This window comes from Streptopelia decaocto (genome assembly GCF_964273445.1).
Source record: "Streptopelia decaocto genome assembly, chromosome: 1".
Taxonomy (NCBI): domain Eukaryota; kingdom Metazoa; phylum Chordata; class Aves; order Columbiformes; family Columbidae; genus Streptopelia; species Streptopelia decaocto.
The window spans coordinates 139,558,533-140,135,248 of NC_138663.1; the positions used below are offsets into that span (position 1 = coordinate 139,558,533).

The window sequence follows — 576,716 nt, forward strand, 5'->3', positions numbered from 1 at the left end:
GAACCACACAGCTTTAGCCATTCATCAGCTTTCCCACCTGTCCCAGGACATATGACTTGCCCAAATGTGTGCTGTGATCCTTCCTTGCTCTGCAGACCTTTGCAGCAGGTTGCTCACCACAGCAACTCTTTCACCCGCCTAAATTGTTGCTCCTCACCAGAGAAACTCAGTGATTTTTTTATTCCTCTGTGTGAAGTGGCCTGTGAGACTGCTGAGGCCCCTCTGTGTCTGCTCCTTCCGACCCAAGCACCTGCATACATCCTTGAGCGCAGATAAGGTCCCAGATGCACACGTGTATGTTCATGCACTGTACTGGCATAGGTTAATCCAGGAAGGCAAAGAAGCCTCTAGTCCTTTGCCACTGGTCAACCTGATTTTCCCTTTCCTTCCCTTCCCTTCCAAAATATTGTAATTTCCTACTGTTGTGCTTCAGCTTCACTCCAGTTTCTCTGCTCAACAAGGCAGATTTATGGAGGTAGAGAGAAACAGTAATACAATAGTGCCAGAAATGTAAGTGGTACTGCAGCAAATTCTTTCTTCCCTATCTGGAGGCTCAGCATATAAAGCCATCACCACTGAAAATGCTCACTGAAAGCTCCCGATAACATCAGTGCCAGATGACACCTCTGCAAACATCATACTGTTTTGCCATGCCACTCAAACCTGTTTTCACATGGACCAAAAGACGTGCCATATTCAAATACAAAGCCTCTTTTCATCAACAACTGTGACCACTTTAGAATGAACCAGTTCATTGCATGCTGAAGAAACATTGTTGGTCAAGAAATCAGTTTCTGGCATAGCGTTATTTGTAGTTACTTTTGCTTTCTCTGAGAGACTGCAAAGAATAAGATGTAGACATTAACACCTTAAGAATACATTTAACTTTCCATTTAGCTATAGCTTTATTCAGCATGACTGTAGATAAGGGTAGCAGCAAACAATCATTGGAGCCTAAAGAACATTTCAAAAATAAATACCAAGGCCTCATATTTGTTCTGAAACTGTTTGTTTTAATTTCAGGGAATACTGTTTCATTTAATTGTCATCCTGACATCCAGAGCTGCCCCAGTGTGGCCACACACCTTCCTGGACTTGCCTTCGTCTATCCATATAGGCTTAATTTCTGACAACAAAGAGGACAGTCTGAAAACTAGAGGACCACAGTAAACCACTGGATGGAATCTGCCTAGCTGCCCCAAACCAGAATTATCCTTATATTCCTTATTTGTTCAGACCTGTACCTTCTGTATTACAGAAAACGCTGCAGCAACTAGGATGCCACCATTGCGAGGTCACCAGAGAAACCCCAGAATTTTACATTGACATGAATAAGAGCTCATAGGATTTATAAGAGCTGGAAGCTCTGGAAATAAAGCAACATAAATCTGAATGGCTTAGTCTCAAACGTATCTCCCAGTTAACTACTTCTGGGATATTTCCTTCCTGTTCCCCTACACAAACAGGTTTTCTTTTAAGAAATCCCCTCCTCTTCAGGTCAACTTTATTTTACAATGAGAATGAAACAGGAGCACAAAGCTGGAGACTGTGTGTAACTGGAAAGATCAAACTAAGATATTTGTTTTAAAAGTTATTTGATATATAATGAATTGCAAATTCAGTAGAGTACCAGCTGGAAACAACTAAGTCCTTTACCAGCAAAAGGTGGTAAAGAACAATGATGAAATAAGTCAACAAGGCAGATCTCCTGGAGAGAAGACTTCTGGCACAGCAGGGCAACATAAGCAAGCACGCTATATATAGACCTGGCCCTTGGGCGAATACACACATCTTAAAGATGACCCCAGTTCAGATACACAGAGAAATACATAGGGTGGCTGTGTGGTTTAAAGCCTGGGCTGGAAGCCAGGAGTTTCCAGTTTCCCTTTTTCCCAGTTCAGTTTGCCTGTTACACCGACGGCCCTGGGCATTTGTTGACACATAGGCAACGATACTGAGGAAGTTGTGATCTGCAGGCAAATCCTGCATGGCCCTTTTTGTCAGTCAGCCATGCCAGAGGCCCTGGGGACCCTTGTCTCAGCCTGCGTGCCCTTCAGAGCAGATGCTGCGTCTTGCTTTGGGTATGTGCCCCCAAGGCATCTGGCCTTCCAAAGCCTGCAGCCACTAAACACAACTGCCCTCCCCTGTGGTGCGCTCTCCTGTCTTGTACTAAACATTTGTGTACTCCCCAACAAGGAAGAGTGTCAGAATTTCAAGTATTAAACTTTTAGACTGAAAAGGAGATGAGGGTTTTTTAATACCTCAGCTATAGGCCTGTAGTTGTGAACCTTTTTCTACGTTTATGGCTTGAAATCTCCCCCTACATTCTGATGTACCGTTTTGCTGTAAAAATATTAGATGCTTATTAGATATACTAGACCATGAAGGATTGACAAAGAATATATAGAAGTGATTTATTTATCCAATGGGTGTTCTAACACAGAACGTTTGTTTACTTTTTTGGTGTGGAAGAAGGGCCAAATTCTGTGGTTTAGAAGCAATTATGTTGCTAATGGAGAGGGATTTAAAATACACCAATTGACAATATGGTTGTTCCATAGAATGCATTTGGATTCAGTTCTGCACTTCATAAATTCATGATTCATTCTGGACAACATTCCTTAAAAATTATGATATGGTGACAGATTATGGATATTGGGTGAAATGCTTAGCTTCTTAAGCATTTTTTCCCACAATCTTCCTCTAGGTCTCATTAAGAAAAAGTTAAGATAGCTCTCAGAATCTGTTATTTCTTAATAAACGTTACACAGGAGTAGCAGACTTCAGAAAGACAGATTTGCTATCGTATCATATATTTCAGCTTCAGCAATAATTGAAACTGAGAGAAGACATGTTTGCACTGGTTTATATATTTTTGTTCTTTGAATCCTGGATGTCAAATTATTTGCAATATCTCATTGAGAGCTGAAAGAAGTTGGGTCCAACTTGCATCTTTAAAGATCCCTTCACATGTTTTTAATCTGATTTATTCCTCATTTTTTCCATACACCTAGAAAAAAAGCCAAGTTTGAACAAAGTTAGTCTGTCAGTTCTGAAACAGATGCATATAACTCTTGAGACAAGAGCTAAGTAAATGCTATACTCTACCTTTTCTTGGGGCAGAAGGTGGTGTTAATATTTTTCCAAAATGGTTTGATTCACTTTGACCAAAAATCGTAAAAAACAAATAATTACTTGGTATAATGAATTTGTAAGACTCTTTTCCCCCTGCTTCCCCCACTTCAGTAAAGCTAATTTCCACTCCTATGAAAGGCCTTCTGTGTGCACCCCTGCTTAAGAGATAGCATTGCTGATGAAACAAATAGGGACTGCTCACTTTCTGTCTCTTCTTCATAAAGGCATTACTTTGGACCTTTTTTCTCTTCTCAGTTGCACAAAACTTGGATGAAAATAATTATCTTTGAGATTTCCATTGGGTTCAAAAGTTTACTAGGTGAAACTAAAAACAGGGTTAGGAAAGACAGCCTACTAACTTGTCTGGGAAAAAAAAAAAAAGAAAGAAAAAAAACACTTAAAACCACTTAATATTAAGAAAACACTATAGCAGAGAGAATTTGTCTGAGGAAGTTAAAGTGAGCGAGGGTAGGTTAGAAGATTAACCACAGCACACAAGTACCTTAGCCTTTTTTTTAAGCATAGGGAACAAGATGTTGAGGGCCTCCAAGCCCATGCTCCCTGCTCTATTTCTATAATTTCTGACATGGACAGATTTACTGCTGCTATTAAGCCCCAAATCAGCATTCTCCTTCCCAGACTTTGTCTTATGCAGCTGAAGATTTTTTAAAGAGGTTAGCAATTTAGCTAAGTGTTTTACCCAGGGCTGAAATTCACGGTGAAGGTCTCATCGTTGGTGTTGTAATTTCTTCATGATTTCAAGACAAAATTATTTCAATTTATTTCAGTGCAAATAAAGGCAATGAAACCTAAGGATGTGGTGATATCTTCTTACATGACTCAAAACTAGCTTCACTTTTTTATTCCAACTGAAATATTTCAAGCCACTGGAATGTATTGTAGTCTGGTTCTTTTGTGCATTTGGGACTAAAAATAGGCAAGATACTTCATTCTTTAAATACTGTTCTATATTGTAGACCTAATTTTTTCCTCACAATAAAAAGTTAATTAAAGTCTGCTGGATACAGTTGGATTCATTTTGTAATGCAAAACAGCACGTGAAGCACAGCTCGACCACAAAAAAACTCAGTTCTCTCTGTTCCTTTTTTTTCCCCCTTTTGGCTTGGTTTGCTTCAGCAAAGACAATTTCATCATGTGGAATGTGCAACAGGATAAATTCTGCACTCAGTACTCCCCACTCTTCCCCACCCAGCTACATTAATTTCAAAGAAGTGCCGCCAGTCCACAAGGACGTTCCTTTCAAACAAGCCAAACCTTCTGCTTTGGCACAATCACACTAGAAACCTGGGTGATGAAGCCTGAAGCTGCACTCTGATCTCATACAATTAGTTGTTTTGAGATATTCAAGACAGCTGTCATCTGCTCCCAAAAAACTGACTTGGCAGAGAAGGAGACAATTTGCACCTCTCCCATCTCCCAGGCTGATTCTCTCCCACTGACTTGACTCACAGAAAGACTCTCCACATAGGGAGGTGTAGCCTCAAGTCCATTCAACTCATGGCTGCTGTCAAAAGATGTGAAATATGCATTTGCAACCTGTAAGCTCTGTCTACGGGTAGATAGCAACAAGTTTCACTGAATGCACCAACCAAACTCTCCACTAGCATGTGCAAATAAGCTTTTTTCAGTGTCAAATTCATCACGTAGCAGGCAAAAATTGAAGGGCCCCAGTGCAAAGTGCAGAGAAGACTGAGGGATGACCTCATTCATGTTTATAAATAGGTAGAGAGTGAGTGTCACGAGGATGAAACCAGGCTCTTCTTGGTGACAACCAATGATAGAACAAGAGGCAAGGGGTACAAACTGGAACACGGGAGGTTCCACTTAAGTTTGAGAAGAAACTTCTTCTCAGTGAGGGTGCCAGAACACTGGAACAGGCTGCCCAGGGAGGTTGTGGAGTCTCCTTCTCTGGAGACATTCAAGACCCGCCTGGACACATTCCTGTGTAACCTCATCTGGGTGTTCCTGCTCCAGCAGGGGGATTGGACTAGATGATCTTTTGAGGTCTCTTCCAGTCACTAACATTCTGTGATTCTGTGTATGCAAGAGGAAGAAAATGTATGCCTTAATTGATAGCTATCAGCATTAGTGCCATAACTGAAGCCTTGTGGTAGCCCAGTGACTAGTTTCTTGAGTATTTACAGTATGACCTTCATTTTTTCACCCTCAGATCTCAAAGCAACTTACTAAGAGAAGGGAAAGTCTTTTTAAGAGATCAAGATATTTTACACAGGATGAAAGTGATGCACACTGGAAGAATGCAAACAATTTGGGGAGCAATACAGGGGCACAGTTCTGAGCAGCTGGTGAGTCTCTGGAAGAGCAGTATCGTCTTCTAATAGTTTTGAAACTAGAAGAAAGAAAACAGAAGAAAGGTCCTTTTTTTTTCCCCCCCTCTCTCTTTCTCAGTAAACTCATCATAGGTCAATCTGTGCTTTCAGTAACAACAACAACAACAACAACAACAACAACAAAAGAGAAGGATGAAAAATCATCTAGTTCTTCATCAGCTGTGGAGTACATACTCTACCAGTTACTGTCATTTCCTAGCTCTTCAAAGGATTTAGTAGTCTCTTATTCAACCCATCCAAAACAGAACAATAAAGCCTGTAGAGACCAAAATTATTCAACTACATAGTACAGCTTCCTCAATAAAAAACAGCTGGTACTGCACAAAACAACAGCAGAGCCATGGGCTAGCATGCTATTTGCAGTCCTGTGCTCTTGGTAGTAAGAATCATATTGCTTTATTTAAGCAGAATGCAAATCAGCATGAGATGAGAAAAACAGACAATTAAGATACAGCTCCTTGCAGCCTTCTAGATCTCTATTGCCGAGTTTGAATTCCCGTGTGAACAGTTGCACAGATGTAACTAGAAAATCGTAAAATATTACAGCTAGAGAGAGGCAGCTGATGTGAAGCATTTCAAGGTGCCTTGGACAAAGGACAGTCAAAAACTCTATCTTGCATAAACACCATAAACGCAGGTTTCATTATTTTTATGGAGCCAGACTGAGCATTTTGTTTAATTAGTTCTGTGGTATAGATACCACATTGTTTGTCCCAGCCTTAAAAATAAGCTACTAACGAGATCTGATCAGAGCCCATTAATTTTATGAACAATTACTGGCAAGCTATCTGACCAAATATGAAAAAAAGTGTTGTCCTCTCTCGCCACTTTTTTTCTAAGGATATCCTGACGGTTTCATTTCTGCAAGAACACATGTGGTTTTAGTCATCTATTTGCTCAAAACCTCAAGTATTGTAGATGGATCAATTGCCCAGGAGACCTTAAACTAAATGACAGCTTGGGTCACACAACTAAACTTGTTTTTCTTATATATACCTTCTTCACAGAGGCATTTTCACACTTCAGCTTTAAAATAACTGTATATTTACTGGGCAAAAAGAAGAAGAAAAAAAAAAGTTCCAGGTAGCTGAAGGATTATCAGAGACCAAACCAAAGCATGGTAGGCTGGGAAAGGTTATCTAAACTCTGAAGAAAAACATAATTTTTAAAGAAAGATTAACAGACGCCAGGCAAACTCATCTGGAACAGAGACATGAAAAACATGGGACAACTTGAGTAAACAGTGATGTCATCAAGTGGCCAGGTGAGATGTGCCAAGCATTGTTCTGAAGCCACAGGTGGTCATGAGATGAATAAATCCAAATGAAACCTGAAGGTCACTTATCCTTGTCTCTGCAGCAAGAAAATTAACACTAGGAGAGAATATTACAAGACTGTTTTGTACATGTAGCCACTCAGCCACTAATTATGGATGAGACCATTGCTTCCAAAAACAGTGAGCTACAGTGCCCTGCTGTGACTGGCAAAGGAGAGAGCTTGTTCCACAGATGTAATGGTTACAGCTTGGCATCGTGATGTCAACACTTGGGGTTCCTCTGAGCAGAAAGCCAGTCGTCTGGTCATGAGAGATACTCCAGTTCTCTTTTCAGAAACTACAAGAAATTGCCTCTAGTGTTGAGACCAGCCTCTGACCTGGGTGGCTGCCTGGGGGTAGCCTGGCTTCTGATCCCTACTCATCCAAGCCACCAGAGTTCAGGACTCAGATAAAGGGCTTCAGTTTATTCATATCTCTGCTATGAGTTTATTCATATCTCTGCCTTTAGTTCAGACATGGGATGGCTTATACTAGTGTTCCTTTATAACTAAACCTCGGTGGTTGGGTAAGATGGTAAAATTCCAATTTTAGATAATTTCTGTTTATAGAACACATATGAAACTGGCAATGGCCTTTTACCTTAAATGATGCTAATTTTTGCTACTGAGCTTGTCAAAAAGAGCTTAAGGATCTCACATTTCTGATGTTCTGAAATGGGAGCTATGTAGTCTCTCCTTTCATTAAACTTTCCAGGCTTTTCAAACTGCAGAGAGCACAATGATTGGTTCCTTTTCTTTGTTTTTATGAAAAATACTTCAGTGATGCATTCTTTGCAATTTGTTGCCATGCAGGGAATCCTATTGCAGTCTTATCTCTGAGCAAGAACATTCAGAAGAAACTAATCAAGATTCAATTATGCATTAGAAAGCAGAAGATTTTATAATAGTAAAAACAAGAGGTGAGGGTCAGAATCCTTCCAAGGAATAAGTTCAACGTAGTCAGCAAAATTATGCCACAAAGCTGTCCCCTCTTTAGAAAAATTGGTTTATTCAGTAAGATGATTCCCAGCACATCCAGTAGAAAAGTTGGTTTTGATGTTTTTTTAACCAGTGGAGAAGTCATCTTTCTTGTGGCAGGCCCTCAGGACTTTGGTCAATCTCAGTTTTGCAACCAAAACTATCCTATGGTTAGATGATATAAATATCAACCTTTAAAAAAAGAGAAGCAAAAACAAGGCCTAGGAGCAGGACTTGGCTTTTCTATAAATATTCACCTAAGTACAGTGCAGTTATTTCTATTACACAGAAGACAGATTTAAACAAATGTGTATGAATTAGCAAATCATCGGACTAAACGTTTTAAAAAATTGTTCCTTGGCAAAATTTTTGTAATTCCCTCTGGCTTTAAAAAAAAACAAAAAAACAAAAAAAACAAAAATTATCTCCAGCTTCTCAGAGATACTTTTTCTGCCTTCTGAAAGGTTCTTTCGCAACACTGTTGACTCAGGGTACCACAAAAAAGCCTATAAATACTCAGGCGTGTTTAGCATGTACAGACAGGTTTTCTTCTGTAGGGTTTAACGTGCTCAGCAAAGAAAGGAAGGAAAAGATCATCATCCAGATGGGGAAGATTCTTATCACACACAAGATTTTTATATCAATTCAACAGCTTTTACCACAGGTATCTAACACCACCTCCACAGAGCAGAGTAGCAAGGCTCTGCTAACCACAGGCAAGGGCACCACCATCTAGCCAAGTGCAACTTGTCTGAGCTGACACAAGCCTATAGCAAAGCCAAGTAGATTCTTGAGGCTGGCAACAAAAATGCCTAGAGTCTAAAAGTGAGATTTTAAAATGAGGATTTGGTGAATAAGAAATTGGCTGGTGAACTAAGAGAGCAGTTAAACAAAAAGAACAGATTAGACTCTGATGTCCAGGGTGGGGAAATGAGATCTCCCTTTCCCACGGTAACAGAGAAATTTGGTTTAACATACATAGTGAACATAGTGAATATGAAAGGCAATAGCTTAAAAACAGCTAAAATGAAATTATTTCCTCACATCTTTACTGCCTTTGTCTCTCTGCAGAGCTAGGGTTGGTGAATCATTGGACTTAGGTTCCTGTTGAAGGAGTTAGGAATATAGATAAAGGCATTTTTTAGTACAACTTCTTTACTTACAGAAGTCTTATTTAACTGGGGAGACGAACAGTGAAAACTACCAGTATGTTTCATCCAGTAAGAAATGTCTTCTTAATGCCTCACTTATTCATCATAAATACATAGCTCTCTTTTTTTTTTTCGTCTCTGTTTAACATATCTGTTTATTATTCGATTTCCTCAGCTGCAGCAGCACAAGGTTTTTCCCAGCACTGGGAAACTGAATAGGATAAATTCCTTATCTTTAAGTCCACCTTTTTCAGATATTGACCTGGCTAATTTACAGCTAAGCTGGTACCAGGCAAAACCTTGGGTCATGACGCAAAATTGTTCAGCTGGCATACTCTGACAAGAAGCATGCAATCTCTATATATTCCATTGGTTCTAGCTCAAAATCTTTTTCACTTCCTTTGTCTCCCACCAGTGACAGCAAGAATTACCACTTTATCTTTCCAGATTTCATATTCTTATCCACTGTTCCAGGAAGACACTGTTATCCAAGGAGTAAAAAGAGAACTGCAAGAAATATTAACTTCTATAGAATGCAAAGCATTGAACTGCCTAACATTGCTTTATCTCACTGACATTATTTATCGCCAACAAGGGCCAATATTTTTTCATTGAGTATTTGGAAAGGAGTTGTCATTCATAAGATTAGTCACTGGAAACTACAGAGGGATTCTAGACAATAAGCTGTGGTGATGGAATGATACTGGTTTATCCTGTTTTATCCCAACAGGCTGATAAAACAAAGTTCATTGGATAGTCTAGTTCTCAGACAGCCTGGTGCTCTCTTCCCAGTCAGCAGTCTTCATTTCCAGATTTTCACCAGGCAGCACCTTCTTCACATGAAGTACGATGTCCCTAATGTTTCAGAGCCACTACCTTGCTATGAATAGAAGCTATAATATAATAAAGGGTGAGCACACTGTGAACTAACAGGTGAGCTGCAAAGGGCACTGATTTAGCAACACAGAATGGAGGAATTAGTTTAGCTACAGAGCAGGCATGTGGCAGATGAGCCTACTGGAATTAAAATATGTCAGTCTACAAACATGGGCAGGACACAAGGCAGACCAAATTAACACTGAAGTGAAGGTGCCACATTAACAATTGCACCTTTTCTTTATCTGTAAAATTGATAGGAATAACAGATCAGTACTTTGCAGTGAGTTTACCAGAATTAATGCATTAATGTTCATAAGTGCTCAGCTGCTGCAGAAATTATGTCTTTTCTGTAGCTAAATAATAGCACACAGTTAAGCGGCCTGTAAACTGCCTAGCTAGCCTGTGCCAGATGCCGGAGAGGACAAGAGACTGGTGCTACACAAGAAGGGTTTTTCTTCTCAAATAATAATATCTTTAGATCAATCATTTTCTCAGTTATGTCAGGCAAGTTTAGCCCAGTGATTTATTTGGAGTTGAAAGGATGTGGCTTTTTTCTCCATTGTCTCAGTTTTGGCACATAGGGATAATGAATTTCACTAACCGACAGTACATGTATTCTTTGGCATCATCTGTTGTTGACTCTGTTGGGAGTCAACCTGATTTCTTTATGCTCCTTTTTGAAACTTTCTAACAGAGATGAGAAAAAAGAAGCTGACTCTCCATAAGCATTAAAAAAAAAAAAAAAAAAATATATATAAAAAAAAAGATCATTCTCCCCACCCCCACTAGCCCAAATAAACGGCAGAAAAAATATACTCTGCCTAAGTCCTCAAACAGCTTTGATTTTGCTCAGATGTTATGAAGAAACTTAATCATAACAGAAGTAGAATTAGTTTACATTTTTTCCTTTTTTTCTAAGGCATTGAAAATATTAACACTGGCTCTGCCTGAGTAGCATTCAATGTCAATATCTCATCATTTGAGCCAAGTGCAATGCTGATTTAAAAGCAGGCTACAGACTAAAAAGTGGCTCAGTGAAAGTGATGTTGGGGTACTTTATGTTCACTCTTGTTTATCCTTTGCAATCAAGATAAGGGTAGAAGCAGTTTATTCTTAATTTTTTTAGCTGCCAGTGTTCTGGTATTAAAAATATTGGAAATTCTATCAGAAATAAACTAGGAGAGATCAGCTGACAACTCTATGAAGCAGGCAAACAAGTGTCAACTCATTTTCCTGTAGCACGAGTGGCTAATGTCACTAAAAGAAGAAAAAATTCCCAGAAGCTCAGTTTTCTCCTCATCAAACCAAATCTGCCAACACACAAAACCAAACCTCAAATTCTGTCAGTGCCACCTTCCCCAGTTAACTGACATTTGAAAGGATACCTTTTAATTAGCTGTAGGAGCACTGCCTTTCACTTTTGCTCATCATCCTCTTCTTTTTGATGGAGGAAGTCAGGACAAGCGGGCTTCATTCTGTGCGCTGTATGTTATTGTGCGTGAAGTACCTTCATACCCATGTTAGGGTTTCATTCATCTCCACAGTTTTATGGAGAAAAAGAGAACATGCAAGGCTTCAGGTGAAGGGATCACCCACTCACCACCAGACAAACTAAGCAGCCATGAGAAGATACAAGGATTTACTTCTTTTTACCACCACACAGCCCTTCCCAGTAGAAAGCACACCAGGCACAAGCAGCCTCAGTATAAGAAGGGTCAGGTAGAGGCTTTATTTCATTAGTTGTGAAGATAAGGGCTACTTGCGAGTATTTGAAGATGGGCTGATCACCTTAAAAATCATGGCCATTGCTTCCTTCTGCTGGGTAAAGTAGCAAAGAAAAGGGAAGCTAATCCGGAATGAAAATATTTTGTGGGGATGCTTCCTGAAATAACCTGTTTACTTAAAAGAGCACTGTTAAATATTTTTAAGCCAGCACTGGCTAATTAAACAATTAAAGACTGCAGAACTTGCCCTGAATATAGGGTCAGGTGCTGAAAGACTCTTTTGTAAATGAGGTAAACTGCTGTGGCTAGACAGAAAGCAAACTATATGCATGATCACAAGCCCTCAAAAACCAATCCCACGTAAAGGACTTTTAGAAAAGCAAAAAAAACAAAAAACAAAAAAACAGGGAGCCATTCAGTTTTCAAATCAGCTGAGAACAAATTCTCTTGCTTTTGAACCCTTTTTTTTCCTGCCAATAGCAACAAGATGAAAATGAAAAAGGCTCTTCAAAAGCTACTTAAGATTTGCATAGTGCAGACCCACCATCCTAGGTGAGATCAAAGCATGACTCCATATGATACTTCCTCATCAAGCTGGCTGGAAAACAGAATGACAAAACCTAAGACCAAGTTACACAACTTGACAAAGACAAACACAGTCTTTAAAAATGATGGTCAGAAACAACCCGTTTTGTCACTCAGTTTGGATGTAAGAGAGAAGTCAACAACAGCCTGAACTCCTAAATGAGCAAGTCCAATTATCCACGCACTAGTGCTCTGCTCAAACTGAGAAACTTGGAGGCAGATGACAGGAAATGTTTAATAAATACAAATGTTGGGCTAGGATAACTTGTCACTCTGCTGGAAAGAATGGAAAAATCAAAACAAAGCAGCTGTATTGAAAGGACTCACCTATACACATGGGTGATAACAACAGGTGCCTCAGCACCCCATGGCAGCAGAAATTAAGACTGTATAGGAAGTGGTTTTCTTGTCTCATGAACAACTTCAAATATTTCCAATCTGAATAAACTGCCAAAGGACAAAATACTATTCATGCACCATAATTATTAGTAAAACATTTTATATCTGAATCACCAAAACATTTCATTTTTATAACCTTAAAGTACTTCAATGAGATCTTGAGAGTGCAGTGTTTAAAAAATACTATCTTGTTTATCTTTTCAAAGACATGTCATTCTGCATTTGAAAACCATATTTTTTAACTTTGAAAATTGCATTTTGATGCAATTTTTTCTGTAATGGGAGTCAGGAACACTTGAAAGTGACTCTTTACAAGTTCTTACAAGAACTTATGGGTTTTCCAGCAAACCAAGACACTCAAACCAGGCCTGCTCTGGAGAGGATACAGTTCCCTGGCATTGCCATCATCCATACTACCCCTTTTAACAAGACCATCCTCAGAGAAGAGGATATTCTCCTTTCTATTTATGCAAGATCCTACTGAAATAAAAGGTTCTAGTACCAGCTGCTTCTAAAGCAGTAGAGCCCTGCCTACCTGGGATTGCTTATCTAAGCATGTCCTATGCTTTCTAGGACACTAAGTAAGCCCAGTTAGGTAGGTGCAGATCTTCCATCTGTGCAGCTCACTAAACAGTTCTTTCTGCAAGGTCTTTTGTGCTGGACCTTGAAATCCTGTCCACTCTGCCCAAATGCTAATAATCCCATGGTGCTTTTCAGAGTTATCGGGGTTGTCCTTAAACAAAATCTCACTTCATTTTCCCTTTTTAGGCAGAAAGCCCAGAGCTAATTGGATGCATTCTCTCTCTTCTTCAGTGGCTAAATGCAGTGCTGATGTGTGCATATAATGTGGAAATCACGTTAATCACAGGCACACAGATCTCAAAGCCAAGAGTGCTGGTTGTGATGACCTAGTCTGATCTGCAGTGTAACACCAGGCATAGAATTTCTGCCAGTGATTCCTGCCTCAAGCCCACAATTTTGCACCTCAGTTCCCATCTGTATAAACTGAGTTGGAGCTTCCAGACACAAGGTTTGTTATGCCTCTCTCTGCTGTATAAAAGAGTTCTTTGTTCGCAGAAACCTTCTACCACACTAAAGTCTTCTGGGCTCTGCCCAAGCCACCTCTTCACGTTCTCTTTGTTAAAATTAAGCCTCTTATATCTCTACCCCCGAGGTAAGGTTTCCAGGCTTTGAATTATTCTATAAAAAGACCACATAGACCTATGATCTTGGTATCTCAAATAAATCTTGAAGATATGAGGCTCATGCAGTACAGGCTCTTCAAGGGCCACACAGTCATTTCAGCACTCCAGTTGGATCCACAGCATTTGCTTTCTCCCTGAGTGTGCGTGTTATGTTTATAATTGTCATCATTTCACAGTTTATTCAATAGAATATCCCTGTGCACAAAGTAAGTCTTAAATGCATCTCAGTAGCTGCACATAAGCAGGGTTGTGGGTCTATATTCAGAACAAGGGCTCAGAAACTTCATACCCGCTCATAAGAATCACAGGGCTTAAACCAACAGCAGCAATTGGTAAGAAAGATTTAAGCACTTAGGTGGTCTTGGCTGGCCTGGTTTAGACTTAGACATTTAGTTTGGTCTGTTGTTGCTGATCTGGTCCTTTAAAAAGCAAACTTGGCCAAAAGAGCTGCTCCTAGTTCTTCCTGTTACCCTGCTTGACCTGCCATACTTGTATGCACATCAAATGCCAGCTAACCAAATGTGCTGTTCCTGTAATTACTAGCAAAAATGCATGTAATCCGTGTCAAACTAGCCCTAATTTTCATGGCAAGATTCCCAGGTTTTGCAGCGATCTAATGTGACAGAAAGATCTCAAGTAGTTCACAAATACCAAAAAGTACTAACATTGTCAACAGATTCATCATGAACTTAACAAATGCAGAATCCTCTTTGGTCTGGTATCTTAGCATCTGTCTTGGATCCATATATACAGATATATTCACACACAACTCCAGTTTCCAAAGTCCTTGCACATACTTGCATTGTAAAAGCAACTGAGATTTGCTTAAGTGTCATTTAAGTCCTTTAAGATGTCTAAGATATTAAGTGATCTATAAGGGGTGCATGATATCACAGGTAAACCATAAATAAGACTTATCTAAATTGCTCTAATCAATCTAACGAGAATTGAAAGCTCACTTTGGAGAAAAAAAATCAGTTTGCTTTTCAATGTTTTTTTTCATTTTTTTTTTTTTCATTTGCCAATTTAAATCATGGTTTCCATATTTTTTTTTAATAAATGAAAAGGTTATTAATCCAAAACCCCTTTGCAATACACAGCTGCTTTTACCTGTTTATATTGACCATTTTTTAATTTTTAAAAACTGGGAGCAGGAGGAAGAGGGAGGAGCTTGGTAAGTACAGCAAGAAAACAGTATCAACATTTTTCACTGAAAACTGCTTTCAAACCCAATTTTTTCAACAAAATATATTTGTAAAAAATACTGCTTGTTTTTTCATTTTATCATTGAAAATCTGTCAGGTATAAATATAGCAAGTCATACATTTTTAAGCTGTTATTTTGGGCTCTCTGCAGACTCCAAAAAATGTTTTAAGGTTATTTTCACAGACAGTAAGACTAGACATGTCTCTCTTTCTATTCTATAAATGCTGGGAGTCTCAAGCCCTGTTAGGTGGTAATAGACATTCTAAATTTTTGACATACATTTGGCACTATTAATATTTACCCTAAGTGTAACGTTGCTTTTTTCTTGAAAAAGTCCGAGACACACAATCCATTGGCTGACTCCATACTGAGTGTGAGGTAATGCCTCTATCCACTGGTCAAGAAGAAACATAGGAACCAGAGAGCTGCTTTTTTAACAGAGTCAGTGTTTTCATTTTCAACATGCTTTGCACTAAACATCACTAAAGCCCTTTCACTAATTCTGATCTTGTGATTTCTGCCATTGACAAGTAGAAGCAGAACCCAGCAGAGCAAAGTGATGTAGCATCAGGGTATTGTTTCAAAAGCAACATCTAAATGTGACGGCTGCTCCATTGTCTGGCTCTTTAAACCCAGCCTAGGATTTTCCTTATGGGACAGTGCTCCAGCAAAATAAATAAATGGGCTGTAGTTTAAACTCCAAAGCCCTTTATAAGATGGTATTGTCTTCCAGGCTCAGCAATAATAGGAAAGACACCACATTACAGCAGATGTACGCTTCTGCACTTTTGGAGACATCAAAGCTTGACTTGTCTGCAACAACTTTGGATGCAAGACGGCTTGAGCAAGTGTGGTCTAAAACACAGTAGGGGAAAAGGTCATCAACATCCAACTGGCTAATTTAAATCCCGTTTTCTTCTTATTGCCTCACTGACTGCAAAGCCTGAAAAACAGCATATTTGCATGGCAGCTGGTAAGTATCTCAAAGGTTGGAGGAAACTGCAAGTAGAGGAAGAAGCACCATAGAAGGGCTTATACCTCTAGAGGACAATGGAAAACAGAGAGAGCAAAGAGGCCACACCTTCAGGTTAAAATGCTTTAAAACAGGCTTAATTACCAGGAGGCACATTCCACACATTTTCTACACATCACCCTCAAAATCAAACACTCCACCAAATCTCGACCATTGTTCTTACAAAATGGCACAACTTGGGCAGAAGCAGTTGAAGCCAAGTGAAGCAGCCATCACCAGGTACCAGCTGCTCCCCCATGGAAATCTCTTTGTAGGTCACCGGTCCTGACTTTCCATTACCTCCGAACAATGCCTACATACATTGAGGTAGGGCTCCTGATGTTTCCCTCATCTTTGCATCTTCTGCCACTCTCTCTGACAGAAGTTGAGTAACATGAAGGCTTATACTAGCTTTATGCTATCCTGGAGACGAAGTGCAGATCATGCCTGGAGGTCCTTTCCCAAGCCCCTTACAGCAGGGAGGGCTGTGTAGTGACAGGCAGGGTAGGGAGCAAAGCTGAGTTGCTGTGTTTGCCCACAACCTTTAACTTCTGAATTGCCTCAGCTTGAGGATACTGGCTTTTGAACACAGAGGTGTTTCAAGAGCTTAGCACACACACCCCCCAGCCAGACATTGCTCCCCTGAAGGGACACTCCCAGTGTCTGGAGGACCACAGGCCTCCCACCAGAGTTGCAATCCCATGCTAAGGAGTGTCAGACTGCCAGGGAGGCCATGGTCTGGCTGCAGGCTGGGACAAGGAGGTCCTGGAGGAGGTTTTTGAGGGCTGCCAGCTTCCCCACAGGAAACCTTGGCTGCATTTTCTGCTGTGCCACGTAATTATGTGTGGGCTGTAAATCTGGATGTTAATGCAGGAGAAGCCTGCTTCTATACACACACAGGAGGGACTCAGTCTTTTCTTCCTCATTAGGCACAGTAATGCCTCTGGGAAGTCAAGTACAGGGTGATTGTGGCTTGCTCAAAGACACCAAACAGTTAAGCAGGACACATGATATAATCCTCACTTCTGCTCCTTTTGACTCCAGTTTCTTTCATCCAGAGTCAGTGGCTGACCTCACACAGTCTTACAGAGTGCTGGTCTTGCCTCATTGGGCAGGTTAGCTAACACATGAGGCCTGGTTGGATCATATGTCTTCAGTCAATTCCTTTCAAAACAGAGTAGTTACACTAGTTCAAAGATGCAAAAATTAGTACGTAGCACAGCATATTCTTCTAAAGTATGAGGTCCTACTGCTCACCTGCTGCTCTCTGGTAAATATTTAGACAACATCAAATGTGTTCTTCGTGCAGCATCAGATAATCAGCCATGGCCCCTTCAACTGAAACACAATGTACCTTCCATATAGCAGTCATCTTGCCGCAGATTAGAGGTAATATTTCATCCACCTCAAGACACCAAACATCCCAGTCTTGCTTTAATGCTTAACTGCAGCCACAGACAGAACTGAGTTATTTGTGGAAGAGAGTAACAATTTATTATTATTATATGTACTGTTTCTTCTGTAGCATCCTTTGGTGTTCCAGTAACAGAAAAGAGCCTTACTGTGCTAGATGCCATACAAAACCAGAGCTACATGCTGAGCTTTGCTCCTCTACAAAAAAAAAAAAAAAAAAAAAGTTCAAATTTGATGTAGTACAGTTATTGAAACAGGACCATTTGGATCTACAACCATCCAGTGTTTTGATCTGGCAATATGAAATGTCTCAAGAGAATGATACATGAGAACATCCAAATGCAGTGGAGGGGCAGGGAAGGAAAGAGAGAAGATGAAAAAACAGCTGATTGGAAGCAGGTGAAACAAGGCAGGACTAAACAGAATATCTATTGGTGGTGATACACAAAAGTCACTGCAGAAATGCAGTGAAATTTTGGGATCCCATTTCTCCACTTTTCAATTATCCAGCCTTGTTGTGAACCTCCTAATTCTACAACTCCCTAGTCAGCCCTTGCTCCACTATTGTTACAGCTAGAAAGAGTTCTGGGCTTTTTTTTTTTTCTTCCTTTCTCAAAGATCTAACACAACTCTGCTGAACTTGGGGCAATTTCTTCTTGTCTTACCCCATCTTGACCTGTAGAACTGATCATTGTCCCATCTGTAACACCCTAAAAGATGTTCGAAGGCTATTTTATTTCCCACCTGCGCTCCTGCCATGTTCTCTTTCCTAGACTAAACAAAACTGATTCTCTCAGCCTCTACTCACAGTTCCTGTTTCCTAAGCACCTTATCACTCTTACTGATGGTGCAGTACATCCAATAGAGGGTCTGTTAGGGTGTGGAACAGACTTATAAAGAAGGAAAAGCATTTGTACTGTAAGAAATACAACAAATTAAATATTAGCAACAGAGTAGTAGGAGTTTTTCCATACTACCAGAGATTGATTAGGTGAGACCAAATATATTGTTTCTACCTTTGGTTTCTTCTGGAGCAGAAGTAGATGAAAGAGGCTGCAGTGTTGACAGTTTCATCAACTCATGTTTTCACAAAGAAGTCATTAGTAAGACAACTTCTGTCTCCGGAAAGCAGTTAGTGCCCTATCAGTGGAAAAGGCTGAAGTTAAAGAACCTGTGGCTCATAAGCTTTTTTAGCACTAAAATGCATTTATCTGATACTGGTGAATACGCAGCACGATGATGCCAGATCACCAGCACACACATACCCTGTGAGGCGTGTGTACAGCGAAAAAGCATGTCCATCCTGTGCAAAGGAGCCTGGTGGGGAAGACCTTCAACCTGGTGTCTGCTGTTCTGGCTCTGGAACAGGAGGCAGTACTGTCACATCGCATAATTTTCTATTAGAAAAGCAGCCAACAAAACAAAAACCACTCCTCTGTCATGCTATCTTTTGGGTCCACAGAGGATGCTCTTTCTACAGCTTTTTAGCCTCATCTAGTGTAAGCCTGCTTTGGTGTATATTTATTTGCAGGTGTTGGGCTTGGAGGTTAGGGTGAATCAAAAAGGCTTCTTGCAGAACAGGGGCCCTGTAGCATATTTATCAGCCAGTCCAAAGCCCAAAATCCCTTATTTTTTTCTTGTCTCTGAGCTGAGTTTTTTGTTTGGCACTGTCTCGCTCAGTGGTGAACCCGATTGCAGAAGTAGCATACTTCTCTCCCGCATTTTCCTCTTCCAGAAAAATCACAAGGGTGCACCCAGCCCTGTTCCCTTCTGCTGTGGGTGTTCACTGGGTCCCTTGCTGGGGACATCTACCAGCATCAGCTTTCAGGAGCAAAGCCTGAGAATTTTTCACAGAACAAGCTAAAAAAGTGTGAGAAATTGGGGAAGGGGGGAGGCAGGAGTAGAAAGTGTTTTTCCTCCAAGTCCTAAAGGAAAGTTTGAGCCCACAGTTTGTTTATTATTTGATTTTATTTAAACTTTACTATGGGAAATAAGGAAAAGGAAAGCTAAGTTTGTCTGCAATGGGCTCAGATCCAAACTATGCTGCTGAGAAAAGGAAAAATAGCCAGAATAGCCACATGCACAGACAGCTAATTCCGCCAATTCTTTACTTGACCACATCACTCCCTACCCTGTACACCTCAATCACTGCCTCACCCACTTCAAACTTGTGATTATGCCGTGCTGCTTCTCTAGTGCTTGCATGGGCTCACAGGCTGATTCTCTGCTCTCCTGTTTCTTTAGTCATTTACACCAATGCCAAGAGTGAGCAGAAAACTATCAGGTCAAGACCCAGAGCTTCAGCTAATGGAAATCGAATAATCACCATCTGTGTCAGCAAGGAGCTCTCCTCTACTGCACACCACTTCATGGGTTGAGACACATGGAAGAGAGACCTGTAATTCTTCTTCAAACCCACCTCAGTTTGTCTAGACATTTACCAGCACTTTCCTGAATGTCTCTTCATCTTATCTCTCAATACCCTTTTTCTCACTGACCCCTCTCTGCAGCTTCTGCCATCTCCAGCAGCACTTGCAAGAGTCCTTCTGCCACCTCAAATCTTCACCCCACAGAAGATTCCTCAACGTTTCCTCTTCTCTGCATGTGTGGCAGAGGAAGGAGAGTGATCTTCAGGTCCTCTTCTGCTTCGATCTCATTCTGTGGGAGAACTTCAGACCTATCATTTGCAGGAGGGGGAAAAAAAATAAAAGTGTGTGCACCAGAAGAGTGCATGGTAAGCATCCTGCTGTGTCCCAGCCTCCATTGTTAACCTAGATTGTTTGTAAGAGATTAAAAGAAATAAAAAACAGAGGGGGTGGAGAGGGACTAATTTAAATCAGAACTTAAGTAATAACACTATCACAAAATAGATATGTCTATTCTTCAAAAATTTTTGGTCTTGAGCATTTACAGATGGAAAATATGGACATCCTTCTGCATATTATTTTTCCCAGTGCATTTTACTTGGCAGCTCAAAACCTTATAGCAGGAAGAATTTCAGGGACCAATTCAAAGCCTTGTGCTGTAGCAGATCATCTGGTGTTGGACCTACACGCAAACTGAAAGCCTTGGGAAGAACATCAGCCCACGATTTTAAGACCCTTTAAAACTATCAAGATCTAAGTGAGCACTGTGCACATACACATTATGTCTAAAAGGTACACAGGGGTTCAGGTCCTAACAGGAACTAGGACCCCAGTTGGTAACATCCACACACAACAGCAGTGACAAGCTGAAGCTCCTACATGCATCTTGCTCACTGATCAAATGTAAGTTACAGCTCAGGTTAATGACTTAACATATATCAGGCCTTTCACTGAGATTGAAGCTATAATACAGTAATTAACATGTTAGGCCGTCTTAAGTATACACAGTTCTGGCAGCTCAGCTGGCCCAAGATAATCTGGTAAAAGGTAACAACCTCACCACCCATCTGAGCCACAAGGTGCCTCAGTCTCACTCCATAGGGATGGATTGTAAGACTATTAATTGAATTTAGTCTCCTTGTTCCACGTAGTTCCCCTGCTCCTTGCCTAGCCAGGGAACAAGTGTATCGAAGGGCATTGTTTATGATGTGCACATCTAGAACATCTACATCTGCATTTGTAACCTCTGAGCTGGCGTCAGGCACACACATCCCACGGGCACAGAGCCCATCCAGCTCTCCAGGGGCCTGGGATCACACATGCGATTCAGTCAGCCAAAACACACTGTGTTTATCTGCCTACATGAGCCAGAGCTCCACTCCTGCCAACAGCAATTCTTGTTTATTCTATATCTGTCTGCCTTTCCTGGCACTCCATGTTGTAGAGCCTAAGAGCCAGCCAGGCGCAACCAGTTGGATGGATCAACTCATTTCGTTCAGGTGCCCAAATAACCAGTGGGTGGGTAATGGCTCTTGGTCAAAAGCCTTGCTGAGGCAGTGTTGAAAAGGAAGGCTTGATGACAAGCTGCAGAACCTCTCTTTTCCCCATTTCATGACAGCCAGTCTGTAATTATGAAGAATTAAAAAACCTAAAAATCTTAAAAAGTTATTTCCTTGGGCACCAGAGAAGTTCAGATCACACTGGGAGTTCAGGATTCACATTGTGACTCATCCTATGACATGCTACACTGTTCTTCACTTTCCTCAGAAACAATCACTTGATGCTTTGGGATAAACATATGTCAGGAAACAGACCATATCCTACAGGAACAGAAGGAGGAAGCTAAGCTTTGTTCATGAAATCCTAAGAATGTATTTTTAATGACAGAGGCCTGGGGCAGCTTCCCATAATCAGTTTACAGGAGTATCGCAGAAAGGCTTTGGCAGGCTGCACAGTGCTCATAAATCTGTACAACTATTAAGTGTTCCAGGGTCCCTTCAAAGGGACTGGACCAGAGGCAAAAATAGCAGGATGCCCTTCATGTGGTAATCCCAGCCTCTGCAGACCGGGAGGTATCTTAATGAGAAATCCATTCTCTGGGGACTTTTACCTCTAATCTACACCAAAGAGAAGAAAGGGGAGAATAAATAAACAGAAATGCTCACATTCTTGGATGGATCTAAAATAGACTTCCAGAGTCTTTAACATTCCCTTATTGCTGAACAACCATGACCCTGTAGGCAAAAGTCATCAATATATTCTTCATTAGAAAAACAGCCAAGTTCCCAGGCAAATTTAAATGCATCTCCACTGGTATCACTTGCACTTCCTCTGAGAGAACCCTTCCAATGCTGTATCAGGCCATGTGGAAGGCAGGATGTATTTTCTGCCGGGGTGTAGGAGAGAGACAGAGCTGTTTTGTTCAAGATTCAGGAAGAGAAACCTGCTCCAGTGAGCTAAAGTCACCCTTGATCCAGCTCACAGCACTGGGAAGCTGTTTGAACAGGAGAGATAACAGCAGCTGCCTGTATGCCCAGGAGACAGAGGTGAGCTTCACCTTTGGTGAGGTACCTGCAGGCAACAGTGCAGTTGTCCAGTGGTTTTGGTTTGTGGAAATGGTTTCTTCCCATTAAGATGAAAACATCCATATAGCAATTATTTTTTTTCAAACCCTAGAGGTGTTGTACAGAGGCCCTAATGAATATCACTACTGATAGGTACCACAGCAGTAACTGAGAAACTTATTTTTGTTTGGTTGGTTGCTTTTTTATTTTTTGCCCCTACGGAGGAAAGCAGTGCCAGTTGTTTTCATTGCTGATCATTCCTACAGCCTTCCAACACATCTCTTTTGCTTGCTTCCCACAAAGCCATGAAAACAATCCCTTATTCTCTGCTTATGGTTTCCACAGACTGAAGATAAAATCTGAGCAAATGACAAATGAAGAAAGAACAAAATTGAAACAATAATGGTAAGAGAGATAGCAGTACTTATTAGCTCCTTCAAACCTTGTATCCCAGCATCTTAAGGCACTTCACACATCCCTGATGCCCTACTGTTGTATGGTAGGTGCCTTTTCAAAGCAGGGGCCACTAAGTCGGAAAGTGAAATACAATCTCCTGACACCCAGATCTGTGTTTTAAACCAGAAATTGACTGTTGTGGGAAACATTTTGCCATATCCCAGTCTGCATGTTAACACTAATGTAACTAAGTGTTCCCAAACAGGAATACTTCTATAAGAAATCTCATTTCCAAACTATTTAACTGTTATCCTAAAATTATCTCTCACGTATTTCTCAGTGTAAAGAGCATAAAGTGTTTTAACTTCCAGGTAGGTTGATGTACTTTATTCTTAAATACAAGTTAAAGCACATATTCCGTTCATCAGCTGTTATTATTCATCCATTTTTTGTTCATAAGATCAGATGGTTTCGCTTTCTGGTTCTTGTGAGCTACTAAAGTCCCTGTGCCTTTTGGGAATACAGTATGACACAGGGCAATAACAGTAATTTAAACATATTCAGTGGAACTCACGCATGAAAAAATTCTTATTCAAACCTTCTCTCGAAATGAACAGAGCAAAGCTTGCCCTTCAGCAAGCCCTTTCAGAACATATAGAAAAACATATGATTGACTCCATTCTGAACTGTTTATTCAGAAGCAGGACAGCCTGAACATCAGAACACACGAGAGTCAAACCTCCTTTATATTTCATTCCTATAGAAGTTGTCATAGTTCTGTCAATGAGAGACCTTGGGACCATTCCCTTGATTCAGCAAACTAGATAAGCTTCACATGAGGATCTACACCAGGTTGGACAATATGGTGTTCCTCTTTTCCCCCTCCATTTCTGCCTTCCATAAAATGAAAACACTTATACTTTGTAAAGAGCTTTGAAATTTACAGAAGAAAAAACAGACTTAAATGCAGTGAACCATCATCCAGATCACTTACCAGTACATAGACTCAAGGTTGTCAAAATCTGATGACCAAGGCACTGCCTGCTGAAGGCATTTCTCTTTTAAATAAAGGATTTGTATTTCAATCTTAGTTGAAGAAATTGACTGTACAATATTTTGCATTTATACCAGCTACAGACAACTAAAACCAACACTGGAACCTAAGGAGCCCCAGTGCATCAGTGGCTTTAATTCTCATTATATTCAGAATGGCGGGACCCATCTGTGAAAGGCAATCAGCTAACTTCTCACCAGGTGGCAACAATCAAGAACTAAGTGCATGAGTGAGTGAGGGCTTCATTTCAGACTCTTGAATGAAGTAATGTTTTACAGTGTTAGTGTAAATACAATGTCAATGGAGAGGATACTAGCAAGAAACCACAGTAAGGACATAAATTCATGGTGCTGGAAGACCAGCTTGGCTTGGCTAGCTGAAGTAGTTCACAAAGGAATCCAGCATCTCATATAAATAAACTTTTTACCCAGATATTAAACCAAGAGAAAGTCTGGATTTTCTATCAGATGTCATGATTTAACAGATGGTTCCATTTCCCCCACAACTCACCCTTGTCCTGAAAAAGAACAAGTAAAATGAAAGAGGTTCTCAGATATGTCTGAGTTATTTCAGCTAGCCAGTTCAACTGAATGGCACACAAAGCAAGTGAGAAGCTACTCTCTTCTTTCTCATTCTCACTTGCATTGCTCAGGATGTTAATTGATACTGTTCTAAACTAGGAGATTTGGGCTATGAATATGTATCTTCAGTGGCTCCTCCAAAAAAAAGTTCTCACATTATTTCTCCAAAGAGGAGACAATGAATCTTCTTGGATTATGAGCTACTGGCATTCTGTAGCCCTTCCATTTGCCTCTTGCAATCTTTTTATAAACACTAAGTCTTATGAATGCTTGGCAATCCCTCTAGCACCTAGTTTGGCTCACACAGGAAGAGCACAGGAGATAGATGATGTCTGTTGGTGTTTGCTCTCAGTGGCATCTACAAATAGCTGATGAAGGCAGTTTCAACCCAGTGAAAACACCACAGAGGGGTTTCACTTTTTTGCTTCTGGTAAATCAAGTAGCTGTTATCTTCTGTCATCGGTAGTGGATTATGCCACAGATTCAGTGTTAAACCAATGAAGGTCCTCACTTCACTCGCTGCTTGCAAGCTGCTATTGAACTCTGACAGTTCCAAGAGGTGCAGGGCTATCCCTTGCAGGCATTTACTTCTCCAGTATCCACTTCCTTCTGCTTGAACCTGTGCAGTGGCTGCTCACAAGTAGCTACTACATGTTTTCTCCCTCTCCTGAACAGTTCTGCTCATGTTGATATTTTTGGGCATTTTTTATGGTTAGCTTTGCTCTCTCACAGTCTTTTAAATAAGCTGGAATCACACATTCCTCAAACCACCCTGCCTTTAATTAGAGAATCACCATGTCTGAAGAGCTATCTGTGGCCACAAAGGCTGCATATTTTAACATAACATACCTACAAATTCCTTCTTCCTGTTCTGGTTTTGGGGACAAAACAAAATTCTCTGCTTTCTCAAATCATCTGAGATCACAAAGCTCCACAGACATTGCCAGCACCATCCCAGTATCATACATATATCAGGGTATTCCCTTGGGGGAAGTATTCCCTCACACAGCTGTCTGCACAATGTTCAGAAACCAAGGAAAACATCACAGGCTGTTGCTATAGGGAGGACACCAGCAATGCAGGATGCCATGCCCCCTGTGTAGGAGGAGGCCTGGGATGTCTGAGCTCCAGAGAATGGCTGTGGGCACAGAGTCTCTGCTTACATCTGGAATTCACATAGCGCAGCACACAGCCCTTGTCCTCACCACTGACTAACCCTTCTCTTGATCTATATAATCTCCATAAGCATCAATGCAGACTCCAAGGCATGATTCAGAATGGGCACTTTTACCCGTAATATGATCCTATGTCCTCAATATGTTTTTTGAGAGTCTGCATTTGACTGAAAAAGCAAGGCTAAGTTTTACACAAGGAAGAATATAATTAATTGCCAGAAACTTTGGCTACCTGATTAGAGGTGCCATCCTAAGGGGCCTGGCTTTCCAAAAAGTAATAGATTCCCAGTTTTATCCATCAAACATCTTTGATAGTATGTTTCCTGTACAGTAAGTGAATGAGGCAACCATACCCAAGGCACTTCTGCAGTTTGCAAACCCAGTCCCAACAAACACAAGCTCTCTCTGAAGTCAATTGTTTAGGCCAGCTCTCCAACATGCTCCTTCTTCCCTTCCTCATCAGAAATTCTAATTTATTGACAGCTGGGACTCAAGCTCCAGACTTGCAGGGTCAGGATTCTCACATCTGGGACTGTCATTGCCATCTCAGAGGGGAGTGATTTAAGATGTGGCCATTTTAGAAGTGGAACGGAAATAGGCAAGAAAAGCAATTCACTGACTGGTCATGTACAAACACACCCTAATAAGGCTGTTTACATCTACACCTTCTCAAATAAAGTAGCTGCTTACATTTCTGATCTAAAATTAAGACAGTGGATGTTAGTTTTAAATATCACAAAGGTAAAAGCAGCAATGCAGTCTTTCAGAAGCAAGTTTAAATTCCAATCTTCCAGGCAGGAGACAGGGAGAGAGAGATAGGGAGAGGCGGTTATATCCCATGGAAGAAAGGGAGAGCTGCTGACATATTCAGAAACAGTGATGTGTGGAGAGTTAGAACAGTAGTGCATTTAGAGCTACTTTTGAAAGCAGAAGAGGAAAACCTTCCCAGCTGTGGCCAAGGTAGAAGGACTGAGAAGAGAAGGTTTAGTGGTGAGTTGCAGTTTGTGTCCTTCATCCTGCCATCAGCTGCCCATCCATCAGCCGTTGCCTTAAACTGTGATAGACTCTGAGCAACCTGATCTAGTTGGAGATGTCCCTGTTCAGTGCAGGGGTGTTGGACTAGATGACCTTTGAAGGTCCCTTCCAACCCAAACTATTCTATGATTCTATTATTCTATTCTAGGCAAGACCATGCTCTTTCAGTTCACTTTTTCTAACTGAGCCTAAAAGCTGGCACCTAGCTTTGAAGCCTGCCCTCTGCTCTCCCTGCAGCTTTCCTAGTGTGATCTTAGATCTTCATTCTTTTTTGTTTTCCTTTTCTATGCACAGCTGCCTGCCAGGCTTGCTAAACTCCAAAAACCTCCCCTGGCATCAGGGCTGCAGAGTCATTGCTACCCATGCAACGTGCTCAGTAAATCGGGGGCAGGACACTTGTGGCTTTTTCAACAGACAAACCCACAGCTAATGCTGTAGCATTCTATGGGTTGGAAAAACTGAATCAATGGGAATCCTATCTTTTGTGGCTAAGGACAGGAAAGGCAAAAATACACAGATGAGGTGATGAGAGGCCCACTAGTAGCAGCAACAGGAAGAATATGTTTTTACAAATGAATCATACATTCTAGGGTTCAAAATATGCAGTATTCTGGCTGCTTTTAACAAGACATTATGGGCATTTATAGGCCATACGTTTTAGAATTAAAATGACAGAACTTGTGTTGTTTCCTTGGGAAGCTTTTCAAGGAAATACACAAGAATGCAGGATCACTCAAATGTACTTTTCCTCCTTTCTGCATAGTCCATTGTTTCATTGACTAGAAGAGCTGATAAGAGATAAACCCACTTTCAAGAACAGCAGGCCTGAGTCTGTGTCCTGTGAAGACAGAAAGAGAAGGGGAGCTGACATTATTGAATTGTATTGCCCACAGAAGGAGTGACAGATCAAGCCTCTGAAATTTCTTACTCCTTTGTTTCTGTGTTTGCAAACTGTGGCTAACATAAAGGCTGTCATGAGGCATAGGCTGTATTTCAAAAGTGCCTTGCAGAGGCTTGGTTATTGCTAAATGTCAGTCTTCAATTCTAGGATCTCAAATAGGAAACAATAGATGTAGACAACATTATCCTCTAAGGTAGGCTACAATGTGTGAAACAGGAAAAAAAATAGCATTGCCATAACAGGTCCTTTGTGAATGGCGCGACAGGGACTGAGGCTTGTATTTATATGAGTCTGTACAGATCCGTGTCTAAACACTGGCCTGAGATGGGTCAGTGAATGTACTAAATGAAGGCACCATGGCATTGTTCTGCATTGTCTCACTTTATTCTAATAAAAACACTGATCAATGCCTAGCCACATGTACTTCTGACCTGCTAGATAGTGTGTTATTACACTTGCTTCCTGGAATAACAGAAAAGGAAGTTACCTGCTACAGAAATGGATCTGTGGTCAGAGATTTTATGACTAAAACAGGCTTATTGCACAAACAGGGCTTCTAGTTATCGCTGCATCACACCCTCATAGCTGGTGTTCAAACTACAGGCTGCCTTCTAGAGAGCATGCAGCATTTAGCATGCATGATGGAAAATTCTGCTGTCCGAATGCATTCATCTTTTCCCCACATACATATGGAATCAAAAGTTCTTAAGTACCATTTTTTTACCCTATGAGTGAGTTTGGCTTGTGCTGGGTGCTGCTGAGAGAAGAGCCTATCCCTTAATCACACAATCCTCCGGCTGTAGAATCAGCTAGAGAGAGGGATAAGGGAACAGGCGTCTGTTTCAGATTAAGGGATTGTTCCAAAACTTTCTGTTCGATGCAAAAAACACAAAACCAAATGTTTATGCTGTGAAATGGCAAGAATCCTTCAAAAGGGATGGGAGGGGAAGAATACAGTAAATGCAAAGTAACTTCTTGTTATGACCTGCCCAAGGATGGCAAATGAGTGACCCGGAGTAAGAATGGTCATTATAAAGTAAGGGTGGGAACTAAGTTACAAGCTTGCCACAGGATAATAAGGGCTTCGCTATTCCTCAGAATTATTAAATTTTTCAAACATAAGGTTTTCATTAATATTTTTGAGTAGAGAAAAAAGTATCAGTTCCAAAGTATAAAAAAAAAAAAATCAGCAATAATTCAACGCTTTCCAAAATATTAAAGTTTGAAAAAGTATGGGGAAAAAATTATTTGTGCCTTTCTAGACAGCTAACGAATATAGAATGAGGTTATGGGCTATTCTGTGACTCTGTGTCACTCTTTTCCCCCTTTTGTTCCTCACAGATTTATAAATCTTCGAAGCTTACTGTATCAGTAACTTCTCAGCAAGGCTTCCATTTTAATAGGCCTCTGATTAAAGGAAGGATATTTTAATCAGCTCTAAAAGAGGAACAGCGGTATAATTTGCATACTATGTTTATTTGGGGGTTATTTTTCAATGAAACATAAATTGTTTTTTTACCGATACTAAAAGCAGAGGGACATTTGTGCATCATGAGGCCTCACACCAAGACCTGAAGCTGGGGTAGGGATGCAAGTGAAAACCCAACTTCAATACTCCCTGGGAACAGGTTATTGCTTCAGTAGATTGTTTTATTTTCATTTAGAATAAAATAACAGTTCAGATCCTATGAATCAAATACTTCTCTCCTATCTGTTGGTCCAATTGTCGTTGCTGTTAAATGTAAACATTTATTTTCCTTGTGAAACCATTGGCTGTTCAATTCAGTGTAATAAAATCAGACAAAAGCGAGAGTTTGGGTTGAGAGTTGAGGCATCCATGTGTGTCACTAGATGGCGTTGCAAAACAGTTATGGTATAGTTTAGTGGCAAATCACAAGGCTGTGAAGGTGGTGCAATATAGGTTGCTGTGTCTCCCTATAACACCCGGCAAAACGTGCTTATGTCTACATGGCCACCAGAACAGGCTTGGGTACCAGCTCCCACCTCTTTTAAGCTTGTTTAACTCACATGTGAATAGACTGAAAGAATCAACACGTAGAAATAATCACTTTTATTTCTCTACAAAAGCCCCTACACACTTCTCCTGCAAATGTAGCTGCACACTCATACATACTAAGACACTCCACTGAAACCAGGGGCAGTGGCAAAGTGAGGGCTGTTTCTGTACTGAATGTGGCCCTGACTTGGAAAATCTGTCAGCCACATTTCTAATGTCAAGCAGATGACTGGTTCACTGCCTTCTCTTAGAGATTGTGATGTAGCTGATTTTCTGAAAGTTATATGGGGACATGGTATGTCTACTACTACTTAAGATCAGCTCATCGAACCTTAGCAGTTTTAAAAAAGCAAAAGCTAGGAGTTAGCTTGCCAGACTGCTGGGTGCTCTGGGAATCAAGCTGCTATTCCGTCTCCCACTCAACCTGGACCACGGCTGTCAGCGGAGTTTAGCTCCAAACAACAACTGCTCTGCCACTTGTCCCCAGGTCTGCCTTCCATCACAGCTGTGTAGCTGCACTGGTGGTGTTAGAATTGGCAGGTACAAGAGGGGAGGAAAATTTGGCTGTGTCCTCACTGTTCAGATAACAAGTTTGCTGACGATGAGAGCTGTGTCTGTTCTGAAGAGCCATCAGGCTCATTTTTACACAGGGTCAAGTCACACCTGAAGCTCGGGTGGGCACTTCCTATTTTCTTTCTTCTTTCTGCACAGAATGCATGCATGTGTCCAATACAATCCAGTACTGGAAGGCCAAGAATGAGATGGAGCAGAAGCAAAAGGCTAATACAGCCACCTAGGACTTATTACCCTGCCAACAACATATCCTCTAGCACTTTGTCCTGCTCAGATTTAAGTAGCTGAGGCACTCTGAGCACTTGCCATCTCCCTTGGGAAGTTACTTGCAAAGTTTTAATCCATAGCCTCAAAAGCCTCAGCCTAGATTTGCCTTTGTCCGGTGATCCCATCGCCCCAGTTTCCTCGTAAAAAAATCTCATGCTCTCTGATTCTTCATATCACAGCCTGGTGGCTTGTCGTTTGCCCAAGTTTAATGTACCTACCTCTTTCGCTATCTCCTCATAAGTCAGTCTCTCAGCTTCTCAATCATTTGTGTTGTTCTTCTCAAAGAGAATTAAACCTCTCCGTCTATAAATAGTTCTGATTGGTGTTCCAGTCCGCTGCTGATCTTTCCATTACCAAAACTTCTTGACATTTTATAGCCCACCATCTGCTGTGCATGATGGCATGCAGATGTTAGTCATACAGATGTCAGACATTTTTGGCTACCAGCACAGCAATAAAGACATATTTCTCTAACACAAAAACTTGAGATCTTTCCTTAAGTGAACTAAGTGATGAAAGGTTAGTTCTGTGCTGCCTTCCCTTCGCTTCTCGCTGTTGATGAATAAAATCACATTTTGCCACTTACATTTGGGCTGAAAAGACTAATTCTTCTCCTTCATACTCTTCCTTAAAAATCCCTAAAACCTCCTCTTTCCTAAGGCGCCCTCATGCCACTGCCACTGAGTTAATGTACATAACCTTGGCTACTGGTGGGCTACCACTATGGCCTGGCACTCCTGTCTCCCTTATCTCACTGCCCCTTGAGCTCTTGCATCCATTTGTCCACCTATTTTCTTCTACAGAGATTATAGCCTCCCTGAAGAAGATATTTTCTTGATGTCACAGAGTTTTGATTGCAGGTACAATAGCATCCTGGCCACAGCCAGGCTACTAATAACCACTATGGATGAAATCGCAAAACCTTATTTCTTAAATGAATTCTTAACAGCTAACAAGAATAAGGCTTTATCAGATGTGTTTCCATGGGTGAGATTAAGGACAAATGGTCTTAGAGTGTTGGTCACAGTTCTAGTGTCAGACAACTATTAGCAGTAGATATTTGCAGGCAGTTTTCAAGAGGGGGAGCATTAGTGAAGGTGTGAAAGCAGTATATTTCAGTAGGTAGTTTTTAATAAATTGCAATGTTGTTAGTCAGTTTGTTTTGGTGGAGTTTTTTTTGTTTCATTTTGTTTTGTTTTGTTTTGTTTCTTTCCTCTGGGAGTGGTAGCAACTACAATACTAGTAACTAAAATGAAAATCAGAGAATAGAGTCTGTGGAGAATTAATGAAATGGACTAGGTATCTAGTCATCTCCTTTGCATCCTGCAGAGATATGATAGACCCCAAATGATTTGGGACAGTGTGGATATGTGGCCTCATGCTTCTGCAGATTAGAAAATCACTCACAACGGGAGGTGAATTGAGTTGGTTGCTTTATAAGGATCTGCATCGTGTGACCATTTCATATTATCCACCTCTGTAGAAAGGACACTGAAGAGAATTAGAGGTCCAAATACAGTGGCATTTCCAATAGCCGTAGATGTGTTGTGCCAGATACTTTCACAGCTGAAGGTGGTATCAGTGTAAATTAGAATTTCTTACTCCAACAGCATGACCTTCTAAGATATTGGCAAGAAATAAGGTCTCTAGATCGTGTTTTACCCAGGCCTACGTCACTGTACAATACTTGGTATTTAAGACATTCTCTTCGTGGTAGACAGCAGTTTTCAGTTCATTGCTCTTCATTTTGAGTGCATGGACACACATATACACTCACGCAATTTTGTACTTGACTAAACAATATCAGCTACATCTTGATTCTCCCAGTGCTGACACACATGAGTAAAGCAGCTTTAGCAGTTCTGGTCATTTGTGTGTTAAATTTTCATTGCTACTGGAAAAATCCCAGATCACCTCCCCTCAGTGGAAGCAGGAGCTTGCTATAGTAATTATGGAAAAAATAACAACATCCAGACATGAAAACTTGGACCAAGTATTTCACCTGGGATCTCTTTCACAACATATTTTCTTTCTCATTTCTTTCTCTCTCCTCTTTAATTTTTGGAAGGCTGTGATCTCCCTTAAGTTTCCAGCTTAATTGTATCCTATAAATATGAACAAAATCTTCACTAAGACAGGAACTTTGCCATTAACTCCAAGGCAGCTGTGTTCATATATCAGGAGCACATGTGGCTTTACATACAAGGCTGCCTTTAACATGGAGAAAGCAAAACCAGCAATGGAAATACCAGTCTTTACTGCGTATTTCTCTGAAGAAACCTGTTACACACATTTCTCTCTCTTTTTTGTTCATTTTGGAAATCATGAATAGTCAGGGAGATTTTATGATTAATCTAGCGCTGTGAGGGAGGTGACAAGGAAACAAATGCACTTCTTTTGGTCTTCCAGGTCTGCTCAGCACAGGCATCCTGCCACTGTTTCTTCAGTGACTCAGCCCCATTCGTTGCACAGAAATGTTGACAAAAATGGACTGCTTTATCTCATGTATTTAGACAGAAGCTGCCCAGACTGGGAGGTCATTCCCTAGTCATACAGTATGAACAGAGGTACCAAACTCAATGGTAAGAACTTGCTGCACTATAGTAATACTAGTGCTTCTAGTACACGGACACTGAAGTGCTCTCTAAAGAGCCTGCTGGAGAAGAGTAGTAACGGTTTATCTCTGAATGCTGAAAAATAGGAACATGCGTGGTCTCTGTATATTGTAAGGGAATCACATCCAAAAAATGAACCTTGAAATGCTATCCAATATATAGCCTATCAGATGTGTCATTTCACATGTGAGCCTCTGCAAGGGTATATTCCAAGAACAGCAGCAATATATTAACAAAACATGCTTCAACCACATTTTTTCTGACTGCTTTTGCACTGTAGCCAAAAATATATAATGAAATCCAGATCTCACTAGTTGCTGGAATGTCCTTTGTCAATAACTGTGAAAAACGTCTCTCACCCTGCATTACAAAACTGAGCCGTGGAATTTATGTGCATAAGTTATTCCACCCTTAAAAAGTATTTTTTATCCTGAATGAAAATACTGGCTCTGATTGTGCATGGCAGAGACCACCCCCTACCTCTGTGTACATCCTGATACCTTCTACACCAATGTTATTTATGTGAATTTATTGCTTGTGAAATAGACTCAGCAACCTCAAAAAGCCAGATTTTCTGTTATTGTTTGGTTAAAAATTAGTACCAGTATTACCCAACAGGAAAGAGATGCATAAGTATATCTCCTCAATCTGAGATACTGTATCAAGGACCGGGATCCTTTTTTATTCTTTGCTTTTCCTGCTAGTGAAACCGTTACCATTCAACCATGTTGCCAGTTTTTGGCCTGGTGGAAACCTATCCATATGGCACCAATTTGGGTTTGGTTCCAACCTGAGCTGGGTCACAGACCTTGAAAAAACACACAAACAGACAAAAAAAACCAAACCAACAAACAACAAAACCTCTAGTTCCCAAACCCTTTGGACCAATGTCATGGCTTGAGACTTCTCACACTACTCCGCACCTTCTTCATATGTTTTCAGTTGAAAGCGCCAGAGTAGTTAGCATTGTTCTATTGCCAGCTCCTGACCACTCGTCATCATCTCATGAATTATGTTTTGCGAACCAGCTGCCTACATCATTCTGTGCATACTTCTGTTTCCAGAAGCAGCGCGGGAAGGTCACTGGATTCATGTCCCTGTAGCCTGGTGGGATGATGAGACTAACCAGATCAGCCATTCGCCTCCTCTCCCAGGCAAGTAGGTTCTGCTCCTACACAGCCACAGAAGGGAAACAAAATTCTGCAAGGAAACAGGAACAGCTGTATTCACCAGACAGACAGCATATACAGGAGGCTGGTATGGGCCATCCCAAAGCAAATTAAACCCCTCAAAGGAGGCTGTGGATCTCCATCCCACTCTACATGTTTCCATAGATTTTGACTCAATTTTCTAAATACTTGAATTTAAGTAGATATTTGCCCATTTCTCCTCTGTCTCCCGGTGTGCCTCTCCAAGGTTTGGGTAGTAGATACTGATTCTGAAAACTAGTTCAAGGAGAGAACTTAAGAGCCCTGTGTTTCCAACTACTTTTACCCCTTTTCCTCATTTCATGACCCCACCTACAGGCCCCTGGCCTGTGGAGGACTTGACAGCCAGAGCACCCACCACAATGGGTGTCCCTCTCCTCTCTCACCCACCAGGGAAAGACTCCAAAAGCATCTGGCAGAGAAGGTCTAGTTCAGCCTAAAGGAGATGAGCTAGAGCCACACGTTGCCACTGAGCAAGACACAGGAGTGCCTGTTTGCACAAAGGACAGAGAAAAGAGTGACTCCACTGAAGATTAAATACCAAAATGTGTCTGGTAGCATGTAAATAAATACAAGGGCCACTGATGCCTGCAAGTGAGCATGAACAGCCTGACAAGAAGAGTGGTACCTTATCTGCACATGATAATATTTTCAGCTGTCACTTTCAGCTCAATTTGTCTTCAGTCTGACCTGAAGCAAAGGGTCATAAACATTAAATTCTCATTCTACTTCAGTCTTTTGCCTTGTTTTGCCTTGCCTTATCTCCATAGAGCCATGCAAGCAACAAAGTAAAGCAAAGCTTCAGGACATGCATAAGTGCTTTTCTGACTTAAAACCATCAGAGGATTTGAATCTTCCTCGTTGACTGCTAGTGAATGTTAGGACAAGAATGTGTGCAGCCATGTAACTAGCATGTTTTATATTCATCCCCAAAGCATTCTGACACATAATCGCTGAGCACAGACCTTTTTTGGAAGGCTCTTCTGTTGCTGAAACGTAGCACAGTCTGGTTTTTAAACATGATTCTTCCCCACTCCTACCCCTTCAATTTCATAATCAAAGCAAGTCTTTAGAAAAAATCAAACCACGTTTTTTTTTAATTTAAATTACACGGTGCAAGAAAAATATTTGTAAGTCAGAATATTTCAGGACAGATAATGAGGCCCACAAATCTGTAAGGAACAACCTGCTCTGAATCAGTGGACTCTTGTTTTCTGGCAGAGTCTCATTGAAGTTCCTCTACCAGTGCAGAGGAGAGCTGAATCTTCCATGATAAGTGAAAGAGCTGATAGTATTGCAGGACAATTTCTACTTGATCTTCTTCCAAGTATGCAAAGCCATAAGTGATTGCATTTGGACAAAACAGTTGTCAAAGATATCAGACCTGGGAGCTCTGCATTAGGAATCCAAGTCCTGGTATTTGTGCAAAGAGAGAAGTTGCAAAAGCATCAGCTTCCATCCTGCTTGAATCTTTTTACCACAGAATGGGGCTTTGAGAGCCAAGAGAGAATTCCTCCTCTGTTCAGAAGGGTTCAACATCACCTAGCAGTCCCCAAGACAAAGGAAGGGAGAAGGACAAAGAAAGCATGCCACAGAAAGGAGGTGACATGGACCAGTGTTTGGACCTATGCTAGCGTAAAGCCCTTTGGTGCAGAGGTCTGAAAGTGAGATGAGAATCCAGGGCCTTGCAGCTGTTGAGTTCATTGTTGTGGCCAAATTCATTTAGGCATGAAAGCATGCCATTTGGGAGAGGTAACTAGCAGCACTTAAGGGAACAATGTTGAACATCAGCATCATGAGAAGCCAGTAGTATAGTTTCCCTGCGGGGTTATACTGCTGCAAGACAGGGATGTTGGCCTCACTCACTGAGGATTTAAGCTAATGAAGTGTCCTTTTCCCAATCATCTTGACAACTATTTCTATGACTGACTGTAACTATCCCAAGACTATTTCTGTGGTTTTCTGGATGCTATGCCTCAGCAGCTGTATGGTCAATAAACCATTTTCAGTACACTGCCATGGATTTATCGCTCCCACCAGCTTGTGACCAGGTAACACTGTTTACAAGGCCGGCAGATGGCAATCTTTGTATTCATTTGCTCTCATGTATGACGCATTCATTTTAGTGTACATAACGCCAGTTGCATCAGTCAGTTTGGGGTAGAACTTGTGTCAATCCTGGCCAGAAGGTGTTTTGTTCTCCCTGGCTGATGTTTCCATCCCAGCTGTCAACCAGATGTAGAACAAGAAATTACTCTGTGTAAGAGCCTTTCTCTCACCAGGAAGCTCTGTAAATCAGACAAGGAGAGGTGCTAAATTCAAGGTCAGCTCAAGCACAGGCCAATAATAACACCCAGACATCAGAATCTCACTGCATCTCAAATATAACCTGAACCTTTGGGGCTGCAACCCTGTCAGTACCTAGGAGGCTCAGCCTCAGTCTAAAACCTCTAATTTTACGGCTTTTTATATATATATTTTAAAGCCTGAAGTGTCACATTGCATCACCAGTTTCCAAGCAGCATTCCTGGGTACTCCACAGAAAAAAAAAAATGTATATTTAAAAAGCGAAGACTCAAATGAGGCCAACCTATTTATCAAAAGCGCCTTTCTATTTTAGGAGCTTGATCCAACTAACCAGGCACTGCTCTTTTTATTATGGGTCACTGCTTTTGCAAGCCTCCCTGTACTGACTCCTTCTGCTGCTTACACACAGGGGGCTGCAGCACAGTCCCCCTGTTTACACTATTAGTTGTTATTTCCCCAGCTGCTGACTGGGTTATGACCCCAGTCAGGTCACTAAGAATAGCCTCTCCCCCTCCCAGCAATGTCAGGAGCCAGCAGGGTGCAAGAAACCTGTCCCTTCTTAGAGCATCAACAATGTCTGGCTTCACAGGGTTCAGGCTTGGGTGCTCTTTACTCCCATAAACCCTCCCCAGCATCAGCAGGGGAACCCACACATGCTTATCTGCCTCCCAGCTCCCTACCACCATACAAAGCAGGTGATGCCAGTTTGGCCAACCCTTCGCCTCCTCTCACCTTCCCTGCAATCAGTTTCTCCTCCCTGTTCTCTGAAGGATTGCCTGGAAGCCTATCAAAAAAGAACGCTATTCCCACTGACACCTCTGGCTGTCTTCTTCTTGCCGCTACTTTATTTTTCCAGGTTTTGTAGGACTGAGAAAGAATCCTAGTGCAGGAGGTGGCTGACTTCCCAATTAACCCCTGAGCAGCTGAAATAGTGTAGTCGTGCACACACCCTTTGACACACTTGGTATATATATATATATGTATTTAAGTCTGATACCTAAAGCAGAATATAGTCTCACAGTACTTCCATCTTTAAACATACAGATATTTTTCCTTTGTGGGCACAGCATTAACTTTCAGTTCCTTATTAAAACCACTCTGAGGGCTACAGGGTTTGTAGGCTGCATTTCACCTTTCTCAAATTGCTCATGTCAGTTTGGTGGGCTAGAGAGTTCATTTCCATAAGCCCCCAGAGAGCTGCACTCTTCTAGGGTGATCTCAAATTTCTAATAGAGATGTGTCCATAGGGATCTGATTCCCTCTTTTTGCCAAGACTTCCAGTCCAGCCAAGAAGGTCTCTTAGAGGCTTGATTTGAAGACTAAGCAGCAGAGAACCACCACATTCTTGGGGAAATCATCCCAGGGGTTAACTGAGATTGTTACTAAAAAAATGCAAGTAATGACCATTACTACAAGTCTGCATTTGTCAGGGTTTAATTCCTAATCAGTAGCTATCCTTCTGCCTTCTTCTGCTGGATTAAAAAGTGACTTACTTTCAGAAGTCTTTTTCCTGTGTATGCAGGAGAAAATCTAGACCAAGGTGTGGCTGTGCCCTCCACATGGTTATTTTCCCACCATCAGTTCAATGGGATCATATCCAAACATCAGGTCACTTTCTGAACCCTTTGCAATCCTTTTGAAAAGCTTGATGTGCATGGCAGTAATCACATTATTGCTACTACATATGACTTCCTAACTTGTCATTGACATGTCGACAGACTTTATGCTTGCAGCAATATCACACCAAACCCTTCTTTCCAGTGCCTTCTACACTGTGACTTTTAAGTCCTCTACAGAACATCTTTTTCTTATGCATGTTTCATGCTCTTTTTTTGCTTCTTGCTGCATGATTTCTCATCAGCCCTTTAAAATACCTGTTTTCTTTACCAGAAGCCCCATGTTGTCTTGTATAAATTGTTTATTTTCTAAGAAATCCTGATGGCAAATATTTCCAGCAGTCATTTCAAGTTTGTTCCTCACCTCAGGTAAGGATACTAATAAGCATCAGCCTTGGAAGTAATGTTTGTGCCTCCACATCTTGTTGTGTGCTGGTCTCTCCATAGAGCTGCTTTACAGGCTATCGTGTCCAGTGATCTGCCACCCTGTGATACATTTAAGAAAGATTCTGTAGCATGCTACCTTTTTAATCAGTTTGGGAGAGCAAAGTCCTCACAGAAATTCTTTAGTGAAATGATAGAACAGACAGCAGGTATAATAAGAAAATCTGTTTCTTTCCTTTGTTGTCATGTACTGAGTGTGTTTTTCTTGGCTTAATTAGACCTATGCAGATAAATGATGCTTTGTTTCTGTGTGGTTTCAGACTATCACCAACAACAACAAAATTGAGGTAATTTGGTTTGTTTAAAAAAATTAATTTACCCCAAATTAAATACTTGGCTTCAGCTTTGTAGGGTCACTTCTTTTTTTAAATCTTTGTAACAAAACAGAGGGAAACACTTAAATGAAAACATCATTTTGAATAATATTTTCTTTAAAAGGCTACATTGAAAAGCATAATGTTTAGAGACTCTTTTTTTTCTTGTCAAGGTTAATAAAGCAGCAGACCTGCCACTAATTTAAGTGGAAAATGTTACCCACCCTTGCTCCATGGAGCTCCAATTTTGTGGTCCTTGTGAGAGGTACAGTCCTCTTACTTCCCAGCTGATGTCGGATATGATATTCTGTGCATTTTTTCACTCCTGTTAATGTGAGCACAGGCATTCAGCATCCTCCCCTACCTCCAGGGCCAACCAGTGGCCACAGAATGCAAACTCTGGACACATATTAGCAAAACCACTATGAATATTTATTGGCACACTGGATAACCTGAAGTAAAAACGGAGCAAATAAGGAAATAGAGAAAGAAAAGAAAGGTTTTATCCCTGAAATATTAATTTCAAGAGAAGTTGAAGGTACACTGTCCCCTCATCCCCAAGATAACTGAGGTCAAATCCAGCACGTTATCACAGAAACTTAACAGCATCTCTGTAAATAAGTGAAATCTTGGAAAACAGGAAAAGTAGTAGTAAGGGCTTGGGTGTTTTTAGGTGTTAACAATCAACTACAATTAAGTGTGTTTTCCACTGATGGTGCATGATACGCTGAAGCCAGTATGAATCAGTTAAAGACCAGCACAGCATAGCTGTGCATAGCTGTGCCAGTTTACATCAGCTCAGTAAAATGGTGTCATTCACACCATGAAGGGAGACCAAAGGACATGAACCTGCCTTAACTCGTGTCTCTAGGCATTTTTGCACCTTTTCTCTTTCTTTTTTTTTTCTTTTTTTTTTCTTTTTTTTTCTTCTTTTTTTTTTTCCTCCTTTTTTTTAATACTGGTGCACATGCATGGAGAATATAAGTTGTTCTAATTTTGATACAATAGTGAAGTAAACATCCTGATCTCTTTAAAACTACAAATTAACAGCCACGCCTGTATGGTGTTTCCAGAAAAAGACTCTAACAACATACATGAGGACCTGGCAGAGTAATTGGTTGGAAAGTGAAGAGAAATTTGATTTCACTGGAGAACTCCCAGAAAGCAGACAAACAAGGAAAAGGGGGAAAGGGGGCAGAAACAATGGGGTTAAAAAACAATAACTCTCAAACACCAGAGCTATTACTGACAGCAGTGGGGAATGCACTTCTCACAGGACTGTTTCTTACCCAGACAGTGGCCTTTTAATGGGAGGAAAGAGAACGCCAAGGCTGGAGAGTTCCAGGGAGCTGGGACACGCGAAGGAAAGAGTTAAGGCTGGAGTCACCCTCTCAGAAGTGCTCTGTGATGCTGTGCAGTGTTTCAGCCCCCAGAGCCTTCCTCCTCCTCCTCCCTCTCAGTGTGGGAGTGGGGAGGAGGCGGGTTCTGCTGAGCTGTTAAATCCTGACTGAAGTTTCCCCCATTCCCAGTGGCCACCGTTGTCTGAGGCTGGTTCAGATCAGTGCTGGGGTTACCCTGACATTTCTGGGACGACGGCCAGCCAAGAAGGGGAAGAGAAGAAAAGACGAGCCTTTTACAATTTGCTTTTGTTGAAGTGTGGAGAAAGAGGAAAGGGAAGCGTCCTGCTCTTTTCAGCATCACATTCCTGTGTTCCTCTTCAGCCTGGAAAATATATTAATGCTAGTCCTTTCCTCTCTGGAAACAAAGGAGCTAAACGGGACTGAGGAAGCAAGAAGTGAGAAGAAGGCTTGGGAAGTCTAAAAGAGGGAGACTCGGAGCAGCTGGGATTTCCCTTTTCTTAAATGAAATCCCTGCCTGTGTGGGTAACTGGTAGAGCAAAAAGCCAGACCTGCAGGTAAATGGAGAAGCAGAAATCCCAAAGGAAATTTCCGCTAACCTCATCCTGCTTGTCAAGAAGGTGAAGAAGAAAGTTAAAAGATACACGGGGAGACAGACAGGCTCCGGGACCTGTTGGGCTGTGTAAGGATAAATCACTGGGCAGCAGCAAAGCTGCATGGCATTAGTCTCCTTTTAAAGGAAAAAGACGTGAAACCTTGACGCTGGAAGGGGAACTTCCCTAAGAGTGTAAGTCTCAAGTCAAATTCTTGGCTTTCTGCTCTATGCACCCTTTCTCTGTGCTTGTTTGTATGTGTGTGTGTGAGAGCATGAGAGAGAGACAGAGAGAGAAGGATGCAGATCAGTGTGTTTTGGATAGACAGAGTCATGTTACAGACAGATGATCTCATTTTTGCATAAAATGATCCACTTTGTGCTTATCCAAAAATAACTGTAAACTGTACAAAGCCACCAGGGCAGGACTGAGGTGTAATCAGCACTTCTAAATCACAAAAGCTAGCCAGCCTGTGGTCTGCCTTTTTTTAATCCCTTGTGCAAGATATCCTCATACTGTTAACATCTAACTTTTTCTCTTTCTACTCCTCCCTGCAAGCGGATTGCACAATGAACTGGAGGCCAGCTCTCAGCTTAGCCCTGCTGTGGGCAGCATGGCTAGTGTGCGGCTCAGAGAAGACAGGAAGGCTAGCAGAAAGAGGGAGCCATGGAGTTCGGAAAGTGCCCCTGGCTTACAGGGCTCCAAGCAGCTTCTCGAGAAGGTCTGGAGCATCCCTGAGGAATTCGAGCCCGAATTCCCAGCACCCCGTCACTAAGAGGGATTCTTCGGCATCTCCAAAGGCACCTGCCAATCTCCTGCAAGGGGAAGCGCGTTCCCAGGCCAGGGGCAGGGGTACCAGAATGAGACAGGTACAGAGACTCACAGCTGCAGCCAAATACTCCAAGTCTGAGATGATTAAGGACGAAGGGATACCCTCTGCCTCACAGTCACGAGTGGTACGTTTCCCTTCGGGGACAAGTTCTCCCAGTGTCCTGGCCAGCTTTGCTGGGAAAAATCGGGTGTGGGTCATTTCTGCCCCACATGCCTCTGAGGGCTACTACCGGCTCATGATGAGCCTGCTGAAAAATGATGTTTACTGTGAACTGGCTGAGAGGCACATCCAGCAGATTGTGCTGTTCCATGAAGAAGGGGAAGAAGGGGGAAAAGTCAGAAGGATAACCAATGAAGGAAAAATCCTGGAGCAGCCACTAGATCCTGCCCTCATACCTAAGCTCATGAGCTTTCTGAAACTGGAGAAGGGGAAATTTGGCATGGTGTTGTTGAAGAAAACTCTGCAGGTGGAGGAAAGGTATCCTTATCCAGTCAGGCTAGAGGCCATGTACGAAGTTATTGACCAGAGCCCCATCAGAAAAATTGAGAAGATGAGGCAGAAGGGCTTCATCCAGACTTGCAAAGCAGCTGGGGTGGAGGGACAAGTCATTGAGGAAGGCAATAATGGGGGCAGCACCCAGTCTACCCTTGGTGGTGGACAAGTCCAGGTGTCAGCAAGGAAGGAGGAGCCAAGGAGGAGCAATAATCAGCCAACAAGGACCAAAACAGTGAGGAAACCAATGACAACCACGGTGGCCACTCCTCTGCCTACAGTAAGGACCACTACCCTCGCTCCCACCACCACAACTACCCATGCCACCACCCGTGCAGTGACAACAGCAAGCCGGTCTACAACAACAATGACACCCTTCCCTACCACACAGAGAACCTGGACCACAAAATCACACTCCACCACAGAGTATCACAGGTTGCCAGCAGCCCCTGATGCCACCTCACCACGAGTCACAGCTTCTGAAGATTTCTACTCTCCTGCATGGAAGGCAAACCGCAGGGACCGGCAGCGCGGCCACCCAGAGAAACACCTGGTGGCCACACGGAAACCAAGCAAAGCTGCTCGCTATGACAGTTTCACAGAAGTCCCAACAGCTGCCTCAGTGCACTATACAAAGTCAAATGTGGGTAGATTTAAAGATAACCGAACAGACAGGAAGGACTATAACCACAGAGACCTGAATGTCACACCAGGGCAACACAAACCAACTAAGACCAAACCACCAAAAAAGAAGGACCAAGAAAAGATACTGAGCAATGAATATGAAGATAAATATGACCCAAGCAAGCCTGCTAGTTCCCATTTAGAGGAAGAGATTGCAGTCGGAAATATTCCTCCAAAGAAAGGAAAAGAATCAAAGAAACATGAGCGAATGGATAAACCTGAGAAGAAGAAGAAGAAGGACAGGCCTGACAAGCTGCAGAAGAGTGAGAAGCAGACCAAGAAGGACAAAGCTGAGAAAAAGAGCAAGCAGGACAAAGACCGTAGCAAGAAGAACAAGAAGGGGAGTAGGACTGAGAATGAGGATTTCCCCAAGCCCAACAAGAAGCCTTTCATGCAGCCTCCCAGGAAATTGGTGACCGACCTCCTGGAATATTTTGAAGGCAAAAGGCGGCTTATTGTAAGTAACTTGTTCATCTGAATCTTATTACATAAATGAAGTCATATCTCCCTCCTAGTAGGAATATGTGGAACAGAAAGTTTATGGTGCTTTTGTATTATTCTTTTTTGGTGTTTTTGTTTAAGAGATAAAATTTCTAGACCCAAATGATCACTTCCAACAGGGGAGGTTTCACAGCCTCATGTTGGAATTCTTACATGCGGTATTAACACCAGGCAGCCAGGAATTAGGCTAAAACCTCTTCCCAGTTGCTTCCATGAGCCACCACATAGCCATCAGATTATTTTTTTTTCAGTGGGTATGTACGTGTCAGGATATATAGATATATAGTTACGATCGATAAAATGAAGTTGCAGTATGGATTACACCCATTCATCTCTTTGGGGCACTCGCCAATGTTACCATATTGCAATGCTCAGCATGTCCTGCCAGCTGGCACATCTGTTTTGTATTGGTGCTGGTGTCCTAAAACTGGAAGCAAGCTATGCAGCTTGGCAGTACTAGTGCTTGTCTGACTGAGGATATTCACAAAGACGTATGATCAGGTGCCCTGAGGTAGGATTGTTACATTTGCTATTCTTTCTGATGGGAATCTGGCATTCAAATCTTCAAGACATCTTCAGAGATCCCGTGCAAACTTTCTTTTGTTTCATTTTTTTCCCCTGATGTTTTTATTAAACTATGACGCAATGGCAAGTTTTCAAGTCTGAGAAACTCAGCATGGTCTGGAGTTACTTGTCCCAGGGTTTAGTAGTGTTGTATGTTTTTCCAACTACTTATCTAAAAAAACACTTCACCTGGGATAGGAAACAGTTTTAGCTGTAGTACAAATGTTTTTTCTGGCAGATGGCATATACCCTGAAAGGTACACTTTGAAAAACACTTTTAAAAAATATTATTGTAGGAGCCAGTTTCTTGCAATTATTCCACTGCAAGCTGGCCTGTTTCACAGTTATTGTCCAATAGTCAGTGTCACAAACATAGCTTTGACTTTCATGCCCCATATTCCAATACAAACAGCTGAGATGCCAAGCTAAGATTTCAGCCATTGGAATTTAATTAATCACTCTGCTGATGATTCACAGACCTGAGCAGAAGCCAACTTTCTTCTCCCCCTCCCCATTCCTTCAGCTGTAGGGGCTGTGCAAAGCAAGTAGACTTGCATTGCCCAACAGGATGGAAATGGAAAAAAAACATATAGTTGAAAATTTTTAACTTGACTGAATCTTGCAAAAAATGTCTATTAGTTAAATAATAGTTAACAAAATCAAAAGCTCAGAGAAAAAAACTCCACAGAAGTTTAGGATCTTTGAAACTTGGTCATGTATCTCATTGTTGTGGCTTCCAAAGTATGTGCAGCACCGGGACAAATAAAAACAAATTTGAAAAAAGAGCCAAAAACATTGCTCACAGATGTCAGGCTGCTAACTCATTACACCAAGGCAGTCCTGGTAACTTAAAGGCTGGTCTGAAATTTGAATCTTCTGATACTAGGCCACCTCTCAGCTGGATGTCCAAGAAGAGAATTGCGCAATCTCAGAGTGTCAGGCCAAAACTCACTGAAGACAAATTATGCCATTCTGCACGTTACTTTCCCAGTATCTAATACCATCCTCAATCTGCTTCTTCTGAAGTTTCTCAGAGAACAAGTTTGATGTGGTCCTCAGTAAAAGCAGTGGCCGAAGTCTCCTATCTCTTCACCACACACCATACATATGAAAAACAAAGAACTTTTCAAGCTTCTATAAATTGACACCTGCTTATTTGCATCCCTTCCTATCAAACTATTCAACTCCCTTAGGGTCAGTCCTTCAGCTGGATGAACTTTGTCATTCATGAGCCTTCAAACTCGCTTTCTAAAGCATCAGCCCATGCTGCTGTAGAAGTGGCTCTACCTGAGTTATTCCCCATTGCTTTGTTGTACTTTTGTCCTTCAGCCGCTTTAACAGACTGGCTCCCAAAGATAGCATTTAAGTCCTCTCCTAAAAGTCTTTTGAGAGAGATGTGGTTTTTTAAGTCCTACACATCACTAAGGACTTCAGGTTGCAGATTTCAGTTTGAATTTCAAACATCCAGAATTCTGAAGGCTATTCCAGGTTGTCTAATTAATGACAAATATAGGACCCAGCTGCAGAAACTGAAGAAATGTCCTCTCTATAGTGAGGCTTTTATTGCAGTCTTACTAATGTTGAGAAGTCTTGGCTTAGTGAGTTTGGGCTTTTTGTTTACTTCACTGTGGTGATGAATTGCAGACTGATAGTTTATATACAACACCCCATTTATACTCACATCCACAGGTATGCACATGCACATACACACACGTGCATATGAATGCAGACACATACAGTGTACATACTGCCTGGGTTAAAATAGTCCTAGCACAAAGCTTTGATTTGAAGTTTGCTTTGTCTGTAAAATCTTTCCTGCTTTGTTCTACAAGGTTTTATGAAGCAGATCAAATTCAGGCTTGACTGTGTGTTCCTGCTTACGGCCTCTGAAACTCGGAGGACAATACAAACCAATGGTCTGGTTTTGATCTCAGTCCTCAAATCCTTTTCGTGATCCTTTTTTCATTTGAAGCATTTCTATACAATTTAAAAGCATGTTACATGTTATGGCCCAGAAATTAAATCCTCTTTGTGTCTGACTCTCATTCAACTTCATGTCCCAATGCTGTAGTCATGCCAGGGGGCCTTTGTATAAATGAGAGTCAGATCTTATAAGCCTAGAAATGCCTCTTACATTTCAGTACATTGATGAACTGGATTTATAAGGCATATATAATAAAAAATTAGCCTCTGGGCCCTACAAGCTTAAGTAGGCAGCTAGAAGATGATGGCGCCTGTTACAGACTAAGGCATAAGTTTGCAATTGAAGGATTCTGGTGATTATTTATGGCCTTAAACCATAAGCTTTGGATCCAGATTCCGACTCCCTTTGTGTTTGGGGGATTGGTGGCAGGTGCTTGATTGCAGTTCACTGCTGCCAGTTAAAATGATCATATTGCTAGGGCAGTGGCATTCCTCTCCACCTTCTGCTGGAAACTACTGCAGAGGACCACTGCCTGTTGTTACACACACGCCTTCCCTGGTATATTTGCATCTCAGTCTCTGATGAAAGATCTAAGTTTTGTGCTTTAAACTTTTTAAAACTTAAATCTTTTCAATTGTTAAGAGGCTTTGAAATAATTACTATAAACTGTAGATACTTTTTAAACTTTTGTTATTATAATTGTTCTTCCTCCTGTTCTTCTCCCATAGCCACGCCATCTGAGCAAATATAAGTCCCATAAGACATCTAAGTGGCTTAGAAGCCTCTTGGCAGTCAAAACAGCCCCTGGGAGCCCTGCCTGGACCATGGGATGAGGCCAGAGCAGTTGCCATGTTCCCAGTGCTCCCACTGTGAGTAAGGAGAGGGAATCCTAGATTCATGGCATCACTGGAGGCTGAGAGAGAGACCTGGTGAGACTGGCAGGGCAAGGGATAATAGGAAAGTACATAGTTTGCTGTAAAATCCAGTGAAAACTCTTCTAGCAGCACCGCAGAGAGGCAGTGAAGAAGCTGGTGCCACCAGCTGGCCATGCTTCCTAAGGTTTTCTTGGGGCTGGTTGAACACCTTTGGGTCAGGCCTGGGCCTCAAGGTACACTCCAAACACAAATAAATAAAATCAGGCTACAGAGCTGTCAACAGCTCTATGGAAAAACCCAGTTTGCAGATAGTGACTAGTTCTCCTTCAGTAAAATACTCATCTGCTTCATTCCTTATACTAAACAAGCTCTTTTGTCTCTGCCACCAACCAGCTGATCACGACCCCTAAGGCGGACAACACCATGTATGTACAGCAGCGGGATGAATATCTGGAAAGCTTCTGCAAGATGGCAACAAGGAAGATCTCAGTCATCACGATTTTTGGCACCATGAACAACAGCAGCATGAAAATTGACCACTTCCAGCTAGGTTCTTTGGGTTTTTTTTTAATAATTTGTTTCCATCTCATGGGTGCAACACAGAGAGCAAAGGTAGAAATTTCCCAGATTCGGTCAAGATCTAAGCAAGATCATTTATTGTGATCCAGTTGCACTTTCAAACCCATTCACCCTCCTTCCATGCCAACTACACCCCTATTGTATTTATGTAAGTGTGTCTGGTATTTTCATGTTTACACTTCCAGTCCTGTAACTTTGTGGGAATTCTTAAAGCCAGTAGAAGAGTGACAGAATGAAACGGCAGAAAAATGTGATGAGGGCATGGGACAAAAAGAGGAAATTAGGCTGAGCTCTAGCAATATCTTGAATAACAACCTCACTGTCTAACCAAACAGCTGCCCTAACACAATGCCCTGCTCGACCTTGGTTTTTGCAGGACATCAGCCATGGGTGGCTAGATACTGGCTCGTATGATTCAAACACTGCTTAAAGAAACTGGCTGTTGTCATGAAGAAGAGGAAACTGGGGGGTAGGAAATGTTGATGGGAACTGTTTGAGATTATATTGAAAACCTGGCCCAAATTAATCCTGTTTTGAAGTTCAACATCATTATCTCCCTGCTCTATCATATAACATTTTCTTATGTCTTCGCACTCCTCACAAAGTCATGGAAAAAGCTTCATCTTTCAGGCACATACACTGGCTAAACCAATGGCAGATAGAAGCGTGCTATTTAGACGCCTTCCTGCAAGTTCCTTTCCTTCCCAATATCAGCTTTCCTAGGTTTAAGAGCTGATTTTGATATATTCACAAAGTGAGTATTCTCCTCCACAGGTCCAGGCACATTTTTCCCTCTGTACTGGTAGACAGATATTAATTTAGAAGATTTCAATCATATCCTCTAGGTATGGACAACATTACAAATTTGCAGCAGCATACCTGGTATTAAAAGGTTTACTATTTGAAGTCCTGTTGCCTCTCTTTACCCATAAAGCAAGATACCCACCAATGTGACTGCTTATTGCTAGCTATTGTAAAGAAGTTCATCTCACTGAGGCCAGAGTTTTTGGAAGTGCTATAAATCAGAAAAGTAGCTCATTCAGCCATATTCAGTACCACCTTCTTTACATACAGAGTTCCCATACAAATAGGTGACAATGGGCATCCATCTCTCTTAGCTTTGAAAAAACTCGTGTCACTGTTCAGGTCCTGGGAAGCACTCACCAAAGCCAGTGACAACCTTTCCTTTTTTAACATTAGGGTTTGGACAAAGACTTCAGGTCTCAGTCCAGCAAAGCACTTAAGCTTAGCTGTCTCTAGAATCATGTAAATAAACTCATTGCTGTCTGCGTCTAAAGGTTAACACCAGTGTAAATGCTTCACTGGACAAAGGCAAAGAAATAGTATAAAAGCTGCTAGTTTTGCTTATAAGTTCACTGCATCCTTCCTCTGGAAGTTCACCTGGTTTTACCAGATCTTGGGAAGAGATGTGTGATAGAAGAGAAAGCTCAGGAACACACCAGCTTCAGGGTATTTCAGGTCTGGCATACAACAGGCCAGAAGATCACAAATTTACATCTGGCTTCCAGCCCAGCCGCTCTTACTCTCAGAGGGAGAAGACAAAGTGAAGGACCGGGAGCCTTGTGTCCCTGAATGACAGTGAGTCACAAATCCTGCCAGACTGTCCATTTGTGCACCTTCTTGACATATCTGGAGCAGTACAGGATTTTCCACATCAGGCCAAGGTTACTCAAGGTTACTTTTTGTGTACCTAGACCCGACTGCCTGTCAGTGGACTGTTTAGGATTATATTTAGCGTCAGTCTGGCTAATAAACAGACATTCACTCTGACATAGACCATATTCTTTCAGCCTGTTCCAAACTTAACCTACACTCAAACTTTCCCCAAACCACACATATATAACAGCTTTATTCTCACAGGAGGAATTGCCTTCTTGAAGAAAAGCAGGAGACTTAGAAGGGTGTGAGTGAAACCTTACATGAAGTTCATCTTATATTTTTGCTTAAAACATCAGATCCTGAGCTTTTAAAAGTTTCAATAATACAAATGTCTTCCTATTCTAACTCACCTTCTCCTCCAGCCTTCCTGCTTGTACAGCCTCTTCATGGCTCAATCTCTGTCAGCACCAGAGGCAGCAAAAGCTCCTAAGAAACGTTATTTATGCTGTAGCGAAAAGCCTTAGCACACAGCATGATGAGATCTACTTGTAGTGCAGCATCTTGGGACTGAGATAAGAATAACAACAACAGAAAGGTCCACAGAAAAGACTTTTCACTTGAATTTTCAAACACATTTAGGAGTAGTGAATGAAAGAGAGCTCAATAACACTGTTTGGCCAAGATCAGCTCATAGTGAAACCAAGGAGTGTTTCCCAGTTTCCCACTGGAATGACAGAAAAACTGAGTGTCACTGCAGAGGTCTTCTCTTCACCTTGAGTTAGCCACGCGGTCTCTTTTCCCCAACTTATGGGAACAGGTCTTCAGTCAACTAACCACCAGCCCCAGGCTACCTGCCCTTCAAAGCCAGTACCTAATCTATTAGGCCACAGTACTGCTACAACAAACTCCTGGACTTTTTGCAACCTCGTTTGTATTATTTGTAAAGAGTAACTCAGCTTCCCAGTCTGTGTAGCTGCTAAAGATGTATAGAGAAAAGTTTCCACACTCTTTCAGTGACCTTTCTAGAAAGAGCAGAGAGGGAGGACTTTGCAGGTGGCAGTAGACAGTATCAACCCCTGTTCTTCATGCTGATCCCAGATGTCCTTTATCAGGTGGAGGCCAGAGACAAGTAGCGAATTGGAGGCAATTAGATTAACTTGTTGGGGTTTTTTTCTCCCAAGAAATCAATTTCAAGTTCAAAAGGCAGGGCAGCCTTTGTGGCATTATATTTCCCCCCGTGAAACATTTTTCTGTATCACTCTTGTCATTTAATTTTCTTCTTTACGTTGTAAATTTTGAAAGAAAATCTCCTAACAGCTAAACACTGAAGTGCTGTCTTCATGTTGATATCTATAGTCTTTAAAGTGGAACAGTGGCATGGGTCAGTTGGTCTAAGGTATTGAACCATACAGTTATTTTCCATCGCATTTCACACTAACACCTTTTGCATCATTCTATCTCCATATAGACCAATGAGATAGTTTGTTCTTTTATAGGGAATTGTTTGCAAGCATAAGCATGAATTTTTGGTCTATGTTTTAATGGTCATACATGCCATTAGAAACATGCAAATCTCACTTACGAAGCATACGTATGTTTACAAAGTGAATAATCAATGACCACATCCAGCAAACCATCCAATAAGGAATTTATAACATTGCCTATAATTTTTTACAAAACTTTCAACTCAGGTACATATAACCATGTAAAACCATATAAATTACATCTATAACTTGATTAGTATCACTAAATTTTAACATTTGCTGGGGGTTTTTTTGTTTGTTTTTGTTTTCTGTCTTCAGGGGTCTTTTCCTCCCCAAGCATTTCTGAATGTTTTCTCAGGGTAAAGCAGTAAGCAGGTACAAAATGAAAATTAAGTTTTTTCCTGTCAGTGTGATAGAATGGGAAGTGAACATCAGCAAGCAGGTGGAGGAAGAGGGCCACAGCAGGGTATATGGAGAGAGCTGAAGAGCTACCACTGCAGTATTCAAGACACTTTAAACAGTTTCTGGTTTCTTGTAGTCACTAAACCTCACATGTAATTTTTTAAGACTATAAAGGTTAAGCCTAGTGTCCTGGCCAACCTCAAGCTGTTCTAGCTACGTTTTACTGACCCAAGTTCACTAAGCTGTTTCGTTTGGATATGATGCTTTCCAGTTTCTGTCCTAAATTGTTGAACAGTTCCTATTTTCTATTTCAAAAGCTGGTGAAATTATTAGTACATATATACACATGTACAAGCATATTGAAAAAAATCTGAAAGATCTTTCCAGGAAAGAGGGGGCAACCAATATTTTTAAAAAGCAAGTAGAAATGTTGAATACTGAAGTGCATGCCCCTAGGATAGACTAATTTTCAAAAAATATTGGGATTAAAAATTGGACAGTTAAAAGCCGTAGTACCATTCTGATATTTTTTAATATTTTGCCTATGCAGCAGGAAGACGGCTTCTGGGAAATTAATTTCCCCCAATATATCAGTGTGAAATTAAAGGTAGAGTGCCACACAATTCCGTGACTACTTTTATTTCTCCTTTGTCTCACATTAAGATAATGAAAAGCCCATGAAAGTGATAGAGGATGAAGATCTTGTGGACCAGCAGCTCATCAGTGAGTTGAGGAAAGAGTATGGGATGACCTACAATGACTTCTTCATGGTGCTGACGGACACTGACATGAAGGTCAAGGTAAGGGTTTTAACTCATTGAAAGAAAAGGCATTTGAAAAATACGAACAAAAATAATCAATTTTGGGAAATTACACTACATGCTTGCATGTGAGGCACCTGAGAGACTGATGCAGGGCTTGGTCATTGCTGGAGGATAAGAAAAAGAACAGTAAGAGAAATTTTCAGGAATTAGGTAGCTATCTTCACTTTCTGCAGTTAGAGGATTTCAGGAATTGTGGGTTTCTGCTGACACCATAGGAACAGGACTCCCATACTGGCAGGGGGTTTAGTGTAGTACCTGACATTCTAAAACACAGAGTTTGGCTGCTCAGTGAGACGACAACACATTGCATATGGACAATGGTCTAGTTGAATGGCCTTACAAAATAAAATAATGACCATTTTTTGCCTTCAGTGGCCTGGCCTCATCATATTGGGCAAATACTGAAAGTATGCCACTTCCAAGGAGCAGTCTGATTGCAAAAAACAATAATATTTTTCTATGGTTTCTAATCTGGTTTAGGCCTTGTTGCTTGTGTGTAAATAGGAATACTTGAATTTCTATATATCCTACAATGTTGTGACCTATGAAGAAAGACTGCTAATATGTGCATCCTTTTATCCATCTGTTCTTTTTCCTTAACAGCAATACTACGAAGTACCCATAGCAATGAAGTCCGTGTTTGATTTGATTGACACCTTCCAGTCACGAATTAAAGACATGGAAAGACAGAAAAAAGAGGGCATTGTCTGCAAAGAAGATAAGAAGCAATCCCTTGAGAGCTTCTTATCCAGGTATTACCTTCTGTTTTTATCTGCTGCTAGTTCTAATAATTATTGTCTTGTTGGAAAAACAGCCATCCTACTATTTCTGTGATTTTTTTTAATATAGATTTATCAGTATTTACAGTGTTAAGCAAATACAGAGATGTAGCCATAGCTGAATGCAGTCTTCTACAGAGCACTGGAAGTCAAGATGCATGTTCTGTTTCCTGACTGACCGCACATTCTTTGGAGACCAACTTTCTGTACCTCAGTTCCCCCATCATGACATGAAGATAATAACAGTGATTTGCATTAGAAGACTGAACAAGGATTAATTCACAGATGTTTTGAATGCATGAAGCACAGTGCTTATGTGTTTCAATCATCAACCATCACAATCTCATTAATCCCATTCTAATCCCTTCCATGTAGCTCAAATCGGTAATTAATTCTCTGTAACTTTCTTCTTATCCTGCTTGAGAGAACAGCTGGTCTTTGCCAGTATTAGTCATGAATATTCTTAAAGGTCTTGCAGATGTCTCTTGCAAAATGTTTGTGAGACCTTCTGCAGAAAGACAGTTTTGTTTATGCAATCTCCATATGCCCTTTTACTGCTCTACCTGTGAGACCTGCATTCCAGGCAATAAATACATCTGGACTGTGAGGATCCAGATCCATAGAAGAGCTGTGCAGCTCTAGCCCTCTCTGTTACAGGATCATTTACATGAAATTTGGGCTACCCCATCACTCTAGGCCTTTACCTGTTACTATTGTGTCCTTCTCACCTACTACCAAAATCCATGGAAATACACTGTTAAAGCCAGATGGCTATAAAAATAACAGAGGTGGCATGATGGATTATGACTTGAGGAGGAAAGGAGCAACAGGCAAATGAATAGGTTGTTGGTTCATAAACATTTTAAAATTTGATGGCCACTTCAACAGAAAGAGAACCTTTAACCAGATCCACCCCACCCACCTCACCACCTCCTGTTTAGGTCTTAGTGATTCATCCTCAAGACCACCAAGCAGAACCACAGTTTGGAAACAGCTGACCAACACAAGAAAGAGCTTGTATATTGGAAAGAGACAGGACCCAAATCCTTCCTTGCTTGCAAACAGCCCTAGTAATAAACACACATTAGAAAAACAGGCAGGAAAAAACGCAGACTGTTGCATCTATAAACAGAACTGCTGCTGCACAGAATGCATTAGTTGTTTGTGAAACATGCATCAGGCTTAAAATATTGGGTGGACTTCACTAGCCACATTAACTGGTCAGATTCCCGGCTAGATTCATTCCAGCTTTGTCTAAGATTATCTCCCCAGCTGAACAAGAGTCCTGGCATCATCTCCCTGGTGTTGCTCATTGTGGAGGTCAGTTATAATAATGCAAACATTGTTCTTAACAAGCCTGGCTGGCGTGAAAGGAGACCATGAGAGCCAGAGCTGGCTTGAGTAAAGCTTAAAAGCCACATATATCAGGAGGAGATCTTTGAGTTTGGTAGTGGGGAGTCCCCCCTGTAACACTAAGACACTGGCTGTGCTCCTCTCTGGGCTCACAAACAAGAATGAGCTGCAAAATAGGTAGAAGAGGAAGAAAGGATACATAAAGGGAAGCATAAAGGGAAGGGTCTGGCAGATTTGTCAGGACAGAAGCCTATGGCTTCTGATGTCAGAAATAAGGGCATAAATCTGTACAATAGTGTTGTTGAACTAACAGCTGTCAAGGACCAGCTGAATTACTTTCTCAGTAAGATACAGCCCCAGATAAGCACACCAAGTATAGGTATTGCCTAGGGCAGGGGAATAAACAGATTGAGTGGCCTTCAGCCCTTTTGACCTCTGTGCATCTCCAAAGCAGATACTCAAAAAAACTAGAAAGGAATTAAGAGTATCTTGAACCAGCTCACAGATAAGATTCCATCCTGATTTATGCCCTAGACAAAATATGAACTAATGTCTCCACTCTCGGTCACTGCTTGTAGGTAGCCAGGTTCTTTTGCTATACAAACTATCTCAAAGATTTTTTTTTTCCTCCATTTTCAGAGTAACAACATGAAATTTCTCCCCTTTCTTTCATGTCACATATGTGATCCTTAATGCTTCTCATTCCTATTCACATAACTGTATACACATACCCATGTCTCTTTGCTGTTCCTCCTGGGTAAGATTAAAATTAGGGAGCTTTGCATTTCAAGGATTTACTTTTTTAATTATAAAAATACATGCAGCATCAGTCAGTCAATGAGACAAAGACATGAGTATCCCCTGCTCTTTCAGCAACTTATTCTATTATTTTGATCAAGTCTTACCATATTTTCTTCTTCTCTCAAGTGGAACAGCATTGATCCATTGCATTAGCCTTTATTTTGAGATCTTCACATGGTGCTGGAGAAAGGCAGGCTATTGTTATAACAGAGTAACATCTGCATCCATTTAAAAGATCATTTCCTGCTATAAAAATATCCCTGCAGCTTTGCAAATTCCTATAAATCTGATTTATTCAGGTTTAGTGGAGTACCTTTATTCAAAGAAGAGGTTGTTTGGAGAGTATTAAAAAACCCTGTAGTTAGAATTTTTAAAGGTTTCAAGTGTCCTTACGGCATTGCCTTTCTTTGAGAGGACAATAGAAGGTGCTCCTTGTGTGAGTTTGGTTAGATGTGGCATTTCATTTTAAAGAAATATCCAAGATTTATCTTATTGCCCCATGCATGCCTTATATAGCCACAGGCTCACACAACCACATGCAGACAAACAAGCTCATATTTAAAGCCATGTTAAAGTATTTCGAGTGAGTGTGGTATAGAATAAAAAGAGGTCAGTGAGTATTTGCACAGAAGTATGAGTTATGTCTGAAATGAAGATACACCCTAATTCTCAGACAGCCCTTGGACTGCAAAATAACTGTGCAGTTCCAGCAGTGGTGAGTGACGTAAAAGCTAAATGCCTAGTGAGGAATTCTACAGGAATCTTTCTCTCTCTTGAATATACACTTCTCAGCATTGTTGTAACTACTGAAGGGGGCTTTGAGCAAAGATTGTAAGCTCTGTAGTGTTTGTTTGGCAAAGCAGCGAAACTGCAGATGTTTCTTTGAGAGTTTTGGAATTATAAAATTCAAAACAGGCTTTATCCTCTCTCAGTGATGGATGGAACTGGGACGATCTCCCATCCAGCTGTGACTTAAAAGTTGTGAGAGGTATTACATACCTCAGCCTACAGAGAACAAAAATGCTGAGAGGACTGGGTCACATGTAGTGACTGTGCCCCATTGCACTCTCCTCTCTTTCCAGATTCCGATGGAGAAGGCGGCTGGTGGTGATCTCCGCTCCCAGTGATGAGGACTGGGCTTATTCCCAGCAGCTTGCTGCTCTCAGTGGACAAGCCTGCAATTTTGGTGAGTCAAAAGAAATTACACTCTTGCTCCCCAAAACCACATCCTTCCTGGTGATGTGATGGATTCCTTTGCTCAAGTCTGAATGTAGACAGCCTGAGGAGTCCGACAACTGAAAAGTTTGCCATAGCTACTCAAAAGCCAAATGGAAAAGATTGTGCTAAGCAGGTAGTACAGGACACTCTGGCAGCTAAGACATAAAGTGTTCCCTGGAATCATCTGCATGAGGCAGAAGAGGTTAGCACTCCGAAGCTTCTCTTTAGGCTTGTACTTCTAAAGATCAATAGTATTTTCTTCTTCTTACTGCACAAATTAATGATGTAAGTACAATGCATTGGGAAGGGCACATCCTCTAATACCCATCTCACTACTGGGTCAGTAATCAGGGAGATGCATGGACATCAACTTTTTTTCTTTTCCTTCCTGTTCCATTGCAAAAACCTGTAAAAATGTTAATGAAAGTCTCTTTAATCCAAGAAGGACCCTCCCAGCCCCCTAATTGATACTTAAGGTCCAGCTACATAGTCAGTGGAGAGAGATAGGCTCCTCCAGGAGGTACTTAAGAGCAAGACCCATAAACACTCTTCTCTCTTTCCACTATCATAGTGGAAAGCCCAGAGAGACTTACTCCTTAATTTAGATTCCTAGCAATGCAAATACCATACAGGGCCAGACCTGACTCCTACAACAGAATTAAACAGGTCCCATTGAAAAGTCGCTATTTCAATACATTTCAGTCATGCCTGAAGGGAGATCTGCACAGTATCACTGTTAATTCATAATCATCTGACTTTCATTCAGAGCATCAGCATCATTGGGGCGGGGGGGGGGCGGTGGGGAGCGGGGCTGGACTAGATGATCATCAGCATTATCTCATTTGGTAACTACCAAAGTAAACTGTGACATGTAAACCACTTTCTGTAGAACTGAATGTACCCAAAACAGTTCATTCTCCTCACCCTTTGTAAAGGACAGCTTGATGGAGATCCAGGGAGTTCCTAAAGCATTTGTTCTCAATGGGCACTTTAATTAAGTGACAAGTTTCCAAACATCTCACCTCCAAGTTGTAAAAACAGTTACATCAAAAATTTTGTAGATCATACAGACTCACGTTACATGAACAGTTTCTATAGCCCTTAAGGTCTTTCTTGAAAGCAGAGGCAACAGTTCAAGCATCTGCCCAGAACAAATGAATGACATGAATCCCTGTCATAAGCTATTCCCCACAGTCTTTTGGATGTTAACTGTGATAGGTTATATTGCCTGCAAATACTTTGTCACTGTGTGTATGACAAGAGCTTTACTAGTGAACAAAACAGTCCAGAAACATTCTGAATTTGGGGAATGGCCTCTGTAATTTACTGGTGTGTCTGACACTTGTATCCCTGTGCTACAGAACCACACCAAGCACTTCTGTCCTTGGGACACCTACAATAGCTTTTATGCAACTGATACCACATTTACTCGACACTCTAGCTTATCCCCACATTTGGAACAGGTCATGTGGCTGGCAGAGACTCCGCAGATATCAGTATTTTTTCCTCCTAGAGGGCTGGCTAAGACTGGCCCCTAATTTAGCATGTATAGATCTGGCTGATGAAACTCAAATCTGCCCAAGAATGAGCAGAAAGATCTGGTCTGACCCAAACCCTCCTTCATTTCCTCCACAGGTCTGCGTCATATAACTATACTCAAATTGCTAGGACTTGGGGAAGATATTGGAGGTGTCTTAGAGCTGTATCCAATTAATGGTAAGTGACTGTTTCTAGTTTCTTCACTACTACTGATAAAGGGCATAGTGCTGTTTCTTTGCTGTAATTTCTTCAGAGGGATGGGTGTGACTGTGTTTTTTCTCCTTTGTTTTGTTTCTTTTAAGAAAAGCAAATAAAAAGCTTTCTTGGTGTTCCTGTGCTAAACATTATATAGCTTCTGCAGGACAGAAAAGCCCAAATATAATATAGAAGGCATCTCACATATTTATCTTCCACCTAAAAAATACAGTCCCAGGTACACTCCTTTGCCTGCCTTGTTGCCAAAGACAAAGGGCTGTCTGTGCCTTTTACATACTCGAGAGTTTGCAGGGCTAATAGAACACAGGCTACGCAGATTCTCTTATATGGGTCCCCCATTCATCTTCATAGAACCGTTTGGGCTGGAAAAGACCTTTCAAAGATCATCTAGTCTAGCCCCCCTGCCATGGGGTTGCTCAAAGCCCCATCCAACCTGGCCTTGAGTACTTCCAGTGATGGGACATCCACAACTTCTCTGCACAACCTATTCTCATGTCACAGCACCCTCATCCTAAAACTCCTCTTCCTTATATCTAATCTAAATCTGCCCTCTTTCAGCCTAAAAACATTACCTCTTGTCCTGTCTATATGAGCTCTGGTAAAAAGTCTTTCTTCATCTTTCTTATAAGCCCCTGTTACATATTCTACTTCCATCCCAACAGGATATTTCAGGCAGCTATTCTTAGATCTCACAGTCAGGGTACATTTCAAATGCTACAGGTTCCTCTACTACCTAATCCATATAACTGCTTCCATCAGTGGAGGAACAAAGACAGGGAGGAGCTTTTTTATCCCATCACTGTTTCTACTACTCTGTACATGAAAGCATCCTGGTTCTTCTATCGTATTTTAACAGAAGTCCATGCCTAGGAAAGAATAAGAACAGAGAAAGCAGATGTCATAACTCTTTCATCAACACTCCTGCAGCCTCTGCTTACTTTTCACTAAAGGACTTCACGACCTTGGTTATAGTTCCTATTTGTTAAGATCAACCGATCTCTTCTCAGTTTACTTGTGTAACCTCTCTTTGAATTCACATTAACTTCTAGTATGTGTTCTCCTGTGAGAACCTCTACAGATTCACAAGGTACCTTTGATTTGCCCTGAATGTGGCCCCTATAGCTTTGTTTGATAGGCCTTATCTCTTGTGTGGGGGAGAAGGTGAATATTTAATCCCTATCCATCCCTGCAGTGACATTCACAATCCTGTAGACCTCTCCTCAAGCCATTTATTTTACAGACTGCAGTCTTTACTTACTTGGTCATTTCTCATACAAAGCTTATTCCAAACCTATGATCAACCTTGTCTTTCTGACTTTTTCCTTTTTTCAACCACATTCTTTTCAAGTGAGAGAACCAGAAATGCATGCAGTGTTCAAGATGCACACAAACAATAGGTTTATGTAGTGGCATAATAATACTCTGCTTTGTTTTTTATTTTCCTCATGGTTTATAACATCTGTTTTGGCTTTTGGCCATTAGCGAGCACTGAACTAGCCTTTCATGAAACTCTTTTGTAGCCCTAAGATCTTACCACCAAGTGGTATTGGTCAGACTTCATCATTTCTTATGCGGAGTTAGCAAAATTTTCACCATGTGTACCATTTCATTTCAACTGAACAGAATTTCTTCCATCATTTTATTAACGAGTCACACAGTCTTACAAGGGTGTTCTACAGTGCTTCACAATCATCCCCTGCCCTTACTACTCTGAGTATCTCCACACGGTCAGCACACTTCCTTACCTCTACGCTTATACCTTATGTGCATCATCTACAAACACACTGAACAGCGCACCAGTCCCAGCACAACCAACTGCAGAACTTCACTGGTGACCTCCCTCCACTCTAGTAACTGATCATTCACTCTCACCTTGTTTCTGCCTTTCAACCAAGCTATCAAAGTTTCTTTTGAAGCCTTCTAGAAATCCACACAGCCTCTATCAGCCAGACCACCCTTAGCCATCTGCTTGCTGACCTACTTCAGAGAACCTCAACACATTTTTAGGCAGGATGCAACTTTGTAGGAGCCCTGTTGCCAAGCCAACTGGGTATTATGTGTGTGTGCATATATATACGTGTGTCCACTGATGTCTTACAGTTCCTACTTATTAAACCAGCATAGACTTCACATTTACAAGCCTGGAGTTCACTAGATTTGCACTAGAAGATACATGTGGACATGACATCTACCACATCCCATATCTCACATATCTTGACAGTTCAAGAGTGAGGTTTTATCCTGCCATTAATGACCCAGCAAATTCTTCCTCCAGTTCTTCACACTTTCATGCTTCAATTCTTGTGATTTCTTTCACTGTGACAGTTTTTCACATATGTGAACCAGTGACCCAAGCTGCATAGAAGCTAAAGATGTGCATGTGTGCTGAGTGACAAAAAGGTGTGCCACACTCCAGTAGCTTCAGCCTAGAGAGTAAAGACAAGTTTACTAACCCTATCAAAAGTGTTAAAAATACATCTGCAAGTTCACAGTGGAGTAATTTCATTTTGGAATGAGGAGATCCTGAGCTTCATAGAATCATAGAGTTCTATGATTCTCATACATATGAGCTTGCACATTACAAGAATCTTACATGGCCAATTATTGGGCTGTATCCTGTCTCATGTTGCTAACTTGCTTATCTACAAACCATCATCATCGTCTAACCAAAATATCAATGCTGGTTTTATGTGATCGCTTTCTAGGAAGCTCTACTGTAGACCGAGAAGAGATCCCACCTAATTTGGTGAAAGACATCCGAAATTATTTCCAAATTAGCCCAGAATATTTCTCCATGCTTCTAGTTGGGAAAGATGGAAACGTCAAATCCTGGTATCCTTCTCCAATGTGGTCTATGGCGATTGTGTATGATCTGATTGATTCCATGCAGCTTCGGCGACAGGAAATGACAATTCAGCAATCGCTCGGCATGCAGTGCCCAGATGATGAGTATGGTGGGTATGGTTACCATAGCTATCACCAGGGATACCAGGAAGGTTACCAAGATGACTACCGTCACCATGGAAGTTACCATCATGGCTATCCGTACTGAAAAGAGCAACTCAGCCTCCGGCTGCCCCGTGTCTGTCTTCTAATAGCTATGCAAGCAATCAGTGGCCAGTTGCAGAAAGTCTTCCTAGGCCACACAGATATCCGTGCTTCCGTCTTCCACTGTTCAATCATGGGACTTTGGTCATTTGCCTTCTTAAAAACGCAGAAGCCTTTACAGTGAAGTAATCCAAACCAGTAGCATTGAAGCTTTAAACAATAAAGACTCCTTTATATTTTTAAGCCTTTATTAAAAAAAAGGCATCAACAGGTGCTGTTTGTATTAAAACCAAACAAAACTGGTCAACAGCCCCAGTCCATGGACACTACTGTAGGGCAGGACACAAACTGTCAAAAAAATAATGCAATGCTCTTTTTAGTATTTCTTTCTAAGGAGAAAAAAGTGTATTTATTGGAAAGTGGGAATTTTGCATTGTGCTCATGAAGACAAGCAAAGAATCACACTTCAGGACTTTCCCAGAAAAGGAAAATTTAAGAAAGGAAGTATGGGGCGGGCTCTTTAATAATAACAGCAATAATAAAATCCTTTTGAAGTACCTTGTCTAAAAAGACAGCATCCCTTCTACAGTGCATTAACACTGTAATTAGCTGACTTTATCAATGAAAATAAGAATTGATAGTTATGGCAGCATTTGTTCCAATACAATACAATGTAAAGTTCTTAATTAGAAAGCTTGCTGTATGGTCATTTGTTCTTTTAATTGAGGTCCCAGCTCTCTTAGGTCCTGCCCACCTGACAGTTAAATCCAAGTTAATGAGAGCTAAGTGGAAACACCAACCCTAGTTAGCATTGTCTGAAATACAGAAAACTGAAAAGCATTATTTTCATTAGAAATAAAAGGAACAAATTCTCATTCGCTTGTATTTTAAATAAGTTGTAACTAGCTCTCTATAATGTTTTTAATTAAACTATTGCTCTAAATTTTAAATTTCCTTCTACCACTTCTTCTCATACCATCCCACATGAAAAAAAAATCTAGACTAAATGTTTATAAAACTATTTGGGAATAATTTGATCTGCTACTAAACCAGCTCTATTTTTGCCACACTTGCCGAAATGGTGTTCTTCTCCCTTTTCATTGGTGTCTTTGGGCATTGGATCTGCTGCACCACCCTACTCCTACTGAAATCAGTGGCAGGAGCTGCATGCATAGCCATGCTTTCAGCATCACTTGGGTCATTTCTAAACATTAAAGACCCAGCAGAAAGATTTAGGAACATGCTGAAGGTATCAAGCCTTCATAGTGGCACAGTAGTCACTTCTGATGTTGAAGGCATGCCTGACTAGTCACATTTATTTTTATAATCTGTGACATGGGTGCACATGCCATGTATAGATACGTGCAATAGGGCGCACTCACTAGGTTTTGCCATCTCAGCAGTAGCACAGGAATAGGGAGAAGTTACAGCTCTAAGCTGGCCAGAGTATGCACCACAGCTTGAGTTTTAGCATTTTCCTAATTATTTTTTTTTCCAGACAAAACCGGAACTGAGTAAAGCAGCAAGTTCACTCAAAAACAGATGATTTCTTTAGAAAATCAGTCACAAGAGGTCAGACCTTGCTTGCCCTTCTGAATGTCAGCAAGGCAGAGAGACGTGGAGAGGTCACAGGGCCTGGCCACTTCTTCCTTAGCATTACAAACTTGGTCACCCTCTGGGGCAGGCTGCCCTCCGTAACACAAAGTCTAGTGAGCACAGGGTAGAGCTCCTGACTTACCTTTCTCTGGTGACTGGAGCTAAGGCAGACACTTGATAGAGCAACAGAACCATTTGGAGAGGACTGCTGCCTGCAGAGCACTTCCAAGAGCTCATTAACTACAGTACTTCCACAGCTGAAAGCAGTGCAGAGAAATTAAAACAACCAAAGAGGAGTTTAAAAAAAAATCACAGAACTGAAAGGTTTCTAGAAGGTAATAGGAGGTCACATAGCTCAGTTTTAGATAACAAGTGTTTATTGCATCAGTGTGTTAAGGTCAGCTACCTAACTTTCTTTGCCTCAAGCAAAAGCAGAGGAAAGTGTACCAGATGTCTAACAGTTACCTTCTACACACAAAAAGAGAAACACCTTTGGGGTGCATTTTTTCCAGGTGTTCATTTCAACTTTTCTGTAACCTTGCTTTCCATGTAAAGTTTCTAAATGAAACCCTTTTTAACCCTCATTACAAATCACGGAAACTAAATGTCCTGTGCTGAGCAAGAGGAGACAGTTAACTTACAAAAGAGAGTGTAACACCTGATCCAAATTATTTTCTTTTTTCCCCTCTCCAGAATTCAAAGTTATGCAAATCCAGCCTAGGCATTCTGTGGCAGCTGCATTAAAAAGACAACTCCAAACAAATTACCCATTTATAAGGGAGGCTGGGATGAGCTCTTAACCAAAACTACACACTGAAGTATTCATTGAATTTGAGGAAGACTCACTATTATTCTACATTCTGGTGCAGATTCCTGTCTTCATCAGAAACTGGCTCAAAATTACCAGAAACTTTTAGCAATGATTTAAAAACCTGACTTTGCAACCTGTCTCCCCCTATGGAAAATTAAAAGTCTGAAGGAACACCAAGCCAAAAAATCCTTTCAACAATAACACATAGTTATTTTGAAGACTATAAGCATTTGGAGCTACAATACTCCAAATAAAGACTTCACTTTTTAAAACACAAATCAAATCCAAAGCACTTGGATCTGTCCCTGCAGTATCATTCTGAGGACACTTACTGAGATTAAGGTCCTATTTCTACAGCCTTAGTGGGAAGATTCCACATGATAAAAAAAACCTTTTTGTTATACTTATTTATGGGATTTGATTCAGCTCCAAGATGGCTGTTTTCATCCACAGACTGTCTTTCAAATACCAATGGCTCAGTTGCTAGACTGACAAAGTAGATGAAATGAACTAAATAAATATTGCTTTAATTGGCTTGTTCCAAACAAGAGAAACACGAACACATCTCTCTTCCTGAGAGGTTTTGTGAACTATTAATATTTCCTTAAACCAGGAGGAAGGAACATAACATCCTCAGTAGCAATTAAGTTCAAACATTTGCGAATCTGGGCTCTAAATCAGAACTCTCTGCCCAATGTATTCATTAAAAACTACGTGCCAAACTAACGCTGCTCTCCAAAAATCTCCTCATAAATTTCCCAATTGTCATTTGAGGACAAAAATAGTAAGCTTTCCAACACTGAGTAGGTCAACAAGCATACAGTGGAAATACTTAATCAAGTGGGATTCACATGATATATATGAAAAATGTAACTATAGAATAGCTCCCTCTTGCTAACCTGGGCTGCTCTCCAGCTGACAATTGTTTACAGCACTTCCTCTAACAAATGTCACATACAGACTCAATTCAACTATCTGTAGATAGTGCAGCTGCACAGAATCGCATGGTTATACTTTCAGGTTACTTTACATGCATTTTAATGCCAAGTTGATGCAAATCGTTACATTTTTAGAGAGCAATTAACATTCCTGTTGCTACAAAGGGGATATACACTTCTCCATTATTAAAATAAACCTGCCGCACCAATCCAACAGAATCTCTCTGAGAATTTGAACCTGAAGACCATGAAGATTTCCACGTTAGGCAGGACCAACTCTACAGTGCAAGTAAATGTTTGGATCAACAAGTATATACTTGATTGTGCAATCTAAGACTTTGGCAAATAAGTATGATACCATTGGTGAGATTTATAGAGGGAAAGATCATTAAGCAGGACAAAAGTCAAAAGCAGGAACTAAGTGCACTTTACAGAATCTTCAGATCAGTCATTTCCCTATCTCATTCCTCTTAAGGCAGATATTTTGGGCTGTAAGGTCAAACATATAGTTTTTAAGACATCCATCTTTGGTTTGATGCTCTGTCATTAGAGGTATGAGGCTGATTTCTATGTTCTGATTCAGTGCAAGGCAAAGCTCTATGGAAAAGTTAATGTAAAAAGCTACTGCTCATGTAAATGCAAAGCAATCTAAAGTTAACAGTACTTTCACTCTTCTTGGAAATAACTTGCTGAAGTTGGTAGCTATGACTGAAAAAGACAATGAACTCAGGCAGGTATATATTGCAAAGCTGTATGTAACAGAAAAAAATGAAAATGTCTTACTGCAACTAAGTCTCTAACAGTGTGAGCTTTTTTTTTTGGGGGGGGGGCCGGGAGGGGGATGTTGAAGTTTCATTTCCCAAAACAGGACATCATAAACCAATGAAAACCATATTTCTGGAATTTACATTGAAACATGCTTTCAGGTGTACAGATGCAAACAACTGGGATTCCTTATCTTTAAATAGCCTATGAGCACAATGAGATCAGCTGTAAAAAATGTTTCAAGCACAACAGTAATTCCATTTTGTACAGGTATTCTTAATATATGCTAGAAAAAGTTAATGCTCCTGGAAAAAAAAAAGGTAAGAAATTAGAATAATAATTTTAGATTCATAGTTTATAACTTGACAGTCATTGGCGACACGTAGAAACAGGATGCCCCTCTTGATGTATCAGTGACAAGACGTATGTTAATATAGCAATGAGCCCTCAATACAGTATGCCTAAGTTAGCTGTTACACACAGAGCCTGGGACCAGGATGGCAAAGGAGAACAAAGACAGGACTGTCTTCAGTCCACAGAGAAATGCATCGCTGATTACTATACACTGGGGTATGAAGCTCCGACACTGAACTCATTGCTTATCTTCTTAAGAATTCTTTTGACAGTATCTTTCAACTATGAAAGATACATTTTTGAAGGAAGGAAATTAGAAACCAACATCTTTTCTACTGTACTGAGAGAAGAGGCTTTAGAAACATACCAAGAATCTCTTCTCTGCATCCCTATTCCCATCTCTCATTCAAAATTCTCTGAATTATTTGGAACCTATTTTTCATCTCACTCAAAATACAATCCAGCAGATGCCTTAACAGTGACTCTGAGATCACTATGCTTGGCATGCTGCAGAATGATTTCTCTCTCTACAAAACGAATGCAAGACCTTATCAGTCTGACAGGGTGGAGCAACACCAAATGATATTACCACCTGCACCTCTTGCCCAGTGCTCCAGATGCTGAAGGGCACCACTGTAGCTGCATAACATTTGTTTCCAGATAGTGCCCTGAGTGTAAACTAAACCTCTACACATAGCCTTTCTAAACGCAAAAAAAGACCCTATCATGCATTCATACTGTTTAATACACTTTTGTTTTATTCAAGCTCTTTCAATGTTAGGCCATGTACATCACGTGTAAAATTCACAATCTGCTATAAAGGCATTCCAGATTTCCATTTCCCCAGACACTGGGAGACAGGCACACAACAATCTCACACTGAAAATGTGAGCAGAACTAGTGGCTGAAGTCAGTGAAATCTACACTGCTCTCAGTCACATCAGAGAAAATCAGAAAGAACGGACTCCACAGGAGCCAGTATAGTGTTACACTGATGTAAAAACACAAATGAAGACAGAATTAAGACCATTCAAACTCAAATCACACTCCAGAGATCTGCCTCTCTGAAGCATCAAGATATCCTTAGCCCAAATTATTTATTATACATTCTCAAGTGAAATTTTGATGAGGTTGGTTCAGAAGGGCTTTTATACTCTGCTAGGGATATGTCAATCTGAATTGCCAAAATACAATTAGAACAGTCAATATGCCTCATTATTTATGAGGTTAGTAGTAACACCTTAAGTCCTGAAAAGAAAGCTTAATTGAACATTTGTACATTGGAAGATGCAGAAAAAACATTAATCAACGCTCGTATCACTTCTGCAAGGTAGAGAACAGTTTTATCTCTGCTTTGCTAATCAAGGAATTCATACAGGAAGTTGCAGTGACTCAGTACAGTCAATCAAGGCAGTGAAAGACACATGGTTAGAGTCCAGGACTGCCTTCCACAATACAGAACATGCCACCCAAACCAATGAGTCCAGGGTCCAAGCCTTTTTTTGTTTTAATTACTTATAAATTTTGTTTCTTTCAGCAGATTTTGAACTCCTGATTTACATGGATAGGAAGAGGGACTACAACTCTCCATATGTATGGCTTGAATGTTTTCTTTATCCACCTCTGGCATTCAGCCCCAAAATAGTCGCAGTTGCTCTGCAAGTGGGGAAAAATGACCCTTCTCTATGTTAATAAAGAGCTGACATTCTCTCTGTATGAGTAATAGTACTTCTTTGAGCCAGCGTCATGCTAGAGGGAATCTTCATCTGTGTCAATGTCACTGCTTGGTTTGTTCAGTCTCTCAAATTCTTCTCCATCCTACAGTAACCAGAAGCAAAAGAGAACAACATGAGCAAAATTTATCTTGTTATTAATACAAAAAAGAAAAAAAGAAAAAGAAAAATATTAGAGTTTATTTTGAATGTATCACTTACATAAAATTTCTTACCAGTGTGTTACAATCTTGCTCTAGGATATATATGATCATAAAAATCATCCCCTGTATCTCTAACACTTTTTAGTGACTTACTCCCTGAAACAGCTTGTAGCCCATTCCTTCATTAGGAAGCCTGCGCATATAGTGCTATTTGTTTTACCACAGCTGCTCAATTTTAAGTACTAAAATAGAAAACGCCTAGTATACCAAAAATATATGAATTGGTGTTATTTACTGCTTGTTAAACAACAACCTAAAAAGGTACCATGTGGAATTTCTGGAAACCATCTCTCCCAAGTTAAATGTGTTTTTAGAATTAAATAGAGACAGCACTCTGCTGGTTGCAACTTGTATTACAGCACAGATCTGCACATGCAGACTAAAAGCTCTCTCAGACATTAACCCTTCCTCCATTGACTGACTGCTCAGCCTGATTGAATGACGTATCTAAGACCATGCCTGCCATGTTCTAGTTAACTAGACTGAAAAACACGAATGAGCCTGGAAGAAATGGTTTGTAAGGAAAAAAAAAACAACAAACACAACAACAAAAAAAACATGTTAAAACTGTATTTAAACATCACCTTTATGTCTCCAGGTGACTTTGACTGTTAAGGTAGAAAGAATCTTAACATCAAATATATTAACTTCTTCATGATGTGGGCTCAGGTACACAGATTAACCAGTTCTACTTAAGTACAATTATTTCCCAGGCATGGATTCCAATTTTTGGATGCTCACAGCCAGTAATATATTTTGGTTATAGAAGTTTCAAGAAGGGATTTGTACAAAGCTGGAGTTGCTCACAGGACTGTCTATACTCACAGCAGGAATGCAATGCTTACCTAGGCTTCATGAACTGAAAAAGTGGAATATGCGAAGGAACACTCAATGAATTTTAAAGATTTTAAGAAATATTGAGGAGTTTTGGTGTATGAGTTCAGGGATGAGTCCAGTCACATGCAAGATTAATCTTCCAAATGTTCCATAGCATAAATGGAGGTAAAAGAAAACCGAAACCAGAGGAGACAAGTACTGAAAATCCTTACCCCACTTGACCTCTCCCATGCAACTCCTTTGACAAGCTTGCCCCTTTCCCGCAGCGTAACATATTCCAGGCCTCTTGGTTTACTGGCATTATAGATAAATATGGAGAGAAGCACTACAGGAGCTTCCAAAAAGAACTCTAGAGAAGGCCTGAAGTCAAAGATGACGAAAGAGACTGTGGTGATGATGACAGTGGTGATCTGAGCAGTCATAACATGGAACATATTGTCTCGGAACTTCAAGATGAAGGCTACAGACAACCCCAAGAAAGCCGTGACAAATATAAGAGCCACTGAGAAGACGTTGTGCCCATAAAAGAAGCCACAATTCTCTATCTGCCTCCGGTCCTTAGCCCGCAGCCCCAGCATAAGCCCATTGAACAGCACCCCAAAGGCATAGAGTTTGCTGTTCTGCGTGAAGATGCTTTCAGCAAGCTGATCCCCATCTTTCAAGATCTTTTCATTGTATATGTTAGCCAGGGCAGAAATGAAACACTGCACTAGAATAAGTAGATGGCCAAGGCTGAGGCGGAGAGGTTTCAATGCTCCTGCCATGGTACTGGTGATATTCCACTGGAAGCTGGGAAGGAAACTCGGGGCTGCACAGTTGCCCTTTTCCAGGCATGCTTCTTCAGGTCCAGCATAGAGAAGGCAGTGGTTAGATGGACTAAAAAACATATTGTGATGGAATCCGTGTGCAGCCAAGCTTTGCTGATGGCCTCCAGTTCCTAGAGTCAGGGCAACGATGGACAGGAACAAAATCACCAGAGATGCCCACTGTACCCAAGAGAGTTTTTGCCTAGGAGTAGACAAAAAACGCCACGAACTTTAGAAATACAGTGGTACAAATTAAATGACATGAGAACAAGCTCAATAAAACACATAAAAGACATCATTCCACAGATAAGGAGACAGAGACTGGCTTTGCAGAATTGACAGTAAAATGCTAAAACATCGCATGCTATTCTATGGCAAGCCTGGCGATCACAGGAATACAAAATGCAGTATTCTGTAGAGATAATTTAAGGATCATGTTAGATCTAGATACTGACTGCCTGACAACTTAAAAACAGCTGTTGTCTTCAACACAGGTCTGATGGATAAAAAGAAATCACAGACATTCAAATAATTGCTCTCTTCCTTTGATAGACTTTCACTACATTTCACTTTTCCCACATGATTTTGTGGCCTTTTCTAGTATTTTACAATGGTATATCATACAAATATATAAATATATGAATGTAATTTGTAAGACTGTTAGAGATATTTATACTGTTTTATCACTCAAGCAAAGCTTGTTTATCTTGGGGAAAATCAGAAATTTGGAAGATTAAGTAAACTCTTAACATCACAAAAAAAACTAAACAACTGAGAAAAAGCATTTCAAGTTAGACTATCAGACACTCTTTTGATATAATAGCACGTGTAGAAAAGGCATCTTTCCTCCACATTGAACACAAGTGACTTTTTGAGTAAATATCCATTTCCCTCCCAGCCTTTTCTGAATCTAAATCACACCATAAAGAGCACAAATTAGGTGAAGTGGAACACATAGGACAAAGAAGCTGGCTTTTGTCACATGAATAATGAAGAAGGGACATGTAATCACTTTTTTAAATATACTATGCATTTGACTAGGAACACAGGTTGGCACAATATTACTGAAGACGAGTCTATCTTTCACTCTTACATATCTCATCCCCTCTTGTTAGATTACATTTACATTCATTTAAGAACTACAACACACTGCTAATCACGAAATATGAGATTTAGTGTACAAACGAAAGTACCCAAACCTTTATTCTGATAATCCAACAACTATATAACCAGTTGTTCTCTATTACAGTTGACCAAATGTGTAGAAATACGTAGGGACTCCTAATAAGCTATTATTTTGTACACCTTCAGGTGTAGAAAACTAAGCCATCTCTCCATGTTGGTATAGCCACAAGAAAACAGCATCACTGTTCACATCAGACAAAGAGAAAGCACGTAGATTAACTTCTTCATCGAGGCTAGGAAGATATAAAATTTCATTTATACTTACTTTAGCACTATCCTGAAGAGGAGAGCCGTTGTTATAATGACAAAATTTGAGAATAGCACAGCCATTGCCTAGAAAGAAAAGAAGGGGAACAAAGTTATACTCCAGATGTCGTGTGGACATTAAAAGCCCACTGACTTCAAGTGTTCACCTTTCTACAAGATGCTAGAGTGAAAAGCATCATCCTGGTACTGAACTTTCTGCCTTATCCAGGTGGTAGAATTACATACCCCTAAAACATCATGCAAGTCCTATTTCAAAACCTCAGGCAAACAACAGACCCTAAGTTTGACTGCACTGGGGAAAACTGTACTGAAATAAACATGTGAGGAAACCCATCCAGTGGAAAATTTACTTAACAAACAAACAAAAAAAAACAGTTTAGTTTTCTGTTAGATCAGTTCCCCAGCCAGGCTGACCAGTCAGCTGCAAAAACAGCTGTCAGCACAAAGGAGGAAGTTGCTCTAAAATGAAAATAAGAAAAGAATAGGGGAAGGCAAGGCTGCTTCTGGCTGCAGTGCCAGCTTGCAGCATTCATGAAATCTCAGACTTGGGCAAGGCACTTGCAGAAAGTAAGCTTCTTGTATGTCAAGTGCATGTGCTGTATCATTCACAGGTAAGGAGGTGCTCAACTCGAATTTTCAAGACTACAATTCTACTAAAAAATTCACCTGTTTCAAAGTACAACTCAAGACAATCCTAAATCTCCTGTCTTATTTGGGAATAACTGTATAATAATTATGACAACAGTGCAAAGACACACAGCCATGACCCCAAGCTGCAAACTCCTTGTGACAAGGTTTGTCTTTTTGGTCTCTGCATTAGACACTCTATACTAGGATGGTGGATCAAGAACAGGCTCTTCTAGGTACTGCAGTTACCATTAAAGATCAGAGTTTAACAGCACCAGTGGGGAAAAAAGGGGTTTTTTTTAAGGGATGGGGTGTTTCCCAAATTGTGTTTTATTCAGGACTGCCCTATGTAGTCAGTAAAGGTATAAAAATCTAGGCATCTGAAATCTTTCTTCCAATTCAGCCTTAGAGTGAGATCACTTTTTCAGACATTTTTACACAAAAGTGTACATAGATTCAGAAGTGCAAAACACAGACTTTATCTTGAGCTTTCTCCACTGCATTTCCACATTCCCAATTCTGTAATAGCAAAGCCTTTTTCATTTACCAAAGGAAAAGTATAAGCCCTTTTCCCATTATCTCAGTTCCACCCTATTCCAACATACTATCTTCTGAATAATAAATCTCATGAAACACATGACACAGGCTCAAGTAAGCCAAAGACTGACACATAAGACATCTGCCTAAGAAATATCAACTTAATTTTCCACTTTGAAAGATTTCAACTCAATAAATATTCATGCTAGGTGAATACTGTGAAAGAAGAAAAATACTGAATAAACAAGAGAATCTGGAACTAGCAGAAACCAGTCTGGAAAAAAAGAGGTTCAATATAAAATGTAGAAGTGTTCCATGTATACTCTAGTTCTGCTTGACAGTCAAAGCTCCCCACTTAACATCTCTGGTAACATAATATGATCAAAATCCGTAACAGGACAGTTACAAGGAATTAATTTTGAGTTGCTTTGTTCTCTGTGGCCTCAAGGGACCTCTGTTCTAAATGAGAAAGAATAAGAAAACAAATTTACCAAAGATCACCATGCCACTAACTTACATGTCACAAAAAGCCTCTAAAAAGTCTTATCCCTAGCAAATGTTAGCCACTAAAGAGTATCATAGTTACAGCTGAAGCTTCAGGAAAAAAAATCTCACCAAAGCAACTCTATAGTTAAGTAATTGCTCACTCAGGTATTATTTAGTCCCAAACCTAATTAGCTTTTAAAGTCACATGAAACCAAGTGCAGTCAGTTATGGCCACCTTCTTTCAAGCGTCTTGTCTCCACCTTTTCACTTTCATGGTCTTATACACTGTGAAGGCATTCCATCTCAAAGGTATTCAGTTCTCTCTTTTAATACTTCTTTACCATTATAATGTTATAATTTCAGATAACCCTCATAAAATATATCCAGTTAAAAAGTATAAGACACTAAGAGTTCTAAAAAAAAGAGTAATCATGGAGCACATGTTCTGAGGGGAAAGAGACAAAATGTCAGGGTGTGTGTAAAATATAAAAGCTGTGCATTTTACAAAAGATGACCTTAACTGAGCCAAATCACATTGCTTAAGAAAGCAATAGTGTTTACGTAACCTGGTAAACAGTAGGCTTTGATACTGCAAACATGATAGCTGAATTTCCTTCCTAAAGTTAAAAAAAAGAAAATATGAAAAAAACCCAACAAACACCAAAAAATCCCACACAACAAACCACAGTACCAAACACCTGTGTATGCTGAAGATATTTGACTCCTGATTTTAATTAGATTTTTCCAGTCAGGTCCTATTCTAGACTCTGGTCTGTCCCTGACAAATGTACACCTAAAAAGACAATATTTTAATAAGAAATTCTGAAAGAGAAGGAATATAAATATTTATATTTATTTTTTATGTCAAACTGCGGCAGCCATGGTATTTTATAGGAAGCACTATCTGTTTCCATCTAACTTCAAACATAGATTATAAAACAAAAAGTACCTTAGCACAAGAAAAAAAGAAAGCACAAAACCTGTACTATTTCCTAAGCGTATGCAGATTCATCCAAAACGCTGAATGTAGCGAGAAGCACCAATTAAATATTAAATTTTGTGCTTAAACATAAGAAAAAAATGCAAAAATGAAGAGTCAAACCGTTTTCCTCTTCCCCTCCTGAGTTGCTGCTACACTTAGTCCCTTTGTGAGATTACATTCACTCACTTTTCTTTGGAGTCAAAGTCATTGTGTACATACATAAGGTGGTAGAAGCTGCACAGAAAAGTGCACTCAAGTACCAGCAAGATGAGCAAATGCATTGGAAGACAAATACAGAGTTAAAGAAAGCAAAGGAAGGAAAGCACCAAAAACCTGCCTAGTACTTAAGCAATTCAGCCTATTTCTAAATCACTTCAGATAGAGAAAACACACAGAGACTTGCCTCTGCTGAGAGCTGTACAACACCAATGAGAAGGTCTGGCTGGTCAGGCAACAGATCATTTTTTTACCTGCAAATTTTGCCCTGCCAGTGTGTTACAACCATAGATAGTCTAATGGCAATGGTATCTACCACTAAGATTTCGGAAGATACTTTATTCAGTATATGTATACTTACTGGCTGGAGGTAGGACAGTACATAGAAGACGATCAAGTTATCCAAAAAGTAAAGAAAGGCAGGAATTGACCATTTCATGGAATTACAAAAATTCTTCCAGGAAAGGCATTCAAAGGGATGATCCAAACAACCCTCTGAAAAGAAATCAGTAAGACATATTTCTTATTATTAAAAACCTTGTAACTAAGTAAGTACCATACTCTGTTTTCCAGAACATAGTTGGACTGAAAAAATTAAGATACTGCAGCCCTCTGGCAACATAGAGAGCAGAACACACAGCTAGAGCAGCAATCCTGTGGCTATGGGCATTCACTTCCCTGCTTTACCAGAGAAAACATCAAGGAACCTTTTGCCCCATCAGAGTATTTGTCCACTGGGAGCAAAAATTAAATGATCAACCATTCTTTGAGGGCCAAAAAGCACCCCAAAGTCCCCACACAATAGCTACATCATTACTGGGTATGATTTTCTGATTATTATCAATCAAATCTATAACTGAAACAACAACCTGTTCATATAGCACCCAAAGGGCAGCCAGTAACGTCAGAAATATAAAATAAACCAGTACTCAGTATCTGTGGCACACAGCGCATGATCTGCTTAAAAAGAGAACGTAAAGAAAAAAGGAAGAAATAAAGGACAAGACACAATGAATAACATTTACTTTGATATTCTAGACTACTCTAGAGTTGGTGACAAGTACTTTGTTAGGACAGCTTTAAGAACACACAATGTTATTTAATCCGTTCTGAACCAGTGACACATAATTTCAGCAAAATTCAGACATCTGGAAGAAAAAGAGAAAAAATGGGGGTAGGGAAACACAAACAAAAATGTGTAGTCAATTCAAGCAGTAGCAAACACTGACTGAATATATTTACTATCTTAGGTATATCTATACCAAATGGTGGAGGTAAAAATTTCATCAGCTTGCCAAAGCCATGACTGCTACATGGAAAAGCAGGCAAAACTAGCACTCAATTTAACATGAGTCACCAGTGCCTGACACCCTCTTTCAATTTAAACTTCTGTTCTCTACCATTTTGAAATCCTATGAAATTAACCTCTCATCCTTTTTACAAGACAGAAAAGCCAAGGAAAAAAAGAAAAAGGAAACATAGCCTGCAACATAAAACCAGTAGCTAGTAAAGCCTGACACCGCTTTTCCTTAACCTCAAAATTTGTTTTCACAACAAAGCCACCTTGAATTATAAAACTGATATGTTGCTTCTAACTCAAATACCACTACACACACATAAAGCCCCTTCAGTGGAAGGCAGTGGTGCTTATAAATAGAAGTGGTCAGAGCAACAGAACTTAAAAGATTAATCCTTGAGTTGGTGCAATTTCTAAGCTTGTGTTCAATTCATGACCTCACAGAGAGGTGACTCCTATTATCCTAGCATGATACTGTGTCAAAATTCTGAAAATGTTAGACTGTGTTTTCATTTCACTTTGTAGTTCAGCCTACGTGTCCCTATTTCAGCTACCATACGCACAACTCAAGAACACCTGAATTCACAGCACAAATTAGAGCTATAAAAGTATGGTTTAGCTATAATTCTGCATGGAAGACACAATTCCAGTGAACTTTACTAGCAGGACCTACTCCACACTACTACATGTGCATCTATCATTTACCAAAAAAAAGCATCTGAAGTAAAGGAAATCTTGGAAAATCAACATATTTTAGTCATTTTAAATGTAGATACTTACCTTTTTTCTTAACCCATAATGCCAATACCACACACAGGACCAGTTTTACTACTTCAGAACATATATTCACTGTTGTAGGAAGGTAGTCATATTTGTTCTCTGTGGGATTCAGCAAATCAGAGAGTAGACAATCAGATTCTGCCTCCTGTTTTCATCATTAGAGCAAGAAACTATTTTAACCCCTTCAGTCACAATTTTAGCCACTTTTGATAAATGCAAAAGGCTATGTCGGCACTTTCATTATAAATATTCAAATTTCTATGATATACAACTTCCCAAACAATGTCCTTTCTGGGCTGAAACCTTCCCTCATTTGGTCCAAGTTTACAGCAGAACTTTTTGGAAGGACTCAAGAACATCACTGTTTTTAAAAAAAAATGTGAAAATGGGAATGTTTTCTGCAAACAGCAATATGCTGGTTTTTTTCCCTCACAAAAAATAGCTTCCAGGATGGCACAACCTTCTTCTAGGACTGTATCTTTCCCTTGTTAGCATACTTGGCTAATACTTGGCAAAAGGAGAAGCAGTAATAGCTGGTTATAGCACGCTCACTATGATACCACTTTTTTCTCCTAAGCCTTTTGTGAGACAAATGTTTTAGTCCAGACACGCACCATTGATACTGCTTACACAACAATTTAGCCTTTGAAAATTGGCAATAAAACAATTCACTGCCTTATCTTTTAAGGGTGAACCTCCACGTGGGTCATACACCTTGCAAATCAACTTGTCACTTCTTTTTTTCCCCCAAGTACAGAAATACATGTCACTATTTATATATCAGAATGTTTATGCTAAGAACTCTGCAGGTGGAGAACTAGGCTTTTGGGTATCCATTTTACCCCAAACATCAACTCTTTCTTATTTGAGGTATGTTATGTTTATTGCCCAACAGCACCATCATTGGCAGAATACTTCATCAGGAGGATTCGACTTGAGCCCAACGCAATAAACACGCCTCCAAGCAGAAACGTATAGGTGGTTGTCTTGGAGCAAAACATAAATCGACCACGGCACTTGGTCTTCATTCTGTTGTCTTGCTGTCAGTGCCCTTTGGATGACAAGATGAAAACATACTATGAATAGTACTTCCAGAAACTAGTTAAACAAGGTGAAATGTGTGTATTTTACTGCTTTGTATTTTTACTGCTTGTACAAGGATCCTTACATCACAACCCATGATCGCATTCTACAGTTTGGTTTTTTTTTTTTTAATTAAAAAGTATTAAGACAGAGAGAGGAACATTCTATGAAGACCAGCAAAGGGGTATATACAATGTATACATGGCGACTTGGGAAGTGGCACGAAGAAGCCAGTTTGTCAGAAAACCACATCTGTAGAATATCATTCAACTAAAAAAATTAACATGGTTATTTTTCTTTAATATTTGTTAAAGTTTTCTTGCTGCTAATTCCAGCAAGGACAAGTTTTACAGCTGTGAAGAGAGGGCAACAGAGCAGAGATGACCTGGGGCTTACGCAGCACCGGCTTGTGCCCGGGAGGCAGGGGAGGAACACGGATCACCGGCGGCCGAGCCTGAGATGTACCCGTGCTCTCCGTCTCCGGGGCTGCCGTTACTCAGCCGACCCGTTAACGGGCCCCCAGGCCTGAAAAGCCGGTTAGGAGAAGGCCAGCACCGGCCCTTGTGCCAGGGGAGGAAACGCGGAGGCCCCTTCGAGCCGGCTGCAGGCGGGAAGTCCGTTAACGGCCACCGCGGCTCGCGCCGCTCCACCCCAGCGTGGCTGGCCGGAGCGCGGCACCTCGAGCGGGCCCGGGGCAGCGGCGAGAGCGGCTTCGGAGGAGGCGACACGGGGCGAACACCCACCTCGCGGCGGCGACGAGAACGCGGCCGGTAAGCGCCGCCGAGCGCTCCGCTCCTCCGCGCTGCAGCAACACTCGTCTGGTTTTGCGGACGGCCGTCTGCCACGTCTCTGCCTCAGGTCGACGGGCGGCTACAGCCTGGAAGCGGGGCGGCGGCCGCGCAGGGTGGGCCGGCCTCCGAGGCGGCTGCAGCCGGTGTCCAGACGCCGCCGCCAAGCACCCCGGTGTCACGGGCTCCCGGGAGCCCGCGGCACCGCGCTCCCGCTCACCCCCGCTGCACGCCCCCAGCGCCCATCACCAGGCTCCCCAGCTCGCCGCCAGGCCTGCGGGAACACAGTCAGCCCTTCAGCGCCCCACGCAAAGCTCCCCCCGTTTCTCCGCAGCCGTGGGCGCTGTCCGGCTCCCGGCGCACCTGGGGGGGCGGGGCGAGGCGCTGCCCTCCCGCCCCGCAGCGCGCGCACCCGGGCCGCTCTCCCCCCGCCGCCACCTCGCTACGCGGGCGCGCGCGCACCCTCATTCTCTGTTGACAACCAGCCACGCCCCTCCCGGCCGCTCCGGCCACGTGACCGCAGCGCCTCGGGGAACCAGGCTCCGCCCCAGCTCCCGCGCGCCCCCGCCCCTTCCCATTGGCCGCAGAGCGCGCATGAGCAAGAGGAGTCACCCGCTTCCCGTCATGTCCCTCTCCTCCCCCCGCATCTTCGCGCCTTGCGCACGCGCACGGCAGGGAGCGGGGCGGCTGCGGCGCCGGCGGGCGTCGAGCCGCCGCTGTCCCGCCTCCTCCCCGCGCAGGCGCACCGCCGCTGTGTCGGGCGTGACGCATGGTTGAGCGCCGGTGAAACGTCACGTGTGCGCGACATGGAGCGTGGGTCGGGGCGGGAACTGCTCCGGGAAGGGCGGGGCTTCACGTGACTGGCGGGGGGGCGGTGCTGGCGGGGCGGCCGCGGAGGTCGCTGGCCGAGGGGCGGGGGAGGAGGTGGCTGTCCTCCTCGCGGGGCCCGCCGGCAGCGCCATGCAGAACGTCATCAACACGGTGAAGGGGAAGGCCCTGGAGGTGGCCGAGTACCTCACCCCCGTGCTCAAGGTGCCGGTCGGCGCGGGAACCTGTTGGGGGGGTGGGGTGAGGGGAGGCGCGCGCTCCCTGAGGTGTTGGTGTCGTTTTGGGGGAGGGGGACACACGCCCGCCCTCTTACCTTGGGGTGGCCGTGGAGCTGGGAGCTGCCGGGGTCGCGGGTAGCAGTCCCGGCCTCCCCTCCGGGGTGTCAGCCTCAGGGCAGCCGCTGCCCGCCCGCTGGTGGCTCCTTATGGCGGCTCCCGCCTTCGTGGGCCTTTCCCTGCTGCACTGGCGGGTCGTGAGGGACGTCCGCGGCCTGGGGGTTGCTCCGTCTTCCCGGCAGCCGCGGCCTCTCTTGTTCTCCGGTCCCGAGGAGCTCTGTGTCGTTGCGGTGGCTTTACGCAACCGGCGGAGAGGCTCCGAGGGCGCGGTGCTCCCTCACGCCTCCCCCGAGCAGGTGTGCTGTCAGGGGGACGCTCTGCTGGGGCAGCCTTGAGCGGCAAAGCCTTCGGCGTTCATCCTGCACCGGGGACGCTGAGTTGGAGCTCACATCCTATTACGGGTGGGAGTATTCACGTGGGAGGTACAGGCCTTCAAAGGCTCGGTATTGCCGGCCCTACCGCTCGAGGAATTTTCTGTTAAAGTGGCTGAACTTTGATTAGTTGCGTCACTAGGGATGGAAATCCAAAGATGCTCATATCCTGGTAGGCTTAAGTATGGTTTCAGGGAGCGTGTTGCGGTTATTATTTTGGGTAAGAGTGTAACTTCTTCAGCTGGCATAGAAGAAAACTAGTCGCATCTCCATTATGTGTGTAGGTATAAAGTCATGTAGCATAGCTTATTTCTGTGTTGGCATTACTACATTAGTACAAGCCTCTGTGTGGTAAAGTGACTGCAAATAGTAGCAATGGACTGTTTGGTCGTTAAGGGTGCATTGTAACAGTCTGCTTGTAAAGACAGGCAGCACATCTAAGTGTTTTTCTGCAGTTTTTAAGTTACATCACATTTTCTGATGGCTATTTACAAATACTTTTGGATGTAAAACCCAACTTTGTATGTGAATGCTTAACTTGCCAGCAGTTCTTTCACTATTGATTTTCACACTTTTCCATGTTTTTGAAAAAATACTTTCATTGTAATTGTTTATGATGACAACCTCTCTGCCTCTGGCTTTATGGTGTGACCTTCTATACATCTTGTGCTCTGCAGTATAGATCTTAAGGCAGAAGACTAATACTCAGTTATTTATTGCATTTGTTCCTCTGTGGCATATAGTGTGCCTTGATAGCGAACCTAGAATTGCCTACCGGTGTGACATATATGTGCTGTAGAGAAGTTGCTATGTGAAAGGTGAAGTGACTTGTTTACTGTGGTACATTTACTGTTGCACAGCTGGAATAACAAGGGAGGAATTCTTGTGCATAGATGTACTATTAAGAGGAGGCAGGAGTAGAACCTCCAACATATTGGGAGTAATAATACATATTACAGGTATATGTGCCTATATACTCTAACTTGGAAACTTTGGAAAGAAACTAGACCTGTCTTTCTCACTAGCTTATATACCGCAGAATGTACAGAGATGAAAAAGTGAACTGTTTATCCTTAAGGAACAGAGGTTGGATATTTTCAATATTTTACTTATGTAATTCCAGAAACACGAGTTTGTTCTTGTTGCCTACTGCTTATAGTTCATTTTGAGGTTAAATAATAAGTTGTTTCCACTGTAGTGTTGCATAACATGTTATTGAGAATTCTCAGTTTTACAGCAATCCAAATTTCTAAATAAGGTTGTTTGAGTTTGATTTCTTTTTACAAACACCATAACATCACTATATGTTAGTTCAGTCTCTGTTTTGCTTATCTTAATCTTGTTCTTGAATGTCTCTTCTTTAGAACTGAGGGAGAAAGGAAGTAATCAGTATTATATGAAACAGGTGTGCTCATTTTACATAGCACAGGCGATAGCATGCACCAGGGTGAAGCATCAAGTATAATTAAGTTAAGCAGTGGCTGCTTTTCTTTAATGATTTCTTAATGATTCAGTGGTGCAAAGTTGTGGCTAAAAGTGAGGTACTTTACAGTTGCTGTTTTTAGGGCCAATATTCAGTAATTGATGACGCAAAAACTTGAAAAGTGAGCTATGCCATGGTTGAAATTTTATTCTTCAGAAGTGGTTCTTAGCACTGATGCCAGGGTTTCCTTGGTGCTTGAGACTTTTCTGAAGAAAACAAAACAGAAATAGAAGTCTGAAACAAAATACACTTACTCTAAATTTGAAATGCTAAAAATGCCTTAAATATCATAAATGTAATCTTTAATGCAATAGTACTTTGTTTTTCCATGCCGAACTAAATCACGTTGCTGCTTGCCATATTTTTTCCTCCATAAAAAAAAGTGACAATATGCAAAAATCAAAACTGTTTCCATGGGGTGCATAATGAAGGTACATAAATGGGTATGAAAAATCATAACTAGTTCTTTTTTCATAACTGTTCCTACCACAGAGAAAAGTTGGTGTGGTCATTTATTTCATGACCTTTCTTAGTTGCAAAGCCTCATGTTTATGCATTGCAGTGCTGTTCGGTGCCTAGAAAAGTCTCAAAGTACTGACTGTTAGAATCACTGCTTCGAACTGGTTTTCTATCTCTTACTGGCAAATGTATTCCTGAGTGCTGGGGAATCTCTTCTTCATTATTGATATAATTGGCTGTAGCAAAAAAATTACTTTGTCTATGTGATTTTTTTTTTTTCATAATCTCCCACATTCTGCAACAAGTAATTTTGTTGGGCCTTACATCATAGGATGTTAAAGTAAGCTGCCTATCAGCCCTTGCAGAGGTTGCCTCTAGATTGACAGTTCTCTGTGGACAGAGCTAGTTCCATGACAGAAGTAGAGCAGATATTTGTCTTTACCAGTAAAGTGAGGTACTTTGATTTGTCAACAGTGCTCAAAATTTCTAAACTTTATTTATTGCAGGAGTCCAAGTTTAAAGAAACTGGAGTAATTACACCTGAAGAAGTAAGTATTTAGAAACTTTATAATTACTTCCAAAATATACTTTAAATTTTATTCAAAATGACCATGTTAATCTCAAACAACTCATGTCTTTGCCAACTAATTATTGCTTCTTGAAACAGTTTCCTCAAAGTAGAAGTTTTAAATGGCATTTTTACTCTCCAGATGAAGTAGATCAACAGAATTCCTGTTGAGGTGGCACTTGATATCTGAATGTGAGATGCTTTTTCCTGTATTATGTTGTGAAAAACTTGTAAGAAAGCTTGTGCTGACTCAACAGCTCAATTTGTAATGGTTGTATAGGACTAAAACAGGAATATATCGATTTCAGAGGTGTTTCCCACAAGCAACTCAAAGGGGAACGTGTATCTTAGGAACAGTCACTGCTTACCTCGCTTTTGGTTCCTTCCCGGGCTCTGGCTAAATCATTACAAATGCTTGTCCACACAGAGTATCCAATGATTATTTTTTTTTCCCTTCCTCTCTGTAGGTTGCTTCAGGCTGGTTGTGTTTTGGATTGCTGCCAAGCAGCTGTAGTGTTTTAGGGAGTCTGCTTTTAAGAGAAACAATCAGGATTTTTTTTCTAGAATATTAAAAACAATGATTGTGCAATGCTATTTTGACTCCCCTGTTCTGCTTTTTTTCATATTAAAATACTACTATTCTGAAAATACATTGTCTTTACATAAGTATAAGAAAATAATGTTAGCTGTTAGGTAGAATGAAAGAAAAATGAGACAGAATGCACATATGTGAAGATGAGAGAGGGAGGAAAAAAAAAAAGGAGGAAGGAAAAAATGGTGACTGATGCAGGTAGATAATGTGGACAGAAGTATTTTTCCTGACATTGGTACTTAGCATTTTTCTACTACATTGCATGGCAAATATTCACTTGTGCTTTCTGTGATCCAGAAGAGTACTGCTTAGAAAAACAGGCTTAGCAACAGGGTGTTCTGTTGTTCTGATAACCATACATATGTGTGTATATAAATGTTTATATATTACATATTAATATATTTATAATCTATATTATACATAAAACAAATAGACAAATTTTCCACTAAGGCATAATCCCTTCTTGATGTATGGGGGGGAAACTTTGCGGCAGTACTGAAAGAAAAGGTACTTTCTATAGAAGGTAGTAAGAACCACACTATGTTGCACTAAACACTTTGCAGTATTTAAACACCAGTTAGAATGCAAGTAGTGTGTATCCTCGGTATAAAGTTAGGTGCTGATAAGATTAATAGATTGGATCATTCAAAGCAGTAGTCAAAAGGGAAACAGTCATACAGCAAGATTAATTTTTTGTTAAATTTAGATGAGCCTGTAGTGTGGATCTGCTAATTGTCCCTTTGATAGTGTTTTTTCTTCTCTGATGATTTTGGTCTTTATATAGTAATCATTGCTAAAGAATAATTGGAAGTCATCTGTAAAGATCTAGGATGTTATCTTTGAATGAGTTTGGATTTCTTGGGTAGTGAATCTCAGTTCAACTGTGTTTGAGTCTAAGATGCTGACTTTTATAGACTTGGTGGGATCCCTGTGGCTTGCCTCTGAAGATGAATCAATTAGCGATAAGGCTAAGGATGATTCATTAATCAAACTCAACAGCTACTCTATCTTTTCATATATCTGTACTTGGTTTAATTGCAACAAATTTTTGCCTGTCATGGGTTCTTAGTAGTTAATACCTCAGAAAGATAACACCTGGTTTAATTTTATATGTAAGTACAGGCAAATCTTAAAAATCTTTCTTTCCGGGAATAGAAATAAGATGGTGTCCTAAAACTGATCTCTTGCCACTTTTGGAATATTGATTCAGGGATGAGATAGCATTAGTGCTTAAGAAATAGAAACTGAAACCAGCTAGATTAATTATACTGCCTAAACTGAAGAAAATGCAACTGAAATTTTAACTCTTTAAATTTTTTTCATGTTCAATAATGTATTTTAATGTTGGTGCTACAAAGAGTGTTCCAGTTCCTTAAACAAAGAATTTTAAATCATGCTGGAGTTTCATGTATTATTATTACATAAAGGCTAATGAGTTTTAAAATTTCCATGTGTGTTGAGAGGGATGCTGTTTTCTTTAAAGTGAAGACTTCACTTTGGCTGGGGACTTTTGTTGGGAAAATGGGTGAAAGAAAGCACTTTCGCAGAGATTAAATCTGTTAATCCACGTGCAGTGCATGTTGTGGTGTTTTCCGCTAGGCTGATACGGCTTGTTGTGGAGGGCACAGTGAGAAAATGGGTGACATGCTGCAAGCATGTTTTGTCATGCTCCAACAACTTCTTGTAAACTTTGTAAACAACTGTATGTTGTTACAAAATGACATTTTAAGACAAGAATGCAATTGAAGCAGTAGATGGGCACCTAATTTTCAAAAGTAACTGGTGCAAAGACCACACAGATCACTTTTATTAAATGCAGGCTTGCCTTCCTCAATTTATGTGTACAAAAAGTAAGCCCAGTGAGTTGGACTTTTCTGGGTGACTTTTGAGTTTGTACACAAGTCTAGCATGACTATGCTTTGGCATAATGATGTGATTTTTATAGAAGCCTCTATCTCTGATACTAAGAACAAGTGAAGATTTTAAAAAGCTATTTCTTCAGAACAAAGTTATACGTAAGTTTTTTAATGCACTAAGTACTTGATTATCCATACCTAGTTAACATCAGAGGTAGAACTATCATAGTGATGGTCATTACTTAAAATGTACACTGTTCCTCTGCAGTTCTGTCACTGGTTCAATGAATTTGACAGTCTCACTTTTCTTCTTGCTGCAAAATTGTTCTGAAAACCAAAAGAGGTTTGGTGGGGTGTTTGTTTGTGGGGTTTTTTTGGTTAGTGGTTTTTGTTTGTGGTGTTGTTGTTTGTTTGTGTTTTTTACATTAAGCTCTTAATTGTTTTTGTAAATCTTTGTAGAGTGGCAAATAGAAACACTTTCTTTATCACAAAGTAAACAATATTACTGGGTCTAGGAAACTTATTTGCTTGTTGCAAGACTGGTAGGTAATACCAGAGCTTTTCCAAACTATCTGAATTTGCTATTGTGCTCAGTATGCATTTCCTTCAGGTGAAGTCAACTTAGTCTTTTAGTTTTCACAGTTAGCTGAGAAATGAAGTTAAAAGAAAAAGTAAACTGATAGATTAACTATTTAACTAGTAACTGTTTCTATCAAAGGAATGTGCAACTGAAATATTAATGTTGAGAAACATTGTAGATAATTTTCTTATGTTTTGTTTAAAAGAACTTAATTTTTTTTTTCCTACCTTAACAGTTTGTTGCAGCTGGAGATCACTTAGTTCACCACTGTCCTACTTGGCAATGGTATGTAAAATGAAAGAACTATAGAAAGCTAGCACTCCTTTCTTTGCTTTGATGTGTTTCCATTGGATGCAACTGTAGAATTGTCTCATTTCAGAATAGTACATGGACTCTTGCAATAGAACTTGTGCTGTTTTTATGATGAATATGCCTTTATATTGAGCAGAACTTATTTATTGCTCTGTGTAGCAGCTGAGATGAGGATTTGTTTTGGGATTGTGTTTTGTTTTCCTGAGATTGTAGAGGAAATAAGCTGGTGCATACTGTGAATGCTTTCAGTGCTTAGCTGCAGCAGCAGTACATCTCCCTGAGCTTGTCTTAGTATTGGTGATTGAAAAAGCAAAGGCTGTGTTCAACTGGAATTGGTAAGAACTAGTTGTAACTGGTGTATTTTAGAGAAGTTTTTGTTAATTACATTTGTTCAAATTTTGGCCCACATCAGATCACTTTGTACAGTGCTTGCCATTGGAAATCCCTTATCTTTCATGTACAATAAGGTGCTTCCTTATGTGTTACTGGTGTCTTGCATTATAACACTAACCAGTCAGTTCCTAGATGGACAGTTTCTGTGCAGTTGGTATCATAAAGGTTCTTTGGCTCTCTACTGGGCTGTGAAAAGCTGAAGGAGGAATTATACTGCTTCAGTCATTGTTTCTTACCTTTTCACTGTCTCCTTCAGAGAAAACATGATGTTGAGTCTATCCTATGTGCCAACAGTTTAGACAGACTATTTAGAATGTTAGACTCTTATTCCAAACTAAAGACCTCTGAAGGTGAAAGCAGATGCTTGAGTAATGTGAGCTTGGTAAAGACTACTTGAGCTCTGGTGACTATGGGCAGTTTTTGTATTTGTAGAGGCCTATTTCTTGTTGTGTATGTTTTTTGTTTTGTTTTTTCTGAAGTTGCTTTCTACGAACATTTGGGATGGTTGTTGCCAATCCTAGGACTTTCACATAGAGTAAATTGTTCTGTCAGCCCATCTTTGCTTGGCCTTCTCAAAGTGAAAGTCATTTTTGAAGCAGAAAATAGCTCCATAGTTTAAGGGTGGCTAAACGTTTTAACCTCATACCTATGTAAAAGTCTTCTTATAGTCAAAATAAAGGCATAGCAAACAGATTCTGAGAATAGATGAAGAGGAGTATATAAATGTTTCTGATGTAAATTGGAAATAGAAGGGTTATTTTGTTTGCATATCATAAAATTCTCAACCATTTATGGTGCACTTCATTTTACAGGGCTTCAGGAGAAGAACTAAAAGTCAAGGCTTATCTGCCAACAGAGAAACAGTTTTTGGTAACTAAAAATGGTAAGGCTAAAGTTTAAGTCTTAAGTTTTTGAAGGATTGATAGCATGATTGACTGTGCTATCAACTCTACTGATTGTCTGTATTGTCAGGGGAAGCAAGTATCGGGTGCTTTGGCTTCACAATATTAAATTTGTTCTCTGTATATCTGAAATCTTTTCCTGAGACCAGTTGTTAGTAGGGCTTTATACTAGTAACGCAGCTTGCCATTTTTGAAGCAGAAATGAAGCTTAGACATTATATACCTCCTTTTCTGACTGTCCTTTATCCTGTCCTTTAGCTCATATTCAATGTCCAAATGGAAAGGATGTTTATTTTCTTCTTTCTTTTGGAAAACTTGGGCTATTGAAGTGTTCTTGAAATGTCTTTCATGGTGGCACTGATACTTCTGGTTTTGATATGTAACTAATGTCATTACTCCTTTAAATAACTACAGAATTTTAAATCAAATTTTGATCAGGTTCACAGTTGCGTATATATGTATACTTGTGGTGGCTACCTTAATGGATAAGAAAGCACAACCATGGGGAAATAATTTTCTCAAAAGATACACCTTCAGTACAAAAAACAGCCGGAGGAGATTTTGAGTGGCACTGGGTTGTATTTTATGCTTGGATTTAACTTGCTGTTTTTTGAAGACTTGCTGTGTACTATCATGGAGAAATGCTTGTGGTAGTGTTGGACAGACTTTCCTAAGATGGTCTTGATGGTCAAGTGATCTACTTTGTTTCTCTTTTCCCCTCACTTCCAGGGTTCCCCATTGCTCTGACTCTTCTAGATCACATTTCAAAATACATTTCCTGCAGATGGTGACACACTGCCCTACTGCCTAAGTAAAGTTCTGGGCTATGGGTGAGGCTGGGAGCCATCCTACAGGCCTCATTTTGGAAGTCTTCTGAGGACTTCTCTTCACACCCCTCTTCTCCATTTCTGAAAGGTCTAAGAGCAATTTAAAAATGCTGCACTTCATGCAGCAGTTTTCTCCACGTTGGCAGAAAAGGAGTGTTCTTTACATAGCCCTTGTTTATGATATTGGAAAATATCTGTTCTGCATTAATCAGATCTGCATTCTTTCTTTGACTATTTTCTGAAAATCCTGTGTAAATCTGTACTTGAATGGCTCTATAATGCATATGACTGATGTATTCTGAATAACACATTAATTCTAACCTCTTCTAAGCTTCTAGATGTTAATTTATAATTAAACATACTTAATATATCACATACCTGATGTAAACTTTTAGGAGAATTTTAAAGGCAAGTCAGTTCAGTAAACTGATGCTAATCCAGGCAAAGTTGTACTTAGACTAAAAGTTGTTTAGCAATGTGAAGAAAAAGAATAAGTTGTCTCTAGTTGTTAGCAAATAGGTAGGCAGTCTCAGGAGACATGAGAAGTTAATTCTTTTCTAATTCTGAAGAGTTTGGATGAGTGTGCTCTAAAGGGTAACAGAAGAATGAATTTTTAAGGCCACTGCAAATATTGTACCATACATAAAATATCTGGTACAGCAGATCAACATATGTTTTTAAGTTCATGCTTTTGCATTTGAGACATAGCTTTAGGATTCCTTAAATCAGGGTATATGAGAGACTACCACATTTCAGAAGGCCTTGTAGGATAACTTTTTGCTCCAATCTAGTTTTGGATAGGAATGGCTGCATTAATTCTGCTTTGCAATTTTTTACAGTGCCGTGCTACAAAAGGTGTAAGCAGATGGAGTACTCAGATGAGCAGGAAGCAATTATAGAAGAAGATGATGGTGATGGGGGATGGGTAGACACTTTTCACAATGCAGGTATTGCAAGTCTTGCTTCAGCCTTTGTGTTTGGTAAACTGAAAGATTTTCAGTTTCTACTCTTAGCAAGTTAAAATCTTTCTTATGCATAGATGGCTGTATACTAGTATCTAATCTTGAAGAAACAGGTTATGTTACCAGCTACCCACTTGATTGGTGTATGACTGCTCAGGTGTTTAACTGAATGCCTGTATATTCCTGAAACGGGCTACTTTTCAGAGGTGCTAATAATAAATTATTTCAGTATTCTCTTAAAGTTCTAGGAAGTTATTGGAAAAAAAATGAGCTGTGTATTCACTCATTCCTTAATAAGATCTTGTGAAGAGTATGCTGATTTAAATTGTTTTGTTTGAAGAATATGCAAATATTTCTTTTTTAGTAAGATTGCATATGAAGCACATTGAGATCTTTATCTTAATGATGACCTCAACTGACTTAGTTATTTTGGTGTTTCCATTCTGTTCATTAGAAAATATTTATTACTTTAGTATCGGAGGTCACTGGGAGAGAGGGAAGCTAATGTTAAATACAGGGGAGTGTAGGAGATGATCCCTTTTTACAGTAAGTCCTTAGAGAAGTCTAAAAATTACTGCTGACATGAATCTATCTTATTAGTCTTCCTAGTACAGCCTCTTATAAATCCTTTTGTTCTTTTCTAAGGATTGGCAATTTTATTAGCTTTATTAGTTTTATTCTGTTTCTTTGTGTTCTATTAAGAGTTAATGAAGTTCTGTCTTTCCAAGAGTTGATACTGTTGTGATTTTGGGGTGGTTTTTACTGCCATTTCCTCTCAGTTAAAAGCATTGAGTCTTCTGCTATGTTTTTGCTCTGTCATGAACACCTTACTTTCAAAGTGCTCAGAAATATTCATAAATGCATGCCTTGCTCGTGAAGCTGAGTTCCATTATTGTGACATGAGTGCCTATCCTGATATCATTTTATGCAAAAGCTCCTTAAAAAAACCCAACTAATTACTTTGCAGTGTTCCATCAACAAAATTTATATGATATGCAAGAGCTGTGCTGTTGTGTTCCATGTTACTAGTATGGCTTGTTTATGGATGTCCAGCACCAAGCATGCTACCAATACCAAATAAACAGCCCTTCAAATATCAAAATTGTTGTGTGATATAACTTGGAAAGATCATATGCTGCTTTCTGAGGTCTCTGCAACTTCTTTCTGTAGTATTCTGCAACAAAGAAACAAGCTTCCTTAATGCAAATTTCTTGTTCAATTAACAGGTATAGTGGGCGCAACAGAAGCAGTTAAGGAGATCACACTAGACAGTAAGGTACTTGTTTCTAAATTGTCCTCTTTATTACAGGACCTGAAGGTAAGATAAGTCTTACCTGCAGCAATCCAGTACTTCCTGTGAAAAATTAAAATATAATTTGTCACTGGTTGTGTTGCAGATAGACACTGACCTTCAGTGCCCATGATATTAGTTGAAGCATGTGCATCTCCTTATTACTATGTGTTTACTGAGACAGTGTTATTTTTGGGATGTCTTTAGCCCAGTGTGCCTTTGTGCCAGGCCTCTACAAACTGAAAGTTAAATTCTGTTTACAGTGATGCTGCAGCCTTGTGTCTCAAGAAACTAATGTTTAGAAATACAGTGTAAAGAAATTTTTATATGGAAAAATAGCGTAGGGATGTGAAGTATTTTTTTCGTAATCTGTAACTGCTGTAAGCAGAGTTTTAATGCATTTGGTCCTGTTTGGCAGATGTGCACCCTCAAGTTTTAGAAGTACTAAAACTGTTTAAATGTAGATGTCTTATAAAGTCATTAGTTTCTGCACATGTTTCCAAAAAGTCACTCTGCAGCAGGAGCCAGATCTGAAATTTAGGTTCTCAGGAAACTGAGAACAGTTGGAAGTACTTGAAAAGGAAATGTGTTAGGTAACAGGTTTAAGAAACAGAGACACAAAATGGTTTTAAAGATGGACAGACTTTTAGCAGGGCCTGTTGCGATAGGACAAGAGGTAATTGTTTTAAAGTGAAGGAAGGGGATGTTCAGGCTGGACACGAAGAGGAAATTTTTTACAATGAGGGTGGTGAAACACTGACACAGGTTGCCCAGAGAGCTGGGAGATGCCCCATCCCTGGAGACATTCCAGGCCAGGCTGGACAGGGCTCTGAGCAACCTGATCTAGTTGAAGATGTCCCTGTTCATCACAGCAGGTTGGACTAGATGAGCTTTGAAGGTCCCTTCCAACCTTAACTATTCTATGTTTGGTTGTTAAAGTGGAGTTCTGTGCGCTATGAGACTTTGTTGAACCCTGCAAGGACAAAACTTTGGATTTTTAAAAATTAGAGGCAAAGAGAATGGGCTGATGCATGCTACTGCACAATTGTAAACAGCTCGAAGTGCTGTTGATACAATGAACTGTGAAGCACCTGTATTTCAGTTGCTGGACATAGTAAAAAATAACTGCTTTTTCACAAGTCAGTAACATAAGGGTGGAAGAAACAGTAAGGAACATTTATAGGTGATCACTGTTTCTATGAAACACAATACTTGTGGAATGGTATTGTGATTTATAACTGCTGTTGTGTGCTATGAATTTGATTTCAATTCTAATATATTGTATGTAGAACAACTTGCTTGTTGTACACTACGTCATTTCTTGGACCACACATCCAATTCAGAATGACAGCTCTTCCGCTAATGTTCTGTTTGACAAAGCACTTCACAACTTGGTTTCTTACTGTTTTGTGGTTTACAATGAGGAAACCAGCCACCTGATGCTTACAAGTATAGCATCTTCTAATTCTAATCATTATTTGGAGTATTTTCCATAAAGTCTTTATAAAACCTGCAGAAATTGAGACCTTTCCCTTCTGAATTTTTTCTGGGGTTGTCTTTTGGGTTCAAATGACATGCATAGGCCCACAATGCCCAAAAGAAGAAAACATTGGCTGAGGGCTTGTGCTGTATGCATTTCCGTTGGACTGTGCTTCCTCAGACATATGTCAAAATGTGCTGCATTTTTGGGGTCTCTCATGTGTTTTAAAACCAATTATGGAACCGTTGCACAGTTGACTGTGGGTTTGGTAATAGAAAATCTTAACCTACATGTTTCATCATAGCTGTCTTGTCATTGCCTTTCATTTGAGATAGGTGGGATTTTTAAAATAAATTCTGACTGTTTAACACTGTGTTTATTCTTCTTTGCTTAGGAATTAAATCACTCTAGATTACAAAGTCAAAGAAGAACTTTTTAGTGGATTTCTAACATCATACTAAGGTTCTGAAACTAAGTTGGGTTAACAAGCAAATAGTTCAGTATAGTCCTTAATGCTGCAGAAATTATTTTTCTTGTTTTCTGTATGTATTTACTAGACTTAACTTAAATTTGCTGGGGTTGTTAGGTTGTATAGATACAGCAGTCTTTAAAACAGTGTTTTCAATTTAACTTCTAAAGGATAATATAAAAATACCAGAATGTTCAGCATCTTGTGAAGATGATGATGATGAAGATGAAGGAGAAGCTGCAGACATGGAAGGTATTTCCTTAAATTGGGTGGGATGTGCTTTATTTCAGGCCTTTAAAGCAGTATGCTATAAGAAAACACTGCTCTTCTTTTTAATGGAATGCATGCTGAAAAATTCCTCCCTATCTTTTGTATGGTCTTAGTGTTGCATGTTTACTCTAACTTGTGTGCTGAAACCTGTGTGAATGTTAATGGCTAGGAAATTAATTTGAGTAGCAGAACAGATCCAAGCAAGCAAAAATTAGGGATTTAGCACAGCTTCCTTCCTGCTTCATATCTACATTTAAACTCAGTCTGTCAATTTAAAATGGCTTCAGGATTGCTTATCATGTACTTATGATAGTCTTGGTCAAACTTGTATTAAAAAAGGTATAGCCTGGTTTGGGGATTTAGAAGTCTACCTGAATAAAACATCTTTAGACACATATAGATTTGTTTTAATGAAGTTGTTTGTGAATGAGAATATGATGACTAGCTACGAGCTGAACACAGAATTTTATGGGTCTTCTTTTCAGAGTATGAAGAAAGTGGGCTATTGGAGACAGATGATGTGAGTAAACCGTTCTCTGTCTTGTCTGTTACAATGCTTATTACCAACATGAACACAAGCAAAGTAAAAATAATGATATCAAAGGAATGGCACAATGAGCTTGTTAGACGCAGTGGGATTACTGAGCCTGGTTTCCTATGGATTTGTCTCCTGCCAATCTACTGCAGTAATCGTAACTTTTAGGTCCTCAAAGATTTTGATGACAGTAATTTTGCTTTGTTTGCGGGTCCTTTTTTGTCTGTTTACAGACAGTGCTGTATTCACAAGGGGTAAAAAGTGCAGTGGTTGTTTTTGAGGCTTACATGTAGAAGATGAGCAGCTTTATAGGTGCAATAGATTGGTGCACTGGGGCTGTTCATGAGAGAAAACAGAGAGCATCAGTATTTGTGGTACTCTGCTATGGTCTTCATGAACCTGCATAAACCGGGACCTCTGCTTTCTGAATTTCATTGGAATTGTTTGTTCCATTCAAAATTTATTGGTGAAAGAAGGGAAGGGAATGTGACAATGTAGTTGTATGCTTCCTTGGGAAGCTGGAACTTTTTAAAATAATAAGACAAACAAACAAACCCAACACAAAAAGCACCCCAAAAATAAAACCAAAAAATCACTTGGTGGGAGAGAAACTAATACTCCTAATTTAAAGATAAAATCCAGAAGCTTGTTTTTTTTTAATGCTCACTTAACATTAATTTCAGTTTTACAGCTTTACATAATTATTTAGGGTGGGAAAAGAGGAAAGCCAAGCAAGACAATACTAATGTTGTCATTTTTACCTCGAACCAGGCAACGCTTGACACAAGACAAATTGTAGAAGCTAACAAAGCTAAAGTTGATGTGGGAGGAGAAGATGCTATTCTACAGACTAGGACTTATGACCTCTACATCACTTATGACAAATACTACCAAACTCCAAGGCTCTGGTTATTTGGATATGATGAGGTACAGCTATGTTGAGTTTTGTCCCACTTCTGTGAAATTAAACTCAGTGTGTCAAATAGCAAGGCTATTTTGTTGCTTATCCATAGTAGAAATTTAAACAAAAATAGTGAGAAAATCATTATATGGTCAGGGATGCAGACAGGATTTATGGTACTTGCAGGAAGTAGGAACAATTTCACAGTGAATTGTACCTGGTAACTGAGCACATTTGGAAGGAAGGAAATCATGCTCTGTCGTTTGAGTTTCTATTAGCTCTATAGAGTTAATAACAACCCCAGTAAACTCAGTCAAGTAAGCAGGTATGTGTTTTCATGATCTTCAGAGGGAAAGGATTAGATAAATCCCTCTTCCCTTTATTGACCATGTTTCTTGAGTTAAAGTTGATCAGGGCTTATGGATTAAATATCTCAATGGGAATCTAAATGTTTCTCAAATATATTGACTTTGCCATTCACCTGGTATATTAAAAACAAAAACACTCTGTGGATTTTAATGCACTCGGTTCTTTCAGTGTACCTTCAGAACTGTTGTATATTAGATAGTTATAATTTGTGGTGCTTCATCTGTTAATGATGTTAGAATTGCTGAGAAGGAGCAAAAGGTTCTTTGTTAATAATGCTTTTGTTGTTTTCCTTTTTCCCCTATAGCAACGGCAGCCTTTAACAGTAGAGCATATGTATGAAGATATTAGTCAAGATCATGTCAAGAAAACAGTGACCATTGAAAACCATCCTCATCTTCCCCCACCTCCCATGTGCTCAGTTCATCCATGCAGGTAAGTTGTTGTTTCTGGTCTGATTCAGCATGCAGACACAAGGCATTTCGCTGGTCTTGTGAAGGGTTTGGTACAGGTTTTCTGGATTTATTTCCATGGTTGACTGCCATGGTGGTCTGTTAACTTCTGAGGTGGTATGAAAGGAAGATATCAGTGATTCTCTGGAGTCTTTCCAGTGCTCACTGCTGCAAGTGTATTCCGCAGTTAGAGCTGTCCTCTCTCTGCTCAACTTGCTCTTTCTTCACTTCCCTACAGACTCCAGAAGATGGCAGGCTGCTAGAACTCTGTAAAACAAAATTCTTCTATACTTGCATTTGCTGCTTTTTTTTCTTTTTGTGAGGGTAAAAGTAAAATGTATACTTTGTAAGCAGAAAGAGCTGTTTGAATACGAAATAACTCCCCCTTATTTTGGAATAACTACCCTCTGTTCCCCAGAAGTCTTTGAAATTTTACACTACTAAATAGAGGTCCTTTAATTGCCACACTGAAATATTTGTTGAATGTAAGTGCAGGTTGCGTTTTCCGTATTTCCTACCCAAGACATAGGGAGTCTGTAGTTTGACTAGCTGGACAGATTTTTTTTTTTTTTCCCTAGGTCTTCAAAAGGTGCCTTTCATCTTAGATGTAGGCTCCAACATGGTTTTAGGTTTCTTACTGATACAGAGCAAATATCTTAAACAGTGTAACTCCTCAGCTTCTTGATAGTATTAAATTCTAAGAGAAAGGAGTTTGAACTTTTATCTCTTTCTAAAAAAAGAGATGCTCTCTGTAGTCTTGCATATAGTTAAAAAACCACAGTCCAGATTGCCCCTTTAAGCCTTGTAATTTCTTTTGACTTAAACACTTCAGGGATCCATGTCACTGGCTGAGGTGTCAAATAATCAGCTTGCTGTTGACAAGCTTGTGATTTTGCAGACTCAAAACATTCTTGTTTCTGGTTTAGGAATTATTTGATCATAAGATTGAAGGGCCTCAGGTCCCAAGATTAGATTTAGAAGAGACAACTTTGTGAGGTGGTGGGGAGTTATGATTTCAGTGACCTTCATCATGATTGGCACAAAAGGTGAAGTAATAGGTGTTCAGTTTTTTCTAATAGTAAAACTGGTGGCATTGAATGCTACTCACTGCTGGCATGTTCAAAGGCAGAAAAAGGATTAAACTCTGCACACAGCACCTATTTAAACTAAATATTTATTTAAGCAATATGATGTTAATGAAAGAAACATTTGTCAAAACTTGTTCAAAGTGAAGTTATCGGAATGCTTTAGAATTAGAAAGTACATGGGTTGCACACTGCCGGAAACTAGTAGTACTTTGCGGGAAGCATTACTAGGTGCTTGCTCTGACTTCTCTTCTTGAGCACATGCTGTAAGATAATAAGCAGGACAAGGTAGACCTTTGGTTTGATCCAATAAGACTGTTCATATAAAGGTACAAGAACATTTTAATAGGTCAATCTGTTAGTGACTTTTACTGGCTTAATGTTAGCTATCTGCATGGTTTTGGATGAAAAAAATGGATGCAGCTTTTTGTGCAACTGGTGTTTCTGAAGGAGTGTCAAGTGGGATGACTGTTGGAAGGCTTAACAGGCTGACCAAGGACATGATTGATAGAAGGAGAAAGAAAAACCTGAAGCCAAGCCTTACTTTAGTGATTGTTGGAAGTCCTGCAAATTGATTGAGAAGCTGCTCCTGTTGATGGATGCAGGCTGGGAGGGCACTCTCAGACAAAACAAAGATGACCATATATTTGGGCATGACGACCCTCACTACCTAGGTAGAACTGTGCATTTTATAGTGGGCTGTGGCTGTGATGGAATCTGCTCAATTTCGCAAACACCTTTTCAGAGTAAGAACAAATGTAATGCTAATGTGTGAATTTGGGTTGAGAGTCTTCCTGGATGAGAGCTCTGTGTACGTCTTCACTTCTTCCTCTGAAGCCAGTGAAGCACCAGTGCCTTTGTTATGTAATCCACATCTACACTCGAAGAAATGGTTTGCATCATGACACTTCTTCCTTTTAGTCTTTTGAGAGAGGTTATTGATGTGACAGTGAGACAGATTTGTTTGTAGTCTTAAACGTGGAGGGAACTGTCTAGTCCTTCTCAAAAGGCAATCTAGTTGACTGGCAACTGCTTAACATCAGAAAGGTTTGAAAAGGTTATCTTAAGACTGTAAAAAAGGGTGCTAACAGCATATCTAAAATTGAGGTTTTAAATATGTTCTTTTACTCTCCAAGGTGAGCTATTTCCTTAAATAGGTAAGGCTAACAGCTAACAAGGTCTGAGCTTCTGACGTGAAAAATAATAGCTGAAAATGTTTTGTTCTTAATTTAGCTAGGAAGTACCAGTGTTTAGCTAGCTCTGTTGCTGTTGCTTCCCTGCACGTTACAAAAATTGTGTAATGTAGGGTATTTAGATGGTCCTAAACTTACTTGGTTGTTTCTTGTGACGTGTGTCTCCTTATGCGATGCGTCAGAGAGAGAAAAGGCAGTCTGGTGCTGATGTCAGCTGCTTGAGATTGCTTCTATTTTGAGTAGTTAGTTGAAACTGTTCATCTTGCAGCTCTGCTGTAAGTTGTATTTCTTGTCAGCATTTTTATGATGCTGGGAGGAACACAGTCAGCTTCCTCATTAATTACTGCAAACTGGTTTAATCACAATTCTCATCTTTTTATGTGAGTGTTATGAAGGAGCTATCAAACTAGTTAATTACTAAACACATTTACAATTAGATCTGAATTACTTGCAGTAATTCCAAAGGGTTATCTTCACTATTTCAGAATAAATGGCAATAGGTTTCTGAACTCTCTTATGTGCTGTAAATATTTGCAGGGAAGTGACTAGAGGCAGCTGCAAGGATTGGGGAGTTGTAGATGTTAAGGTTAACTGACTGTTGTGGATTCTGAATGTTTCTCCTAATTATGATGTTTGTGGGTTTTTCCACACCCATCTCATTGTTTGTGAGCGATTACAGACACTGAATCATATGTCAGGAAGGCTTTTATTTTTTACTTTTACTGTCTGATGGTATATATTTCCCTTATAGCTAATACTCAGACAATGTTAGTTTGTCAGCTGTGCTGAATTCCAGTGTGAAGTTAATAACAAGTACTTTGACTGACAGATTTGATCAATTGCAAAGCAGGAGAGGGGTTTTTCAGCTGGAAAGCCAATGTTCCTGATGAGAGCATAAAGGGTCATCTAATCAATCTAAGAAAACAGCTTATTTCAACTTATTTTTAACCTCTAAATGCATGGTCTTAACTCTGTATATCTCTAGTTTTGATAGGAACAGCAGTATTTCTGTCTTGGAATATGAATAGTAACTTACTTATACTACCTGAACCACCTCAAGAGCTGGTTGATATACCAGAAAGTAATTTAGGTGATTTTAGTGGATATTTTAAATGTCTGATCTATTTGATAGCTCAAGTGATCTACAAACAGGTCCTGGAACAAGCATCAGTGAGCATGTAGTGTGTTCAGTCATCTTGAGTTAAGAGTTATTTCTGGGGTACTTTTATTCAGAAGTAAAAAAAAAAAAAAAAAAAAAAAAAAGGGATCTCTAGATAGCAGGATATTTTAGATAACATTTCTCCCGAAGTGACCTTATTTCTTTCCATTGTGGGGTATGCATACTTCATATTAATTCCTTGACATTTTCTTATAAAAGGAAAATGAAAACAGGAGAAAAAAAACTTCTAAGTTTATAAAGCAACTGTAGAGCTTTTCATGAGTAACTGTATGACCAATAAGAATGACTGTTACTGTGGCCATTATGGAATTCCAGATATCTAACTAGTCCTTAGAAAACAGAAAAGAACAAATGTCATTAAGATGTATGAAGCTGAACCAGTATCCTGTAAAAGATCTCTAATAGCTGTAGGTTCTGTGCCAGTACAAAAAATACTTGTCTGTTATGGGCAAGGTCAAAGCTTAAGTTTTGACAGTGGCCAGGTTCCTACAGGAAGCAACTGGCCTTGGCACATGACGTGGCGTGTGTTCTGCACGGGCATCATGAGGATCCAGAATTGGCATCAACTGTGAGAGTTAGCTGATTTGCAAAGACCAACAGCACAACAAATGACAAATGCTGACCTTTCGTAGTTCCCCAGACTTGCGTGTTCCTGTTTACAGCATATGTTGGTAACTTTGCAACAGCTTCCTTCCGTTTGTTTGCAGGCACTGGCAACATGATTGACTTCGGAGATTACTAAATGCCAGTTACTGGTCAGCAATTTAGATCTGCGTAGTGGTATCAAAGCATGGTTAGAAAGTTATGAAAACTCTGATTATCACTCTTCCTTGTTCTCAGTAGGCACATAGGTTGTTTCAGGACAGGTATTTTAAACTACTGCTGTTTACTAGCTTGCAGCATTGTGTATGTGGATGTCCATAGCCCTATATGTCCTCGTTGATAAAGATCGCCTACAGAATCATGAATTTAAAAGTTGAAGTATAGATAAAAGATACATTATACAATGTGAGAGTTTGTGTTAAAAATATATAAATAAACCATAAAATAACCATACAGTAGTTCTCCCCTCTGATTTAATGTGTTCTTCATCTCCCGGTTAATGTGGTATAAGAACTATCCTGAACACAAGACCGTTACTTCTGAATTGTAACTGGTTGTGAAAAGATTCGAAGTCTTCATTGTTGGAAATTTTCAAAACCAGACCAGAGAAGGTCCTGAGCAATCTGTTCTGGTTTACTGCTCATTGAGCAAGGAGTGTTGGGCTGGGTGACGACCAGTCCCTTCCAATCTCAGCTATACTGTGATTCCATGTGATGTTCCCAGAATCAGCATTGTACACAAATGTTTGTGTGGTTCATAGTAGGTCTGGAATGTCGCTGATGGCTTTACGTCGAAAAACAGTGACCGGAGGAAATGTTTGTCCTCCCCTGTAGTGCTTTATAATAACAGCCACAGGAGGAAAGAAGCTGCGATAGAACCCAAGTTACTGCCAGAAAAAGTTTCCATTACCCAAAGTCAGTCCTAGAGCAACAGTTCTAAATTTATGCAGGCTTGGTGTAGCCTGCTGTTCCTAGGAAACTATGAATTGTTTAAGTTTTTGATACATCTTAAGTTGTACAAATCCAAGAGTGCCACAGAGGCAGCTAACAAAAGTTGCACCAATTTCTAGGCATCTTTTTCAGGGGTGATCTGGGAACTTCTGGTGGCTTGTTGCTGGTACAGATTATTTTGTGGGGACTTACCTGGTGGCTTTTTTGGCATTTGTCAGTAGTGTAATTTTTAATTGCTAAGAAATACATATTGACTCTCATTATGGCACTCAGTCTACACTGTAGCGTAGAACATCTTTCTTTTTCCCTTGTGAGCGTAAGAACCTGTCAAATAATGTTACATTCATTACTTAATATTATATTTCAGTTATTGTTGGGATTTTTTTTCCTTAGTAAATGAAGTTTCCTCTTGCTGCTTCTGAAGCTAACAGTCCAAAACTATTTCATTTGTACAAAACCTAATCTTATTGAGATGAAGACAGAGTTACTTTTTCCTTAAAGTATTTTCACAGTTTCTGATCTGTTTTTCAGGCATGCGGAAGTGATGAAGAAAATAATAGAGACTGTTGCAGAAGGTGGGGGAGAACTTGGAGTTCACATGTATCCTTTTTTGTTACTACACAGTATTCTTAGAGTTTTCTGGCAGTGTAAGGAGCTGTTACCTCAAGGTTCTTAAACTGGAGTGCAGTTTTATGTGAAAGCAGTAAACAACTGTTTGTGGTAGCACTTGCTAAAGTTTTGGGATGAGTTCCTTTGAGCAAACAAACTTAAGTCAGTTACAAGGCTCGAGGGTACGGGGAGGTGGCAGGAGCAACAAGGAACGTAGGTAGGATTGAAGGGAAAGGATTGAGCCATTGTTTGTAGGGGTGTGAAGGAGGTAGCTGTGAATATCAAACTGGAATTCTAGTGCTCCATTTGTGCAGCAAGCATGTGAAACTAAACTGGGCAGTAACTTTTCTGACAAGGTAGTTCAACTCTTTTATTTCTTAAGAGTTAGAAATAGCTTATTTTCAAGATTACTTTTTTTCACTATTGCTAAACAAATTGAGGGATTTTTAGCAGGCAATTTATTCCCTTATTATTATGTAGTTTGTGGTTGTCAAGAAATGGTCCATGAGACTGACGTGCCAAAATAGTAGGTTTTACTTATATGCAGTACCAAATGTAACTTGACTGTTGAAAGTAATGATTTATTTTAATTTTTCCACTTGCTGTCTGCCTCAGTCCCAGTTGGACAGACACTTGAGTTTATAATTATCCAATATACTTTAGACTGCAGATTCAGGCCCAATGTGCATTTGAAGGTGATATTCACAGGGAGACAAGGAAGGTCTCCACTCCAAAGGCAGACTTCTCACTTTAGCAAAGCTAATCTCTCTACTTTCCCTCATCAACAGGAAGGAGCTCTTTCAAAGAATGATTCAAAAAGGGAACTTATTTCTTTTTCTGAGCCACTGAAACACTGAGGGAGGAACCTGCTTTCCCTGCAACTACAGAAAGGTAGCTAGGGATTAGCCTTGCTAGGTGCAATTCACCTTGGCATTTGTTAATAACAAATATTAAGTATGTAAGTGGGATTGTAAATGTTTGTGTGGTGTTTGTAAGATTTATTGAAAATAACTCCTGGTTCCCTGTTTTAACTTAATACAGCAAAATCTGTAGGTTTGGGCAAGCATCAGATGTCCTTACCAGAGTTCTGCTGTATGAATTTCCTAGTATCTAACTGTGTCATTACAAGGTGTTCTTTCCCTATTAGCAAGAAATACTGTTGAGCAGACCACTGAATGTGCCTTCTGCTTTGTTTTACAGGATTTCTAGCTATTGCGTACTTTCCTTAACAAGAAACTCAGGTACCTTCTTATTTTCTTGAAATTTGTACAGGCTGTCATTCCAACGATAGAATATGACTACACAAGGCACTTTACGATGTAACTAAAATAAGAGATGTCCTCCTCTAATTATCAAGTCTTTTTTTAAATAACCCATCCATGTGACTTATACAACATCATACACAATTTCTGTAACTAACCTTTTATCAAGTTGATGCTTTAAAATAAAATGTTCCATTGCCAGCCTTTTTAATAAAAATCTTTATGTGTAATATAAATAAATCACTCTCATTCCTATACAGACACTGCAGTAAGAGGTGGGAATTTTTTTTTCTCTATAATTCCTTCAATTTTCTTTCAACAGAAGACTTTTTTTGCCTATTGGAAGCTAAAGCCTACTTTCCTTGTAGAAGCCTAATGCATTTAGCTTCACTGCTGATTTCTGAACCTGTGGTTTGTTTTTTTTTTTTTTAATTATTATTATTTTTCCCCCATTTAAATTCACTTCAGAGTTTTGTGTGTTGGTTTTTTCTCCTAGTTATGAATGTTTGTTTCCTCTAGCTGGAAGGGGATTTTGAAAGTTGAAAGAAAATAGGTGATCATCATGTTAGGAAAATTTGACTACATCTTAAACTAAAATAGCTGTAACTAACCAGTCTCTGAAAGGTGATTTAGATTTACACTTGAGCAAGGCTAGTATTTTGAGATGGAAATTTGGGGGAGAAAAGGTGGCATATTAGTATGTAGTCCTTGTAATAATAACAATCTTCTTGGCAAAATTACAGCTTGGCGTAAAGAGAGAGGATTTCTATGGTTGAGCAAGTTTCAATTGTGATTACTTGTCTGCCTCAGCTACACTAACTGATAGTCTAACAGCATGGTTTCCTTTTTGAGGTAGATATACATGGAGTTGTTTATGAACTCAGATATTGCAGATGCATCCAGACTTTAGTAGCCACTTTCTGCCCTGCAAAATGTTTTTCATTAATGAAAATGGGAGGAAAGGACCATCATATATATATGTATGTGTGTGTGTGTGTATTTATATTGATAATGTACACTTAAACTCTGTTTAGCTTTCAGGACAGCATCTTTGTCACCCAAACGTCCAACTTCCATTCTGCAAGGTAATCTGAAGTTGAGTGTCTGCAACCGACTGAATTTACTCTTGGGTAGGATGGTTGGTGCCTGTCCTGGCGCAACTAGTCCTCAGCTTGGCTGTCATCTCTCCCATGTTGTTACTTACATGAGAGCTTGTAATCAAGTTCTGTGTACTGTGCTTAAATTGGTTTTCCTCTTTTGATGTCTATCTTCACTTCCTTTTTCTTGGACAGTAGCTTAAGCAATGTCTATGTAAGTGAAGAGTAATACTGGCTGAAACCTGTTAAAACTTAACCACACCCACTGAGTCACGCGAAAGGATTTTCCCTGTCAGACTAATCTCAGAGATGTTTTGGGCTTTTTGGTAACAAAGGAAGTAGCTGTTCTCCACCCAACAAATAGGGGGGTTTGGAGGGAAGCAAAGAAGGAATATGACTTAAAATAACCAGCAGTGATGGGTTTTTTTGCGCCTTTGCTCTGTCAGAATCTATTGAAACTTCCGTCTCCCTAAAAAGGGTGTATTCTCCTCTTTTGAGAAGGTGAATTAGTCTTTCACTGGTCTCCATCATGTTGAGTTAGCAGATATCATGTTCTTCTTTCTCAGGCTGTTGGCAGAAGTAAGTGGCATGACTTTTCTTTTTTGAAGTATAAACTGATGAGGGCCTTTTTCTTTGACACTTGCAGAAAAACAGAGGAACAGAAGAACTGAAGAGAACTTGCCAATGTCTGCCATCAGTGCCATAATATTTAATGTCTTATGGCATTTGCAGCACAGAAATATTTAGTATCACAAAACCCAATGCTTGGTGACTAATATGTGGTGCTCTGCTGGCTGGCTATCAAAGTGGCTGTACGTGAGCAAGCAAATTTGACCGGGGTACACTTGGAGCAGTTATACTGTATGTTAATCCTTCTGTTTGGGACTAGTATTAAAAACTCCTGTTAGAAGTGAAGATTGCTGCTGTAAGAACTGCTATAAACCTATGCAAACATAGTAACCTTAATTATACGTTCTGGCAAATCCTACATGGTCATTAATTATCTGAATTTTTCCTCTTCATCAAAATAGCTCCTGAGAAGTTCTGCTCTGCTGCAGTCCTTTTCCTACTGCACGTCTTATAGTTCTTGTGGCTCTTTACTTGCCTTCTAGATCTCTATCTCTTGACCTTGCACTTTGAGTACATTGTAGTTTACAGGTGCTACAAGCAGTGAAGATGTGAGTGGAATTTTGATTGCACTGAATCTGAACCGAAGTTATGTGCAGGGAATGGTTTATAATGCAAAGGGAGTAACCTTGCAGAGATTTAAAATTATTACCATCACGAACTTTGTTGTCAAACTTAAGATACCTAGTCCTCAATTTACATTAAATACTTTTAAAATACCAAAAAGACTCCTGCTTCCAATAAAAAAATAAACATAGAAGAAAAAATCAAAACAAGCAATGTATGGGAAATGCACTTCTGTATTTAGTCTTCTAAAAGTCTAAACCAGCAATGATGAAGGGTGGAAATAGTGTTAAAAAATGATGGCAATTTCAACTTTGTCCTTCCATGGCTGCACTTTTGGGTGTGGGAAGTGGAGCTTGGCTAACCAGCTTGCTAACAGCCTAATCCATTGCTAGAGATGTGGAGTATCTGCTTTCCTGTTAGAAAGTGACCTCTGCTAGTAACTTCTAAGAATTGTTCTCAGCCTATTTAAAAAAACAAAACAAAAAAAACCCACCAACAATAACCCAGATATAGAAAATGCAATCATATGAAAGAATAAAAAATTAATTCATCTGAAGTGTCATACCTGTTGTTGGAAGAAGGTATGTATGCGATAAGAGGGTTTTTTTCTTCATAATCCATTTTCAGTTCCAACATGGATTTGTGATAAAAAGATGCAAATCTTCTGAGTTGCAGACTCTTGCAATCCTGTACCACCTGGTTAAGATTGTGTTGTGGGCACTGACATTCTTACTATTTTTATTCTTTACAGAAAGAAGGCCAAGTTGAATATGCTGCTGGACTGCCTTAGCATAAGGGCAGCTGGTCTGATATAGCATATCAGTTGTAAGCCTGGGCAAATAAAGAAATCTCTTAGTAAACAAGGCAAACTGGAACATAGACAACACAAACAGGTTTTGGAGTAGAAGCAAAATTCTTTGTGGGCCAAACTGAAAATTTTCTGGCACAAATTAAACACACAGAGGGGGGAAAAAGGTTTCTTTTGCGTGAGTGCAAAATTTTGAATCCGAGATTAATGTAGTCTTTGAAGAGAGGAAGCTACTATATTCTTTTTTTTCGTTCCTTACAATGAATTTTTTTTCAGACCAAAAGCTGGTGGTGGTAGACCTAACTTTTTAAAACTCTGAAATCAGATTTGACAATATTTAGAAAATTCACATACTTTTTTTTTTTTTTCTTTGAAACGGTTTATTCAGTGTTTCTGTGCTAGTAGTTTTGGGTCCTGCTAAATAACTGGTTTTGGCAAACATATTAACTGGAGAAACACCCAATTCTAATCAAGGATGCTTGCTTTTCACCTAAGGAAAATTACAGGTTTAAAACATGTGAATGTATTTAGGTTTAAATAGACATGATTATGTATCTTCTGAAGCCTTTAGCACCAGAGCAGTCTGTAATGCTGTTCTACATTTTTAACTCCTTTGCTGTGTGCGTATGACACCATACATTACACGACTGGCCTTCCTTTAACATTTGTGCTGAATGTGTTCTTATATGATCTGCCATCAAATATAAAACACATACATAATCTTTTTTTTAATAAGTTCTTGTCTGAAAGAAAGCCTAAGTTGCCCTGACATATTTTCTTTTTGCCTGCTTGAGTGGTTTTTGACATAGTACATCTACTTCAAACTTCTAAAATGAGCTGTTTCACAGATTAACCTTTCTTGGCTTTAGTGGCTTCTTCTAGAAGTGAAGATATTTATCTGATGGCTTCTGTTCGCGGTTGTGCCTGACAGTTTTGGTAAGTGCCCCGTCTGTCTTTTACCTACATTCAGAACCATTTGTTCACTGCTGATCAATAATTAACTCCTTATTTGCCCATGAAAGTTCTTTCACCCTGCACTAAACAAAGTATACGTGCTGGACCATTGTGCATCAGTTTTTGTGTTTGAATGAGAGAGAGAGAGAGAGAGATCTATGTTAGGGCATTATTAGCAACCAATTCAATATCTGGTTTACAACTTTTTCTTCTCCATAATAGCTCCCCCTCAGTCACAATAATACAGTTGTTAAAACTGGTGGCAGTCATTGGGATATGGCCACCTGCTGGCATTTCTGATAGCATTTGTGATGAAGTAGAACCTACCTTATGGTGGGCCCTAATCTATAATTTGCAGAACGTTGTAAGTCACCACTTCACAGCTCTTTAAAAAAAGAGTTACCTGTTCTTCATTGTTCAGACTCAGCCTAGGCTGAGTGAAAAACTGGGAATCCCAGTTAGTTTTAAAGGTCAGCCTTAGAGCAGTACTGAGTACACTCTTGTAGTATGTTTCGACATGTAACATAATAAGAATCAGGACTATAATTACTGAGTGTCAGAACAGATGGTAATCTCCCCAGTTAGAAGATGCAGACCTGCTTTTAGTGTTGTATTGCTTATGCTTCTCTTGTCATGCTTTTTTTCATTTGGCATTTAACTATCAGTACATCCAAGATGTCCTGCTTTGTTTTGGGGATAACATCGTTCACTGTGCTGCAGAGATTGTTTCACCCGCAGGGACCAGACCTGTGCTTCTCCATGCATGGCTTCTGCCCACAAGATCTTTTGGTGTTGCTGGTGGCCAAATGTAGATTACATTTGAACATGTTCTAAGCAATGAGGGTAAAATACAAAGTTTGCTGCATGTGCGGTTTTGTGAAGTAGAAGCAGCTCAGATCATGGCTATATGTATGAATAGACAATAAAGTTGTGTTGTCTTGGAAGGCTTCAGCCTGAAAAATGTATTCTCTAGTCACTTGACACATTACTAATAGTAACAGCTTGCAGGCAAACAATGCTAAATTAAAAAATGATGTGTATGAATTAGACTTTCACTATATCAGACAGAAGATTTAGATATTAGAAATTAATGGTCAGATGAAAGGGAGCAAGGTCTTTAGATTATTAATAATGATTTTCAGAACACTGAAACTTCCCAAAGGAGACAATGTGATGCGATAGCTTAAAGAAGAGAAAAAAAAGAAACAAACTAACAAAAAACAATCAACACAACAACCACCAAACAAAAGCACACACACACACACACACACCCCAGAAAAAAATGCACCACCAACAAAAAAGCCGACTCAGATAATTTCAGGTAGCTCAGTCTTACATTGATCCTAAGAGGTGTGAGAAGAGGAGAAAATAAGGGAGTAGCCAATATTGGACTTTTTGATCTCAAAGGATTAAAGAAGGGTAATACATGCTTATCAGTTCAGCTTAATGGAAAGTATATCTGGTCTAATTTGATACACTTCTTTAAAACTATCAGTATTATTCGCCACCCTTGTAAAAGTGATTTCATTGATGTAATGTGTTTTTAATTCCTTTTACCATTTGATCGGTACTGCACAATTCATTGGCTGAGAAGTTTGAGAAATACCACCCCCAAATTCATCAAAATGGATAAAAGAGAAGAAACTAATTGATGTTGGCTTTGATGATTCCCAGCTCCCAGTCACCAAGTGAGGAACTTTATGTAGGTATTCTGGGTATTAATTTTTAGCTTCTGCTATAGGGAAGAATTTAGTATTAGAAACCTACTGTGGAAAATCCAATTTCAAGCACTTAGTTAATTAAACAGAATTACAGGAAGACTTGTTTGAAGTGTATTTTAGTTTCATCTTCTCAGCCACTCACATATGAATACAAGAAGGTCTTCAAATCCCTGTATTGGAAGGAGTTTTAGGAACAGTGTTGTGAAGCCCAGTGGGTGGGGATTGGACTCAAATACGAATCAGTTTCTGTTCTGATAAAGATGCATGGTACTTTGTGTGCTGCTGTATGGATGTTGAAGGCCTGGAGGTAAGACAACCTAATTTAAAAGTGAAGATGGTTTATGTTTAACAGAATGTACTGGGCACTTTAGCACCAGCTGCTTCACTCAGTTCTAGAGCAAAGAAGGCTTTGTCCATCTGCCCAGAGATTTCTTTTATAAAATCTAAATTATAGGTATTTTCGCACCAACTATCAAACTCTTAAGCACCAGCATTGAAATAGATCCTGAGTCAGAGATGAGTTTGGGACCAGAGTAGAGAAGCGATATTATTTTTTTTGTTTAAAAACTATTGAAGTAGTTCACCAAGGATTATATTGAGTTATTTAATCAAAACAATAATTAATTGGTAATGAAATACTATTGGACTGTGTTTACCTAAGATTTTCTCTTCAATACCAATGCATGCATTCTGGTCCAACTTAATTGTTGCTGGATTCTATGTTTTCAGTCCTGTTCATACATAATGTATGTGTCAAAGCATCTCGTGGGAACAAGTGGTTAACTCCATGTGGATGCAGCAGGAGGTAATTAAAGTTCAATTTGGTGCCTTGAAACTATTCCTTGATGTCTGTAGTCTTATGCTGTCCAAGTGATCATGATTGTTTTCAGGTTTAGGCACCAAACTATTCTGAAGTTTGGTAGGGAGCATTTAGCTATTGGCTGTCTTTAGGTTTTTTCCAACCATCTTCCGGTCTCTTTTGAGGCCAGGTGGTACCATATAGTTTGGACAGAATTAACCAAACTGCTCTTGAACAATGTAGCAAACCTAAATTGATCAGGTTTTCTTTTGAAGTAATTTGAGGAAATATTGTCCTTATTTCTGTCTGGATCTGGGATAGAACTATTTTGATTTGGGTTTTAGGTAATTTTTTCCTTGAAAACAGTTGTTGTGATCTTCTGTCCATGAGAAAAATAGGTAGGGATTTTTCTTTTTCCAGTAACCCCAGTATAGGAGACACACTCAACAATTTTCTTGTTTTGACAAACTTAGCACTGGCAAAAGCAAGGAATCATGTTTGGTGATACAGTCGGTTAGTTATTATCTTATCAAAAGGTGTTTTCCTGATCTATCTTTTTTTTTTTAAGATAAATGTTAACAGATCCTAATCAAGATGAAAATAGAAACATTCTGACTATGGGCAAGTCTTCAGACTGACCTGTTACCTACCACTGAGAAGCCCGTTTGTTATCCATTAGCTGAGATACTTGAGAGTGTAGTGGGAACCAAACTGAAGTTGACAACAGGTCTGGAAAGGGCACTGACTTACTGTTCTGAGTATGCAATATATGGTGATCTGAACTAGATTTAGTTCTGCATCCAGTTCTAGTCCCCACACCTAATCCCTCAGCATTTTGCTTTCTGAGTGGAAATTCTTAGGATATGTAGATCTAACTGTGAAATTTCCATCAGTGCCAGCTGTGTGCTGGGTTTCTGTGTTCTGGGAAGATAGAAAACATGCCCCCCTTCTTCCTAACCATGCAAGTCAAACATCCTGTAATTGTAAGTAATCTAAGTAATTGTTTTCTGCCTCTGATGTCCTGCTGCTTCAGTACACAATGAGCCAACCACAGTCTGTAGTGGGGCTCAAGCTGCTTCTTGGTGCTTGTCTCTCACTGAAGGTGGTGTGGAGGAGGGGAAGGAAGGTAGTTTAAACAGTTTTTTATCTCTATTGGATCCCTGTCAGTAAGGGGAGGGGGAGGTGAAGAGCAATGACCTGAGATAGCAAATGTTTTTACCCTCTTGCATCACAATTATTTCATTTCTGAGGGGAAGTTAGAAGCAGCAACAGCAATAAAAGCAGCAGTTTCTGCCTCATCTTCCAGAGCTGCACCAACAGGCATCTGTACCATGACACTCCACTGCATGCATCTTTTTCTCTTGCTTCTGCTTGGTTCATGGTGGCCAGACTCGGAGAAGCATGTGGTGGGAGCTGTGAAGGTCAGGGAGCACTATATAGCTGCTCAGATCACCAGCTGGACCTACAAACCGGACCCTGAGGAAAAGTCCAGGTAACAAAGAGCAGGATAAGAAGCATGAAACTAATCCTGTCTTATGACTGAAAGTGTTTTATGCCTCCCATCTCCTGTGGAATTTTAGAGCCCAGGAGGACTTCAGAGCCTGATCTGTTGACTTCAGAGGAATTTGTGTGACTTTAAACAGCATGATCTGAAGTGGAGCCTGTGAAGTATTCAGAGCTTTTTATTTACTTCATTATTGGATGGAATTATTTTTGTGCTTTCAGAGCACTTTTGTTAATATGTTCCAGGGCTTGCTTTTATTATATTCTATGTGGCTGATGTTTGGTTTTTAATTTTATTATTTAAGGTATCTAGATTTTGAGCAATGTTAAGTTGAGCCATGGTTTGGTAAGATTTCGAAAACTTTCAGACTTTAGAATTTGCTGAAGGGATAAAGATGTTCCAATTCAGACACTATCACTTTCACTTAAACTAGAGCCTGATGAACTTTGGAACTAGCTATGTTGTTTCTGAGTTGTTCAGTAGTTTTTGTGAAATGTCCATTCTACTGAGTGAAGGTTGTAGGATCAAGCATTGCCATACTTCAAGTGAAAATGCTAATTTTGTGCTTCTTTTTAGATAGCATTGCAGGATGGCCACCCTACATGTGTACAGCAATCAAGCATATAAAATATCTTATTTGTATTTCCACTATTATCCTTAGGATTATAAACACTCCAAGTGCAATGCTACAAATGACAAAACTTGGATGTTATGTAGAATTCTGTTTAAATTAAGCTTCTTTCTTATGCTGTGTTTGCTATAGTCACTGTACACAGATTTTATATGTTTGTGGAGTGAAACGGTACAAATTACTTGTTCTCCTACATTTAAGGGTGTATTTAGATATTATTGCAGTTTTTTATATTGGTGGATGGCTTGTTTTCTTTATCTATCTTTAGTTTGTGATGGGTTTTTTGTTTTTTTTGTTGTTGTTGTTTTGTTTGTTTGTTTTTTTAAAATACATATTGCATTTCTGGATTATATGGAAATGACATTTCTAGTTCAAATTTGATTTTTTTTCTAACTATTTTTTCAAGACTTAATTCAAACCAAGTTTCTGTGATTTCTCATGCTCACCTTGGAAGTTGGCATAAGCATAATGTCAGACTGTCAAGACAGAAGAAAACAGGGTTTAAATGTAGGAATATGAAGCCAAACACCACTTAAGTATTGACCTGGGCATGTGAATTTAGTAGTTAGAACTTCATTCTCACCTGCAATGGATGCATCAATATAATAATCAGATGCTGTTTTGTTAAATGTCACATTGCTGATAGGTAGCATTCATGCAGTAGAGACAGGCAGCCTCAAACCACAGCTGAAATACTCTGTGATTAGGTAGGAATTTTTCATATGCAGTGCCTGTTGAGATACCTTGCATGAGTATTTACAACAAGTCACATCCTGAATGGGTCTGATGAACTTTGTAGAGCTTACACAAATTTAACCAAAAAACAAACAAACAAAAATATGGAGATACTCACTAAAGAACTGCTAATGGCTTGGATCCCAAAGGCATTTGGGTATCTAACTTTCTCTGATTTCAATAGAAATGAACATATAAATATGGTGTGAGAATCTGATACTTTGCTGGTTTTGGTTCTAAATAACTGAAGACAGGCTGAGAAGAAAATGGGTTCTTCTTGAACTATTTCCTTAATTTTCCAGTCATACAGGTTATAAAATGAGATTTAACTTCTCAGAGCATCAGCCAACTTAATAGAGATTTCTTGGTTACATGTACAAGTGATATTTATAAGATACTTCAAAGCAAAGTGAAAATGAATTACCTGTGCATGCAGCATTGCTGCTGCTGTTCCCAAAAGTTAAGTAAACCTACTTGCATAGTCTTGAGATTTCTGAGGTGTTGGTAAGCTGTGTGTTTTGTTCCTTGTACCTATACAATTGGTGTTGAGAAATTTCCTATTCCACCCCATAGGCTTATGTGCATATTCTGTTGAAGGGCAGCACTTGTCAATGAAGGTTGTGGATCGGGTCCTTCTCCTTAAAGAGTGAAACAAAATTTCAGCAGTCACTTTAAAGAGAATGGAATTGAAACATATACTGCTTTTACCTGACTCTGTGTCCTAGAGGGATTTACACAAGATTTCTACAAAAAGAGATCTCCCCCTTATGGTCCCTGGATGTCACTGAAGCAAGCTCACTGTGTTCTGTCTGCCCAGCCTCTCCATGCACAAGCAGCCCATCAGCTCCCCACTGCCAAAGGGGTCTCAAAGGGCTTTACAAACAAAGCAAGTGGAGTTACTGTTGGATCTAGGCACCATACCTACTAAGAAATCAACTGATAAATATGAAACTCAATACAGGCTATTCTCCCTCTTTCCTTCTTCTCATCATGATTGACATTGCAGGATGCTGTGTGCTGGTTTCCTTCTGCTTGCCTAAGTATTTTCTAAGAAAAAGTTGGTCTACTGCATGCGTGATTCATTTACATAACAAGGCTAAAGGCATTTGCAGTGTTTCTCAGAAAGCAATTTTCTGACTTGCTGTGAGCTCCTCTGTTGTTGTCAGGGGAGAGTTTTGTGCTTGTCTCCAAGGTCATTTCTACTACAGGAGTTTGCTTTTAATGCTGTTGCAGAATCCTTCTGATGAGTATTAAAGTTCAAGCATGAGGTAGAGTAAGGAGAAATTACGGTTTCTTTCAGAGTATTTTGTCAGATGCTTTCTAAGTAAGCATGATCAGGACGTTTTCTTCTGTCTTAAATGGAGAAAACAAAGACATATTCATTGCAGAATAATAAGGACCTATAGAAACCACCAGCAAAATCAGGGGTAATGTCTAATTGAAAGTCTAATATGAAGTGACATAACTCAAGAACATCATAGATTCAACAGAGGGAGAGGGGAAGACAGTAAGAAGAGTTGGCCTATGCACCCTGCCTTCGGCAAAATGTGCAAGTGATTTGATGTAATTCCAGAATTCATTTTCTGAGATATCTGTTAAACAGCAGTGGCATCTCTGGGCATCTTGGTCTTTTTAATTTTTTTCAACTCTTTTGGTTTCAGATTGGAACATTCAGATCCTGTGTTTAAGAAAATTTCTTACAGAGAATATGAAGTGGATTTTAAAAAAGAAAAGCCAGCCAATCAATTTGCAGGTAAACAGGGAGGAAATATTCTGAGTATTTTTGCTTGTAGTAAAGCCAATAACAAGCTAAGCAAGCTTTTATTTTTGTGTTGATTGTTTTGCACATAAACTAAGTAGGCACAGGGGGTGAGGTCTCTACAGTGCACTAGGCTTTCAAAGGCCATAGAGAAGTTGGATTTTCAGAGGCTGGGGCTCAGTGCTACCTGCAAATTAATTGCATGGTACAAAGTTGTTTGCTTTGTTTTCAGCATCTGATGAAATTTCCCATGCGCATTTAGACTTGTACAGCACAGACACAGTGATGACACTATACATTCAACATGTAAGGAAACTTAAGTTCTAAGACTGTTTCTGATAGATCAGAAAAACTATGAGGCTGTGTAGGAAAGATGTTCCCTTGCCTCTGCATCTCTTAGTGCTTGAAGATGCTTTAAATAGATTGAGACAAGTTCTTGTACTTATGCCATACATAGGTATGATACTTGTGTTCTGATACTTACTCAAAGTACTTTAAGGTCTTCCTGCACTTCATATAAATAAGTAACTTAAGATGTTAGCTGTTCAGACATTCATATTTAGATTTCAAAGTAAACGTACATGAGATTTGTGATATAAAATTCTTACAAGTTTCCCTGAAAGGTCTAGTCTATGATTTGATTATTCCAATTTTATTTATTCTCCTGTGTTTTTTTTTTGAAACTGCTTCTTTCTCTTTGGAGAAATACATTTATGAAATGGTTTACAAGGAAAGAGAGGCCAAAGGTTGTCTTAGCAGGCTTCTTCCGTTGCTTATTTTTGCAACATGAAGAATAGACACAAGCCCCTCTTGAAACTGTACCTCAAAAAATTTGCAACGTGGAACTGATTATTTCTTTAGATTACATGTTGGAATCAAGAGATCTTTTTGTTCTTTGCTTAAACTATGAAAGGTCTGCCTTCTGAAAACTGTTTAATTGTATATGAAGGATCCCTAGAAATTTCCAGTGAACCTCAACATGAATCTTTTAATAAACTTTCTGTATCTCAGATTTTTTTTTTCCCAAAATCTGCCGTTTTCCTGTGATTAAGTGCTAGTTTCCAAACATACAATTTATAACATTTCTGACTGTAATCTGCAATTTTTCAATACCATTGTGCTTTTTTGTGGATAAATCTTCATTGCAGTGGTACTATATTTTCTGTCTTCAGTAATTTTGCAACTTTAAGAGAGCTCACATTCCCTAATATGGGGAGAGTTCTCTTTGTTTCAATAAACGTAATGTTTTGCTCACATTTTCCTCTTTGTCTTTAATAACTACAGGACTTCTGGGACCAACTCTACGTGCTGAAGTAGGAGATACTTTAATAGTTCACCTTAAGAATATGGCTGACAAACCGGTCAGTATTCATCCCCAAGGCATAGTTTATACCAAAAATGCAGAAGGTAAATACTATAAAAACCTCCATGTTTTGTTTGTTTACTTGTAGACTACTGCATGAAATACAGAGGGGCCCAGACTGATGTTTGAACATGTGTGTGTCACAAATATCTGTTGATCCTGGATTAAAACTTCACACCCATAGTTAGCTCCTTTCTTGTTCATCAGTGTCAGACTAGGAATATGAGTGCCATCTGATATTGCGCAGTCTCCTGACCAGCTGTCTGTGTGCTGATACTGTTTCACAGAATCACAGAATAGTTGAGTTTGGAAGGGACCTCTGGAAATCATCTAGTTCAACCCACCTGCTAAAGCAGGTTCACCCAGAGCAGATCGCCCAGGAGTGTGCCCAGGCAGGTCTTGAATATCTCCAGAGAAGGAGACTCCACAACCTCTCTGGGCAGCCTGTTCCAGTGCTCTGGCACCCTCAAAGTGAAGAAGTTTCTCCTCATATTTAGATGGAACCTCCTATGCTTCAGTATGTGCCCATTGCCCCTCATCCTATCGTTGGGCACCACTGCAAAGAGTCTGGTCCCATCCTCTTGACATCCACCCTTGAGATGTTTATAAACAGCCTTCTTTCAGCCTTCTCCAGGTTGAACAGACCCAGCTCTGTCAGTCTTTCCTCATAAGAAGGATGCTCCAGACCCCTAATTATCTTTGTAGGCTCTCTTGGACTCTCTCCAGTAATTCCTTGTCCTTCTTAGACTGAGGAGCCCAGAACTGGATGCAGTATTCAGATGCGGCCTCACCAGGGCAGAGTAGAGGGGGAGGACCTTAACTTGCTGGTGACCTCCTGGTCACAGTTTTCCTAATGCACCCCAGGATACTGTTGACCTTCATGGCCACAAGGGCACATTGCTGGCTCATGGTCAGGACATGTAAATTCTTAAATACAAGTACAGGTTTTGGAACCCCTATTGAAACTAGCAGAAAGACATCATAAGATGTGTCCAAATTGACACTTAAGTGTCTGCACTAGCACAGAGTGAGTTTGGGTTGTTACTCATGCTGCTTGAATTGCCCTGCCCTGGGTGCTGAGCCAGAGCTCCAACCTGCAGTTTACAGATTTATTCAAGGCGTTATTGGTTGTGTGGGTACAAAAGGAGTTTTGCAACCCCATCTCATGGAGTTAGACAGAACATGTTATTGGAAGAGATAGACAATTCTGTCTGTCTTACAAATGTGCATCTTGCACCTAGGATTTTGATTCTCTGGCTCCCCTTTGTCCTATTACAGATTTCTTGGATATGGTAGGCATAGATATGGGCCTTTACTGCCATCTGGGTATGCAGTGCACAAAAGATCTAAGGCAGCAAGGCAATGCTAACCTGCACTACAGCTTTGACAGGCAATTAGAAAGTTCACAAATTAGGTAGTATTCCTCCACAGAGTATCAGTGAACAGAGGCTGAGGCTACATGCCTTCCTAACCCTAGTCAGGCTGATGAAGAGCCCCACCTTTTGGCAGTGATGACAGTCCTAGGAAATTTTTAGTCAGCAAGGAACAGGACAGTGGAATAACGGATGTCCCCTGCGCTACTATCTTCAATGGGAATAGAATCATGAGTTATCTCTTTAAAGATTAAATACCAAATAGGCAAGAAACAAACTAAGCCTTTGGAGTTGATTGTAGGAGGACATTCCACATGCTTTAATTACTCTTTGTCTTCATGCCACCCTACTGACTTTTCTTGGCAGGCTGCCTGTATGATGACAGAACATCATCTGTAGAAAAACGAGACGATGCTGTACTTCCAGGCCAGGTCTACACTTACATTTGGGATATAACAGAAGAAGTTGGTCCGAGAGAAGCTGACCTGCCCTGTCTTACTTATGCATACTATTCTCATGAGAACATGGCAATGGATTTTAACTCTGGTCTGATTGGAGCACTGCTTATCTGCAAGAAAGGTAAAGAAATGTTCAATACAACTATAAGGTAGTACAGTTTCATTTTTAAATAAAGCTAAGGTTGTGTGATAATGAGGGAAGATATATTCTTTTCCTTTTCACAACTTTGTATGCAGTGTAAGGTAAATTATTTTCATCAACTTTCTTTTAGATGTCAAAGTGGTTTTTAAATGCCAGCTTTTATGCAGATCCATCTTATAATTATAGGATGGACAGAGTGCTATTAATTACCTTTGCCTATATTGGTTGCATTTGCAGTTGCTTAACTGCTAAATATATAACCTCAAATTTCCTGACTTAGAATAAATAGGTTTTAAAGCTTCATTCAAAATGGTTCGTCCATTCCAAAGAGGACAGGAAATAACAATTATTTTACTTGTAGCTTTTAAAGGCTGTCTGATCAAGAGGCTGTAGCGCTCTTCTGTAACAAGGATTTGAAATAGCAGAGCAGTGTGTCTTATGCTAGTCATCTGAAAATATGGCCAAATTTGAACAGATTATAAGTGTTTGAAAATTGCTTTGCATGTGATTGAGGACTTGAGATTTCAGCAATTTGAGTCATTGAATTCCACCTCCATTAATATAAACTGTTGTCTTGTAGGATTTGTAAACAACATGCCACTGATTTAAGGGAAGTTTAAAAAAGCATACCACTGTAGAGGCTACTTAAACTTCTTGCTGATCCCTTAAATCCTGAATTTTTCAAAGTTAAATATCCTTCTTTTAGTGAAAGGTCTGTGTGTTATTTAGCTTGATCATCTTGCCTGGCAGTTTGGGTCAAAGATTTTATATAGATTGCAGACTGCATGGACTTGGACCTTGAAACTTTTGTGAAAGTAAACATAAAACTGGTTCAGTGCAGGTTGTACAAGGGCATTCTTTTCACTGACAGACATCTGTTTAATTCCAGAGCACACCTGCTCATGTCGCCCCAAAGGAGCAGCATTAATATAAATTATGTTCCTCCTAAAGTTTTTTGCGAATTAGTACTTTTAATAGTATCTAGGACTTGTTATTTTCCTGCTTTTCTTGAGTTTTCTTTCTCTGTGTTCATGTGTATGTGCGCATTTGTCCAGAATAACTCCACCAGTGTGCCATAAAATGCTTTGGAATTACTTGATTTTCTTCCTTCTTAGGCTTCTTAGATTCATGCATGTATTGTTGCCTGAGTTGCATATGAGTTGGAGATGGATTGGTTTGAGCGCTACCTTCAAGACAGTTTGAGCATGTTTCTAGCTAGAGCAAAGACAAATGGCTAATTGATCACATTTTTAAGGTTTTTGGACAAGGTTTCTTTGACTGGGTGATGCACAAGGAGGATGGAAGTCAGATGAGATACTGTAGGTGTGCAAAATGCCAGTGTACTTGGTCTGTCTGGTACGGAGTAAAGTTTCTTCACAGCAGCTCATATGGTGCTGCGTTTTGGATTTCTGGCTAAATAGCATTGATAATACACCCACATTTTAGATATTGCTGAGCAGCTTCAAGGCTTTCTCTTTTTACCACTCTGACCTCCCCAGCAAGTAGGCTGGGAGGGGGGACACAGGTGGATGGCTGAACTGAATTGGCCAAAGGGATATTCCCTGCGATGTAACATCATTCTCAGCAATTAAAACTGGTGGTAGAGGAAGAAGAAACAGCGGGAATATTGGGGCGTCTTCCAAGGTGACTGTTCTTGAGAGACTGGCTGAGCATCAGACTCCTTGTGGGAGGTGCTGAGTGACTTCATTTTGTTTTTCTCCCCTCTTCCCTTCAACTATTGAATGATCTTTATTAACCCACAAGTTTTCTCACTTCTGTTCTTACTGTTCTCTCTGCTGTCCTGCTGGGGGAAGGGAAACACTGAAGTGGCCGTGTGGGTGCTTGGCTGTTGGCTGGGGTCAACCTGCCACAGTTTGAGACATTAAGAGCAGCACAGGTGGTATAACCTGGGAAGGTTGTAAAAAATGGACCTTAGAGTTAAAGCACTGACCGAATGTTCTTTGTGTGACAATCAGATTAATTCCTTTGTTGATCTAGGCCTTCTTTTTGTGCAGGAAAACAGGACTTTGTGGCCTCTCATAAATAGAAAGGATTACATTAACTGTTTCCACTGCTAGTGTCTCCTCCTAAGTAGAATAATCAGCAAGCTCCCAAATTTTTAGTTAATGCAGTCCAGAGGGATGTCTGTTTTAGTCCTGGATTATGTATTGAAAGTAGGAAATGGAAGTTTTTTATGTGAGCAGTCTTCAGAAAGAATCAGTAGAATTGCACTAGCTCTGTGTGGCATGTCAAGAATGAATTCTACTTGTTGATTAGAAATGTCACCTGTATCACAAACTCAACTAGACAGTTTCTTATAACTGATCTAATTGAGCAGTATTTGTCATAGTCTTTTCTATGTAAAGGTTCTTTGAGTGGTTGGTTTCACGCATTTTAAAGGAGCTGTTGACCTCAGTGTAGTGCTTGAATAGGCAGCATTCACAGTGCAGGTGGCTCTGCCATCATTCTTCCCCTTGTCTTGCAGTCTCAAAAGAGAGGCCAGTGCTGATTTTGGACAGAAGACTGCTTGGTGCTCCCATTCATTAGGGCAATCCTTACAACACTCTGCCAGAATTGTCTGAGACAATTCGTTGCATGTTTTTTAATCTTCTCTGGGATATTACAGACTTTTGATTGTATGGTTACTCAACCCAAAAGTACGTTCAGAAATAAAATAACTTTATGAGCATTTTTAAGTACTTGTTTTGGTCAGGCTCAGCCAGTACATGCTAACAGGTGAACCAAGCTCATTAAGTACATATTAATGTCACTACATTGGTTTGAAATTTGCTTTACTTCTGCTTCAAATTAACACCTGTTGTTTCTTCTTCCCAGGAAGCCTAAATGAGGATGGGTCACAGAAACTTTTCAACAAGGAGTATGTACTGATGTTTGGTGTGTTTGATGAAAACAAGAGTTGGCAAAGATCAGCATCACTCAAGTACACAATTAATGGCTATACTGATGGAACATTACCAGGTACTATTCAGGTTTATGTGAAATTAAATTAACGTTGATGAAGACTAAATATTACCTTTGCTTTTTATACAAGAGAATAGGAATGTGAAAGAATAGAATATAGCCTTTTTTTACAACATGCTGGTGTGCATCCAAATTCCAGAAGAGAAACTGTGCTGCTGGAAGGAAGTCATGCCATATTGCTGAAAACAACAAGTTTACTGCTAAGAAGAGTTCTGCTCTAAGAACAGGATTACTAACTTAAAAAATAAGAAGTTCCTCCTTTTTTTTACTCAGCTGATGGGGACAGAGTGAAGTGGTTACATGAACTGCTGGTTTTACAGCATATAGAACATCGCGGAAGTGGAAAGTCAGTTACCATTAAATTAGACAATTAAGTGGGAAGACTAGGAAGGTGGCAATGGGGCTGTTCTGTTGTTAGCGTTTTCCCTGTGTTTCTCGAAGGAACTACTTTCATATCTCTGTCCAGTCCATTGAGTAAATACAAAAGACTGTCTTAGGTGGAATTTTTTAAACATATATTGGATAATTACTTTGACTAGATATAAACTTATGCTTTAGCTTGCATCCTTCCCATTTTCCCTCCCCTCTCTCTGCCCTAAGCAAGGACAAATCAGCTTTCAAAAGAGGCTACTGGTTTTCTTCCATCTTCTCTAGCTCACTATAAGTCAGGTTGTCACTTGCATGTAAGATTTTTGTATCTGTTCCATTTACAAGCTTCTGAAACTGCCTCTTGTTGCAAACACTGATCACAGGAGTTAGAAATTTTTTAACATTTTGAGCAAAGATCCACTTCAGGCCTAATGTGCACAGGGAACTTGCATGATTTGCCTTTATTCTGAACCCTAATTCCATTTCTCTTTCAGATTTAGAGGCTTGTGCATATGACAACATTAGCTGGCATTTGATAGGAATGAGTTCCGAGCCAGAAATTTTCTCCATCCATATCAATGGCCAGTCCATGGAGCAAAGACGTCGCCGAGTTTCTACTGTTAACCTAGTGGGAGGAGCATCAACCACAGTAAACATGACAGTGAGTCAGGAAGGAAGGTGGCTGATATCTTCTCTTGTCCAAAAGCACCTGCAAGGCAAGGAAACATCTATTCATTAGGCACCTGTAGAGTTGTGCCATATGGCTTCTACTGTTTTGCAATGGTACAGTTACTGTGTTTCAGATGGTTTCTTAGTGAAATGACAATCGCTGGAGAACAGGGCATTCTGCTGGAAGGAGAAGTGCATGATGAACTAAAAGATGTTCTTACTTTACTTGCTTTACTGCTGTGTGCAGATCACAGAGCAACAGTGAATCAGTACTGCAACATCTAAGTTTCTGTGCGCTGTTCACATAAGCACTATTATAAAATGATTAAGGATCCACCTGTTTCCTGAGAAACAGAGCACTTTCAGCTAAGGGTTGCTCTGAAAATATTTGCTGTTCATCATTTGAAAGTGGGTATCTCCCTCTCTCAGAAGTGATCAGAATACTGTTTTAAAGAATGAGAGAAATGTCTCACAAGAGTTGGAAGACACATTTTAAAACAAAGCCAGACAAGCAAAAAAAAATAGGAGAGAAAAAGAAAGTTTCTATCTATTCAGCTGGTATTTTCAAAGAGGGCCAATTGAGAGAGCTGCTGTATTCCATTTGATTAATACAGGCTCCTTGGAAGGCTCCAGGCCACATATAGTCTACATAGATGCAGCCTTTTCAAGCTTAGAAAGATGGCAATCAGATGAAAAAATATCTGCTGCCAGCCTTAGCTGAGAAATGCAGTTGAAGTGGTAAGAGTTCATAGAATGGAAAATCACTGTGGAACTGTTTCTTCTCAATTAGCTGGAATGCACGGTTACCTCACTGTAAGAGACTGTGGGGACAAAGAAGTGAAGAAGAGTCGTCTCTCCTTTAAAGAACGTCTTATGGTCAAAAGCTGGGAATATTTCATTGCTGCAGAAGAAGTTACTTGGGATTATGCCCCAAGTATTCCAGCCAGCCTTGATAGGTAAAATAATATGTTGTCAACATAATATGGAATGTTAATAGGAAATCACAGAATAATCCAGGTTGGAGCAGACCTGTGGGGATCCATTGGCAAAGTTGGATCCAGCTGCACAGGACTTTATCCAGCTGTGTTTTCATTGCCTTTAAGGATGGGGACTCCTCAACTTCTCTGGGCACCTTTGCAACCTCACAGTGAAAAAGTTTTTCCTTATAGCTCATCAGACTTTCTCATATTGCACCTTGTGTCCATTGTGTCTCACCTCTTCTCTATGCAGCTCTAAGAAGAATCTGATTCTGTTTTCTCTATAATCTCCCATTTGATAGTTGAAAATAAAAGTAAGTTAATCACTTAGCTGTGTCTTCACACAACTGAATAAACTAAGATTTTGCCTTCTATGTCATGTGCTCTAGTTCCCTAATCACGGTGGTGGCCCTCCATGGGACTTTCACCGGTGTGACAAGGACGTTCTTTAGTGAGGACCCCAAAAGTGGACCCCCTCTTCTGCCTCTAACAGGGAGCTCAAAATATGAAGATGACTTAGGAAATGCCCTAAGTAGCATACAAGCCTATTTTCTAAATTACTTTTCAACATGAATTCTGCTGAAATAAACAATCCCTAAGAGGGGGAGAGGGAGGAAATATTTCTGGAGAATAAAAGTTTTTAAAAGTTTAGTGCGATAAAGTGTTTAGGGACTAGGAGAAAGAGATGTGTCTATAAATGACCTTTGCATGTACCAATGTAGATGTAGTAAGGTCATGATAAGTAAGCATACTGGGCTATTTTGGTCAATTTAAGGTAAATAGAAGGAATTATGTAACACATGTGAAGTCATAGTACTCAATGCTGCCAATGCACTGTAAGGTTAAATTTGCAATCTGTCAGTTCCCCACTGCTAGAGTACTGGTGCCTTTACAAGCTGATGTTTGTAAGAAACTAAGGATTTAAGCAAAACAAGTCTTTACCTTAAATGAGGTTATATTTTCATATACCTCCTTATAACGTAGTGTTCACATAACTCGAAGTATTCCTCCTTCTTTGGCATGATTTGCTTCCCTTCTTATTTGCTCTTGGACTGCATGGAGCAAACTTTTCTGTTTTTCTTTACTAGTTACGTGGCATTACTTAACTGCCTCAGTGCTCTGATTTTTCCTTCTCCGTTCAAAATCAGAGAGTTTATCCCTGTTCAGTAACCCTTTTTGAAATGCAAGTGACCAGGACAAACATGTTCTGCTGTGTTACTTCCCAGTATTTATCGTAGTTTAGTTCTCAGCATTAACACTTCTAATGTTTTTAAACCTGAGTGTAACACTGCTTATTGTATGGTGCTTGACTGGGATTAAGAATATCTATTTCTGTGTCTCCTATAGTCTTTGCTACTGTAAGCAAATTGATTTTCTGTGCTCAACTATGCCGTTGTAAAAGGGGAAGAGAGATTTCTACTGTCTTATCTTGAAAATGTAACTGCTACTTCAGTTTGTATCTTTCTTACATATAGAACCTGTTAAATTGGTCATATATGCTACTAAAACATAAGTAATGTTCCAAGCTTCCTCTTACCTAATTTAGGTTAGAATTTGGGGTAAAGAGCATTAGGTTAGTCTAGGGTTTGGATTTTTTTTTTTTTCAAGTGGTGTGGTTTCTACCAGTTGCTTGAGTGTACTAATTCTGTTTTGTTGTTTGCTTGTCTTTTTCCTTTATTTTTAAGACACTATAAAGCACAGCACTTGGACAACTTTGCAAATCTCATAGGTAAAAAGTATAAAAAGGCTATTTTTAGGCAATATACTGATGCCAGCTTCACTAAACGCCTGGAAAATCCTCGTCCCAAGGAAACTGGAATCTTGGGCCCTATTATCAGAGCTCAACTCAATGACAAAGTCAAAGTAAGTAACATAAATTCAGACAGTTTTTAAGACATCCCTTTGCCTTTCCAGCACTTCCCAGGCTGAATCTGGGCAAATTTCTACTATATTTGAAACTTTATGTGCTGAGACAAGGATTTGCTGAACACTAAACTATTTTTTTGTCATTTGCCTATCCATATAGATCGTATTCAAAAATAAGGCCAGTCGACCCTACAGCATTTATTTCCATGGAGTGACACTTTCAAAGAATGCAGAAGGGACTGATTATCCTCTGGATCCCACAAGTAAGAAATTTGTGAAATTAGATTTTGCATGCCACTAGTGGTTGTGGAGGGAGGGCTTCATTGCTTTGAAGGAGATACGCTGGCTAGGAATGTGCATGACTGGGAGACCTCAGTTCTGTGCTCTGCCTCTGCTGACCTGTTGTGTTGCCTTGTAGAGGAACCAAGGTATTATCTGCAAAGCATAGACAGTACCATTTTTTATGTCTTAGTTTTCTGTTCTTGTTTGTGATTTTAGAGAGAGACAAAGGTTCATGCTGAACTTCAGTTGTCTTAGAGGTAGCTTGAAATGGTGTAAGTGGAGCAATTTCATTAAAAGGTGCATTCTGATGTTATATAAAGATCTGTCTCTAAGCTTTTGTCATTACTGTTCTACATTTTTCCTTAGGCAATGACACCCAGAGTAGAGGAATTGAACCAGGGAAGACATACACTTATGAATGGACAATAGCTAAAACGGACCAACCCACTGCGCAGGACGCACAATGCATTACAAGGCTATATCATAGTGCTGTAGATATCGAGAGAGATATAGCCTCTGGACTGATTGGCCCACTTCTGATTTGTAAAAGTGAAGCGTTGACACAAAAGGGTGTGCAGGTAACAAGTTTGGCAACGTCTTAGAGATACATTTTGCTCAAATAGTGTTATTTGATCTACAGTGAATTTGGTTTTGCTCCCCTTAGAGAGCTGTCATATAGAGAGCAATTAAACCAATAGGCTCCTAAAGAAATGCCTTGAAGAAACAGTCCTTTAGCTGTCCACAGTACTAGAGGAATTATGTTCTGATTTTCTTAGCAACAGCAGCATTTCAACAAAAGGTCAGCCTGACTTGAAATTTTATTTCTAGATTTGATAATGAACTTTCCTGCTGCTATTATACCTTCACACTCTAAAACATTTAGATATGAGCTGGTCCCTTTCTGTAACAGATGTAATTCAACAGGGTCTGACAGTCTTGGGAATCACTGAATCCAAAGCAACTCAAACAGCATGGGAGAGTTTTGGGAGAGTGGCTCTCTTTGCAAAAAGGTCACAAGCTTGTGCTCAGGTCAAACCAGGAGCCTGGTCCTTTTACAGAGAGACCAGTCATACACCATCTGTGTCTCAGCAGTGCTAGTACCTTCCTCAGTGCTCCACCATGGGCTGGTTGCAGTAGTAGCATTGTCAGCTTGAAGTCTTGACCCCCTACTCCCTTTCACTAGCCCTTGGATCATGCTTACCACAACTCTTGTGAAGCTTATATTGCTTACATTGTAAGTAAGAAAAATTGTAGGATTGAGTCCTTAATATGTCTGTGCTCATAAAATATAACTGCTGTGTTGATTGTCTTTCAGAAAAAAGCAGATGGGGAGCAGCAGGCAATGTTTGCTGTGTTTGATGAAAATAAGAGCTGGTACATAGAGGATAACATCAAGGAATACTGCAGCAGCCCTGCCAGTGTTAAAAGGGATGATCCCAAGTTCTATAACTCGAACATAATGCACAGTGAGTGGTATATCAACCTGAGTATTATGCAAGCTCATGTGAACCTGAACATTCAGTGATTGCTTGTTCTCAGATGTAGTACAATTGGGGAATTCTCTAGAGAGTCAGTGAACTTCTAACCATGCCAGGCAGCACTGTACTGTTGTACTATATATGCACTATTTTAGGGACCAGGCTGGCTCTGGACCCACAGGCAAAGGCAAGGGTTATTTAACTTTGATGCAGCACCCTGCTGCCTTAGAGATACTATTTCCAGAGCTGGAATCTCCATCAAGGCTATTGTGGTTTCGGCCCTGTGCCAATCTCTTTCCAGGTGCAAATGTGAGTCCAGTTCAGAGGACTGACATCAAAGAACAGGAAGTTTCAAAAGTCTTACTCTGAAAATATTGAGACCACTTATTTTGCTTTATTTTTAGCAATAAATGGTTATGTGTCTGACAGCAGTGAAATCCTTGGATTTTGCCAAGATAGCGTGGTTCAGTGGCACTTCTCCAGTGTTGGCACTCATGAGATTGTTTCTGTTCGCCTTTCTGGGCACGCGTTTCTGTATCAAGGGAGGTATGAAGATGTGTTGAACCTTTTCCCAATGAGTGGAGAATCAGTCACAGTAGAAATGGACAATGTTGGTAAGTGGTAAAACTATCGTGTTTGACAGTTCTTCTAAGATTATTATTATTATTATTATTATTATTATTATTATTATTATTATTATTATTATTATTATTTATTTTATTCCAGTCTATAAGGACTTACTCAAATAGGAAAGAAAGCTTTTCAGATAAACACAGTGCTGGAAAATGTTGAATCATTCCCCAGTGTGACTGATGCGTGTGTGGAGTTTTGTTGGCTACGCACAATTAGCACAGAACATAATTGTGCTATACTGAGGCTCTCTTTTTTTGTTTTTTTTGGGCTTCTTTTTTGGGGGGAGGTTCATTGTTTGGGGTTTGTTTGTGTTGTTGGGTTTGGTTGATTGTGGGGGTTTTTTGTTGTGGTTTTTTTTTTCTTCCTTTTTTTTTTTTTTTTCCACTTTGAAATTAGTATTGGGGTTAGCAGTGATAATTTTAAGGCAATTCTAAGATTGTTCTTGGAAACAATCCAGTATCAACTTCACAGTGTGATTCCCAATTTTACTGCACACTTGTCCAACCTGAGATAACTAAAATGGGCCAAGATTCTTAATTTTGCTAATCATTATTAGACAAAGTGGCTATACCTCACCTTAGGGGCTTGTGGTCATTTAGCAGCAGTAAAGTCTGCCTGACTGAATCAGATCATTGGTCCACCGGTATATTAATACATCTCAATATCTAACTAGGATTAATACCATATCTTGAAATGTGACACTAGAACCCATGTAGTCCATACTTACAGAATTAACCTCCAAAAGGACAGAGATTCTTCCTCATTGAAGGCTGTATTTAGTGAACATCCTAAAATGCCACAAGGTTTAGGTATCCTTATCCTATTTAAAATACCTTTTTTTGGTATCTTCTATTTAAATAACATTCTTTACACGCTCAAAGCTTGTTTTCACTGATTTCACAGCATCAAGACCTTATGAGTTCAAAATGTAAAGTGTTTTTTATTATTCAAGGCTAGGGAATCATTAATACTCCATCAAACTTTACAGAAACCTCCCCAGCAATGAAGTTGTACTTTTGCTTGATTTTTGGTATGTGGTCTGTTCTTTTATCTAGGGCATGTTCTCTTTTGTAAATTTACTGCTGTTTAGAAATAAAACAAACTGTGCAGGTCACCTCAAACTCTGATAAATGCAGAAAAATTCTATGTGACCTTTTTAATAAAAAAAGGCTTGTTTTATCAAGATCTGTTAATTCTGCCTATTCTATCATATCTGCTAGTTCCAAAGGCAAGCTGTAACAAGCAAAGAACTTGATTTGGTGCTGTTTAGGGAAAATGATTTTATCATCTTCTCTGCAAATCCTAGTTTCACAATGGAGAACTAAGTTTTGGAGGAATTATTAAAAGCTTTAAGATGCCTTAAATTGGCAGCTTAAGAGTTTGCGTCCAGATTGGAAATTCAAATTATTTCATTATTTTAAAGATAATCCTTTATGCATTCAAAAACTTTTAAAATACTGTGTATTTCAAATGTTTGTCAACATTGCTTCAGAACATAATTGTTCAGAATGCTCTGTAGGGCAATGCACACAACACTAAGGACAGGACAAAATTAAAGCTTTCTCTCAAAAGATCCCAGTCTTGGATCCTGGTCTAAACATAGGATCCTTTAAATTGTTTCTTTATTTCTTTTTAATATCCATTTCTTTCATGGGTTATGTATGGACTCAGGTCCTAGATACAGCTTAATCTCTGGAGAAGAGCTCCAGCTCTTAGATATATTTTTTTATATGTGCTATTATTTATTTACACTTATTTATTATGTTTCACTGCAATGAGAGCTCACAGAAAACCCAGATGAGGATTAGCACTCTGCAGTAGTAGGTGCTGTAGAAACAAACTCAGAAACTTACCCCGACTACTTATGTGATAGGCAATGTCCACTCTCTTAACTAGTGCATATTAGAAAAACACTTTTATTTTAATTTCAGGTACTTGGCTTTTAGCATCCTGGGGTACCCCAGAGATGAGTTACGGCATGAGACTGAGATTCAGAGATGCCAGATGTGACTATGAGGAAGATTACACATTTGATGTTATGGATTTCACTTATACCAAGACTGATAAAAAGGCTGTTTCTGCCTCAGTTGAAGAAGATGCACAACAAGAAGAAGGAGATCAAGAGGATTTGGATTATCAGGATCAGCTGGCTGCTTTATACTCCATCCGAAGCCTAAGGAAGGCAACAGGCAATGAAGAAAAACAAAACCTGACAGCACTGGCCTGGGAACAGTATGAAGTTGCCAATGCCATGAGTTCTGAGGTGGTGGCTGGCTCAGGTCTGACAGCTATAAATAGCAGTGAATCCAGAAACACCTATAAATTCTTAGAAACTAATATCACTCCTCTTCCCCTAATCGAGGCTGAAACATTCCAGCCAAATCACACGTCAGTCACAGCAGAAGAGGGCTTATTTTTAGCTAGCACGAGTGGTGGAAAAGCTGACTTGGTATTTGAGAATAGAAGCAAAAGCAATTATGAAATAGATCACGGTAACAAGTCCACAGGTGAACACTTTCTGAGCAATGGGGATGGTCAAATGAATGTTGCAGAAGAGCTTCCAACTGATGAGAAGGACAGTAAATTTTTTTCAGAAAATCATCAAGAGGAAAGCACTGGAAGAGGAGATAACATTAGTAGTAGAAGGAAGAAGCGAAACTCACTGGCCATGAAGTTTTACTCCATCCAAAAGATGAGTGCCCTTTTAAATCACGTACGAAATAAAAATGCCTCATTTTCTGACGAGACAAGTGTACCTCATTCTGTGCATCATTCAGAGAACACATCCGATACAGCCATGGTGGGAACTGGGCAGCTTCCATATGATTATGATGATGAACTGGAAGAGGAGGAAACTAAGACGGAAAACACTGTGCATGCAGTTAACTTGACAGTTGCTTCAGACCTCGTTGTAGGAGGTGGGTCTAATGCATCCACCCTCTCTGAACCCAAACTATCCAAAGATAAACAAGCAGACACTTATTCTTTAGATCATACACTGGGCAACATAAGCCCAAATTCCAGCCCTGCGCTAGTGAAGAACTTTCTACAACTATCATTGCCCAGGTCTGGGAAATATTCATCTAAAATTACAAGTGAGGAATGGAATTTGGTGTCTGCAAAGGGGAGTCTTGGATTAGAGGCAAATTTAGATAAATCTGGTAGTGGTAAGTTAGGTCATCATGGCAGAAATGGTACAGAATTCATAAATAAGAAGCACATGAAGAAGTATCAAGGGTTCTCACATCTAATGGGAGAAAAACAGAAAGGAAGCCTCATGCGTCCACCTCTGAAAAGAAAGGAAAGGAATAAGAATGATACTTTGAGTACATCTGGAACCTTCATCAAGATCCGAAGGAAAAAGGAAAATCCAAAAACAATGCACTTGCTAAGCCCAAGAAGCAAAAAGCCTCAAAAATTCACCAATTCTATGGCAGGCTTTGGCCGTACGTTGTTTCCAGGTGAGGCCAACCACACAACACTGCCTTGTTGCACCACAAGAGCACCCAGTGAGGCCAACCATAGAGTGGATCTGAGTAGATCCAGGCATGGAGAGTCGCTAAATTACACACTCACGCCACGACAGCTTAAACCATCGATCACAATTGGGCTTCCCCAAGAAAATGGAGACTATGAGTATGCTATGGAAGGATATTACAATGAGGAAACATCAGGCAGTGAATATGAATACCATTATGTGAGCTTTGATGACCCATACATGACAGACCCAAAAGTGAATATCAATGCACAACGGAACCCAGACGACATTGCTGAACACTACCTGCGGAGCAAAGGGAATGAGAGGAGATACTATATTGCAGCTCAAGAGGTCTGCTGGAACTATGCAGGATATAAAAAAAGGTTTGGCTAAATCATTTGCTTTCATTTTGCGCGCCATTCTTACACATACTAGCAGAATCTTGACTCGGGTACTGAAAAATTTAAGAGCATCTATAATGTGCAATGTCATTTCCAACATTTCAGTTGCAGAACCCTCAGAATTTTGCATGGGAGATTGGGACACCCCCCCCCCCCCCCCCCCCCCGAATGTCATGGAGTTTATTATAATCAAGAACAATGTAACTACAAGTCTTTTGTAGACTCACTAGAAACACACTTTAAAACAAAAGTTGAAAAACCCACTGTAAGAGGTCAAGAAGGAAACTTCCAGTTAGATCTGTTATACTTGAATAACCTGTTTTACTTCCTCCTTGAGGTCTCGCAGTCTGTAGCAGAGACAGGATAGAGACCTCCTTGTACAAAGCCTTTCCAGAAATTTAATGTGCTGACTGAGCTAATATAGACAGGATATGCTTATAGGTATGATGAAATCACAGTTTCTAGCACTAGCAAGAAGTGGTTCTGGAGTCTCAGTTCTCTGATGCAAAATGGGATAATAGCACTTTCCAACTTACAGAGCTGCAGCCCTGAAAAGTATATGAAAGATGCAAAGTGATTAACCACACAGGTGACTGTCTTAAAGTAAAAATAAAGCTGCATGAATTATTGCATTGTTGTTCCTACGGTTCAGAGAAATCAGAAGGTGACTAGATCACAAACTCTAATGCTGAGGGGTTTTCCTATGTTTTGTCAGGGAAGACTGGCCACTGCCTTGAGAGAAACTCTGTACTAAAAAATACGTTGTCTTGATTCATACAAATTAGGATCAGTGCTCACCTTACCGTGTGGAGTGTTCCTAGTCACCTTTCATCAAAAACTTGAACTGTGCAGCCCTCAAAATGAATGAGGCCAAAACATCCAGAACTTCAGGTTTTTATCAAAAGTAGCAAAAACAAGAGCAAGAAAATTTTCATTATACAAAATTCAGCTCCAAACATATTTATATTTTCAAATTGAATTTCCATTTTATTTGATTGATATTTACACACACACACACACTTTTTCAGTATTCTCCAGGTTTACTCCTGCCTCATCTCAGTCCGTATAAACAGTACCCGCAAAAATGGAAGAAACCACAGTCAATTTATTTGTGTGCTTACAAAACAGAGAAACCTTTATGCCTGGAGCTCTATATAGGTCTCCCCAGTGAGGTTCATCCTCAGGTGGTGTGAGGTGCATCGTTCCAGTGAAATTAAACTGACACCAGGGCATATACCATCTCGGTGTGTTGAAGAGCTAAAAGCTGGCCTTTCTTCCTACTTTGGTTAAGTTTCATTTCTTTTCTTTTCTTTTTTTTTTTTTCCAGAACTGATAATGAGGCAAAGTTTATAGGGAATGATAGTATGTTTTATCAGAATAATAGCATTTTGATGTTTCTATTTAAGATTTGAAGCATAGAAAGCTTTTTTTTTTCTACCAGCTCTGTGTTGCAAAATACAGATATAATCAAATGTAAAATGTGATTCTGTTAGCTCTCCAGAGAAGATACATCTGTGAGACAACAGGGTATATGTGGTAGGATTGCTGCACTCAGAGCTGAGCTCCAATTCAGTTTATTGAGGCTAATGGTAAAAAAGGAAAATAGAGCTCATGTGCATTTTCAGAGACTAGCTAGAGTTTTTCAGTGATAGCTGACCAAATCTTTGAAGGATGTCATATACAACTGTAGAAATAGAATTGCTTAAACACTGCAAGTTGTGATTTTCAGAATCATCTGACGTTTGTTTTGGTGCTTATTCTTTATATTCTAAAATGTTCCTGCTGTATGAGTTGTCAGATTTCATCAAAGCTATTATTTCTGATGCACTGTGTGGGTTTTTAATTGGAGATTTCCTTTCAGTACAATGATGAATGACAAAACCTGTAAAGATGGCACCACGTATAAGGTGATTTTCCAAAGCTATACAGACAGTACCTTTACAACTCTTCAGGAGGAAGACGAATATACAGAACACCTTGGCATCCTGGGGCCAGTTATCCGGGCTGAAGTGGATGATGTTATCCTAGTAAGTCAACATTTTGAATATGTGTGCAGGATAAGATTCTTATGGTGATCTTATGGTGTGATATAGAAAGGGTCTAAAAATGCCACAAAATTTTAAAATATTATGATGGGAAAATAGTTTTCATAACTAGAAATTGTAGTGTGGACATACAAGCAATGTGATGTGTTTCTCTGAAACACACTTTTTCTCTCCTGTCCATGATATATTCAATTCTGGTTTTGTCTTATGTTTCCCAGCATTAAACACTGTTTTACCAGTCTAATGTAAAATGATATTTAAGTTTAACACTAAAAAAAAAAAAAATCAAGGTTTCTTTAAACCCAGATTGCACTGAAAATATTACCTTTTATATGTAAAGGGAGCTTCTTGATTTTTTTTTTTTTTTTAGAAGAAATTAGGACATTTGTATTCAAGATATATATATATATATAATTTTTTTTTTTTTTGTCAAAAAACTGTATTCTCCTTTGAAAACTTTTGCTGTAAGTGGGTTCTAATACGAACAACAAGGATGGAGAGGAACTGTATCCCTGATGATACAGTGGTATATTTGCATTAGGGAGCACATTGCTGTGGAGTTTCCTTTCTCTCATCCTTCGTCATCCAGTCTTCCAACACACAGGGATGGACTTAAATGGGAAGAGTACATCTCACTGCTTTCTGCTGATTTCAGCAGGACTATTGTGCAACAGGAACACATTGAGCTACCTTTAAAAGAATGAGTAAGAGAAAGAGGCTGTTTTAGCCTGGGAGTGTCATTGTCTAAGGAGAGGTAAATATGTAATCTCTCTATCTTCATGCTTCTCTGGAACAAGTGAGGAGGACTGATTTTGGTGAGAGTGGTGCATACAGAGGTCTCGTCTTGCTATTTTGTGCCCTTCTTCAGTGCTTGCTGTAACTAAGCATACCCAGGTGTGACTGTGCAGCAGTAAAAGTCCTAGGAACCTAGACTTGGTGGGAGACAGGGAATTAGACTCATCATTTCTACTTTTTAATTAACTACCTGCATCGAAGAGGGTGACTCTGCATGGAGATGGCAAAAACTATCCCTGCCAGCTTTGTCATGCACAACGTAGCCTGTAATAATATAAATCTTGACCCTAGTTTGAGGTCATGGGAATGTATTGTGTGGGCACTTTGGTTTAAGCCTGACTTTGCTGAACAGAATCTATCTCTTCTCTTTTTAAATTTTTTTTTAGGTTCATTTTAAGAATATGGCATCCAGACCATATTCCGTCCATGCTCATGGACTCCTCTATGAAAAGTCCTCTGAGGGAAGTATTTATGATGACGAATCTACTGCTTGGTTTAAGGAAGATGATGAAGTTCAGCCAAATAACAGCTATATATATGTATGGTATGCAAACAGGCGATCGGGACCTGTGCAGTCAGGAGCAGCTTGTCGGTCCTGGATCTACTACTCTGATTTAAATCTGGTAAGGAAATCACAATGGTAGTAGTAGCATTGCTGGGGTTGATCACAGAATCACAGAAACATTTGTGTCAGAAGGGATCAATCACTACAGATCATCTAGTCCACCCCTCCACCCCGCCTTGCAATTCAAGCAGGGTCAGCTAGAGGTGGTTGGTCCAGGATTGTGTCCTGTCTGGTTTTGAATAGTTCCAAATGATGATACTGTATGGCTGTAGAAATGTAAGCTGCAGAACACATTTCGGATAACTGTCCATTATTTTGTGGCTGATGTTCCCATCTGACATTTAATTTCTTACTCTCAGTTAAAAGAGGATATAAGCTGTTGAGGGGTTCAAATTGGGGACCTCTTTGGTAGACAGAGCACAGGAAAGTAAAGATACAAGGCAATGGCAATTCTGTCCTCTGTTTTAAATTTTCAGGGCCTGGTGCACTTCTATAGAATGCTATGGTTTTTGGCAGCTTTTGGGAAATCCACTTCTACATCTAACATAAGTTTATTATGTTCTAGGAGAAAGATATTCACTCTGGTTTAATTGGGCCAATACTGATCTGTCAAAAAGGAACCTTCAGCAAATCACACAACAGTGGAACATTGACCCGAGACTTTTTCTTGCTTTTTATGGTCTTTGATGAAGAAAAAAGCTGGTACTTTGACAAACGTTCTAGAAGGCCTTGTACTGAAAAGACACAAGAAATGCAGCAGTGCCACAAATTCCATGGTACTTATTTCCTTTTGCCAAGTATTCAGTTTATTTGGGTACAAGAAAAGATCTTGGGGGGGTATCTCAGCTGACTGTGCCTTTGAACATGCGTAAATCCTACGTGTTAACGATGTGCCTGTTTTATTTCTTTTTCTCCATTGTACCTATAATAATCATAGTTTTATATGCAAACATTAGCAGTGACTGGAAATTTGTTATTAAAATGAAGAAAGCATTTATTAGACTGAAACTTTCAACAGAAAGCTGCTCCCTCACACTCACATATATATATACACATATATATACATACATATATATGTGTGTATATATATGTGTATATATATATATATGTATTTATGTATTCAAAACAAAACCAAAACAAACAAAAAAATACCAAACACCACCAAAACACAAACAAATAAATACCCCACATATCCTCTTTTCAGTAAGAAGCTAATACCCTGAAAACTTTTTGCAATAAATTTTAAAAAATTACCATAATTTGACAAACCAAGTAGTTCTACTGAGGAATTTGAAGGAACTGTGGGACAGCCCTTCACATATCGCTTTGTGGATACTGAGATTGTTAGACATGTGGAGTTTAAGTGCCTGACTCTTCAAAGGTAGCCCTTTTTTCTCTTTGAAATAATGACCATTAATGAAACTCTATATTTCTGTCTTTGATAATCTGATGCTCATATGCTGCAAGTGACCATGTTTGAAAAAGACATGTTGAGAAGTGGAATCTGCCTTTTGAAAATTTGGTAATAAAATCAGTTATTAATCAAACCAGTCTGTTGTAACTGTATGGCAGTGGAACTGTAAGCTTCAGAACATGTTTTGGATAGCTGTCCTTACTTTTGGACTTGATATTGCCATCTAATGTATAATCTCTTACACCTCCTTTTTCTCCTGGCTGCTGTGTGTTGCCAGAAAACTGTGCTTAAATCCTCCAGTGATGTGTATGGATTTTCTGAATTGATGTAAATAGACTGTACACTGCATAGCACTTTGAATTGGGAAAAGTTGTGGTTTAAAAATTTTCATTTTAATAACTACATTATAGGACTTTGAGACCTATTTTGTGAGCGGTTTTCCTTACTAATGATTTTTTTTTTTTTTTCAGCCATTAATGGGATTACCTACAATTTGCAAGGCTTGAGGATGTATGAAGGCGAACTGGTCCGATGGCATTTGTTAAATATGGGTGGGCCAAAAGACATCCATGTCGTTCATTTTCATGGGCAGACCTTCATAGAACAAGGAGAGCCAAAGCATCAGCTTGGCACATACACGCTCCTTCCAGGTAACTGTTAGTGCAGAATAAGTCCTGAAGAGGTAATTGTTGCAGTCTCTCATCATCATACCAATGGTGAAAGTGAACAGAAGTTGGCTTTGGGCATGGTAATAGAGAGTTTGAGAGCACCAACAGTTCATTTGCCCATGATGGTCAGAAGGGAAACGACCACTTTGCATCTCACTTAACACTGGGGGCAGAGGTGGGGTGGGATAAAGATAACATTGCTGTCCTTTAAAACTGGAAATATGAGTAAAGTTGCAGACAAAATGTAAGTGTTTCGACAAATGTCGTGTCTCAGATGAGAAAGGATATATATGGAAAATGAGCAGCAGTATGGTCTGTAGCACTGCCTTCTGGTTTGCACTTTCCTTGCCGCTCACCAGATATGTGAGCATGAGTGGGTTTCTCTACTTTATTGCATCTCTTTTCCTATCTGCAAAGCAGGTTATAGTGCTGGGCTTGGCTTGGAGACGTGTTCAACAGTAAAGGTTACTATTGGAAAAGGAAGTCAGTGGGATAGTGTCAGCCACCAACTCCTTGTGATGTGAGACATGTGCAGTAGCATAGCAGTCCTGTTCCTGCATCCCCAGGCTTCAGTATCACTGAAGTCTCATTGACATTTGCTGAGAAATATTATTGGTATCTGGCTCAGCATGGTGAGGTTTTGTGTCTGTAATGTCAAGATAAGTGTGATACAGAAGGGAAAGAGCAAATGTGAGTTCTAGGAGAATTCTTATGTCCGGAGAGAAAGGAAATAGGCTAAAAGCATTCATTAGGCCACAGGATATACTCTGTTCCCCCATTGCTGTCAGCAGTGCGAGTGTGCAATAACAGCATTTATGAAGCCTGTATTGCCAGCTACAAATGATTAAAGAAAAAAAAGCACACACACAAAACATGAAACAAGGAAATCAAAATAATATGTTTATCTTGGAATAATAGGAGTTTATTTTAGTGAACGTTAAGTGGCTTATGCATTATTTAAGCTTTTTAAGGTGATGTTTTTCACTGATGTCTACATATGTTTTTATTTAAATGGGAACCAGAATTATAATATCTGCACTAACTAGGAATATAAGAAAAGCAATGAAGCATGTACTGTGCTTTCTAAGAAGTGAAGCAAACAGCCTAAACTATATCTGCTTCCTGCTCTATCCATGGCACTCCTGGTGCCTGCAGAAGGTGAGGGGAGGGCCCATACATCTGATTCTCCCACATCTACTTTTGGTGTTTTTACATCCATCCCTAAAATTACTTGAACGACACACTGGGGCAGCAGGAGTAAGAACTATAATCAGTACCACAAAACTAACATCCCTACATTCAGTAATAAACTTAATAGCACTGTTCATTACATGGCTCAGCACTGTACTTAATGTGCAGATAGCTGTTGTTACATACAGGCATCCAAGGTTTTGTATTTTGCACCAGCAGCAGAGGTTAGATTTTGATCTGGTCACTTAATTCCAATCTCAGCCTCCAGCTGAAGCTTGCTTGCTAAGAAAAAAAAATGATTGAGATGGTGGTAGTTACTGCTCTTTTTGCAATGGGTTATCTATTTTTTCTGGATTAACTCATAGGAAGATCTTTGGTTTAACATCCAGCCTCACTAACATCAGTTTTATAATGCTAACATATCCAATATGTTTCTCTTCAATTTTTTTCAAGGCTCATTCAGAACAATTGAAATGAAACCACAGAGACCTGGCTGGTGGCTTCTGGACACTGAAGTGGGGGAATATCAGCAAGCAGGAATGCGGGCATCCTACTTGGTTATAGAGAAAGGTACTGAACTAAGGTGTTTTTTGGCTGAGGGAGTCAAGCTATAACGTCATCTCTACACTTTCAGGATCACTGAATAAATCTGGGAGATTGTACAGCAAAATCCCAAAGCAGATTCTCTGTGCATTTAAGGAGGGGGTAGAATGATTACTGAAAATTTGCTCTAGAAGAAAAAAAGTTTAGCCTATAGCATACTAGCTCTGAATTATTTAGCGTGCTACCTTTATTCCTTTAGCATACCAGCTTTGAATTTGACGTTTCCTCACAGTGACCAGTGGATTAATCTGTTGAGAGAACTGCAGAGATTAACTTGGCCTTGTCTGGGAGGAGTGCAGTGATGTTGCAGTATTACCAAAAATTGTTCTCAGTGATGTTGTCTTAGAAGGTTCCACCAGAATATATCTATTTTGGAATAACCCTCCTTTTCTTTAACAACAAACTTACTGTGCTCTCTTTAGAGTGCAGGATTCCAATGGGTCTAGCAAGTGGAGTTATACTCGATTCGCAAATCGACGCTTCAGATCATGTAGGTGAGTTAATACTTGAAAAGGTCCGGGTATGCTCCTGAATATCACCAGCAATTCCACATTCTTTTGGCATTTCATGATACAACTTACAAGATCACTTTAGCAGTGAATCAGCTGTCAGGTTAAAAAGCTCTCCCATGCTGCAAGAGGAGACGGTGAGCTGTATTAGGTGACTCACACCATTGCATTTTGACAGTGTCACAAGTCTACTGCCAGTATCACAAGCTCGGGAGTCAGGGAGTTCTCTGTGGCCGGCTGGATGACCTGGAACATATCCAACTTTATCTTTTTGTCCTTTGGGTTCCCTGCTTGAAAATGAATACCCAAGTATTGAAAAACCTTTTGAGATTTGCATGTGATATGAGGTGTGAAAGGACGAAGCATATCTGTTATGAAAGATTTGGGAACCTGGCATCCAGAGCAATGACAGAGTCCTTAATTTACCAAGGTTATTCCCGGTATAAAAGTGGGATCATTTGGTAGGTAGAATTTTTACATGGACGGTGGCAAATCAGGGTATACAGATTACACACACTCATGCCGGAACACACATCCTTTCCCTTGAAATAACAAATTCTTTATTTTGAAAAATGCTTTTCTTTATGGATTTAACTTTCTTTTTTTGTTTCTTGCCACCCTGTTATTAAGCCATGTTGTTATACATATATTCCATATCGGTTGTTAACATGGACACCTCCTCATGCAGAAGGGAGCTCTCTTCCATGAATGTAGAACACATTTTGTGCCTGATTCTGCTGGCATCCAAAACGTGTTTAGTGAACTCTAGACCCTGGTTCCAAGTCAGCAGATGGTACATTGCACAAAAAGCTGTTATTTTTCAAGTAATTCTGCCAACTCTAAAACTTTGCAGAGGAATAGCTGACTTTCAGTTGCTGACCATGTCCAAATTATTTTAGATTATGGTTTTAGAATCTCTTGGTTGGCTTCTTCTTGTTTCCCAAGACAGATCAGGAAAGAACTGAAGCACTCATCATCTATAGCTAGTTACAGCCTCTGTTTTTCTTCTCTTTAGCTTCTTGCTTTATTTATATTTTCTGTCTAGATTATTGGGAACCTAAATTAGCCCGATTAAACAATTCTGGATCATACAATGCTTGGAGCACTACAATGGAAAAAGAACAACTCCCTTGGATCCAGGTATGGTTGATACAGCATGTGCTTGACCATCGGTGAATTGTGATTTTCCTACAACTTGTTTTTAGTTCAGGCTGCTCTTGTTCTCACTGCAAAGATTGATGGGAAAAACTGAAAAGATGTAGCAAGTTGGGAGATGCCATAAACTGTCCACCTTCCCTGGAATAACCCAGTCTCTACTGCTATTGAGGCCCATTGACTAGAAAATTACTCTCACAATTTAGACTGTAACCATATTGTAGGCAAATTGAGTAATTCTTTCTACTGCTTTTTGTTTTTTCTTCTATCTACCTATCAGTACCTATTTATATGTATGTGTTTGTTGGGTGATCATTTAATGTGTAATACTCACAAGCATTGCTTGAAGCAGTGTTTTAGTTGGTTTGGATGCTTCTATGTCCAACCTAACACAGCACAGTGTGGCTTCACAGGGAAATTAAGCTTATAATTACAGCTTCAAGTACTATGTCATTCAATAACCTCACTTCTTCCATCCCAATCACTTTTGAACCAGAGAGCAAATTTGCACCCAAATTTAAAGAGGATAGTTGATTTCTTACAAATCTCATTAAAATTAGCAGTTGAGAGAAAAAAGAAACTAGTGTCACAATGTAAGTTCAACAGGTGGCTGTTGTCTGGCTAGCCAATATTTGGCATGCTAGTAAGTCAGTGGAGGTTAAGTAGGGTGAGAAGGTTGGGAGATCTGATGTGGAACTAGAAATAATATTGGGAGGAGGAAGGATTTAATAGAGGGTGTGGTAGTGAGTAGCTGAGGTTACTGCAGTAAAGCATGTGGAGGTGAGGAGGGCAAATCCAGAAGAATGAGTTCTACTCCTGATAGGAACATCTTCCTGACTTGTTTTTATGTGCTAAGTGCTTGGATCTGATATCAGCAGGAGTGGTGGCTTTTCAGCACTTCAGAATGTCATATCCCTTTTCTCAGCCCATGTATTCAAAACTAGAGGCAGCTCATGAAAATGTGAGCCTAGAGGTTCTCTATACTCCTTTTGCTTGTCTCTAAAATGAGGATTGCAGAGTTTTGCCTAGCATGGAGACACATATATTTTTGAGGTGTCTTTGTGGTCCTTTGATGAACACTGCAAAATGGCCTCTGAAATTAGTGCACGTACAAGTAAATACACAAATGAAGTGAGATGACATTAATTTGGACTGTGGTATCTGCTTCTATTCCTCCTGAGTGTGTTAGTGTTGTGGGTTTCACAATGCAAGGCTCAAAGCTATTGTGTACATGCTAAAGAATGAAATGCATTTCACTGTGCTTTATTGGCTTTATAAACACTGTTTGCTGTTCCTAGGTGGACTTTCAAAGACAAGTTCTGTTAACTGGGATACAGACACAGGGAGCCAAGCAGTTTCTTAAGTCCTTGTACATCCAGAAGTTCTTTCTTGTTTACAGCAAAGACAAACGGAAGTGGAGCACCTTCAAAGGAGACAGCTCTCCAGCACAAAAGGTCTGCACATGACGTAGGGGTTGCAACAACCTAGCTAGTGTCATCGAATGATGTGGTGAGGTGACAGTTTTATGTTAAGAGATAGTGGAAAAATTATTGCCTTGTGAAATTTAATAATACAGCCTGAGGCCCCAAAGGGCACTTACTTACAATCTAAGAAAATTCAGAGCAGAAGACAGATTCTAAGGTGAGGAACCTCCTAGACTGTGGTTTAGATTGACCCTTTGACTTTGACTATGTAGTGTCTGGCCTTCTCACAAGCTTGTCTCCCTACTTTTATTTCCAAAGCCCATGTTGGCTTTTTTGAAGCAAACAGAAAGCTGAACTAAAAATCAGGCCCTACTTCATTTGGTATTAGATCCTTCTTGTCTCTCACCTCCTGCTGTCACAACAGTTGAATGTTAAACTGTCTGAATTACCTGCAGAGAGCCTGTGTAATAAGTGGGGTTGTACCCTGCCAGAGGTTAATTTTATGCCCAGCTGTTCTAGCCCTACCAATTAACACTCCCTTCAGTTTACTCCAGGGTTCCTATGGTACATCTCCCAAATTGAAAACCTGTTATTTTTTACATCTCCTTTTGCCTCTTTACTAATGTCATCTTATAGACTTGTATAGTGTGTAGAAATAGGTTGTTTATTTGAAATGAGGTCTTCAGGCATTTCCAAATATGCTAAGATGGGACCATGAAATATTTCAAGTTGCCCTGCAGCACAGGGTGCTCCATCACTGTGGATGGAGCTAATTGCATATAAAAGACTGCTTTTGTAACAGGGTAGGCATCAGCATCCAAGCTTCTGTTTGCATTACATTAACTGTATGTGTTTTTTTGGTGTTTTTGTTTTTTGTTTGTTTGTTTTGGTTTGGTTTTGTGTTTTTTTTAGATTTTTGAAGGTAATTCCGATGCCTATGGGGTAAAAGAGAACATCATTGATCCCCCTGTTATTGCTAGGTACATCAGAGTCTACCCAACTGAGGCCTACAACAGGCCTACTCTTCGTATGGAGCTTCTGGGCTGTGAAGTAGATGGTAAGAATGGGCTGTGTGCTGATGCTTCCTTTCTGGCAAATCTTTGAACTGATATATTAAATGAAGTTGAAATTGTGGGTGTTCTCAATTCCAACATTGCTGCTTAGGCTATGGCTGCTTGGATAAACTGGAGATGATGCGGTGCTTCTCTCAACAGGTTGCTCTTTGCCACTTGGAATGGAAAATGGAGAGATCAAGAATAACCAGATAACAGCCTCATCTGTTAAGACATCCTGGTTTAACACATGGAACCCTTCACTTGCTCGTCTCAATCAGGAAGGAAAGATTAATGCCTGGCGAGCCAAGGTAACAAGTGAAAAATAGGGACAACAGCAAGACAGCTACTGTTAATAAATTTGTGATGTCTGTGTACTGCTGTACTTCTTGCACAGTGTGTCCAGTGCCAAGAATGACTGGGTTACTGCACAGCTCTTTAACCATCCTTTGGGAAGAAACCCATTCAACTCTTCCAGTAGAAAACTTGTTGAACTTCTGGCAACAGCAATGAAATTATATTTTGAGAAATGGATGGCATTCTCTGGGCCAGAGTCTGTATCACTTCCTTGCAGAAATAGCCCTTTTAATTTCAGGAGATTAATACAAGTTGACTATTTGGCTCCAGGGGGTTAAAGAAACCCTTCCTGAGTTGGTTTATAGGTAGTGCAGCTTAATGGTTAATGTAGCTGGATGACCTTCAGCAAGGCATGTGAGTTTCCTTATCTTCAAAACTGAGCTGCATTTCTTTATGAAACACCTTGAGATTTTCTGGAAGTGACTGTATTAGCATTTGGTAGTAGTATTGTGTGCTGCATTTTAATACTGGAGATAAACCTGTGGTATTTTTCATTATGTATTGGAAATTAATGTGAAAATCTTAAGACACCAATTACATCATCTGCAGTGAAGAAATTAATTATATGGACCACCAAGAATGCTTGTGACTTTTGTCTTCGCTTTACTCTTCTGTACTACTTTGATATAATTTTGGTGCATTTTGATGCAGTTTTAACTATCTTTAGACAGGATTTTTCACTTAGGCAAATACAGACATAGACATATTTGCTAATAGACAACCCTTTTTATCAATTACAGTTGAACAGCAACCAACAGTGGCTGCAAATTGACCTCCTCACAATTAAGAAGATAACTGCTATTGCTACCCAGGGGGCCAAGTCCCTAACTGCTGAAAACTTTGTGAAAACCTATGTTATCCAATACAGCGACCAAGGCTCAGAGTGGAAATCCTATACAGATGGTTCAAGCTCGGTGGCAAAGGTATCTTCTTCAGTTCAGACAATTGTATCATTGCTTGGTTTTAGGTGCTGAGCACAGTCAAGGCCCAAAGGCAGAATACCCAGCCAAAGAGATATTCTCATGGGACTTTAAAATGATACGGAGCTGGGGTTATTACAGATAATTTCATAATATCCATCTGATTTTGATCAGAGTAATTAACAGTAATAAAAGGAAAGAACAACAAATCTGTAGAGAGTGCAGTCAACATTGTGATAAAAGGAGCTGACACTATTTGTAAAGGAGGACTCTTAACCTGAATGCACAAGGCCATTTCATTTGAAAGAATAATGGATTTCCCAAGGCCTCTTCTCAGCTTTTTTCTGCTATGATTTTATAAGGGAAATCAATGCTAGTGAGCAGTTTTGGAGCTCCAGATACACACAGAGTGACAGAGTTCTTTATATTATTTGTTGCCTGTATCACATTATACCAACCTAACCCATAAAGGCTATCAGTACAGGTAAAATAAGGGAAGTTTGTTTTTTTCAGTCCATCCAAATTAGAATAGCAATTTTCATGGTGTGGATGGAAACAGAGGCTGTTTAATTTACTCAGACTCAGATATTGCTGGCCTGAGCTAGCTGTGCCCAGTTTTTTAGGAAGAGACTGGATGTGGCCTTATGTTAAATCGGAAATGAGCCAGTCCATCTACCCTGGATGGCTAATGCAGCAGTTTGGAACCATTTAAAAAAGAAGCAGTGGGGTTTTTTTAAAGTGCTGCCTTTTAACTGTGTATTTGTGTACTTGCAGGTTTTCTTGGGTAATGAAAACAGCAGTGGGCACGTCAAGCATTTCTTTAATCCACCCATCCTGTCCAGGTTTATCCGCATTGTTCCAAGAACATGGTATAATGGTATTGCCCTTCGGGTGGAACTCTACGGCTGTGATTTTGGTGGGGGCCTGGCTGTGAAAAGGACTGACAAGCCTGGGAGCATTTAACCTTTTGGCAATCGTCACGCAGAATGACATTTAAAAAAAAACCCAACCCAACAGTGCAATCATATTTAGTAGTATGGATGTGTGCTTCTTCAAAGGACTTTAATGTTTTGCCAGCAAGAATTGAAAGAGATTTCTGGCAGATGTTTCATTCCTACAAAGACACACTTTAGAAAGCAGCTTCTTTTCTCTGGAAAGAAACAGAAGTCTCTTCTGATTTGTATGTCACTTCTTTCTAACCACTATTCTGTCTTAGTTTTTACTTAATTTTAAGTTCCAGATCCCTGGGGATGGAGATTCTGGCCTTAATCCTAAGCCCTAATTATTTCCATTTCATAATGCTTCTGCAGCACAGAGGAGGAATAGGAGGCTACAGGTGGATGTTCTCCATACCTAGGGCTGAGAGGGAAAACCAGTGCAGATACAGATGGAGCTGTGGTGCTGCATTCCAGCAGTGCCTCGGTCAGAAATAATGGTAGGGGTGGCCTCACCTTCACACATCTTTCATCTGCACTATGACAAAGGCAGGATGCATCATTGAGGTGTATGCAACCCTGTCTCAGAGATTGTGGCTTCACATTACTGATTTGGTTCTTACATACCTAGCACACCTGAAATGCTGTGGATTTCGCATAACAATTCACCTTCTGTGCCCCAGCAAGGGGAGAGGGGATCAGCAATACCTTTATTTCCCAGAAATGATGAGGGAAGTGATTTAACCTGGATTATGGTAGGTCATGGAATAGCAACAGTAGAACCAAAGTGAGAATCCAGAACTGGCATTCAATCCCATACAAACTTTTGGACCATGGGGAGGGGGAGCTCCCTTGAAGGGGAAGGCATTGAGAACTGTAGCTGTTCAGTGAGAATACAACCTGGTGGTGGCAGAGGAGGGTTAGATGAAGCTGCATAACAGAAGTGCCTGCATCTTCTTTAACATTCAGCTCTTACAGTGTTTTCACTGATGGAATTACTCTTGTGCATAGAGCATACATGTATTTTTCCCAGGATGACTAAATCTCCTGAAGATATGTACAGAGTCTATGAACTCATTATTCTAGCAGACCTTTAGCTAAGCTTTCAGTAGTGTCTTTAGCTTCTATGGTGTACATTTTTAATTGCAGTACTTCCACTTCTCACACTAGGCACCCTTAAGCAGGATGGACTCTTCAAAGTAGTTTAACTTTGAACCTCATATGGTGTTATCCAAGTTATTTCAGTAGTTTTTCAGTTCTTATATCTAATGGTCCATCCATTTCAAAATGAAGGTGTAGAATGGGAGTGAAAAAAGTATAAGAACTAAACAAATATTTTCTTATTTTTTACTGTGTCACAAACTGTTGTCATTCTTCACTGGAAAATAAAGACATTGCAGCATGAAAAACATTGACACTTTATTTTGTGTATTTGCCTTGACAGTAGTACCTCTTTGGCAATAATTAGTAACATTTTGCATTATGAAAGTAAAATTTTCAGTTTGGGAATTTTCAGTGCTAATCAGAATTAGTTTCAAATGGTGAAACTATATGAATGATTGCTTCATCTTGAAATATCAGTTTCTTCATATTTTGTAATGGTGCTTAATTTATTTTTGTTTGATGTAGCCATGAAGTTGCAATGCAAACCCTATTCACTGAAAAAAAAAGAGAAAAAAGTGAACTTTGGAGTCAGGTTTTAGCCTAGAAAACAGACAATAAATGTTCACTGACTTCAGCAGAACCACAGCTTTGTGTGATAAGTGCTAACCAATTTATGTTTAAGAAAGCCATGATTTTAAAGTTTCTGTGTAAGTAATTAGTTTATTATATCTGTATGTGATTCTGTGTAAAGGTTAGAAAGCCGCAAAATTTATTGTAGGAGCATGGCTTAATACATCTGCATCAATTTTACAACTTGGAGATTCTGCTTCTGCTTCCTAACAGATAGGACTTGGGTCAGCTGCCCTGGTGCATCCCCTCCCAACCTCTCCTCTACCCCAGCCTACTCACTGTGGGGGCAGAGTGGGAAACAGAAAAGGCCTTGATGCTGTGCAAACACTAACAGTTAAAACACAAATCCAAACCACAGCACCCCCTGGGCTGCTGGGATGAAAATTAACTCCATAATACTGGTGTTCCAGTATGTCTAGTACAGGAAAAGCAGCAGTGCCTGGGCCCTATGCCAGCCCAGGCATGTGGCCATTGCCATTAACAAAATGTTCCCTGGCACAGCGGAGCAAGATAAGTGCTACAATAAACAGCAAAAGTCCAAAACAGCTGCTAACCAGCACCAGACTTTAATACACAGTAAGGCAAGCAAGCACAGGACCCTGACAATTAACAGCTTAACAGTTATAAGCTCTGCCTAGAATGCTCTGATCAGATACTCTTATCTCGAAGTCCTGTTGCCCTATATTGGGCACCAAAAAGGACTGTGGTGGGTTGAGCCCAGCTTGCAGCTAAGCCCCCATCCAATCAGTTGTTTGTTCTCCCCCTAGCAGGCTGGAGGAGAGAACTGAAAGGGAAAAAGCACAAAACCCCTTGGGTTGATATAAAGGCAGTTTAATAAATGAAGCAAAGCTGCATGTGCAGGCAAAGCAAAGTGAGGAATTCATTCACTGCTTCCCGTCGGCATGCAGGTGTTCAGCCGCTTGCTGGCAAGCAGAGCCTTGGCAGACCTAACAGTTCCTTGGGGAGAAAAAACACTGTAACTCTGAACATCCCCCCTTCCCCCTCCTCCTTTCCCTGATTTTTTTCTCACTGAGCATAATGTCATACAGTCTGGAATATCCCTTGGGTCATCTGGGGTCAGCTGTCCAGCTGTGTCCCTCTCAGGCTCTTGTAGACCCTCAGCCTGCTTGCTGGCGGGGCAAAGTGGGAAAAATAAAAGGCCTTGACGCTGTGCAAACACTGCTCAGAAACAGCTAAAATATCAGCGTGTTATCAATACTGGTTTAGTCACAAAGGCAGAGCACAGCACTGTACAGGCTGCTATGAAGAAAATTAACTCCATCCCAGCCAGATCAAACACACAAAGTATTTACAAATGCAAATGAGGGGTCAAATTCTTGGTCCATATTTACAGCAAAGAAGATGTGAAAACATGTCTGTACCAGATCTGCCTAACAGAAGGTGAGCTGTGCTTAGTGACCCTGTAGATGGTTGGAAAACCAAGAACTTTTATCAATTTCATGAAGCCACCAGCTTAGATTGACCCTGCCGAGGCTTTTGGAAATCTGTAGTTAAAACCATCAGTCTTGTACCACTTTTTATACACTGTGGAATGGAATCTTGTGAATGCTGAAGTTACTTGCAAAATATACAAGGGAAGCAAGGGTTCCTGCAGTTCTCTCAAACTAAAAAATAAAGATGTGTGTGACAGCATGAAGGTTGGCAAACACAAGCTTTTTCAGACTGAGAGAGAAACGTGGTGCCGGAGTTCAGAGTATTCAAATCTGGCCAATAATTTCTTCACTCACAAATCTGGGTGGATGCCTTCACGCTGGCCTTTTTATCCAAAGGTCCAAAGCTTTTAGCATCAAACAGCATTATAGTGGAGCTGCTGCCCTCTAATGCTGGTTCCAGCTTCCAGGAGGCCTTGGGATGCTCAAAGGTGACCAGCTGCAGGTGACAATAGCATAGGGATGGCTCTGCATTAAGTCTCATGCTTTTCTCACGAGGTGCCACTAAGCATTTCCTGTTGCTTTCCAGAGGTGGTAGCTGTACTCCTTCAAGCAGAAGTTGTGAAACAGGTTGTGTCTGCACTTGGATTGAAAGTGAGGTGGAAGTACGTGTGAAGACAGTTGAGCAGCTCGGAAGCAGCTACTGACAGCAGCACCGCAGTAGCTTCTTCAGACCCTGACACATCAGCCCAGTATTTGGATAGGTTTGTACAGGCTGCCCTGTAAAGTCTAGAGCTGATTCAGGCAGGCTTATAGGAATCAGTAAGCACACCGCTTGCTTGTAGAGTAGATGTAACCTCATTTTTTTAATGTTTTGTTTGGGTATTTTTCTGCTGCCAGTTCTGACCGTAATGCCTGTACTGCAGAGGCAGCTGCACTGAAGCTGCACCAGCTCACCTACACCAAGGTTTCCAGAAGTCTGCAAACAGGGTGGTTCCCCCCACATCACTGGCATAGCAAAGCGTAATGGAGACATAAAGCTGTATATTACCCATGGGTTAAAGTCAGTGCAGATCATGTTTCTGTGTTCACTCTCTCGGAAACCTCCTGAGCTGTGTATCAAAATAGATGCAAAGGTGAATGTGGGCTTTGGGGCACTTTACATATTAGAGACGTCAGTGGGCATGCATGGCAAAAGTAAGCCCATGCGAAGTGTCAGCAGAACTCGACAGAAAAAGCATCAAGCATGAATCTGATCAGGACTTCAGACAAATATCGAACCTTTTGAGCATCTTCCAGCACCCCTGAAATGGCCGTGAACACTGATGGGTTGATCAGAATTTTAGGACTGTGCTAAGGGGCAAAAAGAGGGCTTGCAACCTCCCAAGGAGGGATGCTCAGGAGGTATCTTTAATGACAGGAAAAGATCTTTTAGATACATACCTGAAGGAGGAAGGTAAAGGCTATGCCCATGGCTACATATGTGCTAGGGAGGGCTGTTTATTACTATGTTACTATTTAGCATCATAGAAATGAGATGCAATGCTGTCCTGCAGTGAGCAACTGCTGTTTTGTATGAGTCTGTCATTCCACTTAATCAGAGATGAATATTCCTCTTCTTGCTCTCACTCCTATATTTTGTTTTGTTATGTTTATTCATGCTAGTTGTACCTCATAACCAGTTCATCCACATACACTTTCCTATCATTACTGTGCTCCGTTCTACATTTGTTTGTTACACCCACTACTTGCATCACGTTTTAATTACAATAATCTCCTCCAGGTAGGGACTCCATCTTGAGTGTTTGCGGGGCACTCTCCAAAACAGGCTGTGGGATTGTTCTCAGGGTTCCTGGGCACATCTGTAACACTGTTCCTAATGGGAGCAAGACTATGTTAAGCCCACTATGACCTAGATATGCCTAAAAGCACCAACTAATTCACATCAACCTATGTGTTTCTATACTTAATACAAGTACAGGGTATGTTTCTTCTAAGTCTACTTGATCCGCTGCTTGCTTTTCTTGGTAACACCTGCTATTGTACTGCCTTTTAGTGCTTCTGATGAAAATTTGTCCATCATTGTCCCCAATATTAGCAGAATTAGTGGCCTTTCGATTTTTTTTTTCCATGTAACTAACTGCAAAATATTTTTTAAATGTTATGTGCATCATCGAAATGCTTAGTGCTGGACAACATGATCCATCTTAGACCAGGAGTTAATCTGGTATCCTGTGGCAAGTGATTCCACAAATTCAGCCATAAATACCTTATTTCCAGCAGCTGTGTGCTTCAGCCTGCCTTGTGTGTAGTGCAGAGCCTGCTGTGGTGTGTGGAGGACAAGGGAAGTTCTCTGCTAGAGGCTTCTGGTAGCAACCTGCATCCTAATGACTCTGCACTTCAGAGAAGTGGCTGCTGTTTGTCCTAAGGCTTCTGCAGGCTTTGCTACCTTGGATTTTAAACTGGCTTCTCTATCAGCTGTGTTCCAGCAAACTACAGTGCTCCTTTTTCCCCCGTGTGCAGCTTTCAGGACATACTTGGTTTACCAGTCTTGTTGAATGCAAGATCCAGCATGTATGGAACTAGAGGTGATGAAAGGAGTGCTGGAGGAGATGCGTGGTAGAATGCATGGTCATCAAGGCATGAAGTACAGGTAAAAGGTAGTGAAGATTCAGAAAAACGAACAATAAGATGAATTTGTATCGAACTAGAGTACTAAAATGTCTTAGACTTCCAGATTGTGCGATTATTTTATAGCAAAATACAAAGAGGAAGCATGCTCTGTCCATGCTACAGAGAAGAGCTGTGGTAACCTTTTACCAAGGGACCTCTTCTTACAGGACAAGGGCAATTGATCAGATTATAGCAATATATTTACGACAATGACTGCTGACCCTCTCTTCACCTCTCTAAAATGCAAAATTACTATGTACCTGGGAGTTTTCTTGCTCTCAAAAAGCTGGAATGGCTCCAAAAAAAAGCTGTGGCATTCAGAGAACATCCTAGTAGAACTGATGCATCTTTATTTTTTGAAGAGGGGAAGGAATTTTAAAGGAATTGAGAGGAAGAGATGATGAAGCTGAGTCAATTCTCTTGTCTTTATTAAGGCTCTTTGAAAAACAGTAATTTACTATTTGAGACCACTGTATTCTACTATTTGAAAACACTATATTCTTTCCTCCAGTGAAATTACTTTGTTCTGTTCACTTTGATGCCAGGGAAACACATGCTCTGTGCTTGCAGGACATGGCTATCCTCCCGAATTTGAGTTCACATTGGTTCAACATGTGACATCTTAAAAGTCTGGAACTAACAAACCCTAGGAGCACAGGAAGTAACAAAAATGAAGGCCTGCTATCTGAATAAATTAATCAATGCCAGAGCTTTTAAATTAGTTCTTAATGGCTGCATAATATTTGTAAGACTCCTGATGAGAGCCCCCACATTATCAAAGGATCAGTCTGAGAGAACTAGAAGAAAAAGACCTTCAAGGTTTTACTCAGTCTTCTGTTCTTACGGAGAGTTACAATTAATAGGCTGTGTTCCAAACTAATCATGCTTAATTTCAGAAATAATTTGGCTTTTTCCATTCTCTCCACTTCTATTGCATTTCAACATATATACTAGTTAACAGAGTCAACTTCCCTAAAGTAATTACAATGGCCAAAATCATAAAAGCAAAGAAATCAGCTGCTGCTTTTTCTCACATTTACATGTCTTTGTTCCAGGCTTAGCAAAACACAAATCTGTTTTGCTCCCTCCTTCTGGAGGGTTTCTGAGATATTTGTACCATCCAAGTGCTCTCACATACTGACAGAATATTCTCTGAGGAACAGCTTCATGAGAGGGCAGGAGGTTTTTAACTTACAGACGCTTTTCTCCAAACAACTTGGCAAGACTTCAATGGAACTTTTCTTGCACGTATATTTTATAAATTCCTCCACAATAAACTGCAGGCCAGAACTGGTACACAACACTGCACTCTGGTGCTTTTTTGGGTGAAACCTATCAGAGTTTATGGTGTGGATAAGCTGTGACCTTAAAATGTTGTTGACTTTGAGACTCAAGTGTGCATTTAGGTGAGTTGCTTGGATCTCATGCTGAATCAAGCATCCTTTAGGGGTGAATCCACCCTAGATTCAGAAAAAAAGGGATTCTTAGTCATTAGCACTAAGGAAAGGAGCAACAGTTCCCTGTTGAGGGACTTGGTTTGATCCTTTTCTTCCAAAGTGCCAGCAGCAATTTCTGAGATTGATCTGAAAATCTGAAGAGTTTTTGGCAAGCACAGACAGATCTCAGTTTTCCCTTGTGCAACTGAAGAGCAGGAAAACACAGCCAGCAAGTCCCCTGGCCAGCAAAAGAGCCTTCTAGTGTACGACAGCCCCGAGTTGTACGAAGGTGAAGCTTTTGATGAAGAAATTGCTTGAGGAAACACACTCTGAGGGCAGCTCTGAGTGGTTGAGTAACCCAGCACAGGAGGGTTTTGCCCAGTCCTGCTGCACGAGCTGTGTTATTGTACAGAACGTTATTGACTTAGGGGATGTAGAAGGCAAAACTTTCACAGAATCACAGAATGTTAGGGATTGGAAGGGACCTCGAAAGATCATCCAGTCCAATCCCCCTGCCGGAGCAGGAACACCTAGATGAGGTTACACAGGAATGTGTCCAGGGGGATTTTGAATGTCTCCAGAGAAGGAGACTCCACAACCCCCCTGGGCAGCCTGTTCCAGTGCTCTGGCACCCTCACTGAGAAGAAGTTTCTTCTCAAACTTAAGTGGAACCTCCTGTGTTCCAGTTTGAACCCACTGCCCCTTGCCCTACTGTTGGTTATCACCAAGGAGAGCCCGGCTCCATCCTCGTGACACTCACCCTTTACATATTTATAAACATTAATAAGGTCACCCCTCAGTCTCCTCCAAGCTAAAAAGACCCAGCTCTCTCAGCCTTTCCTCATAAGGGAGATGCTCCACTCCCTTAATCGTCTTTGTTGCCCTGCGCTCGACTCTGCAGCAGTTCCCTGTCCTTCTTGAACCGAGGGGCCCAGAACTGGACACAATATTCCAGATGTGTCTGTAAAGGGCAGCATTGCACAGCGTGTCTGTTCTGCAACCATCACTCATTCGGTTCCATCACACGTGGGCAGGTGGTGTCTCTCTGGCAGACTCATACTGACTGTTATGGTCTAGAAGATTTTATAATTATTTTCCTGTAATATTATTTATGTGGAAGTGTTCAGAATACAAACAGTCACTCAAATTGGTCAAATCTTTCTGGTAAGAGAACAATTTGCTTTGCAAATTGGTTTCAGCCTGTGTGGAATGTAGTTATTTTCAAAACACTTTTCACACCACTTATCTGGGAAGCTAGAAATGAACAAACACACAGCTTTGGGATGAAACTAATCATTTTTTAATTCTAATGTAAATTGTAAGGTTAATTTGCTTTAGGAATTCTAAAAATTACAACTGGAGTGTAGAAATTCTTCCCCTATTCCTATTTCTTTCTTTTTAAACTTCCTATTACTCTCTTTTTTTCTACTGAAAAAGGTGTGTGCTTGTTGAAAGAGGTAGAGAGCAGGTATGATTAAGGGAAGAAAAGGTGAGAAACCCTACTTTTCACAGCTTATGTCATCCATCTTGGAAAAAAATACTGGAAGTTTTGAAGTTTTTCTTTACTATCAAACACCCCTTTAACCTTGCCTTACTTTTTCTGGTAGAGTGGTGACATGAGGAGAGAAAATGAGGAGGAAGGCCAGGGAAGGAAATATAGAAGTAAAAATTCATGGAATGAAATTTTATCTTGTTTCCAAAGGCTCTAAATATTCATGGACACAAAATAAGGTGAGATCTTGAGAGAACAAAAGAAACCCTGAGAAAACCTGGAGTACTTAAATCAAAATGTTGCAGGTTCTTATGCAGTTTTGGGAGGAAAAATCTAGGCTGACTGACTGTGTATTGCTTAGAGGAAATGTGTTGAGCTGACATAGCTCCTCCTACCCCAATCAATCCTCTGGAAACAGCACTGGGCTCCAGTGGCACAACTTTAGGGATTGCTGTTTTGGAAAGGACCAAGGCCACCCATCTGATCCTGTGAGCAGCCTGGAGGTTGTGGGAACGGCTGCCCCTAAGGAGGATGTGCCATGGGAACTGCAAGGTTTTACTCTTTCCTCCCACCTCTCTCTACTCAGCGTGAGGCGATGACCCAGATTGGTAAGAAGATGCACTACACCTCGTTCCAGCAGGTCATGTCCTTCTATTACCTGCTCCTGAGCCACATGCCAGCAGTACAGAGGAGCTGCTAAGAGCTAAGTGAGAGGGAACTGTGCCTTTCTGTTTGCTTCCCCATGGCAATTTGTTTATCAATCATTGTTTTGGCTCATTTCACTCTAACCGTGCTATTTTAAGAGATCAACAGTTCCTTGCAACGGCTGAGATGGATACCAGGATTAACAAGAGCTGACTTTTTCCTAGTAAACAAAAGAGAACACAGAGGTACTAAGGTGCAACAGACAGACAACAACTGAAGGGAAATTTTGCTAGACCCAGAAAACAGCCAGAAAGCAGCAAACCACTGGTGCCAGATGATACATGACCAACATGTTTAGCTGCATTTTACAGAGAGCTGAGTAACCTTATGGCCGTAAAATCTTTTGTGGTTATGTTTATTAAGCTATGATGATGTAGATAGCAATAAAATTCTGTGGTTCAGGCAACCTGTTCTGAGGCTGAGAAGAACCTGCTCTTGCTCACAGACTTGTGCGTAGCCAAGTGCCTTCTGAGGGCTTTTATTTTGCGTCCTGGATCACTGACCCCATCTAGGAGGCAGGACATGCAGTTGCCTAGGTGGGAGACCTGGCCCCTGGTGTGAACCTTCTATGGTATCAGCCAATTTTGAGAACAAACTGTAGGTATAGAGTAGGAAGCCCTAGCAGCATTAACAATGTGGTGGAAATAGAAAGAGCGGACCACAGGGAAAAGCAAAGCAGGTAGATAAAAAGTAAGTGTGGGATAGATTGAGTAGCAGAATGGCAAGTAGTTTAAAGAAGGATTGGCAAAGCTTTAAGAACAGTAGTCATGGGCAAAGCTATAGATAATTACTTTGGATGTAATGGCTTTATTTTCTCCAGTTGTCTAACTTTTCTCCTGGCTGGACAACAAGGTTCAACTTTTATGAAACTACTGAAGTGGTTCCAGCCCTTATCTTGCTGAAGGGTGAAGTGTAGCAGAGGTCAGCAGCTGAGTGCATTTGGGCAAAGCAAAGAACAAGCACAGCACAGCAGGTAGAGGATCTCTCTGTCGAGACGGTTTCAGTAAAGGCTTGTGCCTGACCCTCAGGGCAAGGGGAAGATGGGGAATTCTGGGGAAACAGTGGCCTGTGTGTGGGGATGCCAGCAGCGACCAGAGCTCTGCCTCACTGCACCACGTGTTCCTTCTGCATGAAGGCAGGACGGGCAGGGCGCCTTGCCCTCCGCGGTCTCCGTGTATCCTAACTCATAAAACACACTGTTCCTTCCTCTGAGGGCCCTCCCGCCTACGCCATTCCCGTAAAGCAAGCAGCGCTCAACATCACGAGCGGCCCCCGTTTCCAGATGCCCCCCGCCGGCAGCCCCTACACCGCCCCCCCACCCCGGCGCACATGTGCTCCTCTCCCGCCACAGCCTTCCCGCCCCCCGCTCCCCATTGGCCAGCTTTGCCGGCAGGAGACGGCCGTGCCCAATCAGAGGGCAGCACTCAGCCCCGCCTCCCGCACGTCGGCGAATGATCTTTTAAGAGCAAGGCCGCGGGCCGCCGGCTGGAGGTGCCTTTTGGGAGGCGGCGGCGGGAGGTGACCCGGGACTGGCCCGGGACTGGCCCGCGGCCGCCACCCCCCACCGGCCCGGCCGGCCCCGGGAGCGCGTCCGGCCCGGCCCCTGCCCGGCATGGCGGGGCTGCGGGGGGGCCGGCCGGCGCGGCGCTCGGCCCGGGCTGGCGGCGGCGGGTGCTGCTGGGCACTGCCCACGGGGCTGCTGTGCGCCTACGGCTTCTTCTGCAGCGTGCGGCCCTCGGAGCCATTCCTCACGCGGTACCTACTGGAGCCGCACAAAAACCTCTCCGAGACGCAGGTACCGCGGCCCGGTGTGTCTGTATTTGCGTTTTCCTCACAATACGCAGGGGCTGGGGCTTAACACCGTCGTTTCTTTTTTTCTCCGTAGGTCTTCAACGAGATTTACCCTGTATGGACTTACTCCTACCTGGCACTGCTGTTCCCGGTGTTCCTGGCCACAGACTACTTGCGGTACAAGCCCGTGGTCCTGCTGCAGGGCCTGAGCCTCATCGTCACCTGGTTCATGCTGCTGTATGCCCAGGGGCTGCGGGCTGTCCAGTTCCTTGAGTTCTTTTACGGGATCGGGACTGCCACTGACATCGCCTATTACTCATACATCTACAGTGTCGTTGATATCAACCTGTACCAGAAGGTCACCAGCTACTGCCGGAGTGCCACCCTGGTGGGCTACACAGTGGGCTCAGTGTCCGGGCAGGTCCTTGTGTCTGTGGCAGGATGGTCCCTTTTCAGCCTGAACGTTATCTCCTTAACCAGCATCTCCGTTGCCTTTGGCACGGCGTGGTTCCTGCCGATGCCGCAGAAAAGCCTTTTCTTTCACCACGTCTCAAGTCAGGAGCTCGGTTGGGAAATGAAGGTCATGGACTGTAAAAATGGATCAGCTGTCCAAGATCATCCCAACGTGCAGAAGGCACCCGGCTGGGAGGATGAGACAAAAGTTCCCTTAAATGGAGAGGGTCATTCAGCAGAGAAACAGGTGAGTTGTGCCATGGGTTTACATAAATAGAAGATGCAGTACCGATGTGATTTGCATACCTGTATGTGTATATATGTATGCGTGCATATATATAGATATAGGTACACAGCAGCAGAGTTGTAATATCTAATAGCAAAAAAGTATCCCTTTGCTTATCTAACTTCCTTATTTATGGCACAGGAAAATTAATTCCCAGCTTCCTTTTGTTGATCAAATGTGGTAGTCTGCTCATTAGTTTTTCTGAAGTTGTTCTGCATGTCTCACAAAGCTGTGATGAAGATTCTCCGGGTGTCAAACTACTGTTCAACAGTACAAAGCAAGCAATATCTCTGAGGCACTTAAAAATTGTGTATCTCTCCAAATTCTGTGTGTGTTTCTGGATGCACCCTGTGACTTGCAGAAAAGAGGCAATTCTTCCTGCACTTGGCATTTTTGAAAACCCTTGTTACTTACAACTGTTGTGCAAGTTGTGCAGTAATAAGCTGTGCAGTAATTGGGTTTTCTTTTATGATCCTGGAAGGAAACTGCAGTAGTCCTTGAGAGTACTTAGAGACTGACATAGATTAATTATTGTGGGACAGAACATGGCTAAACCACAAAAACACCTTTGCATAGTAACAGCTTAATGCAGCCCACGAGAGTGCCGGAGTAGTGCCCCAGCTTGTGGCTTTGGTGGACTAAAACCTCTAACAAAGTCGCGTGTATGGAAACAGGCATGCAGGTGCCCTTGTTCAGCATTGGGATGTGTTTGGTCCCGTGGGGTGACGAGTGGGCAGCCTCCAGTGTTGAGGTCCCACGCGAGCGTGCAGCTGCAGGCTGGGCAGGTCTGTGCTGCACTGCAGTGGGACAGTGTGGGGGTGTGAGGGGATTTCGGGCCCTGGGAAGAGTTCAGCCTTGCTCCTCGGTCCGGAGGAGGCTGTGCTCGTTCTGAGAACAAGCCAGAAAGTGAGTGTGGCTTTTGGTTTAGTCAGCTAATGGGTATTTCAGGTAGCAAGTAGGCCCCTGTTAGCTGGGTTGGGGGAGGCAGCACCCAGGGCCACTTTCAGCTTCCTCTGGGTACAGCGGGGAATTAAAGGTATTAACATTCCAGGGACCTAATCCTGCCCCATCCAGCACAGTCCTGTGTGAGCAAAAGTATTTTTAACTATGTTATACTTGCATACTGAAGGTTATTTAAGACAGATTCTCTGCCAATAATGACTAAGGCATTAATATTGCTTATGCGTCCCATCTTGCTCCCATTCTGCGAGAGCCAGGGTGGTTCCAAATTAATGGTGAAAATTTTAAAAAAATGAGCAAGTACACTTGCATAACTATTCAGAGTTCAGTTATACCAGGTGCTAAGAGCTGAAAGGCATTGGAGTGTGATGATAGTCCTTCTTACTAAGGTAACAGCGACTATATTTAGCAAACAAATGAATGGCTGTAGGAATAATTGTACTGAAAAAGCACTGCCAGGTGGTGGGAGGATGGATGGGTCTTTCTGGCTTATCAGGACATGCTTGGGCTGGATGTGCCAAAGCGTTTTTCACAGCACATATGGCAGTTCACTTCCTTGGTTCTCCTGTCCCTAAATTTGAGCTTTGTGTGAAACCTTCTGTGTGGTAGTTACATTGCTAAAGTTGCCTTGCTTCAAGCTGCTCTCTTCCCAAGTTGTTCTGCTGGGCTTCAGAGGTGTGACGCTTTGAGGGGTGGAAAAAAATAGAATTTGAGACAGTTAGGCTATGGTCTTTTGAATGTTTTAGTAGAAATGCCTTAAAATAGGTTTTATTGCTCATGGAGAATAGTTTTTCCAAGGTACACACTGCACGGTTTCCCCAGGGGAAGGGCATACTGCCAAGGGCCCAGAGTTGCTGCTGCCTGGAAAGTGCTGTGTAACTGGACGTGCAGTGGCCCAAAGTGCAACAGCTCAGTCCTGTGACCTTGCTGTATGTTTCCCTACAGGGAATCCAAGCTCAAGGGGGGCAGAGGTGCTGGGTGGGCCTCGGGGGCTCTGCCCAGTCTCATGTGAAGTAACCGCTGCTCTGACTTACACAAGAAGGGTCTCACCTGTCTACAAAAACTCTGTGTGTGCAGACAGAGCTGCTAATTGTATTTGCTGCAAAGTAAAGATACACTGATTTCCTCTGCTGCTGTTGGCATAAAGTGGTTTGGAACAGGACTGTAACAGCCTATATAGATAAAATGCAATGTTCATTTGTTGTCATCTCCTGTTGCTGGAAATTATCCATTTTCAAAGTTTTTTTCAAACCTCTTCATGGGTCTGCCCGCTTTTGTGGTTTTTCTAGAAAAATTTGGAGGGGAAAGTTTCATTTTTATCTCATGGCATTTGTCAGAGCACTTGTATATACAGGAGCTGCTGTTTGTGATGAAGTGTGCGGTGGAAGGAGCTTCCATTTATCTTCAGATCCCCAGGCAACATCTCTCACATTCAGAGCCTTGGCAAATATTAACAGGGGTAGAGAACGGTGTAATGAGATTGCTGCTTTGAATATTTATAATCCCTGAATGCTACTACTAAAAAAGCCCTACTTATTTGTGGGGAATAAAGTACTCCTCTGGTGGCTCTCATGTTCTTTGTGCTACTGGATTTGATTGAGTTTGGACCAGGACTTATCAAAAGTGTCAGTGATGTTTTGCCTTTATGATTTGAATGACTGGCTTCTGATCCTGTCTGGTCAAAGTGGATATAGTGTCCTGTTCTCCCGTCTCTTTTCTATGGTACCCTTCAGTTGCTCACGTAGTATCTCTAACAACTAGCAGTTTCTGCTCTCTGTGTGAGAAAGCCAGAGGTTGAGAGGGTGCCTGGGACTGAGCCCTTTTTCTGCATGTAAGGGGACAGCCCTGGTTAGGGCATAGGCCCACTGCTGGGACTGTGGCATGGGGAAGCTTTTCATCCATTACTCTGTGGGGGTTTGTGCCCAAGAGGGCTACTGTCACTCACCGGTAATCAGACCACTTGAAAGGGGTGGCTTTGTGGAGCAGTGTCAAGTATTTATAAAGGAAGACTAACATTTCTCTCACCTTCCATCTCCAGTCTATGCAAGAACAGAAAGTCGACATCGTAAAGGTGCTCAAAGATCTCTGGCGGGATCTCCTACAGTGCTACTCCTCCCAGACATTGCTCTGCTGGTCGGTGTGGTGGGCACTGTCCACCTGCGGCTACTTCCAGGTCATCAACTACGCTCAGGGCCTGTGGGAGATGGTGCTGCCCTCTCATAGCACAGAGATCTACAACGGTGCCGTGGAGGCGGCCTCGACGCTGCTGGGTAAGCTGCTGGTATTGCTCCTGCTCTGCTGTGAGAAACACCTCATGTCTCTCAAGGTCACCGGAGCATGGTTTGGAAGGGTCTTGTGTTCTCCAAGCATGCAGGAAAGGCAACGCTGGCATTTGGGATGAGTCTTCCCTGACGTGTGTGGGTACAGCATTCAGTGTTGAATTGGTTGCTGCACGCAAGCCTGATTCTTGTATGTAGGTGTTTAAAAGGAGCCTCCCAAGTCAGTCTTCATTCTGAAATATTTGGCAGGAGGCTCCAGACCTGTGGGTGCCTGTGTGCTTTTGGCTGCCACTATTGCAGTGAGGTTATGCTTGTTTCAACTGCTCAAAGTCAAGCTAAGGGTCCTATGGCTTTAATACATTTTTTTTCCCTCTGGCAGCACAGGGCACACATGATGGTTTCCTGTACACATGCAATGAGCCACATTTAGTCATTTCAGCACTGTTAAGCAGAAAAGCTATTAAGATGAAAGAAGTTGCTTGACTTGAAAGGGCCAGGTAGGTTAGTCAAAACAAACATTTGTTTATTCATTTTCTTAATACTGCTCCATTACCAGAACTAGGACAATACCTTTTTAATATAGCTAACATACCCCTGCAGAGGCTTTCTAGGTGTTGCTGCAGTATGTTGCTTTTCTTTGATGGAGTCATCATTCCACCATCTGCTGTAGACATCACCTCCTTGGGGGCAAAAGAACCCAAGCTACACAAACAAGGATGGCTTAGTACTTTCCTGGGCCTGCTTAGCTTCCTCTTGGAGTTCAGTGGGAAGCCATGGCTGGTTTCTAGTTCTAAAAGCTTGCCTACCACCCATTGTCAGTTGGGTTTGAAACTGTTTACAACTTGATTCTGAAGGCTTTGGCTAGTAAACTGCCTTTTGTGTGCTAAACAGCATGCAGTCATCCACTGTTCCTCCATTCCAGCACCATGCTGTGGCTCTTATTTCCTGTTTGATTTGGCTTCCTCTGCTGTCCCTCCTTGGTCCCAGGAAGGAGAGGAATCAGTATCAAGGGCAAGAAGACCCACAGCATGGCTAAATGAGGGCAGATTTAAAAAAAAAAACCAAAACATGGAGTATTCTTCAAACCTTATTATAAACATCTTTCATATTAAGGTCCTTTTTTTTAAAGGCCTGTGAAGAATGGACCTATTGGAAGAAAAGGTGGTTGGCACTAAACTCTTGCAAAACTGAAGTTTTTGGTTTCCCATTTTGATCCTCTGGTATAATTTTTATAAATGGTTGAATGATTTTGGGTGATGATTTTGAGAGCAAATTATCATCTGTCCCTGAACGAAATCAATTCTGGTTGACACAGATTCATTGCTTTGAACAGGTAATAATTTCAAATAAAAGCTTGAAGTGTATAACAAGACTGGAAGGGACCTGTTTAGGATAAGCATCCAGTGATCTGACTTCCCAAGCCCTATTGCAAATGCTCTAACTTCTTCTGTTTTCCAGTTTGAATTTGTTAAAGAGCAGTTTATATATCTCTGACTTTATGTCAAGGCTGTATTTTAGCACAAAATTGTCTCCTTCTGGCCTATCTGTAGGTACCTGTTCTTTGCTCTGAGCCAAAGAAGCCAAGCTTTTCTAGTTGTTCTTTGGTAAAGTTAAGCTCTTTGTTCACTCTGTCATCTTACTAGTCCCTCTTTGTACCAAACCTGGTCTGAGTTGCATTCTTTTGTAAGATGGGTGACCAGAGCTATACTTGGCTTTATTCAGTGAGGCCACAGACTTGTAGAAGAACATTAACACTCTGTACTTTTCTCCCTATACTAGAAATACTTTGCCTGGTACATCCCAAATCTGATGTGCCATTTTTTATGGCTCTCAGTCATTCTGCGCTGTTATGAGCAGTGTTCAGCAACGTTCATGTAAGATGCTGTTGCCATCCCTGTCTGTACTTCTGCTGCCCTGCAGAAGGGTTGGAGTAGAGCATGGTGACTCATGTGGCTGCCAGTTTCCTGTCCTAGGCAGGATAAATAGAATTATAGAATCATTTTGGTTGGGAAAGATCTTTAAGATGAAGTCCAACTGTTAACCTAACACTAGCAAGTCCACCACTAAAGCATATTCCCTAAGAACCTCCTCTGCACATCTTTTAAACAGCTCCAGGGATGGTGAGTCCACCACTTCCCTGGGCAGCCTGTTCTACTGTTTCACAACCCTTTCTGTGAATAATTTTTTCCTCATATCCAATCTGAACCTTCCCTGGTGCAATTTGAGGCCATTTCCTCTTGTCCTGTCACTTGCTACTTGGGAGAAGAGACCAACACCCTCCATGCTACAACCTCCTTTCAGGTAGCTGTAGACAGCGATAAGGTCTCCCCTCAGCCTCCTTTTCTCCAGGCTAAACAGCCCCAGCTCTCTCAGCTGCTCCTCAAGTCTGATGAGCTCCAGACCCTTCACCAGCTTTGTCCTTCTCTGAACTCTCTCCAGCACCTCAATGTCTTTCTTGTAGTGAGGGGCCCAAATCTGAACACAGGATTTGAGGTGCAGCCAATTCTTTATCCATCAAAGAGTACACCCATCCAGGCCGTGAGCTGCCAGCTTCTCCAGGAGAATGCTGTGGGATGCAGTATCAAAGGCTTTACTGAAGTCTAGGTAGACAACATCCAGAGCCTTTCCCTTATACATTAAGTGGGTCACCTTGTCATAGAAGGAGATCAGGTTGGTCAAGCAGGACCTGCCTTTCATAAACCCATGCTGACTGAGCCTGATTGCTTGGTTGTCCCATACTTGCTGTGTGATGGCACTCAGGATGATCTGCTCCATAATCTTCCCTGGCACCAAGTTCAGACTGACAGGCCTGTAATTCCCCACATCCTCCTTCTGGCCCTTTTTGTAGACGGACATCACATTTGCCAACTTCCAGTCAACTGGGACCTCCCCGGTTAGCCAGGACTGCTGATAGATGACTGAAAGTGGCTTGATGATCACCTCTGCCAGCTCCCTCAGCACCCTGAATGGATCCCATCTGGCCCCATAGACTTGTTTTGTCCAAGTGGTGTAGCACGTCACCAACAGTTTCCCCTTCGATTATTGGGGCTTCATTCTGCTCTCTGTCCCTGCTTTCTGGCTCAGGGGGCTGGGTACATGGAGCACAACTGGTCTACTATTAAAGACTGAGGCAAAGAGGCATTTACTACCCCAGCCTTTTCCTTGCTCTCTGTTACTATGTCCCTCCCTGTATCCACTAAACAATGGGGGTACTCCTTAGCCCTTCTTTTGTTGCTAATGTATTTATAGAAACATTTTTTGTTGCCCTTTACAGCAGCAGCTGGATTAATTTCTGGTTGGGCTATGACCCTTCTAATTTTCTTCCTGCACAAATTCATGGTATCCTTGTAGTCCTCCTAGTATTCTTTCTAGTGAGGTCAACTGACTGTTAAGCTGCATCCTTGCACCTTCTGGTGAATGTGTCAATCCTTTATCAGATTGGGATGTGAAACCACTGAGGCAGCTGTAGGTGTCTAATTGGAGGACACGGATTGTATATATTTTTATAATTAGGTGTCTGGCTGATATAACCTTGAGACATGGGGGGAGTACAAATTCATGAGTTGCTACAAAATACACAGGGAGAGAGATATTGAGTATTGGTTCCCAGATGTCAGAATTGCTGAGACAGTAGAAAGAAAGCTCTATGATATAGCTGCTTCTTACATTGCAAGGTTTTGCTACTGGGGAATCCAGACTGTCAAAGAGCAAAATGTCAGTCAGGTAGTGTCACAACAGGCACCAGAAAGAAGAATTTAGAAGGGGGAAATTAATTCCTTTCCCTTGATATAGCTACCTTCTTCACTAGTCTGCAAGATTGATGTGAGGTCTGACATGGTTGCAGTCTTGTACACACTGAGGGTACATAAGGAGCCTTCATGCGCTTGAAGGATTTCTAAGCTAGCAGGCCAGCTAAGGGCTACAAAGAGCTTAGATGCTGCACTGTAGCACTTCTGTACAGTGCTCAAATGCTGAATACAATCCTGGTTTTCAGAGATCTCCAGTAAATCTCACTTTGTCAGTATGCTGTTTGTCTAGTTTGCTGTGTACAGCAGCATCGTTATGCTGTTGATTGCTATTTGGCTTGTTTGCAGAACAGGGCCTACTTCAAATGGGAATATTCTTTTAATGTAATATGCATTTGGGCTTCTCAGCAGTTACAGCTGTGACAGTGCATGAAACACACCTTGTCTACTTTTTGAGTTGCATGAAATATCACACACTTTCTATCTTGTGATCTGTATTCTCTCCCCATCCCCCTCTTTATAAAATCCAGCAGGGGTTACAAACCTGTTCTGGTTGTGAAGGATTGTTCTTGCACAATCAACAGTGTGTGATTGCAGCTTGTGATTAGGCTGCATCCCAGGAGATGTGGATTTGGACTCCTGCTTTAATGCTTTACAGCCCAGCATGAAGATGACAGTAAATGTGGGTTTTTCTGCGTCCTGGGAGAGAGCTCCAACAGATGTGTATCAAAGTGGATAGTGCCTCCTCCCACCCACCTCCCCTAAAGCACCACAAAGTAACTAGCTGAGTACTTTTGAGAACCAGGATTTGCATTTCTCTGTAGCCCAGCTGACAACACTGGATCTGAGTCCTGGGCTGTTGTGCTTCAGAAGCCAGGGAGGACACTTCAGAGGCAGTTTTCTCCTGTAAAAAAAAGTTAATGGGAGTTTACAGCAGGTTACCAGGTGAGGAAGAGGTCAGGAAGGAGACCTGCTAAGGTGTCCACATTAGTGTCCTCCACTTCAGTTGTGTTTGGCTGTTAGGGGCTGTAGAGCTCCTAATACGCAGTCTCCAAATTGCTCTAATTGCAGTTACTAACAGTTATGCTTTCCTTCCCCTCACAGGAGCTGTTGCAGTCTTTGTTGTGGGTCACATAAAAACGTCCTGGGCAATGTGGGGTGAAGTGGCACTTGCCCTGTTCTCCTTTCTTATTGCTGCTGCTGTATATATCATGGACACTGTTCGTAACATCTGGGTGTGCTACGCATCGTATGTTGTCTTCAGAATTATCTACATGCTGCTAATCACCATAGCAACGTGAGTATCTCTCAGGGTTACAGCTGTTGTGAAAACTACATATTTTCCTGGTAACTAGAGTCTTGCCTACCAGGAACCTGGAAATCTGTTGCAAGGGTTTGTGTTGTGATTCAGTTTGGAAACTGAGGCACAGAGATATATTTCACTGGCAACCTGCCCAAGCGTTAAAGTCTTATGACATTAAAGTGACTATTTCTAAATATTGGAAATCCAGGGGACTGTTTTTCACAAACATGGCTGGAGTGGAATGTCAGCTGATGTGGAGAGGACAATCCTTTGCTTATGTTGTAGGGTCAACTTTCCCTAACTTGTAGGGGAGAAAACTTCTTCGGTATTATTTGTCACTTTAGGGAGGAAAACACAGCTGTTGTTGATCTACATGTACGTAACCACTACAAGATAGCTCAAGCACAATATGAGGGGAGGTGCTGGAACTGGTAACTGCAAGAGGAGTTCTGGTCGGAAGGATGTGGGAGGTTATGGACCATGCTGCAGGAGGCTGATGCTTTGAGATTGCCAACAGCTCTCTGGGATCAGAGCATTGCTCTGTCTTGTCTGTGTGACAAGGCCCTTTAGGTGCATAGGACAGGAGTGCTGCTTCAGTAAAACTGAGACCCACAGAGCTCCCAAAGCTTTCGTTTAGCCTTTTAGATGTCTGTGGGTAGCCTCTATGCTAGTCTGTCATGATCCTATTTAGAGAAATACATGGTCAGTGTGAGGTAATTTCAGCTGTGGAAAATACTGGACCAGTCTGTGTAACTCTTCAGATTGCATAGTCTTCTTGTCCAGAGGTGTTCCTCCTATTCTTGCATTTCTCTGATTTTTGCTTGTCCTTATATTTCTGGTCACTCCTTTCTTTCCAGGTTCCAGATCGCTACAAATCTCAGTGTGGAGCGGTACGCCCTGGTGTTTGGAGTCAACACTTTCATTGCCTTAGCACTTCAGACTCTGCTCACTTTGATTGTTGTGGATGCCAGTGGGCTTGGGTTGGACATCTTCACCCAGGTATGATAGACTCTCTCAACTTTACTGATGGGAGGAAGGAAGGTAAATTGAGGTATAAAGCTTCTCAGCTACCTGGTTTTGAGTCAAGGGTTTGCTGACAGAGACATAATCACTGATTTCTGAAATTTTAGAAGTGGAAGGGAGCTCATGTGTTAACCTTGTTACAAACTTGGTAACTGCTCGATTTAACCACTTTTTTATTTTCTTTCCCCTTCTCTGCAGTTCATGATCTATGCCTCTTACTTTGCGGCCATCTCACTGGTGTTCTTGGGCAGTGGCATATACAGTATAATTAGAGCTTACAGAAGACAAGAACAGAGGCAAAGCAGATCTCCTGAAAGCCAGTAGTGCACCAAGTGAAGACTCTGCGTGGCTACATACGAAGATATAGGTCTGGTTTTTTTATATCTGCCTTTTCTTCCCAAGGCGGGTCACCTTAATGGTATTTGATCCATATTTATACTATATTAGTAGCACATTTTAGAAGGTAAATGTATTAGCTCTTACATGAGTAAGAACAAATATCTTCTTTCTAAAATGCCTTTTGTTCTTCTGTTGCATATATGGGATGTGCAGCAAAGAACAGTAAGTTTTCTCTGAGAATTAAAGCCTTGAGAGGTTTTTAGTTTAAGGCTGTGCATCTGGAGGCTGCCATTGAAAAGGCATCTTCATGATTGCCTAATCAACCACTACCCTCTGTCACTGAGGTGCTGCTGCAGGGCAGAAGTGAGGGCACACTATGGACCTCTCTATGGAGACCCCCAGGCCTGGCACAGGAGGTGACCATAGGCCCGTGCTCTGCACTGTGGCTCTCCTGTGCCTGCCCAGTGATGCTGGATGCTCCAGTTTGGGATGTTTCTGTGTACGCATGTGCTTCCTTGAGCTGCTTGTGCTGCTTCTGCTGTTCCTGTCTGTTCCCCCTGCTGCAAGAGTTTTATCATAGCTGATCAGGGTGCATCCCCAAAAACTGGGGTGACTTGTGACACTGATGAACTGACTATCAGCGGTGTGACTTGTGCCGTGAAGGCTTGTGCCCAAGGGCCTGTAGGGATGGAGAGGAAGCTTAGTGGGAGTTCAAGTAGACAAAATGCTAAGCTGAGGGTCCCTTGAACATCATTGCCTTTGCCCTTTAGGACTGCAGATTCCTGTGATTGCAGGAGTTGCTGCTGGGGGCTGGGCTATTTCAGTAGGATGGTGGATGTTAGTATAGCACTGAGAAGGAAGGTGACTTGCAGGATTTTAAGCTATTCTCTGTAACCTTGGAGACTCATGACTGCAATGACTAAATGGACACCTTCAGTTATGGTAGTTAGCAGGATGAATGCCTGAGACTTTGAAAAATGCTAATTTCTGGTCTGTCATTTTTTTTCCCCCCTGTTTTAAAATGCCTTTACATTTCTGGTGGGTCTCTGCCCACTAGTTCTACCTCTTCTTTCCACCTAAGCAGGACAACGAATGTTTGGGGTGGGCAGTTTTTATTTTTTCCAGTCTAAGCAATTTTGGACTTGCCTCATAACTGTTTTTTAAAAGTAATTTAGTCTTTCAAAATTGCTTCAGCACTGGAAAGGAGTTGCACAGGGTTGTCCTGGGCTTGGGCACCTGGATACTAAAGCACCACAAGTGGCACAGCAGGAGATATCTGTAGAGTATACTGTGGTCAATGCCTTTGCACTGTTGCTGTGCAGGTTGTGATGAGTTTAAGTGTACAGGAGGACTGGCAAGGGAGAAGAGGCGATGCAGCATGCTTCTCTGTGTGCTGGTTAGTGCTGCTGCCAGTCAGAGCCTGAAGCAGCAGCTTTGGTTCACTGCTTGCTTTTAGTGCCATGGAGAGAGAGTTGGCAGCATCGAGGTTGGGCAGGCCTCTCTCCCCTGGCTGGGGCAGCTACAGCCTTTCTCATTGTTTCTGTGAGCCTCCGCCTTTACCATGCAAGGTGAATGCTAAATGTGTTTGGGATGTGCTGCCTGGGGAGCACTGCCAGGCTGACTCCTCAGGGGAATACATTCCCCAAAAACTTCCCTGTGTTTGCAGCCTGCCTCCTAAAACATCCCCCTAAACACCGGGCCTCAGCTCTACTGGCATTTGCACAGGTAAACATAACTGCCTTATCCTGAAATGAAAACTTGAAGCTACCCATGTACATATTCCTTTCTTTACTGTTTTTTGTTTGTTTTTTAAAAAAAAAAAAAAAAATCAGAAGCCATGAACTGCTAGCTGACAAGCTGTCCTGAGAAAGAGATAGTAGCTACATATCCTGTCCTTTGGGTTCCTTGGCCTGATGGCATTTGCAGCAAGGCAGCAGGAGTAGGTGTTCAGCACTCGTGTCTAGTGACTGAAAGAAGCAGCTCAATTTTAATCATGTTTTTCATACAGAGTACAAATCTTTGGGGAACAACCCAGTTATTTAAGAGTCAAATATTAACTAAGGAATTACAGCAATAACAAGTATTTTTCTACCAAAGTAATGAAATTGTGGCAACTGTGATGGAGACGCATGGTACACTGTGTACATCTTCAGGGCCATTAATGTATGGAAGCCACACCTGGATGTAGTTCAGGTTCCTATGCTGTGCCATTGCTGTGGTGATGAGGTGACTGTAGAGCCTGACTGGAGCTGTATGCAGAGTTACTGATGCCTGTGAAATTCTGTAAACGTGTTAACATTGGTTTCTAATTGAATAGCTATTTTTGGTAAATAAAGATACTGAGTTATCCTGTGTGGCCAGTGTTTGTTTTGTGTTTTTGATACCTTGCTAATCTACAGCACTACTACTGCAGGTTGTTTTGAGCATCTTTGTTACAGAGAGGGGAAAAAATACAGGACAAAACATGCCAGAAGAAACAAATCTTCAATAAGCTGACAGTTGTTGGCTAGTTTGTGTAGGTTTGCAGAACTCTCTGCAAGTGTCTTGCATTGAGGATCCTTAATTGCTGAGCAGTTAAAAAATGTCACTCTAGTTCCAGTGCAGACTGGTCCAGTGAGGGAAAATATCACTCACTGGTGCAGGAAAACCCTGGTCAGGATGCATCAGTCTCACTGAGGCTGACTAAGGGAAAGCAGGTGTAGGTTTGCCATGCAGGAGGACCTTTCTGTTTACATCAACCTATTTACAAAATTGAGGCCCTAAGGAAGAAAACCTGTGAACTACCCATCCTGGCACACCCACACTTGACTGCTTTGGAAAGTTCTCTCTATCTTGTGCTTCTAAAGAAGCCTTGTACCTGACAGTACAGGCTGGGCTGGAGGGGAAAGTGCTCTCTGAATATCTGATGCCAGTTTGATGTAGTTTGGTTTGGGTAGTAGCTCAACAAGCCTTCTGCATAATGCCAAAAACAAGAGAAAATGGATGGTCTGGGGGAAGGGAGATCTAGGGGAAAAATGCTGTTCTTACAAGCAACGCCTTGAGAGCTTTATTGCTGAGGCAGGAAGGACTGTCAGCATGTTAGGCTTGCTCTGAATTTCATTCATCTGCCTTTTCTGGCTGAATACAGGAGTGAGCTGTGCAGGGATGCCAGCCTGAGCTTCTTGACAGTGCAGGACTTTAAAATCTCTACTCGCATAGGGCAGGAAGGCAACTAGTAGCTCCTATAGGTACAGCATTACCCTCTAAGGTGGACTCAAGTGTTTCACATCTCTGGTGCTGGTGAAAGGTGTTGTGACAAGAACCCTGAGGCTTCTCTTGCCTGTGTACCGAGTGTGAATGGTAGCAATCCTCCTTGCTCCTCTCATTGCATCCTGCCACACCAAGGAGAGCTGAGAGAGCTGAAAAGGGACACCCAGCTACAGTCAAGGAGCTGAATTCCTGCATTAGCCGCACAGCACATGGGGTTTGATGTAGATTAGATAAATACTGCTTGTGGCTGGGGCTGCAGCTGTTTCTTTGTTCCACTTGATGCCGGGAGCTGCTGGAGGTGGGTGTTGCCGCTGAATCTATGTCCTGCACCAGGCTTGCTGTGATATTGGTAAGACATGGCATAGCTCCTGGGCTTTAGGGTCACTGTTAGGGGGAGAGGCCAGGGCTTGTTCTGTCCAAAAGGTGGGGACCAGTAAGAGCTGCCAGAGGCTGCTGTTCCAAGAACAGCACTCACTGCTGTCCCCCCAGTCTAGCACTAGCTGTGACAGCCCACCATGGTATGGCAGGGCTATATTCAACCATGCTGTGGCTGTGTGCATGTGTGAAACAAGTTGGCTGCTCTGGCAGTGCTCATGGGGAAAGGGAAGGGCTCTACATGGAAGTGATTACCTTTTTTTCCTCTATCGGTGTGATCGCAGCCAAGTACTGGGAAGGAAAGAGGGACTGTGGTTATGGAAGGGGCATGAGATTGAGAGCTGTGGACCCTGATCCCAGTGACTCTTGACAGTGTCAGCTGTTTCCTATACAACATATAAAGGGTGTTAAGGTACCTGTTTAACATTGCTCTGGAGTTGTTATGCAGCCTTTGTCAAACATACTTGCTTTGCATAAATCAGTGCTCCCTACACATGGTGTCTGATCACATTAGTAACACAGAAAAGAGCAACCAACATGTCAGGGCCTGTCCTTGGAGCCCTGCGTTTCCACTGTGTTTTTTCATGACTGTGTTCCATAGCTCCTTCATGGATGGGAGCATATGAAAACCTAAATTTAATTACATATGGGTTAATGAATACATGCATGAATTTAGGTTGACCTTAAGATATCATTAAATTATCATTATCAAGCATCGCAGCTTGACCTTCCAGCAATGGGATCTAATCCTCATTTTACCATCTCATGGACTTGTAATTATTTGAATAAAGCATTTCTTGTGAATGAAAAGGGTAGTTCTGATGTGTAAGATGAAGATTGTCTTACGATAAAAGTAGAGCATAAAGCTTTGATTTTGTGGCTAGATCTCTTTGTTTTAGTCTGCTATGAACTTATCAAAGCCACCTGTCTGTGAAGTGTGGAAAATCAGAAGTTCAATGTATTGTCTTCAAGCACAGGATAAGTGCATGACCCTGGGTGAGGTCAGTGGTTGAAGTTTTTCCAGGTACAGCAGGAACCATTGCCAAGCATGTACCTGAGTGCTATCTCAGCTAAATATCATGGAGCCCTTCCAACCCACCAAAAACAGTGTCAAACCCCATTTCACTTTCTGGCTGTACGGTGTAGGATTAGCAGAAACCTTGAGGCTGTGAAGCCCAGCCTCCTCCTCTGATGTGTGGCCTATGACAGATGTCTTCAGAGACCTCCTGAGCACCACCTTGAAGGGGTTTAGCTTTCTGCCGTGTGTTTGAATGAAAGGGTAACTCTACCTGCATTATTCTGAGACTTATCAACAAGCAGGCTAAGTCTATTTATGGCTGTTTTCTGCCCATATTTTCTTTCATTAGTATTAACCCTTTTGTGCGAGGGTTGTGCTGCCCTCTGAGGTGTGCAGCCTTCTTGTGCATTTGTAGACCGTCGCCTTTTGCTTTGCTGGGCCACTGTATTCAAAACCAGAGGCCATGGCTGTGTTTGGGCCAGTGTGATGGGTGCCTTGTCAGTGTTGCCAGCTGCGGCTGCACCCATGTGCTGGCAAGGGGGCTAAGGAGGATCATATGCCAAACTGTGGCACTGGGAGGCACCACTCAATGCTGCATGAAGTGGTGGAGTCACCATCCCTGGAGGTGTTAAAAAGGCGTTTAGATGAGGTTCTTAGGGACATGGTTTAGTGCTAGAGTTGGGTTATGATTGGACTTGATGATCCTGAGGGTCTCTTCCAACCAAAATGATTCTAAGATTCCATGGCCCTTGGTCACCCCAGAGGGCAGCCAGCAGCGTTGGTTGCCTCCCATTGCCAGGAGCTGCCTTCACTGGGCTGAGGGGACCATGGAGGCATGTTGCTTGGTGGGAGCTTTATATCTTGGTCTTGCACTGGTGCTGCAGGTGGGAGTTGAGGCCGCAACATGAGCCGACATTTGGAAATGGTTTATAATTTTTTTTCTAACAGGCAACTTTATCTGCTTCCCCTTGAACTACACTTAGCAGGGTCAAGCCAGCGGCTTTCTCTGCTAACTGGTGGCAACACCAGCGACTACGTTTATCCCAATACTTTCAGAAGTTATCAACATGTTCAGCCAGCTGCTCACACACCACGGTTGCTTCTGTGAGGCCGGGCAGCACAGCCCTGCCCTCTGCAAGGCCCTGAGGGGCTGCAGCCATGGCAGCCCCCGCCTAGAGCCACCACAGACAGTGTCTTGCAGAAGCGCCTCCGCCCCATGGTCAGCCATCTGCATGCTCTGTGGTGGGTCTGGTGGTAACATGGCTTGTTATGGGACTGCTGATCACGGGGGCACAGCATCCACGGCCTGCAGGGCTCTTTGGTCCTCCACAGAGGAGGCTGTGGTGTCCCACCTACCCCCCCAGCCCTGCCGCTGAGCCTGCTCCATGCCCAGGAGGGAACTCAGCGTGGCTTTTGGTGGCTTTTTTTTCCAGAACGAAGTTAATTTAGGGTGTTTGCCTGTTGTGTGTGTGTCTTTTTGTTTGTTTCTTTGGTGTTTTTTGTGTGTGTGTTTTTGTTGTTTTGTTTGTTTGATTGTAGTTCTTTTTGTACTTCAAAGTAATAGGAGCAATGTCTGATTAATGCAGAAAGGTGCCTCTTCGGAGATGCGACGCTGTATTTATTAACAAAAGCTCAAATTTTGACACCGCTAGCTTTTGGTGTGATCAGGTTGCTCATCGCCAGCCGGAGCATGAATAATACAACACAAAACCTGCCGACGCTCAGGCTCCTCCCTAGCAGGTGCATAATTCAACAGATTCGGAAGGCTTTTCTCTGGGCGGGGAAAGCCGCCTGCCGCACTGCTGCCTCTCTCCTGGGCGCTGGCGGCGGTTGGCCCCCGCCACCCCGTGTTCTGCTTCGCTTTAATTTCCGAGCGTTCAATGAAATTGTGCGCGCAAAGGGTAAGGAAAGCGCCTCCTCTCCACGGCCCCTCGGACCTGAAAATGGAGGACAAAGCCGGGCTGGGGGGGGGAGACGCGGCGCGGAGGCCCGTCTCCATGGCAACGGGGCGGGGCCGCCTCACGAGCGCGCTCGTGTCCGCAGCCGCCTTGGCACCGGCGGCAGAGGAGAAGGTGCGGGCGGGGCGGGGGCAGTTTGGTCCTCGGGGGCCACCATCGGCGGTGACCGTTGCCGCAGGAAGGTGAGCGGGAGGGGCGGGCCCCGCTGTTGCCGTGGTAACGCCGCCGGGCGCACCGGCGGGGCGGGCGGGGCTTCGGCGGGCGGTGCCACCGGCACCTCGTCCCCCCGGACCGGGGGAGCAGCAGCACGGACCTGGGTGAGCGGGGTGTCCGAGGCAAGCGGGGCCGGCTCCCGCGGGGAGCTGGTAGGGCCGGCGAGAGGAACGGCGGCCGCACCTGCCGGCTTGGCCTGGGGGCGGCCCAGTCGCCAGAGGCCGCCGCCAGCCCGCACACGGCCGGCCTGAGTGCGGGGCGGGCCGGTGAGGGGCCGCCTCGCCGGCTCGGGGTGTTGGTGGTGATCGCGGGGAGGCGTTGCCAGGCGTTGCGGCGGGGAGCGTCGTTTGCCGAGGTTCGTGAGCAGAAGGTGCCCGCGCTGAAATGCGGAGCCGGGCGGTGCTGCTCCCGCCGCCGGGCTGGACGTTCCCCGGCGTGACATTGCTGGGTTGGGGTTTGTGAATCTGCATGTGTGGACGTTTTGGTACAAAGGGGCAAAATAACAAAATCCAGTCACAGTATCTCTCTTCTTGTTGTGCCCGTGCCTGGATATAACCAGGTAGGGGTGTTATTAAGCTGTGCAGAACAATTCAATCATGGCATATCCCCACTAATTGGAACAGCAGATGAGAATGATGGCTTGACATTTTCTGAATGTTTTTGTCCGTGTTAAAGCTGAAGCACTTTAATCTTTACTCCATAAGACTCTAAGTAGAATAGAAGCTGATTCAGGATTTAGGAAACAAGGTCGTTAAACTGAAATTGTCTCTTCAGCCATGACTATGTTACAACAGAAGAGGCTGATTTCTATGCTGCTGCCCTTTGTTATATGTCATAAATAAACTGAACAGTTTTCAACATTTCTGTTAAGCGCCAGAGACTGACATGAGCATGTTTTGTCAAAGGCACAGTTCAGCTTTGTAGCTTTTGCATCCACTTACCATAATGATGAAGACATTAAAGAGAAATTGGCCTTTTGTGTGGAATGTGTACTAGAGCAAAATAATTTCTTTAGGAACCCAGGTACATGTCACACCCAAACCAAGGATATTTTTGAATGAAGGGGCGTTGCCAAGCAAAAGGGATTACATGTCACATGAGAAGAGGTGCATGAAAAACATAATGGAAATAGGATGTGGAAAGCCAAGGCAACAGTCTGAACAAATTTGAAAATTTAATCTGAGAAGTCTAGAGTGATTCTTGTGGCAAGTGGTGGCTAAAAATAAGTGAATTAGGAGAAAAAAAATATCAGATTTTCTTGAACGAAATATGGATCAAACAAAAAACCCAGTTTTTATAAAGTTTGTATACAAACAAGTTTGCAACAAAAGTGCCCAGCTTTATTACCATTCTTTCCTTTTAAACAAACCTTGACTAAATTTTGAGGTCTAAAAGAGCAGTGCTCTTGTCGAACATGCAGTCTTGCTGTTCCAGGGCCATCTAGACTCAGAGCTCTTACATCCCATATTGTGTTGCCATATGCTAATGCTGTTATTGGAATCTTGTAGTATGTTTTGAATGACATAGATTTGTCCTACTAGAGAGACACTCAGAAGTGGCGCTCGCCAGCCTACAGCACAAAGTGCAAAGAGAATAGGAATGTTGAATAATCAACATTTCCTTAATTTATGTTCCTTTTGTAAACAGTAATAAATGAATTAGGAAAGCAATGATGAGTGGCTAAAGCTGTAAACAGTGCAGAATCGGGTGTCTAGGCTGATGTGTGTCTCCACGTGTCTTCAGATGGAGACAGATGCCTTCAATGGAGTGAGCTGAGCTGAGGAGTGCAGGCAGTCAGCCTGGACCGCCCAGCACTGGTATTTAAGCACTCCCTTAGGAACCATTGGTACCTGCGTGCCATGCAGTCCAATGATTGTTTAAAAAATTCAATCCTTATAGTGGCTTCTCTTTGGTTTCATTGTAAATATGACTATATCCAGCCTGATTAACTGCCTGCTGGGTATTTCCCATTATTGCTCTCCTCAGAAATTCAAACCAGAACTTAATCTTTTTCCCAGCAGTCTCAATTGGTGCCTGTGTGACTTTCTTTATTCCTAATACTAGTGAAGGTGACATGGTTTGAAAGCTAGCTGCTTGTAAATGTTTAGCCACTCTAGGAGAAGGTTCCTGTCAAGAGTCCAGTGAATGTCTTCTCATTTGGATGTGTCATTTATGGGAAGCTTTTTGGTAATTTGATCCACTGTAAGCCATAGCGTGGATCTTCTAGGACTTGTGTGTCCTACATCTTTGCAATGTAACTTCACCCAAATCAAGGTTTCTTTAAAGGAAAATGGGCCAGGCAGATATAAAACAGCAATGTAAAACACACCTGGGAGCAATGAAATCTGGAAGTACTTTTAATGAACATAAGCCAGTGTTCTCTTTGTTAAAGGATGAGACTAATACTTAAGAGACCATGAGTTCTAGTCTTAGCTCTGTCAGATATTCTCTGCAAGCCATTGAGTAAGTCACCTCATTTTGCTTTGACTCAAATCTTCCCCTGGTAGTTGGAGCGGGAAATGCCAAAACCATTAATGTTTATAAACCATTAGTGATCCTTAGTTCTGAGGTGCTGTGGCACTATCTAATGTGGTTGTATTGATACTGCTCACAAGATGGATGTGGGTGCCATGAGAGATATCCATGTTCTGTATTTGTGTGTCACTAGAGTTTTAAAACATTTTTTTCCCTCTCATTTTTATAGTATTGCTGTAACACATCAACAAAATGAGTGAAAAGGAAGACCAAGGAGATCCAGCAGATATGGTTGATTTAACAGAAAGTGGAGAATATGAGGATGACTTTGAAAAAGACCCCGAATGGCTAACTAGTGAAGAAGAAAAAGAAAATCTTGGTGAAAGAGAGGTATTTGTTAAATTAAATGCTAGTTGTCTTATTTAGAAGACAAAATTGAGTAATATTTGCAATCAGAAGCACAAAATTAAATATGGTTTGAAATGTGTAGGTATATTCACTGAATTTTGACAAGGAAGTTTGTTTGGAATTAATTATAGTGAAAAATAATTGAGTGAATTGGTTAGTTTTATTATAATTTCCTTAAAACAGAAAATTCAGTGTTTATTGAAAAGAATATTTTTGTTTCAATAGTACTTCTGGGTTCCTTTAACAGTGTGTGCAACACACGTTTGGGTTTTATGCTGTCAATGAATGCTTTACTATGCAAGCCATGGTTAGTTAAACTTTGTGCAGATATGACCATGAAGAGCTGTTAGCGCCAAAAAAAGCTATTAGTTATGACATGCACAATTTGACAGCCTGTTTAGAATTCAGGTAGTTAGTACTGCTCTTCTCTCTCGCTATTTCTTTTCTCTTTCTCTGATACTGTTCTTTGTTGGGACTAGTTTATTTTAATTTTTTTAGAATCCTGAAAAAAATGAAGAGGATACTGAAGCACAAATTGTTAAAATTGTGGACAAGTTTGAGCAAGACAATGAGGAAATGGAAGAAAATCCAGATCAGCTTTCACAGGCAGATGTAGATGCGAAAGTGAGATCCCCCAATGAAGAGAGTTCGGAATCCAGGTCTGATATTAAACAGAGGTACCATGTATCTGATACTGATAGTGAAAGCTCTATCCAGGAATCCAAGCTGGAAAACCAGCAGGAAGTGGATGAGGACGAAGATGAAGAAATAAAGCGTTACATCTTGGAAAAGATTGAAGAAGCCAACAAACTCCTGGAGAATCAGGCTCCTGTGAATCAGAACCGAGAACGGAAATTAAAATTTAAGGATAAGCTGGTGGATCTTGAAGTTCCTCCTCTAGAAGATGCTGAAGTTTGTAAAATTGACCTTGCAAGAGATGATGTTTCAAATAGGCTATCTCAGTTGCATATTTCTAATGAAATGGGACAGGAAAGCACATCACTTTCACCACGTGCTGGCAAGGATGAGGAAAAGATGGATGGTAAAATCCTAGTGGAAAAAGATGGGAAGTTCGAACTCTTAAGTTTACGTGATTTTGAAGGGCAGGGCTTTTTGCCCCCTATAAGTGTTTCTTTTACTGATATTGAAACTCAACATATGTCTCCAAAATCTTCACACTACAGTCCTTTTGACACTGTCTCTCGAATGAAGGAAGTACCTCCAGTAAGACCAGGAGCACATTCTTTTTCTCCTGGGCAAGAAGATTGTGTGAATTTCCCTAAGCCTCCATCTAACCCTAAGTGTCGTCCAAATTCTGCTGTCAATGCTGCAAGAGGTCTGGGAAGACAGAAGACTCCACAGAGAGTGCAGTCTGCAAATGTGCCCGTGAGAAGCTCCACTTACTGTCTTTCTCCCAGACAAAAAGAATTGCGGAAGCAGTTAGAACAAAGAAAAGAAAAACTGAGGAAAGAGGTAAAAATATAGAGGCAACAAATAGATCACAGTGACCGTCCTGTTCTGCTTCACAGAGACCACATGGTCAGGGCATTTACTCCGTTTTTCCATTATAAAAGGGGCAGCAATAATGATAATAGTAATAATGATAATCCTCTGGAATTTTTACAGAATGTCTCAAAACTGGTTTCCTTAAAAGACAAAAAAAACAAACCCACAGTGGCATAGGGTCATGCCTTGCTTACAGGAGAAATAAAGTAGTTGTTTAATATATCCTTCATAAATAGGCCTTCTTCTGCTATATTGTACTTACTGCTTTTGCTTATTGACTCTCCTTCTGCCTAGGTTCCATTACAGGCCCACTATTTACTGGAATGTAGCACGTGGTATCACATCTCCACAGATTACACTGCAATGCAGGATGTTAACCATAGTAATGCAGATGCATACCTGGGTGCTCATGAAGTATGTAACAGGCAATTATCATCTGGGAGAGTGTTCAGTCATAAAATAAGATTTACACAGGAGAATTGCAGAGAACTATGAACAAAGCAGAGTATGTTTAACATGTATGGAAGATACAGCTGACTTTAAAAGTGGGATGCCTTATTGCTTGTGTAAAATGCATGCAGGTGAAGTCACATTGACCAATAATATAACTGGATAATTTTTTTCTGTATAAGTTTTGCATCAGCGAGTATTGTAAGTTTTCCCAATGAGTTTGTTGCAAAGTAGGTTATTTCCTCCTTTTTCTGTTGGTGGATACTGCTTTTCCTTCTGATTTCGCTTTACCTGGGTGCTGTGCAGAGGACAAAAAAAATATATATTCCCAGTAGTGAGGCTGTTCTTCCTATACCTATAAAGGGCAGTAACTTAAAAGAAAAAAAAATATTAGAAAATCGAATCAGTATTTTAGTTATTACTTGGAAAAAAAAACCCTTTAAAATCTTTCTCAGCTCCTTAATCAGAAAAACAAATATTTCATGGAGAGTCATCCTCTGACAGCTGTAGCAGAAACTTCAGAAATCTTTACCAAAGATGTGTGTAGCTCTATAAAAAGAGCGTGGAAGCATCTACCATTTTTCTGTGCCATGATGTTCTAAGTAAGCTGGCTAAGTGGCTTCAAAGTTGCTTTCCACCCAGGGAAATAGGTCTAGCCTGCTTTATCTGAAAAGTTTGCTGACGCTTAGCTCAGTAATGAGGGGTAAGAGACGTAAAGAGTTACTGATGTGTCGTCTTTGTACACACAAGACTAGATCTCTTGATGCCACACTCTGCATATTTAATGTAAAAGGTAGTGTGGTGGAGGTAAGGAAGGTTATTTTCCTAACACTGTGTGGTAAATCTCTTCCCCTGTTGGCTGCCTTATGAAAAGGTAAGAATGCATTACCTTATTTCTTCATTCCTGAATGGAGTTCTTCCATTCTGTGATTTCACAGGCATGAAACATCTCTTGACATTACTGGAATCCATCTGCTTCATTTTGGTGGGGTTTCTTTCATTTCAGTAAATTACAAATTGTAAATTTGAAGGATAAAGATGTATGTAGGTGGGAGAAATGTCATCTCTTTGCAAGAAGTAATAGATTCCTCTGAGTGTTGAAAGGAATGGGGATTGTAGCTTTTGTGTCAAAGAGAATCAATACCTGGTAAAATGTTCTCATCAGCTTTCTGAAACATTGTTTGAAAACCTTTCTCCTTCTAGGTACTTCTTGTTAGCTAAAACATGATTAATAACTACAAAAACTTTCCTCAATTTTTTCTTTTCTCAATAATTTCCTTTGTAAACTTGGAAAAAAGTGTTAAGCTACTAATACTCTCTAAGTAAATACATTACAACTTTGTATCCAGAAAAAAAAAAATAAAATCCTTATTTAAAAGGGTAGTGCCTGCAGTCCATAGGTAGTTGAATATCCTTTAGGGTTTAGGCAACTCAAACCTGAGAATTGCATTGATTTTTAAAATGTATCAGTTTAAAGTGATTTTAAGCCAATCAGAGCTATTGTGCAGGCTTAATTTTCAAAGTCTTCACCTATTGCTACTGCAGTGTCTGAGTTGAGATGTATCATGGAAGTGGAGGTAATCACAGAAAGGGTTTGGCTGAGAGTATCTGAATGTAACATGAACAACAGAAGTGCTCAAACTTGTTTCTTCCTAGAAGCAGTATCAACTATGATGCAGTCTTTGAGTATTCCTGTTTCATCAGTACTTGTGTGTGTCTCTCACATAATTCAAAGGGCTTATTCATTGTCTACAAAGGCCTTTGCAGATTATAATTCTCTTAAAAACTAAGTTTATTCACTTTTCATTCCATTCAAGGAAGAAGAAAGGAAAAGAGAACAAGAAGAACAGAAGAAAAGAGAGAATGAGATGGTTTTCAAAGCTTGGTTACAGAAGAAGAAAGAACAAGTGCAAGAAGAAAGGCGAATTCGTCGTGCAAAGGAGCTAGAAGACTTGAACACCAAAGTAAGATCTCCCTGAAATAGGACTGAGATCTGTAGTGCTCTGGTTAGATAGGAAAACCAGCCTGCATTCTTAGCTAAGCATATGAAAAGTTACAGTGATAGGAAATGGTTTTGCTACATTGTTTTCAGTGAAGAGCTAGATTGACTTGCATGTTCAGGATTGTTCTGCGTGGCAGGGTGGTTTGCATTATAGAAGCTGCATGTATGAATATAGTAGCTCTAGTATGGCAGGAGACACAGGGATGCCCCTTTTTATCAGGAGAATGGCTTGATTGAACCCTGCAGTGTACAAACAGCCAAAAAATGCTTTCAAGTATGTTCCTTACCATCAGAACATGTTGGCAAGCAGTTAATGCACGTGACTTGCCTAAAACCTGAAGATTCAGATGCTCTGTTCTAAAGTACCTCTGCTTGCAGTGATGGCCTTGAAAACCTACAGTTAGAGTATTTTTTTAAACCTAGTGGTTTGAATGCTTGCTCATGTACATATTCCATGCTAGATTAGCATATGCTCTAATTTGCTTATAAAGTATGTTTTATGGATGGGAGATGCCAGCAGAGTTCAAAAAATTATTATAACATGATTAAAATAAAGGTCATTTAATGATAAGACTTGTGTATATATGTCTTTTTTTTTTTTTTAATAGGAGAGGAACAGGAATCCAGAAGAAGCCTTCAAGTTATGGCTTAAAAAAAAGCACCAAGAACACATGAGAGAAAAACAGATAGAAATGTTGAGACGCCAAGCTGAAGGAGCTGCTGTTTTTCCGAGAACAGAGGAATGCAACAGAGCCTTTAAAGAGTGAGTGCGGTCATTCCTAGGGAATCGTATTTGAAAATTTTGTAGTCCATCAGCTTAAGACTGTAGCCATTTTATGGTACGTCTTTACTGCTGTAGTCCTGTAGTTGTGAAATTATCAGAACCTGAGCTGAAATAGTGAATTGCTTCTGCTGAAAAAGGAAGATTCTTTTCCCTTCCTCCTTTTGCCTGCTCTGGACCTGGCTTGGGTTGATTCAGTTCATTTAACAAGCAGAAAGTTAATCCAATATTCCCCGCCCACCCATCTTGAGTCCATGAATCAAATCCTCTCAACAAAAGCAGGAAGGTTAAGATGCGTGCAGAAGCAGGAGAATAGGGATGGAAAAGTAGTACCTCCTGTGTTCAGGAGCAGCAGGCTTTTAGACTGGCTCAGCCACGATACCTAACTTTATCCTACAGGACAAGGTGACTAGTTATATGGGGGCAAATCTCCTTTGAGCAGGTGGAGTAAAACTTTGATTTGCAGCTGTCAGTACTTTTAGTCCTGTTTCTGTCTCCACAGATGGCTAAAAAGAAAGAGAGAAGAAAAAAGAGCGGAAGAACTAGCTGCTAAAGAGAGAGCAAGGCAACTTAGATTAGAAGCCAGAAGAGCAAAACAGCTGCAGAACATCTACTGTGTCAGTTCAGAGCCTAAATCCTTTTGCTTTACAGACTATTACAGTTGAAAGTTTGATGTAACCCCCGAGTTCTTGGTGTCAGCCTTCTTAATTTTTAAGGTTTGAGATTTTGCTCTTCACAGCTACTGATTTTTGTGGTGTTTTTAAAGCTTTCAAGCAAGTGTAACAATTCCCTTCACTGACAATGATTTTACTACCTATTTATTTATTTGTAATTTTGTTGAAAAGCCTGCTTTTCTGTATTACTCAGGGATCTTCTTGGTTTGACCAAATCTAAATGAGTATGAGATCTATATGCAGGGCTCCTGCCTTTAAAAGGCACTTTATACTCAACTCCACCATGAATTCCCGGATGCAGGCTATTGTATAAAATGTTGAATTTGAATGCTGTATTAATATTGCTGTTTGCTGCTGCTTGTGATAAAGACTATATAAGGTGTTACATTGTTGGAAAATGCTGTTTCTTGTACCACTTTCTGTTCATCTACTGACAAGCTGTTAATCCTGGCTAGACCAGACAACTCTTTTATTTTAGTTCAGGGAAAGTAGTTATTGGAAGGCTAACATGTATGTGAATGTGCGGTAGTTTCTGAAACTTATTTCTGTGAGTCATATTTAGTTGTTTTCTATTCCATGAAATTAAAAGGCTGAATGAATGATGACCTTTACCAATATCAAGGAAGCTGGATTCCTTGTATACATGTCCATGTTTACTAAATTTATTATAATAAATTACATCACTTCACCCAGCTAAATTGTGAACTCTTGTCAGAGAACATGCTGAGATCACTCATGAAATCAAAGTTAGTGGAAGATGATGAACATTCTGTCCAGCTACATATCCAACAGATTTCACAATCTGGCCTTGTTCTTCCATTTTTCCACATTCAAAATGTTTTATAGAAGTACTGTAGCAGAGAAAAGTGTAGTAGATGCACAGAAAGTTTGCCATTAGTATTTTTCTCATACCATTTTGAAGATAGTTACAAGCATATTGAGAGTACTTGTGTTTGACCAGAGGGTGTTGTGTCACAGCTTTTACCAGCATAGATAAAGGGGAGGGATACAAAATGAAAGTTTCACTTGATAATGTGAAACACAAGTAACAGGTATCTTCCTCCTTCCTGTACCTTCCCCTGATGGGAAGGGCAAGAAATGCTTCTTGTGTCTAGCAAGCAAATGCAGGGGAAAATTTCTAAAGGTTCATAGCATCTTCTTAATTTAGTAACCTATAAAGGAACCATTTCTTCAGACCTGTAGAGTGAAGGGCTTTACAGTTCAAGTTTCCTTTTATGCTTCAGAGAAAATAGGGTTGGAAATGCAGCTATATTAAATCCAAAATTTTAACTTGAAAGCAAGCAAAGGAAGTTTATTGTGGTTTTCTTCATACAAACAAAAGCATGGCCAGGAACAGCAAGAACTTATAACTTACATATTCTGAGCATGGTATGAGATTCAAAAGAAAACTGGGTAAAAGCAACCATTTCAGAAACCCTTTCCCAAACCAGACAACATTTGGGAGTGAAACTAAGAAATTAAAATGTGTATTTTCATCCTCCTACCTTTCCTCTTTACATTTGAAACTTAAATAGGCTTCTTTGGATTCAGCAGATTATCTGCTAAAATTTCTCTTACAACCTGTATCAAGTTATAAAACCATACAAGTAAAAAAAAAAAAAAAAATTACCAATACCTGTGCAAACTTAGTGCTTAGCTTCAGCTTTCCCTAACACCCAGGAAGACCTTGGGCAAGGACCATGTTCCAATACTAGATCAGGTTTCAACACTGTGTACTAAAGGAGGTATATCAGTCTGTCTTTGCTGAGGATCAGCTATGCAACAGCTTCACTCCAGAAATATAAATAGATGGAAAAGCCATTATTATTTTAGCTTTATGGAAACATAAGAATAATCTCACCCTGCAGAGTTTTCCAGAATACATTTAAAACCGGTTACTATTTATATATTATAGCTATTGCTCATTCAAGCTCTTTCCCCTTCTTGCCAGCAGGGCTGCAACACTGCCTCTGCTCTTACTTTCCAAACTTACATCTATGAAGAATCATTGCACATATTCCTTTTTATTACTAACTTTAAAAGACTGAACATAGACTTGGGGACAGTTCACCACCTTGGCTAAGATTAAAAAAGCATGGAGCTTACCATTTTCCATTTTTTTTTTTTAAACTCATAACCTATTAGCACTTCATTTACTTTGGTATAGTTACGCTTTTATCTCCCTCTAAAAAGAAATTCATCAAGATTTGCTAATAAGACTGTAAACCATAAGTAGTCAAGGTCATTTCCACACTCTACAAACTGGACCAGTATAACATTCGGTCTTGCCTTCATAGAAGAAAATAAGCTGTTTTCCAGACTAAGAAGTAGTAGAAGTATCCCAAAGACTAAGGAAATGCTGTCAGTCCCTAACTTCAAGAGGTAGAGAGGCAGAAACACCATAATTCCTAATGTTAAACCCACCCGTTATGGAAAGAAATAGGAAAAAGGGGAGCCCGCTGAACATCAACTAGTGTAATTCTTCAGAAAGAATGCATGTGCAATTGCATGGGCAGTGCTTTTAAAGGGCTACTAGCTCTCCCTGACAGTGATTGCAACAATTGAAAGTAATATCTTCATATCTCGTATATGGGTGAAACCTTCCAATATTCTTCTTTGTGGAAAGGAAGGAGGATGGAGAAGTCTCAGAAAAAGAAACTTCTGTTGATGCAGCTGGATCCAGTGCACATAGCACCTAAGGATGGAAAAGTTGAGAATGAACATATATCTATTAAGTTTAATGGGGTTTAACATTCTCTAGCAGCTAGGAAGGGTTTCTGCTCAACACCAAGTTATTTTCAATTTTTTTTTTCAAGTTGAAAATTAAAATCCATCTATCCAGACCCCCAATGGAAAGACATTAAGTAGTATTTGTAAATTAGAAATGTCCATCAGAAATCCAAGGTATGATTTTGTTGACAATTAAAAAAATTCTAATATTTTTAGCAGAGTTGAGCAAAACCAGGCAAGAACACCACAGATAACTAGGTACTGTGAGCTGCTCAACAATTATTCAATTGCTTCCAGACTAAACTGTTAGTCTAATTTCCTATTTAAACATCAAGCTTCCTGCAGTAGAACCTTATCTCAAAAGATAACCATACAGCTTCTGTGTTTCCACCCACTTCCAGCAGAATTGATTTTTAGGGCAACAGAAACTACTGCTGAAGTGTTATGACTTACTCCTACCTGAACTAGGTTTCTTCTCCCACTTAGTGTTTAAACTCAACTAAGTATTTTCAGTTGGCTTTCTCCTGACACACTAAAAAGATTTAACTCAGTCATTTGCGGTGCTAGGGACAGAGAAAAAAAACAGTATGTATCATCATATTATTTAAGTTGCTCTGCTTATTCTTTTTTTAAATGAGTGAAACAGACAGCTGTATTCAGCATGTTTTCCCTGCATATATTCTTTTAAAAAAAGGCAAGATATTAAGCAGTTCACACAAAGCAAGACATTTCTTTCTAGAAAGAAGACTGTGCTGACAGATTGAGATGATTGAAGAGTTCTTACCATTTCAGCCATTTTCTCAGCAGGGGTATTGCAAAATTCCACAGCTGCTGAAGTCTTTTTTGGGCTGTTAGTGCCAACATTTCCAAGAAGATGTGAGCTTACAGCTTTGGCTAGCTTACAATTCACAGCTGCTAGCTCTGTTGTAGTGTAAGGCTGGGCATTAGGATAGTAAGTCTGTTGTCTCCCCCATTGAAGAGAAACCATCAGCTCCTCCAGCAGCCTGTGCAGACAGGAAAAAAGCACTCACAGTGATTTTTGTACTCTATACTATCAGCACACAGCATACTTCACAGGAATAGTCTCTTCCTAAGATTTACAGCACAAGCCCAATGTTAACCAAAAAAGGAAGTCTAAGTGTTTAAAACAAGGAGGCAAATGGGCTATTCTCTACTACAAAGCCTTACCAACACAGTATTTTAACACTAGTGAAACCTTTCACATCTGGCAGGATAAGCATTGAAAAGCCAATGTGGGCAGAAGAATCTGTATATTTTGGAAGAAGACAGAAGAGCCCTGAAGTCAAGACAGTAAGTGATAAAGTAGACAAAGTCTGAGATGAGGGATGTCAGTTTCACATTATATGACCCCTGCCACCTCACACCTCCAGGGAATGATGAAAAAATAATTAATGCTACTTTGGCTTTTTCAGCTCTGAGACTGAAAAGCAACCATACTATTCACGGCATTATTTTTTGTCAAATATCACTGGAACATGGGAAAGTGATTTGATTCTTCTCTGGCCTAGAATAGAGTGACAGAAATGAAAAGTTCGCACAGAGGCAGTCCAGATTAGAAAAATCATACTTCTGTGTATCAATCATCTCCTGACGGAACTGATCACGTTCATTCAGCAAGTCCTGGATTGCACTTTGTGCATCCCTGGTTTGACGCTGAAGAATTGCTCTGGTATTGGTTAGCTCATCAGCCATAACCCTGCAAAAGAAATCTCCAATCAGTAGTGTAAGTGAGCAGTTTGAAAGCCACCTTTATTCTACTGCAGACTGTAATTTGTCAGCTTCAAATATTAAGCTGGTGTTCTCAACCCCCCCTCCCCCATGCAGGACCTCTATCAACTGTATTACAAAGCACATGTATTAAGAGCAATTTCTGTTCAACTACAGTCAACACAAGTGTAAGATCATGTTTTGACTTGCAGAGTTTAAAAAAAAAAATCTTAGGTCACTTAATCCTGGTAACAGACATTCTAAAACAACTTCAGTAAGTGAACACGGTGGACAACCATCCTGACAGATAAAGCTAAATACATTTTGTTTTACTAATGCAGTTGTCACAAGTATGCTGTGATCACATCTTTTCATACTCATTTCTAAAGGTGACAGCTATGGCTACAGACTGCATTCATTCACCTCTTTCTCAAGGGCAATAACTAGATGTTATATGTGACAGATATGAGCATTTAAGAGGTACAAATGAGACATCTGTTCTCATATTTTGCTATGCCATGGGACTTGACACAGACCCCTCAAACAGGTATTTCAGATGCCTGTGATACTGCAACTGCAACAAACAGAATGACATTTGAAAAACTACCAGCTAGAAATCTGAGATCTCAACAAAACAGAATACTATAGTATCAAAGAGTGTTACTCCAAGCACATCACCACACTGTCATTCCTAGAAGGGACTTGCATCTCTGATCTCAGAACTCCTGTTAATGCTAAAGAAACAATTACAATAGTATCACTTGCCTGGCTAGGACTATCAGCAAATTAAAGGGAGGACACTGTATTCTATTACCATTTCCTTCAAGCAGTAAGGCTTTTTTGCAATATACATTAAACATCATAAACAAAATTTAGTGAATTATATCCAAGTACAGTAAAAGATTAAAAATCCTAGAGCATTATTTACCTATCAGGCAAGACAACTACACTTAGCAAGTTACAAGTCTAATCCATTGTCAAATGAGATTTTGACATTCAGACCAGCTTAAGATTTGCTTCTGAATTTTCCTACCCATTATTTTATGGTTATAGAAGTAACAGTAGGGTTCTTAGCAGTAATATAATCAGTGCTTAATGAAAAGGTGCCCCTACTCTCTCTCCCATGCTGAGTTGCCCTTCCCAGTACAGCCCTGAATCACTGTCAGCAGATTTCTTAACCAAGTCAACTTCACACATTGATGATGGTATCAGACTTGGGAGACTGGGGTGAAAAATCAAGCTAATTACCTTTAAGGCAAGACAGCTGTCCTGGAAGTCATTTTTAAACCCTAGACTGCACAAAGTCCATCAGAATTAAGAACTTCTCTCGCTGTGTTAACAAGAACTGTAGTTAAGATTTTAGCAGGTTTAGGACCCACTGTATGACCTTTGAAAAGCAGAGCTATTCAGATTTACAAGGAGCTCACTTTCTTTGTACCTTTTTCTGCATACTCAGATTTCATAGTAGATGTCAATATAGCTTTTGTGGCTGTCCTCTGCGTACATAAGCACATTGCCAGGTGTTGCAATGGGTGTATGTAATAAAAGACTGAAGGAGAACGCTGTTGTAACAGCTCTGTAAGAGGGAATACCTGCTTGCTAGGAATTTGCTTCGCCACACATCACACTGTATAGACATGCGCTCTAGCTGTTCGGACAACTGAGACATATTCCGTCCCAGGACTTCATTTTCTAGGATTAGCTGATTTTTTTCACGAGCCATCCGTTCAAAGTGATACTGTAGATCATCCCCGACAGAAGCAACAAGTAATTTCTTCAGCTCCCGATTCACCTAGAATTAGACCAGACTGTATTGTATCAATATAGAATTAAACAACTCTTACTACCAGAATTCAATGCAAGTTAGTACAAATTGCTAACAATAAATTGCCTCTTTTCAGAATAAGAAGCATCCAATGCAGAGTATATTAAATCTCACAGTCCAATCCAGTAAGCATAAACATTTGAGACTAATGCACATTTAACACATCGTTTAAATTCTAATGGAGGCCAAAGAGGAAGAATGAATGTCTGCTACAAGAAACAAAGTTTCAGCAGTATTCACATCCTGAATCAGTAAAAACCCGAAGGATTACAGAAGACATCCACAGATTATATGATGTAGAAAATTACAGTCACTCCCTCTATGGCATAACATTTTAAACTCAGCAGTTGAGTTGAGGAATAAAATCTTTTCTCATGAAAGATACATTTCCCTGTATCCCTCCAATGTGTTTCTCTTGGCTTCAAGTCTTAAATACTTTTATCTGTTGTCAGAGAGGCAGCACTGGAGTAGTAAAATGTACTTCAACTCTGTATCTTAGCTGATAAATTGCAAAAGGGAAACTGTTTGTTTAAAGGCTAGAGTGTCACAGCAGTTCTCTTTGTTTGCATTCACAAACTGCCTATATAAACCAAAGCAGCTCAGACGTGAGAGAAAAAAAACAATGAACTTTAATTTCTTACCTCTGTCTGTACACGTAGCTGATTGGAGAGACCTTCTTTATCCTGTAACAACCGCTTTTCTGAATTCTTTAGCTTTTCAATTGCATTTTTCAGCTCTATCTGTTCTTTCTTGGGATCTGAGGGTCCATCTGACTGATGTAACGTGTCTCCCTTATGTCCCACTGATTTGGCTACCTTAGCATTTTTCGCTGGAACTACATGGGTGATAGCTGCTTTGGGAACTAATATACGAATAGCTTCAATCTCCACTGATTTATCGGCATGTATTTTCCCTAGCTGCAGAACTCCAGGACTCAAGGAAGAAACTGTCTTTTTATGTGGGCTGTGGTGGATGCGATGGTTCGCAGTGTTGGCTCCAGTCATTACTTCCACTGATTCAGTTGTCTGTTCTGTTTCCATGCCATCTCCAGGTCCTCGGATAGGTGATGAGGCATCGTCAACTAAAATTTAGAAACAGCGGAAAGTTTAGCACGTTTCACTTTGTTATCAATCATCTCACTGTAATCCTTAATTTCTGTATTTCAAAGTTACAGATTTTAACTGCAAACTGCACGTGTAAACTAGTCCTTGGCAGCAGCAGTTACCAAGCACGAGTAAGAAAAGGCCTTACTCAAGTGTGTATTGCTCATTAATACTAATAGTACAAGACACAAACCTTGACTTGAATTGTATTCACCTTAATTTTGTGCTACCACACAAGATTAAATGCAGACATAAAAAAGAGCTAGTATAGAACAAATTCTTGAAAATATTACTTATAGGTTGAAAGCAAAATCAGGGTTTGGCAGCTGACAGAATCAGAAAAGTGTCATTTTAAAAGCAAGAATTAAATAAATTAGCTGCATAGCTACTAACACCTTAAGAAGTTTAGCAGACTTTTAAATACTACCTACCATGTGTTTTAGTTGTCCAAGTTAACATTTAGGAAAAGCCAGCAATCCAGTTCTGCTTAATTTCTAATCAGACCCCAGTATTCCTAGTAACGCTGCATTCTGCTCTGAATTCCCCAATATCCATGATAACATTTACTGAAATTCATTTGATTTCAGTTCGCTAAGTTTCCACTCAAATATTATTGTAGTAAAGTTTCCTCACAATGGGTGAAAGCACAGAAGTTTATTAGAATATAGCTACACATACTGTGGCAGTAACATGAGAAGTGTTGTAGTAGCGTCACTATACCGCCCTACTTCCAGTACCAACATGTTCTAAATACTAGAGGAGGACTGACAGACAAGTGCACAGACAGGTGACAGTACCAGTGACAAACTTGTTTTTCAATACAAAGCTGGATTAAAAACTCATATTCAATGAAGTGTTCCATCCAGGCAGTTCTTGTCTTCACTGCAATAATGAAGTCACATAATAACTTCCTAACAGCTACATAAAAAGAATAAGTTTAACTGAATGGAGTCTGGCATACAGTGTAACTTTGGTCTTTAGAATTTAAATTAATTTTAATCCAGTCTGCTTAGATATCAAGTAAACCACCTACCTTTTTCTAGAGATGTCATTTTTTCTTTAGCAGTCAGCTCTTCCTAACTATGTAAGTCTGGGGAGGAAGGGAAAAAAAAAAAAATCTTTAGCAAGGTAACAGTAACAATCTTAGTTTACCTTGTTTTCTAAACTCCAGTTTAGTGGCACAGTAAAAAAACCCAAAACAAAAGAAAAAACAAAACCAAACAAACCAACCAACCCCAAATCACAAAACCACACCAGGATCCAAAGAGTTAAAAGAAGGTGGCCTGTGAGACTTCTGGCACTTGTTTCTTCTTCTACTAAGAGCTGGACTTAAACTCCTATCTCTCACTCCTCACCCAGTTCCACTTTCCTCAAATTTCTCCTTCTGGTGTTCCTCCTTTTTTCAGTGAGCCCTCATCTTACCCTTTAAAACTCGGTAACACTCACAGAGTACAACAGCTGGACTGTGCTGGAAAAACCTAAGGTCAACACAGAACGACAAGAAAGGGAAATCCCACACTGTCCTTAAAGCAGACTGAGAGTCAGCAGGGAACAATGGCAACTGCACTGTTGCATAACTTCTTTAGTCCTACTTGCTAATACAGTTTTTTTTAACAAAGCCAATCCCCAGCCAAAGCAGGTGGTGGTGCCCTGAGTGGCTGCACGTGCTTAATTTAAGCCAGCAGTAAAACTTTACTTGCAGTTTGGCCCATTTTATCCTTTATCCACCAATGCTATTGACCATTGCCTCCTTTATCCACAGGTCCACCCACTCCCAACTCCCCAGGCCACTCGCCCCTTTTTTATGATCTGCCATTAACTACATTAGTTTTAGATTGCCATATCCCTGTGTTTTGCTTTAGCTCTCCGTGTCATTCAAGGGAGATCTCAGAAAGTCCTTGCTTTCCTTCGTTATGCCACTAACCGAAAAGGCTTAGCTACAGCTTTTTTTCACTTCCACTGCTACAGCTCTCTGCCCTGAAAAGCAGTGAGCATGCTACTGCCAGCTTTCTAGATTCATTATTTGTTTTCTGGAAGAGAGGTTTAACTTTTTTTGATGACCAGAAAATAAAAGAAACAACTCTCCCTCCTTGAGACTTGTCAAACTATAAACACAGGAACGTCTTGCTATCCATCGCTTCTATAGGTGGAGTTATATTTTTGCTCATTTAATACCCTGATGTGCTAGACACTACCATTCATTAATTTTTTATTGAGGGTCTCTACTCATCTGAGGAAAATGAGGATGATGAAGATGTACCTGCTCAGATAGAGACCAAAATAATCAACAAAAGACTGATAATGAGCATTTGATTTTAGCTGCTTCATCTGAGACCACCTGCTGATGATCCTGGTCCTTCAATGTTCATGTTATTATACTGTTCCTATTGTTCTGTTACTTTTAAAGTCTCAATCTAAGCCTCCAAACATATGCCCCTTTTATTATTTTCCAATAAGCAAAACTATTTCACTGGTTAAATCGTTAGCCCCTCTCAGCTAACACCGTGCCCCACACAACCCCCCACACAACACACAACGCAAGGAAATCCTGTATTAACACAGCTGAGTCACGACCCACGAGTAAACCACTAGAAAATCACCACCGGGCCAGCCCTCGCCACTCGACCCCCGCCTCTTCTCGGCTACCAGCGTCGAGGTGCCCCCTCTCACCTCAGTTTGCCGGTAAGCCAGAGCTGGACGTTACCCACCGCCTTGGAAAAGAGCCTTCGCAGCCCACAGCGGTATCAGCCAAGAGAATGGGTAATAACGCAACGGGCCTGGCAGCCGGACCGAGTCCTTCCCCCGCCCGTCTCGGTGCCCCAGGAGCCCAGCCCCGGCCGCCCTCGAGCTCCAGCCCTGTTGCCACAAGGCCGGCCGCAACTCCCGGCCGCCCCAAGCACCCTGACGGACCGGGCCGCCCCGCGGGAGCGGGGCCCCAATGAATATTACCGGAGCGCTCAGCAGCGCTGTCTGCTGCGGACCCCACGACAGCCACATCCGCCACCTTTCCCAACTTCCGCTTCCGGCGGCGGGCGGAGCGCTGGCGGCTGACGGACCCCAATCGCTGGGCCGCGCACGGGGGCGGGGCTTCGGTTGCCAGGGCGCGGCTTCGCGCGGCGTCACGTCGCGGCCGCAGGCTGAGGCGGGCTGATCGCTGCCATCGCCAGCACCATCGCCATGGTGAGCGCCGCCGCGGGCGGGCAGGGGGGCAAGCGGCCGGGACGAGCGGGACTGGGGGGCAGTGGTGGCAGCATCTCCGCGCCGTGACGCGAGGCTGCTGCCGAGGCGGGCGGCGGGGCGAAGCTCAGCCGCAGGGCAGGTGACGCTGAGCTGACGGAACAACGGCCGCCGGGCCCGCGCGGGGCTCCCGTCAGGGGCTGCGCTCCCCGGGCCGCGGGCGGCCGGAGGTGACACCGCTGTGTCCCGCATGCCCGTGCGGCCCGGTGGGCGCCCGTGAGGTTTGCCTTGGCTCGAGGTTTGCCCCGGCCCTTCCTTTCCCTCTTCCCTGAAAGATCTTGTGAGGTGCAGTGAGCGGGTAATTTTAAACTGCCGTTAGGCCTCGTTCATACCCAATCGGAAAGCTGTTTGTGCACCCAAACCTCCCTGAATTGGGAACAGGCTAGTTCAGAAGCTCGTGAGGATCCCATTGGGAAGGCAGCCGGTGAGTTTTAAGAAAATAAGATGTTTAAGGTGCCACAGTCTTCATTCTTGCTTGGATCTTCTGTTCAGTAATGCAAGGAAGACGGCAGGATGTCGTTGTGGGGGCACTAATGAAAAAGCAGTTTGCACTGATTAAACAACTGAGTCCCCTCTGTGGGAGGTGGCATGTGAAAACCACTGTTGCAAAGCTGATTAAAACCTGACAATTTTTAATCAAATTTTGTGCACAAACACATATGCAAGAGCCTGGCCAATGCACCTGCTAGTGTGCTCAGCTTTAAACACCTGTCTCAAGCAGCTCAGATTGGCTCCTTGAGCCTGTGTAGCAGCTTTGTTTGCACCTTACTTTCAAAACACAAACTCAAGATCAGCATTTGCCACTTAAGTAGGAATGCCACTGTTTGTTTTCAAATAGAGCGGTTACAGGTCTTTTGTTTAATCCAGGCAAATTTGTAATTTTCAACTCCCATGCTGAATTTATTCATGTCAGCGAAGTCCTGCTTTGTGAGTTCACACAGACGTCACTTCGGTTAAATGATTGCTTCGTTGCAGTTGACTGTCTCTATGAGTTTGCTGTGTTTTTAGCCTCCCTTGATTTCTGAGGTGGCACCAAGTTAACTGGTTCACTAAAGTGGTGTCAAATCTTATAGCAACTTCTAGCAAAATATTTCATGTTGAATTTGTTTAATTTGTCTTGAAAAGCCTTCAGTGACACAAGATGCATGATCTAATGATACAGTTCTGTTACATTATGATTTTTATAGTTCATTGAGGTTTTTTTTTTTTAATCCTTAATATATTATGTGTTGCAAATGATGGCAGTGATTACTTGTTCTGCCCTCGGTGAGTATAAAGATACTCTATTTTTGTCTTTTATGTGCAGAAGAACTTGAAGATTTTGACTTCACACTTTCCTCTTTTCACATTATTCTACACTAAACAATTTTTTTACTCAGTATTTTCCTACTGATGATGTGTTTTTAAAGTTTCAGGGTTTTTCCTTTGTCTGCAGTTTTCTTTAAATGTGGTGTTTAATCTGTACATTTTTGCCAACTGCTGTTTCACTGCTGCTGAACAGAGCAAAATACTTGTTTCTCGTGTCTTAGATCTTCATAGTGCCCAGTTTGCCATTGCACTCTTAACTGCAACCCACTGTAACTTTCAGATTTTTTCACTGTGTTTTTGGTGCCTGGCTAGTTTTTCCCCTTGAAGTTGTTTCCTTGATCATTATTGTAGTCATTTGTGTCTGTCTGTGTAGAATTTTCAGAATATCTTTTTGAGTTGTTCTTATGTTTACTGAACTGCTTGCAATCTTTCCCACCTTAGTTATCAGCCCAGATTCTGAAAGTGTGCTTTCTCAGTTTCATTGTCAGGGTAGTAAGGAAAATATGAAACAAAGCTAGGTCCATAGAAGATCATTGTGGAAGCCCATTTGACTCGCTGTTTGCAAGAGAAGTATTCCTAATTACTTCTTCACATGTAGTCATAACTGCTCTTCAGTTTAGGTCATAATCCCCTACTCAGCTTGTCAGACTCTCAGGTGACTTAGCTTAAAAGCCCAATCAAAAGCCAAGTTCACCACGTCTGTGGCTTCTCCCTTGCTCACTGTGTCAGAAAAAGGTTTGTTCTTGACAAAAAACTGTTCTTGACACATTTATGTTATCTTCTTTTTGTTATTGTATTGTCTTCTTAGATGCTCAGTGACTGGCTGCTTAATAATTTGTTCCATTGTCTTCCCAAAGACTACAGTTAGATTGACTCTCCTAGCCTTCTCCAGTGCCCTGGGACCTCTCTCCTTTCGATTTTCTCTGGCCTTTCAAGTGTTACAGAGTCCTGCTTGCTTCTTTTATACTTAAAAAGCTGCCTGTTTTCCCACTAATGTACCTTTCTTCCTGCCAGTTTCCAAAAATACAGTAAGAGTAATTTGGTAGCTGGAAGATGATGGGAAAATCGATTTTTTGGGAAAGTGTGCTGCCCAATTAGGTATGGACACAACATACTGGGCCTGGGATAATCTATGTGACTGTTGGACACCACAACTTTACACACCTGATCCATCTCAAACATTTTCAAAATGTCTTTTCTCAGGAACAATGAATCAAAAAAATTAAAAAAACTCAAATATTGAACTACAAGCTGGATTTTAGCCACAGGAACCTAATTATATCCTGGAAGTAGAGAATTTTCTGCTAGAAAGCTTGGTAAACCTTTAGTACTGTGTTGCTCCCAGTCAGTTGTATAGATTGCATTAGTTTTAATGTATATACTTACAAAAAAAACCCTATTACAAGTCATATCACAGCCACAGAAGGAAAAATGTTGTAACTTTTAGTGGAATCAGTTTGGAGTGTATTTATGTTAGACCCTGTACTTCGACCATATGGAAGCAGCACACTGGAAGTAGTTCCGTGTATTGTAATACTGGGCAGATAACTGTGGTGGAAGCTAAGGGGAGAAATATTCTGAAATATCCTTCAGTTATTTGTCTTTCTATGACAGCACTTTGGCTTAAATGTCTGCTGATCATTGAAAAAGAGTTTTTACTGTCATCAGATGACTGCATTTCAAATAAGCTCTAATGCATTCTGGTGTCTTGATTGTACAGGTGTGACACGTGGCTGCTGTGGACAGTAGGTAGGAAATTCCCAAAGGGAAACTTGCTTATCTTCATTCAAGGTGTGCCGCCTCACTTGGCTGCGGTAATTCATTACTCTTTAATGGTGCTGTTCATGTAATCACATGCAGAGGCTTACAGGACCATCATCTTAACAATGTTAGTTTCTTTTTATTAATGAGTTTGGTGCACTCTGACAGTTGAAAGTGTTCCAGATTTGAAAAGACAGCATTTGCCAGAGAACAGTGGCCTCTGAACACAAGCAGCGTGTCACACAGATACAGAGCCTTATTGCAGTTGGAGAGGCTGTGTACATAGGTGCAGTTGGATGACTTCCTTTCCCTCCACTCTTCAAAACAATTATTCTTACCCCTGCACATCTGACAACTGCAGCCTACACTACAAAGACTCTTTGAACAACAGGATAGATAAATGTTATTTCCATCTTGCTCATAAAAGCCAGGTGTGTTGTCTAATATGATGCCATCTGGCTTTGATTTTGTGGATGTAGAAGTACACGTTTAGTGGAATTTGAGTGTCCAACTATGTTTTTTTTTTGCAAAGTCAGGGAAAAATATATATGAAGTAGACTCTCCTGGGGTAGGTTGCCAGAGCTTGCAGTCTTGTAATTTTGACCACAATTTTGAGTATATTTGGAGATGAGCAGTTCAGCTCACTTCGACAGAAAATTTTACAACTTGTATGTTAAGGCCTTAATGTTGTTATTATCATCAGTTCATTGGCAGAACCTCCAGCCTAGAAAATATCATCATGGAAATCCTCAGTTTAGGCAGGGAAGAAAAATGAATATTTTTTTCAAAATACTTTGATTAATTGATGGGGAAGACTTATTTCATCTTTTGGAAAATGGATCTTTGAAAATAGGGAGTGAATCAGCCATTTCTAGAACTTGACAACAGTGAATACTGGTTTCCTCAGGTCCAGTATATCATGCTGTGATCAAATATTCAGCTGAAGACTTTATAAAGGCAATACAGGTCTTAGGGCAGCTGTGGAATATACCTTGGTTTACAGGAGTTTCATTTGAGAACCAATAATATCAACCATAGCGGATTAACTGGTAAAATGGGATAACTTTGGTGAAGAGCTGTCAGTCCGTGTTGATCATATAAACAGACAAAACTTCTTCCTGCTGATAGACTTTCCTGAACAAGTGCACATTTATAAGATAGCTTTTCTTTCAAATGATGTACTTTTTGTTGCAAAATAGTTGCCCTTTTTTTTTAAAAAAAGGGCATTTTAATCTGTTCCAGGAAAACATGCAAAATCTCCCCAAAATGCACTTTCCTAATGCTTAGGAGATTTGCTGCTTTAGTCTTAAAACAAAACTCAGTTTCCCTAGAGTGCCAGCTGGTGATTACTTTTTTTCCCCCCTCCAGATGCAAAGTAGCCTGACCCTTTCAGTTGTAAGCTTGCATGACACAAATAACGACAAAGACAAGTTTCCTTAGTGGCTGTCATTTGCAACATTTCATCACAGGGAAAAATAAAACAGTGTATGCAGTGTGAGGAAAAAATAAACAAAATGCTGTCAGGTAGCCTTTAAGGCTTATTGCCTGGTGAGCTTTCCTATGAACATCAAAAATGTGTCACTTTTTTTCCTTAAGCTAGTGTTTCCAAATATTGTTAATTTACTTCTGGAGCAGACAGGCTATGTACATTGCAGATGACGTAGCTGATAAAACAACAGAATCTTTGACCCTCTGACAGCCAAATGAAAACTGCTGAAAAATATAACTTTCCTTTGTTCCAGGAGCTCATTCTGGGTTTGATGCTGCCATCTTTGCTATATAAAATATCATCCTACAAATATAAAGTTGGAAGGTTCAGAATCCATGGGATAAATTACCTCCTACTCTAGCCAAGTCTTGGCTTTGGCTTGCAGAAATTGCCATCTCTCTGAAAGTAATTTTAGATGTATTGATGACTCTTCTGATGGAGTGGCTCAAATAGTTGAGAGTGTGATAGTCAAAGTTACCTAGCATTACCTAATGATAAAATCGATACTATTCTCCCTTTATCACCTAGAGTTGTCTCTCTGAACCCTTAAGGTTGTAGGTGCAGTTCTTAATACTTTTGACACTTCTATTCTAATAGTATGTTTGGTTTTTTTTTTTTCTTTTTTAACTGCCATAAGCTGAAGAAATTCGGGAAATACTCGGTGAACCAATGCCAGGAATAAAGAAAAGTTACAAACTTTTATTTCAGTTGGCAATAAAACGTAATAGGATTTGATGACAGAGCCAGTGGTTATTTAGAGAATTGTTCCAGGTAGATTTGATGTGGATAAAATTTATACTTCAGAATGTTGTGTCAGAGCTCTTAATTTTCTGAAAGCACATGTTGACTGTTGTTAATATATGAACCCAACAGATCGGTGTATGTTCTGGAGAACCTTGGAAGGACAGACATTACCTTTGGGAAAGGAGCTGCCAAGCTATTATATTATAAGAATCACAGAATCATCATTTAGGTTGGAAGGGACCTCCAAACTCCTCAAAATAGCTCTAACCAGACCAGGCTGCTCCAGGCCACATCCAGGCAAGTCCTGAACATCTCCAAAGATGGAGATAGCATACCTCCTCTGGGCAGCCTGTGCCAGTGTTTGATCGCTCTCTTGGTGGTGTTGTTTTTTTTTTTCTTAGTATGTAACTGGAATGTCCCATCTTTCAACTTGTGTCCTTTGCATTTTTTGCCATCACTTTGCATCTTCGAGAATAGTCTAGCCCTGTCTTTTTGGTGTCGTTCAGTTAGGTAGTTGTAGACAGCAGTAAGGTCACCCTCAGCCTTCCCTTCAAGCTGAGCGGGTTCGATTCTCTCAGCCTCATCTCATGTGTTGCGTTCTCCAGCCCCTCTCTTGGTGGCCAGTGGCTAAGCACTGAAAAGTGAACCTTCTCTCCTTTTCTGTTCAACAGTATCTGTTTCATTTAAGCCAAGGGCATAGTGCGCCTCTGAAAAGTATTTCTGGCTGTTTAGTTGAGCATTTTGGTGTCAGTTTCTAAAATATAATGGTGATCTAGTATATCCAGCTGGGATACTCTGTCAATGATTATCTGTCTGGTGAGAAATGGTGGTGGTAGGGAAGACTGATTGCTGTGAGTCTGAAGGGGGCTTTTTCTGTGAACATTGACCTTTAACTGTAATCGTGGCTACCAGGAATAATCACCAAAAGTACTATTTCCTGGAAGTAAGCACTGTGCTTCACCTAATCCTCCCAAACTGTTTGTGTTCATTTGTGTACTTACACAGATGGAAACCAGAGGCACTGGTGCCTTAGCAACACTCCAAGGTCACTCAGTAGTGTTTTGTGAGTAGAACCCAGTAGCTATCTCCCAGCCAACAAAATGGAAATCAAAAACAGGGTAAAGTTTGATAAAGGAAGTAAATATTGTACAGATGAGCTGTGGAACACAGTGCCACAACTTAATACTGAGAAAGAGAATTTAGCAAGTATATGCATGTATAATGAGAATATCCCCTGATCAAGTGAGCGCATATGAAAGGTAGAAATTATTTTTTCCTCACACTGATGCCTAACAGAGATATATGTTCTAAGTGTGAGATAAACTTTGTGAGGTGACCGTTGCAACGGAGGTCCCTTCGAATCCCTAACACTCTGTGATTCTATGTGAAGTTGTCCTGGAGTGGACAGCTCTGACGTTCATTTAAAACACATGGCATGGGAATTTTTGGAGACTGGCTTTTGAAGAAGGCCACATACCAGTGTGTCAGCAGTTTTCTTACATGAAAGGACTTTATAACCCAGGCTGTGGTGATCTGTGCTTTATAATTTAGTAATTTATACCTTCTCTGACGAGGTTACTCATTTTGAGCATAGTGCACTAGGAAGAGATGGCAAACAGAGTCGGTTTCTTACTGATAATTTCAGGAAGTTTATTTAAACCAAGAATAAAGTGCTCGACCTGTCTCTGAACACTAGAGGGTGCGCCTGTATTTGCAAAGAGGTGTCTCTCTCTGGAAATGTGTTCCAGAGAATCTGTTCCATGTTCTTTGCGTGGAATTCTTCATTAATTCTAACTACCTTAATTATTTGTTAAAAATCACACTTTTTCTGCAGAATATTCTAATGCACTTGGAAAAGGGCGACATTATGAAACTTCTACACATGGGAAGGGGGAGATGTGGGCATGCGTGCTTGGGGCTCTCTACCAGCCCTTCCACGTGAACACATGCACGTTTAAGTATGATCCTTCACTAAACTTGGTATCCCTCCTATTTTTATCCTTTCTATATATTGCTTCTCTTACTGTAGTATCTAGGAGCAGGATTATATTATGCTATATGTTTTCTAATTGCATGCTGCCCTCACCCTGTCTGATGTTCGCTGCTATGGCACGCTCTTTAATAACTGAAGCATGACCTCTAAGTCTGCACATCCCCAAATCACTGGGAAGGAGCGGGGAACTGTGGTCTGGATCCAGTCCTTGCAGCTACTGACATTCTGGAGCAGCAGTGGCTCCCAGTGGCAACTGCAGAGGCAGTGGGCTGGGCAGCATGGGCAGCCCTGTTCTGACTCCTTCCATAGGTGGCTGGTTTCTGTGCTGCAGTGAAGGGTCTGCAAAAGCAGGAAAGGAGGATGAACTATCTGAGCTGCCTCTGCCATGTTCTCAGGAAAACCAAGAGGGATTTATAATGCCTAAATAGTGTAGATATTTTAGCTATTAAATCTTGCTCTCCTTCCGTGAAAGGAATGGTGTTGATTATTCCCGTTCTACAAATGGATAAAGTGGGAAATATAGCCTCCTTTTTCTGAAAGTGCTGAACGTCAAATGCACTAATGTAGGGAGCAGCTGTAAGCAACTTGACCAAAATTGTGTATGGGATTAGAATCTCTTAGTCACTGTCTGAATCCAGCAGAGACCTTCACATCTCTGGGAAATAACGTAGTCTGCTCAGAACTGTGGCGACAGAAGTCCAGTGCTCTGGGAGAGAAATAAATCTTTGAATTGTAGAACAAATCTTCGTAAGATGAACCTGTAAAAGCCTGTTAGGATTGGCAGAGTTTAAGAACATGATTATACTTACCCACTTTGTTTCCTCTACCCCATAGAAGTTTTTGACAACTTTACTAATAGGAAGTTGTTGAACAGCTTTTATCATGAGCACTTGTGTTCACATATCGCTTGTCATTAGTCTGACTTCAGCATAAAGGCTATATGACCACAAGATCTGTACTAGCTGAAATCTGCATTTAGTCCAACTACCTTAGAACTAATATTTGACACAGTCTGAGAAAAAAAATAGTCTTTTAATATCAACATTTGGTTAAACGGTAGTGTAGACAAAATGCTTGCTTTTAGTGCCCACAGTAGTGAACAAAAAACGTGTCAGTAGAGTTGTTTGATTCATAGGATTGCAAATTGTTACTCGACTGTTATAAGCTCTGCCCATTCAAGGTAAATGGAGTATGTGTGGTCTTTAGAGCATTCACACAAACTCCTGGGTGCGAATGCTCACAGTATTGGCTAGCTGAAGGACCCTCTCTCCCTTAGCTGTGATTCCAAGGCAACCAAATAGTTCTTGTTAAAAATGCTTTTCAGAAGATTATTATGAGCTGAGATAATCTGAAGGCATTATACTACTTTGAAGTGCTGTTGACAGCTTTGATTCAGGATTTGTAGGTGTTTCCTTTCAAACCTCTATTTCCAGTTGCTCATAACTTTCTGAAATTTTAACTATTCTGCTTGAAATTTTCCAGACAGATTCTACTGGAGGTTGAAAATTTAATGGAAGACTTGAATAAGAATGTGTGGGGGAAAAAACTGAAATAATTTCAGAATCCTAATTAAAAAAAGAAATAAATCAGTGTTCCTCTGGAGAGCTTTAGTTCTGGGATCACATGCAGACATTAATATCATAGCTCAAAGTCAGAGACCGAAGCATTGAGCAGTTGAACATGGCAGTGTTAGTTCTGCCACTACTGACTGATTAGGTGCAAAGCACGTAAACTTTATGCTTAAATGTAATTATGTGAGATGACTTGTGTTACAAATGCTGTTCTGAGTCAGGGAATAGCTCTGCTTTTGTTAAAATCACTGTCAGAGTCTTATTGAGTTGAAGGAGGCAGATAGGCACATACTGAGTGCTACTGACTACTCTTAGAGGAATTACCTGTGGTCATGTAATTAAGAGTACAATAACATAACTTATGATCTGCAGCTTTATAAGGTGCATCTTGTAACATGCAGTAAATGGCTACATGTTCCCCTAAGGACAAGGTTTAGCTGGTCTTGTAAAGCTAAACCTATCTCCACAGACCAGTAAACAGCTGTATGGCATCCTTCATGTGTTTTAGAGAAATCGTGTTCCATAATTAGAAAAATAACAGGAATCCTGTAATTAAGTACTTGAACATAACGTATTATTGCAGAGGATTGGAGTTAATGACTGAGGATTTGAATTCCTGATTGTCTTATACGAGAGACTGGGGAAAAAAATAGGTTACGCTAATCATGCCTACACACTTGATAGGAAGCTTGCAGAATTTATATAAACTAGTAGTAAAAGAAGATTTCTTGCTTAGTAAATTGACAGAACAGCCTGATAGTTTTGCTGACGTGGGGTGGGATTGCAGATGATTCCTAAATATGAGAAGAAAATTTGGGGCCTTCAGGCTTCGAGAGCTGTGTTCATCATGATACCCAAGCATATGGGGATAATTTACTGAACTGAGTTCCCTGTCCATGAGGAAGATTGACTTGGTTAGTGCTACAGAGACAGAAGGATCCACATGTTACCTGGCAACAGATGGTCCAGGGAGCAGTGGCCATGTGAACATATATAGTCCAAAAGGCATCTGAGAAGCCTCGGTGCCAGTAGCATTTGGAGTCAGATAACTGTGGGTCTAAAAGAAGTAGCAGGGTAAATGTTGTAATTTTAAAAGTGTGTCTGGCTCAATGCATTTCCAAAGAAGATTTATAATTTTAATAATTTAACCAATATGTAATTAGTTTGAAATAATTGTGTAGAATCTGTGTGAAATCTTTAATAGGCAGGATTTGCTTTCTAAAAGGGTAGGACATAAAGAGATATGCTTACAAAATTAATGAGTGAGCTCCTGCATATGAGGCTTAGATTGAGAATCATCTGTAGTCAACACATTGTCATGGAAATTGCAGTTGCCAGATATTTCTCTATTTGAAAAGTAATATTTTGATTTTACTTTTTGTCTAAAGAAGAGTCTGTTGAGAAAGTGGTGGGAGATCCAACAGCAGCAAGGGACTGCAAAATTTGAGTTCTAAAAATTATAGCAGCTCATGTGTCAGAAACATGAAGAGGAGAAGGAAAATGAGAAAATGAGTTTTAAGAGACAGAGTTGAGTACTTTACACAGAGTTATGGATATAAGTTTTTCCTGGAAAACATCCTGTATTACAGGAACCATGAAGGCAGAAGATGGGTTGAATAACGCAACTTAATAAGCATGTACTGCTGAGGATTCATTTTGGGATTTAAGGTGCATTACAACGCTGACAATGAGAGCACTTTCTGCCACTCAGAATGTTATTTGTTAAGTACCACCAATATGTCTGAAGTCTCTTGTTTCTGTCTTGCAAAATTGTCACAAACATTTAATGGCTTAGCTACTTCTGCACTTTTTTTTTCCCTTTCACAAATGGAGATTTTTCTTTTAAAGAATTATTGATGATGGAAAATTACTTATAGTGTGGAAATAGAATTTTTCATAAAGATGCTTTCAGCCTTTTTGCCTCAGAAAACCAAAGTTTGTGTGATCACAATGTGTTGGTGTTTATTTGACCACTAAGTTTTCCCCCTGGGAAGTTTGAAATTTACTTGCAGATTTCAGTCAGATTTGGCAAAGGGATAATAATGTTCCTCGAGGTTTCACAAGAATGGGGAGGGGAAAGAAACCATCTGAGGCATCTTTAAAGAAAGACTTCAGTGTGAGCTCAACCCTAGTAAGGCATCAGAGAATCCAGGTGGGTATGAACGTTTATTCGGTGTCTGAGCTGAAGAGAGGCTGTGGTCAAATCAGTCAGGGATGAGAAACACGAGTATAGAGAACCAGAACTCATTATTTCTCATGCTTGCAGAAGTACTTGTCATTCAGTAAGGTCCTAAAGAATGGCAGAGAATAGTGGTTTGGAAGTTTCTTTGCTTGAGATTGTTGCCTGTTATAATTAAACATACTGTCCTTCTTGTTCAGTCAGACTGAAGGGCACACAGTACCTGCAAACTATGAAGACAGATGTGTTTGATGAAAAAACAAGTGCTTTGCACTGAGATGAAGTGACACCATCTATTTTGCTAACCATTCCTTTGCTCTCTGAGAAGCATCTCACTGTAGCAGTCCAGCCATAAATTGTATAAGAGGAATTTTGGCTCTCTGGTTTGTATAAGCTGGAATTGCTTTACAGCTTTTATAATATAATTTTTTATAATATCTCTCTTATTTACTAGTACCTGGAGTGGTGAGCCCTCCCAGAATAAGGATTTTCTTACAGCTGGAAAAAGGGATGAAAAAAACGTTAAGATGACTTGTCTGAGATTGTACAGAAGTCCATGAAGGGCTTGACATGTCCCGTTCGATGTCTTGACTTTTTATGTAACATTTTTGTAGAGATTCCAATTGTTTTAAATGCTTTTTATTTTCCTTTTTCAGCTTTATAGATTTATCTGCAGGAGACTGTCACATTTAAGATGACCTTACATGAAAGAAGATCACTCTTAACCCGCTGGTGGTTGTATCTTTATAGCTAATTGAAGTTATGTTTTTTTTGTCTGGTGTTCTGAATTAATGAGCACTCAGTGCTGCTTGGAAAGCTACGTGTACTACTGGGTCTGCAGTTCCCTAGACAGATGCACTTAAAAGCATTCAGCTGAAAATAAAGCAAAGCTAGCCAGATATTAAAATAGGACAATAAATGAAATATTTAAAGCAATCATAGTATTTCTGGGGCTCTTAAGACAGCAGGTGATACTGTGACAGTGCTTGTATCTGTGGCCTGTTGGGGGAGTATAAGACTGTGAGTAGTTGCCTTTGAGGAAGGTGGAGATAGATATGACTAAAATTGGTGACTGTTGCTCCTCAGGCTAGGGGTTATCAGTGATTTTCTTTTAATTTGTGCTGAAGTCCTCCTCAGGAGTAGGAAGCAAAGTTAAATCTGAAGTGATCGGTCTGGAAGATGAGCGATCAGTGACTTCTGAGCTTTCAGGAACTGTTTCAAATGACTCCCAACAGAACTTAGATACTTGCTGTTAGAGGTTTAGCATACATCTACAACAATAACTTCTGCATCCAATTCTGAAAATAATGTTCATGACTAAGGCAGCTGGGCAGGCCCCCTATTTCAGCCCATTGTCTGAAGAGTGTGAAGCAAATGTCTGTCTAAGGAATGCATCAACGCGTATGGCAATAGTTCTTTTTTTTGTAGAACCTGCAAAGAGGAAAGACAAGAGAAAAATATCTGTTGATTGACCATTTCAACAAGTTCTATTTTTTGCCAAAGAGAGTCGTCGGCAAACTTTTTTTCTAAAAGCATAATGTAAGTACATGTTAATGCATAAGCAGACTACCTGATGTTAGAGTCAGTCAGCCTCGTGATATCTTCACCTGGAAATTTTTAAAATAATTTATATCCTTGTCCTTTGATACTATCTAATTTTTTATAATAATGTTCTTGCTCTTTAAAATATCTTTCAGACTGCCACCAGCGTGCTTGGGGAGGGGCAGGTTGTGAAAGAAATGTTTGTCTTAAAGTTATTGCCAGAATCATAGGAAGTTTCAGGGTCATCTTTCCAGAAGATGTGTTGGTTTTTTTTTTATTTCCTCTGTGTGTGTATTAGGAGAAATACCCATTCAGTGTGAGAGTAGTTCCTGTCTGCTGGTCCATTCTGTTCACAGTAATTTTTATAGAAACAGCTTGATTCTTAAGGCCAGTGCTTGATGGCAGGTTTTCCCTGTGACAGCACAGAGTTCTGGTTCTGATACAGCTTTTACTGAGGTTTGTGCAGTCTTTTTATTGCTTGTTGGGAGTCAGTTCAGGTCCTTTGGTTCTTTTTCTCTCTGGTCTGATTTCAGAGTCACTGAGTCAGTGAGAAAATCCAAAGAAGCAGCAGACACGAAGCTGCCCGCTTAAAATGCAGCTATACTCTTCATGACTCCTGGATTTGTAAATACATGGGCAACAGACTGTGTCAAATATATCATGCATGTTGAAGTTCCTGATAGCATGTATAAGCCTTATACAGACTTGACTGCTAATAACATGTAAAAATGCACTTTCTAGATACCTCAGGACTTTTCTAGTTTTAAGAAACATTTTTATACTGCTTAATGTGCTGTCTTCTTGAGTAGCAAGCTAAAGGGGTTATTATACATTGCAGGCTGATAACTAGTTTAAGCACAGGTAGTTGATCTTAGTCCATTACAGATCACAGAGATTACAGCCCAAAAGCCTGAAGTGATAAATTGGCAGAAAAATACTAACTTTAAGCTTAGTGAGGGACAGAATTATCTTTATAATGGAAAAAAGAAAATAATGCAAAAGGCAGGATCTTAGTAAAAATATGTTGTCTATATAATAGGGAGGAGAGTCATATAAACAGCCCTTCTCTTAGACTATGGTAAGTCTGAGCATGCATATGACCAGCAGAAAAAGAAATCTACAGCTCCTGATTCCCTGTGTTCTCCATTGTAAGAGAAACTCTAGGACGAAATTACTAATGTACAGGCAGATGGCAGAAATACTCACCTGAGAGCAGTAAAATAGTGTGGCAGTCAGGGGGCATCTTGAAGCTGGGAAAGCCAAATCCAGATATATGTTCTGCATGATTCAGACCAAAGAGCTAAAGTTATTTCTCCACCTTCCTGTGCAAGTTCCTTAGTCCCTGGGTTGCTGTTCTACCACTGTTTCTTCTCATGAAAACCTTTGGAAGATCTGCTTTTGTTTTACTACAGAACAGAAGCCATTTGAAAGTCTAAAAGGTTTATGGGACAATAGATTGTTTTCTGTCCAGCTTGCTAAGGGTTCTGCTTTCTCGTTATGTGCTTCCTGGGAAGCTCTGCTCTAGACAAACCATTTCCTTCTGCAGCAGAGTTCTTCATGAGCACAGTTCTTTCATTAATGCTTGGATTTAACTTTGAGAACTTAGTCCCATGCCACCTAAGAATGACTGCTTCCCCCATCACTTTCAGAACTAAGTACAAAACATAATTTTTAAATTCAGCTGTACTTCCATACCTGTTTCTCATGTGCACAGAGCTATCCTACAGCATATTCACACATACTAATATAAACAAGCGTAAGTCAGCACAACCTACCCATGCATCCAAATGTTTTTTCATGCAGCTTGTAAAAGGTGGAAAAAAGAAAAATATTATTCTTTCCTTATTCACAGTAGGTGAACTTTTGACATCACTGATTTCAGTCACCCTAGTTTTTACAATGGAAAGGGGCTGTAAAAATTGAGCCTAAAGACAGCTACTCTGAAATTATCAGCCCGTAAATATAAAGTTCACAGTCACTGCTGGGTTTTTTAACAGTGGTAATTTTTCCACTGATGTGAAAACTTATGAAAAATTATTTCTCCCCCATTAGGTATTGCCTGGTTAATTGTATAGTCATGGCAGCAGAGGCTATGTGTGATTGTAATGAGGGTACAGTACAGAAATGAATAGAAACTAAAGCTTTAAAGCAAGAATTTTCTGATTTATAATTCATTTATAGATCCATTTGATTTGTTATTACTTGAGCTGTTCGCAGTGATATGATTTCACTAGTAACTAACATGTTATAGCCATTTCCTGGAGGAATGAGGTGCCAGGGCTCTCTGGTCAAGCACTGTGAAATCTTCCTCTCTCAGGGCTCAGTGCTGGTCCAGAGCAGTGTGGTGCGTTGAACACGATACCACGTGGCAGAGTATTGGTGATCTCTAATCACTGCTCTGGAAAATTGTTTTGTCTTGAGTTTCCTTTGTTAGGAGGATGAACAGAAGCCGAGGAAGAAACAGCTTATCTCCTGTAGTACTTTCTCATCTTTGAGACTCCTCCCCACATTGCAGTCGAGGGCACACTAGTGAAAGGGTATGTAAGAAAGTTGTTTACCATACCAGTTCTGTTGATTGAGTAGTAAGTTGATTGAAAGTAAATACTCAGGAAAGATAATTTCTGGGATGTGAAGACTTAAAATTGTGTTGCAATCCTTACAATATGTGATGGGAAGTGGACAGGTTTTTGTGTTTGGCTTTTGCCTTCAAATTCCTACTCCTGCATTAAATAAGTAAATAAGACTCTCATTTCTCATTTAAAAATATGTATAATGAGCTTAATACTGATTTTTTAAAACATGCTTTTAAATTGGTTGGTGTTTTTGATTACTTGGAGTGGTAGTCTTACAGTGATGCCTGGCAAGGGCTCACTAGAATATGTTCACATTACTCCATATGATGATTGTATTCAGGATTGTCTTCTCTCTGTTTTAAGACTATTTGCATGAATCTGCAATAGTAAAACACAGCCCTACTGTGTTTTACATTATACCTGTTTTTCAGGGTCTTCGGTTTGCTTTTAATATTTAATTTCTTCACTTTGCAGTGAGTGCCTCTGAAACAGTCTACCTGTTCACAAACATAATCTGTTTCCAATTATTTTTACAGTACTTCCCATAAAAATTTAAGTTTTCTTCTGGTATTGTTTTCTGTATTTAGAAGTATTTGCTGTGACCATTTTATGTCCATAAAGCAGAGGAAATTCTAGCTATGGCCCAGGAGAAGCTTTACAGACACTGTTTTGACCATTTTAGAAAGCTGTTAGCACTCCATATTTTCGAGATACAAAATAATAGTCGATTCAAATTTTCCTGCTTACCGATAACATTACTGGGTGTCTGGGGGTTAGCTCTGCAGTGCTTTTCAAGTCTAACTAGTATTTATTACCTTGCCTTTGCTTACGATATTGAAAGAACATAATACAGAGTGGTCATTTCTGCCATTCAGCTGAATAAGAAGCAGTGGCCAGCAGAGCTTGCTTGAATAACAAACATGAATAGCTCAGACATGTTGTAAGAACTTATAAAATGAATTTCAAATGGATCTTAAAACCAAGGTTGTGTTAAAAAAAAAAAAGCAGACCCAATTCCTCACCAGAGAAGACACACAATGTAGTTTCTTTCTGTAAACATAAAGGTGCTGATGACTGATACTGATTACTAAGTGAAAAATCTAATGGTGTTTTCTTCACTTTTTCACATAAATACATTGCTTTCTCAAGACAAGTAAGCATTTGGAAATTTTGGAAGTTTTGCTTAGATGAAAATTAGTTGCTTCTTTGGCAACTGCTGCCTAGAAAATATATTTGAAAGTGATGCTATAGTGTAAAATAAATAGCATGAAGTAATGCAACTATATATGCCTTCATTTTATGAGGAGGCATTGATTAGATATGGTGCATCTTTTTTTATTTCATCTATCACTAGTCTACTTCTGGAGGTAGTACTGTAGAAACAGGACTGTTTTTAGACAACCTCTTTGGTAGAGAACTGGTGCTGTATACCCTCCCTGACAAGATGATGATCAAATTAATTGATCAAATGTTTTGTCTTGTCTTGCAGCAGTATTGAGTGTATGTAAGACCAGGTTGAAATCAGACATTTATTATTGTCTGCCAATCCTTATTATTGCTTATTGGCAACAACATGCCTATATAGAAAAATTAAGGTGCAAGTTTTGATGTAAGAAAGAGTTTGTTCTGGCTTGTATATCTCCGTAACAATGGCAGTAGTAGTAAAGTCAAAAGCATATCTAGTTTAAATAAGGGCCAGAAACCAGGCTAAGTCCCCAGGGAGTTTTTATGCTGGATGCTGCACCTGAAACATCAGTTTAAGCATTGTCAAAGGCTGCAGTGTGTAGTGTAGAGACAGCACAGAAGTAGCTCATGTAAATAAGGCTTTCAGTGCTGTACAGACTTCTGCAGTTAGAAATAAAAGCTCTTCATCCTTCACAGAGCGCTGCATTGCCCCCACTGTGTAACCCTTTCTGCGATACAATCACATATTTGTTTTGCAGTGCAGGGGTACCATAAAGGCTGACAGGAGGGTGGGGCACTTACCATGATGCTTTTAACTGAATAGGTACAAGTATTCATCACATTGTAAGATTCTGAAATTGTTCTTCATTATCTCCTTCCTGCTGCTGCTTGTGTTAGGGCTTCAACCTGCAAAAGCACTTAGTTCTAAGTCAGTTTTAAGCTGAAGATGCTGAAGGAAAAACTGCGCTGACAACAAAAGCAAGATCATTTTTTTTTTTTGCTTGCTGTGTTTTTTGTGGGGGGTTTTTTTGGTTGTTGGGTTTGTTGGTTTTGTGGTTTTGGTGGGTTTTTTTGGTTGGTTTGTTTTGGTTTAGATTTTTTTTTTTTTAATATCTGTATCTCTACAGGCTTGCACTCACTAGAAAAAATGATTATGATTATTTTGATTATTTTCCCGCTCCTGTTCCAGAGTAGCCATGGAAGCCCAGAGGAACTCTTTCTATCCTGTTGCCTATTGAGCAGTCTTTGAAACAACTGAAATGCTGCTGCTTTGTAAAATCTGAAAGACTAAAAAGGCCTGCATGGCTTCAACTTGAACTCCCAATGGTACCTAAGTGTTTAAGATGTATAAGAAGAGTACAGATAGATACCTCTAAAGAGTGGAAGCCTATGGCAAGACGGTGCTTACCCTCAGGAGTAGCAATCAGATTTAGAGGAGGTGTAGAAAATAAATATTTAGAGCTCCATCTGACAGCTTCCAAATACCTGGCATTGCAGTTTCAATAGCTAATAAACATGAACCACTAAGAGGTGCTAGAACTGCATGTCCACATGCATTGCATCGCCTTTGTGCTTACTTTCCTGCAGGGGATTATCCTCTGAAGGATGAGGAGTGGAGTGAAGCTATGCATGTAGCTACAGTTTTAGAATCATTGCAGTCTAGCTTGCACACTCCTTAGGGGCAGAAAATGAGCTGTAAATGACATTGGGCTATTTATTCTTTATGTAAATTTCAGGAAGTAGTGAATCAAACTAATGTTGTTCTTAACTTGAATATGTTTATCTCATCATTAACAGGAGTTCAGATATGACTGCTCAGGAAGATGAAAGTCTTTTCTTGTAGGATGTATAGAAAACGTGTTAGGATTCTATAATTTAGTTATGAGCAAATGTGTTATTTTTGACAAATGAAAGTAAATCAAATACTTCCACAAATTTAAGAAGTCTAACAACAACTTATGCAACAATTCACATTTCAAGACTGATGAAATCAGAATGAGTATTGTGACTACCTGGAAAACTACCATGCTATTTCCATAATACTTAAAAGATGATAGTTAGTAAGTGAAAACATGTCACCAGCTGTGATAGGCAGATGATGATATGCAGAGTGTACAAGTGCATTTACTAGTGATTTTTTAAACTTTTCTGATAACAAGTGCAAGGAAGTTTTTTATTTGCATATTTTTATATATAATACATGTATGATTTCTGTAATAGCCCTTTCCCCCTCTTTTCTTTTCCAGAGTCAAGATGACAGATTTGCTTTCGCTGCTGAATGGTATGATCCAAATGCTTCACTCTTTCGACGTTATGAACTTCTGTATTATCCAAAAGATGGATCAGTTGAAATGGTAAGAATAAAAAAAAAAAAAAAAATATCATCATCAGTGTAATATCCAATTAAACAGCTTGTAAAATGGCAAGCCACTGCCTATGCCTATCAATTTTCCAGGTGAGGAAAATGTAATTTAAGATGTATCTTATTCTGTTTCTAAAACTAAAAGAAAAGCAAAAGTACAAATTCACAGTGAAGCGTGTGGAGAAGCTTCCATATTTATGATTTTTTTTTTTCCTTAAAGCTTGCTTTGACATGGAAAGATAGATTTTGACAATCTCTACTTGGGTTTCAGAATTTAAACTCAGGACCACTGACATACTGCTTGAGAAACATAAATTGAAGCTGATTCCAAACAGAGGAATAAGCTACAGCTGGAATTCCAGAAGTTTCTGAAAAGCAAATGTAAAAGATTCTTATCAAAGTAGTGGAAATGGTAAATTGCTCTTAATTTGGTTTTAATGAAAGCATGGATATTTCAGACAGTGGGATCTAAATTCTTCCATCAGTGGTTGCTTGCACAGACCTTTCTGACTTGTGGTTCATAGAACTAATACCCATTGTTTATTCATAGCAGGTTAAAACAAGCATTTGCAGTAGCAGGCATGCATATAAAAATGTAATATGTACTGTAAAGATAATCCTAATAAACCAACCAATGCTTTGTGCTCCCTTTTAGGAATGAATGAATGGCTTGAACTAGTCTTTTTGGATATTTAATGAAGACCTAAGGGTCTGAGAGTAGCCTAAATTTGGACATCCATGCTTAGTAATTTCATTGTCAAATTTTCATTTTCCTGCTATAAATATCAAATAGAGAAATAAGAAAGCTAGCGGAATCTGCCTGTTTTTATCCAAACTACAGCCCACTGAAACCATGGTACCCACCTGTGTGAGGAGATGCACCTTGCACTCTTTACTGATAGTCTCTTTAAGCAAACTCTATCATGATGTTATGCTTTGTAAGTTAGTTCTTTGTCTGTCTGTGTGTGACAGTTTTCAAAATGTGAAGATTTTTATTTTTTATTTCTCAGAGACAGCTTAGCTAATCAGTCAGGAGCTGTAATAATCTTCCTACACAACCGTGTGTAGGCTGGCAAAATTGTTGTTCATTTCACCTAGACGTCTCAAACCCAAGAGCTTTCAAGGAGTTCTTAAGCTTCTTAATGCATTTAGCATTAAATACTGATGGCTTGATAGACTTTTGCATTTTGCTATTGTGCTCTTATGTTAAAATACTAAGTATTGTATGTACACAGTCATGAGGTGTATGGACTGTGAGTGATCAGGGCAGGAGTTGAAAAAGCAAAAAATGCATGTAACACCTCAATGTACAGAATTTATCAAAATCAATTTTGGGAGTGGGTTTGTGGACAGAGATTAAATTCAGAATTCTCCTCTGGTTTATTTATTTATATTTTTAATTGCTGCAGAATTTGGCGATTCTTTCCTTATTACTGTCTAATTCCTCTACATCTTTTGGTATCTTCCTGAGGAGATAGCAGCTGCCTGCTCTTACCTCTAATGTGTCTGAGGGGAAGAGGGGGTAATGGATATGAGCCAGCTTCTCCCTGCTTATGAGAGAGATGTTTCATCCCCCTTCTCACCTCCCTGACAATTGCTCTCCTTTATTACACACCTCAGCTGAGGGTGGAGCAGAGCTGTTGAAGGCTTGTGTTATGTGAAGTCCTCAGCTTTCATTTTCTTTCTCAGTCCTTCATGTCTTGGTTGTTCTTCTGAAGAAAAACGACAGTGGGAATAATAAGAAAAGTTTCCAACTTGCTTTGCAGCTGGAAGAAGACAGCATAGGTATTTTCCAGGGACAGCAAACAGCTCTTATGATCAAACTGGATCTCTTAACAAAGAGATGCCCCATTCTCTTAATTTTCCATAGTATTTAACTCTTATACGGAATTCTTATAGTCTAGACAACTTATCTTTCTATAGGAGATTTCCTGAAAAGAGAAGGTAAAAAAATCTTTAAAAAGTACCGATTCTTATCAGAGAACTATTTTGTTCTGGATCATTTACTTCTCCACGTACCTGAGCAGGAGGGGAACAGTCCAAAGAGTCTTAAATTTCTTCTGGTTTGGCTTATCATTCACTTTGTAAAAAGGTCTTTTAGACAGATCCAAAATTTCACTCTAAAGAATTCTTTAACAGAGGTAGATGTGTCCCCCTCCCCCCCAACCCCACCCCCACCTTTACTTGGGCTCTTCTTGCAAGTATTAGTAAAATAATCAAGGAAATGTTCAGATTTTTAGTCAAGATACTAAGAATTTGAGTACGGTCAACTCAGTTAACAGGCTTTCTGGCAAAGTCCAGGATAAAACAAGTAGCTGAATTCAAGTGTTTTTTTTTCAGCATGTTGTCATTTAATTCCCTACCACACACTGAGTAGGAGCAAGTATTAAGAGGCTAAAGACATTTCAGCAGGGAAGGATTCTTCCATATAATCCTACCTCAGCAGAAAAAAGTATCAAAGTAATTGATATTATCTGATCTGCAAAGTTTTGGCTTATCTGGAAAAACAATTTTTCTAGCCTTCTAACAGTAGAGAACTGTATTCTTACATTTCAGAACATGGAAGAGTATGTAATTTTGCTCTTATTTTTTTTTTTTTTCCCCTCCAAAATTTGTGACAATGATCTTTTAATCCTGTTCTAGTTTATATATCATTGGAATAGAGGACAGTACCGTAATTCAAGACGGAGAAGGGGAAGTTTGCCCTGAGGAGGAGAAAGCTCTTCCTTTCATAGGATTTAGACTTCCCCAGGAAACTGAAGGCATCTATAATAGCTACAAGCAGTGAAGAAAATGTTCATCAGGTTGCCTTTTGTACTTTGCCAGCCCAGCCAGAAAACTGCACATTAATGTCTTGGTTCTTGCTTGGAGTGATGATACATGGCTGAATTGTCTTGACAGGCTTTTGAGCTTGCAGCTCTAGGCAGTGAGAACTTCTCAACCTAATGTTGCAGTCATCCATCCGTCCCTAATTCTGAGTCTTATGCAGTCCAACAAAGCATAGTGTCACTGGAACGATGCCCTGAAGAGGAGACCTGCCACAGTGTGGATCTTGATCGTTCCTGGTCTGTGAAACAGCACAGATCTGCTAGGGGCAACGCTCAGTGAGACTGGGCAGAGGTATCCACTAGGCACCTGAACCATTTATCACAGCTTAAATTAGCACAAGCAAATGATAAAATAAAAAATGCAAACATAGCTGTCAGCCTGAGACTGTTTAAATGTGACAAACTGGCAACTGGTGTTTAGTCTCCTAAGCTTTCCTGGTACACCTGCAAGTTCAAAGGGTTAGGAATTAAAGCAATTTAGTGATCAGATTCAATCCAACATTACTGTGGAAATTTCTGAAGGTTGAGTAAAAATTAGGTTGAGTTTTCCCACAGTTTAAATCTCTTGCTATGGTAGATTTTAATTTTGTTTTCTCTGCAGTATGATGTGAAGAACCATCGCACCTTTCTGAAGCGTACCAAGTATGAGAGCTTACACCTTGAGGATTTATTTGTGGGCAACAAAATTACTGTTTTTTCCCGTCATCTGACCTTAGTGGACTATGGGGATCAATATACAGCCCGCAAGCTGGGGAGCCGCAAAGAAAGGTAAGAAAGCATGTTTTTTTTTTTAAATCCTCCTTTGTGGTTGGGGTTTCAAAGTAGTTGTTCTTTGCTGGAAAAAAGTTTTCTGTACTGTGGGGAGAGGAAGAGAGAGCTACAAGTTTGCACACAGTTTGAAGTAGTCTGGCACACTGATAGCTGGAGAGAAGTGGGCCCTGCTTATGGGCAAACCCATGATTGTCACAGCTACCTGATAAATCTTCAAGGCCATCTTCTCAATGGTGTCAACTGCCTCTTTTTATATATATATATTTATATTTATATATATAAAGCGCCTATCACCATATCGATAAACGTTCTTTGGAACCACTCTGACGGCGGAGGTGAGAACAGGAGTCAGCCTGTTCGTACCTCAGCACTTGTTTCCAACCAATTTAAAAATAAAAAGCCACAAGACTCTGCTGCCAGCCTGCCTGGCTGGTGTTTAATACTGCTACTCCATCAGGGTTGGAGGGAGACCTGTTGTGAATGGCAGGAAGATATGGGGTCTTGTTCAGCATTATTACTTCCCTGGGGCAGGCAGCAGTAGAGATCTTGTGATTTGTGGATTCTCTTGAGGCAGAATTTTTATGGTAACCCTGATGTGTGATAGACTCGAAAGGCCTGGATCCTGCAAAACTATCACGTCTCTGGGATCTGTGCAGAAGCCTAGTGCCTTACCAGTCAGACCTACTGAAAAGTAACTAAAATCAGCAGAAACAGAAGTGAGAGAGACCCATTCTCCTTCTCCATTGTTTTTCCCACTAGGAAAGACTTTTTTTTCTGATATTTTTTTCAGCACCTCCTAAACTCTGTATGCATGAGGACAGGACATATGGAGTGAGAATGTGTCGAGGGTTAAGATTGCGGGGTGACAATAAAACCCTGGCAGATGTATTGTTAACCTCCTCTCCCCCCCACTTCCCCCTTGTGCCCCTCCCTCTCCCCTTTTCCCACTCAGGACAGGGGATCGGGAGGGAAAGAAGGACAGAGAGAAGAGAGTTGGAAAAATTAACAGTTTTACTAATGCTACTAATAAGAATAGAGAAAAGAATACAAAATATACAAAACCAATCTTGAAAGTCTCAGCAGCTGCAGAGCCGGCAACCAAAGTCCTGGATTGGACTCTGCAGCCAACCGGAGCTGGATTCAGTCTCTCACTAGGCCTCAGTTCGCAGGGATGCCTAGCAAGGACCTCTCCTAATGTCGGCCATAAGCAGAAGGGAAAAGGGACGAGATCTTCGTGATCTCCCACTTTTATATGAAGTATTCACGTGAATGGAATGTTATACACAGTTGGTCAGTTTCTTGGTCACTTGTTTCTCGTCGCCCCTCTCGCGAGATGTCCATCCATGCTTATCAATAAGTTTGCATTCCATTGCTATGTTTACCAAAACATGTGTTTGGTTCTCCAGGAAAATGCAGCTAATATGAAGGCTTTAGCTGACAGGCAAAATCACTAAAAGAGAAACTTGTTTTCTAACAAAACCAGGACAGAATGTCAACGAAACCTATAGGCTTAAGACAAATTTAATTTATAATGGATGAAGACTCAACATCTCTTTTTGGTTGAAAGACTTGCTTTGGAAAAGACCTTCAGAGCCCATCCAAGAACAAAAATATCAGGAGACACTTAATAAAATCACAATAAGATTATTTTACAAGGACTTTAAATCTGGTTTAACTGCAGTGCAGATCATCTCACAATTTTTAAATCAATACATTTTGTTAATTTGCTCCATCTTTTTTTTGAAAAGAACACAGAATATTTTCTTAGGTACGATGTTCCAGTGAGCCCTGTTTCCCTACTTTCTTGCTCCTTCTGCCTAACTGGGCTTATTTTGAACTCTTTTTGGAGAGCTGTACATAACCAGACATACAGGAAGAGCTGCAAGTTTCAACACATATCTTTGTCTTAATCTCACAAAAACATCACCTTGGAAATGACTGCTACAGTATCTTTCCAGAAGGAGTTCTCCTGATACCTTAACTCCAAGCTGCGATTTGGAATGGTGGAAGAGCAGTAAAGGAGGTGGAGACCACCAGAGGACGGCTTCTGTATATGTTGCTACTCTCTCTGTTCCTCAGTGGAGCCTTGGGTAGATTACATCTGTCTTGTTTATTGTCTTTTATATCAATATCATTTTTATAACTGTATTTCCGGCTCTGCCTAAACTAGCATAAGCCCTGGTGTTGATGCAGTTATACCAAGAAAAGGCATCTTGTGATAAAATGACATTTTCTTCTTGTTGTAAGGGAAGTTGCTGTCTATACAGCAACACCATAGTTGTGTCAATGAAGTGGTCCTGGGAGGGAGTGCATTTTTGTGCTGCTCTACAAAAGGAAGGGAGGGAATTTATGACATGTCAGCTGTTTGGAAAACATTTCAGGAATGTTGTCTGAAAGATAACATAGATATGCAAGTGGTGTTACATATTCAGAATAGCCCAAAGGAACATAGCAAAAGGTGTCTTAAACAAGCAAGGGATTCTCAAAATCCAGCTTCTTCACAGAAACTTTCACTGGGTAAACAGAGTCATATTAAAAGAGTCCTTGGTCGAAACAGTTGCATATGAAGTGTTTGTCTTTTCTAGCCTGTTTCTAGGAGGTTTTACAGCAGTTATTAGTTAAACATGTATAGTAAGATTTCTGCAATATGTGGTAATTCCTAAAATAACTTGTAGCTGGAATTCTATTAATAACTTTAAGGATGATGTATGAGGCAGAATGTTTCGCCATCTTTTTCTTCCCTTTGTGCTGTACAGGACTATCAGCAGTTTAGTTCAACATTGGAAATATGTTCTTTTATCACTGAATATGTATGCAGACAGACTCAGCAAAGACCTTTGAGGGAGACTGAGGAGTGCATGTAAAATTCTTAAATGTTTTGATTTAGGGACCTTTGTTTTTGTCAGTCAACCAAGTCAATATGACTCTAGGTACATGAGGTATGAAATAGCTCTGTAAAAAGAGGCTAGGTTTGCACAGGCCCTTTCTATAATTAGCCTAAAATTATCAAGACAGTTCTATGGAGTTTCTACCCCTACTTTTCCTACGTCTAGGACCAGTTTTTAAATAGAGCCATATTTCAGTGTTTTTTCTAACGCCCCTCCCAGTGCATCATAAGGAAATGGTCACAAACAGTAACTAAAATGGGTAAGTAAGCATGTGCTTACTTAGAGTGTATGACATAAGAGATCACTGGCTTGGGACAGGGATTTCTGTTTCTGTAGTCTTTTGCTTGTGATCCTGGGTGGTTGTAGCTTGAAGTAGACATTTGTGTGGGTAGTGTGTCCAGTCTGAGTAGATTATGCTTAGAGTCAGTTAATATCACTGACTTTGAAAATAGTGTTATAAAGCTTGGGTCTCAACCAGAAATATTTGAATTCTTTTTTAATTGGGATATGTTATTTTTATGCTTCTAGTTATCGACATAATCAGCGTTTCTTCCCTGACAAGACACAAGCTACTGTACACGCAACAGTCCTATTATTAGACATAAGTAGATCTCACAAGCATAGCCACAGCATGCTTTGTGCACCGTTCCTTTGATCAGTTCCCATCTTCTGTTGTTTCAGTACTCACTGGAGTACTGTCGTACAGTCTCTCTGAAAATATAAGCAAATTAGCTTAATTTTCATTCTTTCTCCTTTGTTCCTAGACATAAAACTGTTTCAAGATGTACTTTACAGACTGCATCATGTCAAACCACAAGAAACATATTCCTGATTAAAACTAAAAATAGGGCACATGAATCAAAATCCAATGTGAGAAACAGTCTTCAGCATCCTGAATTGTACTTTTCTTATCCTGCATACTTCTGAGAAGCTCACTCTGAAATGTTAAAGTTTATATATCACTGTTAGAGAAAAGATATTGTAACAGTTGCTTATTGCAGTTTGTATTAATTTCTTCTAGGTAAATTGCTTCATAATGCAATATTTCATTACATATTGCTAGGAATAACAGTTTTACTAGAAAGCTTGAAATTACCAAAATAAGGGGCAGTTTCTTTCTAGCATTAGCAGCCTGTCTCAAATAGTCTGTGTAATAACATAAATTCAAAAAGTATTCCTCAAGAAAACGCAAATGGTACTGGGGATCTTGTTCCAGTGATTCGATCCTTAGTGTTCACGGTAAATGACAGAGCTGAGAACCTCTTATGCAGGTCGCACGTGGTGTGACCAGGTGGGTACGTGTCATCGGTCAAGCATGCAGCTGCTCCCCCTCATGTACCACAATGCATGTGGCATACCCTGTCGCGATAAATCATATCACAAAATGAAGTGGAGCTATGAAATCCTCGAGGAAGAGGGGAACAGGCTACAGGCCGTACGCTGCATGGACTATGCCGGCAAACCAGGTTGAGTATTTGCCAGAGGGTCAGTCTTTGCTGATCTGAAGACAGGGCTAAACCTACTTTAGTTTGCACTGCAATGGGCTGAAGCATAGGCTTGGTTAACTACTTTGATGCGGTTTCTAGCTACACCCTTAGTCCGTCAGTCTTTTTGTGTCATATAGCTGGTGCGTGTATGAGCTTCCTAATGCTTGAGGAGATCTCTGTTTCTGAGCTCGGAAGGTCATTTATATCTCTCCGTTACTTTCAGATGAAATGTCACATACATTCAAATCTTTACGTTTCCTGGTCCTAACACCTACCTTCCTTTAGATTTGCTGTGAAATAGATAGTCTGTTCCCAAAGCATCTGTCAGTCTGAGGTCACTTGAGGTTCATCCTCAAGTGGAACTTCATCCGTCTCCTGTAACCTTAACATATTTTCCAAGGCTATAATATATTGCTGCTAACCTAAAGGCTGCTTTCCATGTTATGCTGGTATGTAAAATAAGAAATTTGCCATTATATGCCTTTCGTTTAAGGAAGTACTGCAATTAAAAAAAAGAAATCTATCTTAGGTAGCCTTCATTATTGGAAACAGTGGAAAAGATGGAAAGAGCTCTTTAGGATTGTCAGACGTAGAGTTTTTCAGATACAGGGTTGAATAAGTCTGTTGATTTGTAAGCTGAGCGCATTTGAAGCTGACTCACTGCAAGATGAATGCAAATAGAAAATGCCATTTTACAGACCTTTTTTTTTTGTGCTTGTTGTTTTTGATTAATAATATGTTTAGTGCTGATGGTGTACTTGCTGCTGTGCAAAGTGCACTAATAAAACAGTCCTAGCCTTGGGGATGTACAGTATAAAAAGATAATTATTGAGAAGACAGGATGTACTTGGAAACAAAGATATGGGGGAGAGTGTAGAGAGTTGTGGATTGGTCTTCCTTAGAATATAGCTGTCAGTTGGTATAAGAGACGTAATACCTCGTCTGCCAACCTTTTATTGTGTCTATTAATACTGTCAGCTATTTGGCATGCAAATTGTATACAATGAAGTGTTTGTACTGTACCAAGCATAATAGGACCTTCTTCTCACTGAAGCTTCCAAGTATTTTAAAAGTAATAACAAAACAATCATTTATCTTTTTTTTTTTTTTATGGAAGAGGCACGTGTTTAAGTAGTATTTTTAAATTTTAACAGCTTCATTTTTATGAATATAATGGCTAACATTAGGAAAAAAGAGAGCTGAGCAAGCAGAGGGAGACATTAACAAATCAGTTGTGTTGTAACCCAGAGCTGTGAGGAGCTATAGATATACACTAGCTAACTAAGACAAATTGTTTGGTCAAATTGTTTGCTCTGAGAGTGAAGGGAGGAGTCAGTAAATAATAACTGCTGGGGGACCGCTAGGAGCTGACTTGGGTTAGAAAGCTGAGGAAATTGTAATGTGCAGAACTCTTTTTTTTAATCAGAATGTCTTGTGCAGGCGTTCAAGAGCAGTGTGGAAATTGATGAGACACTGGAACGATGATGTTTGGCTGTGGCAGAATTACTGTCTTTGATGTGATGGATTTTTGTCCAAATATAAATTCAACATGCACACCAAATGCTCTAAGGAAAGTAGTGTTGACTGCATCTCTCTACTTTTTTTCTTTTTTTCTCCCACAGAACACTGGCTTTGATTAAACCTGATGCAGTGCCCAAGATTGGAGAATTAATTGATATCATTATTAATGCAGGATTTACAATAACTAAGGCCAAAATGATGGTGCTTTCAAGGTAAGGAATTTTTAAGGTTAGCTCTACTGTATCTGAGTATTTTTGCAGTTAAGAATGTTCTCTGAAGCTGTCCTGTGGTGTTAGACACATCAAATCCATTCCAGTGAGTAATAGAGGGAAGACTTATCTGTTTCATAATAATGTAGGTTTCTGAAAGCACGTAGAAAATTAAGCTAAGTATTTTAAAGTTCTGTGCAAATGATTATGGATAATTAAATGTGTCATGTTTCTGTATGAATCCAGGGTGACTACCATAGCTTTAGCAATTCAGCAGTGTTTACTACTGACATGTCCGAATGTCCTCACCTCATGGCTTTCTGGTAAAAACCATATTGCTGATTATAACAGCGTTGTCCTTAAAGTAATTGGGGGTTTTGCTCTCAATAAACCCGTTATCTTAATTTGTGCTCTCAGAACCAAAAATTGTTTGCTTTTTAATGACTGCGAGTCACAGGCAAAGCAAGTGATCTGAAGATGATGTTGCAGGGTTGGACAGGTTTTACTCGTGCATCTTCCTAATCCACCTCAGCCTTTGCTGTTCTCCACTTATCTCATTGAACCACAAGATTTTAAAAATGGGCATGCTGCAGACGAAAGAAAACATAATTAATTTACCCTGGAAGACTTCCCAAAGTTACTGCACTATTTCTCTGTTGCTGCTTTGCCAAACTTGTTCATATACAATGTGTATTTGAAAAGAAAAGCTGTCTTACCTAGTACCATTTTTGTGTGTTCCTATGGTTTCTGTGTGAGGTCAGGAACAATTTTGCCCTACTTCAAAACCTTTTTGGCTTTCTGTAATACTGATAAAACAACTATGTGACTTCTTCCTCTTGTCTCTGCATTTAACTGCTGCAATGTTTGATGATACTGGTCCCAAATCCTTCCTCAAATGACTCCAGATTGTGAGTTCAATCAGGTTTCTAATGCTGATTTACAATTCACAATGTCTTTCAAGACAGCTTTTTTTTTTTTTTGGCTTGCTCTCCTGCAGTCTGAGAGATTTGATCCTGAGGTGTTAGTTGGGTTGGTTCTTTGTTTCAGTGTCTGAGATTTTGAAGAACTGTTGAGCCAAGTTGCATGTTTTAGAGTTGACTTACACTGAAGGCAAGAAATTTTGAGACTTGAACTTTTATCGCCTATTAGTATCAAAATTCTTGCTTGTCTTGTATAATTGAAAATAATTATTAATAAGTACAAAATTGGGCTGCGATACTGGATGTGTGTACAATAATGTCTTGAGTATTTCTGGTTTCTCTGCATACTATATGCTCTGTTTCTTGGGACTGTGCCATTTTAAAACTATAGAACTGTGGTTTTGCCAAAGTCTTCTGCCGTTAGATCTCTGCAGGCATGCTCATTCAAACCAGCACCATCATCTACTGCTTTCTTTAAAGGGATTATTACTGGCGTTTGTCTCACAATCACTGTTAAGTAGATTCCTGTCTTCTGTAAAAATAGTAGCCATGATATGAAAGTAAGGGCACCTGCTTTGGTAGGTCAGCTCTCTAGTATTTTCGTTTGATCATATGTCAGTTCAGTCTGTTATTCCCAGGTGAACACTGTTTTTCATTCTTTAAAAGCAGAGAACTAATGAGAGAGATGAAATGAAAAAGGAACTTAGTTATACAGCACAACTGCAGTTTTATATTCATTGCAATAGGAATTCTTAACTGAGTAGCAGAGCTCAATTTGTTTTAGAAATATATCCCTCAAATATTTCTTCATGTTCCAAAATGATCAAACTTAACCTGTTTGCATACCTTTTTTGTATTTGCTTTCCAAAATTATTTGGTGAATTAGTTAAGAAGAGGATTTTCTGGTGAAATAGTGAATTGTAAGCAAAAACTGTAGGCAATTTGCAGAGTGTAGGTTTGAAGGTACTATGAGCTTGCTGTGAGTAGCATCATTTTAAAATCGTGTTTCTGCCTTAGTTATGAAATGGAAGGAAAACATATTAGCTGTATGCTTAATGATAATCTTTTGAACTTTGAATGGCTCATGCTTACACTGAATTGAAAGCAACAAACCAGGAATTACTCAGTTCCAGTGAGCAGGTGGTCATTTTGCAGAAAGCTGTGACTATTCACATATTTGTCAAGGTTAGGAAAATTAAATTCTTAGGCTCTTCTTGAGGTTATTTCTTTTCTCTGGCAATATTGGTCTTAAGTCTGGACTGCAAATGGGAGAGAGATGTGAAAAGTTCTATTACAGATGACAGAACTGTGCCTTTGTTCAGACTTGGAATCTGTTATTTGAAAAACATGCAGGTAATTTCTTTCAGTAAAGAGGGCTGCAAAAAGTGAGCAAAATCGTGGAGATCAGAAAAAATCAGAAGACTGCATATAAAAACAGTTTTCCAAGTGTGAATCTTTTAGTCTTCCTGCAGCTCTACTTTGATTATGAACTTTGTGCCCAGACTAGGGATGAGCAATATTGCTTGCTTTCACCTGTCAGTCCTCCTGAAGAGCTTATCCTTCTCCACAAATTCCACCTTCAGAAAGTGGTACACACCAGGGTTTGGAGCATGCCAAGACCAAGCCTGCACTTTTGAAGTGAAATTTTGAAGCTGCAAAATAACAGGGCTGGACTTGAAAATGCCTATGGGTTTTTCTAGCTGTTGCCATGCATAGAAAGCACTGCAGTAAGCAAGAGTCATACATGAGAAGCAGCTGGAGAAAAAAAGCAGGAAAGAAGATAGGTTGGCTAGGTGGTATGCAGCGGTTGGTGAGGTGAAAAGCCCACCAGTGACTGGATGGTGGGTCTGTAGCATGGTCCATGAAACTTGTGTAGCTGTGTAGCCGAGCCCAGTGCTGCTAACAGCATGGCTGTGGCAATGCAGAGCTTGGAGAGAGACACCCCCTGCCAGAAAAAGGTGTCTTTTTGCTGCTGGTACCTGAGAAAAGGCTAAGTAACAGCTGTGGTACAGACATACTTTGTATGCCTAGTGGCTCTTATTTGCCTGGCAATGTAAGGAGACCTCCTCATTACAGAAACCGCATTGCTTTGGGAGAAAGCAGCGGGTAGTAACTGCTCTGTTCCCTGAGGGGAAGTGCAAGACCAAATCGAGTTTTCAAGTGGGAAAGTGTGGGAGAAAGCAGGTTTTAATCTGAAGGGCATTGTGCTGTCTATGGTGACTTGTAACATTTGAGGATACTGAATAGAAACCAGGTTATGCAATACTCTGTTGTGCACCAGTGGAAGCAAACACTACCCTTGATAAGGAAATAGGTTCCAGTGAAGCAGATAAATTGTTTATTTATTTTTTAAAACCAAACTTCATTAACCAACATACACAAACTGAGATGAAGGATGGAAACAGCATAGCGGTTTGGCTTGGCAAGAAGGTGACTGCTGCATTTATGTTTCAACCTGAGAATGTGGGGACCATCAGTGACCCTGAAAATCCATGCTACAGGTTTCAGTAATTACTTCCCAGAGCAGGAGCACAAGGCAGAACCAGCTACAATCTACACCTGTAGCCACAACAAAAATGACAGAAAGTTAAATGTAGTTTCTGTTATTGGACATGAATACCCCAGAAGCTGTCCAGCTTGTGAAGACATTACCTGTAGAAACATATTGATGAATGATAGTTTGTGATTTTCAGGAAGTTTTATATATATATATATATATATATATATATGTGTGTGTGTGTGTGTGTGTATGTATGTATCTACATATGTATATTTGTATCCTTTTACTCTTCCAGAAAAGAAGCAGTTGATTTCTACGTAGACCATCAATCAAAACCTTATTATAAGTAGGTATATCAATTTCAGCTTGACATGTATTAAGCTTATTTGTTGAATGCACAGGATTCTTTTACTGTATTGGGTACTGCAGGACCATTGAAAGTCAGCCATTTGCAAAGTATGAACCTTGTTCATCTTCCTCCAGGGATAGATCCTTATTTCAGCTATGCAGGGTTTTAACTCACACTCTTTACAACCTGGTGATATCAGGGGAATGTCTTTGGTCTCTCAGAAGTGAAAATGTTCCTAGCAAGGCAAAACTTCAAAGCCAAGGGAAGGAGCATCTTCAGGAGCAGGATGGAGCTTGCAAGTAATGGGGGAAAATTTAGCTGCAAGAATTCATTTGGTAGCAAGTACCACAAATCATAAGTAACTGAAAGGATAGTGCATGGAGCAGTTGTTTACTGTACTGCTGCTCTTGGACAAAATGTCAAACTTCTGTAGTGCTAGACTGCTCCACCTGGTATGAAAAACCTTAGTCTTTCCATAACTGACCAGATTGACGCTTATGATCCGGAAATTGTGTCTTTTCTACTTTGCCTGAAAGTGCCAACTAACAGCTTTCTTTTCTTTCCTCTGGATTTGGTGGTCTGCCTCTTTTAGGAAGAGGGTGCAGCTCTGCCTTGTGTTTTTCAGACAGGTTGGAACCTGGGTTTGCACTGACTTGGTCAAAAGACCTGTTTTCAGTATTATTATGAAGTGCTTGAGTGTTAGGATCTGCCAGCTGCTCTTCTGCAACAGCAACTGATTTATTGTGGGTCCAAACTCAAGCCCTTCATGGCCCCAGGCTACTCTGATCACTTTGGAGATCAGAGGAAGATCTAGAATTGTCTTGTCTTTGCTGAATAAGCCTGCTTGAATATCTTGATAAATAAGAAAGAATTTTACCTGCAGTGTTATTTCACAGATGTCTATCTACACTAATGGTAATTATCTGAGGAACTGTAGCCTTTGTCCACCGTGATGTGCCTGTCTCACATCCTACAGTCCTATTGGCTACACCTTCCATGTAGGATTTTTTCTCTAAATTAGAAACAAATAGTTATAAAGCTTTGCAAATCTAGTAGAACAAGAACCTTTAAGGCAGTAAAATGTAAAATCCCTGACTTGTTTATATTTAGCATTGTATTACTTGTCTTTAAATTTGGATTTAACTTGCAAGTTCACTGGTCAGTGTAAGTCTAGTGAATAGTAGGGAAAAATAGCAATTGTTTGGAAAATAATGGTTTTAATATAAATAGTTTAATTTTAAAAATTATTTAATATTCAGCATTACCCTGCATAGGAAGCAGTGTTGTAGAAATTGTTTTTTTCCTTGGGTATGAATGTCTAAGCCATTCAACTGTTTCCTAAATAAGCAGTTTCTGACCAACAGAATCTGAGTTCCAGTAACTTTTCCCTGTGTAGTTTCTTTATGTTTATGTAACTTTTCATAGTTCTAATATCATTCTTTTAGCAAAGAACTAGTAGGATTTCTCTTTTTCTTCTTTCTTCTTCTCTGCATAAATGATCATTAGGAAGAAGATGACTGGAGAAGTACACACATTCACAGTTACAATTGTGTAAAGCTCTTTTTTTAAGGAAGTAGTACAAAAAGTGTTGAGTCAACTTTCTCCTTTGTTGTTCTTTCCTGATTACACAATGAAAAGTCAGGCTTGTTGGTATGTATGTTTTGTGAAGATACATAATAGAATTACAGTTTGAGTGAGGTGGTCAGGACAAGAGGCAGGTTGCTCCTGATAATGTTTTCTCCTTACTTGGATTCATCTCATTAAAATCAGTTGACTTCTACTTATGCCAGAATGTGATAACTTACTTTGTGATTAAGTCTCCTCTCCCCTACAAACTTTCCAATATTGCTTCTCCCTTCTCTCTCTAATTTGGATTTTGTCTGGGTTGTGCTGAAGTTGTGTCAGTGCGGAACACACACAGGGCATGCGTGAAGATCCTGAAATCCCACTGTGCAGAACAGACATGCTTAGGAATTGTTCCTGTCAGATGAATGATTGGCAGGGTCTCTTTCACTGTAGCCAGTACTGATCTTTAAAAAAATTCATTTGGAATCTAACATACTACATAGTAGCTTGAGTGAGTTTGTATTATCTGTTTCTTTTTCTACAACCATAATAAGGAAATGTGTGCACATGACCTAGCCCAACCTCTTCCTCAAAGCAGAGCCAACTTCAAAGATAGGTCAGGTTGATCAAAGCCTTGCCCATTTGGGTTCTGAGCATCTCCACTAGATCATATGTTTTTGTTGGTTTTAATTTGTAAATTGGATCACCATGTGCTGTTTCCATTTTGCAGTGAGCTTCTGGAGTTTATAACAAGTGGTCCCATTGTTGCTATGGAAATCTTAGGAGATGATGCAATTTGTAAATGGAAAACATTGTTGGGGCCAGCAAACTCTGCAGTGGCTAAGACTGATGCACCAGGCAGCATTAGAGCGAACTATGGACATGATGGCCTAAGAAATGCAGCTCATGGCCCAGATTCAGTTGCTTCAGCTGCTCAAGTAAGTTTTTGACTGTGTTGTTTGACTGAAATGTGTTTTTCTGTTACCTGATAACAGCTGCATCAGGAATTCCTCATTTTTTTTCCCCCACCTGACTTCAGAACTAGTTTAGATATTTTTCGTGGATCCTTTTAAGCATGGAAAAATAAACTGTCTGGGAACAGAAATCTCATTTATCTCTGCCACAATGGGCCCTTTGATCAGGAGAGCATGCCTGGTCATTTTTAATGTCTTCTGTACATCACAAACATTGAGTTAATTGCATAGTCTGCATAATCTACCTATAGCCTACCAATGTTGGTCGTAACAAGAAAGGCATGAAACAATTAAATCCTTTTGTGCCCTCCTGTGTTTCTCTTACCTGTTCTCCTCTACGGTCCTTACCAGTCCTTTGCCTGCAGCCTGCTTTCCTCTGCTGTCATTGTTCAGAATGAATAATTATGAAAGCAGGCCACTTTGCATTGCTTTATGTTTTGACAAGTAATACAATGGACCTGGCATTGAGGAGTTAGCTTCTCGCTTGCTTTGTTTGCAGTATGTCATTCCTTAGGGTTAAGAAAAAGCCCTGAGATTGGGTGATAGGTATTACCAGCATTTCTACAGAATTGAGGCGATTATTTGTGTGTGTTGTTGTGGGGTAGATATGCTGCTATACAATGGCTGATTGGTATTGCGCTGTGGTATCTTAGCTGTAGACCATAAGCTGCCAAGTACTGTATACTAGAAAATATATGTAGAGATTATTTCCTGGTGGTGAGGGCAGAGCTGGTCAGCCTTTTCTTCTGGCTGGTTGTTAGGCTGCATAGCGTAGCTGCAAAGCATGGGTGGTTTTAACCTGGTCAAGCACTCATCTCGCTTATCTGTACCGTGCCTGGGCTGCTGGATCCTCTCCATGTGCCTCTGGTTTTGACAAGAAATTATACACTTTTTCTGCTGGCAGACTTGATGAAGATGGTGCATAGTCAGAAGGTGTTTGGATGAAACTGATCTTTTCTGATGAAGGAGAATTTTAGTCAGAAAAGTCTTTGTAGTTCTGGTTAAATAGCTAGATGTCTTCATATGTAAGGGTGGAAGTTTCTCTTTGTTTCTGTGTACTGTCATGACAACTGTGCCAGCTGTTAAACCAAAAGTGTAGAAAAGAGCATCTATTAGCATGCATTTTTTTATTAGAAGCATAAGTACGTGTTTCAGCTTAAGTTTGTTGTTCTTTTTACATTTCATTATTTTTGAAATGCAGTTTGAAGGCCCCATTCATCTGCAATATATTTATGATTGTGGAATTATTTTGCTGAACTTTTTCAGGTGTCTGCATCTTTTGTGGTCTTACTGATACCAGTCTTCAGTAAATCAACAAAAATTGCTAATTTAGTACCCCTCTGCCTATTTTAATTTAGTAGGCCCAGTAGTATATGGCTGCATAGCAGTTGCCATGGAAACTAGTTGGCTGTACCTTGCAGCAGCTTTGCTGAAAAGAAAGAAATATAAGATAAAGGGACCTAAAAGAACTCTTCTGAAGGAAACTCAAAATCCCAACCACATCTAATGAATGCATTGTAAACTGAACAGTTACAGTGGAAGTCTGAGTTGTTCTTTTGGAGGCTAAATGCCACATGAAAGTATGCTTCTGGTGTACTCTAAGCTGGCATCTCTCTGCAGGCCAAATTTTGGAATGTCTTTAGATCAGAAATGAAGGGAAAGGAAAATAATTTCCTTTTCAAGGTTCCACTTGGTTTTAGTTTGGCATTTCTTTATCCTTGTCCTTCAGCATTATTTAGTTACTGTTACAATTTTTAATGGATAAAACAAGGTGTTAAATATTTTTAATGTTTGGCTGCCTTTTCATGGCTGCTTCTTTTAGAGTAAACATTAGTTAACAGAGCGGGACAAAGTCTTTGAAGCACTCAGCATTTAATCAGTAGAAGGCTGTAGGAAACAAAGCCTTTTGTCTCAGATATGCCCACTTAAAATGTGGATCATTTGCTAGGATAAAAACCATGGATTCCATTCTGTTGAAAGACCCATTAGTTTGAATTGTATAATTGTTCAAGTAAGGATTACAGGAATCGTCAGAGTGACATGAGCTAAAGACTGGGAGATAGCTAAATTTATTCATCTGAATTTAGCTAGTAAATTAAATGACACAATTCCAGGAAATGGCACTGCTACTGTTACACAGGAAAAAATCAAATTCAGTAGTACTATCTCCAGGTTATTATTATTTCCCTTCATAGAAATTCATCAGTTCTCTTAATGAATTTGACCAATAGGTCTGAAATGGAATCTGTGTTTCGAGCATTTGACTGTTTATTGGCAGATTGTGTAATATATGTGAATAAATGGTATGGAAAAAGCATAAAGCTTGCAGTCAACAGTGAAAAAATATCACTGAGGCAAGGAGCCTGGCTGTCAAGCTCACCCCAGTATGGTCTAAGACCCACGCTATATGATACCTGAATAGTGATGGTGGCAAGAAAGGAAGTGATTGGAGGCAAAGGGGTTCTTTGGATTCATCTCAGAAGTCAGAGCAATTGAGTTCACCAGGTTCAATTCAGTAAAGAAAAAAAAAAAAATAGGGTCAGTAAGGCATGAGGAGTGAGTCAACAATTTTAGAGTAAGTTTAGTTCTTTAAGACAGAAGGAATAAAAGTTGTAAACAGATGGGATGGAGGTCAGTTTTGCATGTAGAAACAATACTACTGAGAAATGGATGGTAGTTGCATTTTGGCTCATATAGTAGAAAAGATGATGTGGAAAGAGGGAAGATAAAATACGTGTATATGGGAATGGATTTGAGAAAGATACTGAGGAAAGAGATATAGAATTCAGAAAGCTGGGAACACCTCTACCAAATGCTGTGGCAGCAGCATTTTGAATGGTTTGGATCAAAATGATTTGTGTAGTGGAAGTGAAAAGAAAGACATTGCAAGAAATATTCATGTTTTTATGACTGTAGCAATGATGTCAGAGAAGGAGAGAGATATTTGAGAGAATATTACAGGGAAAAAGTATTGGTAGCTCAAAAATCTATAATTAACGTTTATCTTCTGTGACTGCAGATACTTCAGATGTGGTTACTTGTGATAAAATGAGATGTATGCAGTTAGATCAAACTAAAATGTATTCAATTACAATTGTTTTCAGGAGCTGGAGTTGTTCTTTCCCTCCAGTGGAGGTCGCGGACCAGTCAACAGTGCAAAATTCACAAACTGTACTTGTTGCATTATTAAGCCTCATGCAGTTAATGAAGGTAAGCAATGCAGATAGTGGAGGTGAAAGCAACGTGTGCTTCATTATATCCATGATCATTCCTGTGGCCTTTTTGGAGAAAATGAGGCTGCAAGAGCATAGGATATATTTCGTAGTACATGTAAAAGTATGCAAATACATTGTCTTTCATACAACTTTAGTACTTCTGCAGTTCAGTTCTATAAATAGTGGGTTAAGTGTTTTCCATGTGGATACGTCTTAATTTCCAAATAAGAAGTGAGAGGTCGAAAAAAAAAATAAGAGCGATAAGAATAAATATGAGATTTGGTCAATCTTACTATGACAACTGCCATGCTCTTGCTCCTGTCTGCCCACCACACTCATGTACTAGAGATTTAGCATCCTGATGGCAGAGTGAAAGCAGGACACCCATATTGCAGGGCCTTCCACTCATAGTACTCGCAGTAACACGTTATGTTAAAACTACACACAAAAGGAGATTTGTGCTGATATGAGTCATGTGGGGTTTGAAAGTAGAAAAGGCTTACTCTATGAAAGTGAGCCAAAGACCTTTCTGTGCTGGAGAATGTCCTGTTAGCTCACCATATGAGTATTGGAGATGTTGCATGCCCAACTGTTACCATGCAAAAGTAATCTCACTTTTGTGTCCTGTACTTAGCTACAGGACCATGTGTAGGAGAAGTGAGTACAGTAAAATATTTTGGCTCTGGCACTGCAACAGTATTTTTGATTGCAGAATAAATATTGCCAAGTGAGAGCATTGAGATTTTTCTTAGTAAGATGTAGAGCATGCTCCAATGTTTTAATCACTTCTCTAAGGATAGCTGAAATGGAAACAGCAGAAGTGGCCGTAGCAGTTTCCAGTTCTTTCACACCTCAAGTGAGATGTCTGGAGAGCTTGCTGAAACAAAAAAAAAAAAAAAAAGGCTTTCACAAGAAAGAGTCTCACACTCACTGCTGATAATATGCCTGTTACCTCTCTGAGGCCTTGCATGGTATCTGCTACTGATAAGTCTGCCATGCAGCAAAGACAGTGTGATGTTCCTTTTACAGAAATATGGGAAGCAACTTGGGCTATGATCTTACCCAGCTATATGTTTGCAGAGGACAAACTTTTCTACGGCAGAATTGTCAAAGGCTTTAATTTGATTGTGAAAATAGCAAAGTGGATGGCTTGAGCAGTCCTTTCTTATACTTAAGATGTAATTTCTATTACATATGGGGGCTCAGACTCTCTCTTAGTGAGCTCAGGTTGTCCCTTCCTACTTTTAATGTTCTCCATTTCTGCAGATTTCATAGTGCCCTGTCTGTTACTTTCTTTTTTCTTGAACTCAGAATTTTTTCCAACTCACCAAAGGACGAATTCTGGCCCTGTTTGCACTCCCCTCTGGGAGCCTGAGTGTCTGAGAGAGATAGGGGTGGTGAGGGAGACAGAGAAAGAGGTATGGGTATAGATAAACAGAAAATGTAAGTGCACATCCAACTTTGCAATGTGAGTACTAGAAAGTCTGGACTAAAGTTGAGCTTAATATTCAATATGTAGTCCTTCTTCTCCCACCACAGAGGGATGGAAAGGCAGACCACAGCTGCCAAACAGCAACTAAAATTTGGAAGACGAAGTATACCTTTTTTGAGCGATCTCCATCCATACAGCTTTGGTTACTACCCTCAATAGAATGAAGAAATGAAAATTGAATTTTCTTCCATAAGTCAGCAAAGTGTTTTATCATTTTTAAATTAACATCAAGAATGATGAAATCATGCTTTTACCTGATTAAGCTCTGTTGTTCCTGCCTGTTCTTCCCAATGTTACTCTGAATATTTCAAAAGCCACACAGGTGCTGCATCTCTTAAAGAGATCACGAGACAGAGGTGGTCTCTGTAAAACTTTCTGGAAGTCTGACTTCTGATGGGGAGTTGGGCTTAGGGATGGAGAATTGCTGTGGCTGGGCCATGGTCTCCCTCTTTGGCTGAGAGCACTGGTGTGGCTTCATATTGCAACTGGACTGTTTCCAGTCTGCAGTGTGAGCCCTTCTTCACAAGGGCTGCAGGAACTCTCCAACATCAGCCCAATAGGCCAGGAGTGTCGCAAGGGAGAGGATTTTGCTTTCTTAGCTTGTCCTCTTCTGTCTTATTTAGTCTTTCTTGTATTCTTCTTCAGCCTGTTTTTGTGAGTAACAACAAAAATATCACTGAGTGGCATCTCTTTTTGTGCACTTGGTCTTTTTATAAAGCACTTCACATCGCCACAGTTGTAAGAACCATGCACAACAGAGTAGAGCTGTGCATCAGCTTTGCAGCAGTTGTTGTATGTCTCAATTCTGAAATTACTCTCATGATTAAACTGCCTTTTTTAAATTTGAAGGAACATAGCCTTTGCTTCCTACAGATTTAAAGTTTTTAAAGCTTCGAGCATGCTGTGTATCCAGTGGCAGGCTGTCTCTACAGAAAGGTCACCATTCTTCCTTCCCCATCCAGAGTGTTTTGGAGTCAGGAATAGAATGCTGAAGGGGTTTTGGGGGACCAAACAATCTGCTCAGGAGAAGACCTGAATCTTCTCCTAGCTGCTGGTCTGAAATAGGCAGATGAGAAGGGAGAAGCCCAGTTTTAGGGATTAGAGAGCAGAGACATGGCAGCGAAGCAGGTTGGCCCCATGGGATTGTATATCTGTAGGCAGAAAGTTTGTAGAAGAAAGGGCCGACCTATTTGGGCTCAGTGATCCGCGACAGAGAGGGGAGGCCCCGCTCATCTTGTCTCCCTTTTAACAGCTGTTAGCAACTGTGTTCAGTGATACCTGAGACATTCTGGTTATGCCAGCAACATCTCTTTTATCTCTGTTGAAGTAGGTGCTATAGCAACTAGTGAGCTGCCCTTTTGGCAAAATTGCACATAGGAAACTGCGTGATCTAACAAATAAGCAGCTTGCTTACCCCCAGCAGCAGTGCTTCTAGCTGTGACTGTCCACCCTGCTGTTTCTAATGGGGAGAACGTAAGTGGAATCACAGCAGCTGGAGAGAAAAGGAAATCCTGTGTGGCCGTCAGTGTGAGAAGGTGGTTTGGCAGAGGCATGGAGAGGAATTTATGTGGGTCAAAGCAGCAGAGCCTCTTATGCCTTGCAGATTTGTGCTCCACAAATTTTCAGTATTGAGTATCTAAAAATAAACCTTTTTGCCATTTCCTATGCGCTGCTGAAGCTTTGAACTTGATTATCTAATTACCATGAATATAATCTGCTCATTACACATGTACAATTACGTGAAGTTTCATTTAAATGCTTGAGCTTATACAGAGCTTTAGTCTCTATTTCTGCAGAAACATTTGACTGAATTCGTTATTTGAATTTTGCTTTCCAGTCCTTTTCTCAGTGTTTCTTTTTCCTCCAGAGTCTCTTGCATAACTGATTCTTAGAAGGAAAAATCTTCTGTTTTTCCATCCTGGAAGATAGTTTACTTTGACCACAGCTGTAAGCTAAGAGGCTTTTCAGCAAGTTTACCTTGCTGTCAAAAGACTGGATCTAGTCTCTAGTTTACACTGGTTAATTCTCAGACAGGATCTTTTCTTAGGAACTGTCTTTGATTACCGCAGGGGGTTCATAAGGTTCCTATCCAGTGACAAAGCAGTGGAAAATCACAGTTGGTTTTATCTCTGGCCTGGCTGACCCTCTTCTGACAGGCACGAAGAAACATCTGTTGCCAGGCAGCCACTGCAGCGCAGCCCAACCACCTGCAGCAGGACATGGCACACACGTGATGAGTCCTCTTGGCGAGAGTGCCCAAAGTGTTTTCCAGGCTGCAGAGGGACCCCAGGGCCTGATAAAGGGTGTCGGGGAGTTACAAGCAGTTTAAATTTAGCTGTCGAGGGTGCTGGTGATGCTGGAGGGGTGGTATCGCTGGCCTTCGAGGAACGTGTATCATACACATGTCTTAAAGAAGTAAAGTAATAGCTACTTGATCAGTCTGGTGTCAGCATAACGTCTTCTGTGGAGGATCAGAGTTAGGAAACCAGTTGGGAAGGCCGTGGAAGGCGATGCAGCTCAGTGCTCTGGACTAGACAGCTTTACCTCATTCTCTAGCGTCTCCTCCCAGTAGTGATGAAGCCCGTCCCTGGCTGGTTGGAAAGCTGGCAGTGGCCAGGTGATTGTGTTCTAACTCTGAAGAGGGTCTGTAAGAACAGTCCAATTCCTCTTGTTTGGGAGCTGAAAGAATGCAAGAGCAACCTGATGCTATTCCGTGCAGACTTGTTCTGAGCAGGGATGTGTCAGGGAGACATGATGTGGTTTGATGCCTTTAGAACCTGCCACACTTTCAGTGTCTTTTAGCCTCCTCCTTCTCTTCTCCTGAGTCCAGTTTTCAGTCGAGCAGTATGGTAACTAGTAAGCACAGCTTTTCAGTGTGTTGATTAAGATTGTAGGGTTTGATTGCTTAATAATTGGATAGTTTTGGTGTGGATCTGTGTTTCTGTAACCCACTTGCTTCTTGTGCTTGGAACTTCTGATAATTCAGATACAAGGTCACAGTGGCAATCATTTAGACATTCTCTTTTTGTAATTCCCCTCATGTTATTAGATCTGGAGGTATTGGCAGTAGTACTCAGAAGCCAAAGTCGTAAATGGATGAAATTCAGTTTAATGCCCTGAGGACAGTTATGACTCGACTGTTTTGTTGGCAGAAATCGCACCTTGTAGATCACTGGGTGGGATTAACTTTAATGTATTTATGTGTAACAGTTTAGTCACGTTTTCTGCAGGAATTAGAATTTGGTATTTCATGACTGGTTTAAAGTTTCTTTGATGTGGTTTTTACTTAATTCCTTTGAAAAACGAGCAGGGAAAAAAAATGACGAAAATAGTGGCGATCAGGCCAACCCCAACCATTCTGTGATTCTGTGATACTTCACAAGAGAGAGTGGGGAGAGAAGGACTAAAATCCTGCATTTTAGTAAATTATATGTCTGACTGCAAACAACTGAAGAGCTGTTCCTGTCACGAGATATCCTGGTTGCTCTTTGGAAGAGAAGTAAGCATCACTGTGAAAATGTCCAATTGACCTCTGTAGTGTTGTCAAGGTTTAAGGCAAGGCAACAATAAACTGTGGCAGATGCTCTCTGTTACCCCCTCACCTTCCCTCCACCCTCTCCTTTAGATCGGAAAGATGATAAGGAAGATAAGAAGGAAGGGAGACTTAGACTTCAAGTTGGAAGGTTTTAAAGGGTTTTACCAATGCTACTAATAGAGAAAATATACAAAATATACAAAACCAATCTTGAATGCCCAATATGGAATTGGCATCACTCCAGCAGCAGCGGAGCTGAGTGTGTGGAGCTGGCGTGGCTCCAGCCGCTGCAGGGCAGGCACCCGGAATTCATGGGCGGGACTTCACAGCAAACCAGAAACTGGATGCAGGGATTGCAGGGCCTTGGGCCTAAGGTCGCAGGCAGACAAAGAGGGTCCTCTTTAGATGCCGGCCATGGTCGAAGAGAAGCTAGACCCTCATGATCTCTCTCTTATATAGGGGGTATGACGATTATGGGATGGAATACTCAGTTGGTCAGTTTTAGTCACCTGTTCTGTCCGCCCCTCCTCAAACACACCCCTATCAATTATGGGATGTATGGAATTCTTGCTGTCATAGCAATAAATCTAAACATGAGGCTTCTTCTGCATTCCATTGGTCTTGACCTTGGCGATATCAGCATCAAGTACAGTGTCTGAGAAAAACATGCAGGCAAAAAATTCAGAAAAGTACAGTTACTTAGAAGGCGCTTAGCTGAGAGGAAAATTCACTAAAAGAGAAACTGGTCATGTTTTTAGCAAAACCAGGACAAATGTGCTAAGTATAGTTACATATATGTGGTTAGGAAAGGAATAAGCTGGAAAAGCAAAGAAGGGCAGGATAAAAGAGGTGCAAATCTGCCATAATTCTCAGGACTACCTATCTATATAATTGTTCTTTATCAAGATGATTTGTATTCATTAGATAATATTTTTTTAAATTGTAAACAAACTGTGGAATATTTTTTTTACCCTGGGTTTTTAGACATATGTTTGAGTAACTCATTATTTTTAGTTTCAGGAAACCTAGAAGCAAACCAAGGTTTTCAGAAAGCTGTTTGCTCACACTTGAGAAAAAAATGAGGCAGGCAGTTTTCTTATAAGTACTCTGAAAGCATATCTTCTGTCTGTGATAAATATGCACAATAGGTGAAATGCAGATGCTGTGGACTTTGTTTAATCATAGGCAGAACTTTTCTTTATTTCTCATCTACAAAGCTGAGTACAAAGGACATCAGTGATAGCCTTGATACACTTAACAGGATGAACTATTTGAAGATAGAATCTCAAAATGAAAAAAAAAAAAAAAAAAGTGGGATGAACACAGATCTTTGCAGATGCTTATAAGAAGGACAGTGGATCATTTGAGATGTGACCTCTAGATATTCCCGTATGCAATATGGCAATCTTAGTGCTGCAATCGTGAAAACTACCTAGTAAAACACTATACTTTCAGGTGCTGGTTTTTTTTTTTTTTTTCAGACAGATTTGCCCAGGCAGAAGACATATTTATGGAAGATTTAGATGCACTTGGTTTCTTATGTTTTCCTTGAATGTATTATATATAGGGTGTTGATGTGTTTGGTAGTATCTGATGGTACTGGTGTTTTTTGTCTGTGTGCTTGTGTTTTTTTTCTCATCAGAGAAGCTAGGAAAAAGTGATTAAAATGAAAGCAACCTACTTTCCCACTTTATCACCATTTTTGGATAAAAAAATCTAGCTTGCAGGAGAACAGTATTCCATCTGCTTCCATCTGTGTTTTAAATTATTTGCTGTAGTTGTAATGATGGATATTCCTTGCTTGGGATGTTTGTTTTTGAAACCAAGCCTATGTTGTTTCTTGATTATTTGCTACATAAAGTTTTAGCAGCTTGGCATTGGCTTCCGAACTTAGACTGACTTTGGGTTTCAGTGGCTAGTGGGGAAGTGACGTTTATTTTTCCAAAGTATGAAAAATATATTTTACATTTGAATTGATTAGGGTAATGGAGGAGGTAAACTGAATCTGGAAATCCTTTCTGACAGTTTGATACTGGAAGGAATAGGAGGAGGTATACTTCAGAGAAAAAAACCCTAACAGATTAAATGGCACAGCCAATCCTTGCTGAAGTTTCTGAGTATCCGTCTACCACTGGAGAGTGTTTCCAAATTGTGTCCAGTGGACTTATATTAGTGACGCTCCTGTTGCTGAAAATCATCTCTATGCAGGGATGATGGTATTGACATAAAAAGACAAAGACAAACCCCAAACATTAGGAATGAGTGTTTTTTACTGTATTTTGGGATTTTCATTCTCAAAGGGTTAAAGAAAAGTTAATTCTAAGAGTGGTCCAGAGCATTTCAGGCTAGTGAAACTTCTTTCATACCAAGGAAACCGATGAATCAAGAGTCTGTCATTTCATTTAAGCTACTTAGATAGTGATATGATGGACGTTTACCAGTATGTCTTTTTTGAAGGAAAATATGCTTTTCTTATCTCTGAATTCTCTAAGTGTGCTTTCCATAAAGGAAGGTAAAACAGAATCAGATAGTGTCATTCACTTGAATATCAGTGCCTTCATCCCTTGCTGTTAGGAAACCAAAATTTTCCTTTAATGAACTTATGTGTATGTTTAGATCTGTGCAGCATAAGCATCTGCATAGCCTTAAATGTTTTCGTGAACATTAGACTGCACATGAGCACATCAAATTAAAAGAGCTTTGCAAGTGAAGTCTCACCACCCATCCTTGGGCCAGTTCTTGTTGATGTTGTCGTTAATGACTCGAAGGGGGAAGGACGGAGCATGCTTGCAGTGTTTGCAGATGGTACCAAGCACCTACTGCAGTTTTGGAGGACATGGTTAGAATTCAGAACATTCCTGGTGAACTGCCGAAATGAAGCCATGTGAAGAAAATTAAACTGAATGTGAATAACTGCAGAGCACTACCACGGAGGAGGGAAAATAAGTGCACAAAAAGAGAACAACTGACAGGTTATCAGTGAGAAGTCTGTAGAGAGATGTTTGAAATAGTGATATATCATGAGTACAATTAATGTTCACAATGTTGGACACAGTTTATTGAGGTTGTTTTTGTTTTCTTTTTTCAGTAACTAGTTCTGCTCAGTGCGGGTCAGAACCCAACTTGTGCACTATGTCTAGCTTCTGGGCACTCTTTTTCAAAAGGAACACAGTCAACTGTGAGCAAAAAGAGTAAGAGATGTAGTCAATTAAAACCTGATGAAAACTTGAAGGGTTTCATTTTTTTTTTTTACCTGAGATGGAGTAAACCAAGATACACAGTTTTCTCCATGTAGATTTGGAAAATATGTGCATATTTACTAATTCAGATGAAAGAAGATTTAATCTAACAGTTAAGGGAAACTTCAAAGTATAGGGTGTTTCAAAAAGTTGGACTCAATTTGAAATCACTATATATGAATTGAACTGATGTTGTCCATACAGCAGGTGGAGGGAACATAGAACATTTATAAAAATGTTACTAAAACTTGATAACTCATTAAACCATTTGTAAATTTTTGTGTAATTGTAACAAGTTCCCATTGTGAAATTGGGTCTGTCTTTCTGAAATGTCCTGTATATCACTGGCCTGATATCTGGGGATATAATGGAACCTTTGTTACCAGAAGTTTTTGAGAACATTTTAGAAAAAATTTAAAAAATGTAGCCCTAAATAGTCTAACTTAACTGTACCTGCCCTTTTCAAATCAGAGCATAAGGAGAAAGGCAAGGTAGTGGCTCTGTAAAGAGTCAAGATGCAGGATGTAGGAGTATCTAATAGTCTTTTGTTAAGCTGAAAATAGATGATAGAGCTTACACTGTATTTACTATTGATCTAGGACAGGGGGTTGGCAAACCTTCCACAGGAAGTAGAATATAAATTTATTAAAGGCTGGAGCGGATTACAGGGGATCTCTGGAGAGTTTTAACCTTGAGGGTTAAGTTAATTGACAGTCCAATAGTAGATTGTAATTATTGTTTATAATTATGGGCTAATGCACACTACAAGGCATAATTTTAACCACTTCCTCTCTGTAACTGTAACTGTTCATGAAAAGTCCCATACACAGTGTTCAGTAGGGATAACCAGGAAAAGAAATTTAGTGAGCATATGAGTGGTTTTAATTATAATACTGAATGCCATCCTATAATCCAGAGTTACAGACTCAACTAAAGTATCATGTTTAGTTTTTTTCACACTCGAGAAATAAGCAAATATAAATGAAAATTATTATAGCCATAGAAACATTCTCCTAGCCAGAGTGATAGACAGTAATATTCTCAAGTGTAAAAAAAAAAATCAAAGTGAATGTGCTAAAGGTATACAAAATAGTGAATGTCTCAAAAGAAAGAAAGGAAAGACAAACAACCTGGGTATTTCTTTTTAAGCTTTCTCTTAATGCAAGAAAAAAGAAAGACAATCCTAGGCTTTTCTGTTTTTTTGTAGATATACAGCCATCAGTTTGAGTTCAGTATAACTGTGTCAGAGGTATTGGTCTTTTCTTTTTAATCTTTCTTTATTCCTCAAATTCACTTCTCAAATTACACAAACTGTACAGCCAAATCGCTGGATACTTTCTGTATCCTGCCTGTGATCTTTGACTTGAATTTCTGTATGGGTGTTTGCATCTGAATTTTAAATGTGACTCTTCTCATCTGTTCCTATGCAAGCTTTCCCAGAATTCTTTTTTTGTACAGTTTTTCACCATTTTTCGTCTTAATGCCCTGTCTGTCATTCACAAGTGTGATCTTGCCTTGTTCAGAATTGTTCAGAAAGTTGCAGCTGGGATTAGGCCTTTGAACCTCTCACCTCCTTTAAGTCTTTGCTTAAGTTCGTATTCTCAGTCATGTCAGACGCTTGGCTGTTTTTGTTTCAAGGTCCCCTAGATTTACTGTCTGTATGCATAGTTTTTCTTGTGCTAGCAAAATGATTATTTCGGTTCTCCAGTAAAGCAGTGGTGATATCTTTTGTCTTCACTCTTTTAGTATTTTCAAATGAATATTGTTTGTAAGGATTGTCACAAGTGCTAACGTGTTGATAGAGTTCTCCATAAACATCTGTAAAGCTGCCCTTCAAACTTCTTTAGGTTCTCCTTTAATACAATGCCAAGAGAAACAAGAAATTATGGAAAATATTGGATTCTATCACTATGAACTGTATTCTTTCATCATTTCCTCACATGTTCCTCTGTATCTTCTGTCTGTATTCACTTGTTTCTTCCCCTTACCCCCTTCATGGTTAGCCTGGGTGGCTTCTGAGCTCCACTTCTCCTCTATCTTGACCCAATGTGGGTCTCTCAGGAGACCCTCTGTCCTTCTGTGACTTACTTCTTGGTCCTCCAGAGTACAAATACAAAAATAACTGGAAATTCTTTTTTGTGCAGTACACAGCAAGGCTAGGAGATCAATAGCTACAGATTACCACTATGGCCAAACTTTCGGGCAGTCTCGAAATGGTGCATTTATGTTGCATAGTAAGAATGTCTGGAGTAGTGTTATTTCTAAGTAGAAAAAGAGAAGAGACAGATACACCTTGTTCTTCAGGGAATAAGCGCACTTCTTGAGAAGGACATCTGCCAGATTCCTACTGCACTGTGTTTTGCAACGTTTTCTGAATCAAAGATTAGCGAGAACTTCAACTGAAATACATTGCAGGAGGGCCCAGCTCTGAGACCCATTTTTTCCTCTTTTGGAATTCAAAAAGTACTTTGCTTGGGGTCAAACCTGATCGTGATACTCTGGCATTTTGGGACAGGACCTTTAACACTTGGCAGTGAGGAATCAGATAATTTAATTATTCTGTGAAACAAATTTGCATTTTAAAATGTCAAAAATGAGCATGACATGAAATTGCTACTTGTATTTAGTGCTACTTTAAGCATCTGGTACTGGTTACTTCTAGAAATACATTACCGGATTAGGTGGATCATTAGCTGATCAGTCACGAAGTTTCTGTATTCGTCTCAAAAAAAAAAGTTGTTGTTCCACAGAAATTATTTCTAATGATTGGAAGGATATTAAAAAAATTGCATGTAGAGGCTGAGACGAGGAAGGCAGTTCTTGATTTGCTTTGAAGGCAGTCTGGTGTCTTGCCTAATAAGCTTTTAGTGGTGGAATGGTTGAATTGGGAAACGGGCCAAGAGCAAAGGGAGGAGAATGTAACATCCCCAGTATCAGGGCTGGTGGTTCATAGTGTGCTGGGCCTGGCAGGTCCTGGTACCACAGCTGTTACATTCCATTAATTAAAGTGCCGTTAGGTTAAAAGTAACTTTCATGAACTGTTTTATTCCAATCCATAATTTTGCAAACAGTTGAAACATTTTTTCAGTCTGATGTCTTCCCTGCTACTTTCTGCTTCCTAATGAAGTGCAATTTTCAAATACGGTGTTTTGTAAAGCAACGAGTTGTAGAAGATCAATGTAAACTGAGGAGGTCTTGGTGCCTTATCATGATATCTTATTTAAATATGTTCGGAGATTATTTGTCTTGCATTAGCTGTGTAGTAACATAGTGCTGCCTAGGAGACATAAAACGTGTGCATGCTTGCTCTCTCTCATATTTGCTAGGATTAGTATTAAATTCCTGTAGTTGTATTTAGTAGTGCTTGTGATTCTTTTGTGCTTTGTGGCTGAAAATTCATCATAACTGGTGCTTAATCTGAAGCTTTGATTTGAGTTCTTACTGTAATCACATTTTAAACACGCAGTGGCCTTTTTCAAAGGGTCCTTAAGTTGTTATTTTTTTAATTTTTTTTTCACTACAGATCTGGATTTAAAAGTTGAAAACAAATTGTTCAAAGCTGCTGAAAAGGCACCTTATCTAATTAGTTCTTTTCCTCAGCTTTCTCTGCCCACAGAGGAGAGGACATGTCCCAATTCAGTCATGCAACTGACTGAAAGAATGAAACAGATCCCAAGCTGAGCCTTGAGCTTCTACTCTTCTGTTGCTTGGGGATTACCTCTACGCTTTTTGTTTCTATTTTGGTCCAGGTAGCATCTGAAAGGAAAGTGTCCCTAGGAGAAGCAATACGTGTATTGCCTGAACTGGGAAAAGGGAGGCCAAGTCACTGAATTCATAGATCTGCACTGCCACTGGCAACTTGCTTCTCCTTAATTCCCACATCTGGGAAGTGGAGCTAACATCCTGCTTTGCAAACATAAATGAAATCTCATGCCTCTTCCTCAAGGCACTTTGAATTCTTTTTTGGCAAGACATCTGTCTGTACAATGGTGGCAATAATTCCTTTGGTTAAGCCTTTTGGGTGTTGCAGTTATGGGCAACAAGGTGCTCTGTTGCTCTGATGAGTGAGAGTGAACTCAGGAATATAATGTAGAGGAAAATCTTGGTAGGTTTATCACAGTTAATTATTAAACAAACCTGTATTAAAGATCTTCATGCAAAATGCATTCCTACTTTGATTTCTATCATTAAAAGAGCCTGTCTTCTCTCTAGAGAGAAGAAAAATCTTAATGAATTAAGTAGAGAAACAACCCAGAAAGCTGAATATTTGACTCCCTTGTTGTTTCTCAAAACATGGATTTTGATTACAGCTCATGAAACTGGTGAGGACAAAAGTTCTGTAAAAAGCAGATCTCCCTAGTACCCCTGATACCTGATGAGTATTTTAGTTAGATTCTTGCCAGCTGTGAACGCCTAAGTGAGTGGCCCATTCTTGACTGATAAAGTGTAAAATGGAAATCTGTCACGCAAAGCATCTTTCTCGCACTTTGTCCCTACAGGCGGTGGTTGTTGGTTTCTTGTGAAGCAGTGGCTGTTGACTGGAGTGTTGGCACTGAGATTTGAGAATGAGGATATGTTTATGCTCTGTCACAGATTATTTATTCATTTATTTATTTCCTGAATGATCCCCAGCCGGTCACTTAATCTCTTTATAAACTGGCCATTCATCTCCGAAGTCAGCACTGTAGGCTGGCTGCCTTGCTGGAACCTGTGTGTGGAAGCGTCTGAGCTGCTGAGCCTTTCCAGCAGTGTGGACAAAAAGAAACTAGAGGTCTGGTTTCTCTCTCTGATGTGGTCTTGCATTTCCTGGACAAATTGCTGCTGCAATCATTTTTTTTTCACCTTGGAAAAATAAGGTGAAATATAATTTCCTGGTTTCACAGGAGTGTTCCTTAAAGAAACTTTTGCCGGTCCTAGTGAGCCATGGTGTAACGGTATAGTGGGATGGCAGGAACTGTGCCTGCCTCCACTAAGATTTTTTTTTTAAGAAGTATGCACTATTTTATATGTGGAAGGTTTTTCTACATAAACCTTAATGTGAAAATATAGTGGATATACTTCAGGGACAGCTTTTTACAGTTTTTATTTGTAAATACAATTTTTGAAAGCCCTCCAACTATCTGTCTCATTTACCCAGAGCTTCCACTGACCTTTTAATGAGTAGGAAGCTCCCCAGTCGTATGCTGCAGGTATTAGCGGATTGTGTACAGTTTAGGTCTTGAGCATGCTAGAACTTAGACACCAGATATGTTTTAGTCTCATCTACTAAATTTATGAAGTGCTAAAAATCCTACAATTTAAAGACTAGTTAATAAAAGGATTTAATGACCAAGAGTCAAATCCTGCTGTTGTCATTTATTACAGTGTATTCTATGATTTATTCTGCTCTGAATAAATGTCCAGAAATGTGTATTTTCTCACAAATTGTACTAGAGGACAGGCACTTATGCTCTGTAAAAATGGTGATGCTATAAAATTCACTCACACAGAGTATTGTACTTGGCTGACAGTCTTTCAGATGGCCTCATCTTGTAAGCACAGGCAAATCCAAATTACACATTCGGTGGAAAATCAGTAGTTCTTCTTCTCTAAAGTTTAGTATTTTGTTTTACAATGTCATCCAGTCTTTGAGGATGCATTCTGGAGAGAATAAAGCAAGCAGTACAATCAGCAGTAGTGTATTTGTGAGTTATAACCTTAGAAGCAGGAGGTTATTTTGCACTAATGTGTTTTTCCCATAGAAGGCATGGACTTTTGTGCTGGTTTGTTAGGAATATTTATTATCATCCTGCATTGTTTCTAGCTTAAAGTAGGACCCCTGCTGTGGTGAACACTATATAAAACCAGCAAAATAGGCAGCCTGTGCTCTGAATTGATTACTGTTTAAGTATCAGTATTGCCAGTGGAACTTAATTAAAAATCTAAATCTTGATCTTAAAGCAACTGGGTGTTTTGCAGTTGTTTTGAGAAAAGCGAAGGCTTGACTAATTACCTTTTTTTTTTGATTGAAATTATTTTCAACAGCTGCATGGAATTAACTTGTTTGACATCATCAAGATGTCACTTTAGACAGAACACGGAGTATGTTAGCTCTGCGCTCTGCTTCCTCTCACAGCATTACACAGACACTTTTCTGGTTTGAAAATAAGTGATATATTGACATAAATACCTTCCAGTTGTAAATTCTGCTTTTTAAAATAGAATACTGTCTTTTGTGTGTTTCTTCAGGGCTAGCTGGAAAGATTATAAATGCCATCATCAATGAAGGATTTCGGATCTCAGCATTGCAGATGGTAGGTTTCCTTCTGTGTGTGTTTTTCTGTAAACAGAAGTTAGAGGAGTGCTGTGTGCACTTCACCATAATGCACAGGTGTTTTACTGCAATAGAAAACCCTTGTGAAAACTGTTTTGGGATCAGCAGTGTCCTCATGATATTTGTGTTTTATTGTTTGATTGATCAGCTGTTCTGTTTCTCGGTGCTGGGTGACCTTGAGCCAAGACACTTTATCTCTCTGTATCTCAGTTTCCCTATAGTTACAAGGGAGAAAACATTAGCTCTGTTTTCTGGAGCAATTTAAGATGGCTTTTTAAAATGTACTTGCTAAGATTAGAGAAATGATTGTTAATATCCTTCCTCAAGTTTTTAAATATATGTTTAGCATTAATTTAGGGGAAGGTTTTTAAAGATACTTAAAGGATTTTGACATGCCAATCCCCCTCAGCAGTTTAGGGAAGTTGGCACAGAGATTGTTCCCAAGAGTAGTGCTGTAAGTCCTGCCCTTTGATTTTTGTGAAAGTCTCAATATGAAATCCCCCCATGACTCAAATTCCCATCACAAATGAAGAACAGCTTGTTGTCTACTTATATTTAAGGTGGAAGAAGATGGTGCATGCTGTGTTGGCTGTGGCATCATTGGCTAAGTTGTTGACAAACTTCATATTGTAGCTGTAAAGCCATTCCTTTTACTTAGTGAAACCTAAAAGAATATTCTGAATGTTTGCTGGTTAAGAAGGGATGTCTGTATATTTTTTATATTGTTGTTTAGGGCAGACTAACTAACATATTTGTTTTCTTAGTTCAACATGGAGCGTGCAAATGTGGAAGAATTTTTTGAGATTTACAAAGGTGTTGTCGCTGAATATGTGGTAAGCATAAGTTTGAAAAGAATCTGTTTAAAAATCATATATCATTACACAAGGAAAAAGTCACATCTTTTCATTTTTGGGATTGTGATAGGATTTCTTTTAGGAATCTGGTATTGACCCAGTAAACTAACTCATTTGAAAGTCGTGCTATGTTGTCTTTTGTTAAAAAATGTTCAGCCAAAGAATTTGTAAAATACAACATAGTGGAGAAAAAAAAGCTCCTCAGATGACTTATTTTATTGCAGTAGGGATATGAGAATGTGTCACATCTGTAGCTTTGTTTGATTTGATATTACAGTAGTGGCTTGGACCAGGATATATATTTAATATTTTGTTTACAATGGAGGTGCTGTATTTGAATGCTTTCCTATTGGCATTTTGAGCTATTCTTAAGTTTATTGATCTGACTTTCGTGGATCTTCAGAAAATTTAAGAAGTTTAAGATGTGCCGTAATCCCAGTGGATGTCTAAGACTCTGTGAATTATTATGCCTTTTTGTACTATCACATAAAACTTCCTGGCTGCAGATAGAACAACAGGCATACAAGAAGATGAGCTTGCATTTCTGTATCTACTTGTGTCAGAGGATTTTGGTTCATTTTACAAATAGTAATGAGTTTAGCTTCAGTGCCATACAAATTATCTATATTTTTTAAATTGTTAAATTACTAAAAGTTGTCTACACAGTTACTGTAATAATATTACTCTAGACATTTACTAATATTACTCTGATTATTACATTCTTTTTCCCCTCTTAATGATTGTAGTCTAATTTATTTAAACAGCATTTGTAGATTTATCTTTAAATAGATTAGGAGTACTGTTAGTTCACTCTCAGACTGTTGAATGCTCTTAGGCTCTCCTCTGAGAACAGCGTTTTTGGCAAGGACCAAAGATTGGACAGGCAGACTTGTAGGTATGTGGCAGAATTCAAATATGGTAACATCTGACCAGTATCAGGGCCCAAAGAATCCTGTGATACTGCAAAAGTCTTTGCTTTTAACCAAACTGGAAGTTCTCTACCATCTTCTGCAGTTTTTTGTACAATCTCTGACCCCCTAATAAATTGCAAATTTTAGTTACATAATTTAATTGAAGAATTACTCAGAAGCGAAAGTGACATTTAAACAGGGTAAGTCAATAAAGAAGATATGTTTTAGATGTAATTTGAAGAAAAGTGGGAATCTTGGGCTCTGTCCTGTAAGCCATATGTGCTGGGTACACTCAGCTGAAATGAAATGAAATTAGTATCTCTTTGCGCTCAGGATGTCCGTGAAGCAGGAAAATATGGGAAAGCTAATCATCATGGTAAAGGGATCCAGAGAAAGCACATATGGGAACAGCAATAGATATTGCTAGTGCAGGCCAAATAGGAAGAAGCATGTTGTAAAATAGAATATTGAAGAAAGAATATGACCTCTTATATCTGTGACTCAGAACCGTCTGTTTTGATCTGAATTTTATTTATGGCACCAAAATAACTCAGCACGGAAAATATTTGGCATCCAGAAATCCTTTTCAAAAACTGTACTCCCATTTCTTGTGGTTACCCCTTATCTGTCAGATAAAGTCTCGAAATTGTATATAAAGCGCTTCTCTATGAAAACAGAAAGCTGAACAATTGCCCAGAATTTTAGCTTTGTTGGTATCTCCTCCATTGGATTTTGCATACTATTGATTAATTGTGCTTTTTTGCTTTGTATTTCTTAATGTGGCCAGAATAGAAAAGGAGGGAGATTATTTTGGATCAGCTCAGGGTCCACTTTGTTAATCAAAAATACTTGAACTTGATCCAACTTCAGGAAATGGTTTTGATTGACCACAGGCCATGCATTTGATGAATAAACCATTTGCTAAAGAATATTTGATTTAGCTGTGACTGTGAGTCTTGCCAGAGAAACAATATCTATTTAAATTCAACTCTGGTCTTGATGAGGCTGTGTAAGGTAGACCTCTCTAGTCTCACGTAATACCACATAGCTCTCTGCTGGAGCTGGTGGTGGTTGGTCTTCAGTCCTTAGCGTTGTGTTGTAGTGAGGGAGTCAGTAGCTTTGCTGACGTTGTTTGCTGTTGCTGGTGGGATGTCAGTGCTGATACAGAAACAATAGAATAGGGAGGAACCAGAAAAAAACAGTTTGCAGGGAAGGATTAAGTTGATTCAACTGAAGTTAAAGGCCCGGTTTTCCTCCGCTTTCCTGTTAACAGTTATTTAGATGACAAAATTCAATGGAATTGTACAGAGTAGTGACTTTGTGGCGATTTACTGTTTCTTAACAGAATGAAATCTGTTGCCCTTTGACCTGTTCTTGACAGAGAATCCGTTGGTGATAAAACAGTTTGGGGAATTAAAATATTTATTCATCTTGTAGAATGTGAAGCATGTCCTCTCGGGAATGCTTCTACCTGCATTTCCGAGGATCAGGTTGATGATAGAGACACTTGGCTAAAATTCTGTTGTGTGGACTTCAGAGTGGGGAGATTAAGTACATTCTCTCAGCGTGGAATCCATTATGAAGACACCAGCTCTCTGGAACAATGCTGCTTGACTTGGAGTCTTTGTGTGTTTAGTTTCCATCATAATTCATAAAAGGCAGAGAAGGACTTAATTCTTCTTTTCCTACTGCTTTTTTTCCCACTCTGTATGCTTTTGTTCTTTGTCGTGGCTCATCCTTGACCTGCCCATGGCTGGCGGGTGTGATTCCTATACCTTACTTGTCTTTCCCTGTCCTCCCTTATTTCCTGTGAATGCTTTCTCCCTTCCCCTTTCCTCATTGGTTTTGATTCTTTTGATGTCCTGATATGTTCAAAACTTGTCTGCCCAAATTTCTAGACAAGTATGCAATTATAAAGGCATGTTTTAAAAAAGGAAGTCAGGCTAGAATGTCAAAATAGGTTCTTCTGCTTATGAAACCTATACCTCTAATTAACAAACTCCAAATTGACACTAATGCCCAGAGTTAATTTAAGCTTACAAAAACTAAGACCCATCTTCATCACCCACTCAGAACTCATGATGTCTCTTTACTCTTCAGGAGGCTCCAGGGAAACAGATGATTTTGGTGTAACTGAGATTGTGGTAACAGTACAAAGCACAAGAATGTTGCCAGATCAAGGACCCTTTCCCTAACAGGTTGTGCCACAGGCCCTTTTCAGTTGTGTTCTGTTGACTTGTGTGTTTCAGCTTCTGTAATAGTATGTGAGAAAAAAGATAGTGAGAACCAAAAGTCCAAGAGACATTTTAATGACTTGAAGCCATCAAATGGGTGTATTATATGTTTGGAGACAAATAGCGGCTGTGTACCATGGTCCCTGTAGGGAACACTGCGAAGTACATTGCTGCCTGTGGAACTGGCTGCTGTGGAACAGTGTGATTTTATTCAGGCTTATAACCAGCAAAGCATGATCCATTTTGTCTAGTTTGACAAGTTATGGGGTACTTATGCGAGATCCAGGTCCAGATCAATGAGGATGTACCCACAAAATAATCTAAAGTATTGTGGATGCTGTTGCATGCTATTCATTATCCTGTTGAAGCTGAATATCCAAATTACCTCAATCTCCACCTTCTAAATCAAGTAGCAAAATTGAAAACCTTTTTCTTGTTCTAAATACTAATGACATCTTTTTTTCATGTCTTTGCTCTCCTAAATGCATCAATATTTCTCAGTTGTTCCTGTCCTGTATGTTTGGGTCTAGTTTTGGGGAAGAATACAACCCTTAATAATGCCAGAGAAGCTCAGATTTCTTTCTGTCTTTTTTCTCTTCCAGGAGATGGTTACAGAGTTGTGTTCAGGCCCTTGCATAGCAATGGAGATTATACAACCCGAGCCTCCAAAAGTGTTCAGAGACTTCTGTGGTCCTTCTGACCCTGTAAGTACTTGCCTGAGTGATAACAAATGCTGAAAAAGTTGATGTGCTGTCTGTGTGAATGAAAATATCACAGTGTGGTATGGCTGCCACATACCTGCTGCATTTCTTGGAAATGTGTTACCTTATTGTGGAGGTCAGATGCTAGTTTTAGTGGACCAATTTACAAATACTCTAGCAACTCTTCTGATCTTACCTAAACTAGATGGCAAAATACTGTGGTGATATTTCTGTGAAAGGAAAGCTGTCTAGGCAGAAGTCTTTGAGGAAGATTCATAAATGTTCTGTAATTGTAAAAGGAGAATTGGTTCCTTTGTTTTTTCAGAAGGAAGCATATAAAAAAGGGTGTAAAAGTTCTCATAGCTGTTTGCTATGGTAATGCTTCCAGCTTTTATCTTTAATTTCTTGAGCTGACTAATTGGATATGTGTGATACTGTGTGCAATTTGGAGGCAAGCATAAGTGCTGTTTCAAAAAGTTTGCAGTTTTTTGTTAAAGAATGAAGGCTACTGTACCACATAGAAGCCATGAGGCGAAATGTCAAGATAGAAGCAATGAGGTCAGGGTCTGTATGTTTTTTTGGTTATGTTTTGAGATTTTAGTTGCAGACTGAGTGGGTTTACCAGTTTCCATGGAAAAAATTCACACAGATTAATAGTTGAAGGGGAGAACAAGTTGTTCAGGATATATTTTTCTTCAGATCCAGTTTCCATTACAGAAAGCACAAATTAAAGGCATTATCCAAACTTTTTTTCCCCTCCTATTTGCTAACATTCAAATGTTTCTCTGCTAGGTTAGCATCTTGTAAGCAGAGTGTAACCTGTTTATCTGACTCAGTTTTAACTGCAGAATGATGTATCAGTAGTAATGTACACACTGTAGTGGTTTCAGTTTTGTTTCAAATTCCATGTTTGAGGTTTATGATCTTTAAAACTTCCAAAGATGCGGGGTTTTTTAATCTGGGCCTATTATATCCTTTTCATGTTTCTACTTGTTTAATGCCTAATACATTAAAATCAAAATACACTTGCAAACATCACAGGTGCTTTAGGTTGTTAAAGACAAATGTACCTGTAAAAGGGGAATTTCTCTACTTTCCCTTACTACCTCACAGGAAAAGCCCTGTCATAGCCATACAACGCGTGTGTGACTGAAAGAATAGTTGACTAGCTGAGGAACTGACCGAGAGATGTATAAACTGGTGGCTTCTCTGAGTAGCATGAGAAAACAGCAAAGGAGGGAACTAAATTCCTGCCTCCCAGATCTCTTGCTAGTGACTTACCTGTGCTGTTTGTGTTTCCCTTTTAACGGTTAACTGTATGATTTGTGAAGTGAAAATGAGTACCCGCCTGCTTCTAGTGGCAGCAGATGGCTGTAAGGTTTGGAACAGTGAATTCATAGCAGTTACGCTAATGGGATGTTTGGAAGACAGGCAGCTGTATTATATATTTCTGCCTACTGTTTTCTGTAAGAATTGCAAATTAATTGATTCTTCAGGCACATAAGACATAGGTACAGTAACTCTCAAGAGTGATTTTTGCCTGAAATTTATCTGTCTCATTAGATAGCATTGGTAGCTTGTACTTGAGGAAGAAGGGTCTAATACAGGGGTGTCAAACTCACTTTCACCAGGGGCCACATCAGCCTCACAGTTGCCTTCAAAGGGCCGAATGCAATTTTAGGACCGAATAAATGTAGGAGTAGTTACATTTATCCGGTCCTAAAATTGCATTCAGCCCTTCGAAAGCAGCCGCTAGGCTGATGTGACCCCCAGTGAAAATGAGTCTGACGCCCCTGGTCTAAGGTATCTTAGTGGTCTTTTGTCATTCGCGACCAGAACTGTCAGAGAAGCTCAGAACTGAACTCTGTGGTTACAATATCTGTCTCAAATAGGAGTAGAAGAAATCATAACAGCAATTTCATTATCTAGCAAGGTTATATACAGACCATGAAGATACCGTGGAATTGATATTCTAGTGGTTAGAGTAAATCTGTCGTGTAAATAGTGCATTATCATTGAGAGATCTGAATCTCTCTGTAACTCATATATTTATATATGCTAGATCCTGATGTGTGTACAGCCTGTTTATAAACACAGGTGAAGACCAAGTTTACTACAAAATGTACTCGATTTGGTCACTTTGGCTCCTGTTAAATAGCATCCTATTTGGCAAGTAGTGCCATTGAAATCGCTGTGATTACTCTCAAAGCAAAGTGCTATTTGAACTGACTGTTGGAATTCGACTTATATAATGAATTCTCTCCCAGTCACGTGTGCTGTTATTTATATCTTAGATACATAGCAAATGTAATTATTACTTTGTGGAAAGTCGCATATCTAAACTGTGTATGAATTTCTGTCTGTTCCTGGTTTTGCAGGGAGGTATTTGGCATAAACTTCAATAAAAGACATCCAAAAAGAGGTGATACAAATTTTCCCAAATCAAAGTGAGATGTCATTTGAAAATAGATCTGGTTTTGTCCAAGTCCCTGTTGTTTAGAGCTGAAGAAAGAATTAGAGGTGTTCTATTTTGAGGATTATAGTTTAAGCTAGCAGTTTATATCAAGTGTACAATGCTAAAAATTAAATGGAGCTTTGTTCTGTTTTCTGTAACTGGGTAATATTTTGTTAGCACTGCAGGTCAGTAAAGCTCTCTGCCAAAAATATCCTTCATTATAAACCAGCTTATAAATACTTTATTAAAACCTCTCATGTGGTAGTAGGGAAGGCTACTAACCAAAACCGTGTTTTGAGCTTCTTTGTAGTAGCGTACGAACAGACTATCAAATCTGGAAAGCGGGCAGTGAGATAAAGATACTCGTCTTTAAGGAGCTGTGCTAGACATACTCTCAAAATTACTGTGACCTGATTGAAGGGCTCAGTGGAACTGAGATTGCAGGCTTGTGGAACGTATGTCCCTGGTGGATAGTATATGCACTAGGAGAAATGCTTTTCTGCAGGTCTTGTTGCTACTTGCATTCTTGTTGTACACTGGCACTTTTCTAGTGAGTGGCTGGCTGGGTCACTGCACTCCTGGTGAACTGTCAGCACCTTTAATTGCACTCAGCTTAAGCTCCTGGTGTGCTGCTGGATTTATTTTGTGTCATTGGTGACCTCATCTGAGGCATTTCTGTTATCTTTCAGCCGTGATGGTTGTTTTTCTTGTCTTCCGATTGCAGCCTCTAGCTTAGCTGTTCTTCCCAGCCAGGTCCCAGGCTACTCGTGTGACTTGCTCTTGGTGTCGCTCTGCGCCTCGTTCTCTCTGTCCTGAAATGCCTCTGTGGCTAACGTGTAGGGCTTAGAAAGGGAAGGCTCTCTCCACATTTACTATAACAAATGGCTATTATGCTTTACTTATTGTTACATCACCCTTTTAAAAAGCCAGCAGCCATTCTGATAACCCATCTTGAAAATACTGTTTCTTTATAATGTTAATAATGGTTGTTTAAAAAAGATCTCTGAATTCCACACAAGACAGTAGCTTTTCAAGGAGAGGAAGCACCCACAGCCTCTGCTATGCACCCAAAGCCAGAGGGTCTGAGGTTTGTATTGAGATCCTATGAGCAGCTGGGCACTTCAGTTTGGATATTTACATTTCAAACAGGAATGGCATATCTGAAATTACTTTGAATTTGACTGATTTTCCATGGTGTATCTGAATCATTTAAACCCTTTTTCAAAATATACTATAAAATTCATTATGCAGACTGCTAAATTACGGGTTTTGTGCCAGGTGCTATTTCACTCTGTTTCTACTGATGCAGTTCTGACATTGAGAAAGGAAAAAAATACACTTCTGGCAAAGAGGTAACTTCTCTAAAAAACTAGAAAGAGGAGTTAAAAAGTTAATTAAATCAGATTAATGCAGAACACAAACCATTTGAACTTTCATTACACACTATCACTTAGAAATAAGAGTTGCTAACTGCAACCGAAGTTTAGCAGAAAAGAAGCTATGATTCTTCTTCATTGTAAAGACATGTAAGTGCTTGGACGGGTAGGGGTAAATGCAGCACAGTGTGCACTATCAAGAAAGCTGTTTTGCTTAAATGTGGTAAGAAAAAAACCCACAGACTCTCCTGCATTGAACTGATATTTTTTCACATGGATCAGGAAGCAAAGGCTATAACAGAAAACCTCAGAACAGGGGGATGGTGGCCAGGGAATCCCATCACTTCCTGAGCTTACTGGCATTGATATTTCATTTGATTGGTGTTCGTGTATTTTTAGCCCCTGGTGCACTTGGAGGCTTTTGCTACAGCTGCAGTTTTCATGCAGCTTCTATGTTGAAATAGCTGCTGGTAACTTTTTGTCATGAAATTGTTGACATGATTACATAGTATTCATAAGACATTTGTAAAGTGCTGTAGAAATGATATCTATTACTTTCTTTTTTTTTTTTTTTTAGATTTTTTGCCTTTCTTTTGAACTTTCTTCATACGCAAATGGAAATTTTGGTTATAACATGCGATTTTGGGAGTTTACATCAGCTACATGTCCTGGCTGTTTGCATAACACATAGTAGTCTTAAGAGCCTTTAGTTAGGATTGGCAGTACACTAAAAGTGACTCAAGTACCTTCTGCTGTGAGATATTATTAAAGTGATGGGATGTGCTGCAATATTTCTGCATCCAGTGGGCTGAAAGGGCTTTTCATATACTTCCTTTAGATCCTAACCTGCATTCTTTTTTACCCTGAAGATTTGCAGTTTCAAGGGTAACAATGTATTAACAGCCTTTTGTACTTTTGCATCAACACCAAAGAGCTGAAAGGGAGATTAGATGTTTTAAAACAAAGCAGTGAACTGAAAGAGCTGGAGTCTGCTTTAGCTCCATTCCTGACCTCACTGTGTGACCTTGGACAAGAAGTTCAATATGTTTCTGCCTCAGTTATCACATCAGTTAAATAGGGATAATGGTATGAGCCAAAGAGCACCCTTGCTGTAAGATTTGTGTTTATATAGACCTGTGAATCTCTATCAGTGAAAAATATCTACATGTGAGGCAAAAAATGTTCATTCCTTGAACTGCATTAGCAGCACGACATTTTCATATTACATCGCATAAAATATAGCTCAGTGGGAGAAACAAAGGAATATAAAGACTATTTTTGAGCTACCAAGTATTCATTTTCTGGTAATATCTTCACAGCTGTTTCAATGTGGATTCTCCCTGTAGCCTAGTGAGCCTTGGTCAGAGTGTTGACAGTGAAGTAAATAATATATTTCAAGAGATATAAGATTTATTAATCTAATACTTTGATGAAGAAGTTTTTCATATAATTGATTATCTGCTCAGCCTGAGTCATGTATTAATAATTTTCATTCAGTGCCAGACCTTTACCAGCCGCAGTAGCAAACAGATCGATCAGTACCAGTTACGATATCCTGCTGTTCCAAGCCTGCAATGGGAAAGACATGATTGAATTGCTTAGATGTTATTTAGGGTCAGTCGTCTGGCTCTGTCCTTTCAGTTTTTACTTTCCACATCAGCTTCTGCCAAACAATGAAAATGTGTTCTAGACAGTGCTAAGGATTCTTACTGGGGGGACATGGTAATTTTTGACTAAGTATCTGTGGAGAGAGATTCTTCCCTCTAGTGCAGCCCTTTTTTGCTGAGCTAACAGTGCTTGTTTATAAAGCCCAAAGTCTCTGTGGGTCCAGGACTTCTTGTGCCTTGTTTTGTGTCACCCCTCTGTGTGTAGGCAGGGAGCTTATTGAGACTGGATCTAGAAGAAAGGGAGTGTTAGGACAGCTGTGCTCTAATGACCCACAGCTATAATGTGACTAGCCATGAGTTGCCACATCTGCTTTAGACTGTCAATATGTTGGTATATGGTTTGAAATTTACCTCTGAAAGCGTTACAGCTTCTTGTCAGAGACAAGCCTGTGTCTGTGTGGATGCCAGACACCATACCTGTGACGGCAAGTTGCTTTCCTGGGTTTAAAATGGATGGAGTCTGCACTGGCTCCACCAGAAACAAGACTGATACGGAAATGTCATATTTATTCTTCCTGTCAAAGCTGTGAGCCAAGAATCCAATAATTAATTTTTACAGGCATGAAGTAAATGTTCATAAAAATTTCTTCTGATGTGTACCTCTTGTTTCTGAATGGGTATTGCAGAGGTCAGCCAGACCCTGAAACACCCTCTCTGCTGCCCCGTTTGCTTTAGTTGTGTCTGTGTATGTGCTTTGTAGTGGCATGTGTGCATGATCTGCTTGCAATTTTGGGGTGACCTGCTTAGAGCTCCATTTCTTGCATACTGTCTTCTCCAAGCGATGCTTTGCAGGCAATGAGAAGTCCTTTGATAGGAAGAGGGACTTCAGGCTCACCGAAACATGTCTTTGTGAGGAAATTAGAACAAAAATGAGAGCACTAGTAGTGGTGGAGGAGCCTTTTGCTTGCAAGTAGTTTGCTTTAAATGTGGCTTGTTATTGCCTGAAGGTTGCTGTCATATGATGGCTGTTCAATGTCATGTGGAACTGGAGTTTGTAGGCTCACTTTGATTCTTGATGTGTAGGTGCATATGTGTTGAAAATTGCTGTTATTAGTGGTGACTGGCAGTCTCCATCAGGAGACTGAATACTGACAGAGCCCTCGAGACCGAACTCTGCTTTAAATCTAATGTGATTGAGGCATCTTGGCAAGGTTACAGTTTGAAAAAAATCTTTTATCTGCCACTGCTTGTCTAAGACTCCAGAGCTACCAGACTTGAACATGTCACCACTGCTACTATTTCTGCCTAAATAAATTCTGGATGGGAAGTTATTTGACTTAGATTTAGTGGTCACAAATTACAGTTGTTTGGTAAAGTAGATAATAAAAGATATTGCATTGTCTGATATCAAGCCCACTACTGCCACAGAGGCATGATGCTGGAGGAGTCTGCTGCTTTCAACCTCTGGAGAGAAGATGCTGGGGACCTCTGGGAGAAGCCTGAAACTGGAGTACATTTACATCTTGTTTCCAGATGCTGCAATGCTTTTTTCCCCCTCAGCTGGCTACCAAAGCCCCTCTAGCCTTTGTAGCGTTTTTTGTAGTTTCCTCTGCTACCTGTCACTATGATATTTTATCACCCCCTGACGACAAGGTATCTTCTTAACTGCAATTTCTGGGCATTTTCAGGAAGTTAACAACATTCTGTCACAAATTCTCAGTGCCCTCCTGGAAAGTAGCATCAGCTACAGAAGCCTCAGGGTTCCCATCTGTGTTCCCATCTTTCCCTTATGTCAATCTGTCTCTGGCTTTGAACTGGTTCTTCCTGGGCAACTCGTGCCTGGTTCCAGGCTGGAATGGCTTGCCCTGTTTTAGTAAGAGGAGATAAGCTGTACTTGAGCCCAGGGACTGCAGGAAAGCAGGGATGTGCGACAAGGCATTAACAGCACTGGTTGCTGATCTTCCTTGCCTTGCTGTGCCACCACAGAGACCTCCTAGCTGCTCTCCAGAAAGAAGAATGTGCCAGGGTGCCCTGGAGCTAGGTTTTTAGGGCTTTCCCTGCAAAGCATCATAGGGCTAGCTATTTTTTAAGAGTCTAAGCTGCACTTAGAATATTTACTTTTTAAGAAAACTCATGTTCTTGGTTAAGGACTTTGTACTGTTGAGCTCTGCAGACACCTGAAGACATTTAGCCTGATCTGAAATCACAAAGACTAATTGTATCTATAGGTAGGTGTGAAAGAAGCCTGAAAGACTGGCTTAGGGATCATAAAGCTTCCCTTTGCACTCAGACTGAGTGCATCCTGAAATAGTATGTGGGTGTTATTAAAAAAGTGGTATTTTAAGTGTCAATGATGAACACAAGATTCTCATAAATGCTGTGAGTTACATAAATTTGTCTATTCAACATTGAGGAGGACGGGGTTTTTCAGATTGTGCAGGATTTGGTTATAACTGTCCATCTGCATGTCTTGTTTTGCAAAATGAATGCTTTTTTACCCTGCTTGTGTTGAGCCTTCCTGTTTAGGCTCTCTCCAAGCTTTGGACTATATGCAATTGTTTAGAGAGTGTTGTTACAGATTTGGTATCCGATATAGATGGATCATATTTTTTTTTTAAAGGTGACCACACAAAGTTTTTAAAGTGCTTCTTTGCCTGGTTTCTTTTAGTATTTGCTTGGCTTGTTTTTTAAATAATGCTAGCTAATACATTTCAAAATACCATCTTTATTGTAATTCTGCTTACGTATTTTAGGTGACTTAAGGAGAAAAGTTTTGTTTCGTGCTACTGTAGAAAAAGAGGTTGGTTTCTAACATATCAGGTGATCATGTGATACCAGCCTGATATAGACAAATACACAATGCAATTTTACTCCAGTAGGCGGATCAAAGGTAATCTGCAGGGTTCTTTCTAGGGCTTATTTCTTTCAGCTACACTGGATTAAAATGCAGTTTACCTCTCCAATGAGAGGGTTTTGACACTTTCAAAAAATAAAAGTATTCTTCTCCCTTGTGAAAACACAGTAAGACAAAGGACTGGCAATCAGAATTCCTAGGTTGTAGTCTCCTGCAGTCACACAAGATCTACCTTCCTTGGTGATTCCCTTTCTTTTTATTTTGTTGCGTTATGTTTGTTTTTCCCCTTGCCTCTTTTGGACTGTTCTATTATGGTTCTGCTGTAGCTGCTGAGGTTTCTGAGAAAAGATTCATTAATATTATTTATTCAGTCTATAAAGGCACAAGGTAAGAGCCTTTTTGAGAACATGATGGTTCAGTTTCAGTCTATGTGGTTTTCTTTGCTTCCCTTGTGTTCTATTTGGGTACAGAAGGCAGAAAATCACTCTTTTACATTGGACAGTGATGTTTTTGAATATAAAAAAGTCAAGCCCTGAAAAAAAGCATTCAAGCAAAAACCCAAATTCTCTATAACCTCAGTCCTTCTTTGGAAAAAGGCAGCAGTGTTCCCAGAAGATATGGGAAGTGCTGAGGTCACTCTGGGGAAGAAAATTATTCTGTTAGTGCACTAAACAACTCTTTTCTCCTTCTCTTTCTTAGCATCCTGGTCGCAGTGACCTTGTGTATTTGCTTACATGCCTGACTCAGGTTTTTGTTGACTGTAGATAGCCTTGTCCTTCACTTGAATTCTTCCCGACTTCTGGCTGGAACATCTACAGTAAACAAACAAACAAAAAACCAAAGAAAATAATAAAACAAGGTAGAACCTGGTAGAACAGGCTGGAAAGGCTGTTCTAGAACACTGTAAAAGCAGTTAAGAAGAGTCAGCACACAAAAGTGCTTGTTGAAAATGTGCAATAGAGGAAGTTACAAACATGTAGAAAAAGGGCAACAGAGCACTTCTCCATATTACCATGATGATGTTGTGATCTTGAGTATCCTGAGGTTGACTGTCGCTGTCCCCAAAGTTTTCCTGTCTTTCAGTCAGCAGCTGATGAGTAGTCGGTTCTTGGATGTGCATGGTTTTTTCTTTCTTTTTTTAAGATTCCTTGGAATAACCAGGTGAAGAGGATGATCAGACCTATCAAACCCTGATCTCAGAAGACTTCCAATTCAGGCTCTGCTTGGTTAATAAATTGGTGGCAGAGCAAATAATAAGCAAACAGAAAAGGAGCTGCAGATCACGGTGTATCTTATGAACTCTTGTTGAGAAATCGGTACACAAAACGGGTTGATCTGGGGGGACCTGATCACTGCTGGAAGGAGATTTATCAGTTTCTCAAGTGGGTTTTCCCTAAGAGGGATCAGTTGACTTTCTAGGTTGTATAGGTGGTATCCTTGTACTGTACATTGCAACAGGGTGTGTATGGACTGAAATTCCCTAGGTGCTTTGCATGCTGTTGTAGTAATGCAAGAGGTACATGCAGTAGCCAGAGCATATTTGCGGTTATTTTCTGCTTAAACTACATTATTGAATACTTCAAAGTGGGGGAAAACAAACACTGTGGCCTAAGCCTTCCCTTCTCTAACAAAAAGAAGTAGGTAGTCTAGTTTTGCATTTCTGATGATGATGGGTATTATTATTGTTGTTCTTTTTATTATTATGAATCCTCCTCTCTGCAATTGCTGACAGCCATGAGAACAGCTGCAGTAATAGTTTTCATTCTGTACCACTGGTCTCATTGTCTGTGGACACTACTAACTAAGCAAAGGCATTTTAAAAACTAGATATAAAATGATTAATTCAAATGCTGAGAATATGCTGAATAATTTGGGGTGCCACTTGGTGATCTGTTTGGTTTAGGCTGACATTCTCTTTTCTACTGCAGGGCCACCTGAGCAGAATTTTTAGTAGCTTTTTTTATAGTATGATAGACAGCATCTGATGTGCACATGTGACTTCTCTTGGACATTCCTACTAGGAAGTTTTCCCTTTCTGTGCATCCTTTGACTTCCTGCATCAAGGGACTAGAATGAGGTCAGGGTGGAAGACAGGTGAGCAGCGGTTCTTCATATTCCCATGGCAGCTCTCAGGTTCCCCTACGTGACCTGGCATGGGCTGAAATTTGTAGGCTGTGGCTTATGGTTGAAGTGCTACACAGGAATTAAAGCAGCATTAAATCAGGGAGAGAGAATAGTTGAGGAACTGGTATGGGATTCAAAAGACGTGAGCTGAGACCTAGACACTGAACTTATGATCCCTGTGTAATGTGTATTTCTTTGTGCACCCGAGGAGTTCCTGTCTTGGTTACCTACTCCAAAAAATGTGGTCCATTCTGCTCTGATTTTCTGTTCTTTGTGTCTCTTTGTGTAAGTTTTCCATCTGTCTTTTAGTATATATAGGAACCCTGACTAGTATAACCAGCCCTGAACACAGCAGGGACTTTCAAAAAACAGTTATAACACAAATAATGAGTGATTCCTTCCGTCAGAACAAGGCTGTTCACAACTGTGTGGGAAGAGATGGCAGCACTCCTGCCTCCAAGGAGAAGCTTGCTCTTGGACTGGAGAGGCTTGAGGACACAGAGTGGAAGGGAAAGCTCTCTCCCAAGCCAGGCCCTGAATGAGAAGGATCTCTGGGGTTTGCTGCAGGCTTGTGAGTTTTGTCTTGCAGTTCATCTGCATCTTCTGTTGAAGTGGACGATCCGAAGTTGGTTCAGCTGGGGAAGTTTGGTAGAATTTTGAACCAGTTTTTTTCTGCTTTGCAAAGTGTAAAGGTCAGGTATCTGGTCTACTTTTGTTAATGTAAAATTCCATCTCAAAAATTTCAGAGGAAAAGGTAATTTGTAGTTTTTCTTGTTCTTACAGGGGAAAACTCAGCCAAGACATCTGCAGACTAAAAATAATGTCTTGCAACTTCATAGTGACTTTCACTGGAGGCTTTCCAGATATTTTGCTAAAATGAATTGATGAAGTTCCAAAATATCCCTTGCAGCCTAATATTTTTCTAATCCTTGTTGTACAGGTGAATCAATAAATGAATGAAATTCTGAATGCCTTAAAGGCACTGGAAAAGCATCAATAGGACCAATATTTCACCTTTAAAGCTTAAAGAAACTAATAATCAAATATACAGTTATACTGTGTTCTCTGATGTCTTGTGGGCTTAGTTGCTTTTCAGTTCTTAAATGCTTCCTCCTTCCAACTTGTCAAGTAATGTAAATATCCTTTATTGCACCTGGGTAATACAACAAGATAGCTAGATTTTGTTATCCTTATCCCTGTTTTGTGACCAGCATACATTTGGTATGTCAGTTATCCTCAAGATTTCACCATCCAGTCTAGTTTACACTTCACTGAGAAGCATGGAAGCTTGCTCCTATCTAAATTCAGCCCATTGGCAATGGCAGATAGGCACACCAATATGAAAGTAAATAAGTTTCTGAGCAGGGCAGTTATCATTAGAATTGCTTAAGCATCATCCAGAAACACCAAGACCAGTAAAAATGCTGTCTCAGGCTGGCAAATGTGCCACGTTTGCTGCCCACAGCAGAGAGTCCACAGAGGGTTGGTGCAGAACCTTTGGACTGCTGGAGAGGAGGAGTGGTAGGGAAGGTATAGAAGGGAAGCAGAGAGAATAAACATGCCTCAGGGGGTGGAGAGCGACCAGGAGACTGTAACAACTGCTACAGACTTGTCAGCTTCCGAAAAAAAATGCCAGCACTGGAGTATGGAAGATAATGTTAGGTTCATTAACAAAACTACAAAACTTCCAAAGAATAGAGCTTCAGACTGGTAGTTCAAGGGTAGGCTGACTTTAAGATAAAAAGAAAAGCATCAGGATGTATATTTTCTTTGTTTATTTTACTCAGACCAGAGTCAGCCTTTGTAACAAAATAAACTATAGTTTGATTACTTGCTGTTACTGTTGCAAAACTGTTTGATTTTGGAAGGAAGTGAGCCTCAGGTGCACCTTTTACAGTCTTGCGATTGAAAATCTGGCTGCTGTTGCCTGAGTCAGATAATTTAATTTGCTGACCAAACCTTTACAGCCATGCTGTTTCAAGTACATAGCTATTATATTATAGAGACTTTCAATGTAACCTTTCCACATTCTTGAGAACCTCTGTATCAGTTTGTTTTGTGATAAAGATTAAAAGATGAAGGGTGTTTAGTGTTGAGTGGGTTAGTTTGGAGGGGATTGTTTTAGTTTGATTATTTTTTTGTGATATGCAGAAAGTACAAAAGACTTTCTGATAGCACTGACTCCCTTGGAAGTGTGCGTAAGGCCACTGATACTGATTCCATATTTGTATATGACGTTGCTGCAGCTTGTGTGGAACACAAAGAAAGAAAACGTGGCATTCTGTCAACAAGGGACTTCTGGTTTGGTTTGTGAAATGTAATTCTTTTTACCATCATCCTAGTTTTGTATTTAGAAACTTTCGGAAGTACCTTTCAATAAGGCGAGCCCCAGGTTTCCAGGGCAAAATGCGCTCTTCCCAGGTAAAGATTTTACAGTGGCAACGGCACCATCTTATATAGATTTTTCTGCCTGTAAGATAGACAGAAGGCTTAGCACTGCATTTAGGGATGAGTAAATGGACCTCAGATTGATGCAGGAGTAGAAAGCCATTGTGTTCTGCAGCAGCTGATGTTGAGTGTAAGGTGGCTCATCACATGAAACTGGGGAATATGAACCAGGTCAGAGCTGATGTAGCTAGAGGGGAAGCACACACCTCAGAATTGTTTTGCTAGAGTTTGAAAGGAGTATGGGCTGCAAAGAAAACATGCGAAGCAATCTGAGGCAGGCTAACCCTTGTGGTGTCATACACAAGATCATATATGACCACAGATTTCATTTTGACAGTTAAGCCTTTGTCTTTGAATGGGAGCTTCTGCAAGGGATATATCAGACTGATCAACTGAGGTTGTTCCCACAGTAACAATAATGATGTTTCTTAGTTTGAATAAGTGTTACAGGAGATGCTTATCTGGTATTGTATTCTGCAAGACAGAGGCTGTGCTGCTTCTGTCATTTTACCTCTTGATGGTGGCATCTGTAGCAATGAGTATTTTGTGCAGCTCTCTGCTGCAACCAAGTGTGTGATATGACTCCTGATAAAATCCCCTAAAAATGAAAGCCACCTGGAGGGCTGTACTGATGGGAAGAAAAGAGCCACTTATCCTGCCTACCTTACATAGCTGTTGTATTGCAAAAGTCTTTTTTACCCCTGAAAGGGTTTTTCACCCTCTGCTCCCTACGGAGGAAGCTCAGGTGCCTCGCTTGGACAAGGCAGTCAGCTTTCTGGTGGCTAAAGTTCAGCCAGGCAAATTCCAGGGTGAGTGGCGAAATTTACATTATTCTGTTTGTTCTGTGTGTTCTGATCTCTTGACAAGGGTGTAGCTGGTCCTTAAAAGGTGAAAGGCACTTGCTTATTTGCCTGAGGCTGGCTACTGCCTTCTGGATCAGTTGGCACCCTCAAGGGGAAAGAGGCACCATCTCTTCCATGACAGCAGTGGAGGATGGAGAACTGTAGAAGCAAAAAGCTTCAGGAGTGCAGAGTGAGGAAAGCAGAAGTGAGGAGACCAAGTCAACATAAAGCCTTCAGAAAGACTGATGAATAAGGAATGCCAAGAAGAGCAAGGAGCAGATGAGCAGTCAGGGCTCAGATAGAGAAGGAAAACAAGGTGTTTTATGAGGACTTAGAGGGGACTGCATGGAGTTTGTTGCAGCCCAAGAAGTCCTCTGGGTTCTGCTGGCCTGAAAGCAAACCTAAAAGAATGAACCTGCCTTGGGACCACACTGTGTGCAGGAGAGGGTTTGATCGCAGACTCTCTTATTTTTATTCTGCTTCACTCAAAAGGACCAGTAATGAATTTTCAAATTCCTGTTGTTGTAATTCATGTTAAAGTAGAACAAAATTGTAGGTTATAAAAGTTCCGTGTTTTTTTTTTTTTTTTTTTTTTTTGGTCTGTTTGGAATTTGTGCTGTTTCCCACTGAGGAGGGAAGGAATGGTTGCTGCACAGAGTCAGTGGTCGTCTCTTTGGCTTTTCCTTGAATGCCATGTAAACAACAACAAAGCACATAGAAATGTGTAAGAGCAGTGGCCTTGCAACCTTTCTAGATACCCAGTTAAGTGTTCAGGGCAGGTGCTTTTAAAAACCTGGCCAAATTTTCTTGAAATCTGCAGTTTTGGCTGGGATAGTTGTTATATAACTTCCCATCCAGCCCATGAAAAAAATGGCCATTTAAAGGAAAAGTGGTTCATGAGCTTTGCTCATGAGTATGTTTATGATTTTTTAGTCTAATTTTTGACATATTACTGGCAATGGTGACATTTTTGTTTCCCTTCACTTGTATAGAAATAGAAAGGTTTTAGAATGTGCTAAGTTCTTCATACAGACAGTGTTGCACTGGGCACAGTTACATGATCAAGAGAAACATGAAATATATGCATCTGTATCTTGTGTAGAACAAGGATCTTCAAAGGGCTAGCTGTAGATCAAAGCCCAGCCCGGACGGTTTGATCAAATAGGCTGATGAATAAGACCAAAGAGAATGAAGCCTTTTGCTTCAGCACTCCTGGTTTGTTTTGCCACAAGCAGTGTATTCTGTACATGAGGTGTGAGTTCATGGCATCCCCATTTACACAGGTACGTGAAGTTCCATGCACACATTAGTCTCCTCTCACGCATGTGGTAAAGCTATAGCTGCTCTTAGCACCTCCATCATTGGGGTCTCAACTCCTTTCAAGAAGTTTTTGAAAACCAGTACACAAAACATGTACTTCAGAAACTAGACTCAGCAGAAAGTTTGGGAAAAAGAGGTTTAAAAGGGGTGGAGGGATGTGGGGAAGCCAACCCAAACCCCACTATTATGTTTGTATCTCCTTGTTGTTGCAGATGATGCCCTATAAATAAAATGCTTCACGAACTTCCTGTAATGGAGCAGAAGAGTATATATTAATATGTGCTAACAATGTAAAGTGCTGGACGACCTACCTTTGTGTACTTCTGATCTAATGCAATCCCACGCAGAACAGAATGAGTCCTTTTTCACAGAATCACAGAATGTTAGGGATTGGAAGGGACTCGAAAGATCATCTAGTCCAGTCCCCCTGCCGGAGCAGGAACACTTAGATGAGGTTACACAGGAATGTGTCCAGGTGGGTTTTGAATGTCTCCAGAGTAGGAGACTCCACAACCTCCATGGGCAGCCTGTTCCAGTGCTCTGATACCCTTACTGAGAAGAAGTTTCTTCTCAAATTTAAGTGGAACCTCTTGTGTTCCAGTTTGAACCCGTTACCCCTTGTCCTACCATTGGCTGTCACCGACAAGAGCCTGGCTCCATCCTCCTGACACTCACCCTTTATATATTTGTAAACATTAATGAGGTCACCCCTCAGTCTTCTCTTCTCCAAGCTAAAGAGCCCCAGCTCCCTCAGCCTTTCCTCATAAGGGAGATGCTCCAGTCCCTTAATCATCTTCGTGGCTCTGCACTGGACTCTCTCCAGCAGTTCCCTGTCCTTCTGGAACTGAGGGGCCCAGAACTGGACACAATATTCCAGATGTGGTCTCACCAGGGCAGAGTAGAGGGGAAGGAGAACCTCTCTTGACCTACTAAGCACACCCCTTCTAATACACCCCAGGATGCCATTGGCCTTCCTGGCCACAAGGGCACAGTGCTGGCTCATGGTCATCCTGCTGTCCACCTGCACCCCCAGGTCCCTTTTCCCTACGCTGCTCTCTAGTAGGTCATTCCCCAGCTTATACTGGAAGTGCAAGATAGTGAACGATGACTGGTGAGTTTCAGGAGGGCAGGAGAATGTGTAGTAACCTGCCTTGAAAAAATGAAGGAAGAACAGGAGATTGTGTACAGCAGCATTAGGAGCTTTTGCTGTGTTAGTGAGAGTCTGAGAGAAGAAACATGAGGTCTTCTGTTATGAAGTTGTGAAGTAGAAATGAGAGCTTAGGACAAATGAAAAGTCAGGAGGCCATAGCTGCTTTTAAAGAGAGAAGGAAAAAAAAATGGGTTTAGTGAGGAAGATGAGTCAAGAGAAAACTTGGGAAAGTTTCATAAGAAGCAGAATTTTTGGACACCTTGGAGGATGGAACAGTTTGAGCAAAAGAGTTTGATGGATAGGAAATAGAGTTTCTCCTCTATCCCTCCCGTTGTAGGGAATGACGCGGCAGATACAGGAAAACCCAGCACATCAGTACCTGGCTACAAGACTGATGTCACCAGCAGAATTTTTGGTGTTTTGATCATGGGTTGGTTTACATAACACCTGGCCTGCTGGTGACACAGGGAGCATACCTGTTTCAAAGTGGGAAAAGGATCCTTGGACAGGAGTTAGCAGGGCTCATTGAAAGACATTTAAACTAGATTTGAAGGGGAAAGGGGAGAAAACCAGGCTCACTAGACATAAACTTGGGGATGGGGTGCTAATGAGGTCCTTTGGTCTGCCTTATTAGTGGAGGTAGGGGATGGAGAAGCATGCAGTAGAAGAGACGAGGGTTCTTAATGAGTTAGAAATGAGGGAAAGACCTGAGAATGGTCACGTGGGAATTAGGGCTTCTCCCCTCAAAAAGGTAGTGGGTTCCGTAGCCCAGCTGAAGTGCATATATGCCAATAAACACAGCATGGGCAATGAACAGGAGCAGCTGGAAGCCATTGTGAATCAGGAAAACTGTCATAATAGTTTCCATCATGGAAACATGTTGGGATGACTTGCACAACTGGAGTCTGCATTGGATGTCTATAAACTCTTCAGAAGGGATAGGCAGGAAAGGAGAGAAGGTGGACTAACCATGTATGTTAGGAGGTGTTTTGATTGTCTGGTGCTTGCTGAGAGTGATGACAGGGTTGAGTGTCTGTGGGTGAGAATCAAGGGGAAGGGCAACAAAGCAGATATCCTGATGAGAGTCTGTTGCAGACCACCCAACCAAGATGAAGAGGCAGATGGAATATTCTGCAGGCAGAAGGGAGAAGTCTCATGATCTCTAGCCCTTGTTCTCAGGCAGGACTTCGGCTTACCAGATGCCTGCTGGCAATACAACACAGCAGAGAGGAAACGGTCTAGGAGGCTCCTGGAGTGTATGGAAGACAACTTCCTGACCCAGCTGGTCAGGAAGCCAACTACAGAAGGCACCCACTGGACCTGTTATTTGTAAACAGGGAAGGACTTGCGGGCAATGTGATGGTCAAAGGCCACTTTAGACATAGAATCATGAAATGATCGAGTTTCTATTCTTGGAGAAGTAAGGAGGGTGGTCAGCAGAACTGCTACCTTGGACTTCCATAGGGCCGACTTTGATGTGTTTATGAGGCTGGTTGACAGAGTCCCTTGGGAGGCAGTCCTGAAGGACAAGGAGTCCAGGAAGGCTGGTCACTCTTCAAGAAGAAAGTCTTAAAGATGCAGGAACGGGCTGTCCCCATGTGCCAGGAGATGAGGAGATGAGCAGGGAAGACTGGCCTGGCTGCATAGAGAGCTTTGACTGGAACTGGGGAATAAAAGGAGAATTTATGACCTCTGGAAGAAGGAGCAGGCAACTCAGGAGGACTACAGGGATGCTGTGAAGTTATGCGGGGAGAAAATTAGAAGGGCTGAAGCCCAACTAGAACTTAATATGGCTAATGCTGTAAAAGGCAGCAAAAAAATGTTTCTATACATGAGAGACAAAAGGAGGGTTAAGGAGAATTTCCATCCTTTAGTGGATGCAGGGGGAAATATAGTGATGGAGGATGAGGGAAATGGTGAGGTACTAAATGCCTCTTTACCTCAGTCTTTAATATTAAGACCAGTTGTTCTACAGGTACCCAGCCCCCTGAGCCAGAAGACAGGGATGGGGAGCAGTATGAAGCCCCAGTAATCAAAGGGGAAATGGTTGGTGACCTGCTACACCACTTAGACACACACAAGCCTACGGGGCCAGATGGGATCCATCCAGGGTGCTGAGGGAGCTGGCAAAGGTGATCATCAAGCCACTTTCAATCATTTATCAGCAGTTTTGGCTAACCGGGGAGATCCCAGTTGACTGGAGGTCAGCAAATCTACAAGAAAGGCAGGAAGGAGGGTTCAGGGAAGTACAGGCCTGTCAGTAGCAGCACATCATCCTGAATGCCATCACACAGCACATACAGGACAACCAGGTGATCAGGCCCAGTCAGCATGGGTTTATGAAAGGCAGGTCCTGCTTGACCGACCTGATCTTCTTCTATGAGAAGGTGACCCACTTAATGCATGAGGGAAAGGCTGTGGATGTTGTCTACCTGGGCTTTAGTAAAGTCTTTGACACCATTTCCCGCAGCATTCTCCTGGAGAAACTGGCAGCTCATAGCTTGGGCAGGCATACTCTTCGCTGGGTAAAGAACTGGCTGAATGGCCAGGCCCAAAGAGTTCTGGTGAACAGAACCAAATCCATTTGGCAGCGGGTTACAAGTGGTGCTCCCCAGGGCTCAGTATTAGGGCCAGTTCTGTTTAATCTCTTTAGCAATGATCTGGATGAGGGGATTGAGTGCACCCTTAGTAAGTTTGCAGATGACACCAAATTGGGTGGGAGTGTTGATCTGCTGAAGGGTAGAGAGGCCCTTCAGCAGCATTTGGACCAGCTGGATTGTTGGACTGAGACCAACTGTATGAGGTTTAACAAGGCCAAGTGCTGGGTCCTGCACTTGGGTCACAACAACCTCAGGCAACACTACAGGCTGGGGGAAGAGTGGTTGGAAAGCTGCCTGGCGAAAAAGGATCTGAGGGTGTTGGTTGACAGCAGCTGAACATGAGCCAGCAGTGTGCCCAGGTGGCCAAGAAGGCCAACAGCATCCTGGCTTGTATCAGGAATAGTGTGGCCAGCAGGACATGGAAGTGATCATCCCCCTGTGCTTGGCACTGATGAGGCCGTACCTCCAATCCTGTGTTCAGATTTGGGCTCATCACTACAGGAAAGACATTGAGGTGCTGGAGAGAGTTCAGAGAAGGGCGGTGAAGCTGGTGAAGGGTCTGGAGTACCAATCTGATGATCAGTTGAGGGAACTGGGGCTGTTTAGCCTGAAGAAAAGGAGGCTGAGGGGAGACCTTATCACTGTCTACAACTACCTGACAGGAGGTTGTAGCATGGAGGGTGTTGGTCTCTTCTCCCAAGTAACAAGTGACAGGATGAGACAAAATGGCCTCAAGTTGCACCAGGGGAGGTTTGTATTGGATATTAGGAAACATTTATTCCGTGAAAGGGTTGTCAGGCACTGGAACAGGCTGCCCAGGGAAGTGGTGGAGCCACCATCCCTGGAAGTGTTTAAAAGATGTGGTGCTTAGGGACATAGTTAAGGAGTAGACTTGGCAGTCTTAGGTTTATGGTTGGACTTTATGATCTTAAAGGTTTTTTCCAACCTAAACAGTTTTATGATTTTATGAAATAAACAGTATATGAAATAGCAAGCTTTGGTTTTTTAGATCTGAGCTGTTTCTTGCTAATATGTTTCCAAAGGTTTCGTGGCCATAATAATTTTTTCCAACATGCCCAAACTTTCCTTCAAATAATTGAAAGCCTAGTGCTGTTGCTAGCTTCCTGATAGCTAGCTGTTACTGGAATCAACAATCACAAGGAAGGCTTGATTAAAGTGTCACACAGCTATAGTTAACTGGCATGGAACTTTGTTTCTCCAGCAGACTTTCTTATCACAAGCTTTTAATGACGACCAGGTAGAGGAGGTTTATTTTTTTTTTTTTAAGTGAAACTCTTGAACTTTCCTCTGCAGCCAAACTTGTTTGATGTTGAGTGTATCTTATGCAAATATCCTTGATATCCATATCCAAAGGTCCTATATAACCTGTGACGTACACAGAGTAACAATGGGGAGCTGAAACTTCTCCTCCTAGCATGTTTTGGGTTAGACATACTCCCATCATTAAAGTAGTTTAATTGTCTTCCAGTTGGGTAACAGATCACCATAATTGTTATTACAGGGGAATATCTAGGACTTCCTGGGGCAAGAGAAGGTCTTGCCCTTTAAGTTCAATAGTCTTAGTTTAGTAATGAGACACAACAAGTGAAGCTGGAAAGTGCCTAAAGCGTGTTGTCAGATATCACTCTTGTGAGGTCTTTTGGAACCAGCTTAGAACATTGACTGCCACCCCAGAAGCGAGTGTGCGTCATGCAAGTGGTTCTCCCCTCTACCTCTGCAAGGTTTTCCAGGTCAGCCAAGAGGCACTGCTGATGTCACTTTGAACCCATTTGACACTAAAGGTTAAGAAACGCTTGGACAATCCAGTCTGGTGACTCGGCTGTCGGGGCAGAAACCTCCAGCTGTGACACCGAAACAAACAGCTGGGAGTGGCACAGTGAAACCATGCCGGACTCTTCCAATATAATTACACCCTAATGTACCCAGTGCCTTTTCAGGAAGAGGCTGATGTGATGTAGGCTCTGTTGGCAAGGAAGAATGCTTTTTTTTGATCAGTAGCTCTAGTGTGAGCTTGTCATCAGCCTACCCCCTCACAGGCAGTGGTGCTCGGGAAGCACTCATGGAAAAATGTCCAAAGGATTTTAAAGAGGGAAAACTGGGTTAATGCTGTCACCACTGAATTTTAGAAGGAGGCACACTGTGCATGAGGAAGGCTTGGAGGAGAGCTTCAGGGTGTTAGTAAGAGAGGCCAACAAGGTGTAACACAGTTGCCATAGGAAAGGAGTTAAAAGACAACACTGCAAAATGATAGTGCAAAGAAATACAGCAGGACTGCATTATTCATTGAAAGAAGGAGCATGATGAAGGGGCAGTCCTCTGTGGTATAAGATGGGAGATATACCATAGTAAAGAGGTAGGGGAACAACGTTGTCTCAGAACCTGAGTGATATCTGCTGTAGTAAGAGAAATACTCTAAGAGGCCAAGGAAGCGTTTGACATTGTAGATGAAGTATTGAAATATCAACTTCAAAGAACAGAGAAAGACATAGAGTCTGGACTAATCCTCAGAGGGGATCAGATGTTGGCACTAGTCACAGTGTCAGAGGAGCACTTCAGAGGAGGAGATGGAGAGGTTGTTCTGTATCTGGGCTTCACAAATGTCAGGTTCTGAGGCGGTGTTTGGGGATGCAGTCTGCAAGGTGGTACTCTCATGTCTGCTCACTAAGGACAGCACATTCTGTGCTTGAGAGCTTCAAAGGTGTTAACTTCAGCTAATCATATTAATACAAGTGCCAGGAAGGTGTGTCTGTAATATGAAGGGTCCTGCATTTCACCTGGGGTGGTTTGATTGGCCCAGTTTCAAGCAATTAGTTTTCACAATCTTGGTCATGGTTTTTCAGCAGTTGTGTATGTGTATAGTGCAAGCTGGGATTTCCCTCTTCATTTTCTTTCGTAGTGTACCACACATATATTAATAGCACAATGATGTTTTACTTTATAACATTCTTTTGCGTCCATGATATAAAGGAAGAGCGTGGTTTACAGAAGTTTTTTGGTTTTCTTGTGTTCAATAGGAAATAGCTCGACATCTCCGACCTGGAACTCTGCGTGCTGTCTTTGGGAAGAACAAGATTCAGAATGCTGTCCACTGCACAGACCTACCTGAAGATGGACTTTTGGAGGTAAGACCTGCTAGACAAACATGTGCTTTTATATCATAGGAAGTTTTAAAGTGAAAATCTATACCTGACACTATTTTAAGCTGTTGAAGTGCTTTATATGTGGAATAATTGTGTTGGAGACCAGTGATCAACTAGAAACAAAAGCAGAGTTAATTAAAGGCATTTAACTCAGTTAATTCTGATACTGTAAAAAAATTCATCCATGCAATTTTCTTGAGTGGGTATAGTACAATTAAGTATTTAATGAAATGAAAGTCAAGAATCTTCTCTTTGATTGATTGTGTCCTTGGGAGTGGATATCAGCACTGAACAGTGCTCCTGCAGGGACACCTTCTTGGATGACCACCATGACTTCTGATCTGGCTTGTCTCTACAGTGAGCTTGTCTAGGGCTTGGAGTATTACAGGCACTAGGGAATAAAATTCTCCAGATAGGGTCCAGGTTTATTTGTAGGTAGTCATAATTCTGCACATCGGTTGGTATTTCCTGTTTTTTATATTAACTTGTTAATTGTTGTCTGATTTTGGTTTTGTATGCTTTCATTAAAGTTCAATAAAATGCGAAAATGTTAATTTAAGGGAGTTTGTGAAGACAGACGTACTCACTATGAAAACCAGAACAAGGTCTCTCACATTAATTCCATGCCTCAAAACTAAGGTTTGTACAAGGGGGCTGAACTGGTGTGTAAGTGATGGATCTCTGCATCAATGCAGTTGTTTTTCCAGCTCATGCACAGCTTGTTTTCCCATCTACATGTTTTTGTGAGTGTTTTGCTGTCAGACTATAGCAGAGTGATGGAGCAGCAAGGGATTTCTTAGCTTGGATAATATTACACTGCCAAAATGGTGTTTCCATTGAGGAGAGGAAGAGCTAACTACATCACCATCTCCCTTCATGCAATAAAATCAGATCTGTAGGTTTAAGTGCTGTTCGCCAGGAAATTGCATCTAGTTTAAGGAATAAACTAGTGAAATTCAGTACTGAGAATGGCAACCACTATCAACAAAGTTGCAGCTTTTTAGACCATTTCCAAGCTGTTGATAAACTTGACAATTTCTAGTTCCTGCCCAAAGGGACTGGATTTAGACAAGCAAACAGGTATTTGTCACCACATGCCTAAAATCCCTTAGTCGTGGGATGGCAGCAGAAAAAAAGGCATAGCCTGCAAGGGAAAAATGAAAATCTCATCAACACTCACAGAGCATTTTAGTACTTCAGCAGAATTCTCTCTCTCGTGTCCACAGTCTGTCTACTTTATGCTGGTGCAAAGCAGTTATAACCTCATTTTGCTAGTTGTTTAAACTGAGTTTACAGCTACTGTTAATATAAGTGAGGTGGGTGGGACCAAACAGTTGAATTGCTTCTCCAGAAAAAAAATGGAGGCTGGAGTTCTTTCTCAAGGTCTTCACTCATGTGTTTGTCCTTTGAATCCCACAGTTGAATTATAAGCTAAATTATTGATCTAGTATTACTCTGACTACACATGTTGCAGTTCCCATTGCAGGCTGGTCATTTTAGCCATCTTTTATTGATAGGTGGGTTTTTTTTGCAGAGGGGGGTTTAAGTTTTGTTGTTTTTTGGGTTTTTTTTTACTGTAGGCATAATTGTACACAAAATATGGCTCTTCATATGTCTGTAGTTTCTTCTATAACAGTCCAAGTTAAGCCAGCAGTTGTAAAGAGCATTGGTAAATGTTCTTTAATGAGTGAATAGAGCAGCAAATGTTTCATTCTGATTGTTTGGCAAATAAGCATTGTAATGTAAACTATAGAAACCTTTTTACTGCTAACAGTTTAATTCTTGGAGTATCTTTAGATCTGTGTTCTGTAAGAAATGTAGTTGCCTGAAAACTTAGGTAAGCAAAATAAAAAATAACCTCTGGATTTGCTTAAGTGCAAGGGCTTGATACACCTGATGAAGAAGAAATTGAGCAGTGTACACAGAGATCGTCCTTGGGAAGGACATTTTCCTCAGGGAGCTTTTCTGTGAGAGAAGCCCAAATCCAGTCACCAAAGCCAGACCTTTCTCCCCCCTCAGCCCCAACAGCTCTAACGGCGCTGTACGTGCTGGGCTGCAGCACAACAACTGAGTGGCACAAGAGGCAACCACGGAAGGGAACTGGGCCAGACTAACGTTTCTAGGAAACACGTTTTCGTTCTTCAATGGATAACTGAATATTTTAATATCCTGAGTTTAATTAGAGCAGTTATTCTCAGCCTCAGAGGCGGTGAATTCAGAGATAGGTAAGGCACTTGTCACTTAGGAGTATGACCTTGGCTATGTTGGCTCCCCATCAATAGGTAGCAGTGGCACTGGCTTCTTTCAGTACGGAGTTAGCCTGTGTTTGTTATGTCCATGTTCTGGTAGGAGGTGTTATTGTTGCTGAAATGTTAATGCTGCTTTTCCCATGAAAGCTTTACAGTATCATTGTAGGACAACTGATTAGTAGAAGAGTCTGGAGTAAACTTCAGAGAAAAATATGACCTACTAGGTTTACACTGCAAAGATGAACAATCCTTTTTAAACTTCAAAGAAAATGAATTCATCCCTAGCAGTCTCCTTTCTTCAGCTGGCGTTGTTTTTTACAGTGTTAATACTCTGCTGCAGATATTACCCAGTGTAGCTCCAAAAAACAGCCTGTATGCAAATTCTTGCACTCCTGTTTTACTGATGAAAGGTAAGTTTGGCAATCTGAATTCAGGCACAAGAGCTAGGGACTACTGAGTTTCATTTCTAATTCTGGTGCTCATTTTATCTGACCTTGGCTAAGCCACTTTGCAAATTTTGGCATGAAAGTATTTGGCTCTGAAATTCTCTATGAAGATGTTCTGATTTGTATTTCTCTTCTCCAAAATAAAATACTAAATGCAACAAATTTTAGAAAGCAAACTGCAGAATCATTTTTACAAATATCGACACAACATTTCTAACACTTTTTCCTCCTCAGTTCCCACTATATGTATGTTGTTGGGTGTTTTCAGGGGTGGGTTGCTTGATTGGTTTTCATGTTTTGTGGTGGTTTTTTTGTTTGGTTTGGCTTGGTTTCAAGTTGTGTGGTGGTGGTGGTTTTGTTGTTCTTTGTTTGTTTCTTTCTTTGTTTGTTTTATCCGAAATAGGAAATAGCTTGATACTCTTCTGAAACCCAGTAAGCTTCCTTGGAGAGAGGAAGCTATGATATAAGCCTACTCCTGGTGAACCAGAGAGGTGGGCCTCAGGGACCTGTTACAGCCCCAAAGCAGGCAGAACCAGTTTGATATAGTGCGAATAAATATGTTTACTGCCTTTGATTCAGAGCTTCTGTCCAACCTTGATGATGTTTGATGGCTGAATCATCCTCTTCCAGAAGTTCCCATTTCCAGTGCAGCTTCTCCTTAGAGGTCTGAGAGCTTCAGAGTGGAAGCCCCAGTATCTCCGAGCTCCAACTGAACCCAATGGGTTTGTATTAATACAAAGAAAGCCTGAGCTGTGTGTGTTGGCTGGTGTGTGGAACACTTAGGCTGTTAATGCTTAAGCGGCTTATTAGAGGTCCCTGCCCCAATGCTGACTCCTTTGTGGCCACATGTTTGGTGTGCACATCTGCAGGGTCAGCAGTGCCCAAAGGACCTTGGAGACAAGGTGGTCAAAATATGGATAGGAAGCTGAGTAGGTTGGTCTGTGTGTTAATTTGTTTTATGACTTTTGAACTTCCACAACCAAACAGAGGTGGAAAGGGGATATGACTGGTTAACCTACTGGTTAGTCCCATCATGGGCCTTAGATGCACAGTATTTATGGAAGCACAAAAAAGGCATGTTCCTCTGCAGAAGGGATTACACCAGTGCTTTCCTAAGGACTCAGGTACCCCTAATACCAGATACTGCTTATTTCTTTGCCCTTTTCTGTAGTTTTCATCACCCACAGTTTAAGATCTAACTGAAATTTGGGAAGTGTTTGCAATGGCATCTGCTGTCTTATTGTCCATAAATGGAACGATGTCCTTGACATCTTAGAGGAGATGACATAAGTAGCTGAGGGCTAGATCAAATGCTTGCTGAAGTTAATAACCAAACTCCAGGTGACTTTGGTGGTTCATTCTCAGTTAAAGGTCACTAGGAAGGGCAAGGTAGGGACCTTTCTCCCCAAAATCATGATCAAGGATCATGATCAAGGATCAGGGAAAGGAGAGAGAACAATGCTGTCTTGGGAACAGTAAGGACTAGTTAACTCAGTAATGGTCAGCTTGTGCACCTAGTTTTAGAACACTAATTAATGTAGTACAGCAGTTTTTTGATTTTTTTTTTTTTTATGTTAGACCTCTTTTCCATGGACCTGGAAAAAAGGAAAGTTCACTTTTAATCTTATAAAAGCCACAAATAAACAAACAGACCAACCCCAAAAAGCAAACGCCAGCACTTGTTCCCAGCAGTTTGACCCTTAACTCCTATCTTTGTTTTACAAACTACTTCACGTTTTAGACAGTGACGAAAGCATACCGGAATTAATAAATAACTCTATTTGGCTCAAGAGAGAAGGAGAGATGCAGTTGAGCCTAAAGTGCAACTGGCCACAACGGAAAAATCAGTGTATTTTCAGTTGTAAAGCTGTAACTGCTGCTTTTATTCCTATTTTAGTGATATAGAAGGAGGGTGAACATTGCCCTGAAGCCTCTTGGATGAGCTCTTTGACGTACTGAGTCAGGCACTTACTTATTCATTTCATAGACTTGTGTGTCCTCATATCAGTACAAAATGTATTTTCACAAGTGGCAATAGACTAATAGCTCAGAACAGTTTGTTTTCTCAGTCTTGTCATCAGTGAGGAAAGATGGGAGGAAGTAGAGAAGGAAGTTTGATAGATGTGGAGTATTTATGAGATGATGGGGTTTCATAAGTGAAGGCTAAAGCAGCAGTTTCTTAATTTTTCTGATCAGCTGATGTTGCACAGGACATTCATTCAGAGCAGGGGTTTGCATTTGTTTCCTACATGCAAATTAGGTATTGCTCTACCTCTTGTCAGTTTTTTTCTATTTTATATAAAGCAGGTACTATTTAGAGCAAGCAAACAATTACAGTACTCACTTGCATTTGTGTTGCTTCTGATTCAGACAAAGACTGGAACATGCTTGTTTTTATATGCCAAGTGAGTGCTCCATTTAACAGACTGGAGATGGTTTTGTGTATGTCTTTCATGTACCCGTGGTGAAAGATGATTCTGTTTCTCAACTCACTGCCTTTGACCTGAGGAACATTTCTGATAAATATCTTCTTGAAATAGGTACTTGCAAACCATTGATCTGATGAATCATCATTCTCTAGACAAAACAAGTTTCCTTGAAGTTAGTCATTCCTGGACTAGTTTGAATCGAAGTACTTGACACAAGGTGGTGTGGCTACTGGACTTCATGGTTTATGTGCCTCCTTGAAGAAGTGAAGGCAAATTAAAAACCAGTCAGTGAAGGCCTTATTCACATCACTGGAAGTACTGTGAGTAAAACTCTCCACAGGAGGTGGTGCTGTACACACACCTCCGTTCATTTGGTCTCAAGTGCCTGAGCTCCTTTCAGATTATGCAGGAATTCACATAATCTGCAGCCATTAAAAAACTAGTAGCCTAGACCTGCAGTTATAAGAAAACCAGTGTTTCTGGGGTTTGGCACACTCTGCCTGTAAATTGTTGCCCGTACTGAGCAGTTCAAAGTACTTTTTTAGGAGCAGTTCCATAAGGGCATTTGTGCTCTGTGGACAATAGACTGCACATGCCTGGGTTGACCCTAGAGGTCTCTCCATTGATGTGCAACCTGCTGTATCCGAGCTGCCCACACTAGCTGTATGTTCCTATGCCATGGTGCTTGGGCAGAATCAGTCTCGTGGAGTTTATTTGCATTGTGAAAAAATGCTGATTTGTCATGCATGTATATGTGCATGTGTACTTCTGCGCAGAGGGAGAGCATACTGCCATCAGTAAGATATGCATTGAGAAAGATTGGCTGTGGGATGGGTAAAATCTGAGTTCTGGGTGAAATAACCTTCTCCCTCTTGCTGTTATTAGCTGGTTAATTCTTCTAGTAGACAATAACATGGCAATTGCTGTGAGAGTGTGCTTGCCTGTGCCTTTGTGTGTCTCGCAGACGGTGTGTGAAACTGCGAAGGGAGGTGGGCTGTTCAGCCAGTTTTCAGGGGAGCGGAGGATGCACCAACTCCCTTCTCACTCTCGCATCCCCATGGGCACTCTTCCCACTGACCCCTCGGGTGCTGCCTGCGTGGCTGCTGGTTGCTGGCAGGCTCTGCTTTGGCCATTGTGGCTGTGGAGGGAGATGTGCCAGTTTTCAGTGTTGCAGGCAGCTTTCTAGCCAGGCAGTAGCAAGGACCTCATCGAGTGTCATTTGCTGGCCTTCTGCCTTGCTTCAGAGCTATTTGTGGCACCCACAAACATAAAAGCAACTTATTGAAGGAGGATGATTTGCTGTTATCAAAGAAGAGTGGGTTTTGTTTGTCTTCTGAGAGAGCTGTCATGATGGTTGTTTTTTCCCCTGTCACTTCTTGGAATTTCAGCTGTGCAGTGGTTGAGAGTGAGGCTGGGGACTGGCAGACTGTGCATGGTCCTGCTGGAAGCTCTTCTTTCCCTGCCTCAGCCTTGCACCAGTGAGACTACCTTACTGCTTCTAGGGCATTTAGGCAAATGAGTAGTATCATCTAGCTGTACAGATCAGCTCCAGCAGTGTGACGGACAGAGACTCACACAAGTTCTGGTACTGGAACTCCAGCTGGCTGGATCCAGCCTTGGGGAGATGGGAGGTGATATCGTATGATAAGGGGTGACAGGACAGGCCAGTTCAGCAGGTGTGTGTTTTGTCTGGACAAGTGTTGTGGGTGATGAAAACCAGCATCGGTTTCTTCAGACTTGGTACTAACGAAATGCTCTGATGAGCGTTAAGAGCTGTGCTGCTCCTGGGCTTTTGGTGCAGCTGGTCTTCCACCTGCTAGATCCACCAGCTGCCCTTGGTCTGGCCTTCCAAATAGTGCCAGGAGAAGCATGCCTTCTGCCTCCTTTCCCTGTGCCTTTATTCGGGGAGGCTGGGAGGCGGGTGGTGTTTTAGCAACCTGTTCGGAGTGAACAGGAGGACACTCGCCTTGCAGCGGGGACACACACAGATACTTCCCATGACCATTTCTGTGTGAACGGAGTCCTGTTACAGAGGTGCTCTGCTGGCTGCCAACTTGCGTTTTTCTGTTTGCTGCTTCCTTGCCTGCCCGCTGCCATTGTCTCGACACGTGGACGTGCTGCAAAGTGCCTGCTATCATCCACCCTGGGAATGCCTTCCTACCAGGAGTGAGCTGGTCCATGGGTTGAGGCTGTAGTGCAACAGTTCAGGCTGGAAGGCATCAGAGGGACGCAGCTCTGTTAAACTAATCTTTTAGGTGCATCAAGGTATAGTCCAAGCAATTTAATAAAGCATGTCAATGAGTAACTCTCAGAAGCGTCAATGTGCTTAGTGTGGAATTTGTGTGTGTCACACTCGGAACAAAGGTCTCCTGCATTGCTTGTTACCGATTAACTTGTCTGGTATTATGCAAGCTACCTCTGCCAGCTGAGAACTAACTCTCCCCATTCACAGGGCAGCACAGCTTGTAAAACATTACACAGCAGAAGTGCATAGCATGGCAATGAACCTTTCACTGAGGGCATTTCAGCTGTACAGCATTTCCCTCGGGAGTCTTTAAAATATTAATAAAGAAGCCATTGTTTCACTCAGTCATACGGCAGTTTTGCAATGAAGCCTTTTATTAGGGGCCCATACTGAGCTGCATAATCCAGGGTAAGATGCTTTTAATCATCTCCAGTGAAAAGAAATAAAAAATTGGAGAGCTTGGGTGAGGTTGGTTTTTGGTGGGTCTTATTGCAAGTTTTCATCAAACCAGTAGTTATTTTTGTCTGTCAGTTGGAAATGTCAGTCTCTCCTGGTACAAAAGGATCTATCAGATAATGGTTATTACAATTCAAGTGCTTCTCCATTTTAATTTTCTGAGACTTTTTATTCAACTGATGTGGGAACAGGTTGGAAAGAATCTGGAGTGTAGGAAAGATACATCTTATTTGGTGGTGTTTTTGCATATCAGAGGATGCCAGCCAGCACTGGAATTCTGTCTCAAAGTGTTTCCTGATGCTGTATGTATACTGGTTCAAAGAATTAAGTAATCTTTTTGCCTATGTCTCTCTGAAGAGAAATTAACATGAAAAAATAGCAATAAGAGAGAGATGGATTTTGAATACATGTTGGTAATCTCTCTTAAAAAAAATATGGTGGTATTAGGTCATTTCCAGCCTAATTTTGAATGTAGGTTGTATAATTATTATACTCGTAGTCCAGACAAGCAAACTAAACTAGAAACTTGTTTAAACAGAGTTGTGAAATTGTTCAGCTCTTGTGCTTCCACTTCTGGGTAAGACCCGAGGTCCAGCTGCCCCTTGTTCTGCCAAGTCTCAGGTTTATAAGTACCAGAGAGGAGAAGTTAACGAGTGTGAACCCAGCAGTTCCCAAAGTTCTTTTAAGTTTCACCTGATCCTGAAGGTAACCTACAGGATAAACAGGGCTTGGCTTTTGGCACGTGTTCCTGTTGCGCTGAGCCAGGTAATTTTGTGGAGGGGAGGTCAAGGCAGAGGGAAGGCGTGACACTTCTTGATAACTCCTCTGAGGCCCAGTTTATGTCTTGGAGGCTGCTGGTTTCTTTCTTTCTTTCTTTCCCTCAGCATGTTCTTGTTTTGAACCAAAAAGCCCAGGTCCGCTTCCATTTGCCCCCCTTCTTCCAGTGGATGCATAGCAACAATTTATAATAGCTGCAGCTCAACTGCATGATGGGCAGACTACAGCAAAGAAAAGAGCCCAAGGAAGTAGCTTATACAGCAAAAGCACCAAGAGGACACTGTAGCTACACAGTTTCATAGGAGCCCAGAATCTCTTTTAGTTTCTTGAGTAAGGAGTCCTGCCCCTTTTAGGGGGTAAAAGAAGCACTGTTTTCCTGTAGCAGACGTTGCTGTGTGATGGCAATATGTTTTTATGTAGATTGACCTCATCCACCTGCACCTCCCACCTCTCTCTCAGAGGTCAAATAGGCAAATTATTAGCTATATCGGTACTTTCTGTGCAGGGTTTACCCCTTCACTCATCAGTGCAACCTCCTTGTCTGGCTACTGTAAACCAGTAGTAATTAAAAGGAGAATTGAAGTTCACTCTCTGCATATATGTGTTGAAATGTGTGTGGGGCACAGGAAGAAAAAAACAAAGCCAAATGTGTTACTATGGACGGTGAACAAGATTTCCTACCTCACATAGATGCTAACACTGGGATATCATGAGTTAAGAGTTTAACAAGCTCTAGAAACCACTTCTTCTTTCAGAAGTAATAATAACTAATTATTCAAAGCGTAGTGTTGTGCCAGTATTGGTGTTGTGATATTACTGAGGGCTCAGGCTCTGGTCGTGATGAGCTCATGCCAGCAGTTGTGTGGTGTGAGAAGAACAAGGTGGCAGTGGTCACCTGAGAGGATGCTGGGTGTAGTAAGAGCCAGATTCTCCCACTTCCTCCTTAACCCTAAGCGCATTGGCACATAGGTAGGGAGTGATACAAGAATATCTTGTAGATATATCTACAAGTAGGTAAGTCTCTGAGCAAGAGACAATTTTCTTAAATGGCCAGAGTTGCTAAGCGGATAAGTTTCCTTCTGCATCGGTATCAGTGTCAGTTACTGCTGTTCTGCTGGGGAGAGTCAGTGTGCCGAGACCATCCTGCCACAAGCTGGGAACTGTGGGCTGTCTCTGGTAGCTGCCTTACGCAATTCAGCAGATGAATAGGAACTTGGTCACTCAGGTGCCAATAGACTAGTCCTGTCATGACAGTACATGGTTTAGAACACAGCAGGAGTGTTGAACTCATGGAGGGCTGCTGAGACTTGAAACGAGTTCTTGGCCTCTTAATACTGACCCATTCCACTGGGGATTGGAGCTTTCTAGATTCAGTGACATTGCTCAGAAGGTACTTTGAGCACTGTGCTGGGGGAACTTATGCTATTGGTTTGGTGGGTTGTTTCCTATCAGCACAGGGAACTACAGTCTACACAGGGGCTTGTGATGGTGCATGCAAGGCCACTACTTGTGGACCAGGTGGTGATTTTGTTTGGTTGGTTTTTTCTGCAGGATGTTGTTACTGTCTCATCTGTCATGAGTTCTACCCTGCTGCCAGGTGTAGCTTGTTGTGTCCCCTGGCCAAATGCTACCCTGCAGAACATCTTAGTTGTCTGGGAAAAGCTTTAAATGCTAGCTGTATTCTACTTCATATATTTGCCTGTTGCTTCTGTCCTCATTTTTATACATGGTATGGGTGGAAACACATTCTTGTTCTCTCTCTGCAACCACCACTTCCTCCTCTGTTGGCCGTAATCTGGAAGCTCATGCAAACCATGACTTCCAGTGCTGTCTGAGTAGGCTGGAGAGCTTTGGCAAGTAGCCCCCACAGTGCCTGTGGCTTGTATGAACACATCCAAAACAGGCTTTTCTTAGATATTTCAGGTGCTAGTAGCAGGGGCCCTTTTCAGTGTTTTTATGCCATGTTCAGGATGTGTTGGCAGCTTGCATCGACACCTGTGGTGGTGCACCTAGCATCTTGTCTGCATCTAAGCCAGCTGGCTCAAGGGCATCATATCAGAGGTCCTGACTTTGGGGCAGGCAGGTGTCCCTCAAGGTAAGCGTGAAGTTATCCTGGTGACTCAGCTTGCTGCTTGGGATCCCGGGGAAAGCAGTTGTGTTGTCGTTCTTCACATGAGATGGGAGCCAGGACCCTTCTCTTTGTTTCATTCCAGTGGCTGTACCAGGCCAGTGATCTCTTCTGTTGGCTACCAAAGATGTTGCTAAAGGCAGAGTAGAGCTGCTGGTGGGAGAGTCCTGGGCTAATATGTTCAGCACTGGCTACTGAGCAGTTGGCTTACGCTGTGGAGTGGGGAGATTTAGTGAACCTGTACATTCTTATTAAATGTACAAGTGTCTATACTTCAGACATCAGTGGTCTGAGTCAGCACAGTAGTTATGTATGATGTAAAATCACTTTGTTATTTTAAATGTTTTTTGTTTCACTTATTTTTCTTGTAATGTTACAAAGTAAATAGCATAACATTTGTTTTCTTGGTGTTTTGATTGTGATGTAGCAAATTATTGTCTTGTCGTCTCATTTACAACCTGTTTGGAATTCACATTTCTCTAATATTTTATGATACGGTTTCCATTGCCTTTCACTATAATTTCGGAGTTGATCATAACCATATGCAGTGTTTGAGGTGACTGTGTTAATGGCACATAGCATAAAAGCAAAATAGAATCAGAGAATCATTTTGGTTGGAAGAGATGATCATTGAGTCCAACAATAACCCAACTCTAGCACTAAACCATGTCCCTAAGAACCTCATCTAAATGCCTTTTAAACACCTCCAGGGATGGTGACTCAACCACTTCCCTGGGCAGCCTGTTCCAATGCTTCGCAACCCTCTCTGTGAAGAATTTTTACACTCTATGTTATCCTGTAATGTTTCCTTAATAAAACCTTCTATTGCAAAGTTTTATTTTTTTGGTCTATAGGGGTTTTTATCCCAGCTGTACTTAAGAAATTAACTCGGACAGTTGAAGTGCATGTGTACAAATTGTTCTGCCTTGGGCAGCCTGACCGGCTTTATTTCTTACAGTGCGTGACGCTTGAGAGAGAGGCAGCAGTGACTAACTTTCCTTTTTTTTTTTTTTTTTTTTAAACAAACTGCCTGGAACTAAACCCTCCTCAGGTTTACGTGGAAAAACAGTTATTTATTTTCAGAACAAATAATACAGTGACTAGGCAGACCCTCTTCTTTGACAACCATTTTTATTTCTGGATTGCTTGTGGCTGGAAGGATGGTATGAGTGCATGGGTTTTCAGTGTGTTAATCTAATGATTTAGTTGTGTGAGTCATCTGAGTGAACTGTAGCTGAAATGCTTTTTAGGTGTTAGCAGGTGCTAACAAAGTCAGCAGGTTCATGCTGATGTACAAACCGAGATTAATGGACAAAGAGAGATTTTTGGTTCCTACCAGTGACCTCAAACTGAGATAACCTGTGAAAAATTGTAAGGCCTAAGTGTTTTGAGAGAGTCTTATTTTGTACTGATGCTGAAACTTCAGCTCAGCAAAGTCTCTCTGGATCATGTGCCTGGGCATCTACACTGAACCAAGGAGACACAGTTTCGTTGTGGTTTTGGGGAGAGGGGTACTGAAGAGTGTCTGTTCAGCTGTGTGAAAGGCACTGAGATTGACAGGCTGTGAATACAGGGATTGGAAAAGGCTTCCATCTTCAGGCTGCCAGGTTTGATTCAGCAGAGACAAGGAAGGACTGAAATTGCCGCCATCTTTCTGGTGATAGGTGAAAAGCAAATCTGTCATCTCAGCATATTTCCTACCAGTGTGTCTCCCTGGCAGCCCCTTTGCTTCTGCCATGAGTGATACTAACAGGGTCTTGTGTCCAAAACTGCCAGCCCAAGGAAACAAGGGCAATGGGACTGTGAACCTTGAGGTACCCTGGCCATGCTAGCATTTTCTGCGTAGACGAGATGTAAAGAGCACTGCCTGCATGATGTGCTGGTAGCGTTCAAGGTGTACCTTGGTCTGTCCTCATGGAGGCAAAAGCTCTGACTCCAGAGCTGCTCAGCTGGCACCTCTCATCAGCACTACTTTTTGCTTTGTTTTATGGGTGGAAGGAGAATTAAATTGTAGGTGTCTGTAATTCTTAAACTTGAAACTTTTAAACTTTAAACTTGAAATCTTCGGGACACTTTGTGCCTGCATGCTGGGTCCTGCATTATTACTGAGATCTTTTGCTCTCCTTTGGAAGACTGACTGCCTCACTCGATTTGTTTCCTTTTTTTAAATTATTTTTTTCTTAAATTTTGCCTGGCCTCTCCATGCTTTTAGGGCACACATTTTTCAGATGATAATCATTTGTGGTCAGCCAGGGCATTAGACTGGATTTTGTTATTGCTTGCTGTGTTAACTCCTGAAACTTGGCGGTAGCGCGTGGAAGCACCCAGAAGGAGCGGCCGACTTCAGTTAACAGAAGTTTTGCAGAGAGCACGTGCAGCTGAAGCAGAACTTCACAGAACTGCAGCAACTCTCAGCCCCTCCTCGGCAAAGCCCCTCCTCTGACCCTCCTAGGGTCAGAACCAGAAGGTCACAGTTTTTCACCTGTTATTACTTCCTTTTATTTGTCCCTGAACAGGAGCTGGAGCAGGCACAGGTGTGTGCTATAAAGCAGGCAGATGGTTCCTGGGATCTGAGAGTTCTGATATTAAATTTAACTGTTTCATCCCTGGGAAGGAGCGAGCACCCCTGAATGTTAGCATCATTTGAAGGGCATTAGGTGGCTTCCGTGAAATGCATTTGGTTCGTTTCAGATCAGTTCCTGGCGTGGGTTTGTCTTCTGCCGCCTTTGGGTCCTGTAAAGAGACCAGAAGTGTGACTGGCTCAGAGGAGCTCTGGGGCCCTAGGCCAAATATGAGGCTTGTTGAGAGGTTTTGTAGAGGTGCAGCTCCCTTTTCTGTGGTTTATCCTACAGGCAAACCCTGGGATAGTAGCTGTGTTTCCTAAAATACAGAGTGCTTTGGAATACCTGACCTCTGTCTGAATGCTTGGTACCAAGTACCCCCAAATCCTGGATCCCCTTGGAAAAGGATCTGGTGCTTTTAGAACTGGGTTCTCCAAGCTGTCTATAGCTGGGACCTCAAGATGGGGGCTCCCCAAATCTCTTGGTAGTGCTGAAATCCTTGGTCTTGGTTCTTCTGCAAGGCACCACATGTGTTGTGATGTGCCTGCGGTAAGGGATGTCCCTGATTTCCTGCCGACTGTTGTTTCTTGTCCAGCAGTGCTGTGCTTTAGAGACTGAGGTTCTTGGAGAGAAGGATCCTATCTACATACTACAGGCTTGCCAGCTCTTAACTCGTTTTACTGGGAGATAGGCGGCAGCTGACCCACATAAAGCTAATTATATATGAAGAGAACACCCTGGCACCTGGGTTTGCATGTTATACAATACGTAGCATGGTTTTATGATAATCAAGTGTTCCCAGTACAGTCTGTGTAGATTGTCAACAATCCAATAAAAGCTAATTGAGGAAGAAGAGTTCTGCTGTAGGTTTTAAGTAAGCTGAGGTTGTTTAGCCTGGCCTGGGAAAATTATTTGCACAAAATCAGGGGCTTTTAAGGACTGAAATAGCACAAGTGAGCAGGAGTTGGGCAAGGAGAGCACACACCTGTAGCATCATAGAATACCAGGCTGGAAGGACCCACAGGGATCATCTGGTCCAACCTTTCTGACAAAAGCCCAGTCTAGACAAGATGGCCCAGCACCCTGTCCAGCTGAATCTTACAAGTGTTCAGTATTTGGGAATCCACCACATCCCTGGGGAGATTATTCCGATGGCTGATTGTTCTCATCGTGGCAAATTTCCCTCTTGTGTCCAATCGAACTGTCCCCAGCAGTAACTTGTAGCCATTGCCCCTGGTCTGTTCCACCTGACTCCGGTAAGAAGGGAGTCTCCATCCATCTTCTCTGTAACCACCTGCAGAGGTGGCTCATTCCCTAACCCTGGGAAGGACAGGCAGTGGTGGGAGTCGATGCCACTCTGCTAAACCTGCCCCATGTCAGGGGTGTGGGCTCCACTGTGTTGGGCCTTTTTCCTGGCTCTTGGCAAAGCCGAGGGTCATGCCTAGCCTGTGCCAGCTTATGCCCTGGGCCAAATTGCAACCAGAAGCCCAGAAGTGCTGATGCTCCGAGCTGTAAACCTGGTAGCTGGTGTGTTTTAGTGCAACTGTTTGTGCAAACACAGACCTGAAGGTTCTTGCCCCTAACTGTACGTATGTCTCTGTCTCCGCTTTTTTTTTTTTTTAATTAGTATTTTTGTGTGTCTCTCTAACCCTGAAATGCAGGTGTCCTAGATCAACAAGAAGGGAGATTAAAAATTCACTTTAATGGCGACAATTATAGTTAACTATATTGAGCCAGTCTGGCAGAAAGAACAACATGTCCAAACTGGCAGTTTATATTGTAAAGTTTGATTAGGCAATAAGGAAAGCAATACCTTCCTCAGGAGAGTAGATTTTACACAGGCAGTACAGCACAGACTCAAAAAAAAAAAAAAAAAAAAAATCTTGAAAGCAATGCTAATTTTAAATTTGTTTGATGTCACATCTTAACTCCCCTGTTTTCCCCTGGCCTCCCCCCAGCCTGCCCCTGCCCGGGGCTTTTGACTGGTCCATTACCAGACCAAGACTGTGTCAGCAGCAGCTTGTGAAAGGCAGTTTTAGTATCAATTCTGTTGTGTACCAGAAGTTTGGGTGCTATTGCGTGAGCTGGCTAGCCAGAAGGCTGTACCAGCTTGTCCTGGGTGGCAGGGGTTTGGGGCTCAGTGTTTGGGGTTTTTGATTCTGTTTTTTTTTGTGTTTGTGTGTGGTGCAGATTGGATTTGTGTGTTTGGTTGGTGGATCCCCACACACCTGCAGCCTTTTAATGCTATAGCTCTATTAGGGCTGACAAAGCACAGCAGCATATCTAAGGGGGTGGCAGGGGTGGTGCATGTCTGGCCATATGGGGGGGTTGGCATGGCGGGGGGTGGGGGGAGGGGGCGAGAGGAGGTGCATGGGAAGGAAGGGCAATGTTTAGAGCTTTGGTGGAAGAGATGGGTTGAAGGCTGTGACTATTTGCGTCTGTGGGAATTAGCGGGTGGCTGCAGGATGTGCGGCTGGGGGAGCTACTGCCATTACTGCCTGGTTAATTAGTGATCAGGGCTGGCCATCCTACTTTCACTGGTTTGATACTAGAAGGTGATGATGAGGGGGTGGTAAAGGTATGTTTTTGCTTTATTTCATAAACCATTATTATGCACCTTTTGGTAGTTGCTTGCTGAAGCCAACACAGACACCATTAAGTTTTCTACAATGTTTGCCCCAATCCTTAGAATAAGCCATCAGCTTTGTCACCACTGTGTTCTCAGACTTTATCTCATTTTAATTCACTATATGAGAACGAATTATTTAACTGTGACTTGTGGCTTTTATAAATAAAGCAGTTGGGGGGGTTTGGTGGCTGTTGTGTTTGTTTTTTGTGTGGGTTTTTTGTGTGTTGTTTTGTTTTTTTTCCGAATAGTCACAGGTTGCACATCTAAAAATTGACTTGTAGGGGCAGTTGATCCTATCAAACTTAGGCCCACAAGTGGTGGCAGCACTAAACCCACCAGTTGCTGGGAGCCACCATGGCTCAGCTTTTCCTGCAGCACCTGTGCATTCAGAGCTTCCTTCAGGGAGCACTTTAGTGCTTTAATCACAGCATCTTTGTCAAATGCTTGCCTCACCATAAACATCCAGCAGCAAGTGAAACAGTTGAAGGCGAGATTTCTGCTGGCTCCTTGGGAACAGCGTGGAACAGCTGCACATGTGTGCTCCCATCACAGTAACTACACTTGTCCTTCTAGCAGATGCACCATGTTTAGCAGCCCAGTGTTGTACATTCTGATTAGGAAGGCTCTATCAAGCATCTTGCTCTAGGAGACCCATATTTTGTCGCTTCACACAGAGAAGTGCTTGCTGCTACCCTGCACCACGCAGCGTAAAGTGATCTTGACTCCTGCAGGAAGCCGCCCGCCACATGTTGTCACATCCAAGCAGCCCTGTCAGGCAGGGCCTGCTCTTGTTCTCCGTGCTGGGCTATGAGCCCAGCAGCAACACACCAGTTGCTGCTGTGACACTGCACTCCTGTGTGCCATTTCAGCAACCACCCCCTCTCTTAGACCTGCAGCACACACCCCTGGGGGATGCTTCTCCCCGCATTAAGGATAAACTATTTTTTACCTGTAGTTACTGCTGGAACGTGCAGCCTGTGCCTCCAGAGGGGGAGAATGTGCAGCAATGGTAAATGCACTGAAGACTTTTTGGGTTCCAGACTGGTGTGATCAGGGGCATGTGTGCCACAGCAGCCTCAAATACAGCTGTTACGCAGCTCAGGGAGGAAGGAAAATGATTACCACAAAATCCCCCTCTTCTAGAGCTGATCCACAGTACTTTTACTCACAGGTGGGAGCAGCAATTCAAGGTGATCCCAACATTTGTTTCAGCTCCCTTCAGCTGAGACAATCTGAAAATGCTAAAGCTGTGTTTTCTGTTTGAAACAGGTACAGTACTTCTTCAAGATTCTGGACAACTAACAGCCTCCATCCTCACCCAAAACAAAAGACATGCACACAGATCTGTGTGTTCATTCATTTATTTGTCCAATGTTTCAACCTGACTGAAATACAAGATCAACAAGAGCACTGTACTCCTGGCTATTATTACATGTTAGAACATAGAGTTTTGCACTTTAGACAACATTTAACACCATTCTATGGGGTACTGCATTGCTTTTATAAAGTTTAAAATAAAGATTTTTTTTTTTTTCAAACATGTGACTTTGGTTTATTTCATACATTACACTTTCTTGCAGAAAAAATAAAATTGTACAACTGCATAAATATAAAATTCTTCCACCATGAAAATGGTTAAAACATTCAATAAAGACATTAGCACCGCACTGTGCGATGCCTCCAGCAGGAAAAAAAAAGAAAGAAAAAAGAAAAAAAAAGAAAAGAAAATATACAAAGCAAAGAGTTATGCCTATCACTGAGGAGAGTGATAGTCTGACCCAGTCTCTCATCCAACATACTGGAGGATGAAGGGAAAGGTGGAGAAAGAGAGAGAGAGAGAGACAGCATTCGCTACAAAGCACAGTACACAATCATCTATTCTGTTGAACTTCACTTAAGTTAGTTTCTGCTCCCACCCCTCCAAATAAAATACCCTAACACCACAGAAAAGTCAGAAGCCATATGGAGTGCTGTTAAATATAATCTCACAGGTGGGCCTTTCTTTGAAAAGGAACAAAATAATGAGAAGTATCATGCCAGTTCTAGTCCCATTGAGTATTTACACCTCGGACAGCAAAAGTCTTTGCTCACAAGAAGTAGAAAACAGATACAATACATGGCTTGAAAAATGACCAGAGTATGCACCTATAGTACTGTACACTAAATAAAATACACAAGGCAGCAATACTTAGGGGCCAGAAACACTGCTCACTACAAGTCAGTTATGGAATCATAATTTACAGTAAAAATGGGCATGTCCCAAGGCTCAATTTTGTTTTCTTTTGTCATTTACAGTAGAATAAATATTTGTCGCTATTGCTACACTTTGTTTACATTCTAACCTAGTAAATGCAGAAAGCTAGTGTAAAGCATATAGATTACGTGTAGGTCCCATACGTATGACAGTTTGTTCAAGACTAGTAGGTTTTCTTTTTTGTTCTTTTTTTTTTGTGTGTGTTTTTTTTTCTTTTTTTAACCTTTTTAAATGGCTAGGAGGAGGAGGAGGAGGGGTGGGGTGGGGAAAGAGTTGTGCTTACAATCAGCTGCTTTTTATGTCGAATTTAATATCAAAGCGTCCCTGGAAGCGGTCTTTGTCGCTGTACTGGATGTTCTGCCCGTAGGCCTTGCACTCCACACGCACCTCCATGTCGTAGGTCAGGTTGGTGAACTGCACGGCCACCAGCGGCTGCAGGTACCGCGGCTGCAGGAGCTTCCCGTAGTAGGGGTAGTATTGCAGGGCAAAGCCAGGGTAGCCGCCCATCCCGTAGTAATCCACTGTGCCTATTTTGTCTGCGTCTTCCTCTCTCTAAAGAGGCAGGAAAATGAAGAACGAAACGATGACTATCACACAAACTCGACCTTTTGCGGCTCTTTTCCCCAGCAGCATCTGTTTTTCACCAAGACCATAACCTGTCTTGGGTCATCACTGATCCTCGACAGCATGAGGACAGTCCTGGTGGTGGAAGGGACACAAAAGTGCTGCCTAATCAGCACCTCCCAGCATGTGTCAGCCAGGAAAAGGGCTTTTCTTTATTTAAAACCTCAAACACTTTATGCATTCGGAAGCCACCATAGCTTCCTGCGCTCCAATGCGCTATCTTGGGCTGAAAAAATAAAGGTTTGCTGTGTCCCAGCTGCTTTGCAATGCCAAGTAAATCACCTCCTCCCTAGAGTCCTTTTTTCAGCCATCCCTGCTAAGAGCTCCAGTACAGCACTTGGAAGCAAAACAGCTACTTTTCAGGGTACCCTTTGGTGTCCAGCCCTGCTTTTACCCCTCTTTGCAAGGGCAGCGCTGTCATTTGTCACCAATGAGGTTTTGAGAAACTCCTGAAGAGATGGAGTTGTCCCAACTAAAAATCACTCCGCCCGTGTGCAGAGAGGGGTCACTACACTTGGACAAAGCCTCAGACAGCCTGTCCCTGCAGCTTCCCCGCTCTGCTCCAGTGCATTTCAACTTACCTTGGCAGTGCAGTGCACAGGGATGAGATATGGGTTGTATTTTGCCATAACCTCTTCAGGGAGAGTCCCATTTGCCGGAGCCTGGAAGAAACCCAAAACAAGTGCATGTTACACACCAGACATTTCTCTGCAGCACCTTTGCAGCAGCAAAGCTGAGCAGTACCACACACGTGCCATTAACCAGAACCCCTTCTAGCTCAGTGTCAGAGGCAACAGCTCTTGGTAGCGGTTCTCGGCACAGACACGCAGCATAACACAACTAGAAGCTGGGGAACTTGAACCAAGCAGAGCTGTCATCTGTTTTTACAGCTTTACTGCTGTGGATACTGAGGCAAAGCAGGTCAGGCTGTTTTCCACAGTGGTGTCGCTGGGGAGAGTGTTTCAGGGCAGAGCACTCGTTAGCAGGGGGCTGGTTTGTGCAAAGCCCCATAGGGGCGGGAAGAGATGTGCTGCTGGAGGATTTGCCACCTGCCTGCCAGGTAGAAATGCACAAGAACAACAAAGAGCAGCAGCCGCACCCTGACCTTGCTGAACTTCGGCACAGCCTACAGGGAAGGACAAAGGCCCCGAGTATGCCAGGGAATGGCAGGAGTGTCAGCTCTGATGCAGCTCTCTGGTCTCCTAACAAGTGTGGTAGTTTTTCTTCACAACCTTGCAAATCTCAGGCCTGCTTTACATACACCTTCCGCAGCACAAGAGCTGTAGGGTTCTCTGCGGGAGCGTGGAATGAAGGAAACAAGTGTTGCCTTGGATAAATGTGCCATTTCTAAATAAAACGTGTAAAGTCATTCTTTCACTAGACCTTGTTTCCTAATGTGGTCTGGAGCTCTTCGGAGCTCTGTGGCAAAGAGGAACACACCAAACCCTTCTCTTCCCCAGGCATGCACATCTTCTGTCATTCCACAACCACTGCATACCAAGCACAGCACGTTCCTGCTAAAACACACCCACTGTTTCCACCCTGGATCAGATGAGCCAAAATTCAACTTGTTTCTTTTAGCACAGAGCAGGCTCCCTTCGAAGAATGTTCCTCAAAACACGTTAGCTAGATAGCACAATTCCCTGTCCTTGACTCCACTGATGGATGGTGACAAAGACAGCTTAGCCACCATTTGCACTGTTTTCCATCCAGAAGATGGAGTGGCAGGTTTTGCACACCACCTTGTTCAGTAACACGCGCTCTGCCTGTGAATTCTTACAGAATTTTTTCGCATTTAAATGCGTTGGGGGAAAAACACAGAAGTAAAAGCTTTTCCTGTCCAGGTTAACATCCTTCAGCATTACTGCAAAATTGCCTTTAGATGCAGCACAGAGCAAGCGGGTGACAGAGATATCCTATTGGCATCTGTGAAACTGCATTAAATAACCAAAAGATCTCCTCACCCCTCTTGCAGTAAGAGCTGTGCCTGACTCTCAGATGTAGCTTAGGTTTTACGGACTATGTATCAGTCTGATAGTGAACATTACCCAGGACTTCATTTAATTAAGTGCTTCTAGCAAGGCAGGCAACTCTACCCTGCCTGAGGAAAGAGCTGAGTGGATTGGTGCATGACACAATGTACTGATCCTACTAGAGATAGAGCCAGTCTGGGGTGGTCCTGTGGAAGCGTACAGGAACTTAAAATGGGTTTTATCATTTGAAGAAAATACCCTTTTACAGCAAGTCAGTTAGCAGGCACAGAAGTTACCAGATGAATAACCAGGAGTTTGCACAGTGAGGTTCATTTGCTAGTGTTACCATCTTGCAGCGTGCAGTTTTCATTGCTTTTTAAAGAAAAGTATTGTTAAAGCCAGTTACTGAAATCATCTCACAATTTCTCCTCTGCAGAAGAGGTTTAATACTGATCTCTCTCTCCAGAGAAAGAAAAACAGGCACAGCAAACCTGCAGCCAACTCCTCCTCCTCATCAGTAGCTTCTGCTAGAAAGGGAAGAGATACTTGCCTTAGGTTTGAAGCCGATAATTCTGTTGAGCTTGACGAGGATGCATGGTTTGCCATCCTTGTACCCAAAGGTAGGATCATTTATTCCAGAACAGTTTTCCAGCCATTCACGTTTGAATCTGCAGACCTTCTTCTGGCCCTGGGTCTCACTATATGGTCCTCTCTCTTTGTAATCGGCAGGTATCTCTGTCATGGCAGGGGAATGAAAAGACAAAAGTGTGCAACCTGACCTCTTGCTTGTCAGGAACAGCAACATTTGGGCTTCTGTGTGCAGTTAGGATTTCCCCCCTCATCCAACGAGGTAAGTGACACAACAGCCCTGCACTCAGCCACCCCCAATTCCGGGCTGGTCCCAGACCAGCAAGTTTGTGGGGGTTTTGTTTTTTAACTGGGGATTCTTGCAGACTACAAGACAACAAATACATTTGCAATCCACTGTCTCAGAGATTTTTTTTTTTTTGGCAGCTTTTACAAGGGGGTTCCCCTCAGATTTTACATACACATATTATGAGTTGATAGTCTCAATCACATTATTGCATGCTATCTATTTAAGGTTAATACCTCCCAGATGTTTTGCTGCATTGCATCAAAAAGACTGACACCAGCTTTAGCAAAGTCATCAGCAAAAACCCCGTGGCTGTCAGAGAAGATCATGTCAGTACCACATGTTTTTAAGTGCCACCTGCAACTTTCTCAAAGTGAAATCTGGACGTTCCCCACCATAGAGCTGCTACAATAAGCTTCTAGCTACATTCCTGGCCAAGTCTGGTCTGTCCAAACAAATAATTTAACGAGCAGCCATATGACTGAAACCAGAGCCTGACAGTTCACCAATGTGCCGCTGGTTACAAGGAAAGGAAGAGCCAAAGACAGAGACCACCCACCAATCACTGCTCACCCTCAGCTTCTGATGGGCCTGGCGCAGAGGTGCTGATCAGAGCCCGCAGCTGCAGGAAACAGTCCAGACTTACCCCCACAGTCCTGAAATATGATGCTTTCGGTTTGCTGATCAGCGCTGTAGTCCTTTAAGAACTTCTCAAGGTTCTTCACATATGGGTCATAACTTTTGGGATCGGCGGCAGTAAAGGAAATTTCTGTCTTTTGTACCTGGGGGACTTGAGTCAGTCCTAAGAAAAGCAAAACCAGAAAGAAAACATTAAGTGCATCTCAGAGCCACACAGCCTCGGGGCAATGCAACACACACCAAGAATGTAACTCATTCTAATAATCTCTGGTTTTCAGACTTCAGGACTTGCACAAAACAGCTTTAGCTCACTAGAGGGGCAGCTCTGACGGGCTCTCATCCCCTCTTTCCAACAACAGTCTAGAATATTTGTCATGATGTTTGCATCACTAAGGAGATAAAAATCACAGAATCCAGAAAGGAGGCTAGAAGTCAAGGTTTTCCTCAAGAAAAACAATCACCCACAGGTCCCCTGCCCACTTCTGCCTCCTCCCCAAGGACAGAAGGGACACTGTCTGCATGTGAGACCAACCACACACAATAAAGCCCCGCAGAAGCCTACTCTTATCTATGCATGCCTAATAAGTTGACTTGAAAGTCTGCAAAACTCACTATGCATTTAGGGATAAAAATCAGAGCTGCCCGCTCATGAACCCTTGCAAGAAAAGATAAGAAGTTCCCCACATTGGGGATGGTCTCTGCTGGTTGCAATCCACATTGCCTTTGTGTGGTCTCCCATGCAGGATGCAGGGCAGGTGAGACTTTCTCACTCAGTAAACTCATCAGCCTGATCTCTTTCTCTGGTCTTTTCATCACTCCATACACAGGTATTTCTGATTGCAGAAATAGCCACCTCAGCTCTTTAATCAGAAGCTCATCACTGAGCAGGTAAGTAGGAGGGATGCTTAAAAGACTGTCCCAGATTCTGTGCTGCATAACTAGCTCTACTTTTGACTTCAGGAAGATGAACAGAAAAAGAATGCATGGAGCGGGGAAGGGACTAGATACAACTAACACCCACAGATGATGAAAAGTACCGACCCCTTTGCTTTTCATTATGGGACTTGGAAATGGTTACTCCTGTGTCTAGGTCACATTTTAATTGAAGGCATTGATGCATGGCTAACACTTTAAACTTCAGTAATGGAAGCTAGAGCTCATGCTGCTTTTATGGTGGCCACCGTAATTATTAAGGTCTTGACTTCTGTTCAGTTTGTCATCTTCATTTTAACAACAACAAGAAAAATGAGCAGGGGAGCAGCATTTCCTTTGACAGCTTTCAGAACAGGCCTGTTGCCAGCAAGTTCCCCTGGTGCAGAACTCAGGCGGCTTAGCTGGCTGGCCCCTGCCCACAGGAGCTTGTGACTCCAGCAATTTTTCCAAAGCCACTTGAGTGCTTCTGCTTAGTCCCTCCTCAAGCCAGCTCACCACTCCCCCGCCCGCTACCCACAGAGTTGGAATTTGTAACCTAGGACAAAGATTAGCTTTGTTCCCCTAAATGCAGCTCCTAGTAGCCAAAGATAGCGAGACACCCAAGTGAGTAGCTCAGGGTTTCAAGTTTTATTCCAGGAAGCAGCCTTAACCACTCAAAACTCCCTCTGGTACAAATTGACCAGGTTGAAAGTTACAAGTTTAGAAGCAACTTACTACTCCACTGGAGTATAAGACCTAATTCTGCTAAAGTCAGTAGCTTTCAGCCCCTTTTCAAGCAATTGCTTGCATTCTTGCTTCACAGCTATAAATATAAAATAAATAAGCTGGGTTCAATTTTAGTAAGAGACTTCAATCCTGCTGAACCCTCCTCATGTTACCACACAGCTGGGAAGCCAGAAGCTGAGAGTCACTCGCAGTGGCTATCTGGCACTGCAGCCTTGGTTCCTCTCCTGGGTCTGCGTTTTCCAGAGTTCAAGTTACAGGTGTGTCATTCAAGTGTATAAATATAAAATTCAAGCAATCTTGGACAGGCTTGATGAGCTTCAGTCGGGCAGTTAAGATATATATAGTTTTGCTCAAGACCTCTACAACCAAGAGAAGTCTCCACCTCTGTGTTTTGTCTCGTCCAAGGTAACACACAAACGCACCCATGCACACATGTCAAAGGTGAAGGGAAGGTCAGGAATACCCACCCTGTGGGGTATAAGAGTCATCTAGCAGATTAGATCTGTTGTCTGGTTAGGAGATCCTGGTCTCTGATACCTACAGCCCTAAGCCAACCCTCTGCCTGTGAGACAAGTGACTTGGCTGGAAGAACAGACTCCCACCCAGAGCATCCCTGCCTTGCAAATCTTGGCAGCACCGAAGCCTGAGCAGCACCTCTGTCCTCCAGCCACCAGCACAAGAGAACAACTGTTCCTTCTAGGTAGACTCAGCCCATGGCCACAGCCAGGCTGTTTTCAGCCACACTTTGGGCATTTACAGGTACTTGGATGAACTAAACTAGACCGGGCTTTGGTAGGGCAGGTGCTTTCTTTGTTCAGGACAAGAGCAAAGTAGAGATCAGTCTTCCCACTTCGAAGTGACAAAGGAAATCTTTATGAAGATGAAAGTTCATTAAGATGAAAGGCTTGTTACAAAAATAGCTTTATCCCAATTAAAAATGTATTACTGGCTTCCACCACAACCTCCATCCTCACGTGCCTGCAACTTGCTGGACAACAAAGCCCTAAGCACAGATCTATCATTTTCTTCTTTGTTTTCCATCTGTACATGCCATGACCAAAATAAAAGCTTCAGTACTGTCAGCAGGGCAGCACTATCACTGAAATGTTCTTAAGCAATCTTGGTTTTTTCCCACCCCATCAGGGCAACTGAAGCAAGTAGGGGCAACAAGGGGGGGAACAAAAATCAAAGCTGAGCCATTGCAGTGCTACCTACCAAGGCTTGCTAGACACCTTGGAAAGCATGTTGCTCAAATAAAGTACAGGGATGAATAAGCCTCTTGGGGCTTCGTGCACCTTCATAACCAAGCCCTATTGGGGAAAACACATTACGCCACAAGTGCTTTCACAGCCAGGAGTCTATAAACAACCCTCTCCTCATCTTCAGACTATGCTCTGTGTGCCAGTTTTGCATCTCGTGGTACTACCACAGCAATGCACCATGGTGGTGTGTGTGGTGATGCTGCTCTTCACACATGGAAGAATCGAGTAACTTATGGCTATGAAAATACTGACAAGCTATTTTTGACAATTTCTGCAATTGGCTCTTTGAGTGCATTGCTAGGAAATCTGATTCCTGTCTTCATCTGACTGACACTGTCCACATAAATTATGAGTGATGCCTTGACTTGGTACCAGACACCACCCTCTGTTGGCTTGTAACTCTGGAATGTACCAAGATACCTAAAACAAAAAAGGATGTCAAGTCACTGATTTATTTTTCCAGCTACAGTTCCACTTCCAAAACACCATTGCAGATTAAGATCACATTTATTCAACTTCATTTAAAACCAGATTTTCCACAGAGACTGTAGCATTCTAAGCTGCAGGAGCAAGACTTCAGGAAGAAGCATCCTGAGGGTGAAGAAGAAGAAACTAGAAGTAGGAAGTCATGCTTGTTATTAGGAATGGTTGTGTAAGTCCATAGCAACCACTGTTGCTTCATCATGCAATGCTCATTTGCAAGTACCGCATAACCTTGGTTCTGAATGAGTCTGAACACTCCTGGGATGACAGGGATGACCAATTGAGTGATCTCTACACCATTTCTATTTACCACCCCCCCGCTCAGTAAATGAGCATAGACTTTAAAAGCCTCCATACCAAGCCATGTCCTTCCACACTTCCAGTCACCCTCTACCTCATCCCCAAAGTGCAAAAAGCAGGTGCAAGTTTTCTACAAATGCAGCAAAACCTGCTTGGCAGTTGCATCCCTGGAGCTTGAGATTCAGAGATTTTTTTCCAAATGTAGGTGGCTGAGAGGACAAGAGACCAAAGCAGAAAAGCACAACTTCACAGGAAGTAGCAGACACTCCTTGGGGCTCTCCTGCCACCATTCAAGCTCAATGAGCCCAGGGTGGAACACAGAGCGGCATTTTCCATGACACGCTTACTGCCCAGGCACATGGTGTCCCGGCAGCACTTGAACCAGGGACACCCGAAATCCTCTGGCTTGAGCAGAAGTTCTCCCTTCCAGCCGCCACCTAAAAAGAGCCTCTGGCAGCAGCCAGGTCTGTCTCACAGTCCTGAGCCAGCCCCGGCGACAGGACGCCGTGTTCCACAGGATGCGCACCACAAGATGGCAGGATACACAGCCCAATTTATATTGGGGTGGGGAAGGGGAGGAGGAGAACAGAGTATTTTATTTATTAAAAAAAAAAAAACACAAACAAAACACTGAGTACAGTGTGTTTAAGAGTCAATATCCTCATCCTTCCTGATTAGCAAGGCAAGTCCAGTGCTTAAAGCAGAGTCCGAGCCTGCCGCACACATGGAGCTGGGGCTGCCGCAATGGCGAGGCTGGATGAGAAGGTGAACAGAGCTGTCCCTTCCCCCACCCCAAGACAAAAAGAGGAGGAAAGAAGTATCAGGGAAAGGTACAAAACTCAGCTTGCCCTGAAGCCCTGTATAACATTCCTGTGGTGTTCAATGCACAAACCAATTAGCATAGTAATGACACTTGGCTACAAAAATAGCACTTTATGGCTTTCAGTGTTATACCCATGTCAATAACTCAATAAAACATCCTGCAGGTTCTACTGCTGTTATGAAATCTGTTGTATTTCAGAACAAGAGTGATATTATAGCAGCCCCTACAGCATTTTCTCCTGCAAACCCTGAAGGGAGTGTAGTTTCCCCTTTCCCAGCCATTTTGGGCCAACATAGCAGTGACTCACCCAAGAAGAACAGACCACCGTAACAAGAACAAAACCAGGTTTTCTAGCTTCCTAGAAGATCCAGGGGTCTATCAAGCCGCCAATACACTTACTTGGCTTACAGATCTTCCCACAAGAACCAGAAATTTGAATTGCATAAAACCCTGTTCTGTGTAGTTCATAGTCTGCAGGGGTCCCAGATCACAGAAAATTCGGGTTAGATGCTCAGTGAGTGCAGGAGCGAACACGGCCACACGCGTGTTCGCTGCCAGCAGCGCAGTTGTGGCTGCAGCGCAGGGGAGAGCCCTACACAGCAGGGGAACGCAGGGATCACTGACCTCCCAAACACAGCAGCGACTCTCCACAGCATCAGTCTCTGCGAAAGCCCACATTAAAAGGCTATTTTTGACTCGCTGTGGTCTAACAGCTGCTGTGCTACAGGACGAGGAACTGACTCAACATTAAAAGCCTCCATCGTGCCTTCCCCCTGGCTTGTCCGCATCTGTAGGAAGATCTGTCACATGGCGCCCTGCAAGGGACCCTGTGCTGTTAACTGGTAAATTACTCCTTGATTCAAACCCCTTGTTTATTGGGCTGCCAACTGTCATGGAGGAGTTGGATTTTGTTCCCCTTGATTTCAGTACATGTCCTGAAAGCCCGTTACAAAGATCCCTGATGACCTTTTCTTTCTTCCTCCATTTTGATTTCTGTAGTACATGCTACAAGAGCATCTCAAAATCCAGTTCTCTTTTTCGGTTTAAAAAAAAGCCCCAGAAAAACTGGTGCAGTACAGAGTTACAAGATGAATAAAACTCCTCTGCAGGCTGAAATAATACAAAGAAATTTTACCACAGAGGTGCTTTGAAATGAGAATTGCAAACTGCTATTAGACTGAAAGTGAACAGTTTACCTAGAATGAGTAATTATGTGACATCAGGCTAAACAGTAGGTCTCTATCTGGATGTGACCCAAGCTCCATGGGCTTCTTCGCTAATTATTTCACGTCTGGTGAGACCACTGGGCTTCAGCCGGGGAAAAACACATTATTAAAGTAACTACTCCACCATTAGCCATGTTGGCTTTTGAGATGCAGCTAACGGCTCTGGGCAGTATCAGTGACAGTGTAGTCTTTCCTGCAAATGTCAGAGCCCATTGCAGAGATGAAAACAGCCACTTTCAGTGCTTAAGACAGCATTTACCTCAGCCATGCCAGTACATGAGGAAGTGCCACACACTAACACAGCACTTCCAGCCTCCGCTCCATCTTAAAAAGTGTTGGTAGAAAAGCAATTATCTGAAAAAGATGATTCTTTGCTGAGATACAACACCATTTGGTGATGGTAACGTTCCCTGTGTTGTTAGAACAGGAAATAATCACAGCAGAGCACTGCAGACAGTGGGGCTGTAAGACACCGTGTGACACCAGAGCCAGCTTCTGCAGCTACAAGCCATCAGCCTCACAATTGTCACTTAAATACCACTGTTATTAAAAGCTTCTGAACTGTTTTACTGAGCAACTGGAGAGACAGATCGTTACCAGCCCTGGTGCCAAGCAGCCTCAAGGTCATTTGCAATGTGGGAAAGCAGCAGTTGCGCAGCTCCCCCGCCACGCTCCAAGCCGCCGCTGGCTGCAGCCGCAGTCAGGCACAGCCGCAGAGCCCGGACGGGCAGAGCGGGGAACCTGCGGCAAGGGCTCCCTGCTCCCTTTGCCCCTGCCCAGGGCAGGCTGGCCACAGATACTGCTCAAGAGATCGTTTTGATGTTGAGCGGAGATTTGTCTAGTAAAGATAGGTCGTGCATCAGCAACTCTAAGACCCGCCTTCAGCCTCCCACGACATGTTCAATTAGTAAATGCTACCATCTCCTCTAGATCACACAATGGAGTTCAGTGCCAGCTAATAAAACTCAGTAAACACACCTAGAATTGGTACAATCCCCTTTCTCCTTATGCACCCTGATAAAGCCAAAATGTTAGCTTTGTCCCTTCACTTACCCATAGGAACACAGTGGCTACAAAGAAACAAAAGCTGAACCCAGCTTCTTCATACAGCTCATCTCCGAGTGAAGCCTCTTGGCTTCACCCCATCACTTCAGTTTAAGGGAAAGGAAGAGCAGCAATCCAGGTTCAACCTCCTCTCAGACAGGAGGCATACTTCATGTGATGCAACCTTTAATTCTAGCAGGATTGCGTTCAAGCCCCAGTACGGTTAACACAGAAGGCTGAGAACATACCCACCCCCTACAAATATGTGTTGCAGCAACAACAGGCTTATTTCATCCTCCTTCTTGAAGTGAGTAACCAACCCGCCTCCCCAGAACAGCTTTCACCAAGTCAAACAGGGGCCTCCTGCTTAGTTACCTGGAGGTGCCACTCGATCCTGGTATTTGGGCTCAAATTCACTGACAGTGAGCAACATCACTTGGATGGTCCCAATGAATATACCTGCCAGGCAACCGTAGAATATGACATAGAAGAGGAGGATCTTAACTGCAAGAGAAAACAAACAGAAAGAGGAATCAAATCAAGCCCTCAAGGCAGACATATTTCAGGGCAAAATCTCCAGCCTTTGCCACTTGCAAGGAAGAGCCCAGCACACTGAATTCAGGTGGCAAGCCCTGTTGCAGAGGCATGCATTTAACAGTGAGATCACACCCTGATGCAAACTGAAAATACAAATCACCCCAGTTGTTTGGGGAACTGGAAGCATGAGCCCCTGAAAACCCAAAAATCCATGAATCAGGATTTGGGATTGTAAAAACACAAAGATTGAACCACTTTATTCCATATTTCAAAGGATCCCTTGGCTGACCCAACACTACCATCACACACAATCACAGGTGAGAAACTTTCAGCGAAGCAAGCGGCCAATGGCAAGAAGTCATACTACGGGTGGGTTCTCAAGGACACCCATTCACAAAGCTCTGGCTCTCAAAGCTATTACCAGGACAGTCGACTGTAAATGCTACATTCAGGTTTACAAGCAATAATTAAGGCTATCACCTCCATTAAAAACCACAGGAGCAGAATTTGGGCCCAAATTAGCTCCAACACTCAATCTCAAATGTAGGGAAGTACTGAGACAAGTCACAGTACCGCAAGTTTGCCAGCCTCGTATGGCTACAAAGGTGCTCAAGCACTGCTCATAACAATTAAAAACAATTATATAATAACCAAATACCAAATTTAGTTTTGGTCTAAAGGGAGAAGCCTATAATAATCTGGGGGGGGGTGGGGGGTATGGAGATGAGCCTGGAGACACAGCATGGCTCAGACTCTGGGTATCAGTTACCAGTTTACAAGGATTATCTCAACTGATTAACTGCACAGTAACATGCTGTACTAGGCATCACCAGGCCGCCTACGGGAAGGATAAGCTTGCCCATGCCAAGCAACTATATGCTAATCAGGCTGCAGGAATAAGCAGGCCAGCGCAGGGGCCAGAGTACTTGAAAGACAGCCTGCTTGATCTCAGACTGTCCTCATCTAACTGCAAAGGAAGAGGAGGTGGTTTACTTGGAGGTCTTGAATTGATGAGCTACAAGGGAAGGGGAGGAAGCAGTAGGTGGAAGTATTCCTCCTCCCTCCCCAGCCCCATCGTTAGAAAAGCTGCATCAGTGGAAAAGCCTCCCAGTGGAAGCAGGCGGTTCTGGTTGTCGTCTTTTCAAGAAAGACAGGCGAGCAGGAAGGACAGCCAGCAACACAGAGGCTGAGGGATGCTGTCAGAAAGGCACTCCATCTCTCTCATCTTCCTCACGTGCCGGGGAGGCAGCCAGGGCTGGTGGGCAGAGCTGGGTGCGGTAGTGCGGTGCTCCAGGAGTTAAAAGCACTCTTTGGTATCCAGGCAGCGTAAAGCAAATGGCTGTGACGTCAGGGACGTGTGGAAATTTTTTCCAGAGCACGGTCATAGGAGGTGCTGTTGTAACAAACCAAACACTAATGCTGTTGTCTGCAGCGTAACGCCTTTGAGTTTTGTAACATCAAAAGGCAAATGCTGGGAGGTAGCTTATTTAATCAGGTTCCCAGCCAGGATGCTCTTAATGCCAAAGACACCTGAAAGGTCAAAACCACTCCTAGGTCTCAGAAAATACACAGCGGGTCTAGCGACCGAGCACGACAGGGTTGAACAAGAAAGCTTCCTGCAACAGGTAGATTTATAACAGAGGAATTGGATCATCAGCCTGCATATCAACTCCACAAATGGAAATCAGTCCTAGGTGGAGAGGTACAGTCACTCTGGGAGAAGGACCTGGTTCAGCCTCCGCATTTGAAGCACTGCGCAGTTGCCTGGTGCTTCGGGAGCAGAAAATACCTATCCATGCGCACCCACAGCCCAATTCTGCTCACGTAGAAATACAGCAGAAGCCTGCTCTAGTCCACCCGCCTGCCAGAGCTAAAGCTGGCAGCTCCGGATGTGGCACCTCCAGCTGATCCATTACAACAGGAGCCGAATTCAACATCACCAGGGTGGCACACCAGCTGTGGTTGGTAGCAACTGGAAGACTATCTATTTGCGTAAAGAAAATGTTAAAAGCCTCTTAGTCTAAGTGCTATTTTGTACAGCACCTAATAAACACATCATGAGCATTTAATCACAAATGCACATACAGCCATTTCCTTCTTGCCGAGGCATTAAAAGCCAATTGTTCTCTCTGGACGAGGTAAAATTAGCTCAGTTTCCTTTATCCAGAGAAAGGGGGGGGGGAAGCAAAGCCACCCTGAAGTCCAAGGCAGATGACGGCTGGGAAGGCAGGCTCCCTCGACGGCGATGCTCCCCGGGCCGGGCTGGGCCAGCCGCCGGGGAAGGAGACCCAAGGACGAGGCGCCCTCGCCAAGGTCGGGCCGCCGCGGGCTCCATCCCGTGGCCGGGGGCCGACCGCGCCTCACCCCCGTCCCCACCTGAAGTCACACCCACGCGGGTAGCGTCCCCCCGACCCCCCGCGGGGCCCCAAAGGACACCGCAGCTGGGGTAAGCGGGTCTCCCGCCCCCACCCAGCCGGGACTGGAAGCGTCCCGCCGGCCCCGACCGCAGCCCCCCCTCCCCGCCCCAGGCCGTCCTCGCCGGGGGCCGCAGCCCCGCCGCAGCCGGCGGAGGCGGGGCACCGCGCTGCAGTGCCCGCCGCCTCGCCGCCGCTTCCTGACCCGGTCCCGCCGCCCCCGGCCCGGCACTCACACCAGCTGCCCCCCGTGCGGCCCAGCAGCTCCTTCTTCTCCGAGTTCCAGATGAATTTCTTCCAGTTGCCGTCGCCGTCCTTGGCCTTCCCTCGGGCCATGGCGAACGGGCGGGCGGGAGAGCGGCGGCGACGGGAAGAGGTCTAGCCCTAGGCGGGCGGCGCGGGCAGGCCCCGGCCGGGCTCCGCGCCCCGCGGCACCAGGAAGGTCTGGGGACGCCCGCCCGCGCTGCGGGGCGGCCGGCGGCGCTGGCCCGGCGGGGAGACGGGGGAAAGGGGAGGAGAGCGACCGGGGGCGCGGGCGGGCCGAGAAACGCGCGGAGCGCACGGGGCACAGAAGAGCCGCGCTCCCCGTCTGCCGCGCCCCTTCATATACACCGCCGGCTCCGCCCCGCCGCCTCCTCCGCCAATGGGAGCAGGCAGAGGGCTCAGGGGGCGGGGTCCGGCGGCGGGCGGGGCCCGGTGGAGGCGCGCCGGCGGCGGGAGCGGCATGGCGGGATGGGGGCGGCGGGGCTGCGGCGCCGGCGGCAGGAGCAGCGGTCGGTCCGGGCTGCTGGGCCGCGCACCTGAGCTCTGCCCCGCGGCCGGGCCGGGCCGGGCCGCGGCGGGCGCGCACGTGTAGGGGTGTGCGCGCGTGGGCGTGCGGGCGTGGGCGTGCGCGCGTGGGCGTGCGCCCCGGCCCGTCCCCAGCTGCATGCCCGCCCGCCTGCGCGTGTGTGCGCGGGCCCGCGCCTGCAGGTGCGCAGGCAACCCGCCTATTCACGCGCCTGCACACCTGCACGCGCGGGCCCGCGCACGTGCATGAGCCCCACCCCGCTCCTGGCGGGTCCTGCAGGGGCCGGGCCGCCCCCCGGCAGCGCTGCAGCAGCCGAGACCGAGCGGCCTGGCGCTCATCATCGCCGGCCTCCCCTCCGCTTCCTCCCCCTCTTCCTCCTCCTCCTGCTGGTGCTGCTGCCGCCCCGCCCGCCCCGCTCCGGCTGGCTCACGTGTAACGCGGCTGCGGAATATTTACTGCAAACAGCGCTCCTTGCCCAGCCCCAGCCCGCCCGCCTCCCCCGTGCGACAGGTCTGCGCCCCCCCCCCGCAACCCCGGCCCCCCAGCCCCTGCCCCGCGATGCTCCACAGGGTCCAGCGTCGCCCTGCCCGGGACACGGGGGAGAGCGGGGTTACCTGGTGTCCCGCCAGGGAGGAGCGCGGGAAGGGCAGGACGCAAGGGGCCACGGCATCTCAGCCTGCTGCCCTCCGCCGCATCAATCATCCACTTGTATCTTGCAGTAAAACAGAAAATTAAAAAAACCCAAACAACAACCAACAAAAGGCCACTTTAGCATACCATTAAAACTATTGTTTTAGTCTGCTTTGATCCCACGGTACTGCTACAGGACAGCTACAGTTACACATGATGCTTACCTCCATGTTTCCAAGCATATATAGAGTAACTCTGAATTTCCTATTATGATGCAACATTGTATTTCATGCATCTTCTTGCCCTTAAGCTACTGACATATTCTTCCAACTTTAATTCTATCCTCCTATTTCTGTTCAGTCTGGGAATTAGGACAAGTGCATGTAAGCTGGGCCTTTCCTGGTACCTCCTAGCAGGTACATGTTCTTCTGGGAAGTTACCTACCTGCAAGAATGACCGAGCCTGAAACTGAGGACCACCCAACAAACCAGACTCAGCATGCTCTTCTCGGACCTCAAGGAGCAGCAGTCTGGCCTCAATCATCTTCTGCCCTCTCTAAGCCATTAAGTTTGCAGTCAGGGGACAAGTTGTAATGTGTCTCTCTTCTCCAAGTGATCTGTGGCTACAAGCCAGAACCAGCCCCTGAAGCAACCAATTGAGAGACCAGCATTTTTAGGCCATCAGCCTTAGCCCACTGGAGCCGCACGGGGCCCACACGGGCCAGATACCCTCAAGGTCATGCCACCGCTCATGGCAGTGACTGACCATGGCCTCCTTAGCTGTAGGCATACGACCATACTTCTCAAAGCTGTGCAGGCTTGTAGGCTGGAAGGAGGACAGGTATCAGGCAGGAGGTTGTGTGCCTTAGAAAGCTGTTGTGTGTTTAATTGGGAGTGCCCAGTTTGCCGAATGCTCCACTACATGATATGCATGATCAAAGGGAGACAGGTGTGCCACATAGATTTTCATGCCAGGTTAGAAGAATCAACTCTCCATGGCATTTATGTGATCAAAAACGGCTGATCAGCTAGAGGAAAGAGGATAAGTGGCATCTTTCTCTTCTCCTCAGTGTCTGGTCAGAGCTGATCTTTTAAACTGACCTGCTGATGGTGGGTGATAACCAAAGCAAACACAGACAGCAGTATCTGATGCCCAAGTGAACATCATCTGTGCTGCAGGGAGGACAGTATCAGTTACAAGTTAAGGTGGCTGTGATTACAATCAAGCCAATAAGTAGACGAGCACTGCTGGAGGAAAAAAACACCCATTTTTAACTCCCAGACATCAGCGCAGTTACCACTGGAGCCAACTGGGCAGTTTCTCTCAGCTGCTGGGCCACCAGGTCTGCATTGGCCACTGTGGAACTGAACCAACTTTTCTTCTAATGCCCCGGGTCCAATTTGTGGCCTAGGTATGCTACCCTACAAAGGGCAGTGGTTTGGGAATTATGTGTGGGTGCATGGTGGCGTTACCCAAGCATGAAGACATCAGACAGCCCACCCTTGGATGCTGTGTCTGGCATTATCCACGGGCCAGGACTCAGCTCATCTATTCTGCAGAAGAAAACACCACACAAGTTAGTCCAGGGCACATGTAACACCAGCAGTCGGTGCAGCCTTCCCCTCCTTCCCTTCTGCCTGAGCAATGGGGCCATCCAAAACAAAACAGGCACGGGATATTCAGGCAGGTTCATGGTGATGTTCAAATCAGGGAAGATCAGAATGGGAGTACACTCTCCCACAGCATTATTTCCTCATACCACAGAGAACGAGTTTGGAGAAAGCAGCTGGAGAATATCTGAATAATCGTATCATGGTGAATGGCCACCCAGAAACATGAGCTTCCTCTGAGCACATTTTCACCTTTGCAACAAGCTCTAGTGGTCCTGGTGGAAGCTGAGTTGCAGGAGCTCCTGGCTTCATCAATGTTTGTTTAAGGATCACTGGGAAACTCCCTCCTCTTCCTTCAAGCCCCTGTATTTCTGTATAAATACAGAGAGAAGCCCTGTTGGGTTGGCAGTGGGCACTGACACCAAATCCCTGTGACTGCACAGGCTGGGGCATGCAGGATATGGAATAGGCAAAAGGCCCTTCATGAGAGTTGCACACCCTTCCTGCAAACTCCTTCACACACCTGAAGCCTCGATCCCGTGCACGCTCAGGACACGCACTTTCCTTGATGTTGGTGGTGAATTATCCTCTCAGAATCAGCAGAACTAACAGGCAACAGGGTGCCAAATTTTATTCAAATTTACTGTTTGTTTGGCTGCTCAGATATCAATCAGGCCGTCTCTAAGGCCACCACTATATGATCTGATTTTTTAAGGCGATAAGGGCCCGAGGCAATGTTTGAAACGGCCTGGAACAAAATGTGCGGAGTGATCCGTGTCCAGGAGATTAGTTGCAGGAGGAAGGATGGCGCTGGGGAAAGCTGTGCACTGGCACCTAGGAAGGAACAGCCTGCACAATGGAAGTTGTTAAGAGTTTATCTCACCGCCATGAGGAGTTATCATGTGAAGAGCATTCTGATTTTCTCCGGTGAGTTTGAGGATAGCCACTAATGAGATTCCTGCTTCCTTGGGTCACCTGCCTTGTAGGACCAGGAGAAAGCACCTAGGGCAAAGAGAGGTGTCTCACTGCAGGGCAGGAGGAAGGCGGACAATTACTTCTGACGCAGTGGCAAAAGAGAAGAGCCCAGCACAGAGCAAAGCAAAGCGAGGATTTGTCCGTCCTGGTAACTATTCTGCCCATTACTGCCATTTCTGGTGGAAAACAAGACTGTGCAGCTGACAGTCGCATGCAGGAACTTTGGGTAATGTGTGATCTAGAAACACAGAATCATAGAATCATTTTGGTTGGAAGAGACCCTCAAGATCATTGAATCCAGCTGTTAAGCTAACACTGGCACTAAACCATGTCCCTAAGAATCTCATCTCTGATGGTGGCTGTGGATGATGCTGCGATACGCAGCAGAGGAAGGAGAGAGGCACGCCACGGGGGGAGGGACTCTCACAGACTGCGGGACCAAGTGCTAATTATAAGATGACAGAAGTGTGCAAAATGGCCTCAAGTAGTTACTATTTGTGGGCTGCCACTGCAAACACATGGAGCTGGGCCTCCTCGGGCTGGCATACCCGGGGGCTGGAAAAGGGCAGCTGCTCAAGAGCTTGGCAGAAAGCCCTCCTGGGACACAACAGGTGAGAGAGGGCGAGGAACAAAACAGGCGACAAGAGCTGCTGCAGCCCTGCAGACTGTGAGCAAGAGGCCGGGTGGCACATGGGCATTTTATACCCATGGGTATTGCATGGGGCCTCAAAGGGGTGAGGAGCAACCCTCAAAAACTGTCCGCAGTGTCCCAGCAAGGTGAGTGCCAGAGTGTGGTCCCCACACCAGCTTCCTGATCCTGCGGGGCACTGCCATAGGGCTGTCCTCGGATTTTCTGCCTGGGAGGTTCAGGAGAAACAGAGCCTACTCAGGGGCTGCTGCACATTACACTGCCTCAAGCAGGGTCTGTAGTCTCCTAGAACACTGAATGACAAAAATATCTTTTGAGTCTTCCTCCTTCCCCTCCTTGTCTTCCCCACAGATGTAGGGTCACAAGGGATTAGGCTTAGAGACATACGTGGTTGTTCCATTGTGCACAATGGACAGATTAATTGCATGTAGCTATGCAGTCTGAGGTAACTAAGTTAAAAAAATCGTGAACTGGTAGACACTGAGAAAGTAAATACTTATAGAAACAATCTCCCCCCAAATCCAGCCATGGGGACAGTATTCTTTATTTTAATATCGGTTTGATAGTTGTGTAATATAACTTGTGAGGGTGCCTGCACAGCTGACCCTTGGCAAAATGATGTGGAAAACAACAGCTGTTAAGATAGATAAGTGAGTGGAAACAGCATGTGTGGATGGAAAACCCAAAAATGTCTGAGAGGGCATTTGCCCACAACTGATCTTGCTGAAGAGGGAAACAGTCATCAGTCCTCAGCTGATCATGCTGAAGAGGATGGCAGCCATCAGCTGGATGAAACAGGAACAAGGGAATGACAAAGACAATTTTGAAACAAAGAATGAGTTGGTCTGAAAAGCTGTATAATAAAAGAAACATAACTTGCACCAGAGGGGCCGTGGACTGGGAACAGAGCAGCAGTCAAAGCCTAGTCTGGCACTTCATACCCTCAGCTGAGACCAAATGCAGCAGCTTCCTCATTCACGAGACACCATCAGCAGTCAGCACCCGGCGTGTGGTCTGACCCTGTGGGGTGCAGCACGTAGGGATCCTCACTTTGGGTGTGTGTGGGTGACCTGCTGGGCTGCCTTCTAACCAGCAGGTGCATTAGCTGATTGTAGGGAGTAGTGTGACACCCATCTGCAAGAAGGGTGGGAAGGAGGATCTGGGAAACCACAGGCCTGTCAGTCTGGCCTCGGTGCCAGGGAAGATTATGGAGCAGATCATCCTGAGTGCCATCACACAGCACGTATGGGACAACAGAGTGATCGGGCCCAGTCAGCATGGGTTTATGAAAGGCAGGTCCTGCTTGACCGGCCTGATCTTCTTCTATGACAAGGTGACCCACTTAATGCATGAGGGAAAGGCTGTGGATGTTGTCTACCTGGGCTTTAGTAAAGTCTTTGACACCATTTCCCACAGCATTCTCCTGGAGAAACTGGCAGCTCATGGCTTGGGCGGGCATACTCTTTGCTGGGTAAAGAACTAGCTGGATGGTCGGACCCAAAGAGTTGTGGTGAATGGAGTTAAGTCCAGTTGGTCATGAGTGGTGCTCCCCAGGGCTCAGTATTGGGGCCAGTTCTTTTTAATCTCTTAATCAATGATCTGGATGAGGGGATTGAGTGCATCCTCAGTAAGTTTGCAGGTGACACCAAATTGGGTGGGAGTATTGATCTGCTGGAGGGCTGGATGGCCATACAGAGGGATCTGGACTGGCTGGATCGTTGGGCTGAGGCCAACTGTATGAGGCTTAACAAGGCCAAGTGCTGGGTCCTGCACTTGGGTCACAACCCCAGGCAACGCTACAGGCTTGGGGAAGAGTGGTTGGAAAGCTGCCTGGCAGAGAAGGACCTGGGTGTGTTGGTTGACAACAGCTGAACATGAGTCAGCAGTGTGCCCAGGTGGTCAAGAAGGCCAACAGCATCCTGGCTTGTATAGGGAATAGTGTGGCCAGCAGGACCAGGGAAGTGATCATCACCCTGTGCCCAGTGCTTGTGAGGCTGCATCTTGAATCCTGTGTTCAGTTTTAGGCCCCTCACTACAGGTGAGGTGCTGGAGAGAGTTCAGAGAAGGGTGACAAAACTGGTGAGGGGTCTGGAGCACAAGTCTGATGAGGAGTGTCTGAGGGAACTGGGGCTGTTTAGCCTGAAGAAAAGGAGGCTGATGGGAGACCTTATTGCTGTCTACAGCTACCTGAAAGGAGCTTGTAGCATGGAGGTTGATGGTCTCTTCTCCCAAGTAGCAAGTGACAGGACAAGAGGAAATGGCCTCAAGTTGCACCAGGGGGCATTTAGATTTGATATGAAGACAAATTTACTCCCTGAAAGGGTTGTCAGGCACTGGAACAGGCTGCCCAGGGAAGTGGTGGAGTCACCATCCCTGGAGCTGTTTAAAAGATGTGTAGATGAGGTTCTTAGGGACATGGTTTAGAGGTGAACCTGGCAGTATTAGGTTAATGGTTGGACTTGATGATCTTAAAGGTCTTTTCCAACCAAAATGATTACATGATTCTATGTGGGCACCCCTAGATCTGGAGCAGCCACAACCCCCAGGGGAGCAAGACATAAGTGAGGGGAACCGCACTGCCAGAAGTGACCCCCTGCCAGTAAGAGAGGGGTGGGTGTCTGTGTGTGTGGGATGAGAACTTCTGGGGATTAGTTCCAGAAGTGTGTTTAGGAACTTGCAGGTATTTATTAATGTTTTTAGGTGTCTAACATTGTGGTTGAACAGCCGTATTGCTCACATAGATAGTGAATGTATAGTTCACTGATTGTTGGTTAATTATATGTAAGTTTCTAACCAGTCCTGGCAGGAGAAGGCCTGTATGCTCAGTGATCAAGAAAGTATTTGCTTCATGTGGAACTGGACAGTAGGTGCAGGATAAGGGATGGTTTCTGGGGGTGGAGCCAGAAAACAGGGGTGTGGTAGAGACAATGTGCTGTGTGTCTACTGTTTGATAATTGGATAAATACTTCTGGTGAATCGTATAGAATTTTATGGCCACCAGCAGTGAAACCTGCCAGCTATCCACACTGTTCCAATGGAGGCAAGGGCAACTTGTGAAGGCAGCTGAAGTCAAACCATATTGCCAGAATTTCTCTTTTTAACTGATGCAGGAAAAATTACTCTTGTCCACACTGAAAATAATATGAAAATACTTCCCTGCATGAAATCCAGCCTGTTTTCCTTGGCACATCTGGAAGTGACCACCACACAGAAAAGAACTGTTACTCAGTAACTAGCTATGAAGCTGGCAAGAACAGCACGTGTTTTCTGACAACAAGCACCTGGAGCCCTTACTGGAGTGGCAGCCAGCTTCCTGGTACGCAGCCACTGAGCTCAGGCAGCTACATGAGCTCCCGATGCAGCCAGCAGCCGCAAGTCTGGGTGACTGATCTGGCTTCATCCCTGCTGGTCCAAACAAAATGGTACCCATTCGGCTCCTACTGGATACAGCAGCACTATGCACCATTAAAACAGGCTGTCATGAGTTTTCTGTCTTGGCAGCAAGATCACAAAGGTTCACTCTCTACTCACTCCTAGCCATGGTTCATAAGGGGTTTCTGATGGTAGGTTGTACTTGGGCACCAGTCTGACTGGCTGCCCCAGTTAGAGCTCTGCTGTCTCCAGGGCCAGCCAGTCTGGGACGTCCAGCACAAAACCAAGTCAAAGAACAAGAACTAAATAAACTCCCAAACTATTTTGAGGCCTGTTTTAATAGAGTTTAAAAAGAAAAACAAAATCAGAGTGGAAAAACATTTCTATCTTTAGCCATCAAGAGCGAGACTTATCTAAGCAGCACCACACAGGGGCTGGCAATGGGAATGGTAAGTTAGGGTACAGCTTGTTCCCAAACACCTTCTTATTATTGTTCAGTCAGGGCCACAGTGGGATGCTACATCATTTACAGTGCCTGCGAGAGGTGTTTCTCCTTCTCCTCATGGGAGGTCCTTTCCGTAAAACAAGTCACAGATGTCTGTGATAATTTTAAAGGTTACTCCAGCATTGTCCACACTAAAGTTCTTACCAGTTGAAGGTAGATGACTCTGCAAACCAGGAATCCCGCTGTCCACTGTGGGCTTCTTGGTGTTTTTTGCTTTGGTTTGGGTTGTCTGGTTGCCCTGCAGCACCCTGCGATGACCAACACTGCTCCCTCACCTGCAACATGGTAACACAATGCCTGTAAAAAAACCCCACATTTTGACTGGAGAATCTTCCTTTAATCCTCAACATCCAGTTATTGTGACAAAAGACATCATGCAGCCTTGATGGGAACTGTCTTACTTTCCCTGGCATAAATCTGGTGCTGTGGTAACCACACTGGAGTCTGAACTTCCCTTTTCTCTTTTAACCAGTCCTGCCCAGAGGCAGCACATCACACAGCCTGAGAGGCATTTGCATACAGGCCAGAGGAGACAGACACACAGCTAATAGGAGTTTAGAAAGCGTTGAAGCCTTTCTCATTATAATCAGTAGGAGTTAAGGACCTGACCTCTGTGGATGATTTGAAAAGCTGGGCCTTGGTTTGTATTTTTGATGCTCGTGTACCTTGGAAAATCTGTTTTGACTTTCCACAGCTCAGATAGCCAGGATACATTTGACATGGATATTTGTACCAGAGCTGTGTTAAAGCAGATCTGTTTTGCAAAGGGGTGGCAGGAGCTGGGCACTTGTGTCACTGGTGTCTACAGATCCATCAGGCGTTTCTCGGAAACTACCTATTCTGGCTGACTAAGACACAGCAAGTTATGGGCAGGGGGAAGTGAACACCATAAGCAAACCGCTCCATCATGTCTGGTCTAACAATGGAGAGATGGAGGAAGAGGGTGCATGCGGTGATGCTGCTGTTATTTACGTAAGTCGATACCTTTGTTTTTCTGTTGTTTAAACTCTATTTATCAGCTGAGTAACACAAACCCTTGGTAAATAAAATTGTGACAAGGCCTCTCAAGTCAGCTAGAGTTTTGAGTTGCATTTTTTTTTCTCTTGGGAAACAGCCCTCAAATACCAACATGCAAATATCTTCTTCTGCATGTTAAAGTATTCCCCAGGCAACCAGGATCGGCAACTGAAACAGAAATTACCTTTTTTTTTCCCCACCCATATTTCCTTTGGAAAAAGCAGTCACTGCTGGTAATCAAAGATCAGATACTATCGCCTGATGTTCAAAATACTTTGCAAATGAATGCTCAATACCAAAATGGCCTTAGCTAACCAGTTTCATTACAAGCTAGTTTTGTCAACTGTAAGAATGTAAGACTGGCCACACCTGGAATGCACCAAGGGTCCATTTAAGCCAGTATTTCTTCTCCACCTGTGGCCAATAGCAAACATTTAGGAAAAAAGCCCAAGAACAGGGCAAGTACAGAGTGACTGATGTAACCTGTCAGGTGCCAGCAGCCTGCCACCTCAGTATTTCCCAAACCAGGGAGTACACTGACAGCTAAGTAAACTGGGTGTAGTCCCAAATCTAATCTGTGTCTCACTTTGGAGAAGCTGTTTGCATCCAGCACGTTGCACCTCACCCTCCTGCTTGGTGGTGTGGCTGCAGCCTCTGCAAGTCCATCTGAGCCAGCTCTAGAGGCCAGCAGCTGGGCAGAGGTGAGGGCAGGTCTCACAGCCACACAGGTGAGCAGCTATGATGTGCACCAGGCTTTGCACAGGTACTTTGCACCATGGTTCAGCAGGATGGTTTAAAGCTGTCTCTGCTCTTGCGGTGTAAGTCACCACCAGCCTCAGAGGCCTCGCAGATTAGCCCTCCCGTGAGGTGTGCAGCAATAAGAGGATCATAGACTTCAGTGGATGCATGCTGGTGTAGCTGATGAGTGAGGTACCCGGCTATGTGTTCACCTCGCTGTCACAGTGGCGTTTGAGCAATCACCCGTGTGCCAGCACCACCAAACAACACACTAGCCTACAACATATAAGTTTATAAAGAGCTCTGAATCCTTGACTCTGAGCTCCTTCTTTGGACTCAGGTTCCTAGCACATGGGAATCGCCTCTCATTTTTCAGGTGAGATGACTGAGGTGGCCTGTATGTCACTTGTGGTGACCCACTGACGCACAGTCCTTCCTTGCAGCACCGGGAGAAGAGGCTTGCCACGTGGAAAGACACACTCTCCTAGCTAGGCACATACTTAATTTATAAGTGCTAATTAATTGAATAATGGGTTGGTTAGCAAAGCTCCTGGTCTACGTTGTATTCAAAATGTCATTTGGAAATAGGCTGGTGCGGTTAGTAAGATGGGTGCTCTGTTAAATCTGATACCTTTGTAAGATAAGCTGTCCCAGTATCACTGATAAGGCAGAATTTAACGATGAAGGTGCATATTTTATTCTCCAGGAGTACATTTTTGAGATGGCAAACGTTTGGTCATTGGGATAGTGATCAGTGTGCTTCATTCCCATGACAAGCAGTGGGATGAATATCCTGTTATAAATGGAAAGCAAACAGTTTACTCGAAGGGCTCTAAATGTCATCAGTCTCTTAGAAAATGCATGTCGGTAGGTCTCATGTGACTCAGAAAGCAGTGTGGCTGTTCAATGTAACTTTTGCCTCCCCCCAGGCCCAGTGGGTGCCTATGGCTGAGAACAGCTATCTTTATACCGACAGCCTTGTGCCAGGTCAGGGAGGCTCTGACCTGCCTCTGAACTGAAAGTCTGGAGCACAGGGCAGATACTGCTGTTTCAGTTCTTCCACCTTTATCTCAGGGATCAGGTTTCCAGGAATCTGCTGCAGTTGAGTTCCCATAACGAAATGGCGCAGGAACGTCACCCCCATCAGGTGCTCAGAACAGGCCTGCAAATCCCTCTCTCCCCTCTCCGCTTCAAAGCACATAAAAGAGTAAATGAACATATGCTGTTAAGGCTCTATTTCTAGCAGGCAGGTACATGAGGTCCATGGGAAGCTGACAGCAGAAGAAAGAGCAGAACCAGTGCTTTTCCACCTTGGGTACGGCTTTGTGCAGGTGATGGCACCATCCTTGCTGGCTTGAGGGTGTCTGGAAGAGGGGTGCAGCTGGGAGCCTGGCATAGAGCCACCTGCAGCTGCCCAGAGCACTCATCTGCTGGGCTCACCGGAGAGAACCACACACACCTTGCCTCAGGCCTCCAACAGAGCAAAGTGCTTCCTCAGTGTTACTGAACCGAGTCCAGCAGCATCACTTTTCTAAGGTAGAAAGGTCCCCATTTCACCAGCGGGAGAAACTATGAGTTTGTCTACATAGAGATGTATTGGAAACCTAATTTGGATGAGCTTTGTAAACTAACAAAACTTTAAAAAACTTAATTAAATAACATTAAAGCCACATGTGGGCATTCTAATTCAAAGGTATGTTTATTCCCTGCAGTATACTTCACCTTCAAAGCAAATTGAAGAACATTTATTTTAGCCCATCCTAATTCTTACTAAAGGCATCCACTTTAATGCAGTTGATTTACCCATTTGGCGTTCATGGTTTTAGTCCAATGAGATGACTTTTCTCCTTATTTTTCCTTTGTAAAGAAGCCCTTCCAGAGAGAGAAGAGGCTTGTTTAGGATCATCCAAAAGAAGTGCCTAGAGCAGAAGTGGAGGAGTCCAGACATGCACAAGTATCCAGGGAAGCAGCTTTTCTCTCCACTATCTTTCTATCACTGCTGGAAATGTTTTCTGTGGATCTAGCCCTGCTGCACTCTTCTTCTACCCCTTCCACATCAGGATTTGCAACAGATCCAAGCAGCAGAGGCAAGACAGGAGGAGTGAGCTGGCAGGCACCTTGTCTGGCTGCAAGCAACACAGCACAGAAAATTCATAAAAATGCCACAGTCCTTCGAGACTGCAAGGTCTGGGATCATTTATTCAGCCCTTCCAGCATAACACAGACAGTATAATTTCATTTCATTACTTCTTCAGTCAGTGTGATATCTTATCTTTGACTGAAGCATAAAGTCAGGTATTTGCTGCAGTCAAATTGTTCCAGGCATTTTGTTGGATGTGTGTTTTCCATTGAAACCAATTTTCCTTTTAGCAAACTACTTTTTTATAATATTTTTTCCCTCTGGCAGACATGCCTTTCTGTACAAATTCATAGTCATTACTTTCTTGGGGATACAGCTTTGGCATGAAAAAAAAAAAAAAAAAAAATAGAGGAGAAAACCCCATTCCTTTCCAGGGGTCTGAAGTTATCATACCACTATGAATGCAAATTTCTCCTAACTTCAAATATATATCTTATTGTCACTGCTATATCTAGGTTCCTGAGGACATATAGTGGCTCTGTTTGTCTACCTCACCATATCAGCAATGAAGCTGGAACAGGAACACCAAAGCCTATGAGCTTTACTGGGTTGTCCCAGCCTCAGGCACTCCACAGGAGCCAAAAGGAGAACCTGGTGGGCAGTTCCATGAGCCATGAATTCAGCCTTTTCTCTTGCCCCATCCCAATGGCAGTGTGAGGTTGGGCAGTGCAGAGAGATCCAAATAGACATTGGAATAAAGCATAAAAATGAACAAGACAGAAAAAATGGAGAGTAGCTTCTACAGGGTAGATAATTCACTCACAAATATTTAGACCTTATTGGACTAGGCTGAACTGTCTCAGCATTCTGGTATCATCAGTAACACTCAGAAAATATATAAGAAGTTTTCCAGTGCTGGCTCTTAAGACGATACTAAGGATAGGAAGAACTACTTCTTACATTTTCCTGAGGCAGAAAATGAGAGATGGGAAAACGTGACTTGACCTTAGTCACACTAGACAGGTGTTTACTAGAGAACTGGGTGTAACACCCAGAAGTCAAATGATTGCTATAACATGCTTGGTGCCCTGGTTCATAGACCCAACTGACCAAAGCTTGGGTGGTCCACAGCAGAGCTGGGTGCAGTCATTAGGTAGAGATCTGTGGACATGGTCTTTTCTAGCAACATTCATAGATATCCACCCATCACACTCTATACCAAGATCCCTTGGGCTCAGACCTTTCCTCAGGCTGCCAGTTCTTTAGCTGGAAAACCACAGCACCCTGACCAGCCCTTGAGAAAAAATGTTGGAACCATCATTAACCTGTCAGGGACTTATGACCAGACCTTTGTTGTAATACTCTTACATGAAGCTGAAAAAAGCATCATATTCAACTGAGTCTATGACAAATGCACTGCATTTGTCTAATTTTCTCATATGCAACAAGAGAGACTTGGAATTATTCTTTCTGAGCAAATGAGTTTTAGCTTTTCTCATTAGCTTTTCATAATCTTCAGTGCACAGATTGGGAAAAAAGGGCTTTCAGCAAATTTGGCTAAAAGTAAAATGAAAAAAGGTTAAAACTGAGAGCAGGAGGGGAGGCACCACCATTACAGAGAAGTATCCAGCCACCTTCTACTAGTCTTGACTGCATAAGGAGTTTAAAAACGGCAAAAAATGACAGCCAGACAAATCCTTACCCAGGTAGTGGAATAGGCTCTTTATGCCATGTGACTCACACAGGCTGGTTTAATGTAAATAACCAACGTGAAATGAAGGGCTTATCTGTACTGAACTCTCACTTTTAGCCTTGGTTAAGTCAATTTAGATCTCTTTGGTGAGTTAATTTTAAAGTGACACTAGACCTGTGGTGTCTCACATAGTCTAAGGCAGACGAAGGAGCATATTACGTAGCATGGAGCATCCTGCGTACCTGCTTGCATCTGTCATCTGATCTAGGGGACCATCCACTCTCCTCCAAACCACTGCATCTGCCACTGCATCATGCCCTGTATGTTGGGATTTAAATAAGATGAGGTGGACAAACACTGAGCATATGGCTGCAGTATCCTGCTGATTAAAAATCCTAAATTAGAGGCAGGTCAGAAGCCTCTCATGCATTCTCCTCAAGCGTAGGCTTTGCAATAGATGCATGCCACTCCTAGGAGTTGCACCAAGGTCATCAGACTACTACCTAGATTGCACAGCTGCCAGCACCATACAGCCTGAATCACCACCAAGCTGGACTGTACACCCTATCATCTATGTCTTGCATGGTCTACTCGAGATGGGGCTTGCAGCAGAAGCCACAACTAAGAGCATCAAAGAAACACATCCCTCAAAAGGAAATTAGTTATCCAGACTTTTTTTTTTTTTTTTTCTGACATAACTGTGTCAACACCAGGGCTTTCACAACTTTGTTTTTTTCACACTTCTATCCAGCTCAGCTTCATGAGCAAACCAGTGAAATATGGGTCAAATGGTCTCAGCCAGCTAATCCTTTTTTATTTATATGAGAGCAATCAAATATATAAATTGATAATATGCAGCAAACATTGCAGCATACAATAGCCCATGGCTACAGGAAGCAGACCATTCTTCATTTTGTGCTGTTTTCAGGGAAGCAGGAGGTGTGTTCGCTTGTGCACGACCCAGAGCATGGGCAGGTCTTTGGGAGCCCAAAGTGAAGGTCACCCACACACCTCCACACAGCATCGCCTGCCTTGCCCAAGTCTGCAGCTGTGGGACACTGGCCCAGAGGACATTTGTCATGACTGGGGCACACACATGGGGCACATGAAGAAGGGGAGAGGGGTGGGGGAAGGAGAGGGCCTGTTACAGGCTGTTACACAGCAGCCCTTCCTGACAGCCCGCAAGTCCCCAGGCTGCTGTTTGTCACACCACGTACAAAGGAAAAAGTGAGACTTAAGGAAGATGACGCCACTTGTAGTGTATATGCTATGGTAGATGAGCGGTAATTCTTTGTCTGCACAGTGTTAGAAACTGGGGGTGGTGTTTTTAAAGATGTTTTCCATACTGGAGCTAAGAGTGGCAGGTTTCACAATGAAGCTGTTGTTCAATTAAACATGAATCAGTGTGCTTGCAGACCTGGCTGAGACAGGGAAGTAATAAAACAAAGACACTAAAACTTATCAGTAATTCTTACCATTTCTTGATGATGTTTCTAATCTATGTCTTTGACCCTTTAGTACTTCTACTTTGTTCTCTGCTGGCGTGACATTTAGAAAGCAACTGAAAATTTTATGCCAGTTGTTAGCTTATCATGTTTGCTTTACAACAGCCCAAGACAAAGGCCAATATTTCATAAAATAAAAGTCCAACTCCACATTTAGTCTCCTGAGTAAATGACTTGAATTTCAAATGAGTAGAACTCACAATCTCTCTCACTGCTTTTAATAGATACTCAAGAGTTCTTGAAAAATCAAGTCTTTTATCAGGCTGCCAGATACGTCTTGGGGACACAGCTTTTTATACAACTCATAGGCAGAGGCCTTTACTCAACATGGTATCAGTACAGTTATTGGTTGGGGAGACTCCTTAGTGTAGGAAGGAACCTCATGAGGATATATGGGTTTTTTCTTCCAAATGACTTAAGGGACAGATTTGCAACCATCAAGCTCATTCAGCCCCAAAGACTGGATGACTGAAGACTTCTGTTGGCCTACATACCAGTCAGGACAGCAAAGGGGTGGGCTGCCTTCCTGGTGTCACTCCTGCAGCAAAGCCCCGTTTTCTGCCTGTGGGTTACAAGCTGGTATGGAGCACACCCTTGACAACAGGCCATTTCCACAGCAGGAACACCTCCCTGGTAAAAGTCACTAGTACTGGAAAACTGTAACAAAGCTGTGGCTGAAAACCATGCATTTTGACTACACCTGCTCACTGAGTGAGTGTCGTCACACTAATGTATCAGTGCTTTACATCGGCAAAGCTTCCAAGAAGAGAGAAGAACTAAATCAGTGGCAGACCTTTTCAGGCTATTGTAATGAAATTAAAATTTGGGAGTTACATTGGTATGGACTTGGCTAAGTGAAAAACAGCCTCCCCTTGATACATACACATAACCACAACAGTTGCAAGGGCATGCAAGTATAGATCAGATAGCAGCTTGCAAAGTTTCTTGGTGACTGAAGAAAGACTTCCATGCAGTTTGGTCACATGGCAGGATAATGCAGACGAAATGGCATAAAATGAAGTTACGAGGTGGCAGATTGAAAGCTAACAAAAGGAAATGCTTCATTAAATACATAGTTAAATTCTGGAGATTGTTGCCAGCAGTCCTGTGGAAGCCAAAAACAGATTTCGAAACATGATTTGACAAAGTTGTAGACAGATTTATTAAGCACTATTAAACAACAAGATTTTAGGCACCTTCAGGAACCTACAGCCTGGCAAATACACCAGACAATGGTATACCATTTCATGCTTGCCTTTCTCATACAGTTTTCTCTAAACATCTGCTACCAACCACCAATGAAGAGAGGATACTAGACTAGACGGACATTTACAGTGACCCAGACTGGCCATTTTTCATTTAAAACTTTCTGCGTTGGTGCTAATTTACCTTAATGATGAGGGTCGTTAACCACAGTGGTTCACCAACTGCTTCATAAGCAGCTGAGCCATCCCTGCAGCCCCGGCAACCTCTTCAAGAGCCAAGATCTAAATCAACGGAGGGATAGTCATACCATGTTCTCTCTGGGTTAATTTATCCAGCTGTTGCCTACAAGACGGTAGAACTTCTTGGGCACTTATTAATAGTTCACCTGGTGCAGACATGCCCTAAGGGGTTCACCCAGCTCAGATGCAAAGGATTGTGGCAGGAAAATATATCAATTCCAGGTCTCCCAAGTGCTTTTCCAGCACCCAAATACCTGATTTGTTGTGCTTCTGAACTCAGAAGAGAAGTGCCGGATAGGGAGGAGGTGGTAAATTGGGCAAGAAATGACAATTACACAATTGTTTAAAAAGATATTGCAAACTTTTATAGATTGGCATATCATCCCCCACTAAAATTTACTGTGCACACCTCACTTTGGCAGCCTTCTTCACTGACGTGCTCTCTGCACAGAAAACTGAACATGGCCAGGAATCCTGCTGCAACAGTGGCTAACTGCTTGTAGACATAACGTCAAACTCTGTTTTAGCAAGGATTTTGTTCCCTGAGCTGTAACATGGATTGGACTTGCATACACAGGTGAGGCAAAAACATGCAGTAACATGGCTAGCAGAGAATTGTGCTGTAACATGACCCCTTGGCATGGAGATCTGCCTGCGTAAATGCCATTCCAGGCATGATAGATGGAGGGAAAAGAGTTTCTAATGCTGCTGCATTATGCTACTGGTCCCAAACATGGCAGATCCCAGCCTGCTGTGATTCCTCAGTGTTTTGCGTGAAACACTGCACCCTCTTTCTATCTGCTACCCGCCATAGTCCTGTTCCTGTAGGCAGTAAACACATGGAGCAACTCCCCAAGGAATGCCAGTGGGAAACTCTGGTATAATTCCCAGTTCTGTCCCAGGATTTATCATAATTGCTTAGGAAATGGAAAAGGTGACATCTCTGTGCCTCAGTAATTCGGAGCTTACAGCAGTTTTTAACCCCTTGGGAACATGAGGAGAATGCAAAGATGCAAGGGAAGCTGTGAGGTGCTCAGATGTGGCTATACCAGACACCACCACAGCACAAGACAGGCAAGCCCCATGGATGGTGCCTGGTGACCACAACTGAAGCTCACCCTGCCTATGGAAGACCTCCTGCGTGAGCTGAGGTAAACCCAGACTTTGTTTCTTTTGGCCTGATCAAGCTTTGTCTTGAGGCTGAAACTGTAGAGCCTTGGGCCAACTAGTCAGGACCTCAACTAGGAGGCGACTCTCCAGCTCCCATCCAGAAACCTCTTTGCATCAGCATCACAAGCACCTTTTCCTGGCACAGCTGTAAAGCCCAACAACAAAATCTCCCAGCTCCATGCCATTTCTGGGAAAAATCACAGTTTCTTAAGACTTCCTTGAATAACCATACAAGTGTGTGTTCCAGAACAGTTTGTTCTACCTCAATCCATGTGATTATTTCATCTACTGGTGGGCTTTGGGGGAGCTACGTTATCACCAGCTGCAGTGAGCTGAACTGTTTCCTGTCGTTGATTAAGGAAATAAAAGTCACCAAGCACAGATTTTCCTGAAGTCCTTGTGTGAAGCTTTCCCCCCCTGCATGCTCTCCACTTATTGTACTGCTTTGCCAAGCCTTGTTAAGGCTTCTCCATTGTTCTTCGTGTGCTGTCAATCAATCACGGTTGCCGGTACACACTGGCAAGCTTTGCAAAGACGAATATGCAATTGAGATCCTTAATTAACGCCACGTAACATTCAGATATATTCACTGGGGAAGGGACATGTGAAAGAAATCAAGCAAGAAACCCAGCAGAATGGGGGGAGGAGGGTGGACCCCTTCCAAGGATTTTATCTACAGAAAGATCTAATTAAGCTTGAATAATATGCAAGCTCGCTTAAAAAGAAAATGAACATCAAGAGAATCTGAAGCTAACAACCAGCTGTCTCCTCTTTGAGAGTTAAACGCATTAGCTCCAGAGGCAGAAAAGAAAGAGAAGAATAGGCTTAGGATTTGTGTATCTTAAAACAAGTGAAATCTACACCCACTGGTATAACTCTGCAAATCTTCCACTCCATTTGCATGGCAGGGGCAGGTCTATTAACTAAAGGAAAATGTCCCTGTTTGCCAGTTAAAAACATAGGCTTTGCTGCCTGTTGTTGACAAACCTAGTCCTAGCCTTCCACTTCCACTAGCCCAACCCACCCCTGGCTTCCTATCTCAGCTTTGCTGCCTGGGGTGTGTCTGAGGGGTGAGTGCTGAAGGCAGGGGGACCACCAGAGAGGCTGGATTTGGGACTGAGGGAAGATGATGCCATATTGTTCACAGAGACCTCACAGGGTCTGGGAGAACACGGAGAAATGTGTTAAACCATCATTTCAAAAGAGAAAAAGTAGTATTTAGATAGTGATTTCAAATGTGTCTATGAGACTTAGGTACCAAGCTGACCTTCTCAGGGAGGTAGACATCCAGATTCTCTAGGGAGTGTCTACACTAAAAGGATTTTTCCAGCAGAGATATATATATATATATTGCTAGAGCCATTACAAAAATATTTCAGTAATGGAGATGCCATTCATACCACTGAAGGAGTTATTTTCTCAGCTACCTAAATAGACTAAGCTGTGTAATTTCTTTTTTTAAAAAATTTTTTTTGGCAAGCATAATTGAAATTATGTTAGGGCCAGCACTGATATGAGTTTGAGGTTTATTCTCCTTTATACTATAGTATGCCCCAAACAGACAGCAAAAATTTTCAATGCGGAATAATCCATATGCACATTGTCAGTATCACCATCACCCTTTAGCAAGGGAAACACAAACCCAGGTAAAAGTATTCACTCCAGTGTGAGAAGTTGAGAAATCACACAGCTCTGCTGAAGAGCCAACAGCAGTAACTCTGATTTTCCCAACTTTATTTAACTTTTCCATTCAGTGATCTGTCCCCAGCACTCAGGACCTTGAGGATGCTAATGGTTCCTTTATGGCTGGGAAGTTTCTACCTCTCCCTAAGCATTATCAGACAATAACTGTCTACCCATCAACTGAAAACATCATGAAAGCACAATCCATTCTGCAAACTCTGCAGGAAAATGGAGAAGCTGAGTGGCCTTCGCAGCACAAACCAACACAAAGTGCCCGGACTCCCTGGCAGTGACTTGTCAGCGATGCATAAATTTATTCCTAAGGAGACAGAGCATTGTTGGAATCCAGACCAAGACACAGATCAAAGATTCTCCCCTCAGTGCTGTAGCTGTCTATTAAACACACATGTAAAATACTATACTATTATAGAGGGATTTGCTCCAGTGTTTGTTCTCCCTTCTTCCTTAACTGAAAGCTGAAAAGTGTGCATTTCAACAGTCCAAGAATTAGGATTGGTTTTGCCTAAATGCAGAGCAAATCAACACATCTAGTTTTTCAGTAGACCAGCTCTTTTTTGAAGGGGAGTGACCAAGCATGCAGATATTGCTAGGATACAACTGAGAAAACCAAAAAGGGTAAAAGGCTATCAATTCTCTGCCCTTGTAGACTCCACTTGAACCCTCTCAGGTATGGATGATGAGACTTAACGATTCTTTTGGCACCTCTCCAGCCCATTCACATAGGCAATGCACCGAGAATTCAACAGCAAAGCAAGGAGCAGGAATTCCCAGATGCCAGCGTTGAGACCTGCTCCAACTGAAGACAGGATCTATCACAGTTTCCTCTAGCACAGGGCAGTGAGAGTGGGCTGGTCAATACTCAGCAGAACATAGACAAAAATGAGATTAAAAAATTAGAGATATGGAGGTCTTGTTTATTTTGAGAACAGGAGAGAGCAGCCACTAAAGCCAAGTTGTTTTTGAATACGAAGATGAGCACTCCACGTGCTGGAAGATTTAATAGAAAATTAATAAAGGACAAGCAAGATCATGATGCATTATTGTGTTTTATATATATATGTATATATATATATATATAAAGCCTTTATCCTTTAAAAAAGGACAAATACCATATTAAGAAAAAAAGCAGCTACCAATTAAGATCTGGATTAATAACTGACACACCAGTACAATTACCTCTTTCCCCCCCAGGGTTCTATTGGGGAGAGATTATTTAAAATTTCTTGAGTTTTTATTGTGGTTTCTCAGGCATTTCTAATGGGTCATATTTCAGCTGTAGCATAGTGTCTCTAGCCTTCAATTTAAGTAATACTTTGTTTTGTTGAAGAGAACAAACATGGCCTGGGAACAGGCTGCAACCTTCGCCAGTCAAATTCACAAATGTAATTCTAGGCTTTTATCTCCTGCTGCAGTCTGCTGCTGAAAAAATATAAGTTATTATTAAGGTAATAATAAAATATGGCATATTGTTTGACTTTGTTACAAGAAACCCCCCCACCCCGATTGGCAAAAAACATCTTTGTCTATATCACATCTTTGTCAGCTCTCTGACTGGCAAAACATGTCTTTGTCATCAGTGGATACCAGGATACTTTGTCCTGGGTTTTACCCATATACTCAGGAATGTTTGACATGACTATAAATAATTCAGTGCTGACACATAGTTTTTCAAAAAGATTTGTGCTCAGTTATGATGCAAGATAGAGTCAAATGCCTGGTAAGAAGGAGACAGTAAGAGAACCATGCTCTAATCATTTTCTTTACCTGACTGACTAAACAGTGAAGATGGCACTTCTGAGACCATGTCTTTGTGGGAAAATGCACCCAGCTGAGAAGCTGGAACAGGCAGCGCCGGTGGAAAATCCCCGGCGCAGCACACAGCCCCTGATGGGAGAGTCAGCGCCAAACAGTTAACACATTCCTGGCCCAAAGAGATTTCCTTTCCACAAGTCCTGGCTTGTGGAGAGCAGGATGATCTGAGGCGGTGCGGTTACAGGACACATCTCTCATTGGAATGCATTGCAGAAAACAGGGGTTAAAAAAACACAATCTGTGGTAAGAGGGGCAGGAAGTCTGCCTGCTCCTGAGATACAAGCAGCATGTGAAAAAGCCCAAAGAAGAGGGGTCCAAGCTGGTTTCTTACTCGTGTCCACAGCAGTGCCTTGAAACAAAATGAAATCAAAGAAGAAAAGGAAATAATCCAGTCTGGAGTTGTCCTTCCAGCCTGATAATGGTCAAGACCAAGTCTCAGCTATTCTGTCTCAGTATTTCTGCTTGTTCCGAGGAGGCTTTCCTCGGGTTATGACCTCCAGAGCAGTAATCTCCTGCTGAGACCTTGACAGGTAAATGACCGGGGCTAGCTGTCCCTGTCCAATGCACTTTTCATTATTTCATGCCAATCCTCAAAGCAGGAGGAGCAGAAGAACCTAGGACCACATATTTCTGGCCTTTTGAGTGACTTTTAGGCAAAATCCCTGTCAGCCACACAGAAATGCCTCAGTGGCAAAGTGTGTTGCTGCATTTACAGCAACATCAACTTTCCTTCTGGCGTCCAAGGAGAATAAGCTGCAGAATGGGACTCCCCCTTTGGCTTTTTCCACTACCCTTAAGGGCAACTTGGGACAGCAAAAGAGAGCGACCGTGACAGTAATTTTTCTGCACTGCTCCTCTGCTGCAAGCCAGCCTGTAGCACCCAATCATGCCCAGGGCGGTGCGGTGCACTGACCCTGTGCACACATGGCAGGAGGCTGATGCAAAGGACCTCTGTCCTTGCACTTGGCCTTGTGGAGACACCCAACGCATGACAGTTGTGCTGCCGTTCGGCTGGTTGCCCAGGCTGACCTGCAGCTGGACCCAGTGCTGGTACATACTCTTTCCTGCTGGCTGGGGTGCCCTGCCGGCTTTCCACTGCCCATGTGCCAGCACAGGGCCCTTCATCCATGGAAACCTGCTCCCTTGCCTATGCGGCCCAGCCTTGTTCTGCAAAGAGCCCAAGGAGGTGTGGGGTGCTGATACCTTGCTGCTGCTGTGCCCTGAGGAGGCACCAGGGGAGCAGCCCTGGGGCTGGAGCAGGGTTGTCTGGCACCCGCTCTGGGCTGGTATGCTGACCAAACCAGTTACACCAGCACCACTGTCCTCCCAGCCCCCACTCCGAGCTGGCTGGGACATGGGGAGGCCTCCAGGCAGACAAGGGTGTTTATGGGACCTGTGGAGCTGCGACAGCTCCCTCTTGGGCACTAGCCAAGAAAGAAAGCCACGTAGTGCCTTGACCCATGTGGATTGGGGCCAGCCATTACAGCCACTTGCTAACATGGCAGGTTAAAGTTATAGCATAAGCAGGGCTATGCTACAAGTACTGGTACACAGCATAATTAAGCAAGGGCCATCTAAAGAAACAAACACGAAGCTCTCCGTAGGGCCATAGCTACCCCTATGCCTCCCATTTTCTAAGATGAATACTGTTTTTTCTTCCTGCTCATAACAGCCTTTTGACATCTTTCAGCCTTTGAGACCTTTCCAGTAAAATTTCCCATGTCTCCCAGCTTCGAGCTTCTCCAGTACAGACAAAAGCCTTGTCCCTTCCTTTCCTTCACATACCCATCCTGTAGGTTGGGATCACACATTGGTCTTATTCTTCCTGTCCATTTCTTTTGCTACCTCCCTGCTCCATCATCTCCTCTGATTTCACTCTTTCACTGTTCTACTTTTTTTCCCCAGTTCCAGATAAGGCAAAGCAGGAATTTCTGCTCTGGGCTCCATGGAGCTGCAACAAAAGTGCTTCTGGCTGGGAACAAGGTCGAGAGAGAGAGAGAGAGGAGACATTAAGCCTGACATACAAGGCTGATGACCAGTCATTTTTTCCAACGGGAAAAACTGAGGACTGACACAGTAGGTAGGTGGAAAGCAAATGGCTTTCAGAGAAAAACAGCCAGTGTTTCACCAAAGGTGACAAGAACATGCACAACTGGGCCAGGCCAGGTGTGTGGCTTCAAGCCTTCTCGTACATGCAGCACTTCTCCACTCCACTGTGAGCCACACACTGGCTCCTCAGGCTGGAAGACATCTCTTTTGCAACAAGGAGTGGCATTTTCCTATCAGTTGTTGTGTTTGTCACTGCTTTTCCTCCTCATCCTTGTGAAAGAAAATATGTGATTAAAGGCTGCCTTTCATGAGAGACTGTTGCTTGAGTCAGAGCTCCTAGGTAGATGCAGAGCAGATGTCTGATATGAAGGGAAAATTTCCAAAACACAGTAATTTCATACTACCGGGTCAAAGCCCTTCTCTCAAAAAAAGGCTCCTAGCCTTTTCTAGGTGGTGCTCCACTTAAAAAATTTCTACAAACATAAAAGCAACATAAGCATTACTGAATGTACTGACTTCATGCCAGGCACACATCCCCATCTGTAATTGGTGTATTAAAGTCACAATCATGTTTATCCCTCCCTCCTCTCCATTTTGATGGTATTCAGAAAGAGAAAATAGCCTTCTGGGTATGAATGACACAAAATGCCAATAACTTTCAGTCATCTTTGCAACACATGTGGCAGCACTGCTTCAACAACCCATCTGCCTCAGCCTGCAGCCCACCTAGTATGGGCTGTTGTGCAAACGCCTCCCAGAAACCCCACAGTGTTTTTCCTGTGAAGTTGGCAGGGGACGAAATTTGGCCAGGTTCTGGGTATGGATCACTGCTTCAGTGGGCAGACTGCGAGTAGCTGCCCGAGTCAGCGCAGCTCTGGCGCTTGCCCTTTCCTTCCCATGCATCACTGGTCTGTGCTGCTGCAGCACCCTGGGCTCTCTGGGCAAAGGCCCTATGTGGCCAGGTGAGGAGTACACACCTTGGTAGGGAGGTCTCCATTTCAGTACGCCTACACTTGATGCAATTTGGGTTACAGTGGAATGGGAGCTAAAGCCCTGCTCACTATTTGGGAGCTTCTTCCAGCCGCTGCAGCCCACATTGCTGGTGTGCCTGGGACAGCCCTGGGCGCTCGCAAGACAGACCGTGCAAACATTGCAGACACAACGTGCTCCAAGCCGTAACTTGTTGCAACGCTTTTTGGGTTATAACCTAAACCTGTGGATGTGCATTGTGAAAACCAGGCAATGGAATGAGTGAGAAATCAAACCCTGTTGTGAGTGACTGGGTGGCTTCTGTGTGCTGTAATAGCCTGTAACCTCCCTGCACTACTCCCATTGACCTTGACTTCGGCAAGAAGGCTTCCAGCTTAAATCGAGCACAGACCAGCAGTGCTTAGCTGACAAATTCCAGTCGGTGACCGCTGGCAGGCTGAGCAGAATTAGTTTTATGCTTCAGTGGTTCACATCTCACTTGCAATGGGCCCTAAGTAGCTGTTTGGTTATGGGACTGTGATCTGAGCAGGCAACTGAAACTGCTCTAACCTGAGAGAAAGAGCAAGGATTTGGGAGCCTTTGGCGTAACTGCTGGCCTTGCCACAAACCTGTCCCAGAACCATGCCCAAGTCACCCAGCTTTAAGCCCCCTCACTTTGCTTCTCTGAAACTGGGGTAAGCACTGTTTCAGCTGGGTACTAGGGACTGGTGCTCTGAGGCCTATATGAAGTTTGGCCGTTGTAGGTGACAGGCACTCCAGGGGGCTCCATAAAAAAGAACTGGCTGGCACTGACAGCCACCCCATTCCTGCAGGACATCACCTGCATTCTCATGGGCTCAAGGTCCCAGTCCACCTAGAGCAAATGCAGGACAGCCCTGCTTGTTTTCTGCATCCCTGTGGGTAAAATGAGGCTTCAGGCTCCAGGGCTGTGAACAAGTTACTCTTGTCAGTGCTGAATTCTCTTTAAAAGCAGCAGCATCAGTTTTTTTCTCACCTCCTCCCTTCCCACAAGTGCATGAAGTGCCTTTCAGGTAACAGGCCATACACAAGGATTCCTCAAGATGTTAACACAGGAAATCTTGGGTTAGAGAAGGCTGCTGTTGTTAGGACAACAAGTATCATAAATACTTCCACTGCTGCATACTCCCTGCCTGGTCCCAGCAACTCTCCTTATGCTTCACGGTCTCTCTCCCACTTGACAGGGTGCAAATGAGGTCAAATGCTCTGGAAATGGTTTGCAGCACTGTTTTCTGTATATAATAAAAAGCCCCAAATAAAAGCATTTCTCAAGTCAGCACTATATGAGCAAAGACGCTTAAGCTGCAGCATTGAATTAAAGGTGGTGTTGATCAAATGACGGCAGTTGATTGAGTTTGCATGGACAAACCAGGCCACCAAAATCTGAGGCAGCCATCCATCTCTGGAAGGACTGAAATGCCCTCCTCTCACACATCTGAACAGCAGATTCGGTTAATGATAATTCATGACTTAGATTTGCACGGTGAGTCCATTCCATAGCAGCTTTCTAGCTGCAAATGGCAAGGCTACACATCTGTCCTTACACTGCTGTCTGGCAAAAGAGAAAGCTGTATATAACCTATCAGATACCAGAGGGCACAGAAGAATTGAGGGAAGGGAAACTAAGTCATAAAATCTGGGACTTGGCAAGAGTGCAGGGTTAACACACTGCAAAAGAAAATTAAATCCACATGATTAGAACCAGTGCACAGGGCATCTAGACCTCACCATTATGTGTCTCACTGAAGACATAACCAATATCACAGATTTTTCTAGCACTGGGTGGGGAGTGTCCTGCTTCAGATATAAGATTGCCACCTACTGACCAATTGTCCCTACTTTGGGCAATACCCTAAGACTCTCCATTCCCCTCCCATTATCAGCAAGACTCCATTTAGTTTGTGACATCTGATCAGATTGCAACCAGAGGTCATACAACTGTATAGACCATTAAGCACCAGTTCGCTTGGGCAGAAGCAAATTGCTTCATTACACTGAAGTCCCATTACTCACACAGCTCACCTAAGCACTGGGATATCATCTGAGCAAGGCAGTGTAGGCAATAAAAATGCAATCTGCCCAAGATGTGGTTATTTCTGGGAAAATCTGGATGCAGAAAGTATTTCCTGATACTTCCAGATCTGTGCTGTTTAGTGTACAATTGGAACACATTGCCAGCAGCTAGATTTACATATCTGGGAGTAGCATATTTGGAGACGTGTTGTTGGTTTGTGGTACCTTGCCCATACCTGTCAAATGCAGAGCTTAGGCTTTTTAATGACTTCTCATCCACATGCATGAGAAAAAGTATCCCTGCTGGAAACTTCTCACTGTAGCACAGTTATGTTTGTGCTGGAAAACGCAGATATCACCACCCAATAAACCAGAAGAGTGTTCTTGGAGGGATTATTCTCAGCAAATGTCCAAAAATAGCAGATATTGCAAGAGGGCAGAAGGTCATGTAACACCCATGCTACAACACTCTTCTGAGTTCTGTTCTTTACCTATGACAAGCTGGCCACTCCTTTCTTGCTGCTTGCTAAGCAGTTTCTAACACACTTAGTCTTTCTTTAGTTGCTATTTTGCTGAGTATATCACGCACTTTTTGAGGCCCAGTTTTCTTTCACAGAGCTGGGGTAGCCACATTGGGCTAAAATCTGTGCATTTCCGAATTTTTGCTCTTATTTCAGTCGCAGCCTCTGCCTCTGACTCAGTCTGGTGTTTCTGATAGGATCCCAGAGAGGGAGGAAACAAGAATAAATAGCATCACGCCCTCCTCACGTGGGTTATGGTGCAAAGCTGAAAGAGAAGATGAGGAAGAGCCAGGGCCAGCAAGGGAGGGGGCTCAGCTGAGACTAACCCACATTTTGAGAATGCCTTCACTCTAATGGGGCACTGAAGCAGGGATATTACCAGCCTCTCCTCCTCTAATACTGGGACCCAAACTGGCTATTACTAGATTCTAACTATCAAAAGCATGAGCTGTCTGTCTTAACCTTCCAGAGCTGGTGACAGAGCTGCCCTAAGAGGCAATTAATGTTGTCGGGCAAGATGAGGGCAGGTTAGCATGGGAAAGGTCATGGACATGGGGCACACAGCCCTGACCAAGGGTGACGCTGTGTTTGCTTCTCTCCAGAGAGCTGTACTAAGGAGAAGTCAAGCACAGGCCACTTTGAAAGAATAAGGCTTTGAAACCCTGGTGGAAAGATAAAGAGCTTTACTGGCAAGGAGGGATAGAGAGCTTAATGAGTTTGACAATAAACAACTGATCCTCTGACCTGATTCAAAACACGGTCTGGTAAGAACAAACGGATGGTGAGTCAGCCCCAAGGATTGATTAGTGTTTGGCATGCCAGGATATGCTGGCCTCAATTTGCTTCTTTGGAGACACCTGCATGATGAAGAGCTCCTATATCTGGCACATACTGAGAGTTTTAGGAGGCCACTAGGCTGAAACTGAGTCAGCCACTTACTGTTACAGTCGGTACCTTTCAGCCAGAGAGGCCTGGTGGTGTCCCAACCGTGGATTCCTTGATACTGCAACAGAAGCAAGCTGGGATGAGAAGCCACATTCGTAAAGTTTTGTGAAGCTCCCATTAGAAAGGCCCCATGTGCATGTGGATGTCCTCAAAACATTATCAAATACTTTTCTTGGGTGCCTACAGCTTAGTTCCTTCACTCCTCAGTGTGCTGCAGCTCTTGATAAAATATTTTCCTGCCTCACTGATTGCACAGTTTCAAATCTCATTCTTTGCCTTCACCAAACAAGGTACAGCTACAGGGACAATTTAACTCAATATTGCATTTGCAGCTTATTTTCTCAGATGGTAATAATAAGCCACAGCAGTAAAAAACCTCCTGTTGCTCCTTTTGCCTCCATCACTGCATTTACATTGAGGCTTGTGCTGATTACAGTTGACTGGTGGGAGTAAAGGGAGAGAAAAGGTATTTTCCGCATTCCTAATAGCTCTATAATTTCCTAGTACAAGATAAGGCTAGGTAGTGTCATTGATCTCTGTAACACCGGTCATCCCAGGGCAGATGGCAGGTAGATAGAGTCAGGCTGCCTGCTCTGGGCAAGGGACAGAGCCTTGCAGAAGAAAGTAGATCAAAAAGCTCACACAGGACTGAACCCAACCAGGAGATCATTTTTCTCTTTTCAGCAGAGCTACCATGGTGGAGATGAGATCTAGGATGAGGCAGGAACAGCTGTTTTTAACGGTGTATGTTCATTAATATCTGTTCATTTAAAAGGACAAAATAAACTGTTGGAAGGAAATAAATTCCCAGCTACTTTCTCTAAGAATTCACAGACCTCCTGGTCAACATCTTGAGTCCACCAAGAAAGATTTCCAAGAAACAGAGCCAGTGTATGCAACAGTTCTAAAGATAGAAAATAATTTTCAAAAACCTAAATATTTTCAAACTTTCCTTATATGCCCTATTGTGACAAAACAAGAAGAAATTTCTCCTTGTTCCCAGATGACAATTCTCTGTCTCAAGAGGGGAATGAAATAAGGAGAAGAAAATGAAACGCAGTACATTGGGAAACACCAAATGTAATATTTACCTGCCTTGTTACATCTTTTCTCTTTCAATATTCTTTGCCATTTAAGTCTGTTTCTGCTGGTTAGCTTTCTGCCTGAGTTCATGCATAGGAGAACTTGACTTGTGATTTGAAAGCCACAACTATAGTATATTCTAGTTTTGCCAAGGTCCACCTGGGGAAAAAGAAGAGGAAGAGAGTGTTATTTTGCACCTTCGCCTCATTCTTCTTGACCTTTTGCTACCTCAGCCTGTTGTACCTCACTATTTGAATAACGCTGCAGCCATGGGCCAGGCACATGCTCTCAAAGGGATTTTCCCTCTGCTCTTGTATGAGCATCTGGGTGCCTCTTGGTTTACATAACTCTGAGAAGCATCTAAGGGTTTAAAATTCCTAATACCTCAATTTGTTAAGGAAATGAAACACACGCTTGTTGGGTAAGGGTGCTGTTTGCAGCTTACTCCACTTGTTGAGTCAGAGGGAGGGGGAAGCGAGGAGAGGCTGGGTTAATGTGTGCAGTTCTCTGTCCCAATTCTTTTGATAATGGTCCTGGGCAGCTGATTGCACCCTTCCTGAAGTACACAGAAAATGCCAGGAGGCTGCTTTCTGCCAGCCCAGACGAGTCTTTTTGCATGGCTCTGTGCAGAGGAGGGCACGTTTCAGAGCAGTATTTTTAGTGCCGGGGAGCTGACAGCCCTGGAGTCGGAAGGCACCTCCCCAGAAGCCGAGCTGGGCAGGCGCAGGGCATCCATCCACCCTGTCCCTCTGACAAAGTGTTCCTAACTGGGAAGGAAGCCACTTCTTGCAGAGGTGAGCAAGCTGCTCACCCTCCTTCCCAGGCTCCGATGCCTCTCCACACTGCTGCAAAGCACCCTGCCAGTTTTGGGGCCACACACACCTGTCTGGCAGGACGTCAACCCAGCCCAGCTGAGCAGAAGGTGCCTCTGCACCCCTGCAGCTGCCCTTGCTGCCCCCAGCCAGCCTGTGCAAGGCTCACACCAAAAACCCAGCTCTGGGGCACTGACTAGCGGCCACCCCTCCCAGGAAGACAGTTAATTTTTTTAAATACGGCTTCTATTGTTCAGGAGATTAAAGACATAGTTGAGGCTTGTGGCGTTTTTTCCTCTGGGATCTAATTAGGGAGGAGGAAAAATGAATCTGGATATTTATTAACTCTTCCAGATTCAAAATAAGACATAAGAAAGGCTCCAGTAGGGCAGTGCAAAGGCTTATCTGGCCATTGCCCCGGCTCTGACAGTGGCTGCTACCACATGCCCAGGGACATGGTAAAACAAAGGAAAATACACACTGATAGTTGCTGAAGGCACCGAGTCAGCCTCTGGCACTACCCTATGCCAGTAACTGGATGATAAATGTTACAAAAACTCTGCATAGTTTTATACAGGAAAGTTTCGCAATATCTTCCTTAAAGCCACAGTTCCCGGTATCAAGGGGTTGCACGGGTGCCCTGATCAAAGGGAAACAGGATTCGAGCTGTCATGACTGTGTAGACAAGCCTGAAAACAGAACTCCGCTGCACGCCAATGGCACCCATATCCAGAGGCCATAAAAAGGATTTTTTTTTTCTATTTATTTAATAATCCCTTTCTAAATTTTGAAGGCCTCTTCCTTGATGACTAAGCACCTGCGATCAGTAGCAGTGTATACAATACCATTTATTTGGACAAAGATACGCATTTACTTGACATTCAAGAGACCTTGGCTCTTCTTTTTAGAGACAGCAAGCACACAGAACTCACACAATCCACTGAGCCCTCTGCCCACCTTACAAGCAAAAGTATGAAAACACTCCCATTCAAAAGCAGGTCCAGTAAAAAATAAAAATAGCTTTGAGGCCACCAACAAATGTATGTAAACCCAGTTAGAAGAAATATTGCTGACGTGCTGGGCAGTACATTTCTCCTTCATGGCCACCAGTATACCCTAGCTAGCCAGCTCACTATTTAGTAAACAAGGTTAGATATAAAATGCAAAATCTGTACAGAGAAGACTGCAATAAGCTAGATTTCTCATGCACCTTTAACCATCTTATCTGTACTCTGTCCCAACCCCAGTAAGGGCTGCTAACATTGTAAATCTTTAATACAAATGAATGTTTAGAAAGAACCAGCTGGCTGGAGAAAAGTTTCCTTTGCGTTCCTCTTGCAAATCATACTGACATGTTGTATTTGATCTCGTTCTACTAGCTGATTTAGCGTACTTTGTCCCATGAGAATACAAAAGGAGTTTCTGATCTCAGGACATAAGCCATGCTTTTAAGATCACAGACTCTGAAACTGCAAGGCATAGATTGAGATATTTTACAGGACATTAGTACCATCAGTCATCAATTTTCTTCTCCTATAGCATTAGACTTACTTGAGGGGTTTGGTTTGGTTTTGTTGTTTGTTTGTTTGTTGGTTTTTTATTTTGTTACTGTTGCTGTTTGGTTTTGGTTTTGTTGTTGTTGTTGTTTGCTTGCTTTTTTAAGGAAGGGAATAAATCACCACAATGTACTTAGCAGTGCTCTACAGTAACCTTTGATAGAGAAGACATGCTAGTGTACCAGAGAGATTGACTGATATTCAGTTGAGAGTAGCTACGTAAATTATTTCCCACTTTGCCATTTCTGAATAACAGAGTTACTCGCCTGCCTGCTCTTAGATGCCAGGATATACCACTTTTGAGACATTCGAATTTAATAACAAACTTTTCTCAGGATGGGGCTTTTGTCTCTTTTACAATGCATCTATTGTACAACCATTGGTTGAAACGTCTTAGTTCTTTCGGTAGATTTCTAGCTTGGTACATTTCCCTGTGGCTGGGCTATTGGAAACCAAGTCATCCCTGGAACTCAGAAATACTAGGGAACATGAGCGGGACAAAGTTTTTCAATCTTAAAATCATTGCATTCAGGATTCATTAATGCCTGGGGTTTATACTAGCCTCTATTTAAATATTAAAGCCTTAACTATGACCTCTTCCACAATATGGCCAAAGTGAATGAGATCCGTGTCCCCTCTCCTTGCTAAAAAGATGTGACATAAAATTCAAATGTTACTTAGCTTAATTAATCTGAATACCTGGCTTTTCCCTCTCTAACTACATTATCCAACTCTGGTTTTGCAGACTGCTGTTTAGGTAAAACCGTTTATGTGCCCATGCATGCAGCATCAAGAACTAGAAAACAAACTGAAATTATTCTTTCATTAAATTCCAGAAATGAGCTTTCACTATTTTATTCTATGAAATCTTGTGAAACAACAACCTTTGACTGAAGAAAAGGAGAAAACATCTTCAAATACATGCAGTTTTAATGAGATACTATTTTTGAGAATAAATACTCAAAAAATCTACAAGTATTGTTTGTGCAAATGTGATATATGAGCAAATGAAAGAACACCTATTTGTCATTATCTCACACAACCTTAATTTAAGCAACAGTATCCTCAGTCAATAATATAGGAAGACATTGGAAAGGAAGAGGTTAAACTTTTAATTGGTTGTTTACTGTTTCAGTTCCAGGCAGCATTTATGTATCTGCTCAACACTGGGATGATTTAGGAATAATAGTGGGTGTACTGACTGTAAATAAGCTGCAAGTTAGAAGCCTATGAACAAGCCATGATCTGATGTAATAAATCACAAGTTGAGTGCTCTTGTGGTTTGTGACATCACAGGCACTCGAAGAGCTATTTATAAGCTGTGCCACTGTCAAGAGTATTGCCAGTTCAGAAACCTCTGCAAATTAAAATGTTTGGGATTCTTTCCTTATGGTCTTTCTTAGATGGGGTGACCTGTTTGCAGCAAATTGAAGCCAATACAAAGCCAGGTTTGCTGGGGTCACAGGTCAGGTGGGGCCAGGCAGGTGCATTCAAGGGAACCTAGTGGAGCCAAGTGCGGGGGAGCTGTGTTGCCAATCACTGCTGCTCTTTCAAAAGGATTATAGTTTTTCTTTCAGCTTCACTAAGGTGACCTGAAACACCGACAAGGAAATATTTGAAGAGTGCAATGAGGAAAACACAAAGAGGGTCAAGGGGATAAGGTGATGAGAAATGCAACAGAAAATGATCTGAAGGGACCCAAGGCTGGAAGAGCTGCTCCTGCTGCTGCCCTGCTATTAGGTGGTGTGGTTTGTAAATGTTATCACCCATGCTGCTGCCTGTGGTGGCTTTTCAGGTGGAAGCTGGAAAAGGTCAAATTCTTCATCTGATATATGGCAGAGTTAAATGGTTTTGCCCAAATCTGCTTTGCTCTAACACAACTGCAAAAGCAGGTGAAGCATCACCATAATTCAGAGAAATGTTGAAACTTGTTCCTACATGTTAGAAACTGCTTTATGTGTAGCAAAGCATTGGCTGCTTCTTCTGACAGGCTTGTTCAGATCAGGATCAACCTATTTTCAGGATCAGTCCCTTCCACAGTGGTCAGGGCAGCAACAGAGCAGCGCAGGAGGCTGCCGGCACACAGGCACTTCTGAGGCAGCTGGGGAACTTCTCCAGGAAAATTGCCCTGTGTGTGCAAGGCTTTAGAGAGCAAGTCACCACAAACATTTCTAAGCTGACCAAAGAAAAACACTGCAAAATCCTCAGGCATAATCACTGATTGATAAAACAGACAAGAAAAGAGATTTAAGCGAGAAAGGAAGAGAGATTAATAGCAAGCCTTGGAGGTTTATAACTATTTAATTCAATCAGAGAAAGATAACAGCTGTTTAGTTAAATGTAGTATCCTGTATAATTAGTGCAATTATGCAAAATATATTATTTTGTTTACATCAATTTGACTACAACTTTCCTCAGTGTTCAACACATTTATGCTGCTAAGCAAGCACACCGGTTCAACACCTCACCAGCTGCTCCTCCCCATCTGCTGTGCCATCCCCCAGCCTCCCGAGGTCTCAGCTCCCCTGGAGGGACTCCCACAATAGCCAACATGTTGCCGTGGCTAGGGTATGGTCAAGAAGTCCCATTACTAATTTCTTTAGGGAAAGTAAGGGGCCTTCCTGGTACTACGTTGCCTGCAGGTTTACTGTAGTGTTTATTAGCAGTACTGCTGTAAGCAGGGCAACCTACTGTTATCAGCAAGGTTATCTTTGTATCCCTAGCCATAGAGCTGGACGAAAATGGACACCTCCAGGCACAAATATTTTCTGTGTTTCTGACTGGGCTGGAAGACCAACTTATGCGTATTTTGTTTGCGTCTGATCTTTAAAAGAACTGAGCTTGCCAGCAGACGCTATTGTTAAGCTCTTCAGAAGAGGAAGCCTATTTCTCTGGTACAAAGGCATTGGTATTGCCAGCTGAAATTACAGGCAAAAGGGCTAACAGCAGGTGCCAAAGAGCTAAAAAAACACGATACTTAAGTAAATCCTGTGATATAATTTCCTTCTGCTTTCAGGATCAAATGACTGATTGTAATTAGTTGAATTGCTAAGGTAAAACCCATCTCCTAAAGGAATTTGCAAAGGATTTCCTAAAATAGCCCTCTGAAATTTCCAGGTCTCTTATGTTCTACCAAACAAAACCATAAAGCAGCCAAATAGTCACGAACTGAAAGTGTCTCCTCCCTTGCCCTCCTTCAGAAAGGTGGAGATGGTGCTCTCTTGACCTGACTGATGGCTGCAGTTTTACCCTTGAAATGACCTCTGTATTTCACTGGAAATAACGTTGGTATATAGCAGGAAGGAAGCAGGAGTGACTTGTGGCTGCTGTGATAAAGAATCTCTTAGTGAGTATTGCTGCTGTGGTGAAGCTTTATCAAGAAGGTCTGCCCTGCTCTTGGGCTTGAACTCTGTCCATCCTAGTTTCTGGCAAATGTTTCTAGTCAGGACTGAAGTCCTGAAGCTAAAAATTCCCGGTACCCGGTGGTGCTTAGTTGGGATTTGGCATTTCCTAAACACATTATCCTGGTAGAACAGACCCTGCTATCTTGAGGGCTTGGAAGGGAAAGCAAATGCCTGGGAGCTGCAAGGCTGGCAGGTCAGGAACCCAGTTAACAGGTTCCAATCGAGCACCGATGGCTGCAGATAGCGACCAGCCACGGGTGCCCAGCTGGCGGTGGTTCAGCTTCCTGTGTGACAGGAGCCAGTGGCGCTGGGCCAGGGATCGGCAAACAAAGTCTCCTCAGTACAGCAAACAGGGACGCCATGGGCTGGGTGGCTTAGTAAAAGCTGGGCTCTTCTCTGGGTTTTTAGACACAGCCTCCAACTGCTGGGGCAGCAGTGCTGCTCAGGCCTTTTAACTATTGGGACCACCAGCAGAGGACTGGGTGGGTGTGAAGCTATTTGGAAATTTTCATTAGGGCTGAGGTGGGCATACAGAGAAACAAAACTGTACTGCTGGCCTGCTGATACTGCTATCCCATCCTCCACACAACTCCACCAGAGATTTACAACCCCAAACAGCAAGTGTCATAAAATCATAGAATAATTTTAGTTGCAAAAGACCTTTAAGATCATCACGTCCAACCATAAACCTAACACTGTCACTAAACAAAGTCCCTAAGAACCTCATCTAGGTGTCTTTTAAACAGCTCCAGGGATGGTGATACAACCACTTCCCCGGGCAGCCTGTTCCAATGCCTGACAACCCTTTCAGGGAAGAAATTTGTCCTTATATCCAATCTAAACTCCTGCTGGTGCAACTTGAGGCCATTGCTCTTGTCCTGTCACTTGCTACTTGGGAGAAGAGACCAACACCCTCCATGCTACAACCTCCTTTCAGGTAGCTGTAGACAGTGATCAGGTCTCCCCCCAGCCTCCTTTTCTCCAGGCTAAACAGGCCCAGCTCCCTCAGCTGCTCCTCATCAGACTTGTGCTCCAGGCCCCTCACCAGCTTTGTCGCCCTTCTCTGAACTCTCCCCAGCACCTCAGTGTCTTTCCTGTAGTGAGGGGCCCAAAACTGAACACAGGATTTGAGGTGCAGCCTCACCAGTACCGAGTACAAGGGGATGGTCACTTCCCCGGTACTACTGGCCACACTATTCTTGACGTACACCAGAGTGCTGTTGGCCTTTTTGGCCACCTGGGCACACCCACTAGAGGCATCTGGCTGTCACCTCAGCAGGGAATCCCCTACAAGGTCTGTGTTTCAGTGATGGAACCAAGTACAGTCCTAAAGAAAGCAGCAGAGCCACCTCTCTGGTCCAGCCTTTTACACCCTGCTCTCTGTTACACATGGACACAGAGTTACAGGTCTGAACATGAGACTGGAGACACCTTCAACATTAACCAGCTTTCTCATTTTTCTGAGGTCTCAAATGCCACACCTAGAAATTTCTGAGACAAAGGAAGAGTTAGCATTTCAAATACAGAAACTGATATTCAAAGCAGTTGTCTGTGACAGATTCCAAGTCTTTGAAACAAGGTTGTACAGGGACACAAGTGAAAAGAAAATACCTGGATTAATGAAAGAAGTGAGTAACAATAGATTTAATTAATCAATAACCACGCAGACACCCTTCGGAACCACTGCCAGCCAGCTGGAAAGTTTTTCTCTTGCATAACAAAGTCAAACTCTAAGTACTTTATTGCTCAATGGAGATTATTTTTTTAAGCTTTAGGTTTTTATTTCATCTGGAATTCCTGACCTTTCAAAAACATTGACCCTTTTGTGTGCACTGATTTTGTTTTATTTCCTTCTAGTGAAAGGAAGAGAGAAAATGCCAAGTGACATTGAACTGATAAACAAGGTGTAGGTGTCCCGGAAATACATACACATGCTTTCTCCAGAATGAGCAACGTGTCCCAGAACAGTCTGAAACATGGACAGTGAGTTGATAGCTCCCAAGGACATACCTGCTGCATGTGCTCATGAACACGTGCTGGGAAATGTCAATTTTTTTTTTTTTTTTCTCATTTTAAGAGGCTCTTCCAATGACTACACAGGCAGAGAGCTAGAGACAGAAAAACTGCCAACAGAATCACAGAATCACAGAATGTTAAGGATTGGAAGGGACCTCGAAAGATCACCTAGTCCAATCCCCTTGCTACAGCAGGAACACCTATATGAGGTTACACAGGAAGGTGTCCAGGCAGGTTTTGAATGTCTCCAGAGTAGGAGACTCCACAACCCCCCAGGCAACCTGTTCCAGTGTTCTGTCACCCTCACTGTGAAGAAGTTTCTTCTCATATTTAAGTGGAACCTCTTGTGTTCCAGTTTGCACCCATCGCCCCTTGTTTTATCATTGGTTGTCACTGAGAAGAGCCTGGCTCCATCCTCGTGACACTCACCCTTTTTTATGAGGTCAGCCCTCAGTCTCCTCCAAGCTAAAGAGACCCAGCTCCCTCAGCCTTTCCTCATAAGGGAGATGCTCCACTCCCTTCATCATCTTTGTTGCCCTGCGCTGGACTCTCTCCAGCAGTTCCCTGTCCTTCTTGAACTGAGGGACCCAGAACTGGACGCAATATTCCAGATGTGGTCTCACCAGGGCAGAGTAGAGGGGGCGGAGAACCTCTCTTGACCTACTAACCACCCCCCTTCTGATACACCCCAGGATGCCATTGGTCTTCTTGGCCACAAGGGCACAGTGCTGGGTCATGGTCATCCTACACTGCTCTCTAACAGGTCGTTCCCCAACTTATACTGGAACCTGGGGTTGTTCCTACCCAAATGCAAGACTCTACACTTTCCCTTGTTATATTTCATTAATTTTTTCCCTGACCAACTCTCCAGCCTGTCCAGGTCTCGCTGGACGGCAGCACAGTCTTCTGGTGTGTCAGCCACCCCTTCCAGCTTGGTGTCATCAGCAAACTTGCTGACAGTGCACTCTTGACAGTTCCCTCACCCAAGTCATTGATTGAATAGTACTGGTCCCAGTACTGACCCCTGAGGCACTCCACTAGATACAGGCCTCCAACTAGACTCAGCCCCATTGACCACGACTCTCTGGCTTCTTTCCTTCAGCCAGTTCACAGTCCACCTCACTACCTGGTCATCCAGACCACACTTCCTCAGTTTAGCAGCAAGGATGCTGTGGAGACTGTGTCTAATGCTTTACTGAAGTCAAGGTAGACCACATCCACTGCTTTGCTGTCATCTATACACCTTGTTATGTCCTTATAAAAGGCTATGAGGTTGGTCAAGCATGACTTCCCCTTGGTGAAGTCATGTTGACTGCCCCTAATGACCCTCTTATCCTTGATGTGCCTTGAGATGGCACCAAGGATAAGTTGTTCCATCACCTTCCTGGGGATGGAGGTGAGGCTGAACAGATCTATAGTTACCTGGGTCCTCATTCTTGCCCTTTTTGAGGACTGGAGTGACATTTGCTTTCCTCCAGTATTCAGGCACCTCTCCCACTTCCCATGACTTAGCAAAGCTGATGGGGAGTGGTCTAACAATGACCTCAGCCACCTCCCTCAGCACCCACGGGTTCATCCCATCTGGACCCAAGGATTTATGGATGTCCAGATTGCTTAATTGCTCCCTAACCCAGTCCTTATCAACCAAGGCAGAAGAGACAACCTGAAGAGACAAGATGCTCATCAAAAAGGAGAGTGAACAGTACTGAAGAGAGCAGTCAAGGTAACACTGAGCAGCACCTACAACCTATTACAGACATGGCTTATCTTAAACCAGAAAAAAGCACTCCTTATCTGGAATAACTACAACTGCAGGTAGAGCCAGAGGTGCCAAGGAAAGGCACCATCAAAATGAAACTTGGAAAACAAAATTTTTGGACTGGGGAGGAAAAACAGCTCTTTTAAGAACATCCTTCCTGTGGCACATGGTTTCAATACAGCCCCCCAAAACTGAACAAATCAAATACATGCACAAGGACAGGCTTCCTTCCTCATGACCTAGCCTGCTGTTCTCAGTGGGACACTGCAATTCATCCCCACATAAGCAGATGTATAGAAATGGATTCACTTGAAGTGCAGTTTCCTTGTTCCTCTTCCTGGGGTCCCCTCCTCATCTCGTGTAAGTAAAGAAGAGGTGGGCACTGATTTCTAATCCTTTATTGGTGACTTGGTGTTTGGGAAATCCAGGCACTGGAATTTGATTCCCTTTTCCATAGTTCCCAGCAAGTTCAATAGGAGTAGTTCTCACTCGCCTTGGGCTAGCTTTGTGTCACCAAAGCAATGAAAAGACACATCATATCTCCTTACCAATATTTTTGAGATCATGAGTTTCTTCTGGAAGCTATTTTTCCCTTTGTCAGTATCCTAAGAAACAAAGCACCTTACCCTACAGTACAGATTTGCTGCCCTTAAGTCATCTGACTCAGGTTTTGAAATTCAAACTTTCAGCCCCTTGCTTCTCTATACACACTTATTCTCCCAAGTGTTCTGAATCAGATAGATAATTAACAAATACAAAGAAAATCCCACTGGAAAAACTACATATTTATAGAAGTTTTAAAGCTGTGATCTCTGCTTAGATTCTAATCACTACATCTAAAAAAAAGAAATCCAACAGCCAAGCACCAAATTCCACAATGACATCAACACTGTAAGTTATGCAATATTAAGCATGATTATTTTACAAGCTGAGAGACTACAGAAGGGGCAGAGAACAGCAAGGGGAGCAAATAGTGGAGAATTGCAAGTGTATGGGAAAGAATAGTGGTTTTCCTTCTTATTTTGCAGTTTGTAACAACCTGGTGTTAGTTGTTTTCTTTTTTGTTTTTTCCTTATCGTGTCAACATACAATAAGCACTATTGAGTAACCATCTGTATGTGACCCTATAGCTCTGCATCAAATTAGGTCTTTTTGGATTGATTACATGCAAATTGCTGGCTGCCAGCAAGGCTGACTAACCAGTGTTCAAATGCAGTCTATGCACCTTGCAGAGGAAAGGCAGGAAACAGAAAGTGTGCATTTCTTTAAGCCGGGGGCTCTGGGCTTGATGTTCTGCATTTTCATTAATCTTTTTCAGTGGTCCAAGACCTAGTACTCTGAAAGAAGAAAGGGATGAAAAATAGTCCTAGATGCACTTTTGGTGCTGCAGCATATTACAGTAAACTACCTTTCATCCAATAAACTCGAGAGCAAGCAGAGGCCACATGATTCAAATTGTCTTTTGCATTATTCATTTGTGTGCCACACTGAACAAAGCTTTGAAAGGCAGAGAAGTGGTGACAAACATCAAGACCCTAGGATGGATCTGAACTCTGAAACAGAGTGGATTTCCCATCAGGTTTTGGGCTTCTCTGCACTGTGCAGCGGAGCGTGGGACATGGATGCTCACGGCAGGGCTGAGCTGAGCCAAGGCTCCTCCACAGACCCCTGCAGCATGCTGCTGCGCTGATGTACCTCGTTTAAAAGCAGATGTAGTACAGCTGGGCCACATCTGAGTTGGTGAGGGAAGAAGGGGATGGAAAAAACAGGAGAGAGACTAGGTAGCAGGTAGCAACAGTAATAGTAAATGTCATATAAAGATAAATAGCAACATAGCTTATCCATACAATAGTTAGACATGTGCTCAGAACATCTGATGAAGGCACTTACAAAGTACTTCCCTCATGATGCCTTTACAGGTAAGAGTCACATCAACCTGCTGTATCTCAGGGGATTCCTAGAAAAATATCATCTGTCTAATCACATAACAACACAAGAAGAGGGGAGTCTGGATTAAAGTTGTGATCTGTAGCAGGCCAGCAGCCTTAGCACACTGCCTCAGTTTTGAGTCTCTCAGTTTGAGAAGGTTTCCAGAATGAGTCACTCACTTAGCAAGGATGTTCACATGAAGCAGTTGTGAGATTGACTGTAGTCTATCATGAGCTGGACCAAGACTTATCAGTTCACACCAACCTAGTTGAACACTCCGTCCTTTCAAGCCATTAACAATGAGGGCATGACAAGGCCTGTTCCTTTCACCACTGTGTACTTTAGACAGGGCATTTAAATATTCCAAGTTTAAACTTCTTGGGAAAGATATGTTAATCAGGTTCTGTCAATACAAAGATAAATAATTTTTACAGAATCTGAGCAAAGTCTTTCTGTCACAAACTAGTGATAAGTATGTATTATCTCAATTAACTGACGTTGTTCCAAGTGAAAGAGATCATGCTGAAGGCTGGAGTCTGAAGTGAGAAAGAATCTTACAGATCCAGATCCAGTTTCACTTACCCTTGCATACGTCAGAGGAACTGCACCAAAGACAAGGGGGTGCAGTTCATTGCTATGATTAGAACAGCACTGCTTCTCTTTATCCAGATAGGTCCTGATTTAACTGCTCTCCTTCCTGGTGCTTAGATTGGAGCATGTGAGTAGTCCAGCTGAATCAGACTATGCCCAGGACAAATATAGTTTGTTGGACTGGAGCCACAGTTCTTATCATCTTCCAGAGATGAGCCCACAGTGTTTCAAGTCTTATGCACATGCCTGGGAGCTTAAGTTAGGACCATTAGGACCATTAGTCAAGGTCTATCACTGTTTAGGAACCTCTATATTTGACATGGAAAACCCCTTTCAAAACAAAGATGTCACAGAAATATGAATAATCAGCAAGAGATTTCAGACAAGGAAAGAAACCTAATGAAGCTATCTCAAAGCAAACTTACCAGATTTTCATGTATACAGTGGCAACCAATATGCAGTTTTATTAACTAAGAGAACTTGCACCTGAGTGAAGCTAATATTTCAACTCAAGCCCAGTATATGCTGTTTAAAATTTCTCGATAACCTTAAATGTAGTGCTTATACCATAGGGTACTGATAATGTAATTTAAAAGCCATCTATTTTACCTGTGTGCTGTTAAGCTTTGCCTCCTGACTTCAGACAAGGAATATAGGCATCTTAATTTCAAAAATTTCTCTCCTATTCCAGCTCTGAAACAGTGAACTACTTTAGCAAACTCAAGGTATTTCCATCAATAACATTTTGTTGTTTTGAGTTTTGTTGTTTGTACGTTTGTGAGCATAGTCACTGAGATGCAGGATGGATCCCACTGACAAGACAAACTCATCTCCTCCAGTTCATCCTTTCACAAAACAAAGGACAAGGAGTAGGTTTTTTCCTCTCTTTAGCCCACTCAACCCAGGTCCTTCTTCACAGGTGCTCCTGAAACTACAGGGTCAAATTACACCTATAAATCTTTAAAGGTTCTTGTGGCATTTGTTTTCCCCAAACCTCCTTCTTCCCTTTCCAGGGTTGGTCATTGGGAAGCCAATGGAGATTTACATTTATCTTTATTTATACAACAACGTTATAGCTTGCAGCCTCCCTGTTAGAACTACAGACTTAGTAGAAAACAGAAATATTGGGCTGGGAGGACCTCGGAAGTCCCTTACAGCAAAGTAAAGCTGCTTAGACCATCACTGAGTAACAAAGCTTTGTTCTTAAAGGACTCCATAAACACGGACTTCACAGACTTCAAGGCTGCTTCACTGCTTCTTCCTATTTTCAGCATAAATCTGCTTCTGGTACTTAAACCAAAATCTTTGCTTATGCAAATAGAGTCGGCCACTATTCGTTGCATACCCCTTCTGTCACAGAAGCAGAGAACAATTAATCTCTGTTCTTTTTATAGCTCTATTAGTAAACAGTTTTCCATGTTCCCCTTCAATTTTCTTTCTCCTAAACCCAGCAAACTCAATTCCTTCAATCATTCCACTTTGGCCACGTTTTCTAGACCCGCGACAGTTTTCATCGCTCGTTTCAAAACCCACTTCTGTCTGTGTCTGACACAGAGACATGCTCTAGATAAGCTGTTGTTTTTCGCTGACGTTAGCAGAGAGCTTCTTAAATACCTAAGATGTGTCAGATGGATCAGGTTTTCTCCAGCAAAGACAGCAATTATATATAGGCAAATTCAGTAAACTTATTTTTAGATTTTTTTTGGTATTATCATTAGAGTTTCCCAGTGCTTTGGTATGTCCAGCAGGCCATCACTAAAATAATCAGAATGAAAACACCACAATTATGTACATCACATCACTTTCGTTACCCTAACTCTTGGTCTTATCCTCTCAGTCCACCTGTTTCATTTGCCAGTTGTGTCTTGTCTTCGACACCTTTGAGCATTTTGTGGGAACAACTGTCCTTTACTAATCTGTAAACTTTCTCATTGGGACTTCAGCTTGGTAAGACTGAGGGCATGAAAATGTTTTTTCGAAGCAATGTAGTAATGTATCAGATGAAAAAGCACCTAAGAGCATAGATGTCAAGGGGAATTAATCTGGTATTAGTGAGACTGGCTGGAGCAATTCAGACTGGAAAAGAGCCGCACAGAGCTCTCAGGACAGCAGGCCCTTTGCCCTCCACTGGGTCAGACATCCAGAGAGGAGAAGCAGCTCAGGGAGCAGCCCCATCACATCATTTGTTAAGCCGGAAAGGGAAGAAGAGAGGTTACGTTCAGCAGGCGGATGCAGGCCCCTTAGAAGAGACAGCTTTGGTCTTGGATTCTCATTGAACCTCTTTGTTCTCCTCTGATTTTCTGAACAATGTGATTCTGTTTTTCCCTATGAATGTAACTCCTTATGGTTACTGCAGTTTTGTTTATTCTTTACATAAAACTTAGGAACGGGCTTTCTTTTCTTCTTTTTTTTTTTTTTTTTCTTTCTTTGTAGCAGATGAGCTTGTCTGGTTTTTCACAATTGTCCTGATGCTCTCCAGAAAGGCAGAGATAGCTAGGTCATGTCAGGATCATCACCAGAAAATACAGTCAGGAGGAAAGCTAAGGGAAGTCAGGCTGTTGTATATAGTGTCATACAATGTAGGACAGCTATTTAGGTACTCCTCCCCTCACAGGGGTTCAGGTTGTCATCAGCCTGTTCTCTAGCTTGCCAGCACAAAATCACCAGGTGCTACAGAAATCGCAGGCAAGTCTGAGTTAAACAAGTGTGGTGCTTACAAACAGCACCTCAGTGAGATTCAGGGAGGGGAGTGATCTGTTTAACAGCAGAGGTGACAAGTCACTCCACAGTTAGTAGCCTGGCACACTTTCTCACAGAAAGCCAGCTTTATAGGCCTCCTGTTCATCACTGTCAGAGAGGCTGGGAGAGTGCATCAAAAATGTGTAATGGAAGTGTGATGGTCTGGGGAGATGATTAGGCCATTTAGTCCAGTGTGCTTGTCCACTTAAATATTTTGCTTCCACTCAGCCCTTCTTTCTTACTCTTTCCTGAGATTCTGTGATTCTCCCCCTTCTGCCTGCAGACACAAAGCTCTAGCTGTTGCTTGATCTCATTTCTGTGACATTTCAGGCACTCTTCCTGCTGACTTGTTCCATCTGGTTATTACCCTTTGAGTGAGAAGTAGCTCTGCCTGCATCTCTGCTGAGTCTCCCAGTCTGTGTGCTGTTTCGGCTCCTCCTCCCCGAACAAGCAAGCTTGAGCAGGTTTATAAATAGGAGTTTTCAAGCTAATGAGAAAAGGGTGCGGGGGTGAGGAAGAGAGAAACTGCACTGAAGTGACTTCAGCGGCAGATCCTAACGCTCTTCAGAATGATGGCTTTGCAGACACCGCCATGGAGGGACATTTGGAGAGGGGATGGTTAAGCAGTGAAAGGGAGAAGGGGTTTAATTCTTGGCTCTGCCACAAGTTTTAATACAACCTGGGAAAAGCCATTCCTCCTCTCAATTCTCCATGAGCTGAATCCTCTTCCTGCTTCCCTCCCAGCAAATGTACTGTAATGCCTGTGGGACAAGAGTGGTCTATTCTTATGCATTTACTTGCAGATCAGTAAAATTCATCTTGCCTGTTGCTGGGATCTCCCTGTATTGCTGTGATAATACAGATTTCTGTTTAGAAGCAGTGCCCTGACTCATACACATGACATCCTCTCACTTGGGCAAAATATGCACCTTGCACTTCATTACTTTCCCCTCCTCCCCCCTTTATGTTTATTGTCCCCACTTGGGGCTGGTAAATAAAGCAGCACAAGTCCTGCTGGGACTAAAATCCTTGTACTGACTTCCAGCCCACTTTCCAGAAGGGTAAGTCATTTCCCTTATCTGTACTGTGAAGACAAAACACAGCCAGCGTGACCTAATTCGTACAGATGGCATGTGGGTCAGCAGCTTCATATCTGGACAATACTCTGCATAGGCTACATGGCTTTGTAAATGCCAAATATGTCACTGTATTTGGTCTCTGAATCAAAAATCAGGGACCTACACCAAAATGACAGCAGAGGAGTGGCTGTGAGGCAGCTTTCTAATGTCATAGGAGTAGACATGATAAAAAAAGAGGTGTGGGGTAGACACACTAAAGGCAATATCAGATCAGAACGTCTTGGTCCTGAGAAGCCTTCCAGGAGTTACAATATTATTAGACAAGTACTGTCCCCTTGCAAGTTCTAGCACTCAATGTGACACCTTAGTGCTTAGCAGACCTATGGAAAAGATGTGAGGTCAGGTGTAGAATAAAATGTGTACAACTGCAGTGGGTCATGAGTCATCGTCTGGGATCATCCATGATTGCCTCCAAACATGAAGATTTAGCTGTAAAACACAGGATGTTCTGTCTGTCTGCAGTGGAAAGAATCCAGACTCATTCTGATACCGGACAGCCAGAATACAAACATTATGCTCAAAATACTCAATGTACCTACAAAAGAGATGATGCTCCCGCATCCCTTGCTTCTGGACCTCACACAGACTAAATCTCAAGCATGCTATTCTTTTCAACCACCAAATTAGGATCGATTCCTTAGAGACATGATAGAACACAGTCCTCTCCTCCTTGTATCTTCTCTTTCAGACAGTTCTTTCTGAAGAGGTTTGGAAGCTTTCATTTCCAACCATGGAAATGGTTTAAGATCTTCCTGTACTATATCCCCATCTGAGAGAAACTCTTCGTTAGTCCACAGTTAAAACTGATCACTAAAAACAAACTCTCTGCTTTCCAAACACCCAGCTGCAAGAACTGGCTGTTCAGGACAGCAGCAAGAACTACTTAAAACATTTTGTCATTGTGAGATATGAAGAATTAGCAGCAACTTTGCAGGAACCTGTTCAGCATTTTGAAGCATATCCAAGCAGTAAGAGAGCAGCCCTCATTTACTTATCCCAGCTTAGAAAAGTAACATCCAGACAGGTCTCATATTTCTATCCATCAGGCTTTCTCCTAGTCCTGGATATTCACTTCTCTGCAAAACTCTTGCAAGCACTTTCATGATGTCTTATAGATAGCATCATCAGTACAGTAGCTTACTGAGGAAGTGTAAGATGTCTTCTGACAGCGATTTGGAAGGGGAATGGAAAATCTAGCTCTTGTATTTTATTAGCTGAATGTTATGCTCTTCCAAAGCCTGTTGGCAAAGTTCAAAGGCTGATGGCATTTTTGAAAACTAGCCTGAACCACAGCCAGCTCATGCAGTTTTAACGGGAGACGTACTAAACTTCTCAATGAAGTACTATGCTCCTACTGAATCCACTAATACAAGAGAAACAGGTCTTCTACACAATGAAGAGGAAATTTGTTCTGGTGGCACTGGGACATGGAAACCAAATCTTCAGCACTGTACTACTGTCATCACTCTAGGAAACTTGCTTTTGTTAATGTCCCAGAAAAATGTCTCTCTGTAGTAATACAGTACCTCAGGAAAGGTCTTTTTCAGAACTTTTCCCATTCAACAACGATGCTTCATTACTTGCCCTTTTCAGAAGCCAGTTTTCTATTCAATATTGCTTCTATGGCTCTAAAATATTGGGCTAAGTACCCATTTCACCTCTCCACAAGCACCAACCGTGCTTTCTGCTTTGCAGAGCACGTTGCACAACTATAGGTGCTGTTTGCTACCCAGTCTCCAGACTGCCTGACCAGTGCTTTATCCACAAGAACACATTGCCTAACAACAAACAAATGGAAGGGGACCAACTTCCTAACTTCACATCCTTCTTCTGCACTACTTGCATCCTGGAACAGATCTGTTCATTTCACCAGTGGATCTGTTTACTGATCTAGTACTGTGAGTTTCAACCCACAGTAGGTGAGATCCCAGAGGTCTGTGAATTATTTTTAAGGAGTCCGTGGATGAAGACCAAGAAAAGCAAACCTACTTTCCCCACAGGAGCCCACACCTCTGCTGGAATTCTTAGTGGCTGGCAAATTGGAACAAGGTTGAAAACCATTTGTCTGGTGTGACGAGATAGGATATGTTCCCTCAGGCATGAAATTTTGGGGAACTGCTGAGGAACTCTGTCAAATTGTAACAGTTGCACTGCCTAGTTAGCACCTGTCTATGCTGAGCAGCATTTGTGAAACAGCTTGGGGTGCACCGAGTACACAGCAGCTATTCCTTATTCCATGCCTGGATGAGGCACCCCATATGAATGGTAAGCTTTCCTTTGGGTCATTTTAAGCCAGTCCCAGAATCATAGAATCACAGAATACCAGGTTGGAGAGAACCTCAAGGATCATTTGCTTCAAACTTTCTTGGCAAAAGCCCAGTCTAGAGAAGATGGCCCAGCACCCTGTCCAGATGAATCTTACAAGTGTCCAATGTTGGGGAATCCACCACTTCCCTGGGGAGATTATCCCAATGGCTGATTGTTCTCATTGTGAAAAATCTCCCTCTTGTGTCTAATCAGAGCCTCTCCAGGAACAACTTTATCCATTGCCCCTTGTCTTTTCCATGTGACTCCTTGTAAAAAGGGAGTCTCCATCTTCTCTGTAGCCACCCTTTACATATCGGAAAATGGTGATAAGGCTGAACAAGCCCAGTTCTCTCAGCCTTTCCTCATATGATGGCTTCTCAGTCCTTTGATCATCCATGTGGTCCTTCTCTGGACCCTCTCAGCCTGTCCACAATGTTTTTGTATAGCAGGGATCAAAACTGAACACACTGTTCCAGGTATGGCCTGATGAGCACTGAGTAGAGTGGGATAATAACTTCTTTATCTATGCTGGTGATGTCCTTGTTGATACAACCCAGCATCCTTTTGGCCTTCTTTGCCGCACTGTTCAATCCCATTGAACTTGTTGTCCACCAGGACCCCAAGGTCCCTTTCCACAGAGCTGCTTCCCAGGCAGGCAGATCCCAGCCTGTGCTGCGCTCCTGGATTATGTATTCCTAGGTCCAAGACCTTACATTTGTCTTTGTTGTTCATAAGGTTCTTATTAGCCCACTCTTCCAGCCTATCCAGGTCACCCTGTAGGGTGGCTGTCCCTTCTGAAATGTCCACTTCTCCCCTCAGTTTGGTGTCATCGGCAAACTCTGTCAGGGTACACTTGATCCCATCATCCAGATTCCATAGGAAGATGTTAGACAGTGTTGGGCCCAATATCAGTCTCTTGGGGTCCCCACTTGTGAGAGGTTGCCAGTTTGAAAAGGAGCCATTTACCACCACCTTCTGTGTACCACCTGTCAGCCAGTTCCACGCCCACTACTTGGTTGAGACTACTTGTCTCAACCATGACATACTGGTTTCCCCAGGAAGAGGAAGTAAATTAAGGGAGAGAATTCTCTAGAAGAATGCAGTAAATCAAATCACATGAAATCTCCTCAGTGCGGAAAACTGCTCATTGCACAGAGAACTATTGCAGGCTCCTCTGACCCTGAGTCTGTTCAGCATGCAGAAGAGAAGGCTGAGACAGGATCTTATCAATGCTTATAAGTATCTCAAAGCTTGGTGTCAAGAGGATGGGACCAGACTCCTTTCAGTGCTGCCCAATGATAGGATGAGGGCCAACTGGCACAGACTGAAGCACAGGAGGCTCCATCTGATTATGAGGAGAAACTTCTTTACTTTGAGGGTGCCAAAGCACTGGAACAGGCTGCCCAGAGAGGTTGTGGAGTCTCCTTCTCTGGAGACATTAAAAACCCACCTGGACACATTCCTATGGATCTGCTCTGGGTGAACCTGCTTTAGCAGGTGGGTTGGACTAGATGATCTCCAGAGGTCCCCTCCAACCCCAACCATTCTGTGATTCTGTGACTCTGCGATTCTGTGATTGCAGCTCCCCATAATGCAACCAAGCCTTTCACAAGGTGTGCACAAGCTGTTCACAGCAAAGTCCTAAACATATTTCAGCAAAATGTTTTCCTTGGGAAAATACAAGGTAAAGTTGCACTTTCATTGCAAGAGCACACAGTGATGGCAATGATGTTGTGTCTAGCAGAATGAAAAAAGAGAATTCTATGTTTTTAAACTTTTTATGAAGCAAAAGGTCAGCAGTAAGAAGGAAAAGCACCCTGAGCCACTCTAAATGCTCCAGCTGAATCTAAATTACTCACTTAGAAATTATTCTTTTTGGGAAATACTATGGTTCTGTTTAAAATCCATCCACCAAAAAAAAATATGTTGCAGAATAAAATTTCCTTATTGGTCTCCATCTCGCAGCTCTAGTAACAGGTTGTGACCCCAAAAGTGTTTGCGGAATCAGTCCTGTACCTTGCTTTTTTTAAATTCCTTTCACAAGGTACTCTTTGGTGTAGTGCTGGACACCCGCTTCTCACCTTCTACATATGAATCTTCCTACCACCTGAAAGGTTTCTCTGTGCACATATAACCTCTGCCCCTCTTCATCATGGCCCTTTGCTTTTGCATAACTAGTCTGCGTTGCCTCAGAGGCCGAAATGTGCAAACCACAGTGAGGTACGTGGCTTCCAGCAAGGCAGAGAACTGGATGTGAAGGAGGACTTAGGAAGCGAGGGAGCTCTTCAGAGGAATAGCTTTTCTTTTATTAGAATAATGCTGTGATGAGCGCACAGTTGTTCAAGTTGCAGAGTTTAAACAGAGCTGATTATAGATACCCATGCTCTGTATACACCTCCTGAATGGTTTTGATGGGCCATCCAGACTATGTTAATATCTTGCTGTTGGTGGCAATTTTTGCCATTAAAAGCTTGTGGGGAGAAGCACTGATGTGCTTCTGTCTAAATCCTGCCTGTCTGTAGTTTTGCTCACATTCTAGGAGGAACCTTTTAACCAGGAGACAGGAGAGCTGTTTTCTCTGTGACAATGCACATTTAGTAGTCTTTTCCAACTGCTGAAAAATGCACACACTAAAATACCATCAGATGATAAAAAAGCAAGTGAATACTGGAATGAATAACTAGCTTCTGAGTTTATCCTTGCATTGTGGCGTATTAAAGAAACACTAGATAAGATCCATTCAAAGCAATTGGAGAACCAAACCCAAGCTGCAAGCTGGTTTATGCAATATATAACTAAGAATTTAGTGTGAGTAAGGTATCTATCTTCTCTGCAGTGCCTGATAGCAACTTAAAATCTGATTAAATGCCTGTGTCTTTACAACACTATTTGGCTTTAAAAAATCTTGTCCTGCCCGTAAAACCAGAGATATTTAAAAATTGATATACAGACAAAGAGCGTTTATCCTAACTTTCCCATCAGTTAAATTACTTGTCATATTTTCTCAAGACTAATAAAAAGAACTAAGCTTTACTAAATAACACAGTTGAGGATTTGCTCAGCAGTGTTTTATCCGACAGACAGCTCCTGCTATGTATTCTCAAGTAGTCTGCAAGCATCTGGCTGGAGGGGATTGCTTCAGTTTTTTGGATGCATTTCCAAGGTCACGGGGACTTTCACACCTTTTACTGCTGGCTGCTCAATGGTAGGTAAAGGATGTTCAGCTAATGGGAACACAGATTGGAGCTAATTATAGAGTGATTGACTTGCCATGGACTTAATTGCTTATTAGAAGTCACACTGATCTCTGAAATGGAGGCTATGAATTTCATAATATGCAAAGAAATATACAGCATCTGAAGAATAAACATGAAAATCTCATTCAAGTACAAGTAATAGGTATTTGCATGCAACTTCTTTGTGTTACACATTTCAGCACCAGTGCTGAAATCTCAGTGTTCAGGTATGAATGTCAGCAAGCAAATTTACACAAGAGCAGCTCGCCCTACCCAGTCTTGCCTAGGACCAATACCAAGCCACAGGGCCAGCCAGTTACTGCTCAGTACTTGTATAAAGGGAGCACAGATAGAAAGCTGTGTTTTCATCAGACTCTACTTGTATTAAGCAACTCTGCAAGTTCTCCTTTCACTATAGGGCACCAGCTCAAATCACTCTCCCCTCCTGCCCTGCAGTATGTGCTGCTTGCTGAGACTGCACACTGGTATCAGCAGAAATACCTACAGAAAGCAAGATGGAATCGGCGTTCTTGCTTATAAAGGTTTTAATGCTATGGCTCTGCCTAGTTTCAAGACCTTTCCTTCTGTTTCCTTCCCCATTCTTGCACACAGTCACCAGCTGTCTCCATTGCCTTTTCCACCATCACCTCCTGTTTTTTCATGGAGCCTTGGTAGGCTGAACTCTGTGCAGGCCTAAGCTACTACAGTGAGCACCAATGGGACTTGTATTATGCACCTTGTTGCCTGGGCTCAGTGAAGTACCACGTTTGCAATGTACTGAAGTGGAGTTAACAAAGCATCCTTACCTTTTCCCTTTTGAGCATCCCTGTTCATATTTTTAACTTTGAGAGCAGTGAGCTTTTTCTTTCATTTAGCCCTTGTTTTATCATATCCGTTGGAGTTAATCTTCTCACTGCTGACACGGCCGTTCGCACCTCTGGTGGCTCTACTATTTTGAATCTCACATGGGAACTCCAGGCACTAACTTCTATTCAGGGACAGATTTTGCAGGACTGTCTGGCAATTACACCACTTCCCTGTCTGCTCCCAGCATTCAGAAGTAGGGGTGTGTACCTGCTGCATTTCACAGCTGAACATCTGAGTGCAAGTTTACACTGGGACAAGCTTAAGGCAATCATAGAATTATTTAGGTTCGAAAAGACTCTTAAGATTATCAAGTCCAACCAAATGCATTTGCTGGTAAACTGCAGGAGCTCAGGAGCAGAAATGTGACACTTCACACAGAGGTGTAGACTCTGCTCTCTGCTCCCACCCACTTGTTGGATGTCTTGTACCAAATCGCAGCTGCACTCCATGGGGTCTCTCCATGGCCTGTGGCTTTGGATATTTGTTTTGCTTGCTCGCTCTCTCCTTTTACAGGCTCCAACTTGCTCCTTTGTCATAATTTCTCTCTTCCTCAATTCATACTTTGTCATAAACAGTAGGAGACAAAGTTGTGCCAAAGTGGACAGCCTTTGTACATTGTGCTGACAAACATGAAGCTGTGGATAACACCATTTCCCCTTTAAAAAAAATACTCCCTTGTCTCTGAATGGCAGCTCTTTCTACTGTGACGTGGTAGCACAATGAATTCCCTGCACTGAGACATTGCTCAAAGCCTTGAGACAAGGCACAAAGGGAGTGCAAATAAATGAACAATACGGTGAAAGAAACAAAGAGCAAAATAAAAGCAGGCAAGCACTAAAGAAAAAAAAAGTAGAAGCGGCCTGCAATGTTTAAAGCTGTGCCATGCGAAACCGCCACCATACAAAATGATGCAGAATTTCTACAGATCTGGGCTGGCAAAAAGCCTATGGGGAGTCCAGTCAGGAGAGCACGTTGACTCCACGAGCAAGGACAGAGCTGGCAATTAAAGGACAAGTGCTGCACAATTTCCACATTGGCCTAGTGCATTCCATCCCGTGGGATCCCACGGAGTGTTACAAGGACTTTTCCTGCTCTTGAAATACAGCCATATTTGGGGTAACAGGTTAGCAGTGTACAGCAGCAGCGTATAAGTAAAGGGGAAAAAAAAAAAAAGATATTTTTGCTGTTGCATAGGCCCTCCCTTCTATTGTCCCTCCACTTCCAAAAGCTCCCCTAAAAATAAATATTCCTCACATCCACCAGTAACTACACAAGACTGACTCCCTTTAGAGAGCCATGGGGAGTTTTCTACCCCAGAGTCATAGAGGCTTGTGCAGAAAAAAAACAAAAACAACCCCCCCCCAAAAAAAAACCAGACAAAACCAAACAAAATCCCCAAACCAAACCTATTGCATAGAGTAAGGTGCACAGGTCATTGTATTGGAGGCTGACAGGAACAGACACAGAATCACATTAGCAAGCTCAAAGCTGTACTCACAATGTCACCCACATTCTCTACAACTCTAAATTAGGCATTTCTTCTCAAATAGCAGTTTGGTCCTACATTTTCCTTTCTGATCCCTTCAGACCAGCCTCCCTCCACAACTGATCCCCACTTATCTTCCCGCTTTTCTACTTGTTCTTCACCCACTCCTTCTAGTCATAAAAGCAACTCTCTCCTCACTGAACTCCCATTTTAAATCCCTCCAAAATCACCAATGTCACTGCAGAGGAGTTGTTACCTGATGGATGCTGAATGGTCCCTTGCAAATAACCACCTTTTCCACCATATCGGACCTGTCTCTGGAGGCTTTAGAGGCTTTTCAGAGCAGAACCACTATACTTCGGTCTCATGTACAAAACATTTAAGGCAACAACACCCTGATCTCAATGTTTCTGTAAAGTAGAGCTCTTGTTTTGTTGTAAACATCTACCTAGTATAAAGTATAGTGCAATACATGGCTACCGTGCTCACTGAACACCACCTTCTTTCTCCCATGTTAGGTATCCTATGGGATGAGGAAATGCGGGTCTCTGATGTGTCCCCTGGACATTCCACATCAGGCTTAAACTCCTCAGCCCCTGGGCTGCTGCACGATTCAAGCCCTTTTTTTGTGTTAGATCTAGTGATTTCGGCTGAGCAAGTTTTCAGCCAGATCAGGAAGGCAATCCAGCTTGCTGGTGACCCAAAGTGGCAACAGGACTGCGCAGCTCTTGGCGCATTGGTGCAGTGGTGAATCTCTCCAGTACTTCAGTGGTGGATAAAGAACCTTATGAGAGCAGTGAACTTGCAGCCAAATCAGGGGACCCACTGAAAAAGGGCTACCTCTGAGTGTTCCTGCATAAACAGATTTCTGCAATGGAAAATGCTTTTGTAAGGTCTTTCTGCTCAACCTGTTTACATTTTCCCTTCCTCCTTTTCTCTCCTGGCTATAATTAGCTGTCAAGTCTTGTTGCATATTTTCTGTTCATTTGCCTTTTAGAAAAGCAAAAGCCAAGACTTTGAGAAGAGAGGCAAGAGCTCATTTCGCTTTTCCACTCCGGTTGGACCGAGACACCACTGCTGCTTAACCTGGCCTAAAAAGCCTTGGTGTTCTTTACCTTTAATCATTCATTCATACTCCTGCACCTCACTCTTGATTGAGCTGACACCAGGGTTTGTGCACTTGGCTGTGGAATTAGCTCAGGATGAAATATAAATTTCCCATCAAAATGGGTATCTGTTTCACAACACTGAGACATAAATGTTTGTGCCAGCACCACAGACAGGACAATTGAGTCAGGGGAGAAGAACGACAACAGACAACTATAGTGGAATGGGAGAATTATAACATTTAAGCTGGTAACTGCAAAATTATAGCCTTGCTGCTCTCAACAGTTGCAGCCTGCTAGACAAATGTTGCTCAGCCCACTGCATACTGAACAGGGTCAAAACCTTGACCCATAGCTGTGAGTATTCTCTCCACCTTCTTGCAATTAGAAAACATGAAAGTATCTGCAAAGTAACAATCTCTTTTCTCAAAACATGTGATTGTTACATGATCCAGGAGTCTTCCTCCCAAGTGGGCGTCCATGCTCTAAGGCCTGCCATGACCTGCAACGATTCTTGTTTATTACTGCCTGACTAGAAAATCTTGTAGGGAAAGAAAGGACATGTCTTTTCTTCAAGGACATTTCTCTGCAAGGTATCTGTAAGGATCTCCAAACACTTTGCAAACATCTTTTAGTGATGACTCAGAGCACCTTCTCTCATTACTCTTTAATGCTGAAATGGAGGCCATAGGTTGTCAATATGAAGGATGTGAAAGCAGCAAGGTCTTCAGCAACTGCTGGTTCTGCTTCTTCCTCACTCCTTCCCTGTGGCATCTCCACCTCTCAACCTTCAACTGTGCACTGCTCCATAAACCAGATGGTGTAACTATTCCAACTGAGAACCAAACAAAACTCATAAAGCTTTGTTGTTGTTGTCGTTTTATTTTATAGCCTCTCCAGTTACCAGACCGATCATACTGCTGGGAAAATGTTGAATGATGAGGAACACAGTAGTAACATGCAAAGGCACAGGAGCAGGAATGAGCTGTGGAGTAAGGAGAAAGTGAAAGAGATGATGATGATGCTGGGAAGTGAAGTAGCAATACCTGAAGCCTGTATTACAAAGAAGGCTGTGCCATTCTGCCACTTCCTCAGGCACAGAGAAACTAAATTACTTGTCCACAGGAAAAGAGCAAGCTGTTGTCAGGGGGCATAATTTTAAGAGATGATGACACCTGCTTATCCCCTCTCTCAACTCCAAGGATGCTTCTGCCCTCCTGATCTTGTTTGAAATCCCAATGAGAAGGTAACTAGTACAAACCCCACCCAGGTGTATTGTCAATAATTGGCAGCTCATAAAAGTTTCTAGACTGGTTCCTAAAGAGAAAAGAAACAGTGACATCCAAATGCCTCAGCCAGGCCTTGCTTTTAAAGGTAGCAGGTATATACACACACAGATGTTCCACCTTTATCCCCTTCCCTTCCTTCCTTCTCTTTGCCTCTGCTACCACAAGAAAATCGCACTAGTTAAGTTTAAAACGGATTTTCAAAATAAATTTTAAAGTAATTTTTAAGGATTAGTTTTAAGCCAGTGCAAAGGCTTGGGTAACCACCTCTGAGTTATCAGAAGGCTCTTTCAGTTTAAGGAAACCCAATAGTGCACAATCTGAGACGTTGAAATAAGCTGGTAGAGTGGAACTGGTGAAAATGTCTGCATGGATGCTCAGCTTTCTGTGATGAAAGCCTATATGTATGAAGATGGAAGGAATCATTTGCAGTACCCAAAGTGTTCTATACTTGCTCTCTGTGTGGGAGCACACAGTACCCTCCGTGTGGGATGTTGCTTGGACAACAGGTTGCATGGGAGCAGCAAGGGCCCTGCTCCAATCCAGCCTGCCCACAAGTCACTGTAGGAAACTTCTCCCTGCTGTTCTCCCAGTGGAATAGAAACACTCCTCCAGCCTTTTATGAGATCCAAAGAAGCCAGCCATACTTTGTGTATCAGAAAACAGGAAAAGGATAGGAAGCTGCATTTTAAAGCTTTGCTACTCCTATTCAACAGCAAGGCCTAGTAATTTAGTAAGCAACTCTATTCAAGCCTATGATATAGTTAAACTGTGTTACTCTGTGAGCAGGCTTGGCTTCCCAACTTCATTGCTGCACTTGCTAAGCCAAATATTCTTTCAAACCTTTGGATCACAGAGCACACTGCAATCTCCAAGCCAAAGCCCTCAATAAGCTAGCACTGTCCTCAGGACAAGTATTCCTGAAGATCAACCTCTTCCCCAACACGATACCCTCTCCATTTCCATCTGCCAATTCCTTTCTGTTCATCCTCTCACTCTGGGTGATGCCCACACTCCCTTGTTCCTGTAGAAGCACTGCCTCAGCTCCCAGCTGTGAACAGCTTGCAGGTCCCCATGGCCCAGACAAAACTGTGGCTGCCCCCCTATCACATTGTCTGTATTAGAGTCAGTGCTGATCTGCTGCTAGAGACAAAAGAGATACTGCTTGTTTTTCTTGTGCTTTGCTGCTGCTGTTGAAAGACAGCTGCAGCTTCCATGCCAGGGGTATCTGGGGCACCAGCCTCCTGGCCACACTTCCATCTTTTCCTAGTCAGTCACCCTTTTCTCACAACACTTCTAGCCTGAAGCTTGTGTAGCAGGGTTGTGCTGTGCTGGAAGAAAGTGGATTTGGCTGCAAGACAGGGGAAAACGCTCCCCCTGCTCTCCTGGATTCAGGCATGTAGGGAGTTTCCCAGTCAGCATGGCCTTGGCACTTAGCAGACAAGAACTAAAAATGCTGTTGCAACACTGAAATTGTGTGCTGGCGTGAAAAATAGAGAAGTCTCCGCTAATGTCATTGTAAATTTAGAGGAATGGTTATTGTCCTTTTGGACACTTCAGCCATGCCTGTTAAGAGACAATCCCTCATATTAGACCTGCAATGTGTGCCGCAGCCCACCCTGCAGAGGTAGAGAGAAGGCGATGGAAAGAAAGATGTTCAGTGCAACCAGACTGCTATCATTTGAATGAAAATAACATCCTTATTATTAAAGTGCTAGTAAGGTCTTTCCCTCTCAATGAACCACAAACAAGAATGAGCAGGGATTTAGCAGCGAGAGGAAAAAAGTAGTGCTATGCAAACAAAAAGGGGAATATTTGAGGCTATGTGTAGAAAGGTGTAGGGCTGGCTCTAGGAGTCAATAAAGCATTTAACTTCCCAGAGTGGGAAACCAAAGCACACAAACCAACTATGACCCAGTGTGCTGGCTTTGGCTGGGACAGAGTTAATTTCCTTTCTAGAAGCTGGTATAGTGCTGTGTTTTGGATTTAGTATGAGAAGAATGTTGATAATACACTGATGTTTTGGTTGTTGCCAAGCAATGTTTATAACAAGTCAAGGACTTTTCATCAAGAAGCCTGGAGAGGAACAAGAAGCTGGGAGGGGGCATGGCCGGGACAGCTGACCCCAGCTGGCCAAAGGGATACTCCATACCATGCTCAGTTATATAAACTGGGAAAAAAGTTAGCCAGAGGATCGCTGTTTGGGGGTGGGCTGGGGATTGATTAGCAGGTGGTGAGCAACTGCACTGTGCATCACTCATTTTGTATGTTCTATTATTATTATTGCGGTTATTTTCTCTTCCTTTGTTCTCCCATTGAACTGCCTTTATCTCAACCCATGAGTTTTGCTTTTTTGAACCAGCGAGCGACTTAGCCGTCTATTTTGCCTGTTCCAGAGTGCTGGAGAACCCGATTGTCTTCTGCTGCCACCACCTCTGGTTGACTGGGTTCAGAGTGTGTGAACAGCTGCGATTTCCAACAGGAGGGCCAGCAGCACGACCTGCCCTCACTCCTCTCATCCCTGTGCTCAGTCACCACCACTGCTCCTCCCATCCATACACCCTAACTTCCTTCCCTTTTCTGTCACAGGAGTAGATCTCGGTATCCGTTCCTCATACTTACAGCAGCTAAATTCACTTTTGCTATGTTGCTTGAAAAATTGACACTGCTCTGGAGAAGTGCCGCATTTATTTAAAAGTGCACTCAATTTGCAGTGCGAATGTTTTTGATCTTACCAAGGGCAAGCTCCCATTTGAAAATCAGGTCAGCTGCGGTAGCTCCTAATGGGACAACAGCCACCAGCAGCCTCTGGTTAGGGACGTAAGGAGCAGCTTCATGGCAAGGAACGCTTCTCATCCCTTCCCGGCAGAAGCATGAAAGCAGCCCCGCTTCCAAGAGCCCTGTAACAAACCAGCTCAGTATTCGTTTGAGGTTGGCCCTGGCACCTGGCATCTGACACAACATGTAACTGAATTGCATTCTGGTGAAAGTCACCCTCAAGTTCAGATGTAAAACTGGCTTCTAAAACAGCTGGGTTATTAATTTGTTGAATGACAAAGAGAATCGCTAGGGTTGTAGGTAATAAAGGAAGCAGTATGTTTTAAAACTTAACACAAAACTCCACCACAAAAGCAGCTCTGTTTAGAGCAGCTCCTCAATGCCAAAACATTTAGTCTAATTATTGTAGATGCTTAAGCAATCATGTCTTAGACCGCTTTATTTCACAGCAGAATTGATCACTAAAGATTACAAACAGAGCAGCAGCAGAAGTTCTGCAAAGAAAGACACAAAAGCGCACTGTTAAAGAGTTACAGACAAAATATCCAAGTACTGTGTGGAAAATGCTCACAAGCGTAGACTTACGATCATGTGACACACAGAAAGAACATCACCAAGGGCACAAAATCATGCACTCACAGGTAGGAAATGCCAGGATTAGAACTGCCTATGAAACCATTGTTCCCTGTGAGACGTAAGGCACTGTGAGACAATCTCCACCTGCAGAATCACAAACTGTTTTGTCCGAGGCACCTGTACCACACTCTGCACAGGGAACCGATGAACCTGAACAGTGACTCTACAGTCATTGATATGTGGCCTGCACACTACAGGGTCACCATGCTATAGATTTCATCTGGACCAGACACAAGCATACAATCACATTTTAATAATCTTCTCAGCCGAAGCTCACAAAATGGCATTTAGGAAGCTTTATATTCATATAAGTGACTTATACTAGCTGTGGAAGGACAGACCATACTTGAGTCATCATGAAGCCAGTGAAGCACAGGCAGACTGTGCATGATATACAATCTGCCAGAACAGAGTGTCCCTTCACTTCTTTAAAAAGCATTTGCCACAGCAGAGTAAGTATGTACCGTTTCAGCACTGTGCATCATGCAGCCATGGTACATTCACTCTGGTCCTAGAACTGGAATTGCCGTCTCATACAGCCACGGATCAAATAAACAAATGTGCTCATCCTTACTGTCCTCATTCCACATCAATCTCCTCACCTTGTATCCTGCACACAAGCTGAATCCTGCATTGAATGCACAACTGCTATTTTCCCTGAGCATATATCTCCTTGGTTCTCTCAGCACAGATTCATACTTCAGGTCTCCACAGCACAATGAAGTGTTAGGACAATTTAGTGGGGGCAGCTCTGAACAATGCATGTGCCCTGTAGTCATGTCATACCCAGCTATATGTTGTACTATGAAAAAACACTTTTTTGCTGTTACCACTTAACATACATATCCTCAGAACAACTCTGAGAGATGGTAGGGAAAGGATATGAACCCTATTGTAAACACATAAGATTGAGTCTTAGAAATCACAAGCTGTAACTCTTTCTGGCTGGCCAGTCTAAGATCTAGAGGAATTTGTTTTTTTCAGAGTCCTTCTCCATTCAATAAAGCTGATCAATCAATGCAATTTGTAATCTTCCACAAAGTGGAATACCTTAAGAAAAAAAAAGACATAGTCCATTATAGCTTCACTTAGCTATCCGGTCAGCACAAAATTCTATGAGCAGTACTGGCCTCCCTGACGCGATCCTTTTTTCAGAGCAGGATAGTGGTGGGGACTGTGTCTCACAGCTGTGTGAGCCTGTGCTCCCAGGAGCAGGTGAAACCATTTGACAGCACGTGGCTGATTGGACTTTATTCCTGATTTCTCTCCTGCTTTATTTCTCTGCAGCTGAGAGAATTAAATTGAGGGGGAGGTAAACATTAGCTTTTGCTTCTTTTGACATAATTTGTGTCATAGATCTTTCACAGCTCACTGTGGGACTAGTCCCTGACACTCGCATCTCCGTTAGATGGTGTGACCTTTCTTCTCCATACCTCCCCGTTAACCTGCTGACACATATCTGCAAATAACAGAGGATAAATTTGCCTTCAAAATTCAGCCATGAGGGTCAGAGAGAAGTCTTGCCTGATGTCTGCAGGGAGAAAAGCAAAGGAATTCTTTCTAGAAAGGAGATTTACTTCATGGAAATCACAGCCAATCTCTCTCTTCCAGTTCTCACATCAAACTTAGAATGACTGTAAGGCAAATAGCTGTGAGGGCAGAATACAGCTCACTCCACTCTGGAAGGTTCTCTCCTTCAACTCCAAGAGGTGAGGAGTACCATCCAGTCTTTGAAAATGAGAAGCAGAGGTTTAACGAGAGAGATCATCTAGTCTCCAATGCAGACATGTACGAAAAGTACCCTTCTGACCTACAAGTCTTCTGTAGTTATATTTAGCAAATTATTTCAAACTTCATTCATTCTTTGAACAGGAATAACCCTTTAAAAATATCTTCAGTCATTGTTTGAATATCATCCTCAGTCCTAAAATGAGGTCAAGCTAAGCACAAGTCTGCACTTTAATCTCATTTTAATCTCCCTTTTGATTCTGAGATCACTTCCTTTGCCTTGGAGAATTATTCAAAGATCCACATTTTCAGCCCAAGAATGATTACTGTATATTGAGGTTCACAATAATTTGTTCCAGCACTGGGATAAATCCTCACATCTCCTCCTGCCCTGCCCTGTGCTCTGGACCCTATTTTGACTTAACTTTCCTTCCAGCACTGCCTCTCTTGCTCCATCTTTCCTCTCGATGGCAAGAATGGTAGTTCAGGAGAGCATCACCTTTGCACAGCCACCTTTGATTCTACTGCTTTCTCCAGGCTCTTCAATGAAAGAAAGCCAAGACTTATCCATCACTCAGGCACTATGCTGGCCTCATCACTGACTTCACAGCTTTATAAAGACAGGCTGACATCACAGATCAAGTGAAGATTCTGGCTCTGACATGTTTTCCCTCTTTGACAGTAATGTTACTCCTTCACCTTTTGATAGAGAAAAATTCTTTACTAAATCCCTATTGACTCAAACAACAGAACAGATAAGCCTTTTCTGAGCTTTATGTTTTCTTCTTTCATATTAATTGCACAGAGATTTTTCTCTGGATTCCAAATGTACTTTCCATTTTTCTTCCATAACTCCATATATGGGTTTTTTTTGTGTGCCTTTGTTTGGTTCCTGCATGACTTCCCATAACGAGGGAACTTGCTGGGACAATTACGAACCACCAGAACAAGGCAGGTAGTTTTAATTTCTGGTCCCTCTCACCCATTAACTCTTTAGAAAAGCTTGAGACAGGCTACAAATACACAAATCATCTCTGCTTCATCCTTTTTATAAGATGTTCTGCGACTTCTTACAAAACTGCTGGATTCAGTAGGGTTGCTACTACATTCTGTTCCAGAACTGATGACACTTTATGTGAGGTAAACTTGGATATGCAACCCAGAGCTTTTGGCAACAAAGTATGGCTATCTAAGGACAACAAGTATCATTTCAGATTTAAAGAGTTAATGCTTTTTTTTTTTTTTCTGAATTCTGATCTAACACAAAGGATCAGATTTCTCTGTGTGCTCTTATTCTGGAGATTTTAAGTGGGTGTGTTGACAAACTTGTTAGGACAGTGCAGGCATCCTTTGCTAAGGTCCAGTGGCCTTAATGAAAGGCTGGAACTTGGGAGATAGAGGTTTAACTCCCTGACTTGCCAAGATTTTCAATGTATCTTTGGATAAACCATTTATTACTCTTGTCATTCAGTTTCCCATGAGTCGCCTGGGTACAATAACAGTCTCTTTCCTCACGAGGCAGTTGGTGGATGTATTTATAAAGTAAAGTGCTGAAGGACTCAGAATGACTGCTGAAAGGTGAGCAAGGGAATGTTCCCAGTCTCATCCTAAAATGACAGAAGTGAGGCAGAGCCCAAAGGACACACCATGTGTACCTCTGACTAATGTGTCTGTGCTCGATATGCTCTAAAAACTAAAGTAAATTAAAGGCCACAGGAACACAACTGGCATTGTCTTTTCCTTTGTTATACAGCTGTATTGTTCATCTCTCAACTGTTTCGGTGGTATTATCTAAAAATTAGGAACACATAAACATTACGCCTACAGCAAAAATGCAAACAGACCCTTTCTTTTCACCAGTTAGAGCTTGTGACACTAGCAAAGGGGATTTTTTTAACTCAAAGTTGTCCTTGGTGAAGGATTTTCCTGAAACTACCCCAGGACGAATGGACAGCCGTAGTGTTCTACTCCTCTTGCTTTTTTTCTCTTCTGTGTTTGTAAAGATTTTCACTAGAGAGACAGTACTACTGCCAGTGAAGTATTCCTAGCAGGGGCCAAGCATATTAAGCATCTTCCAGACAAACCTTCCCTCAGCGTGGTCCATTCTTACATTTCCAACTGAATTAATGGCAGAGCAATCCTCCCATGGGGAAGCTTGCAGCCAGTGAGCAAATAAACTCTCAGCAGGAGTGAGGAGTTGTGATAGTAAGATGAGGCCAATCATCCAGCCATGGACCTTTCAACATAAGAGGCACTAGAAAGAAATGCAGGGTTGCAACCTTCCTTCATAGCCTAAGCTCCAGAAAACCTTTCAGCAACACAGTGCTAATGCAGAATATAATTCTAATCAATTGGTGCTGGCAAAAAACAGGCTATGCAGATGATGATTAGCAAATACATGGCCACAGGGCTTGTGGTCAGTGCAACCAACTTCAGGGCCCTCTGTTTTTGCTGCCCAACCCAGGTCTTTGCTGCCCTTTCTCTTCTATGTGTCCTGAGACTCTTCCTGATGCAGGGGAGAGTCATCTACTGTTGCTTCTTACACAAGTGCTTCCAGGCAGACTGCTAGTCTGCTGAGTGTCTTAGATTCAGGCCTTGGTTCAGCCTTGTTTTGTGGGAACAGTGAGTTCTCTCCCCAAGGGGAAAGCAGAGGCTCTGGTGTCTTCTGACTTCTTACCTGGTCAGGGTGAAAACAAAGTAGCTGTTGCAAAACCTCTAAAACTTTTGTCAACGGTCTTTCTTCAAATTGAAGTGGGCAATGCAAATCACTGCTTCAATGAGCAGATGAGAAGCACTACTTGAGAGACGATAGGCATTTTTCAATTATCTACTCCTAAGGAAAAATCCTAAGATACCAGTGAAAAATTGAAAATAAGTAACGTAGCAAATTACTGACGCCAAAGAGCACTGAAATATCATTTCAGATTTTCAGATTAGCACTTAGTTCCAGAGTTAATATTTGGGAACTTCATCAATGTTAGGAAATCCATGTCTGCCCTGAATCTCAGTGCTGCAAAGCCTCTATTTCTATATGTGATAGTCCTCTATTTACAAGAAAAATCAGGAAAAAAAAAGAGGAAATGATGATCTCTTCAAAATGTTGAACATTCATCAGAGCTGAACTGTATGTCTTCATACTTCCTGACCATACGCTGCTTTAATCAAGACACCTCAACCCTGTGAACCATGACTGGCACAACTATAAGCTAAACTGCTTAAATCGATCTAAGGCTTTAGAGCAGTTTAAGATAACTAAGCCACTTAAAAGTCATTAGTATTAAGAGTTAAGCAACATCAACAGGGTATCAGAGATCCTGTATTACAGCCACTCTAGCACTAAACCTTTCTCAAACATGTACACTTTCAGCTTCATGAACCCATTATAAATTTTTGCAAGTTGAATGCAGCTGAAGATTGGCTTGTGGTCTTGCCTTGAGGATCAGTCCTGATGTAGTCCACAACACAAGTCAAATTTGAAGTCGCGGGGGTCATCCATATTTTTATTTTTATCCCAAGTGCAAATTTGACCAGAAAATATAGAAAACTGTCTAGCTGGTTTTGTTTGTATACTCAAAAAAGGCTAGATGTATATTATTTCTTGACATGACTTGTCTCTGCATTTTTCGTATTTTTTAATGTGTGTTGGGGAGAGAATTAAAGAAGGTGTACAATGGTGTGAGCCTCATGAGATGGCTTGAGGTTGATATGACTGCATTGCTCATGAACGGCAAAGTGTCAATCAGGTATGTAGTTCATTCCTAGAACTCAATATTCTGCATTTTAAAGAAAAAGTTTTCAAATATCTTTAAATAAACAAAGTCTCTTTCAAGAAGCTTATTTTAGATTTTTTTCAGCAGTAATCCCATCTTCCTTTACAGAACAAGTTAGTTACATTTGCCGCTTGGAGATGAGAGGCAGGTGTCATGGTAGGAGGGAAGGAAGAAACAGGAGAAAGAGGCCCAGATCTGCTGAGACCCCTCTCCTCATGTACCAGGGCCTGCAGCAGCTGCCAGGGAAGGACTGTGGCGCCTTCTGCAACAGGAGTGTCTCCAACAGTAGCCAAAGCTTTTGTACTGGCCAGGCAGGCACTGTGGCAACCATGACCCTGCAGCCTGCAGCAGTCTGCTGCTCCAGGCAAAGACCCGCCTTGTCTCTGCTTACAGCAGACCTGTCTCTTAGCTGCTCTGCACTTGTGGCAGTATCACAGACCTGCTCCTACAGCTTCTGCCAGAAAAGGAAAAGTCATCAATAAAACACCTATTCACCTCAAAAGAAGCACTTTTGCCTTTTCTTTCTAAGTCCTAGTTATTAGGAGAAAAGGTCTGATGTCTTGCCATAACCCTTGCTTTTACCTCTTTATTAACAATATAGTAACACTTTCATTAACATAAGCCAGAGAGAGAGGCGATGAGAGGAAGAAGCCTGACATAAAGAAAATAGCAATACTTTGAAGCTTCTTAGGGAAGAGTCATAAGTCACAGAGGAGACGGTTTAATGAGCAGAGTCTGGAGGTGGATGTAGCTCTACAGTCGGTCACCTTGACATCGTAATTTCTCCACTGTTTCTCTATATCCTTCACATCATTTTCATGCCACAAAGCGGGGCTGAATACGGTTGCAAGGACAGTCCTGGCTTCTGAATGGCTGCAATGTTAACAGTGTTGTGTGAACTATATCCTGTAAGGTTCCCAAGTATTAAAATAAAAATAAACAACGGCAACATGGGAATTTCACCTTAGTCCTCACAAGGTTTATCATATGTAGTTGGAACATGAGCTTGTCATCTGGGATAGTGAAAGGCTGATGAGCATATTTACCCTAAGAAGAACCTCCAAGTACCTGGTTTGTCAGGGAATTTCAAAATCATGTGCTGAACATGAACAACAGATCCAGGCTTGGGGAGGAAAAGCCTCTGCCCATGGCTGACCCCCTCTCTCTGGTGCCTGAGGTCAGGCAGGTGCTGCCAACTGCTGTGACACTTTAGGCTGAGCTGGTTTCTATATGAAAGGCTGGCACATTTTTACAGAATTTAGTTTCCAAACTCTAGGTTCTTTCCAACAAGGCACAGCCTGCATGCTGCAGTCCTACATTGTTTTCAGACTTCAAGAAATACCACAGTAATGATAAAGGCACTTGTAAAAAGCAGGGCAGCTTTGTATTGACCTCCAAAGCAGGGCGAAGGAGCAAATGCACCAAAGCTTTTCCATTGATGGTAGGGTTTCTAATGTGGGTAGATGTACATTAATGTGGGCAGATGTACACATTTTGCATCATCTTGTATCAGAAATGGGTGATATTTAAATTGTTTTGTTTTAAATTAAGCAAAAGAGGCCTGCAACAGACACCCGGCATGGAAAATTTCAGCCTGCATGTTAGAATTCAGCAAAGTTGCAAGTAACTTGGGAAAAAAAAATACAAAAAAAACCCCAAGCAAGCAAACAAACAGACTCATAATGGAAGTGATTGTGCAACCTTAAATGTGGGCGAAGGTAGCTATCACTGCCTAGCATGAGTACCTTTGAGAAGCTATCTTCTCATATAAAAGCTGCAGAGCAGCAACAGGGCGTTGTTTGGCGCTGCATTCTTGAATAACGTTGGCAAGCACAGAATACCAAAGACTAGGAAAAACAAGATAGATAAAAAGCAAAACAAAGGCCTACAGTAAATTTAGATAACACTTGTGGTTTCCATATGAACTGTATGACTGGACATTATTGTTTCTGGGGCAGGGCAGGGCTATGTTTCTGGTTTTAGTGCAGAACAGTTATAAAAATGGAGTGACTGAGTTTCTAGGTCATAATGCAAGCTGTCACATATTCCTCTTTTTGCCTTTCAAAGTGTGATGACTCTTCAGTTTCACTGAAGTTTTACTGAGCTCCTTTTAGCTCTCTGGGCACACTCCTCATCTGGGTTAAGTGCGTGCAATACTACCCAGGAGAGGTCAGGATCTAGTCCTACTTACCATCCTGTTCACTGATAGTTTACAAATAAAATTTGGAGTTTAAGTCACTCGATATGCATGGTCTATTGCTTTCCATCCAAGCTGCCATACCTGGATAATTAAACAGGACTGGAGCATAAAATCTACTTGAATTAAAAGGTTTGGACTCTTTGCTACAGTTTTGTCATTAGATGACTCATCTACCGTTGATCAAAGCCTGCAATTATTATAATACTTTTCCCTAAGACACACAAAAAGATGGATAATTGGTCACCCCAGACATGAGTGATGCACTTAAAATGTTTAAAATAATCTAATAACTGCTGCATGTGTGCAGTAGGGTTTGGATTTTTTTTTTCCATTAGCTGTATATATGTGATGTTTCTTCATATTTCTGTTTATCTCCCTCTCTCAAAAATAAAGCATGTACTCCTTCTCAAGCTTCTCATTCTAATAGAAATCCTGACGTGTTACAATGAATTAAATAATATTGTACCTTCTCACAAAGAAAACAAACATTTATGTGTCTCCTTAGAGCCCATTCACTTCTGAAAGTCAGATGCTAATCAAGGCTTGAGCTTGCTAATCTTTCTTCAGCAAAATTTCTGCTCAACCTGCCCAGCCAGGTTTACAGCCAAGCTGTTTCGCAGGAGCCACAAGTGAAACGAAGGTCAGGGGGCAAAATTGCTGACTTTACTGTCAGGCTGTGCTCCTGTGAGCTGGGAGAGCTGGTTCCTGGTCCAGCCTTGGAGACTGTGTATCAAAGAAGAAAGAAGTCCACTGTGGATCTCGAAAGGTGGGATTCAGGGAAGAGCAGGTCTCAGGTTGTATCGCCATCAAGACTAACCTTCCAGATATCTGAAGAGGGATGGAACAAATCCTCTTTGCTCAGTGCCTGCCCAGGGAAAGACTAATTTCTTTTACAATGTTCTTCTGTACCTGAGTGTACCCACTTGGTCTGAAAGACCTTCCACATAGAGTAGATAAGCAGCAGCACAGGAACGAAGATGCTATACGAGGATCTTGCTTTCATGGTATGTGTGTCCCCAGCAATAAACTGCAGTGACTTAGATGAAAGTGGTGCCACCTTGAAGAGGCATGGCCTGTCAAGGCCACACAGCCCATGGGGAACTCTGCTTGTATGGTGGATACTGATGGAAACTTGGCTCATCAACTCTTAAATCAAAACTATACATTCTGGAACTCAGTAGACCATTTCACCCATACTTAGATTTGATGCATTCCTAGATCTTTGTGAGGTAAAGCTTTTTCAGTCAGGCTGTATTTTCCTGCCTCAAGGATTGTAAGAGATGTGCACTTGTTTCAGTGGCCTCTGAGGACTCCTACAAGGGTGCAAAGTAACTGGAGGGTACAGCTCTCCCCGGTATTTCATTCCTTCCATGTCCTGCTTTTCTTTAGGAAACCTGAGGCACCTAGGGTGCTTATACAAGACACTCAGAGCCACCAGTGCACCGGCTCCATTTGCCCTGGGACTAGTTCATATCTTGGGTGTACCTGTTGCATCACTGGCACAGCTGTCATCAGCAAGCTGTGAGGCATAGAATCATAGAATCACTTGGGTTGGAAGAGACCTTCAACGGTCATCTACTCCAATGCCCCTGCGATGAGCAGGGACATCTGCAACTAGATCAGGTTGTTCAGAGCCTCGTCCAGCCTGGCCTGGAATGTCTCCAGGGATGGGGCATCTCCCACCTCTCTGGGCAACCTGTGCCAGTGTTTCACCACACCCATTGTAAAAAATTTCTTCCTCATGTCCAGCCTGAATGTCCCCTCCTTTAGTTTAAAACCATTACCCCTTGTCCTATCACAACAGACCCTTCTAAAAAGTCTGTCCCCATGTTTCTCAGAGGCTCCTTTTAAGTACTGAAAGGCTGCAATAAGGTGTCCCTGGAGCCTTCTCTTCTCCAGGCTGAACAACCCCATCAATGCACATGCTCCAGCATTCACTGTCGTCCTCCATCTAGTGACACACAATGGCCAAAGGACTGGGCATTCAGCACAACCTGTCTGCATGTCAAGTGATCTGGGATTGCCTCTAGCTTTTTAACCAACCTCGCCAGGACTCTCCTTTCTGCACTGCTGCCCAGTTGGCCCACAGCTCTTGAAGACACACCACTTCTTTATTCTTTGTGAAAATAAGCAAGCTTTTGAACTTTGGTATGTTAATCCTAAAAGGCAAAAGAAGATACAGGACCAGCCACCTGCAGAAATGTAAACCACAGCCTGTCATGGAGATCAGTAACGGTTTAAATGCCTTTATTCCTTCTTGGACTTGGCCATTTGCCTGACAGTGCTTACCGTCAGACTTAGTTTTTCACCAACTGTTTCCTGCATCTCACAGTGAAAGCAAATTCCCCCAGACTTCCACAAGGGCTCTGCCAGTGTAAGGCCATCTTTTTTCAGTGCAATCCTTCAGCAATGTGAGAAGAGATTTGGTAGAAAGCCTGGGCTGGGGAATTTCTTCCTTGAATAATTAGATAACTTGCAACAGCATTCTTAGTGGTGTTATTAAAATGACACAGATATAGCTGTGAGAATGTTAAAGACTTGATTTATTTTTCCGAGAGTAGAGTTGATTTCTGTGCTTGGGATTTTCTCTTTGCAGGGTCAGAACAATTCAGAGCCTTTATCTTCACCTCTTGCCTCTAGCCAGGTTCACTTTTTTGCTCTCCACAGCAGTGGAAAAGTTTTAAATTAACATACAACATACTGAAATTAAGAAGGAAAGCATACTGGATTTTCTTTGTTTTTGGAATCTTAGCCAAACTACAGTTTATATCCTTGTATATAGGATAGTTCTGTAAACAAATGGGTGGACACATGCACTACCTTAGCTGGCACACAGCTACTTTAAATATACTTTGGGCCTCAGTGTGACACTGTGGGGTGCTTTTCAAAAACTGCATTACCTGAATCAGCACTCACTTGCCAATTCAGAACCTGAGACTTGATCCTTAAGGGCCCTCTTTTGCTGGTGAGTACACAATTAATTTTTCTAAACTGACACAAATTTTTCTGTATCAAATAATGCCTTTTATCTCAGAAGATGTATTAGGTCAATGGTTTGGGTTGATAAGAGATTAAAATAGTAACATATTCTAACTAGAATAATACAGACCTGAATAGCTTGGTATCGAGAAAACACAACCAACCAAGCCCAAAACACACCTAAGAAAAAGATCACCCCGGCTCTAGCAGCTTAAATCCTTTTTTTAAAATTTTTTTTTTTCCATAGGAAAAATTGTGATTCTGTTCTCTTCCACCAGAAGAGAAATGTAGGGTGATTCTGTTTGATTGGCAGTATTTCAGCCAGTCACAGGAGAACATCATTGGAACCTCTCACAACTCAGACACCAGAAAAGTATGGCAATACCAGTAACACTTATGTAAGAATAAGGAGCTGTTAAGATTTCAAGAAGCATGGGATGGGTGTTTCCTTCTCTTCCTCTACCAGTATCATGCCATTTCTGCACTTCTGAAGATCAAGCTGCCCTTTCCTTTAGTGAGCCTGCTGCCCTTCCTGGTCTTCTGCAATCACCTGCTGCGATAAGTACATAGCCACTTTCTGCACCGCCTTGTGTGTTAAAACAGTCGATAGGAGTTAACCTGGTAGTGACATCTCTGGACCAGCTCCATTTGATAGCACTGATACCTCTTCCCAGCCTGAACAACAATTTGGCACTGTGCACACACTCAGCACCAGCCATTGGAGTGTACCTTCTATAGCCAAAAATCACAGAGACCTGATAGGAGTGCTGAAGTCCCCACTGCTGCCTGCACAGCCACCCGTGCAACACCAGACAGAATTGGGGAAAAGAGGCATCATCTTGCAGACACTCGGACTCCTTCACCCCCCACTTTGTCCCTTCCCGAAACCAATCCACCCACCACCAAAGGTCCATTTCGCCAGTTCACTCTCCCAGTCACTCTTCATCAGCTTGGTATACCTTCGAGGAGATCTCAGTTGCTTCTGGACTCTCTGTGCTGTGTCAGTCAGTGCTTGTGCACTCCCTATGAGAACCCCCCACGCAATCCCCAAAATGAAGCAGGACTCAAGACCTTGCCCCTCCCATTGTGTTCAGTCTCTTCAGCTCCTTGTGAAAGATCAAGGTATGTACACCTAAAACCACGGCAAGGGCATCAGCTACAAGACTTAATCCTGTCATTTCATATGAGTAAGGGCATTTTTACCTCTTGCCACAAACCTGAGCTCAGTTTGTTGTATGTTGTTGGACAGTAACTACAATTGATTCCTGCAATTGCTCCGTATCAGAGCTGGATAAGTGAATGTTTACCAAATACTGGTACTTTGGAGTTTGTACAAAATTATTATATAGATCAGCATAATAAAACACTTACAGAGCCTTTGATCTAAAGGCTGTGCATGTATTTCAGACCTGTGATGTCCATGGTACCAGAATATTTGCTTATATCCACAATTCCTGATCACCTTGCACAGCACATGCTCTTCCTGACTTCCCCTTCAGCTCTTCTAAGTCAGATATTTGGAATTCAGTGTCACCCAGCTTTGCCCTACACGTTGCCACAATCTATTACTGAAGAAAAAAGACTACAGACTTTTTCCTTAAATAAAATATTAGAATTTAGAAAAGTAGAATTTCTAGCAACACCAATTACAGTACAGATCTTCAAGGATTTTTAATGTACTTGCTTCAAGGTGACGATAGTTATCCTCAGAGAGGAATTTCATACAGGGTATGATATTACACATCACGAGGTATATTATCTTTGAAGCAGGTTGGACCTGCTGTTACTGGTAAGAAGCAATTGTACTAACTGGATAGTTAGTTCTTAGAACAGCTATTTTATAACTAGGGAGAGGACTCAGACTGCAGCCTTTCAAATCTCTGAATATATTATAACTTAACTACTTGGCAGCATTCAGAGGACAAAAAAAAAATCTGAGTGCCACCTTAATTAGTTCTTACTAGTGATACAAATATTTGGGCTTTTGGACAAAAGATGATTATAAGTTAAACGATATTTGGATAGCATCATGTGGTTGATTAAAAATGGAAGAAACTGCTAATGCAGTGAAGAATGCATCTGTTTATAGGCCTGAATCAACTTCTAAAATGAAGAGGAGAAAAATTTCCAAAAAGTTTTCTCCTTTTATGTACTACTGGGTACAAGTGACACATGTGGTTTCCATTAGGCATTTTACCTAAGGAAAAGGAAGAGACAACAAAGGTGAAATACATCTTACTTTGTTTTGGGTTTTTGTGTTGGGTTTTGTTTTTGTTTTGTGTGGTTTTTTTGGGGGGGTTGTTTGGGGTTTTTTTTGGAATTGCAGTTCTAGTCGGATAAACTGTTATGCAAAAATACTACTAACTCAACAGAACTGCTGCCATGGAAATATTTCTCCAGCAACTCTTCTCACTTCAGTGACACACAGTAGGGTTTGTCACTCCCCCATCCCTTCTGCCCTTGCCTGCATTTATTCTGCACCATGAAGACAATATAATGGACTTCCCTCCTTGGACATCATCCCTGTGGTGTTTGCCTTCCAAATTAGCCATTCTGTCTGAGAGCCATGAAAACCTATGGGAAAAACTATTGAGGAGACAGAATTCGACTTGCAGAGCCTTCAGGAAGCTTTATGCGATACACTTGATTCAGATCAACTAAGGGTTTTAGAGGACTGAAGGACTGTAATTTCTTTTTTAAAAACAATTATTTTTATATGTTTTCATATATTTATATACATATATATTTTATATCCAGTGCCTGGTCAGGCATTTGAACAGGCTGTCCAGGGAAATGGTAGAATCACCATCCCTGGAGGTGTTTAAAAGACACGTAGATGAGGTTCTCAGGAACATGGTTTAGAGGTGGATTTTGCCGTGTTAGGTTAATGGCTGGACTCGATGATCTTAAAGGTCTTTTCCAACCAAAATGATTATATAATTCTATTCTATGATTCTTTATTTTTATATGAACTTCAGCCACAGAGGCCAATGCAGCTGTGGTCCCAAAACGATATCCCAGGAATCAATGTGACATGATGTCACTTTTGGTGCAAGGAGACAGATAGAGAGCTCTGACAGAGAGGAGAGCTCTGCTCACTGTGGGGCCAGGCACAGTTCACTGCGAAGGGGCTCCCCCTTTTCTCCTGCCTCGCAGGACATAGCACCAGTTAACACAGAGAAGGGAGATGGTGTGGAGCACCTGGGAGCATTGCTCAGTCTCTCTTCTGTCATTTCCTTCACAACCCAAGTCATATCTTTAACCTCAGCCTGCACAAATATGAACAAACTAGTTTCAAACTGGCCGATGAAGGTACAGAAAAAAGCATAGCTACCTGAGGACTTAATGTCAGCACCAGAGTAAGCTCTGGATTGATGGAATTGTACTACTGTGTACCCTGATATCTCATCTAAATGTGGTCTAGGTCCATCTCTATGAGTCTGCGTTTTCTCCTTGGGAATAGCCCACATTTTGTTCTGGAGAAAATGACCCCTTTATCTCTCTGTCTTTCAGTTTCTTATTCATAAATCAAGTACCTTGGCTACTAGCAGAGCTGTGAAGGGAAATGTTTCAAACAGGCAACGTACCTTGGATGAAGGAAAATCTGGCACCTAACTGACCTGAACTGCGAGTTCTGTCCTTTCATCCTTTAGTCTTACTGCCTTTTAAGTTGTCATTTTATGATGCCGTCTCCCATTTTCTTCCCCACAAAAGCTAAATACAGAGTGACATTTCCCACCCTCCTACTCTCCAAAATGACAGCAGTTCACCTCTGTAGTGACCTTTTTTTCCCTTGTGAGTGGCCAAGTACTTTACAAACAACAGAGTATATATTCTGGACAAGTGATGGACAAGTGCCATAGTCAGGGGAAGCGTCTGAAACTCTAGATAGCATTCTGAGCTTCAGAGGGCATCCATCTCTCTTTGCAGCAAAAATAGGCCAGAAATATAGTAAGAGTAGACTTCACATGGGGTTTTGGTACATCAACTCCTCTTTGATGCTAGAGCTGCCTGAAAATCTGGAAGAGAAGGTTAAAAGAAATGTTGGTGCTCATAGGAGAGGAGACTAAAAATGAAGAAGGGGGAGGAGAAGGAGAAGCAGAAGCAGGAGAAGGAGAAAAGTGGAAAGAAAGGGAAAAAGAAAGGGGAAGGGAGAGGGGAAGGGAAGGGAAACAATAAGGGAAAGGGAAAGGGAAAGGGTAAGGGAAAAAGGAAAAGAGCCTGACCTTTTAAAGAAGGATTTGATTTATCTTTGGATTAATTTGTTCGTGCCTGAGAGCTAGTAAGTCTCAGTGATCACGACAAGGGCTTCCCAAGGCCCTAGCAATCCTTCTCCTCACTGCTCTGAATCACATGCAGGCCCCTAAATAACAAAGAGAGCACGAAAGTTGTGTGAAACACTATGAAATCAGAATGACAGGACCTTGTACTCCCTATGTCCTCATGCTGCAACACAAGGATTACACACAGGGAAATGAGACATAAATCTCCTTTAGCCTCAACACAGGAGATTCCTGCTGGGGGATCTGATGGTGCTGTTGGCACAAAAGTGTCATTACCCAGTGAAACTGCTGGGAGTTTAGAGCACACAAAATAAAAGAAATGCAGGACTGTCCCTGGACATATTCAAGTACAGCCACAACAGTGGGAATCCCTTCCTGGTTCAGCTGTTCCGGACCAGACTGGAAATGCCAGCCAGAAAACAAAGAGATGCTACTATTACCCTTCATTTATTTAGCCTTATGGTAGTATAAACAGACTTGAAACCTGAGAAAGCAAAAGCTCAGAGCACACCTTATGCTTTGGGGATATTTACAAATTGCCAGCCCTTTATGAAACAGGTAAATGGGAATTAGGAAAAAAAAAAATCCCTTGAAGATATTTCCTGGTTCCTGCTTAAGCATGTGAAGGAAGAAAGAAGACTTACTCAATTTGGACCAGTTCCAGATGCACATTGTCACCTCCACATGGGGCTTTGCTTTTGGTAGTGCTTGTATCTATGTTTGCTGTTCAAACTGACAGAGCCATGAACAACAGCAGCAAGCCAAAAGGCAAGTTTGTTTCGTGCAGAAGGTGGAAAACCAGGCTTGGCAGCCAGTGGGCTATGGGCAGCCCTGAGCACTGTTTGTGGGGTGCAAAGGGCAGAGAAGGATTCACCAAGATGGCTTAGTGGCATGGGACCTCAACCAGAGCTGACAACAGAGCTGTCTGTTTCGCTGCCTTTCACCTGCTTTTTGATGGAAAAAAGAACAACTCTTACCAAAATCTATTTGGGGCTGGTCTGCAAAGCCAACTGCTCTTTAAGAAAAGCTGCAATTCACTCAGCAGCATGGTATTTATGTGAGGATCACGTTTTGATATCCTTTCCTCATGCCTGTGGTGCTGTAAAACTGGCTGCACACAAGGGCAGGAATTTCCAAGCAGACAGTTGTCAGGGTTCTCTCTTCAACACACCACAGGATCTGCTGGGCCAGGTCACATTACCAACCACTAAGTCTAGTATCTTGTCTGAGGCATTAGACAAGACCTGCTTCTCAAGGGACCAATTCAGAATGCCATGCATGGCACAGTGCTGGCTATGAGGACGGAAAATTTCTTTCTCCTAAATAAATCAATGACCCAGTGTCCCAGACCTACTGCCACCAAACTCTATTTTCTCTTCTGCTTTGTGCTTCACATACACTTCCTCAATCACATGATGGCTTTCCTTTCCAAATCTTGGGCGAACTCTGTCTCATGGGAGCCCACACTCTTTCTAAAAGGATCTACCCAATCTCTTGCCCTTGGCATGCCACATGACACAGGGCACAGCCCAGTGGGCCATACCAAACTGCAGCCAGAAGCCAGGTATGTTCAGCCACCCTGGGGACAAAGCAGGCAAGGGAATGGATACTACCAATTCCTGTCTTACAATTCAAACAGGATTTGAAATGTTGCAGGACCTTTCCAATAACTTAATGTAGCCCTTCATGAAGGTGACGTGGAGCAAGTTCATTGGATTTGTGAAGAGCACAAAGCTTTGCAGGAGGCAGAAATGCTTTGATGGCTTCTACAGTGGTAAAAGCTAATATGTAAACGTGTCACACTTGATTTTCCAGACAAACCCAAGCACTTACATGTCTATAGAAATCAATGACAACTGTCCAAGTCCTGTCTCACTGGAATAATGTAATTCAGCAATTTTTTTCATCATTTCATTCCTATCCAGTTATTTTCCTTTTGATTTATCTACATTAAAAAGGTATGAGGTGGGCCCAGAAAATGCCAAATACATGCAAAGCTGGGGTTGAGAACAGCCAAGGAAGAGGGATCAACTTGCATAAACACTGTCTGGAGAGGGATCCAGCAGCCATCACATTTCAGTTCTCATTCATTATGAGAAATGGCAGTGTCCATGCTGCTTGTCCTTGGCCCTGGCAAAGGGCTAATACTAAAAGGCAAGTCCTGAGACTTGGCAGCCCCTTCTGCTGACAGATTTTCCCACTTTTCCTGGGGCTGGTGTGACATCCCTACCAACTGGTGCAGCTGACTCTGACTGCCCTCTAGTGCAGGGACCAAACTTGCTAAATAATTTAGAAGATGGGGATAGCTTCAAGTGGAACACACCTACAGCTGAGTGGTGAGCTCTTGCTCACGAGTATCAGAGGTCTATGGCTGTCCAGGAGACTCCCAAGTTGTATTCCAGGTGGGACAGTGGCCATGAATATGAGTCCACAGATTTATTTTAACAGTGCAGAGCAACCAGTTCTTCCTTCTGCTGCTGCAGACAGAAATTTCCATGCAAACCATAGATAAATCAGTAAAGTATCACCAAAACAGAAGCATCACGTCATATTTCTACATTTTAGAAGTGTCAGAAATGGCTGCTGGGTGAGACGTGTTTAAGAGAACAGTTGGCTTGTTCAGTCTCTGTCTCATGTGTCGGCACTTGACTACTGAACCAAATCATGAACCTTCTCATCTTACATGGGAACTTCTTTTAGAACTTATTTTTCATAAAAGGAGACAATAAAGTTTTGAATTACTGAAATCCATGAAAGCCCAAGAAATATACTCCTCTGTGCAACAGTGGAATCATTCGGGACAATTTTAAATAATCTTGCTTTTTCTTATTGCTTCGGGCTTTAGAGACATTGTTAAGACAGAAAACAGAGCAACCTCATCTTTAGATTCAGTAACTACCCGCAATTAGATACAGCAAGATAAAATTACATTACTGGAGAGAAAAGATCTACTTACAGTGCTTCCAAATAGACATCTGAACTATTTATCTTCTTCTGTACAGCTGGTGTATTCCGGCTATGCTTTTTATCATGAAATAAGTGAATGCGAATGAGCTGGGTCAGAATAACCACATTCTTGGGATCCATTTGATAGCTTCCTGTTGAAAAGACGCATTATAATGAGATGAATTTAATAATGTGAAAGATTCAGAAGAATGGCAATGGACTACAGAGCCCTTTATCTTTTAAAGCATTTATTTTGTAGCTGATCAGTTCATGCAAGATCATCCAGAGCATGGTCCTTTCTCTACAAGAGGCCACTCTCTGGGCAAAATACAAGAAATGGTATAAATTTGTCCTATAATCCATAATAGATAGAAATTATCTAAAAGGATGGTGCTAATGAAGCACCATTTGATAGTCAGTGCTAGTGAGCACCTTGGCTCTGTGGCTGCGTTTAACTCACATGATATATATTAATAGTCCCTACCTGCCTTTAGTTCCCCAGTAGTTACTAATACACATACATATTTGCACAGATCAGCCAGACTCCTGCCCATCCACATACCTTTGGCTATATCCTTGTGAAGCTTCTCATTCTTTGAAGATTTATCTAGCCTAAACAAACTAATTATCTGCAAACATTACTGTCTCATACCCATCCCTCTTCCCAGCTCCTCTAATATATACAAATGGGACCTAACATGCTTTTGCTTAACTAAAGATCAGCCCAAGCTACCGTGGCCAAAACTTATTTTAATTTCAACAGAGAATTAGAAGCCTGTGCAGAGCAAATTAACATCCTCATCTTGTTCCTGGTGGAGAGTTATCTATATAAAGCCACACTGCTACAACCTGTAGGTATGAATTCAAGGACAGATATCATGACACACAGTCTAATTATGGTTAGAACTTGAACACATTGGTAGAAACTGTTATCACTGCTGCACCTACTCTGTGACTATTTAGATTTCACCTCTGAGGTCACTTTCTAACCTGTAATAAATGAACCTGAGCAGCTCCTTCTGGTCACCTGAGTAACTACTTTTGAGAGTACTATTTGTACCAGTCTTGCTGGTGTATCTTTTGTGATGCCTCCACCAACTACAGTGAAATGATCAGGCTTCAGCAGCAGACCTGGGCAAAGAATCCCAGTTTTATAAATGTTTCTTGCTCTTGGCACTACATAGCCAGATTTTCAAGTTAACAGCAGCAACATCTGCACACAGATAGTGTAACTTCCCAGGAATAAAGACGTGCTGACTCCTCGATGTTAGTTCCCACTGGCTGAAATGAGCTGGGGACACAGAGATAGACACTCACAGCATGGAGGTGAATGTTTACCACTGGGGCAGAAAAACTGAGACTCTGATTGACAGCAGACAAATAAGGCGAATTCTTTAAGCAGTTGTTTCTTAAAAGGAATCTCTTGGCAAACTCAAAGGTCTGGTTAAACCTTTGAGAAACAGACAGAAGGATCTTCAACTAACACTGCCTTTTCCAAGCTTAATTGGCTTATTTCCTCAGTTCCCCTGGGAGGAATGTCAGTGTGCAAAGTGATACGTACAGGCATACTCGCTCTTCCTCTCTTTTCCAGAGTTATTCTTAGTAAAGGGTGTTTCAAAAAGATGGACCAAATTTCAAAGGCATAGTAGTTTCAAACTGGGTCCATCTTTTTGAAACACCCTTTACCAAGAATAACTCTGGAAGAGAGAGGAAGAGCGAGTATGCCTGTACGTATACCCTGTATATACCTGCTGCTGCTGTTGCCACTGCTCCTGCCATTGAGAAAGAGGGATCATTTCAGACCTATTGGGCTTTTCCTCCCTATAAATGCAGTCATACAATAGCACAACAAATGCAACAGTTGTGTAACAATTCACTGTATTTGACAGCAGCTGGAGGAGGAAGAGCATCTGCAAAGACAAACCACCAAAATGCCATCTCCTTTAGGAAAAAAGAGAGGTCCTGCTGTAAATGGAGTTTGAACAGGCCAGCTTGTACATCTGAGAGAACAGTCTTAGGTGAGACACTGACCACAGCTGTACAAGTTTCTCTTAAGCCCTCCTCCAACGTTGCATTTCAACTCTGTCCTGCAGGGACATTTTCTAAGAGGTATGCATAAATTTCATGTCAAAATATGTCTCTATCTGGCTTCAAATCAGAGTCATGGGAAAGACTCACATTAGCTTCAGCAGAGTTAGCTCAAGCCCTCCATCTAACCTAACATACTGCTGATAGCCATGTGTGTCCCTAAATGGCCCAGATGTCCCACACTGATTGCACGTGAAGAGTTTATCAAACTGATCAGAGTATGGAGCAATAACAACCATTATTAAATGATCCAGAACTAATCACTAGGAATGCAGAGATAAGCGCAGCATATGGTACTTTCACAAGGGTTTAAGAAAGCTAACTGAGCTTATGGGCACCGTCCCCCCTCCTGTGTTGAAAATTCCAGTCTGTGGATCCCAGTCTGATCTCCTTTAATCTCGGGACCAGGCGCTGCTCTTACTGCACAAGCATGGGAATAAGCTAATATTATCTATTTTGTCACTTACATGCTCTTATGCAGCAGTAAATAAAAGCTTGAAGTATCTTACACTTAGTGAAAAGGGAGTAAGCCAGCTGAAATTTACTGTAGGGTCAGAGCGTGCACACAGGCTAGTACCCCTGGTAGCAAATGAGCTCCTTCCCCAGCTACCCTGCAATAACATCTCCCATGTGTCTAGAGACAAGCAAGGAAACAGTCTACTGTTTCAGAACAACAAAAGGAAATGTAACAAGACATAACTGCTTTTCAATTACAATTACAGTTTTATTGCATTGTGCAAGATAAATGCTCCCCCCCATTCCTCCCACTTACCTCATATAATATTTGTTAAGATTAAGATTGAGATTTAGTAAATCAGACAATCTTAAATTTAGTTTTCCACAGCAATATTAACCCTGCCCAATAGGGCTAGTCAGACAACAGGATGTGACATACTATAAATCTGGCAAATAATTTAACACAGTACTGTTATTTTGCCTTTTGCTTTAGGAGTACACATTTATGCCAATGGGAACACAAAAGCAGAACTCAAAGGAGAATTCTCTGATGTAACCGTTTAAAAAAAAATTGACTGATACCAATGATTAACTTCTTATTATTCTTTACAAGCCCCATTCCATGTAGGTAGTATACCATCAACCAGTACTTTACATCAAATGTATCTGATTTTAGGTATTTAGTTCATAATTGCTTTCCTATAGCAGTAGGCTCTAGCAGTTGTTACTCCCCCGTGTTTTAACCACTTAGCCATCACTGGGATTTTTAATACAGAACATTGTGACTTTAAAGATGTCTCAGTCTTATTGCAGGTAGAGTGCAAGACTGTTGTGATGTCGAACAGAACAGTCATAAACTTTCCCCACTCCTCTGCTGGGCTAGGAACTATTAATATATTACCGAAATCCGTGTTACATTATTGCCCTGAAACTGTCCTGAAGTTCTACCTCCTCCAATATCTGGTACCTAAAAATAGAGCTCTTAGCTCACTCCCAAGAGGTCACTAATTAAAATAGGTATTTTTAGACTCTAGGTATACTCCAATACACTGCAAGCGATACCATGAATAATTTGAGGTGTTATTTTCTTATACACTTAGTCTCTAGAAAAAGGACAGACATTTTACCTTCACTGTAACAACAACTCAACTTATGAAAATATATACTGGCTATAAAATAGAGGAAATAATAAATCAGAAGGCTTTCAATGACTTTAATTAGCCTTTCCACTACATTTGTGGGTGATGGTAGAAACAACTGCAAAGCAGCAACTGAGTAGCTGGATTTACCACATCCCCAGCTCCAACTACATTTTAAAGATAAGTTTATTTTCCCACTTTTTGCCTTCCTTTTTCTCTTCCCTCACAATGAAGAAAGCATTCTTTGCTATCTCAAGTAAAAGGTTTCAGGGAAAGGGGAGATGAGGGTATCTGCAATTCCATCAAGTTCCTAAAAGCTCAAAGTAAGAAATATATCCATAAGCCCAATGCTTTGGGTTTCCCACCGCAGACCAAGTGGGTAGAGACATTGGGGGAACTTTCTGTCCCCTTGGGGGTCTACACAACACTTTCTCACCAGCTCTTCACCATGTCCTGATGCTGAGTATCCCACGTGCAAGTCAAAGAAGGCACACCTGAGTCACCTTCTGGCTTGGGAAGGAACCTGGAAGGACTACAGAAGGCTGCAGAAATTGCTATCAAGCTGGGAATCAATGGAAGGGGAAAACCACACTACTTCATCACTACTAGTTTTTAATACAACATATGGAAAAAATGGCATGTTCAATACACTGTTCAATACATCGCTTACATTACTGGCTTACACAGCTGTATCGTACCTAGATGTTTTCTTGATGCTGATGCATCCACTTTCATAAGGCCTCCCAAAGAGAAAGGCTACAGCTTTCAAAAGTTTTTTACAGATGGGCAATAGAGAGAATGCAATCACATGACAGCTAAGAACTGAATGCAAGTCTTTGAATCTAGACTAACGCTTAAATTATCATCTCTTCCTACCCTTTTCATCCATAATTCCAGTTAACCACCCACCGTGACACAGAGTAACCCAAGAAATGCATTAAGATTTAGATCTGTGTACTTCTGCTGTTCTACTTTACTAAATTCCTCAAACATCTGAACAAGCTTGGTAAGAAAGGGCCACTGGATAGGCAATTTAATACAGGATTTTTGACACTGGCACTCATTTTCTGCAATGGACCATGGTTTTATGTATTGCAAACAGTGAGGTTTTGTATTTAATGGTTCAGGAGGGCTGACCTGCTCTCTAAAGAAGGAAGATGCAGTAAAGAGAGCTAAAGAGAAAAGAAGTTTAAATTCACATCAATCAATTAGGAAGCCCTTGATCACCATTCTAAGCTGTAGTAGTGTATTTTGCTTCAGTGTAGTTTTGCAGAGAAGATAGGTGCTTTTATAGGGATGAATATGTAAATATATCAGATGATGAGCTGCTTATTTTGTGGACTTCAGTTTTCCTAGTGTAAGCAAGACAGCTGCTTTTAACATGAACAGTTATAGCAGGTATCTGTCAGTCAGAAGGCTGTAAGCCCTTGACAGGAGCAGGTCTGGTCTCATTACAGGGAAGAAACTGAGGCATAGATGCCACAGTTAAACACAGCAATTCTCTGTGGGAGAGTTAAGCTATATTCCTTTTCCTGTGTGTAGATTACTGAGCTACACGGATCTTTGTTATTCAATATAAAGCTAGAATAATGTACAGTTATTGGCTTCTGCACTCAAGACTAATGCATAAAATCCTTTTAAGTTACACAGGCTAGATTTGGATAAATGTAGTAGCATTACTGTAAACTGGTTGCAACTTCCCTAAAGTAATTTAGGTTTAAGGGAGATAAAATTTAGTGACAATTTAGTGAATCCATGTAATTGTGGGTTTTATGAAAGGTGAAGAAACATAATGAAGAAGCAACACTGAAATCCTTTGTTTATCTGTTAACCACAAAAGGAAACTGGCAGTCAGGCAGTCAGACCTTCCCTTTCAGAATACCAGTAACTGTAACAACCAAATTATTTATTTGGAGACCTCTACCCCATCTACTCATAAAGCAGGATTCATCACTCATCTGATTTTTTTCCTCTCATCTGCTAGGTCCTTATTTTCCAGGGCAGCTAACTCTGTGACTTCCGTTTGTAGGAGATATCCTCCCTGTATCCCTAGACGATGGCATGAGGAAGTCCCTTGCTGTCACTAGAATAATGTTTTCTGACTTACATTTTGAATAAGGCAAATGAAGTCAATTCAGGCTAAACTAGGAATCTGTTGACACTCCAGTCTCAGCTGATACTCTGATGAAGTGGAGCCCAAGTCCAAGTCTGCAAATAAGTGCCTAACAGATACATATCTACAGAAAGGTATATACCTCTAGAAAGGCACTCCCTCTGTCTCCATAAAGGTTGTTTCAGTTGAGAAGATCTGAGAAAATCTGAAATCAGCTCATGATTGCATGACAAGCTGGGGAGCTTGAGCAAAAATGCCAAGTTTATCTGGGTAACTTTCAATCTGGAATCCACTTGCATGTGCATTATCAAAGCTATTATATATTTAGTTGTCAGTAACAAATCACACAGCCATGGCTACTGAAGTACTGGAAAAATTAGGAAATTATCCCACTTTTGGGCCAGTTTCCTCCAGCCCCTTAGAGACAGCAGCCGTAACAAAAGCCAGGAGAAGAGAAAGAATCAGTTTACTCAAGTCTCCAATCTAGTCTTAGTCAAGAATGTAAACTTCATCTCCTAATGGAGCTTTCTGGTATGATCCAGCTTTCTGGTATGATCCACATATTATGCTCATGTAGTTCCAAGGTATTTTTTTCCTACAGGCATAAATATTTCAGTTGGATGGGGGAGGGGAAGGGTTTTGTTTTGGTTTTTGTTTTTGATGCCCCCCCGCCCCCTTTTTTTTTGTTTGTTTTGCTTGGTGGGCTTTTTTTGTTTTGTCTTGGTTTGGCTTTTGGTTTCATTTGGCTTTTGGTTTTGTTTGTTTAGTGATTTGTTTTGTTCTGGTTTGTTTTCACATGCAGAAATGGTTGTATTGACATCATAGACCTTTATAATGTTCATTCACAGTAGACATCACAGTGCCTTATCTCCATCAGGATATTTAAAGCCACTGCAATTTTGCTGTGTAGACAAACCTCATGATTTCCAACACTTGGAGATTCATCTGTCACAGTTCTCGAGAACTGGCTTGTCACAGTATTGGAGAGCTTCCCAAAATCCACTGTCCTAAAATATTGTCACAATATGCAGGATTCTTCCCTGCAGTCCCACTTCATAAAAGCAGACAGAAGTTATGCTAGGAGCCACCAGCTTTCAAAGTCTACAGCCTTTTGTCTCCCTTCCACAAAGCTGACCTTGAAACGTACTTGCTGCAGCTATTTTCTCTCCCTCTCTCTTGCACTGAAGAGCTTGCTCTGCTCTGCCTGCTTGATGTTCCTGAGTCATTATTTGTGTCCTAATATCCATCTCAGAGTGTCTCATGCGCAAGTTAAATGACAGGAAAAAAAAAAAAAAAAAGACCTCCACTCTTAATAACATTTCTTAGCAAAAATGATCCAAAATTGTGCCCTGCCACGACCCTCTTGCGGACTTGTGTTTTCTCTGCCATGGGAAGCTGCAATGCATTGCATCAGGTTTCAAAGACCTGACTGCCTGTGGAGGATGCTAATCTCTTCTCAACAGAGGGAGAATTACAGTAATTTGCAGTGCTATCAATTATTTTGGAAGAGACAGTCAGTGAATCCAGTCCCAACGGCTGAAAACTGCTGCCATGTGCCCTGATCATTTAACCCTGGCCCTGGCAATGGGACTTCTGCTGCCTCCATCTGCTGTTGAGTCCTTCCCACAGCCTCGAGGAGGAGGTCAGCTGGGACAATTGCTGCAAGCAGGTGGGCAGTAAGTAGGCTGGGATGAACTCAGAAGCATCTGCTCCGGCAGCTCTTTGTTATCCATGGGGGAGACACGTGAGCCACAGCCACCTCCCTCCACAGCAGCCAGAGCAACAGTTACTGTCACATTCCTTCACTTTTCTGCTGGGACTCACCTTATCAGTCTTCCCTGCTTATTGCTACAAGCTGCCAGTGAGGACCACAAGGATAACTTGAAGCCAAGCAATTCCAAAGACAGGAAAACACTTCTGTGCATCTCCCCAGAAGGTTACAGAAAAGATTTAGGAATCAAAAAAAAAACCCCAACTTCTCCTCTTGACTACTGATATAAATCTAACAATGTTTCTGCTTTCTTTTTTTTTAAAAAACTAGTCTCTTCTGCCAGTGCGTCCTTGAAATGCTCAATGTCCCCACCTAGTTCTGCCAGACCTGAAAAAAACCCAATGTGATGTAGACTGTGTCTCAGACTTCATCCTATTCAAGTTTCTGGCTGAGGAAAGAAGAATCCCATAAGGGCAGAAGGTAAAAGGATGATGTGCCCTAGAAGAAATGTGAGGAGAGAGATGCAGTGGGACTTCAAGACCTTCAGAAGAAGAAAAACACAGACGCTGCTTGCTGTAATGAAGCAATCCCTCAAAGACCTTCTCCTTATCATCCTTTTCTTGAGAGGCAACCACTGGGCAGCAGCATTTTCCTGACATTCGTGTCTGGTCTCCTCAAGCTGCAAGACTCATTTGTACACCAGAACCCAGAACGTTATCAACATGAGGAGGGACACAAGAAACAGCGGAGATTTATAAAGAGGTTAAAATATTAGAAGAGGTGGAAAACATAAAGTTAGAGCCATGGGACTTTGATACAACAGTCCCACAGTTTATTGAGCATCGCAACAGCCTCCAGAAGTGCCCTGCAATAATGTCATGCAGGGCACTGTATCAGGCTGACCCCCGCACTGGGCACCTTGACTTCAGCCAACAAGCCACATTTGGGGAGACAAGTACCATCTCTAGTGATGATAAAGGCACTGCTCACAAACCAAGAAATCTAGCAGCTGAAGAGCTCCTGACTGCAGGCATGGCACAAATTGCTTAATTTTGCATGTAAATGGCAATTAGGCTCTTAGATCACTTGGGCTGGAAAATTTCACAGTGAACCATCTGTAACACGCAGGAGCAGTAATTCTAAACCACAGATTTGTTTTGCTCACCTGTAGAAACTCAGCTGCCTGGGAGCAGGGTGTCCCTTGCTACTCTATAGGGAGAAGCTGCTTGTGACCTCACATTCCAGTGATGACCTCATACTGGCTCTACACCAGTGATTTCTATGGAATTCCTCTCGGTTTACTACATTATAGAGAGGAGAATCTGTCTCACTGAGATGAGTGTGTGAAAACTGTCAGTCCTGAGAAGATGTCACCATGTCCTGCCACCTGCATCTCCTACGCCTGAGAGACAAGCCCTGAAGGGGAGTACCTGCCAAAGAGCCTCCACCTCACATTACAAAAACTCTGGTGTTTTATTTATGCTGCCAGATTAACAGAAAAGCTCATAGAAGACCTATCTTGGCAGTGTCTAATAACAAGCTTTTTAGAGGCCTATATTTTTCCATAGCTGCAACTCTGAAAAAAATTTAATGCTTTGTTTTGACTTGACTAAGGGCTGGGGTGGGTAGGTGGGTGGTCTGAAATCCATATGGGCCGCTTTAATTACCTTAGTCACACCAGCAGCTTCAAGTTACCACAGCATCCTGTTTTTTCCTGTTAGAATGAGAGAACCCTAAATTGAAAAAAAAAAAAAAATTCCAGTTTAATTAGCTACATACCATGTTTCCCTTTCTAGAGATCCTCAGCTTATGAGGTGTTTACTGCCTGGTGACTGGTTTCTCTGACTAAGTTTTTGGAAATAGAGAGCTCAGCATGTTTTGTTTATTCTCTCACTGACTTGAAATAACATTTATTCCACTTCTCTGTGGTCTTGCTTGTTTATTGTTATTGAGTTACACCTGTCAGTACTTGAGTGGAAGACCTTAAAGAAAACACTGCTCAATGGTTGATCCAATACCTTACATGGTATCATGCAGTCTTACTCTACTGAAGATACTCTCTGATGTACTGTAAAAGCAATAACAGACTGACTTTTTAAAGATGCCTTTTCTAGAGGGTCACTATTTGAAATAGCATAAGTCAAACAAAATCCCTAGTGCTTTGCCTACTCTAAATGCCCTAGCAGCACCTGCTTGACTGTTTTTGAATGGAATTTGAATGGATTTGGTATGTCATGGTGTCACACAGTACCCAACAGCTGTTCTTAACCCAGTATCACTGTATCACAGTATGTTTGGGATTGGAAGGGACCTCAAAAGATCATCAAGTCCAATCCCCCTGCTGGAGCAGGAACGCCTAGGTGAGGTCGCACAGGAACATGTCCAGGCGGGTTTTGAATGTCTCCAGAGAAGGAGACTCCACAACCTCTCTGGGCAGCCTGTTCCAGTGCTCTGTCACCCTTACTGAGAAGAAGTTTTTTCTCAAATTTAAGTGGAACCTCTTGTGTACCAGCTTGATCCCATTACCCCTTGTCCTATCATTGTTTGCCACCGAGAAGAGCCTGGCTCCATCCTCGTGGCACTCACCCTTTATATATTTATAAACATTAATAAGGTCACCGCTCAGTCTCCTCTTCTCCAAACTAAAGAGACCCAGCTCCCTCAGCCTTTCTTCATAAGAAGCAGCTACAGCTCTGCAATGGTTGAAGTTTGTTTTGTGCAGCCCTGGAATCACCACATCCTTGCAGTCCTGAAAGAGGGTTTCCTGTCCAGCAGGATGAATCACTTGCTTTTCATTAACAAAGTCAAACTGCTGCTGGATAGGTAGCATTTTAAGAATACTCCAGGACTGCACAAACAACACTTGGGAATGCTTTAGAACAAAACATGATTTACCCGGGTACAGTACAACCACATTATTCATGCAAATCCACTGCCAAGAGAGCCTTGTCATAATATACAGTCTATGTAGGAATAATGAAATAAGGAAAAGAAGCCACCCCTGCACTCTTTGTGGTGGCAGCCCTCAAGTGCACCAAGAGGAGCCGGAAAAACACCAGAATGGTCCCAGATAAGCACCAGCAGGGAAGTAGTGTGAATGGCTGTGGGGTTTGAGCCAAGCAGATACCAAGACGACCATTTAGGTATGTCCTTATATCCCCTTTAGGCCGTAAATCAGCTTTCTCACTGGTAGAACCTTTTTTTTTACCATTTTGTTCTCTGCCGGTGGTCATTTTACTAAGGCTGGAGAGAATGTGAAATGTAAAAGATACTGTTATTACTGCACTGCAGCCTGCAAGGTGTGGAAAGAAGTCACCAGTATGACCACTTGGTCCTGATTTCAGCTTGTGTGGATGCTGGTGTGATGGAGACTGCACATGGTGCTAGCTATCCTGGGGAATATAGTCCAACAGGTGAGCCCCTCAGACTTCAGGCTGGCAAAGCAGAGTTTCCATGTGGTTGGACACAAGGGATTACTCTGTCAAAGGGCTCACTAGTCAGCCAGGTCCTTCATACACCTCCTTCAGCCAGCTCCAAGGCATACATTAATACACTGAATTTTGAAGACAGCTCATGGGGGAATAGGAAGTTGGGGGAATTAAGTTTCTTTGGATTGGCTATGGGTTTTTGGTAGATATGGAGTATTTGATATGGTGCCTGACCACCTACAGTGACTTTTCCACAAGCAGTGAAACAAGACAGACCACTGTCTTGAATATACTGTGGAACAGGAGAGGATCACAAGGAAAAGAGGCACACAAGACAGCTTATTTTCACACCCCTGCTGTTTTGGGCAGTCCCTTCTATTGTTTATATTGCCATACACTTCATGTTACAGGGAAGGAGAAAACACCAGGTTTCATCAGCCTTGAGTACAGAGACTGGTATGTTTTTATCATGAACCATATGAAGTGGAAGAGGAGCCTTAGAGAAGGAGTAACACAGTGGTCAGCTTGCTCTTGTGTCAAGGGCAGCCAGCCTCTCCTGGTTGTGTCAGCAAGAAAGACTGTGCTGGCCCAAGCGCACCAGCACCAGAACACCCCAGCTCCACGCCTCCTCTGCCCAGCAACCCCCCGGCCGACAAGCTTTCACTCCTGCCCCTGGGCTCACGGCTGAGCACTGTAGCATCAACAGGAGAACTGTCCCCGGGGCTGCTGGCAGGGTACAGGCAGGTGTGGAGCCACCGGCTGGCTGCTCTTGGGGGCTGGGTGGGACTGCTGGGCTGCCTGTGGGGTCAGACTGTGAGTTTTCCTGGGTGCTGTGTCTAGATTTGCAGCTTGGATGTAACAGACACGGCGGATGGAGCCAGGACATGAGTTATGTGCAAGATTGTTCATTGTTCTGCAGTTGTATTTCTGTAATCTGCCTGTGGTGTAGCCTGTACCAGCCAGTGGGGTGCTTTGATAGAGAAGGCTCCTAAGGATTATTAACGAATTACGTTGTGGTAAAAACAACAGTAAACAGAAGATGCTAATTTAGTCAAGGAAGTTATTTTAGAGTCTGATTGGTTTTGCTACCACATTGAAAGATCAAATTAAGGAACTGGGGCTGGGTATTGTTGCTTGTCTGGAAGATCAAGAGAAATGGCTGGATGTGTCGAGCAACATTGTGTGTTACCAGGGGACTCTGTGGGAATCAGAAGCAAAGGTGACACTCAGGGCTGGGCAGCACAGTTTCTGACAAACTGTCACAGCATGCCACAATGTTTTAAGGCTTGTTTAATTGCAGGAGGTGCACCAATGGAAATGCCAGAATGCATGTGCAATCCTGATGTGATCCACTCTGACAACTTTATAATGCGTTTTTTATCTACGGAGATTCCCTAATACTAAGAAACTCTCGGCTTCACTTCCATTAGTGAGTTACTTCCGTGAAGTTTCATGCTTGTTTTGGCCACTCTATTTCAAATGCCACAGCTTTTGGGAAGTAAATACACTGAAAGAAATAAGCCTGACAGTTTGCATTGCACATTTCTTGCCTGAGCTATCTTAAAATCCTGCAGAAAAATAATACACTGGCTACCATCTCATTTTCCTATTTCAGAACTCTGAAAAAATCTGTTAAAAAAATCACAAATGAGGCAACTAGTAATGATGACATTCATATAGAAACTATTTTTTCAAAATCAGATTTTTTTTTTTTTCTAGTTTTTAAACCTCTAACTTTCACATTTTAAAGTTTTTCTCAGCAACCATCAGGGAAACATACTCTAACTAAATAAAAAGAAAGCTAACCCTTGGATAGGCCCATAACTCTGACACAAAGCCTCTGACTGCTGAGAAACTCCCAATAAAATACAGAAAGTTGGTAGTAGCTGATATAGCGAGCTTTTCAGGAATCAGTGACTGGCTGGTCTGGGAGAAGGACTGAAGCAAAGATAGCTTCATACTAGATGTAAGCCAGCACTGAGTCTCAAACTAGCCTATAAAAATAACAGGAAGAGCCTGTAAAGGTATTTCCTGATGAAAGAAGACCTTGTCCTTCAGGGACTAGGGTAACCCTGTATCTGCATGTGCTGTTAGCAAGGTATATCTGAAATCACATAGCTTTGTAGGGATTATTCAAATCAGAGACAGGAGTTTGAGGAATTCCAGGCATTGTAAAAATGCCACTCTTTATAAGCGTGTTTGGAAAATGGTTTGGTTTTAGCTTGGTCTGATACTCAAGGTTCCTAAAGAAGAGGTCTGAGTCTTAGTAATATCCTTCTGCCAATCCAGATCAAAAAGTAAAAGGGAAGTACAAGACATTCCCCTCCAAGGCCTATCAGGAGGGACACAGATATGTCATTCAAGGTGTGCTTCAAGGTACACCCAGCTCGATAACTGCATCACCACACAGAAAATCTTCTGTCCTTTCACCTCCTCTCAGTTTTCTTCCATCTTTTCTTTTTCTTTCCCAACCACACACCGACTCCCCCATTTCATTCCTTCATCCCGTTCTCTCAAACCTCCTCGTCCCTATTACTTTTCTTTTTTCCATCCATTTTCTTCACAACATTGTTCTCTGTTGCCCTCCCTTCAATTTTTCCTTCACAATTCACCTTGTCCCACCCCACAGCTCTTGTTCTGCTCAGGGTGTAGAAGAGTTGACACAGGTTTAGGTTCTGAAGCAGGATCTTACAAGATCAGATCACACCCTTAATCTATTTTTTTTTCTGGTGCCCATTTATACAGGGATCTACTCTCCTGTTGAGACATCAAGTCATTCTCAACAGCTGATTTAAATTGGGATCCTCTGGCCTGAGAAAAGAGTCTAACAACAGGTGTGTTCTACTGAGGAAATGTCTCTTCTGCATAGGTGTTTATTCTCCCTTTGTCTCCCACCTGATTTCTGTGTGCTCTCTCTCTAGCAGAAGTGGCTTCCATTTTTTAGACGTCCCCCTATACAATTATAGGCATTTTACATATAGTTTCCAAAACAGCCATTGCCTTGCTGCAGTCATCTACTTTCCAAATACTGTCAGGCATTTGGCACTTCCATGGCCTTCCTAAGGATGGCACATAAAAGCTCCCTGTCATGAGGCTTATGTAGCTTGATTTAGCTTATCTCCTCAAGTCTGTGTCAGCAGAACTGAGAGCACATCTTGACATCCTGGATGAGGTACCCAAAGTAGGTTAACTATCTGCCTTCACTTACAATGCAGCATCTGACAGTGAGTGTTTAGCATCTGGTGTTTATCCATTTGAGGCTGTGGTAGTTATTTGGAGCTCAGACCAAGGGGTTCATGCTCAAGAGACTGTGACAGCCGTTGCAGAGTCAACATGCGCCGAGAGGACGGGACCAGGAAGGAGCTGTCAGGATCAGTGCATTGCCCACGCATGCCCCAGGCTCCACCCCTGTTCCTATTTAGGGACATCATAATAGCACCTCAAGGCTCACCCAGAGTGAAGGGCTAACTGTGCTAGATGACACAGAAACATACTGTTGAGGATAATCTGTGGCGCAAAAAGTTTAGGACTGACACAGGTTAGAAAAAGAATAAAGAAAGCTGTATCTTCCTGAGATCAAAGATGGGAACTGAAACAGTAGTCGTGACTTGTCAAGGTCACTCAAGAATTGAGCAACAGAGATGAGAACAGAAATTTTTATTTTTCTGAGTCACGGCTCAGTGCCTCAGTCACAAGACCATCCTTCATCTCTTACCCCAAGGGAAGAACATGTCATTCCTGTTTGCTTACCTAGCAGCAGGCCTATCTACAGGCCATAGGGTCTTTCTGAGCAAGCAGCGTACCAGCAAGAGCAGAGTCTGAAGTAACAGAGACACATGAGAGCTTGCCTTCCTGCTGGAGCCACATGACACAGCTGGTGTGCATTAGAAAGGCTGCCTGGTTCCTACAGCACCCTCAGATTTCGTGCCTCATGAAGTCAACGGATACAAGGAAAATTCGCATCCGATCCCCCTCAGATTAGGTTTCTGAACATTTCCTTTATGCCATATGGAGAGAATCTGAAGGAGAACTCAACAGCATAGATATTTTCCTGGTAAGGGGACGGGCCTTTGAAGCTCTCAAGTGGTCCCAGAATAAACTTCATGACTTGGGAATGAACACTATGTGCTGACAACGTCATCAGTTCACAGCTTTAAAGGCAACCTTCAGGGCAGCTTTTCTTGTGTCCACTGCAGTGCTGTGACCCAGCCAGATATTCTGGAAAGAATGCAAAGGGTTAGCTGGGACATGTCTGTGGAATGCCTCCGTGGGCATGCACGGTAGTGGAGACATCAGCTGGAGCATCAACAGATGGGGCACTCACCCTTGAGAAGCAGACCCAAGTCAGAGCTTTCTGCTAGGCAGAATCCTGCTGTTCCTAGCACCTGTAGATGGGTTCCCCTCAGGAACCTGGAATCTCACTGAAGGGGGAATGGAGGGGTAAAGGAAGTCAATGAGACACAATATGGTTGAGGAATTGTAACAAACACAGTGATACAGTTTAGTCTGGTACAACATAGCCACACAGATTATGGAAGGCCTTACAGATATCTAAAATAACCACATAATGGAAAAGCAGTAACTCCTATTAAGTGATTCTTTGCAGAAGATGGCCATGGATTTAAATGGGAAGAAGACACTGGTCAGACAGATGGTTTGGGATGCATGCTGGTTAAGGAGAAGTGTGGAGGATTAAAAAAAGTTATTCTGATGAAAGTGGATGTGGGGGCAAAATCCTGGCTCTACTGAACTACAAACAGAGAAAGATTTAACTGGAGTCTGGGTTTGGCTGTGGAAATCTGCTGTGCTTGTAAGCCTGCAGGAGCTTTTTCAGTTTTGCTCATAGTCTCAGCATGGTGGATGTCCTGTACTGCTATATACTTCAGTGCCATCTAGACCTGTTTATGAGGAAAACCTCTGCTAGGTAGAAAGTACAAACTTCAAGTTACATCATACACCGCATCTCCAAAATCTTTGAAACTTTGGGGAAGTTCTTGGCTTCAGACAGAAAAGCTGAACAAGCGCAGTTTCCCCTGTTCCTTCATGCGGTGCTGTGAGCCATTTCTTAGATATCTTAAACCAAAGCTTTTGTCTGCATGGGGACACGCACCAGCCCATTCAAGACCAAGTTTTATGATCTACACTTCTACTGTAATGGAAGTTTTGCTTCACACTCTTACCAAGTCCCAGGCAGAGGCTGTGCAGCAGAAGCAGTAGCAGAAACTAGCATCTGTCTGCAGGGATGTTCCTGGGTTCAGGATGTTTTCTGACAGAGGGAGAGCAAAAGCAGCCATGGAGCAAGACAGTCTTTCTACAACAGGGAGCCCCACTCAGCTCCTGGCCTTGCCTGGTTGGGTCTCCAAGTTTGTGATCATTTTTCCTTCCTGCAGGGGGAAGAGGAGTAAAGGCATTATTACTGTCTTACTCATATCTGCCCCCAGTTTTAGGAACAGATCAGTAACTGAGATCAAAGCTACAAGCAAAAAGCTGGTGACAGATGAGATGGGTAGGGTTTGTCATTGACACAGAGAAATCCTGGGGTCTCCCCACTGAGATCAGCTTTTATCCTTGAGGATTCTCCCACCTGGTGGAAAGCAGCGTAGGAGAGCATGGCAGAAGAGCTGTACGTAACCACAGACAAAGACACGCAGACGCTGCAGCTGCCTACCATCACATCTTCGAGCAGACACAACCTCTGCTGGACCGTGGTTCAGTGCTTGTTCCCTTCCTCTTTCTTGCGCTGTGTCCCCATACCATAAGGTGATGCATTGCCACATCACCACGTACTCATTAAAGCCTGTGATGACAGTCTCCAGAGCCATTGAACTCCCACAGCTACTTGAATCACAGGCCAGAGAAGGGGTAGCAGGAAACCATCAGCTGGAAATCACCGACAGAGAAGGGGATGTGAAAGCTAGGCAGGAACACACATGTAAGTAAGAGAAGATCACGTCATGGGATCACCACTTTCAACCACTGGACCACAGGGTCAGAATCTCTTGCTGTTATCACGACGTGATGCCTCAGATAAAAGGGGATGAGCCCACATCAGTCATTTGGCTAATGGGGAACAATCCTCCTGAACAAAGCAGAAAGCTTGCATGAAGCTTTGCAAAGGAGCAGCTGATGTACAAAGCGGGCTTCCCTTTAATTGTCTTGCCAATAAATAAAGTGATAACTCTCCTGAGGGTAAGACTAGGGTGCAGTACTGGAGGCAGTGAGATCCGAGCCCTCAAGTCTTCACCATAGTGTGTGAGCTTCCTAGCTAGGAGAGAAAAGGGAGAGAAAAGGGAGAGAATGGGACAGATCTATGGCCCCAGCTTAGTCAGAGAGTCTGTGATACAAAGCAGGCAGAAAGCTGATCAAAAGGATTGTGATGAGGCAGAATATAACAGTGTTTCTTAGCAATCCAGTTTTTAAGGAAAAAAAAAAAAAAAGACAAAAAAGACACAGCTCACTGCTTTTCCTTTACAATCAACTAAAAATTAGGCTAAAATTTTGTATATGCCTCTATATTTTCCTCCTCTGTTTATATAATAAAATAGCACTTCCCTCCTCTCCTTTTTGTTGTTGCTTGCAAGCAGGAATGTAGGTGTGTATTTTTTTTTCAGTGTGTATTTTTATACTATTTTGTAGAAAACCTTCAATGCCATACTGTGGTACCTGTGGTCTTTGAACAACAAATTCACAAGCACTGACATGAAACACCCAGCTTTACGTCTTTTGCTTCTCTTGCTTTTTAGGAACAGACAGGGGAGAGCATATCTAAATCTCTGGCCTCTATAGCAGGGACATATACTGGTGGTATAGATAGCACAAACCCTAACCTCCTTTTAATAACATTCTCTTTGGATCCATTTTAATATTTCTGCAGGGTGAGGGCCAGCTGGGTAAAATGTCAGTTTATGTTACCTTGCCCTGCACACTTTTCTCCGTGACAAATATTAACTTGATTCACCTGAAGATCTGGTACATTATGATTAATAATTTCTCAGACTCTTATGGCACTGATCACATTTATACACAACTAAGTCATTTTCCCTTTAAGCAATTGCACCAAAACTTACATCCATATAAATGGGACAGAGACAGGAAGGTTGTGAAAGATAAGAACTACTGTAACTGGCTGTACAGCAGATAGCATGTTCGCCATATCACAGTTGCTTTTGAGACTGGAAAGACACACATATGATGAGAAAGGTCTCTATTCTGATCACAGTTTAGACACATAAAAGTTCTGATACTTCAGGGAAAACCTCCCTGCTCAAACCACCAGGCTTGCATAATCTTACTCACTGATTGCTACAGTGGCATTGACAGACCCTTTCCACACTGCACACAAATTTCGTTTCTGGGGAGTAATTACAGTAGAGTGTGAACGATACATATTTAGCTGTTTTTCCAAATCAAAGCACATGTAGAAACAAGCTGCAGCTCACTCTGCCTGTAGAAGGATACACACATGTGAGTTTCCTTGCATTATAAATCCCTTCAGAATAGTAATTTAAGATCATTTTAAGAGTCTTGCATAGCAACTGCAGTATCCACTACTTTTGCTTTCTTCTCTGTCAACTCTTCTTCTCTTCGTGCATTATACTGACAAGAGTTGCAGGTGGCCCACTGCTCACAAGTCAGCACAAGAGATTTGTGACCTGCTCTGTGGCACCCTTGTCCCCCTAGATGGTCTTCAGTGGATCATAGAGTATATTCATGTCATGGTTTTACCTCAGCTGGCAACTAAGCACCACACAGTTGCTCCCTCATTTCCACCCCGCTGGTGGGAGGGGGGGAGGGAGGGAATTGGAAGAGTAAACGTGAAAAAGCTCATGGATGGAGATAAAGACAGTTTAACAGGTAAAGCAAAAGATACACACACCAGCAAAGCAAAACAGGATTCATTCGCAATTTCCCATGGCAGGCAGGTGTTCAGCCATGCTCAGGAAAGCCAGGCTCCATCACGCCTGACAGTGACTTGGGAAGACAAATGCCATAACTCCAAACATTCCTCCCTTCCTTCTTCTTCCCCCAAAATATTTACTGAGCATGACATCACATGGTATGGAATATCCCTTTGAGCAGCTGGGGTCGGCTGTCCTCACTGTGGCCCCCCCCAGCTTCTTCCGCACTTGGCACTGTGTGAAAAGCTAAAAAGTCCTTTACTACTTAGTAAACAACTAAGACCTCAGTGTATTATCAACGTTCTTCTCATACTAAATCCAAAACACAGCACCGTACCAGCAATTAGGAAGAAAATTAACTCTTTCCCAGCTGAAACCAGGACAACTCACTAGCTGTGTCTGGCAAGGGACAGGGAACACAGAGGAGACAGGGGCTGCAATGCTGCAGAGAAAACCTGCCTGCTGAGGGGAGCAGAAGGTGGGAATTAATTGCATGAGCAAGATCTTGATGAGCAAGATCTGGCAAGCCTGTCACATTAGCTTCTATCCACTGCATAAACCAAGAAACCTACCCAGGGCTCTCCCAAAGCTGTGCTCCCCATTTGTACATGCATATTGCCTCAGCTAGAGTCTCAACTACTCATTGTCTTATGTTCTTCCTAATCATCTCTGTGCTGTTGCTGTTGTAACCTACAACTGTGAGAGCCGCGAGAGTGATGGATGGAGTAAATGGAGAACCATGAGAAATTAAAGGGCAGAGGCTTGTGGTAGGGCATCCAAGCCGTGTGCTTCAGCTGGCGAGGAGAAATGAGTGAAGAGAACATGAGTGAACTTGACAGAAGCACTGTAGAATAAAAGGGGAAAATGAAACAAGGAAGAAAGAGTAGCAGAGACACTGGCTTTGTGGTTAGGCAGGGAGTAGGGGTTTGGTTGACAATTTGCTCTATCATGGACTTCCTGAGCGACTTCATGCAAGTCATCCCATGGGCTTGAACATCAGCTTCTCTTCTGTAAAAAGTTTCTCTGAGAAGAACTGTCACAAAATGTCATAAGGAGCATACATGCAGCATGGCAACAACCTTGTGACTTAAAACAGGCTGAAGAACACCCAGAAAAAAAGAAGACTTTCATGTGAACAGCCTCGACAAACTCACAGTTCATGGGGGAAAGTAAACAGACTTAGAGAGAGTTGGAGCTGTTTCTGTGTGTCTCCATGACTGGTCTATACACAGCGTATGCAGTTACTATACTTTTAAGAAGCTTTTTCAGCCCATCTTTTGGAATCAGCATCATAGGGCTGTATGCTCAATTTTCAAATGTGGTATTATCTTGTGTCCCTCAGTATCAGGGAAAGACAAGGGCCTTCTGCTGAAACAGTATTTTCCTTTCCATGCTCATTCTCTCCCCACCAAGTGTTTTCCAGTCAATCATTGTTTTGCACCCCAGTTGTACTGGTGGGGCTGAAAGCATAGACTTAGGTTTAGGTAGAGTGGAGACCTCTTGGATATGTATGCCACCAAACTGACTTGTGATTAAGCAAATAGGAACCACTAGGTCACTGAGTGATGTCACAGGAAGTCACAGCATGAAATGTCTATTATTTGAGTGAAATCTTCTTAAAGCATGCTGGCCTCCTTTCCTCACCAGTCCCATTAGATGGCTAGAAGCTTTCTTTTAATTCCCAGGCTAAGTTCCTTTATGCTTAGTTTATACCCACTTGTACTTGGGATACAATTGTCCTTCAGCTTTAATGACTTCATCTTCTTCTGACTTCTATACTCTGATACATTTTTGGAAGGAAAATGCAGCCTCTCTCATCCTCCCCTTTGCTGGATTTAAAAGCCAGTCTCTCTGTCTCTTCACACAGGCCAGAAGTCTCCCTCTTCTTGGTATCATCTCTCACTCTTCACCTGTTTCAATTGGAATACACATTTCTAGTAAGCAGGCAACAAGACTTGAACTCTGTTTTTCAGATGAGATCTCTTCTGAGTCTTGCACACCACTATTCATGCTTTCCTCTCTCTCTGGATACTTTGTAGGGTATTATTTGCCTTTTCACAATTGCAATATGTTGGAGCTCACAATCACAATGTAATGACAGTGTAATATATTACTAAGTGCAAGTTCCAGTAGCTGAGCCACCATAGTGTTGCTGTTAGGGGTGCTGATACATTTCTGCATATTAAACCTAATGAACCAGCAAAGCCAGTTACTGAATTCCATTCTTCTAACCTGTTACCTTCCCTTTCCGTACAACCTACCTTTGTCTCCCCACCAGCCAGCTCTTTATCTGCCTTTTAACTTTTTCATAACTTCTACTTTAGCTATTAATTTCACATATGTCATTGTGCAAAGTACTTTATTGTAGTCTGGACAGATAAGATCTCTATCATTTCCCCTATCAAAAACAGTTGTCTTATCAAAGAGAAATATCGAATTATTCTGGCATGCTCTGCCTTTGACAAACTAACATTGCATTGTACTTCATTATTTAATTTCCCTCTGTGTTTTTTATTATTCCCTACACAGGCTGGTTCTAAAGCCGCATGCACTGTGGCAGTCAGAAGAATGGGTCTGCCTTTCCCTAGATTACGCCCTTTTCCTTTTCTTAGAGATAACAGAACTACTGCATCTGTTATTCTGCAGTCAGACAGTGCCACCACCAACTTGATAAATTAATTAAAAATCCGCCCCATAAGACTTGCCATTTTATATATCATCTATCTCAATATTCTGTGATATTCTGGTCCCTGTGACTGGAGCTGATCAAGATGCTTATGTTCTTATTTCATCCTGAGTGCTGTCATTTCCTTTTCTATACACACAGCGCTTGCCCTGTGTTCCCCACTCTCAGAATTACTCAAAAACGAAGTATTACTCGTTTAATTCATGCTGTCCTTGGGTCACATCTATGGTCACCTCATTACTCTCCCCAAGCATATACAGGCCCTTTCCATGCCATGTCACGAAGGAATTGTTTGTTGTTTCTGTTACTCGCCTTCACAAGGTCTGTCTCAGGTTGGCCTTTGATCATTTTTAATTAATCCTTTACAGTTTTAGCCCGCTTGCCCCCTAACACACAGAAACCATTCCTGTGACCTGTTGCTTACTTATGGTGCAGTCTGGGCTTTCTGTGCTCCCATCACTCTAGAAATACCGTTGACAGAATCAGTTAGGAGCCAATATAAAAGGGATGCCACAGGGGCTTGCATGGGTTTAACATTAGTCACATTCTAAACTATTAAAAATTAAACTTGTGCAGCAAACGTGTGAAGATACACCCTAAATCCTTCACTGAGGTTTAAACGAAAGCATTTCATGCCCATGACCCAGTTGCTCTGGGTCAGGGAGAAACATACATTTTCTCTCCTTGCCTGTTCTACACGTTCACTTATTTTGTAGATTGTCTCTTTCGTATTTTTAGAAGTGGATGTTGCTAAGGCAACCAAACTAGCTGAACATTTTGTTTCCCAAAGAACAATACATGTTTAAATATTCAGGCAATTTTCCATTGTTCAGCAGGAATGGTGAGATCAGTCAGATTATCCAGACCAGATGAGGGAAGTTTAGGTTGGCTTTCTGTTATGTTTAAAATCCTTCAGTGTGCTGACAGCCATTCGACAGCTCTGTCCAAGGAGGATCAATATATAGCAGATACATAGACTACCCTCCATAAGTGGGAGAAATGTTTTATTGCCTTCTGTCACACTCCACACAATAAAGCAAAGCACATATGTATTTACAGCTAGCCAAGCTACACTCACCCCGATGTTGAAGCTGACACAAGACCTGCTTGTGCTCTGAACCCAGAACACCACATAATGATATTATCACACAGATCAGAAGGGGCAAATAAAAGATCTATCTGATTTATCATATTCTTCCCTCTTGCCCAGTCTGTGGCTTTCAGACGTGTGTCAAACATCTGGAAAAGGTTTAGAATAGTCCTGCAGAGCCAGCTGTTTGCTGGTACCCCCAAAACTGGGCTGGTGATGGGATCCTGTGAATGACGCTCAGCAACACGTACCAAGCCCACTAGCTTGACTTCCCAGTTGACTTTGCACTGGAGCAGATTGTAGGGGGGCTGGCACAGTGTGTCCCACTGGCTGGTCTGTGATGGCAGGAACTGCCACCTCCTGAGTGGCTTGGAGCAGCGTGTGGTGTCCAGGCCCGGGAAGAGAGCCAGAACCATGCACTGAGATACCTCAAAGTCTTCTGATTTTTACTTGAACATTTCCTGGGATGATCAATAAGTGTGCTTAGCTTCACTTTCCCAACTGGCATTATGAGATGGCTAAACCTGTAAAAACTTGAAGAAACTATGATTATGGCTTAAAAATGTTTTTTGAAGAAGTGCCAATTACTATTATAGAGCTGAGAAGAGCAGGGGGGAAGAGGGGAGAGAAGAACAAAAAGGAGATCGAAAGTGTGAAAGTGGTCAGCATGTGAGGCTGCAAAAGGCATAGAGGCACAAAAAGCGTGGCACAGTCAAGACAGGGGATGTACTCCCAGACCTGATCTGTAATCCAGAGGCAGGGAACAGCATGATACTAAAGGACGGAAGGTGCAGAGGAGAGTAATGGAAATTTAAGTGAGGAATACAGGACTGACACTACTGTCAGTGACAGCAGAGATGCTACACAGTGGAGCAGGCACTTCTCCAATGAGTGACACACAGCACATGCCTGACTGACTAGTGTTACTATGGGAAGGAGCATTTATCCTTTCCAATACATCCAACACTGGAAATGTGCACCTCCCTCTTCTTTCTAAATACCTTTTCTGGAGATGTGAGCAGTACACCATTAACACTGCATGGCAAGCTATCAATGTGAAAAGAGGACTTCAGAAACCTCTTTGATTTTCATCATTTGGTAGTTTCTGTGTGCATATTTGTGCTCTTCTCTGTCTTTCTCTTTTTAAGTTTTTACATTAACTACTCCTACATTTATACAGTCCTAAAATTACATTTGGGGCTAAAATTACATGCAAGGCTGATGTGGTTCCCAAGGAAAATGAGTTTGACACTCCTGACCTGGATCATTCAAATACTTCAGCCTAACAGCTAATCAAAGCAAAGAGGGCTGTGCTGTTCAAAGAGCAATAGCAACCTTTCCTACTTTATCAAGGCCAGATTCAAGCATCACAAAGAGCAAGAGAAGTGTCCTAGGATTGCCAAAGGTACAGGGTTGAAATGGCAGGGAGAATTAGTTTTCAGGAAACTAGCTGGTTCCTAGGATGATGGACAGCTAGGCAAAGTCTGAATAACTAGAAAAGTCAATGAATCATGGGTTAGCCTGACATAGCCATATAAGCCATAAAAGAGCAAGATGAGCCATAGAAGTCCTAGCCCCAACACAGGCTAAACTGTTTGGCTCTTTTCCATCCCATCATTTTTCCTGAAAGATAGGAAGAACTGGCAGATTAGATGTGGCCGGGGATGGGTATATATCACATAATGGGTAATTAAACTGCTGCCCTAAATGGCAAATATAAATTGGGATCAGTTCCATCGCATCTCTTCTTTACAGCCCTCACTCTTCCTGCACAATGTCCTGTCAATCTGACCAGTCTCCTCAAGCCCAGGACCTGGCCAAGCTGCAGGACTAAAAGGAAGGTAAAAGTCCAAAACAGGTCTCATGGGTAAGAATGCTCTTTGCTCTTCAGTCAGAGACAGGGGTCTAGCAGATGCTTAGACCTAGGCAAATGAAAAGAAGAAATTGGTCAGAAAAGGGTAACTCAGAGGTCTAGGAATAAGGACAGATTGGTCTGCCCCAGGCTGCCAGTTAGTAGAAGTTGGGGACAGTCCCAGTTCATAACACTGCAATACATCTTACTGTACAAAAGGTGATAGTTTCAACTTTTGCCTACAGTCTACTGAAAACTCTGTGCAACCAGGGCATGCAGCACCTGAGCTTCATGTTCCTGTGAGGCAGCCAATTGTAGGGAGTGAAGGGGGGAAAAAAGAAGTGGGAATTGCAGACTGAAGTGGGAGAGCGTACCAAAGGGACAAGGGATGGGGAAATACAAGCTGTGCTTGCTCTCAGTGCAGCCTGTTCTTGGAGCATCAGCAAACAACAAAGTCTTTGTTTCATCTTTACTGACTCTGTAAATGTCAGTGTCTCTGCTCCTGCCAGGTGGTACCTATAAATTATTCAGTCACCCAACTACATCATGTGCCCAAAAAAGGGAAGACTGAGCTGAACGGGAACAAAATTCAGAAGGAATTATGTTAATTTAAGAAAGAGCACCTATTGTGTAAAGAATCAGCTACTTTCTCACCATGGACACCCACAGGAGAAAGAAAGGGTAAGGTTTCTCAGCAGGACTGTTGGATCAGAGCCAACACAGTGGTGCAACCCCAGTGTTTGCTGCACCAGCCATCTGCAGTGAGTCTCTCTGGGGCAAGACTGGGGAGCCCAGGGATGTTGCAGTCCAATTTACTACACGTTACACAGAACCTGGCCTAAGCCAGGCTTAGTTTCAAGACTGGGCACTGCCAGTGATATTACTCATACCACTTCGAGCAATTCACTTGCCCTCCATCTGTCTCCTGTTCTTCACCTGTGAAACAGAACCTGGTAGTGGCTTTGCAATGCATGACTGCTTTTCCAGCCCTGGCTTCTCTGCCTGCTGTACAGCTGCCGGCACGGCAGTCTGCAGGTGGATCTGCTTTCAAGCCTGTAGCCTTAAGGGAAGCAGCTTTCACTGTGGGAGATTAAGGTTGTATGAATATATGAACAGCACAGTCAGTGCTACTATGATTATTACAGACAGCAGTAGTGGCTGATACAACCTCTCAGAAAAGGCGATAATGGCCCACAGAAGGCAAGTGGTGCAGACATGCAAGACATGCCTGCCTACCACTTTCAAATCCTGTTTGCATCCATATAGGTGAACTCACTGCAAAGTGGTTTACCCCTAGCTTTCAGTTAGCCAGGTGAAATTCCCTCTCTGAATATGACACAAAAATATCTGAATAGACCTCTTGTGACCATTCACCAGCATACCTGCCCCCTGACAAGGCTCTGTGGCCTCTGCACCTGGCTGTGAATGCTCCATCTGACCTGGGAGAACCACCTCTCTCATGTACAGCAGAAAGGACGCTTTCCAGAAAGGAGCATCCTGAAACTGGGTTGAGAACAGACATTGTTCTGCACTAAGCAGTGAGCCTCCCAAAAGATTTTGATTATCAGTTTTCTGAGGACAGCAGCTTTCTATTGAGTTGATACAAGAAGCATAGCCATGGGCTTAGGAGTTTGTATGGATGAGATTACTTATTTATCTTTTCTTTTTTTTTTGCACATGTACTCTTCCAATTGCCGTTCTTAATAAGCATTTAGGGAACAGGAGGACTGGGAGAAGAGAGAATGAAACAGCCAAGCTGAAGGCAGATGCTTATGTTCATCTTGTCAAGCAGCTAAATGAACTTCCTTTCCATACAGAAACTTGACTTCTAAAATACAAAAGCAAAGAAGTTAAAAATAAAACTGTGACCTCCCTGATCCTGCCAATAGAGCAAGCTATTGGCAAATGTAAGCCATCAAAAAAATCACATTAAAAAAAAAAAAAAAAAAAGCTGCAAACCCAAACATGAATGAAAAGGTTTTCAAGAGTGAACAAAAAGGAGTTTTGGATCTTACTCCAAATTTCACTAGTTCCTTACTAGGCGGACACAGTCTGGATTTTGGTGCCGTGAGTAAGAGGCATTATGTAACTATGCAAAATGCCAGAGATGTGGGGGCAAAAATCCTGTCGGGGCTCAGGTATTAGACTGGGGCTCTGAAAATATTGCTGTGATTTCCATCGCAAATCCACTGAGTCACAGAAACATTAGGGATTATTCACACTGTGGGAGGAGCCAAGGGAACACAGATCTGAAAGAAGACCTTTCGCATGAGCCAGTTTCTGCTTACGGCAAGCAGGGAGCACTTTCTGGCCTGTCTGCAAATAGCCTAAATGGCCTTTTGATGACTGTACACCACAAACAAACATCTTCATACACATAATCCCCCTCTACCCTACGTACCTGTGTACAAGGATTCCTTTGGTATCACCCCAAAATGTTCAACCAGTTTGGCTCTCCTAGAGGTTTTTTATACTACAATGATGCAAATAATTGGCAGCAGATTTATCCTTACATTAGCCAAGCAGACTGGAACGTCTTGACAGCAGGCCCAGAGCTGAGGACACAGAGAGATGAGAGAGAAGGATCTCCATATGTGAGGGGATCTCCACACAGGCTTGAACAAGCAGCCCTCTTCTTTGATTTCAGAGCGATAATAATCTCCTCTGCAAAATGACAGCTTAGGGCTCAGCTGCTGCAACACTGGTTTTGGAATCAAATTACTAGAAAGGTCAAAATCATTAACATGTGCTTTAGGAAGAGGGAAAATACCAAGCAAAACCTGTAAGCTTCCACTTCTGAAAGATGCCCCCTGGACTAGCAGATGCTATTATTTGCTTCATTTCACTATAGGCAGAAGGGTGTCCTCTCACCAATGAAACAGAGAAGGACGTCATTATGCCTAGAGGTCTTTCAAAAATGTGCATAGCAGGAGGAGTCTCTTGTGACTTTGTAGAATTCAAAAGGCACAAAAAAGAGCATTAGAGGGAATGGATGAATAACTTATACCCCTCTTAACCTGGCACGGCCCTAACCTGTACACTCTCTGTAGGGCCACTTTAGCATTCTGCACTGTTGGAGTTGTTTGTCCCAATGTTAAAAATGTATAGGCTTATTCTTACTCCCAAATACAGCAGGAGAGAGTGAATATGGAGTTGATGCTACACACGGAGGACAAAATCAAAGAAGAGAATTTTTCTCATGCCTAGATCACATGGCTTGGCGCACAAGAATAATAATGGTTACACTACAGTTCTTCTTCAACAAGTGTTAATAAATAAGAGAAAAAAAGAGTAGACAAAGGCTTCCATAATGTTTGAACTACAGCTTTGTCTTGTTTACACTTCTGTGAAGCCACCTAAAGACACCTATAAGCCTCAGCAGTGCATTAATCATCAAGGTAGACAGCAGATTGGAGCAATGAATTTCCTCTTTAAGAGCATTCCAATGAAAAGTTAAAATATCTATCAAGAAACAGCATAGTTCCTACAAGGATCTGTATTTTTAGGTGCTTCATGCAACGTTTGCCTCTTTGAGCTGGGCCTCACTAAGTAAAAGCCAACTCTACATTCTCCAAAATACGGCTAATACAACAAAGAACACAAGACAATCTCTGCTTTAAACTTTTAAAGTTTAACAAGAGAAATAGGGTACTTACAGGCTTCTCTCCCATTTAACCATCTCCCTCCCTTTAAGTAACCTTCCTCTACATTTCATACCCCAGTGGTGCTCTCATATTTGTTGTGTGTAGTCCTGGGTGGATAATAGGAATCACCTTGATATGATAGTTCCAATGTCTCTAAAGTAATCTGGCTCATGAAAAATCATCTTTCTAATCCTTGAGAATGTCATGTGTATTAGCTGCAGCCTTTTGGGTATGAATCCTCTAGGGTAGATTCAATTTCACACAAGCCATAGCAAGACAGACCATCCTAGCCTAGGAATTCATACCCCTACAGCCTCTGCTCTTCAGAGAGGCAAGCAGGGGGGTTTGGTCTGGGAATTTGGAGATCAAATGCTTTGCATGGTCTTGTGTTACATCACACTTCCATTTTGTACGCCTTTTTATGCAGAACTGCATATTCACACTCAGTGTTCACCTTCACCTGCAGCATTAAGGTAAGCTTTTCCATGGCATTTTTCCGTATCCATTTCTCCTTGACCCACGAAAACCTATCACCTGAGTTTAATGAACCATTCAACTTGGCTCAGGCACAGGTTATTCGTCCCTGTGCTCAAAACTGCTCATTTTCCAGTGCTTTTCCATAACTTCCCTTGGGCTGCATATTCTTGGTCAGCAACCTGCTCACTACTTCTACCTCAGAAATGACTCCTCACTAAGACAGTATATACCAGGTTTAAATCCACCTGCAATGCAGACTGACGGCAGGCATTATTTCCAGTCTTTCTATGAAGAGAACCAGACCAGCTTCCAGCTACCCAGAAGAAAATGTATACCTGGGGTAGTGCAGGGCTGAGGACCTGGGAGGTGATTGCAGAAGTCCTACAGCCTTGCCTGAGTGAGCACGCCTTTTCAAAGGACACGCTCCAGTACAGCTTGGCACACTTGTATTTGCTTGGCCTAGCTTACCCTGACCCAAGGTCATGCAACAGTAAAAATGTGCCCTTCATGCAGTGTCCTTTTGTGAGCGTTCGCCTTCTCTGTGTGGTTTGCATGCTCCTTGTTGCAGTTGCTACACGATTATTCTCATACTCGTCGCAGACCACTGTGGCACAGTCTGAGTTTGGTTTTATTACTGCTTTGCATTGCATTATGTTGGCTACTGCCACTGCAATCAAGTATTTTGTTTCACAGTGCAAGAAATGTTTGAAGATATGAATAATTACCCTATTTACCCTACTAACCCTATACACAAAACTTACAGGCTCTTGCAAGCATCCCCACTGGAGAAAAAATATGTCTGAAAAAGAATGTATTAGGGAAGACGTTGCTCTGTGCTCAGGAAGGGCAATTCAGGAAGGTTGTCTAGAGGTCACATTTAGTTTGCCTTTAATGTTTTAGAAGGGGAGTGTTGTGAACTTTGAGAAGGGGGTAGCTGCCTCAGGACAGCACCTCCTTGACTCCACTCTCTTCAGTGGAGACCCCTCACTCTTTTGACCTGGACTGTTGTTTGGGTCAGAGTGAAACAGCTGCAGTCCTGACCTTGCTTTCACCTTTCCTTGCCACCACAGATTTCTTTGACAGCTAGTACTTTTTGGGGTGTGGGGGCAGTGGAAGGATTGTGTTCATCTGACAATGAAGTCAGGACTTGTTTTTGTGCAGGAATATAACAGATGTAGTGAAAACACAAGTCCTCTGCTCCTCTTTTCTCTCTGGGGATTCTGCCATCCAGCACCTTCATGCAGAATTTCCTCAAGGGGTGGGAAAGTCTCAAAAATAAAAGAATTGGCTTCAGGCCAGCACTTGCTCCTTTGCTTGTTCAGGCAAACTCCTGAGATGCCCTATATGTGAAATGAATTGCAGATCTCTACCTCTGAGGGAATTAGAGTTAATAGCTTAATGTTCCCACAGAAAAAAAAAAAAAAAAATCCTTGCAGGCATTTTGAGCAGCCTCACTGCTGGGCTGTGTATTTCCTTAATGCAGTTTCAGGAGAGATGGTTGTTAGGGAGAGGGAGTAGGATCCCATTTTGTATGCAGATTTCAGCACTGAATTGAAGGTCTTAGAGTCTCATGATGCTGGGGCAACAGCAGCAGTATCTGGCCATTCCTTTTGCAGTGATCATCAGATGACCTTGAGATTTACCCAACTGGAGCAGTACAGTTTCTATAAATATCCCATTTTCCAGGATTGTGTTTTCAGCTATACCAGAGACAATCCTAGTGAAGAATCAATTCAGTTGGGCATACCTTCCCTTTACTCTCAGCCTCCCCCCCGCCCCCCTCAGCCCTCCCCTAATCTGGGTTGTAAAAAACACCTCTGAGATTTCTCTTTCAGCACTGACCTTCTGAGCTATCTAATGATGAAGATAGGAAGAGGCTGCAACCAGACAGTGAAAAAAGAAGAGCCTTTTGCTAGCAGGGAAATGTGTGAGTAATATATACACTGTTGGACTGTGGCCAAATCAGTCTAGTAACGGCTGTTAGTTCCCCTTAGTAAGAAAATGATCGAATGAGAACGAGAAGCTGCAGTCGGGTGTCAGAAATGCTGAGTCGCAATGGGAGAGTGCTGCATCTGATGGAAATTTACCCAGGAGCCGGTGACCTTCACACACTGAGGATGAGGACCAAGGGCTGCAGGGATATCCTGCCCTCACTCACACACTGCTGTACCACCTCCATGTCACTGCCCAGAGAGACCACAGTCCGAAAAATTAAACCAGAAGATGAGCTGAGGGGCTCTGCAAGATTCAAGACAGAGTGGGCTGCCAGGACAGCCTCCATGGCATGAAGCAGGGTACTGCTGAGATGGCCCCACAGCACTACCTGATCTATGGTGATTACTTGCCTCAGGTGGTTACTTGCTGCTCATCTGGCTCTATTCCTGCTGCTTTTGACACATGGTCTTGAAATGAGACCATTGGGTCCAGCTGACCCATGCCTGGGGCTGCCCCACCTGGAGACAGCAGGTAGCAAAGGTGACCTCACAGGTCTTGCTTTTAGTGCTGATGGACTGTGCCTTCTGTCAAGCTAGAGCTTCCCCAGGGGCTGCTGCAATGCATGCCCTGTAGCTATTTTCACATTTCAGGCACTTACTCTAAGCAGAGCACAGGAATACTCCGCCTTCACCCTTGTCAGAGGGTCTGAGTTTTGGGCTATCACTAGAACATCTCCCTTCCTCCTCACTCCCAAGTACTGGGACACAGTCTACGGCTTTGCCTGCAAGGATGTGCCATAATGCCAGAGGACAAAGGATACAGGACAGTAAAAAGAGTTGTAGCTGAAAAGAAGGGGCAACTACTTGCATCGAGCTGGAAGATGGAAAAAAAGGGAGAAAGGTAGCTGGTGATGCAATGATGGGGATGCTGGCTAGATGGTGCTAACACATACTCCTGTGCTTCTGTCAGGGACTAATACAACATTATAACAGCTTTTCCTTTAGACAGAGGTTTCATTTCCATTGCAAGAGCTGGAGAAACTGCTGCCTCTTGATGTTATTGCTAATAGAGAACTGGTAGTCCCCAGTGAAGTTCTTGTCCCTTTCAAAGACGAAGGGCTTCTGGAATATAAGAAAGATAATGCTCTCTTTGCAGCGCAGAGGAATGATAAGCAGCCGACTGTCTCAATCCAGTACTCCTATGTTGGCTAAACATGACACAAAATACGATATCTGCCTCATGTCATCCTTGAAATCACCCCTACTCGTGCTGTGTTGCAGGGACTTGTTCATAATCCTCTGAACTATACCCAGTTAGGCTCTCCTGGTGGTGCTAATAGACCTGGCTCAAATCACCAAGGCAACAGCAGGTTCCTCAGCCCCTGAAAGGAATGTATCCACAATGTTAGGTGAAGATCGTGGCTCAAGAACACCTGATCCCACAATCCACATGTTTTCCTTTTGTACATTGCACTTTTAGTTTGGATATATCCTGCTTGTGGTCCAGCATCCACACTGGCCTTCAGAAGATCCAAGTCCAGGTATGAGAAACCCTGTGCCTACTGTGATGAGGAACCAGTGGGCTTCTGGGACACCTGCTGGTGGACTGGTGCTTGACACACCAGGTCACAAGAAGTTCAGGCCTGCAGAAGGACTATGCCCTAACTCCAGAGCTTGGATTAAATGCCTCCTAGCCCTCTTAGTGAATATCTTTGGTGAACAACACAGGTAAATTAGATCTTGAAATTAGGCTCAGACCTAAACTGAACTGCCTATGTAGCTATGGTTTACAGAGAACCCAGCCACCACTAGAGGGAACAGAAGGCCACAATGAATGACAAAATCATAAGATTGCTCTCTAAAATGAATGCAGCCAACCAGAAAATACTAACAGATGTTGTCCATTAAAAGTAGAAAAATATACCTGAAATACAGACATCTCCTCATCTGGCAAGAGGAGGAAGTGGAGACTGGAAATGGAGAGCAAGCAGGAATTCCCTATCTTTGCTTGTCCTCCAAGCCCCATCACCAAGGCTTCCTACAGGGAGAGAAATAAAAAGGGACACCTTACATTCAGGTCTCCCTGGAGCTGTAGATAGGAGGCCAGAGTCAGTGAGAAACTGACCCAATAAAGGCTAACCAGTGTCATGGAGGGGCACAATACCACAGTGCCAGTGGGTTCCCACCAAGGTCTGGGCTCCCAGGAAATTAGGCAAAGCTATAGCCTAGGACAGTGTATATTTGGGGGAGGAGAAGATATCATCTTAGTCATCTGTATCAAAAAGATCTTGGAAGCATCCCAAACCCTCTCCTTGCAGTGGGCACAACATTTTGCACATGGAAGTACAACCAGCTGTGTTTGCTGTTGTGGGCTTGCTCCTGGGTACTCTGTGGACACATAGCTCTGCTCTGGGCTACACTGTCCAGCCAGCCTTGCCATGCACAACAGTGGGAAAGGATAGCACCAAAGCAACCGGCTAGAAAGTGGCAGTAAAATTTTGCCCAAGAGGTTAGAAATAATATCAGCTTCAGTAGCTGGTTATCCAGCACTGAGAGAAATGGGAGCAAACAATGAGCCTAAAGCGTACAAATCCCTGTGAGTCCTTGTCTGTCCTCAGGATTAGCAAGGAAAGGGCTTCACCAACCCCTGCTGCTGACTGCTCCTTTAGAGCTATTGACACTGCCACATGCACCCTTTGGCCCACGCTGGGACTAGAGCAGGGTGCTTTGCTGGGTACCAGGCACTTCACACCAGCCCTTCTGCTAGCTGATGGTGCAAGGCAGCCAGGAGCCAAAACAGACACAGGGTCAGAGCAGCCCTCACACAGTAATTCTCCCTAAAGGTCAAGGCTGGCTGAATAGTGCTGTGGGAACAGACCTGCACAACTGAGCAATCCTCCTAGGACAACTTTATCTCAGAGCTTGGCTGTGAGTGGGAATGATGTGTCGGGGAAGAAAGCACAACTCCTTTGTCATTGACAGAGAGGTCTCTGGGTCTCCTTTGACATAATGCTGCTGGTAAGATGGACTGATGCCACAAAACACAGCAGTGGGACCAATGCAGAGGTCAGGGAAATGCCAGCTTGCAATTTGAGGTCTTTTGTAAAGGGAGAATGTCCATTTGCCTCTATTTGGATCCTAGTTCAGTTTTGAAATTTGAACCCTGAAAAAACTGCAGAGTAGCTGAATCCAAGATCTGGAATTGGGTTTCTCCATAGTATTTTCAGATGTGTGCTTTAGAATTTTTCCATGAAACCACACTCTGCCCAAAGATATTCACTGTTTCACTTCTGCCCTCCTTTCTTCAGGTGTGACTACCTGGCAAAGCTATGGAGATATCATCTTGGCATCAAACTGCCCAAAGATCTGGACTCATCCCATATAGCTGTCTTTTCAAATGTGTGGTTATCAGCCTGTGCTGACTTGGTCACTATGGGAAAATCATTTCTAAAGCAGAATGTCTTTTCACAGCAAACTAAGCTTAAGAAAAAAGATCCATATGTATAGCAGCCTATTAGCAGCTTAGACAAATCTGGCCCATCTAGACTTCAGCCATTTCTAGAAGGTCAAGTTTTGCAACACTTTGGCCCCAAAGATGCCACTGGGAGCTTTGGTCTTGATTTCTGTGGGGCCAGGGTTTATTTCAAGGGCCTTTCATCTCATCAGAAACCAAAAGCACTTCATACACTCAGTGCACACAGGCCTTACCCACGCACTGATGGAAATGCTGTGTCTGTGGGATGACCATGGGATGACAAGACATCCGTATGCATATAAAATCACCATGCCAAGGCCCTAATTTTTGTGAAAATTTTTGCCTTCAAGAGCCATGCAAATTAAGCAGTTCACCTTACCTTCCCTCTGGTAGAAAATAGGCTGAATCAAGAGAGAGGAATTACAAAAAGGACTTGACAAAGTGTGCAATTCTTCAGAACAATTAAGGCCACAGCATGGGATAGGAGCTGCACACTTCACCACTCTTCCCTGTATTCACATATTAACATCTACTTGAGGAGTTTGACACTGCCCTACAAACAAGAAATGGCTGAAGCACTTGAAGCATGCAAAGGCTGAACAAAAACTGAACTCTCTCACAAGTCAGCTTTGTAGCTCTTGAGCAAACCTTCTTTCCCTGAAGCCAGTTTGATGCCAAGATGATATCTCCATACTTTTGGCAGGTAGTCACGCCAGAAGAAAGGAGGACAGAAGTGAAACAGTGAAGCCACACATTACCTTAGCATAACCATACTTAAGCGGGTAAGACTTAGGGATGGGGAGAGGCCATGCCTTGCAGTATGGAGAGAAACTTGCTCACATCAAAATGGTTCACTTTAGTATCTACACTGCAGATTATCATTGACTGTCCCTAATTCTGAAGGGATATATAAACATATATATAGAGAGAGAGGATGGCATATAAATAGGAAGGGATATATAAATATATATGTTATTTTACTAAATAAATACTTTTTTGCACACCTGTTACCTCATAAGCGTATCTTTACCTACAATGGGATAAGAGTTGTGGTGGCTGTCCATTCGAAAGCCCCAGTAAAAAGTGGTTCTGTTAGACAACTTCTCACTCTGATGTTACGAAAACAAGGCTGTTGCAGGTTGCATGGTGACAGTCAATGGACCTCAACAAGCCATGAGATAGCTCAAGGATTGCTGACTGGTGATTAAGCATTAACAGACATCAGTCAAAAGTACAGCAAAACGGGACATCGGAGAGCAGTGAAACAAGATCCTGCTGCAAAGCTATAGCGAGGTACAGAAAATGTCACATCTAGATGGCAAGCCTCTTTCCCTTCCTACTCTTGTCAAATCCTGCCACCTCTGCAAAAGTGTTATCTTTGCAAACAAATAACAGGGGCAAGGCTTAGACAGGGGGGAAAACTAATTTTTCCTTCTTGAGCAAAAGACAACATCAGCCTGAAGAGTTCAGCAATCCATTAACATTAAGCTTACATGAGCCACATTTTCCATGTTTCTAAAACACAACCGAAGTAGCTAACATCTCTTATGTGGCGGGAATCCAGAGAAAGAGCCAAGCCAAAGCAAGGCCGGGCAGTCCTCCAGCAGACTGGTTTCACTTCAAAAGTTGAAATGCACTTAAAACTTTAAGGGGGAACAAGAGGCCAACTTTAGATGCTGTTTCATCAACCATACATGGATTTCCAACCTGATGGTAAGTTTCTGTCTCCAGATTAATACTCCACCATTAGACTATAGTTTAATACGTATGAATGACACCATTTAAGCAACTGGGACAAATTTCATCATTCCATCAATTGCACAGCTGACACTGGCCATTTCAGTATACTCTGCTCTGCATACAGGGCAAATTTCCCCCAACACAGTAACACATCTACTTATTTATCAGAAGCCCAAGGTAGAAAGTAGGGAGGATTGCTTTTGCAAATGAGGAGTGCTTGGGGAATTCTGAGCGAGGCAGAATTTAACTGTCTTCTAGCAAGAAGTGGCACAGGCATGTATGGATGAGCAATTGGGTGTTTACAATAAGGCCGTGACAGCCTTGTGGAAAATAGCACAGCAGGGAGATTATTTTGTCCCACCTGAAAACTACCATTTCCACCAGTACCAGAGCATCTAACATGAGGTTGCTGATCCACTTGCTATTGGCTGAATCCCTTGAGAATCTCCCATCCATGTTGTCTACTCCAGTCACTGATGCTTTTCCTGGGTAGAGCTAATTGGAACATGATGCAAAGTTGGATCAGCTGGTACCCAGCTTATCAGCACAGGACTACTCTTTCTAATGGCTGTTTTGCTTTGTTCGTACAGGTAATTGGTGATGTGAAACAAGTGAGAAGTAAAGCAGATCTTTAAAGTAAATAATTTTTCCTCTGAGCACACTCAGATGAAATACGTGGTTTCAAAGACCTTGCAGTGCCTTTAGGAGAGAGACAGGTGTTGATGCCATTTTAGGGAAGATGTGCACAGCCAAATAGTGATCTGCAGTGCACATGCTGCATTGAGCAGGCTAAAGGGGAAAGGGGCTGTAAGCCTGCTCGTATCAACCCAGCACATTGTCAAGGGTTTAGATTGTGGGGTGACAATAAAACCCTGGCAGATGTATTGTTAACCTCCTCTCGCCCCCACCCCTTCCCCCTTTTTCCCCTTCTTCTCCCCCTCTTCCCACTCAGGACAGGCGATCGGGAGGGAAAGAAGGACAGAGAGAAGAGAGTTGGAAAAATTAACTATGTTTTACTAATGCTACTAATAAGAATAGAGAAAAGAATACAAAATATACAAAACCAATCTTGAAAGTCTCAGCAACTGCAGAGCCAGCACCCAACGTCCTGGATTGGACTCCGCAGCCAACCGAAGCTGGATTCAGTCTGTCACTAGGCCTCAGTTCGCAGGGACGACTCACAAGGTCCTCTCCTAATGTCGGCCATAAGCAGAAGGGACAAAAAAGGCAAAAGAGAGAGACAAGATCCTCGTGATTTCCCACTTTTATATGAAGTATTCACGTGAATGGAATGTTATACGCAGTTGGCCAATTTCTTGGTCACCAGTTTCTTGTTCCCCCTCTCGCAAGATGTGAATCTGTCCTTATCAATAAGTTTGCATTCCATTGCTATGTTTACCAAAACATGTATCTGGTTCTCCAGGAAAATGCAGCTAATATGAAGGCTTTAGCTGACAGGCAAATTCTCTAAAAGAGAAACTTGTTTTTTAACAAAACCAGGACACACATAGAGAAGAGCTACCCACAACATAAAAACACTATCACAACACATAACTCTGGTCTGCTCACAGCTTTAGTGAAGGGAGTAAGAATTGATTCGGTTTGGAGACTGAACTCCTGTCTCTATCCAGGAGCGTATGTGAAGGAGTAGAAGCACTGGAAAAGAGTAGAGGAGTGGAAAGGAAAATGATGTTCTTCTCTTACTGAAACTGGCAGACAGCTTCTCTGGTGTCCTTACATTGGCAAAGAGCCTCCACTCCTCCTTAGCAGCTGCCCCTTGTTTCAATGCATTAAAAAAAAGATAACAAATTTAGCCAGAAAAGGCATTTACACAGTGCCTGAAATATGAAGAGTGCCCACGTCAATACAAATCAGAATTTTGAATTGGCTATTCTTACTTCACAGAGTATACTGCCCAGAGTTTTTTGAAAGAACCACATGCAGAAGTTATGTTATTTTTGGAGAAGGGTAAAAAAAAACCCCAAACCAAACCAGAACACTTAGACCCTAAACTCTTGCCTTTATCCAGCTGCATCATACACAGATTATGGTCTTTTCAGGGTGCACTGAAGAACAAACACTGAAGAATTCATACAGCAAGCATTTGTGGGGTTTTTGTGTTTTGTTTTTTGGTTTGGTGTTTGTTTGTTTGGCTTGGTTGTTTTTTTTTTTTGTTTTAGTTTGGTTTGGTTTTGTTGTGTTTATTATTATTATTATCAATAATATTTTTTTTAATTTTCTTTTCATTTTTTTTTAATTTCAGTGTGGGAATAACAGAAAGAAAATTTGCATTAGGCGTCTCTGTTGAAATACAGGCTCTCATCCCCACATACTACTGCAGATAGTCACACGACAGATACAGAGTCCAGAAGGGCCCAGAGAACACTGTTCTCCAAGTCTACACACGCTGTTGGCTCCACAGCATTTCAGAATGACCTGTTTATAAGGCAAAATGCTAATGGCCTATAATACAAAGTTAAATACCAGGACTATAATGGGCCACAGGAAAAAGCAGGAGAGATGAGAATTGCTGCCAGTGTCCAAGGTCTCTGAAATGGCTGGGAGTTTGCTATGGAAATTCCTAGCTGTTAGCACGTAAAACAGAAGCAGAACTGGCAGTGTGTGCGTAATGTATGGCATATGCATAAATGAAAGGTATGGTTGGGGATCAGATCTAGATTCACAAAACTGGAAAACAAACTCCACTTCTAGGGATAAGATCTGCTGAAAGAAAGGATAAAACAGTCGCAAAATGGTAGAAGAAGACAGGAGGAAGATTAGGCACAAAGGGAGGGAATGGCTAACACCAGGGGAAGAAATGGTGGTGACCTGTTTATTTTAAATGCCAGTTTTGTGATAAACTCAGTGCATTACATTTATGACAAGTAAACATCACCATGCTTTTCCTCAGTTTCCCACATCTGTAAAATAGATTCTGTACCTCAGAGATATAAATGCCTCAAAATCCTTAAATGGAAAGTGCTAGAAAGCTATAAAATATTACAGTGTAAAAAAGCATCAGATAAGCATAAAAGAAAAGAGTCAACTCAGAAAATAATCAGAGGTGTTTGTGGAAAAATGTCATTTAGGGTGCCATAAAGAGCGAAGCCATTTATATTCTTAAAAGGAAGCATGGCTGAGAAAAGCAGTTCTCTGTCCTTATTACCACTATAGTTCCCAGCAGAGCTTCCTACTGAAAGAACAGGCAGTATAAACAAATAAATGCTGATGTGATGGTGATAGTGATTGATGGAGGAAGATCAGGATCCCATTGTGTTCAGCATTGTGAATACCTAATGATCCTTACTTGAGAGTCTCATATTTAGACTGTAAGAGACAACAATGGGTAGAGTAAGCTGGTAAAAGATGTACACGCTGCAATGAAATTGCTTTTTCTAATTGGATTTCATCTTGGTGAAATGATGAGTGATCCCATCATCCCAGCCTCGTGTTTATGGCTATCTGAATCTGTTCGCCGTGTATGAAGGCAGCCAGCAATTCTCTGCTGCGGAGGGCAGAGACTGTATCAGGCAGTTCATAGAGCAGTATCTACATGCAAATTATTTTCTCTGCAGTGGATAACAGCAAAGAAGGAATATTTGGCAACGCCCTCTCCAGGTTCTTCACTGTTCCCCAGAGAATCTCTGCCTGAGTGAACGGCACTTACAAGTTGCATTATTTCCTTATTCCTGCAGCTAGCGCATTAATTTTCCTGCAGCAGTGCAGGGATCTTAGCCTGCAACTTTGGACCTTGCCAGTCAGCTCACTGGAGTATTGAAGCAAAACAAAGAAGGCAATGCAGCAAAAATGCTGATTGTACTGGGTCTGGGAGAAGTGCTGTTCGTATTCAACTCACGGCAAAGCCTGTTACGACGTCATAAATCCTCCGCAGCAGCCAGAGCGGGACACGGGAGAGAAGCCTGCTGCCTCTGCTTTTCTTGCACAGCCTATTCTCAGCGCCGCGCGTCATGCTCTCCTTTGTCACCCTCCATCACTTCTGCACAGTTCAGGCAGACTCAGATGCAGATTTGCAGGGTTATAAATTAGAAAAGGCCTTTCCCATCATGACCCAAAGGCCACAAAAGCCAGGGAGTTTCTTGCTGTCAATCCACATGTTTGTGCCCTGAATAAATTTGACATAAGAAATATGGAGCCCCGATGGTGTCAATATTAACAACAATTTTCAGAGTACAACAGCACTTTAAGCGAGGAAAAAAAAAAGGCAAGGCTCTTGGAAGAAATAAAAGCAGCTGTAAATGTCAAATTCATTTAATGTCAGGAAATCATGTATGTAGAAAGACAGGTTCATAGTAGTTATTATAACTGCTGAGTAAGAAACAATTTTCCATTTTCTGCTAAATAGTTCTTCCACAATAGGACAAAACAGAGACTCTTGGGAGTTTTGCTGTGAAAAGACAGAGAGCAAGAAGCAACAAATAATTAATAGCTGGGGAATACGGGCATTTGCTTGGGGTTGTAAGACATTGATTGTCAAATCCATAATAATAGACAGTAACTTAACAACTGACCTTAAGCATCAGGCCAGAAAGACCAAAAATGAAGAGAAGGCCAAACAGGAACATGAAGAGGCAAAGCAATTTACTAAAGGATACAGAACAGTCTAGTGGCAGAGCCAACTTCAACTGTGATTAAACCCAGTGTGTCAGAATTTATTAACTCAGGACTCCAGGATTTACTAAACCAGCAGCTCCCGCTGAACTGCTGATATTCTGAAGCTTAGGTTTAAATACACTAAAATATTGTTGGAAGGAAGATATAAAAAAGGTTTCAAGCAATTAGCACAGTTTTTTTATTGGGTGCAATGTTGCCAGGGCATTTGGACAGCTGCAGCACTACTGGGCTAGGGACAGTGATAGCTCCCCAGGCACTTGGTCTAAGCCAGTGCTGACATAAAAGAACATTGATTCACTCTTTTTAGCTGCTGAGTTTTGCATCCTTCATAAAATAACGAGGTGAGAGCCGGGAAATGTGCTTAATATAGGCCGAGAAGCAGTCTTTGACTTTCACTCCATGTGTGGTATGTATCTGCATTCATATTGCTAAATATTCTAAGGTCACAGAGGCAGGACATGCCTCCTAAAGTGAAAAACATACTGTTTTCAATATAACACTTTCAAGGGCACAGTGATAGAGACAACTATAGAGCAGAGAAGTGCATAAGTAGCAGAGTAACAGCAGTTTTGATTCTGTTACCAGGTTTCTCTGGTCACAAAGATATTACATTGCCATGCATTGCAACTTACACTGCCTGTTTGCTTGTGCAAAAATAAAAGGTTGTGCATTCTCCACCCTTTTAGGTTTTCAAGACTGAATAAAGCTGTGAGCAACCTGATCAGATCTTCAACCAACCCTAATTTGAACAAGAGGTTGAACCAGAAACCTCCAGAGGTGCCTTCCAACCTGAACTACACTGTATTCGTTGCAGCATGAGGAAGGTGAGATGTTGCTGCCCACGGTTAGTAGAACAGAAACATTTGGCCCTTATTTCCTTTAGCTGGTGCTAAATATTTGATGGTTACTGAAGACAAACTCTTCCATTTTCCATATTTCACCAGAAAGCATCACTGGGTATGGCCACAGCGACAGCTTAACCTGGTAGTGTAAGACTTATCCACGCACATTTCTAGTTGGCTTAAATCATCAGCTCCAGAAGCAATGGGTGCTGACACTTTGCATTGTGCTGCATGGACATAAAATTTAGCCAAGCATTTAAGTAATAAGCAGAAATTTCTCTTAATCCTGTCATATTCCCTTGAAGATACTCACAAAACACAAGCACAAACTCTTCCACTACTGCCTGTCATGCCCGCTTTTCTAATGTCTCATCTTATGAACAACCCAAAGACTTAACTTTGTTTCCAGAGATTTTTGAGAGTTCTGCTGACCCTTTTTCGTTCTTTCCCCATCTATCTTTACATTTACTGACAACAATTTTCTCCTCATTTGTCAATATGAAGCAAAGAATAATATCAAGGTTACGTATTCTCAAGGCTGCTCCTCCATAGACCCACAATATTCTCTGATGATGAGCAGTGGCTGTTAATATGCTAAAAGTGAGAAGAGAAACTGAGTCTGCTGCCCTAATAAAGCTGCTGGAGCTCTCAATGCAATAAAATAACCTAGAGCATAGCACAAAGAAAAGGAAAGCATGTGTTATTCTGTGGATGTAGTTGACAGGCCATGAGAATTTGAGGTGATTAGAAAAGCTAAAAGCAGTAATAGCTATGCAGGCATTTTCCTGCTTCTTGGTGAACACTGTAACTGCTGGGATGTAGCACGGTGTCAAGCATAACAACAAAATACAAGAGTGCTCTTACAAAACTGGCCTGCAATGTGGATGGACAGAAGACACAACAAGCTGCATGGTACAAAGGCAGATCTGCGTGTTTAGAAGCAGAGAGCAGGCTCAGGAATTTTCATGGCTTGAGCATGTAAAGACCAGATATTGAAAACATGTTTCAAGGGCTCCCTTAGTGCTTCTTGTGGTGATGAGGAGGGGCTGATCAGTCACAGCCCCACAGAGAAGCTGAACTAAGAAACAGGCAATTTGTAGCAACGGTGCTTGTTTTAACTGCTTGCAACAATAAGGGGGGTGAGAAGAAAGCATCTTGTGGATCAGAACCAAATATGGCAGCATAGAAGTATTGCAAAAAGGGTATGGCCTTATCCTAGAGGACTATGGATACCAGCTTTTACGAACTTGGGAGTAAAAAAACCTGTACCTATACAGGAAGGTACAGAATAGAGCAAGCAAATATATCTTTGGTTTTACACAAACTCTATCAGAATGGTATCTGAGCCAGGGCAGTGTCAAACCTGCCTATCACAATAGTTCATCACCCAGAGGAACCACGGGACTAACAGGATCTTTGTTATCTGACTGTGCTCTATTTGTTTGAACAGACAGAATGACTACAGAGACTAGGTGTCAGATATTGTTGCACTCTCCATATACCACTTTTTTGTTTGAAACCCTAGATATTTCCCAGGGGAAGGCAACCGTCCTCTGAGCTGTCACTGTGCTGTCACCTCTGCACAGCAGGTGAACAGGAGCTGCTTCTAATTAGCCAAACAGAATAGCAACAAGAATGACCTCCAGCCACGCCCTGCTTACAAGAAAATGAAGCAGGATTTCTAAATGACATGTAATGAGGGCCCTGACAACAGCAGTTGCCAGTCACACTTGGAGAAAGTCCATAGTCCCTTTACAAAGGTGAGGAACTTGTAGCATAAGGAGGCCCCTTATGTAGTAAGGAGGCCCCACCTTGAGTTCTGTATCCAGCTCTGGAACCCTCAGTACAGAAAAGACACTGACAAGTTGGAGAGGGTCCACAGCAGACCACAAAAATGATCAGAGGGCTGGAACAGCTCTGCTGTGAGAACAGGCTCAGAGAGTTGGGGTTGTTCAGCCTGGAGAAGGCTCCAGGAAGACCTTATTGCAGCCTTTCAGTATTAAAAGGGACCTGTAAGAAGGATGGGGACAGACTTTTTAGCAGGGCTTGTTGGGATAGGACAAAGGGTAACGGTTTTAAATTAAAAGAGAAGAGATTCAGGATAAACATGAGGAAGAAATTATTTACAATGAGGGTGGTGAAACACTGGAACAGATTGCCCAGAGAGGTGGGAGATGCCCCATCCCTGGAGACATTCCAGGTCAGGCTGGATGAGGCTCTGAGCAACTTGATCTAGTTGAAGATGTCCCTGCTCATTGCAGGCTGGATTAGATGACTCTTGAAGGTCCATTCCAACCCAAACTATTCTCTGATTCTATGGCCTAGCTTTCATCCACCTGCCTGAGGTATCCACAGCAGCAAAGATGGCCAGTCTTAGCAACATGAACTGATGGCTGCATAAATTGGTAGGGACCCAGGTGGTTTTGAACTCTGCAGTGGTCACACAGGGGGAGGAGAAGTCACAGGCAGAGGGGAAGGAGAAGAGAGATGTGCACAGAGCACCAGGGTCTTTTCTGAGGCTGGGTGGACAGACCTTGTTGGGCACAGCCACGGAAAGCCACGTTTATCATCCACCCACATGGACCCTAGGACTGTCAGCTTGAGCACCCCCATTAGCAGCATCACTTCTCATAGCCAGCAAAGAGGGGTGGCATGTGGGGAGGAAGGTGGCTGAAGCAGTCCTGGGACCTGGGAGGACACAAGGAGAACAAAGCAGGATGAGACAACGGAGCTGGATTACAACAGCAGGAGCGTACCATTGTCTCAGTGTGAATGACAATGAGCTACTCCTAGACCAGGACAATCTGTCCTGCAGTGAGAGGGTTAATTTTAAATTGGCAGAGACCTTCTTGGACTTTTTCACTTCCAGCATCAAATCTCTAGGGCTGGGCAGTTGCTAATTACAATATTGTGAGGTGACAGTCACATGAGGAGTGGTGGATGGCTGAGCGGGGCTGAAAATCCAGAAGGTCACATCACAATGAATTATAGTGACAGCACACAGAAGCCCCTTTCCTAAATTTTCTCTTCCTCTCTCCCTGCTACACCCCACTTCCCCCACCACCACCATCTGCAGCACCACAAAAGCAAAAAAGTAAAGAAAACACAAATCATTGTCATTACTAGAATGCAAAGGGACAGAGGGTGCCGGGTGCTGGGTTTCAATGGCTATGCTGTCACTCCAGCTATCCAAATTCCCAAACCATATGGCCAAAAGGGACCAACTAATAATCTGCTTTTGTTTCCCAAATAACACAAGCTGCCAGATAACACCCAGCTTTAGTGACTGTTAGAGCAAGATCATTCTTAATTCTTAAGATTTTATTTTGACACAAAGAAACCTGCACAAAGAAATCACAAAACTGGCATAAAACACCACAAGCTCCGAGTGTTCCTACTCAGCATTCACTTTACACTGTCCTGGATGATCCTGCAGAGATAAGGTCCTTTGCATGTAAAACTGAGACACTCCTAAGTCACATTCTTACCCTTTCTCCCCCTTATCTCGCTCAGAGAAAACTGGTTTTGGCTCAGCCCCATTCCCATGACCAGCAAGTGAATTACAGCTACTGCTATTCTCACATCAAAGCTCAATTCAGCCCTGACCTCAGATTTACCCCATGGGTCTGTGCAGGGTTATTATGAGTGATTAGTTCAGATTTTCCCCTCCAACATTTCACAGCGATGTTATAATCTGTAGGTCCCGCTCTATGCTAGAGAAAGCCATGTGAGAACTTTCGAATGATACCAAAATTCTGTGAAGGAGAAATCTGCTCGCCATCCACAACGGCTGGTTTCCATGACAAGGATCACAGTTGACTGACATCTTAATGCTGTTCAGTCCGACAGCTAAAGTCACACCCCTGGAAAAGTGTGGCCCATATTAAGCCTCAGGTCAGTAGTCCATGGATTTTGAAAATACTACAGCTGGCTGCTCTGGCCTTTTCTAAAAAGGTTTCCCATGGATTAAACTGAAAGAAAAGGCAACTGAGCCGTACATGTAAACAAGCTTTGTGTGAGACTTGCAAAATCAACAAAATAGGACTTGTGCCTCTTTTGTAGCTCTTCTCATATTATGAGCAATACCTCAAAAATACTTTGATTCTTGTTTCTAACTTCTGCATTAAAATTCAACATTTTTTCTACCCACCTTATCACAACAGACTTTCTCAGTGCTTCAAGAATCAGCTGAAGCTACACATTTTGAGGCCAAACTTAAGTCAAGAGAGGGAGAAGATAATTTTTCATAGATCTATTTAAAACTACTTACGCATTAGTTTTAGTATCAAGTTCACTCAGAAGTCCAACAAGCCCACCGGAGAATAAATCTCTTTCTGAAGAAGACGTATAAAGTTTTAGAATATTTCTGCCTCTGATGATCTGGTGATGATTGCTCTTCCAAGAAAGCTCTCCAGCTATTATATAAGACAGATATATATAGAGATAGCCAAGCTTGAATTTAGCCCAATGATTAAATATAAGGCTATTATATTAGAAAATATGAGATCTTCGATGAAAAGGGGGATTCAGTTACTTCAGCTCATGTATAAAAAGGTCCTTGTAAAATGCCACCTGCTAAATGTGTGAGGAGGTTCGGCAGTGACTCAGCCTGAAGCATTTGAGGCGCTGCTGAATCAATGCAATCTGAATTTCCTGTAGCCTCCAGGCTTTTTTCTTTTCCTTTGGCAGCTTCAGCTTCAAACACTGTGCCTTTGCTGACCACGCTTAGTCTGGGACTGTAGCTAGAGACCGGTCACGGATTTGAAGTATATATGCTAAAAGTTATAGTGATAAAAACAACAACAGCTACAGCAATAAGAAAAGACCATTTTTTTTTTTAGCAAAGAGCACTAGGAAAAAAACACCTAGCTTTTAGCAGTGACATGTAATTGGAAAAATATCGTGCCCTATCCTGACACTTGAAACTGTAATTGCAAACACTCATCAAATTGGCTTTTCCTCATTGTAACGATCCTGGAAGAGTCACTGTAATTGCAACAGCTCTGTAATTTGCAACAACTTTAGGGAACAAATTTATTAGCACAAATGGTAAGAGTTACTAGAACAGAGCAACTTTTACAGCCTGATGTGCCGGGTGGGGAGGAGCAGTTATACCACTGCTTTGAAAAAAGTCTGTATTACTATGATCAAACCATGCAGGAGGTGATAGAGCAAGAATCATCTAACTTCTTCACTACCAGTGGACCTGAACAAAAAATGCATTTTCTGTTCATAAGCTGTGCATGACTTCTTATTGTACATACCTAAGAGTCAAGTTACACAGTTCTTCATGATTTGAGGAATGGCTGTATCAGGAGTGCTTAATATCCTCTCTGAGGGGAGATCTGTGGAAGTCAGTAATGATGGCAATAGGCTCCTGCTTCATTTAATGGCAGAATATTCTGTGTAGGCATTCTAGGATGCCTGCACAAACCCTGCAGCTGATAAGAATGTCTCTCCTTTCACAGTTTATCTTGTTTCCTCTCTCCAGCTTTTCCCTGCTCAAAGCTTTGTGTGAGCAGGGAAGGGTTTGTCACAAAGGTTTGTGACTGTAACTTTTGTACCCATTTTTGGGGGGTAATCTGATCTAGGAATGGTGATCAATCTATGAAACAGTTGTTCACCAATTGCTTGAACATTACTTTTTCAAAATATTGGATTTAAGAGTGATGCAAAAATGTATCATGGCATCCAGCCAGTTCCCCAGACCAGGAAAACTTGTTTCAGTTGTTTTTTTACTAATATTTCAGTGAAGCTTCCTTACCCTTTCCTCAGAGCCTTTATGTTCTTCAGTTCTGCATTTCCTGTTTGCTTCTGTTACTTAACCCATGATTTAATACTACACATGCAGGCGGTAAGCTGTTACTAAAGTAATCCAAAAGGCTTATGATAACCTTGGAAAAAGAGCACTGTAGCTAGCACTTTTTTTTCTCCACAGCAATATTCCAGGTGGTATTGTATCAGAATTTTCTAGAGCTACTTCCAAAGAGCTTTGCAATATCCTCTAGAATCACAGGGCCTGAAGTAGTAGCTTCCCTTTCACAAAGAAAGAGCTATGCAAAGTAGAAGCTGAACCAGCGTCTCTGTAGGGAAGTAGCAGGAAGAAGAGTATGGCAAAAGGTATGTTTTCTCAGGGCTGGAGTCTGATCCTGACAGTCAAAACGCATGAGTTTAAAATCTGCATCTAGCCCTGTGGTACTAGTGGACATTGGGCAGATTGCTGGACCTACTATGTAAAATAAGGGGTTTTTAAACCTTCCTACTTTTCAAGAAGGTGATTGAGGTACTTTGAGAGCATCAAGAGAAAGGTGCTAGAAAAAATATCATTAACAGAAGGAAGCCTTGACAAATTAACTCCAGCCTTCACCATATACATGACTCTGAAAGAACGTAATAACTTTGAGCTAAAAGATTGACAAGGATAATCTTTGTCCCTTGTGAAGCACAGCTTTCTAGCAGCTTCATTCTTTCCCACAGTACCAAGACTTCTGTAGCCTCATTGCCCAAACATAATAAAGGCATCCTAAATCCTCACACTTTTATAAAAACTGACAATGCAGGTAGCTTATTAAAAAAAAAAAGAAGTCATGCTGCAAAGACGGCATGGAAAAGTAATCAGTAATTGAATTCAGCTTCTAGTTCCCAGATTGTGCAGCTTCCCTGACTCATCCAAGCCACTTTGCTTTATCAGAACTGCCAGCATCACTCTGAGACAGCGTGTAATAAAATATGGAAAATGTGTTCAAAATGTGTGACCTCACTGATGCAATGAACTGACATGAAAAACACTTTCTTGCCACGGTGCAGCTGCATCAGCTTGGAAGCAGACAGATATTGCTGCTGCTACTGTTATTGCTTCTCCCATACCTGGTTTGCGAACAGAGGACTTTGGGGCTCAGGGGATACACACTCAGCCTCCCTCACCAGCACAAAATGCAAAGCTTCACTTCTGGCTATAGTCCATAAAAGTGTGGGATGGAATCACTCTCATGCATCTAAAGACTGAAGTGCTGTGAGATAACACCCTTATGTGCTCCTCCTGCCCTCATAGTGGGGAAAAAAGCCAGTTGCCCATGAGTCAGACCTTTGCAGATTCACAAACTTCAGCAGCACGGCTGCTCCAATAAAACCAGATGATGCTCCTTTCATGCAACTTGTTTTTGTAGACACAGGTCTAGTCATACCCATCACTGACCTAGTCTGAATCCCTGCTGTTCTCTGCATCTCTAGTGTCTCTGTGTTTGTCAAATAATAAAAAAAGCTTTTCTATTCTTTCCCCTAGTTTAGCATAGAGCTTGTGTGCTAAAATGAAACCCATTAAGCTGGCTACTGTTATTCATTTGAGTAGCAGGGCTGTGCCTAGGACTTTAGCTCAAAGCACTGCAATCTATCTGCATTTCATGGCTCTGACATGGCATGGTAAGAGAATACTGCAGCATTTCTCCTAACAGCTCCAAAGCATGAATAATGCCTGCAGAGCTAAGTAATGCTGCATCTAGTATCTGCAGCAGGAGAGAAACACAAAATAATTCAGGTTGGAAGGAACATCTCTCCTAAGGCCTCTAGTCCAAACTGTGCCCAAAGTAGAACTAATTTTGAAGCTCTAATTTAGAGACAAGATTGTCGTGCAGGACAGGATCAAATACTTGGCACAAGTCCAAGTGGATGACATCAGTTGCTCTTCTCTTATCCACCAGTGTTGTAATTCCTTCACAGAAGGCTGTCAGATTTGTCATCCGTGATTTGCCCTTAGTGATGCCATGTTGACTGTCACCAATCACCTCTTAATTTTCCATGTGCCTTAGCATAGTTTCCAGGAGAATCTGCTCCATGATCTTGCCGGGCATGGAGGTGCGACTGACTGACCTGTAGTTCCCCAGGTCCTCCTTTTTATCCCTTTTTAAAAATGGAGGTTATGTTCTCCCTTTTCCAGACAGTGAGAACTTCACCAGACTGCCATGACCTCCCAAATATGACAGATAGTGGGTTGGCAACTTCATCTGCCAGTTCCCTCAGGGCCTATGGGTGCATCTCATCAGGTCCCAGGGACTTGTGCACCCTCAGGTTCCTCAGATGGTCTAAAGCCTGATCTTCTCCTACAGTGGGTGGTTTTTCATTCTCCCATCCCTGCCTTTGTTTTCTGAGACTTGGGTGGCATGGCTAGAGCACTCACCAGTGAAGACTGAGGCAAAAAATCCATTGTGCCTCAACAAATAACCATTTTCATCTGTCATCATTGGACAAGACAGAACTTAAATATTTGTTTTTGTTGATTAAATGAAGCATTTCTAAGAACTGATAGGGAATAAAATTACCAGCCAATGTAACAGATTCCATGGCAAGGAACTGAAAATGAAAGGTTGGCCCTAGCACCTCATATTTGCTAATTCATTGCGAGTTTCTGTTTTTCCAAAGATTGGATGTGCAAGGCACGCAGCTGATGTGCTTAAAGTCAAATTAAAGGTTAAGTAATTTCAGAGAGGGACTGATTTTTAAATATCATTGAGTTTTCTCCTAATGAAAATTCTAGCTGAAACCAACCAAAGTCACCAAGCTCCAGACTAGTTTGCAGCTCTTCTAGACACTGTTTTTTGAGCTGTTCTGTTTGATTCACTGGCCAGAACAGAATAAGGCATAGTGTGGTTAACATGCTGGTGATTCAATGGAAACACAGCTAAAATTGCAGTTCTCAGTACTAGCAAAACCAGTGGAATTATTTGGGTTGGAGCAATGGTGTGAAATGTTAGTGAAACAAGTCATAAGTAGCCTCGGCTTTGCTCCATGAACCAAGCAGCTGTGAACTGCAGAACTGAATGAGCATTACTCAGAAACAAAATTCATGTATGCACACTTCTCTCCTTTTTTAACCTCTATGGGAATTTTCAAATCACAATGTCTCCCACTCACAAATACCACCCTTCTCCAAGGTGACTAAAACCATCATGTCCCCCTGGTAAGAAATTCCATTATCTTCTGTTTTTGTTCAGTATCAGAATGAAACATGAAAATTAATATTAAAAGTTCCCAGAAAGCACTGGGTACAGCAACACAGAACTGTAGACTCTCAGGCAGTGCCTGGTCAGGACACATCTGCGCTGCCACGACTGCTACAGGGAGCTGTAGTTCCTCATCCGTCATGTTCACCAAATTCCCTGCACAGCTTTTTCACCCAGCCAAGCCACTTCTTGATCACAGTGTAGCATGGAAGTACCACCCTATCCACTAACTGGAATCAGGCAAGGTAGACTGTATGCAGGACATGACAACAGAAAACCTGAAGCTTCACACACATGTCAAAGGTAGGCAAAGGAAGACTGTGACCTGCTCTTCATAGGGCCCCCATCCCCCTTCTCATCCCCTATTGCCCTGATTTTGTGTGGGTTATGTGAGGACTTCCTTCCAAGGAATGGTGTTTACAAAGGGTTATGTGAGGTGAGGATCATATATATAGGATAATGTGGTGCTTCCTGCTAAAACATTTTCCAGAATGCCTCTCAGGCACACACAGCACTGTGCACTGCTCCCAGATGTTGACTACGTGTCTAAGGAAGTAAGAGGGGAAAAAACACACACTTCTGAGTCAGCTGAAAAACTCATAGAAGATTGTGCAGTTCAAGTTTACACTCCGGTGCCCAGATAACTATGGAGTTTTTAACCTGAAGTTTCCTCTCTCTTTAGACGCTGGCTACCTGTGTCCCCTACTGTCATCTAAGAGTGCAGCTCCAAGGAAAGGGCTGTTCTGTGCTGTCTCCTTAACCTTCTTCCCCAAGCACCTGGGGCTGCCACAGCTGGAGGTGAGGCACTGAACTAGATCAGAATTCTCAGCTGCCAAGTTCATGTGGTTTTGCACTGGCTGCAAGCACAGACAAATGAGATATTGCTGTGCTGCGGTCTTGACAAAGAGCTCAACCCCCACTTACAGTTTTGTCAAACAAGACTCTGCTACAAAAAAAAAGCCATTAGCTAAAGGTACAAAAGTGCCTGGTTGATTGATGAGGCTGTAGCAGCTTTTGAGATCTGGGGCTGGTTAGTAAAGGCACCGACCTCCTGATATGTTTATAATCCTGCAAAGCAATGACCAAGCATGACTGGTTTGGAGATCACTACAGAAGAACAAATCCACTGTTATCCATAACATATCTTCTTTTGATAGTATCAGCAACTGAAGGAAAGCCCATACTGTTTTTTTATGTTTGGTTGGTTGATTGGGGTTTTTTGTTTGTTTGGGTTTTTTTTTGTGCATGGCCCAAATGGGGAAGTGGGATGATGAAAAGAATAGAGGAGAAACTTACAGCAAGAAACAATCTCTGGATCTTCTGCAATGATTTCACTGGAAGAGACAGGATCTGAATCTGAGGCCACTCCAAGGGTCACACATTTCACTAGTAACACAGCGTAGGCAACATATGCATATATAGACTATGTTAGATTGACTTTGGACTTGTCTCACTTACTAAAACATGCTCAAGTGGGTCAAGTATACAGTTAGGTAAAGCACACTGCTTCATGCTCTCCTGAACAGGGTGGTTTTCTTATAAAGAAATTATCCAAGGATGTGACATATCAACACATTTCCAAGTGGCAAACCATGTTTTGAATTTGCAGCACAGCAGTTCCTCGGCAGTAGCCCCATGTTTCTAGCCCAAGATAAATGCAAGGTAACTTTAAAGGCCCTTGCTCAAAGATTTCAATAGACTATGGTGACACATGAAGCTTATCTCATAATAATTTGATTATATGCTTTTTCTTCACATTAAAACATCTGCTGAGCCCACAGTTCTACAGTGTCACATACTGTCGTAGCAAAATCAGCTCTGCATGCAAGAAGCTGATGCCCTGCTTCTCAGGGTGGGCTGTTTCCATGCCAAGCCAGAGACTCAGTCCTTCAGGCTCCACCTCCCCTCCAACCAAAGCAAACCAAAATGCCTAAAAGTATTTTTTATAAAAGGAGCAGTGAATTTCCCCACCTTACCCAATACCCTCCTTTCTAGGGACTGGCAGAATCATGTCACACATATCCAGGGAAAAAAGGGTGGGGAAACACACACATGACTGCATTTTGTTGCATGTTACTAATAATGGAAAATGACAACTTCAAATAAAGCTTTGATTTCAAATACAGCAGTTTTCAAATTTAACTGCTGTCTTAAGGATAAAAGTGGGATGTCTGTTGCAGTTGCACCACAATGTGTATCTTGCTCTACACAGTAGCTGTGCAGCAAGAGATCACAGATGGTTTGTGGTGGTGGGAAGACCCTGCTCTTAGGGCCTGCAGACTTACTGTACTTGCAGAATTCCACCTTAAAAGTAATTGGATGTGTCTGTAACTCAGAGAGGGTTTACTAAGCAATGACACATTGCACTTGGATCTGGAAGCTTAACATCTGGAAGCCAAATGTTAGAGGCGATATAAAAGGGCCAGCCCAACAAACCAGTGGGGCATTTCTAAGCCAGGAACATCCTCAGGATGGACCTTGTCCTTCTCTGTGTATTCCTGCCTCTGGTGACTGTGGCATGGGGCCAGTACGGTGACTATGCCTACGGCCCCTATAACTATGGAGATAATGATGAATGGGTCAACGTGTACCGCCAGGGTTTCAACTTACAGTGCCCACACGGTCAGGTGATTGTGGCTGTCAGGAGTGTTTTCAGCAAGAAGGAAGGCTCCGACAGACTGTGGAACTACGCCTGCATGCCGGCGGCCCAGAGCCTCGGTGAGCCGACAGAGTGCTGGTGGGAAGAGATCAACAGGGCGGGAACCGAATGGTAGGAGAACCCCAACCATCCCTAGAGGGCACAGCCCTGATACCCCCTGTGGAATGTGGGTGCTAATACTGCAGTTCGGTCAATGCAAACGGGTATTAATGCCATCATAACCAGCAGCTTCACTGCCCTGAAAGGCTGCCTGAGACTCATTAATCACAATGCATGTGTGTGGGGTGATCAGCATCACATTTGCCTCCTCTGTAGCAGTTTCTTGCTGGAGGGTCTCAGTGTGCTTTAGAAATGCTGTGTCGCTTGGTCACTCACAATCTCAGCTGCAAAGTGGTTCAATCTTGCTATCGCTGTTTCACAGATGAAGAAAAAGGGGCATGAACCTTTAGTGAGGAGAGGATAAAGTTCCTCTTGAAAGGCTACACATTGTATTGGTGACTAAACCTGGTTACAAACTGTAAAACTCTTCACTCCAACCTCCTGCTCTTATCACTAGAAAAAAAAATATTCTTTGTATTGCATTGGCTTTTCTCTTTGTGTTTTTGTTGCTAAGATTTTTGGCTTAGGCCCAGTCAAAGGCTGTTTTTCAGTCCTGCTGGTATTACAGGAGCCAAAAATCCACACTAACAAGTGATGATGGTGGCACATATATGCATGATAATGATAGCAGAAGATCATGTTTTGGTTAACTAAATGCTACATTTTACATCAGCCTTAGAGGTAAAAGTAATCACATTTTACGGCCAAAATAATTTTTGGAAATATGTGTGGTGTTTCTTGTTTAGGTAGCACATACCCAGTATTTAATGATCTTCTGATTTTTTCATGAAACACAGTTTTGGAAAACTGAGTTTGAATTTTTTTTTTTTTTGATAGAATGAACTCAACAATATTTTCAAATATTTCAAATGGTTTTGCTCCAGAAATTACAATGAGATTTTTGTAGATTTCATGTTCTATGGAAACAGATTAATAATGAAATGTGAAGCTTCTGCTTTTTAAATGATTCAAAAAATTGTTCTGAATTATTCATACTCTTTCATTTACCACGTGATACATTCCTATGGCTGATGCAATTACTAAAGGAAAAAAAAAAGATTGACCCTATACTTAATTTTTGGAATAAGAACTGAAAAGAAAGGCGGAGGGCTGCAAAAAAGGCAGAAAGAAGACACTGTGATAATACTGGATGACTTCTTCATTTTTCATACATTGATGCAATTTCTACTTACTGCACAGTAATTTTGAATTAGACATTTCTATTGTTCAAAATAAAATTATTATTCTCTTTCTAAAAATCACTAGAAGCAATTGCTCAAGTTCAATTCTCACAAACAGAAAACGTTCTATACAGAATGTTTTCTTTTGCTGTCTAGCCATGGGACCACATTCATTACCATGCTCTGTGTGCTTAGAATGACTACATTCACAGTGTATTATCTGACTCCCATTTCCTTCAACTCTTAAAAAATCTTCTTACTTTGTTCTTTTACTTGCCTACATTTTTCCTATTGCCAACCCTATCTTTCCTCCAAATTATTTTCTTTCGCAACCCCTCTTCAATGTGTTTAACTTTGTTTCATTCTCTTTTCTAGCTTTTGGAGTTTAGTTATCTCTTCCCCAGCTCACCTTTCCAACATCTTTACATCTATATGTCTCCTTCCTTCCTTCCTTCCTTCCTTCCTTCCTTCCTTCCTTCCTTCCTTCCTTCCTTCCTTCCTTCCTTCCTTCCTTCCTTCCTTCCTTCCTTCCTTCCTTCCTTCCTTCCTTCCTTCCTTCCTTCCTTCCTTCCTTCCTTCCTTCCTTCCTTCCTTCCTTCCTTCCTTCCTTCCCTCCCTCCCTCCCTCCCTCCCTCCCTCCCTCCCTCCCTCCCTTTTGAGTGGAGGGGAAAATACACCAAAACTATTAGGGAACACATGCTCCTTTGCAAAGGTGAACTTGTGCTCCTAATTACTTGACCTATTTCCATACATCTTATCCAACTCTACCTGCTTGTGTTCTGCAGTTTTCTGCACCCAGGGCTGAGCTGGTTGCATCTTCATGGACAGAAGCTTGGTGTAAGCCAGCATGTCCCTCACTGTGACCAGACGCTGCTGCCCCAGGACCCAGCAGGTTCATCCCAGACTGAAGTGAAAGTGTGGGCCAGCAGCAAACAGCCTGGAGCATCTGAGTGCAAACTCAAACCTCACATTAATGTGACAGCACAGATGTAGCCTGTGAGACTTTCGACAATCCCACACGTTCTCTCTTGGCAGCCTTACTTCTCATAGCTGCCTCTCTTTTCTTGCTCTCTTCCATGCCCAGCTCACTGCTACTTGGAGCCACCCTCAGTTCTAACTCAGTAATCAAGTGGGACCACAAATACGAGTCACAATCTGTACCATTAGTTCCTGTTTGGCCACCTCTGTTTCCCCGCTGAGTTCCTGATGAACCAATGTGCTCACGAGCAACACATCATCCTCATGTCAGCTGGCACAGCACTCTGCTGGACTCACTAGTCCATTCCCTATCCTGGCAGGATGGACTCTATTATTCTTTCTTTGGCTCTGGTGTTTTGTTGCGCCTTGTATATCACATCCAGGGAGACTTAACAGCTTGTACCACTAATAACTACAAAACTGCCAAGTTTTTTTCCTAAAATGAAAGCTACATTTCCTCTGCTGTAATTGAGGCTTTTTAGTCCTTGCCCAGTCTTCACTGAGTAATGAGAACAAGCACACTGCATCCTTTATAAAATCTCTTTAACTTATTAATAGGTAGCAGCTATGCCTTTCCCTCACCCATGCACCTTCACCCATGCTTTTGCTCTCAGGCTAAACACATCCCCATTCTTCTAGTTCTCCTTTGGAAGTTTTCTGTTCCAAAATTCCTAAGCAAGAACTGACCACATGAACAGCTTTCCTCTGAATTCCCTCCACTTTCTCAGCCATGTCCCAGAAACTCTACTCTGGCAGAAACACCAAAAAATGACCTCTGACAAATTGTCTATGGCATTTCACAAAACACCATTCCTGACTGTTGTGCAGCTGCACAACAGAGACAAGCCCAAAAGGGGTTTCTGTAGAACAGACAATAAACCAAGAAATGCTTTAGAGAGAAAATGAAGTAGGAGTATAAAGCAGAGAGAAGAAAGAGTCTCAAATTCATTATTTTCTCAGGCCATTAGCACTGGAGGGTAAATGGCAGAAACGGACGTGGGAAGCATAGGAATGGGAGAGTTGAGGGGACTGGAGGGCAGGAGAGAATTACTGGCAAAGCTGGTTTAGGTAAGCTTGCTTCCTACACTAACACTAGGTGTTAGATCGGTTTCTAGGATCAAACCCGTAAGACTTCGCACCTTACAGGTATGAAAAAAATATTCAAGAGAAAGAGGATAATGACACAGATCCACATTAGGCATCTAATCACAATGCCTAATTTATGAACTCTGCCTCCTTCCAGAGTCAATGGAGAGAAACAGCTACTCTAAAAACTGCCCTCTGGGGCACCCCATCTCTCTCCAGAAGCAGACTCATGAAGACCAATCACCTCTGACAGTTGCCTAGAATTACCTACTGACATTTCAGAATACATCTAACTATAAGTGCTTCACTTAATAAACACATCCCTGAAGTTAAGCATATTTGTACATGCACTTCTGAAGAAAGCATATTCTTTTATGTTTCACTGAATGGACATGAGAAACCTTTGAACGTGTTATAAGACCCACAGAGAAAATTTTGGCAAGAGATTGGATGAAAAGACCAGTGATGCCTTCTCAGCTTCATTAATCTATGTATATATTTAAAGTTAACTATATTTTATCTGCCCCAACACCTTACTTATGGCCCTACTGACTCTGCAAAGGCTATCTGCTAACCAAGATGCTATTCAATACTGGGAGCAGAATGTCTGGAGCATGGATAAGTCTCCAGGACATCCCCCGATTCTGCACACCCATCATTATTTATATGCTGCAACATCTCAAGGAATCCTGCTTTTTAAGACAGAATAAAGCTTATGTTTTTAGCTCTATTTGTATTGAAGGAAGTTTGGCCTTTGATAAATACTTCACCACCTAAGAAAAGGGAAGGTCTGAGTGACTGCTGCTGAGACTGTTCTTCACTGCTTCACTGAATATCACAGAGTTGTCTCTATGGACTGGTCTTTGAACAAGGTACTTAAGAAAAACTGGTTTTCTTGCCTGAAAGTACCAAAGAACAGGGATCAAACAACCAAACACAAGTTTGCGAGTCAAAGACAACCAGTTCTCCTGTCCAGGAGAAATGTTTGGCTTACACCACATAATACAGATGGAACCATGCCATATCCCCAGTACGCTCCCAATTACACATAAGGCACAAGGCAGAAACATTTCCAGCCAAGTGGTATTTAATGCATGTTTATTGCCTCTTTTCCTTGTTTAGACTTCTGAGAAAGTGTTTGGATGGGACTGGGAAAAACGTATCTAGATTCTCCTTCCCCACTCTAATTCTCACTCTCCTTTGCCTTCTCTTTAAGTGCACAAGCACACACATGCAGTAGGGACACAACCCCGTTTCTCACAAACTGGATGCACAGACAGACTTATCAGCAAAGGAAATGTCTGCATGAGCCTCCTGTTCAGGCGCTGGCAGCACACCCTGGTACATCTGCAAGCAACCAGTTTTGTTCTCAATCTCTGACTAATCCCAAGTCTCAAATCTGAGGCTGTATTACCAAAACCAAATAATCAAGCTGCCCTTTCAAAATGCTCCCATTTCTGTTATTTATGCAGACAAGTTAATTTTCTTCAAAGGCCTAGGTTTATGTTAAAGGGATAGTGCTACAAGCTCTTAGCACAGCTGCAGTGGACTGAGTCCAGTGGGAGTATCTGAGGAGATGAGGGGCGTTTCTGTAGATAGGGAGACCTCATCAGTGTCTGTCAGGAAGAAATCAACAGGGTGATTAGGGCCTTGACTTCTCTTTAGGCAGGGAATAGAAAGAAAGTAATCACTGACCCCTAAACGAAAGGAAAAGATAGCTGAAGATGACAGTGAGGTTGCCTTTGGCATGTGGAAGTCATGACAGCACATCTCAACACCCCACAACAGATAGAGGAGACTCCTCGTAGAAGTGGCCACTGGAGACTTGCATGGCCTAATCAAACACAAAAAGTCGTTCCTTTCTTCTGAGTGCCAGTGTTTCAAGTGTCCCGAGCCTGCCCTCAGCCACTTATCTCTCCTTCCACATCTCTAACAGACTGACCATTAAACTAGCTTTCATCATGCAACTAACGAAACTACACAGAGGAGGACACCCCACAAAATAACCTGGGAGAGCAGTATAGGGCCTCCTGTCCCCAGCTGTATCAAAAGGAAATTAAGTTTTGGATATTGAAAGTAACAGATTTTGGTGAAACAACACTCTAGTAAAACAATGTCTCTAATGTCTCATTAAAAAATGCCTCCTACACTCTAACCATGTTCTTAGTGGCTGTGTGACGTGAGGCCACCTCTCCCTAAACACTGCAGGGAGGACTGTGGATGAAAGCAGGCAGCATTATTTCTATCAGGTCAGTTTGCCATGTTTGATATGTCGCTGTAATATATAGAACCATTTTGCTGTGACAAGCTCCAGAGAGAGAGCTTTAAAGTAATTAATGATGCAAGTTTCACAGGAGCCATCTGCTCCACAGCAAAACAGTAGGATTTTTTTTGAAATACATAGAATGAAACTCTCAGGTTACCCCCTTATAAGGAACAACTAGACCTTAATGCAGCATGACCCAGTGACTACCAAGCTGTGTGTCAGACTCAGCACATTTCCAGAGAGCTTCAGGGAATGATACCCAGACAATTCCTGACAGATGTGGGGGATGGAGGGCCTTGGGGACAGGTCTACAACAGAGCTCCAGCATTGGGTGGCACACAACACTCTTGGGCTTTGTTTAGCAAAGAGCAAACACAAGATATAGGTGTAATTATGAAGTGGCACAAAAACTGGTGCCATTGTCCAAAACAACTATACTGTTGCAAGCAATATTTGCCTTCAGCCTGGCAGGCAACTGTTGAGTCAACGAGGTACACACTTGGTCATCGAGGCTATATCAATGTTTGTAAATAATGTGGTACAATTTATGTGGATCTGTAGGGTGAAACAGTTCATGTATGGACCCAAAATCCATATATGCATTTTGAGCAAGTTTGTTTTAAACCAGCTCTAGTTTAGTCTCACAGATAAAAGTTCATTGGTGAACAAGAAAAGCAGTCCTGACCTGAACCAAACCAATAACATGGATGCACACTTTGGTTGCTTGCCATGACAGAACTCAGCTGTACAACACTCATCAGCCAGATCAGAAGAAGGTCTGGCAAAGGAGAGGCTTTCCACGGCAACTGCATCAGGACCTGAAAACTCTGAGCCAGCATATTGCTATTACTACACAAAACTCTACCCAAAATAAGGCTGTATAGTTTACTTACCTTCTGTGAAATGCTGCAGTCACTTCCAACAGATGTAAATGAGGGAAGAGAAGGGCAACTTCCCATTCAATAGCACCTGACCCTCACCACCACCAATCTTCCCACTCCTCCATCTACCAGACAGCTCACCTCCTCTTCTCCCAGTACCAGATCCAAAAGGCAACTCCTCATGCATCACATCTTGAGCCAACTAGAAAAAACAAAACAACATATCCATCGCCAAGTTTAATCCCACACAGTCCCAGCTGGTTTCTCATGCTTTTCTGCATTAATCTAAGAGGTATCTTCCTGTCTTCCTAGCAAAGTCAGGATATCATGAGTGAGGAGAACTCAACAACATTAATTCTGAATACCGAATTATCCATATAACAAAAGTGCTACAGAGTGGACCTAGTGAAAATGCCATGTTTTTTGCTTGGCTGTAAATCAAATTTTTTATTCACTATACTCATTTGCAGGATTTGCTGTGACAGGGGTAGTGAATTTAACGGAGAAGAAAGAAATCCTCACATATTAAGTGTTGTTTTCAGATTAGTGCCTAGAGCATCTTACTTAAAAGGTGTGTGGGAAGGAGTTTTTTGTTTCCCTGGAAGAATAACTTCCTGCTTGTAGGAAAGAGGCCAACCACAAAAATGAAGGAGAAGAAAAGATTTTATTTAAGCTCACAAATAAGTACTTTCTGAGAACATTTCTTCATTTTTTCAGGAATATCTGGATTTGATTTGAAAATTAGGAAGAACAAGGAAAAAAATCTTGTGTTTTTCTCAAAGCTAAAGAAAAGTACTTCAATGTCACTATTATCTTTCTTTGGCTGAACGCAATATTGAGCTTGAATAACAGACTTCAGGACTTTGTATGAGACAAGCAGAGAGGTAGAAGTTAACGTGAGCTTAAAGGTATATTCCAAATTTTACTTTGAATGTTTTTAAAATAAAATTCCAATTTAATTATAAGACATGACTGATGGCCAGTTATAGTCTCCATCTAATAAATTTTTAAGACAACTCCAAATATTTATTTTAAATAAACTTTTCCTGAGAAGATAGAATCAGGATCAAAAATAACCATACCTTCCCCAAGTTTAGTGCCCAAGTATGTATACATGTAAACATGAGTGTGTTTTGTTAGCTAGAATTTTTCAATCTGCTATAGTGAGAAGGGTGCATCAGTGATGTCTCTTTCAAGATGAATCCTTTCATCAAAACTGGAGTGTATTATTATAGTACAGGTGTCAAGAAAATAGGAAGTGTTGTAGGGCAAAGACAGCGGGAAAGGGGGCAGGACTTCCCAGACTGAATCGGAGGGAGAGAAAGGAGAAGGAAAAACCTCCCTTAAAGACAAGTATGGGCCAGAATATCAGATGTTGACCAGTGAGGATGGGAAATAGCAGGGAAATGCTGGGCCTCTGAGAGGAACTGCAAAGGAAAAGGAGAAACTAAATGCTCCCACTATTGCACCTGTGCAAAAGAGCTAGAAAGTGTCACAGGGGCACAAGGACTTGAGCAGTAGAAATGCATATGACTGGTGAAGGGGGAGAGGCAGAAGATGAAGACACACAGAATTGGTTCTGCTTTACACAGATTAATACAGAAAAGCTCTCATCTTGCAACAGGTACAACCATTCCCTATATTTGTTTATCAACCTTGCTTTCATCAGGATAACACCAATCATCTGCAGCTATCCAATATGTTTACACAGAGTCTTAGCCATATGTTCCCACGGCCTATGTGCCAAAAAACAGAGCAACTTCCTATCAAAGTCCTGCTGAAATCCTCAGAGTGCCAGACAGACTGTCTTTCTTGGTGTGATACCATAGCAACTCAAGAGTCCCCATCATCGCTTCACTCTGAAGGGCCTCAGAAGGGCCTCACAAAGCACAGAAAGTTTGTGCAGCCCCAGCAACGTGGGGGATGTGGGGACACAAACAAACGTAAATAAACTTGTCTGAACAACAGAACACGGTGGAGGGGACATATGGAAGAGAGTCCTGCTTCAAAGGAGGAAGCTGAAAGGCAGAGGAATTCAACCCTGCACTGGTCAAAATTGGTCAGTTTTTCAGCTTTTGCCTACAAACACTTGAGCCTCAAGCTTTGTGAGCACTAACACCTGTACGCACAAGTGCATGACTTTCCAAACACGAACTCTGCTAGACAACGTGTTTTCCCTTCCGGGAACCCCAGGCTCATTAAAATAAACCATGAGGTCACTGAATGGATCTAGGGAAAAAATTTGGTATCTGTCAATCATAAAGTTACTTCTGAAACTGTCTTTTGGATATATCAATGTATTTGATTTTATGGTATCACAAGGAAGGTTTCCTACAGGTCTAGGCTGCCAGTTTTCCTTGATGAAGGAAAAAGAAAGAAAAGTAAATAGAAGAAACTGAATTCCTATGATTTTCTCCAATAGGGAAACAATGAGGCCAGAAGGGTGCTTGAGAGAATGAGCACTTAACAGTTGAGTTAATGCGCTATCCGTTCTCATGCTCTCCTTGTCTTTAGTCTCCAAGAAGGAAACTATTCAAACTGATTATCACTTGAAATAATTTGGGTATCAGTGTCCAGATGCTTGTGCAGAAAGAGAAGCATCTATCTGCACGCTTAGAGACCATGTCTATTCTACTTGAAGGCACTGATTTACATGTAAGACAGAATTCCTGAGTACACAGAAAGAATGATTTTGAAAACCCAGTCATAAAGTTTATGTGAGTCTTATAATTTCATAATATCTGAGTCTCAGTTTTCCTCATGTGATTTTTATCAAATCACGGTTTCATCACAAGCCTATAGTGTTTTGAATTAAGAATGACTTCTCCTTGAGATATGTAATTGAGAAGGAAAATAATAAATAAAATAAAATAAAATAAAATAAAATAAAATAAAATAAAATAAAATAAAATAAAATAAAATAAAATAAAATAAAATAAAATAAAATAAAATAAAATAAAATAAAATAAAATGCTGAACTTCTCATATAAAATTTTCTAAAGCTTCTTTTTTTGTAGAGAAGCAGTTGAAAAAATTACTCCGGTGAGCCCCAAATGCTCAAATACCAATGGTCAGAGATAAAAGTAATAATGGACTATTTTGAAGTCAGTCTCATGATTTGCAAACAGTTGAGAATATCAACATCAGAAAAATCTTCTTGCCTGCATACTGGAATGATTTAATACTTAAAACCAGCTTAAATAGTTTTAAATGCAACACAAATGTTAACACATTATTTGTCAACTACTGTTGCTTTCTAATACAAAATGGTTACTTAATACACAGCAAGTGCACATAGTGCTTCTCAATACAAAGCCAAACTCTTAGCTTCCACCCTCAATCAATATTTTTAATCCTGTTTTCAGAAATTCTTGAAAATATCAGGAAATCTAATACCATGTTTTCCTTATGTGTTCTTTCTCCTTTTTCTTAGGTATCAAACCTGCTCGAACAATGGGCTGGTGGCTGGTTTCCAGAGCCAGTACTTTCCATCTGTGCTTGACCGTGAATGGCAATTTTACTGCTGCCGCTATAGCCGGAGATGCCCATACTCATGCTGGTGAGTTCAAGCAGACACCAGACCTGTGAGCCTCTTCTTCAGCAGTCCTCATAAATGCCTTTAGCTGCTTGACCCATCAAAAACCTTGTCTGAGAAAAAGTTAAATGTGTTTTATGGGGCTAAACAAGTTATTTCCAGTCTTCTAACAGGATTCTTGAGGATCCATGGCTAAGGGAAGAGAATGAGGGCACAGCTACACCGAACAGCACAAGGCAGTAGCTAGCCGTAAATGACCAGGTCTGGGTACCAGCAGCAGCCTTGCTATGCTGGAAACCATGACAGAAATCTCCAAAGTGGAACGGCATTTCAAAGGTGGTGATATAGCTCCCACTATAAATCTAGCACACTTACAGGAGTAGGACCATCTCTGTGTTACATAATTGTGCCAGCATGACTTACGAGAGTGAATTTACTGCCAGTTACCTCCGAAAAAATATCCTCTGGCTGACAACTTGGTGGTTTTTTATTTGTAGTGCATACAACTTGCTCCTTCTCTCAAGGCTGTTTGAAAACCTAAGTCAAAATGAGCTACCGATCACAGTCCAAACCTAAAAAAAATATGGCCTCACCTTAACACAGCATCACAACTGGTGTTGTCAACCTCACAGAGGCTATGGACAAATGAGCTGCACATCCTGAGCATCTCTGTGTGGTTTCTCAAAATTGATATAGAAGTACAGTAGGAAACTACAGAGAAAGCTCATATTGCTCCTGCCCACTCTGTGTAAGAGAACTCATGATTTTACATGTCAGGGCTATTAATCCAGCTATTCTCACTGATAAAAAGAATAACCTGCCTGCAGTCAAAAAAATTTAAAAAAAAGAGATTGGGAGGGTTGGAAATCTGTGCTTTGAGACACGTCCAAACTGTTCCGTGCCATTTGGTCTTACTTGTCTGGCTGGCTACTAGCCAAACACAACAGCAGTGCCTTGCTTTGCATCCTTCAGTCTCCTTACGGCAGGAGGAAAAGAAATTGAGTTTTATCATTATTATTTTTAAATATTTTCAGTGATAGGAACTCTGTAACAGAGTCTTTGAACGTTCTTCTGCCCCCTTTTCAGCTCACACTGCCTACAGATGTGCTCTGCCTGGGGGTTTATTTACATACCTGCCCAGGCTCTTCCCTCTGAGGGAAACTCATTCTAACTTTTACAGAGTTCTTCCAATCTTTTTACTCCTTAAATATTACATGCATTTTCAGAGAGGCAACAGAAATTTTCTCTGACCTCTTTTGTTGTTGACAGTTCTATTTCCCTCAGATGTTGTCTTGACAACTGGGAACAACTTTGTCTCTGCCTTGCAAATTGGCATTCAGAGAAATGCAAATCCTAATGTAAATGTTTGGGGTTACTGATGTCTTGCGCTTCCATCCCAGCTGCACACTGACTCCTATTCTGCCCTTCTATTTCCAAAAGTGACAACACTCCATTTCTTACGCTTGGAAACGAATGCCTTATGCAGTTCAGCAGCTACTGTCTTTCCATGCAGAAAAGGCAGTATTTCAAAGGCAGGCAAAGCATTTCTCTGCCTAAGCAGGGCAGAAATCCCATGTGCTCATGTTCTGTGAGGGGAGAGCTGTGAAACCTCTGGGATGACCTGTCACCTGGCTTGTGAAAACCTTCCGGTACATAGCTTCTGATTACGGCTTCATTATAAAGCCATTTTGTACCCTGAATTACCAGGCTCAGTCACTCCATCTTGAACCCAGTTTGTTCCCCAGGTTCCAGTATAAGGTGGGGAATGACCTGTTAGAGAGCAGTGTAGGGGAAAGGGACCTGGGGGTCCTGGTGGACAGCAGGATGACCATGAGCCAGCACTGTGCCCTTGTGGCCAAGAAGGCCAATGGCATCCTGGGGTGTATTAGAAGCGGGATGGTTAGTAGATCCAGAGAGAGGTTCTCCTTCCCCTCTGCCCTGGTGAGACCATATCTGGAATATTGTGTCCAGTTCTGGGCCCCTCAGTTCAAGGACAGGGAACTGCTGGAGACAGTCCAGCGCAGGGCAACGAAGATGATTAAGGGAGTGGAGCATCTCCCTTATGAGGAAAGGCTGAGGGAGCATGTCTCCTTAGTTTGGAGGAGACTGAGGGTTGACCTCATTAATCTCTATAAATATGTAAAGGGTAAGTGTCACAAGGATGGAGCCAGGCTCTTCTTGGTGACAACGAATGATAAGGGGCAATGGGTTCAAACTGGAACACAGGAGGTTCTGCTTATATATGAGAAGAAACTTTTTCCCAGTGTGGGTGCCCAGGGGGGTTGTGGAGTCTCCTTCTCTGTAGACATTCAAAATCCCCCTGGACACATTCCCGTGTAACCTCATCTAGGTGTTCCTGCTCCAGCAGGGGAATTGGACTAGATGATCTTTCGAGGTCCCTTCAAATCCCTAGCATTCTGTGATTCTGCTTAAGCTTCTGGCCTGTCTTGACACTTCCATGCCCACTCTCACCCTGGACAGTCTTTCATACAGCTTCTTCTATTTGAGAGCCTTGCTTGATCTTGCTCTTTGAAGTGCCTCCTTACAATATATTTCTTCCAATTTCTTTCAAGCTCTCATTCTGCCTTCGGAGTTTGCAGGGTAGATACAAGTTCTTTGTACATACAGTTATCCAAATCAGGATGTTTTGGTCTGGATGGACAGACAACTAGATGGGTAAAAAGCTGGTGGTTTAACAGGCTCAGAAGGTGGTGGTTAAAGGGCGATACCCTGCCTGAGTGACCACTACGAGCAGAGCACTGTAAATAATGGTCTACCCTGGGACCCATCCTGCTTTACATCTTTATTAATGACTTTGAGGGGGCATTAGAGCACATTCTCACCAAGTTTGATATGACACCAAACTGGGAGGAACAGCTGATACACTTGAGGGCGGAAGTGCTGTTCAGAAGGTTATAAAAAAAAGACCTTTTCTGCTATGAGGACAGTGAGGCAGTAGAACAGGTTGCCTGGTGAGGCTGTGCAGGCTCCATTCTTGGAGGTTTTCAAGACTCAGCTGAATAAATCCCTGGGGTGACCCTCGTTTGAGCAGAGGGCTGTACTGGAAACCTCTTGTGGTCCCTTTCCACAAGACTTGTCCTGCAATCCCAAATAGGAGGACTCACAGTATCAAAGTATGTTTGGGATTGGAAAGGACCTCAAAAGATCATCTAGTCCAATCCCCCTGCTGGAGCAGGAACGCCTAGGTGAGGTCGCACAAGAACATGTCCGGGCGGGTTTTTAATGTCTCCAGCGAAGGAGATTCCACAACCTCCCTGGGCAGCCTGTTCCAGTGTCTGTCACCCTCACTGAGAAGAAGTCTTTTCTCCTACTGCTGCAGGGCCCACAGCATGCAGCTAAACTTTCCTCTCCAAAACAGTGGTCTCCTGCCTATTGTCTGCTGGGAATGGTTTATTTTCTGTTTTATTCCCTTCACCTTGCCTAGACAGTGTCTGGGAGAGCACTAGTTGTTATGCTAAGATATAAACAACATGAATTGCAATGTGGTAGTGTGAAATGCCATACCTTGGAGCCAATTTTACTATTACAGATGTGACTTGTCTGAATTGTGAAACTTCAGTGTACAGCCACTAAACTTCCCACTCCCTAAGCCCAAGAGGTCTCACTCACAACTTCATTTCCATTTGCATTTCCAAGTTATTGTCACAAGACCTTGTTCAGACATCACACTTCTGGTCTGTATCTTGCACTCTGTTTAAGATGCATTTGACAGAGAGGCTGTGTTTACCAAACAATCTGCAAAGCAGTTCTCAGCTACCAAGGGTAGAACCTCAAAATGTATATGCATATAAGACACAATAAAAATGCATGTGCATATGCAGTATCATAATTCATTACAGTTTCTTCCCCGACCTATAATGTTATTTATTCTGTTCCAGAAACTAGCTGTCAATAAACTACATGTGGAGAAATAGCTATTAACATGCTGCTGACTCCTGGTTCTTGGTAGAAGCAGCTTAATTTTATGCAAAGGCATCTATTAGTATATGACTGTGTGGAAAAGTAATACCAGGAAAATATGTAACAACTACGGTGCCTCATAGATCATGTATGACACACAGGAAAATCCATATTCAAAGGCAATCCTCGTTGCAGAATTTCTCAGCAACCTTGAATTTTAATGTGCAATGAATCCTTGATTATTGAATCAAATACGGGCAGAAAGGCATTTTTAAGAAAACTGACAATACTGAGGTGTAACAAAAACTTGTTTTAAATTAGCTCTCACCTTAAGTATTTGATCTCTTCCTCCTCCAGGGCTCTCTGGCAAATATAAAAGCAGTAAGGCAGCTGATCCTTATGCATGGTTTCTCTTGGCTTTTCTTCTTTGGTACTACACTGCTCCTAAAGTAAGCTGGTCTTCCCGCTACAATGAATAAAGACAGGTTTTCCCCGTGTATATGAGCCATGCAAATGGTTTGTTAGAATTTGACCTGTTTTTTGCAGCTGGAACATTCATGTTTATTGAGTCCTGCTAACATGTATTGGAATACTAATTTGTGACACCATCATGCTGACTGAAACCCACACTTAAACACTTTGCTTAATTTAAGAACATGGTTAAAGCCAAATACATGCTTAAGGACTTTGCTTGGTAGCATCTTTCTCTTTAGAGCCCAGCAGTTCTTTCACGGTTCGTCTTCTCACCATGGGTTTACCTGTAGAGTAAGCCCATACTGCAAATAAATATACTCATTTTCTCCAGCCTCATAGTTTTGCACTTGCTTTTTTTTTTTTTTTTTTTTTTTTACAAGTACTTTGCTTCTTCCTTACCATGCCAAGTTTTGTCATGGATTCTGCACATTTTTACCATACTGAAAATAATTAACATTTCCCACGGGAGGCAGAAAAGCTCCCATTATTTTACCTGGCTAGGGAATGCTACCACAGTAAAATAAACTGTGTGCTGATTCAAACCATAAAGGAAGCAAATCCATCCCAGATGCAGACACAGCGTTATTAAGTCGTCCCATTAGAGCTCAGATTTTTCTCTTTGCCAGGAAATTGAAAGCTTGACTCCACACTCTCGAAAACAAACACATGTCACAGAGCAGCCCCAAGTCTGCACAGACTGTTTATGACTGTTTCTCCTCTCCAAACAACCAGCAGTTCAAGTGCCAGAAGGTCTGTCTGGAGCTGTGGCTGCTCTCTGTCATGGTGACATTGTCCAGGCAACAATTACATTTTCCAAGACTTATGAGGCTTAAAGAACTTATTTGTTTTCTGGACTCAACCTGCCACCAAAGCCATATTGAAACTGATGAGATCCTATGCAGGCTTCTCAGAGACTACCAACAGCAGAGATACAAATCCAGGAGGTAAACTCAGAATAGATGTGGTGGAAACAGGCTCTTCTGGGAAAAACATTTGCCTGACATTGGAAAGCTGGCTAATGTTATTTCAGATACATCTTGATGAACATGCATAAGGTACCCTGGGCTCTCTGCCACTTGTATCTGTATTGCATTAGCTCATGCAGACCTCCAAGAAGAACTGTGGTCCCACTATGTTGGCCTCCTGGCTCCTCCGCCCTGTGAGAGATTGTGGTTTTCACACAGAGGGGAAACAGAAGGGCAGTGATGTGTTTAGGTGAATCTATGATCTCATAACCTGGAGCTTGAACTCAATCCCAAAACACGTGTAGTGTGGCCACATGAGAGAACTGTTCACATGTAGAACAGCTCCAGGACGCCTCTAGTTCCCTGGCAGCCCAGCAATCTGGAATTACACTGGGAGCATTGGCAGGAATTTCTACAGCTTATTAAGACCTTCTTTGGATTTTCAGTGTAGTATGTTTTTTAAAAGAGGATGGCCACTGTCTTCCAGCTGGAGGAAGAATTGAAACTGATTAAAGATCATATAATTCCCATGTTCACTGAATGTAACATGCAGGCTTATGGCTCTTGAACCAAAATCCTTCATTAGGAGAGCCATATTCTTGAAGCACTTGTAAATAACATCTGAAACAGTAAGGTCATTCAGGGGACACTCTTACTTAAGTGTCAGAAAATTAATGTCAAAGCTTATGTTTTCCTCATGAAATGGAACAGCTCCTTCTTTTGGCTGTGGCATCATTAGAGGAAGACTTCAGCAGCAAAGAGAGAAATTAAGGTTAAAGAGAAGTAATTCATCTTGTTATCACTGTAGTTGAAAGAGAAGTGAAAAATGTAAGGCACTCTGAAACACGTACTTACTAGCAGGAAATAAGTATATTCAACAGTTCACACAGGAAACTGTGAGCTCTACCACTGACTGTCTTTGATATTTTAAAAGATTCACTTCTTTTGTCTGTTTGGTATCTGAAGGCAAGGCATACCCATAGTTCCCATTTACTTCTCTAAGCGATGGGCTGTGCAATACTCATAAGGCCATTACTATGACTTGATCTTCTTATTGGCAAAAAATAGACTCAGGATAGCTATTTCTGAAGTCAATCATTCAAAGAGTGCTAGGGATCATTGTAGATCAGTACAAAACATTATTCTCAATGCTAAATGGGTAACTTTGTATTTTCTATTAATCTCTAACATAGTAATTCTTCACCATGGAAAATAAACAACATTACTACTCTCAGACAAGAATAATAACAACAGTAATCTTGTTAAAGATTTAATGCCTTTTTTCAATAAGTTTCTTACCCTGAGCAAGATTTGTAGGATTATAGTAAAGTACATTAGAAAAACGTGAGGATCTGTGGGGTGATACAAACCAGTCAGAGGATAAACCATCCCACATCAACTCTATTTCAGCTAAAAACCCCACTATGAAAATACTTTTTTCTGACCGGTTTTCCTGCTCTCTTCCACACATGCCAAACCACTTACACCCCTTCTCACAAGCTTTTCTTTCCCAGTCTTTAATGCAGAATTATCTGTTTTCTCCTCTCTTGACAATGCCACAAGTGGTCCACAACTCTTGTGTCCAAACATCATACACCTGATACTAACCTGCCAACCTGAAGTGTATTTGCAAAGCTGAATTCCTCTGTTTTCTGTATTAATTCTTGCAAATAGATCATACATATTGAAAAGACTACCACTTGCTAAAGGTCTCACTGTTTTCTCCTCTATGAGTCCTTCCCCAAACTTAACACCTTTGTGCATATTTGGGTTTAGTAAACAATTCCACTACATGCACCCTACTAGGCCTTGCACAGATCCTCTGCCTCCTCAGGATTCATTCAGCACCAAATTACTGAGTACCTGGGTCCCATCATCAGTATAACAGAGGTCTTCTCACCACTGCTTTGCAAGTCTCTTTTCTAGGCCTTTCGCTCAGGTATCCTCTCAGGCACCACAAGCACCACAGCTTGGTCCTAGAGGCCTTAGGTCACCCCAAACAGCAGCAGCGACTTCGTCTCAGCACTTGGCAATTCCCAGGCTTCTCATTGCTCCCTTAGCTCAGTTTTCTTTGTTAAGAGGTCAATGCCAGAAGCTCTCACAGAGCCCTCATATAGCTCCTCTTCGCTATAAACCATACACTGCCACATGTGGCTCACAAATGCTACCACATTTGTGAATAAATTACCTATCTGTAGGGCCCTGGTACATGGTTGACAGCTGATACACAGATGATATGCATTAAAGTGTAAAACACAATATTTTCAGTTAAACTCTTGATAATACGGTTACACACCAAACTACAACAAATGATGAGGGGACCACTGTCCTGTGCCAGGCAGACCACTTTGAGAAGAGCTTTAATGGCTCCATGATGAGAAAACCAAGTACTGAATATCCCTATGCATTAAACACTAGAGCATCTCTTGGTGCAGATATATTTTGTGTGACTTATCCCCAGGATAACAGAGAAGGGTTGGGTAACCCCATGGAGCACTGCTATATGGAAAACCAATTGCATTTCCTTCTAAAGGATACAGAGCAATCCAGATGACCTTGAGCTGCATGGGCTTAAGGGAAAAGTTTCATAAATGAGTACAGCAAACATCAAAGAGAACTGAATTACACAGACAGACCACACAGACCCAAGTGAATCTGAACATTGCTGTCATAGCACTATTTGCAATTTTTCTCTTCAGAACAAAAGGAGTCAGTAGGCATCTGTCTGTGTAACAAGACAAACTTCAGAGCAGCTCATACCCCCGTATCATTTACTTTCGGTAATTGCATATATTTTCTTTTTGAACATTTCTTAGCGGAGGAGCCTTAAGAGGCTGAATGGTAATTTGAAGAAGTTAGAGGAGGAGGGGGAGACGACAGTAGGCAGAAAGAAAAGAGAGAGAAGCTAAATGAAGGCTCCATGCTGCATCCATTTACTTCAGAATAACACTGCCTGCTTCTGCAAAAGGTTTGTGGACCCTTCATAGTGTTCAGGAGCTTGTAATCAGATTTACTTTTCAATTGAAAGGGTCATGAAGCAAGTTCAAAGAACTGACTTCTCTGTCTTGTCTCTGAGTAGAGCTGAAAGCAGCTTTTTAACCTTGTGTTTTGCTCAAGTTTTGTCTGCCCAGCACATAGTGCTGGTCAAGATTACAGAATATTTTCCTTGCTGAATGCCAAACAGATGTTATGAAACACATTTGGTGGAACATATATAAACACACGCCTTAGTGTTATGTCATAATAATAGCCCGAAAAAGCCCCAAAACCTGGAGTTGACAGATGAATGCAAAATGAAATCGTGGTCCATAGCTGGTCTTCATGCCACATGTTTTTAAAACCTGCTGTAACCCAGGAATCTTCAAAGATGAGCTATCAGACAGGCGGGCTACACATTAGCAAACTAAATATGGGGACTCTCCTCTAGCAGAGGAAGCAGCCACACTATTAAACTCTTCTCACCCTTCAAAACAGTGTGTCCACATTCTGCCTGTTAGGAATGGTACCTACCATGTGATAACTCACAAACTTTCTTTGAGGTACCTGCTGAGACTGTGCTAGTTGGTCAGGGCTATAACTGTCCCAGGGATTGTTCCAATAATTTGCACATCTAGGCAATTGGGTTATAGTGCCCAGAAATATTCTCTGGTGTTGTTTGTTCCATTAGCATAGATATAGCCCCAGTTTCTCTTGGCCTCTGGCTATGGATCCAGAAATACTCTGGAGTTCCCAAATTTAAATCCACGGCTTCACTGAGGGGAGATGCAAGTATGCAAGAAAGTCCTCTTCAAGGCCTTGATTTCTGTGTAAGAAAAATGGATAAAATATAGACCAAGCAGCAGAAGAGGTCAGGCTTTCTGAAGTATAATCTAGCTCTCATTACAGCTCTGGGGATGGAATGGAGGGCCTCAAAAGCATCTCTTTGCAAACTAAAGGGCTTTCAACAAGTTAGCTATACCAAAGAAATATCTCATGCTCAGATTAAGGTTCTTTTATGGGTCATAAAGCTGTGCTAGATATTAAAGTCATAGGCTGCCTAGGTAAAAAAGTATTCAAATCTGAGCTGTTAACTGCTTGGCACTGACAAATAAATATGTATTTGGGAGCACAGGGGGAGGTGTCCTGAAAACAAAAATTATAACATCAGCTTTCAGTCAAATAACAGATCAATTAGGTTTGCCATGTTTTGACAGAAACACATTCAGGTGATGACCTTTGGTCTAGAAAAAACCCACCAGTTAACTGGTGGAAGCCATAAGAAACAGATTTGTGTAGTATTTGCATTTATTCTCTTTGTCTGGGTCAGAGCCAGTTCCATTAAAATTCAATAGTGGTCTCATTTTGGACTTTCATGGGGGCTGGACTGAAAACTGTGGCTCTAGTTTTTACACTTGCAGAGCATACTGATGACTCTGCCTACCTATCCATCCTAACAACTGCCAGTGTACATGGTTTCTTCTGTTTCTCCCAGCCTGCAGCAGCTGTCTGCATGACCTGTCAAATATTGCTGTTCATTTTGTACCAATAGTACAACACCGCAAAGGCTCTGCAAATCCATAGGCCCTTGGTCAGAGCTTTGACAACAGACGCTGTGACCAGGCCTGCTCTTCTGCCTCCTAAAACCACTTGGGCACAGGTGTTCTTGTGCTGTAGCTAGTAATTTGTTTGATGATTGCTATGGCCAAAGGACAAGAGGCACAAGAAAAAAGATATGTTCAAAGAAGTCGACGGTTGAGACTTAGGGATGTCATAAGGCTACGCTTGAGTTTCACACTCCGTCCAGTTTTTCATTTGTCAAGGAATAATTATTTGTTAGGAATGATATTCCAACTGAATGATGTTTTTCTTTCATTTTCAATAGCTGAAAATGACCTTGAATTAAGTCACATCTGCTTTACAAAGCAGACATAAACAGCACAAGGGTAAACAAAGTGATGAAAAATACATTTAAAATAAAGTGGTGGCAACTACAGTGGAGTTTTTTTTTGTTATAACAAATGGCTCTAGCAGAAAGCAGCCTAATATTCCAGAGTCCCTCCGCTTTCAGGTAAACTTTCAGTTTCCAGCAGCACTCCAACAGTTACTAGGTTAGGCTCCAAATACCCCCCAAGCATATCATTTTAGAAACTTAAAACCATTCCAATAATTATATTCCTAGTGAGTAAAATATTTCAGCTTGTGCTCAAACCTTACTGATTTAACAAAAGGTAAACATGCACATGAGTGCTTGGCAGGGCTGTGCTGGGATCACCTTCAAGCATCATTCAAGTACTGCTGCTAGGCTGAATTAAGTCAGAAAAATGGTTGTCACGATTTCTGTAAAGGCGTCTTAACACTTTTAGTCTCAACAGAAGTTAAGTTGTTTGTTTCCACATGGACAGTGGCTCCCTCACAGGGAACCTGATTCTACCCTTTGCAGTTCTGAGTGAAGCTGACACAACTCCACCAGCAACTCCCACTTAAAATGCTGTAATATAGGGAAAGACTGGGTGCCAGGTTTCCATTCCTGACCTCTAACATAATGTTGACATAAAGTACTGGTCAAGTCCCAGCCACTTCCTGCATCTGTTCATTATCTGTAAAACCAAATACAGTATTACTTGCCTATTTCCCATGGAAGCACTAACTGTAATTTGATTAATAAATGCAGATGCATTTTGAGGTTCTTAGATAAAATACACTGCACAAATATTGTCCAGGCCCATATTTTTACATTATAAACTAGGCAGCAAAACGGAAACAACAAAGAGGAAGGGATTAATTGCTACATTCATTTAATATAATTCATAAATGGATAAATGCTTGTAGTTATTTTACTTGGCAACATTTACAGCTCTCTACAGCAGCAAAACAAACAGATTCACAAGAGGCGAGAGCAAATCCCTGCAATAAAGACATAAGTAATAGACAAGCTTTACATTCTTGTTCAGGCTGCTTTTATTCCAGAGCTACAGAAGTATATATATATAATACTTCAACTTGCTCTTTACAGTTCTACACTTGCTGAAATTTATTGAAATAGCTACATCAGTTGTGTAGAAGACAGAGGCAGTATCGTAGGTGAGACTGCATCTTGTGGTACTGTAAAGAAACAAAAGCTTTTAAAGAATAAGGAAAAAGCTATTTGAATTGCATTCAGTCAACTGGACTTACTTCTATAAGATGGTAAATTATATTATCTTCTTTTTCTTTAATGTAAAGGTTAACAACAGAATATCCAGGACACTATGGAGAAGATATGGACATGATGATGTACAGTTATGACCATTACATCCGTGGGGCAACCACAACTTTCTCTGCTGTGGACAGGTTTGTTTTTCATCTGTGTCATTGGAAATTTAAGAAAAAAAAAAAAAAGGTCTTCCTTTTCTATTTCCTTCAAACAGTACATGGCTACACATCCCCTGCTGTGGTACTCGACATCAGGCTAGTACTTCTGAGGACCAAAGATCACAATGCATTATTCTTCATGGACAAGGGGAACATTTTCCATGTCCATCTAAGTAGTGAAAAACATAGCAATGGTAGGCTTATCTAAACCTGAGCTCTGGAAACTGTAATAGATCTTCAGCGTTGTTTCTCACCTATGTCTAGTCAGAGCATCTTTCATCCTAGTAAAAACTCATCCTAGAACATCTTGTCCTTTCAGGGGGCTCATTTTGGCTCACTTTCCTTTGCAGGAATCTGCCAGGACGCAAAGATAAGACCATACAAACTGCAATGTGAATGCTGTAAACTGCTCAGTCCATTGCAACACAATTCTAACAGATTTGAGGCCACACCAGAAATTCAGGCAATGTGATGTGCATTGATCCCTTTCCGGAAAATGAGTTGTTTTGTTTTTTTTTTTTTTTGATCAGTCCTAGTTATTACTTGACATTTGCTAATCCTCTTGAGAGAGGCCCTATGGCTAGGGAAGTTGTAGTCATGCAGATAGATTCATAATTGCTCTGCTCAACTAAAAAGAGGTATCTCTCCCTCTGCACTATGCAGAACAGCGAGGTTTTAAAATTTAGACAATGTAAGCCCCACAGTGCTGTCTCTGGGACTACAGAGATCCTAACAGCAGGATCAAGTCACTGAAACTTGATTGTGGGAGAGAGATTGTGATTCTTTCTTCTCAAGCTGGCCTCTAGTTTGTCAAGTGTGAGCTATTTCTTTGCTGATGTTTTTTATCAGACAATTCAACCCAGTATATTAAGGCATTTGTTATCAAACATAACACAGCCAGCCAGGCAAGGTGCACTGCACTGGCCTATCATTGACTGGCTACAGGAGAAGCAGGGAGAGAAGAGAGGATTTCAAACACACCAACATCTCAGGCTGTCTCTAATAACACTCAAAGGAGCTGAGGTGCTTTTGTCAATGACACTCTCAGCTTGCCAGGGTTCACTAGGGATTCCATCAGTCAAAAACTACCTAAAATAAGACCACCTTTCCAAAAATGATAACACACTGCCACAGGTCCATAACTGTAATTTTCTGGCTAAAATTCATTAGCCTGTCCATTAAAAAATAGAAGCCATGTCTGCAAATTATCCCTACAAGTAGAAGAGTAACTTTCACAGTTAATTGACTCAAGGGTATCTCTTCACCCCTTTGGAGAAATTATTTAAAAGCTTGCAAGGGACATACCTGTCCTGTTTTTTTTTCCTCTTAAATATTCCCCAGCGCTATTCTTAATCCCTGTTTGTCATAGCCATGGCAGAGAGTCTGTCTGCAGCTGCTGATGGCTTAACACAGTCTCCAGAACAGGGTGGCAGCAAGGGACTGGGCATGTACATGGGGAGTAATGGTTCTCACAGGTTATGGGATCACAGCACTTGGAAAGAAGCCACCAACACCTTTGTCCTATCACAGCTGCGACAGCACAGATGAACTTGCAACACTAGCAGGGGAAAACTATAGAGAAAACATTTTAACAATTGCAATCTAGGAAACTTTTTTGTGCTAAGGAACTTTCTGAGCTCCAGCTTCCAGAGCAAATAAAACCAACATGCATTGCCTAGCATGGAAGTGAAAAAAAATTCTTGCTATGCCAGTTCATAATTCAGATTCACACAGTAACTCTCCCGAGTGATACACTTGCAAAAACCGGCAAATTTGTCATCCAAAACGGTTCTTTGCAGCTGGTTGAGAAAGAATAAGAGCAAAAAAAAGCTATTCTCAGTCCCAGTCTGCCAGCAGCATACACACATGCAACTTTTTTGTGTAAATATGCTGTAGATTTTGAGACTGCTTTTCACTTTCAAGCACACTAAACTTGTGTCCATACTATTTAGTCCATGACAGGCAATGTTCTTGAGCTAATGAGGCACAAAAAAAGCCTTTGAAGATATTTTAGTGTAAGCTTTCCTAATCACATCAAACAGTTCTGCATTTTTGGACTTTTTGAATAAACTTGCAGAAATCATATCTTCCTTTCCTACTCCCTAAGACACTGTATCACTGCAGTCATTGCTGATGTACAGAGATTTGAGAGAGAACATGATGCCATGGCAAAAGCTGTAGAAAGTTTAGAAACATTGCATCCCCACCTCCCCTTCTGTAATCACTCTCTGTGAGTTTCCATGCGTGTGTATCAGGAATGAATGAAGGAGTTGCTGTTAACCATCAGAGGTTTTAAGTGCTTTTCTGTAGAGCACAGACTTTAGAAGTGGTTAATATTTATATTTTTCAGTCAAATGGGTCAAAAGGAGAAAACAATTGTCTATAAAGCAGGATAAAAGCAGCTGGAAAGAATTAGCAGGGGCCTAAATTACCTCTGGGAGCAGAGGGGGTATATACAATTGTATATACAAAATCTGGCGAGGGCCACCAGAGCCGTTTGGTGGGTGCCACAGCTTGCCCTTCACTGCATAATATATTATAAAAACAGCACATACATTCTGTCATAAGCTCATTTCTTTTACAAAACTGATCTCTGTTCCATTTATTTGGGTGATCTGAATAACAAATAATTTCTCAACTGCTCAGACATCTTCACTGAAAGAAAGATCAACACTCAGATACCCCAACAGTAAGTACATTTGAAATGCCTGGACAAGCTGGATATCTACCGAGCTCAGCTGAGCTAAATTGTAGGGTATTTCATGTCCCTAATAAGTTTCATATGACCAAAGAAAGAGGATTTTGTCAAACTCAGTATGAATAGGAATTCATAGAATTTTTAAACTGAATTGAAAACAGATTATTTGACAATATTTGGAGATAAAAGATATTTTCCCTATAGCATTAAAAATTCAAATCTGACAGCATATGACAGCTGGATAGTAACAGTGACAATTCAATATTGACACCCCAAGCCAAGGAAAATGCATCAAATTAGCAATTTGTGGGGGACCTATAAACTAGTGTTAAAGGTATGCAAAGGCAAATCCATATATATTCTAGAGGATGCTACACAAGGCAATTCCTGACAGGATCTGCACCCCCACTGGGAAACTTGTTGGGAATCTACAATTGAAACAGGCTGATAACTATTGAATTAAACACATAGGACCAATGGTACAAAGTAATAGCCTGCATCCTGAAAAGGTGGACATACATGCTAAACTTCAAACACAAGTAATGCAAACAGAGATAAATTAAGGCATTAAATGCATGAACCTATGGGCCATCAAACGTGCATATATCCTAAAGTGTCTGCAAGATCAAGCTTAAATCACAACTTCAGAAATAATTCTGTTCTAATATTTTAAAGTATGCTGTTAATTCAGGTAACTAAAATGCATTTATTTTAAAAAACTTGACATTAAACTTTACAATACCCTTTTTTCGGAAAATTACTTAACTTCAGCTTTTGAGCTAAAAGTCTCTCTGACAACGGGTGCTGGTTTACCAGACCTTAATTTTGACCCATATAATCCTGTTAATCCACACGAGAGTAAATATTTTTTTCTGGGGGTGGGGGGGGTGTCTCTCTGGGTAGGTCAGTGACCAAAAGAGTAATAACTGTCTTTGAAGAGCACACATATAGTCCAAATTAGGACCTTCTAAAATAGAAATGAATGTTGCATTTCATTAACCTTTGATAACCCTTTTATGAGGCATTATGATTAAAAAACATCTAGGAAAGGCCTAAAGAAAACAAAAAATAGGTTCTATATAACTAAATGCAGACTTGCTGATGAGTATGAGACAGACCCAGTTCCAAACAACACTCAGCATAAACTGAAGTAGCACAGTAAATTTCCAATTAAAAAAATATCAGTTAATGAAAGCTAAGATGAGATACTTTATACTCACAAAGAGCTTAAGAGTCAAACTAGTCTTATTCCAGAAGTCACCCAGTCAATGACACTATATAAGATCAGTTAATGCCAAAATCTGGGCTCATGTGTCTCAGCACATCCCTGAATGGCAGCAGGTTCTGCACGAGGTTCCTCACTGTTTTGACCAGCCATGAGAAAACCAGGACTGTGCAGAAGTTGTGTAAAGCAAGGTCCTATTGAACCACTCCAGCAGCACTACCTGTCCCACACCTCAGGTTTAGGAGATCACTATTAGCAGAATCCAAACTTTCAAAAATCTCTTGGAGTACTACCCATTACCAATTTAAATGACAGCTGCCATCTGCAAGGACTGTACATCAGATCCAAACTCCTGTTAGCCAGCACCAAGCAGCCTAAATTGAACATTTGCTCCACAGCAGGACAATATTTGGTCCTCTGAACCCATGCCTTTTTGTCAAGGGAAAAATTAGCACCCAATAAGCTAAGGTGGAAATTTGCAGCCTGTTACAGCTATTGGACACTAAATCACTGGCCTCCACTGTTGAATCCTGCTGCTCCAGCCATGTTTCCTACTAACAACTGTTAGTAGGTATTGTGTCGCTCTCCTGAGAGAGAATACGGACATTCAATTACTCACAAACCAGGGAGAGCATAAACTCTCCTTACACTCATAAACACTGTCTGACTTATATGTGACTTGCGGAGATCAAGGATGAGAAGTGAATTTAATTTCTCTCTCTATTGATTCATTCAATAGTCCTTTAATAAAGGACACTAGCTAGAAGACCTTGTAGTGGAAAAAAAAAAAAAATTAATTTTGCTGTGTGGATAACTCCACACTTAGAAATACCTTGAAAATCACCCACGTATTTTACTTTGTACACATTCCTGAGCAATACATCGCATGACAATAACTTTTGACAGAACCTTGTTTTTCCTCTTTGTCACTGATTTAAAGCTGATTTAGGACCGATCAAGAGTCATTGCCTTCTGAAGGGTACTTAGAGATCTAATTATTCAGAGAGCTGATTTTCTTACCATGTGAAGGAATTATAATTATCAGACATATTTAATCTCCTTCCAGCCCATAAAAACACAAAGCACTGAGAGGAAAGTTAACTAATGGCAAACAGATGTTTTTGTTGCCACAATACCTGGTGTAAAGTTATTCTTACTTGCATAGTCTTATCCTCTGCAGTTTTGGCTCACTAACATCTCTCTCTTGTCTCTCTTTCATGCAGGGATCGACAGTGGAAATTCATTGTCTGCAGGATGACAGAGTATGACTGCCCATTTCAAAATGTTTAAAAATATTAAGCGTACCTCATTTGGAAAGCTTGGGGAAGGACAGGGTGGGATGAGGGTCAGTGATTACAAGAGAAGGGCAATTAGGGTCACAAAAAAAGTACCAAGACTCACCAGCTGTCTGCTGAAGATATAATTCTTTCCCTCTGGAGCTAATAAATAAAATGCCGGCCCATGTGCTTGCAATAGCAGTTTTGGAGGATTCCTTCAGTCTGCACTGGCAGTTGTATCCTCCAACTAAAATTGCTTATGACATACATGTTTATGATACACAAGTCTATGGCATATGCACAGTTACCTTTTTTTATATATATACATATAGCCATTCTGAACACATACAACTTTCTTTCCATAGCAACTTTGTATAAATTTCTTCCCAGCACAGTCACTCCAAATGAGGTGGAAACACAGTATAAGCTTTCCAACATCCACTAGACTTTACTGTCTTTTACTGTGTACTTGGAACCAACCCCGTGATCCCTGCCAGCTTCTCAGCATTTAGTAGCTGAAAATGTACTGAAAGCAGCATCAGGTCTCTGACATACGGCATCTGGCATTACCTGTTACAGCCCTCAGTGTAACTCCATTGCTACAAAGGTCCACCTGCACAGGAGAATTCCAAGTATTTACAACACTGGAAGAAGTCAATACCTGATTAAAATGAGAGTAAGTCCAACAATAAAAACAGAAGCCTAACCCAGTCCTACTGAAAGTCTCTTTTATATTGTCTTAAAAGTCTCCAATGACACAGCTAGCCAGGAGCTCTACTCTGGGCAAACCCAGGAGAAGGTCAGGCCACTCGCAGTAAATATATATACTACTCTTGTCAGGAGTCTGCTTTTCAGATGGATTTGGTTTCCACTATGTGTGCCTGTACAACATCCACCTGCCCTTGGTAATATATTCTTGGCTTAGAACAGACAAATAAAGCTAATGACTTAGGTGGCTTCAATTCCTCCATCTTGCAGATCTCATTCTCTGTAAAGGATAAAGTGTCTGTGTTTCAAGACAGCACAGCATTTGTGCAGCTGTAATCCAACAAGAAAGACTATTGATCTCTTCCAGGAAGATCTGATATTTGCTCTTGAACAAACCAGAATTTAGGGCTCAGTTTCTTACCTGATGAAGTCAATGGCAAACTTGGCAGTGGCTTCAGCAGTGCTGGTTTAAGGGCCATGATGGCGCCGTGTACCAATTTAAGGTTGTAAAGCTTCATAGGAAACAGTAGTGTCAACCAATCAGTTTCCATGTTCCAAGCATTTTTAGTGTATTTACTAGCATACCCTCAAGCGTGAGCATTGAAATTACACTTGTCCAATAAAAGAATAATAGGTTTTGCATTGGTGTAGCCTTGTTCTTTCTTAATTTTACTTACACCAACTCATTAATTTGCACACAAAGAAAACCTCCGTCATTCTCAGAGACTGTGATGGTGATTAGGGAGTTTCTGTGACATATGAGTAACAGCGGGAAAGAGAAATCAAGAGGCCTGGGGAAGCTGGAGAAGCTTGTTAGCTGATAGTGGTAGAACAGGCAAAGGAAGCCAAGGGAGCTCCAAATAGGAGAGCACCACAGGAAAAGGCACTCATGCCAGGGAGCTGATGGAAAAGGACAGGCACTATAATTAGGCATAGAAGGGTTATCTCTGGGAACACCTGCTCTAGATGGACACACACAGCTTTGTCTTAACTACTTAGGCTGCTCTCAATTCTGTGTGCACATCATGGGCTCATGGAGGCCTCTGAGGGGACAGTGCAAGGTCAGCTTAGGCTGATTTAGAACCACAGTGCCAAGAAAAGAAGCTCTGCTCTCTTGTCCACTGGAGATGCAGTGTCATATTGTCCCATATGTCACCTTTCTGCCTCTCCCTGTCCCAATCACTTCCTTCCCCTCATGCTTTATTCCCAGCTCCACCTCAGCAGTGCATCTGTGGAGGATACACTTCACAGGACTCCTCTTCAGAAAGTCAAGTAATTTTCAGATGAGGAAAGGTGTGGGTGGGAAACAGCATGTATCTAGAAGGAACGTAGAAATGGGATGTGGACCAAAAAAACCTCAAAAAGCAGAATTGAGGCAGAGAAAGAGTGGTTCCTGTGAAGTCCTAGGACAGATAGTTAGCAAAGCTAGGAACTGAACTTAGTTTTTATCTAAATTGCAGCATCCACTTCTAATGTTTAGGTAATCGTTGTGCATGGGAAGACTTTTCTCCAAAGCTGATAAGGGTCCAGCCCAAATTCCTCAGCACAGAGCAATGTGGTAACAAGCTCGCCTTGCAAAAGTTCACTGGCTTCAAAACCTGATCAAGCCTGATTTGACTTCCCCAAAGCCATTCTGGAAAAGAGAGCCTTTCAACCTGCTTGGGACACCTTTACTGAATCTGAACCACCTTTCACTCATGCCAACACAAACCAGGTGCCACTGCAGGGAAATGGACAGAGTTGCGCCTATTCAAACCATGTGCAACTGTGCACAGATGCCTGGTATGGGGACCCCACAGCATTTCTTCATTCTCCTGTCTTCTGTGGCACAGAAGAAACCCACCTACACTTGTACTGTACAGCGTAAAAGTTGATCCATGATCTGAGAGCCAACACAGAGCCCATGCATTACTAAAGACCCATATAGACATAAAATTTTAACCAATCCCTTATTTTTTAAAGAAATAAAACAACAGGAAATAAAGTCATATTTATTTAATAAATAACAATATTGAAAAGTAGGAGAGAAAAGCACTTTTTTCTTAAACACTGAGCATTGCCCCCATCATGCTACAAGGGCTGCATATGGCATACTGTCAGCATCGTCAGTGATTTTTTTTTTTTCTTAGATAAACTAGGGCAGAGTAATCTTTGCATTCACAAAGCAAAATGCAGCAAACTTCAAAAACAAAGGAGAACCTTTTGAGCTTTTAAAACTCTAAATAAAAAGGTGAAAAAGAAAAAGTGAGGTGGTTTGGCTAGGGAGGAGAAATACCAACACTGACTCCCTTTGTGAGTATCCTTTAATCTGCAACTCGGTGAATGCTGATGCTAAGACAAATCCACATCTTCCATTTGACCCACTCCTTTTGAATAGAGGTCTGAGTAGCAGAACAGTATAAGCAACTGGGGAAAACACAAACAATTCTAGCAACTCCAAAGAGTCAAAGAGGAGCACTTGACTGCTTTTTCTCCCAAATCACAAGATTAACTTAAAAAATATAGGACTTTTGAAAACAAAATAAAACCCCACAACTCCATTTTTTCCATATAGTCTGATTTCTCCATTAGTACCATATATAAGCACTTCAACAGTTTTTCAACATTTTTCACTTTCAGTATTTTTCAAGTGCTTCAAACAGAATATTTTTCAATTACTTTTCCACAACTCTGAGCCTAGAAATGAGTTTTTAAAGTGAAGGCCGAGATTCTTGTTTAATCACTTGACAATGAGAGCTGGAATTAGTTTTACAGGACATCAAATACTATGAGACTAATGATGAATGTATCAGAGTTAGCAACACAGCATTGATAAAAAACAAATATAGATAACCCACAGACATGTTGTAATAAGGCATATTTCCTGTAAAAGCATGAGAGACCTTAAAACCTCTTCCATTCCAGTGTTTTGGATGTTGTAATATAAGATAAGCCTCGCGCAGAGTCATGGCATCACCTAAGCAGAGAGATGCCAACATAGCTGAAGGGGACCCAGTCTGTGGATGAAGCAGAAGACCTGGCAGAAGACCAGCTGGCTCTTAGAAAAAACTTGGACTTGAACCTTGACTCACTTGAACCTTAGACTTACTTAGACTTGAACCTTGACTCACAGACATTGAATCCTTTTCTGGTTATAAACTTTATTTTGAGCCCATGTTTATCACACCAGCAACATGTTACTGTACTGGCCTGCTTCTTGAAGGCCACAGAACTGTTTGCAAGCAGAGAGTATGAACATCACCAGCAGTGGCACTTTGTGCTGGAGTTGTTGGTGCGAATCACAGGCAGAAGGAATTCTGTCAATAACATATTAGCAAATATAAAACATTGCTTGTGCCTAGATTTACTTTGCAAGACACAATAGTTACAGAGGACTGTGACCTTACACCTCACTATTTCAGGGTACTGAAATGTGTGTAGCTGATGGCCTGTGTAGTAATCCGGACCTGTGCATCAAAAAGGTTAGAAAAGGCAGCAGGGCTGCCCACATGCTGAAGATGAAAGACGTGTACAAGTGCCTGAGGGTCAGAGTCAGCAGGCTTGGTTTTGTCTTTCTGAGCTCCAGGCCTGAACAGCATTGACCTCAGTCTTAGGCACTGGAATCAATGGGCCTGCTTGTGAACTTTGGCCAAAATCAATGGAGTTCAGTCTTAAGTAAGAGTTTGTCATCTAAATACTTTACAGGATCTTTGCTTGGCTTGTGCTGCTTTACAAGGAAGACATGAAAAAACTGGACCTTGTGTTAAAGGGAATCAATTGAAAAGTCTGCAAAGATATACTGGAATGGACAAAGCACTGCATATTCGGTTCATATTTTCTCAGACATCAAAATCTGACTCACTCTCATAAAGACCAGGACACACTCTGCCTTAGGTTATCTTCGAATCATTTAAGAATAATAAAGAGAAGTTTTGCTGTAGGGATAAATCCTAGATTTCCTACCTGTATATCAGCTTCACAACAGCAGTCATCTTAATGACTTCAATGAGATCTTTTCTCTTGTGCTCTGTTATACCTCATATTTACAAGTCTGAGCTTAGCATTAAAGCCATGTCAATGGGATAAATCCCAGTATACAAAAAAAAGGCACAGCTACATTTTTGCAGGATGTGATCTTTAGTTTACATGCAGGATCAGATTCTCTGGGCCTTGCCTGTGCCAGAAAAGTCACCACACTGCAGAACCTGGGCCTAAAAAGATCAGCCCAAGTTGTGGAGAACACAGAAGAAGACAGAAATGCACAAGAGATGGTTCTATCTGAGAGAAAACTGGGGGGCATGACAAGAACTGGAGCAAAACCAGTGAGAGACATGAAGCCACCTGAAGAATGTGCCATTATGTAATTTCTTAAAATAAATGCATAATCCTCTGTCTTTGGAAATGAGGTCACTAGGATAAATCAATACCAGCAAAATTTCAAAAATTTGGAGAAGGCTCTCCAAATAACTTTGCAAGGAAAAAGGCCAGAACAGTATATCAAATACAGTCCTTGAAAAGTAGAGGATTTGCCAAATGAAGCAGAATCAACTGATAATGTTGATATAATTCTTTAAATCTGTGTTGGGAGCTCTTAACCCTTGACCAAAGAAAACAGAGATGAGAAGAGAAGGAATAAGCTAACATTGAAGTGTGAGTAGAAGGAGGGGGTGTGATCACAAATGAAGAAAAAGGCTAAATTAAAAAAAATAAAGGGGGGGGCAAAAGCAAATACATTCTCAAAATACTAAAGAAAATGGACATTTTGTACAACATCTGGCCCCAGAAACAAACTTTGAGATTTTCATGGTTGTGTGAGGCTGCATACAAGGTTTTGCTTCATAAACACACTGCTCAAGATACTTAAAAGTTGAAGTTGCTTAAGACGCTGGTTTGAGTTCAAACCCATCTTAAAGTGAACAATTTTTGTCTGGAAATTGATATATTCATCAGTAAAAACACTGCCATAATTAGATAAGTAATCCAAAATTAAGTGCTTTTATCTTCTACTGAAATCTATCAGGTACCACAGCTATGCCTAGGGGTGAATATGATTCCTATCCACTGGTTTCCATCCAGGCAAGCTCACAGGAATTTTTCCTCCCTCAACATATCTGTTTCCATTTGGGAGGCAGGGAACATGGTCTTGTAAAGCATCTAAGATGGCCTTTTGTAGGTCTCACCTTGGTAGGCCCAAGCCACTGTACTATAACCTGAGAGGCAAGCAACTAGCTGATTCTCTGTCATTTCTGTGATCAAGCTTCTTTTCCTCTAGAAAAATCCTCATGTGATTTTTCACTGAAGCTCTCTGTTTCCATGCTTCCACTATCTTTCTCCTGTGTTCATGTTATTCTTGCAGCTACTGATAGATTTTGGAGCAGCAATCTCCTCTCTCTGCCTGGCCTGTCAAGTCACGTACAAACTGACTGCATGCAGGACCATGAAAATTATAAAAGACAACAGCTTAAAACAGCATATCATAGTGTAATTTCAGCTACACATCCCCACTGCCCAAAATCTTGGTCCAAATCCCACTGATAATTATAGAAAGCCTCTCCACCAATTTTTATAAGGTTTGCACTATTCCTTGTGTAAGGAAATAGAACCATCTCACATGGAGAAATCTCATGTTTCTTTCCCAGTCCTAAGCTGGCAGCAGGCAGGGGAGGAGGTTTTTAGATGATATGAAGCAGCACTGCTATAATAAATAAATAAATGCTGATCATGCTCTCACCAGGAAAGTTCCTTTCTTCCCTTAACTTGATTTTACCTGTTCAGAGTAAATTTGGCACTGGTTGAAAATCTGAGGTGGCCTGGGAGAAACTCTTACCCACGTAACAGAGCACTTTTCTGCCACATATTTCTGACCTCCCCCGGATGGAGTCTAGGAGAATAGCTGAGTGTCTGTGGCTTACCCAGCCACAGCTGTACTGATGAGGTGAGCAACAAAGCGCATAAGCAATGCGAGTTGCTGTCGCTTCTCTGCTACAAACTGACTCATGACCATAAACTTAAATCAAGATCAGTAATAAAATAGTTATTAAACTGTATCGTGCTTGTTTATGTTACAGCTCACAGGCTGGACTATAGCATCAAGAAGAGATTTTTTTCCAAGGATTTGCTGAATGTGCTGCACTGGGTTGGAAAAAGTCATCTAGTCCCATTTACAGTCCAGGGAGAGAACTAGATGAGACAAGGCTGATGCAAACCTCCTTCTATACCACTTAGAAATGATAAATCTGAACCTCTGTAGCAGCACAGTCTGCAGTTTGCTCTTTTGCTGGTTCAACATCACCTGCTTTCCAGATGCTTCTGTCTGATGTCTGCCTTTGCTGCAAATGAGAACTGTGCAGAGACTCTGCACTTAACATTGCAGCACAGCAAACACTGAATACGCAGGCCAACAACCTGAGCTATCATTTGCAGTTACTCTCTGCATTAGTCAACAAAGCAAACAACAGAAAAAGGGCTTTGAGTAATTAAGTGCTCTTCAGTAGATACAGTAATTCCACATATCATCATGGCATTAATCTGAAATGCTGGCTAAGAGCACCAGTGCTCTGCACTCACTTCATACAGATACAGCAGATTCACCAAGAAATGTACCTCACGACTTCAGGTCATGACTTTCCTCCGTTAAACTGAATTTGTCTCTTCATCCCCTGGCTAGTATAAATGGGTGGGATTCCTCAGCAATAGTGGAACTTCTGCTCAGTATGCATTCAAGTCCTGCATCCAGATCATTGGCAGATAGCTTGAACAGAACTGGCCCTAGAATTGAGCCCTGAGGAACACCACTGGTGACCAGTCGCCAGCCAGATGTAGCCCCATTCACTACAACCCTTTGAGCTCTGCCCTTCAGCCAGTTCTTCATCCAGTGCACCATGAACCTGCTCATCTCACAGTTGGACAACTTGTCCAGAAGGATGCTGTGAGGGACAGTATTAAAAGCCTTACTGAAATCCATAAAAACTACATCCACCACCTTCCCTTCATCCACTAGGTGGGTGATCTTATAGAAGGATATCAAATTAATCAAACAGTATATTTGTGCACTTGTTCTCCATTTGTTGTGCCTGTTGATCTCATTACTTGAGTTTGATTTAAACAACACTGCTTCTGCAAAATCAGATACATTCACTTGTACCACAACACTCAAATTCTATAAACATATTCAATAAAGCTAATAAAGTATTTCCATAATGTAATATATGAATACCTGCAAAGATAATGAGCTATTGTTGCATCTTTGTGAGTTGAAAGTTTACAGGAGCAATGAATGAACTCTTTTGATCATGTAAAAAGAAATAAAAAGCAAGTGACTAACATATATTATTCTCCTGCCTGCTCTATTGAAACATTGACTCAGCCTTCAGTCTGTTGTTTGAAGGTCTATGCCAAATAAGCAAAGAGGGTAATGATGTAGTGTGGGATGAGCAGAACTAAAGAAAATCATGATATAAATGCTTTCAGAGCCAAACACCTTGAGTGAGAAGGATGTGCCATGGAAGACATGCCTCAATTCCCGTGCTGGTTCTGAATTTTCCTTTGTCTCTATTTGAAACTGAAGGTCTTACCCATGGCAGAGAGTAGACTGTAGTGTGGTGCTGACACACCAGTGTTATTTTGCAATGATCTTGCTAAAGCAGCCTAATTCCAGTTGGCCAAAGCCTGGCATTCAGTATTTAATCATGCTTCTCTTGTTGAGTTAATTAAAAACTATCAAAAATGGCTAGTGATTCAGTGATAGCTGTCATCAGAAAACAGACTATTTTCTACTATATGGTCTTCCTTTCTATGAAGACCTGTTTCTTCCTGATTGAAAAAAAAAAAACTAATGCTGTTTGACACGCTTCCAGAAGAGGAAGGCAAATCAGAGCATCGTGGCCCATTCTGTCATGATTAGATATATTTCTGTATCCCAGCTTGTTTGCTTAGCATTTGCTTGGGTGTTACTAGGTCGTACTCTGTGCAGTGTAGAATGAAGACAAACCCCCAGTGTTCTTCACTCCTCACCTGTAAAGAGATACTGTATATTCCCAATTTCTGCATGGACAACGAAAAAAACTCTGTTAGAAACTGAGATTCATAGAGGATGAGAAAGGACAAGAAGGTGTCATCTGCCTCATTATCAACATCATTTTGGGACAATGGACGTAGTGTGCCTTACCTCACACCAAGCTTGGCCATTGATTTGAATGCCAGAGACAGGCACCTGCCTAAAATACTATAAGCTCTGACAAGGAGAAGGATAGAAGAAATACACACTGTAAAACCATGTGCAGTCAACCTGACACTAGGAAGACAGCTAATGTTTTCTTTAAATGTTACACTGAAGAAGTGTGAGAACTCCACTTAAAAACAAAATAAGAAAGAATATTCATCGTGAGGCTTTGATAGCACAGCAGTCAATTGTCTGAAATCTTAAAAACAGCAGTGCTTGTGTGGGCGGAGGATAATAAATCTGAAGATAATTCCAACTAAAATAATTGCAACTGACTCTTTCCTAGGGGACTTTCAGGTTGAAAGCACAGTGCAGAAACACCTGTATCATCCTCCAGACTTCACCTGGGCAAAGGCTTTGAAATGTTTCATGCAAAGCTCTTCAACTGAGGGAACAAATGCATTATTCTGTGTAGAGTACCATGCTCCAATAAACTGTTCAAGCTGCAATTTGTGTCTTGAATGCTGTGCAAGGCAAAAAGATATCTGAGTCATGCCAGAGACTCTTTCACAGTGAAAAGAGGTAAAGGAATGGATGTAAGAAAGAAACTTCCACAAAATAAGGGAGTCCTGGGCAATAAACATGCACAGCAGGACTGAGATGTGATTAGTCCCAAGAAAAACCCTCTTACAAGTCACTGTAAACAGTCCCACTGTGAAGAGTCTCCATGGAAAGAGTGCCCAGTGGTTAAAGTGCTAGCCAGGTTCTTGAGAGGCTTAGGTCCAGCTCTCCTGCTTGGCTATCCACTCTCCATGTGAGCAGAGTAGGTCACTTGGGTTATGCTCCCACGCCACACTGCAGAACAAGGCTAGAGATCATTCTGTGAGCTTTGTGCAGGATGGTACTCCTAAAACCTCACACAGAGATGCTAACACACATTTTCAAAGCAATACTTCCATTGTGCCCAGGCTGCTAATTAATCCAAGCACATACTTCAGCTAACACAGCTTGCCTGATTCAAGGATAGCTCAGTTAACACTAAGACTATGATTTGTTTCATATGTAACTTAGATACACGAAACATGCCCTGTGTCTCTTTGCATCTCATCTCTCCTTCTGTAAACCAGAGACAGCAACCATCACTGGCATCATGCACAAATAAATGCAATGACAATAGTGAGGCTTTAAGATACGGTGATGAGAAGAAAGCAGGAACATACCTCTAAACACGACTGATCAGGTGAATCACAGTGTGATAATGCTGGTTCAAATGCACTGACATTTTGTGCTCGCCTAGCATGCTAATGCCAAAAGCACTATTCCCAGCTCCTCAGGGCTCTGCTGCCCCACGGGCCCCTCCAGAGCTAACACAGCAGTGTGGCAGGTTGCCAGTTAACACCATCATTGTGATGCAACAAACAATGCTGAGTTCCGCAATCAGGTGACCATTGGTAACCCATCATGGCTGGTTCTTCTGCTGCAGATGGTGTCAACAAGGTAGTAATGAATTGGACTTGGCTGCCCACACTCTTCAGGTATCACTCTGCTGAAGAGATAAGGTTGACCAAAGGTCTAGCAGGCATCATCTTTTTTAGCCATGCCAGCTTCCTATTTTCTGGGCTAGGGTCTTTCAAGACAGAGCTGTGGAGCTACGCTGCTGCCCCTAAGTTACTAGGGCTGTACTTCTCATCCATGGGGTACCCACTGTTAAAGTGCTGCAAGCAACACAGGGGGTACAAAGGACACCTTCCCCAGTCATCACCATGTACTTCTACTGTGGCAATGAGGGAAAAGGTTCTTAAGGGTTCAAAGTGAGATTTGGATTAAAACATTTTACTGACACTGATCTAAGGAGCTTCTGGGCATATCCTCCCTGACCAGATCTATCTGTGTTATATTAGAGTATAAGACATATACTTTGTATTTAGGAAGACTTCAAGCTGTGATCCACTTGTATGGCTGTGTAATTACCGAGTCAAGTAATTTCATGTACTTCATTCTACACAGGTGACTCTTCACAGGGTACAAGAATAGATTTCTCTAACTCAGAAACACAATAACAAATCATTGTTTTTTTCCTTTGTTCTTCTATTCTGTCTTACCCTGCATCTCTCATTCCAGGAATGAGAGATGGCTGAGGTTGGCATATGCATGCTTTAAACAGTCAACAGTATATTGTTTTTACTCAGAAGAGGAAAGAAAAGCAAGTCACTCTATCAGTGAAGGATGACTTTTTTCTCTCCTCAAGGATTTTTTAAAAAGTGGCACAGTGCTATACAAGATGGTGAAGCTGAAAAGCAGCATCAGGACAGGTGTGCTGGAAGTCAGACAGAGCTTTTGGGAACACCGCTTCATCACAGATGGTGCCTAAAAGAGGGGAGCAGACTGCTTTAGGGAGCTGCGAGAGTACGGAGAGAGAAGGAGAGAGTAGGAAAGTGAGACCATGTTTGAGTGCAAACCCACTTTTTAAGAGAGAAGGACAGATAGAATTGGGGGGGATTTAAGGGGAATCTTTCTCCCATACCACATCAGCCAGCCTTACATTGCATCCATAGCTGGTATGGTATACAGTTGCTTAATTACAGTTTCTCACTGGTGCTGACTTGGTGCATGAAAAAACTGTTTCTAACACACTCATATGTAGTCCCTCAAACTGTGTGTCTCTTCCTATAAAGGAAAAAATTCTCCTAGGTAAGGAAGGCTATCAGGAAGCAGCAAACTGCACATTTGTGTATGTACATGACTTTGTGCCGTTCAACCTGGGAAAATTCCATGGTTATGACACTGCGCAAGGTTAACCACCCCCTAACCTCCTCACAGACCTAGGACTGTTTTGCCTACCACCTCTACTCATCTCAGAAGAAAATAACTTTGTGCAAGCCCACAAAGTTACATAGTTACCATTCACTGAGTCCCCAAAGAAGGAAAGAAGTTAGTAACTTCATCAGCTCACATTTTCAACTGTAAAAAGCAATCTCCTTTAACAAATACTACTTTTTTTCATGTAGAGGAGAGGGGCTTCAGCAAAACAAATTATTCAGGCCAGAAGACAAGGCAACCTAATAATTTCCAGCAAGTGGAAAATCTGACAGCAAATTCTTACTCTAAATGAGGCAAAAGAGAGACCTTAAACTAGTTCCTTTGCACCCTAGGTAAGCTTAACCACTGCTGTCTTGTGCACAAACCCCTAGCCCTGGGAATGCCTACAAATTGGGTCCTGCAAGTGAGAGCTGCCCGAGAAACCTGCCGGGTTTTAAGGCTGGAGCCAACTGACACTGAGCAGCTGGGTTTGTGCCCAACAGCATAAATCAGTAAGGATTTTCCTGGAAGTTTCATGCACATACAGAAATCAGGCACCTCTGACTGAAACAGCTGCAGCGTGGGGCTTGAAAGGAAGCACCGAGGCACCTAACTGGGCACTTCTTTGTGGAACTTGCTCTTCGAAAATATAGTGCAATTGCATGTGCATCTCTGTGGTAGCCCATACAAAAGAAAACAGACTCTGGGCTCGAAGACCGTGGTACTTTTTGTTTAAAGGATCTCACTCTGGAAAGTCCCAAGCCAGACACTGAAGGTCAAGGCTAGATGTAACTTGAAGATGTTGACATAAAGCTGCTTGATACAGTAGCCAAGAAAATGTGAACCCTTTTTAGCTCCGTGTTCCCGAAACATGCCTCCATAGATAGCTGGTGACATATGGGCATAGTCACTGTTCTAGTTAGCACAGCTTTTCACAGAGCTTAAAGAAACTTTGAGTGTGGAGTATTGTAAACTAAGACCCACCTGCTGGAACTGGCACTGGCTAGCGGATTAGAGTAAATGCTCACAACCCAAGTCAAAATGCTCCACAGCTAATGACTTGACATTAAATCATAATCTTCTATGGAGGAGGTTGCCATGTTTTTGTAATGGAAGGTTTTTCCAGTTTTAAACCACAGAGTGGTTAAAAGGGGTAACTTGATAATAATAAAGGCATGAGAACATGGTAAAGGCACTGCATTTTTATAAGGCCAGACTACAAAGATATTTTTAACAGTCAGGACCTTTATAACCTCCAAAACATAACTCACAAACAACCACGAAATGAATATGCTTAGGCGACTGCTGGGCTTAATCCAGTGCAAGCTGAAATCAATGGAGGGACGTCAGCGACACTGGACTGAGTCCAGAAGCAAGCAAATGAAAAGCACAGCACAGAGTCATATCCAGACAGCCTTCATACAGTAGGCTAAGCACATCAGACACTGGCAGACCTTTCCTGGGAAATCTCAACGGAAAATCCTCAGAAAGGCAGAAATTGCCTCGTTTTTGAGCTATCGTGGGCATTCTTTTCAACACCAAAGCTAAGGTCCCAAAGTCATAACTAAGGCTTTCCATGGGGCTTAGTGAGTTTACTGTGAGTCAAGTTTAGTACAGCATCATTCCCTTCTTTGCAAATCCTGTTATATTGTTTCCACTCTCTCATCACTATGTTTCCAGTAAAGACAGGTTAGCAGAGACTAAAGGAAGCAAAAAAGAAAATCTCAGTTGCTTAGCAGTAAAACATATGGACAGAGTCTGCAAACAGCCTGGATGCTTTGAGCGCTTGAGTGCTGAAGGCCTGTACTTGGGGTGTTTTAAACAGAACCGGTCAAAAGAAAATTTAAACAATTCTCTATGTTTGTCACTGATTCTCAGTGGAATCTCTCTCCTTCTGAGATTTCTGTACTTCCATGGACATTTTCAATAAGTATTGCATAAAGAAGATTCACCTCTGGGTCTCCTAAATGGCTCCAAAACACTTCTGTTTCTCTGCCTTGGTCCTGTGCGGCCCCCAGGAGCAATGCCTGCTTGTGACTAGCTGGGAGAAACTCCTCCAACACAGCTACTCGCTTCTGATACTCTCCTCCTGCCTCTGTCCTTTACAGTAAAGTCTATCTCAGCTGACAAACCACCTCCCCAGGAATTCAGCAGGCTTTAGATCACCATCCACATGGGGACAGAATATGAAACTGTGTTAATTTAAGGGAGCTGCTATGATTCTGATCTACACGAGCATGGAGTGTGAGATGAGCTCCTGCCTGACTCAGGGAGGCAGCGGGAGGACGCGCTCGCAGACACACACACAGGCGCTGAGGAAGATCTCGGGCTCACTGTGACTCAGCACCAGAGCAGTGCTGCTGCTTTTGCTCTTCATCTTCCCCCAATATAAAAATAACACCCAGACAGACATGAGATACTCATTGCACAGGGAAAACCCAAGCAACATGAAGATCCATTAAAGGCTACTGATTTAATGGACACATTAATGATAAATACTGCATGCAGAGAGGAAAACAGCCCAGCAGAGTGGTGAAGTGCTGTGCAGATACAAGACTATTTGGTTACAAACAGGATATGTGGCAAATATATTAGCTACAAGAGTTATGCGCCTTCTGAGATCAGCTTAGCCTAAGCTGTTATTTCTCTATTGTTTCCCTTTAAAATATTTACTGTGTACCATAAAATATGTACAATGCTGCCTTTAACTGTGTGCTTGCCAAAGAAAGCACAGGTAAAAAAAAAATCAAGCAGCTTAAGAAACTTGGATGAAAAATATTCAGCTGGCATCAAGCATTGCCTCTCCATATACATACATATTTCTCTCAAGAAAGTGCAACTAGTTATTAAATATTCTTATTGATGATAACTACAGTAGAGCCCTGGTAAACCTGGAGAAATGTCTCTTAAAGATCAGGTCGAGTTTTCTAGGTACAAGAGTATGCTGCACTTAAATTGAGAGAAAGCTGCAAAAGATGTAAAACACATGCCAGAATCTATGGTGTGTCCCAGCTGAGTAAATTGATGGTTTTGAACAATTAAGAGGTGCCCATTATAAGTGTTCTTTTTGATAATGGGAAGTAAATGCAGGAGCTCTTCTTTTGCACAAATGCATTGGGGAAGAAAAGATGTTGATTATCAGCTGCTGTGCACACTCATCAGGGACAAAGTGCAGTCAGGGACATCTTTCCCCTGCCTGCAGCCAGTGCTTAACTGACTCTCAGTTAAGAAGTTTGTGGCAGAGATGAGGAAGACATCCAGCTTGTCCATCAGGAAGCACTGAATGATCACAGTTTCTTCTATAATGCATCACTCACAGACAAGAAACCAAGATGCTATAACTTGATCAGGGACCAAATAACAATTTACACACAGACCACAGCTCCTGGCACCAAGCCACATGGTGCAGAGTCAACCATCCCTCCTCTCTTCAGAGCACAAGCATCTCCGGCACCCAGCCGGGGTGGCACAGAAGTGAACTAACAAATGATAGAGTGGAGGCGGGGGAAATATTTTAGTCTTCACCTGAAACATGCCAGAAAGTGCCCTCACAAAAGCACTTCCTCTTGAAGCTCTGAGCAGGCTCCAAGCCTTAATTCCCTGGCTTCAGCTTCGCGTGTTTTTTTCATCAGAATTAGTCTGACAATGTGGAGGAAAATGGCAAAGGGATTTGTTTACACTGTACATGGGCTCCCTGTTCACCTGTTGCATGATTAGGTGGTTACATAAATGGCCCAAGGTGTCACATTCCTCACCCAGGCATTGACCCTTGAAATAATCCAGGCAACGTGACTCTGAGTAGATGGAAGGTCTATTTGTGAGAGGATTTGTCGAGCGGGGCTGCAGCATAGAGTGTCCTTCCCATTTTCATGGGTGCGTTCATCAATGGATCATCATTCGCGGACAGAGAAATTCAGACAGGGAAATTCAGACAGCGCTGATGCAGAGAGTTTCCATGATCCATTCCAAGACTGGCTGCACATCAATGGGATCTCAACATTTCCCTAAACTTTTTTCTGAGGACCAGCATAAACAGCAATCAATCACAAGTTCACCAGCTTGCTTCCTTGTTTAAAAATACGTAGATGATGACCTTGAATAAGTTTTTTCTCTCCCACCCCTCCCTCCATGCTGATTATCTGATCCAGAGCCCATAGAAATCTGTGAAAACTTTAACACAGACTTCAAAGCATTTTATAATCAGCTCTTTTTCATCTATCCCTTTCAAACACACCCAGCATTTTATGCATCACATTCTATTCAATAAATCTGGTGCCACTCACCTACAGACCTCAAAGCATTTCCCAGTCATTAACAGCTCATGATAACAGAAGCAAATATTATTCTATAGCTGATTCTACAGCTCCTGAAAATGAGTCTAAGTGAGGGGAAAGAATTTAACCAGGATCATACTGAGTTAGTGCCACAACTGTGACAGGGATCTGATTCGCTCTCCCCTCAGGCACATTTCCTCTATTTGCCTACTGGATTTAGCTTGAAAAGACTGTGAAGGGAACACGCAGTGAACACCATCCCAGTTTCTCCTGCCATAGCCCTGAAGGTGGTTCTCATGTGTTGCCCTCTAATGCAGTATCAGAGTATGTTGTCCAGTTTTCAGAAAAAGGAAAGCACCTAGGCAAGCCTGATGGTAATGCCAGCAGGCCACCAGCTGATCCCTCAAGAGGCACTTGCCTCCCAGCTATAGGTCTTTCAACCATAATTGTCTATCAATTCCCCCACAAAAAAAGGAGATGTATAATAGTAGCTAAATCCAGAGTACAGAGCTGCACTGATGCTGTATTCACACAACGAGGAATGGCACCTATATAGAGATTACATATTGCCCAAACTGATGCCCTGTCATCTTGTGCCCCACGGGCTGGTAGCTCTTCCAGAGGAGCACTCATCCATTGGCACCAGCACACACCACAGCAGGACAATAGGGCTGCTGATAGTCCTTCCTGTCACAGGCCTTTTTCCTTACATTAAAAAAAATAATAATAAAAAAAAATATACAATCTTCTATGAAACAAAAAAACCCATTTTGTCCACTAAATAAGGAAGTTTTGGGTTTGGGTTTCTTTTTTTTTTTTTTTTTTTTTTTTACATTTTTAACAAACCAAGAAACTGTAACAAATGTAGATCAAAATGAAAGCTAATGTCACCTGTTACAAATCTTTATTGGGATTTTTAAAAAAGGCTCTCAAAAAAAGCCTGGTGTCTCCCAATTGATTATAAAGCTCTGGTCTGAAATTACAATTTATTCCCCATCTCTACTAAAGATCAGTATATACAAAAAGAAATCTCTTTACTCATCAATTTGCAAAGTGTTCCAGTTTCTCATGAGATATTGGATCTAACTGATCTGGTGTATTACTTCCCAGAAAAGGCAGAGCAAAAAGGGGAGAGCAGGTATTGGACTGTCTGTGGGGATCATTTAGAGAAGCTATGTGACATGATACTTGCAGCTGTTTCAGTGCCTGGTCTCTCTTGCACTATCAAAAACAAATGACACACCGAAGAGTCAAACTGCTCCTAACTCTATTCTAGTTTACAGGAAGTCTGGGATTTAGGGAAAGGCAGCACATGGGCGATCTGAAAGTTGGCTACAACTCCTGAATTTAAACTGAAGTTACAACCCCATCTAGCACCCAATGCAAAGCTCTGGGAAAGAACAGCTCTCATTCTGCAGCACCTAATAGACCCACGTGTCTGAACTGTCCCAGAGTCTCCACCTTTTTGCATTTGTTCATATGTGAGTGCTACAGGCTCTCCAACACAGGCACTACCTTTTCATATTCTTGTCTTTCATTTATTTACTTCTGCCTACTGCAATCCGTGACTAACTCCTCTTGGGTCTGCAAGGGGTGACCACAGTTCTTTTAGAAACCACCAGTATAGAGTTTTGCTTAGCATATTTGGTGGCATCATGTTCAATTGCAAGGATTATTTGTTTCCAAAATGTAACCTTTAACATTGATGATACTTGTTTCTTGAAAGGTTCCAAGAATAACACTTTAAAGTGTGCAGAAAGTAATATGTAAACCCAGTGTAAACTCGTATAACTCAACTGCTTCACCTTATTACACAATTCCAGCCCATGGAGCTTTTGGAAGTAATAAATCAGTGTTCCCTAATTTTTATAGGCCTGAATAAAACACTAAGCAAGATGACATTAATTTAAAAGAAACCCACAATACAGGTAAAAGGTGTTAACATTTCCCTGGTTTCATTAGCACTGAATGACAAAATCTTGCTCACAACTAAATCCAACCTCACAGATCAGCAGGCTGGTTGACAATGACACTACAGCTATCTGGTTTAGTTATCAACAGTCAGAGCAGATCATGCAGATAGCAACAGAAAGAATAATTTTCTTCTTATTATGTATCCTCTTCTTAATATAATCACCTACAGAGCAGTTTACCTACTTATTTCAGACCAAAGTAGCTTTACTAAACAAAGCTGACAGTATATAAAGTAGCAGTTTCATATAACTTTCTTATATGAATAAATACCTGCAGATTTAGGTTTTAAAGAGAGGGGAATGTTACCAGAGCCAATGTCAAGGCAGTCTGTTCAAGAATATGTGTCAACATGCAAACACACTCCACATGCTCCCACCAGAAACATTTCCCTTCAAAGTAAAAAGAGAATAGGAAAAGCAAGGTGCTTAGAATGCAGAAATGATGACTTAGTTTTGATCTGTTATCTTCTTCTCTGAAGCTGGCAGGATTTTTACTTCAGTTGGAAAAAACAGACAACAGAGGAGGTATTTATATAGGTTTTTCATCAGCAGGGATCTCCCAGATAGCATTAGGTCAGTCACCTGGCAGTGGTCTTCACTGAGATATACTCTTCTTCCTTTCTTGGGTGGACAAAAAAAGCTATCTAGCTACAGATGTTGATAATGAAGATAATGTATAGCTTTCTGATATTTTCTTATTTTTCACAGAATCACAGAATGTTAGGGATTGGAAGGGACCTCAAAAGATCATCTAGTCCAATCTCCCTCATGGAGCAGGAACACCTAGATGAGGTTACACAGGAAGGCATCCAGGCGGGTTTTGAATGTCTTCAGAGTAGGAGACTCCACAACCCCCCTGGGCAGCCTGTTCCAGTGCTCTGTCACCCTCACTGAGAAGAAGTTTCTTCTCAAATTTAAGTGGAATCACTTGTGTTCCAGCTTGAACCCATTACCCCTTGTCCTATCATTGGTTGTCACCGAGAAGAGCCTGGCTCCATCCTCGTGACACTCACCCTTTATGTATTTGTAAACATTAATAAGGTCACCCCTCAGTCTCCTCTTCTCCAAGCTCAAGAGACCCAGGTCCCACAGCCTTTCCTCATAAGGGAGATGCTCCACTCCCTTAACCATCTTCGTTGCCCTGTGCTGGACTCTCTCCAGCAGTTCCCTGTCCTTCTTCAACCGAGGGGCCCAGAACTGGACACAATATTCCAGATGTGGTCTCACCAGGGCAGAGTAGATGGGGAGGAGAACCTCTCTCAACCTACTAACCACCCCCCTTCTAATACACCCCAGGATGCCATTGGTCTTATTTTTACATATGAGCTCCCATATTTTGACACTCACATTTTAGGAGCCAAACCTACAATCTAGTTTGTGAAGACACCTTCCCATAACACTTGCTGAGACATGTGGGCTTCAGCCTAATCACAGGGGAAAATCACTGTCCAGAAAAGTTGCATTGCAATCACATGGCCTCTCAAAATCATATGGACTTTCAAAACACCTTGTTCTAGGGTGTCTCACCAGGGGAGTCCATCCCTTGCCTTCTGCTGTGGGGAAAAGCAATTATGCTTGCCTCAGGTACCATTACGTGCCAAGCAGGTCATTAAAAATAACTAATGGCTTAGGCACTAAACCTTGTTACTTGCCCATGCATCCTATTACATTGTCTCAGCACACTGGAAATAAATTTAACTAGCTTATGACAATCAGTCACATCCTTTCATCAAGGAAGAAAATTAGAGAAGTAATTGGGTAAAAGATGATGATTTATATGGCACTTTCTGATGTAGGAGCAAAGAACTGTTTCTACATCGTAACAACTTCAAATCCTTTCAACATAAACTAATCTAAATTTCTGTCAAGCCATAATTCTTACTTGGGTTTTTCTCTCATTATCATAGGTTTAAAAAAAAGGAAGATGAAATAAATTGTAAAACCATGTAGGTGCATGCGGATACACAAGGTAACAGTCACCAAAGTTTATTCCCTATTCATAATAAAGCTTTGTATAAAATGCTAGGTCAGAATGATTTTCATGTTAACAACTGAGCTCATAAAGTTGGAAACTTCTAACTCTTAGCAAAGTTATCCTTGGGTCAAAAATTTGTTTGTATGTGTGCACTCATTTTATCCCTTGTATATTCTGAGTCAACTGCGACTGTAAAAATGTCAACCTGCTTCATCATTTTATAATGACAAGCAAGCAACTAGAGTAGAGTTGAAGAAACAAAACAAAGATGTCATGAAAAATAAATTACACAGAAATTAGTAACAGCTACTATTGGTATACAAACTAAAATTAAACTGAGGGAAAGCACTTGCAAAGATGAGGAGAGAACTGGGTAAACCTATCTGGGGCAACGGAGCAATCCATGGTGGTTGTAATATGATTGATAACGTTTCAGGTCCACATGCCCAGTCTAAATCTGGTCCAATTTCACTGAGGTCAGAAGCTGGTACAAGCTGATGTGATGCTTGGTGGCAGTAGACATCAGCTGATGATTTAAATCAAACTCCTCTCAAAGGCCAGGAGTCAGGAGAGTAAGGATGCTGCCCAGGAAACTCAGAAAACCAAGGGTTACTTGCCCAAGCAAAACCTTTCCTGCTCATTTCTGATCGTCACTGAGCTTAAGGGGAAGCCTGACCAAACTACTGAACCTTGCACAGTCACACCTGCCTATTTATCTACATTCTGTAACTGTACTAAACCCCTCTGTTAGGCAGTAAGAATACAACCACAGAGAATATACATACAATGTTTCTAATCAACTCAGAAGCCATTTTTTTCTGTTCCTGAGAAGAAATTCACTAAATATGGTACTTTCTCATTCAACTTTTATTGCCTTTCATTAAATCCAGATGAAACACTAACTCTCTAAAAACAAAAATAATGTCCCCTTTATTCCCCAAATGCTGGCTTTGCAAACTCAAGCACACATTTACTAGCAAATTAAGCGTCTCTACCAGCATCGATCAGTACAGTCTGCAGTCCTGCATTGCGTGACAGTCATAGCTCCGCAGCGCTCTCTTTAGATGAAGGTCATGTCACAGCTGTCCATAAACCTCTAAATCTGACGGGCTTAATCATCACAGGGTCAAAAAACAGTTCATATCCTGCTGATTGCATAGGAAACACATAATATCCAGCTCTCTCTCTCATGAAGAAGTCCATTTGTAGAGAGTTAGAAGAACGCACAATCTGTAAATGTTTATACTGTTTGTTAAAACTACAACACACACAGGACTCAGAATGCATCCTGTGAAGCAGTCTATGAACTACAATAGCACCACATTCACTTGCCATAGAACAACAGCTCCTTCACATTCCCTGTCCACTCAGCCAAAACCTGTTGAAGCAGACAGTCAGAGAACTAGCCCTCCTACCTAGCAAAAGTAGGCAAATAAAGGTTGTGTCAGGCCTGAGGAAGGTGGGTAACTTCACTTGAAAATTACCTCCCCGGAAAATCACATCTAGGACCTTTTAACAATGTTCTCATTTATCCCATCTTGACTAATAAACAAAGTGCAGGCAGTCACTTCAGTTTCATAGATTTATCTCCCTACACAATGAAACTGAAATGAAAAGCCACCATGTCTCTTACTTTGTACTTCGGTACCCATCCTGCTTCAAACATCAGAGTGTCAAGGAAACAAAGACAGAAGTGAAACATATACTTCGCATACAATGCTAGATCATTTCGGAAAACCTCAGCCCATGGAAATCTGGAAGCACGACAAAAAAAATCTTTTGTAGATATCTATTCAGGAGAATTATATATTGGAATTTTTGAGCAGCATTCATACAAAAGCAGCTGATAACAAAGCACTAACAATGTGCTGCAAGATGCAAGTCAACCACAGCCACTAATGTAGACTGCTGTTTCTGGATTTTTCCTCTTACAGTACTGTGAAGCTACACAAATAGCAGTCAAGAAAAGCATACGAGCAGATGCCACACAGCAGAAAAGTAAAGACGTTTCCAAGTGTAAATCTGCAACAAGGGTGGAAGAAAGCCCCAAATGTTCTTACAGCCTGTTGACTTAACACCAACATTCCCTATTCAGACCAATCTCCTACTGGAAAACTAATCTTAAAACTTGTTGCTATAACTGATTTGCATCAGAAATGTAGAGTGAAAAAATTCAACCTGCTAATAATGGCAAGTAAACCCACCCCATGTCATTCAGCAACCTTCTTTGCTTCTTGGACCTTTCAATATAGAATCATTTTGGTTGGAAAAGACCTTTAAGGTTGTCAGGTCCAACCATTAACCTCACACTGTCAAGTCCACCATTAAACCATGTCCCTGAGAACCTCATCTAGGTGTCTTTTAAACACCTCCAGGGACGGCGACTCCATCGCTTCCCTGGACAGCCTGTTCCAATGACTTACAACCTTTCAGTGAATAAATTTTTCCTAATATCTAATCTAAACCTTCCCTGGTGCAACTTGAGGCCATTCCCTTTCATCCTATCACTTGCTACTTAGGAGAAGAGACCAACACCCTCCATGCTACAGCCTCCTTTCAGGTAGTTGCAGACAGCGATCAGGTCTCCCCTCAGCCTCCTTTTCTCCAGGCTAAACAGCCCCAGTTCCCTCAGCCACTCCTCATCAGACTTGTGCTCCAGGCCCCTCACCAGCCTCGTTGCCCTTCTCTGAACTCTCTCTAGCGCTTCAATGTCTTTCTTGTAGTGAAGAGCCCAAAACTGAACACAGGATTCAAGGTGCAGCCTCACCAGTGCTGGGTACAGGGCGACGATCACTTCCCCAGTCCTGCTGGCCACACTAGTTCAGATATCCCTTCTTATGACCCATTTTATATGATTCTGATCAAAACATACCTTCAGAAAGTTTGAATAGAATAAGCATAGGAGCAATGTTTGTGTATCATAGGTTTCCAAACTTCTCTGTAAGCTCATGTTCTTAGGTTGGCTGTTGCCCCTCATCTATTTGCAGGTGCCGCTGGAGAGGAAGCTGGTCAGAGCAGCAAGCACCATCCCAGTGGCAGGAAGGGGAAGCCTACAGCCTCCATACAGAGCTCAGCACAGGGTGCCTACCCTTCTCTGCCTTCACTCAGATTTCTGTGTCCTTCTGGTTTTTCCATGGTTCTCCTCCAAGAGCTGAAGCAGCAGTAACACATGAAGGTACTGCTGTGCCCTATCTGGAATGCATCTGGTTTAACTTGCATCTTTTTGCCAGCTAGCCAGACAGCATTTGCATTTTCAAGCCATCACCCACAGTGACTTCACAGAAAGAACAAGTATTATCCAGCACTATTCAACAGTATTAATAATAATACAAATCTTGTTCTCAGGCTCATACTGGTGCCTGACTCGCACTTCACCACAAATTCCCACTCTTCTTCACCACTGAGTGCTGTGCGGTAATCTGACGGACACTGGGATACCACCAGCAGGACAGTCTTTCAAGCCTGTTGGCATGTCAAGAACTATTGGTTTTATTAGTGTCTCTGGCAACTTAGAAAGGACAATCTCTAGGGTTTTGTAGCAGGAATGCAGCTCCCAGCATGGCTGCTAACCTGGCTGCCTTGCTGTGCTCTTGGACCCAACTCTGTGGATGGAGGACAATGAAGTGAGGCCAGGCACAGCTCCAGCACGACAAGTGGCTGCCAAGGTTTGGCTCCCAGGTGCAGGCATGCTGATGAACCAGAGTTACCTGCAAGACCTGTCACCCTGTGTCCCACAAGGAAAGTAAGTGGCCTGCTTGGTTTCTTGGAAATCTTCCTTTGTTTCTCTTTGAAATGATGAAGTCTGAACACTGCTTTTAAGATCAGATGAGAAGGCTAATTCTGTAGGCTAATACACAGTTCAACCTAACATCCAAATGCATTCAATGAGAAAATCAGAATTCTGCTTGTGAGCTCAGCATTTTCTTGTGGCAGCAACTTGTTTTCTGCTTTTTGAGTGACAGCTGTACACAGCTGTTAGTGACCAAGTGCTGCAGACCACTTAGCAGCCACTGCAGCTCTTCATATACCTATTCTGCCCTTTTCATTTGTTTTGTTCCCTGTTAAGCTTTTATGGCTTAGCTATTACTATAACATGAGTAATCCATTCTGAGGACTTGGTGGACGTTGCATAGCTCAATATGAGATGGTTTTGTATTGGGGGACCTCATAAATCACAGGAAAACCTCCACAACTAACCAGCAAACTTAAGAGCCATCTTCCCAATTATATTCCTTCTAGCCAATAGGATTTATATTTTTGCATTCATGATTAGACATCTCACCATTGCCAGAAGGGACAGCAATTAGTATTTAAATTTACCTTACAACAGAACTAGAACTTAAATATACATATCTAAGTATGATCCCAACTGGCAACATGAGAAACCTTGGCTGAAGGCAGGAGAAGAAACCCTCAAATCATCAACACCGAACAAAACATGGAATGCAAGAACAGCCTTTAAACAAGCACAATGATATCATTTTGGGGTTTAAATTTGCTGAAAAAAAAATGGGACCACAGCTTGAAAACTCAGACTGACAGATTTTCTTCCGTGACAAACCAAACTAGTCTGCACCTAAGCCACTCATTTTTCTCATCATTAAATTCACACTAATATCTGCAATTGTAGCATCAATCATAGTTCTTACTTCTTTGATCCGGTACTATAGATTGTCAACAGCAATTTTTGCCAGATTTCTTCCTTGCCTTTGGTAACAGAAAGCATTTAATCTTCTGCTTATGTACAGAAAATACCCTGAAATTCTGATGGTGGCCTACAAAAAGTGATAGTTCTTGCTCTAGTGTCAATGTAATGCATATTCTTTCCAATTCCTTTCACTAAATTGCAAGTTTAAGGGAAGGAATAGGTGTAAGTTTTGTGTTTAAGCTCTGTGCTGAATCAAGGTCTAAAAATGTAGTTCTCCACCTGTGGTCAATCAGGCCTAAAGAAAGGAAAAGAAAGCAGAGTGGAAGAAGGCAAAGAGAAACAAAAGAAAATATAAAGGAGAAGAAGCAAGGAGAAAGGGAAAACAAAACAAACAAACAAACAAAACAAACACACAAAAAAAAACCCCAAAACCAAGGGAAATCGTAATGAGAAAAGAATCATATTGAGAAAAGAAAAACAACCTGTTAATAATTTTGTTGTATTTGATACGTATTTCAATCTGTGCATTCTGCAACATGTGCTTGATTTGTTTAATTACTCACCTCTGTTAAAGGTGAAGTTTCATTTCCATGTCTAGTCTAGACCAATATTTACAATAAGAAGCATGATTAAGCAATCACAGGGAAATCTAATCTCTCTGGAAGAGAAGGATAATTCTTTAGCAAGGAAATAACATCAGGCTCCATGAGAGAAGTACTTCCAGATTCAGATCAATTACCACCTTTTATATCACTATTACAATACCACATATTGGTTTTGCCTTTTATATGAAAACTGTGAAGTAGGGAGAAAATAATCTTTATACATTTCTTAAAAAACATATAGTCAATTTTAAAATAATTGTGTGGTATGCATGCTGCATAATGGCAATAAACATGCTGAAAATGTTTAAACAGTACTCCTGACCACAGGTACACATCAGTCAGGAAATAAACATAAGCCATGACACAGTTGACCTTTCAGCATTAACTTCTTACAAACATTTAAGCTTCCAAAATTCAAGTAAGGAATTAAAGTTACCTCACTTATTGCCCTTAAGCAGGATGTATAGACACTTTTGAGAATACCATAAGGCACCTCTGTACATCCCTAGGGATCTAATCGTGTTTAAAAATGTGACATCCTTCACTTAAAAGAGGCAGGTTCTGTAATGAGGCTGCTGAGATTGTGAAGTTGCAAACGTATCAGTTTCTTTGTTCCCCTTCTATCTTGACACAGACTTGTGATGTTTTGCTCTCAATAAATCACTTTTTTTTCTTAAAACACAGGCTGTCTCTGTAATGTACCACGGTGTCAGTGGTTGATTGCTAGATGAAGATCAACTGTTGAGCTCATTTAGATTGCTAAAGTAAACTCAATAGATACCTTAGTGCCAACTGGTAAGAGATCATCAAGATGAAATTGCACAAGCATATTCTTTTTTGACGATCTTTATCTGGTAAAACTTTGCCATCCATCCTTCAAATTTATCCTCTCATTACCTTCTCCATTTGACCCAGATGATATCCCCTCTCCTCTCTTCACAAAATGCTTGTTTCTCTTAAGCTCTACCCAATTCTGCCATGTTGCCATTTACAATGCTCAGCCTGCCCAAGCAGGCTCTTTGGGTGTGACTCTGGTTTTCTTTTTTTGACTGACTAAAATGTAGGATGCCCATTCAAAAACCTTGGGACTTCACAGAGTTGCTCCACGGGCTCTGCCTGGGTCTGGGTGGGGTCTTAGCATCAGCAATGGCTTCACTGAAAAAGGAAGAATTTTACATGCCTTAAAATTATCAGAGTGCAGTCAGGAAGAGGTCTGCAGTGTCTTGCTTGTCCCCTGTTGTGTTGGACGCTTTCCCAGCCAGACAGCCTGACCCCACAGGGTGATAATCTAATTCCCCTCACTCTCCACTTCCTTGCATTTCTCTCATTATCACAAATCTTGTTAGTGCTTTGAAAAGCACGGCACCCTGAGAAGTGAAGTTTTCTTAGTGACTAACTGCCCAAGGCAACTTGTGAAGGAACCCATCTAGATTGCTCAGAAACGTGCGTTTTCCCAGAAAGCCGGAAGCCACGGAAAAACTAAGTGTCATTCAAAACACTGAAAAAAACTTTGGCACCTCTGGTATAGCAACAGCTGCAAGTTCCATAACACAGAAAAATATGTGTTTACATTGGTGACCATCCTTAAGCTAGAGGGCATTACACTGTCCTTCCTCTGAGGGAAGGCTGCCAAGCTGATTTACACGTTCAGAAGATAAACTGAAAATATATCTTTCTCATTCTGTGTAATAGACAGTCTTACCTATCAGTCTGTAAGCAGAAAAAAAAAGCAGTATAAGTGCAGAGATGGCCAAAAGACCATCATTTCATTACTTTGGGTCGATCAGAAGGGAGTATTCACTTACACAGCCATGGCACTACCTGAGAAACACATAAGACACAGTTTCCCACACATTAGTCTCTACATTAATGTTCCTTTCAGCCTTACAATCTCCCATTTTCTAAACTAGGACGCTCCTCAGTTTCAGATGCTAACAGCAGCTTTGGGGTGGAATAACGAGCCCCAGACAAAGCCCGTCGGTAGTCTACACTTTCAAACTGTAACGTTTCGTCTCAAAACGCAGCCTCTTAGGATCATGGAGAAACCAATCCCAGTGGAAAGCCCTTGCTGCTCAGGGGGCTGTGGAGGCCTGCAGGTCGCTGGGGCTCCTCCTGCCCCCACCTCAGGGCTCACAGGGCTGTTTCTCACACTTGTTACAGACAGTGACATATATTTCACTGGGGACTGGTCCATGACCAAGAGCTAAAAAGTGTTGAGTTGGTGTATTGGAAGGGAAATGACCAGCTGCATCTGTGCTGGCCTTCCTCACCACCGAACGGGTACATCCATTCAACCCCCACAAGGACAAGGCAAGGCAATGAGCCTCTGGTTCAGCAAAGCAAGAGATGGTTCGTTCCTGGTCTTTCAGGATGTTCAGGGCAAAATCACTACGCTTTTGCACACCATCATATTCCCTGGGTGTTGAGGTCAGTCTTCAGCCTGAAGTATTTGTTCACAAATCATTGCCAAAACCTTCATGTTTGAAGAAATGAACAAGCAAATAAACAAAGCAAACAAACAAAAACACAAAACCAAACCAACCAGACAAAAAACCCTACCATTAGCAAATGAGAAATGTTTAAATCTTCACCCCATACCTGTGACATAGGTCGACAGCTGCAGGGCTGTGCTGCTGCAGTAACACTACTTAGGAGATTTAGATTCCTGATAGAAAAATGCTGTGTGCTGTACTACTAGACCTGGGAAATTAACTTGCTTTAGAAACAAAAGATAACATGGAGCAAACAGCAGATATCAAATATATACTTCATTGAGCATTTTATGTTAGAAACTAAAGAATCTCTTGCAACACCACCATGTACTGCTAATTGGTGTACCTCCACGAAGGTCAACACACTGAATGAATTTATATTTGCTCAAGATCTGATCAACATGGGTACACTTCTACCACTAACACATCATCCCATACAGTTTTCCCTGCAGTTGTATTGAATGTCCAAAATGCAACTATATCTCATTTTGATATGTTTCTGTGTTTTCATATCAGCCACTTAGCAACTCATTATGTCAGGAGAAAAAAGAAAGTATCCTTCTTTAAGAAAAGCAGTAGCGTCATGGAGATGACAGCCCCCTCTTCTTCCACATCTCACATACATTTCCATCACAACACAATGAACTTTTAGCCCAGTGCTGCACTCAGGGAACAGCTTTGTCTCCCCGCTGACTTGGTACTTCCCTTGTTATAATAATGACAAAAAAAAGGCATCAGCTATGCTAATACAGAAACACTTCACCAGGAATGTAATTGAAGCCATCCTAATGCCCAGCATAGAGGATGTTGGCAAGCTATTAAAAGTAGGAACTTTGGGAATAAAATGGAGAAAAATCATTAGGCAACAGGTGAGAAAACTGTCCCTGAGGCAGCTTTCCAGCCGCCTCCACTCTCAGAAGGTAACTCAGCAGAACAGCATTCTGGCACTGCTCTAATCTCCTGCAACTTGTACCAGCATTTGCTGTAAGCACAAGCTGAAATTTCATACTAGAAACAGTTCTTAAGGCCTCTTACTAATGTAAGTCATATGCAAAATAGCCAGAGTAATTTCAGCAGGGTGCTTATGTGCATTTGAACAACTGTTCTAAAGTAACAGCTCTTTGATCCACACAGTTATTTCTTGCCTCTTGAAGTGATGAAGATTTGGGAACAAAATATTCTTGCATGGACGAATACTGCTACTTGGTAGTTAAGCGCATTGTAATTCACAGCACCAGAGGAATGCCAGCAAGGCAGGATTGTCCGCTGTTAGGATTAAAAAAAGAGTATTCAGAAAACAAACCAGGTTTTGTCATGGTTGCCTTTCTAGTCTCTTGAAGGCCCTGTTCTCTGCCTATAAAACAGGAAGAACAGTACTCCCTTGTGAAACAGAGAAACTGATCTCATTTGTAGTGTCCAGGCTCTGCTGTGTATGCTATTAAGCATTATTACATACTACTAATAAAGATGAGTTTATTGTCGTGACAGGTGCAATCAATGAACAGAGCCATGACATTTCCAAGAATGCCATGGAAAATACAAGAAAAAGCAAAACCTGTAACAGACTGGAGATTTCTGTGGAAAACATGCTTTGCACATACAGTTGAATATTCCTGAACCATTTGTGATACATGAGCTATGGATTCTGGAAAAAGCAGTTGGGTAAATGTGACTGACCAGATGGAGGAAAGAGCATCCTTTTAAATAGAAGAACAGAAAGTGCCACCGCAAATATTTTGGTGGCCTATAGAACTAACCCTTCTCTCCTAGATCAAGTCCAGTCCCAAAACGAAAAAAAAAAAAAATATATAAAAATTGATTATTTGGTGTTTAGCTTTATAAATATGTAAGTAGAAAATTGATGAAACAACAACTGTAAAGAACAGTATTTGAAACATATCAGAAAAAAAAAAAAAGCTAACAAAAAAAAAAAAAAGCCAGTAGCCAGAGCTCCCCTGTAAAGCGCTGAAAACTTGGAAGGGTCACTCCAGTGAACCAGAAAAGCATGCAAAAAGTAGCCAAAAGGCTTAATAAACCGAAGGGCCTTGAGCAGTTTGAGGGATTAGGCATTGGTTTATGCTTTCTCTAGAGTTCACAACCTTGCCTGCAGGAAGGAATAACTGAAAAGTTACTCTAGTGGTTATAAGCTGGTGATGTGTGAAATACACCACGTGCTGCTGACTGCTCAGCTCCAGTTCTCACTGACACAAAATACCACCTAGATAGCCATGGCCTTCAGTTGTGCTCTGAGGGTACTATACAACCCTTCTTTCTGAAAGAACTTAAATGCCATTGACATAACACTGTGGCCAGAAAAGTCCTCAGTTATCTTGTTGGATTATGCTTCACTTCAGATACATTAACGTCTAGATGTGGCGCTTAGGGTCTTTTCCAATCTAAACAATTCTATGAAATTATACAAACACCTCTGCCAAGCAGCAGAGCAAAATTTTCGGCTAAGAACAAATTAAAACACTTCAAAATGAGACCCCAACTCTTTAAGTAATGGAAATCTGGGAAAGACACCTTAACCTATGGCTTTGCTTCCCTGAGTAGACCACGTTGTTCTCTCCTGACAGGATCAGAAGAGGTTAAAACTGTACCATCAACAGAATCTGCGGCCCACTGTGCAGAGTGTGCAGAGCTCACAGAAGCTAGAAATATGGATGGCATTTGAGTAGGACTAGGGAACAGCAAAGACACCTAATATCTGTTACAAATTCATGTGGCCAGATGCCAAATACATGGTCCCAGACAGGTGTAGGATGTGGACTCTTTTAACACTCATATTTGAAGTGAATTGCCATTTACTTAACTTAGCATCGTGTCCCATGGCCTAAGATCTTTATTTATTATTTTGATTTCCCCTGAAAGTAATCCTGCCTAACCTCTTCAAAGGCTAGATTAAGTAGAGGAACTGCACAGCAGGACCACATATTGTTGAGGCAGCCACTCTGGACAATTGGCAAGCAACGCCTTATTAAAGCAAAGGTGTGAATGTGGGGCTTCTGATCACACCAGGGTAAGTTTCCTCTTCCCAGTTTGGGATTTGGTCCTCAGGAAAGAGCAGTCCCAGACTGTGCTCATGCACTGTCTGTATATACAAAAAAAAAGAGGGGAAGTTGACCTTGCCTGCAGACAGGACCAAAGGGCAGACTCCTGAAGTCCCCTGGCATACTTAGAATCAGCATGCCTGTTTTTTACAGCTTTCTTTTCCAATTTAGAAACAGAGCCTTTTCTCATCTTGCTTGCTTCTGGCTGCAGAAAGGTCTCCAGCTATTTACGTACGTTGCAGAGGTGCCAAAAGACACACAACACGGCTGGCAGCTTCCAGGGGGCTTGGCTCCACTAACGCTGCAACTATCCAGAGTTTTTTGGAAGCTACTTTATTCCAGCGAATCTTTTTTTTTCTGGGGACACTTTGATCTGACAACTTCTATGCATATATACTCCCTAGCCTGATATTCTTTTTTAGACTTCATCATTGGACAAAAGGTGCAGAATGACTTCACATCCTTGATAGCCTATTAGCAGCTCATTTATTTATTATCCATGCATGAGCTGGCTCAGATGAAATACAAGTTTTTTAACCTATCACACAAAATGTGCGATGCATTGCGGTTTGGTAAATGTAGCTATGATGTCTTTTTTATGTATACTGCATGTTGAAATCTGCTAAAACAAAGATGTATGCAGAGAGCAGGAGCCATTTGCTCATCCCGTCAATAAGGTTTCAATTCATATTGATCAGATTTGCTTTCCAACAAATGCAAAAACTTTGGCTTTCTTCAGAAATGAAAGTTATGAAGAAAACTTGTAGTGAGATTAAAAATTTAACTTCTGTTTCAGTTAAGAGACCCAAACTGAATTATTTTTCACTTCCCTCTCTCCTTTCTCTCTTTTTCTTTTCAGTTTGGGAAAATGAAAGAAATCAGACAAAAGTATGATGGAACTAAATTGTAACTTGCTTACATCACTTCCTTCTATGTGTTTTACTTTGAAAGTTTACAAACAAATGAGAAACTGAAAAGACTGAGGAAAACATATTTTGGCTTTTCATTCTCCTCCATGATACTTTTTGGTTTTCTGATGAACTCCTCCATGGTTAGAACTCAGTCATGGTGAAACACTTTTGTCCCTTACTGTTTCTAGGTAACCTCAATTAAAAGCTATGCAGAGTGACAAGGAAACGTTGCCAACACATCAGTCATACACTGTACAACAAAAATAAGTTCTTTTTTTTGCTTGTTTATGTTTTAGTGTTTCTGAATGTCAGAATGTCCCTCGGTTCAAATGAGCAGAGACTTTTCTGCTACCTTCCAATGCTGTTCTCTTTTCCAGTTTCCCCAGCATATTGTACCTCTCATATGCCCTTTTCATTCAGATCCCCTTCCAACGTGACCACTGGCTTACACACCCAGCAGAATTCTTCCTGCGACTTCTCACCGACCATCTCAAGATTGCCTCTTATCACCTCCTTTTGGAGCAGAGCCCCCTCAGCTGTGGACAACCGCTTAGCTGCCGTTGTTCCCTGAGATCCCACGTGTGCTGCTTCTTGATACTCCAGTCTGATGTGAAGGTGAACCTCAAACAAGAGAAGGAGACGAGTTAATTCTTGGGCCTAGCAGCTGCTTCAGCCAGTCACCATGGATTATATGCAAGCCTCAGTTGGGGACTGGATGGGTATTTTAAGAACCACAGATGCGCAGAAGGAAAGTCACCCATTTAACCCATGGTGATGCCAGCTGTGAGGAATGACATACAGCAGCATGTAGAGTTTAGCAACTGAGCACTCAAAAGAACATGGTATTTCTTAGCAAAATGTAAAGCACACCAACACAGACTGTTCAAGCCAGGATGAAGTAGCATCTCGTATAGACAGTGAATACTAGTGGGCTTTCTCCAAGTAGTGGAAGAGTATGGGATGTTAGAGGAAAATGTTAGCATATATGGAAAATAGGCAGGTGTGGTCTGGCACTGGAAAGCAGAGGTGGATGGTGGGGGAGGGAAAAGCTGCTGGCAAGGGAGGAAACAATGAAACAGAGAGAAAAGATAACTGCGGGCTAGAACTCACAGTGAGGAAAACCCGCAAGCAAGCCCCCAATGGAGAGAGTCCCCTCCCTCTGCTGAGCTTCCAGGCACGAAAGCTCGGGCAGAGACTCAAGAAACCCTCAGCACGCTGAGGGCTCTGGCTGCAAATATGAGTCATCAGCCCCCAGGATGACTCACAGCCGCACTTTCCTCCCCCCACCTCGAGCGGCAAACGAAAATATAGATGAAGAGGAAGGTCGGGCTGAGGACAGTGCTACAAGCCAGGGAATTTCTCAGCCTCTCACTATGTCAACACTCATGTCATGAATCTTTTCACGTTCAGCAGTTGGTGACTGAGGAGGAGACAGCAGTGACCATCTGGGGAAGGAGAGAGGGGTGCCATCCTCCCTCATATTGCCTGCCAGGAAGGGAGATGTTTTGGCAACAGAAGTAAGTACCTGAGAGACGGAAAAGGGGCAACCAGTACTCAGTAGCTAGTTAGCAGGTGAAGTAGGAACGTAAAGGGTTTTGCATCTCATGGCTAACTGAGCTATGGCTGTGAGGATGGCACTACTGAATAGCTTGCCAGGCTGAAACCCTGGCCTCATTAGAGTCACTGGAAATTTGGCAACAGACCTGAGCAGAACTGGTTTTCACCACAGCTTTAGTGCCACGAGATACAGCAAAGGTTTTAGGCCCAGGAGAAAGCTGAGCTGTGTTGCTGTCTAGGTGGGTGCACCCCGGTGAGCTCTCCCTGAGCACATCTGCCCCATGCCAAAGGGAGCTCCAAGCTGGCCCTGGGCAGGTGGCATGGCTCTGAAGGTGCCCCAGCACTGGGCAGAGCGGCTCCACCCCTGGCTGTGCCTGGGCCCTGCAGCTGAGGCAAGGCAATGCTCTGAGTGGACTATACAGGCTCCAGGTGCTGAGCTTATAGTCGTCGCCTTGGCCACTGCCACACAGCTGGGCCATAGGAAGCTGCCTGCAATCACCCTGCTGCTGGACTCTCTGCTGCAGAAGCAGCCACATTGCACTTAATTTCCATCCCCTTTCCTTAAGTGCAGATTGACTGGGAGGAGGGGGTAAGGTTGCTTGTGAACTGCAGCGATTAGAGACGACACATACCGGGACGCAGACAGAAATTCACACAGAGGCAGAGATCTTGTTCAGGAAGGAGTGCAGAGCCTGGCCAAGCAGAGAGCCGATCTAGGCCTAGGCTGCCTTCTTTATTCACCATTGACAATTTATAGGATTTACAGGTACAGGCCTGGGCTAAGATGTTTACAAAAGGTTTTTTTCCACTAATTGTTATTAAAGACACACTAAACTCATGTGATGTTTGTCTCACTTGTTTTTCAACTCATTCACAGACCAGGCCCAAGGACATTCACACATCCCATACACTTGGGGGCAGTTATCCGACCCGAAATACCATTCTCACGAGTCTGGGCTATAACTTTTTACAATTATGAGAAAGATACTTCCAAGTAATCTGTCCAAGGCGTTTTATATATTATTATGCTAGTATTATGTCTTTGAGCATCCAGATGGTCATGTTAGTATTGATCTTCCTTTATCATCCAGGTGGCCGGAACCGCACATCTTGTTTTCCCACATTTTACTTTCCAACAGTGAACCATTAATGCCTGCTGGAGTAGCACGTGGTCCCACATCATACCACGCTGCTATCACTTCTCACCTCCTTTTTAGATCAATGCCATGTCCTCCCATGTTTCTCCGTTGTGTTTGTTCAGAGTACATGTTACTGGACCTGTGGCTCCAGCTCTTGGGCACTGTTTACTCAACAAGGTCTCCATTTCCTCTGGCTCTTGGATCTACCAGTGAGATAATATTAAATCATTCACACGCTGTCTTGTCACAAGGCGCAGAGCTGGCTTTCTTTGTACTGAGTTTTTTCCTGGAATCTTCAGGACACTGGTTGGATCATTACTATTCTGTTCCCATGACAAAGTGAGCTGGGTCATTTAGTAGCACATTAAAAAATTATTAACACAAATCTGAGCAGCAACATTTCAGCTTTTTTCCCCAGACTGGTGAAATTCAGCATTGACTTTAAGCGCAGTGAAGCATTCACTTCATTTAAGTACTTCATCTTCTCTAATTACCTTCAGCATGGAATCCCTTTCCCTTTACATTCCTTTCTAGCAGCTTTTGGCCTCCAGCTAAAATAATGGCCTTTCACTACCTTTTTTTATCAAAGCATTGCTCTGAACATGGGGCCAAAGGATGTCAAGATAGATATACTTTTGTAGATGTCCTTAATGCTTGTGTAAATGAATGAATGCTCAATTCAGAGTGTGTTTTATGGGTAACAGACAAGTTATATCGGAACTTGAGTAGCGTGGGATTGTCTTTATGACTGTCATTCACGGCTGCAGTATGCAGCAAACACTTCCCACTCCAGGACACTTCAGGTTTCATGATTCCATAGACAGTGGTGGTGAGTGACTATCTGTTTGTTCTTAGCCACCAGCTCTGCTTTGCTGAAGGGACTCAGCGCTGCACAGATTCAGCCTTGCTCTTCAGCGGTGCTTCCCTCTTCTCATTCCTACATAGACTCAGTCTTCACTGCCTGCCAGCTCTGCGCTGCTGGCACCCAGCTGAAAGGAGTGGTCAAAAGCCATCGATGGCAACTCATTACACGTATGGAAACTCAGCCAGGAGATGGAGGCAAAAGGAACAGAGGGCTCACTCCTGTCTGGGATACCGTCACAAGGCTAGAAATGTTTTCCCCCTCCCAAGGGCCAACCCGTATGTGAGAAGCAACCAAGATGTTAATGCTGTCCTGGATGCTTTTAGTATGCTCCTGCATCTCACAGAAAATATAGGAAAATTTGAGAAGTTTTGCAGGCTCTGCTCTTTTTTTCCCAGCTCTTGCTGCTGTTTTCAATCCTTTTCTGAGGTCATCCTCCTTGGCTTATAACAGTATGATTTTCTCTATAGCAACTAAGCTACTCTGCATAAAAAGTCGGAAACCAAGGTGTTAGAAAAGGCAAATGGCCCATCTGGACCAGTACCTGGCAATTGCGTCAGAAAACAGTTCTCTCAGTGCAAAGCTCTGTCTTGGAAAACTATTCTGATGCCACAGTTCATAATGGGACATAACGGCAAATTTTCCCCATGCCATAGTAACCCCACTTGTGCAATGTTCTCTAACGGATAAAGCAGTTAAGAAAGGGGGAAAAAAGGACAGATTTATGCCTTGTGGCAACAGTCCTGAAGCTTGATGGCTTATTTTAGGACCTGCAATTTGAAGAGCTCTGCTTGTTTAGCTCAGCCAACCAAAGGCTGGCACAAAATATGATTATCCCAGGTATATTTATAGAGGAGATACATCAGGGAGGAAGAAGAGCTAATGAAAAACAAATGGCACAAGAACAAATGGGAATAAATGCACCACAATAAAATTAGGCTGGAAATTAGAAAACTATTTTACCTGTACTGTTCTGGAAGAGGCTCTCAGGAGGACCACAGGAAGTGAAAAAAAACATGGCTATTTTTAGGAAATAACAAGATAAGCTTAGGAAAGTTTTACCACTGTATGGCCTGATGGCTATGATAGCAAGGGATCATTTCAGGGTCCCTTCTAGCCCTATATACTTCTCTTTCTCTTTAGAGCATCTACATTTCTTCTGAAAACAGACTCCCACAAGGCTTAGAATACCCTGACAGAGGCTTGTCTCTGTAATGTACCAGCCTTTTTGATCAAATTTTAATCCAATCTTGTTTAAGGTGCAGACTCTGCAGACTTGAATGAAAAAAACAGAGGTTTTCTCAACCAAATCAATTTGATGTTTGTCCAGAAGATGCTTTCTGATTCACACAGGAATTAAATCGCTTGGTTTGCAGTACCCAAGCAGTAGTCTGAAGGGATCACTGAATATCCATTTACATGAACTCTGTTAACCTCTCCTGGTAGCACAAAAGGGGCTCAATGCTGGCACATCTTACAGTTTGAATTGAGTTTGCTTTCAGATGTGGTAAGTCCCAGTCTACGAGCCCTCCGGTGGTGCCCACCATGCTCAGGGACTGGGGCCAGTGCCGAGGTGCACAGAGGGAGCACGGCTGCCATGGGGGTGCCACCACGGCCACCCCATTCATCCATCTGGGCAGGTGCCACGTGAGTGAAAATCACAACACATTTGCACCCCCACTGCCATAGCTGTGGCCTGTATCACCTGCTCTGATGCAAGACGCAAGGGAGAGTGCCCCCAAATTTCCCATTTCTCTCCAAATTACATCACGTGGCTTAACAACCGGTATTACGTCACCTTACAAATCTTGCCAAGCTGATACTAGGCAAGCTTTGCATAAATGAGAATTGAGCCCTTTCTGTATATCTCAGCACATGTATATCTCTGCATGTGTCATATATATGCAGATACACAACTGTAGGGCAGAGGAATAAAACACAGCCTACACCACTCCTGCAGTGTGCATGGCACCTGGGGATGCTGCATCAGTCTGCCAGAGCCACCACTGCCGTGTCCCCCCCACCGCTCTGTCCCCATGGGGCTGCCAGGTCTGGTCTCCATCACCAAGCCAGCAGCTTTGCTCAGTGTCCCCACAGCCGCACTGGGCTCCACAGCTCTCTGTCTGCTCACGTTAAGGAATCCCACGATAACTGCCGTGATACATATTTTTTTTAAAAAAAAAGCTCAGCCCCACACAAGCCCCTCCGTTGTCATTGCTGTGTGACCAGAGGGGGAAAACCCATGGAGACACTTGGCTCTGTTTCTATTTCTGTCTCCCGGACTGCAGAACACCTCACAATTTAGCCAGTTCCTTGCTGAAGTCTGACTTTCACAACACTAAATATAGGAAATGTGCACTCTGCGGGGGCTAAATTTAGCTTTGCTGCGTTGGAAGGGGAGGTACCTCATTACTGGCGGCAGGAAGGCAAAACCACTGCAGACAGGGAAGCTTGGGTGATGCAGCAGCAGCCACCACTCTATTGTGTCAGCATGGGAAGAAACTGAACTAGAAAGTTCATTCCTGGATTCATTTTTTTTCTTTTTAAACAGATCTGTTCAATGCCCTAGTGAGGTTTTAAAATAGTTCACCTCTTCTAGACAAAATTACACAACCCCATTTTATTTCTGTAAAAACATTGATTATTCCTTATTTAAATCAAGGAGATACTTAAAAATAATACAAATCAAAATTCAGGGTTGGAGGCATCTGAGTTTGCTACAGCTGGCATGTAAAGCCTTATATAAAGACTCTCACACACCGTAAATCATGACTACCTGACATAAGCCAGGGCAGGCTTTACAGGAATGTTAATCGCCGCTAAAGGAGGAGGACTAGCCATCTCACAGCTGCAGCCTGTCACCTCTAGGTCACCTATTCTAGCATACTTGGCAGGGGGACACACGACCTGGACTCTGTTCCCAAGTTGTGCTGTTCACCGCAGACTAGAGAACGTGCCTCGGTTTCCCTTCCTATCAGCTTGCAGGTAGCACAATTTCTCCTGTGCTGCAGAGCATTTTCAGAGCAAAGAGAAGAGTTAAAGCCATTAACCTGGACTGCCTGGCTTTGCCTGAGAAACCTGAAGGACTTGAAAGAATGGAAAGGCATGATTTTGACCAAAACACTATACAGAAAAATGTCTGACTGCTTGAAAACAGGTTTCTTTGCCCAGAGGCACCAGACACCCCATGCCTGCAGAGAGGGGATGGCCAAGGCTGTGGGTCTGTCACAGAAGATGCAGTTCAAGGAGGTGGCCCCTGTCGCGGTTGAGACGGACAAACGACATGGACCAAGTTCTTTCAAGATGAAAGTAGTAGATGCCATTTATTGCCACAAGTACATTTTTATACAGTTTTACCAATTCATGTGTCTCTTCACTATTGGTTACAAGTTACAGCAGTAACATGTCATTGGCTATTTTTGCTATCATCAATGTTACTCTTCTACTCCCTTCTCTCTCACGGGTACATCCTTAACATCTCCGGATACTCCTTTACTCCCATCTTTCTCACGGGTAGGCCTTCATATCTTCAAGGCTAATTTCTGTTCCCATGCCCTCCGTCAGGGAATCCACAGACCCACCGTAGTCCCCCACAGGCCCCAAACCAGGCAGCCAAACAAGTGTAATGGTTAGGTTATTTTAAAAATTTTACAGGGAGCCCCGTTTTTCCACTACCATTCTCATGTACCTGCAGTCACCTCCAGTATGAAACAAGGTAATTAGTAGGATCACCTTCCAGGTAGAGAACTATTATGTAATAGGAAACCAAATCAAAACACCACTAAATTATTTCATCTTCACACAGATGGTGGTGATACACTAACTACATGATGGAGAAGATGACCTGTTCTGAAAAGAAAATAACTTTGACATCCAACAAACTTTCTTGTCAGAATCAAATATAATGACCAAAAATAGCCTTTTCAAAGTCCACATTAGATTCAGCCCTGGTTAATTCATTACAAGTAACAACACAACTTTTTTACTGTGGACTGCTGACAAAATTACATAATGCCTTGATCAGAAGGTAAATGTGCCTAACACTTGTTCTGTAGTACAGATTGACCCCTTCACCTACTCTTAGAGCCCAGCTCTCTTGCAGCCCAAAACATTCTAGTCTTTGCTAACTTTCAAGCTGTGTATGTGAATTGTCTGGGAGAGGGTTAGTTGGCAGGGGCCAAAAAGGGTTGGTGACGATAGCTGAGCATTATAAAGAAAGTCATACTCAGTATCTAGGAACAACCTCTGGCACCATTTAGTTTATTAGCGAAGATATAGTCACTGAGCTTAAACAGAAGAAATCAAAACTGTCAGTCTTTCCCCTCAATACATCCAATACATGTTAAACAGTCTTTGGTCTGATTCACAGCCTACACACATCTACCAGCCCTCTTGCCAGCAATTAACTTATACCCCATCACTCCAAACTTTGGTCCCAGGAGCCAGTGATGGCATACGTGGCACATGAGGCGTTGGAGGAGATGAGTCCTTTCAGAAATGCAACAATTGGCAGGATTTTTAAATTCAGGATATTCATCCTCTCCCCATCAGTTCACCCTCTTTTTTGCCTCTTGGTGTGCAAACCATGCTCCCTTGGACTCACATGCAGGTGGCCTTGGACATTCAGAAGGACTTACGAAAACGCCCTATCACTGCATGCTCATGAAGTAGCTACTGACAGATAGGAAAAGATAAACCATTTCCAAATATAAACTCCTTGCAAAAAAAATTAGAACACATGTAGAAAGGAAGGGACTGCATATAGGACTGTGCCTCTAACTTGACTATTTCTGTGGTTTTCATTTCTGTCCCTTGAGAGGCTGAAGGCAGGTTAACTCCATTGCTCCTTCAGTTAAGCCTTTCATGAGCCTGATATTCTTCCTAAACTCTGAATATTTCAACTAATCTAATAAAAGATGCTACTGTTTCCTTCAAAACTTCTGCCTTCTCTGAAACCAAGGGGGCAGGAGTACAAACCCAAAGAGTAAGAAGGCCTGAAGAAGAAAACCTGATTTTGGGGATCCTTTTCCCATGCTTCTCACACATGCCAGTAGAGACTTCAGATATTAATTATTCAAAGCTGTACTACATGGACAGCGACAACACAGCTGGCAATAAGCATAATGAAATATGCAATATAGACTTTTGATACCATAGACCGACATAAACAAACACCCCCCCCCAGGCCCCCCCCAAGCAAGCAAATAGAGCACATGATTGTGTAGATCAGGAGAAATAAAGATAAAATTAAACAAGTTGAGACAGGTGCCCAAGAGTTCCCTTGTTCGTAGACTCATATCAATAATTTTTTTTTAGTGTTGTGTAACAATTCCAGCCACTCCCAACACTACAGGCCATCGTTCTCAGTTATCTGTACCTTCAAAAGGTGAGGGATTTTATCCTGTACTGGTTCAGGCTATTGATTTCCCACACAATAGCTCATATGGTGCTATGTTTTGGATTTGTGACCAAACAAATGTCACTAGTTTAGGGATGTTTCAGCTATTGCTGAGCAGTGATTACACAGCATCAAGGCCTTTTTCTCACCCTGCCCACCCATGGGCTGGAGGTGCACAAAAAGTTAAGAGGGGACACGGCTGGGACAGCTGACCCCAACTGATCAAAGAGATATCACACACCATATGACATCATGCTCAGCAATCAAAGCTGGTGGAAGAAGGAGGAAGGGGTGATGTGCAGAATTATGGCATTTGACCTCCCAAGGAAACATTATGCATGATGAAGACCCGCTTTCCTGGAGGAGGAAAGCAAGGGACACCTGCCTGCTGATGGGAAACAGTAAATGAATTCCTTATTTGCACTTTGCTTGCACATGGAGCTTTTGTTTTACCAGTTACACTGTCTGTATGTCAAACCACAAGTTTTCTCACTTTTGCCCTTCCAAGTCTCTCTATCTGACTGGGAAGGAGCGGGCAAGTGGCTAGGTGGGTCTGACCTACCTACAACACATCCCCAGCCCTGCAAGACATTCAATAGGTAACCTTCAAGTGGGTTTTACCTGTTAGCATTTCAGCTGTAAAAAAAAAAAATAATAATAATAATAATAATAATAATAACAACAACAATAATATTTCCCTTGCACTCTATACTGCTATGGATTTTTAGACATTTGATTATTAATCATACTCCTGGTAGTTTTTCTAAATTTTCACTTTACTGGATTTACTTCTTAATAACAACACTTCTTTTTTGGTTTAACACTTTACATCATTATCAACTTGAGTACATACTCCCTTTTATCCTGTCATGCAGATGAAGGTACTAATTTAATCTTTAAATCAATGTCAGCTGGGAGAGAAGTTTTATGAATGTAACTGAGAACCTCCAGTTCTTTTATCGTGCAAAACAGATTGTTTAGCTGAGCTTTACCTTTTCCAAGAGACATGTTTTGAGTTCTTCTCAGTTTTAATTGTGTATTATTGGAGTTAGAGTTACTTTCCTATTTCCCTATTCCCTTCTCTGTGCGTGCAAGCAGTAAAGGCACACAGAAAGAAACACAGGGGAAGTCCAATGAATTCTGACTCAGGTCAGCGTTGATCACCGAGGTTTCTGTAACAGAAATTCCCTGAAAACATTTCACCACCTGCCTGTGTACCTCACAGGCAGAGTGAAGGAGAAATGAACTAGGAAGCCTTCCAGCCTATAAACAATGTAGTTTGTGCTTTTACAATGAGCTATTAATATTGTATATCTAAACAGACACACAGAGGGCTTACTACACTTATCTAAAAATATTATATGAAACACATATAATGTCTGTAACATATGTAAATAAATGTTTATATGGTTAGGTAGACCCACAGCATATCATGAAATCATTCAGCAACTTCCTTGTCATACTGAGGCTTCTTCCTTCGAACACAGCTTTGGGTGCCTGTTTGGTATAGACCTTTCAGCTTATTTACGTAGGTTGTAGGCTTATCCTTCACAGAATCTTTTTCTGTTACACGTTTGTTTATGACCTGCCACAGTTACTTCTTGGTGCAAGACAGAAATTCCTGGATCTTATTGTGATGACAAAGAAAAGTCTTCCTTAGGCCAAAAATATCCTTCCTAAAACTATCAGCTGAAATGATTGTTGCCCTTACGTGAGGCAAATAACTTCAAGTAATTGATGAACCACAGACAAGGATAAGATGTGTGATGTAATTAAAGGAAAAGTTGCAATATATCTTCACGTTTATGCAGCAAATACCATCTCCTTTGGAATCAGGAGTGATCAGTTGGCTCTACTCAGGCAGCAGCCAACAAATCAAACCTTCAGAAATACTTAATAAAATGCCCCATATCCCCTTGTTTACGAGGTGATTAAGTGCTAAATGAAAAAAAAAAAAAAAGTGTAAATGACCTTCAGAAATAAATTGTTCCCAACCTTAGGAACAACCTGTAAAAGAAGGAACTTAATACATGACCTAGCCTGAGGATTTCTGCCAGTATTCGGTTGTTTACTTTAAAGGTAATTTACTTAATTTGACAGCATCCTGACCCAATGATCTTGCTGAGCCCAAGATTAAGGTAAAATAGTTAATTCATATAGCATGTCAATGATCAGAGTACGCTATGCAATTCTAGTTCTATTAAAATAGATTATGATTATCATAATAAAAAGATATACCACCAAATGCTCCACACATACATTCAAGTTGTCTTTTCATCATGTAGAAACTGTGTTTTTGTCCAGTTTGTCATATCACTCCAACCTTAAGCATCAACAGTACAAGAAAACAGTAGAAATTGGAGCCAAGTGACCATAACTTGGAGAAGGAAAGAAGAAAGCAAAGAAAGTACAAGCGCAACCATCTTGTAACAAACCATGAAGATAACAAACATGTTTGGATCATATCACTGTCACAGGTATTAGATGTACATGATTTTGCTTGCACGGACAAAATGAAGGCAACTGGTAAAATAGCAGAGCCTGATTCAGGATAAACTACTAGAGCTAAGGCAGTAAAACAGACCTTTCAGTGAATCTGTTTGCTTACTTTCTGCACGTCAGCCTGAGATGCACCCAGTCAATGCAGATATTTCCAGTTTTATCCTCCTGTTTATCTCCTGTCTTTAACAATGTAACTTCACATTTCCACTAAGTCTACATTAATAACAGCAGGCAAAGAAAGGCTGGTTTAATTTCTGTTAAGCATACATTAAATATTTTTTTAAAAAACATGGGTTTATTTACACAATTTTACAAAGTTACTTTGCAGAATTCTTTTGGATGAACTAGACCTCCTAATTCTCTGGTTTGAATTTCTTGTTGAAGAGGTACGTGTTTTCATACTCAAAAGGGCTGACTTTCTTTAAACAGGAGGGAGTTGGGCTCTACATTTATGAAGCTAGTTCATCTAAAGTTTTAGTTTCTTAAGAGCTGAAGACGAAGAAAGGTTTCAAAGCTTTCTTTGATCAAAGCTGCAAAGAGTGACAGTGTTAGGAACAGTAGGGGAAATAATAAAATGAAGCAAACAAAGCAATATCCCAAGACTTCCGCTTGACAGTTCAACCTCCCAGTGCCAAAAATGTAGCAGAATATAGACTAACTTATTAAATATAGGGTGTTTTTTAAAAAAAAAAAATAAAAGAGTTATGAGTTGCAGCTCTCCAGTTTTTAGGATGTTTACGTATCTAACTGACTTAACACACAAGAAGCATAACTTTGAACTTCACAGGACTTGCTGCTTGCAAGGCGGCAAGGAGAGGTGTGTTTGCCACCAGCCACGGTGGCACTGGTGCCACTGGCACTGCCCCATCACTCAAGGCCAAGCGAGGAAGGAGAGAACGTGCTGCCATGTGAAGTCCCCATCCAGAACAAGCACACATCCAACACCCGGTAAACACCCATCTCCTGCATAGAATTTAAATGCATTCTGGTAGTTTAAAGTACAGGCAGGCAATAAATAAACCTCTTAAATTAGTTTTGACACGAGGGAAAACTAGATTTCTATTGCTATTAGAAACCTGAGCTCTTACTCCAAGCCACCCACAGCAATTAGCTGTAATCACTGCTGACTATTTGTTATTATCCTGGATTTCAGCAATCTTTGCATTTAATAAGGTAGCTTGAAAATTTACAGAACTTCCATTTAAGTAAACAGGGTAGAGAAAAATCAATTATTTAAAGTATTAGAATAGATGTTTTTATTTTAGTCAAATCTTTCTCTGATTATATCATTATACTTTAAAAAGTGAACCTATTTTATATCTCAAATGAACTTAAAACAACAAAGGTTGGTAATCAACTATAATACTATAAATTGAGCAATTGAAAACTGAATTGAATTAGTGAGCTTTTGTAAGCGGTTAAACAAGCTATTTTTTTTTATAGTAAGAATAGGGTGAAATAGCTTTAACTATATTATCATATCCCACTTTATTTATAAAGTACCATAAACCATTTCCTGAATTAAGTTTCTATTCACTCAAATGTCAGCACCTACAGAGTTTCTATATTGGCATATTCACTGCTGCCATCCAGAATTCTATAGAGAACAACTTTTACTGAAGATTTCAAAACTTGTTCAGTGTGGAAAACCTATTAAGTCATGTTAGAAACAGCTTAGAATTTTGGGCTTCAGTGTATGAGTCTGTGTTCCAGTCTCCTTCCAAAACTAACTTGATACAGTTGTTAAATATAAAGTTAATTATGCCATAAATACAAAACATTTCATTTACCTTTTCCTGGATCTACTACAATGGGAACAATTAGCATAAAAAATTATTTTTTTTTATCCAATTGCTTGAGTATACACAGTTACACAATATTCCTATTAGCTAAATTAAATAATTAAATAAATAAACAAATACATAATGTAGTTGCATAACGGTTTTTATTTGATTATAACAATCAAAAATATTTTGTACCTGGTGCTACACTCTTGATTTAGGGAAATACAAGTACAAAAAAGTAATTCAAGTCACTGAATTAAAAGACAATTTTAAGCTTTTTGATTTAAAATTGAAGTGACTTAAAATCAGGCCCTTGTAGATCCTGTTGAGTAACTGGTAGAAAATTATATAATCTGACAAAGTTTCCATCATCCTAATTAAAGAATAATTTGTGAAAGAGCTTCTGATCTAATTTATTGTATTAAGCATAATTATTATAACTAATACTATTTATCAAATAACTGTGGGTCAGCAATGCCTTATCCATATATTATTTCTGGTTCTCTCCAAGAAGCCAAAATTAAAATTTTGGGTTGAATTTTCTCAGTCTCAACTGTATACATTATGCAAGTCATACTGCAGTCTTCCATTTCTACATCAGACAAACACAATTCTTAGTTTTCCAGCAGAAATGCTTGCATGTGTGACTTATTTTCCATTTAGATTCTCTGCCTGTCATCCACCTTTGCTTAGACACTTATTACACAGACCTCTGCAAAGAGCCACACAGGAGATCTCTAAGCAGCAAGCAGAAATGATGCTGTAGCAATTTGAGTGAAGATCCCCTCCTTTCAGAATGCATCTGGACTTTGATGATAAATTGAAAAATTAAAGTGCAAATAACTTCTGACCATTAGGACATACTGAGCCCAGAGGCAGCTCTCTTTCCCTGGCAGTGGTGCAATATTTTTGCACAATTTGTATAGAAACATCAGCAGTTCTTTCAGAGTAAAGTGTCCTGTCACTAATAAACCCAGAAGGAAGTTCCTTCTAACTAGATGAATCAATGAACAAAACTCACTATTCAGTGGAATCCAACCCAGCAGAGATTTGAAGTATGCAGGAGAGTAAACATAAATTGGACTATGTATTATACTGTCCCCACACACACAACCAGTTATCTATCCCTCTATGCTTTACTGTTACAGTACTGCACCATTTGGTTTCTCCACAGAGATAAAGATGTACCATGAAAGGCAGACTTATCAGTGCAAAGTATGGCACATGAGACAGGCAAGAACTTGTAGAGCACAGGTCCTACTAGTCCTTGTCAGTATCAGCTGCTCCTGATTTAAGAGACAGCAATCTCAGAAGTCAGCAGCAATGGGTGTCCCTTGGGCCTCTCTACCTGCTATAAGGTGCTCCCTGGTGCACCCAATGCCCTGACAGCGTGCTCCCATGGGGGTCCCCTCCTTCATGGGGTAGAAGCATCACTCCCCCCAAGCCACCCACTCCCGATGCCCCCAAAGCACCTGGCACCCCATATTGGCAGTGCAGGAGGCCCCCAAACCATGTTCATTCTTTCCAGCCTTCAACATCTCAGAGCACAGGCCATGCTGGCACAACACAAGGTCCCGCAGTAACTTCTGCTGAGACAATTCCCATTACAAGTTTATTTATAGGCAGGGTAGCCCTATAAATATCCAGGAGATAGGCCAAATACGATAAAAGAGCCTTTTGCTACTCTCCTTCCACAAAGCAACACCTAGCAATCACGGTTGGTAACAGATATTAATGAGGTGTTGTTTCCTGCTCACGGAGCAGCTGAGTGAGAGGCCAAGGATGTTCCCGCTTCTGTAATAGCAGAGCTACAGTACCGAAGCACAGGGGCTAGGGGCTGCAATCAAGCATTGCTAATGTTCTCAGCAGCTTAGGTATTAAGTTCACTAAAGAATAAAAAAAGGCATGGAAAGAACACGTAGGCAAAATGTAATGGATAGCCACAGGTGGGAGGAAAAAATCAGCTTCGAATTCTCCCTAGAATAATTTCTTGCATAAGACTTTATATAAGCTGACAGCCTTTCACATTCTCAGAATAGGATCCCAAAATTCACTGGCAAGACCTGCACCCTATGGTAAAAAAGGCCCCAAGACTGCATTCACCAACTACCATACTGTTTATTGTCAAGGCAACCAGGAACAGGCAGTTTCAGGTGGGGTCAGGACAGTTTCGACAGCATTTGGGACACTGATGTCACCTGCTGGGTCAGGTTCAAGCCTGGCTGGCCTGGAGGGGCACCTCACTCCTTGTCTGCAAACTGTGTGGGAAACAGCTGTAAAACAGCTACCCTGTTTCCCCCAAAATAAGACAGCATCTTATATTAATTTTTTGCTCCAAAAGATGTTTACTTTTTCACATGTGCAGCTGGCTGGACACTATTTAAATTGACTTTTTTCTGAACTGTAACTAGGGCTTATATTTCGAACATCCTCAAAAATCCTGAAAAAACATGCTAGGGCTTATTTTTGGGGTAGGTCTTCTTTTCGGGGCAACAGGGTGTGCAGGTGGGGGCAAGAAGGAAAGCTCACCTTGATCAAGGCCTCTCTGGAGTCCAGGCTTTTAAAGAAAGCAGAAAAAAAACAGGCAGCAAGCTCTCTGTGCCTCCTGGAATTGCCACTCCACAACAACACAAGTGCAGGCAAAGCCAGCCAGTATCGAGGCACCCTGCTAAGCCAGTGGTGTGTAACAGCATGCACTTACTTGCCAGCGGCCCCAGAGAAGCCCGAGCTCAAACAGAATACTCTAAGATGAAAGGGAAAATCCATGAAGCCTGTCCAGCTTTTTCCACGTGAGCATGTTTTTTACCTTTTTACATTTCAAGCCACCCTGTTGTTATTATGGACAAGACCTATGCTCAACATGGCATTTCAAAGTGAGTCAGAGGCACCACCAGCAGGAGAAGGTACAGGTTTGGTTTCACATGCTGGGCTAACGCTCATCTCATTTTTATTTGGGACCATATGCCCAAATGAAGAAACAGTGAAACCATAAAAACAGCATTATTTTAGAACGGACTTGTCACCTGACCTTCAGTATCACAAGAATTCCTGGTACAATCAAGACAGTTACATTTCCTAACTTTGCTTCCCTACTCACTCAGAAGGTGAGCACACACTCCTCTCATGGAAGTTAAGAAAAGGGTTTTGGTTTCTATTCCAACTTCTAGGGGAAATAAATCTTTTCCTGAAGATCTTAAAGAAAATCTTGACAATATTACATGACCATATCCCTAAATACTCCAAATTCTCAGCATGGAAAAACAAATTCTTCCTTTGATTAAAAGAAGTGCTACGATTTTTTTAACCTAACCTCATGTTTTGGGGGCCTTCAGCTTCTGGGAGTTCGGGATTGGAAAAGTTGGTTATTTTATGCGCAAATCTCTTGAGAACATATATTTTAAACAAAGCTGACTAAGAAAGTAACAATATCCTCAATGGTCAGGCATAACCAATATACGCAGCACACAAAAGGTTACAAAAGGAAATCAGTAGTATACAACACAAACCCAGATTTTCAGAGTACTTTTCTAGTGCTTTCAGAAAAAAATTAGCCTCTTTCATTGCATAAAGAACAACAGCGATGACTTGGTACGAAATCTCTTAATTAAAGCCACTGCCAGACAGGAAGGAAAAACAACACCCGCCCTGGAAAGGACTTGCTGTGCAACCCCATTTGGAAGGGCAGAGAGGTGTCATCTGCACACAAGGTGAATCCCCAGGTATGAAACAGAAGGAACTAAAGGCTGCCAATCTTTGAAGTGGCCCAAGTGATCCTCACAAAGTCAGGCGGTTCATTTACCTCACCATATCTTGCTTCTGGCAGGATATATTATTTATTCTTTCATAACACCAACTATAGCAGACTTCTGGAAAGCTCCATCAGCTTAAAGCAAATCAGTTCTAGATGTGATTAAACACTTTCACAAGCCAATATTTCTTATTTCTGAACCTGCAAAAATCACCAGCTGAGAAGTCGTCTTGATTCCAATCAGGACTGTGAGATGCCAAGATGTGTGAGAATGGATAACTGTGGACAGACAGGTTATCGTGAGTTTGAAACTAATAATTTAAGCAAGATGGTGTAGAAAGGAAGGGTCAGTGTTTAACAGTTACAGCAAGGAAGGTGGAAGAGAGGGAGAATTATGGGGAGAATTAAATTTTTCTACCCTGCTCTGCTGCAGTTGAGTTTCTTTTTTTCTCTCAAATTCCTTTAGTGATCAAGTAAAATGGGGGCAATACCACACATCACATAGAAGGTGTGACAGAACACATGCAACCCTTCCTGTATTTTGTGTAAGTGCTATTCATGTGTTCACACTGCACCAAGCAGGCCTGGTCTCAGATTGTCACATTGAGAGGAATGAGAAAGAATTCCTCCAGTGCAGGTCAAGCCTATGGTGAAGGGGGCCTTAGAAGTATCTAGAAGGATAGCATAGGTCATCCCATTTATTCAGAAATGAAATCATGAGGTGGTTGATCAAGGAAAATACGGTATTGCATTTATTATTCTGCCCAAATCAAATTACTTGCCCATGCTCTGGCCTGTAAATTAGAATTACTCAAGTATAGTAATTTGTAACCCTTTCAACATGCTCATGCCTGAAAAATTTGCCCTTGGGAAGCAAAATCCACACAATGAAACCAAATCCACTGACAGGTTTTCCTTAGTCCCATTTTACACAACCCTTAGAAGCAGCCAGAGGACACCTTTCGGCCCCTCAGAGCTCCCAGTGCTGCTGGGTCTGATGTGTAGACACAGACCCTGCTGCTCTGCAGCGTGTTGTTCAGGCCTTGTCCATGCCAGGCAGTTCAGCCGTGGGCAGTGAGTTTAGGTGCACGATGGCTCCATAGGCATTGGTGCTGCTGCGCAGCGCAGCTCAATTTCAAGCAGGAATCGGCAGCTTATAAAGGCCAATCTTGTGGAAAGTCTTGCGATTCCGCCCTGCTGTTGTAAGAAGCAAAGGAGAACAGGTCTCTCTGTACTGTGCAACTGTGCCTATAAAGAGACATAGCACGCAGCCTAGAAAATAAAACTCAAAAGTAGAGATTCCTCAACAGTCAGCAGCTAAAAAGAGGGAGTTTCGTTTTCAGGAATTGTTACAAGAAATTAAGGTCTTTAAAAAGTAGCCCTGACATTCATTTCTCTCCCTTTCTGAGAGCATGGCACAGTATCTCTGGCTGGTACACCTTGTTGATTTTTAACCACCTCTGTTCTGCCTCGCTGGGCTCCAGCTGGAGCTACCCACAGGGAGCCACCAGAGCACAGAGAGCCTCCAAAGCACAACGGCCATCAGGATCATGAAGGCACACCCCCTGATTCTCACCTGTTTCAACCCGATTTCACTTCCCCCTACTATGAAGATGCCTAAGCAAGGTCATGCTCAAAGTCAGCAGAAATCAAATAGCTGCAAGGCAAACTCTGCTGTGGGGAAATGGTTTTCAGCAGGTTTTTTTTGGCCAGAAAGGACAAGCAGCCCACCTAGCCTGGCCTGCTGCATGACAAACTCTGCCGCAGAGAACAGTTGCTGGGAAATCCACCTCCTTCTAACTGGCAGTGAGGTACCAGCAGGCCAGGGCAGGTTCAAGATCAGTCTCTCCGGTCCCTGACTAGGAAGAATGAATGAAAGGTGTTCACAACATGGCCGACAACATTCCATTTCTTTCCCCACAACAAAATAAGCCATCTCAGGTTCCCCTTGAAATCCATTTTATTAGACTGCATTTCTCCAAGGCAACCAAGCCTCTAAATCCTCAAGAATTCCCTTCTCTCCTCCCTCCAGCACTTCTGCCCAGGGAGAGGAGGTTTAACACTTGCCTGCTAGTTTCTTCTCTTTGCAATCTCTCTTTTCCCCTGGTTCATCAGACTACCTAATTCTCCCAGGTTCAAGGCCCTGGGTTCATGGCAACCTTTCAACTTTTTCTTCCCCTAAGGTGAAGCTTAAAACACCACGGAACAGGTAATAAGTGAGTAGATAACCCACTAAAGACTGTGACTTTCCTGGCCTAGACTGCAGCTACCTTCAGCCACTTCCCCTTCACAATGTTCCCTGAAAGCTCTATGTTCCCTCCCTTTTCTTTGTACTCACCTTCCACACACCCAGGTGGTGAGTCCTTGTAGCAGAATGGCACAGTGCCACTGTAACATGGCCCATACTCCTGACCCAAGCTACCTACATTACAAGCCAAGGTCAGAAGGAAGAGGGAGCAGCCTCCATGACCCACCTGTCTCACCTCACTCAGAGAAGAAACAAACAGACACACAAGGCCCTAGAGAAATTAGGTAGAGCTTTGGACCGTGATATAGCTGATGAGCTGTCGTGTTGTTTTGCAATAAGAGCTGTGCTTCCTCACAAAAGAAAAACACAGGAACGAGATATATTTAGTCACAGGGCAAAAAAGAAAGGAGAGATTAGGTAGGAGCATGGGTGTGCTTCAAGGCTGAAGAACAAATCATGACTGTGAGGCTCAGCCAAGGCTCTGGTGGAAAGATCGAGGCACAAATATGGATGCAGAGCCAAAGATCTTGAAACTTTCCAGTTCCCCATGAGAGAACTCCCCCAGTTCTTCAGGGAGCACCAGATCTGCACACCTCCACCGGGCCTCACTGTCAAACAATAAAACATACATAGCAATCTTACCTAAACATTAATAGCTATAGCAAATTGCAACTGAAAAATGCTACTGGTCACAGTAGCTATTTCCTAATGCCTTTGAGACCCAGGCCATATAGTTTATTTTACATCTAATTGAACAACTGAGCTCTGACCCCTGACAGAGCACAGGAATCCAGCAAAGACAAATGGTGCCCCAGAGCTATTATATGTTTTATACAATGCCCTCTCTGCTACCTATTTGAGCAACAATGCACAGCTTACAGGACTACTTCTCTATTTTGCAGGACTTGTATCCTCTTTTTTGAAAGGAAAGATAATTATACTTGCCAATACTCTCACAACCTTTTAAGATGGAGAGAAGCACCACATAAGAGCAGCACCTTTACTTACAATGAATCTGCTGGTTGTATATGGTGAGAGGAGGCAAAAGAGCTTGCAGGTGGACCTACAGAGAGAAGAGCTGGAGCAAGGTAAGGACTTGTATAAATAGGCAGGGCACTCCCTGAATATTTTAACTAGCAGCAATCAGCTGACTCTCATCCTATTTTATCTGGGGCTTGCATCAACACCTGCTTAGCTCTGAAGTACAAACTGCCATGTCATGCAGAGTTTAGATCACCTATTCCCATCTATACCTTTGATACTACGATACCAGTAGCCTCCTTTTAATTTTTTGTAGAAAATGAGGAAAATAATTCTTTATCCCAAAGAAGGTAGTATAGAGGATAGAAGAAACCAGTGTCCTATGCCAGTAAATAAGCTAGTGCACAAAGAGCAAACTGGTAATCTGAATCTAGGCCTGACACAAGCAGGTAACCATACTGGCCACTGGGACATGTGGCTAATTTGGGCTGGTTTTGTGTATAAGAGGAGGGCGAGGGCATACACCAGGCCTGGCATGCTTTGCAAGGCTGGATGGAGTGCTGCACATGGGACCATGCTGAACCCCAGGGAGGGAGACAATGGCCCATGACCCTGCTGAAATCAGCTGAATTAAGTGCAAGGAATATGATAACCATGGGAGGGAGCTCTTAATTTATTGCTGTCTTAGATATGGTGGGGGTTTCTGCAGCCCTTAGTGAGAGATAAAAGTATTTTGCAAATGAAAACTGAAACAGCATTTAACAGTCACAGCCTGATCTCTGAAACTGCAAAGAATAAAAGAAATGCTAACTTGAGGGGAGAATTTTCTCATGCCCTCTTGTCTCTCACATTGCATCACTCACTGCAGTGAGCTCAGGTAAATAACACAGACTGATGCATTTCTCTAACATGTGCTTTCATACTGGGAGTGACTATGAGGAGGGGGAAAAACCCAGAGAACAAATAAACCCAAAGGACTCTGTTTAAGAAAGCTCAGAGTGGAACGTTTTCAAGGGTGGGTGTTTGCTGCAGGCCCCTATGAGCTGAGCTGTTTTTTCCTTGCCCCTCTCATTTAAGCCTTGATTTACAGAGTGACTCTCCTGCTATGACGGGCTCACTGAGCAAATGGCTAAGGAAATATAAAAGCCAACTGAAAGAAAAATACCTCTTCTTGATCTGTATCCCTGTAAGGGTACAGCTACATGAGCACCACGTTTCATTTCATAGGGCAGATGAGGATCAAGTGCTGTGATCAGTTTTAAGAAATTCTATAACACTTTCTGGAACAGGATGTGGCCCAAAATTGTCAGATTATAGTAACCAGTGTGAAAGCAAGGCAATGTACCTCACCAGTGGCGTGGTTAGAAAGTGCGACGGTTCTTCACCTGAGAGATTAAGTAGAAAAGTACCTATTCCAAAGGCTATTAGAACTCTCTTTGAAGGAAGAAAAAAGTCCTCATTGTAAAAATAAATCCAGGGGTTTCTCTTGCAAATATTCTGGAAAGATCTCCTCCAGCCTTCTTCTCTTTTTTTTTTCTCTCTTTCCTGGAAGCCATAGGGATTAAGACCATAAGTCCAAGTTAAAATTTGTGAAATCTGTTTAACTCCATCATAGGAACTCATGAAGGTTTGGTTATTAAAAATACTTAAAAGTATAATTATTGTTTTAAACAAATGTTTTTATTAGAAAACAGCTATGTGGGGAAAAAACAGAAAAAATAAATCCTAAGGATACTTTTTGGAAAGTTCAGAGAAGGTGATTTTTTTTTTTTTTTTAAAAAAAAGGGGCAATTTTGCATTATTCATCTGTCTTCTTTGTTGTTGTTTTTCAAACACCCTGGCCAATTTCAACCAATGCTAAACAAAAGGCAGAAATCTCTACACATTTTCCGAAGCCTAGTGCATGAATGGGAGAAAGACTCAACACGGTGCCTCCACTGAGGGGAAAAGCCAGCAGAATAGGGGTATCCAGTGCTTGGCACTAGCCAGCAGGTCTGTCAGCAGATGTGAACTAGGCAGCCACAAGCATGTGGAGAGCATGCAGGTTTTCTCTGGCAGCTGAAAACACATGCTGAGGAGTTCAAATAATTCTTGGGTGGAGGCAAGAGAAGTTAGCAGTTAAAGGACTGAAAGTTGAATCCAGACTTACTGGTTCTGCTTATTGCTTTGCTGCCTGGAACCTGCTGCTTGATTTGCAATTTTCTTACATAGCCCCCACTCCAAACATTCATTTGAATAGATATGACTGAAAAAGTATTTAATGGCAGTGAAGGAAAAGTCTGTGTACTTGTAAACAATAGCATATGCACAACAGATGAAAGTGAAGCATACAAATGTCACTGGTGTGTGATACAAAACCTGTAACTTCCATTTTCCCCTAATGATCTTAGCTGTTCAACATGCCCCCTGTAACAACCATCATGGAGCAAAGGAAACCAAACACAGATTGGTCAAGGGGCTGTCTCCAGAGCATGAGATACACTTGAGGAAACTGTCCCCATTGGAAAAGAGGTAGCATCTGAGCTGCTTCATCTTCTGAGGAAACCTCCAGTTTACCCAGAAGCAACTTACTGGTTCAGATCCACTTCCAGTGTCTACAGACACTGACTATCCATGGTTAACCAAGAAGTATGTTTATTTTTCACACAGTAGGCTTGATTCTTCTTCTGAAGGCAAACAGAATATGACTTGGTTCCCACAGCCTTGATCCTACAGATATGGCACGCACAGGAAGAAGTACTAAACAAAATCTACATTCTGTTTTATGTGACAGCCAAGGCAGAGAAAGCAGAAAAAGTAGTAATAACAAGATGGACTGAGAATACACAAATTCCCAAAGCTTTGTGTGCCTTCTGTTTCAGCACATACAATATTTGGATAACTCCACAGAACCGAGCTATAATCACCTCTGTGACTCTCTGGAACAATAGCATTGCACGGTGTTTAGTTAGCTTCCTGCTAAGCATCTCACAAAGAACCAAAAAAGACAAGACTAACTAAAAACATAAAGATGAGGATCAGATTCTTCCTCTTGTAAACTCTTGCGTGACTGTATAACTGTTCATCAAAAACAACACCACTGCACTGAATGAAAAGCTGGCAGTATAGTGGTAGAAACAGATTGCCAACCCTATTATGTTTAAGAGAGAGTACTGCTGATAGCGTTACATTTTCAAAAGAAGAGTTCTGCCAAAACCAGGAGAAAACAGAGCAGTTATTAAAAATATTATTTAAGTGATCAAGTTAGATTAAAAGTCATTGTCTCTCAGCTGACATGTGAGCACTGAGCACGTGTGTGTTTCTACTCCATTACAATATGAATGAAAAAACCTAACATAAACTGCCATTTCCAGGTGAGGGATAGAAACTTCCTAAATCACTCTAATTCTGTCTTCAGCTGCTGTCTGACCATCCCTCAATGCATCAAGCTAAAGAACTAAGCAGATACTAAAGTGGGATACTGACTTCAGTAGGTCTTTATTATATACCTAACTTGTGCTGCTTGGCAGGCTTGAATTCAGATGCGAGTTTAAAAGTGCGTAAATAGCTTAAGATATGCTGAATTATGGAGCAGGACCTAACAAGCCTGGTGGAAAGGCACAAATAGAAGTACAACAGCAATTTCAATAAGAAAGTGAAATCAAATGCCAGAATTACTTATGAAATCATCATGAAATCTACAGAGCAAAAATGATGAAAGACAAAGGAAGAAGGGGGAAAGTCATCAGAGCTGGATATCACTTGCTGCTCATTCTTAAACCAGTACTCCAGCTGTTAAGAAGCAATGAAAACTGACATACATTAGGGCCAGATTTATCCCAGACTTCAATCAGTTAATCGTGTCTGGCAAAAGATACATGCATATATTGCTTCTGTAGATAATAGAGACAGATGAGTAACTCCTGAGGGTAACATTTACAACCCTGAAAACAGCTGTCTGAGATACTGATGTGTCTAAGCCGAGGTTCTTGGGTGCACTCTTAAAGTCACTGAATGCCCCGATTTAGTCTGCAAAAGTGATAGTGACCTGCTGGCACATCTTCAAGTTCAAGGGGCTGCTGAACATTCAGTAAAGATGCTCATTTCAAGGAGTGCATAAGAATTTAACTACTTGTGAAGATCTTGGCCTTCTGTTTTGAAAGCTAACTACAGTATGAGACAATGCAATACTTCAGATTTTTTACCCTGGTAAGTAAACTCTGATATTAGACCCAAAACTCTCCTCACTACATATTTCTTTTCTTTCAGCATGGTTGCTGATACGAGACAGGGTATATACAGCAACTATTTCAGTGAAAATGTATTGATCTTGTTAAAAATTTAGAAAACTATTGTGTTCAGCAGTTGGTTAGGAACTAACTTTGCCTCCTGCTGTGTGGGGGCAGTCTCACATGTCCCTTCACCTCCCTGTGCCACAGCTGCTGTCTTGATAAAAGGGATACAGAGTGCTCTGCATGAACAGGGGTTGAATGGCCTGGGTGGGCCCTTGAACTCCCCAAGCAGGAGAGTTTGCTGTTGCTGTCCTCTCCCAGGGTTGTGTGTCCCAGCCTTTCCCCACCCTGTACAGGAAGCCTAGGAGATTTCCTCAAAGCCTGTGGTTTTCTGCGTGTGAGTGGGCTCCAAAGGTTAAATACTGATATATCTACACATCCATACCTGCAGCACCCACTGTCTGCACCTGCTTTCTCTCAGCAAAGAGTGCACGTGTTAAACACAAGACGTGGAAGGCAGGAGAAGGGGCGTCTCTCATGGTGCTCGCAATATCCTACCTGTAGCAAAGAGATTGGGAGGCATGATGGTAGAGTTAGTTATCTTTATCCACAATTCAGACTTTACAAACTACTTCAGAACTCCACAGTCATATCATCTGTCTGTTTGTAGCCATATCACAAGCTGCACATGATCATTTTACTCCAGAATGCCTTGAAAGCAGCCTGTGAGGAGACACATAAAAGGCAGTCAGGCCTCAGGACAAGTATCATTAGCATTCAACCTATCCAGAGCTGAGAAGCACTAATAGAAAAAGTACTTCGGGCACTCATTAGCGGTCTTTTTAATAAGACTTACCAACAAGAAAACACAAAGACCATATGTCTGATCATCCTGCGCTAAACTTTTGCCACAGTTCAGAGACAGCACACACTGGTGTTAGATTAAGTGCAAAATGAGCCTTGCACAACGTTAGAACACCAGGGATCACCTAATATCCACAGGCAGGGCTGTGGGACTCCAGCCCACAGAACTCTTCGCCAAAACACAAAATTCACTGGACATAAGCCAGCTATGCAGAACGACAGCCCAGGAGGGCACAGCAAAAGAGAACTACAAAGAGCAGAAAAACCTGCCACAGGGCAATTTTTCCATCCCACCTTAAGAATGGTGGAAAACTGAAGAAGCAACAGGCTTTCTAACAACACCTCAGGGATCAATCTACAACCTGCAGAACTTTCTGTGGAAACGACTGACTTTTTCTGAGCTGGATCATGCTCAGTACAGCTGATGATCCTTCCTCTCAAAGCTATAGACAGTGAGTATATACATATATATATACATACCACACCAGTGAGCAGAAGTATGGGAGCATCTCCTCTCTTAATGGAAAGAAAACGTCCCTCTACAATCAATGACAAAGTTGCTATCTTGCATCTCAGAGCTGCCAAGTACCAAAAAGTTAGACTGTCTCATTCAAGGAGTGATTTCAGGCAGTGTTCAGCAAAACACCAGGCTGCTACACTGCTTGGACACAAGCTTAACATTAGATTTCCCAGCAGTGCTGCTGAGGTCAGGACAGTTGCTCCCCAGTGTGGCATCAGGCATGTCCTTTAGGATTTGGTTGAAGCTTTGGCTTCCATTTCATTTCAACTTGCGTTAGTGTTGCAAGTGGGTTTAGCAGGCATTCAAGTAAAGCAGCAGGTATCTTGCACCTGCTTACTGTCCACTTTTGCCATTGCTTTTCCCTGGGTTGCACAGTATATGTGAGATGAAAGAATAAAACCAAAAGAAACAAAGAATGTGCACATATATACAAGCAAACCAAGCAGCGTGTTCTCTACCTGCCAGATCTATAGACCGTTCTTGAGGCCACAGACCAGCCATTACAGCCTAAGAATGAAGTATGTGAGCTCAGTTCTTAGCAAAATGTCTTTGCCTGAGGAATCTCAGGGAACTGACTTCCACATTCTTATTTCCCCATGCAGAGCAATTTACATCGATGTTATCAAGAATTTGGAAAACCAGAAGTAACCAGCTGAGATGAGGCCTGGAGGTAAGAGCAGGGGAGACTTCAGACTGCCATGAATGGACACTTGCTCCAGGCTTTGCACTGACAGCTATTTTGCAGCACTGCCTTACAACCTCAGCCAGCAGGCAGCTTCACACCAGGCACAGCTGGGTCTCCATGGGCAGAGCAAAGCATGGCTTTTTCTGCCAGGCCCAGAAGTGCTCCAGAATGGAAAGCACAAGAGGAAATTCCTGCTCAAAGGTTCTGGACCATGATGCCGGCTCAGGGGTTGCTTTGTGTGTGGCCTAGAGGTCCACAGCTTGCTTGAAAAATATTTGCAGGTGCAAAACCGCTGGCATGTAGCCATACCATCCAGTAACTCAGAGCACCTTAATGCGACATAGAAAGGACACCTAAAAGTGGGTAATAGGATTACCACAGACTGTAAAAAAAGACATTTCTGATAAAGGTACAATTGGAACAAGTTGACAGATCCGTTATCCATACCATGTTTACATGGGGATGTAATGAACTTTTTCTTTCCTATGTATTGTGCCTCTCTGATTGCCTGGTTACTTTCTTGGGCTTCCTTCTTTATACTAGAAAGACAGCACACACACAAAAAACCACAAAACTTTTATTCCTCTTTGAAACTATTGTATTTTAGTTATGCCTGATTGGCAGAAGGGCTAGTAGATCTAGCTCTATATGTAAAAGTGTGTTCACTCTTCCTTCTCCCAGCACATGGTGATACCTGCTTTGGCCATATCAAATCACAGACAAAACAGAAGAGTCTTGACAAGCTCCACCACACATAGGAAATAGCAGTGATACCCCTCCAAAGCTACATGCTAAAGTGACCAAGTCTCTACAGCCACTATGGAAAACCCAAGGCGTTCCTGTTTCCATCATCCTTTAGCTCACAGTTCCCCTTTTAAATAGTCCATTGGTCAAAGAGGTAAGTCTGAATGTCACCCTATGCCTCTGCGGTACGGCTTTGGTATAGATCTCTAAAGCAAGCTGTGAAAGGATAGGAACATTTATTAAAGGTTTCCACTACAGAACAAGAGCTCTCACTTTTTGCAGCTTGAAATAAACCCAACTTGCAACACAGCAGCGAGTGTAACCACAGCAGGGTTTGAGCAGGAAAAGCCTTCACAGGGGGGCTAGCAGAGGTCAGGCTGGGGAAAGGAGGTGGTTCTCTGTCACCAGAAAAAGTGCTGCCACTCAAGTTTTTCCACTCACAGTCAGCCCCCCCATGACAGCCCAAACGTGAACACAAGAACTGACCACCGAATGACAATATATAAACTCTGTCAAAGGGGGCTGACAATAGCCACTTTCTTCTCTGCCTTGACAAAGAAGCCACCAGCAATGAAACTGCACGCTGCAGCTCTCCTCGTCATCTTCTTACTTGGCATCTTCCTTGTGCAGATGGTGGAAGGTAAGTTTACAGCCCAAAAGAAAGACAGAAATTGCTCCACATTGCACCAGTGGTCTGATGCGAAGGATTTGTTCTCAGACAGAGCTGATTCATAAGATAAAACTTGCAAGAAATCCAGATCAGAACCGCAAGAAAGGCAGTTTTATGGGAGATTTCATCTGATGTCCTGTCAATTAGTGGTTGGCTTCTGTCTCAATGCAAGGGGAGTTTCTGGGCCTTAGAACACTTACAGGGTTTCTGTGCATGATTCTCTCTCTTAAAATAATGAATTCTTAAAGAAATGTCTTTTAATTTCACTGACGCCGTATAACAGTGAGTTCTATAGGTTGATAACTTTTTATGAAAAATATTTCTTGTATAAGATGTACTTATATCTTTTCCTAGATATACTACTTTTATATGTATTTTTATTATATAATTTTAATTTGTCTTTAACTATATGGTCTTAATCCCTCTAATGTCCCTATTTTTAAAAGTTCTTCCATTTCTGTACACCATATATTGTCTATCTGCTTGTTTCTAGCCAAATATTTTGGTACAAACAAGCAAACTATGAACAAAAACTGCAAAGAGCAAAGGATTTATACAATGCCTTCTCTCTCTGCCTGATTTCATACAATTTAGCATCTGGTTTGACACCATTTATGAGCACCGGGATGAGCCATGTTTATTAGCCATGCTTTAAATAAGTTTGTCTACAGTGATGTTTAGGCCTGTGACTAAACAGATTGGGATTAGGCTACATGTATCATAAGAAAATATTAATATACACACATAAACATATGTTATACACCATCGGATTCACACAAACAGGCACATAAAAATCACAGAATACACTCATATACAAGCCATTTGCAAAGCCACAAAAATATGCAAAGAGAAACACACAGAAAAATAATCTTCACAAAACCACACCAAAAACAAACTGAGACCTGCTAAGCATTCACAATGTTATGTAGCTACTCTCAGAGTATGTTGACCTAGTGCTCCTAGAGCTAGATCATGCTATGTTCTCAAACGTTGATTAACACTATTGCTGTTCTTCTCCACAACATGTGGCTGACTGTTTGGGATGTCATTCTCCAGACTGTATGATTTGCCATAAATATCACCAAATTCGAAAAAGCACACTGAGGTAGTGTGCAAGGGATAGAGAGAATAATAATAATAATTTAAAAAAAAGGCTGGGTTTTGTTCCCAGACTTAGAGGAGCTCTGCTGCTATTCCCTGCATGCATTCCATAAAAATAGTTTAGTAGTAGACAGAATATTTCCAGGACTAGTAAGGGTTGCGTGACTACCTTTGAGCTCCTTAATGCCACGTTTTGAAAACCAGTCTAAGTGAGGCAGTAAGATACGTATTTGTAATGAATCATCAAAAAATACATCACTTTAGTCATGACTAAAGCAAGATCAGAAGAAGTATTCCTTCAGGCAAACAAAATCTCAATAATTAGCAACTCTGCCAGTACCTGTGCACTGGCTACACTACAGCTTGTCAAAAGGCTGACGTGTGTTTGCCTCAGCTATTCCAATTAACTCAAACAAAGAAAAGTTCATAGATAATGAGATTATATGAAGCAGGTTTTATGTTTAGCAAGTTGTACCTGAACAGCCCTTGGACTTTTCTCAACCCAGTTTCTCTATAAATTCTTTAAAAAGAAACCTCAGAATACAGCAGTGCTGTGTTTTCCTCCCTCATGATTTCCCAAACTTGCCTTTGATGAGTGGGAGAAAAGCAGAAACTAGCAAGTGGAGCAATGTATACGTATACTCCATCTCACTTAAACGAGCTCCTATTTTTAGTTATCATCAAGTCAAGTAACAACTGCTCAGAGAATTTTACACTGATATCACAATCCTCTTCATTAATCAGCAGTGCATTTCTGTAAAATTTATAAAAATGGTAGAGGAAAGAGAGGATTAAGTAGCACACTATTGCCTATGAAACCAGACTTATAGCAAGAATATGCAAGTAATTAGACTTCTGGCAGATACACCTCCCTTTTTTTTTAATGCTAGTATTGGATGTCCAGTGTGAGACAAGTAGCCTTGCCTTCCTTTCCTCCATTTGGAAAGCAGGGGGAACTACTGATCCACAGTCAGATGACATTTGGAAATCCACCCAGTAAAGGTGTCAATTCTAAGCACTACTCCATATGGACCCTTATTTGCAGATGATACAGACCTAATTACAAATGATACTAAATACCTTTTCTGCTATGGAAGCAGTGACTCCCTAGGTGCAAAATGATCATTCAGAAGGGGTGAAGATCAGTATCTGAACTGAAATAACACTTTGGAAATGGTAGGATGAATCACAAAAAATACCTTAAGCTCTCTTATATTACTAGTATTGTGGCTGTACATCATGGGCACTCATGTTCTAATCACAGCTGAGAAACCACTAGAATTCATAATTTATTAAGTAATTGCAGCTGAATATGAATATAGTATTGACTGCCTTTGCCATTTATCTATTTTTCCCCTTCTAGGGAGTGTTGGAAGTCAGTCGATGCGCAAAGTCAGCTGTGTAAACCTGACTACAAGACAACTGAACATCCGAAATCTCATCAGCTATGAAAAGCAACAACTTCCAGTAGATGCCGTTATGTAAGTGTCCAGTACACAGTTCACCTTCAGACTCATCTATGCAAATATGCTACCATCAAAAAGGGAAAGGGCATCAGAAGACACTTCATGGCCCAACTCACTAAGTCTGGCCAGGTCATGCCACCCTTCCAGTTCCTCCATGAAGCAACCACCTGGCAGCTGAGGAAGCAAGGGGAGAGAAGTGGGCCTCAGACAGGAGATGTGCACTGCTCACAAATGCTGGCAGAAATCTTTCTGAACAGCCAGATCCTTTGTGCCCAGAAAGTGGGGAAAAAAATCTCAGTGAGGGGTCAGGGTAGAGCAGTCAGAAGCCCAGTGCCCAGAACTGAGCCAAGGGGAAAGATGATATGGAAGAGTTTGGAGTAACTCTGACTCCTGCTAGGAGCTGTGTTTGGTCTTTCGATTTCATAAGCGTGTGTCTTTATCACATCTGGGATCTGCTCCTGGGAGGTAAATGTGCATCATGGTCTCATGTAAAAATCTCAAAATCCCAGTTACGTTCCCTTTTTAAAATGTCAGTACGTAGGCACATGACCATGTATATGACATACATACCTATGCCATAAATAGGGAACTAATGTTGCTAACTGCTGTTATTCCAGCTAACAGCTATGAACTCCAGCATATGATATAGTTTTACCACATTGGCCCTCACATTCTGCATAAACCCCATAAACATTTGGAGACTGGAATTTAACGGTTGCCTGTTTTTCTTTCTTTCTTCCTATAGGTTTATCAACAGAATGGGTATCAAGATCTGCGTAAGCCCTCATCAGAAATGGGTGCAGGCTGCCATAAAGAAAATAGACCAAAAACGTATCACCCAAGGCAAATAATCCTGTCCTAGGCAAGCATCTAAGGTCAACTAAATTGAACCATCATCAGTGCTGCACAAAACAGGGAAGCGAGTCTTAGGATCTGCTTTTAATTCCTGGTGATTAATTGGTAATAAAATCTCTGAACAAACACGAACTCACCAGAATCTGTTCATCACTTGAACATCTGCTGACTTCTTTATTCTATAGCTGTACTCTGTTACACTTTATTTTCTGAAATGCTTGCTAATATTTATTTACAACTGAATGTAGATATCTTATCCTTGCTGTCCTGACCAGTATGGCATTTAATGGTGAATGGCAGATAGTTCCAGATACTGTAGGAAAGAAGATGACCCTCCACAGAGCTGGAGGAGTGGAGACTTCCACCCTGATGAAGGTCAGAAAGTTCTGCATTGGGTGCTGGGTTTGAGAAGGTGCTATATATTTTAATTGTTACTCCTACCTATATAACCTATAAGTAAACTAGTATTATGTTTCAGGCTCTCACCTGATCAGTGCAATATACAGAGGAAGATCCTTGGGTCTTCTGGTTTTATAGACATTATTGCACCATTAGCTCAGTCTATTATGATGCACGGATACTGTCACCAAGGGATGACCTGAAGTAATTCAAGGTCACTCTATGAATGTAACCCTATTCAGCCTTGCTCTGGGGAAGACTTATCCTACCCACTGACTTCTGTGAAGTTACTTCAGGTTTGTCTCTCGTGAGTGTGAAACTGAAACAACTGTTTTACTTTTTCCTGTGCTTTTCTCTGAATAAGCAAGAATAAACCATATCTGGAATCTGAATTTCACAAACTCATAGGAACTCCCTGCCCTGTACAAATATGTGTATGTAAATGCCTTATATTTTTTTTAAGCTGATAAATTCTATTAAAAGAAGGTTTTGAATTTTAATTTGCTATTAATCTAGAATCAAATGGTATGTTAGTCTGCTTGTATGTAATATAGATGGAGGCTGCTGAAGTGGGTACCAGGATGACAGCACAAATCTGGGAACTTTTGGGCAAGCTGGCTAGACCTGACACTACTGCCAACTCATACTCATGACTTGGATTGTTCAAAAGCAGTCTCATTCTGAGCTTTCTGCACCATATTTCAGCTGTAAAGGCCATATTTAAGACAATACCTTTTCAAAAGCTCTGGAACTTAAAAGCTAGACTTCATACAACCCTAGGATGTTCCCCACATTATCAGATTCAGACGTGGGAGAGCTCTGGGCAGAGAGATTAAGAAACTGGCATCTGAGGAGCTTGAGCAGTGAAGAAGAGGCATAGGGGCTCCAGGAATAACCTTCCTCTCATACTACCACGTGTATGTAGCCTACACTGCTGCTAAACTGTGACCTTTCCACCACAAATAATCCCTTAGTGATACATGTGAAATTACAGCACTTTCCAAACTACACTACAGAAATAAGATTACATTACTCCAAAAGCCAGTCTTCACAGTTCCCAGCTCTGGTCAAGTCTGCAGACAGAATTTGTCTCCTGTGACTCACATTTTGTAATAGCTTAGTCCTGTGTAGGAAAATACAGTTAGTTTTTAGGTTTTAAAGTAGTACTACTACTCGGGCAGAGAAGAGAAGGATGCCTGTGTGTGTCACACTGCAGAACAGAGCCAGGGCAGGCTGCTGAGGTTCCATTACATAGAGTGTTGCTTCACTACTGAAGTTCTTGATATCAGCTCCACTAGAAAATAAAAAGATAGTTGTTGGCTACAAACCTGGTAAGAAGAGCTTTAAGCATAGAAAGAGATGTTGAGATCAGACGTTTCTGGAGCACCTCAATATATAAATTGGCGTTCATTCATTTTGAATCCCCTATCTCAAGGCCCCCGTCCATTGTATTATAGACGAAAACCACTGTTCCCTTCAGTATCATCAGACTATCAGCAGGCTACAAAACCAGGTCACCTATAAAAACATTTTTATGGTGAGCTTTCTCAGATGCAGATCATCAGCTTCCACGATTAAATTCATCCAGGACCAGAACTAAATAACATGCTTTTCGCAGTCAGAATTTTAATGCCTTTGCTTATACTCAATAGTATCTTATCCTGGAATGAATCTTGATGAAGTGAATATACTTTTTTTTTTTTTAATTAGGACTATCACAACTTGAGGATATATTAATTAACTATCACATAGAAATTAATATTTTATATCTGCGCATCCTCATCACAGCTCGTAGCATGATTATTAATTATTTTTAAGAGTGAATCATCCTACTTATTAATGACATATTTTTTGTTATATCTTGCAAGATCTCTAGTGATCTTTGTGTATTTCTTGGGAGTTAACTACTATGGGTAATGAGTGCTCTCAACATCTCTTTCTACTCAGCCATTAAACCCCAGGGACTTCCCTGTCTTTTCCTGACCATTCCTTACCCCAGTCTTTGCTGGTGTTCCAGTTGCACACTATTTTTGTCACCTCTAGCTGTGTATAATCTGGAAGCTTCTCTGTAATGTTAATGCTCCTGCTTAGCAATTTTCCCTCTGGCTCTCAAAATCCTTTAGAAAGAATGGAAAATATTATTAAACCTCCTTTCTACACATACACACAAAAGTAAAGTGCAAAATGAAGAACTAAAGTGCCACCGTTGTGTTGGAGGCAAGTAAGAACCATAATCTCGGTCTCTCCAACATACTTAGGAAACATCTCACTTACTAAAAACAGAAAGTTGGGCTCCAAGGTATATTTGGAGATCTGGGCCTGTGGCTGCACTGATGTCCTACCTGTACTAGCTGCCCACCTTTTTGTCTCCAAGTGAGGGAGGGAGTAGGGGGCTCAGAGTGACTGGTTCTTTTCCAGCTCATCCTCTGCTGGATTGCAGCCTTTAATAAGACCACTGATCTTCTTTCACTCCTTTAGTAAGATTTGTGCACAACTTTGCCAGAAAGGACCCTGCAAATACACATAGCAGACGAGGGAGCAGCAAGATTTGAAACAATTCAACCATTTCTCTTTTGTCACACAGCACTCACAAGGTTTCCAAAGGGACAGAAGAGATGCACTGTGTTCAGATCTTCGGCACTGGGGAAAGACAGCAGAGAGCACAAGGGACAAACCTTCAACCTGTGTCAGTATTCACAGCTTCACTAACTTCCACAAAGGCAGACAGGACAACTACTCACCTCTTTGTGCATGCCAGCTTTTTGCATTTTAAAAAAGTACACTTCCTGGGCAGACTACATAGCTGCAGCTGTATTCTTAACACTGCTTGTTTATAGTTAAAGAACTAGAAAGTTAAGGGTTTGCAATGACAATCAGCTTTCCAGGAAACTATAACTACACCACTCAATCCCTAATCGCCAGCAATAAGCTGGGATATTCCTTAAATGGTTTTCTACATGCCTTCTGCCTATTATTTGTGCTTTGCTTTACTCTGAAGGTTTTCATCAGCTGATCATCTATTTTAACAGATTGCTCAAGACCCTACATGGGAAGAAGAAAAGGGAGAAGGACTCTCCCTCTGTACAAAATATTAATGCATCAGTGATGCTATTTTGCCAAATATTGGTACATGAAATTATAAGTAACGCGTGATAATTCAGCAAATACAAGTATTTTCTTCTCTCATCCCTGTGGAACAATGTACTGCATGGGTTTTGGAAAGCTAAATCTTATATTTTAATCTGAAAATTAATTTATTACTTAACCAAGGTGATTTGGGTTTGCTACAGAAGACTTTATCCCCCAAACCAAGTATGGAATTGCAATTTAAATGAACCTTCTAACTCTGTGCAGCTTATTTGAGACATTTCCAGAGCATGTGTTGGTTCGAGGCCTGCTTATTGACACTACTTTGTTACTTTAAAGACACCACAGCAAATGGGGTTGCACAGCAGGCCCTGTCCTGGAGAAGTTTTGTTTTTCCTTCCTGTCTGGCTGAGGCTTGAAATAAAAGAGTCAAGACAGACTATAATGTTTATTATGTGAAGTAGGCTGGTCCTGTCACAAGACACAAGAAAAGGACTCCAAAAATAAAAGCTTATGTCCTGCTCTACTAACAACTTCATTGTTCATTCTTGTGCAGTGGATGTCACTTGATTTGAGATTATTATGATGTATCATATTGAATATTTCTTGTATTAAGCCCTTAAAGACTGAAAAAAAAGAATTTCAAAAGCTATTTAGAAACCATAGCACTTGAAACACATTTGATAACTTTTTTGTTCCCTCTAGGTTCCTGAGCCTTGTAGTGTCACACTGAGGTTACAGCTTCCACAAGAACCATTAGGTAAAGAAGTGTTTGTTTTAAGCGTAAGCACCTAGCACTTGAAGTCTCCCTGAAAGGTTGTTGGTGGAGAGAGTGACAGTAAGGGTGCATATATCTCAGTGCATTCATGTGTTTGTGCACACACGTGCAAGATGAGCCTTCTGCAGACTTCTTAGTGGGGAAAGTACCTACTTGTTTGCTACCATCTGCTGCCAGATGTGGACTGTGGTGCCAGCTCTAACATGCTGGCTGCTCTGAGACCAGTAGAGAGTTACCCTGGTATTCCCCAGTGGCACAACACTGACTCACAAAAAACCTCAACTGATAATTGCCTAGTGCTTCTCTGTGCGCGAGAAGGAAATGTCTGTTAGGGCTCCAACCTACCTCCAGGGTCATCCTAACCCTGTCTGTAAACAAACCCTAAACAGCAACAGCCATGCTATGGGTTTCTAGTTCACCTGGTACTATCCTTGGGGTGCATTTCATGAGGTGCTGGCTCATTCAGGTTTGATTTATTGAGGCCTTCTAGTATGAACATCTCTCATGAGGCAGACCACGTCTACTCAGAAGGACCTACTGTAATGACGCCAATCGAGTTGAGCAACTAAACTGGCAAAATATTGCATATCTCCATTTCTAGGTTTTCATTATGCTAGGAAAAAGTGGTAGATACCTACCAGATAAAATTAGCAATACAATTATAAAAATCTTACTCTAAAGCATATGGTTCATGGGCTCTGATTTAACTTTCTAAATGAAAAGTCATACAATTGGAGAAAAATAGCTGGGGTAAACTTCACTTTTTAAACTCAAACTGGTTGATTCCTCCCTATTGTGACTACTTGTAGTGAGTGTAAGTTCTAATAATGTCTAAACTCAGTCTTTAAAACTACAACTGAGTTATCAACTGAGTTATCCACTGAGTTATCAAATCAAGAGAATCTTTGAACAATCTTTGTGGTTACAGCTTTATATTTTGGTAGAATTATAGCTGGTGGTTTTGGGTTGTTTTTGTTTTGTTTTCATTTCAAATATCAATTAAGAGATCTCAGAACTTCAGCTAATGGTCTGGAATTATGTGAACAGATTTGCAAACTCTCTAAAACATATGCTTTGCTTTGAAGCCCCCCAAGCTTCCCTATGGCTGCCTAACCGAATCCCTACTCAAAAGTGTGATTCACAAGGTGACCTGTGACAATGGTTATGTCCTGCAGGTGGGCCCATGGCTTCTGTGCTTTCCCACAGCCAGCCCAAGCACTTTGTGGTATCAGCCCAGGCTCCCTGGAGGCCAGGGGAAAGCCTTAAACTTTGGACAAGTTCCAGCCCACAGAAGGGATGTGTGGTACCCCTTTCCAGAGCTGTTTCTAAAGACACCATTGAGAGTAAACACCAGCTTACACAGCCACTATGATTAGGGCACCTCATTCGCATTTCCATTAACAAGCTTTCCTTTGATGCATGTTCTCTTCATCAGTGATCTGTTGGTCAGAGGTGCCATGCTGTGCTTCTGTGGGGATCTTTATGCACAATGTTCAAAATGTAGACCACAGAGTACAGCGGAAAAGTAGCTAAATTAAAACAGGCTAAAATAAACTTAACTCAGAGAACTTCAGCCACAACAGGGTTTCAGCAGGAAAACCCTTCACAGGAGGGCTACTAACAGATAATGGACAGGAAAGAGGTGGTTCTCTGTCATCAGAATTAAAATTTCCTATGTATGTACCCCCCTTCCCACTACTCCACTAAGTTTTTTGGCAAAACCAGGACCTGGCAACTGAACAACAGAACATAAACTCCATGAAAGGATGCTCACATCAATCACTTTCTTCACTGTCTCGACAGAGAAGGCACCAGCAATGAAACTCCACACCACAGCTATTCTGGTGATCTTTCAGCTTGATAACTTCATTGTGCACAAATTAAGATGCAAATTTGGAAGCCAACAGGAAGACAGGAATTCCCAATCACATTGCACCTGCAGCCTGAGGAGTTCGGGACTCATCCTCAGCCAAAGTTGATTCTTGCCATCGAACCAGCAAGAAATCTTGTAGAAGGCAGTCAGAGCATAACTTGCTTACATCAGAGACTCATCTTAGTGGTGGGGTTTCACCTTAATGAAAGGAAAGTTTCTGTGCCTTAGAAATCTCTTAATTGCTCTCCTAACTATGAAATTTTGAAGCCATATATGTAAATGTCTTTTAATATCACTGATGTCTTATTGCAATGAGCTGCATGGGTTAATGACATTTTAATGAAGATTCCTGAGTCAGTTGCAGACATGGTCTTTTACTTTTTGCTGTGCATACTTGTATTTCACCTTTTATTCGTCCTTCTTTAACCTATATAGACTTAATCTTCTCATATTCTCATTTATCAGTCTGTCAGCCCTCTGACAAAGTATCTTACTTTTTTGCTGGGTTTTTATCTTGCTGATAAATGTGTTATAGATGTGAAGACAGTGGAAACAAAAACATCTGAGACAAAGTAGTACAAGTGGTTGATATAATGAAGTCTTATTCCTGACTTTGTACAGTTAAGACCTTTAGACCACAGTCACCCATTATTTACAGTGGTGATGTGATGTGGTCCCAAATCCACAGCCCATGCCTGTTGCTGAAGCTCTTACGTGGTGTGCATAAATTGTAAATGGCAGAAAAAAATTTTGCATGGACTTGAGAGTGCAAAAATCACAGCTGCAAAGCAATCACATGTAGCCTTATGCAAACCGATCAAACTGCAAAGTTTAAAGCACAAAAAGAATACATACTCATAAGACAAGGGAAAGCCAAAACCAAGGATGCCTCTACCTTTTTTGTGAGCTGACCCATGCACACCCTGAAGTTACTGCCACTGTTTTTGCTGCTGCTTATTCTCAGTGATTTCATGAAGAGTAGTTTTATATCCAATCCTCTTTGTTTGCAGCATTGTTAGTAGCTTTTCAGAACCAAGTACTTCTGTTTCCTGGGAGGGATGATTTGCTACAAAACTTTGCCCTGTGGAGAGAGAGACATGCAGCAGAAAGCCCATGAAAAAATACCCTGGGATTTTTTGTTGTTAAGTACAAGGAACATACAGAGGTGACAAGGCTTAGAGGGGTAGCCACAATAGTTCTGTTGACTAACATGCTAAAGAAGAGGGATTTTTCTAAAAACAAAGTGAAAAGGAGACAAAAACCCATGGCTTGGAGGCCATATTGTAAGTATGCTTTTCAAGGAACTGGCTGTTGGTTGCAAGGCAAGGTTTTTTGTTGTTTTTTTTTGGTTTGGTGGGGGTTTTTTGTGTATGATTATTTTTTTTTTCTGTCTAAAATGTGGAGTATTAAAGGCACAGCAGTCAGCCATACCTTTTATGAGGGAAAAGAATTGCAGGAGTAAAAAGAGGAGAGATACATTGGTCCCGTCATAGAAAAAAGAAACTGAGAGGAAACAACAGGCAAGAATAGTAGTGGCAAAGAAGTGTGGGAGGCAAACACAGGGAGAAAAAGCAAAAAAGGATCAGAAAGGTGAAGGCCAGTAGGAGAAAAGGAGATAAAAGAAATCATAGGTGTGGACCTTGGTGCTCATGGCATTTCCCAGTTTCTCTTAGAAGGTTGGTTCCTGTAGCATGAGTTGAGAACATGCTCATAGATACTACAGGCTTCTTGGTAAGAGCTGCCCAGACTTTTAGGCTGTCATAGTAAAGACTCCCTGCATTCCTCTGCAGAACACACTTGTATGGGGAAGAGAGAAACAGTGGCTGGAATCACCAGCACTTCACTATCAGTCACTACAAAACTGCCTTTTCACACTTACACTTCATTCTTTTCAAAACTACAGACTAGAGGGAGGAAGAGGTGGCTTCTATTTTTGGTTGCCTACCTTAAGACAAATCAACCTTCATTTAAGGAGCTGCTGCACATACAGAATTTACAGTTGCTGTACAGTACTGGAAGTTGGCACCCAAATTAAAACCACTGCATTTATATACTCAGAGAACAACGGAGCACAGTTTCATCCTATGTAACCATTCATCTATCCTTGAAGAACATTTTGAGATGTTCCAATTAGTGTTACTTAGTTCTGCTCCACAAACACACCTATTTTCTAAGCACAGATGACACTTTTTGCCACATACCTTTATCCTTTAGCTTAGTAACATTTTCCCCAGTTGTTCACCAACTATTTGCTGTACTTGAGTCTCCCCAAAGTGGTTCACAGTTGCAGGGAGCAACACCATATATTGCACATGAGTATAATTATATATACTCATACTATATGTAAGTGCATTCACGTGCAATGTATGAACAGTTGGTATTGCTGTCTGGTTCTGTATGGAATATGTGATGAGAAATAAATTTAAAAGGTCTTATTGTAACATTTACAGCAAATCTTGGGTTAGAAACCAGAAGTGTGATGGCTGCCTCGCTTTACTGCTCTTCTGCAGGTTCCTTACTACTACAAGATTTATGTGAGGACTGACCTCCAGTGGGTGTAAGATGCCATGGAAATATCAAATAAAAGACAGGTTAAAAAAAAAAAAAAAAAAAAAAAAAAGACCTTCCAGCAGAGTCAGAAGTTCCAGTCCTAATACACACAAAGGGCAAGACAAGCTCCCAAACCATCACATAAAATCAGTCCAAAAACCACCTCCAAGAGCACACCAAGGACTGCATTTTTTTTCCAAAGACCATGCCCATTCCTGATACTCCTTCCCAAGACCACATCATCTTCCAAACGCATTCACAGAGCTCCTTTCTCTCAAGCCCACTCTCTCTCCCAGCCCCAGATGTTTCCTCATATGTATCTTCAGGGCCATGATCACTCTCAAATCAACTCCCAAGGCCACATCCATTGCTAAGACCCTTCCTAAAGTTACATCCACTCCTCACCACACACTCTCTCCCCAGATACACTGTCAGGGCCACAGGCACTCCTAAACCCACTCAGGAATGACAGTGCAAATCTATGGCAGGTGACTAACCATGGCACTAAATATAACAAGAAACATCAAACCAGCCCCCTGCACCTTGAACTACATGGAACTGCTACTAACTAGGCAGCAAGAAAATCTCTATACAAACAGGGGCTCCATTCAACCCTACATCCCTGCTTGTATGTTCTGGGAATTAACTACTATATGAGGCTAATAGCCACCCAGCTGTAACTACATCATATGATAGGGGAATGTATATATCATACAGGCTATTGCTAGTTACATGGAAAGAAAATATTTGAGTTCTTTGAGCCTCCAGAGCCCTTTGAATAAATCCATGCTCACTGAATAAGACAAACCAGCTCCTTTAAGCCACAGCATTGTATTATTTCACTCCAGTAAAGAATCCTGCTCATGCAGCTGAAGATGCTATTTGGTGGTGGAGATTCTAATGAAATTTTTTTTCAAAAAAGTCTCAGGTAGAATTTGCAAAATGTTCTGTTCATGTTCACATCAGCAAACTACTGGGCTGAGAATACAAACAGCAAACCTCACAAAAATCCTGAAAGGTTTAACTGTTTAAATAGTCTATATTTGCATTTTGTATCTAAATTTAAAGCATATGTTTACATGTTTTATATAATTTAATTAGTATTTAATATAATTTTAAATATATCTTCCAAAGCTTGAAAATAAATCACAAAGATTAATTTCTTGGAAAATGAGTTTGTTTTTATAAATTTTGCATTTTGGCCTAATTTGAGACCAAATGAGGAATGAATACTCTTGCAAGCCCTTCCACACCCTGGCATTGATGCTAACATGGTGTGGGATAATGTACTAAACATATTAGTTGTTACAACTAAGGAAAGAGATGCGAGAAGTCTGAAATATGGCTGAGGAACTGAATAAGTTCCAGTAATTCACTTTGCACTTGTCTGTTACTAAATTAGTCCAATTTAGCCTGTACTGAGTAATTACAGTGAGCATTTTAGAGGGCAAGTACAGAGATGGAGGTGATCAGGCAACTGAGGGTGTTAGAAATAATGTTCTGATTCATTTTTAAAGCCACTTGACATTTCCACATACGACAAAGTGGTGGGCTTGCAAGAGGGGGCTAATGGAGGGGAAAATACATCAAACAGGGAAGCCACAATGAAAAAAGCAATTGTTGCATTCGTGTGGTTGAGGAAAGTCCAACCACCTCACTTTTACTCAGATAACAAGTGTGAAAATTATCTTGCATGGAGCAGCTTGCTTCAGTGCTCAGTGCAGAGTCCTGATCCCTGCTCTCCACAAAAAAACTCAGACACTGTCTCCATACAAACGCAGGGAGAGGAGACAGAGGACACAACTTAGCTGCATGTGTGAATCCTAACATAATATAGTAAAAGATTATTTATGACCACCTAGACACCTCTTATAGCTTTCAGGAAATGTTTAAGAGCTGCCCCAGGCATACACACAGCTGCTTTGAACTTGCTGTAATATAATTAGCTCATCCCTTGGAGAACTTGGTAAACAAAGAAGAAAGGATACCCTTAAACTTAGGAAGCTTGCAATTCTAGGAGTCAATTAAAAGAAAATACTTAACAAATGAACTAACCTACAATTTTTTTTCCTGACAAATTCAAAGAAAGCTGCTGAATGAACTAAGATACTCCCAGGAATACAAGCTTTCTTCATATACTGAGCAGCAAAGGAGGGTACAGAAGTCTGTTCTACTGTAGTCTGAGCCCACCACCAGATAAAGACACTGCAAGCAGAGCATTACCACAGTTTGTACAGCCTTATTCTGTAGTGAGTTTTTCCCCTCTTCCTTCTATTATTTCAGATTAATTTTCCCATGGATGTAGTCCCTATCTACCCTCACTGTTTCACGATAAACGAAAAAGCCCTATCCTGTACTTCAGCTGGAGCAAGCAAGGCTGGTTCTAAGAACTTGATGAAGCCTCTCTTTCTGTCTGGCTATACCCACCAGTCTGCTGTCATCTGGGGCTTGTTTTTGCCATGAAAAGAACAGTCCTCACAGGCAGCATGGAGGGAGAGAGCCTGGAGGAAGCTTTCTGAAGTACACTGAACAGAAGCAGAAACACTCATCTTCCAAGTCTCCTAACAGTCCTAAAAATGCTGCCAGACCTCCTTCTTCGTAAGCTGTAGATCTTAGGGACAAATCATGCAGTCCTATTTATTGCTCTAATTCTCATTTGTCAGTTCAGCTGTGATTCTGGGGCACTATAAAATCCTTCTGCCTAGCCACTTGGTGTGATTTTTTTGCTTGGCAAACACCAGCCTTGGCTTTTTGCTCATTCCTGTGGCAGACAAGTGTTGCTGGTGCTTTTGCAGTCAAAGTGGTAACCAGACCCAGAAATATCCATTCAGTCCAGCAGCACCAATACAATCACTATCATTTTACTCAAGCAAAATCTTATGCCACCAGGAATTTAGCAGAATGCAGACAACGGACTTGCAGAATTTGCCTCAGGAGTTTTAACTGGCCAAAATCATAGTTGTTTCAGCTGATCATTTCCATGGGAATTCTTTTCCCTGTTACTCAACTGGATTACTGGAAAGCACTTCCATGCTTCAGAAGAGCTAATTCAGATCTGATGGGTGGCAGTGGGAAGGTGGTATGCATTAGTCTGAGATAGTTCAGATCAACTAGCCTTTAGCTCCTTTTCTCTGCCAAGTTGTCTCATGGATTTATTCTGCACTGTATAAATCACTGCCTTTCTGCTCCTGGGTGGTACAGGCAACCACATTTGCTCAAGATTCATGGCCAGAGTCATCCTTCCAAGTCTCCAGGTGAAAGCTGGTACAGTCAGAGAGAAGTCAGTGATCCTCCACATACAGCTAGGTAAGACAAGAAGGCAAAAGAACTGCCAAGAATGAAATAATATTGCATGAGACTGCATTTTTATGTGAGCTGCTCCATCTCTCTTTCCTGGCCTCAGATCAAATCAGCTAGAATTACAGAGCTAACTGTAACCCAGTTATCAACCCATTCCAGACATGCAAAGCAATGTCTCTCCTTACTGTAGGCCAGATTCTTTGGTGTAAAACAGATGTCCTGTTAACTTTCAACTCAGCTGACAGACATATCCCTGCAGTTTAAACTCAGATTACAACCTTAACTGCTTCATCTCTTTCTGTTCTGAATTCTGAAAACACCTGTCGAACAGATTTTAAGTTAACAGGTTTCAAGAAGAAGGTCCAAGCACCCAAACGGCTGCCTGCAGGCAAACTCCGACACTTGAAATAGCTAGAGAAGCTCAGCCTTGCTAGAGGAAGAAGGTGTTTGCATTTGTGAGACAGTGATTACCTGGGTCTCCTGTGCTTCCTTTGGGATGCAGGGTCACACAGTCCTTTCATCAGGGTCTCTGCAAGGCCCTTATTATGCCAGAGACAATTCTCTGCTAACTTTACTTGTTTAGCTGAGTCTAAGCAAAATTCTCCTTATTTCACAAGCCCAAATGGTCCTTGTGTCATCATAAGTATGTTTTTGCTTTTTGTTAACTACTCAGAAAGGGAGTTTCCACTGAAACAACAGTAGATCCCATATGCCGTTTGATTAGGAAAACACAGCATATATCTGAATGCATTGCATGCTGATTATGAGTGATTTAGACTTTAAGACATTTTGGACTGATGCTAGTGATGAGAAGGAATCCTTCCTAACAATTGAAACTATAAAATCTACATCTGAAATTATGAAGAATTCTCTTCAGTCACAACAGATAGAACTTGATGGCCGAGTGACTGATAAATAGGCTAAAAAGACTGTACTGTTCCCACATCAATGGTATGCTCATACTTTTTGTAGATGAGTAGCAACAGGAGTTGTGAAAACACCTGGCAGGCTGTTCACCATGAAGGAAGTGCTTTTGGCCAGATGATGGGCAGCTTATCCATGTCAATACTTTTGGACCTCAATGGACAATTTAGACCTGAGCTCCCTACACAGTCAGTCTCTAGATGAACCAAGATGCTGATGGCTCAGCTTTCCCTATGCTTCATAAAAACCTTCCGAACACTTTCATAGCCCACACTTAGGATAGAGGGAATCTAGACTGTATAGATTAATCTCCCTTCCTGCTTCTTCTGGTGGTACCCATTAAACTCCACTGTAAGCCCTGAGAAAGAAGACTAGTTTTAAAGGTGTTCAGGTTGGAACCACTCTATGGAGAGAGGGCATCAAGTTCTAGGGCTCTCAGTCTAGATCATCTCAATACCATCATATTCAGTTATAAAATCAAATTACTTTTCACATGGGAAGGTAGTCTCTGTGGTCACCAGCTTCTGACTAACAGGGAAAGCATCCAAGAGATGTAACAGTAAAGATGCCAGTAGTGTTTCTGTAGCAATCTTCACAATCCTTGTCCCTTTTACAGCTGATAAAGTAGGAAGGTATATGCAAGGCTGGAAATTCAATCTGTGCTTGCATTATGCACTTTCCCAGCTCAGCCCAGGTGACTGGAAACATAATGCACTCTTCCTTCTAAACTAGACAATGAGCATCAGGGAGAGACCAAGCTAACTACATAAACAGGACAATTTCTGCTGAGCAGAAAGGTCTTATTTTGAAATATTCGTTTCACCTACTTGCCAGAGGCAGATAGGCCTCTTCTCCATGTTTATTTATGTAATCAATGCTAAGATGATCTTGTTATTCTCTCATTTTCAATTCAAGTCAGTCAGTGTTTTTCTTTATAACCTTATGTTACTCATTGTTTAGCAGAATACAATAAATCAAATAATTTTGTTATAACAATATTCCTTTGCTCTGAGTTCTGGTGCAATAGACCTCTATTATTGTTATTTTGTACCTACAGCATCTTTCACCCAACTCATCTCCAAGCAAATGAAATCTTACAAATGCTTATGAAGCAAATACAGTGGCTTACTTCTTCCATACAAATGCACAAAGAATTAAAAAGCACTGAAATTCAGCAGCTATGTGAAACTGTTCTCTAGCAACACTCTTCAACAATACAGGATGGAAAGATAAATGCTAAGGGCCTGCTGCTGAGTGGGGAAACGCTGGCAGACTTGTCTTGAAGTCAGTCTAACAGAGATCGGCACACACCCTTAAAGCTGCACTATTCCAACACTGTAATTACAGCTTGACATGTCTTTCCTAGCAAAGAAAACCCTGATCCCCTAAGATAAAAGTTCAATACAGAAGTGTCACAGTTCCAAAGAGTTTTTATTGATTCATTGTCTGGTTCCTTCCTACTGGCCAAACAAGGTCTCACGAGACTTTACAAGGACTCCAGCAGGCTTCCACAGGACTCCCTCAAGCTCGGACTACCCCAAGAGTTTACACAGGAGACTACAGAGCTCTAGGAGCTCGATGGGATGTGCAGTAACAAGGAGAGGGTAAGTGCCGACACCTGTGGCTTTAATCTGGTTTCTCAGATCTTCCATTGCACCTGCCATGGGGCCAGCAGGAAAGACAGTGACTCTTCAAAGCATCTGTTTCTGGCTCAGCAGATCATGCATGAGTTACATGTGACCTGGTCCCAGCACAGCCCACATGTTCTGTCATTCTCCTGGAGCGCTGCATTTTGAAAACCTCCCATTTCAGATTATGAAAGCTTTGGGGTCCCTGACATCAGGGAAGCAGATGTCATGGCATTGCTCAGAAGCAAGTGCATGACAGATACACAAACTTTGTTATGAGCCCAAAAGAACCCTTCCTCAAAGCAGTATGAACACAGTTTACCAAATCCACACTCTATACCAAGGGGTAATAGCTATTATCCTTAAGTTATTGGCAGTAGCCTCAAGAATCCCTAGAACTGAAATCCTAGAGAAGCTGGGATGTGTTTTGAATAAACAATAAAATATCTCAACTTTTTTCCTCAAAATGGAAAAAATGTTTTCAGTTGTGCAGAAAGTTCTAGGTTTTTTTCCTGTTTCCAAGTGGAAACAAAATCCCTTTTTCCTGAATTTCATAATTTCTCAAGGGTCAATTATCTTAAGTTTCCACTACCTCTAGCTGTAAAAACTTAACATTGCAATAGCCTTTCCTACCTGAGAATGTCTTGTTTCATAAATGAATATCTATTAAGACTCCAGCAATTAGGCATTGATAAATCTTATCTATCATCATGTAATGAGTAAAATGACACAAAAGTTATGTGGCACATCTGTTATTAAACTACGAGTAAGTGTTAGACCTAAGAATAGAGCAAAAGTCTTCATGACAAGTCATTCCTGAGTCTTAGAAAACGCTCCAGTCTGCCAGGCTCTTGTCTTTATTATTGCTTTATATAACAATAAAATTAAAAATATCTTAAGTATTACACATGAATTTCAAGTATTATAAATCATCAGTTGCTTACCTACTGTTTAATGGATTCTCTAAACATGGGTCAAGTCTCAGTCATCTCCAGAAAAGATTTGCTGATAAAAGTCCTCCAATATGTCTGTTTGCTTCCTTATCGCAGTCCATCCATACATCAGTTTTATGTACGTTTTCACACAATTTTGTATCCACATCAGAGGACAGAGGTATTTTCTAAACTAAAAAAATAAAAAACAAACAGATCATAATCAAACATGTGTAACATTAGGAAGAAAGCAGAAAGTTCGTTTGACTGTATGAGACTGACAATGGAGTTGATTCTCTACTGTTCTTTGCTTTGGCTCATTACACTCCTGAAAAGAGAGTAAATGCTGTAAGAAGAATTTGGGTTCCATGTAAATCAGTCATAAACCTGTCCTGATTCAGTGGTGTCTAACACTCCATTTGAACTAGAACTGACTTAGGGAGGACACCACAACTTTAAGCAAGGGAAGTTTTTTCAAAGCTGTTCAGTAATGGTTTTTAACCCTGTACATCAATAATATTTTTTTCAGTTTCAAAACTCAGAATGAAAAAAGACACAAAAATGTGATAAATGTCTTTTTTTCATTAGATTGATGTTGAACTCACTAAACATGCAGATCACCTCCAGACAGGGTGGCTAACAACTTTTTCTTTTAGTTTTGTTTCTAAGGTGGCAAGCCTAATGGAAATCCATTACTTAAAGGAAGATTTCAGAAGGTGCAAAGTGTTAGAGCAAGCCCTGCTGCATAAAAACTCAAACCCTACATAAAAACTTAAACAAATATTGCCAAGTACATAACACAATTCCTTACACCACTGAAGTACCTCTCTTCCTCTGTCCTTGTACATGTACTTTCAGAAACAGAACACCTTGTCTCAGATGACATAACCAAATTGCAACTCAAACCACTGATAAATGGTGGCTCAAAAAAAAAAAAAAAAAAAAAAAACACCAAAACTACCAACATCAGCTCCATCCTCAGTGAGGGGACTGTTTTTAGAGTGACGGCTATTTCTGAAAAACAATTTGAAATAAATGGTGTATTACACAGACTGATACACACTATCCAGACAGAAGCACAGATGATTTTCTCAGAAGAGATCTCAGAAATAACCAGCACTGTTTCAACCTCCTCCTCATTTTATATAAATAGCTAGAGATGCATTATACACGCATTCATATATACAGGGTAAGATTCTTACCACTGTGCACTACCAGAGAGGGGAACAGCAGCCTCCTGGTAACTGTAAACCAGCCCACATTATGTAGCTATACAATAGGTCCATCATTAAAGAGAGATTTAGCTAGCCAAGACCCTCACGTTTCTGACATTCTAGCTTAACTTTCCACAAAGGAATTGAATGGGCTGCTTAGCTACACAGTGATTATCAGGTTTTTTATCCTTCACTTTTCCAGTGAGTAGGCACGGGTGTTTTCCCTTGACAGTCTATTTCAGGTTCACAAGACAGTCTGTTCTCTGTGACTTAATTTTAAAGCCCTGTCAGCAGATTCCTAAAGCTCTGAAAATTGAAGGTTAGTCCTGTCAACCTTCCCAGATGCAGTGGACGTTCATTGAAAGCTTTTATAATCTTATGATGATAAAAGCCTATTAAAAAAATGCATGTATTTTTCCACTATTAAGATGGATTTTTGAGCTTTTAATAGGATAAAAAAAAAATAGCACCAGGTCACAGTGCTGACTTGGTACTTTCTTTTTGCCGAACCTCTGGCTTATACCGGAGACCAGCATCTCTCTTCAGTCTCCTGAGAGGTGATCACTTTTTCTCTTACAGGAGCTGAGCTTGTCCTCTGCTGGTGCTGAGATGCTGCAGGTATGGCTGCATCCCAGTATTAGTGTTTTATCTTGTCCCTAGTTGTCTCCTGGCAACTGTCCCTTTCCTCAAGCAGAGCTAGCTAAGTGGCAAGCAGCTCTGAGGATGGATCTCCACACCTACACAAAACCTCACAGGAAACAGGCTGTGTTCTGTGTGAACACAAGGTGAGCCTTGTGTAGCACTACATGTAAGATGATGTAGGAAGAGGGAACTTTAGTGATTGCTTTCACCTTAGTTGTCCTACCACACCTTCTACTTCAAGCTGGTGCCGCTGTCGCATTTATTTCTGCTGCTTTCCTTGTCACCCTCTTTTTAATTTTTCCTATTTCATAGAAGCTCCCATCTTATTTTTAGATCCACCTCTTTCCACTCTATGCTCTGCCCAAGGCAAGAGCAAACATATAAACACCACATCACAGTCAAACCATGAGCTCCTTTCCTAGTCATTGCTGCTCAGCCCTTCACAGGTCCATCCAGCTCTCCTGTGTGAGGCAGCAGGGTGTTAGAGAACAGATAAACCACAACAAAGGAGGAGGAGGAGAAGGACAGTGGGAACACAGGGCAGGAAGGGGCACTTAGCTCCCCTCATGCTCTCCAAACCACCATGGAGCTGGATTCAGTCCCAACGTCCTGTTTGTCTCCAGCAGCCAAAGCACCCCTGTACAATAGGCCTTCCCCCTTGCCTCTAAGAGATAAGGACAGGCCTGCTGCACCTCTCATCTAAGCAATAGGCAGAGATTGCCCAGTGCTGCAGGAACAGCTGTCCTAAAGGACAAGGTTACATTCCTGAAGAAAAGACGGCTCTGGAGAGACCTTATTCTGGCCTGTCAGTACTACAAGAAGGCTTATAGGAAAGATGGGGACAGACTTTTCAGCAGGGTCTGTTTGATAGGACAAGGGATAATGGTTTTAAACTAAAGGAGAGGAGATTCAGGCTAGACAGGAAGAACAAATTTTTTACAATGAGGGTGGGGAAACACTGGCACAGGTTGCCCAAAGAGGTGGTAGATGCCCCATCCATGGAGACATTCCAGGCCAGGCTGGACAGCAGTCTGAGCAACCTGATCTAGTTGCAGAGGTCCCTGCTCATTGCAGGGGGGTTGGACTAGATGACCTTTGAAGGTGCCTTCCAACCCAAACTATTCTATGATTTGGTAACATAGCTACCTGCAAGTCAGCATGGCCCCCAGTGAGATGGGAAGGGCACAGACACCCATGCTGCCAAGAGCAGTAAATGTGAGCCAAAGGTAGACCCATTCCCTCTAAAGAGTATTGCTAAAAGCTGGTCACCCCTATCTCAGATTTCAGCCATGTGTAAATTGGTTTGTCTGTATTAAAGCAGTGAACCCTGCAGCAGCCCATGTTCTGTACCAGTGTTGTTTATTAATGAAACTACATATCCATAACAAAATACCCCGAGGATAGATGGTTGGGCAGGGTTACTGGAAGGGCAGTCATGGGGTGTCAGCTACATGAAATGTGAACCCGTCTACTTCAGTGAAGCCAGAAGCAAGACTTGAGCAGATGAGCACATCCCTGAAGCAGACATTGGATTCAGTTTCACCAAGTGAATATTATGCTTGTTCTTTTCTTTAAGAAATCCTACAAAGGGAAAAAAGAACAGATAACACCAGTAAAATATCAAAAATATTAAAATAAATATTAAAACCAGTAAAACATTCTCCAGCTGCAGACATTAATGAAACCTCTCTAAGGAAACCATTCTGAGTTGGCCAAAGAAGCTAGAAGGAACCCTTCTACAATTGTCAATAGAGAAAAAAAAAAAAAAAAAGAAAATAAAGAAAAAAAGCAGCAGCACAAGAAACCAGCAGAGCGTGGCCTATCAATAGCCCCCTGTTCTGTTCTTCACATTTGACTTTGTAAAAAACCAAGCCTAGGGCTAAGGGTACAACTTGCCAATTGTAAATTTAGATATTTTTGCTGCCATTCATGCTTGGCAAAACCATTAAGCGTGGTTCATGGTAGCTTTAGGTTTATGTGAGCTGAGACTACAAAGAGCGGTGCTACCTCAGATCTCTCAGAACAAATCTACTTCACCACATTGTTCTCCACCTCTCTTCTCTGTTTTTTTGAGGCTGTGCAAAAGTTAAGTGTATAGTTAAGGATATCTGGGCATGTATGAGACTCCAGAGATGTATTTATAGAGCAGAGATCCCAGAAAGAAGGTTGAAGGTTCTAGACCTCAATCACCAGGGATGCTCCTCTGATTTCAAAAGGAATATGAACGTGACTGAAGACTATGAAGTTACAATATTCTCACTACTGCCACCACTTGTCTTTAATACTGCTGTATAAGTAACAAAACAAAGCTTGGTTCCCTGAAGTCAGAAAGAATTTGGACCTGGGGAATAGAACCGGGGGAGAACTAAGTTTAGTTTTAAGCAATACTAATTTAAGTATTGTGGAAAACTGAGATACAGAGATGATAAAGTAAATAAAAATAAAATTAATTAAGTTAATAAAATTAAATTTAAAATAAATTAACAAGATTGGGAAACTGCTGCTTCAACTCCCTTTGTTACAGCCGGGGGGCAGGCGGAATCTCTGAATTGTATTCTTGGGCACACTTCTAGACTTGACTTTGACTCAATACTGGTTTTTTAAAGGCTATCTTTCCAAATGCAACTAGATGTAGAACCAACACCATGTACATAATTTATATGAAAAGTAAATGTTTATGAGATAAGTAACCATTTCACATCAGCTGTCAAAAACATTTTTTTCACTGAAAAAAAGGAATCACAACTCAAAAATTTTCCTGTTGGACCTCTTCAGTTGAGTATCATCAAAAGTCAATTATTTCCACATGTTTTTAGCCAGAAAGTATGATATATCACAAAAAATACTGCCTCAAGAAAGCCTTTAAATTTATGTTAGCAAGATCAGACTGAGGAGATTACTGTTTACGAGTATCAGGTAGCAAGGACTCTCTCCCAGCTACTCCTGAATATTAAGTCTCTCCACAGGAGATGCACCTTCTGGTGCAATAAGGCTCAGGCCTCCATATGACAACTGTTATGCAACTCTAAACAAGAACAGAATTGTACTGAATTCACTAGGACTCCGCTCTGGTTTAAGACATTATTTAGAAAGTGGTGTCAAGCACTGAAAATGACTGTGACATCCAGGGCACTTGCTACATTCAATTCCAAATGAAGCTTCTTTAAGTGGACAGGCTTCAGCTTAATACAGAGATAACAAGAGCATTGGGGAAAGAAGCTTGAAGTAAAAACAATTCAAGCTGAACTCATGTCTGAAAGAGAGTGTGGAAAAAGCAGAAATATCAGACAAATCAGACCTTGCTACAGCAAGAAACAAACAACAAAACTAGAGTAAACACAAAGCTTTTGGGGAATGAGCAAAACAAAATTATAAAAAGCAAGGCTAAGTCTTCAGTTTCAGATCTCACTTAAAGGGTAGTATTTCCTGCAACATGAAGTCTCATACCCTCTTTTTCATCGGTCTGGGGTTAACTGAGATAGAAAACAAATCACTGCCACCATTGCCAAGGAAGTATGGGTGTGAGCTCCTATCCACAAATGCACCTGACAGTTTAAGGTTAAGAGACATGGCCTCTGTTACTGAGAGACAGAATACCAAGACACCATATGTCTGTGAGTTCCAAACACTAGCCTACTTTTTCAATACTAGTTCCTTTCCCTTGATACTGGGTTTACAGCTTCTTGCACATAGATAACGCTAACACAATAACTCATTTTCGTTTGGACTATTATTTCCATACAGTCTACAGCAAATGCTAGAGAACTTACAACTCTCATTTCAACATTCATTTGAAGAGATTTATTTTATGATAGATGACATTTTTTTTTCAACGTGATTAGAAAGTGCTCAGGTTCTTCTGCTGCTTCCAATTACCGATGCAATTTGTCAAGACAGGGTAGCAGTTCAAAACTCATGACCATAATTAGTTTCTTTTCTGACATCTCAAAGTCTTCCATTCAGATGCTTAGATCTGTGCCAAAAATGGAAACATTTATATATTGCTTCTACTCAGAGACAGCTAGGCTAAAACTCTCTTCCAGAGTATCTGGTATGTCAGAGCCTAAAAAAAAAAAGTGTAAATTAAAAAAGTTCTATTCTCCAGCTGACAGAGTAAACATTGCTGGAATGTATTTTATGCAAACTGTATATACATATAAGGAATTACTTTTGCTGCCAGCTTGACTTTCAGCTTTTTATCTTAAAAGGAAAGCTGAAGACACTGCTCTAAAAAGAGAAAAACGCATGGATACATGGCAGTCTGCTAAAGATCAGATTGACTCAGGCGATGTGCACAGTTTAATCTACAAGGAGGTATTTTCAAGGAAAAGTCTCCCTCCTCTTTGATCAGCAGCTGCAGGTGATGAAAGCCTCAGCACTGCCTAATGCAGGGAGCAGACAACTCAGAGTTTGCTGCACAGCCAAGCAGAGCCAGCTCAAGGCTTTCCACCCATATATTCAATCAGTGTGTGTGTCCAACACAAGAGACCAGGGACAAGCTGCTCTTGCCATGGGGAAAGGTGGGAAAACCTGGGATGAGGAGCTGCAGCATGGCCCACAGCAGGGTGGGGGAGGCTGTGGTCCCAGGAAAGGACAGCCGCACATTCATGCTGCTGCAGCAGCAGCTCCAGCTTGCAGGGCTTGGGCACAGGGCAGGCAGGCAGTCCTCTTGCTGCCCACAGCAGCCCCCTTCACCTTGGGCAGCTGCCTGCTTCTCTGACTCACACAGCAGGCCCTGCAGATAGGACAGATGATGATAAAGTAGAAAGATTTCAGTAACACTTGGAGGCTGCCATTTTCCAATGCCATATCAGGATCAACATGGACCTGTTGGAGATGGTCCAGAAGAGGGTCACCAAGGTGATCAGAGGGCTGGAACACCTCTTCTATAAGGACAGGCTGGGAGATTTGGAGTTGTTCAGCCTGGAGAAGAGGAAGGCTCTGGAGAGACCTTATTGTGGCCTGTCAGTACTTTAAAGTGGCCTATAAGAAGGATGGGGACAGAGTTTTTAGCAGGGCTTGTTGGGATAGGACAAGGGGTGATGGTTTTAAACTACAGAAGGGAAGATTCAGGCTAGAAAGGAGGAAGATATTTTTTACAATGGGGGTGGTGAAACACTGGCACAGGTTGCCCAAAGAGGTGGTAGATGCCTCATCCTTGGAGACATTCCATGCCAGGCTGGACGGGGCTCTGAGCAATCTGATCTAGTTGAAGATGTCCCTGCTCATTGCAGGGGGTTGAACTAGATAACCTCTGAAGGTCCTTTCCAACCCAAATTATTCCGTGTTTGTATGGTGGTCTTTCTAGAACTTATTTATGCCTGCAAATTCAGCAGGAGAGACACCATGCAAGTGATGAATATCCAAGAAATGAGTCATAAGCGCACTTCAGCCATTTATTCCCAACAAAACACTTTATCTTCTTAACTGTCAGGAAACATTATCTGTGCCTAAATAGTACTATGCAACTTAGCGATAGTTAAAAAGGAGCTGAAAAAACAGATGTTTTTTTCCACTGATTAAATTCAAGTGAAAAAAACCTTTTATTCACAACTATTAAGCCAAGAAATTCAGAACAGAAAAGAAAAATCCCATTTCATGCTTACCCTTCTGGTTTGATGCAAAACAATGATTTTTGTTCCATTTCAATTCAAGACAGAATTGTGGTTAATATCTTTTCTTATTCAAAAACAAGGAATAAAGCATTTTAAGACAAAGCAAAATGAAAATCATCACTTCTCTTCAAAATACCGATTTAACCTGATTATTTTCAGATAGCTTTCCCTCGATGGGAACTCCAGTTTCTTATGCAAAGACGGCATTTCTCCACAGAAATTTTCAATAAAATTACTATGCCAGCAATAACAGAACAAGATACAGTATTCTGTAGCTCTTAATTCACCCTGTACAGGCCTATCATACTACACACACACTTCCCTCCAGATCCTTCTCTATATAAGACTTCTGTCTCTCCTATTTGTGTTCCCACGTTGCTCGCTATCTACCCCAGCACTAATAGTTCTGCTGCTTAACGCATCCCATTTCTTTACTCTCCCTCACACCCTCTCACTGGCTCCTCTCTTCTCTATACATAAAGCACCTCTCTTCTTGCTGGTTCACCAGTCATGGTTCAGTCTCAGCAAGATAAACAGTCCCTTGTTGGGAAGACCAGAGTTAGATGGGGAAGAACTTCTCCTGGCACAGAGAATTTGAGGATACCCCTTTCAAGTGGCTAGCCCCAATTAGGGAATTACTCAGGTATCTTTACAGATTAAGCAGAGGAACACAAAGAAATCACAGAATCACAGAATGGCTGGGGTTGGAAGGGACCTCTGGAGATCATCTAGTCCAACCCACCTACAGGTGCACCTGGAGCAGGTCACATAGGAATGTGTCCAGGTGGGTTTTGAATGTCTGCAGAGAAGGAGACTCCACAACCTCTCTGGGCAGCCTGTTCCAGTGTGCTGGCACCCTCAAAGTAAAGATGTTTCTCCTCATATTCAGATGGAACCTCCTGTGCTTCAGTCTGTGCTTGTTGCCCCTCATGCTGTCATTGGGCACCACCGATAAGACTCTGGTCCCATCCTCTTAAAACCCACCCTTGGGATATTTAACAGAAGTTCTTAAAGTCTCTCCAAAACAGAGACAAGACAAAAATTGCATTTCCTTTTATTGTTTACGGCTTCCATCAGAAGCCACAGCTGCAATATGGGTCCCCACTGTCCTTGGCACTGAGGAAAAGGTAATTCGTGCACCATATGCTCCACAGCCTACAGAGGCAAGACAAACGCGTCTCTCATCCTATTTTATAGGTGGCACAAAGCCAAGGAGTAACTTGCTGAAGTTAACAGTCCAAGAGACTGAACACAGCTCTCCTGGTTCTCGGCTCAGCTCCTAAATCATGCTTTCTCTCTGCATTCAGAGCTCTCCTGCCATAACAAAGGAATTTATGCCGCAAAGAGCAATCCTGTCCTGGCTGGGATATAGACAATAGAAAGCTTAAAAGTATTATTATATCATAGCTCAGGTAGAAAAATAACCTTCCTACTATGAAACTGCAACATATTTCTTTCACAATTCATGTTGAACTTGTATTTACCAGTGAAAGTGTTGTGGGTTTGGTTTTTTGGTGTGTGGCGCTTTTTTTTTTTTCTCCCAGCTATAACAGAATTGAAAAGTGACAGAAAACTAACAGATGAGGAAAACTGCTCCTGTGTGGTATCCAGCCAGAGTTCCTGTCTCAAGAGAACAGGAAGGATTCTACAAGGTGCTCAGACCTCTGATCATAGAAAAAAACATCCAGCTTCCCAACTGGACCATATTAAAAAAACAAAAAACAAACCTGTTATAATGGTAATAAAAAGTCAAGGGTTATCAGCCTTGGCAGTTGAAATACTCCCTGCTTTGTCAGCATGCTTTAGCTGTATCTAAAGTGACTACCCTATCTTTTGCAATGACACCTGTCCTTGGCTTGCCTAATGAGACTGTACATTGCATTGTAAGGGCTGCTGGTTTCCTCTCTCATAAGTACTTATTTTTCCCAGAACTGCAGTCTTCAAGACAAGCAGTATTTGTGAAACCATGCAATGCATATAGATGAAAATATGATTTTATATTTTTTTAGGTCTCAGAAAACAGAACTACTTTGTTTTGAAATTTGCAAAAAAAAAAAGATTCCGGGTTTTTATTTAAGAAATAATTTCAGATAAATATTTTTTTTTCAACAAATGCAATTTATTTCTTTAATTAAAATTAGTAATCCTTCCAAATGAGCTAGACTTTGACATACCATTCATCGCAAAGCAGAACACTTTAGTCAGAGCCACCCAAAATTTTGTTTGTATTTTATGTCTATACATGCACATAGATTCGAAACTGACCTTCACCAAAAGCCTGCAGGACCATTAGAAGCACTTCCTGTCAACCACTTTTGAAGAAAAAAGTACTGAATGCAAACCAGCAATACTTGAATACAAAGGTGTATGTCCAACAATTTTCTCACCATGAACAGCTTGCAAGTAAAACCACATTTTCACATGTTAGGTAGGAAGCAGGAGGCCTCTGCAAACTTTAGAAGTTATTGGCAGGTATATTGTGTCCATTGTCATGCAAGATTCTACCTGAAGGTAGGAAGAGAAATGAAGATAAACAATCAGCAACCCAGGTCACAATAACTTGCGCACTTTTAACTTCGCATGAACAAAGAGATCAGGGAAGCAGACAAGTTGGACAACCTTGCAAGATGAAGATCGGGAGTTTTTATGCCTTTAAAAAAAAAAAACAAAAAAACAAAAAAACAAACCAATGTAACAGCTTCCAACTAAACTGTAATTGCAAACACTTTGGCTGGAAAAATTAAATATGGGAGCCCATCTGGATTTGTTGATTGAATGCTGAGCCTCAGACATTGCCAATGAAACTCAGAAATTTGCTATTAATTTTCTCTGTGAGCTGCATCAGGCCCTAAGTCTCTCAAAAACATCAGTTTAAAGGTAAAGAACTACCTGAGGGAACATCGCCAGCTTGGTTTAGGTATCATAACAGATGTAAGTCTTATAAAACTGGACATTGCTGCCAAAAACACATCTTAAGCCCTCCCAAACATTTGTACATTTTCCATGAGCTACAAAGGCTGTTTGAAGAACAGTAGGTGTGGAAATTACTCTAAGTCTCTCTCAGCTACAACCACAGCGCAGGAGCAGATATGTGACGCTGATGAGGCGGAACGAGCAACCTGTAGTGTGCAGGAGCCCTGGCCACAGTGGGATCCCCGCGCTACAGACAAAGCAACTGTGTTCCCCTGAGATTACCCTGTTTTGGAGGAGACCGATGATGAAAAATAAACAGACTTTGCCCAAACCTTTCAAATTTTGAAGACAGATGAGGGTCTTCCATAATGTTGCAGTCTGCTGGACATCAGTGCTTCTCCAGAAAAAACAACTGTGAAAGGCAGCACCTGCAAGTAGTGCAGAAAAGGTGTGGGGCTTGCTTCATCCTCTTTTTGACATTTACAGTGAAGATCTGAGATGGAGACAGAGACCAGTTAGGATCCCCCTTTATAGCCCAGAACAGGGGAAAAAAACCACTTCTACAATGTCATTTATCTACCTGCATATTTAGAAATCTACTGCTGACATGGCTGCTGTTCTCTCTCTAATATCAAGTCCAAGAAACCTGCCCAGACTGCAGGCATCCACGCTGGGCCAGATAAGCTGTGCTTAAAAGCAGCATATAGGGTAAAGAAGCAGCATATGCAGTAAAGCTGTTTTGGTTTCCCTTTTAATAAGGGTGACTGTAAGGTGCTCTCAGGATAACTATTTCCCCCCATCTAGTGGTGGGATTGCATTTTAAAATGTCCCACCCATCTTAGCTCACTGCAGGATGAAACTGGTGAAGGCTGAAAATAGCACCACTGCTCTGTAAGGTCCCCCCCCAAAAAAAAAAAATATAAGGCTGTGATTAATGCAAGTGCCATAAACCAGGTCTCAGAGACTGGAAATGGTCCTCACGTCCCAGTTCTTTGCTCTAACTTCCAGATCATGCTGCTTCTGCTTTCAAAACTGCTTAAAATATATGAGAGAGATAAACCTACCATACTAGTCATTAGCTTACGTATTTATAGACTGGGTACTAGGGATTGCCTCTTCACGACTATAGCTTATGGCTATTTTTAGCACTCCTGAAGAGCTTTGTTATTCATCTGCAGAAACTGCCATTGATATGTCACATCTGCTTCATAGTCGATTCACCTTTTAACTGTTTCACCAAATACAAATGAAAGAAGTTTTATTTCTGGACTTGGAACAGCTTTTCAGGCTATAACCCAGCTCTGGGTTGGATTCTCAGAAATGTTCAACTGAGCATCATGGTTAGAAGTTTGTAAGTTAGTCCTTGTCCTTACTATACATGTTAAATTTATACCATATTCTTAAGTCTGAATTGTGTTTTATTACAGACTACAGACTACCAAGTTCTTCAATGACAAAAGGTATATCCTGTTTCATTTTGGAGATGTTCTTAGGGATTTTTTTCAAACTGGGGCTTTCAAAAGTATAGCTTTGTTACCAAGAGTAGAAAAAGTGTGCATTTCCTAAAAGAATGTACCTGCCTTGCATACCTACTTTTATACTAGATCTATGTTCCACATAGATTTTCCTTCCGGTTATTAAAACTAATATATTAAAAAACAGTAAACCTTCTGTGGGCCTAGGTAATATTCTCAGAAGACATTAGTTTGAACTGAAAAAGGTTTGAAAGACCGAGCACATATGACTGAGAATTCACAGAGCACCGTTACGCAAAACACATCTCAAGCAGACCAAAAGCAATATGTTGAAAAGCTTATGACAAAGCTGAATGTGGAAAAGTCTGTTACAAAGCTGACTCTCTTAGGATAGTACAGAGTTCAGACAATTCATTGTGGGTTTAAATGAAGCTTAATGAGCCAAAAGGATATTTTTCATTACCTGCCTTTCCTTTACCTCCCTACAGTACAGAGTACATTAATATAGTATAAATGCTCGTACATAACCATTTAACCTTCCCAGTGGGCATACACCAATAGTGAAGTCACAATACACCATATAGTTAAGTATTTCCAACATGCAGTCAGATGAACAGACAACTAGCTTAATACTTTAGCTGGTCAAAACTCAACTCAGGCCTTCTCCAGCAAAGCTGTAAAATGCCAGCTGTTAGTCTTACAATCATTGCGTATTCACTCCACTAACTCTTTTCCCCATTTATGTTCCTTACCCAAAAAAATATATTTTCAAACAAGTGACAACATAATTGGTTCCCTTTCATGGACTCCAGATCCAACCTGGACATGGGTTTTCTAGCTCTCCTCTTTGCATACTCTTTTGCAAAGTCCTGATCAGGACTTGAGTACTAAAAGGAGAAAGTTTTTTCTCACAAGAATTAAATCACGTTTTTCTATCCAGCCTTAGTCATAAGTGAGAGAAGATTACACTGTTTTATACAATAGAGAAACACAACCTATCTCCTATAGCAGGGCAGGAAACATACTGTCACATGGTAGTTGATGAGGGTTTATTAAATCTGGTACCTAATTCATTTCATCCTCTTTGGCTTTTCATCCAACAGTGTAACTCCATTCCTTCAGCACCTGTGCTGACAGACTTTTATTTATCAGGTTTTATAACAAATAGATGGAAGTGACTGATCCTGGCTACAAAATTGCCTTTGCCAAAAGTTAAATTCAAAAATCAGAGCAAGCAAAGCCTCCAGCTGCTCCCTTGTCTCCTGTGCCAACACTAATAACCAGTTACAATAAAACTAAGCCTACCTGAAACAGAAGCAGAAGGTTCCAGATACTCAGCATAAATAAATCTGTGGGACTGAAAGCACAGTATTAGCTGGCAAGTTTTATTTCACCTTCAGCTTGAATCACTGTCCTTTATCCCCCAAATCTAGGAATGTGGTATAGAAATACGGACTTAAGTGCCTGTACCAATCTCTCTCTCAAGTCTCACTTTCATAAAATTCACTGTTAGCAACTGAGTTGTCACACACTCTGCGTGGATGTCTCTAAGCCAGTGGGATACAGTAAAGACAAAACTCTCCATGTGTTCATCCTTTGTAAAATTTGTTGCTGTTTTGAAAAGGTCTGCATGCAGCAACAGGTAAAAGCCAGGGGGGGCTTGTCACAGAGCTGCTTGAAACCAAAGACTGAAAAGTTAGTGAAAAAGAAGGCCACAGGTACAGAGAGGTGACACCACAGCAGTCACCACGCTGAAGCTGGCAGGATCACACAAACCTGCCCTTCAACAGTACACCTGAATTTGCCTCCACCCCAAGAATTTTCAACACCCCTTTCAGTGCAAAGCCGTTTCTTCTTTTAGCCAGGTTATCAGCCTGAAATTGGAAGAATTTCCAGCTTACAAGCTGGTTTTCACAGGATGCATTTTGGGGACGAGCAAATTATCTGAAACATGGTAAATATCAGAGAGCACCAGGCACAGATGCCTGTGAATACATTGCCAGGTAAACATGTTCTTACAAAGCTGTAGGCATACAAGGCATTCCTTGACAAGTAACTGGATTTAACTTGAACAGGCAAGGATTATTTGCTTATTTTCCAATTAAAAATAAAACCTCACAGGCATTCTCAACTTATGCTTGGACCTTCCTTCTTAAAGAAATTGAAAGAAACATTGCGTTTTCCATTACCAGCAATTAAATTTACTCTTTGCTCTTTAGTCTGCATTTTCAGGGATAGGATGACCTCAGGCAGCACAGTCAGGTGCCACACTTGGCTTTTGAACTGTCCTCTGGATACTACACAATTAACTGCAGAACAGATGTCTCTAAACCAGGCAAATTGCACAACAAACCACTGCCCAAACCCAATGAGGTATATCTGTCCCAGGGGAAGAGCACAACCCTACCAGCACATGGAAGAAACCCCTGCAAGATGGAAGAATCTGAAGTTTGTTAGCCAAAATACCAAAGAGAACCTGCAGATCATCGCAGGATCCAGAAATTGGCACTAGTTAAATATCCAAATGCTATTAAAACTTGCTGCCTGAAATACTAATGGCCAAAGCCACCAGAAAAAGAAAATACTACCAGCCTCTCAGATGTTGAATTGTAACCTCTGGAAACTCCAGTGCTTCAAAAAATATTCTCCACAGTCCAAATGCTAAGGAAGGAGTGTGTATTGTTGGGGTCAGAGTTTCTGATCTCACCATGATCCTTACCCCAAGCCACTGCTTTGAAACTACAGACACTAGTGAAAGTGAGGGAAACTGATCCAGTGTGCATATTCTCCATTCTGACCATTCAGATGGCCACTCATAGATATGTCTCCTCTAACCACAGGTTACTTATAACCTCAGAAGAGCTCTTACAACACCACACTTTTCATCACATTTCTCCTCTTCTGCAAGCCAAAGCATTACTAACCACACAAAGCAGTCAGCAACAAAGCCCACTCTTTCCTTCACTAATTCGCAGCACCCTCACGAACCTTCCATACAAACCTCTTCCTACCCCTGCACTTCACACAAACCCTTCTCCCCACACACCCAATCCCTCCGCTCAGCTAACATTTCCCCTCCAAGTCTGTGGCATCACATACATATTTTCCCCCACCCTACCACGTATTTCACACCATGAAGAAACACTATTTCCTGGCCACGAGACCGCTGTGCTCTTTAGCAAGCCGTGCTCTCACTTGTGAGACTCAGACCCTCCTCATAGAGCCACTTGTTACAGAAAAAACTCCTACAGGCATTAGTGGCCAGTCCACATGCAGCTCTGTGATCTCAGAGAGCTGGTCATACTGTGAGCAAACTGTAATGACAACAACAAATTCCAGAAACTAAAATCCTCTGGGAAAATAAAGCTTGAGACAGAGAGGCTCTGTCCCAAGGGTCTGTAACAGAGGTTGACCTTTACGCTGGCCACAGCAGCTCACCTTGAGGGCTGGCAGTGGACGCCTATGGGCCCATTCAACTCAGATCTGGCTTTTCACACTGGCCACCATAAAACAAACTACTGGGTATTGTCACCATATGTAAAATTCAGAGCAAGGAGTAAGCAATGCAGGAGCTTGTTTGCCATAGTTAAGACAAACAATCTCCTCTAACACACCCTCTCTTGATCGAGGTATCCAAACAACCCAATAAAACACCAAATGTGTTATTGCCCACAACACCAATATGTGGGTGCATAAATCACTGAGGTATTGGATTTGAATCTTGCCCTCATAACTTTCCCAGTAAGACCAGAGGTAAAGTCTGTTCTTGTCAAGATGTTCTTCAGCTAAAAAGGTAATGGAAACACCATGTGTGTCCATAAAATACATGGGTATTGACTGAAAAAAAATCAATGTTAGCTTTTCACGTCCTATGTAAAGGAGAGGCTAAATAGCTCTTAGAATCAAATTTTGGATGCAGAGAGGATGTGGACAGTGGCAAATTTCCGCTTAATTGCCTCAAACAAACAGCTCTGACCAGTCAGATTTCTCACCACATTTTGTGGCAGTCAGCCCCAGTGCAGCCAGCCTGGCTACATTCAAAACCCTAAGACAGGTGGCAGAAAAGTCATTATGGCAACTCCTGCTATCAGCCCTCTTGCATGCGATCTTGCAAGTTTCAAATGCCTCTAATTCACCATTTAAACATAAATCTTTCTAAAATTGTAAGGGGACGCTTGTGGTTTTAAGGTAAATCACATGCTCCTTGGACTTACTATGTCCTCCTCAGCAGAGGTAGCCAAAGCCATTTCTACATGTCCTAGTACATACTGGCTCCTGACTAATGAAACAAGCATTTGGATGCTAAAAGATACCAAGCATTATCTGGTACCATAGAAGACAGCCCATAATTACAGAATTTCTCTGCATAGCTCAGCAGAATTTCAGCAGGTTGATATATGTACATATCTTAAAGCCCTTCCTCTCGTTTGTGGTATTTGCCTGGGAAAAAAAAAAAAAAAAAGAGAGAGAGAGTTTGGACTTAATATTTGCTTTTGCCTTCTGTCAGTGGATGAATATCACTCAACAGCACCTGAATATCATCTTCAGTAGACACTGTCTCAAGAACTGCGTGGATACAAGGTCAGTACTATGAAGCACAGTCGTTAGTAGTGCCCCTCACTCAAAGTGCACACCAGCCAACAACTCTCACCATCCCCTTTGGGAACAGCCAAGTGTGAAATTCTTTTGCAAAATCTGGCCCTAGAGGGTTTTGCACAAGCTTCGACGTAAAGCCATCTGAGCACTAAGCCAGACCACTGAATGCAAGAAAAACTTCAAAGAAATTACACAAAGTGTTTCAAATTCCCAAACAGCACTGACTTGCACAACACTGGTAGCTTCAGGCCCGAAGTGGGAAGACGTGTCATGTTCATCTCAGCACTCTACAGGGAAAGACCCCAGATCTGCAATGGGAAACTCTTGGTGGTCCAAGGGCCCTTGTGAAATGATTGGTTTCAGTTTTATGCCTGTGAGTCCATACTGTGAAACAGTTATGTCAGCAGGCCCCAATAATGCACTTGCCAGCACAAGGACTGACCAGGCCCTGGTGACTGAACTCTTCTCCCAGGCCCACATCTTACAGTAGAGGCAGCAGGTGTGCTGACTGGGAATTTAACTTGGCTCTTGCTGTACTGCTATAGCCTGCAAGAAGGAGAATATCACCTGTCAGAACAACACTTTTTTTTCCCAGCACAATAATGCTTGCAAAACAAAAACTGATTTGGACTGGTAAACTGAGAGAAAAAAAAAAAAAAAAAAAACAACCGCAAAACAAAACAGAAACCAAAGTTGTGCCATCTGATGTGATAATGGCTCCAGGAAAAAGTGTTTGGGTTATAACCTGGCACTGAAAATGCATATCAAGAAGTAAGGTACTTACAAACCCAGTGTCATTTGATCACCTTACAAAAAGCCAGTATTGTTTACCCTGTGCATGTGTAAGGGGAGAATTATGTTTTTAAAACATTTGTATTTCCTACTTTAAAGGGCTTAAAACACTCACTACAAATACTAAGCGCATTGTGCAATCTGTAAATGCAGTGTTGGCCTTTAGTTCTCCTTGTATTTTCTGGTACATCCTTGTGCTCCTCACCTTAAGAAGTCAAAATGTTTTACACATACTCTACTGTGCCTCACTGGGGAGGCCAATCTGGTGGCCGAAAACTTGCTCTTGTCAGGAATGAAGAGTTTTCCAGACTCTTTCAAAACCTCATTTCTTGCATTTGAGTTTTGGGCTTTACGAAGCTACCTCCTGTTGAATGAAATATCATCCAACTCAGCACAAAATTTCACAGATGTAGCATTTAGCAAGATGTCAGTGCATTTCTTTAAAGAGGCATGGTCAAGTATTATCTGAGAGCTCACCAATATGACAGGGCACTGTACTGTGTATCACTAATTTTGCTATGAAAATATAATGTATTTCCTTCTTGGATCAAACCTGAAGTCCATTCTGATGTTCTGTCCCACTGACAGCAGACAGTACTAACACTTCAAAGGAAAGATGTCCAAAAAAACCCCTTTAAGAATCACAGAATCATCTTGGTTGGAAAAGACCTTTAAGATCATTGAGTCCAACCATTAACTTAACACTGTCACTAAACCATGTCCCTGACAATCTCATCTATGCATCTTTTAAACACCTATAGGGATGGTGATACAATCACTTCCCTGCACAGCCTGTTCTGATGCCTGACAATCCCTTTTGAGAAAAAATTTTCCTAATATTCAGCTTTCCCTGGTGCAACTTGGGGCCATTTCCTCTCATCCTATCTCTTGTTTCTTGGGAGAAAAGACCAACACCCTCCATGCTACAACCTCCTTTCAGGTAGTTGCAGACAGCAATCAGGTCTCCCCTCAGCCTCCTTTTCTCCAGGCTAAACAGCCCCAGTTCCCTCTGCCACTCCTCATCAGACTTGTGCTCCAGGCCCCTCACCAGCTTCATTGCCCTTCTCTGAACTCACTTCAGTGCCTCAGTGTCTTTGTGAGGGGCCTAAAACTGAACACAGGATTTGAGATGCAGCCTCACCAGTGCCGAGTACAGGAGGATGATCACTTCTCTAGTCCTGCTGGCCACACTATTCCTGATACAAGCCAGGATGCTGTTGGCCTTTTTGGCCACCTGGGCACACTACTGGCTCATGTTCAACTGGCTGTCAACCAACACCCCCAGGTCCTTTTCTGCCAAGCAGCTTTGGCTGGTTGTGACCCAAGCACAGAACCCAGCACTCGGCCTTGTTGAACCTCATCGATCCTCCACCCATTGATCCAGCCAGTCCAAATTCCTCTGTAGAGCTCCAGCAGATCAACATTCCTGCTCAAGTTGGTGTTATTTGCAAAACTTGCTGCCATGTCCACAACATTTTTTGGATGCCTGAAAGGGCATGGAAGCTTGTACCTCTGAAGAATAAAAATGGAATAATCTTCTAAGTATTTCTCTCATCTCATTTAATCTGAGATGCTTTTAATATCCCTGATAGTAGATAATTCTTTTTGACCTGCTGAGCTCTTGTTCTCAGCTGGAGGCAACCACAGTGCTAATTTTGTGATGTGTGTTCATTAACTTTCTACAAGAATATCCATGTATCAGAGTTATCTCTATGTTACTATATTATTTTTACAAACATGCAAGCAGTTCAGTTCTCTTTTTAAAATGGAACTATCCACTTCATTAAAGCTGTCTGAGATAACATCTATCCTAATATCCTGCCTTCAGAGAAGACTGAAAATTCGGAGCCCAGACAGGTGAAGAGAAACCTGGATTACTTTTGCCAATGGGCATTATTGTAGCCTTATCCATGTTAAATTTCATCCCTCACTGCATTGCCAAGATATTTCATTCCTCCTAGAATATCTAACAAACCTCAATAGCTTTTAGCAACTGAAAAAAGTTATCATGATCAGCTGAATTCCCTAGTTCACTCTGTCTTTCCTTCTCCACACCGCTAATGAGGATACAGAGTGCCACTGACCACATCAGTTTGCCAACAATTAACCAACCAGACCCTCCAGAGTCAGCCCGCAATGAAGTTGGCTTCATGTTGAAGACTATTCAAGCAGCTAGCTGCAAGCATGGATGTGATACAGAAGGATGCAAAACAGAAAAAAATTAGAAGCATGTCCCCTATTTTGTATCCTGCTGGCTTTGCCATGGAGAGTTGCAAGTCCAATGGATGACTGATTAGATTAACTGGATAGAAAGTAGTAAAGAGGAAATTATATCCATGAAGACATTAATGCATTTGGGGTTGCAGATATCTAAGTGATCTGGCCTCGTATCAGGCAGTCATTTCCCTGCAATTCCTGGGATCACTTTCATCATCCATTTTCAAAGAGACACAAACACCGTGACAGAGAAAAGCTGTCATAACCTGATTCTGGATGAGGCCTTTCTTGCCAGCTATCACATATCTGAACAGAGGCATCTCAGGAGAGAAACACACATGGGAAGTGTCACAGGAAGCCATGTTTTTCCCCAACAAACAGTTGAAGCAAGGAACCCCTGTTATTTTTCATGCATCATTGTACTTTTTTGCCATGATGGGAGCGGGCTCAACACCACAGTGGTATTTAGCTAGCAATGCTCATATTTAGATACAGAAAAAAAGACAATCTGTGGGAGACTTGCTGAATTAAATGAGCCACCCAGCAGAAGCAACACAAGTGGCTTGGAGCAATTTTTCTTCCCTTCCTCTCCCAAGTCCTTCGTTCTCCTCTTCCGGTTGTCTCTCTCAATTCAGTGTCTCAGAGCAGTGGTCCAACCAGTACACTTCTGTGTCTCTAGAACAGCTGTGATTTTACAGTCCACTGCATACCCTGCAGTGCCCTGCAAATTTAGGGCTGAGACCTCCGTGCTGAGGCCAATGAGAAAGGAAACAGCCGCTTCCCTGAAAAAGCAAAAGAGAAGGTGAGCACACTTTTCTCCTCAGTTTCTACAAGCCATTTCCATTAAGGATTACTTTCATCTCCCCCTGAGAGATCCCATATCATTATATAAAGATGATCCACTCTGTATGGACATCTACACACACCCAGGAGCCGGAGTGAGCTTTCTGTTGCACAGCATGTCTCAGCTTCCCAGTTTGTGTTTCCCAGGAGAATGGTGCCTGGGTGCAGAGCATCACACATTTGAAACAAGACTCCCTCATATAGGCCATGAAGACAACTCTTGTCATGTGAAACTTATCTCTTACCAAGTCCACAAGCTCAGGAAGCCCAAACCAGTCATTACTTGTCATCAGGAAGCAAAGCCTTCAAATCAGGCTTTTGCTAGATCTGATTAGGAAGTTAAATTTGTCTCAACCCCATCATTACATCGGATACAGCAGGTTGTGTCATGTTAGCACTACCCCTTATCTGATCCAAGATTTTTGTTGGTTTACCACTTTGGATCAGCTGAAGAAACAAGGCACCCTTCATTTATCATGAGCAACTTAAGCAAGAAAAAGCTCCAGAGTCCCATAGTGCTTTTCCTGAACAAATAAGAGTCAAGTCATAGAGTGGCTTGTTCCTGTGGCTTTTGTGGCTACACCACCCAGTGACACTCCACAAATATTTCAGAAGCCTATCCACATAGAAAAACTGTCAAGTACTATGGTCCTATTACATCATGCTTGCTGGAGGTGTCATTGCTCTCAGCATCAGGATGTCAGCTGATACTTACTAAAAAGATGGATATCTTCACCTCTATGCCCAAAGTCCCAGGGAAACCCTTTAAAATCTGTACAGAGCCTTCAGTTACCCTGTCAAACACAATAAGGCCTAGCACAAACAGCTGAGGCCAGACTTACCCACCCTAAGTAGGCAACAACATGAGCTTTCCCTGTCACTGTGCGCTACAAGATACATGACAGGTCTGCGGAGCAAGTAGGGAACTACAGGCCCACTGTCCTTGTGATGGACACGTTGCTCCCTGCTCTGCAGCAAGAGGCCACTTGTCCAAGGCTACAGGACTCTTAAACCATGAAAGGTAGGATACCGCCTCGCAGTAAAGGCCAGATAAATGAAGTTAATAGGGCAATCACACCACATCAGGTTGTTGAGCACTAAGACTTCCCTACTTTGTTTTTTTTCAGACTACCTTTGGACATACATTTCCCTTCAAAACAGTCATCTCCTGTCCTTAGTCATAGAAGGTTCTCATTACCATGACATTCCTCCAAAAAAATCAGCCTCCCACTGTTTTTTTTTCTGTCACAACTACGGACACATTTTGTCTTCCTTAAACAAATCAACTTCCATACCCAGAGGGCCACGCTGCTCACTATTCCATTCAGCAACAAAACTCCTCCAAATTATCCTTCTTTTCCTCCACATGCCCCTTAATTTCCATGCTCAAGGAACAGATCCACTCTATTATTCTTCCAGAAATTATCATCCCTACCCTTATGTTGACAACTCTTTCCCCACCTCGTTTTGAAATGGGGATAATCAGGAGGGAGAATACTTGCTCTGGTAGTATTCAAAATCAGTACGTTACTAGTTCTAAGCCTTTTGATCTCCTAAATCATTGAAAAATTATGGGGAGACTGCAGTCATACACAGCAAGAATCAAAAGCACACAAAATCACTTGAAGGTACCTATTAAACAACATGGTCTGGGAGCAGACCAAATTACTGCATCCATTTTGTTTCACAGAACATCCTACAGACACAGAGTCTCTGTCAGAATGACAGGTACAAAGCACAGAATGAAGCCAGCAAGGCAAGACTGAACAGCTGGTGCAGGAGAGGGGAAATGGCAGCAATGTTGTCTTCTGTCCTATGTTACGTACAAAGGGGTGCAAGACAGAAATTGTGATGCTTCTCATCACAAAGCAACGAAGCAAGGCACTGCCTTGGTCAACAGAAGATGGATAAAGGCAAGTCATGTAGCAAGCACAAGGGTGTGTGATAATTGCAAGAGCGGGCATCACTGGGACATAGAAAATCCAGTGCCGCGGCTGCGCTTTCATTTTACCAAGATGACATAAAGGCAGAACCTGCTGCTTGGTGTTTCCGACCCTCTTTTTTTCAATACTCTTTGCGCTGACCACGCCAGCCCGGCTCTGCGGAGTCACAGTGAGGGGATACCAGCTTTATGCCTCGGCACAACCCCCTCGGTCGCGGCCGGGACCGGCCCCCGGCGCAGGCTGGTGAGCCCCGGCCCCAGCCGGCGGCCAGGAGGGGGAGCACCCCGTTAGCCCGGCTGCAGCACCCGCCCGAAAAACGCCCTTTCCCAGGCTTCCAAAGGGAAATTGCTCCGCAAGGAACGGTACTAAATCACGCACAAGTTACCCGCTGCGTGTGAGAAAGAGCCTGAATGCCAGGCACTCACTTCCCTGTAAAATAAAACTGGGCTTAGGGGCCAAAGTCAGCCCCTCAGCACCGGCACATCTGAAGGCAGGAAAAGCAGCAGCTCTTTGCTGAACACATCTGTACCTCTGGTGGGGGCCCACCAGCCCATAACACGCTTTGGTTGTCCTGCACCATCATCTTGTGTAGCAGCTGTGCTTTACTGGCCCACTGATTCCCCATGTTTCCTCAAGTCACTCAAAAAAAAAAAAAAAAAAAAAAAGCCACCACAAGAAGTTACTCATGCCGTGCTATGTATCATCCTCACTTTTGTTAAATAAGGCTGTATACCAAGTTTTCACACTCTTCTCTCTCACTCCTCCCTTGTTCACATACTGGAACAAACTGCACATCTGAGCACTGTCTTGTTTTTATTTGCCTGTGGAAAAAGACACAGGTGCAGGGATAACATAGTGGCAGAAGTGACTTTTGCACTGATGCCTAAGAACAGGCTTGTGGTCAGAAAGGAAGGTGAGCAACCTGTCTCACAGCCTCCAAATGCCATGACCCTTGGTCATCACCGCTGTCACGGGAAGCAGCCATAAGGAGAGGCCATGAACAAGGGTGGGCGCTGCCTTAATGTGAACAGAAGGCAAAGTCCTTTGTGATTATGCGGGGTGCCACAGCCTTACAAGAGCAACAGACTTGCTACAGGGGATGAGTAGCAATACCAGTGCATAGCTAATAAATGCAGCTGTTCAAGGTCCATGTTTTTAACATGGCAAAGGCTGGAAAAGTCAGCATTAGGAATAAAATACCTGGAGGGGAAAAAAAAATATATATATATATAGATACACACACATATATGAATATTCATATATGTGTGTGTATCTATATATACATACACATACATATCACTATGCAATAACAGGGAAGTCATTATGGCAGCAAAGCTCTGCTGTGATATCCTCTGATAAACCCAAAGGAGACAGAGCAGCAAAGAGAAAGCAGCCATTTCTGTTCTGGTTTGTTCATTGTTAGTTGAACTAGAAATCAACCAAGTACCAGCAGCCAAATCTTTATTATGGGTGTGACATAAGAGGAAAAAAAAAGCCCAAAACAAATTAAGCTTGTAGTACAACAATTCAGAAAAAAAATATCAGCTATTCCTGACTTGTGAGCCTGACTTTAAATTGGGTCTGACTTTCAAGCTCTTAGTATTCGCTAAGGATGCTGTAAAGTGAGTATTAAGACACTTTGAGCCAGAAGTTACAAGGTCAGTTTTAAGGGTCTGGAAAAGCAGACAGACTTGAACACATGAATAAACTTCCCTGACTTTGACACCTCATTTAAAATATCTGTCCCACTGGACTGCCAGAAATTTCTTCTATCAGCACCACTCAAAATACTACAGTAGGTCTTTTTATCTGGTATTTTGCTTTGGCTTAGAAATGAGATAAAAAGTTTCTTAAACTCTTCAGTTTCTCCATAACTGTAAACAGGACTCCAGCTGGATGTGTGCTCTGAGAGCAGCACAAGAAAAACATTACTCACAACTTAGTCTCTGGACAACCCACAGGTATTACTACAGAAATTGACTGAGGCGAGCTGGTAACAAACAGCAATCATACTCCAACCTCATAATCCATGTTTGAAAGCTTGTAGCACACAAAGAGTACAGTCCTGTATTTCAGCTGGATAATGTCTTAATACTCCTACTTTATCATTTGGTGCAAACCTATCTTCAGGTTCACAAGGACTCAACAGGCAAATTTTCAAGCAAATGTATATCCAAAAGTAGGAAACAACATGTGATTTATATCTGAAATAAGATAACTTTCAGGTAATTCTTGACATGAATTTCATACTTTCTGCATGGAAGACTCCCTCTGTCCTCATAATCATTAGTTTCTATTTCTGATTACATATCATAGAGCTTTGGAATTAAAGTGAGTGATTACGCTCCAAATAAGTGACAACCCTCCAGTCAAGTGACAGATGAAACATATATCTGAAGCAGAAGGATAGACAGAAACCACCTCTTCCCTCTCCCAATGCAAGCTCAAGAAAGGTTTCAGAAGAGATGACAGCAAAACAGTAACATAGACTGAAATATTTAGAGCTTCTGTATAATTAACTTGTAACACTGAGAGGAAACTTAAACATAAAAATGGGCAAGTGGCTGAAGAGGAAACTGTTCCTGGAGAGGTGCTTCAGGCAAGTGACAGAAAAATTCTCCAGAGTTCCCTTGCACTTTGAAACAAGCCATAAAGCAAGCAAGAGAAGCCATTGGGGAAGAAGACTCACAGTAAAGCTGCCAAAGATAGATGACCTGCCCAAGCGTAGTATCAAGGGAAGGCACACATTACTCCATTATTTAAAAATTAAAAAAAAAAAAAAAAATCACCAGGTCTGAAAGAAAGAGGTAAATTTCAGAACAGGGAGCTCACATGCCAGCTACACCATTGTTTTCTGATCACTGACAAAGCGTAAAGCAGCAGGTGCCTCTTGCAAAAAAAAAAAAAAAAAAACACAAAAAAAAAAAAAAAAAACAAAAAAAACCACAAAAACCCACTAAGAAATTTCTGCAAGATCTTTAAAAGCATGTAAGAAGAGACAAGTCTCTGAGAGATTATAGTATATTATGGGTTAGTAGCAAAAATAATCAAGCCCCAAAGGACTGTGCACCACTGAACGTGTAGTTGGGAATGGGGACATCAGCCAGTGGTCTTCAATGACAGCTGGAATTTAGCAAAAGTGTGTAACAAGACTTCTGTTCTCTGCATGGGCTGGGTCACAGTCCACAGAAGATGAGATCGTTACAGGCGAGTAAGAAATATAATGGAATATCTCCAGACCTATCTAGATAATATTGGTTTTCTGGATATTGCCAAGTTCTGTTCAATATGTTGTTGAGCAGGAGAAGTGACTCATGCTGGCACATGAAACCTAATAAAAGAGCTCATTTATCAATAACAGAAAGGCAAAATATATAGCTAGCATTGTCCCAAAGGCTCTCATCAATTGTAGGTAAGGACATAAATAGTTCTACCTGTCAGTAATAAGAGGAAACACCATATTAAGTTCTAAGTAGCAAGACCATTATAAAAAGCTCAAGAAACAAGCAGCATGGTCAGTGTTTGTACAAAAATATGAACTTTCAATACTGTCATAATCAATTAAAGTCACCAAAATCTGCCACAGTGATTGACAGGAAAACTAAATCATACTCAAGTCCATTGGAAAAGTTTCTCAAAAAAAATCCCTTCTGTAACTTCGATATCAAACAGCATTTATAGTATGACAGTGTATTAACTTTGTTAATATGTATTAGCTCACATAAAACACTGCAATGTAATGAAGTAGTGGAATTTTACTGGAGGCTTTAGTATTGTTCATGCTTCAGTTAAACAAACTAAAGAACAGCCTGACCCTGAAAATAAGGGCTTTGAAGGTACCCCTGGACAATGAAGATAGCGCCAGCAACCTAGCCCCTCTAACACATCTTTTAAAACCCTCCCAGCATTGTCCAGCATCATAGATAAGTAACTACAACAAAACTGACTCTGGGAACATCTGGACCAGTAGACAACAGCAAGAATGCTGCAGAAATATAGCTGCTTTACAAGGGTTTACTGTGATTAGGAATTGGTAATATGGGTGTTAGTGATTATTCAAATTGTGTTGAACCTGAATACTTGAAGGGTATAAGAACCCTGTGCAAAGTCACTTTTGGGGTGCCCCAAGTTGGTTGTGAAACCTCATGCCTGTGAATAAATATTCAACTTTTTAAGTCTAAAACTTGTGTCCTAGCCCCTCTCCTCAGCTGGCAAAAGCCACTTGCAAATTAACATTATCACAGGTAGGACAGTAGACAGTCCCAGGACTTGTGACGTGTATGATTCCCTTATCAAGGGCTAGCATCCTCCAGAAAAGAGAGTAAGCAACCTAGAGAAACATTTTACAGGACAATAGAAGAAACCAAATAAACCAATACGATGTTCAAAGTCCTCCACAGGCTACAACTGTGGCATTTTGTCTGGCTCCAAATCCAGATTAAATGGCAGAAACTACAGGAAACCTTATGCATTAGAGATTCTGGGAAGATAAAAAGAAAAAATGGAAAACCGACTGGTATGGGATGTCACTGTGGTACAATAACTCTGTAAAAGCCAAAAAAAGGTTAGACATCATGTAGTCCTGAAGCACAGTGTGTGGTGTTACACCAGTTTGTTCTTAAGTTTGCTCTCAGTTCTCTTACTTCAGACAAGAAAGCTGCTCTCCACACAGGGTAAAAAGAACTGTTATTCACTGATCCAGCCTGAGTCATTAAACGGAGAAGCAATTTTTATACCTACTTCTGAAGGACATGCACTAGCCCCTGTAGGAGGCAGTTGTTGTCCTCTTCAAAATGGATTGGTGCAGCAGCTCCTGTGTTTGCTCACAGGACACACACTGAACACAGGGTCAGCTTCTGTACCTGTATAATCAGAATTCAGTAACACTCATTGGCTTGGCTGTTCCCAAAGAAAACATGTTCTAAAATGGTAAGAGAGCACCATAATACCTAACTGCAGATATCTGCATGGATGCTGAATGTGACTGGTGTACTTTCTGTCCAGGAATCAATAAGGAACAAAAAGGATATCTGGAAACATGTCTGGGCAGCTCATCTAGCAGGCTAATTTATTTAATCAAAAGTAAGAAGCTGAACTATCAAGAAGGCAATGTTATACACATTCAGATATGGGCTACAGTAGAGGAAGGGCAGGGGGGGAATTGAAAGAAGCGTTTGAATGGGACTAAGATTGCCATATGTTGAGAAGAATCATGCATCACTAAAATGTTATCTTTCCATCTTGTGGCATTGTGTTATTTTTTTGATCTATTATGTGTTGCTCTAGGATGTTTCCCAGGAAGGGAAAATATTTCCAAAATCATAAATGCTTCATTGTTAAATGGTGCAGTCTTGTTCCACTTTCCTACCACTTTCAAACTCAATAACCTTTTGACTTAATTGGTATGGCTGCGGATTTCCACTTGGGTGGTAAATTATCTGCTATCCAAAGCCTATTTCACTCAGTGAATCAATATGGCTGCACTGATTACCTTGTGGGAAGGAACAGAGCTGAAGCCCTTGCAAGGAATCTGGAAACTGAGATATTTCCTAGCAGTGGGTGAGCTAAAGGAGTATGGCAATCTCTGCCACCTCAGAGATATGGGCATATGTGCATGGGGTAACCTGACTGTAGATCCCTATAATTTGTTCCTGAAGTGTGTCATATGCCTTCCCTTCCAAGTCTCCCAGATAACCTGTCACACAAAGAAAGTCTGAGGACTCAGCTCCAGTTTAACATTAATCCCCTCAGAACTTTCCAGGAATGAGGAAGAAACTGCAGCTTATACAAGCCAGGACTGGCTCAGGCTACAAGGAAAGAAATAGGACATTCACAAAAGAACCAGAAGAGTTACTGTAATTCCCCAATTCCATCCAAAGAAGCAGAAAGAGAAGGAAATGTTTTAGTACAAAGAATTGCAGCATCTAACTGCTGCTCTTCACACACCTGCTCCAAGGCATAGAAACAAGAACTTGCCTTTGCACTGCCAGATCTGAGATCTGAACAGTCCATATTTCCTCCCTTGCTACATCCCTGCACAGCCATCAAGTTTTAAGACACAGTGTAGCCCTGTTTTTTTTCACCACAAAAGTCAATTTATCTAGAGACCTGGAGCTATTTCCTACTCCTCCGAGGAAGCAGAATGTCTCACTTCCCAGAACAATTCTGCGATGTTCAACCAATATTTTATACACTCATTTTTATTCCTTTGAATTTGGTGGTGCCCTTGTGCCCCACTTTAAATAGCAGCTTGCCTTCCTCATGGCTGAGCAGTTGTCATCATTTAACTGAGCTCTGCAGAATTTCTCCCCTTTTTTTTTCTTCATAAATCAGTCTCCACAGTTTTGTTGTTTATAGTTCCACACTGGGAACCACAGTTACTTCTGCAGCATAGCAATTTTTTCTGCGCTTTACTTTTCATCTCCACATTAATCTTTCCAACAGGAAGAACGCCATAAATATTTGAGTGACTCAGTCTGCTGCTTCCACCAAGCATACACGTCCTCTGCAGCTCCTAACACTGGAGCACCAAGCCCACTCCATCTGTTGAGATCAGAGCAGGCTGCTGGAAGGGTTGGAAGAACAGAGACACAGCCATCTGTGCTAATCAGAGTCACTTACAAGGTTACTCCCACCTGGGAAGGAAGGAAGGAAATAGCAGGAAGGCATACTAGCATAATACGCTTTAAGCTGTTCATCAGAAAATAGCATTACCTCTGCCTCTCTGGATAGAGACCGGGTTGGACAACAACGTTCTGCCAGCATAAAGTCAGCCCCAAGTTTAGTTTAGCTAGTGATCTAGGCACAAACTACACTGAAGGAAAAGATCCAACTGTGTGTTGGATTCTAATTCTGGTTCTAACTCTTTCACTAACCACTGGATAACTTTAAGTAACTTGAAAAACTCAAATCGAAAAGAAAACTCCATACTAGCAGGACAGCAGTAATGAATCATCGGCACTAGTGACAAGCCCAGCACAGCACTGAACTGGTGCCAAACTTATTTGTCGTTTAACACAGAAAAGTTTGCTGTGCTCACTCATACATAACTACCAACACAACAGCACATTAGTCCTTGACTGCAGTTTTTGGATACTACTGGAACTCAGATAATTAACTAAACCATAAGCATCCCTCCTTCAGGTTAAAAAAAATAAAAGTCCTCCTAGAAGTAATTGCACACAAGGGAGCACTGTAGCTGTCATGATATCCCTATTCAGAAATGGGGACAAATGGCTGTGATGCAAGCACAGCCTGATACTGCAACTGATGCTCTGGGCTGCAAGAGGAGATGAAGTTCTTTGTGACTGTGTGTGCCTTTCTTATGCACAAAGAAGAGTAGGTTGGATGGCACACTGTCAGGTGTAAGAGGTGGCTCAGATAGATTTCCAAGTATTACTGTGAAACAAGCAGCAATAAGATCATGCAATGCCAGCTGACATTATCATAGAAAAGCAGAACTTGGAAATAGAAGGTGACAATGAGCGGCATAAGCCTGGCCAGGACTCAGCTTGGCTTGATGTGGCATAGTTACATGATCCTCCAGGATGCCCCATCTCCACTGTCGGGCAGATGTGGCCTCACCTCCTGAGGCTTCGACACATCCAGTCTTCACATCAGCTCATAAAGACAGCAGGCAGATTCAGCAGCAGTGGCAATGAAGACAAAGGGCCTCATACCTAGCAGATATGAGCAACTGTCACAGAAAAAGCAGGGTCAGACTGGCAACCAGGTTTTGGGGATCCAGTCCCTGGATTTTTTGTGATCTACTTTCCTTTCAGTGGTTCAGTTTCCTCACCTCTAAACTGGAAATATTAATACTGACCTCATCAGCAAAGCAATGAAATGTGCCACACCTCAAACTTATTTTCAGAAGGTATAAAGTCAAGAAAGCAAGTAAACGGGTAAGCATCATGCAATGGACCATTATTAAGAAAAACAAGGTGAGAACAGGAAGGAAAAAAAAGACTGGGGAAAAGAAAGCCTTGCTGACCAATGAAATATCAAGAAGTCCATTACCTTGAGAATGTCAAAACTAAATCAGACATCTCACTAGGAAACAATTTATCAGAACCAGAACAGTGAATTAGATTATCTGGTCATACATCTCACCTCAATAATTATAACACACTGACATCATGACAGCTTTCACTTTAAAAGAGTGAAAGAGGTTACATGAAAATCAAAGTAGAGAAGAGACTAATGCAAGGGTATCAGTAAATTCTTCTTCCACAAATGTAAATTCATGACAAAGAGACAACATTGAAAACAGAAGAGAAGGGAATGGAACAAATCAAAAACCTGGTGAGGAAGTGAAAGTGGTAAAATTATTTTTAATACTTGAAGACAAGGATAGTGGTCTCAAAGATGCCCAGAGAAGGAATGGCTCACACTAAACTAGCAGCACCCTTTCCCGTAGTAGTTTCACAGACTGGGAGACAGGTCATCCCAGACTGAAAAAAGTAGGTGACCCACAAAGTACCAGATCTGGTAGCAGGGGCCTAAATTGTTGCATAAACCATCAGCAGTTTGTGATGTGAGCCTGGGCACATCACTTCCCTTCTCGGTGACTTTCTTTCCTTCCCTTTTACCTACATTCTTTCCTGGGGACATTCTTATTGGGAATTTATACAGTGTTCAGAACAAGCAGGCTCTGATGTAGCCCTACAACATGTGTTAGCTTCAGCCAACCCAGCTCCTTGAGAGTTACTGCAAACAGCAGCCTGGGATTTACTATCTAAGACTGCAGTTTCCAAAGTATGAGACTGCTATAATGTATTCATGTGAATATTGAGGTCTTCATTGGAATGTGCAGACCAATCAAAGTTCTTTGTGGTATCCAATGGAACTTAGCTTTTCCTTGCTTCAGTACTTTACCCTCCCTGTTCTGCCTCCAAAATTCTTCCTTCTTAGTACATCTACAAAACTGTTTTGTCCCTTCTCAACTATCACTTATTCTGTTGTGACACCTTGAGCACTTTAACCACCTCTACTTCTACAAACTTACACACACCTCATCACTTTGCTTTCTTCCCTGTGAACTTCTTCCAGCTTGCCAGTAGCTCTCTGCACGCCTGGCAAGGAACAGACCACTGCTCATCAGCTTTCCTGCAGTAACCCCGCTCAAACAGCTTTGTAATAGCTTCTTGTCTGCTTATGACAGTGGTAACATTCACCTTTTAAAAATATCATCAGACTGAAATATAATAAGGTTCCTCTCATAATGGCACAGGAGTCACACTTGTGCCAGCCAATGCTGTTGTCAGAAACAGTTCAGAGCCCAGAAAGTGTTGAACAGCAGCTTAAGCCTGCACAGCCCATAGGCATTAAAAAGCCTGGAACACATCCAGCATCTCACTGGTAGCAAAGTGCCCTTGGGCACCTTGGTTGCAGCTATGTTGCCCTGCCATCTGTGTGTGACTTTCTACCTGCTCTACTCTCCTACAACCCCAGAAAGAACTGCCCACCTCTGAGTAGCCACCACACTCCTCTCCAATGCCACGTGTCTCCCTGCAAGTGTCCCTCCCTACTTTTCCTTGAGCAGTGATTATCTGAGACCATGGAAAACATCTGGCAAGCATTTAAATTTGGATGCCATTTCTCTGGAAGGAAGAAGGAAGGAAGACATTTGAAAATAAAGATGAACCAGCTGGTGAGATCTTTGTATTACTGGGGTATCCAGCATCCCTTCTGCTGGACGGTGCTCAAGTCAAAAGTAGCTGAAAAATACAGCTACTGTATGGAGGAAATAGTTGGTGATTTACTGAGCCATCTGGATCCTCACAAGTCAATGGGACCAGATGGGATCCATCCTAGGGTGATGAGGGAGCTAGCAGAAGAACTTGCCAAGCCTCTCTCCATCATCTTCCAACAGTCCTGGCTCACTGGGGAGGTCCCATATGATTGGAAATTGGCCAATGTTACCCCAGTCCACAAAAAGGGCTGCAAAGCTGACCCTGGCAACTACAGGCCTGTCAGCCTGACCTCAGTGCCTGGCAGGGTTATGGAGCAGATCATCCTGAATGGAATCACACAGCACCTTCAGGATGGACAAGGGATCAGACCCAGCCAGCATGGGTTTAGGAGAGGTAGGTCCTGTCTGACCAACCTGATCTCCTTTTATGATCAGGTAACTCACCTGGTGGATGAGGGGAAAGCTGTGGATGTGGTCTATCTGGACTTCAGCAAGGCCTTTGACACTGTCTCCCATAATATACTCCTGCAAAAGCTGGTAGCCCATGGCTTGGACAAGTGTACTCTACGCTGGGTTAAGAACTGGCTGGAGGGCCGGGCCCAGAGAGTGCTGGTGAATGGGGCTGCGTCTAGCTGGCAGCCAGTCACTAGTGGTGTTCCCCAGGGTTCAGTGTTGGGTCCAGTCCTATTTAACATCTTTATTGACGATTTAGATGAAGGGATTGAGACCATCATCAGCAAATTTGCTGATGACACCAAGTTGGGAGGGAGTGTCGACCTGCTGGAAGGCAGGAGGGCTCTGCAGAGGGATCTGGACAGACTGGAAAAATGGGCTGATTCCAATGGGATGAAGTTCAATAAGGCCAAGTGCCGGGTGCTGCACTTTGGTCACAACAACCCCCTGCAGCGCTACAGGCTGGGCGCAGAGTGGCTGGAGAGCAGTCAGACAGAAAGGGACCTGGGGGTACTAATTGACAGGAAGCTCAACATGAGCCATCAGTGTGCCCAGGTGGCCAAGAAGGCCAATGGTATCCTGTCCTGTATCAAAAATAGCGTGGTCAGCAGGACAAGGGAAGTGATCCTTCCCCTGTACTCTGCATTGGTGAGGCCACACCTGGAGTATTGTGTTCAGTTCTGGGCCCCTCAGTTCAGGAAAGACATTGAAGTGCTGGAGCGAGTCCAGAGAAGAGCAACAAGACTGGTGAAGGGACTTGAGCATAAGACCTATGGGGAGAGGCTGAGGGAGCTGGGGTTGTTTAGTCTAGAGAAGAGGAGGCTTAGAGGTGACCTCATCACTCTCTATAACTACCTGAAGGGAAGTTATAGCCAGGTGGGGATTGGTCTCTTCTCCCAGGCAGTTAGCAATAGGACAAGGGGGCATGGGCTTAAACTCTGCCAGGGGAAATTTAGGCTGGATATTAGAAAGAAATTCTTTACAGAGAGAGTGGTCAGGCATTGGAATGGCCTGCCCAGGGAGGTGGTGGACTCGCCGTCCCTGGAGGTTTTTAAACTGAGATTGGACATGGCACTTAGTGCCATGATCTAATAAACGGACTAGAGTTGGACCAAGGGTTGGACTCGATGATCTCTGAGGTCTTTTCCAACCCAGTCGATTCTGTGATTCTGTGATTCTGTGATAATGCCCCTCAACCTTTATTTCTGAGGTAGAAGAGGAAGGCACAAGCACCAGATATGATTGCAGATGGAAAACAGCCATTCTTTAAGTTACAATTACACAATTTATACATAAGCCAGAAAATACCTCCAATTCACACAGCCCTTAGTTTTTCTCAGCAATATCTATCATTTGAAGAATACCATCTCTTTCACTACAGCAAAAAGCTAGAACTGGTCCCCCTTTCCAGCAGTTCACAGAGGCACAGGGAAAACTGATCTTTGCTGCTCCTGAAATGAAGGGCTGGACCCTTGTTACCACAGAAATGGGAGAAGTATAGAAAGGAGAAAGGGAGGACTCAACCAGACAGCACACAGCTCTGGAGGACAGGCTTGCTGCTTCCATTGCTTTCAAGGGTGTCAGAAATGTAAAGCCAGCAATGGTTGCTGCTGAGAGATGCCATTCCTACTCTTGCCTGCTCAGCAGTAGCTGCTGTCCTGCACACAGTCTCCCCTTCAAGCAGCAGCCACCATGAATGTAGGTTTTCAAGGTTTTGGGTCAAGTAATAGTGCTGTGAGCATTTTGTTCTCCCTGGCAGTCTACTGCCCAAGGAGCTGTGCCTGTAATGAAAATCCACCAGTGTCGATTGATTCACTCAAAAAAAAATAAACAAAACAAACAAACAAAAAAAATCAATATCTAATTTTACAGTCTTCTTGGCTTTATTTGCAAAGATATGAGCAGCAGCATGTGTCTACATTGCATTAAAGAACTTGGGATGAGAGTAGCTGTGTTTCAGCAGTGTGCTAGATAGGCTGACTCTGTGTGAAACAGGAGGCTAATGGCAGAGTGCTACTCTCCAGACAGTTTACTCCTCTCCCTCACCAGGCCGTGGCAACAAGCAGATCACTTCGGACACGCTGGCAGAGCTTGATGTAGTACAGGCGGTTTCACAGCCACCCCACACACTCTGACCCAGCCAGGTATAAACCAGCTTATTTCCAAAAGCTGCATAGTCACATTGGCATCGTGTAGAGTATTACTTTAGAAGTCCCACAGAGACAAGGTATGTTAACTTGGGCTGAGCACTACCCAAAACTTGGATGCAAGCTGGCTTCTGTCTGGGCAGCTCAGAGCATGAGAGGGACAAATAGAGTCTGCCTGCACCGTACAGCAGGCAGCAGCATCACCTTTTCCCCTCCCAGAAAATGGGAACGGTGCTGCCCCTCTCAGAGATCATCAGCACTTCATGGCTCTTGCAGCACCTGGAGACAGATTCAGCCCTAGCAAACCTTCTGTGTACTTCTGTTTTTATAGTACAGGAATATGTCACACTGTGAGACAGAGGAGACGTGTGACAGGAATTAAGTCTAGGAAAGAGATATCTGAGAAGAGAATAGGATAGAAGTCTGTAAAAATCCCACGTTGTGTGGAGATAGCGTGCGGAAGAGATTCAACCTCTGCACTGGGTCTTCCTGTACAAGGATTTGCAAACATCAAGTGAAACCAATAGAAGACAGGCTGGAAATAATCCAGAGAAGATGGATCTTTGCTCTGCATGCAACTCATAAACCCCACTGCACAGGGTGCTCTGGATTGTCCAGGTTCACATGGGTTAAGATGAGTTTAGGAGAATCCAAAGAACAGAAGCGGGGATTACTAGAATACATTTAATCCATTGCCAGGTCTGGGGTCTTTCCCTAAGGAAAGTGCCACCAATGCCAGACTTGGTATCCTGGTCTTGTCAGAAGCAGGTACTAGATTAGATGGGCATTTGACCATGTACAGCTATTCCTACATTCTGTCAGATTTGGGTTTAAGATACTTAGTAACTGCTCAGCTGGTATTTAGAAGAGCAGCCTGTATGCTAGAAAGAAAGGGATGGAAAGAAAAGCTACAAAGCTCCACACCACACTTAAGAGTGTGAATTCACAGTATTGGTCATTCTCCATTAACAATTCAGCACAGAAAAGAATGAGAACCCTCTGTATACAAGGCTGTTAAGATTCTATAACCACCTGCTCTTCCCTACCCGCAACCCTGACATTGCACAATTGACCCCCTGCAAATCTGACACTGCCTTCAGAATAGCTTCCTTGACTGACATGTAACAAGGTCAGGTCTTAAAGTACTTGTTTTGTAACTTTATATTAAAAAAGAGATTTCCACATTCCTCAAATAACAGCCAGTATCTAATGTCAATTCTGGATTCAGCTGGTTTGTGTGTTGAGTATGACTGAGCAATCATATTTCAGGCTCATTCCATTAGCATAATTCTGCATCATTCCACAACTTATTACATAAGAATTTTTCCAAAATGATCTCTGGATTCAGTAGTTTCCATCAAGAATATTGATTGCTTCGAAGCACTGAAATTTATTAAAATATACATGTATGGTTATTTCATTGACTTATTCATAAGAGCTTGAACTTCTCCCTAAATTGATCCTACATCCGTTTAAGAGCTGGAGACTAAAAGTATGGGACTAGCAGAATTCCTCAATGCCAGATCTTAGGTGAAAAAATTAGTTTTCCTCTAATCATGATCTCTTGTCTGTATAACACTGTTTATTTTCCACTGTCACTGTTTTCATATTAAGGAACATTCTTGTAAAGGCATATGAACCTGTACTTTTTCAAACAACGTTGCCAAGCGGTAGAAATTAGAAGAGGTTAAACTAATACTATATGTTCCACCACACAGCACAGAAGTGTTCACTGACAGAAGCTGCTTTGGGAACTGTGAAGCTGCACTTCGTCCACCAGCTGTGCCATGGCAACTCCACACCGTGCTGGATGGCACCCATCTCATCTTCATGCTGATGGCAGTTTGCCTCCCTTCCTCTTTGCTTCCAAGGCCTGTGATTCTGCTGCCTGGACAGTGTGTTTTACAGCACATAACAGAAATAGTAAGGACAAACCAGACAGGAAAAAAGCGCATCTGAAAAAAATTGTGGTTTTACACTTGGTTTCCAAAGCTAGAGCTGAACAGGCCATACTTTAAAAGAAAAACAAACAAACAAAACCACCATACAAGTATGGCACAGATAAGAAAATGACAAGACAGACATTAGCTTGTTATTTTGTTATATGGTTATTCTGGGCACTTTCCAGGTAAGAAGTGGTTCCTTTTGGATGTTGGAAGAAGAGGAAAGGAAGGACAGCTCTCTCTTTACTACAACATGGCATGATTCAACTGTCCAGGTGGTACGAAAGAAAGGTGGAGAAGATAAGCAGCTATTTTCCTCTGATCTACTTAGAGTTCGTCATTACAACTGGCATGATAACAGCCAGAATCTCACTTTCCTATCGTGGTTTTAAGAAGTGCAGTACAAGACACGAAGAACCACTGCTTTGTTCTGGAAGAAAAGGTATCCAACTAGATGGACCAGTACATCTTGTAGAATACAGGCAACTCCCAAACTGCAGGTTCTCTTGTGTGATTAGTGTGCTGTAAGCTAAAGAAGCACCAAATAAAAAGTGTGGGGAAATCCATCCAGGTGCTGCTTCAGCAAGACCTGCTCACCATTCCTCTTAGAAGTTTTGATGCCATAACTCTGAAAGCAAACTCCAGCCAGAGAAAGTTCACAGTGGCAGCACAAAATCACCAAACTTTGATGCATGGGATGCACATTAGAGCTTGTAATACTGGTCTGCATTTACAAATAGGATTACTGATGAAAAGTTTCCTCCTTCAAGCCCTCTTCATCCCCCAGCCCAATTTACAAGGAGACCTACTGCTACAAATGTATACTGTATTTATCAAATTTGCCAGCTTATGCTTTTTCTCTAAGGCCTCTGAAGGTATACATTAGGATAAAAAAGAAAGTTTTAAAAGGCTTTGCATGTATAACAATCAAACATGAAACACTTCAAAAACATTCATACAACCTCACACCCTCTTCCTGTAAGATCAGGTACAAGTCAGAAAGCATTTCCCACTGAGAAGTCAGAGGAAACCAAGCCAGAGAGAAGCAGAGGCTGAGATAAGACACAGCTCTGCTTTTGCTGTGGCACGTTACACAGAACCACAGGTCATGAACCAGAGCTGCAGGCAGAGGCACAGGCAGCTGGTGTTCTGCCATGGCACAGCAAAGCCTTTGCCCAGGGCTTACAGATAAAGGCTGCAAGAGGGCAGCCACAAAGGTGGGTAAAAAAACCTGTAGCTTTGCCTTCGACGTGCAGGCTCTCCACATGTGCCATTAGCTCTTTACCTCACAAGCAGAAGAGATGCAGCTTGGAAAGGAACCAAGGGTTTGAGAGCAAGATACAATGACTAATTGAGCAATTGTCCCCAGATCAACTAGTAAGCATAATCCTTGCCAGCACCAATGATCCCATCGTTTCCTCAGGTTAGTAATACAGATGCAGAATAACAGCCTGCTCTGCCTGACACACAGCAGCTCTTCTGAGGTTGCTGCAACTTCAGTTTGTGTCGGTGGGGAACTTCATCAGCAAAATGACAGTTCTGTAGCTGCTTTCTGTCCCTGCTCTCACGCACACAGCATGGAAGCAGGGTCCAGTCCGTCATAACCCTTGTCAAAGCCTCTATGTGAACAAGCTGCCATAAAAGATTAGTTTAATACAGAGACCAGGTCCTTCTCAGCATATAGTAGGCTGCAGTAGTTCCTTGGGTCTGGACACAGTCAGTCTCGAACACAACTCAAAGCAGAAATAATTTTATTTAATTATTGTACAACGTTGCTTGGAAAACAAAGGTAATTTCTAATGTCTTCCATCACGAATATTAGATGCATTTATTCTGATGGTATATTAAAGGACCAACTTACTTAATACTAAAACCTCCTCACAAAGAACAGTGCAACATGTGCATGTGCATGAACATTTTCAGCAGCATCCATAGCTGATGCCATACATCAATTGTAATGGTGGGGAGGAAAAAAAAAAAAATAAATAAATAAAAGGGAGATAGGCATAATTAGAAGGGGAAGGGAAAACTCTCGCCACTGGCTATCCAGGACAAGAAGTGATGGGGTTCCCAAACAAGCATCCTTGCCAGGGACCCCTTCACTGTAGCTGGTCATTCCTCCTATCCTTTTCCCATAACAATGGTAGAGTTTTCATCAAGATACTCTCAAATCCCCTGTTGCTTGTCCCTGCATATGACACCATAAGCCCTGACCAGGTGCTGTGTGCCAGTTCTGTGCAGAGGTGGTTTTGAGTCCCCTAACGTAAAGCAAGAGCTACAGCCCGGTGGTTTTGCTCTCAGCAGTGAGTATTGCCTCAGAGTACACAAGTCCAAGTGCAAGGCCACGAGAGTAACTCCAACAACAAGGGAAAAGAGCCTCTGGCAAAGGGTGGGTGCCAGTGAACAGAGCTGCCTGTGCTAGTTGGGCTACAGAGCCACAAAGATAAAGTGCTGAGCAATACAAGGCGCTGAGGCACCTAACACATGGTGCAACTACTGTGCTGAACAATCAACTGTAAAACAAGAAGCAACATTTCCATCCAACTTGCATCACAGCCAGAGATATAAGCAGGGCTGTCTGGTAAACATCCACTTGTTAAATACAACCTTCAGTGCACGCCAAAGTGGAAGGAGAAGATGCATTTACGAGGACTACTGCTACCTCTAGCTTGATATCATATACTCTATGCTCATCATCAGGATCCCAGCTTGCACCACACTATATTGCCAGATCATACTGTTGCCCATGGTCAGCCATAAAATGATCAGGCAGAATAAGGATAGCTGTAATTTCCTCAGTTTTCATACTGGCAAACTGTAAGGAAATCTTTGCTTATCTCCTATAATCATGCAATAGTTTTGTCAGAGGGAACTACCCACACAGACATCCTCCTCTACATGCTGCATTTGAGGAAGGTACCAGGCATGCAGCCCTGCTGCCATTGTACTGTGGGGATGGCTGATGTTCAGGGGGCTTCTCACGGCCAGCAGCTCCCCTGGGGACTTGGCATCAAGGGCTGCACTGCTGGAATAACTCTGTGGTACAACATGCTCCAGCAAACCCTGAGCTGATTTGTTTAGAAAAGGCAGAGCTACCCCATCTGCAGCACATCTCTGGGCTTCTGGCTCCTTTTTATGAGGGCATGCCTCCCTCAGGGGTGCAAGTTTTCCTCAGAAAACTGGAATCATGTCAAGTAGTAGGCAGGACAGGGTGACCAGTACAGAAATATAGCTGAGTTTCTCACCACTTCCTCCTCTTTCTGCACTTTACCACACCACCTGGTTTGGAAATTGAAAGTGCAAGAAGATGATCAGGTGGCAGAAGTCCAGCTCTGAATTTTGCTATTATCAGGTTCAATTCCCAAACTCTCTGCATGACCTTTGAAAGTCTGTTCAAGAATTTTTTCTGCAATGTATTCAGACAACTAAAATTACAGAAAAGTTTTCACCAGGATTTCAAAAAGACCAAGGCCTTCAACTTCAGTGATTTTACTGCAGGAAAGAATTTGAAGAACAGAACAAAACACACATACAAAACCATAAGCTTTTTGAATAGACTTGAAACTGTGACACAGTCTATGTGCTTTAGATTCCTATCCACAAAATATGAGACACAGCACATTTGTACTTCACAGCACTGTCATGAGTATAAATAAACTGTATTGTCATATTACTTAGATGCCTTGCAGTATCTTGAATACATTTCCTCCCTATCCCTAACCTGGAAGTTAGGCAGGAATGGGAAATCATTAAACTGGCTGAATTTCCTAGAGAGTCATATTGCTTGCTTGAACTAAGCATGGGAAGTATCTGGCTCATTCACTATACACCCCAGCTAGTTAAAACCACAAGCAAAGCAGCAACAGTAAACTCAAGAAGTAGCTGTAGCCTGCAAATAAAAGCATTCTTTGATTCAGTGTACCAAGGGAAAAAAAAAAAAAAAAAAACAAAACAACAACAACTAATCCACCACTCTAACATTCTCCTTTGATCAACTTCTCTGTCACAAAATAGAGCGCAAATAAGTCCACATTTATCTGCAAAGATTTATTCAGTTAAGAAAGGCAAAACATACACTAACTGCTAGGCAGAAAGATGAATGCTCCTACTGCTTTCACAAACATCTCAAAAGGAAAAAGTGCCAATGGAACAGCAAACGTAATTCAGAAGCTACTGACCAGTGGGCACCCTCAGTAACCAGTCTGTCAAACAGCAAAGCTACAGGTACTCCTGAATATCTGGCTAGCATATTCCACAGTATCTTAAGAGTGACACTTGTACGTAAACAAGGTGATTAGACTGAGAAGCCCTTTATTACCTTAGGATCTTTCCGTGTTGTAAGCTCCTTAATGTTTGGGAAAAATAGGTACATGTGAGTCCCTGTGGATTTCCAGGAACTGATCCAAGTCTGATATGCTCAGAAATTGGGGCTTCATGTGCTCTTGGTATGGGGAAAGGAATCATTCATGCTTTGTGCCCACTTCAGACTAGGCAGCAATGCTGCAAGAACTCATAGCAAAGCCGTGATGAATTCAAAACATGCCCATTGAGAGACTGAGCATTTGGGGGCACTGTGTGTCCCATCCAAGCAACAGCACCAGCCCACAGACAAGTGACTGAAAGCAGAGTCGTGTTTCAAGAAGCAGCTTGCCAAGCCACCAGTTCCTGTGACAGAGAGCCCTCACTTCCACAGGTGGCTCAAGCTATTCCTCACGTGGATTAAAGCACCATTAGCACATATTCACTCTAAATGGGCTAGTAAATGCCCAGCCAGAAAGGCGAGATTAAAAATCCCATATGAGACCATTCTGCTGGACTCTCAATGGCCTGTCAATCTGCTCAATGTGAAAACACTCCTTAATAAGCAAGACAGCATTACTCAGAACCATTTGTCTAGGTGTGACAAACTGCATAAAAATCAGGAAATTACATCCATTAAGATATGTGTGCAAGTAGCATTTTCATTGCTTAGTACAATTAGAGTGAGGTATAACATCCAGCTCCCACCGCCCACAGAGAAGCATGGCTAATCTTTCAGGAGCTCAGATAAGCCACAATATCAAGTGACACTTGTGGTCATTACAAACCAAATCCTGCTGTAATGTGTGGTTATCCTACTGCACAGGCACCCCCATTAATTCATTATGGCTACCAGGGAAGTGAACTGAGAAAGCATTATGATTTCAACAACAGCTCTGAAGATCATACTCTCACCCTTCCATTATGGCTCTCCACTGCAAGATGTGCTCCACACCAGGAAAGACAAACTCCCCCACGCTCCACATCTTGCATCCAGACACCCTCCTAGTGTCAAAACCCAGCACACATCCTCTCACGCGCTTCCATCCCAATGTGCTTAGTGCTGTTTAAATATAACAAGAAATCATGCCTTTCTCCTACTAAGCTTCCCATCTGGAAAGTTTCCAAACTCACTGGAAAACCTCATCTCTGGGTAAACAAAGAAATGAGAAGG

The 576,716-nt window shown here is 41.9% G+C and overlaps 10 protein-coding genes across 18 annotated transcripts; 7 read left to right on the forward strand and 3 right to left on the reverse strand.

Moving 5' to 3' along the window:
* Positions 1 to 40,344: 40,344 nt before the first annotated feature.
* On the forward strand, positions 40,345 to 61,442 carry CCDC80 (coiled-coil domain containing 80). The gene is made up of 8 exons (XM_082054646.1): positions 40,345 to 40,951; positions 41,316 to 43,222; positions 47,023 to 47,179; positions 51,378 to 51,514; positions 52,142 to 52,290; positions 55,554 to 55,657; positions 57,325 to 57,405; positions 60,150 to 61,442. Exons 2-8 carry the CDS (start codon positions 41,327 to 41,329, stop codon positions 60,494 to 60,496), a joined length of 2,871 nt encoding a protein of 956 aa, XP_081910772.1. The 5' UTR covers positions 40,345 to 40,951; positions 41,316 to 41,326; the 3' UTR covers positions 60,497 to 61,442.
* Positions 61,443 to 65,691: 4,249 nt separating this feature from the next.
* SLC35A5 (solute carrier family 35 member A5) lies at positions 65,692 to 76,877 on the reverse strand. 2 transcript variants are annotated; one of them, XM_082054659.1, is made up of 7 exons: positions 76,739 to 76,877; positions 75,811 to 75,963; positions 74,913 to 75,011; positions 73,197 to 73,330; positions 69,986 to 70,053; positions 67,942 to 68,737; positions 65,692 to 66,774 (listed from the first exon to the last, which is right to left on the reverse strand). In XM_082054659.1, the coding sequence occupies exons 2-7, from the start codon at positions 75,938 to 75,940 to the stop codon at positions 66,706 to 66,708; spliced, it is 1,296 nt and encodes a 431-aa protein (XP_081910785.1). In that variant the 5' UTR covers positions 75,941 to 75,963; positions 76,739 to 76,877; the 3' UTR covers positions 65,692 to 66,705. The 2 variants fall into 2 exon arrangements, with proteins under 2 accessions (XP_081910785.1, XP_081910786.1); XM_082054660.1 differs by lacking the exon at positions 76,739 to 76,877 and having other exon boundaries at positions 75,828 to 75,953.
* A 778-nt stretch (positions 76,878 to 77,655) lies between these two features.
* On the forward strand, positions 77,656 to 100,137 carry ATG3 (autophagy related 3). Its single transcript, XM_082047120.1, has 12 exons — positions 77,656 to 77,815; positions 80,766 to 80,807; positions 84,091 to 84,140; positions 85,373 to 85,443; positions 87,129 to 87,236; positions 88,478 to 88,527; positions 90,662 to 90,743; positions 91,247 to 91,281; positions 92,068 to 92,223; positions 92,871 to 92,998; positions 98,558 to 98,626; positions 99,877 to 100,137. The coding sequence occupies exons 1-12, from the start codon at positions 77,744 to 77,746 to the stop codon at positions 99,956 to 99,958; spliced, it is 945 nt and encodes a 314-aa protein (XP_081903246.1). The 5' UTR covers positions 77,656 to 77,743; the 3' UTR covers positions 99,959 to 100,137.
* Positions 100,138 to 103,847: 3,710 nt separating this feature from the next.
* F5 (coagulation factor V) lies at positions 103,848 to 143,423 on the forward strand. 4 transcript variants are annotated; one of them, XM_082047085.1, is made up of 26 exons: positions 106,846 to 107,197; positions 107,777 to 107,962; positions 111,002 to 111,093; positions 112,384 to 112,506; positions 114,202 to 114,414; positions 117,271 to 117,414; positions 118,281 to 118,502; positions 119,246 to 119,411; positions 121,118 to 121,295; positions 121,459 to 121,561; positions 121,947 to 122,158; positions 122,896 to 123,046; positions 123,463 to 123,672; positions 125,623 to 127,552; positions 129,432 to 129,597; positions 130,797 to 131,033; positions 131,541 to 131,751; positions 132,860 to 133,039; positions 134,702 to 134,818; positions 135,274 to 135,345; positions 136,406 to 136,500; positions 137,814 to 137,969; positions 138,852 to 138,996; positions 139,154 to 139,302; positions 140,089 to 140,271; positions 141,043 to 143,423. In XM_082047085.1, exons 2-26 carry the CDS (start codon positions 107,802 to 107,804, stop codon positions 141,229 to 141,231), a joined length of 5,805 nt encoding a protein of 1,934 aa, XP_081903211.1. In that variant the 5' UTR covers positions 106,846 to 107,197; positions 107,777 to 107,801; the 3' UTR covers positions 141,232 to 143,423. The 4 variants fall into 4 exon arrangements, 3 of the variants coding, with proteins under 3 accessions (XP_081903213.1, XP_081903211.1, XP_081903212.1); XM_082047087.1 differs by lacking the exons at positions 106,846 to 107,197; positions 107,777 to 107,962 and adding an exon at positions 103,848 to 103,932 and having other exon boundaries at positions 141,043 to 143,422; XM_082047086.1 differs by lacking the exon at positions 106,846 to 107,197 and having other exon boundaries at positions 107,545 to 107,962.
* Positions 143,424 to 152,152: 8,729 nt separating this feature from the next.
* On the forward strand, positions 152,153 to 179,067 carry SLC19A2 (solute carrier family 19 member 2). Of its 4 annotated transcripts, XM_082043396.1 has the most exons (7): positions 152,153 to 152,429; positions 152,520 to 153,125; positions 156,163 to 156,394; positions 161,254 to 161,446; positions 162,310 to 162,451; positions 162,674 to 162,842; positions 172,332 to 172,463. In XM_082043396.1, the coding sequence occupies exons 1-6, from the start codon at positions 152,247 to 152,249 to the stop codon at positions 162,797 to 162,799; spliced, it is 1,482 nt and encodes a 493-aa protein (XP_081899522.1). In that variant the 5' UTR covers positions 152,153 to 152,246; the 3' UTR covers positions 162,800 to 162,842; positions 172,332 to 172,463. The 4 variants fall into 4 exon arrangements, with proteins under 4 accessions (XP_081899522.1, XP_081899521.1, XP_081899519.1 ...); XM_082043395.1 differs by lacking the exon at positions 172,332 to 172,463 and having other exon boundaries at positions 162,674 to 165,166; XM_082043393.1 differs by lacking the exons at positions 152,153 to 152,429; positions 152,520 to 153,125; positions 156,163 to 156,394; positions 161,254 to 161,446; positions 162,310 to 162,451 and adding exons at positions 173,009 to 173,983; positions 176,284 to 176,430; positions 177,077 to 177,231; positions 177,752 to 179,067 and having other exon boundaries at positions 162,702 to 162,842; positions 172,332 to 172,492.
* Positions 179,068 to 179,207: 140 nt separating this feature from the next.
* On the reverse strand, positions 179,208 to 188,345 carry BLZF1 (basic leucine zipper nuclear factor 1). Of its 2 annotated transcripts, none has more exons than XM_082043397.1 (7): positions 188,259 to 188,345; positions 186,343 to 186,399; positions 184,848 to 185,287; positions 183,974 to 184,173; positions 182,242 to 182,370; positions 181,438 to 181,657; positions 179,208 to 180,618 (listed from the first exon to the last, which is right to left on the reverse strand). In XM_082043397.1, the coding sequence occupies exons 2-7, from the start codon at positions 186,359 to 186,361 to the stop codon at positions 180,445 to 180,447; spliced, it is 1,182 nt and encodes a 393-aa protein (XP_081899523.1). In that variant the 5' UTR covers positions 186,362 to 186,399; positions 188,259 to 188,345; the 3' UTR covers positions 179,208 to 180,444. The 2 variants fall into 2 exon arrangements, with proteins under 2 accessions (XP_081899523.1, XP_081899524.1); XM_082043398.1 differs by lacking the exon at positions 188,259 to 188,345 and adding an exon at positions 187,980 to 188,226.
* A 61-nt stretch (positions 188,346 to 188,406) lies between these two features.
* NME7 (NME/NM23 family member 7) lies at positions 188,407 to 285,151 on the forward strand. Its single transcript, XM_082075934.1, has 12 exons — positions 188,407 to 188,489; positions 207,138 to 207,245; positions 210,683 to 210,849; positions 216,850 to 216,960; positions 220,673 to 220,723; positions 223,023 to 223,230; positions 226,371 to 226,476; positions 240,976 to 241,040; positions 241,825 to 241,893; positions 245,662 to 245,763; positions 267,572 to 267,679; positions 284,887 to 285,151. The coding sequence occupies exons 1-12, from the start codon at positions 188,487 to 188,489 to the stop codon at positions 284,917 to 284,919; spliced, it is 1,131 nt and encodes a 376-aa protein (XP_081932060.1). The 5' UTR covers positions 188,407 to 188,486; the 3' UTR covers positions 284,920 to 285,151.
* ATP1B1 (ATPase Na+/K+ transporting subunit beta 1) lies at positions 284,963 to 300,318 on the reverse strand. Its single transcript, XM_082075935.1, has 6 exons — positions 299,966 to 300,318; positions 297,154 to 297,282; positions 289,989 to 290,144; positions 289,019 to 289,203; positions 287,077 to 287,157; positions 284,963 to 286,423 (listed from the first exon to the last, which is right to left on the reverse strand). Exons 1-6 carry the CDS (start codon positions 300,063 to 300,065, stop codon positions 286,157 to 286,159), a joined length of 918 nt encoding a protein of 305 aa, XP_081932061.1. The 5' UTR covers positions 300,066 to 300,318; the 3' UTR covers positions 284,963 to 286,156.
* Positions 300,319 to 429,260: 128,942 nt separating this feature from the next.
* On the forward strand, positions 429,261 to 457,709 carry DPT (dermatopontin). The gene is made up of 4 exons (XM_082071603.1): positions 429,261 to 429,567; positions 439,381 to 439,506; positions 451,044 to 451,151; positions 456,319 to 457,709. The coding sequence occupies exons 1-4, from the start codon at positions 429,269 to 429,271 to the stop codon at positions 456,383 to 456,385; spliced, it is 600 nt and encodes a 199-aa protein (XP_081927729.1). The 5' UTR covers positions 429,261 to 429,268; the 3' UTR covers positions 456,386 to 457,709.
* A 57,937-nt stretch (positions 457,710 to 515,646) lies between these two features.
* Positions 515,647 to 520,164, forward strand: LOC309449548 (eotaxin-like). The gene is made up of 3 exons (XM_082071751.1): positions 515,647 to 515,833; positions 518,328 to 518,445; positions 519,176 to 520,164. The coding sequence occupies exons 1-3, from the start codon at positions 515,686 to 515,688 to the stop codon at positions 519,279 to 519,281; spliced, it is 372 nt and encodes a 123-aa protein (XP_081927877.1). The 5' UTR covers positions 515,647 to 515,685; the 3' UTR covers positions 519,282 to 520,164.
* Positions 520,165 to 576,716: the final 56,552 nt, after the last annotated feature.

Excerpts from the sequence above, each read along its gene's own strand:
- CCDC80 (XM_082054646.1), top strand. The coding sequence starts at position 41,327 with ATGAACTGGAGGCCAGCTCTCAGCTTAGCCCTGCTGTGGGCAGCATGG. Across the intron at positions 47,180-51,377 it reads AATTGACCACTTCCAGCTAG|ATAATGAAAAGCCCATGAAA; the intron begins GTTCTTTGGGTT and ends TCTCACATTAAG. Across the intron at positions 57,406-60,149 it reads AGAGCTGTATCCAATTAATG|GAAGCTCTACTGTAGACCGA; the intron begins GTAAGTGACTGT and ends ATCGCTTTCTAG.
- SLC35A5 (XM_082054659.1), bottom strand. The coding sequence starts at position 75,940 with ATGAAGACCAAGTGCCGTGGTCGATTTATGTTTTGCTCCAAGACAACC. Across the intron at positions 75,012-75,810 it reads GAAGTATTCTGCCAATGATG|AGAACAAATATGACTACCTT; the intron begins GTGCTGTTGGGC and ends TGAATCCCACAG. Across the intron at positions 68,738-69,985 it reads CTCTTCAGGATAGTGCTAAA|GCAAAAACTCTCTTGGGTAC; the intron begins GTAAGTATAAAT and ends GTCTACTCCTAG.
- ATG3 (XM_082047120.1), top strand. The coding sequence starts at position 77,744 with ATGCAGAACGTCATCAACACGGTGAAGGGGAAGGCCCTGGAGGTGGCC. Across the intron at positions 84,141-85,372 it reads CACTGTCCTACTTGGCAATG|GGCTTCAGGAGAAGAACTAA; the intron begins GTATGTAAAATG and ends TTCATTTTACAG. Across the intron at positions 91,282-92,067 it reads GGCTATTGGAGACAGATGAT|GCAACGCTTGACACAAGACA; the intron begins GTGAGTAAACCG and ends ACCTCGAACCAG.
- F5 (XM_082047085.1), top strand. The coding sequence starts at position 107,802 with ATGACACTCCACTGCATGCATCTTTTTCTCTTGCTTCTGCTTGGTTCA. Across the intron at positions 127,553-129,431 it reads TATGCAGGATATAAAAAAAG|TACAATGATGAATGACAAAA; the intron begins GTTTGGCTAAAT and ends ATTTCCTTTCAG. Across the intron at positions 131,034-131,540 it reads ACTACTCTGATTTAAATCTG|GAGAAAGATATTCACTCTGG; the intron begins GTAAGGAAATCA and ends ATTATGTTCTAG.
- SLC19A2 (XM_082043393.1), top strand. The coding sequence starts at position 172,355 with ATGAGTGAAAAGGAAGACCAAGGAGATCCAGCAGATATGGTTGATTTA. Across the intron at positions 172,493-173,008 it reads AAAATCTTGGTGAAAGAGAG|AATCCTGAAAAAAATGAAGA; the intron begins GTATTTGTTAAA and ends TAATTTTTTTAG. Across the intron at positions 173,984-176,283 it reads AAGAAAAACTGAGGAAAGAG|GAAGAAGAAAGGAAAAGAGA; the intron begins GTAAAAATATAG and ends ATTCCATTCAAG.
- BLZF1 (XM_082043397.1), bottom strand. Across the intron at positions 182,371-183,973 it reads AGCAAATTCCTAGCAAGCAG|GGTTATGGCTGATGAGCTAA; the intron begins GTATTCCCTCTT and ends TTTCTTTTGCAG. Across the intron at positions 180,619-181,437 it reads CTGAGAAAATGGCTGAAATG|GTGCTATGTGCACTGGATCC; the intron begins GTAAGAACTCTT and ends TTCCATCCTTAG.
- NME7 (XM_082075934.1), top strand. Across the intron at positions 216,961-220,672 it reads AAAATGATGGTGCTTTCAAG|AAAAGAAGCAGTTGATTTCT; the intron begins GTAAGGAATTTT and ends TTACTCTTCCAG. Across the intron at positions 267,680-284,886 it reads CTGAAGATGGACTTTTGGAG|GTACAGTACTTCTTCAAGAT; the intron begins GTAAGACCTGCT and ends TGTTTGAAACAG.
- ATP1B1 (XM_082075935.1), bottom strand. The coding sequence starts at position 300,065 with ATGGCCCGAGGGAAGGCCAAGGACGGCGACGGCAACTGGAAGAAATTC. Across the intron at positions 287,158-289,018 it reads TTATCGGCTTCAAACCTAAG|GCTCCGGCAAATGGGACTCT; the intron begins GCAAGTATCTCT and ends GGTTTCTTCCAG. Across the intron at positions 286,424-287,076 it reads CTGTGCACTGCACTGCCAAG|AGAGAGGAAGACGCAGACAA; the intron begins GTAAGTTGAAAT and ends CTGCCTCTTTAG.
- DPT (XM_082071603.1), top strand. The coding sequence starts at position 429,269 with ATGGACCTTGTCCTTCTCTGTGTATTCCTGCCTCTGGTGACTGTGGCA. Across the intron at positions 429,568-439,380 it reads AACAGGGCGGGAACCGAATG|GTATCAAACCTGCTCGAACA; the intron begins GTAGGAGAACCC and ends CCTTTTTCTTAG. Across the intron at positions 451,152-456,318 it reads ACTTTCTCTGCTGTGGACAG|GGATCGACAGTGGAAATTCA; the intron begins GTTTGTTTTTCA and ends TCTTTCATGCAG.
- LOC309449548 (XM_082071751.1), top strand. The coding sequence starts at position 515,686 with ATGACAATATATAAACTCTGTCAAAGGGGGCTGACAATAGCCACTTTC. Across the intron at positions 515,834-518,327 it reads CCTTGTGCAGATGGTGGAAG|GGAGTGTTGGAAGTCAGTCG; the intron begins GTAAGTTTACAG and ends TTCCCCTTCTAG. Across the intron at positions 518,446-519,175 it reads CTTCCAGTAGATGCCGTTAT|GTTTATCAACAGAATGGGTA; the intron begins GTAAGTGTCCAG and ends TTCTTCCTATAG.